At 36.1% G+C, this 576716-nt stretch overlaps 2 protein-coding genes and 2 pseudogenes across 2 annotated transcripts; all 4 read right to left on the bottom strand.

The window, feature by feature from the left end:
- Positions 1 to 12080: 12080 nt before the first annotated feature.
- CAVIN2 (caveolae associated protein 2) lies at positions 12081 to 27062 on the bottom strand. Its single transcript, XM_090268265.1, has 2 exons — positions 26259 to 27062; positions 12081 to 14462 (listed from the first exon to the last, which is right to left on the bottom strand). The coding sequence occupies exons 1-2, from the start codon at positions 26739 to 26741 to the stop codon at positions 13692 to 13694; spliced, it is 1254 nt and encodes a 417-aa protein (XP_090124391.1). The 5' UTR covers positions 26742 to 27062; the 3' UTR covers positions 12081 to 13691.
- Positions 27063 to 29937: 2875 nt separating this feature from the next.
- LOC150022413 (glyceraldehyde-3-phosphate dehydrogenase pseudogene) lies at positions 29938 to 30911 on the bottom strand (annotated as a pseudogene).
- Positions 30912 to 134322: 103411 nt separating this feature from the next.
- Positions 134323 to 383607, bottom strand: TMEFF2 (transmembrane protein with EGF like and two follistatin like domains 2). Its single transcript, XM_090282009.1, has 10 exons — positions 383012 to 383607; positions 380476 to 380585; positions 372520 to 372649; positions 367687 to 367713; positions 251134 to 251230; positions 182850 to 182998; positions 181673 to 181732; positions 140145 to 140268; positions 138243 to 138401; positions 134323 to 134662 (listed from the first exon to the last, which is right to left on the bottom strand). Exons 1-10 carry the CDS (start codon positions 383181 to 383183, stop codon positions 134566 to 134568), a joined length of 1125 nt encoding a protein of 374 aa, XP_090138135.1. The 5' UTR covers positions 383184 to 383607; the 3' UTR covers positions 134323 to 134565.
- A 123482-nt stretch (positions 383608 to 507089) lies between these two features.
- Positions 507090 to 557750, bottom strand: LOC150022415 (glyceraldehyde-3-phosphate dehydrogenase pseudogene; annotated as a pseudogene).
- Positions 557751 to 576716: the final 18966 nt, after the last annotated feature.

Genomic DNA, 576716 nt, shown 5'->3' on the forward strand with positions numbered 1-576716 from the left:
CTCCAGGAAATGTCAGGTTGACCCTGCTGCTTAGTAAAAAAGAGCATAAATAGAGGTGATGAGAAAGGACATAGGGAACAAATATTTTAAAGGCATTATTTCTAGTGGGTGATTCCACAGACATTAAACCTGTGCTTTGAACCAAACATATTGTCCAAATATGCTGACTAATGCACCAATTGGATATTACTGATTCTCAATATAATATTTTGGTCTAAAAAATTAGTTCTTTGTTTCTACCATGCTATTGCTTATTTATAATCAATATCTTTTAATTAAATCTAAAACATTCATTTTTTAAAGCAAGGAGGTGCTGCTATTTTCTATTTAGCCATGTGATGTTTATTTTGTTTGAATTTCTTAATGTTGACAAGTGATATTTGCTGTATTTGGAGGACCTAAAGTTGTTAGCATTTAATATTTGAATGAGATGCATCCATTTGAAGAGCAGTACTAAAAAGTCAGGTAATAGTTTTTAATATATAATTTATAGTGTAAAAAAAATCACAGAATTTTATGTTCTAAGACTTTTTCTAGGGATTCTGTTTCAAAAGGGCCACTGCTTTTAAAAGGAATAAACAATTTTCTTGTTGAATTTCCAAATAAAATAGCTTGGAACTTGTCATTCATTACTAAGAAAGTAGAGATGGTTATTCAAAATCTTTTCCCATTTGCCATATGATTATCATGACATTTGAAAGGGTTAGATAACATAAGAAGCATCTCTGAAAGTTAGGTATTTTATATTCTGTTTGCTAAAAGGGAAGAAAATCTTGGTGAGTCAAAAGAAAACAAATTACTTCAGAAAATCTGAATTATTCCCTACTATTTTCCCTATGGCCTTCATGCACTTTATAGCCATCTTTATCTAAATGAAAAATCTGTTAAATTTTTGAAACCAAGAATGGTGTACTGACAAAATGTTTGTCTAAAATTTTATTTTTAGAATAATTGGAAATATAAAAATGAACTTCAGATTCTACATTGTAATGTACTGTGTTATTAGAATGTTTTATTTTCTAACTTTTACATCTGTAATATTTATTTAAAGGAAAATTAATGGAGTTAGAAATTTAAGAATCTCATCAGAATAAAATATTGACTATCTCACACATCTCTAGAACCATTTTTCTAGGTCAGGAGTTGGTTAAGTGATGGGTTCCTTGACCAGCAGGAGCCACAGTGCAGATGAAAAGGACCCAGAAACTATTGGCCTTTTCTGGGGAGCGAAGGGTGAGCAGTCTCATAGAGGAGAATGCTCCAATGCTCTTTCCAGATTTCAGATTTATTTAGTAGCAAGCACGCAAGGAATCCTGCCAAACAGGATGCAGCCATTCTGCCAAATGGGATGTGGATAACTTATCTACAAAGCTTTGAACCTACTGTGTGAAAGTCAGCCTGGAGACACATGGTTGTTATCTTTTTATTACTTTCCTGTTATCAGAAATGTGTGACTTACCTGAGACTGTTTTGAGCCTGTTCTCATTGCCTCTATTTTTAGGGCATTGTGTGTGTGGGGTCACAATTTTCTGAGCCAATGCCATACCTCCACCACAGTAAGGTAAGAAATTAGTGGTAAGAGTACTTATAGAGTAACTTTATAATTTGTGAGTTGGTTTAATATATTGATTTAAAATTTAATGATTTTCTTTTTCTAATTCTTTCTTACCCATTTCTAGAAATAAACTATAATTTTTTGAACTGAATCTAGAAGTTTGCTATCAATCTCTTATAGGAGTTTAATCAAGTAATTGTCTGATAGACAAATAATTTTTAAGTCATTAAGCAGATTGATGACCTGTGAATAAGTAATTATTTTTCTAGGTACACATATGGGTGATGTATGGAAAAACAGACATAGATACAATGGAAGCCTTAAAATAGTTAAACCTCAATTATATATATCCATAAGAAAGGCAAAGATAATCCAAGTTATAGATACTTCATAAATAACCTGATATAGTAACATGCATTTATATAATTATTAAAGCATATTTTCCCATAATTAAAATGTTTAAGGCTAACGTCTAAGTTAATTTGCATTCTCTGAGATTCCACCAACTAATGATATAGTAAGGTCTTATAAAAGCACCCAGTGTTGGAGGTCAGACAATCTAGAAATAAAACTTCTATTTTATGCAATTAATTTGCTAAATGAATAAGCCACATCTTGGTAACTGAGAATTATTTTCAAGCAGGAAAAAAAAAATACATAAATAGGATAGCTACAAAAAAATAGTATAAAAGTCCTTAATTCTTTGTAACATATAATGGTAATTGTTTCATTGTGTACATAAAGTATTTGCAAAAGTAAGTCATGTATATTCCCAAATCATGTAAGATGAAATCTACTGTGGCTGTACTGAGAGGGGATGAAATTATGTGTTAGCAAGTTACCTACCTGCTACCCTTCCTCAGTTTTCCTCAGGACCATCCCTAGGATGTACTTGGTCCCATGCAAATCTTTTTTGTAAGATCTAAATTTAATTTTAAAAAGTGTTATAAAATTCATGGGCCTATGTAAGATATGGTAATTTTCAACAAAACTTTTGAATAATGGATAAAGTAGAACTATTTACACATTTGTTATTGTCCAGGCTTTGCCCATAAAGATTCTTCTTAGTAGCTAGTAGCTAGTAGCTAGTAGCTAGGTACTGCATCTTCTTATTCTTTATTGTCAAATGCATGGTTCCTGGCTAATTTCATATCTCTCACCACATGAGAAAAGGTAGAAATGCTGTTATTATTCACAATGCCATGGCTCTTCAGATTCTGTTTGAATTGAAACAATTGATGATGACCACAAATGTAACTTTTATCTAGTACATGAAGGAAAATGTAAATAATAAATTCCTTTCTGGTCATGTTAGATTTAGTGTTCAGAATTTTATAGTATCAACAGAGAATGATACATCTTCCAATTATGTCTTTTCTGGACTCTTTAGGCAGTGATGATGGTGTCCTTAAAATACGGCCTATTTGAATGTTGATTTTACCCCTGCCTTCTACCACTTCCACCAGGAAGATAGGTGAGAACCATAGGAGATAAAAAGAGTGGCTCCATTTGTACAAGAAATGTCCATCCCTTGTCCAGCATGGCTTAAGTTCAGCCTGGCTGAGAACAACATCAACACATGATGTAAGTAAGACAAGAGAGGACATGGATTGGAAGAATCAGTGGACATAGAACAAAGGCTTCAAAAGCTCTTGGAGAAGGGTGAGGTAACCATGGGAAAATAACCTAACATGTGATGTAGAACCTGAGGGGGAGGTTGTGGGGTGAAAGCCCTGGGTAAACCTTCATTTACCTTGCTCCTTTGGTGCTACAGAATGGAGGTGACACCTCTGTCCTAAGAACTCTTACACCAGTCCACATCTGTGGCTGAAGCCTAGGGCTTGGCAGCATACCATTGATATCCCAGAGACCTAAACTTGGCCCGTGTCCCTCAGAAATGTGAATTTCCACAATCAGCATTTCAGCACCATTCCAGAGGCTCAATTTCACCCAGACTCTTGTGGCTTTATGAAAAAAACACTTTGCTAGCTAGCAGAGTTTTCCTCCTGAAGGCTCTTCGAGACATCTGGTTTACCCATTGTACGGGGTAAAGGCTTAGACAGTGCTCTGAAAGGGAAAAATCTTAGACTTCCCAATCTTCACTGCAGGGCGATGTCTTTAAAACTCATCTCTAGAAGTTGCCTGCTGGGACATGGAGAAGGGCATTTTAGTAGTAAACTCAGCAGCAATTTAAGGGCACATGCCAAACTTGGAAACTGAGGCCCATAGGGTCTTGAGTTAATTTGAGTCTTCTTGTCCAATGACACCGCCAGCTCTGGCTGGTCTCAGGCACCAGAAGGAAACTTTGAAACATTTTTTGGGAGGTGCCTTAAAGCATGGGACTCCTTAGTGAGCAGGCAAAGTACAAGGTCCCTGCTTGCCTGGGTCTTAGGGCAGTATGGGATTTCCTCATAGTTTTGCTGCAATCTGTCTCAGTAGCAATTGCTTCATACAAGTTTGGTGGGTGTTTTTAAATTGCTGCTAAGTTACTACTAAAGTGCCCTTCTCCATGTCCCAGTAAGCAACCTTTAGAGATTTTTTTTTTTTAAGACATAGCTCTGCAGTGAAGATGAGTACTTCTAAGATTTTAAGAGAGAATCATACAGGATTCAAATATAAATTTATAACTTCATAAGCATTTATGTTATGTTTAATAGTTCATCTTCATTTCAGAATAGTAAACCAAGCTCTGAAGAGAAGCTTTCAGCTCATGGACTCCTCACACAGAGAAAACTTTACTCATGGAAATCAGGACCATTATCATTGTTTCTGTGTTTTCATTTAAACTGATGAAAGTAGAGCAACTTGTCACTTCAGTAGAAAAAACATTGAATATATGAGTTTTGTGGGAGCTTTAGAAGTTGCAAGTTATGACTAGTAATGCAAATCTATTTTTTAATGTCTAGTCCTATTCAAAGAACAATGAAAGGCGCTGAAAGTCTCTTTGTCTTTTTGTACTTAGAAGAAACAGATATGAAAAACTGGTATTCTAAATCCATAGATCAAACAGTACTGTTTAAAAACTTTAGAATGACAACAATTAGAAAGAAATGCATCTTTTAAAAAAATGCATCTTTTGTGGAAAAGTATTTTATTTCTTTGATGTTACTATGGAGAAAAGATGTGGTGATGGTCAGAAGGTAAAACTTTATTCCTGTTCTGAAGTATAAATAAATTCTTGACTTCATTTTAACTTTAATTGATTTATTTGGCTTTTCTGTTTTCTTCCTCTTCATCCTCTCCTCTCCCCACTTTTTTTTTTCCATCTTATCTTCTTTTTTGGTACTCTTCTTTCACACAAAAGGAATTTATATTAAAATCCTTTTGTGTCTAAATAGATCACTTTCTCCAGATGTTATTTAAATTTACTTTGGAGAAAAAATTAGTTGACCCTCTTCCAAAATAGGGAGTCCTGGAGAACCCATTTGCTCTTAGAAAAGGGAATGTTTCACGTAGAACAATGGGTCTGGTGCAAACTCTTTCCACTATCAAAAGTCCTTGGGATAATAAATAATCTGTCTTGGTCTTAGGGGTAATTTTGCTGATCTCTTTGCTTATTCTTATGTAAATATTAAAGAAATAGAAAGCTACCCCTATGTAGCTATAATAAAGAATAATGCAGACTCACATTTGGCACTAAGGAAGGAGCACCAAGAAAGAATAAATAAGAAAAGCTAGGCAACAATAAGATCTTGGTTGTTTAAATATAAAGAGGAAATATAGAGATGTGTATGTACTGTTTAATATATATTTTTTTCCTGGAAGGATATGTAAGAAAACTCTTGACAATGGCTACTACTAGGGTATGGTGATAGAGGAGGTGAGAAAGAGCTAGCTTCAATTTTTATTTAATATCATTTTGCATCATTTGAATTTCCTTACCATATTCCACTATGTGGTAGGCAAAATTCTAAGATGGACCCAAGGTTTCCCATATCCCTGGACTACATGCTCTGATTAATCCTCAGGTGTGTGAATATGATTTTATTATGTTATATAATAACATAATCTTTCTTAACATTAAGAAAGATTATCCAGGTGTTCCTGACCTAATCATAGAAGACTTTTAAAGCAGAATTTTCTTTGGTGGCTTGAAGAAGGAGGAGGGAGAAGGGAAAGAGGAGGAGGAGAAGTCATTGTCATTGTGTTGTCAGAGGTTCAAAGCACAAGGACTGGATATGCCATTGCTGGCTGGAAGATGGAGGGAGACTACATGGTAAGAAATGGGAGCGGCATCTAGGATCTTAGAGAAGTCCCTGATTGACGACCAGCAAGAAAATGGGGACTTCTGTCCTACAATAGGGAGCTGAATTTTGCTAAGGAGACAAAAGCTCAGCCCAGCCAATACCTTGATTTTGGCTTTGTTATAGATACACTGAGCAGAGAACTCAGCCACACCATGCTGGATTTCTGACCTCCAGAAACGTGAGCTAATAAGTGGGTGCTGTTTAAGGCTGCTAAGTTTGTGATGATTTGTTACATAGTTACAGAAAATTATTATTAGTTTTCTGTATTATATTTTAGAAAATAAATGAGTATAGTAAAGAGTATCTAAGCACTAGGATTATAGGTCATTTTTTCCTTACTTAAATATTTTTTCCTTAAATTAAGAACCTTAATAAATGTTATTAAAAAAATATCCCAACTCCTACTGTAAGGATAACATATGCTCTTTTGATGTTGCAATATAAAGTTACTATACCTAAAGAAAGTCAAATTTTCTCATTGATTTTCATTGTATATTTTTATTTTTTCATCCTTGTCCCATTCTAGAAAAGGTATTATGTAACATTATAAATTAGAAGTTTGTTTTCAGCCCTGGCTGTTGTGGCTTAGTGGATTGAGTGCTGGCCTGCAAACCAAAGGATTGCCAGTTCGATTCCCAGTCAGGGCACATGCCTGGGTTGTGGGCCAGGTCCCCAGTTGGGGGTGCATGAGAGGCAACCACACATTGATGTTTCTCTTCATCTCTTTCGCCTTCCCTTTCTCTCTCTCTAAAAATAAGTAAATAATTTTAAAAAAAGTAATATATTTTCATGAGAGGAAAAATTCCTTAAAATTAAACAAACAAAACAAAAACCTGAAACAAAATCAACTGGGAAATTTTTGTTAAAAAAGAGATGAAACAAGCAGTTTATTCTTGGGTGTGCTTGGATGGCATGGGGGAAAAGCATGTCTGTTTGCTTTGTTTCTATCTACCCAGTGAACCCAAGACCTCTCACAGGTCTTGACATACAGTACGTGCTCCATATGCGCTCGCTAATTACAACAAGTGTATGCACTTGCTGTCAATGTTGCATTTTAAAAACGATAGGTTTTCTTCCACTCAGATTCTCCCTTCCACCATTTTGTTTTGTACTTTACAGCAAATTTCTAGTCCTGTGTATTCTTTAGGTCCACACACATACAGTTTCCACAGTTTAGCTGATATTGTTACACAGCCCAGCTATAGTACAGTATCTCCATTAACTATCTTAAGTAATTATTTCTCAAACAACAATTTTCATAAGGCTGAAGGTTTATTTTCCTGTCAGATTACTTGTTCCCTTTTGCTTTGCCACTGTAATTTTAAAATCTTTATGTAGGGGATTCTTAGCATTTTCTCCTTCCTCAATAGATAGTTTCTAGATGGCAAGCACTCTTCTCCTATTCTTGTCGTATCCACAGAAACAGCCCAGGGTTTGGCACATACAAATGTCCAATAAATATAATAGATGTTGATAAAACAAAAGGAATACCTTTGTTGGGGAAACATTTCTTACAGACAAAAACTACCTGTGGTTATTGGGTAATCATCTCTACCTACTTTTATTTAATCTCAAAGTCTAGTTACAAGACAAATGGGAAAGATATTTTTGGTCTCTGACAATAAAAAGATTGATGGTAAAAAGGAAAAAAGAGACAACTAAAGATTATTATGAAATTATACCCAATGTGCATCAGTCTCCCTTTCTCTGGTTACTTTCAAGGGCAATCCCCAAAATTAGGATACTGCTTTTCTCCGTCCATCCTTGGAGAGCTTCCTTTCATATGTAGGGATTTTAAATTATTGACTTAAAGTCCCTAGTAAATTTGATTTTTCAAATAAAGGCACACTCACAATGTCTTTTCCTGCATGTCCCTGAGATTCTGGAGACTATTAACAGTGGACTTGGGAGAACACAGCTAATCTCTGTGCTTCTTTAGAGCTTTAAGTGGTTGCAAACATGGTTCTCTTTAACAAAGGACATTCTGCCTCTTGTGCTAACTCTGTAACAGTTCCCACCCCCTTGACTCTGAGCTGTGAAGGCTCAATTTAGCATCCCCCAAAACTGAACTGTGTTTTTTCCTTTTAGTATCTCATTACAAACAATAAAGAGTTGAAGAATGGAGTGCTGGCTGGTGATTTTGCTATGATATATGGCAAAGCAGAATCCAGACTTGTTTTTCTCTCATCTGTAGGACCTCTAGGTAGATATTATTCTGCTGGAACAAAGAAAAAGTCACATTCTATGTTCAGTTTACCAAAAATACCAATCCCTTTGACATCCAAGGGTTCTGCAGGTAACCCATAGGTAGTTAGCAATGTTAGGAACAACAAGTGGTGCTTTTCCACTAGAGCAGCAGTTCTCAACCTGTGGGTCATGACCCCTTTGGTGGTCGAACAACCCTTTCACAGGGGTAGCCTAAGACCATCGGAAAACACATATATAATTACATATTGTTTTTGTGATTAATCACTATGCTTTAATTATGTTCAATTTGTAACAATGAAAATACATCCTGCATATCAGATATATACATTATGATTCATAACAGTAGCAAAATTACAGTTATGAAGTAGCAACAAAAATAATTTTATGGTTGGGGTCACCACAACATGAGGAACTGGCATTAGGAAGGTTGAGAACCACTGCACTAGAGAACCTTAAGCACCTGTCAATGCGATCAGTGACTGTCTGCTTAGTGCATTAACTATGCAGCATTAATAGCAATCTCTCCGTGAATTCAGTAAGCAGCAAGAGAAAATTTCTTATCAATTCTGGCAAGAGTCCTTTTGCATTTTATATTCCCATAAGAAGGTTTTTGTGCTTTTTCTCAAGGCAAATTCAATCCTTTACTAGCTTCTAGTCTCACATCTGTGCCTCAGGGTAGGGAAGGAGAAGAAGAGCCTTCACATCTAAAGACCAGAAGTCAGAAACCGTGGTCTGTGTCAGGGCTACATCCAGAGAGCAGACAGTTACAATAGGTTTGCATGATATTTAAAATGATTTTTGTGCTAGTTGCCAAAAATTAAAAGCGAGGAGGATTTCATGTAAAACAAATCTCAGTTTTGGCTTTTCTTCAAAGAAGATGAAGTTTTGGCAACACTGGGCGACTTCTGACATGGCAACGGGAGTTGGGTAGTGGCTGGCAGGTTATCCCAATCCAGGGTGGCTCCTAGAATGCGCCACCCCTTTCTGGGAATTAAAAAAGGTACCACCTCTGGGTGAATGAATTAGAAGATTGCACCATCAGAGAGGACACAGTCCACATGCAACAGCTTTGGCACATTGCTGCCACCCCCTCCAACCATTTTCCTCATTGTAAGCCCTTTTAGGCATTTGAGTTGTGACCACTACCAAAGTGTTTGGGAAAAGTCTAACTACAGCTTACGTTTTGATGACAGAGGCTGGCCTAGAGGTTTTCTTCGGTTGGTTGACCATAGAAATTGAGACACCACCATATGGTTGACTTAGCTCTTGTTTTCCTGGAGAAGATAGTTGGACAACTTTGTAGGAATTATAATCAGAGGCTAGGTCTCCCTACTCTCAAGGTTTACCCTACTCTCCTTGCCCACCCACATGAGGATTTTCCATTTGTTCATTTTTTTCAGCCTATAAGAGGATGTGTCCAGGAAAGATACAGTGATTTCTCTAGCATGACACAGGTATTTGACTCCTTTAACATAAAGAGTTTGAGGCAGACTTCTTGTGCCACCTTTGAATTAGCTGGTCTCCACTATGCATCTCTGTTGACAACTTGCTCGTAATAAACCGTGCCTCAAAGTGAAACCTGCAATTGCTGACAGTGGATGATGCCAGGGAGCTGAGGAGCACCTCCATGGCCTCAGCAAACCTGAATAACACTCTTATTGTGGCTCGCCAAGGACCACGAGCTGCTTTTTCTTATCATTGTTATGACAATCGTCAAAATCATTTGCATAGTGTATCTGTATGTGACGCTTGCTATATGAGGGGCAATAAAATGAAATTAATACTATACTATCTAGAAGCTTATAAAGTGGTTCATCATTAAGCACAGTTGGGTGATATAATTAGGAGTTTGTTTTCGCAAGACCATGGATTTCAGACAGGGGTTGAGCACTGACTCTGACACGCAATAGTTGGGCAAGTCTTTTAACTCTGTGACCTTCAATGGAAACATAGTTAAATTATAACATGATGAGTGAGAACTTAGACTCATTAAGAACTTCGGAGTTTCCGCCCTCCTCCATCTTACTAGTTGGAGTAAATTAACTTCAAAAGTCTCAGGTGTGAAAATAGCACTTTCTTAATAGGATTTGTTTGATTCAGTAAGAGAGTGCTTGTGTCTAGCATGTGGTAGGCACATAGGACCTGACCACTGGAGATCCCAGCCTGGTATAACATACACTATCCAAAATGTTGGTTCCCTTTCTCCCAGGCTTGTGTCTCACTGCTTTGGGCACTAAGAATTTTCACAAATGGAAGGGATAAATTGTTGCATTGCTCGATAAATATTTATTGAATTGATTTTTGGTGGAAAGTCTAAATGTATGAATATCAAGCTGTTTTGCTAAAGGTGTGGCTTCATCATTGGGAAGTTTGAGCGGCAATTTAAAAACAGTTTCAGACACTTCAGGACAATGCACTGATTAAACAAAAATAAGAATGTGTCTTCTTAAGGGAGTTCCTGCTTGTTTGTTGCCTTTAGGAATGAGTTCCTGGTTCCCGAAGCCTTTATCTCAACACCCAGATCAAGCAGAATACAAAGGTCATAGTGCCAATTTCATCCGAAACTTGCTTTGCGGTGTCAGAGCCTTGGTTTTTAGGAAAAGGCTGCTGGTTGCTATGGAACCGTTCATAATGATTGCTGCCTACACCTCAATTCTTCATACTCTCACTCTCCAATAGAAAATCACTTAGACTTGGGCTGTAGGGCAGTAAACAAACTTTCGAGCAAGAATTAACTGAGCACAGGCATTAGTGTCTTAATGTAGGAAATGACTTTCAATATAACCTTTACTCACACCAGCAGCTTGGCTGTGTCAAAGGAGCTTCTAGTTTCCTGAGAGTGGATGGAAATGCCTGAGATTCAAACCTTGATCTTTTGGTTGAGCAGTGCCAAAAGCAGAAACATTTTGGGCTTCCATCACACAATAAATGTGAAAAATGTTTACTTTGTGCAGAACTGGCCTTAGTGTGGGTGTTTTATTTTCATGTATATAAAGAAATTCAGCCATATACTAGATTCCTAAGTGGAAAGAGAAAAATATTCCTGTTGAAATATTTATGTCTATATATTTAAAAAATAAAATCTTGTAGAAAAGTGACATCTTTACTATGTTTCTGTGAGATTTGTGACCCATGGAATAGAAGCTTCTTGCTCTTGAATTATATTTCTAAGATATGGATCTCAGTGCTTATTAATGTATAACCAATCTTTGGGGAAAAACTAATCCAGTCCTCGAGCTCCAGGCACATAAAATTAGAAATGGGTTATTGGATGGGTGGGGGAAGACATATCTAATTTGGGGACTTTGCAGCCTCACCAGAATGCAAATAATTTAACAATAACATAGAATAAATGGCTTCCATTTTCACAACTGCTCCTCTCTGTAATCCCGACAGTATACATTTGCCAACAATTACCTGGCCTAATTCTGTTTATTGCTTAGGGTTTTAATGCTTTGAATGTGGAACACAGAATAAATACTTGCCAGTAAAATCTAAAGAGATGCTTGAGTGTAGTTTTTCACTATACAACATAAGCATTTTTGAAAAGGAAATGTAAACATCACATTAGTTTTGGATCCTCTAACCTCTTGGCAGCAAGAAGTGATAATAACTTTGTAAAGGTTAAACAGGCATGCTTAGGGCCATGAGTGAAATTAAGTCTCTACCAAATGTATGCCAATGCAGAAGACAAAGGTTTATCTGTGTGAATCAACTGAATGTACACTTCAATACATTCACATTTGCAGGGCTACCTAAGGTATTATGAGGTCTGGTAACAAACAACGAAAATGCAGATGGAAACATCAAACTCAACAAGCAGCTGCAATAAATTCAGATGTCCTCCAGAACTGGCAACGTGATGTCAAGAAAGTTAAACTTGAAGAATGAGACTTAGATTTCTAAAAGAGATCAGGGAACAGAGAAAACAGAGTTAATAGGGGAAATCAAGACTGAAGGAATCAACCTAACAGCCACATTTGGAGGACAGTTTACAAACCAATTCTTTCTGCTTGTCCTAAAATTGTTCTGCCAAAAAACTGACACTGTTATATACTTTTTATTTCTGGTTTATTTAGACTTTTTCAACAGAGTCATTGTTAGTTCAACAGTCTAATATTTGGAATACATTATTGCAAAATAAGGACATAGCTATAGGTGCCATCAATACATTTGTTAAACTTACCTCTTCTATAAGACAAAGCAGTTTGCTAATACTGTCTTGTATTAGCTATATTTGTAAGGTTATTTATAGTGAATGGTAAATGTAGGAATTTGCCCCCTGCTACTTATCTTTAAACTATAGTTTCATAATTTTCTCAAAATATATGCATTCTGGAATTAAAAATAGATAAAGCAATATTTTAGTATAATGTTATGCAGTAGTAAAAATTACACTCTCTAAATATATGTGTACATATACATAAATACTAGCATGTTTTAAGAAGTTAAGAAACATATTAAAATTATGTGAAGTTAACATATAAATAAAATATGACCTAAAGTGAAATTACCATTAGGTATTAAAAAAAGAAGAAAGAAAAAACAAAAGGCTTCCCTTCCCAAACCTGTTGATTTTAATATCTTTTAGACCAACATTACATTTGGAGTGTAAAAGTTATTTCAAATTTGAAAAATATTAAAGAATAGTATGATCCAACTTCCTAGAAAGGGAAATATGAATTGATTAATTTTAAAGATTTATGTTTATTCCAATGTTAAAGATACAACATCCTTTTGAACTTCCTTAGATAAATATTTGTAATATCTTTTATTTATTAAGAAAAAAACGTGTCTTTCACACAGTAAAATGTTTTTTGAATTATTTGAAAATGTTAGAAAGTAAAAATATTGTGAAAATATAACATTATTCCAGGATATATGAACTTCTTTAGTATTTTTATATACAATGAAATACTTGAACTAATATTGTAAATATTCTACTTTTAAGCATATACTTTTTTCTCTTTTTGTCTTTTCTTTGGCATTTTTTGCTTCCTACTTCTCTTATTTTTCCACATCTCTTTCTTAGTTTTCTATTTCTAATAGTCCTTACTTTCAACATATCTTACTTCCTTAGCTAAAAATAATAATCTTTCAATTTTTACTTCATTTTCAATAAAACAATTGTTTCTATTAAGTGGATGGTCAACTGAACCTTCTCTTCTACCTTTTAAAAAATGTGTTTTCTTTTTAAAATAGAAAGTAGTTACACTTTTAGCTTAAATACACATGTGCATTGTATATCACACATATGGAAAATAACAATTAGACTCACAGCGCTATGTGGAAATTTAATATATTACTGGTGCACTATTCAGCAAGCTTATGAAATGACAAAAAAATAAATCCTATTTCATGACTAGTATCTTAAGTAACCTCTGGTTTTTCTGACTAAGCCAAACTGATCAGTAGTTTTCAGCTGCTCCATTTCATCTTTTGGGCAGTCTTGGAAAAATTCTACAGAAATAGAATCTAAGAGACAATTAGAAATGGAGCCCCTGACAGGTTGCCTTCCTAGTAAACCTTGGTCACGTGTGTGCTGCTGCTTTGTCCTAAATGATGACTGCTTGGACAATAACACGGTGGTGATGGGTAGTGCTGGAGATGTGCAGGAGTTTGCTCTAGGCCCTGGTACGCCACCTAACAGAAGGCACACGCTGGGCGCAGCAGGCTGCCTTTTAGGCTGTCTGGTCCACCTGTAGCACAGGCGGCTGCACTGGCTCCTCCTCTGACCGTTCTGCCTCGTTGGTGGTCAGCGCGTAGCCTGCCTCAAAGCGCACCTGCCGTGCCTGTTCCAGGGCCACTGACTCCTCTTCTTCGTCTTCCACAATAGTCAAGTCCACATTGCTGTCCATGCCAGAGTTACTCCCTCTCGAGGCTGCCCTCCCAGCATCCCCCTCGGCCCCCTTCCCTTCCACCAGGACATTGGTGAGGGATGCTTGGGAAAGACCTTCTGTGAATGAGCTATCCTCGTGGTCGTTGGGCATGTCTTCTGACTTGGTCTCATTTTCTGCAGCGCTGTCCCCCTCTCGGACTTTCTTTCGACCAAAAGTGAGGGGAGAGACCTTGAAGGGGGACCCTGAGGATATTTTCTGTTGATTGGAAATGAGAGATTTCTTAATCTTCTCTCTCCTCTCCACAGATACAATCTTTGTCCCAAGTTTGTTCATCTTTTTCTCGATGTTCTGGCGAGAGAATGCTTTCTTGAGGCTATCCACTTTCCGGAGGCTAGATCTTTTTATTTTCTCTGCTCTACTTTCTTCCATATTTTCCTCTGCACTGTCTTCCAGGGCCTCCCCATCGTGGGGCAATTCATCGTCTGACGAGAGGTCCACTGTGTGCAAGGTTTCCTCCAGGGACTTGTTTTCATCAGCGAGTTCCTCCTTCCCTTCCAATGGACTGGAAACAGGCTCTTTCACGAACACACTGGCAGGGATCTCATTTTCTTCCTGAAGAGATGGATAAGGTAGATTTCATGTAAACATGTTTCACAAACTCCTGAACTGCTATAATTATTGCATGTGTTTTGGGCTTGATAGAAAGCAAATGCTTGTGGTTTTAGTTTTCAAGAACAAGAAGAGTTAAATCTAAATTGGTCATGGCTTTTCCCCTAGGCTAGATAAGGCCAAGGGCTCCTTATTGAGAAGATTATGAGGGTTTCTGGCAAGGGCTCTATCAGTGACAGGCAGAGGGGGAAGTGGGCTGTGACTCAGATGGACCAGGAAGCTGCCTAGATAAAGCAGCTAAAGTAAGTTACTGTGAAACCATCTCTCCTCTGTTCCAGCCAATATCCAGCTGAAAAAGAGCCTGGAGGTTGAGTTGGAAGATAAAAGATGGGAGAAGGGGAGAAAACCAGGAAGTCCTCAAGTGTCAGATACCAAGTACAGCCTTGATCAGGTTTCCTCTCCAACCAGAAGTCAGAAGTAAAGTTATGGTCAACCGTGGTATCTGTTCAAAAGTGCACACTAATTTTCTGAAGACATCATTTTAGAGTAAGAGAAGCAAGGGCCAGCCTTACTGGGGGCCCACTCACAAAGTCTGTGGTTTAGTATATCCTTTGTGGGCATTAATAAGAGGCGGTGGCATACTATTGCCATTTTTAGAGTAGTAAAGGAGAATTATGATGCCAAGTGTAGCTTATTATCAAGCTTCTCATGTTAAACAGGGCTTCCTGAGGCAAGATTAATTCAGCCCCTGCCTAGAGCTGAGAGTGAGGAGAGAAACTCAGGAATCACCCCTCACGCACTATTCCCAGCACACCTCTTTCTCTAGCTTCTAGGCATATAGGCAAAGATCTCCAGTGTTGCCTAGCAGGGAGATACCAATGTCATAAGACTTGGATCATGTTGCACAGAAATCCCTTTGATTTTTCCATTTTTCTTTGAATATGGGACAATGAGAGCCAGCCAGCAAGGTGCTTTCACTGTATCACTGAAAGAAATGGCACAGGAGAAAGAACATGTGACAGGAAGCCTGAGTCCCAGTCCTTGCTATACTGCTCAATGGCTGTGTGACTTTCAGTAAATAACTTAATCTCCCTGGGTCTCAGTTTCCTCCAGATATGAATAAGAGGATATGACCTAGCAGCTTTCAAACTGCTCTCCAGGGACACTAGAGGTTCTGCAAGAAGGCCAAGGTGGGCCAGGCTCCAGAGCCCCCACTCTCCTGGCTTCAACCAAAGCTGTGAGGTTACCTGATTATATTGTGGACCGCCCAGTAAACTTTCAGTTTGAAAAATAACTAGATTTAATGAACTTAAAAGTCTATCTGGGATCTAAACTTCATGCAAAGTTCCTGTTAATAGTAAGAACTTCCCTTCTCATTTTGCAATTTTGATTGATGGATAAATTGGGGTTATAATGGAAAACATGGTCTGAGAGTGAGCCTGCATATATTTTTTTAACTTTTTGCTACAAAGACTAAATGAACAGAGTTTTGATATAGAGAAACTTAAAAACCCCTCTCCTTATTACCACTGAGTGATGTAATTATGATACTTTCTGAAAAGATACAGCCCTGTATCTCCCCCTTACACACACACACACACACACCTACTCATACCAGAGACCTTCCATGAACTGGTGAGAAACAAAGGATAAAGTCTTGGGTAGAGGTAAAGAGCAGAACACCTGGTTAAATAGGATCTTTGGTAGACCAAAGAAATCACAGATTCCACTTTACAAAGTTGTCTCCACACGCTCCCATTTTGAATACCAAAAATGATCAGGAACACCGTACAAAAGACAGTTAAAAATTAAAGGGGCAACAGGATTCCCACAAGTCACTGATTGACATGAACTTTTACAGAGAGCAACTTTCCCATGTTTCAAGCCTCAGCTCGCCTTTGTTTCATGGGCATGTACTCCTCATGACGGTGGAATTTTTGTCTCTTGTTCACTGTTATGCCCCAGTGACTAGATTAGTTCCTGGTAGTTCAACAGCTGTTTGTGGAAAGAATATGTTGGGTAAGGTTGCTTTCTAAGACAGTCCTGAGGGTAGCTAGAGTGGAAACTGATCCCCACTGGCTAGGCTTGAAGACCGCAAAAGAGAGGAACTCACTAGATCTGTGTCTAGAAAGAAGTTTGCTGACTGTTGCTGTCATCTGGGAAATGAGGAGAACCTAAGGTGTAAGAAGTGCAATGGTTTTCATTTTTAAGAAAGGATTTTATTCTCAGAAGATGAGTGTGACTATAAGAAGGGCAGACTGCAGAAATAGCTAGGGCTTTGATGCTTAATCCAGAAACAAAATTACTTCTTGGGTTTGACAAGAGGTTTGGGATGGTTTGACAGAAGTTGCTTACATGAAAGGAGGAAACCAAGAGCTCAGTGAAATGTTATGAAAAATCCTCAATGAAGAAGGAAGAAATTCAGGTGGAAAACTGTAGAAATTAGTCTTGGTTACAAGAGAAGATGTACATTTGCATAGTATAATCTCTCTGGGATCAAGGATTCCCCTCATAACTTTCTTTTCTTCAAGCTCAACAAAATGTAGACATAGTCACTCTACTTGTAAAATAATTAAACAAATAATTTTACATATTTTCTTAAATGTAAATTTTGTTATTAAAAAAACACTGTCACTGTTGAGTCTTAGATTCTTATCTCTCTGATTATGTGTCCTTTGAGGAGGTTTGAGGGAAGTGCATGACCGTGTGATTCAGAAGTGATCTGTGGTAGATACACATTGCATATATGAGGGCAGGTAAGGGATAGTGGGAAACCCAACTGAACTCTTTTGTACAATGCCAGGGAAATTTATGCAAGTGCTCTTGATGCCAACTGTGAAAATAAACCCAGCAGGAACAGACATAACCCAGAATGATTTGGAGGTATCTTTATGCAACTGGAAACAAGTGAGATATGTCTTCTTGGCTAACTGCTATGCATTTTCTGTCATTTTAATTACTCAAGCAGTATTTTGTGTTCTGTGTCCTGGATAGTGTTTATTTTGTGACTTCTATGGCATCCACTCTGAAGGTGAGCCCTTTCCTTTTAGCACAGGAATTCGTGAATGTCCAAGCATGTGGAGGCCTTATCTTTCCATAATGTTTGTTTAGAAGACGAAAAATACTGACACTCTTCAAAATCTCTTTTGGAAAATGTATGCAGGTATTCAACTATGAAGTGACTGTTATGATGTTGGAAATTAAACTTGAACTTCAACTTGGTCCTCTGTAATTACACAATCCTGCAGGTGCCTAGTCTCACCTGAATACACATTTTGCCCAGGGCACACACATCTCAAGGACACACTTGATATTTCACCTACCTACAGGTGAGATTACACTCCTGTCATGATGGTTTTGATCTTTCTCTCAAGACTCCAAGATTTTTGGCTTTTTCAAGGGGGAAGATAAAATATACATCTTCAATTCCATCACTGTTTATTTATGCTAGGGGTTGTGACTCCTTAACATGGCTTTAAGAATCCCTTGTGGGTTGCATTGCTTTCTTGGGTAGTTTTACCCAGCAGAAGCCCCCAGCAGTAGCTGATTATTTTCCCTACAGATTTATTTTCAAAAAGATACCCAGGCACCACCGATGCAGCTGCTCTTGGCTCTGACCTTTCGCAAGGACCCCTAGGAATTTTTCAAAGGAAGGGAGAATTAAACAGAACACTTCAAACATATATGAATGACATGCTTGCTAGAGAAAAGGAATAGAAAGAACTCTTGAGAAGTGGCATTTTCCCTGCACTGTAGTTTGTTTGCTGTTTATATTAATGCTACTGAACTAATAATTCCAGTTGTATACATGGATATACACACAGAGAAACTTGCCAACATGCTGGGTATTTTTTGGGTTGGAGCTCCTAGAAATCAGTGTTTACACATATATACAGATACGTGCTCTTCAAAAGAAAAGGAGACTATGACTAGCATTCAGAAAGGGAGCTTATGATAATTCATTTGAGGCTTGAATAAAGACAGACAAGCCGGCAGTTTGCTCTCCTGCCACCAACTTATCATCCCTGTTGTTAGAAGAAAATAACAAAGGCTGTCATATTCCCACAGGGATGTGGTGGCCTCTTGGAGGGGTATGAGGACCATAAATTTGTGTTCATGAAATGTTTTATCCAATAATCTCTAAATAGTAGTTATTAAAATGGAACTATGCCCACCTGACATTCTGATTTATGGGTCTCTTTTACACATTGATGGCTTTCCCCAATTTGTGTTTCTGAGGTATAGATTGCCGAGTGGATAAAGCCATTGATTGGAACTGCACCCTTAAGGCAGCTGTCGGTGGAATCAGCAAGTCATAAGAATAAAATGCATTAGTTATAATCCCTGAGCAGTCTTTCACATTCTTGAGGATTTAAAAGTTTCATTGTTTTTCAGTGTTATCAAGGGTTCAACTCTTCTTTAAGATCACGCTGGTTAGGTGTTCTTTGTTACACACCAAACAAACAAACAAACAAACAAAACAAAGCAAAACAAAATCACACTGAATTATTTAAAAGCTGATGTAGAAAAGCCAGTAACATAAACTTTGCCCTAGTGGGATTATAGTGTTTGTTTTTACTCAGTTCACAACTCAACTCTATAATTTCTCTTGTTAATAAAATGAAACCTCGCTAGTCACTTTGCTTCTCAGGGCCTCCTCTACTTTGATATAAAATGAGGTTAAACTAAATGATTATTAACGTGCTTTCCAGCTCTAACATATTTGATTCTGTGGCATTAACCTAAATACCATGAAAAAATAGTTAACAAATTACAGAAGTGATCCCATAATATACTAATGCCAAACATGTTTTGTTTCATACAAGAGTCAAAACTGTAAGTCCTGAGTTGCATTTCTGAACATTTTTCATTCAAGTCAAACAAATATAGGTTACAAAACAAGAGAAGGGGTAACATTTACTTAGAAAGGCTGCATCTGAGAGTTTAGTTTTTAATATATGGGAGAAAGTAATGATTCTTTTGAAGAAACATGAACAATAATCAGTTATTCACTTAAAGTGCCCGAGGGAATGCTGACATTCAATAAGTGTAAATAAAAACAATAAGAACTAGTATTTTGTTTATCTCATAAACTAAAGGGCACTGAATAAACAGCATGTTGAAACCAATATCTCATTATGGGAACATTAATCAATATGATACAAATATCATGAATTGTCATATAAAGGTGTTTTTTTATAATCTATGTCTTCATTTCTTCTAAGTCTGAGTTAATTTAGCAGTTTTCAGAGCAGTGGTTTTGGATAAAGTACAGTTTTAAAAAATCAATTTAAAAAAATAGGCTGAAGATGTTACCCTTTTAGCACCTTTCTAAAATTCTGATCTAATAGAAGGAACCCAAAAGATGAATATTTGAACACATTTAAAGGCTTGATTTTCCACCAATGTATCCACAGCCAATATCCAACCTCTACTCTTTTCACCCGATTTCACAATTTTATGTGGATGAAAGTGTAAGCTGTCCACAAGTACTCTCATTTTCTTTTCTGGATTTGAAATCATCCTCAAACTGCTTTTTCAAATAATCATCACTAGAACCTTAAGAGGATATAAGTGGGCATCGCACCCTCAGGCAGAGTCAGTTACCTGTGAAATTCTAGTTTCTTCAATCAGCAGAGAAAATTTCCTCTTAACTACAAATTCACTGACTTCCCATACAAATTCTATTTTTAGTAAAAAGACAGTCACACTTACAGGCAAAGAATTAGCCTTATTACTCTTTAGCATTTGCTCTTTGATCAGCAACCCCTCTGAATCTTATTTCACTTAACTGCGTTCCTGTCACAGTATTTTGAATTTGAACACTGATCTTAAGCTATTATAAAAAATGTAGAAAGAAAAGCTGCTAAGTTTAACAAGGATTTGACAATTAAGTTTCTTGCTTAAAGGGAAATAAATTTTCTCTAGTTTTAGATACTATTGGTTATAATTTGAAGTAATTGCTAAGGCATGAGAGGCTTAACAGCTACAACAATGTAAATTCAGCAGATTTAAATAAATAAATGACATGATTTGGACAGGATATTAAGAACAAAGTTTGGAACTTTAGAAAATGCAAATGGGTAAGTATCTATATTTAACCAACCAACTGACTAATCATTTAGCACCTGTAGATTCTGGGGGACATAACAGGACCTAACAAACTAGAAACATAATCTTCTAAACACTACAATACTAAATACACTCAAGTCAGGTTACATATTTTCTTTCCTCACTTTCAGCTTTCATTTGCACATTAATTTTTTTTTTTTTTTTTTTTTTTGTCTTAGACTAGAAAACCAACAGATTTAGTATGGGAAAGAGTAGAATAATGTTAAAGTGTACTGAAAGTGACAAAAATAACTTAAAGAGGTACAGTGGTACCTGGTACATTATCTACCCTCCTCATTCTCTGAAGGTGTAGGAAACAACAACCCTCTGTTACACTGTAAATACTGTGTGCTACTGAGGGCTCTTTGGGTAGTTTCCTTTGCTTTCATGGAGCGGTGGTGACATAATACTGATTTCAACATGGTAGTTGTCATACAATGTATGGTAGGGAGTGTGTGTGTGTGTGTGTGTAAATTTTAATAAGACTCAAATGAAAAGTCATAAGCATAGCTGTTTTAAGATCCTGGGTAGGGTGGGGTCAGTTTTTACTCAAGAGGCATATATCTAACCAAGCAAAAGTGTAGCCTCTTCTTCACGCAAATGCATTTCAAATCCAATCAAGAAGAGCTTCTTTCTATTTCTTGAGTTCTTACACCATGCCAATCACTAAATATGCTATTTCATTTATTCCTCATCCTAGGAGAGAGGTATGAGAGAGGAAGCATTAATGTTTAAAAACACACACTTTGGAATCAATTAAATGTGAGTTGAAACCACAGCTTCATCACTTGCTTACTAAATAATGTTAGACAAGATGTAAACACCTAGACATCCTTTACATCTCATCTGTAAATTGGGGGAAAATGAGATAATGCACAGAAAAATGCTTAGTAGAGTCGTCGGCAGCCGTCCGTCTCGAGAGACGATGGTGTAGCTTCTTAAGAGTCTATCTGCACCGCCGAGAATGGCTGTGCAGTCCAACTTGGGAGTGACACGGTATCTGTCTCCTCCCGTGTTGAATCGACATCTTGTGATGACGCTGGAGTGTCCTCTCCAGTGAAGCTGAAGCTACAGAGCCTGGGCAGAGTGATATGGAGGGTCTGCTGTTGCCCATGCAGCAGACCCCCCCTCTCTTCGCAGCTGAAGGGTCCAAGGGAAAGACGGAGTCAATACAGCTTGGCTTCAGGTGCGCCGCAGGAGTTGCTGGTGTTGACTACAACGTCAAACCGCCTTAGGGACTCCGGCTCCGGATTTTCTGTCGGGGTTTACTCCCTTAGCCTTTCCCCTGAAGAGGTATGCCGCAAGGCAGCGGAGGTTTTTTGGAGTCAGAGTTTTCCTTCTCTGATGTACCCTGACTGGAAGATCGAACCAGCGACACTTAGCTCGCAAGCCGACGCTCAATCCACTGAGCCAAACCAGCCAGGGCTGCTTAGTAGAGTATGCAGGGCTTATTAAGAGCTTAAAGATTTTTGCTCTTTTTTAATATTCTCAGTGTACAGACAAGGAACCAGAAGTTTGGAGAAGCTATAAAATGTGCACACAGTTGGCAAGTGGTGAAACTAAGATTTGAACCAGTGTCAGATAACAAAATGTATCTTCTCAACCCCTATATTGAACAGCTCTCTAACACAAGTTATTATTTTATTCACTGGCATAATTACTACCCTAGAAACCCTTGCTTTAAGAAGGCTCAAGAGAAAGAGCAACCTTCCCATTGAGAAACTGCCCTTGCATTTGTTTCTTCAAAATAATCATCATGTAATGCCACGAGAGTTGAGATTTCTAATATCCTTTAGGCCAATGGTTCTCAACCTGTGGGTCCTGACCCCTTTGGGGGTCAAACAACCCTTTTACAGGGGTCGCCTAAGACCATCGGAAAACACATATATAATTACATATTGTCTTTGTGATTAATCACTATGCTTTAATTATGTTCAATTTGTAATAATGAAAATACATCCTGCATATCAGATATTTACATTATGATTCATAACAGTAGCAAAATTACAGTTATGAAGTAGCAATGAAAATAATTTTATGGTTGGGGGGTCACCACAACATGAGGAACTGTATTAAAGGGTTGTGGCATGAGGAAGGTTGAGAACCACTGCTTTAGGCTAATAATGGATCTTACAGAGCTTAAGATAGGTCCAGTTCTGACTTTTAGTCAAGATGGAGGCATAGGAAGACACTCTTCACTTCCTCACGCAAACACAAAAAGGAATTACAATTAAATGGCAAAACAGATAACACCCAGAAATGTCAGAAAATTGAACTGTATGGAAGTCCAACAACCAAGGATTAAAGAAGCCATATTCATCCAGATGGGTGCCTTTTACAGAGAGTCAAGACAGCTCTACCTAATACACAGAAAGAGATACAGGGAGCTGTCTAATTGAGGAGACAAAGAAGTATGGCCCAAATGGAAGAACAGATCAAAACTACAGAAAAAAAAAAAAGAACTAAACAAAATGGAGATAGCTAACCCATCAGATGTAGAGTTCAAAACACTGGTGGTCAGGATGCTCAAAGAACTCATTGAGTATGGCAACAATAAAAAGGAAGAAATGAAGGTTACACCTAGTGATATAAAGAAAAATCTATAGAGAGCAAACAGTGAAGGGAAGGAAGTCAGGATTCAAACCAATGATTTGAAACATAAGGATATAAAATTTAGCCAGAACATAAAGAAGAAACAAGAATTCAAAGAAATGAGGGTAGCATAAGAAGACTCTGGTACATCTCCAAATGTGCCAATATCCAAATCATAGTGGTGCCAGAAGGAGAAGAGGAGGAGCAAGAAATTGAAAACTTATTTGAAAAAATAATGAAAGAAAATTTCCCTAATTTGGCAAACTAAATAAACATGCAAGTCCAGGAAGCATAGAGAGTCCCAAACAAGTTGGACCCAAAGAGGGCCACACCTAAACACATCATAATTAAAATGTCAAAGGTAAAGAGAGAATCTTAAAATCAGCAAGAGAAAAGCAGAGAGTTACCTACAAAGGAGTTCCCATAAGATTTTAAGCTGATTTCTCAAAAGAAACTTTGCAGGCAAGAATGGAATGGCAAGAAGTATTCAAAGTGATGAAAAGGAAGGACCTACAATGTAGATTACTCTATCCAGCAAAGCTATCATTTAGAATTGAAGGGCAGATAAAGTGCTTCCCAGACAAGGTAAAGTTAAAGGAGTTCATCATCACCAAGCCATTATTACAGGAAATGTTAAAGAGACTTATTTAAGAAAAAGATGAAGATCAAAATTATGAATATTAAAAAGGCAACAAATTCACAGTTAGCAACAACTAAATTTAAAAACAAAAACAAACTAAGGAAATAAGTAGAACAGGAACAGAATAATAGGTATGGAGATCATTTGGAGTGTTATCAGCTGTGGGGGAGGGATAATGGGGGAAAAGGTGCAGGGATTAAGAATCATAATTGGTTGGTACAAAATAGACAGGAGGATGTTAAGAATAGTATAGGAAATGGAGAAGCCAAAGAACTTATATGCACACCCCATAGACATGAACTGAGGGGGGATTGCTGGAGGGAAGGGGGGTACTGGGTAGAGAGGGGCAAAGGGGGAAAAAGTGGGACAGCTGTAATAACGTAATCAATAAAATATACTAAAAGAAGGGATAAAGGTCCAGTTCTTTGCCTCCTAAACTGCTCTTTTTAAAAGTAAGTGTTCTTGGGGGCTGCCTGCTATGAGACCCAGAATGTACTCTAAACATATTGCCTTGGATTCTCTTAGCTTCCTTTCTACCTTGGTCTTGGGCACCCTTGTTTCACCTTTAACTCACTATAAGGAGGATTTCTTCCATTTCTGGCTGCAATTTCATGCCTGTCAACCCAATGTGAAAGTACAGGACTTCAGCAGCAGTGTGTGTCTTTAAGTGCTCCAACAATTCTTTTTTCAAATGCCAGATTTATAATTCTCTTGAATTTTTAGTCACATATCTTCTCCATCCATCCCCCAAACTTCTACAGAACATCTCTGGCAAATCAAAAGAAAAACTGATCCAGACAAATTGTTATTTTCCTCTACTAGATAAATTCTTGTTTTTTTCCTCCTTAGAGGACTAGGACTAGGACGAGAGATGATCTCTTTGATTCATACCGGAAGAAGGGAAATTTCCTTTGATGACAGATTTAAACATGTTTGTACATGTTTAGTTTTGTTTGGAGATCAGTATTTAATTTAGAAATGCCTTGAGAGCTAAGATTTCTATCTTTTAGGCTAATAAAGTAAGGATCTTACATGGCTTAAGAAAAGCACAGTTACCATATCTCTTCAGTTTATCTGATGCATGAAAAGCTATTCCATTTGCATTAAAAGCTAAAGAACTTCCTGGCTGCAAAAAGCCTGCAAGGTATAGGAGGACCTCAGCTGCCTGAAGCTTTACAACAGTCAAGTGCAATTTGGGGAGGATAAAAAAGCAGCCAGATGAGTCTTTCCTTTTATGGGGGGAAGGAGGCTTAGGTTCTAACTTGGCACAGCAGCCTCATTTAGAGAAATAAGGCTCCCTTGGTTTAAATTCCAATTTCCAAATCTCTCTTGGGAGATGAAGGCTCTTCTTGTGTGCCTTTCACAATCAAACAGTTGGTTATAGCCTCTCCCCTCCATGGCTCTGAAATCCTCTCCTATTCACATGGTCACAACAAGACAGCCCTGGGGCAGGGACGGATGGCAATTGCTTCCTGGGCTCTGTGCTGGCGGGGTTCCACTGGGCGGAAGGGCTCCCAGCATTAGGCAGGGTTGCCCTTGGATTCACAAATGCTCACCGCTTGGCGGAACGACAGCCCCATGCAATCTCCCTGTCCCCAGATACCCTCTTGGTACATTAATTGCATCATTGATGCATTAAAAAATTAAGTGGCCTTTTTATTCCAAGGCAACCATTTGAAGCAGAAACTATTCAAGACCAGCCTTTGTAACTATAACTGATAACACTGCTTTTACTTTACTTTGCAGTTGTGGTCTCTCTGAGCAATGAGAAGTGCTATCTAGTGTGTTTGTAAAGAGTTATGTTCTGTATTTTTAATGCATCATTTGCTAGAAAAGACCTCAGCAAGATTTCTTTGGCTGAAAGAGTCTTAAAAGGAGGAGGCTAGTTCAACTCTAATGGAATCAGTCTTCAATACTCGGTTCGTCCCCAAAACATTGCTGATCTTTGGACAAAGGGATACTTTAAATGGCTATGAGTTTAACTTCTTGATTTCAAGACAAGAAAACAAACCAACAAAAACCTCACATGATTCCCTCATTTATACAAAGAGTTAATAAACAGCCACTGAATTAATTTGCCCTGTCCAGCTAACAGCTGCAATCAGAGCCCCAAGTTCGTAGTCCACAGAGACAAATGAATCTGACTAGGGTGTCATGCACCTGCTCACCTTCCAACCTGGATGGAGTACATCCAGGTGCTCCCTGACAAATGACCCCAGCCTACTAATCTCTAGGGCATGGGCCTTGAGTTTAGGCTACAGTGACCTAGGAAATTCCCACGCATATGTGCAGATTTCACATTCGCCTGCTGAAAGCAGACAGGGACAATGTCTGTGTGTCTGATCCCTGACAGGCAGGACAGATAGATGTACATATGGTTGTGATTGCCGGGCCAGCTGAGACCATGAATATTGAGGAGTTCCGGTTGGGTGGGAGGAGGAGTGAGGGGCACTGACCTGGAAGATGAGTACTTTGAAATGGTTGCGTCTGAGGAGTAGGGCGTGGTTGTTCTCCAGCCGCTTCACCTGTGCGCACTGCCTCTCCAAGCGCTCTTTGACGGCCCGTGTGTGAGCGCTGACCTTGCGGGACTTGTCCAGCAACTTGCTCACCGTGTTACTGGTGGAGGCCTGGTACTTGGATAGCTTGGTGAGATCGTTCTGGATGCCCTTCACAGATCCCTCCAGGCTGATCTGTCGCTGCTCCATTTTGTGCTGGTTCTCCTGCACGGCATCCATCATCTTCACCAGCTTGTCCAGGAGCGTGAGCACCGTGACCGCATTCACCTGCGAGTTGTCGCGGATGGCCTCCTCCGCGCTCCCCAGGTTCACGCTGGGGCTGGGCGTGGAGGAGGGCACCGGGCTGGGGCTAGGCGGCTTCGCCTGCCGCAGGTCAGAATCCGGGTGCTGGAACTTTTCAGCTTGGGCAGCGTCCTCCTCCATGGCTGGACAGGTGGGACCGGGTGCTCTCCTTGCTCCGGTGAGAAGGACAATGTTGAGGGGTGCAGAGCCAGACAGGCTAGTTTGAGCTCAGAGCACCGCTCTCCAGGGCTGGCAGGGGTTCAGACAGGCAACAACTGGCTTACACACTGATCTGGGGAACTGCATTCCAGCTGCTTTTAAAAGCCCTACTCCACCCAGTGGGAGGCGAAGGTTACGGAACTGAGAACCACTCAGGGTTCAGGAGTATGCACACACTTCCTAACCGCGTTCTTCTCGGCACAGGGCACAGGGCACTTTCCTGCAGGTTTAGCTTTTCTTTCCTACTCCTCTTCCCTTTTTAAAATAAGTTCAATGCCATATTTCAATCATGACTTCATCTAGGGGCGGAGAAAAACAGGCTGACTTGGACCAGTTCCACAGCCTCCAATTGGCTAAAGCTTGTAAACTTTTCTGGCTGCTATGCTACAGATGCGACAGAACATCTCCCGCCCCCCGCCTACCCCCTTCCTGAATACAAGTTATTCTAGTGGAAAGTATTGTTTGTATTTGTCCTAGCACTGACTGATGGGCAGCAGAACCTGGTGTCCTACTGCGAGGGGCCAAGTTTAAAGGGTACTCGAAGCCAAGCTTGTACTATTAGTTTTTAATTTCTGAAGGAATGGAAGTAAGCCTGATAAGGACAAAGAAAACAGCCCAGTTCTTCTTGGGGATGCAAGATAAGCCAAAAGAAACTAAACTTCAGGGATGTTAGAACATGTAATATTGTTATGGAGTGTTACCATGTAATAGATGAAAACATTTTAAATGACCACTTAAAAAAAAGTATAGAACTTCTTTTGAGAAGCAAAATTGAAAGAGGAACTCCTACCCCCCCCCCCCCCGCCAGTAAAGTCTGGTCATTTAAAAAACGTATCATGTTCATTTGTTTTAACTAATTTTTAATCCCTGCTGAGAGATTTTCTCAAATGCCCATCTCTGCAAGGCATTTATTGACACGTGCCCAGAAGTGTGACTGTCAGGCAGGTTGAGTTGGAGTTTCTGAAGTGCTTCTAATGTTTGACATTTCCAAATTCCTGTTCAGTGAAGTGGCACACCTGTTCTCAAACGTGGCCCTCCTAAGCTGAGCCCTTGGGATGTGGGGCTTATTTCCTAAAATGACTTTACATGCTTGAATTGGTTTTAAATGTATTCAGCCTTTGAAAGTGCTTTCAGCAGGAAGTTTGTAATAGGCCTTCTATGAACAATTTGGAGAAGCACAAATGCCAGCTCATATTGGATCAGGGGTTGATAATGGAAAAATGCCATTCTTCAATGGCAAAATTTACACATAGGCCAATCAATCTGTGGGTCATTTGTTATCACATTTATCAAATTTGTGGGTTTCCACTATCCATTCAGTTCTATGGTGAACTATTCAGAAGATACTAACACAGCACGATCTAAGACTCTGCTCTCAGGGAGTGTATCTGCTAGTTACGGAGATGAATTAAAGATATTTACGGAGGCCCCCAATGATTTTCTCAGATATTTGGTACCCCCAAAACCCACTTAAAGAGAATCTTAAATTTTAAAAGTAGGAACAAAAAAAAAGTGGAAAGATTTGGTTGAAAATTTATAATTAAAAATGCAAAAAAATTGTTAAAATTAATTTACCTTCCATTTAACAAATTTTAGTTGGTCAATGATGTGTTAAATATTAGAACAAAAGATGAATCAAATGCTGGCCGAGAAGCATTATTTTCTAACAAAATTATATGGTATAATGATGCAGTATCCTTTTACATTTGACTTCTGTGGGAAAAATCATAAAAAGGGTCATTATTGAAAAAATATTTGAAGGCTTCATCAGTTTCCTAAGAGCCTCTCTTGAATTTTGACATTCAAATCATTCCCTTTTGACGCAGCTATTGCATCGTCTATGCGGATTTTTTCTTCTTTAAATGTTAACTATTCCAGCTGCAGATTCTCATTTGTCAGAGGAGTTGCCCATGATTCAAGGGCTTCTCTCACATTAACTTCATCAACTTGATGAAGGTAATATGATTTCTTACACATTTTGAAAGATTTGCAATTTTACATTATAATCACCGTGCTCCAATTTTGCATTGATTTGCACTGATTTTGCATTGCATTATTGGGTATTGTATAATCCTTTAGATGACTAGAGGCCTTAAAGACAGGGTCGAAGTAGGAAAAAGGCAGGCTAATTGTTAAACAGGAAGAAAGATTTGCAAGTGGGCTTGTTTATTTTTAAAAATTAATTTTGAGTAACATAAGTAGCATCTCCTAAACAGTTATCTATTGCTGTGTAACAAACCAGCCTGATATTCTGAGGCTGAAAACAACAACAATCATGAGTTTTATTTACACATGTGTGATTGGCTGGGCAGGGCTCAACTGGAATGAGTTATTTCTGCCAGGCATGTTCACTCAGCTGTCGTGGAATCCAAGACAGTCTTAAGCATGTGACTGGCTCTTTAGCTGGTACCACTGGAATGTGGGATTTCTCTCCTCTTGGTCTGTCAGCCTCCAGGGACTCTCCTTCCAATCTCTCTAGTAGGGTAGACAAACCTCTTTACATTGTGCCTCAGGGAGACCAGGGAATGAAAGCAAAAGCTGCAGGATTTAGTAAGGTTGGAACTCTCTTCTTGTCATTTCCACCACATTCATTTGTTCCAAGCAGGTCACAGGAAAAGCTCAGATTCAAGGAGATAGGAAACAGACCCCATTTTTTTTATGGAAGGCTCAGTCAAGTCCCATGATAAAGGGTAAGCAGCATGGGGAAGATTATTGTAGCCATCTTTGAAAATAATCTACCTCAACATGAATACATTTTTTCTTTTAAAACGCTATTACAGATAAAGCTGAAGACCCTTCAATCTCCATTTTCTTTCTTTTCTTTTCTTTCCTTTTCTTCCTTCCTTCCTTCCTTCCTTCCTTCCTTCCTTCCTTCCTTTCTTCCTTCCTTCCTTCTTTCCTTCCTTCCATTCTTTCTTTTTTTCAGCTGGGTACTGTGAATTTTATCGATGGTACATGACAAGGTGGGGTTCCCTAAGCCCTTCCCCTCTTCAGAAAGTCTGGGGTGGAAACTGAAGGTCAGGAGATTCTCAGTGTGTTGGGGGATTGATTTGGGGCAAGAACTCCCCAGCAGCTGAGGACTGTCTTCCTGTCACTGGCGCTGGTGGTCCAGGGGCTCTTACTCCTTGGTCGCCATTTGGACCATAAGGTCCACCATCTTGTTGCTATTCATTGTCATACCAGGAAATGAGCTTGACAAAGTGGTCATTGAGGGCAGTGCCAGCCCTGGCATTGAAGGTAGAAGAGTGGTTGTCACTGTTAAATTCTCAGGAGCCAACCTGTTCCTCAGTATAGCCTAGGATGCCCTTGAGGGGGCCTTCTGATTCCTGCTCTACTACCTTCTTGATGTCATTGTATTTGTTGACTTTTTCCAGGCAGCATGTCAGATCCACAACCGACGCATGGGGGTGGGGACAAGGAAGGCCATGCCAGTGAGCTTCCCATTCAGTTCAGAGATGACCTTGCCCACAGCCTTGGCAGTGCCAGTAGAAGCAGGGATGATGTCTGGGCAACCCCTCGGCCATCATGCCACAACTTTCCAGAGGGTCATCCATGGTCTTTAGGGAGGCAGTGATGGCAAGGATTGAGGCCATGAGTCTCTCCGCAATGCCAAAGTTGTCATGGATGACCTTGGTCAGACAGACCAAGCAGTTGGTGGTGCAGGAGGCATTGCTGACAAGCTTCAGGGAGTTGTCATACTTGTCATGGTTCACACATAGGCACATCCACAGAAGGGGCAGAGATGATGACCCTCTTAGCCGCACTCTTCGCATGAGTCCCAGACTTCTTCAAGGTAGTGATGACACCAGTGGACTCCACAACACATTCAGCCCTAGTATCACCCCATTTCATATTGGTGGGATCTTGCTCCTGCAAGATGGTGGTGTTTCCATTGATGAAAAGTTTCTCATTCTGAGCCTTGACTGTGCCTTTGAACTTGCCACGAGTAGAGTCATACTGGAACATGTAGACCATGCAGTTGATGGCAGTGAAGGGATCGTTGATGGTGACAGTATTCTCTTTGCCAGAGTTCGAAGCCCTGGTGACCAAGCGCCCAATACAGACAAATCCCTTCACTCCAATCTTCACCATCTTGTCTTGGGTTGAGGCTGGCACTGTGCAGAAAGATGTGGCTGTCTGTCAAAAGAGAGGATCAGAGAGCCTCACCATTTTCTTTCCCTTGCTTTTCACCTCTTGTCAGAAGTAATCATTTTTATGGATTTGAAGTCTATTCTTCAGAAATTATATTTGCTACCCACATTTATTATGCTTCTAAAAATGCATTCATTTTTATATTTATTGAATATTTATTGATCACCAATCATTTAAAAGGAATGTGCCCAGTTCATGAATGTATTGAGTAAAATACATATGTTCTTGTCCTTATAGAACTTAATTAGGAAATAAAGATATAAAGTCTGTGTTTTACATGGAGATTATGTTCCAGAAATATGAAAAACATGGCTGTAAATTATTTGTTACTCTTCCCACTGAGAGGTAGAATCTAATTCCTGTTTTTTTATACCTCAAATAGCTTTAGTGAATTGCTTGGCCAAATAGAATGTGCCAGAAGTAACATGCTGGGACTTCTGAAGCTAGGGCATGGGAAGGTTTACAATTTGCTCCTGGGTTTCTTAAGACATTAACTCTGGAGAAGGCCAGGTCCATGTTAAAAAAAACTGACTTTGTTAATACTGTCATGCTATGAGGAAGACCAAGATAGCCACACGGAGAGGCTACGAAGAGAGAAAAATACATGGCTAGCCCCAGTTGTGTCAGCTACCTTTAATGAGTTGAGCACTCCTTTCTCATTCTCTGCCCATATGATGCCCCAGTCATTATGAAGCAGAGAAGGGTCATCCTTGCATCCTCTGCCCAAGTTTCTAATTCCCCAAACTGAATGTATAATAAAATGATCTTTGTTTTATGTCCCTAAGTTTTGGGGTGGTTTATTATGCAGTAATAGATAGCTGTGAATATGTAGTTTGCAATGAAAATGCAGTTAAAAATTGTTATGAAAAATCTAGGTTTGTTCCTAGAAGTCTTGTACTCAATAGTTTTTATATGTCTACTGTCCCAACATGTAACTCCTAAAATAATATTTCAGAAGAAAATAAAGGATTTTGTATAATCATTTTTACCCTAAGAAAACCTTCTGAAATTGATACCAAAAGTGGTGGGATAAGCATAAACTAAGATGAAAGGAATTAGGCAGGAAGGAAGGTGGAGCTGAAGGATCATCTAACCACATCTGGCTTCACTCTACACCATCCTGCAATGGGTGCAGACGAAAGTGCGGGTGCAGTTTGTAGAAGGTCAGAAGGTCTTGCCTTTTCCTTATCCTTTTCTGAAGTAATAGAGACAAATTAAGTGTTCACTTTCACTAGAACTATTATTGATAAAAAGCGTGTGGTTATATGTATGACCCTAATCCCTTCCAACCAAAGTCTCCATATAACCCATAAAGAAATTGTATGTAAATAAGTTATAAAACATAAATAATGTACAATTTTGACATAAAAGGTGGATTCTGCTGTACTAGCCATGTACTGTTATTTAGTAAATGCCATGACTTTTTTTTTTTTTTTTTTAAATTCTAGAGGGGCCTGTATTTTCAAGGACTCCTCTGCCTTTGGACTCTAATTACCCCATGTGTCATATTCATCTTGCTCCATGTCTTCTTATTTGTGAACCCCAAACTTTGTTTTAAGCATCACAGGATCCACTCAAAGAGCATTAACTTAGCGTAGTGAATGTCAGTGGAACTTGCTGACATTTTTCTGGTTACTCTCCTCTAAGTTTCATGTCTTCTGTTTTCTCTTAACCTCCACTTCCTACTTAATGAAGGAAATTTTACTCTAATACAGGCTCTTGGGTTTTATACTTTACATCAAAGAGATAGGCTATTATTATCATAAAAGTTTCATACCTCCCTAAAAAAGAAACAAAACTCTGGTGCCAGTAAGATAACTAAACTCTTTAACTTCTTGTTTTATTGTGAAGATCAGAGGCAGATAGACAAACTAGAATATTGTTCATTCATCATTTATTCATTCACTCATTCAACAAATGTTACTGAGCAACAAGTAGGTGTTGGCAATATAGCAGAGAACAAGACATAAAGTCCCTGCTTGTGTGGGGCTTCTACTTTGAGGGGTAGGGGTGTAGTCTGATGAAAATAGAAATACAATGTAATTTTAGGCAGTGATAAGTTACTATGAAGAAAAATAAGGCCAAATAATGGGTCAGAGAGGGACAAGGGTGTGATCTTAGATAGGGTGGATATAGAAGTCCTCTTTGAAATAGGGCTAGTTAAGCAGAGGTATGTTGCAGGAATCCAGGTGAGAGGAGAGGACCTTCTTCTGCAGTACTACAGTGTGTTTAACACAGTGGTAGAGTTTTAGGCAGGCACATATATAGCCAGCTAAAGACTGCACTTCCCGTCTCTCTTTGAGTTAGATGTGGATGTATGCGTATTACCAAGTTCTATTCAATGGATATAAGCAGAAGTGATATGGGCCACTTTTGAAGGCTGCCCTTCAAAGATATGTGCTCATAGTGATCACTAGCCTTCTTTCCCCCATATTTTTTTCCTAGGAGGTGGCAAATCTGACTTGGATGCCGAAATGAAAACTACTGAATTGAAGATCGAAGATGGCAGCCCTTCCTCCTCTTTCTCTCTTACTCCCTCAAATTTCTTCCTCTCCTGTCCTCTTTTTCTCACTCTTTCTCATTACCCCTGCCCCAGGTGACTTAGCTTACACAGAGAATAATAGTTAAGAACATGGACTCTCAAGACAAATTTCCCAGGTTCAAATTCCAGCAAGGTTGTATGAATGGACAGATTGCTTTTCCTTTCTAGGTCCCAGGTTCTTATTACAAAACAATAATAATAATTATTATTATCTTATTATTATTATAGGTTGTTATGAGGTTCGAATGAGTAAATGTGAAATATTTGGGCCAGGACCTGTAACATGGTAAACAGCATATGTGTTAAATAGAAAAATTAAAGAAAAAAAATTCTTAATATAACTGTCTTAGTTTAGCATCTATACTTTGAAGATGTAATTTAATTTAAAAAAAAAGTTCAGGTCTTGTGTTACATATGCCACATTCAAAATTAATACTTCTTCTGCTATCCCTTGCTGACACTTTGTGGGACACCCAGAGGAAATGTGAGGAGGTGACTCAGTCTTTCCTACCAATAAATTAATCATTAAGTGAATTGCTACATGCTCAGCATAGACTTAGACAACACAAAAAATATAAACAAGGTGTTCATCCTGGAGAAGTTCAGCATCTTTTGGGAAAGGCGCGATTTACGCACAAGAAGCAATTAGAAGACAATACAAGGCAATAGCTAACGAGGCGCTGAAGTTGTCCCTTTTCAGTCTCAGGAAACCCCTTAACCTCACAGTATCCTTAGCTTTTGGTTTTCTCATTACAGAACCCCAAAGCCAACAGGAATTGAGGCAAAGAGATTTAAATTGGCAGAGTAATTTAGCAATAATTCTGTTCTTATAATACAGTGCTTTTCATGTATGTTGTTTCAAGATACTGTTAGACCTTGAAAAACAATGCTTTAAGGAAATGGGCGGGAATTTGCCCCCCCCCAACCCCCCATAACTACACTGCGGCTTGGAGAGGCCCTGGGCTCCGGACAGAGCTGTGAGATGAGCACATTTGTTTGGCACTTCCTTCCTCAAAAGGTAGCCTTTCTCCCGCCTTCCTCTGTACTCTCCGGCTATTTATTGAATCTTAAATCTCCCCGAGGATGAAAATTCTAGAGAATCCTTTAGTCACCTGTTTCAGAGTTTAATAAGCCTTTGTAGGTAGTTCATTTTGAGGTCATTTTGTGAATTTATTCCTTGAGGCATCCTGGTGAATGAACATAAAGAATTTTATTCACTGTTTAAAAAAAAAAAATCAAGAACAACAAACACTTCTCACCCTGTCTTAAAAGAAAGTTATATTAATTTGAAAACTTTAAAAAAGTACATTCCAATACCATTTTGGTAACCAAGTCTGGTATTTGTCAGGAAGTTCTTCATAGATAATTTAAATCCTTACTGTAGTAACATCAAACCATTTCCTCTCATTCTGGTCTGTTTTTGGAGTTAATGAACATCTTCATAATGGATTTTTATAAATTACTTATTAATCATTTTTCTGTAATTTCTACATATTCATGTTAAAATTTAGGATTCCTATTGAGGCTGTATCTATGTAGAACTCACTGATATAAAGATTTTTATCAAAAATAGTTTGGCAATGCCACACATACTAGCAATAAAAATTTTTGTAGGTGAAAAATGGTGATAGCAAAAAACACTTGCTGGGTGGTTTACACTTAGAAAGCACTTGAAGTATCTTGAATTATCTCTGAATGTTAAAAATGTGTGATTCCAAATTCCTCTCCCTCTGGGCTCACATTTGTTGGCCTCAAATAACTGTTGTCTTAGTTGAAGTTATGGCTCTGTTCCAGTTGAAAAAATAAATAACTACTGAGTGAGCCAGAAATCCAGGTAACAAGCATAGGTGACAAGTGCTGAGGGAGTAAGGGCTTGGCTGGTTGTCCTCACGTGCGTGACTGCTTTATTAAAACATACTTAGAGTATCTCCTTCTGAAACAATTTTAGGCTATTGCATAGACACCGTCACAGTGCCAGGCCTGGATAATGGCAAACATGATGGAACGTATTATAATGCAAGAGGAACTTTGTGTCTTCAGGCCTTACTTCCCTCATTTGTAAAACTTGTCCACTTGATTTATAAAGCCTGTTCTAGTGATAACATTTTATATTTTAACAAATACTTAAACTCACTTTATAGAGTAATTTTGCTAGTATTGCTTCAGATGTTAAATTAATAAAAATATTGACAAACTTGTGAATCTGGGGTGTCTATGAGTCAGGGGCAGACACATCACATCACAGCTCTGCTTGCTGCAGTGAATGAAGGCTGTCACCCCTTCATCCTGCTGGGGTAGGGAAGGGCCTGGGCTGGGCCTTAGGTCCCAGCTGCCCCAACCCTCAGGATGAGCTGTAGTTGGGATTCAGGAGTCACCCTCCTTGCCCATGAGCCTTCCTGGGTGGGGTGGATGGGTCACCGGTCCTGACCTCTGACCTCTACCCAGAACTCTCAGCTGCCTTCCCTGTCCAATGCACCTTGAAGGGGGGTGGGGTGGTCTGAGGCTCTTTCTCATAGCCCAAGAGACCGTAGATCGCCCCTCTCCCTCTGTTCCTTTTATTTAGTGAAAACCGAACCAAAACAAACACACAAACAGAAAACTAGGAAGAAAATATACGAATAGAAACTTGAAACAAACAACACAGCACTCTTTGGGCACTGTATCTCACCTCTGCTCAGAGTCAAGGTAGTTCGACAAAGTGTGACATTTCAGTGGACTGGGAACGTAAAAGACTTGAACTTGAGTTTCAGCTCTGACAGTGACTGGACAACATCCCTTAACCCTGAGGAAATGGGTTTTGCGTGCAACATGAAGGGTTTGACTGATCAGCAAATGTTTATTAATGGTTCTCTATTTTCAGGACCCTTTACTAGGTCATGAGGTTGGAGTTAGGAAAAATACAAAAATAAAGATGTGGAGAAGCTCTCAACAAAGTACATACCCAAGGGGAAAAAAAGACAGGATTAAGCATTGTAACAGGGAAAAAAAAAAAAAAAGCACAAAGTTTTAGGAGCACGGGAGAGGCATGAGTTGCTTTTGAGTTTTCAAATATTATGAAAGCTGATGTTCACCTATAGCTGAGGAGTCTTTTAAGGAAAGGTGTATTTGGTCTGCACCTCAGACACTGTAACTCATGTATACAGTTCACTGCAGCGACTGCTTAGAACCACAATCTACTATGGTGATTAGGCATGTCTACTCTCACTGCTAATTGCGCTCTACAGGGTGTAAGAGCAATGAAAATGTGGGAAGATGGACTTTTTACCATTCAGGGATTGACCTTTAAAAGAATCAGGGCAGGGAGAGGGTAATGAAGTCAATAGAGGAAACTGGTGTAAATATCCCTGACATAAAACTGAACTAATTTAGTTCAATTGGGAGGAAGTCTGATTAAATTAGAGAAAAATATTACCTGAATTATACAATCTTCTTTTTAAATGCAATTATATTATTTTCAAGTATGTGTGGCAAGTTGACCTGATTGCTACAAAAGCATTTCTAAGTTTAAGTGCTATTAGAATCTTCTTTTAATGAATAAGTAAGTTCTTAATTATTAGGACTATCTTTTAAATGCATATTATTTATGTGTTAATGTGTTTAAAATAGAATGACAATCAAGCTCTCTAACTTTTGCTCATGCTGCTCATTTGTTTAGTGACCTTTCTTTTTACATAAACAGTTCAGAAGTAAACTATACTTGCAGTTTTCAAAACTTTACAAATTAGTAGAGTCTGGGAGAATGGTGTCTCACTTTGGTTCTTGTCTACTAGGAACGGTGCACTTTTATTACAATCAGATCTGAAACGATTATTTCTAAAAGGCTGTCATCGAAAGACTTATCAAGGAGGAAAGCCAGCTGGCTACTTCAGGCTGTCATATGCCATGCAAAGTGTGTAATGGATGAACTTCTGGAAGCTCTTCTTGGGCACAAAAACATTGACAGCCATTGCGGAGATGGAAATAAAACAAAGTGGAAAGGAGAGTTCCTCACAGAGTCTGTTCAAGCTTGGCTACTGGTCAGGAGAAAAGGAAGTTACATCCAGGGAAGAGGTAAGGAGAAGCTGAGATGACAAAGTTTAAAAAGCATTCCAGGCTCAGCTGGGTTGCTCAGTTGGTTAGAGCATTGTTCCTCTACACCAAAGTTGTGGGGTATGATCACTGGTCAGGGCGCGTACAGAAGAAGCAACCAATGAACGAATGCCTCTCTCTCTCTCTCTCTTTCCCAACTATCAACAAATGAATCTAAAAAACAAAAACAAACTAAGCAAACAACTACAACAGGAACAGAACCATAGATATGGAGATCATATGGAGGGTTATTAGCTGGGAGGGGAAAGGGGGAAAAGAGCGGGGAAAAAGGTGCAGGAATCAAGAAGCATAACTGGTAGGTACAAAATAGACTGAGGGATGTTAAGAATAGTAAAGTAAATGGAAAAGTCAAAGAACTTATATGCATGACCCATGAACATGAACTAAGGGAGTGGGAGATAGCTGAAGGAAAAGGAGGTACTGGCTAAAGGGGGTAAAAGAGACACAAATTGGGACAACTGTAATAGCATAATCAATAAAATATACTTTGAAAAATAAAAAATATGCACATATAAATATTTAGCAATAGAATTAAATGCTTCACAAAAAAACACATTTTTTAAAGGTGGAATTTGCCAGTCTGATCTATCTTGCTTGTTAAAAATGTCAGTTGCAGCCCTGGCTTCTGTGGCTCAGCGGATTGAGTGTCGGCCTGTGAGCCAAGTGTCACTGGTTCAATTCCCAGTCAGGGCACATTACTAGGTTGCACGTCAGGTCCCCAAATGGGGATGCAAGTGAGAGGCAACCACACAGTGATGTTTAAAAAAAAAGAAAAAAGAAAAAAAAAATGTCAGTTGCTATTCAACAATTTAATTTCATGACCCACTAATGAGTCACAACCCACAATTTGAAAAACACCGCTCTAGACTCAGAGCTCTCTCATTCCAGGACATAGCTGAATAAACACTGACAGGTGTTTCCTTTTTGAGTCTCCTTTTCTAGGCTCTACTCAGATTATATCCCTCTTATTGTACATTTGTTGTCCTGGAAAGATTACAATACAATTGATTAAATAAGAACTTTCTTATGATAGTCATATCTTTGTCCTTAGGATATTCTCTTGACACCTTGCTTAGTTTGAGAAATATTCTTTAGTTTTTTTGGATTTTGAAGTCATGTGGTTGTTTTTTTTTTTTTTTTCTTTTTTTTTTTTTTAATAATGCAAGGAAGTCCCCTAGTTTCATTAGCCCCACATTTACAAAATGTGCCTTACAGTAGGTTATTCTGCAGGCTAGAAACTCCCATCTGCTTTGATTAATTCTATTTGCCTCAACTGCCGAGCATGCCATTTTAATTAGTACTCAATTTTAAAATTTGGGGAGGGATGGGACAGAGGGCCACCTTACTCCAGCCCTTGAATATTTATCAAGCAGTATAAAATAGAGAATCCAGAGGAAAAGAGAAATGAAAGAAACGAGTATGTTAAAATGTCCAGCTATAAGTATTTTGGCTAGGCAAACCTGCCACGACAATAATGAAGAACAGAAAATATGCCAGGTAGGTTTTGTGGTGATTATCTTTTATTTTTGATCACAGGGTTGGTGCCAGGGCAGTGGTGTTATATGATGGTTCAGAGTGTGGCTGTGATGCCAGACTGTCTGGGGTCCAACCCATCTGCTGCCCTTTACATCATAAGTAGATACTAATGATGATCCTTCTTAGAATGAGGGGACTGAGCCCCAGAGATGTTAAATGCCTTTGGAAAAGTTTCTTAACCTCTCTGAGATTCATCTATAAAATAAGAAACAGTAAGAGTACCTATTTTGTAGAATTGCTATGAGGATTAAGTGAATTTACATATGTTTACTTAAGCTGCCACATGGCACACACATGAATTTTAGTCATTATTGCAATGACCATATAGCTGGTGGTTTACATGCTGAGGTCTGAGTCAATCATCTGGATTCAAGACCTAGCTTCTCACTTACTAGCTGTAAAATATTGAGAAAACTATTTAATCTTTCTAAGCCTCAGTTTCTTCATTAAAAAATTATAGCACTACTGCTAACAGTAATACTGTAGTGTTGTTTAATGTTTCACAGATTTAATGACAACAAACAGGGTCTATTATATGCAACATACAAAAATGCTAGCCAGCGAGCTAAAATTACCAATGTGTCTGCATTTTGTATTTATTCAATTAATACAGTCTTCTGAATACATACATTGAGATCTTGACTTATACTATCAGCAGTCTTGGATAAAGCACAGTTTAATAGCTCTTTCTCTTTATGTTTTCCTAAAAAGGAACAACATTCTCCCCTTGCCCCCCACCACTAAAAAGCCAAACATAAAACTTCAAATAAAGTTGAAGAACATACTCCAATTCAAATTTGCCTATTAGACAAATTTCTCCTGGCAAAAGTTGAAGAAAAGTCAAATTTAAAAGGCTACTATAATTAGAACTTTTGATAATGGCACTTAAACTGATTAATATCCAATAGTGCCCACTCTACTGAAGCATATTTTTAGGCAGTTATACTTTTATATTAAATTAAACATTTGTTGAATAAATTAGTTTATGTAGTAATGTCTCTATTTGGCTTTCCGAGTAATTCTGTAATGACATGGCCAGTGTAGCTGAGGGCTTCTCCCTGCTGTTTTCTTTGCCTGGAATGTTCTTCTCATTTATTCTCACATGGCTAGCTTTTTCTTAATCATTCAGAAGTAATCTTTCCTGCTTATCCCCTTATCCATCTTATCCCCCCTCACTTACCACCTTATTACATTTTTTGATAGTATGTATCAATAGTTGAAATACTATTATTTATTTGTGAGCTGCTTATTATCTATCTTCCCCACTAGACCTAAAGTTCCATGAGAGAAGGAAACTTGTCTATAATATTCAGCCCTGGCTGGTTTAGCTCAGTGGATTGAGCGTCGGCCTGCGAGCTAAGTGTCGCTGGTTCGATCTTCCAGTCAGGGTACATCAGAGAAGGAAAACTCTGACTCCAAAAAACCTCCGCTGCCTTGCGGCATACCTCTTCAGGGGAAAGGCTAAGGGAGTAAACCCCGACAGAAAATCCGGAGCCGGAGTCCCTAAGGCGGTTTGACGTTGTAGTCAACACCGGCAACTCCTGCGGCGCACCTGAACCCAAGCTGTATCGACTCCGTCTTTCCCTTGGACCCTTCAGCTGCGAAGAGAGGGGGGGTCTGCTGCATGGGCAACAGCAGACCCTCCATATTACCCTGCCCAGGCTCTGTAGCTTCAGCGTCATCACAAGATGTCGATTCAACACGGGAGGAGACAGATACCATGTCACTCCCGAGTCGGACTGCACAGCCATTCTCGGCGGTGCAGATAGACTCTCAAGAAGCTACACCATCGTCTCTCGAGACGGACGGCTGCCGACGACGACGAGTATTTTTCTAAGTAATTTAGCAGCTTTAAACAATGCACATTTATTACCTCAGTTTCTGTGGGTCCAGAGTCTATGCATGGGTTAACTGGGTCCTCTGCTTAGGGCTGCACCAGGCAGAAATAAAGGTGTTGGCCAGGCTGCAATCTCACCTGAGACTCAGAGTTCTCTACTGAGCTCATTCAGATTGTGGCAGAATTTATTTCTGTGGTTGTGGATGTAGGTCTTCTTTTTCTTGCTGGCTGTCAACTGGTGGGACAGTCTCAAGACTTCTAGAAGCCGCCCAAGATTCTAGCTGTGAGGCTTTTTTCCCAACATACAGTTTATTTCTTCAAGGTCAGCAAGAGAGTCTCTGGTCTTTAGGGCTGTTTTAAGAGCTCACCTGATTAAGTCAGGCCCACCCAAGATAATCTCCTTTTGATTAACTCAGAGTCAACTGATCTAGGGACCTTAATTACATCTACACAATCTCATCACCTTTATCATATAATGTAACTTAATCAGAGGAGTTATAACTAACTCATCAGATTCACAGGTACTGCTCATGTTCAAGGGGAGGGGGGTATATAGGGCAGGTATGCCAGGGGTGGGAATCTTGGAGACCAGTTTATACTTCTGTTGAGGCTCCAAGGCCTAGAAGGGCACCTCATACTTAGTAGGTATTTAATACATGTGAATGAATGAAAGAATGCCAATGAAGCAAGTAAGGATCAAGGAGACAGTGAGAAATATAAATTTTGCCTATGTATTACTATGTATGTTTAGTATCCTATATTGAATTAAAAATTATCATGTGATTTGATTGTCCATTTAATTCATTTTTCTCAATGAGAGACCTGTGACTATTATACATGTACAGTTTCTATAGTATAATCTTGATGAACTATTCTGCCCAGCAATTCCATGCAGATGAAATCATTAAACCTAAGGATGCAAGGACGGCTTACACATGGAATTCCAGCATATCATTAGCAAACCAAGAGTAATTGAGATTAGAACTTAAACTTCTGCTGTCTATTATTTAAGATTTAATAATGCACTATTTCCCCAAAATCAGAGAGAAAGAAGGCATTTTTATTTCTATGAGAAATGAGTTAAGATCACTTCAGAAAGATGTTGTCCTGGCTATATTTAAGATACTACATTGTGGAATGACTCTCTTAAGAAATGTCATCAGTCCTATTATATGAGACAAAAACTCCAGGGATGAGGCAGGCATAAGACAGTGTGTTAGTTTGCTCTGGCTGCCGTGACAAAATACCACAGACTGGGTGCCTTAGAGAATAGACATTCATTTTATCACAGTTTTGGAGGGTAGAAGCCCATGATCAAGGAGCTAGCAAATTTTGTTTCTGGTGAGAACTTTCTTCCTGACTTGTAGACTGCCATAGTCACCTTCTTGCCATGTCTTCACATGGGCTTTCCCAGTCTGTGCACTTGGGGAGAGATGGCAAGCTCTGCTCCCACCTCCTCTTCCTATAAGGACACCAAGCTTACCTTTTAATCTAATTACCTCCTCAAAGGCCCTATTTCCAAATGCAGTCACACTGGGACTTAGGACTTCAACATATGAATTGGGTGGGGCACAGCTCAGTGAATAACAGGCAGCGTAGGAAATTCTGGGGAACAGAGTGAGCCAGTTAAACAGTAAGAGCTCAGGTTTGGGATCTGGGCTACCTGCATTTGATTTCGACTCTACCTCTTGTGTGCATCATGAGAAAAGTCCATTTTGTGGGGCCTGGAAATTTTATACAATTTGGAAGACTTTTTTAACATAGAAAATGCAAAATTAGGTACAGAGTCTTGGACAGAGCTTATGCAAATAAGGGGATCTGAAGCTTAAACTTCATTAATTTTGCAGCAAGTTCACTGCTATTTCCTGCACATTCAAGCAAATCACTAAACTTCTCTGAGCCTCGCTGTCTTCAAATGTAAAATGGAGATAATTATTATATTTAAATCATAGGGGTGTTGAGAGGATTAAATTAAATTGCAACTAATTAGCTCTCCTTGTTAGCTATTATTATCGTTGTCTTTGTTATTATTGTCACTGTCATCATCATTATTCAGTGCCTTCATTTTACAGATGAGGAAACAGACAAAAAGCTCTTACATGACTTTCCCTACATTATACAATCAGTTAGCTGGGAGACTGGGCCAAAGTAATCTTCCTGACTTCTGGTCTCTGCATTTTCCATGGCTCTTTAGAGATGTCCTTTTGTACTTACCCTTACCCAGGGTTCATATCCTTAAAGAGTATATTGGCATAATCATAGTTTTCACCACCCAATATCTACTCTGTGGCTATTATAGAAAAACAGCACATAATAAATCGGTAGAATCTAAGATTTATTTTAATTTTTGTACATATCTAATAGGGTTAAGGTCTACAAAATAAAAATCTATATTCGTTAAATTCAAAATTTTATTTGGAAGGCCAAGTTTCTATCTCTATTTGGGATGAAATAATAACTTGGAAACAAAGACATTTCTATGCAATCTCTTTTGGGAGTGATTCCCAAGTTCCCACATGTGCAGATTTTGTCAGGGATATTAGAAGATTTCCCTGGGAAATGTCTGAGTCCCAAGGGCTCCAATCTGCCCCTTGGAAATTCATGCTAGATGACAGAACTTGACTCTTCTTGGTTTCTCTCACGGCCCCACATATGTGAGAATCTTTCAATGTTTTCTTGACTCTAGCAGAAATCTGTGCTTCAGAACTGGTTTTAATACTTTAAGAATACAGATAATGTGGATTCCAGAGTACCTGGACTTTTTTTTTCAGTGACCCACCACATATATTCTGGCTAGCTCATCAGGGCTGAGTAGTCTAAACATGATTGGTGTTAGACTCAAAGATACTAGTTCTTAAAATTGTTATGGTGTGAAGGATAAACAATATTTGACTCAAGGCTCTCAATTTTTGGTCTCTGTGTTTGAATGAAAAACAATACAGCCTTGTGTAAATATTTTTCTCATTTTCCTCATTTTCAAATATGGCACAATTATGGAATTTTTGTGAGACCATCAAGATGAACTATGTATCAACTTAATAGAATCTACAAATGTGTAGGACATGGATCAGCATGGATTTTCCTGCCTCTGCTATTGACTAAGTAAGCATAGGTAAGTTATTTAACCTATAGTTCTTATTTATGTACAAAGAATAAAATGAGATTTGGGAAGTTCCTAGAGGAAAAATGTCAAATATATTAGGAGCTTATGAATATCTCATGGTTTTTAATTAGGGTGAGTAATAGGTCCATCAGAAGTAATATTGCTAATGTTGTATGCCAAAAAAAAAAAAAGCTAAATTTTGCTTGTAGAATCTTCATGAGGACATTCCTGGTCCATCTTCCATATATGCTATTTGTTAAACAGCCGTGAGCAAATAGTAACACAGAATAATTAAGATAACTGTAGTGACAGCCACACACATCTGCCAAGGGGTCACTCTCCTTCTCTTCTGCACCCTCAGGGTGGGTGGTGGAGAGGCTGGGGATTCCTCCTCTGGGCTCTGTGCCTTGACTGCAGGCTCTCTGCTTTGCTGGTTTCTGGCATCCACACCTTCATCCTGCAGCTTGAGTCTCACATCCCTGTTTACACTTGCTCCTCAGCATCCCAGTTCCTTCTTTTCAATCTCCCTTTTTTGGCCCTACCCTGCTTAGTAGAGATTCTTATTAGCATCAGGGTTCAATGTATCTGCCCTATTCTTTGTTTTAACACCTTGTATTGAGTTAAAAGTGATTAAGGTGGAAATTTCCTATAGATATAAAAGAAGAAAACACCTAATTATGATGACTACTGGTCTTTTATTTGTAAACTCTTTTTGTATAACATAGAAAAGCATGAAGAATAATTTTATTGGTCAGTGAGACATCAAAACAATTTTTAAGAACATCTGCATGGATCCAGATATCTTCTACCAAGGCTCTTGATTTGATACCGTCACCACATTAGCCTGTATGCTGATATTTGTCAGCATGGGACTGTTTACTTCTTCAAATTTATGAGCAGACTACTGGGTCCAGGAACAATATCTTTTTAGACTTGAATTTGGAAAATCATTTTCAGTCACATCATTTATTCAACAAGTATGTGCTAGGCATTGTTCTAGGTGTTTGGGATAAATCATTCAATATAATAGACAAAAAAGAAAAACATCCCTACCCTCATGGGGCTTATTTACATATAACATGTTTATATATAAAAATATACAGGTGGATTCCTGTACCTGCTTGCATCCTACACCTGTCCTTGCATTTTGCCTTTGGGATGCAGCTGTTTGTGTTCTATAGGAAACAGTCGGACTCCCTACAAAGTGAAAGTTATGCCACAGGATGACTTTTCAGACATGATGGGCTTTGGTAGGCTTCTGTTAAAATATGAGTGTGAGATACTTTTCTATGCTTGTAGGTGTGACATGCCTCTCATCTCAAGCAGGGTTATGCCACTGGTCATGAAATGCTATTGCAGTCCCAACTGAGGTTTGCATAAGCAACGTGTAGTCAGAGTCAGCCAGGGTCACCATGCAGAGTTTTCATTTTATTTTTCTTTTGACAAGACAGAGTTCAAAAACAGCTAAACAAAACAAAGATCATTGTTACATTTCCAAAAGTAGTAACTACTATTTTCAGTGGTAAGAATAAGAAGTTTAGAAATAAACTTTAGAGAAAGCATGGAAAACTGACTGTCATTGCTTAGCAGATTTGGAAATTAAATAATTATGCTTAGATTAAAAAAAAAAAAAAAGAAGAGAGACTATTACCACACACGGGACATAGTGTGTTTGTGCGTGTGTGTGAATGTGTTGTGAGCTGGGGAACTAAATGCAAGGTATCCCCTGGCTTCTGAGCCAGCAGTCTCTCAGATGTGTCATTAATGCACAAGAGGGTCCCTGGGGTGGAATTTTAAATCTCTGAATTAGCAGAAACTGTTGTAAAATCACATGGAGACAGAGAGTTTACAACTGACTACAAATCAAAGCAGACTCTCCTATATGTTGCGCGTTCTAGCAGGCACGGAGAAAGCATTAAAGTTGTGAAATGTGCTTTTGCTAACAAAATCTGCCCATGATTACAACCTCCTGCCTTCCAAATCCTCATTCTCCCTCTCGCCCCATACTCGAGATAGCTGAAATCCTCAGGGCCAGGAGCAGCAAGGATGTGGTTTTCAGTACAGGCTGTGATGGCTCATTGAGCGCACCTGGGCTGTGTTTCTGGTTAGATCCTTCACATTCCCAGTCCTGACATCAGAACTGATTTCTGTCAGCTATAATGTGCCTGAAAAATTTCTTTCAAGGCAGTTTCCTCTTCTAACACATCCCAGGGGAATTTCCCCTACGGGGTGTGAGGCAACATAGATTGTGATTCTGATAAGATATTCCCCGGGTGGAAGAGTTTTGTATGACAAGCAGCACATTACATCTGTTGTTTTCCTTATATCCAGTATTTTTTACACTGAATGATACTGGAACTGCAACCCAGGACTCTGTCTTAACTCCCCTGCAGTCTTGTACTTCCTCCTCCTCAATGACGGCAGATCCCCAAACACTTAGTGACATATGGTAGCCTATCTGTGAAGTGTGCTGAACACAGTTCATTTACTTTCTGACTCTGGAGTATTGTGTTTCATTTTGAGCATCATATTTTTTAAAGGGGTATTGACAAACTGAAAGTCAGCCACCAGAAATCTTTTGGGAAAAAGACAAGAAAAACAATAATTGCATTCATGTATGCATAACTAGTATCCGCACAAAAGAGTTCTCTAAGAATGGTGAAGAGTCAGCAAAATGCTGTGAGGAACTGTTTTAAAAAACTGGAGGTGTTCAACCTAGAGGGATCGTTTATTTATTTATTTTTTGGTGAGGGGGTGGAGGGGCGGGGTGGGTAGTGGCCATGATCCAAATGTTGGAAAGGCTGTCATATAAAAATGCAAATACTTTTTTTCTTTTGCCATGGAGTTCCAGTCAGCAGAACTAGAATCACTATGTGGGATTCATGGATAAACAGATTTAAAAAAAAATAATTTATTTATTTGTTTGTTTATTTTATTTTATTTTTAGAGAGAGGGGAAAGGAGAAAGAGAGGGAGAGAAACATCACTGTGTGGTTGCCTCTCACTCATGCCCCCAACTGGGGACCTGACATGCAACCTACTCATGTGACCTGACTGGGAATCGAACCAGCGACACTTGGCTCGCAGGCCGAAGCTCAATACACTGAGCCACAGCAGCCAGCGGTGGTAAACAGATTTTTATTGTACGTATATAAAAAATATCATTCTGCTTGTTAGAGCTGTGCAATGATAGGATATGTATATGCAAGCAAAAGCTATGAGATAATGTAAAGAGAATTCTGCTCTGAATAAATAGTTAGGTCTGACCTGTGAAGATACTTCCCATTCAAATATTTTATAATTTTCTCAATTAGGCATTACTTGTTCAATTTTATTTTTGACAGAGGCTTAAAAGACCTCTTTTCTCTTTCAATATTCCTTAATAGGGGAAGATAATTGAGCTAAGCTATTCCATGGCTTTAATGAAGTTGGCCTTACATCCATTTTTTATTTCTGAGTTATTTTCTCTTTTGGAGTACATAATCATGTATTAAGAAAAACTTACAACATCAGCTAAGTACTCATGGATCCTCATTATAGCCTGAACAACCTCCTAAGATTTTTAACTGAGTTTTGATATCTTATTACTTCCCTGCTTTTAAAGCTTACCTGTGGATTTTGCCCACTCGGTATCTATTCTCCTTTCCTTTAATGTTTTGCCTTCCCCGCTGCATGCAGTCTTGGTAGTTCCCTCCATCAAAGATCTTTGGTTTTTCTAGGCTAAGGGGTGGGGACTGATCCACACTCGGCCAATCAGACTCTATCTTGGGAACTGGAATGTTGAATACTGTTGCACAGGACCGAGAAAGGTTGGAGCTGATTATTCCCCTACAGGGTCTTGGGAAGGGAAAGTCTTTCAGCTCTTTGTTACCTAGATCCACATGCAGATAGATGGTAAGTTGATTTCACAAGTTGTGTATTTGTGATGTAGCCATATTGCTTGATTGTTAAATGAGAAGTTTATATCAACATTTGGAGTGTGACCTTGTTGGTTTTCAGTAAAAGTGAAAAACGATATATAAACAGGGTCTTCAATTAAGCATCTTTTGGGAGAGATTTCCACAGGCTCATTTAACTAGAGGCCTTAGGGTGTGAGAATTCCTGTTTCCTGAAGTGCTGGAAAGTTAAGGTCAAATGCTGGATATGTTTCAAGTTCTGAGACAATACCAGCCGATTTCAAAGCTGGTGTTTGTGTGTGCGTGCATATGTGTGTGTACAGAACTAGGGAGGAAAGGCAGCCTCTAAGACTTTGCTTTGAAAGATGCCAAAACACTGAGGCACATATTTATATGGGAAAGATCTGTGTGTTTGGATGAAACCTTTCTCTTTTATAAACACAAGGCACAGAGAAGCCTGACTCCTCTTACCCTGCTTTTGAACTTTTGTTCATGTTAAGTGATTTTCCTCACCTTGGTTGTTGAACTTCCCTTTGTAGTGAAATTCACAAATACAGCAACCTGGCAAGAAAATGATGGAAAGAAAGGGTGTGTTGGACTAGACTTAATTTTTCCTGAACACTCTGAAATATCAGGATGTATGGAACATGAGTCATCACTTTCTGTTGGAAACTTTTGTGACCTTTACAGAGTAGGTCAAATTCTTCCCAAGCTGTGCTTTTTCACACCCCAGTGCATGATAGCAAAAGGGCAAATCCGAGGGAAGCAGAAGCATATTCATATTTTTTCTTACAATCTCTTACACATTATTGTTTTTTGACACAATTTGCTTCACATGACAGTAATAATTGTGGAAACTAAGGTCAACTGTGATGAAAGACTTGCCTGGTCTGCCTTGCATGACTGTAAACTTCAGGTGGTGTAAACCCTGATTCCTGCTAGAATTAAGATGCTAGAGAAGAGGAGGAAGGTGTCACTGAGGGCTTGGGAAAATAATTTAGTTATGGGGGAAGACCTTAATGGAGGAAGACCACATTATAAGGTGTGAATCCTAGCCATTTGGCACACTTGAACTTGATTTGGTAAACCAAAACAAAACAGGCAAGTATTGCAACAATGTCCTGGCCAAGAAAACTTTTGTAGAGGGCCACACAATTCTAGAGTTCTGTCAGCCCTAAGGTTATCTGGTTTGACCTGTGATATAAATAGAGAAGAATCTGGACTATCAGGGAAAGTTTCATTGCACATGTTATATTCTTAAGAATCTGGTGAAAGAGAGCAGGCTAGGAAAATTTCCTAAAAAATTAAGTATGAACAGAAGAACTTGGCATGGAAGAACCCAATTGTGTCAACCCCCCCTTTTTTTTTATTCTACAGAAATTCTTCACCTTTTAAAAATCATCTAGAAATGAAATACAGAAATTTACACAGTGAATTTTTCTTATCTAAATCTTATACCTTTAAGGCTTCTGACGACTTTTAAAATAATTTAAAAAATATTTCACTTAACAGTTGACATTCTATATTTTATTAGTTTTAGGTGTACAGCATAGTGGTTAGACATTTATATAACTTATGAAGTGATCACCCTGATAAGTCTAGTACTCACCTGGCACCATACATAGTTATTACAGTATTTATTGACTGTATTCTATATCCTGTATTTAAAAAAAAATTTAACAGTAATATTTCTAAAATAAGTTATACATTTCTTTGCTTTCTTAAAAGATTTAGTTAAGATAATATAACATTTTCACATTTCTGTTTACTGTCAGATGCTCAGCTGTCACTTCTCAAGTCTTCCATTCCTGCCTCCAGTAGACATTCACCCCATGTCCAATTTGCTGCTTTTAAATGGCAATGGCTAAAAATTCAACATGGATAAGCTAGAAATTTTGATGATACATGTCTCTGAATGGGACAGAAGAAACTCTTATGCCAAGAGCATGAACTTTAGTGAAATGAGTTTTGGTGACATGCATTTCAAGTTCTTGGAGACATTTAAAGATGTTTCTCAGAGGACCTTTTCTTGGTCCATCTGTGGTTCTCCGTGGTGTCTTAGACATTTGAAGATAAGTGACCCTCAGATAAAAAGGAGTCATTGGACTGACTATTCCTCAAAGGCTAAAAAAAAAAAATTCAAATATACCTATTGTCCAATAGGGAGTTGGAGTCAGTCGCAATAGTAGGTGGAAACATTTAAATTTAACAACTTAATTGCTATTCCCATGCTGACTTTCCCTGAGTGAAGATGCAGAGAAGTCTTCCACAGTGAAGATGCTGTGTTAACACGAAGAGGAGCATCAGATAGCTCCTAAAGGTGCTACATGTTGGCCAGGATGGAAGGGCAGTGTTCAGACGTAACAGACAAAATGGGGAAAGGCCTCTGCAAAGGGTGGCTGAGGGACTCTGGGACCATGACCTACAGATGAAACAGTATTTTTGTTTGTTTGTTTTGTTTTGTTTTATTTTTTAATTGAGTAATCTATAAAACTGTAAGTGACTTGCTCTTAGGAGCGGTGTTTATCAAGAATGCAGATAAATGTCCTGTAAGTCTTTGAGCATCTTGAACTTGGGAAGAAGTGCCCCCACCCCAGCACTTTTAGAATAGGGAACCTAAGCTGTGGATAGCAAGGCCTGTGCCCTAGAGTGGGGGCTGGGCATCCCAGGAACCAGAGTCTGTGTCTTCAAAGCCAGTGAATTTTTTTTTCTTATACAAAGATGCTTTTAAATGTAAAATATTGTAAATGCAGTCAAAGGTTTTCCACTGGAAACACGTGTGTTGCTAGTTTCTGGATATGAAAACACTTATATTAAAATTAGGTGATTTTTCACATTTGAGTAAAAGATGGGAATTGATTATTTATAGTTTAATGTCAAAATAATTCAGAAAAGTTGATTTTATCTTTTTTATCTATCAGTAGATGGCAGGAGATACCATCAAATCAAGATCGAAAAGGGAAACAAATGACAAAATTCAGTCATTGTTCCTTGTATTACCTGGAAAAATTGGTATCCAGGGTAGCCAGTGTGCTGTTATGATGGTACCAGAGGAGAGGAGTTTTGAATATGGAGTTGAGTTCAATTATTAGTTTCCAACTGTAAATCTAGCAAGATTACAGTTGGTTTAAAACAATAGTCAAATGTTGGAAATAAATTTACTCTCTTTTGAAGAGACACCTGGAGAAATGATTCATCACTCATGTTGCTAAGATTAATTGGGCATTATAATTGTGTTAAGTGGATTCACACACCATGTAAAAATCCAGAAGCTTTTCTTCTTTTTATTTATTTTTTTCTTCTTTAAGCAGAGAAGAGACAAAATAGAGCTAGCTAGCTTCAAAGTGAATTAGAGAAATCTGGCTTTAGTCAAGATTATGCAGATAGAGCACTGCAGTTAAACAATACTAACTAAACACAAGGCTGCTTTCCATATGATTTAATTGATTCTGGCCCCAAGAACTGATGTTCTTCCATTCAAATAGGCAGGATTTTCATCAAGATTAAATTTTATTTTACTCATTAGTTATTCTGAAGTGTAGAATTCTCTTAGAAGCCCCATGTTTTTCTTATTTGGAGATTACAGAAAGGTGAAGTACCTGTGGAATGTTCAAGAATTGAAATTTTCAGTCTTCAAGCATGTTATTCCCTCTTTATATGCTTGTTACCACTTAACAATGATATGATTCTTCTCTATGATATAAACATTTGAATTAGCTACTTTATTTGTTCTTAACTCTTTCATCATTTGAATCTTATTTCTTGGAGGAGTTTTTAAGAAAAATTTTACCCATTTATGGATTTTTTTCTCACTCAGACAACCAACTTAACTGAAAACAATTTGTAGGTTAGGAAGGCAAAATACAAGGGCATTTACAGGGTATCAAGTCTAACATCAATTTTTGTTAACACGAAGCCAGAAATCGTCATGGGCATGGTGCACATGGCTGCCTAGGTGGGAGCTTGTGTGTGGGGGAGAACATTCAGTCGTGGAAAACAGAAAAGGAACTGGATTTGCTACTATTTCCCTGTAATTTTCTCCACTGGGAAAAATGTTTTACTCAAAAACACATTATGTCCTCTTTTTAAAAAAATCCAAACTCTGATCAGTACCAAAATATCCTGTCAAGAACTATAAAAAAAAATCTTCCCAGCCTCTGCGGTATGTCACCTGAAGTTCCCACATCTGTCAATCAATCAGTGTTACTGAGCTTAGCTTCATGCTGTTGCCCTGTTGGAAATGCTCTTTTGGGTCAGAGTACAGTACCCTCAAGGTGTGCGAAACTAGGTGTGGAGCATAAAGTAGCCTGAACACCATTTCTACAGTGATTTTGTAATTTATAATATGCTATAAATCTAATACTCTATTCTATTGTTTAGTAACACCCCCTTTCACATTCTAAAGTGATAATAAATTACATGGTCATCATATTCACTGGTTGTCTGCTTTTCCTTACTTCCCTTTCAAAGACTCTACTATCTTATTTTGTGTGAGCCATTATGTACTGAACTCTACTGCTAAAGATCAACATTATATTCTCATCATATTGTCCCCTGTAGAAATACTGTTTACAACAAAGAACCTTAATTTTTTTCATATAATAAGTTATAAATAATAAAGTTTGAGTACTATTTCTCTTAAATATATGCTAATTTTAATAAAAAATAAACTTAAAGCCAAAACTCTGTGAAGAGTCTGAGACTTTACCCTATTTGCAGAATAAAAAGTCAGCCGGTCACAATTTCATAGATGCTGGCAGATGATATGAGATGCCATGGACAGATATAAAGGACAATTTATATCTCACAATAATATTAGGAACCAGATTTTGGCCCTATTCTCAGAGTGCTGCAAAAGGGCCAGATAACACCTGTGTGTGTAGTGGGTTGTGTTACAAGGGAGGAATCCAGAACTTAGTGAAACTGAATATTTTATAATAGGCAGTAAACATGTCTGCCCTTTGCTCTGGAACATACTATATATTCCAAGGCTGTTCACTAAACAAACACATTAGACAAGGTAGTCAACAATAGAGACATGCTGAAATATGTCTCCTGGAGGACTGGGAGAGATTATTTTGGTATTTGTTTTCAGTAAATTTTTAGTTTTAGTAAAGGCAGTCATGTACTTGGCTTATACATAGGTATGACTTCAGTTTTCCAAATGATCCCAGAAAGCTAGTCTTCCTGCTTTAAGTATATTTCTATTAATAAATACATAAGATCTTATTTTTCTTCATATAAGAGTAATACAGTGTCATTATAGAAAGTGCAGAAAAGTGTAAAGAAAAATATAAAACTTATTTGCAATTGCATTACTCAGAGGTAATCTATTAAAATACTTGCCTTTTAATGCATTAACATATTTATTTTTATATAAATTGACACATTTTAAGAGGCACAATGTATTTTTTTGTAATAGTGGTGTAGGTAGGACAGATTTCCTTGGAAAACGTTTTACACTCTTTGACAGTGGTGTAGGTGAAGAGGAATAGAGAAATAGGGAAGGATTAAAGTTGTTTTTTTTTTTTAAATTCAGAGCCAGATAATAACAGGCAAAACCTGGTTTCATGCAAAATCAATGGAAGTGAGTTATTTTGACAGAAATTTGCCATCCTACACTGATCATGTGGTGCTTCAGATAATAAATATTTTAAGCCAGTGCATTGCTGGTAATTTATTAGGCAGTATAAAATAATAAAAACAATGCAAAAGTCTAGAGATAAAATACTTAGACTGGGGAAACAGAAAGTCTGTCTCTATAAGTGTTAGAAATTTTCTAGAGTTTTATATTATAGGTTAGTGGAAGAGAATGACATAGTTACTAAGTGGATCTAGACATTTTTATTTCTTTTAAAATTGTCTCCCTGTGCATTTTCCTATATGGGTTATGCTTTTTTTCCCAAAAGAAAAACTCAGAAAAGTATTTTATTTTGTTACAAGTCTGAGATGTCTTTTTTTTTTTTTTCTAGTTCATCTCTGTTTCTTTCCAGATCTAGACAATGCATTCATATCTCTAAATTCAGATGTTGTTCATGAGGATCAATGCAAAAATTACATTCTTCACAGAAAACAGAATTAGGGTCCATTAAACTAATTTTCAATAAATTCAAGGTTTTATTTTCCATACGAGTGGGTCAGCAGCTACTGAAGTCAATGTTGGAGGAGCACAACTGCTTCTGAAATGCTTGGGACATCAGAGAAGCATGTGCTCTGACCTTGTAGGAGCTTAACGGGGCTTCAGGCAGATCAATATCCATCTTAACAGGGCTTCAGGCAGATCAATATATATCACAGAGAGAATGGAGTGAAGGCCGAGTTGAGCCCAGCACAGACTCTAGGACCAGTTGCCAGAGTCCCACCCTGGCTTTGCCACTCAGCTGGAAACTTTGTATAAGCCACTTCACTTCTCTCTCTTTCAGTTTCCTCATTTCTAAGATGGATAATAATTCAACCCAGGAGTGTTGTTATGAGGATTAAATGAGCTAACCTGCATAATGCTCTTCAAATAGAGACTGGCATAGAATAAGAACTTGATATAAATGTTTGTTAAGTCAATAAAAGAAACTTCTTGGGACAGATTTGAAGGCAGGAGAGGCAGAACCAGGTACATGGAATCTCCAGAGGCCTGTTTGTCTAAAACAGAGGATTCTGGGATGGAGAACATAGAGACAATGGGTCTTGAGAAGATCCTGCAGTCCACCAAGTTGACATTCATTTCATAGAGTGCATGTAAGACTAAAATTACCCAAATGAAGTGACTGGTTTTGTGTGCAGGTTGTGGGTGAGAAGGAAGATGGTAAAGCTGTGGGACAATGGGAGAAGGGTCTCAAGAAGTCACCTCTTCTGTACTTCCTACTTAACCCTGTTGTGCATGCGTTTTTAAGTCACCTCAAATGCCTTTTGAAAGTAGGGGGACTATGTATTTATGCACTTAATAAAGTAAATAAAGGGGGATACAAGATGGTGGAGGAGTAAGTGGAAGCTACACTAACCTCCTCCCAGGAGCAGTCTGGATTTACAACTTAATTTTAGAGAAATCATCTGGAATAACCAACCGAACACTAGCTGGAAAGAAGTCTTATAACCAGGGAGAGAGACAGAAAAGGCCGCTACATCACAGCTTGATTGGTAGGGAGTGCGGAGATGTGGAAGGGATGTCTGGACTCCCACGAGTGGCAGCTGAAGGGACTGAGAAACAGCTCAGCAGCTTGAGGTTCCCCTTGAGAAGGGCAGGGTCTAAACCCTCCAGCTGGGCTTCCCAGCCTACAGCAACAGAGTGTAAAGTAAAATAGTATCAGCTGTGAAAAGTGAAAAGCCATAGGGTCTCTTGCTAGCTGGAGAGAAACAACAGGAGAAAAAGAGCTCTTAAGTGGATCACATACGAAAATATTTTTGCCCCTACTTACCCTGGGCTCAAGCAGAGGGAAGGCAGAGAGGACTGGAGACACTTGGGGAAAGTTTGGTGCAGTGGCTTTGGGGGGAGAACTGGGGGAGCAGCCGACCGGGTCCCAGTGCTGACTCATCCCCAGTACTGCAGGCAGACCATTCCCCTCCAAGTGACATCAGCCTGAGCGGAAGCAAAAGCCCAACCTACAGGAATTAAGCTGCCACACCCACAGTGCTTAAGCCTGACGGCTAATCACACATTGAATAGATTAACAACTAAAGAAGACAGACAAAGGCAGTAGATCCCTGGAAGTCTCCAACAGGCGGTCTAGGGCCAGATTGGTACATGATCTGACACCACCAGAGGCAGATCCAGGAAGTGCAGATCATTCTAAGAAGCACCAACAAACAATAGGAGTCACAAAAATGGGGAAACAGAGAAACAACCCCCCATTGAAAGGAAAGGTAGAATCCCCAGAAAGAATGCTAAATGAAATAGAGGGGAGCAAACTATCAGATATGGAATTCAAAACATGGATTATGGAGAAGCTGAATGAGCTCAGTGGAAACTACAAAGAACTCCAGGGAAACTACAGGGAACTCCAGAAAAACTATAAGGAACTTACTGAGAATTACACCAGAATGTAAAAGGACATAGAAGCTATCAATAAGAGCCAGGAGGAAATGAAGAATATGATCTCTGAATTGAAGAACACAGTAGAAGGAATTAAAAGAAGGCTAGAGGAAGCAGAAGATCAGATCAGTGAGCTGGAGGACAATGTAGACCAAAACTCCCAGACAGTGCAACAAAATGAAAAAAGACTGAACAAGACTGAAGAGGCTCTAAGACAGCTGCAGGACAACATGAAATGTAATAATATCTGTATCATAGAAATTCCAGAAGGAGAAGAAGAAGAGCAAGGGATAGAAAACCTCTTTGAAAAACTAATGACAGAAAACTTTCCTAACATGAGGAGAGAAAGAGTCACACAAGTCCAGGAAGCACAAAGGGTCCCAACGAAGATGGATCCCAACAAGTCCACTTCAAGACACATCATAATTAAAATGGCAACATTCAAAGACAAAGAGAGAATCCTAAAAGCAGCAAGAAAGAAACAACTGATAACATACAAGGGAGCTCCAATAAGGCTGTCATCAGATTTCTCAGCAGAAACACTACAAGCCAGAAGGGAATGGCAAAAAATATTTCAAGCAATGAAAAACAAAGGCCTACAACCAGGAATACTCTACCTAGCAAGGTTCTCATTCAAAATGGAAGGTGAAATGAGGAGTTTCCAAGACAAAAGAAGGCTAAAAGAATACATCTCCACCGAACCAGCATTGCAAGAGATGCTAAAGGGTCTGCTTTAAGAAGATGAAGAAACAGAGAGAGACAGAGAGGAACACGAGTACAAAGGGGGAAAATGACAATGAATAAGTACTTATCGGTAATAACCTTAAATGTAATGGATTAAATGCTCCAATCAAAAGACATAGGGTAGCTGAATGGATTAGAAAAAATGACCCACATATATGCTGTCTACAAGAGACTCACCTTAGAACAAAAGATCTACACAGACTGAAAGTGAAGGTAAGGAAAAAAGTATTTCAAGCAAATGGACATGAAAAAAGAAAAGCTGGGGTAGCAATACTTATATCAGACAAAACAGATTTCACAACAAAGGCCATAAAAAGAGACAAAGAAGGACATTTCATAATACTTAAGGGAAAAATCCATCAAGAAGATATAACCCTTATAAATATATATGCACCCAACTTAGGAGCACCCAAATATGTAAGGAAAATTTTGAAAGACTTCAAGAAAGATATAGACAGCAACACACTAATAGTAGGGGACTTTAACACTCCATTGTCAACAATGGACAGATCTTCGGAGCAAAGAAACACCAAAGATATTGAGGCACTGAACAACACTCTAGATCAAGTGGACTTAGTCAATATATATAGAACTTTTCACCCCAAAGAAGCAAAATATACATTCTCCTCAAATGCACATGGAACATTTTCAAAGATAGACCACATGGTAGGACACAAAACAAGCCTCAACAAATTCAAGAAAATTGAAATTATATCAAGCATCTTCTCAGATCACAGTGGCTTAAAATTGGAAATCAACCTCAAGGAAAAAACTCAAAAACATTCAAACTCATGGAGAATGAATAACATGCTATTAAATAATGAATGGGTTAACAATGACATCAAGGAAGAAATCAAAAAGTTTCTGGAAACTAATGATAATGGACACACAACAACCCAAAACCTATAGGATACAGTGAAAGCAGTTCTGAGAGGAAAGTTCATAGCAATACAGGCCTACCTAAAAAAGCTAGAAGAATCTCTAATAAAAAATTTAACCCCATAGCTACAAGAACTAGAGGAAGAACAACAAGCAAAGCCCAGATCAAGTAGAAGGAAGGACATCATCAAGATCAGAGCACAATTAAATGACATAGAGACTAAACTAACAATTCAAAAGATCAACAACAGTAGGAACTGGTTCTTTGAAAAGATAAACAAAATTGGCAAGCCTTTAACCAGAAAAAAAGAGAGAGGACCCAAATAAATAAAATCAGAAATGAAAGAGGAGAAATCACAACCAATACCACAGAAATACAAAGAATTGTAAGAAATTATTACGAACCACTGTATGGCAAGAAATTTGACAACCTAGAGGAAATGGACAAACTCCTGGAAATATATAGTCTTCCAAAACTGAATCAAGAAGAAGCAGAAAGCCTGAATAGACCAATAACAGCCAGTGAAATTGAAGCAGTAATCAAAAAACTCCCGGCACATGAAAGCCCTGGACCAGATGGCTTCACAGGTGAATTCTACCAAACATTTAGGAAAGAACTAACTCCTATCCTCCTCAGACTATTCCAAAAGATCCAAGAAGAGGGAAGACTCCTAAACTCATCCTATGAAGCCAGTATTACCCCAATTCCAAAACCAGGTCAAGACACAACAAAGAAAGAAACTACAGACCAATATCGCTGATGAACATAGATGCTAAAATCCTCAACAAAATAATGGCAAACCAGATCCGGCAATACATTAGAAAGATCATACACCACGATCAAGTGGGATTCATCCCAGGGATGCAAGGATGGTTTAATATTTGCAAATCAATAAACATAATACACCACATACACAAAATGAAAGAAAAAGACCACATGAGTATATCAATAGATGCAGAAAAAGCATTTGATAAAGTACAACACCCATTTATGATAAAAACTCTCAGCAAAATGGGAATAGAGGGAGCATACCTCAACATAATAAAGGCCATATATGAGAAACCCGAAGCCAACATCATATTCAATGGGCAAAAACTGAGAGCATTCCCCCTGAGGTCAGGAACAAGACAAGGATGTCCACTCTCTCCACTCCTATTCAACATAGTCTTGGAAGTTCTAGCCACAGCAATCAGACAAGAAAGAGAAATAAAAGGCATTCAAATTGGAAAAGAGGAAGTAAAACTGTTATTATTTGCAGATGACATGATAGTATATATAGAAAACCCTATAGACTCCATGAAAAAACTACTCGAACTAATAAGTAAATTCAGCAAAATAGCAGGGTACAAAGTCAATATTCAGAAATTGAAGGCATTTCTGTACACCAACAATAAAATCTCAGAGATAGAAACTGAAAGAAAGATCCCATTTACCATAGCAACAAGAAAAATAAAGTACCTAGGAATAAACTTAACCAAGGAGTTAAAAGACGTATACTCAGAAAACTACATAACACTGAAGAAAGAAATTAAAGAAGATACAAATAAATGGAAGCATATACCATGCTCATGGATGGGAAGAATCAGCATCATTAAAATGTCCATACTACCCAAAGCAATTTATAGATTCAATGCAATCCATATTAAAATACCAATGACATTTTTCACAGACCTAGAACAAATACTTCAAAAATTTATATGGAACCAAAAAAGAGCCCGAATAGCCACAGCAATTTTGAGGAAGAAGAACCCAGTAGGAGGAATCGCAAAACCTGATATCAAACTATACTACAGGGCCACGGTAATCAAAACAGTCTGGTACTGGCATAAGAACAGACATATAAATCAATGAAACAGAATAGAGAGCTCAGAAATAAATCCAGGTCCATACAGTCAACTAATATTTAACAAAGGGGGAAGGAACATCAAATGGAGTGAAAAGAGCCTCTTCAACAAATGGTGTTGGGAGAACTGGACAGAGACATGTAAAAAAATGAAACTAGACCACCAACTTACACCATACACCAGAATAAACTCAAAATGAATCAAAGACTTAAATGTAAACCGTGACACCATAAATGTCCCAGAGGAAAAAATAGGCAGGAAAATTTCAGATATCCCACATAGTAACATTTTCACTGATATATCTCCTAAGGAAAGGGAAATAAAGGAAAGAATAAACAAATGGGATTACATCAAACTAAAAAGTTTCTGCTCAGTTAAAGAAAACATCAGCAAGATGACAAGGAAACCAACCATATGGGAAAATATATTCGCCAATGACATCTCAGACAAGGGATTGATCTCCAAAATATATAAAGAACTAATACAACTCAATACCAAGAAGACAGACAACCCAATTAAAAAATGGGCAAAGGACCTGAACAAACACTTCTCCAAAGAGGACATAGAGAGGGTCCATAGACATATGAAAGAATGCTCAACATCACTAGCCATCAGGGAGATGCAAATAAAAACCACAATGAGATACCACCTCACACCAGTCAGAATGGCCATCATCAACAAACAACTTGTGCTGGAGAGGATGCGGAGAAATGGGAACCCTGGTGCACTGCTGGTGGGAATGCAGACTGGTGCAGCCACTATGGAAAACAGTTTGGAATTTCCTCAAAAAACTAAAAATGGAACTACCTTTTGAACCAGCAATTCCATTGCTCGGAGTATATCCAAAAAATCCTGAAACACCAATTCATAAGAACCTATGCACCCCTATGTTCATAGCAGCACTATTTACAATAGCCAAGTGCTGGAAACAACCTAAGTGCCCATCTGTAGATGAGTGGATCAAAAAACTGTGGTACATTTACACAATGGAGTACTATGTAGCAGAAAGAAAGAAGGAACTTCTACCATTTGCAACAACATGGATGGAACTAGAGAGAATTATGCTTAGTGAAATAAGCCAGACAACAAAAGAAAAATGCCTTATGCTGTCACCTATTACAGGAAACTAATGAACAATGCAAACAAATGAGCAAAATTGAACCAGAGGTATGTAAACAAGAAGTAGACTAACAGTAACAGGGGGGGAGGTGGGAGGGAGAGAAGGGGGTAAGAAGGGGAAGGATCTAGTCAAAGAACATGTATAAATGATTCATGAACATGGACAATTGAGTGGGGACTAAATGTTGGAGAAGGAGGGGACAGGGTGCAAGGAAGCAAGAGGGGGAAAAAAGTGGGACGACTGTAATGGAAAAACAAATAAAAAAGTTTTAGTGGGGGAAAAATGAAAATATGAAGAATGGAAATGCCAGTTCAATAAATATTAGAAGGACAAGGATTTTCCTTCACACTGTATATGTTTCTCCCTATCTGATTCCTCCAGAGTTTGGCATTCTAAAGAAGTAAGTAATGACATAAGTTTCTTTGCATAAAACTAATAAGACCAGTTGTTAATAGAGGGTTTTCTTTTGACCAAGACTTTGACTGGAATGTCAAGCCTAAAGAAGACATGCTTGGGCTCTGGTTGTTACTAAAAAGCCCTGAGGAACTGGGAATGACTTTCAAAGGTAATAAAAGCCCATAAGATAAAAGGCCTGGTACCGTGGTTGGATGCGCGGTCCACAGCAATCTTTCCAGGGAAAGAATGAAGGTTGTTTTCCTGAAAGATGGCTAGAAGGGACCTTAAGGCACAACGAAAAACCAGAAGGATTTAGAAAAGACAGGTGCGTACAGGCAAGGCTGAATGTCAGGTACATGGCTCAGCTTCTGTGCCCTGAAGAGCAGATTGAAGGTCACCCTAAATGTTCCTTGTATAAGTTCCAGCAAAGCAGAACTAATGATCATAAGTGATCATTTGCAGCTCTTGTGTTTATGCAAATGAACAGGATAAATTGAAAATGGACTTAATGCAGTCCCTTTAATGACAAGGAGGGTAATCTTAGGGAGAAAAATTATTATTCAAGGAAAATCACAATGATCAGTGGTAAACTATAAAGTAGTGCAGCTAACCATCTTTAAAGTTTCTTTTCATTTAAAATACGTTTTCACTTGAAAGTTAAACTATGTCTGTGGTATCATCAAAGATATTTAATTTACAGGCAAGAAGAATGTCAAATGCTTTGCAACTGGATGTCTTTCCAATAAGACAGTCTTACAGATTTAGAGACTTGTTTGTGGGTTATGTTACATAAATTAACATGTGTTTTCTGTTTTCAAAGGGCATAAGCCTATGATCTCATTACCTGAGTGATTATCTGTATGTATAGGCCTCACTTAATCCTGTCTGCATTGCTGCCTCCTGAGACTCAATGGTTCGGCTGAAATAAGTGGCTGGGTTGGTGAAGCATGGGGTGGTCTGTGGGCTTCACTTTAAAACTGGTTTCTCTTTTCTATCCTAATGGCTTGGACCGAAAGGGCTCAGAGGTCTGAGAGGGGAAAAACGTAAAATATTTCCCTCAGCCCAAACTAAGTATAGTGGGCAAAAGGGTTTTGGACAGGTGAGATGTGCCTGGCACACCTTCCTTCAAAGAAGCCCCTTTTTTTCCCCTAATGTGGGACATTGAAAAATTAATCCCTGCCTTTTGTCATCTAGTAGTTATGGATTGAATGATGTCTTTTAACCCTTTTTGCCAAATCTGTTGCCCCCAGAACACAACAAGGATGCCAGCCTGTTAAACCAAGCACGCCATTGTCCGGGGACAGCCAACTGACCTGGAGTCTGCACGATCCTTCCCTATGTGGGAAGGCCACCCTCCCCTCCACACCCCCACTCTTATTAGGGATTTCGGGACCCAAGGGTAGGTAGGACGACGACCATGTCCAGCTTGAAGCAGTTAGAGGAGTTTGAGACCTTCGCCCATTGTCCTTTATAAGATTATAAAGGATCTTAATATCTGAGAGGGAGGGATTGTTATTTTTTATTGTTAAAATAATTAATGAATCATTTACTTATTAAAAAAAAAGGAATAATATATGAAAGGGTGAACAGGAGAGCTTGTATGTACGAACCGTGGGCATGGATTTGGTGGGGGATTGCTGGGGGAGAGGGGTTGCTGGGTGGAGGGGAGCAAAGGGGAAAAATTGGAATTATTGTAACAATATAACCAATAAAATATAATTAAAAAAATAAAGTAAAAAAAGTCTAGGAAATAAATACTTAAGCAAGGTTCAGGCCAGGAGATTCTAGTCAGGCTGAAGAGGAAGTAGATTTAGGGACATTGGGGTAACACTAATGTTTGCACAAGAACTAGTTGTGTAGGAGGCGACAGACAAATCTGGAGTTATTTGGCTCAAGAAGGGGTAGTTACAGACTTATCGATAGTAATGGGAAATGTATGGAGATGCCGAATAAGTAAAAACAAAGAATTTAATTTTAATTGAAGTAGAGGTATTTCAAAATAACAGGAAATATATTATTATTGAATCAAAGAAGAGAGAAGAAGAGAGGGCAGCACAAAGAGCTATTTGAATGTCGGAGGAGCTTTGTCCTGTGCAGCAAGCATCCAGAGATACAGTCACTACAACCTGTCCCCTAACAGGAACCACTGGTGGAAATAAGTGTTTCCAGTGGTAACTCCTGGAGCAATGAAAGTGTGGTTTTAAATCAAATTTTGATATTTCCTCAAAACTGCTTCCTCAAAGACAAATGACCCTTTCAAAATGTGTCCAGTTAAATAAAATAATGGGTGTGAATGGCTTTGCAAAACATTAACATGCTATATAAATGTAAGGTGTTATCATCGTTGTGTACTTTTAGGAAACACACCATAAAAAGAGATTGTTTTTGTGAACTAAACAGTCAAATATGGGCTGCAGGACAGCACAAGTCATAACTGATGAATGACCATGCCCAGAGAGGGCTGATTAATGTGTGGATAGTAACCTGGAAGAGTACCGCTGGTGTAACTATGGTTTCTTTTGTTTTATTTTATTTCTTTGCCCCTTTCTTACTTAAACTATTTTTCAGTGAGTTAAAAGCATACTTAACACATTTGATGATAAGACTAGTAAGGGGGAGTTAGCTAACATACAACCACCTTAGAAAATATATCGCTATATGAATAAACCAAGCTTCAGACAGGCTAGTAACTTGCCCAAGACTAGACAATGGCTGATAGTATTAAATGAATAAACTACTCTTCAGCTAGAATAATAACTTTCTTAGCAGGCTGGGAGAGCTGAGGTTTGAAATGAGGCAATGGGCATCTAGAAAATGTATGCCTAAACTGCTTTGTTTTATTATTCATTCATTTTATAGTAAGCCATCACTTGATGCCATTGATAGGTTCTGTGACTTTAAGTGAAATGACATATAATAAACCAATTTTACCATAGGCTAATTGACATGAACAAGAGTTAAATTCCTACAGCATCTTATCAACATTATAACAAAAAGATATTGAATAGAACACCATTATTCGAGGACCTGATGTGTTTAACATAATGTGTGCATACCCTTACACCAGGGATTGATCTGAGCATTATAACATGTTACTTAATCCTCATAGCAAACTTATGAGGTAGATACTGTTATTATTTTCTGTAGCTTAGAAACTGAGGCACAAAAAATTAAGTAACTTTCCAAGGTCACACAACTAGTAAGTGGATTCAAACACAGGTAGTCTTATGTGGGACGCCATACCTCTGACCACCATGTGATGCTACCTGTGCTCCAGGCTCTACTCTGTTCAATACTGTGCCCAGGTTCACACAGACAGATCTGAAGAGATCTTGCACTCTCCTTTCACCTGGGAACCACACAGTCTTTGAGGTTACAAAGGAAGCAGTGAGCATTTATGATTTAGTGGATGCTCTTTTGACCTACCTTGGAGCATCCATGCCTAAAGGCATCTTTTCTGATGCCACCAATTTCATCCTAGACTCTTAAATCCTTGTCTGTGGTTCTCAGTGCCAGAAAGCATTTCCTTCCGCATAAAATACATCCTCATTCTCATTACATCTCCCCATAAAACCTTCATCAATTTAAAAATTGTAAAATGCATTCCTTTTTATGCAGACATTTAATCTATGGTTAAATGACAATTGAGCAATATATCCTCCTGCATACTCAAATACCATCCCAACTCTGCAATTTGAAAATAAATTGACAATCTTAAAATTGGCATGGGTTTTAAGGAAAGGAAATATTCTGAACCACAGACTTCAGAGGATGTTTATCTACACAGTGAACTGTAGGACACACTTTGGCTTGATCAACAGATTCCACTTAAGAGAGGTTTCATATGGAGCTACCACTTAGCCAATCTAATTTGAACTGATCTGTGGGCCAAACTTTGTGTTCCCTTCTTAAGTGCATGGGTGAGGCAGAACTTTCAACCTCTCAGCCTCTCAACCTCTCACTTTCAGAAACAGTGAAGTTTAAAATATAAAGGTGTTGTTTTTGCTTCACACCGAAATGTCAGAGCAAGATATTTTGATTTCTCTTGATTGGCTCCAGGTGATGTTAAGTGGAATGCAGGAAATTATCAAAATCTATCTATCTTTCAAAGGCTTCCCTTGAAATTACAGGATCTGAATCAAAACTAAGATAAAATTATTTTTATTCTAAGTTTTCTTCCAAGATTTTTCATAGCTTTCACTCTACAAAGCAGCAAGTGAAGTATCATTTTTATTTTTTTGCCCTCTAGAAAGGTGATTGTTATAGATTTAATGTTTTCCAAAGAAATATTCGATTTCTGAAACAATCTGACTCTTGCTTACTGGATTTCTAAAGGATTTAATTACTAACTTTCTCAAGGGTTTAGAAAATTCCCCCACTTCAACTTATCAGCATAGCGACTTACATATTAACAATAAAATGCGAGGCATGAATCATAAAGAATCCAGCCGACACTGAGAACAGTAATCCATGGCCAACCGTAATTGTTAAGCTGAGACACTCAAATACTGTCACGAGAGAACTTCCAAGCACTGAGAGAACAAAAGTCCTGATCAAAATCCAAATCTAGTGGAAACTGGACTATACTAGAAAGCAAAACAAAATACAGAGTAATAAAAACATAATTCTGAAGATACTCTTTAATGTCTTGCTAACTGATACGTGACTGGCAGACTGACAACCGTGACTTTCACCCAGGAGTTTGTTAGAAAGGCAGAATCATAGGCTAAACCCAGGCTCTCTAAACCACAATCTAATGTTCAGCAAGATCTTCAGGTGATTTGTATGTACATTAAAGCTTAAGAATCATTTAAAGTGTTTTTCGAGAGTGGAATTATGTGAATAATTGCTGTTTTTAAAAAAAACAATGTCACATACTAAGAGAGAATGCTCATCCTTATCTTATAACGGGACCATCATTTCATAATGGGAAAAACCCTCTCATTCTGTTGCCCTGGGAGGATAATGACTAAGACAGAATTATTTTTCCTGGAGGAGCAAAAGCACTTATAGGGGAGGAATATCACTCATCACTTTCAGTAACAACAAATGCCAGCTTGACCTGCATTGTTATTTCTGACACATCACCTTGCATTTCTTGTCACTTTATGCTGGTGCATTCTTTCCCTTTCTTTTTTTATTTTTGGGTCGGAGAAGGAAACTGACCTAGAGGTTGCCTCAGGCATTCGGAAATATGGTCTTCCTTGTCTGTTCCATTCAATCTGAGGTGGCTGCTGCAGCCGTTTTCACCTGGGTGATTTTAAGAGCTTATCAATCATGAGACTCTTGAGATCCCCAAGCCATCGAGCAAGCACCTCTCCCATGACATGATGACTTGTGTTAATAATAATATGAGGCTGTGATAGGAGATGCAGGAAAAATAGAAATCAGAGTGGTGCCCTGAAGGGGGGGAGGGTGAGGGTGAGAGCTCCAGGGTCATTGCAGAGGTCTGTATCCCTAAGTTACGTGGAAGGATGTGGAGCAAACAGACCTTACAGCAGCACTGGTTATGGAGAGGAAATGACCACTGGTCACTGCTTTCTCCTCCTCAGCTGCCTGACAACCTGGACAGCACCTGCTACCTTGCATTTTACGATCTATCATCTTGGGGAAGGTTTATTCTGAATTTACTAGCAAAGAAGAGATGTGGCTGTTAGACACAAAGACCACATTATTACCCTTAATAGTTCACACCAGCCAGAGGAGTAAAGAGTGAAGCTGGCTTTCTAACCTAGGAACCATGTTGCTGTGAATAGGAAGAACTGGAGGCCCAAAGCCCTGCGTGAGAAAGCCCATTGCGACAGTGGCATTAATACTATCAGTCAAATTAGCTACAATTCATTCCTCATCCTCTTGGAGAGGTTGACACTATAGCTGGGACCTCTGAGTAATCCCAGCTGATGTTACTGTTTGTACATTTTGAATGATATGATTGACAAGGTCCAAATGAAATTGAAACTGTATGGCTAAACTTTTTTTGATTGAGGAGGGAAAAATTTGGTCCATTTAGACTCAATTCAGGCTAGGAAAATGCTCCCTATAAATGCTGTTTTCAACCTTTTCTTGACCTGACTGTATTCATGTTCGCAAGGTACCCCTCATCCATGCCACCATCCCCGTCCAATGTGCTGTTGCTATAGCCTTCCCATCAGTCTCTTGAGTTCCATCCTTATAAGCGCCATCTATCTACACAGCAAGCAGCCATAGCTCTCATACCAAAATGTAAGGTAGGTCATGCCACTCCTTAGCTCTAAACCCTCCAACGTCATCTCATCCCACCCAAAGGAAAATCTGATGTCCTAACTCTTGCCAACAAGCCCCAAGGTCATGGCCAGCCTCCACCCACACCCCATGCCATCTCTCTGACATCACCTCCTGCCTCCTTCCCCATTGCCCACCATTCTGGCCTTCTCCTTCCTCGACTACATACTGCACTAGACACATCTCCCCTCAAGGTCTCTGCCTGGATTATAATTCCCAAAATAGACACTTACCCTTCACTTTAGGTTTCTGCTCAAGACTTATCTTATCAGAGAAATTTCCCTGAACAACTTCTATAACCCCTGCTCTACAATCTGATACACTGTATAGATTTTCAATATATGTCTCCCCCAACTAGAAATAACTCAGTGCGAGTGGAGATTTTTCTGTTCACTACTGTCAGGCAGTGACCTGACAGGTGCCAAAAATATACTTAGACAAATGCTCAGTTAATGTTTGTGAACAGATGATTTTCAATGTGTGTTTGCACACCTGCTATTTTGCTCATCTTCTCACTGTACTTGGCTCAGAAGCAGTTTTCTACCTTCCTGCTTTTGTAATTTCATGTTTCTTCCTCTTTCTGGGGGTGCTTTTCTACTTTCCCAAGACAGCAAGTTCAAGTCTTACCTTGCTTCAAGTCCTTTCTCCCCAAGGAACCCTCTCCTGGTTCTGTTCTCAGAACCGACACATGTCCTCCCAGCACCGACCATGACCCTCATGCACAACTTTGTCCTCTCTGTTTTGTATGAGAATGATTTGTCTTTATGACAGGAAGTTTTAAAGTATCGCCCATGTCTGGTTTATCTCTATACCACTAACGCCTGCCAACTCTACTTGCTGTTTTGTACATGGAGGGTGTTCAATGCACATTTGGTGAATATATATTGCTGAATAGATAGACATTACTGTCCCAATGTTGATTTCATGATGTGGGACCTGGATGAGAAATGATAGCAGAGTGCTCTCATAATCTTACAGTGTCTGTTCTTCCAAAATCTGCCCCTGACGACTATTTGGTTTGGTGTTTTGTATGTGAGGGAGGTAGAAGAAGTTTGCTCTTGGGTATGATCATTTTGCTTTATTTTAATAAGCACTGAAAGAAATATTAATACAAAAGACAAAATACCTGACAATCAGAAAATTAGTTGTGCTGTTCAGCTGTCTCAATCCCAGGCTAAATTTGTAACTGAGGAAAAAGTTTCTATTACAACGAACTCTGTTAGCATCTTTCACCACCTGAAAAAGTCCTTTCTTCACCTTTCTGATGAAACCCTTTCATATAGCCTGGGCTCAAAAGGAGAATCAAGAGCAAGAAGTAGCTATGCTTAGAAAGACATCTTTTGTAAAGATTTGATTTTTTTTAAGCATGAAAATTTCAACTCCCAACTGTCAAGATTCTGGATTAGAAGTTCACAGTGTACTTTTTCTGTGAAACAGCTGGTCTAATTGGGCAAGTTTTTCTGTGGCGACAATAGCGCTCATTAGGCTTTCTCTTATCAATTGTGTAAGCTGTGAGATTTCAACCAAGCGGAGGATTTAGATTCTAAATGAGAAATATAGATCGGCATTTCACATAATGAAATAATGGACTTCAGTGTTACCTTTCTTGTGACAAAAGCAGAAACTTAAATCCATTGTAGGCTTCCCTGTTTAATCAATAAATAAATGAGAGACACAGAAGATTTATTTCTTCTGTGGCAACAAACACCATCATTTTTCTTAATTATCCTTAGGTTTGCCTCTCCTGCTTTCAGATTCTTTGCAAGTATAAAGTTTCCTTAAACTAAGAAATGGACATGAGATCTCTTGTTATATTTTCTCTCTCATACACACAGAGAGTTTTGCCTGCTCTGTGACAACACCTGCGTTTCTTAATTAAAATCTATTAAAGTCAAAGGTTTTACAAGGCTGTCCAGACTACCTTAAAGACCAGAGGTTCCAGCTGAGGTAGACAAAGATCAAGGCAGCTGTAGGAGAAGAAACAAATAGTTCGAACTTTGGATCCACAGATGGTTATGCCTGCCAACTGTTATGAGCCAATGAATATCTGGCCTATCATTTGTCATATTTATTGCAGTACATAATGCTGTAATTTCTCATGGCATAGTTATTTATCTTGCTGTGTTCTCTGAACAGCTAAAACTGTAGCCATGTTGGAACATTCCTCTACCTTCCGGGTGGTTTCATCTTTAAAAAGCAGCAATGCAAATTGGCACAGTCCCCCTCCCCCCATCCAAGGACTGGAATTATGAATGTTGTAAAAACAATGAGTTGGAATTTTATGGAAAATTCTGACAATTGAAGCTAAGCTCCAAGTCTTGCTCCTATGTATTTGTCACAGAGCCTGGAGGGAGCAGAAGCTCTCCATTGTAGCTCATGCCTTCTCAGAGGTGATGGCTGGTCTCCTGAAGTGGCAGCTACTGGCGTAGGGAGGACCATATCTGGAAGCCTTTCTGAGGTGTGCAGAGAGCCCTGTGATTTTGCAGTAAGGCAATGGGCTCTGGCACTAGTGAGTGAGGGTGTGAGGAAGAAGATACTAGGTCATTGATTTCTGACAGCCATCTGGGGCACTGTGACGTCAGAAGGAGCAGCAGGAACACCTGTCTCTACTGGCACCTCCGTTACTGGCAGTGGTGAGTCAGTGAATAGAGGCCACATGATGCCTAGCGACAGAAGGTGTGACTCACAGGTGGGCAGAAAGCATCTTTAGGGTACCGTTGCTCCTCTCCACATGGAAGTGTCCATAATGAATCATTGTGTCCAAGTGGGGTTTGGAGTGGGGCCAATTTTAGTGCACATTGGAGCTTCCATGAATGGCAGATGTGAAAATGTAGGTGCTTCTCATCCATACAGGATTAGTTACATTAGTTCCTGAGGTGTGAAAACTCACACTTTGTGATAAGCTACTCTGCTGTTTTTGATAATGGGGCTATTGGTCACTCAGACCTCTGCAGAGCCTATCAAATGTAACCTCTGCCATTGGTTTTCCTCACAATGGCTTTAATCAGAAATGTTAACAATGATTATTCCTAAGAGTCCTGAGACCTCTTGCCTTTTCCCTTCAAGGTTGTGGTGCAGCTCCAAGGCATTCAGCAGAAGAGAAGAGACACAATGATGTCATTGTCATTAGTAGGGCTAATGTTAAGATGTGAGGTCTAAGATGCCACAAACCTTAACCCATGCCTTATAAACATTTTAGTCTCATCTCTTACCACCTACAATTCCTGAATATTCCCTCCTGCCTCAGGACTCTGCACAGCCAAGACTCACATAGGCAAGGAAACTCTAAAAATGTAGTTCTGAAAGTATGCTTTTTAAATACACTTTTCTTCATGGAGAATTAAAAAGGGTGGTGTCTGTGGAGGCTCTAAAGCTGGTTGAGGATCAACCACTTGGGTTTAAAAGGCGGTGCTCAAGGATAGAAAGAATGGGTACATGGCTTAGTACAAACACAATACATACAAGAACCTTCAAGAAGAGGGGAAGGTTAAAGCTCAGAAAGAATAGACATTTTCAAAAAATGTCAAAGAGGACAAGAGGCTTTTAAAGTTATCAACAGTGCTTAGTGCTTGCAGTGGTAGTGCAAGGTCAATGAACAGCAGCAAAAAAGCCACTCTTTCCAGTCCTTTTGCATCTACCTCCTAGGTTAGGCAGAATGTCGGACCAGGAAGGGTGGAAGAGCAACTGATAAGAGAGCTAGGAGGCCAAGATATAGAAGAAAAGCATCAGAGAGCACTGTCCAGATTTTCAGGTCTCGTCACCTATATCTAGTTCCTATGGAGACATGAATCACTGTGACAGCCCTAGAGGGAGCAGAGACAACAGGGAAAATACTAGAAGACCTAAATGGGGTAACTGTGTCCATTTTTAAGAAGGGAGGGTACATTATTAAAGACATGATTTATGTAGATTTGAAAAGGGAAACAAAGTTGGGAATGAGGGCCACAGTTACAGAGCTAAGGGAGGCCAGTGACGAAGACTAAACTGAATTTGGTTAAATGTGTTAACGAGAGCAACATAGCAGGTGACAGGCAAGAGTTCAGTATGGGCAATCTGCACAAAGAACAAAGGTCTTTAGCACAAAGCAGCGATTCTTTTTTTTAGGTATTAGTGATAGATGGGAGGACAGACTGTGGTTCTCCTGAAATCCTTCCATGCAGATCTCTCCCACCCTCTAAAATACAGCCAGCTTTTAGAAGTGCCCTTCTAGAATATCACTTCACTCTTTGTCCTTTCTCCCTTTTTGTGTCTCTGACAACCTAACTTGAACTGAGAAATTGGGTGTAACAGTTATTTATACTGGGAAGACCATTGAGAAGAAGCTATGGAAGCTCTGGTTACCACCTGCTTGTTGGAAAGGTAGCTGAGAGAGGATCTGATAAATGTTTGCTTCCTGGTCACCTTGGGCAAGCTAACGGCTCTGCCTCTTGGTTTTCTCATCTTGGGAATGGGAACAATAACAAGTTGGCAATCAGTTCTCTCTCCTCTCCACCTTCTCTGCTCTCTCCCTGTTTTCTTGGGTCTCTTCTTGGGTTTTCCATTTATTCTGTTTTTGACTTATTACACAGCATATTTTATCAGGTTCACAGGATTTGTTTCTTGACCACTGTATATAAATAGCAGACTCTTAGACCACTGAAATGTGATAAGTAATGAGAAGAAAGCAGAAATTCAATCAGAGCGTGTTAGGTCTAATTGTCTGCTGTTTATAGTGTTGTAGTAATCTCAAGGTGCCCTCCTACTTGCTGCATTTCCTCTCAGCAGCTTGCATCCCACATGGTGTAACTGAAAGATACTGACTGAAAGGAAATGCAGGTTCTAGCAGGAGATTTGCCACTAATTAACAATGGGATTTTGGACAAACCATTTTACATCTGGCTCTGTTTCCTCATCAGCACAGTAAATGGGTTGACCTACATTATCTCCCAGGTCTTTTCAAACTCCAGAATTTTAAAAGATCTAAGATTTCAAGCCAAAGACTATATTATGGAATGAAGTGACAGTGTGCATAACTGCAAGTTGATTAGGGAAATGGCATAGAATTTATCTCTTAAATTGGCTTTCATCATAATAAATTACAGAGTAAAGATATGGAGAAGAGAGATACATTTTCTAAGTGTTCAAGGAAGCATAGCTTATTTCAAACAATGGTTTCTGAAAATAACCTTCCATCTTTGCCCTTATATTTTGCCTAATGGATGGCATAAAATGTGTACTCAGCCTGAATAGTGGCTTTCATTCAATTTTAAGTCATCCTATCATGTGTACTGCTGCTTCCCATGTTAGCTGACATTGCAGGATGTAGTGCAATGCAGAGTGAAAAGTTAGAAATGTGACATGGTGTGTCAGAAACAGTGCTTGCTTTTTGCAGATTAGTTATCATTTAAAGGCTGGTATTTAGAACCATCTTTAGATAATTCAATAGCTTTACATCTCTGGTAGGAGGGATGTCAACCTGAGTTAAATATTTATGCTTATCAGACATGATGGGACAAGATGACATTAAACAGTTGAAAGAAAGTATCCGTAATGCGTTTTTTTTTTTTTTTTTTTTTTTTAACATCAAGCATATCTTTAAGGAGCTTAGGAATTGCTTGGATTGATATACTGCAACCATGAATTCAAGGAGGAAAAAAACATAATTGTCACAGACTGCCATCCAGGAACAACCCAGATATTTCCCATTGCTGTCCTTTGTCTTGATACATCACAGTCTCTTGTGACAGCAAAATTTCTAATTTTGACTGAAGTCAATCTTGTGAAGAAAAAAGTGTCTTAAAGCAACTAGTACTTATTCATTCATTTGTCCTCTGAGTTGACTTAGGCTCACTTATCTGTAGGTACAATGGAGTCACATTATCAGTAACATCCCAAACTTTATAGGCTCTCACTGTCACCTGCTTAAGCCAGAGGCCGCACCCCCCTGAAATGGCAATTGCGAGGATTCCCACCTGTGCCTGCAAGATGCCCAGCCATCATATAGCTGGTCTGCTCTCCGGTCAGGTACTGCAGCCAGCCCTCACGAGGGATGATATAGAGCCCTCTCAGTGACCAGACTCAAGGTGGTCTGTGACAAAGTGGCAGATGAGACCTCTCTCCCACTCGGTGTTGGAATGGTTTAGGATGTACAACCATGGCACTGCTGGGCCTCTGTCATTGTGGAGTTTTATAAAACATGACAATGGGGTTTTAGCTAGAATACTCTTTCCTCCTGGATACCACATGGGCATCCAGAGGGAGGGAACAGACAGAGGGGAGTGCCTGGGCATGGTCCTGTCCTTGGCAACCAACTTATTGCTTTGGGATCATTTTTATTTTCTCAGGATGACTTTATTTGGGAAGTTCTTCATCCCCTGAAACAAATAAACTTCTGTCCCCTGAAACAAATAAACTTCTGTCAGGTCCTCCTTACCTGTTTGCTTGAGAAGTTCAGACAGAATTTTCTGAAATACGGTAGCAGCATGGGCTCACATTGGGGTCCCTGACACTGCTCATTCAGTAAGCACTTGCCAAGCATATTCTAGGTGTAAAGGGCTTTCTTTCTCTTCTATTTCTCTCTTCTCTAAAGAGATTTTTTTATTTGGAAAATTGGTTTGAATTGAAGAATTGACATTTAGGACTCCTCATGACTTAGACTATGAAGCCATTTTTTAAAGAAAACACAATTAGAAAAGAGATATACTTTTGGAACATGGGTTTCTCCAGCCAGTGCCTTTATATGTACAGAAGGCTATTGTTAAGCAACTTTGATTTAACTGGCTGATCAGATATCTTTGCAGAGAAGCAGAAATAATTAGAAAAGTGCAGATGTATTTAAACTCCAGAATAAGCCAAAAATGGATAATCTAACTTTTCCCCGAGTATTTGAGTGGGTCTATGTCTGTACAGGGAAAGCATGTTTGGGCTGTTTCAGAATTGTCTGCATTCTTATCGATATTTATCTTAGAATCTGAACATTATTCAGTGGCTTATTTTTCATATATATTCTGGTGCAAAATTATTTCAGTGCATTGCATAATATCACATTTTGCATGAATAAAGTGTGAGACAATAGTTATTCCTGCATGTATATTGCTATTGAAGTTACTTGAATTAAAAAAGAAAAAAAGATCTTTGTATACATAGGCTTTCATAAATTGCATGTAACCAGTAATGGATTACAATGTTGATTTAGACATGACTAGGCACTAACATGTTTTTTATAATTACTCATATGATATTCTCAGTTTTAATAAAGAATGACTCTTGACATACAGATGGCCAATAGACATATGAAAAGATGCTCAATGTCACTAATCATCAGAGAAATGCAACTTAAAACCACAATGAGATATCACCTCACACCCGTCAGAATGGTTATCATCAATAAACCCACAAATGACAAGTGTTGGTGAGGATGTGGAGAAACGGAACCCTCGTGGACTGTTGGTGGGAGTCCAGCTGGGTACAGTTACTGTTTAAAACTGTATGGATGATCCTCAAAAAATTAAAAATAGAACTGCCTATGACCCAGCAAGTCCTCTTCTGGGCATATCTTAGAAGAAACCTAAAACAATAATTCAAAATAAATATGCATCCCTGGACTTCTGGCCAAAATGGAGGCTTCGACAGACACGCTGCATCTCCCTCCACAACTAAGAAGGAATACAACTACCTCACAACTAGAGACAACCAGAAGTTCCAGAAAATCAAGCTGCATAGAAGTCCAACAAGCAAAGATATAAAGAAGAAATACTCATCCAGACAGGTAGGAGGGGTGGAGCCAGGTGGAGTGAATGCAGTGTGGCGGCGGCAGCAGTGGTGGCTGCAGCAGCAATGGCAGCAGCAGGCCTGAGGAAAGCGCAGTCGCACATTTTAAAAAGTCGGGAGGAACACCTGGGGAGCACTCCCAGCACCAGACCAGACTATGCAGCTATGCATCTCATGGTTCCAGTGCTGGGGAAAATAAAGTCTCATTGCTTCTGACTGTGAAAACCGGGGCGGGGGGGGGTTGGGGCAGAGAAAGAAACAGCTGGTCTCTCAGCAGAGTCCACTTGTTTAAAGGGCCCCCACGGTCCTTGAACGTCTAAAGACTCACTCACTCTGGAAATGACAGCCAGGGCAACAACTAGAGAGGTGCCAGTCCCATACAGAAGTGGGATAAGTGTCTGGAAAAGGGGCAAGTGCTGAGGAAGTGGCATTGTTCCCTCTCAGACCCCTCCCCACCATAGAGCACCACAATGTGGTGAAATGGGTCACCCATACTGATGAATACCTAAGGTTCTGCCCCTTACAACATAACAGGTGTGACAGTTCTGCCTAAGACAGAGGCAAACAAACACGGGAGCCTGTCAAGATGAGAAGGCAGAGAGGTACGGCCCAAAAGGAGAAACAGATCAAGATTCCAGTGGAAGAACTAAGAGTCGAGGAGACAGCCAACCTAACAGATGTAGAGTTCAAAACACTGGTGATAAAGATGCTCACAGGCTTTAAAGATATGCTTAAGTACGGCAAACACATAAGGGGAGAAGTGAAGGCTATGCTAAGTGAAACGAAGAAAAATGCACACAAAACCAATAGTGAAGGGAAGGAAACCAGGGTTCAAATCAATGAGTTGGGAGATAAGGAAGAAAAAAAGAGTCAACCAGTACAGAATGAGGAACCAAGAATTGAAAAAAATGAGGAGAGGCTTAGGAACCTCTGGGACAACTTTAAATATACCGACATCTAAATCATAGGGATGCGAGAAGGAGAAGAGGAAAAGCAAGTCATTGAAAGCTTAAATAAAACAATAATGAAGGAAAATTTGCAGAATTTGGTAAAGGAAATAGACATACAAGTCCAGGAAGCACAGACAGTCCCAAACAAACTAGACCGAAGGAGGACCACAGCAAAACACATCATAATTAAAATGACAAAGTTTCAAGATAAAGAAAGAATCTTAAAAGCAGCAAGAGAAAAGAAGAGAGTTACCTACAAAGGAGTTCCTATAAGACTGTCAGCTGATTTCTCAAAAGAAACTTTGCAGGCAAGAAGGGACTGGCAAGAAGTATTCAATGTGATGAAAAGCAAGGACCTACAACCAAGATTACTCTATCCAATGAAGCTATCATTTAGAATGGAAGGGCAGATCAAGTGTTCCCAGACAAGATAAAGCTAAAGAAATTCATCATTACCAAGCCATTGTTATATGAAATGTCAAAGGTACTTACTTAAGAAAAAGAAGGTCAAAATTATGAACATTAAAATGACAACAAACTCACAACTATCAACAACTGAATCTAAAAAATAAAAACAAAACCCAACTAAGCAAACCAGAATAGAAACAGAAGCATAGGTATGGGGATCATTTGGAGGGTTATCAGCTGGGAGTGGAGAGGAGGAGAAATGGGGATATGGTCAGCGACTAAGAAGCATAATTGGTTGATACAAAATAGACAGGGGGAAGTTAAGAATAATATAGGAAAGGAAAGGGTGAAGCCAAAGAACTTACATGCACAACCCATGGACATGAACTAAGGGAGGTGGGATTGCTGAAGGGAAGTGGGGTACTGGGCAGAGGGGAGCAAAGGGAAAATAAATGGAGCTACTGTAACAAGATAATTAATAAATTATACTAAAAAAAAAAAGAAATATGCATCTCTATGTTCCTTGCAGTGTTATTCACAACAGTCTAGCTATGGAAGCAACTCAAGTGCCCATCAAAAGATGAGTAGGTAAAAAAGTGTGTTACATTTACATGATGGAGTATTACTTGTCTATAAAAAATGAAAGCTTACCATTTGCAACAGTATGGATGGATCTAGAAGGTATTGTGCTGATTGAAATAAATCAGTCAGACAGACAAATACCACATGATTTTACTTATATGTGGAATCTAAAAACAGTATTAAAGAACAATCAAAACAGAAACAGACTCATAGATACAAAGAACAGGCTTATGGTTGCCAGAGGGGAAGGATTTTGGGGGACTGGTGAAGAAGGTAAAGGGATTGAGAAGTACAGATTGGTGTTATGAAGTAGTACATTATAGTAAAAATAGTAAATAATATTGTAGTAACTATATATAGTGCCAGTTGGGTATTAGAAATATCAGGGGGAACACTTAGTAAAATATATGATTGTCTAACCACTATGCTCTATACCTGAAACTAATACACAATAATATTGAATGTAACTGTAAGTGAAAAAAATTAAAAGAAAAATTTTCAAGAATGCGTCTTGTCAAAGTGTGTCCTGCAATACATGGCAGTTCTTTATGCTAATGGAAAAATATTACTACCCTTCATATTTGGAAATGATAATATTGACAAAGGTATGTAAGAATGTATCTATAAGATCAATATATGATCAATAGTCCACTTCACACAGAGTGAAAAATACTGTAGTCACTATTGACAGTCTCATATTTTTTGTAGTTTTGTCTTAAAGTTGGGGGGGTTCTATATAAAAATCAGTGTATAGACTCAGGTAATCAGTCAAGAAATAGTCTAGTGAATATACATGTACATGTAGCACATTGATCTTTCCTCTTATCAAACCTTTCTTCCAAAAAAAAAAAAAAAAAAAAAAAAAGGATGTGCTGCCCCTGATTGCTGTGAAGTGTGTGGTTGACTTAAAATGTGCTTCTCTCTTGTTTCTTCCTCCCATTGTATTTCTCCTTGGCTTTTTAAGCTGCTTGGGTTTATCTGTTATCTCCCAAAACATTAAACTTAGTCAAGTTTTGTTGGATGGCATTGCCATTCTATATTAGGTCCATGCCTTGGCAATGTCTACTGTGGTCCAGTATTAACATTCACTATGCACATTCCACAGCCCAGCACTGAGCTGTGTTCTGGGGAGACAGAGATAAAGAGTCTCTTACAGTTCAGTGAGGGTGTCAGGAAAACTTCTCTGTTGAGTTTACCTGCCCAGTCTGCATTCTCTCCAGTCATTTTTGGGGGCCTTATTTTTGCTTTGGGGAAACATTCCTCATAGACACAGTTATGCTGGGTTGCCAATCAAGACCAAGGGATGTGCCTCAGACCAATCTATGCCATTGAGACTTCCAAGGGGAAAGAACCCTGAGCAGAGGAACTGAAAGCCTATAAATCCGGCTAGGTCATTCACCCTGATGGTGGCGCCCTGAGATATCACCCATTTGTTCCTGCTACCACAATATCTGATGTTGCTCAAGCCTGTGCCCTTTGTCAAACTTGGTTCTTCATCATTTCCTTCCACTCTATAAACTATCTCATATCCTTCCCATATTTTTTTCTCCAGATTACATAAGTTTGTTCTTGCTGCTTTGTTACCAGTGAACTACAACCCATGTAGAAACAGGTGAAATGCCATAATTCAAAACAGCAATTTTTTTCAGAAAACGTAATTCAAAGTATTGATTTGACTTTTAAGACATGTTTGTAAGTTTGCTGAGGCAACAGCAACATGCGATGATTATAGTAGTTTCAGGTTTTCCATCTGACAACCCTTAGGTTTTGAAGTAGTGGCTTCAGTACAACAAAGGCTTCCCTGCCGGCTTCCTTATTTTAGTGTTCATTATGTCACTTTCTAGTGAATGATACGGTTTTGTAAAAGTCTAGTTGAAGTATTTTGTGGTAGCAGGAAACAAGTAGAAACGTTTAGGTAGTAAGTAACCACACTTCGTGAGCAATTAACATTTATTTTAAAGTCCCTCTAGTTATGATTTGAACTGTAAACACATTCGAACTTTGTAAATGGAAATCACCTTTTTCAGAACATCTAAACAACTCTGGCACAATTTGAAAATGAAAACTATTGTCATGATTAACAAACAAAAACAGGTCACACAGAAAAATGCACGTTTTGACCTCAGTGAGGTTAGATGGTTGTCTTTGTAAGAGCTGTCAAACAATTATGTTTTAAAAAATGTTTTACTATAGACAATTTTAAATGCACAAATAATGGAAAAATATTATAATGAATCTCCATGTAGTTAGTTATTACTTTGCTTCAGCAAGTATTAACTCATGGCTAATTTTATTTCTATATTCCCCACTGAAGTAAGGAAGTACCCCTTTCTGATTAGTTTGGAGCAAATCCCAGACTTCCTACCACTTCATCTGTAAATATTCTAGAATGTAGCTATAAAACTAGATTTCTCTCTCTTTCTCTCAAACATGCTACAGTGTAATGATCACATCCAAGAAGAAGTTAATGATCATTCCTCTTCAGGATCAATTCTTAACCAATATTCTCATTTCCTGTGTGTTCTTTTGAGGGAGAGGCCTTAGGGTCCCAAAGTCACATCTTTTCAGCTTGTCTGATTTCACCCTCAGTTTTATGTGAGCTTAGGCAGTGTCTTTCTCTAAGCGCAAGTCCCATGTCTTTCTGCACCGAAAGAAACAGCACATTATTGGCTGCATAATGCATCCACAAAGAGGGGGTCATAAAAGCCAGGGGAAACATTGAAGTAATAGGGAGCGGGAGCCTGTGGAGTGGGCTTTGACCTCCTCTTCCCAAAGGAGACAATTATTGTCAGTCTCTGCGCTTCTCAGCCGCCCAGGCAGAATCAGCCCCCACACATAGGCAACATCTCTAATGCACCTTAATATCAGCTTTTCTCCTTCCTAGTAACTCTTTCCCTGGTCCCACAGTTCTATTTCCTGGAGTTACGACTCAAGCTCTTGGGAAATGCAAACTATGATACCCTAAAATATTACAGATTGGGGCAAAAGGAGGTTTTCAGTTATTTGTATGGGAAGTAATATAATAATTAATAAATAATAATATAAGAATAAACTATTTTGCTTACTCACAACTATAAACCTACATTTGCCCCACCCTGTATATTGATTGATATGTCTCTTAATTTTATTTTTAAAAATTGTGGTGAAATACACATGGCAAAGTTTTTCACCTTAGTCCTTTTTAAGGATACAGTTCAGTGGCATTAAGTGCATTCACATGTGCAACTATCTCCACCATCTGCCTCCCAAACTCTTCATCTGCATAACTGAACCTCAGTATCCATTAAACAATAATTCCCCATCCTTCCCTCCCTCTTCTCAGGCCCTGGTGACCACCATTCTACTTGTTGTCTCTAAATTCCACTGCTCTAGGCACCTTATATAAGCAGATCCTACAATATTTGTCTTCTTGTGACTGGCTTATTACACTTAGCACAATGTCCTCAAGTTTCATCCATGTTAGATAGTCTGAAGCAGAACTTCTTCCTTCTTAAGACTGAACACTATTCCATCTTTTGCAGATCGCACATTTTGTTTATTCATTCATCCTTTAATGGACACTTGAATTGCCTTCACCTTTTGGCTATTGTGAATAATGCTGCTATGACTATAGGTGTCCAAATCATCTCTTTGAGATCTTGTCTTCAATTCTTTTAGGTAGGTGCTCCAAAGTGGAATTGCTGGATCAGGTAGTAACTCCATTTTACATTCTCATCACAAGGCTCCAGTTCCAATTTTTCCACATCCTTACCAATACTTGTTATTTTCTGTTTATTTTTTAATATAGCCATTCTAACAGGTATGTTTTAATTCTCTTCTTATAAAAATATCCTCATCTATTTTTCTGTCTTTATCTCTGTCTCTTTCTCTTTTTAAAAGAAAGAAGGTGTCCAGTTTTCCCATAATCAGGGTTCTGATTACATGCCTATACTGCCACTTTACAATGCAAGGCTTATGAAAACACATTAGTCCTGAATTTGAATTGGAGTGATCAGAGCATATTTTAACCTATTCTCAGATCACATATTTCCTACCTTTGTTCCCTGTAAAGGCCTAGAACAAAGACCAATGCAAACAGTGAATGAGCACCACCAGCTCATAGTTCTCACTATGTTTAAACCATAGCTTCTTGAAGAAGAGGCTAACTTCAGGTCTGGAACAGGAAATACACAAGATAAGCATGGAGATCTTGTCATACTTGAAAATAAAGTCACTATCAAAAACTACTGAGATCATTTGAAAAGGACTCAGGAGTCAACATGAGCAAGTTAACCCTAGTTAAGATGAACTAATTTGTACATAATTAACCATTCCTATGGATTAAAACATATAAATATATTTAAAGACACTAAACTAAATAAGAAAGAAAAATCTGTTAGATACCTTTGGACAATTCTATGGATCTAATTCATTATTTTGAGAGCTGTTGAGTAAATTAATAGAATCAAGCTTTGCTTCTGCTTTTTCCTATACTAACTGTACCAGAGGTAATCAAATTATTGATGATGATATGGTTTCTATTTATAAGTATTCTGGTAAACACATTAAATACTATTGTGATAGCATTTGCAATTCCTAATTACCTGATGGAGCTGGGCACTGAGCATCAATGCCTGCCACCACCAGGAAATGATGATGACCAGACATGATGTGCTTCCCAATGGGAGTTTGCAAAAGCACTTCTGAAGACTTCTTGCCAAAAAAATAAAACCTGAATCTCATCAATCCTGTAGATTTACCTTCCAATTTATAAGCAATATGGCTCAAAGGGAACAATTGTGTTTTTTGTATAATTAATTTCAGAAGAAAACTCTGACTCCAAAAAACCTCTGCTGCCTTGCGGCATACCTCTTCAGGGGAAAGTCTAAGGGAGTAAACCCCCACAGAAAATCCGGAGCCAGAGTCCCTAAGGCGGTTCGACGTTGTAGTCAACACCGGCAACTCCTGCGGCGCACCTGAAGCCAAGCTGTATTGACTCCGTCTTTCCCTTGGACCCTTCAGCTGCGAAGAGAGGGGGGGTCTGCTGCATGGGGAACAGCAGACCCTCCATATCACCCTGCCCAGGCTCTGTAGCTTCAGCTTCACTGGAGAGGACACTCCAGCGTCATCACAAGATGTCGATTCAACACGGGAGGAGACAGATACCGTGTCACTCCCGAGTCGGACTGCACAACCATTCTCGGCGGTGCAGATAGACTCTTAAGAAGCTACACCATCGTCTCTCGAGATGGACGGCTGCCGAACGAACGAATTTCAGAAAAAGTAATAGACATTGAAAGTATGAATAAATTATTGTTTAAAGTAAGCCTAAACTTTTCCAGAATTTCACACAAAAGCACATAAGTGTTTACCTAGCTCAGATTTTTGTCTTAGGAAGGGGTTAATCTTAGTGGCAAAGGAAACTTTTAAAAAGAGAGTGGCACTTAACATGATGCCTATTATCTCTCCTGACATCTTATCTTCTTATCTGGCTTTTGGTTTCCTGGAATGAGATGAAAGAAAATTGTGAGCACTGTGTGCTTGGTTTTAGTAAGCTCAATTTGATGCAGATATTTTAAATGTTTTTCTCTCTGAAAAAAGGGAATAGAAAGAGTGTGACTCAAATAAGGGACCAACAAGGAGAGGGTTAGTTAAGCTGGATTCTGTAATGTTCAGTTTCCTGGATACAAAAATAACCCAGTTAATAATCTTGTCTTCTGACCTTGTGTAGCCTGAATTCTTTGTTCCCTGTCTGTTGAATGTACACATCCCTCAGTGAACAGTGAAAATCTAAAACTTTTGAAATGCCAATTTAAAAGTTATTTGCTTTGCTTGAAAACCAAGGAAGAATTCTAAGAGTTCCCCCAAATGTCAAGTCCAAGAATGTTTGGATATTATTCACTTTAATGATTAATACAGAATTCTTTTTGTATGAGACTAAGCTGCAAACTGCAAGATGCCTCATAATGAATCCTCATTTGAACGGAAGTTATTTATTGCTTGTTCAAATCTATTCACGACTAATACTTATGGCTACAGATTTATTATGTGGTGCCAGTTCATCCCTTCAAACATTTAACAATTATTCATGAAATATCTATTGAGCACCACTATGTACCAGGTATTATATTGGGCCATGGACTATAGCAATGAACCAGATTTACACATTCTCTCCTCTCCGGGAGGTTATAATCTGGTGCATATTCCAGGTTATAGTTTGGTAGATATTCCAGGAAAGCACATGCCAAGATGGAATTAAAAGTACAGAGATTTATTGGAGAAAATACCCATAAAGGATCATGCAGAAGGGAGTGAGAGCAGGTCATGATATAAGTCTAACAGTGTTGCAAGAAGAGAGGAAGGGAGGGGGGTTGGGTAGAAGAATTTAAGTATATAGTGTAGCTCTGAGAAACTCTTAGCTAGACTGATGAGAGCCCTAAGCAAAAATTGATTAGAGGAGTCCCATATTGGCTGCAAATGGCCCAGCTCTAATACCTCTGCTGTACTTAGTCATTGACTCAGGCAAAATATGACCTTGGTGTGAATGGCATGATGAATCCAATAGGTGTGGGAGCTGGAGGCTGTCAGCTAATTACACTGAAAGCTGATCTAATAGGTGCATTGTCATTGGAGGAGCCATGTAGGGAAGGGCAAACACTGAACAAATGGATACAAGGGTAGGTAAAGCATGTCACACTAGGTATATTGTGGGGCTATTTGATGGTATATCTGGGGGAGTTTATCTGCATTCAGTTCTTCTCTCCCTGTTCTGCTCTGTGTCATAGGAAACAACATTTCCCAGTTTCCCTTTTCCTATGCCTTTCAGATAAGTCAGCCAATGGGAGGCACTGGTAGAAGATTGGAAGGTGGAGACCAGGAGAATTCAGTGTATTTTCCCCATTTTCTATTTGCCTCCTCTAGTCTCTCCAGCAATAGCTGCCTCTCTTCTGGGTTTCCTGCTCCTATTAGAAAGTTCCTCACTTTGTGGTCCTAGCTTCCTCTGAGTAGCCATGGTCTCTGGGACACTACTTGTTGCTGTTGTCCTTTTACACTATAGAGATAATAGTAACTTCCTACTGTTATTAGTCTCTGACCTCCTTGTACCCTATTTACTTTCAGAAAATTTTCATCACCTTTGTAACCAGTTCTTGTGTTAAACCCCCTCTGTTTGAAATACCTAGAGAGCTCTCATTTCCTAGTTATACCCTGACTGGTAGACCTAGTTTGGAAGATGTCACAGAGAAGATTTTTCTACTGGAGTGACATGCAAGCTAACACCTAAGAGACAGTAGGAGCTATCCAAAATGGGCTGATTGCAGGGCTATCATTGGTACAGTCTTTTATTTTAGGTGATTTGTTAGTTTTCAAAGAGCATAATGGCTAAAGGTACAGAGCTGAAATGCTGTGGGTGCAAATCACAGCATCTGCTACTTTCTAGAGATGTGGGCTCAGGCAGTTTCCTAAGTTCCTCGTGCTTCAGTGTCCTCTTTCGTGAGATAATAATAATATGACCTTCTATGGAAGCTAGGCGAAGTAAATAAGTTAATATATGTAGACAACTTAGTGTCTGATGTTATTCTTTTTCATATGCATGACAAGTCTTTGCAGAAGCTTTCCTATGCTAATGGCACTCTCTGAGCCTTCAGGAGAAGAATATTGTATATAGGGTAGGTGACCTTTATTTTCATCTGGAATCTAATGCTTAAGGGAAAAAGTTTGAGGTAGCTTAAATTTTTTTGTTACTCATTCTAGGTCACTTTTTTTTTTCCTTTTTCCCCCCTGCCTGGTCACTTGTGGGTTTCTTTCTTCTCCTAGAAATTCAATAATTTAATTAGGATGTGTCAGGGTGTTGGGCACTTTTAATAAGTTTTGATTGACATAGAGGTATGTCCTCTCATTTTGCAGGTTTATTCATGTCTTCCTCTGAGAAGAGGGTTTTTCTTCAATATTATATAATTAATGCCTTTTCTGTTGTTTTATATAGTCTGGGGGAAGCCAGTGTTTTCTTTCAATTTACAAATTGACTTAATGGGTTCGCTTGACATTTTACCATACAGAGCATCAGGCCGTTATGACCAAGGTAATTGTTTATGGTGGATACCATCAAAAGTAAGACCAAGATCATTCTACCTTTTTTTTTGTGGGGCAGGGGGCAATTTAATGACCTCTCTAATGTACACAGGTCTGTCCAGCTGCTGGCAAGTGTATGATCACAGAGAATCTGCTTGCTCAGGAAGGAAGCTGCATTTCCTCTCATAGTCTGTTGTCTATCCTCCGCCTCTTCCCACCCATCTCTCTTTTATTAGCTCTTCTTCATTTGGCACAGTCCAGGGTTTCACTTACATCCAATACTAGGTTTTATTCACTGATTGATGTAGTTCTGGGCTGTGGCCAACGATGAGCTACACATATCTATACGTCATGCCAGGCAAAAACCTTTGGGGACTGATTTGCTCACACTAGAGATTCCATCTCTTGTTTTTGGCTGCATCTGGATGTAAAAGCCCTGGAGTGGCCACAAAGGAACGTCTTGGAAATGAGTTTCACAATCCAGGATCCCTAGACTTTCTGGCAATGGCATCGTGGTTAAGAGCATGGACTCTGGAGAAAGATAAACTAGGCTGAAGTCTCTTCTTTCTTCTAACTATGTGCTCCTTGTCTAATAATCTAACCATGCTAAACTTTAGATTACTAATCAGTAAAATGAGTTTAATAATAATAGTTTCTTCGTAGGGTTGCTGGTGAGTATTAAATTAGATAATGCTTTGCATGTTCCCTGACACATAAAAAATATTAAATATACTTAAGTTGTTATTTTTGTCATCATTATTATTATTGGCCAATATCTAAACCAGTACCATATATTTTAATGTTATAACTTTCTTATTTTTATTTAATAAATACAGTTATTTCCTTTTAAGATGAGGAATTTGAGTTGCTACTCTTATATTTGGCTCTTGAGAGAAACAAACCACAATCTGGGCAGAAAGATCAATGAACTGGACATTTGAGCTAGCACTCTGTTTTTAGCAAGAATAAACTGGAAGGGAATGCTGGAAGCTTAAAGCTCTATTTCTTAAATGGCTTTAGATTGGAGTATTCTATTTTCTCCTCAAGGAAGATTAATTATCCAGATGTCAGATTTCTGCTGCTTGCTCTTCTATTCTATCCTTTATCTCTGACTTTTTCATTTCTTTTTTATTTACCTTTTATTTCTGAAAGCATGCCAAAGCTCTTTTCACATACCAGATTTAATATTCTGCAAGGTCATTTTAGTTCTTTATGGCTTAGAGTGATATTGTAAATGCCACTCATGGCATTATTAGTTACCTTACAGGCTTTATTTTTTTCCCCTAATGCAGTCACTCGCCTTCAAAACTATCATCCTGTATCTTATCTGTTATTTTAAATATAATAAAAACAATGTTCTACAATGTTTGAATGTTTGTCTCATGGAACAAATCTTTGTAAAAATATACTCTTCCAGCTTTATCATGTTATCTTTATTTTCTTGCCAAAACTTAATTTTCTTGCCAAAGCTTAACACTGTTTGTGTATACTTGTCTTTGATAGAAGGCATGTCTATTTTGATCTATTTGAACAAAATTAAGACTGTCCATTCTCCTTGGGTCTGCTTACTGCTTAGTTTGACATTTTTCATTCCTCCTTTTATGTCTTATGATAAAAAGGGAGATAATATAAGTTCATATTAATAGTTTGGTTGTTAGTCAGAGAGGGATGGACAGAAAAATTGGGGCATGGATAGTTCCAGAAGGAGACAGAACTTTAGATCCCTGTTTTCTATAACTGATTTTCCCTGTGACCTACTGTTGCTTTTAGGTACAGGATATCATTTGCCTGTTGTCTGTCTGCCAATCTGGGCAAATGGCCTTTCATTTTATGAAAATGTCTCTGAGTCAGAGTGAACTTGTCAGTAGGTGAGAAGCTGCCTGACCGGACTCTCTTTCGTGCGGCCTCATATTTCCTCCACTTGCTGTTGGTGCTTTTGCATTGCAGTGTTTTTTATGAAGCACCAAAACTGACTCTTAAACAAGGAGTTCCTATTTTTCTTGCAATTCTTTTCTTCTATTCTTCCTTCCCTTCTTCCATCCTTCCTCCTTCCTCATCTCCTTCTCTCTCTCTTTCTCTTTTTAGGAAAAATTCCGATTCAATTCAGGAAAGTATTCCATCACATCTGGGCGGGGGGATCCATGAACAGGAGATTGGATCAGCTAAAATCTCTGCCTCTCTCTGCCTGCCATAGTTTGCTCCCATGACACTGAGGCAGTGGTACACAGGGTCCCAGTAGAGTTGTCCCTTTCTGTCTCCTGTCTCACTTTCTTATAACTCTTCATGGTTGAGCTAGGGCACTTGGCTGAGCGGGGGCCAAAAGTCGTATTCTTGTTGACTGAGCTGTGTGAGCTGGAGCAAGACTGCTTCCACCCACAGGAAGAGGTGTTATTTAAAAATTATTACAAATACATTGTTCACTTGACCAGGCTGGGGACCTGCATCCCGACCGACCGGAGAGGCAGGAAGGTACTTATTTCTAATTTGCAAGAAAGTAGCACAGGCTATTTTATTAGTGGCCTTTGTGAGCTGGTTCCTTGGCAAGGAAGTCAGTTAGTGCCTGATCACTTGCTTCACTCTTGTTCTGTATTGACTGTCTCTGGGAGAAATTTCCTGACACACTTTGCTTATTTTTCAGCTGGGATGAAAAAAGGAGTTTTGACCCACTTTTCTGTTCTCATCTTTATGAGAAGTCCCTATTTTATTTTTTAAAAAATGTATTAATAGTTGAAAAACTTAAGTAAATAAGTGAATAAATGTATAAATTAATAAATAGTTAAAATATTAGTGAACTATCTTTCTCCCATCCCTACCCCCAGTTTGCTGAGTTCTTACTCCACAGCCCTAGGTAACCACTACTAGCAGTTATGTTCTTTCCATAATTTGTTTATTCATATACAAGCAAACACAAATATAAACTCTTTCTTATTTCCCTATTTTTTAAAAATAAAAAGGGTATATCCTGTGGCCTACATTTGAATTTTTGCTTTCATCTAACAATATCTCCAAGGATTTTTTCAAATTTGGACACAATGGTTCCTCATTCTTTTACCCAGTTCCATAATATTTTATTGTATGATAATTTATTTAACCAGTCTCCTGTAGTTAAACATTAAGAATATTTCCAATCGTTTGTTCTTATAAACAATACCACAACAAATAACCATGTACGTTATTTATTTTGCACATGAGAAAATACATCTATAAGTAAATACCCCAAGTAGGAAAACAGTGTCAAATGGTTTTTGAATTTGTAATGTTGACAGATATCGCCAAATTAGCATCCATCTGATTTCAGCAGTTGACATTCCTACCAATAAAGTTAAAAAACATTTTCTCCCTACAGTCTTTCTAGAACAGAGTATTATCAAGCTCTGAGATTTTATCCATGCTGAAAGGTAAGAAAGGGCATTACAGTGTCATTTTAATTTGCATTTCTCTTACTGTGAGGGAGATTGAATATCTTTTCATAGGACTATGAGCCATTTTTATTTCACTCTCTATGAGGTATGTTTATATTCTTTTTCTCTTGGGTTATTATTTTTAATTAGTTAAATACATTTTTAGGAGCATTTTATATACTAATGTAGTTCTTTCTCCATTATATGAGTTGTAAATACTAATTTTTTTTGTCGTTGTTACCAGTTTTTTATTTTTGTTCTTTGTCTTTGGCCTTGTTTTTATTTTGCCAGGTAGAAATCTTTTTGATTTAATAGAAATTATCAATCTTTTTTTATTTATGGCGTCTGGATTTGAATAATATTTTGAAAGAAATCTTTTAAACTAAATTTGTAAAGAAATTATCTCATAATTTTCTCTTATGATTTAATTATTTGTACATAAATATTTGATTAATTGGAATTTTTCCTTTTATAATGTATAAGTATAAGTTATCAATATAATTTTTTTCTATATAGTTACCCACTCTAAATAGGAATGAGATAACTATTCCCACTGTTACCACTTCTATTTGCCCTTATTCTGGAAGTAATAATTCATGCATTTTAGACTAAGAAAAGACAAGAGAGGTATAAAAAATTTAAAGACAACTTTTTTAAAAATCACTATTTACAGGTGATATGATTGTATATGAGAAGAACCCAAGAGAATAAACTAAAAAAGGAATTCTAAAAAAATAAGGTATTATATAAAGTAATGGAGTAAAAATGTAACACACATGTATTAATAGCATTCATATACAAATAACAACCAGTTTTAAGGCTTAATATAATTTTTTAAATCTCACATATAATAGCAGCATAAAAAATAAAATACCTAAGAACACACTTAATAAGTTCATGATCTATATTTAAAACATTTAGAACATGATTATTAAAGGCAGCAAAAAACCCACTGAACAAATTGAAAGATATATCTTGTTTTGGATATAATAGTCAATAAGGATAGTATGCTAATAAAAAATTGGCATGCCAATAAAAAGATCAATAATATATATTTTAAAAAATGCATATTCATGCAAAAGGCTACTTGGAAAAACAAATATGAATAGATAGTAAAATTCTGAAAAAGAAGATGTTAAAGCTATTATAGAGCCTTAAATATTTTTAACTTTATTTTTGTTGTTCACATTATTAGAAATGTCCCATTTCTCCCTCACCCCTCTTTACCCACCTTCACCCAGCTCTCACTGGCCATCACCACACTGCTGTCTGTTTCTATGGAACCTCAAAATTTAATGCAGTGTGCTACTAGTGTATAAAGAGACCAGAGTAATAAATAGGAAGTTCAGAAATAGACTCTAAAATAATGAAAATTTTGTACATGATAAGGATACAGTCTCAACCTAGTGGGGAAAAAGATAATATTGGAACAACTCATTTATTTCAAATGGCAAGATGTGAATCATCTGATAAATATAATAAAAATTCTAAAATAATTCATTAGAGCCCCATGTCCTGGAAAAGCTAATGAGATTGAAGGTGCACTTTGGGTTCTAACTTAACCCACAGCATCAGCAAAGAAATAACATTTCTACTCCAAAATAAAGCAAGTTGCCAAATTCTACCTAGAGAGATCAGGACAGAATTTTTATGTACCATTTTTCCATTCCCCAGTGTATAGATAGATATATGGAAGGGGAGAGGAATTAGACTTTTACAAAGGCATAGCAGAATCCTTCTAACTTCTAGACATCATTTGCAAAAACTGCTTTTAAAAATCTGCTGTGCTCATTGGGGAAATAAGGTGGTCTTCTTGAACAATTTTTAAAATACCTGTTTCACTCAGTGTAAAGGAAACTTTATAGGATGATAGGATAACTGCCTGTTACCGTCTTACAAATAATTTTGCTTTATTCTAAAACTATCACAGAAAAGACATGTAGGCCATTGAGAGTCCACCCGCCGGTAGGATATGAGGGGAGGCAAGCTGTGTGCAGTGTTAATTGCTTTCATTAGCGCTCAGGAATTCTTAGGGAAACAGTTTGGCTTAGAGAAGCTGCTCCAGGTTTTTCCTCTCCAGGTGTTCTTATTCTAGGCTTGTTGCTTTATTGCCTTGCTTCACTTTCACCTGTTTTCTAGGTTAAATTTGAATAAAATTTCTTCAGATCTTTCTGAGATATTGGGCAAGATAGCAGTGTTGTAGAGATTAACTAATTCAGGGTCTCAAAGTCATTTGATTCAGGGTGCAGTATAAATGCAAAACAGGATGCACCGTAAAGCAAAATGCTAATTATTGTAGGCAATGCAGATGCTACTTTTAAAGGTACCAGATGTGTATCGCTTCTCAGTATCATGGGCTGGCTCCTAGAACAGAACATGAGGCATGTGAATGGTATAAACTGAGTAAAACAAATCACTCGGAAGAATAAAAACCACCAAGGAAGCAGAGCTACAATTATCCCCAGAAAAATGACAATGCCACTTCCTGGAAGACAGCCAGGTGGGATGAGCAACAAAATATCTGGTAAAATACTGGGTCCAAGAAAAAAATTTTAACACTGATGAATTAAGTTTTTGCTTGTTTTCTTTGTACATTGTTGTGTGGTTTAGTTAGGGGTTGGAATACCACTTAGACGATTTGGACACAATTCAATCAAGTTATGAGAATTTTTCAAGATAATTTTTTTTTTCTAGCGTAGGCTCAGGATTTCATAGCAAAACTGGATATTTAGTTTATAATGGATTTATTACGTGCTGTGAAGATGAGGTAAACACATAAGTGTTCATGGAGAAATTGAATTGCTTACAACTATACACAGGATTAAGTTGGTCTTTTAACTTATTTGTATCACATATCCCAAAATGTTTATGTCCAGTAAGAACACATCATTTCAGGCCAACATATTAGAGGAACTAGAAAAGTAGGCACATGCTAATTACATGGCTAAATATAGTCATTCAATTACATATAAGCATATCCCTGCAGCTACATCACAGGAGACCTCGTAGGCTGTGCCATTTTTGTTTATTAGGAAGGAGAAAGCATATCACGTCTTTGAAAGAAGTAGTTTTAACATTTGATCCTGAATGAAATTTAATGTATGGGATCTAAACAATATAATGTACTATTTTTGACGACAGTTTTATAAAAACAAAGAAGAAATTTGAAATATAAATTTGACTCAATTCTGAAAAATCATAAAATTCTATTACAGAATATGGGAGATAAAAAAATCTATAACTTCACAAATATTTGGTGCTGGGCCCTCTTATCTTGTGGAAAAATTATCTATATACCTATTAAGGAGTTCCCAAAGTCCAATATAAATACAGACATAGACAAAAACAAAGGTTCTGCAATGTGTAAAAATCCATCCTACATAGAAATATTTATCATTTCAGGTAAAAAGGAGCTTTGTAGTAGGATAATTTTTAAAATATTACTTCTATAACTTCATTCTACCTAGCATCATTCCATCCATGATATTTAATACTTGAACTATCCCCACAAAAATAAAATAACCCAGGATGTACATAAAGTCCTGTGAGTGAATTGGCAATTTCAGGGCCTGAATTGAGCTGCCCACACAAACGGTCAGTGAAGGTGGCAAAGAAGAAGAATAATCTCTTCAAATCGCTCCTATGTCATCCCTCTGGCTCTCAGGAGATAACCTTGCCCCCTGTTTCAGAGGAAATAGAATCTCTTACTCAGAAATAGCCTTCATTCCTTGCTCTGCCCCTACCATGTGTCTGCCTTTCATACTGGTTCCTTCCTGATGTTAAAAGGTAAGCTGAGGCATAGTAAACACTTAAGAGTTTATCTGAATGGAAATCAATTTGAATTGGGCCATACCAAACCGGAAGTGGTTAGGAGCGTTTCACAAACCGGAGCTGGGGAGCGACATTTACAGAGAAAAAACGGAAGCAAAGCCAGGCAAGTATTGATTAGCTATAGTTTAAAGCCTAGTTGGCTGTTTGTAACTGGTTGTCCTTTGGTTTTGATTTTCTAACCCTGAGACACTTACAACCTTTGGTTTTGGTTTGCTTGCATTGACCACCTCAGTCTAATGGCCTCCTTGTTTAGTTAATTTAATACCTTCTGTCACCTCGGCCAAAGGATCCCTCTCTACCTGGAATCTCAATCCTCCTTCTTTCTCCAGGATCTCTCGTTGGTCCTCTCTATGCGTCTCTGCCCTCACATCTTTGAGAAAAGCAACAGTTACAAAAGTGATGATGAAGATAATGACAACTGTAATTTTCTGCCCAATTTCCTTTTCCCCTTCGCCATCAAACCTCCTAATGTTCACATCCTGTTTCCACTTTTTCACATCCCATACTTCCTTTCATTTGCTGCTGCCTGGCTTTTCCCTCTGCTCTTCATGAAAACAGGTCTTGCCAAAGCCACTATATCCTGCAGAGCCTCCAGGAGCTTCTGGTCTCACAGCAGCAAAAGACCTATCCTCCCTTCTTGACAATTTCCTCTGCTTTGAGACACGTTGCTCTTTGGAGGTGCCACTACTCTGATAGCTTGTTCCTGGTGTCCTTTGGGCTTCTATTCTGCCAATTTCTTAAATGTTGATTCCTTTCCTGCCTTTTAATTTCACATAGCACACTTGCTGTGGGGGATCTTATCTTCTCCTATGGTTTTGGTTACTAGTTCTGTCTTGAACTTCAGATTTTCAAATCCAGCTGCCTACTGGACACCACCTGCTGAATTAACATCAGAGCCCCTAACTACAACATGCCCAGGCCAGAATTCCTACCTTGTCTTCTAACTTGCCCTTTCTGTGTGACCTACATTACCATTCACTCAGAAATGTGGGCATCATCCTCATCCTCTCCTCTCCACCAACCCTAACTCCAGTCAGTCACTAAATTCTGTTGCTTCTCCCTCCTAACTACCCTCAAACATGTGCCATTGTCTCTGGATTCCTTGCTACTATCTTGGAACCAAGCAATTACTACTTCTTACCTACATCCTTGCTTTCACCTCCTTGTCTCCCTGCCCCAGGCTTGGTTCCTTCCTCACTTGATCTCCCCACAGCCAGAGAGCTCTTGGTACAAAGGAAAAAAAAAAAAAAAAATCTATCATTGCCTTGCTTAAAAACCTTCAGAGACTCTATTCTTCTCAAGAAGTTACAACTCTTTGATATGGCTCATAAAACTCTTCATGATCTCATTTTCATTTTCCTCTTTGGCCTCATTTGTTTTAAAGTATAAAAGTTTTAAGCCACAGGGAACTTACTTTACTTCCCCAACATATGGGCACAAAACCCTTAGATAGGAGTGCAGATTTTAGCACCAGACTATTTGGGTTCAAATCCCTACATCACTATAATGTTAGGATCTCAAGTTATTTAACTTCTCTGTCTCAGTTTCTCCATCTATAAAATGGGATAATGTTGATGATAATATGGTTATTGTGTAGCTTAAAAGAGTCAATGAAGGTAAAACACTCAGAATCATGCAGGGGTATAATTAGCATTCAATAAACACCTCTTACCTATTATTACTACTGGCCCTAAACACTGAATAAATTGTACTTACCCTACATTTGAGATAAAAAAAAAAAAGAATTCTAAATTGTAAGTACATTTAGATAACAAGTAAACTTAACAAAGGTGTGGGTTTTTTTCAATGATTGATGCTTTAATCTTTTTTGGAAATACTATATTGAAAAAAAAAAGTGATATCTTGTTGCTCTTGCTTTGTTGGAGATTGGCCCTGTGCTTAATCTGGGTTTATGACCTAATGCATGCTTTTCCATCTCCCCCACATTTTTAGCCAAATTTTATTCCTTATTTAAGTCTCCAGTTACATGTTAGTCTGCCCCCCCCCCCACCACCACCACACACTTTTTTCAGAGACAGATAGAGGGAGGGAGAAAGAAAGAAAGAGACTTTGACTTGTTGTTCCACTTATTTATACATTTGTTGGTTGATTCTTGTTGTACCCCTTGTAACACTGGCATATCAGGATGCTACTCTAACTAATTTAACTACACAACAAGAGCCCATGTTAGCTCTTCTGTCTCTGGCCTGGGATCTGAGCTGGCCCTCTTCTTAGGCATTCTCATTATATGCAGTAGTCCCCTAACTTGGCAGCTGCCATTCTGTGTTATAACTTGCCCTTTGTTTGCCCTGTCTCTCATGATAATGCTGTAACTATGAAGGCAGTTACAGCATTGTTATCCTCTGTGCCTGGCAGGCTATGTGCTCAGTAAATCAATGCCCCAAACCTCATTTTTCTTTAGACATCATCTCACTAGAACAGAGATAACACTGTGTAAGGGTAAATTCTTTCATTTAAAAAATATCGTTTGTTTATTTTCTTTTGATTTTAAGGTGGTTCTGCCTTAAATACCACTCATACCCAAAGAATTACTAACTCAATCTTTGCTGTTTTTAAATTCAAATAGCAAAAATGAGGTAACATTTTCTAGGAGTGAGTATTAGAAAACCTTTTCAAAATATGGTGGGGTTTTCTCTGTGCTGGGTAGGAGAACCAGGTATGAGCCATTGCTCTTGAATGTGTTGTATTAAATCTATTCCAAGATCCTTAATGAGTTTCCCAATCCTATGCTGACTAGCAGAGAAAAATTTTCTGGCTAGAGCCTCTGAAATCAGGGTCTAGGGGCAATTATCTGTTTACCTGCATACAGAGTAGCTCCTGTGCTTCAGACTTGAAGGTCCCTAGGCGGTCCCCGATTCCCTGTTTGGCAGTTAGGTGCTGAGATTTCACCACTCTATTATAAATTATTCCACAAACATTCATAAATTCTTCCTAGTAGGTCTGTACTAGCACCTGTAGAGGCATAATGTGATACACAAAGACAAAGACAAGGCTCTGCCCTGCAGAAATACAATCCAGATGTCACCTGCTGTTCTTAAGAATATCTACTTGACACCTTAAAGGAAACACTGGTATCTGCCCCTGGGAGGGACTTTGGCTTTGTCTCATCATCTTCAGCTCTGATTTCTTATGATAGATTTTTGTTGTGTATTTTCTGTGTTGTGGCTGTTTCTTTATCTCTGTCCTGGTGTAGGGGCAGAAAAAGAATTTTCCTTCAACCTTATTAAGCCCTGGTTGGGCTAATAACATGAAACAGATTAATAAGAGAAAATATACAGATATATTACATATGTACATATGGGGTTCCCTAAGAATATGAGGCCCAAGGACACATTGAGCATTTGAGGCTTATATGCCATCATAAGCTAAGGAGAAGTAAGGTAGGCGTGTGTAGTTTGGGAGTTCAAAGGCCAGAAAGCAATTCACAGGGAGATGAAAAGACAAATGTTTGGTAAAAAGTGTTTGCTGGGCCATATTTAACAATGTGACACACAGAGAGAACTTTGATCAAATGGGCCTTGCAAGGTACTTTGTCTATCACACAGTAGTTTATATTAAATTATAGTTATCTCTGATGGTAACTCCCTTCCTGGGTAGGTACTCTATCTATGTTCCTCTTTAGGCTATTAGAGGGAAGGTTCAAGGTTTTTTCTGTGTCTTTTGTTTCTTGTAAATAATAAGCTTAAAATAATCAATAACCCAAAAGGCATATATCTGTGGTAGGCAGTCAGACAGGCATGAGCAGAGTAGGAACAATAGGCCAGGTATAGAATGTCAACAGAGCAGAAAGTTCGGGTATTTAGCAATGGGAAAAACTGGGGAAACAAGGACCTCATCCCCAAGGTGACCTTTTCTCCCCTGGCATCTCACTGGATATATGGTAGACCCTTAGAGGAGGAGCAATGGAGAAGAATAACTTCATAGACTTCCATACAAGTCCTTGCACAATCACTCTTAAGCATTAAGCCCTCAGGACAATGAGGTTCTGATCAACATCAAATTACCTTAGGAACAAAGACTGGGGTCTGTTGACCACAGAGACAAAATTTTGGTCAAACTGAAGATGACATTTAAGCCTCAGTTATCTTTTAGCTCCCGACCCAGAAAAGCAGCAAAACTAAGTGGATTAGATGGAGGAACTCAAGAGTTGGAAACTTTTAGTTTTAGGTAGCAGTTAATGAGCTTAGTAATGAATGCATGCAAAAAGTTATTGTTTTAGAAACTGAATATATGTCCCATTCTGACTCCAGGGGACCACAAGCAATTCTTGGCCTTAGTGCCCCAGAGGGACTGCAAGCAATGAAGATGGTGTCTGAGTCATTGTGTTCCAGGGAGAGACATCCCACTGCCCCCAGGACACAGATAAAGAACCATTGGTCAACAGATGAAAGAATGCTAGAGAAATTGCCAGACTGCAGCTTTTATCTGATTAACCAAATTCCCTTACCTAAACTTTTCTTCTAAATTCCAAACTCCTTACTTATACCTTTTTCTTTCTTATAAAAAAGGCTGGCTTGAATGAAATGTAAGATGATCTTTTAGGATCTTTTAGGATACATACACACCATCTTCTCAGGTCACCAGCCATCTGAATGAAGTCCCCATAAATATTCAATCCCTGTCTCTACTTATGGGTTCTGGTGGTCACAGGCTGCATGAATGCCAAGTTTTCTGGTTTCATACTGATACCATGGCTGACATCAGGACCAGATGCTATAACTAATGACTCCCTCCCCTAGCACTGACCAATCAGGGGAGACCACAAAAAAGACACGCCTGGAAAGCTGATGAATATTCTATTGAGATCCTCTCCTGAGACACCCATGAATTCCTCATCTTCAAAAACCCTCAAGATGAAGGGTCCAGTTCTCTCTCTCTCTCTCCCTCTTTTCCTCTGCCCCTCTCCCTCTCTCTCTCCCTCTCTCTGTCTCTCTGTCTCTCTGTCTTTCTCTGCCTTTTGATCCTGCTTCCTCTTTGCCTTTCTTTCTCCTAAGTTCCAAGGGCCCACTTTACCTCTGGAACTTTTTTCCTGAGCCCACACAACCCAGCTGGCTCACTTCCTCCATGGTTCACTTCTTCCACCTCTGTGACTTTCTAAATAAACTTTTGCTTGCATTTGAGTCTTGACTCTAAATGCTTTCTTAGCCAAACTCAAGTACCGAGGTTGCTGAGCCAACATCCAATCTGGTAACCTTCTGGGGCCATTGTACCACTAACATATTGAGGTGGCAAACTCTGCTCCCCCTCATTGGCATCAACCCAGACATAGGACACCATTCCCCACGAATCTCTCCCTCACATTCCTAAAATATAATTCTGGGAAGCAGCTGTGTGTGGCAGCATTTTACTGAGAAAATAAGTAGGAGGAAGAGAAGCTACATGGCATTCCATAGTCAGATGGGCCAAAATGGAATATTGGGCTCTTTGAAAAGTCCCTTAGCCATTTATTCCAACCTAAGTCCTAGATGTCCGCTATTTTTGTTAGCTCCTTCTCTCTTTTCTCTCTGTGCTGCCTTTCAGCCACTCCAAAAAGAAAAATAACATTTTCTCATACTTGTTTATGCCGAACAATCCAGCTTTCCATTTCCTACCCAGACCTGCTTGGGTTTCCTCTGCTTGGCTGTCATTCATCATCAATGCACTTCCTACTCCATATCCCACCCATTCTCCTTTCTCCCTGATTATGTGATTTATGTCACTGTCACCAGTGACATAAGTGGATATACCCACTTTTGGTTAAAATGATACTTTCTCCCATTTTCCTTGCAGAAGTCTGAGAGGGAGAAAAAACTTGGAAGCAGAAGAGCTTATTTACTGAATGGTTTACTTCAACACTTAAAGAACGAGGGCCAAGTCTATTCCTCATTGTATTCCTATCCCCTCTACACAGAGGAGGCATCCAATACATATTTATTGCACAAATGTGTTTACAGAATCCGGGAGAGCTACACTGGAGTTAAATGTGTTCATCTTTTCTTTAAATAGCTCAGCACCACCTAATGTTCTTATTGTCTAATATATATACTGTATTTGAGTATATTGAGGGCACTATTAATTTGAAAACAGCTATAGTCCTCTGGCTTGCATTCTTTTCACAGCATTCTCATGGATGTCTAAGGCAAAACAGTGAGGATCTGGCAAAAGTTTTTGATTTTGCAGACTGTGCTGTTATTCTCTTCAGGGGCCCTGGCTGCCAATATCCCCTAGATAGAATGAACTTTTGACTCTGGGCACAGCACAAAGCTTCAAGCTGCTCCCTGCAGGAGTGAGAGCTTGGATGGGGTTAAGGACGGTGGTGGCTTTGCTAATGCTTTAATGCTTTAAGGCAGTTTCACCTATATCTGCATCAGTGAGCATGCCTGCACCTGAGAAGCATCACAGACCAGCCAAAGATCAGGCTTGTTTTGAATGTGCCATCCAGGATCCCTGGGCATCCAGCTATTGGAATCAATGTGTGTCAATTGTGTTTTTCTTTGCATAAACCCCAACAGCTCTGCCACCAGCAGTTGCCTCCTGTGTGTTTTTTAAGCATTGTGTCCTTGAAAGGAGTTTCATCTCTTACATATCCTGTTTCTTTTTAAAAATATTTTCCTCTCAGGAGAAATGATCTCATGAAACCATTTTAACTGAACAAAATTATTAACCTGTGCTGAAAAGCTTTATGTTCGAATAGGGCATTTCTTTACCTCCAAAGTAGATTTTCAATGAGAAAACTGACGGTGATATAGCTGTTGACCTTAAAGATGAAATATTTGTGTGCCATGTGCTTTCTCAGGGGAGAGTTGTGTTGATTTCCTGGTCCTTTGGGGAAATACTGTAGTCCCTCATATAGGTAGCACACTGGATCTTCGATCAACAGCATCACAGGTTTTCTTTCATTCATCACCCACTGTCTGCATTTTGTTTGGAAGCCAGGCCAACAGAGCTGCTGGTGCTATTTGAGCAGATTTCTTTGTTCTCTTCTCATTTTGAAAACCATAAAAACTCCTACCCAATAAAAAAAATCACAGTTGAGCTTCAGTTGAGTATTGGTATCGTGGCTCTGGCAGTGAGCACTGCAGCATGTTCTGGAGGAAGCTTTTAGGAGATTCCATCATTTCTTTCTGGCCTCAGCTGGTGATCAGTTCATGTGCTGAAGCTTGCCGATGAATGGCCAGGATAATTCCCATCCTAGTGTGGGTGCATTCTGGCTTGCCTTTGTCTAAAAGGAAAATCTTACAGTGTTTTGAAATGTAATTCTTTTGTAAGCAGGTAGAGAAACGCCTTAGATTAATAGACTCTTATTTGCTAAAAAGAGAGAGCATTTTGTATGTCACAATTTAATGCTCTTCAATGACTCTAACCCATGAGGGTGTTTATGATCCATTTATGATTTTGTTCTCTTGCCTTTCCTTTAATATATTATTTTATTTATTCAATAACTTAATCATTCTGTGATTTTTAAAATTCATTGTTCATGTGTTCTTTTGTTCAGCACACATATATTAAGCATCTTTTATGTAAAAAACACAATGTAATATTGATCTTGTCCTCCTCCAAAAAGAAAAACAAAAAAACACACACAAGAATAAGTTGCTGACATCACTGGATTTACAAGCTGGTAGAGAAAATAATGAAATGTGTACAATACAGAGTAGTTAAAAATACCTTTATGTTGAATGTTTTTAATTTTTTTTTTTTTTTACAATTTCCAAATTACTTCCACTTAGATTATCTGATGTACACACCACTGTGTGTTCATGTAGAGTTGGGATTAGAATCTAGAACTTCTGCTCCCCTTTCCTCTTGGTAATTTTGACTTTGCCATTCTCATGCCAACTGTTTTGTACTTAGCACTAAAATTACACTTAAAAGGTATATTTGCTTTTCTGAAAAATTTGTCAAAAAGTGCATAAAACAGATTTCCTTTCACCATAATCATTCCCCCATGTCATCAAAATTGTTCATTAAAGTGTTTCTTTTCATGCCTGTTAATTTCACTCATCCCAAGACCATTTGGAAAAGAGGACATATTGTAATTAGAACTTTCATCAAGAAATGCAGATGCCAGACTGTGCTTCTGGCAGGGATGGCAGCAAGAGACAAACAAAACATTCTAAAAGGTACCAGTAACTACCACTTAAAATATGTGCAAGGAGAACAGAATTCCCTTCATAGGAAGCTATAGTTAATGTACTTTTTTAAGAAGAGACACAATAGTCTGGAGCAGATTGTACTGATCGTTTAACCCACAAAGGGAAAAAAATAAAATTATATCTCTCAAATAAACTTTACTCTCAATTATGATCTCTACAGTCTCTTCCAGCTCTAAAATTCTATGATTCTAATTATGTTCTTTGTGAATGTGTGTCATGACTTCTCTAAAGAAAAGGTATCATATGGCTCTAGGTAAAGTGAAGATATGAAAACAGCCAGTTAACATGAGAGAGAAAGTGGAGCCACATAATTCTTTACGTTTTCTTTTTTTTCCTGGGTTATGTGACTCAGTTCACTTTGTGTTGTCTAAGTACAATCTGAAAGAATACCCACATTGATGAGTCTATGCCGGCAGAGACAACATGACAGATTATCAACAACAAATTATCCCACACTTGGAGGATAGACATATTTAGGTTACCTAAATTAACTGTCACATTTAGAGTATTTTTTTGTTTTTTAAATTTTTTGTAAATCATTTTCATATTGTTATCATCTTTGTATCATAACAACCCTGCGATATGGACAATGTGATAACATGACCTACACAAGAGGTTCTAAGTTTTGTTTTTTTTTTTGTTCTCAAAATACCTCAGTGACACAATATACACAAATCAGTAATATTGTTCAGGATGGTGGTGGTTCTCAACAGGACAGCTTTTTCATTCTCTCTGGGATGCATGTTGGACATATGAAGGTGGGGGTTCACCACAGTGAGTTTTATTTTTATCTCACTATCAACCAAAAACACAAAACACAAACAAACAAACAAAAAACAAACAAAAAACCGAACTCCTTTCAGTCTCTTCAGCTGTAAGCTATTATTTCTAACTGAATGACCACCTTTGTTTACCTAGAAGTCCTATAGATGTGAGTTGATAAAAATTAAGGAAGTCACCAGGACTTCTTCACAACAGAGTGAAAGGGTCAGGAGAGAGGAACACTGGGGAAGCATCACTTTCCCACTAATTTCTACTTCAATAGCTCAGGAGGACAGACCACGTTATGGTACCAGGCAGAGAACCCCTTTAAAGAACACTGAGGTCAATCAGCTGTATAAGTCATGTCTCCCAGTTATTTGAATTTGTTTACTAAACCATTAGGATATTTATTTTTCATTTATATTATAGGAAAGAATCATAACTACATGCCTTCCTGCATGTGGTATGTTTCAGAAAATGATCTCACACATGAACCTGGCTATCTTACTTTCAAAGAAAGAGAATACTGGCAAACCTTATGAATGTTAACTAACATTTATTTACTGATTAAGGTGTTTGAGTTAGTAGTTTGTTTACACGGGGAGAAGAGATGAATGGTAACTCCTGAAGGACACAGGATTTGAACAAATGGAAGGAGGGGTAGAATGTGACAAGAAGAAATTTACAGTTGGGATATTAGTGGATTCTAAACAAAAGTGGTTGTTTTAAAAAGTATGTAATTTGTTCAGCATTAGGAAGTGATATTGAGTGGCTGGAATATCAGAATAAGTATAGAAGGAGGGAAAATGACAGTAATAGACCCAGCCACACAACAAAGAGCTGTTAGTGGCATATTAATCATTTTTGAGATAGAAGCATGATAGTTTTTGGGAAGAGATATATCACAAAGCTAACCTTGTACCAACATATGTAACAAAGATAATTAGGAGACTGTTACAATGCTTCAGGCAAAAGTTTTGAGGGCAGAAATTGGAATAACAGCAAGATCCTAGTCTGAGGTAGGAAATATAAGAGAAATGGAGGTAGAGTCACAAGATTTGGAATGACTGGATTTAAACTGGGAGTATAGTAAATGCTCAGGAATGAGCTGAAGTTTGTTTATTGGTAGGTATATAGACTATGTTTTCACACTGAAATAATGTTACAGTGGTTATGTTCCCAGTTTTATTTTTAAAACACCATTCAACTCATAGCATGGCTCCTAATTTAGAAAAGCATGGTGGGATGGCATTCAGGGATCAATGCAAGAGACCTGAGAGAGTTAACCAACAAAGTTTGTATTGATTGGGTATGGGAGACAAGATGAAGTGAAGATGATTCCAATGTTTTGAACTGGGTGGATAAACAGATAATGATGCTGTTCATAGAAATAGGAACATAGGGGAAGAGTTTTGGATGAGTGGAATTTGAGTTGGTGCCTGTGTGTGAAAGTATATTGCTTGCCAACTCTGTATTATCACCAGTGTGCTCTAAAAGGCCAAAGAGAGTTTGGGCCTGGAGTTTATATAGATAACTGGGCTTTTGAGAGAGGGTGATAATCATTTCCATATAGAGGTGGTGGTTGAAAATGCAGAAATAAATGGGGCGCCATTAATGAAGAATAAATATGAAAAGAAGAGAGAAGGGGTTGAGATCTTTGGGGAAAATATGCGTGAGGCATGGCTGATAAACCTCCTGGGTAGGTTTTATTATATGAAGGAATCAAAAATCAAAAGTGAACCACTGAAATATACAGCTTCTTGGGAATCACATTGTGTGTGTTTGTGTGTGTGTGTGTGTGTGTGTGTGTATGTGTGTGTTCAAATATATCCTGGTTCTCACTTTTTAAAACAAGTGGAGCAAAGATGTCTTGATTTGTACATGTTCTCAGTTGTCAATCCTGGTGTAGTGTTTATTTTCAGCTGTGTAATGTTTTCTCTTCTGAAGATCAAAGAAAATTGAAGCTTCTAGGTTTCTGTATACAGAGTAACTTCTGATTTGTAACATGCAAGCTTCCCAGTTTGTTTAGCCAGTGACCTCCAATTTGATTCAGAAGTAGTGTTTGCTACAGAATGAGAAATGATTCATTTCTGGTTCAACTTTAGGTGTGGGCCAATTCCTACATAAAGAATTGCCTGGTAAGCCTGGTTATACGCAGAGGCTTAGAGGCTTGAACTTCCAGAAAGTGTTCTCTTCATCAGTCATTTCACTCAGGTTCCATCCTGACAGAGCCAAGAGCCCTGAAGGTGAAAGGCTAAATATCTGTTGGCAACCGACCTTAAGGGACTTGACCGCTCTTTGGGCTTCTGAGGCCTGGCGAGTTCTTTGCCTTGGACCCTTTTCCTTTCTCCCCCCAGTGTGTTGAATGTAAAGACTAATTAATGAAAGCAACAGAAGTTATCGCGATTTCTGACAGAGATTGTGAAACACCTCACTTAATTCTTGCTCCCTTACAAGGCCCTGACAATCTCTCTATCTGCTTCCTATCTTTTTTTCAGCTTTATTTCTTTTCCCAGACCCCTTCCCAAGCCCCCTGCCAACCCCACCTTTTGACAGCCTATTTAGTACTCTGCTTCCCTGAGTGGAGAGAGTTGCTCAGCGGAGTATCGTGCTGTAATGGAAACCGGGTCCCCCGGGGGCCCACAGCCTGTCCCTGAAAGCTTTTTCATCTTGTCCCTTGTTACCCCAGAGAATAATTACTTCAAAGACCAGTCCCAGTGCCTGGCATTTCAGTTTATCTCATTACCTCGCTTTTTGCCAAGCCCGCTAGTGGTGCCAGAAATCAAATCAGGGTTGCTGGCAGTGTTGCCTGCCTAGCATGTTCAGCCTCTTCACTGCCCGACACTCTAATGTTCCCTGATCGCAAACCCTGTCATCATCTTCTTTGAATTAGCTGTGCCTCCTGAAATGGCATAATGGCCGTGCGGTGCTGGAGTGCTGATGTGAAGGCCTGTTTTAACTGTCTGTCAAAGCCCAGGCTAATGAATTCTATTATCATGTTAGCTTGCCAGCCTTGGGAGCCCAGGAGGAGCCGGGCAGCCAAACGCAGTTGGCAGAGGACAGCCTCAGTGCTTCTGAGAGCTCCTTGGCAGTGGTGGCACCAGAGACTCCAGTAATGTAAATGTACAGACATGGGAATGTAGGCACAATTAGAAAGATTATTTGTTAAAATATACTCGAGCAGGAGGGAATGGGGTGAGAGGTGATATTTTTTGACTGTGGGGCCTACCTTGGGCATTTTAAAGAATAAGAGAGCCTTGAGAGTGCCCCCGGGCTCTCCTAATATAACCTTATATTCTTTTAGGAAATTAGAATGTATGACAACAAGGTTTATTTTCCACATGGCTTTCTAAAAAAAGATGGCTTGAGATACCCTCTGCTATTAATTTTATTTTAACCATAATGACCAGTGATTGACATCATTGCTTTAATGATTGGGCACCGTTTTGCAGTTCATAGCTTAATGACCAAGACACCCCCTTCTCAACTCTTCATTAAAATTCAGCTCCCCGTGATAGCAAAATATGGGATCATTAATGATAAGAAAAGTGCATTTTTCCAGCAAACAAAGACTTGAAGTTGATATATATTCATTGCTGATTTTATGTTAGTGTTTAGGAAAAACACTGTAAGTGCTGGTACAGGGTTGCTAAGCAACCAGTGGTGATTGTTATGCCCAATATTCAACTCTTAAAGGTATGCTTAATGGGTGTAATCTTCAATATTGTTTGAGATTAATTTTAAAATGTAAAACTTGAAGTACTTTATGTTAATAAATTTTTAAATATTGCAACATGGTATTAACACTGAAAGTGTGACAAACACTGACTTCCAGAAAGGTTTCTTAAAACTGTATTAACTTGTGGTTGGAACTAAATTATTCTGCCCACCAAAATAACTTTCGAATAAATCAACAGATTAATTCGGATTAACCTCAAATACTTTGTGAAAACCTGCATTTTTCTGGGTAAAGAATTGCAGACATAGCAAATGTAATTAATTTTAAGGGCCGTAGATGCAACTTCAGTCATTGACTGTTTTGCCAATTGTCCCTTGCTTTAAATATGATCATGTTTCAGTCTTTACTGTCAATAGAAGAAATACATGGAGGAATTTTGTCTTGCTGCATTGAATGTAGCAATGAAACTCTAATATTTGTTTTGGAAAGACAACCCACGATAGTGAAATATAAGATTTGTTTTATTTTATTTTTTACTCCAAGATCATGGTGTTTAAAATTCTTTATGATCTTATTTTAGTTTTCTTTCATTTGCTTACTTTTTTGTTGAAGTATTATTTATCTGTTTCTTCTTTCTTAAATGTAAATACAGTTTGCCGCTTTTTATGGCAAATACAGTTGTTTATTTGACCCTTTGGAAATTGAATGAGTGCAATGGGATGAAGTCAAATAGGTCATTAGCTATTGTAGACACTATTAGTTGTTTATTTAACAGCAAATTCCATTTGTGTTTCTTCATTCCCTAATTTCTTGCTTCAGAACCCTGAGTTTATTCAGGTTCTTGGAGGAAGCTGAGACCCTTCCCAGCCCCTCAGCAAGGTGGGTTTTGATTAGTTCAAGGTTGAGTCAATCACAATGAATTCAGTCCCTCTGATTGCCATTGACTTAGGACCTGGCATGCAATGCAATTCTGGCCAAATAAATATGAAGAAAATAAGAGAAAGAGATGTGCCTTGATTTCCCAAACTGGCATTTGGATATTATGTAATCATGTGATATTTGAAAAGACTGCACCAAATTATAACCACAAAGGAGACAGACAGGAATGAAAACCTGAAGATGAAAGATAAAAAAAGGTGTAATTGTTGAGCCACTGAATTACTCAAACCTGGAACTTAGGGCTTCTTCTTATGTGAGAGAATACATTTTCATTATTGTTCAGGAAGTATGCTTTTCATTTCTTGTAGCTAAGTCATTGTAACTAATATTACCTGGCATTACTTTATTTTTAGGTAGGATTTATATGAAGATAAATGTTTATGACTTCTTAGATGTCTTATTCTCTCAGTTCATCAAAACTGCAGCCAATGCACAATATTTTTCTTTGCTTCGACTGGTTGTCTCTCTATGGCATATGCTTCCACATTTGCCTTCAATGCAGCAATCAGATAAACTGATTGATTGTTCTGTTCATCAGTTGTTTGTAGGCAAACCTCTCTGCCAGGAACAGTTATAAATACGACACAGTTCCTATAATCAAAGGATATTCAAAAAGACAAAATTGTATTTTTGGTGCTCACTAAGAATGCATCTTTGACTGGAGAGCAGGAGGATGATAGATAGGAATAAGGGAGGGAAGAAAGAATTAAATTGTATTTTCAGCAGTAAAACCCTGTTAATAATTACATTTCCATAAAAATACATCGGCTTTCTCAGTGTCAGTTTTTCTTTTAAGTGTTTGCAAAGAAGGCAAGCGCAGGTCACAATGGAGCACAACAAGAGTTCGGTCATGCAACATGCTACTTATGACCAGGAATGACAGCACTAGGTGATATGGAGTGATAAACAGAGCTTCAGTTTAGATGAAAACTGCACAACTCAGGACACCCAGGTAGATCCATCTTGGTAAATGGCCCCCAGTCAGAGGAAGGATGAATGATATATACACTTAGAGGACAGGGGCTCTTATTATTGTTCACTTTTCATTCCACCCACACCAAATTATTCACAAATATTGTACTAAGCTATTCCACAAATACTAAGCTGTTCCCAAGTACTGTTATTCTATGCTCTACAACTTTGCACATGCCAAGACCTTTATATGAACTGCCCTCTGTTCCTTGTTTGTTGGCTACAGTTTATTGATTCTCCAAAGGCATCTCATCCACTAATACTTAGATCATCACCTCCTATGAGACTTTAAAGATTTAATAAGCCTATTCTGCTGCTTGCATCTTATACAGTATTATGCTATTTCACAGCAATGACCGGTTTTCATGTTCTTCCTCCTCATCAGCTTAGAGCTTCTTTGAGGAAAGACCCATGGTTTGTTCCTCTTAAAATTTTTTTTCTCTTTGTAGCTTCAATACCTAAAACAGAGCCAGGCATATAGTAGTAGGCAGCCTTTATAGGCTGCTATCGTGGTCTTAAGTGAAAGAGATGCTGCAAATGCATTGTCAAGAGTGAAAGAAATTAAGCTTTATGGTTAATTTCCCCCTCCTTTAAGCCAGCATCAGGCTATGTGCACCAACCTAGACTTCATATCAACAAATATGTTGAACCAACTTACTTCAGTGCATATTATTGAATTTATAATTATCTGTACCATCCATTTCTGTCTTTTGCTAAGTATTATTTGGGAATTTTAGGCATTGAAAATGCTTTGTAATGAAACAAAGAGGAAAGATGAGACTCAAAAAAATCATTGTTGTTCTTAGTAATATGAGAGGACAAGTGAAGGTAAACTTTACAGGTTATGTGGGATTGCCTGTGGGGTTTCATTTTTTATTTCCTTTGTCCCTACTAATTGAGATAATTGCTAAGTGAGATCTGGGTTTATTGGTAGATATAATTGGATGAGCCCCAAGGAATTTCACTTTATTTTGTAATTAGGAGCTCATGGAATAGGTAACTGAACTTGACCACTGTCTTCATTCCTGGGATGACCCCAGTGGAATCGTCTTTTGCAGTCTCTTTGGCTCTTTGCTAAACAGTGCAGTTAGGCCTGAAAGAGCTGTGAAATGAATAAGAGAATATTGATGTCCCACTGTTTAATTGCCTTCTAAATCCATGGTAAATTTTTTAGTGATTTTAAACTCTGAAAGAATAGCAGACTCATTGATTTCTATAATTCATTTATTTAGGGATTTCTATTATCAACTGAATTTGATTGATGGCTTCATGACAAATAGCTGTGTGCTCAGCATCTATCAGCACTCTGTAAGCTCATTCAGCCATAAACAATGTGTGATATAATTCGTAGGCCCTTGTGCTGAGTCCGTATTTTGCTATTTAGGGAAGAACTGATTGAGATTCCTTAAGTGAAGGAAGTGAAGTGAAATTCCACTTAGTTCCCTTGGCGAAGAAAAAAAACCACCACGATATTTGTATGTGAACCCTGAGAATTCTCAAAGTCCTATTTTGAGATTCTGCGGCATTTACTCCAAAATGTCAAGCCCTCTCTCATGATCCAGAACACAGCAGATTCACTTGACAAAGATAGTGGCATGCTGTGCATGTGCTGGGAGAGCCGGGGCCATCCCTAAGTTAGCTTCACTCAGACAGAAGCGGTGATAGGCAATGATGTCTTCCTCAAAAATAAAGCAGAGCCCCATACATCTTTTTAGTTTCTTTCTTACAAAAGACTTTGATTCACATTACATAAGATTCCAGACCTGAAAACTTAATTGCCAGTGAGATATTATTGACTATATGTATTTCTTCCAGATCATAAAAATGGAAATTTGTGACACCTATTTTAAAATACTCTAATGCTTTTCCTGATTATAAATCAATTAATTTATATTAAAAAAGTAGAAAATAAAAAGTATAAAAAGGAAATTAAAATGACCAGTTAAAGCCCTAACCAGAGATCACCATTATTAATTTTTAGCTAATTAGCTATTGGAAGTGAATAATTTTCTTAGAGCACTAAACAGGCATAGCTTATTATTAGGCAAGAGTTAGTGTTGGTCGTAATGATGAAGTTTTTCTGTTTTTTCTATTTACCTAACATCTACCAGCTAGTGTAGAGCTGGAGTTCGGAAGCTGAGTCAGGGACACTGTGGCAGTTGGACAAGTATGTGACTACAACTGATACCAGACATCCTCACCTTTTGTGAGGTGAGACAAAGCCGTTACCACCATCTGCTGCTGGAGAATAGAAAGTTTCATTTAAACCTCATTTTTAGCTTTATAACTTAAAAATTCACAAATACAATTTTCACTATCTAAAATAAGGTGATGCTATGAATAGCAATTAATAAATTATACTATCTTTTTAGATATGTAGCATGAAAATATCTACTCTTACAATGTGATGATTGGTTGATTTTTAAGTACAAATATGATAGGATAAGAAACCATTGCAATGATTTTAGAGCAAGATAAAAAATGTAAATATCTTGATGGGCAACATTCCTATTGTCATCTAATATCTATTTTACATTAGCTTCCTTGAGTGACAGATAACCATTCTTGGTTATTTGATGAAATGAGTTAACCATTTCACACTCAGCTTCTTGGGATTTAAAAGACATACAATGAGTAACACATTGAAATAATACTCCCTTATAAAAATATTGTCTGCCTTTTCATATGAGTAAAGAACTTAGTCAACTACTGTTTATGAAATTACTACAGCTTTTAAGAAAAACACTAAAGAAAATAATTTATAATACTAATTTTCTAATTATTGGTGAATAAACTCTGTATGAAAATAATATAACAACTCATAAATATTTGGGACTTTTAATGGGCACTTTTTTTGTTACACAAGTTGTACTATATTATAGCTTTATAATTAGTAAATTTATGGTTTATGATATTGAATACTAAAATGTTTGTATCATTATAGTTAATTTTTAATTATAATACAAGAAAAAAGTGGCACCAAATAAATCAAAGATGAAGTTAATTCAACAAAACTTGTATAATTTTCCATGTCGCCCACAACTCTTCCTGTTCTAAGAGAAGCACCAAAAGATATTGCAGTGAATTTTTTTTGCCCTTTGTTGTTTCATGTCCTCCTTCTTCTCCTTTTTAAATGTAGATTTGCTTTCAAAATATCCATCAGTGATTCTCAGTAAGTTGGACATAATTTTTTCTAAAGTTTCCTTGAATCCCTTTGTATTTCTAGTTTTAACCCTTTCTTGGGGGGGTACCATCTTTTTTAAGTTTGCTTTCAGTGCATAGTATCTTACTCATTGTGTTTGTTTAGGAACTAAAGCTTTAACATTTCAAGGAGTAGCCCTTAATTCTACAAATTGGTGAATGAAGCCATAATCAATCTTTTTATACACTCTTTTCCCCAATAAATGTTGATCATACAATATTACTCAAACTTTGTAATTCTAAGTGAAAAAGTTTTAAGTGTTTGAGTCGATTTTGACAGTCTACTTAACTCCTTTACTGATTCCAGATATTGTTTGCTAGGCTTCATTCAGACTAGTTTTACTGTCACTGAGATGTGGTGACCGGAAAAAGGAGACACCTTGCTGCCTTATATATACCTAGACTTAAACGTGTTTTGTATCTGAAAGACTTTTCCAGGCGTCTTCAGCACTATGTTTCTCTTTAGCCATAAAGGCAAAATAAACTGATTTTAAGAGGAATTGTTCATAGTTCTTTCTAAACATTTTAAGAGAATTTTAGTAATTGATAAGATCTCATATCTTATACATAAATTTCTATACTACTGTTTTCTAAAGTTAATCTTTTAATACACATTAAAGAATACATACCACTTTTTCTTTCTACTTAGGGAGACTTGGAAGGATATTGGGGCATTATTTTCCCCCTCCTAAGCTTGGACTGTTCACTACTGACATGAGTTTCATATAATCTACAAACTTGACTTCTCCCTTTAGTCCTTTTTTAAAGGTTCTATATATAAAACTGGCTCATCAAGGATAGCACTATTAGTACTTTATCATTCAGAGAAATTCAATTTTTCTCTCCCTTTTGCCTTTGTCTCTAGGATGATCCTATCTGTGAGAAACACTTTCATTTTAGCTGAAAAACCCACTGTGTGTGTATGTGTGTGTATAAATTGTTAGTGTTGAACTTTGTCAAAGTGTTTTCAAAAAATTTAAATATATAGTACCCATTGATTTCCCTTTGTAAAGGTGCTTATATATTTCTATGTTTTCTTATTGACTAATTTTTACCTTTATTATGGAGATTTTTAAAACACACAAAAGTATAAAGAAAATAATAATTCACTGTGTACCCATCTTATCGGTGGTCTCCTTTTTCTCTTGTTATATCTATCCTTTTTCCTAACATTTTTCATTTTTCTTTTTGCTATTTTCATGAAATAATCAAATATTATATCATTTAATTCATAAATACTTAGTCATATTTATAAAAATAAGCACTTAAAAAAAACAACAAAATTTTGAAAAATTTTTAGTATCTGCTTAAATTTCCCAAAACATTGAAAAAAATGTCCCTTCATAGATTATTAGCCAGGACTGTCCCTGGCATAAACCATACTCTCTTAGGTATTGCATTTTTAATGTTATGTAGATGCCATTACCTTATCAAGTTTAGAAATAAGACTGAGAGTCTTTTGTTTTCAGAATCTCCTCTGGAGTTTTTCTTATGAGTGTGAGTCATGCTGGCAAGCTGCCATTCTTCTCTAACAGCTGCAGCTAATAACAACAGGTTGTACATTTTATCCAGCAGTTCCATATTTCACCCCTGAGTTCTTCTGGAAGTCTTGGGTGTGTACTGTCTGGTCCTGGTGATTTACTTACATTAGGTGATCGTGTCGGTCTAGGAAAATTTTGTGTGGAAACTGTTCTAATACCTCTAACTTGTCTGCTTCAAAGCAAGATGGTGAGACTCCTTCTAAAGTCTTCTCTAGTAAAGACTAAAGCAAATAATTAATTGATTCTCTCTCCTATTACTTAGCCATCCCTGAGTGACCTTTGAATTTCCTGGCTGGCTTCCTGATCTTATTGTACTTACAGTGTTTTGCATTTTTGGTTTGGAACCCCTTGTGCAGTGCTCTACTGATTTTCTTCATGGACCATTTGTTATTAGGACTTACTCTAGATTCTTTTCCTTTGAGAGTAGCAAGTTTTACATGTAAAACATTTGTATGGCCCTTTCATGTTATCAGCTTGGCATGAGTGGCTTTTGATTAAACACTGTCTATTCTGATTGGTGCTCACATTTTTCCTGACTTCCAACAAAGTGCTTGAACACGTCTCTCGGGGTATTTGTTTATTTTGAAAACTTTTCCTATCCAAATATGTACCTTTCTGTCCTCTTCCCTTGAAAGAACTGCAAAACCACAAGATGCAACTTGAGGCCTTTCCCATCCTGCTTGAATGTCTGAGCCGTAAATGTGGTTGCTGTTGAAGAGTGGTTCTTCCACAAGATGCTTGGGCTTCACTTCACAACCCACTCCTGAGAATCATGTGCTGCCATGTCTGACTCTGGAAAGTGCTGCCCAACTTTGTTCTGCAGCCACAGACATGCCTGGTAGCATGTCCCTTAGGCTGCTACTAAGACTAGATTTTCCATTCTTTCATTTCAATGACTGGCAGTGGAGAAAGGTATTTAGGACTTTGTTTAGAATATAAGTGGAGCCAATTTGACATTTATCATTTATGTTTGCTATTTAACAACATGAATGATATACTATAGATAATTAAGATTTGACCTTACACATTGTTTGGATGATGCAGAGCAATAGTGTCCAGTAGAAATGTAATGTGAGTTACACATGGAACTTAAAGTATTTTGGAAACCATATTTTGAAAATAAAAAGCAATAGGTGAAGTTAATTTGAATAATATATTTTATTTAGCCCAAGTAACCAAATATAATTATTTCAACATATAATCAGTGTACATATTATTGAGATATTTAATATATTTCATACTAAAATTTTGAAGTCCTCTAGGTGTACTTTATTCTTAACAGCACATTTCAATTTGAGCTACCCATATTTCAAGCACTCAGTAACCACATGTGACAGTGGCTACCATCTTGGATAGTACAGACTTATATAGGGCCCTCCTTAATAAACAGTAATTTAATGCTCTATAAGTCATTAAGAATTTATATACATATATTTAGTTTAGTTTTGTTTTTTACTGACATCTGTGGCAGCACATCAGTATAGCAAACTCTGAAGGAGCCATTTTACCTGACAATAAGAAAGCTGATGAATATATCTAACTGTATTAATCTAATATACTTGGTATCTCTCCTCTAATTAAAGTAAGATTATCTTTCAACTTATGAAATGAAGATCTGGCATAATAGACTCAGAATGTGATGAAAATGTTTTCATTAAGTGCTAAGATACCCTGCAAGGCATGGTATTTTAACTCAAGTTTCTAATAACATTAATATACCCTTTTAATCTCTGAAGCATTTTAGACTTAATGGGAACTCCTTAAAGAACGACAGAATGGTAAGACTTGCAAGGTTACCTTAATGTGAAAGTACTCACAGTCCCCCATGAATTTGTGTAAGTGTAAAATTCTTCATGGGCTGAATATCCAAATACAGTTTTGTTTATTCTGGGGCAAGACTCAAAAGTCACATGTAGAGGTGAGTATAAAAAGGAGAAAGGTAGGGGTTAATGGTGGCTTCACTTATACAAGGGGGGACCCCTCAAAAAATCTGAAGTTATTTTCTGGAGTGTGGGCCCCTTGTACTGCAAGCTTCTTCCACTATGTGAGTGTTCTAGGAACCCACCTACATCAGTGTACCAGCTGGCGTTGTTGTGAGAGGCAGTGTTCAACTTCAGTGAATTTCTTTTGAAGACTCTTTCAATGCATTTGGCTATTTCACGACAGGTGATTTATGAGCACACCTGACCACACTGTGCTGAGTGTTCAGCAGTTTTTGACCAAAAATGGCATGACTCACGTGCCCCACCCTCCCTATTCACCCACTCTCACCAGGAGTGACTGTTTTTGTTTCCCTGGATGAAAAAAGTCCTCAAAGGGAAATGTTTTGCTCATGTGGAAGAAGTGAAACAGGAAATGGAAGAAACACTGAAAGGCATCAAAATCTGTGAGTTCAAAAACTTTTTGGAGCAGTGGAAAAACATTTTGATAGGTGTGTGACATCAAGGAGAGAGTACTTTGAAGGTGACTGAAGTTTAAACATGTAAGAATAAATATGCGTTATTTAATAAGTAAATTCCATCTTGAGGGGGGTCCCCCTCATAGCACTGTGACTTGGCTGCCATTCCTACTTGGGGATGGTGGCTGTGTGTGCATAGTTGGGAACTCAGAACAAGTGATTTGGGAATTTTATTATCACCTTCCAAACAATTTGTGGAACATTGCAGTTAACGAATTCTTTCCCTTCTTTCTTGTTGTTTATTGTACATGTATGGTTATTTCTTGTTTTCCCCTAGTAGATGAGTTCTGTATAGACAGTAAACGTTAGTTTGGTATTTGTGTGGCTGCAGGTATCATTCTTCATTCAAATTACAGAAAGCAATATGGGGGGATGGGGTTTTCACTGAGTGCTTTGTGTAATTTCTCACACTTGACGTTGAATAGATATAGCAATAACCCACTGAGGGTAAGGAGAACTGAACTCTAATTCCCTCTTTACTTTACTTCAGGTGACTCTGTGTTTACTCTCTCAAATCTTAGTTTTACAACTATTCTAATGGAATAGTTTAGAGCTCATTAAAGGAAAGTAGGCAAATGATATTATCAGAAAATGTATCTTTCTAGACATTATGACACCACTGGACTGTAATGTTTTGACCTGTAACTTTAGGTCTATAAGAAACATTTTGTGGACAGCCTGTATTCCCTTGAGAACTTTTACTTTACTAGATTCAATTTTTAAAGAAATTAGGTGAGAGTTCTGTGACAATGATGCTGACATCTAATTGTATTACATGAGACAGGAGGGTTGGGGGAGAGTAGAAGGAAGCCACTTGCACTGTTGGTCTTCAGCATCAGTGAATGAACACAGAGCCAGCTGTGGGCGGTTACCCATACCAGCAGAGAGTCTCCTTCAGTACACCTTGGTAGAAGCCAGTGACTGCATTTGTCACCAGTGCTCTGGGTGACGTCAGTACCACAGAGACTTCACTCTGGGAAATATTGCCGTGTTCAGCAGAAAGACTAAAGGCTCTCTTGTCTTGACTTCTTGCTCTTTGGTTCTGGCAGCGGACCAGTGTGAAGAGTTTCAGTTTTTGTCTTTCAACTCTTCTGGTTTTAGTTTTTGTCTTTCAACTCCTCTGGTTATTGACATTGACTGTCTGGCTATATGACTTCTTGTTTATGTATAGTCATTCTTTTTTCGATGGCTTTTTTACTCACTGTGAAGTTCTTGGCCTCTGGCTCTGCTCCTGACCACATCTCTGCCTTGTTTTTCACCCCCAACCTGAATCCCTGAGTTTCACTTTACTCTTGGTCAGACACCCTGGTAAGTTCAATAGCCATCTCTCATTCAATTTAACCAGCTCCATTTTAGCGTCCTTTGCTTGCTCCATCATCCTTGAAACCTACACAGCCATGGAAAGCCCATCACCTTCAGGGTGAGCTTGGGTAAAACAGATAGGTCAGCTGTGCTAACCACAGGGTTTTTAAAGAAGCCTAGTATCTGAGACTGTGGAAGAACAAAAAGAGGAAGCAGTGCATGGAGATCACAGTGTCTCATATAAACACCTCTGCTGAGAACATAATGAAGGTTAAATTGTGCCTGACACACAGCAAAGGCAACAGGGCTGCAGGTCTTAAGGGAAGTTGTTTGATAACATCTTTCTAAAAGCAACCAAATCCATAGAGTTGGAACCAGTAGAAGGATGCTATTAAGGGCTCATTTTCCAACCATTTTAAATAGAAGCTGTTTCTTAAAACAAAAAGGTCTTTTCTTCTCCCTCATTGGACCAGCATTTAGAACATTTTTCCTCAGCTACCACTGAGCTTCACAGAACTTTTTCTCAAAATGCTCCGAAATTCAGGCCAAGGATTGCTTATGCACATGCTGACCTTTTCTCCTTCCTTGAGTTTTCTTTGCTTGTTTGACCTTGTGGCTGACTCACCTTTTCACTCATTGCAAGCCTCCAGGTCAAAAATAATTCCTTCTGGGCTATGGGATGGCTTGGTGATATGATCGGGCTCACAAGAATTAGGAGGTATTTTTGTGTTTATTTACCCAGGAACAGACTGGTTTAAATTCTGGGTTTTCTTCAATTTATACAAAATTTTCGAGTTGTGGACATGCCAATACCCTTCATCAGATACACCTGTGGGTGATTATTAAATATTAAAATTCTCAGGCCCATTGTTGATTAACTGGATCTGAATTTTGGGGTTTGGAGCTCTGGACTTTTTTTTTTTAAATTAAAACAACTACTTCAGATGATGCTCATGCACAAAACACATTGAGATCCACTGTGCTAGCTGCTGAATTTCTTTGTTTTTATAATTTAAAATACTTATGAGATATTAGACAATCTGAAGCAAAGGACAGTACCATTTAGTACATATTCTTTTAGCACAACTTCATGAGCCTATTCTACACTTCTAAGCAAATGTACAATGTTCCCATTTGTGTACCTAATTATTTATGTTAAGTAAAAGCCATTCAGTGCTTGCAGAGATCTGTTTAAGGCTTCCCCACCACTACAACTGCACTGCCCTTATTTGTCAAGAACATGATTATGGTGTTATCGCTTCTTTCTTATCAGGCAGTCAGTCATTCACTGGGTAAACACACATTACTAAAAGTTAAAGGATTGACGAGTAGTTATAAAGGAAAATCATATCTTCTTTTCAAAGTAATATTAGAAAGCTTTTCCAGGTAGTCTTTCTGCTTATTGGTGCCCTGACCAAAGTGTGATGACACTGAGCACCGCTGAATCAAAGTGAGACAGCTGCACAATCCTGTTAAAGCCTAACGCAAGCTGAGATCCATGAGTAATCATAATAAAAGGCCAAATTTAAACTTTTATAATTATGTACAAATATAGCCTTATGGGGTTTCAAAGTGGCCTGTGCACATTAGATGTGAATTATAGACCATATTGACAAGTTGTCTGAACTTTAAATGGTAGTTTTAGACCATGTTGAGATGAGCCCTGCATACTTGGTAGGGAGTTATATCCCCAGTGGGTTGGATAAGTCAGAGGAGGAGAGCTGGAGGCAGGGAGACCTTTTAGGAAGGTGTATTAGGAAGATGTAGTGGTCTGTGGGGCTGTTGGCCTTGTTCTCTTCTGAATTCTGTATCTCTCTCTTTTTTACCTTATGATATTACCAATCCCCAGCTTGGTCAAGGTCTAGGGGCAGATGGCTGACCCAAGCTGGGTAAGTTATATTATCTCTCAAGAACATGGAATTTGGGGTTGGGAGACCTGAGAAGGGAAGCTGGTGAACAAGAGTTAGGTTTGGTTTGAACTGGAGAAAGAGGTTTGACAGACTTCTGCCGCTGACTACATAGGCTTCTGACTTTCCCAGCTTTAATGTTAAGCCTTTTATTGAATTTATGACATTCAAGGTATTCGACCTCTTGCAATTTCAGGATCTGGTTAAGAAGTCTATAAGGCTGTGAGCTAAGCCCAAATACTTGGCCCAGTATCCAGAGAAGCTGAAGGGGAAGATCCAGGAGAAGGGGGATCAGATGCAGACTTGGCCACTGCCTCATGCAGGGGGATGAACTAGCAAATCAGTAATGATATATGTGTGCTACAAAAATGATGCTCTTTCCTCTTCATATCCAACTTTCCTATGAGATTCATAGAATGCAGAGCCTATTCAGACAACTTATCCTTAAGATTATCTTTCATTGGGACCACTCTCAAAATCAAAGTCTAAGTTATCTACTATTGCATAATACATTACCCTAAAACTTGGTCAACGCATAGTTTCTGTGAGTCAAAAATCTGGGAGCTGCTTAGCTGGGAGGTTCTGGCTCAGGGTCTCTCACAAGGCTTCAATCAAGTACTGGCTGGGACTGCAGTCATTTGAAGCATCAAATGGGGAAGCACTCACATCCAAGCTCACTCTTGTGGCAACTGGAAGGCCTCAGTTCATGGGCCTTTCCACAGGGTGGTTGTTTTTTTCCAGAGACAGTGATGCAAGAATGAATGAAGGAGACCAAGTATTCAAATAGAAGACTTTTTTTTTTTTTTAATAACCTAACCTTGGAGGTGACATCTTATTACTTTTTTGCCATAGTCTCTTCATTAGAAATCAATACAGTTAGTGAACATTCAAGGGGAGGGGATTATACAAAGACATAAATACCAGGAGGTGAGATCATGAAAGGTATTTGAGGCTTCCTGTTACAAAACCCCAGCCTATGCTGTTGGGAGACAGCTGTGGGGTCCAATTGCCTGCCACCAAGAAGTGTGACTCACAATATAAAAGTCTGGTGGAAAAGGAAAGGGGTTTATTTAGAAGTTTTACAGATTCAGAATAATGGTGGGTTTCTGTTGTTACGTCGCTCTCCCTTTGAACACCCCCCCCCCCACCAAAACACATAGTCCTGCCTCCACCTACTATACTAGGCCAGTTTTAGAACACTCCAGTCAGAGGTACTGTCTTTCAGAAAAGCAGAAGTCCACAGCTCTGTATTCCTAGTCACAGTTCAGTATGGTCAGGCATCCCCCACTAATCCATGCTTGGTTAGGCAGGTCCCCGGAATTCCAGCCTCATCAGCCATGCTGAGGTGTTCTCCAGGCAAGTTTCCCAGTGGGTCTTCTCTATCTTACTCCAACTTTTAATTTAAAACTGCATAATACCTTCTTTCACACAAGACCTCATGGCCGACCAGGGAAGGCCCTTCTACCTCCTTTCAAAAAGCATGGCCCTTCTTTCACCTCAGACTTCATGGTAGATGGCAGAGCCCTTCTTCATTCTTTCAAACAGCATGGCCCCCTTCCTTATGGCTCTCCCCTTCAGGAAAGGCTCTGCTATCTCCTTGTCATTGATATGCAAAGTATCTTAAACAGTATCACCCACCCACCCCTTTATGGGCCCTAGCTGCCAGCCTGCCATAGACATGCAAAGTATCTGTAAAAGCTGTATTGTTTCCTTCCCCCATCCCCAAAACCATGGGCTGTGGGGACTTTGGGGAAGACTGCTCTGTTATATTTCCACCACAACTTGAGATTAATTATTCTCTTTTGTTATGCTAACTTGAACTGTTTTATTATGGAAAACCAAGTAATTTACCCTTAATATAACGGGATTGCAATAGTCTAAGCAAGAGTTTGGGGTTTTGTGGTGATGAAGGCAAGAGACAGACTAATACAAATAAATAATATTTTATGCAATAATAAAATATTAGAAGTTACTATTGATCATCTTGGCAATATTGAGCACTGGTTCGGAGCTGGAAAAATGAGTTTGCATTTAGGTCACTGTGTTTACTAGATACATGAACTAGAGCAAGATCTAAACCAATTTAAGTCATAGTTTCCTCATCTATCAAAGGGTACCTACCTCATGATGTTGTTGGGAGAATGCTATGCATGCGTATCAGTCAGGGCCCCAGTAGGAAATAGATTACCCACTTAAGTCAGGTGATTGAGAAGAGTTTAATAAAGGGAATGTTCACAGAGGTGGTGGCAGGGTTAAGGCAAAGAACAAGAATGGTGAAACAGAATAGTTACCACCCCTCAGCCTGAAGGGATAGGGAGAGGAACTTGTAGCTACAGGAGACAACTGCTGGTTAGGTTTTTTTATACAGGGACACAGCCAACCTTCTGTGACAGGTCACAGAGAGAATTAATACCTTGGCCTCATTTTTCTACCTCCCACCCATTTGTTTGTATCTGTAAGTTGAACCCATCCAGAAGTCAAAGAACAAGGGAGCCTAAAGATATAGTCCAGAGTGGTCAGCCTCCAGTGGCCCAGGGAAAGGCACAGAACAGAGTGAAGACACATACAGAGTAGCTCTGAGTGACAACTAAAAATTATCCAGTATAGCACGTAAGGCGCTTAACACCAATTATGCCAAAGAGTAAGTACCCAGTTAATAATGAAGATTACCCCCAGTGAGAGTGTGTATGTGAAGAGAATAGAAATACTTCAAAAAACTTCATTTTTCTACCTATGAAGATGAGATCTGGCTGTCCCACCATCAGAAAATTTAGTGGAGTTTATTGAATTGCTTAGCATCATTTACGTAGGTCAAGTAGGAGAAAAATTTCATTTACTATAATACTCCATCCACAGGCCCATTAAGAGTTCTCCTCTTAATTTTCTAATCATTTTTGAATGACAGAAAGCTTCCCATATGACATCTGCTAACAACTCCCCAGATATGCCTTCAACTCTACCTTTGAGAGTCAGTCTTGCTAAACACAGCATGTTGCTCCAGCAAAGTTCTTCTCTTTAACTTTCCTCCCACCCAGCTGCCTGCTTCTCTCAGTTCAAATAGCTGTGAAAGGTGCCACTCCCACGTAATTCAGCGAAGAGTATTCTGGGGTTTCCTAAGCAGCAGGTTAGCAACCAGCAACAGATGGAGAAGCTGTGTAATACTGAGTAGAGGCTGCAAGGAGAGGTAGGCAATAAGGCAAATAGCCAAGTGGGCAGTTTGGGAGATGGAGGGCCAAAAAGCAGAGAGAGCTCTTGTTGCCAAGATAAAAAGATTCCCACAAAGTTGCAGATTTCAGTCACATGCTCCCCTCCTCTCCACTTGCCCCACAGCCCTCTCCAAATTCAGCAGACCTCATTTACACATTTTTTCTTGAGTAGTAATGTGCCATCTTTGCCCCCAAGTCTGATATTTCCTCTAAGACTGAACTTCAACAACTCTGTTGTGACTTTAAGGAAGAAATCAACATGATGCAGATGGTATTTCAAACATATTTGTTTCTGTGTCATCTGCTCTGAATATAAATACCAGTTCAGTAACTTCACTGTTGTAAGTGATAAGTTGAAACATCATCAGTTGTTTTTTTAGTTGAATGACAGTAACAAAATGAAAATCACCATTAAAAAGGCTATATTTGCATATTTTTATGTTGTCAAAGAACATGGCACTAATGTAGCATAAGGAAAATTCTTAAACAGAAACATTACAGTTTTCAAAATCTAAGGAAGTTCAAAAAATAAATGCTGAAATTTCATTTATAAAAAGAAATAAGGGACCATTATTCCACTGGCAGAATAATAATAGCACTTTCCAGTGACATTTTTAATAGCACATTAATTCAAAATTGTAATCCTGAGAAGTGATTCCATCTACATAAACACTAAATGCATCCTAAATACTTAGTATTATCATAATGACTAGAAGTTAAATTAATAATGCTAGAATAGTTATAATCTGATGTAACTCTCTTAAATCTTTTGTATTTACATAAATTATTTCTCTTTCCTATTGTTCTTTCATCCTGAACTTCATTTGCTTTTTTAATTTTTCAAAGATATGAACAATTTTTTAAATTTTGAGAGTGTTTCACTTTTGAAAGTTACCTTCAAAAACCATCTCCAGTAATTTTGGACCAACCAAGCACTTGAACAGCCGTAGAACCTGACTGGTCAAACACACACACAGACATGCATGCAGTCATGATGTTGCCAGTAATTGTCTTGCTACACTGCATTATTTTACTATAGCAATTCTGAATGAATAGAGAGGAAAAGACAGCTTTTCAATCTAAGTTATAACATCTGAGAAACATTTCATAAAACTGAAACCTCTGTAACTCAGGGGAAAAGGTTTCTAATCTGATGAAGACTTTAAAAGCACTACAAAAGGTTCTGGTGAAAGAGATTTTTTATAGAGAGTTCTCCTTTTCTTTTCTTCTTTTTCAAGTATTTATTGGTCAGCAAATCTAATCCTGCTGATTGTAGCACATTTAATGACACCTAGGGTAATAGGCAGTCTTGATTTCAATGAGCACGTACTATTGAGGGCTTCCTAGACTCAAAGTCAAACTTAGAAGAACTTGATTGTCTGATGTATGTATATCTAGGGTAACTCACAGGGAGTGGGCATTTCCCCCAGGAAATGTAAACATGATCCAGAAACTTAAGCAATATGCCTTGCTCCACCACCTTGTCACTTGGTAAGCTTATATCATCATAGCAGTCTTCAGATTTCTTTGTTACTTAGACTATATCACACCTTAAAAAGTGAGCAGGACATGCAACTGATGCTGAAATACAGCATAAAAAATAAGGCAGATTGTGCTTCACCCAGGATTCGCCCTCACTGCCAAAACACCCTGCTGCCAAAATGCCAGTGTGGTGCAGTCCTTGGCCACATTAGCTGTAGCCATCACAGTGTCCAGATGAGGCTTTTCAAAATCTGTGCCACCCAGCCACCTTCCCAAAGCTCTCAGTCTTGGGTCCTCATTGCCTCTTCCCCGAGGTTGCCCCAAACCCAAATCTCAAGAATGGTACCAAGATGGAAACAACAAGGAAATGCTAAACCATATATTTTCACAGCCCATTAGATATTTATTATGAGTTTTATTGTTATTCAACTGAAAAACTATAGTGATACTTGTTTTGTTTTGTTTTGTTTTGTTTTTGAAGAATTGGTGTGCATTATTCACAGATAACTTGGCTTCACAGATTTCCTTGCACTTTGTTTTTACAGCAAGTCTCCACTCAGAGATTAAAAGTGTATTGCTAACATTTTGCTTCAGTTCCCATGTACTCAATGTGAAGGTCCTTGCAATAGGTAAATCCCTTTATAGTTATCTAAGGCTGTCCTTGCACAGAATTTGTAGCTCCTAATATAGTTCTGTCCCCGTAGCCTCTTCTTGGAATGGTTAACGGGGCTCAGGGCAGATTTGAATGGACCCAATTCAGATAACAAATACAACACAATTAAAATCTCACTGGACCTCCAGTTTACTTTTCTTACACCAAAGAAGGGAAAAGTAATCAAATTTAAGTAATAAATGTACAAACACATAATAGTGATGTATGCAGTTAAGAACAGTTTAATCTCCTGTGCCATCTTACAGATTTTTCTTTCTAACGCATTTTGGATCTGACAGACTCAGTGCTGTGCTGTGCCTCTGCCTACTAATCATTTTTATTAACCATTAGCTACACAGGTCCTTTTTATTTGAAAATTTAAAAGAGGCAGGGGTTGTAGTATCATAGATCCTTAGAATTAGGTCATTTAAAATGTTTTTTCCTCAACTCTTCCATATGACAAAGCTTGGCAGGTGAAATCCAAACTCTCCTTCCCAGAGAGGGCTCTCTGTTTGCCTTTGTCGGTGGCAATTTATTCTGAATACATCTCCCTCATTTATGGCTGACCTCATGGAAAGCGAGGTTCATTTTACAGTTTCTACCTCAGTAGCTTTGGAAGTACTGTTCTTCAGTAGCTAACATTTTTCGTTTTTACTTGCATCCTACCCAGCACATGAATGGCTAATGATAGGATCAGATGCCATGTCTTGAACATGTGAAATCAGGCTCGGTGTCCCTTGGTCCTTTATTCTTGCCTAGATTAGTGTTTGAGTTTTATCTTACACATTGGCTCACCTTTTGGCCGTTCTGATCTCTGCCATGCAGTCACTTAAAAAGTGTCCCATTTTTTGAGAAAAGGTTAGAAATCAGCAATATTAATAAGGAATAAAAGGTAGGATTCCACCCTAACTATTCAAAGGGTGTATGTATGCCATCTGAAGATTTCAAATAATAACTTAGCCTTCACTCGTTTTCCTATTTGGCAGTTAAGGTAGCATTGTCCCCCTTATGCTGCTTTGTACTAGGTATTAAAAGGACAAAATGAGAGACAAGGGAAAGAGAACAGCCTTTACAAATGAATCTTAGAGTTCCGGTGCTTTTCAGAAGCAACAAATCATTTTTAATCCAACGACTCCTAATTAAAATGATTGAGAGATAAAATGCACCCAATAAGTGTCCAATGCAGATGAGCTAAAAAGCCTGGTGGGTTGCAAAAGGCATTTAATGCTCTTAGACCTTTCCGAAAGTGGATGCCCTTGAAAGCTCTCATAGCAATGAGTTAAAGATCTCAGCTGGGGGGTGGCTGACATGTTGTAATGACTATAATTTATAGCACACCAGCTCCATAATACCCTTTGGCCCACCAGGGTGCTACCTGGAAGCTAGTATGGCTTATAGAGGGTTGGAAGAAAGGAAGGGGAAAGGAAAAAAGACTCCATGGCCCTTTTAGCAGCCTCTGCACTGTCAGCTTAGATTTCTGGGGCCTCTTTCAGAGACTAGTAACTTTCAAACCATGTCTTATTCAACTTCTGCTGATTTATGTTATAATGGCACAATTATGCTTCTGACTTACATAGCCAGTTATTCCAGGAAGGTTGGCAGAAGCTCAGAAATGACTTTTAATTAATTAATTAATTAGTTCATTAATTAATTTAGTATTAATGAAGCACCTACAATGGTCTAAGAACTGTTCTAAGTATTGTTCTAAGCATGGGGTCACATAAACAAGACAGGTTCCCAAATCTCACAAAATTTAACATTTTTTAGGATAGAAGGGCCAGAGGCAAAAAGAGACAGGAAAACAAGTAAACATAAACCAGATCAAGATAAAATCTGATACAATATCTCTTATATTGAATAACAATCTAAAATTATCTTTTTCAACCCTTTCTCCCTACACTTGTATTTGCTGAGTTCATTAACATTGGAGAATGAGGAGGAGGGGAGAAAGGAGAAAAAGGTAAGAACTCAAAGACAGCATTTATATAATATGTTGAAACAGGTGTTCTGATGTGGTTCAAAAGTTATCTCTGAGGATAAGTTCCACAGCAAGATTTCAAAATAATTGGAGCAATGGCAGCATTATTGAAACAAGCATTTGGCTGGCCAACAGGTAAGCTTGCAAGATGTGTGATTTCTGACATACTAGTATAAAAAAACAAAAAGTAACGGAAACAGCATGATACAGTGGAGCAGAATGGATTTTGGTTTGACCTGGGTTCAAACTTTGATTGCGGCTCATCGTAGCTCTGTGACCTTGACCAAGTTATTTAGAGCTTTATAAGTTACTTTACAGTTAGTTCATAAACAACAACAACAACAACAAAAACCCCAACAAGTTATAATAATGTGTCTAAGAAGTGCATTGTAAGAAATAAGTAATAGTATTCATAAAGTGCCCCAAACATTACCTCTCTTATAAAAGATATATGTTGATTGTGTTTTTATCTTTAGTCATAAACTGCAATTTGTGTACGCCATACAGTATCTCAATAAACCAACAAACCATAGTATTCAATTTTTAAAGTCCTCAGACATAGCTAGAAAGAAAAGGTTGGTCCTTTAAGGACAGTTTTATTTTATTACCCTCAGGTCAAAAAGAAAGCTTTTGTCTTAAATATAAAAAGTTTTGATTTTGTGCATTCAGGATCAAACCCAGTCGAGTGTTCCCTTGAGTATGGTCACTGTACCAGTTACAGCTTTTGAGGCTTTTGATACCGTGAAACTACTGAGTGAAGTTTGATCAAAGGAGGCAAGATTCAAGGTTGATTCTTAGCATCCGGCACAATGTGAAGCAGCTGGTGCCAGGCAGACAGTAACTCCTGAGCAGAGATACCTTGATTTCAGAGAAGGAAAAAAAAATCAACAACTTAATCTCTCTAATGCCTCAGATCAGGACAGAAAATTTTTCAGTGATGAGAAGAAAGAAGCAAAATGCAGGTGGCTGGACCAATCTTCTTCCAAACTGTCAGGTGACTGCATGTTATCTCCAGCCTCTCCAAAGATGTCTCAGAAAATCTCCCTCACAGAGGACCTCAGGGACTTAAAGATAGTCTTTTCACTATACGTTTTGCTGATGAATAAACAGGCAGGAATTATGAAGTAAAATCATTTCGTATCCTATACCATGTGCTTCCAAATAGTAAATGCAATTTTGGGGTAATGGCTTTTCATAGAAGTTTGTGGTGTAATATAGGTATCTAGTATATTAGGCATCGTGTTTAAAGGTGTTGCTAAAGAAATTAACTCAGGCCCTGGGTTAGAAATGTATTTCCCTATTTTATATTTTCTGAAAATACGATCCCATTTGCCTAATTTCCTTTCCTTGCAAATTAAATCTGCTCTGCGTATAAGATCTTGCTCTTCCATGAATTTTCCTAGGCACTCACAGGTTATTTTCTTTCTCTCTCCTCCTTCCAAAGCCTTTTCTTATGGCCTCTGGCTCTTCCACGTACAAGGTGAAAAGGGGGGTTCACAATATGGCAAAAGGACACTTCCATCTTTTGTGGTTAGCCAGTGAGGTGAGCATTCAGATCCCTTGAGGTAATTTTGTGCAGCTTTTCAGAGAAACATTTTCATGTCCCCACTGAACTGATAATGATGAAAGTTCAATCCCTGTTGCCTTCAATCATTTCACTCATTGTGCCAGTTCAATGACTTTTCTTAAACTCCAGTTTTCTGGCACCAGGTCTGGCAGAAGCTGGGAAGGAAAAAAAAAAAAAAGGCTTTTGGTGTGGGTTGCAGTGAACTTCACTTTTAATTCCCCATTAATGTGCAATCTGAAGTCTTATTCAGAGAAAAATTGTGTTCGTGTTTGTGACAAGAAAGGAATGCAGAAAAGTGACAGATGTAAGATGAGAGAAGAGGCAGCCTTTAATCATTCTGTTGTCAAAGCGGCTTTGGCTTGCCCTTTGGAGAACACGTTTTTCTTGCTGCTTCTGGGAAACGGGAGACTCAGTCTCTTCCCTTTGCAGATTCCTTACCCAGATGGTTCAGCTCTGTACGGTATGCAATACTCCTGAACCCAACGTCCTTGCGACAGAGCACTCCACTTTATACATTCATGTTTCAGAAAAGCTGCCTGGATCCCTGTGCTCTAACTAGAGAAAGACTCTGATGACTCAGTTCATAGGTAATCCCGATAGAAGGGAGGAAAAACGTGTGATTGGGCAGGTTGCATTTCATAGAGAGACTTCGTGTTAAAGCATTTACTGTTGACAAAATCAAAGCCCTTTCTTCTTAATTCCTGCGTGACTGAAATTAAGCAGGAGAGTTAATTTGATGTAAATCATGCGTTAACTCTAATTGGGAGCAAGCAAACATTCTTGTATATCTTATTTAAAAGAGAAATATAATGTTATTATGCGGATGCTGGTGCAGTGAAGTCTCAACCCTCCGGGACTGGAGAGGGGGAGGGGGGGCGTCCCCATCAACAACATTACTGGCTGTTTACAGGACTTGGGTTTGTGAGCTTGATTACAAGTCCCACTCGGTTTCTGCTGTCTGTGAGGAACTGAGCCACAGGCCTTTGGAAAGGCTGAGAGGTGAAACGCTGGGACTTCCATTCCCATTTCTTTCTTAACCTCCACTTACAGAGCAGTCATTTCTCTCTCTCTACGCCTCTCGCCAAACCTAAACACTACTTTCCAGTGGTCGGCTCCGCGTGGCAGTGCTGACCTGAGTTTCCCCAGGCAGACCAAAGATGGATTTGTCTTCTGTAAGCAGGGGTTGTGTGCTTCCTTTTTTGGTGTGTCTTTTGTGATGCTGCTCGGGGCTGCCTTAAGACCTCAGGGTTTCGTTTTCCAAGGGTGGCTGGATCAGATGCCAGCCAGCAGCCTGTGCTGATGATTGCCACCACGTGGCCCCAGAGGGAGGGCTAGCCTCTGGGTGGAGAGGATGAGCTGTTCCTTTATTGTCTATCTAGAGAGCAGATCTAGTGCTTTGTGACAAAGCTGTCCTGTAGAATATAAAGAGTCTAATCTGCATATCTTGAGGTCAAGAATTAGGAGGAAGAAAATATGCACAGGACAAAACTTTTATTTTAAACACATTCTCCTGCTCACCCGGAGGCCTGAAAAATTTCTGGATTGTGCCTTGGCCTCATTCTGCCCAGCTTGCCAAGCCAGCTCCTTGCCTATCAACCCCATGCACCCAGCAGGCTGGCCTTCTGAGGCTTCAGGCCAAGGGCCTTCTCAGGGCGCCACCTTTCTGCTGTTTTCTCACTGCCATTCCCTATTCCTACAATCCTGCTTATGTGTTTCTTCTTAAAGGGCTCTTTGAATGAACCATCTTGTAAATTCCTCTTCCCGTAATCACTCCCCTCATCCCAGTCCAAGTGTTTGCTGGTTCCTTCGGTCCTACCTTCCCAGCACCGTTGATCGCTCTCTTTCTTGCTCCCTTTCTTCTCTCCCCATCCCCCATATTGTCATTTCTCCCTTGGAGGGTCTTGCTTGAAATGCCATTGTCCAGAGATTATGAATGTGACAAATATAGTAACTTCTAGCTAAGAATTTTCTTTTTCCAGTAAGTAGCAAGGAGATAAGTCTGTTTCCCTAGTGGCCATAATGTTTTCTTTTTTCTTCATCCCTGTTCTTTAAGAAACTCCTGGAAGTACCATATATGAAAGCCTGTTAGAAGAATGGATGGTTCTTACTGGACTGCTTCATCCAGTGAAATTCAGTGCCGTGTTAGAGTAGCTAATGTTAAAAACAAAACCACAGTCCCACAAACGATGTCATTTTGCTAAAGCCCATGACACCAAACGTAGATTTCATACCTAACCTAATTGTTGCTTCAACTTCTCCCAGAAACATAATTTTAATTAACCAACTGGAATTTTCTGGTCAGGCACCAGTAAAGTAATCTGTCACATGGGTCCTTTCCATCCCCCATAAAAAGAGGAGGTGATCTGCATGATACAAACCCTTGTAGCTCCCCATCCCAGGTGATGGGTAATAGCTAGTTGTGCATTCTTCTATTATTAAGTAATACAATATCAAATCATTTTAAATTATACAATTGTATATTGTGTTCAAGTTTGAAAGTTGGTTCAAATATTAAATGTATCAAGTAATACATTTTTGATAAAAGTAAAAATAAGTACATTTCTTAACATTGTTGTTATTGTTATTTCATGTGACACTAGTTTATACTAACTCCTGGTTCTGAGCCAAATTGAATGTCTCCATTAATGTCAATGAATGGCTTTTATTTACACTATACAAAGCAGGGAAGGAGCATGCTTTACAACCTCTGAGACCAGAAGTGCCCCTTGCAAGAAGTATGGGAAATGAGAGAAAATTAGTGATATGGGAGAATGAAAGATAAAGATGCAAACATAATTTACAGAGCTTCAGATCAACTCTTAGAAGGGTTCACTGATTCCTAAGAGGGACTGAAACACGTTTGTATGTGTAGTTGGTTAAATTATGCTTAAATGACTGTGAAACTTTGTAGCTCATTCAATTCATTAACAATCATTTTATTGTCTTATAAAAACCTCAATATATATTCATAAACTTATTTCAAAGGCTATATACAAACACCATGGTATTTATCTCTTGGTGGTGAGATTATTTTTATATGTCCAGCATGTTTATATTTTCTAATTTTACTAGTTTAACAAGTGTTGTTTATGTAAAAATTCATTAATAATTTGCTCTGCGATGGTGACAATTTGGGACATCACTCTGCTTTGCTTTTATAGCCGGATTCATAAAAAGGCCTTTATTTCCAAGGCCTACCTACTTACGTCCATGGAGCAGAATAAAGCTGTGCTGTGGCAGAGAAGGACTGTAACAGAGGATGGAGGCTTCATGCAGTGAAGGAAAAAAGTGGTTGCGACCTTGAGAAACAGGGGAAGTCCAAAGAGGGGAGACATCCCCAAAGAGGAAAGGCATAGCGTTCCCTCCAAATACATCCTGCAGAATGGATTGACCTTGTGAGTTCTATGAACTGTTGACTTAGGAGATCACTGTGGCTAAGCCTCATGCAAAGGGAGTGTCTCTGATGGATCAGGCAGACTGGCTGGTTTAGCAATGACAATGAAATCAGTAGAGGTAGAAAACCAGGACTTGCGCCTGTCCCCTCTCCCCCATGACAGCTGATTTTGGACCTCTCACTCACTTTGAGTTAGGTTCATATGCTGAACTAAATTTGGTTTAGACAAATAAAGGAAAGTATTATCACTTTTTCACTTCTTACCTGATGCAAGAGAAATAATGCAAATTAATTAAAAAATTAAAAGTAAACAAAAAAAAATCTAAGCTAAAACAACTTAGTATTACTGGAGAAAGATATCAATCAAGGTCGCACTCCCCGAGTAGGTGTACCAGTAAAGTACATTTTGTCCAGAGGCTAGACAGAGACCTAAACATGACTGAGAAGGCTGCACCTTCCTGGTGTTGAATTCAAAGGGCCATACTTATTTGTATATTTATGTGTTGGTTATAAAAACCGATAGCATTCTTTTTAATGATTCTTCATTTTTTTATATAATATGGATACTCATACAAAGATATTAATTAGTTCAATGAAATGGTTTCTGTTATTGATTTCCAGATGATGCATTATACAAGTGAAATGTCTACTGCCATGGAGGAACAGTAGTCATTGGCGCAGGCGCCGAAAGACTTTGGAAGTGAGAAGTACCATCTGAAGATAAACATTAGTAGAGGATCTGATATGACTTTGAGATAATCTTTGTCATATTCCAAGAGTCTGCACTGACTTCTCCTCAAGGATTCATGAAAGTAAAGAATTTGGCCTTGCAAAGCTGCTGCAATATTGACTCACTCACTCATTCCTGTGCTTAGAAACATACGAGAGGTTCAGGGAATGTGCTTTATCACAGCACAACTTTAAAATGAAAGAATAGTCCTTTCTCTTTTTCAAATATGATACCAGTGGACCTATTTGAAAAAAAAAATTAGAGAAGCTGTATTGTTTTTTAACTCTATATTGCCTTCTTTTTCCAGAACCAGTTCTCATGTCTCTGAAGGTATGAGACATCCTTTTGAGTAAGTGTGATTAATGGTTCCTTCTAACTCTGACCATATGATTCCATTATGCTTTATTTAACTAATGAAATATAGCTTATTCTTCTTATTTACTTTTACAAAAATATATTATCTCCATAAAAATAATTTTCATACATTAAAAGTTTATTATGTGCATGCTATTGTTCTAAGGCCAAAATGGATTGTCTTGTTTATTTCTCATAATAGCCATTGTATGTAGGAATGACATTTCTCTCTCCACTTTAAATACAAGGCATAAAGAAATTGGGCAATCTGCTCAAAGTTGAATAGTTAGTAAAGTGAAGCCTAGACTAGGGCCCATTTCTCTTTTGTTTCAGAGGTCAAGTTTTAAAAACTACACTCTCCTTGGAGGGACCCAACCCCAGTAACCCCCCACCCTTGCCCCCAGTCACCCTGAATCACCTCATTGCATTTTTAATTATTTGAAGAGAATGTAACAATTTCCTAGTTTTGTTGTTATTGTTAATTGTTTAATTAATCCTCACTTCCACCTCCCCTGCCAGAATCTAAACCTAAGAGCAGAGACCTGTTATTCACTTCATTTCTATGTAACAGCACCCAGAACAGTGTCTGCGTGGTGTAGGCACCCAGTAAATGTTTGTTGAATACATGGAAACAACTGGCAAGTCCTGAATGTTCTGCCTTCTTGTTGGTGCCCGGCCAAGGGAAAGGTAGACTTGTATGGGAAATAAAGAAATAACACAGAAAGTGCCATAACAGAATTTGAAAGACTGGCAAGGGAGTCAGGGAGCTTCACTGATAGGCTGTATTTGCTCTAGGCATTGTGGGGAGAAGAAGGGCATGAAGAGAGCATGGGGAGTGGGTAAAATATCAGAAGCACATAGTCAGTTTGTGTGGAGAATGAAATCAACCTGTATACCTCACTGTGAAGAAGCACATCTACCCATCCTGGAGATTTCGGCAGGGAGTCCTCCTTCTCGTAGTCTTTGTTAAATTCTTTCTAATTTTTTATTTACCTCTCAGTGTTCCCCATGGGCTTTGAGATCTTTGATATAAGAGACCAAGATGATCTGATGATGAGTTCATTTCAGGCAGGGACTCTGGCTTATTTTTCTTTGTCGTCTCATAGATTAGCACGGTGCTAGTAATTAGTGGCCCTCAGTACATGTACAATGTACAATGAGTCAACGGATGAATAATTGAATGAATGAGTGAATGGCATCACTTAATGGCAGTTTATTTAGAAAGAGTTTTGAAATTCAGTTGTGGACAGCAAATATAGTGAATGTGGTCTTAGTTAACAATAATAAAAGATAGTGCATGGGTTTGAATATATTGAATCTTGGAATTAAAGAGATAGAAGTGATGAGAAAATTGAGACCGAGATGTGAAATGACTTGCTCATGGTTCCATGGCAAATTTGTGGCTCTTAGTTAAATATGCTTTCTATAAATTTGATTATATGCTGTGCTGGTCAGATCACAGCTGTGGTAAACTGTGCTAAACTCTACACTTAAAGAAATATATTGACAAAGTAGAGTTTTCCCAAGGAAGGATGATGCAGATGTTAAGGGTATGTGGTAACCATATCACATGAAGATCAAATGAGGACATTAAGGATGTTTCATCTGAAGAAGGAAATATACTTGCAAAGGGACTGTGGAATGAATGGAAAAGCATGGCATCTGCCCTAATATTTTAAAATACATAACTCATTATTTCTTTGCCACAGAAATAAAATAGAAGATATGGGTAGAAACTATAATGAAATAAAATTTAACTCAATATGAGAAAAATTGGTCTCAAAATTAGAATGGAATTCCAAACTCAGATGTGAGGGCGATCTGGCTGTGACATCTGTCACCTCATTGATCGGCAGGGTTGATTCGGCTGGTTAGGAGGGTGTCCCCTTCCTCTCTCACAGATCCTCTCAAGGCTGAGGGCTTGGTATAAGAGGACGACCTTCCCAACTAGAGGAGAGGACTGCGCTTCAGTCAGGGGTAAATTAGTAGCTGTGCTCCCCTTCTAGAACCTCCAAACAACCTCTCAAGGTCCAAATTATAAGAAATATGCAAATAGAGGCTAGATGATTGTCTGTCTGGACTAGATTGTGAGTTCCTTTATAACAGAGATCATGTTTCATTTGTATTTTCTTAGGACCTTGAATAGTGCCTGGTATATAGCATATCCTCCCTTAAGATGTGTTATTGCATCTTTTAAAAGGAATTCTTTCATGAAGTGAGTAAGCATGAAGGTAAACAGGTATGTATTATATTATTAACTCCAAGGACTTTTTCAACACTCAGGTTTATAATGCTTTGATAAAAATTCACACAAAGTTATGTATCAGTACTTAACAAAGCACTTCAATTCTGTACATACAAGTAAAAGTCAGTGAAATTGTTTCTTTTAAGCTTTATAAGCCCTGTGATGTTGCATTTTTTGCTTTTCTTTTAGGATGATTTGTTTGCCACAACTCCTGTCTTACAAAGGAGATAGGGCTTGTTACATTTCTGCACCTGTTACCCAAACCAAAATTCCATGCAGAAGTTTAAATGGAGTTTGTTTTGTACAAGAAGCATAGAACCAATTTATGGAAACACCTGATTGATGGTTATGCCAATAGATTCACAGTTTTCAAATTGATGACTAACCTAGGAAAACAGGTTTTTCACAGCATCCTGAATCCTATTTAGTTTGTCACCTTTCAATATTATGGCAAATATCTTAAATAACACTTAAGGGATCTTATTTTTCACTGAATATTTTATGTTCAGGATGTAATTTGATACTTGTTTTTTTGACATGAGTGTCATTCCTTTTAGTTCATACAAAGGTAATTTGAAGAAGACAAAGAAAACTTTATTTAGATTTACTATATTAGCCACAGAAAGCTATGAAGAACTAAATAATACAAAGGCAATTATTTGATTTGTTATTTTTATCTTTTTCCTTGAGAATTGTTAGTTAATTTTTTCCCGAAGCGGTCCTACCTATTTGTATGCTCAAAAATTCACCAACTTCCACTAAGCTCTTTCAGATGCTACAGAATTCATTTTTCCTTATCTCATCATATAAATATGCTTAAAACATATTTATTGTTTTATAAAATATTATTATCATAGTTCCATTTCAAATAATAGTGCTGCATTTATCATAAAGCTATTCATGAGATATTTGGTTGTGATTCAAACTTCATTTTAAAGAACTGTATGCTATAAATGTAGTACAGTGCTTCAAAGAATTCATGATTTTGGTGTTTCACATTTAATGATGTTGTTAAAATTTTCCCATAGTTGTTAATTCCACTCACCTAAATGGAACAGATTTTGTGCTCTGTGTATTTCTAATAGTTAACTTGTTCAGGACCCTTTGGATATATGCATTTAACTGGGAGATTCTAAGATGCTTTGTAAATAAAAAAACCAATATCTTTTTTCCCCTCTCTGTTACGAGTTATAAAACACGTTTCCTTCCCTTCTTCTTTGATTTAATTTATATGCCAGAGATTTTTCTGCTCTGGGGATGGGAATAGAGGACCAGGGAGAAAAGTTGATGAAATTGAAATGATTCAAAGATCTGAAATATTTTATCCTCACTTGATATAAAGTACATTATTTTTTCTCTTTTCCAATAACCATAATTTTCCTTGATCTTGGAATCACTCAAAACCTAGCCACTGAGTCCTGTATAAACTAATGCTCTGTCTCAATATGTGGAGAAAGATGAAATACTGGTACCTGTACAAATTGTATTAGCTTGATTATATGTATAGTTATGAGATACTGCAAATTTAAGAATGCCATTTTTTCTCATCACTGAGTATTTATTATATATAACAAATACATGGGAAAGAAAAAACTATATTGTGTGATATAAATAGTTTATTTACATTACAGAAAAACATCAAGACAATGTATACTATTTCAAATATATCCATACATAATCAAATATAGCTGTAGTACATGTTTTCATTGGTGTAGATTACCACAAATGCAAGGCAACATGTGTAGATCTCTTGTCTTATTCTTTTGTCTATAATACTGTATTGTGTAGTCCAAGCTTTCGGTAGTCCGGCCACTGTGAACATGCTCCCTTCAGATTAACCTCGTGGACGCTCTTGTTGTGTTGTCTGAACTGTAGTGCCCTGTATTTTGCTTCTGCCTGTGAATTCTGTTGCTCCTGGGGCATTTCCTAGAAGGTCGAAAAATTTAAAAATCTTAGTCCAATGCTATCACCTGAAGTTTGGTCCTACAGTCAGAGAAAAGTTATGGTTAAGCAAGTTATTAAAATAGTTCAGATAAAAGAATTTATCAGTAGTATAGCCAAGTCTCAGTTGTCTTCAAGTGTCTGTTGAGGAGAATTAAGAACAGAGGGGAAAGTTGAAGAGGAATACATTTACCTTGTTCGCAGCTGCTTACTCATTGCAGCACAAAGAATGAGCACAATGCAATCAAGCACATCGTGAGCCCATCTAATCTCACTTAAAGGTCTTCAACAATTTTATATTTTAAATTTCCCAAGGATGAATGTTACATTGACATTTCAATGCTACAACTTTAAAACCCATCAAACCAGAGAATTCGTTAACTGTTAATATTTGATATATAATGGAAAGACGTATTTTGTTTCAGCCTAATATTATTTTTTGCATTAATATTATAAGCTAAAGACATAAATTGGTACCAGTTATTTAGCTTCTATAAAAAACAAATATTCAGTCATATTATCTGAAAAGCTCTGATCTAGTATCTCTTGTAATAAAAGAATGCTTTGATGATGCAAGTAAGAACAACATGAAGTTCATAAAAATCCTATTAAAATAAGCTGTGGGGTATCAGAGAATATATAAATAAAATATATAGTATATATATATATATATGGGGTTTTTTGGTGAGGAGAGGGTAGTCTATCAAAATGAACATAAAGCTGGAAGTCACATTTTAGCAAGTGAAAGCTAGAGATAAAATGATTGAAAATACAGGAGACTAAGGAACAACACAGAACAAGGAACAGAGTAATAGTTATCAGGGGGGAGCGGGGAGGGAGAGAAGGGAGATAAGAAAAGGATTTAGTCAAAGAACGTGTATAAATGACTCATGGACGTGGACAATGGGGGGCGGATATGACTGTAGGAGAAGGGGTGGGCTGGGTGGGGGGGAGCAATGGGGGAAAATGGGACAACTGTAACTGAAAAATCAAAAAAATTTAAAAATTAAAAAGAAAAGATTGAAAATCCATCTTCTGAAGAGGACAACTCTTTATGTCTTTATGTTTTTGTTTTTGTTTTTTATAATACATGTTGTACTTAGGAAGAGGGCCTGTGCTTGACTAAAATAGTAAAAACAAAAGGAAGAAATTAGAAAAAAAAGTGGGACAAAGAGAAAAGGAAGAAAAAAGAAGTAGAAAAGAGGAGTGTCCAGGTGATGAAGAGATTAAAAAATTAAAAAGAATGAGAGGATCTCTGCTTGGTGCAATTTATAAAATATTTAGCAACTGGGTATTTTGGAATAGATCTTGATAGACATGTATATCTAGGTCACCAAGAAGGGAGGGTTTTGGTGGCAGGGAACGGCCAAGTTGGAAAGTCTGGTTTTTGAGTCTGGGAATCATGTAGTTTATTGATTAGTTTGACTCCTGGAAAGACTTTGGAAGACTTGGATGTCCTATGACAGATTTATACAATGCATCACAGTAATGCTAATTTAGTTCATGTGCTTTTTCTGTTTCTTAAAATTAAATAGAAGGTAGGTTTTGTTTGTTTTAACACGGATAATGATAATGACCATATGCCTTGAAAAAATGGCTTGCGCTAATCTGGAGCTCGGTTGAGGCTGCCTACACCATTGCAATATTCAACATTATGACCAGCCAAGGGTCAGTGTGGGCAGTGGTTGAGTGCGCAGCCTCTGACAGTGGGCAGTGCTCTATCCCTTACTGTTCAGCTGTATACAGTCAGCCATTTGTTACCTTCTCATACCTCAGAGTCCCTACCTTGAAAATGGGGATAATTGTACCTTCTTCATAATGGTATTAAACATATATGACTCTCTCTGTGTGGGTATACACATATGATATATACACACATGATATATAGACATATAATATATGTACACACAATTCCTGGTGAGGTTAGGACCCTACATATTCCATTTGTTTTTATTGTGTATGGGTATGGCACTGTGATTAGTCACAGACTTAAAACATCTGCTATTTAAAGTTTTGTATTTTTTGTCAGTACACTAAGTAGAAAATTCAAATGCTATAAGATTATATATGCTAAATATAAATTTTGTTTTTCACATCCTGATATTACTTAGATATTAGAAGACCCAAGACTCTCAGAGTAATATGGCACAGTTTCCTGTGTTTTAGATTCTTTTTTATCTTTTCTTTTATACTCAGTGTTTTTGGTTTCTTGAGTCATCTTTATGTTTCCCGGAATCTATTTTAATATAATCCACTGACTCACTTGGCATCTAAATGTGTGAGTCGAGTTGATGAACTCAACTTGGCTTAGAGCACTACAAAGCTGCAGTCAATGATCTTCCGTTCTTCCCTTAAGCCTTTAGGCTGGGTAAGAATTTCTGAACCATATTTTGTCTTTTTCAAGATCAAATGTCACACTTGTCCTCAAAGAAGATACTGTAATACAGAGACTGAGATGTATTGTTGCCTTTATTTTCTAAAGATGTGATACTTTTTAAATTTTATTTTCTTTTGAAAATAAGTTTTTGGGACCCATTCTGATTTACTGTAGAGCTGTGCAAATGAATTAAAGTCTAAATGCCTTGTGAATTTGGCAAAAACCTCAAAAACTCCCTTAGAACTTTTTTCTCAAGGGGAGTAAAAACAGATCAGAAAGAACTATTTTCAATGATATTTCTGCTTAGACAGGATATAAACAATATACATTTGGTTTAGAATCTAATTCTCGGTTACTATGAATTTACACGCTAACCAAGTGCTTGGCCTCCCTTCGTTACTCCAAGCCCAATGTCAGACATCACTAATTAATCATGGTTTTCTTCCCTGTTGAAATTGGATGAAATCTCTTTTTTATTCTCAACTGAGCTCTCTGGGAAACAACGGCCATTTAATTGTTCTGGAGATTTGAGATAAAACTTTGTTTTGATATTTGCTGCATGTTTCCATATATCAAAAGTTTACATGTAGTATGATGTAATTTTTCTCATAACTATTTTCTTTGAATTTTATGATTAAAAGTTCTTTTGTTAACTTAAGATAAAAATGTACTTTTGGTTTATATCAAATATGTTAAAAATGATTATATCTAAGTTACACTAGAAAATATAAGTGCCATAAATGAGAGATATAATTGAATACTTTTCTAGGCCTTGTTTAAAATCTATTTTAACCTCATTCAGCATACTGATCTGGATAAGTAAGGAAACACAAGTCGTTTAAATAAGTCTGTTAAAAGTTTAAATCAAGACTGACTTTTTATAGTTGAAAGAAAAGAGTATATTTAAACAAAGATTGGCATTACACATTTTTAGAGGGGAAAATACCTTTGCTTAGAAAGTAAATAATCTCATCATAATACAAAAATAAATATGTAGTACTGAAGCATGAAAATTAATGTCTTTCTATTTGGCTATTCAAATGCTGTTATGATGAAGAAATAGGACTCCAGAGAATGGATGGTTGCAGAGTCCATGAAGGGACTAGTAATGAGAGTGATCTGATTAAGACAAGGAGAAATAACACACCCCTTTATCTAGTTGGCCATTGCATGCAGTTAGTTACTGACCTTGTGATGCAGAGGACCACCACACAGATGACAGCGATCTGAATCGTTCCAATCACAGCTGCAATTAAGACGTACTGAAATCGTACAGGGCCGGGCACAACATACAGTACACTGTAGTCCTTTTTTTCACAGTGTTGTCCAGTATAACCAGCATCACACCTGGAGGAAATGATAATGTCTAGTTACCTGAAGCCTCTGGACTCATTTTCATTATTGGCCTATAAGCATTTATTTTTATTATGAAAGTAGGGCTTTTGCTTCCTTGCCTAAAAAAAAAATGCTACTTTGTAGGTATTAGTTCTCTGCTACTTATTTTCAAAAAGATCTCTTTGTGTTTTGGGTTTCAAAGATATGCAGTTTCTTTTTATACTTACAGTAAGAGAATTTGATAATTGTTCTTTCTATATTTATTTTTCAGGTGAGTTTTATGTTGTATTTGACTTGTTCTTCCATCAACCTAAGTCAATATGATTACCTGGAAAAAGGGTTCTTTCTGGTAACGGGTATAAAAAAATAAGGCTATTATTTATTTATTTATTTGTGCACACAGCACTCTCTTTGCTATTGTTAGCGTACATGCTGAAAAATGTCAGGGCCACAGGCACAATAAGAGTAATTTCTTTAATTTGCTGGTCATAAAGTTGTCTGCTTATGTTAGAGAGTTAAATTTCAGTAGAAAAACAAGTAATTATGATGTAGGCGATATAGTTTTGCAAACAAGCCCATGTGCTATTCATCTGAGAATGATGCTGCTTCTCACTCAGGTAGACAATCTACATATTAAAATTAGCATTTCACAATGAAACAAGAAAACAGCTCACATAAAAACAATACTGATGGGAATCACTCTGTCATTGACTTTGTATAACTATTCTAGTATATCTCTTTGAATTTCTCCTAACTGCATCCTGGGATCTTCCCTGTCTGCCTCAGAAGGGCTTAATAATGGCAACTCTGCTGAGGATGACAGGTCAGCAGAAGCAACCTCCCAGTTATGTTCATTCTGCCTGGCTTCACTGGAAGGCAGGTGCTAATGTATTCAGTGAAGGAAAACATGAAAGGAAGACAGTTCTTGAGAAGAGAGGGGTAGGGGAGGAGGGGAGGGGAAGAGAGAGAGGAGAAGAAGGACAGGGGAAGAGAAACTCCTTTCACTGTATAGCAATACACAACCTAGTTCATCATATGTCACTTGTATATTCCTTTAATAAAAATACATTTGTTTTTCCACTTTGACTTTAACATATTTGAAATAATTATGTTCTTTTCATAAATATTTAGCATATATTCACATACTAAATCCAGACAAGCAACTTCTTTGTTTCAACTGAGTTTGAATCTGTGGAGGTATAGGTTATTATCTCATTATACGGACAAAGTCTGTGGATAGCAGATCCACAGAAAAAGAATGTGTACTTAGCAAAATCAAGATTAGTGATATTTACTTTAAGGTCCAAAAGATTATGGAAAAGTTGACCTCCTAAAAGTAACCATGTCATCTTGTGTACAGCAAGGCTTCACCCATTCACTTGTTTGCGAAATATTTACAATGAAGCACCTGATATGTGCCAAGTGCTGTTCTATGTCCATGGGAAAGAGGGTGTAAAACAGAGGAGCTTGAGTCTTTATGGAGATTGTAATGGATAAAGCAGAATTTAAAATTCTACTAAAAGGATGTATATGATGATGTGTTACACAGTACGTGGGTGTGCCAGGCACATACATTTCATGGTTTTTTAGTGGGTTCTTGTATGTGTGAGTGCATGTGTGTAGAAAAGGCAGCTAAAAGTTCACTGCTGATCACCCATTTAGGCAGAATGGCATCCAATTCTCTGTAAACATTCAGCATCTAGTTGCTACATATCTACTTTATACATTTCAAAAGTTAAAGAGTGAAAACATTACCTGCAAGATGGCTCCTGCATATTGATAGAATGTTCACACTTGCCGTGCATGCAGAAGCCATTGTAATGTTCTGGGCAAGGTATGTGGTGTTCTCTGGCACTTTCTTCTAGTTTGTTAGCATTCTCTGTGAATACAGATAAAAGCAAGCACCCGTGTAAATATTTCCTTAGCCCTCCAAGATCAACCAGTACCTTAAAAAGAAAAGTTACAGTAAGTAAAAATATTGAAAAGGGCAGGAACTAAAAGGCCATGCTTCAAAAGAAAGAGGGAGAATTGAAGGACAGACGCCTTTACAATTGTGTTTAGAGATGGGACTGCAAAATTACCCAGTGCTTTTCATGCTAATATGCGATTTCCTACATCTTTAATAGCCAGTAATGTGTCTATGTGTTGTCAGATTGCCTTAATTTTTCTTGTGTAGAGATTGTACATTGATCATAAAATAATTCAAGAAGAAATATCCTATTTTTTGAATATCAAAGCCTAGCATAAGGTCCCTAAAGAAAATTGCTGCAATACCTTGATACTTTCTCAATGTGGGAGCTTAAAAGTTAAGATATGGCTTTGTTCCATTGTTAAATGTTTTCCAAAACCAAATGCAAATTTCAAGAAATGTATTCTTTTAGGCTTTTTTCATCTACTGTGAATGTGAATTTTATTAGCACCCTTGCATTTTTTTTTGCCAAAATAAAGCTATTGAAAGAGCAAATTTATTTCAGAATTATGTACATATGAACACAGTACATAATGAATGCTATAAGTTATTGTAATGTTTAATATTTGGCCCATGTTAACAAAGTTATGTGAAATTAAACTTAACGATAAAGAAAAAACTTGTTTTTTAAATGAACTCTTTCTTCTGTCATTAACAAGTTTTGTTTTCTCTCATTTCTATAGATACATTAAAATATTTTCTTTATTTAGTCCCAATACTTTTGCTTCATATTTGTAATGCCAGCTCTAAGTAGTCTTTTGATTCTTTATATGTTCATTTTATAATATAAAGTTTTGCTTATTTGAGTCTTTTCTATAATCTGGGACCTGATATACTTTAAAATTCTTGCCCAAACACATAAGCAATATAACATTCTTGACATCAGTCTAAAGATATTCTTTAACACCACAGTAATTGGTCAGCAGTAATGAAAGATTAAGAATGAATTATTATTCTCATGAAACAGATTATTTCTTACTATCTTCACATAGGGGTATAATTTTTTATTATAGTGTTTCCCTTATTGTTTTTACTGACAGTCATGGATGATGAGAGTAATCATCAGGAGAAAAAAAGCATACCTTTAGTATTAGTGAATCAGGCAAATGTATTATTTATATTTAAGCACAGCTGTAAAATATCTATGTATTTTGAGATCTAGGTGTCATCTGCAAAGCATTAAAGTTTGGAATAAACTGTTAAACATATTAAGTGCCTTCTTGTGTTGGAATTTTTACATACATTGATATGATGGGTAGTATTTCAAATTATATAGATTAATAAAGGATATTCAATAAGCACGCTGGAAAGACTGGAGATGGCATTTAAATTACTCATTTGTTCTATATCTGTGACTCCACCTATATAGGTGATCTTTTGTTTGCATTATAATGATAGTTGCCATCAAACTGAATAAAACACTTCCATGAAAAGACTTAATATATACAGAATTTTCTTTTTTGGTTTCTTCATTTCTTCCAAACTATTTGGAAATTTTGTGTCATGGCGTTTTAGGTAACAAATTGCACCTACAGTAAGCAAACACCAAAACTGAAATGGATTAGTGTTGAGTGAAATATCCAATGTGGGGATATGTGACCAAACTAGAGACAGAGCAACCATGGCATTTAGATGCACTGTGGGCATGCTTGTGGTCATTCCCGAACTCATGGAGGAGACTGGGCTCACTCCGTGCCACTGTCAGGGCGCTACAAGCTAAGTGGTCAAACCACGCACCTGATGTTTAAAGGTGACCTTTGCAGTGGGGGTTGCTGGCCCTACTGCTGATGTAATGAACCAGCACTGATTTTCACTCTTAGTTCTGGATCGTTTCCCCATAAAAAACTATTACACACTTCTATTTAGTGCTTGTTAGTAACCCCTCAGTGTTTCTGCACACCTGTACGCAGAAGAACTTTCTGTGACTTCCCTATGTTTTAGTTATATACTGTAATTTCAGTCACAGTACTTTTTATTAGGGCCATTTTTCTTTTTGTCAGTTGCAAAAGAAGATCAAGACTTTTCTTTACTCAGAATCCTTTTTTAGATTACTTTATTTTTAACTTTCTCCCTCATCCAATACTGTTTGTTTTATATTTGTACCATATTCATGATTATAAACTGAAGACCAAGGGCAAAATAAGAGCTTGTTTGAGTGAACCTGTTGCCTTAATGTGGTAAATGCTGGATATTTTTTTATAAAGTTCATTACTCAGGGTGATCACCTGGGAAAGGGAAGAATTTCCATCATAAAATATGATAATTAGTTTATACCATTCCTTATGAGCTTGGAGTGCTCTATGTGTGGGTTACTGTCAAATAAGGAAGTAGAGAGATTGAAAATAAATGAGTAGAAGAAATGATCCCTGGGCAAGAAAATGAGGAATCATCAATATATGTCAACAAATTTATAGTCAATCCAACCAAATATACAGTTGATTGAAAACCTGAATATATAACACTTCTAGTAATGCATTAGACATATTTTAGAAATAAAATTTAAGTATATTAAGAAAAGTAGAGACACAGAAATCCAATATTCCAACCAAATATGTTCATGGACCCTAGTATTTGTAATCTTGATGTTTATGCTTAGGTATTCAAGCAATAATAATAGCATTTAAAGATTAAAAATTACATAAATGATATCTTGGAAAACCTGTATGATATCTGTCCTCCATTGAAAAAGAGTTCATGTAAGGGTCATGCTCTTCTAAGAGAGATAGAGATAATGGTAGAAACTCTTCCTGTTTTTCTTTAAAATCATTGACTAGCTTTCTATTTAAATGTTCACAAATGGTTTGTTCTAAAAGATATCCAGACTGTTTTAAGAAACAACTTCTGGTATAATCTGGGTTCCTCAGCAGAGCTGATAGGGTTGTGTGCCTATTGCTAGTCAATACTCCAGTCAATAATGAAAGAAGCTGGGTGCTCTAAAACAGCTATACATATTGTTTTTATCCTGGTGCTTATAGAGAAAGAGGCAGGGGAGCCAGAGACAGAGGGAATGGCAAATGTCATTACCATGGCCTTATCTTACCACAAGTCAAGTAATGTAAGTGTGTAGAAAGGGGCAGAGCCAGGCACAGAATTTTAGAGACTACATCAATACAGCCAAGGGCAGGCTGTGTGTGTAGGTGTGTATGGTTACTGTTATCCTCCACCCAAAAGCTGGAGATAAGGTATTCAGAGAACCTATTAAAGCAACCCATTATAGATCAAAGTACAACTATGACAGTGTGAAATTGGATGAAACCTATCCATAGATATGAAGAAAGAACAATTCCCTTCAGACAAGGGTTACAGCCACGCAAAAGAAGCTTCTGAAAGTCCAGTCAACTTATATATTCAAGCATTCTCAGGGTGCACTGAGAAGCCAACTTGAACTAGTAATCTGAATCTCAATTGCAGAGATGGATGCACTAGACTATCAGTGTCTGATGCTATTAAACCACTTATTTTGTTCTCATCCTCTGCTCTCTAAACTGTCTTTAAATAAGTTGATTTCTATGTAGCCTACAAATTAGGAATGGCTTTTATAGTACCATCTGAATATCTTGTCAGTTTGACAGTTATATATTTTGCTTGAATGAATTTAGTCCTGAATTTTTGTGCATTTTTTGGATACGAGTCAGCTTCTTCAGCCTACTCAGTTCTGAGCTTTTGTAAAATCAAATTTCTACACCTATAGCCTAGAGGACTGGGCAGTTTGGAAGGCCTTTTGAGGATTGTTTAGATGATGTTTCTCTGGATATATCTCCACTTTGCTTTTTTCCAGCCTCTCTTTGAATATATACAAATGTTGTAGACCACTGATTCTGCAGTAGGTGTCTGATCCTGTGTAAGAATTAGAGTAAGTTGGAAAGATCCTGAGATAGAGGTAACATTAAGGGTTTAGTGATGTTTTAGGGAAGTAGAATTCTACTGCACATTTTTAAGCAACTAGAGTTATTCAATAGGAGAATGAGTTGATAGTGAAGTAGTGGGTTTCTGGTGGAGTTGAAAAGGAACTCTGTTGCTATTTCTCAGGGATGTTATATAGTGTTAGTGTGTGATGGATTATATTATTTCAGAACTCTAAGTTTTTTGAACTCTAAAAGTAATCTTTATTTCTACTATTAATACTTATAATAAGTTACTAATAAATATTTACTAATGTTTATAATAAAATATTATTTTTTATATTCTTGGAAAAAAGTGGGGAAATGAGTATGTTATTTAGACAGAGTAAACAAAAGAAATCACTTTGCCTTAATTCTGAAAACATTTTATTTTTTCAAAGGGTGTAAATATCTTAAATACTGATTATAATTCAGACATTCTTGCATAAAGTGATTTTTATTATGTATTCTCTTCCTTGTGAGGAACAACATGGTATGGATCTAAATTCAATTTTTAACATCATGCTTTAACATCGTATATTATCTTAACAAGCCTATGCACATGAGTAGTACAGTTTGGTTTATTATCTTTCCAACTATCTTTTCCTGTGGGCACACAAAATGTGCCACAATTTTCCAGAAAACCAAAAATTTAAATTTGAATATTTGTATATATACCAAAAATTTAAATTTGAATATTTGTATATAATACCATTATTTTCATGTTTAATAACACTGCAAGAAAACTAAAATATTTGTATAAGTGGGGATCCTCCCAAACCTGGAATTTATTTATAAAAATTTGTGTATTTATTCTTGCATGTTTAAGCTTCAGCCACTTTCAAAATACTCTCCATTTGATGCAATACGCCTATTGAGACTTTTTTTTTTCACTGCTCAAAATAGTTTTTGAACGTGTCAGTTTTGATGTTTTTTAGTGCTTCTGTTTTTTTTTTTGTTTCACCTCTTCCACATTGGCAAAATATTTCCCTTTGAGGACATTTTTCATCCAGGGAAACATAAGAGGTCACTCAGGGTAAGATCAGGTGAATAGGGAGGGTGGAGCATGAGAGTCATGTGCTTTTTGACAAAAACTGCTGAACACTCAGCCTGGTGTGGGCAGGTGCACTAGTAAATCACTCATCATGAAATGGGCAAACGCATTGAAAGAGTCTTCAAAAAAAGTCACTGAAGCCAAAAGCAGCCTCTCACAACAACACCAGCTAGTACACTGATGGATATGGGTTCCTAGAACACTCACCTAGTGGGGGAAGCCTGTACTACAAGGGGCCCGCCCTCCAGAAGATGATTCCAGGTTTTTTGGGTCCCTCATCATATACCTGCACTCCTATTGTGATTACTTGATTTTACCCTTCCACTACTTACTGTCATGTCCCCAAAGCAATTTGAAAATTATTCTATTTAACCAACTAGAAAAAGAAAAACAATCTTTTCTTCTATTGTATTTATATTGTGCCTGGGACAGAAACAAATTTTGAATTTAGAAGTAAAGCCGTGATTGTCCATGTTTTTGATTAGAACTGATTTTAAAGAAGATATATAGTTCTTATTATTTCCTTTCCTTATCAGGTATAAACATATGAGGTGGTGGTAAAACCTCAGATTTAGTTTGAATTTCAATCAAAGTTTTTTAAAGATCTGAAAAGAGTTCTTATTGAACAGGTTCTGAATGTAATGCTGTATGAGTTCTTACAAGTTAACAAAGTCCATAATAGCTTCACTTGCAGTCATAGTTTCTTCAAGGCACAGATGAGTAAATGAGAAGAGTCTCTCCTTTGTTAAGCCTCTAGGACAGAGACTCAAAGGGCAGTGCTAGCTGAAAGTGACAGCCTCGAATAAGGGACATGGAGGTATTTAAGGACACAATCGATTCTTAAGTTTTGTAAAGAACAGAGACCCAGTCACATCATTCTTAGTTACTTAATCTCTGTTAAAGATTTAGAAAAATAACTTCAAACAGAGACCAAGTCCTTCAATTTCAACATTTCCTCTGCTAATTGAACATTATCTTTTCTTTTAAGAACAGACATTTAATTAAAACAATTTGACTCAAAACTTTGCTAATTGGGCATTGGTATGGTTTGGGAGCAGGATGGAAGGAGATAGAGAAGTTTTTTCTTGTTCCATGATCGATCAGGCAATAATATAAAATGTGATATGTGATTATCCATATCACAACTTGCACATATAAATATTATTATTGAAAACAAAATTAAAATAAAGTGGAAGGAAACTAATTTTCATGTAACTACATTCTCAAGCAAGGACTTAATGACATTATTCAAGAACTTCTGGAATTTAAATTTTAAAAAGTGACAGTATCTGAAATAGACATAGTAATTTGGGGATTGGAGTGATTGAAATGTAACAATACTGGATAATTATTTGCTTGGGCTTTTATTATCTCAGTTTCTACTGGTAATATATTTACATAGATAAAAGCTGAGAAATCTGAAAAATCTTGGGAGAGAAACATATATAACATTTTAACTTATGACATCCAAATAAAATTATTGTAACTCACGAATTTTGCATAACAAGCCTCATACAAATTTGGTTAGAATTCTAGATCCCCAAGGAAACAAATATTCTTTTTTTGTTTGTTATTAAGAGCAAAATAAGCAGATCTTTAGTTGTTTGTTCCATCCTCTGACTTAGAAATGCCCTGCCTGGCTGCAGATGGCAGAGCCCTCAAAAGAGTGATGAGAGCAGGCTGCTGGGAGAAACTATACTCTGCCTCTAATGGTCCTTTTCAAACTTCACCATTCAGTCAAGAGCCTATTAACTCTCAGCAAGTGGGTAACTCCTATAGGTTTAGAGGATTGAGCTTGAAGACCTTTTTAAAACTATAGTATTTTATGGAACTTTAGATGTCTTTGACAACACTTTGTAAATATCAGGCCTTGGGAAGAGGAAGGGATCTATGGTTCATTAGCCTCTCGGGAGTCTAGAGCTGGAGTTGCCTCAAGCTTATCTGGGGCAATTTGCTTCAGCTCTTCCCACTGAGCTTTTGTTGCCACAAACCTTCTCATTGCAAGCTGCTCTTACAAGACAAAGTTTACTGTAAACCTTATAGAAAGAAAAACATTATGGGAAGGCATTTCACACCAAGAATATTCCCCCCTCCTTTCTTTTGTTTTGAACCAAATTTATCCATTTCTGACCAAATGTATTTGATTAGTGGCTAATCTGGGCATTCTTTTTTAGTGAGCTTTTTTCGTGACAATGCTGAAATGATAACCCAAGTGACAGAGGGTTCAGATCCTGTCCGGACTTGCCTCCCAGGCTACATGAGTCAAGCTATTGTTCTCTTCATAGGCTGCATATGCAGAAATGCAGAAATGAAGAAATAGTTAGGATATACCTTCTCAAGGGCATATTTGTTTTTCTTTGTAACCTTGAAGTTACTAGCCAATAGAGAGTGAGGGGGATTTAGGCTGGAGCATTCACTGAAACATAGCAGAAATAAAGGTTTTAATAATGTAGATTAGACAAAATAACTGGCTTTCAGTAATTTGTTATATGCATATTTCCTGGGTACCTGCTACGTGTCTGGCACTGTGCTATGTACTATATGTAATATGCTGTATCTATTGGTTGTCTTCCCATGATTTTGCTTGTTGTCTTCCAAACACAGTCAAGAAAAGAGATTCTCAAGACAAGATGATAAACATGTCTACAATTACTTGAGAATCTACATCATGAACTATGTTGTTATAATACTTAACACAATAAATATGTATTCCTTATTACAGACCTTCCAGGTAGATTTATAAAAATCCCACTGTGTGTAAGTGAGGAAATTGAAGCTCAGATAGGTTTCAGTACTTGTCTTAGACATTTACACAATTGATAAGCAGAACTGGGGTCAACACCAGAGTTTCTAGTGTAACATGCAGACCATGCAGTTAAGAAGTTATTAAAACCCATGATCACATCTGGCCTCTACAGTTTATTTATTGTTTGCCCTTTATGACTGCTGACTCTTTATTCCATCAGGATCCTTTTACTGCTCTGAAAACCAATTCTTTTCTTTTTTCTTCCTTCTACCCCTGGAGAGATAATTTGTCTAAGGCCAAGCCATCAGGAATCCCAACTCCTCTCTGCTACTCAAGGGCTCTTCCACCAGTTATGTCCTTTCTCTCCTATATCTTCAACTCTTCTCACTCTTTGCACCTTGCCTTCAGCTTTTAAAAAATTTGAGTGTGTTCCTTCCAGTCACTCTTTAACACACCACCTTCTGGTCAACCCTCCAGAGACACTGAAAAAACTAAGGTCAACCAACAACATCTTTGTTGCTAAAAGAAGTAGTTTTTTTTTTTTTCCTTACACCTCAACTTTCCCAGTCTCTGCAATTTGAATCAGCTAACAATTTCCTCCTTTTGAAGCCTTCTCTTCCTGGGCTCTCATATCTCCTGCCTCTTGTTTTTCCAGTTGTTCCTTCATAGCCTACTTTATAGGCTCCTCTTTTACAACTGATTCTCTAAATGTTGGTGCTTTCCTAAAGTTCTTCTTTTTACACTTTAAACATTCTCCTTGAGGGAGGTCATATTCACTCAAGGCTTCTGTTGTCACCTAAATGCCTCTAATTATAAATTCTGATTAGCCAACCTTGATAACCTTTTTATAGGTGACACACTTTCATAGACTTTCATATCTATCAAAGTGCCGAGTGTCTCTAAGGCACCTCAAACTCATCAGCCTCTTCTCTAACATCCTTCCCCTTCTAATCCCAGGCATACTCCTGCACTCATTGACCCAACCAGACATCTTGGTTTCACCTTCAAATTCTAATTAGGTCAAGTCCTATGATTTCTATTTCTTAAATATCGACCAACTTTTTTCATTTCTACTGCAACTCACTTAGATCGGATCATAACAATCTCTTAGCAAGTCTCCAATCTTTCCCCCTCCAAATCAATTTTCCACACTAAAGCCACTGAGACCTTTCTAGAAGAAAAATACAAGTGCATCATGACCTTCTTAAAAAAGACCAAAGGAACAATTTTTGCTATTCCTATTACTCCTCCAACGAATTAAATTTTAACATTACTTAGAAGGCCATTCAGAATCTGGTTCCAGCTTCTTTGTTCTCACCCCTTGTAATTCTTGGATCCTTCTACACTCATGTGAAATTTCTCTCTGTTCTCTGAGGATTGCTATATATGACTCCCTTCATCTGGAACGCTCATTTCCCCCATTTAGTCATCTCCCCAACTCTTAGTCATCATCAGGTCTCATCATTGACATTACTTTCTCTAAGAAGTAACTTGTAATGTTCTTCTCTGTCCACTCAGTTTAGGCTCACTGAACCTCTTACCTTAAACCACTTCTACCTACTAGCACTTTTTAGCACCAAATTTTTATTCTTTATTTGTCTGTCTGATATATTAGTTCAGAAACTCTTTTTCAAAGGCAAGTGTTATAGCTGAATTATGTATTTTTCACTGCTGCAGTCTCTGTACCTAACACAGACCATAGCACAGAAAAGGTGATGAACACACAGTGTTTTAAGTAAAAGAATGTTTCCTGAAGTTTCCCTACTGACACAGTTGCCCAGCATGGAGAAGCTGCCAAAACAACATCCAGAAGTTACAACATTAGAAGAAAGATCTTAACACTGTGTCGTGGGAACGTCTTGTAGAGTGAGGCTGGCATCAGAAAATAACTGAGGGGAGAGTGAGAAGTGCCTTATGAGAGAAAGTGTGCATCACAAGGCTGAGACTTGTACCTACAGACCTGGTAAGAATGGCCCCAGAGAGAGGGATGTGGTTCCTTCTACCTACAGCTTCTCATGGGACAAATAGAAAAATGAGTAGATCATTGAGTTTTTAAAATAATATTTCCTCTATTAACCAAGGAGGTATGTTTATAAAAGAAATAATTTAAAGCCACTCTCATACTAACTAAGATTGAAGAACATGGGAATGTAGTTCATCTAGGTGGGAAAACTGATATCTGCATGAATGGCATGCCTAAAACATTACACTGAAGCCACTTCTGAATTCATGGATACTAACTCTACCATCCATACTGTGTCTACAGTATTGTCCAGAAGCGAGAAATGCTGGTTAAACTTCTAGTTGTTAGGACAAAAAGGAAAGTAGTTTTTATTAAAAACAAAAACAACAAGTAAAACACAATACCTGCAAGTGAATTTCAACGTAGAAACTAGAATTATGAATGAATGAAACATTTTCCTTGTTGTCTGTTTCTGAATACAACCTTGCATTTATTCTCATACTTAAAAATAATAGATGATAAACATCAAAACCATAAATACAGATCGTCGTCGTCGTCGTCATCGTCGGCAGCCGTCCGTCTCGAGAGACGATGGTGTAGCTTCTTAAGAGTCTATCTGCACCGCCGAGAATGGCTGTGCAGTCCGACTCGGGAGTGACATGGTATCTGTCTCCTCCCGTGTTGAATCGACATCTTGTGATGACGCTGAAGCTACAGAGCCTGGGCAGGGTAATATGGATAAATACAGATACACTTGATAATATTGCAATGACTAAAGCTAGCGATTGCCTTAGTTTTTTTATAAGAGCACTCTAAAGAGAATTGGAGAGCTTTTATGTTTTTTTATTTTTATTTTATTTTTTAAGAAAGGAACAGAGAGATAGCTTTTACTTTTCAACAGACTTTCCAGAGCAGAGTCTCAAAAGTACTTGAGAAAAGACACTAGGAATAATGTAAAATTCTCTATGGAAACGGCTTTAAAACTAGACTTCTCTTCTGGAGAAAAAAAAGAGAAGTACATAAGCTCCATAAAATTTGTGGTAAAAGCACTTCCAATAGTTAGAATTTTTATATAATATTTAAGTGGAATATTTAAGTTTAATGTTTAATCCTAAACATTAATAACCTGCCTAGCCTTGAAATTGTTGACAGCCACAATGGAGGATATTATGCAATGCTAGATGCCTGAACAAATTTACAGGTACAGAAATTTAAGATTTGCATGTTACAGAATATTAGAAGACACGCTTAATGCTCTGATATATTCACAGAAGTGTGCATGTATACACCTGTGTGAGTTTTATATAAACATCATTCTGTAATGATCTCTTAAAAATGGTAAAATTTAATGAGATACAGAAGTGGGTTAGCATCCTAAATTTCTTCTTTTAAAGGCAATGCTTCTTGTTCTGGTGCAGACTCACCTTAGATACTTGTCAAAAATAGATTTCCAGAGTTTGGTCCTGATCAATTAAATCAGAATCACCCGCTGAGGAGGGGCCTGAAGTCTGTCTTTATAAAAAGTGCCCCAGGTGATTCTGACTGCAGGTAATTTAGATCACACTACTCTTGACCCAACCTGGTCCTGTCTCCTCATCTCTGGGTCTGGCTGTCTATTGCTGGGTTTTCCTGCTCCCTGGATCCTGCTTCCTTCCCCTGGTAACTACCCTAGCGCTGCTCCCAGTTCTATGTCAGCTCCCTCCCTGTGAATACTGATGTCAGGCAGCTGTCTCCTGCCCAGAATTAGGTGAACAATGCTTGCCCAGTGCTGCCCTTTCCAGGCCCACCTTGGATATGAGGAGAAGTCATTAGGGGTCTTTAGCTCTTTAGCCATCAGGCCCTCCTCAATCTTGGTTGTCAGCTCGAACAATTCACTTCAGTTTAGAATGTCTTTGCCTCTTTTGTGAACAACACTTAAAGAATAGGCTGTGTGTCTGTAACAAACTCTAACATCTGTGAAAGGCTTCTAAATGTTGTCAAATCTCAGGTATCTCGAGATTAACTTTTGCAAATCTCCAGACTTCACTAATGGCTTTGTTAGATAACTAGCAGAATAACAACAAAAGCTTGCTGTGTGAAAGCAAATGAAGCATTCTCTTGGATACAGCAACAAATAACACAGCTGAGAAAAGATGTAGATTATGCCAATGATTATTCCTGGTTCAATTTCCACGTGAGAGTAAAAGAGCATTGATCCATTGGTGATATCCTTACAAGCTCAATTTGTCTGCAGAAAGGATAAAGCCATGAGAGAAGCAATGGGGGCAGGAAACAGAGAAAAACAAATGGAAGCAGAATCACCATTTGTGGTGGCGTGACAACTGGGAGAGATGCCGCTGCAACCAAGAGCTGGTGTTGACAGCACAAGAGAAGGGACAGCAGAGGAGGGACCTATCTTCAGTGTCATGGGGCAGGACAAACAGCCACCTGTGCTTCTTTATTGCAGGCTTTAAGAACAATGACCATTCTTTCTAGAACAGTGTTCCCCAAGGGCACTCTGAAGCAAGCTGCATGGACAAAGGGTTTCTAGAGTCAAGTAAGTGTGGCAAAGACTAGATTAAACTGAGTTATATGGGTTTCTTTACTGCTGGTTTTCTGAGTCCTTAAAAGGCTAACCTGCATTGTATGATGCCAAGAAAGAGCACACACTATGGACTGTTCCTAAACTCACTTGTCTAGGGAAACTTTCTGTTCTTTTTAGGAACATTTTATGAAGCTATTCCACCAGACTTCCTTCTGGGAAACAGCACATTAGACCATGACATCTCCAAATTTTTCACACCACTACACACAGAGAAAATGATCATATTCTGTTTCAGATAAAAGGAAGGGACAACCAGCCTAGGGGCTCTAGCTAACCAAGCCATCTCTGAAGGCTAAGGTGGATAAATGAGCTAATACACTTGCTACTTACTAGAGCATACGAGAAAGCTTTGCACTAGACTCTACTTTCTCTTAGAGCAGAGACTGTATATTTTTTACTATAATATTCACAGGGTATAGAACAGGAACTAACACAAGCGGGTGTTAATAAGTAGCATGAATGCATATTATAGGCATAGACAATATATTTGGCAGTCACCCATACCTTGGTATCGTGACTTTCAAAAACTTAATGCCTGTCAATTGTTTGCATCAAAGAGCTAGCTGCACTTCAGTGATGTGTCCTTAAAGCACAGACAATCCCTACCTTAAGTGGTGAGGTAAGGTACAACATGGCAGAGAACTCCAATCTACTCAATGGAAAGTGTGTATTCAGTGTGACAGAACACCATGTGCAAGTATATGCCATATTTGCTATGCACTTCAGTCTTCTTCAGTGACAGGGAAAGGGTGGAGGGCAAAAATGTGTGGCTAACAGTAAAAGACAAGAAAGATATCTATAAATGACATGAAAGTGCAAGTATGGGCAACTGATGGGTTGATGGGAGTGCACATTTCTCCTGCGTGATGTCATGGCCTACAAAGGCAGTTTGAGGATTTATAGTGTAATGTGGATTCATTTACAGATTGGGAGTACTGCCATAGGTTGGTATGTGACCAAGCTAATATGTGACTCTTCTCAAAAGGGTGAGGAGTATACCATCCCTTCTAATATTCAAAAATAAGCCAAAAAAATTTTAAGAAACAAATGTAGTTAATTGTGCTATGAGTATTTCAGAAGGTTGGATTGACATTTCAAGTTAGCATTCTAGATAAAATTAATTAAAAAAAAGTCATGGAGCAAACCTTAAGATAGAACTTTGTAGTTTTTACTAGAAAGTAATTTCTAAATGCAACATAGCCTCTGAACAGTTTAATGATGTGAAAAATTATTCTCCTTTGATACTTTTTCTCAAATATTTCTTGGTACATGTCTGTGAATCAAGTATCTTTGTGTTTAAGCAGAATAAGACTCTTATTGATGGTGGGATTAATTCTTAAAATAAAATAAAACTTTTAATAATGTGATTATCATAGAATCCATGTGGTTTCTTCATTTAACATGTTATTACAGAGACATGATAATAACAACAAACAAATCTTTTGCATGCCTAGTTATATATATATATATATATATATATATATATATATATATATTTACTGTCTATAAACCTTATGTTTAAGTGATTATTTGGTAAAATAATAATCAAATATTTTATTGGTTATGATACTGGGTATGAATAGTGTTCCTCCAAAACTCATGCTTACCTGAAACCTCAGAATGTAGCTTTATTTTAAACTAAGTAATTAGCCCTGGCTGGTGTGGCTCAGTGGATTGACTGTTGGCCTGCGAACCAAAGGGTTGCTGGTTTGATTCCCAGTCACAGCACATGCCTGGGTTGTGCACGAAGTTCCCAGCTGGGGGAGTGCACGAGACAACCTGATGTTTCTCTCCCTCTCTTTCTCCGTCCCTTCCTCTCTCTCTAAAAATAAGTAAATTAAAAAAAAAATTAAGTAATTAGTTCAGATGATGTCCTATTAGATTAAAGTGGGCTCTAAATCCAATGACTAGTGTTCTTATAAGAAGGCCACGTGAAGGCACACAAGGAGGTGACGGGAAGATGGAAAGAGAGAGTACAGGAATATAGGAGCTACCAGGAGCTGGAAGAGGCAAGGTAGGGTTTTCTCTTTAAGCTTTTGGAGGGAATGTGGTCCTGTCAACAGTTCAATTTCAAAATATTTTAGCCTCCAGAACTATAAAATAATAAATTTTTGTTGTTATAAGTCATCCAATTTGTGGTTATTTGTTATGGCAACCCTAGCAAAGTAATACAGTTGCCAGTTAGCAACCAAACTCTTACTTCAATGACGTATACTTTTTAGCAGTCCAATGAAATCAATGAAAATGAGCTGATATATTGATTTAGCTAGTATGTGACCTGGATGGTCTTGGCTTATGTTCATTTTCCCAGCATAATTATGAATAGTGTTTCCTTTCACTTTCAAAAGTTACCTTATTTGGGTGAAAAATTTTCTGATCATCTTAGTTTAAGCTTATGTTGAAATATCTGAGGTTCACTGCATTTGCAAAACAAAATTATGTTTTGCAGGTGCTGATGTGTCAGTGAATGCTAATAACCACAGTAAAGGAGAATTTTTGAGAAGAGAAAAATTATATAAAAGGTTCTGCATTTGTTTCTCATACATTAATCCACCTTATAAAAATGGCAATTATATTATGTTGCTCATTTTGTCATATGACAAATAATGCTGCATTTTACCTTTATTAGAAAGAAGCAGATGACCAAGAAGCAAAATGACGTCAATGCCCTTTTCAACAAGAAATTTCCAGGTGGTATCTGGGGATGACCTCCCACATTATCTGCCTTTTCAGAATGCCTAAAACTGATGTTTTTATGGAATCCTGACTCATTCAGAAAATGCTAGAGTATATTTAGCATCTGTAGTTTAAGAAGGATGGAAGTTGAGAGTACTCCATCAAGAAAATTTGAACATTAAATGTGGTATTTGAAGTACTACCCTTCAGTTAAGAGCAAAGCTTTTTAATTTAGGACAACTCATTCCCTCCAGGTATTCTAAATAGCTCTGGAGTAATTCTTTCTCCTCCCCACCACCAAGTTTTGAACAATTGATTTGCTTCTGGCACTTCCTTAATTTTTAGTCAGTGATAACTCTGAGTGTAAGAAACTGCTCCAGAAAGAGGTACGGATGAGGTGTGGGTCTTAACACTTTCCACTTCCACAGCACTAAAGGCTTGAAATTGGTTATTAACTAAATGGTACTTCGTGGTGTCATAGTGTCAGTTTACCTTTTTACAGATCAAACATTTTCCCAGTATATAATTTACACCTTTCAAGGACATGGTTAACCACTCAAGAAATCAATAAGTGTTATAAAACACGTACAAATGTGAATTTGGAGAGTCAAGCACCCATTTTATCCATTAGAAAAAACAGCTGACATTTAGAATTGGGACTTATAGGAGACCATTTATTTTGAATATAAAAAAAACACAAAAGGGCTAAGTCCGGAGATGGGAGTGTAGTACGATATAGAAAATTCAAATGAAGACCCTCACTTTTGTTGTAATGAGTGCTGTCATTAGCCACCAAAAAATTTTAACTTTTGGTGTGTAATTATGTAGACCTTTGGATCTAGAGAAGATAAGAGACATATTTTCCCTTATGAGGTTTTAAAATTTACTAGACCTAATTAATTTAGTCTATTAGGTATAGTCTATTTACTATATCTAATTAATTTATCAACTTATTCATACACTTACAAAAACTAATGACTAAACTGACTAATCTCTCCTTTCATATGGCAAATATTATAGATAAGGGTATACAGTGGTGAATCAAACAAAGTTTCTCTCCTGAGGTCATACATATTGGAGAGTGAAGTAGGCAATATATAAAACCAAGAATCAACAAAAAAAACCTAACCTCTACATTAAAGCAAAGCATTTTTCTCTCCTTTTGAAAAAAATTATCGCAAGAAAATAAAATTTATTTAAAGACAAGAAGTTTGTATATTTATTCTTTCCAATTTGCATTATATGACATAGGCTCTATTTGGGCCAAAAGATTATTAAATTGTATTGTTATTTTACTTTTTAAAATGTTTTGCATTTTCAAAGTTTTTTTATAGATATTATTTTATTTGAGACTGAAAACTTCTAAACATTAGGTAATTTAAGTATATGACTGTGTGTGTGTGTGTGTGTGTGTGTGTGGTTTTCCTTGGTATATTAGGAGGTAAAGACCAGAAATACCCAATTATTACTTATTGTCACACAGTGGCTTAAAGGCAGAAAGTTAGTTCCAGATGCCATATTTCCTCATTAAAAAAAAACAACATTTTTATTTTTAAAAGTTGGGATTTCTACAAAAGTTACAAAGATAGTACAGAATATTCTCATAAACCCATACCTACTTTTTCTGTGTGCTCTTTTTAATCTGGTGCTTTTTCACTATTTTTCAGTGATAAAGAATTGTCTTAGAGAGTTGTACATTCAGAGATAAGGGAAAAATGAAAGAGGCAGTCATCTGGATAATTCCAGACCAGAAAACAATTTTGTCTGAAAGATATAGATAATTGAGACAGAAATGCTTTTTTTTTTTTTTTTTTTTGCCTGGAGAGATCCTTATGATTGCCTTCTTCCTCTTCTTGTGTTTGTAGGTACAGTTATAACCATAGGTGTTTCACTTTGGAATAGGAAACGATGTATCATTCAATGTGAAGAATGTGAGTTTTTTGAGATGGCTAAATTGCTTAGTTTTCTTTATTTTCTTTCTTAAAACATATTGGATATTTTTCATTATAAAAGCAATTCACATTGATTTAAGAATTGTAGACAATAAAGAGAGTAAGGGAAGGATAAAAGTCTTCATTGCTTACAACCTAAAGGAAACCACTGTCAACATTTAATTTATTGACTTCCAGTATTTTTACTATGTGTATTGTTTTGGCTTGTTTACTTATATCGGACCATGCACAGGGCATTTCTTTTTAAGCTTCATATCAGCATGTCTAAGAGATGATCTCAAATAGCAGGAGAGGTAAATTGTTTAGCAACGTACAACACAAGTAAACCACTTAGTCCTTCTGGAGAGAAAGTATAGTCATTGGAAGTTCACATCTTATTTCAGCTGGGCCGGTGGTTGATGGTGCAGGGACAATAATTTAAGATGTAGTTCATAAGAGAGAAAATGATGCAAACTTTCAAAAACTAATATGGTATTATATATGAAGAACCTCAAAAGCAGATAAAGACTCATAAATAAGTCCATTTTACTTTATAAAAATGAGAAATGGAAAATTATGCAAATTTTTAGCAATAGTATAATACAGTTAAGTGAATTATAGTGTATCTAAATAATAAAATATTATTTAACTAAAAATTATGAAAAATTTTGATGACATAGTAAAATGAGTAGGCAACTAAAATGTATAATGTGTGCAAAATAGAAAAACTGGGAAGGAAATTCACCAAAATTCTGACAGTGATAATGATAATGATTACTTCTAGGTAGGAGAAATAATTTTCTATAATAAGTATGTTTTATTTTTACCAGAAAGACATTACACTAATTGAAAGGTAAAAGCCAGCACGTGAATCTTCCCTTTTTGGGGTGTTGTGGGAGATCTTAAAAAAGAATGGCCAGGTCTTTTGAATTTAAGATTTTACTCTTATTTGATCAGTTTACATTGGGTACATTCAAAACTTTTTATCACTTATCAACACTCTCTTCTAGTAAAAATGTAAAATTTCAAAATTTCACTTTCCTCAGCTTATTAAAACTCTAATCCTCATTATAATCTTCATGTCCTCATACTGTTTTTAGGAAAGAGATTCTCCAGTTCCCAGACTGGACTCAGCGTATCTCCATGCCCCAAGAGCTCCACAATCTTTTCTGTCATAGCTGGCAGTACCAGGGATGGGCTAATTGCTTTTGAGAGTCAAATGTTCTTTCATATGTCTATTTCTTCATGGTCTTGGATCACTGGAAGCAACTAGCATGTCCTGACTATGGCTATAAGTGACAAAACTATCTTTTCAGAGCTCTGCAGGCTTATTATACTCATATAATGTAGGGATCTTAGTCTAAGACTTAGGACAATGAATCTTCCACATGAATTAAAAAAGTTCACTTTACACAGAGAAGATGAAGTATGCCTAGCAGAGGAACAGCTTTGCTGAGTCCCTAGATCCCATCTGTCTTTCTCCTAAACAAAGTCGGACTCATAGGCCTTAATCATCTTTCCAAGCTAGATCGTTCCAAAGAAATTAAGAGCAAAATGTGAGCATGAAGTGCTTTAGGCACAATCATTTCTCTCTTATTCTCTTAGTATCTTTCTCTGTGTTCTCTGAAGGGCATTGAACATAAGGCATATTATTCTCATAATTAATGTTATATGAGTCAAATCATTTTCATAATCAACACCGAATGTTTGCTAACATTGAAAATAATTTCATTTCTCCTACCAGTGAAGAACTGTGTTAAACCAAGTTCAAAATTCTCCATCTACCAGATGTGGGACTTAAAACAAGTCATATAACCCTCTGTGGATCAGTTTCCTCATCTGTAAAATGGGGGTAATAACAGAATTGGCATCACAGGGATAGAGTGAGAAACAAGTGAGAATATCTATATAAAACCTTTTGAAAAATAGCTAGCAAATAATTAGCACTTAATAAATATTTTAGTTATTGTCATCAGATGCCTTTATAGTCATGTTTTAAAATAAATCTAGAGGAACCAAAGAAGAATGAAGCAATAAACCAAGAAATAAATGTCCTCTGTGTCCTTTCAGGTATCTTTGCTTTTGTTTTCATGGGAATGCATGTCTGTGGACAAATGCCCTGGCTCACATCTACAAGTCATTGTTCCACAGAGGGAAAAATGCAGACTTTGGAAAAGAGAGAGCCAAGTGCAAATCTTAGTGAGGCGATTTAATATTGTTACTGGTCTTCTGGCAAGTTACTTCACCCCTCAAGACTTCTGCTTCCTCATTGAAAGAGACGGAACTAGAAAAGCAAACAAATAAATACAATGCTGCATGATGGCTGGGTAAAGATAGGGGCAAAGAACACACAGAATTTATGCTGAACTCCAGGGTGAGGGTGGGGAGCAAATGGCTTCCGTTTCCTCATCTTTAAATGATTGAAATAATGGATCTACCTGTTATCACTTATGAGGCAACAAGATCACAGGTTTGGGAGCTTGACTGTCTGGGTTCAATTCTGTTTCTCCCCAACTCTGTAGCCACAGTCAAGTTATTTAACCTTTACTTACACATGTCTATGAAACATTGATAACAATGTCCGGCACACAGTAAATTAAGCCTACAGTATTTTAAACTAATATTTCTATTGAGTAGATTTGATTTTAAATGCAAAGAAGCATCTATTTAACACAGTGGCACATAGTAAATGTTCAAATAGTAAAGAAAATTATAAATTTCATCACTCCCAGAGGAAGGATATCTAAGCTGCAACATGAAGAAAGAACCAGAATTAGACAAGTGTGAGATGAGTAAGAGTATTAAGCAACAATGTATACAAACACTGAGATGGGCGATAGAGCATGGCCTGTAGGGGAACTGTTCATTTCTGGAACAGAGCGAGTAAAGGAAATGAAGGTAGAGGGCATGGATTAATGGTACATGCCAAGACAGTTACTGTGCTATCCTGCAATAAAGAAGGCTGTAACTGATGGGCACAGGCACACATGGGCAGTGCTTGCAGTCAGGGGCAGGCTGCCTCTCCTGCAGGACCACTACCATGCTTGTCTCGTCCAGCCTCTGAGCATGTGTCATTGCTGGCACTTTATGGAAGTGACTTGGGTATATTCAATAGTAGATTCTTGTAGGCACCCTGGGTAACTGAAGGAGCCCTGGATTGAACCTTAGGAGAATTATTCTAGGGTCAGCAATGGTATATTTTCTGTTGAAAACTTACAAAGGTGACAAAAGCCATGGAGTCTCTATCTCTGTCTTCTATGAAGTCTTATTTAAAAGAAATGGAATTCTCTCTTCACACAACAAATATATACCAGATTTAGTGCATTTCTCAAGCTCAAGGCAATACTGGCAATACTGAACGTATAATTTGAATCACTTATTAGTAATAACAAGTCTCATAACTTGAAATGTATTCTTATCTTATATACAAGAGTCGCTGACCCAGTAGGGCCTCTTCTGATGGAAACAATTGGTTACACTAAAATAACACCCATGTTTCTTTTTAAAAATTAACTTTATGTTTGATGGAATGATGAGATTCTGTAATACACTGGGAAAAAAAAAACATGCATGATATGTATTCGTTGTGGCAGTATTTCATAATTGCTCTGCTTCCCTTTGTCATTAATAATAGCAGATTGTTAATAAAAACATTCTAATATCCACCAGATGTTCAGAAAAATATAAATATCTCCATATGTCAGCACATTTTAGCAAGAAGTCAACAAATTTTTCTCTACTTCTATTTCTTTTTTTAGTTTTTTGAACGTTTTTTCTTGATATGATATTTTTAATCCTCATTGGGGATTTGCTTTGGTTCTTTCAACATCTAACACAAGAGACTCACTGTATCATTTCGAATGTAGCCAACATGAATCTTGGTACCTTTTCCCATATTACTCTATATCAGGAGGCAGGTTGGTGTAATAGAAAGAGATCAGTCAGTTATGTGGTCAAAAAAAATATCAGTTTACAAATATTCTTAGCTTCTTAATAGCTAAGTAACCTTGGGGAAATTGCTTCAACTTTCTGAGCCTAATTTTTTTTTATCTTTACAATGGTAATAACAATTCTTCCATTGAAGGATCTTTTAGAACAGAAGCACTAATAAACTGCTAAGCACGCAGGCATATTCAATGAAAGGTAGCAATTACATTGCCTGTCTAAAGACCATTCTGATTTCTTGGTTTCTTTTTACTTTTGGATTTTTCATTTTGTTCTCCCATTGATACCTTAAGCTTATTAAAATTTCTTCTATTCTAAAATTCTAGTGTTTCTTTTCAGTTATCATTCTAAAAGCTTATTCTTTAGCCCCAGCTCCCTTATAAATATTCTGTGCAAGGATGAGGACAAGCTTTGTTACGCATCTTAATACCCAAGACAAAATTGTGGTATAGGCACTACCTGACAGATTGCAGATAGCTCCTCCTGTTACAGAAGCACAACTTCCACAGGGACTCCATGAAATGACCAGTAAAAATTGCATAAAATAGTTTATCTAATTTTTTTTCTCTCTGTGGTGAATTCCAAAGTCTCAACTGGAAAAGAGCAAATGGTCTATTGTAAAAATAATACCTGGGTATCTAGTCCCCAGGTATAAGCTGCCTACTCAGGTAAGGCTAATTAACTATTACAGAAATGAAGAATACCATTCAATGCAGAAAAACAAAAAACAAACAAACAAACAAAAAAAACTAGTTTATATAATGGTACCTTGGTATTCAGAAAGGATAATACATTTAATAGAGATGCATTATTTATCTCCATGTGGTAGTTTACATACTATGCTTTACCAGAAGAATTCTCCCTAAGTGACCATTTGTATCAAGATATCAAGACAATGGAACAAATATGAATAAAAGGTAAAAATAAAAACTCTTTGCTCTTATTATAATTACCTTGAAGTATAGTTTGATATCTAGTATTATGATCCTTCCAACTTTGTTCTTTCTCAAGATTGCTGAGGCTATTTGGGGCCTTTACTATAATTATTCACAGATGATATGATATTGTACAGAGAAAATCCCAAGGACTCCACAAAAAAGCTAAAAGAGCTAATAAATCTGGCAAAGTAATAGGATACATAATTAATATTCAGAAATAGCAGTATGTCTATACACCAATAATGAAATATCAGAAAGAGAAACTAAGAAAGCAATTCCATTTACTTGAGCAATAACAAAAAGATACTTAAGAACAAACTTAACCAAGGAGGTAAAAGACTCATACTTGGAAAATTATAGGACATTGAAGAAATAAACTGAGTAAGTACAAATAAGTGGAAGCATATATTGTGTTCATGGGTTGGAAGAATTAACATCATTAAAATGTCTAGTCTATACTATTAGAAGTAATATATAGATTCAACCTAATTCCTATTAGAATACTAATGGCACATTTTACCGATCTTGAACAATTTTTAGTCCAGTCCTTAAAACTTCATCTAAAAAACAATCCTGACATAGAGGTTAAGTATAGAAAACATCATGATGACCTTGGTTTTCATGTCAATATTTAGAGGGACACAAATACTTGATAGAAATTTTATTTTTACCTTTTTCTCGATCTGCGAATCCCTTTTCTTTTAGATGGTGCATTTCTATTACCACTAACTTATTGTACGATTTGACTTGATTTTGGTTTGCATTTCAGCCAGGTGGTGTTTGACCTGGAGTGACACACCTGTATTAGGAGGCAGGGAAAATGTGTTCTTCCATGTCTTGACTCACTGCTACCTTATCAGTTTACTTTATTTTGATACAGAAATTAGCTAATGCTATACAAAACCTCCCTTTACTGGAATTCAGAAAGCAGCTTATTTATATATAGATGTAGCTATATGACATTTCCAAATGCCATACATTTGCATATGAAGGTCTCTTTCTCCCCCTTTTCAGTAAACAGTCTCTGCTATTACTTCCAAAGCAATGTTTAGAATTATATTTTCTGTACAGATCTATCCTTAAAATGTTTTTTAAATGCCCAGTAGAGATAAAATATTAAACCCTCAAACTGAAATCTATTTTTTAGGGGCAAATATATATATATATGTGTGTGTGTGTATATATATATATATATACAGGGTGAGGCAAAAGTAGGTTCACAGTTGTTCATATGGAAAATAATACAATACTTAATATATAATAAAGCAAGAATAAACTCTTTTGCTTACTCACAAGTGTAACCCTACTTTTGTCCCACTCTGTACGTATGCATGTATATGTATGTGTGTGTATAACCTTAGCACCTTCTGTTTCTGTGGCTTTGCACTAAAACTTCTGTAAAATAATGGAACTATTATTATTGCCAAATTTTCAAGAGAAGAAAACAAAAGTGACATTAATCTGTTATGGAGTTCCCTTTAGAAAATTCATATAGTTTGGTTTCTGTGGAGATACCAGAGTTATTTATTTAACAAATAATTATTGAGGGTGTACTATATGCCAAGACATTTTCCAAGGCACTGTATTTATAGTGGGGAAGAAGACAAATTCCCTGTCCTCATGAAGGTTATATTCTAACAAAAGAACATACAATAAAAGGTAAAACCACAAATACATAAATAGAATCCTGCTCTCATTCATACTGAAGAAAAGCAACATAGTATTGGCAGAGAGAGCAGGTAGGGTGCAGGTGGGAATTAAGTAGAATAATCAAGTAGGCTTTCTCTGGAGTGGTGTGAAGGGTCCTACCAGGGAAAGGGAGAGGGGTGTGCACCTTTAAGAGCACAGAAAAGCCTCGGACAAATAGTGAGCTCTAGACATACTTGTATACAAATAAGTTTTGTATACAAAAATGAATTTTGCAACAGGAAGGACATTTTAAAATATAGCTCTGAAAGTGAACTGACTGTTTATTTGACATTAGAGTTTTAAGAAACATGAAGTGAGAAGGAAAGAAACAAAGGAGAGAAGCTACTGAGTGTTTCCACAATTTCCATTTGCTCTCAGGGCTCCTTGTAACATGTTCACCAGGGATTTATTCTTGGTGGACTTTGCCTTTCCTTCTATCTGTGTTCCCTGGCTTCTAACTCAGTCACTGTTTGAGGGTTACATCAAGATGTCCATGTCCACTTCTTTCTAGAACTCTAGCTACTACATGTTCATTTCTATGTTGGTGTTCTCAAAGAAAACTGGTTAAAAAACCAAGTCTTTTGTTCCCAAAACCTGTTCTTCCTCCTACTGCTTTCTTTATTTTAGAGAATGGAGCTGTCATTTATCCAGGCAGCCAAGCGAGGTACCTGCACATTTTCCTTGACTCTCTCCTTCTCTTGGCATTTATATCTGGTCAGTTAGCAAATACAGTAAACTTTAGCTCCTAAATCCACCCCAAATCTCTTTCTTCCTCTCTGCTGCCACCGCCATCAACAATGTTCAGGATTCATTGTTTCCTGTTTGGTTAACAGTATGTTCTCTTAACTCACTCCTTTCCTCTCTAGCCTATTCTTCATGTTGATGCCAGGGTTCATTTTTTTTTAAGAAAAAATAACCACACTTATGATACCTCCATGAACCCCTATTGAGCAGAGGGCAGATTTCAACTTCCCTTGCAAATGATGGAAGAAGCGAATTGAGGCTCCACACCATTCTTCCTGTTTTGGCTCCTTTTCCCATCCCATCCCGTGCTTCAGCCATCCCGAACTATTTGCCATTCCCTAAAAATGTCTGCATATCAAAGCCTCTTTGCTTTTTCAAACTCTGCCCCCCCCCCCCCCCCCCCCCCGTGTATGATGCTCTTTTCTCTTCTCTAGCAGGCACACTCAATGCAAGCACAACTTCTCTGTAACCCCTGACTTCCTTTATTGTCAGGCATGGTTATTCCATGAGCTTGAATCTCTGCTCTATTACATAACCATCCCTTGAGGCAGGATAGAAAGAAGTTAGGGAAAACTCCCAAGTGCCAGAAGTTGAAGTGGGCACCACAGGTGGATAAGCCACTGGGTCCTCTCACCAGAGCTCCCACCTCCACTCATGATCAAAAGCAAACAGTTTACGGCAGGAAACCCCTGTGGTGGTCACAGAAGTCCACAGCAACAAGCACTGGCTAAAACCAGATCAATCTAAGATGGAGAAAAATTGACCACAGACCCCAAAGCTCATTATACCATCATTATAATGAAACTAAGACCGCAGGTAGTAGGGGGCTAAAGGGGAGCAAATGACATGAGACTTCTGGAACGGACCCTGTTGGAAACAGGATATCCTTCACACCAGAAGGTGGAAACAGGCTTTGTCACCACAAAGTTGAAAAACTGAAAACACACAAAAGCGCAGGAACAGACTGCAGCACACAACTCGCTTCGCTCGCATCCACTGGGAGGCGCACTTCTGCTTCTTCCACAGCCGCCCTCTGGGAACTTGCAATCAGCGGGGCGGGAGGCCCGCAGCCCAGCCCGGGCTAAACCACTGTTCCCGTCCACGGGAGGCTGTGTCCTGGCCTCTTGCTCTCCACCTAAATAAAACTTGCTTTCGCTCTTACTTGAACCTGCATGAGTCAAGGGCCCGGAGGACCTGGACCATGCAGGGGCAGGGCCAGCCGCCGGCACTGAATCAGTCCGGTGACACTCTTGAGTTACACTTTTTTAATTTTCAGAAAGGCCTATTATGCCTCCTAACCAGGTAGATTATCAGATAAGACAGCATGTTTTGTATTTAATGCATGACACAAAGTGAATGAAAAATACATGTTTTTTCTACTATTTTCTATTATTTTATTTCTACTTCTGCACTCTTACTGCTTTATTTTCTATTTGCTATAAAAAGTTATTTGAATAAGTATCATTTAGGATAAGAGTTCTTGTTTGAGTAATACAATTTTCGGAATTTAATGTTTGAGAGTCTTGGGTGTAGTTTGCCTCTGAATTTGCCTATTTCCAAAAACCCAAAACAAATATTACTTACCAGTATTGGTGAACAATTTATCAACCCTCATAAGTTCATTCATTAAAATTCTGAACCCCAATAACTAAGTAATCGCAATCTCCCAGAGGCACTGCATTTTCCACATGAGTAGGTTTTGGGGGTCTCAGGTTGTTTTGCTACTCTGAAGTCCTGGATATGACCAGCCTAAGAACCAGGACCCTTTACTTCAAGGGTGTCACAGTTAAACTCATATCACTCGATAGTGTCTGAAAATGACTAGCACTTTTCTAGGCTTAGAATTTATCATTTAGATGAGTTTAGGCAACAGGGTTTACTATAGCAACAAGGATTTTGAAGAGATGTTCTTTTAATTTTCTCATCATTTTCAGGATGTTAACGTACTTATACAAATTCTGGGGAAAGTCACTGAACTCAGACTGAGCACTTCAGCCTGTGGCTTTCTAGTCCAACACTGTGTAGAGTCATGGATGAGCCTGTTATCTGGAACAGACATTGAGACCCTCCATCCAAGGCCAATGATTTATAAGCAAGGAAATTAAGGCTCATGGAGGTTATGCTCAGATGTAGGGCCTAACACACGTCTCCCTGGGGATTAGTGCACAACAGTGACTAGATTCAAGGGTGCATTAAATCCCAATTCTGAGATTTTCCTACCTGTGTGGAAATGCCTATTATGCAAAGATATTGTAACCCATTTCGCAGGTATTAGAAGATGATAATGAAAACAGGTAAAAAGGGGAGAAAAGAAAAGGAGGCAGAGACTTATACTAGTTTTAAAATTACATTAGATATAAAATAAGAATGTTAAAATGATTTGAGATGAGTGAAAAATTTGAATGGCTGCCAGCTAGTTTTAGAAATTATGACTTTTATACTAAGAATAATAGATGAGATGAACCATCATATTATTTAAGTTTCTGATGTTAAATCATATTTCCCACCCAAATTTCTATTTAATTTTTAATTTTCATAGAACACTATATTCCTAGGCATTTGTGTGTTATAAGTTTTATGGGAACAGCTTTTCTTTAACCTCTTAATTTTAAAAGGTTTGTTTTATGTGTAAGATGTGTTTTTAACCTCTTATAACCATTTCCCAAGAGAGAAATATTGTTGATTTGGTAACGAAAGTTGCCAAGAACCAGAATTCATTTACCAGAAATTAGACTGAATTAGACCTTGCAGTAGACACAGGAAGCCCAAACATCTGCATTTTCCATTAAACATGAGGGTACAATGAGCATAGTAATTTCTTGGTGAGAGCTCTGGCTTTTAGTCAGATTCCACTGCCTCTTACATATTTGATTGTTTCAAAAGCATCCTACACCTTAATTCTCTGAAAAGAAAATGCAAAAGCGGAATGACCAATAATAGACATTGGTAGATCAGGATACTATATGAGAAGTTGGGTGAAGTGACAAGCAGGTGATGAATAATTTCAACATGACCCTAAAAATAGTGAAAGGATGTTTGCACAGTGCCACTTCTCTAAAGGCAGATGGATATGCATGACCTGAGTTTTTAGACAGGTGTCAGGAATATTGATAGTTGGTGTGGGAATGATCATTTTCTTGGCACTGTTGCAGTAGACAGTTTGCATGATTAATGATGCCTTTTAGTCTTTTTTTTTCTCCTAGGGGCAGAAAGGGATATGAACCTTTGTCACCCCCCAAAATGTAAGAATTCTGCTTGAAGGGTAAGACAGAGCTTTATTCACCTGAAAGCACTATTTTCTCTTGGTGGGGGAAATGAAGAAACGATGGTAAAATATACAAGTGATCTTGACATATGAGATGATAGTGCTTGGTAGGATGATAATAATATGATTCTTATTAACAGGGTTCTACTCCAGGGCATAGGAGCCTTGCACAGGTCTGAATTGTGGAGTGCAGTAAGCCTGGGCTGTGACAAAGGTGAAAACGAACTGTGGCTTTGGGATGGACCATACAGTGTTTGAGTGAATATTAAGAACCACTCATAAGAAATAGAATGAGACAAAGGCAGGAAGTAAGTGGTGAGATCATTTTCCTAATGTTTATATCCATTTCAGGTTTTCAGAGACACTTTTCTGATCCAAATCAATTCAATATTGTTTCTAAATGCTGAATCCAGTGATAAAGGGCTTTTCTTTTCCAAGAATAATACTGTTTGCTCAGGTTTTTAAAATGTCACAGAACAGTGAATGAATATGCTATTTCAAGATTCAAAATTAAATACAAAATCTAATAATAGTTTGTAGATGTATTCTACCAAACTCTGAGTAGCCCAACTACTAAAATTATTAGGGTAAATAAAGGGAAATATAAGCTATGAAGGTAAACCACAGAAGTTTCTTTTCCTTTTTTTTAAAGAAATAAAGGACAACCATGAAAATCAAGTCACATTTCACAAAGGGCTTTCATTTCCAAAACATGTAAAAAAGACAGAAAAAATAAAATATTAATTTTAAATATTTTCAGAGGCTTTTCAAGATTATATCACGTTTATAAGTTGAGCAGCTAGGCTTAGAATTTAGGTATTTTGATAAACTACCTAGTGTGTTTTCCACAAAAATAAAAAATATTTCAGTAGGGGATTAACAAATCACACACAGAATACCATTCAATAAATTGATTATAGATACTTGTATGTTATTTCATTTGTCTGTACCAGAAAGATTTACTTCATTTTTTCTTTCAATGACTAACTTTTGGCATAAAACTAATATAAATAAAAAAAAATTGTGTCACTTTTCATAGATAGTCTATTTCCCAAAAGATCATAAGTCTTTCAAAAATTAACCTCAGTCTCTCAATTTATTTACCAACTCCTTCTTCTTTGATATTTCTTTCATTCCAGTAAAAAGGCAAGTGGTACACACACTGTATGAATAGATAGTATAATCCACGACAAAAAATAGTGTTGCTGTGAAAGTTATTTGTTTCAATACTAAAGTGATTACTGTAGCAAAGACTTGCTCATTTATCATTTCCTGTAGTTTTTGCTATTTTTTCAGGTTGTCTTTTTAAACAAATATCCCTATTGTCTTTGTTACAAAACCAATAACTTTATTTCACAAGGTATGACAGCAAACTGCTGCAGCGAAGTTTATTCTGTTTCAAAGAGGATCTGTGCCTTGGATGCCACTAAACAGTGTCGCACGTTGGTGTCCTTCCCTAAGGAACACGGCACAGTTTAGTTGAGCACTAAATTGCCATTTAAGAGATATCTTTAGTCTCCTTTTCTGTTTGAGCTGAGAAAGTTTTCTTAACTACTAGAGTTCTAATGTCATATCAAGCTTTTTTTTTTCTTTTTGAGAACAACAGGATTTCAGTCTTAAGAATTGCTGTTGAATACTTGAACAGGATTTAGCCAGTTGGTTTTAAACCTATTCCTATGAACCAAGGTTTACAAAGATTTGTACTATAGAAGTGCTGGATAATAAAAAGAACCTTTGAAATGGTTGCTGTTGCCTCCTCAAAGAACATGATTAAAGATCTTTCAAACAGGCAGTGTTTGGTTCAGTAATTTAGTCAAAATGTGTAAGGAGTAGCTAATATGAACAAAAAGATGACACAGCTTTACACAGAAGCAAAGCAGGGTCTCGCATTATTAGAACACTAGTTAGGAATGCTGAAGAAGGGATTATGCCTATGAGACTCCTCAATAACTTATGCTAACTAAGTATAATAACTTCCTTTTTAGCTAGATGCATTTTTAGCACTCTGAGATGCTTCTTCAGAAGCAGATATTCTTTCTTATTCATGCAACCTTAAAGAACATTTCTACTTGTGGAATGACCATCATTTCTTCAAAAGTGTGTGTTTGAAGCAGTAAGATGGAAAAAAAGAAAAAAGAAAAACTTGGCCTAAGATAGTGATCCTTCATCTGGGACTATATATATCTCCTTTGAAGGCACAGGACAATTGAGAAATGATGAGGGAGCCTTGCTGTGAACTTCATAGTCCCTCCTAATTTCTAGATCCTATGTGATATGTACTTTCCCATAATTTCTAACACCATAAAGCAGGATTTCCAAACCTTGAAATTACTGGCATTTTGACTGGATAATTCTTTGTTGTGGAGACCTGTCCTGTGCATTGTAGGATGTTTAGCAGAATCCCTGACCTTCACCCACAAGTAGCACCCCTCACCCCCGGACAATCAAAAATGTCTCCAGGATGCTAAATGTTGCCCCAGTTGAGAATATCTGTCATAGAGGATGGTCAACCATTTTCTCTCAAGTTCATGATTTCTGAACTAAAGCTATATTCTTGGTTGTAGAATCCCAAATCCAGAAAAGCATCATTATGATGTAATTTTCAAATTTTGCTGATTAGAAAACTTACATTCTGAGAGACTACATATCTATCTATCTAAATTTTGATGAATTAGCTTAGAATAAAGATGGGACTAAATCAAACGTTTCTATATTCTTATTCCAAGCCCTTTCTCCTACAAAATGCTATTTATAAGTCATTTGCACTGAAATTCAAATAAAGTTAAGAAATAAATATGACTAGTCATATCATTGGAAAAAAGCCTTGTAAAGAATTTAAAACAATAGATAACACATATAAATGTTTAGTTGATTTTGGAATGAAGTGATCCTGTTCCAGTAGTATTATTTTTCCAATATTATGATGATGTTGATAATCATAATTATAATAAATATAACAATGGTTTTTTTTAGGATACAAATATGATTAGCTGTGTTTCTAAGCACATACTAATTCATGGCTAAAGTGAATAGCTAAGAAGCATGCTAAATTGCAGAAAGAAGCTAGCCTGAATGTTAGAATACTACAGTCCTGATAATCTGCCTAGACAAGTGAACGTCAGTGGTTGTCTGTTGTTGATGTGGGATTATGCTTATGATTAACTGTTCCACGTAGAGAAGACAATGTGGAAATTTTATTGAAACTCTCTTACAGCTAAGTTTCTCTGGTCTGCCTGTTGGTTCTTCCTCATGCTTCCATAGCTATATTTCATTTAAAATCAGAAATAGGCCTGGCCAGTGTGGCTCAGTTGGTTGGAGTGTCATCCTGTTCACCAAAAAGGCTGGGGGTTCGATTTCCGGTCAGGGCACATACCTAGGTTGTGGGATCAATCCCCGATCAGGGTGCATATGGGAGGCAACCAATTGATGTTTCTCTCTCACATAACTGTTTCTGTCTCTCACCCTCTCTCTCTCTCTCTCTCTACCTCCTTCTCTCTTTAAAATCAATAAACATATTAAAAAAAAATCAGAAACACAGTCGTGTGTGCCAACTTTGCGAAGGGCGAATGGCTAGGGGTATAGGGACAAGAGTGGGATTTGCTCAGAGATTATTTCAAGCAATTGGAAATCTTCAACTTCCTTGAGGTTCTTTAAATAACAGAAAAATAAAAGAGGAAAAAACCCAGTGGTGCAAGATTTGTAGAATAATTGCGACAGTACATGAGCAGTCCATCTGCAGAGGGGAATTTGGATGTGTACTGCCTGACAAAACACTAATTGCTTGTTGGTTTAAACTCTCTAGACTAATAGCATGATCTTTCTGGAATACTTAATTTCTGGAGGACAAATGGAGCTTGTTTTGGGATTCAATTTCTAAATGATTTTTAAAATTTTCTTTAATCTTTTTTTTTAGTTAAAAAGACATTCATTTCCATTACTTCATTTGCATTTTTTAACTGAAATACTCTTGGAAGGGAGTTTTCTCATATATGACATACACAGCTTTGGATCTTAAAAAATGTGAAAGGAGATCAAAAGCAGTGGATTATTTTTATTGGCCTGGACTATATTTTACAGAAATACTATGTAACCCTATCAAACATTGTTAATGCATTCACAACTCTCTGCAGAACTCTCCATCTCATACTGTGTGAGATAATTAATAAACTCATTCTTTTTATGTTTTATGAAATGAAACATTAACAATATCACTGAAAGGATATTTATCAGCATAAATGTTAAGAATTAACTTAGAACATCCCAAATATTAAACTTGCTTTCTAAGGTTTATTCATTTTTCTTTGTTATTGCTCAAACCCTTTTTGGATTTTATATTAAAGAACAGCTTTCAAAGTTAACTTTGTGTAAAAGCTTCTATAGGTTCCACATGTTAGAAAGACCCACCTAATCCAATATCAGTAATATGGGTATTCTATACTTACACTCTCATTTCTTGGGGGCTCTTTAATGAGATCCCAGAGGAACTCGGAAGTAAGGAGAATAGAAATGCCTTGTGCTTTTCCAGAGTACTAGAATGCCTTAACGTCATAAAATGGCTCTGGGAGAGCAGGCCTCAACTTCACCCTAACTAAATGTAATACTTTATCAAGGAAAAGGGGTAAATTGGACAATAAATACCCCCAAATGGAATCTCAACAAAGGAGAGTTGGTCATATAGGCCAACAGTGTTGGTGCAAGCTCTGACCACAGAGGAGGTCCTAGCCAAAGGCACTTAGTTATCTATACTAGTTGGGGGGCAAGAGTATCCCTTTTGTGTGGACATTGGCATCAGGCTGTCTTAGCTTGATGCTTTAAGTATATAAAGCATCACTATGTGAAGTGACCTCACTATAACTGGGCTTCTCAGAGAATTCAACTGTAAGAAGAGAAAGCACTGGTCAAAGGACCCAAGTCACCTAGGTAACTCTTTTCATTGCAAATCAATACACAGACATTAAATCTGGATAATTTGAATTCACCACAGAGTGACAGTTTATTCTTGATGTGCTGAAAATTTAGACTTAGTCTATAAGTCCAAGAACTTATATCATAAATTTAGTCAATATCTACTTTTTGCCCTGTCATGTCCCAGTTGCCCATCACCACTGAATCATCATATTCATGATGTGCTGCCTTTGTTGGTTCTCCGTCCTTGATTATGTCTCTGCTCCCAAATTTCAACCACCTAGAACTATGCTCTATTATTGGCAAATTCCCCTGTATTGTTAGATGCTTCACTGAAATTCTCATTTCTCTTCTTGCATATGAAAGCACTAGCTTTCCCTGGGAATACCAAATCCCTTCAGCCTTCTGTTAAGGTGGCCATGTTCTCTACCCTTCTCCCCCATATCTCAGGGTTCAGATATAGGGTTGGGTGCTGTCCTCCCTGGTCCCCACTGCAATTTTCATGTTACTGGATCACCATGTCCCTTAAGCCTTACCACTGGTTTCTCTACATTGTTATACCTGGAATTTGGTTCATAAATTAGGTTTCTGCTGATTACACTGGAGTTCACACTACAAGTCTGAGCATTTTCCTTGTGTTCATGAGCAAATGGAAACTAGAGGAAATAAGCTATGACCCATGAAACAAGTAACAGCGCTTAGAAATGTAATTTCTCTGAGATATTTTAGTTTCGCAGATATTTAAAAATATTTTTAGTTGATTATGTTTGTACATAGTCTCAAAAATCAAGATGTGAGAATTGAATCTTTAATGTGCTCGATAATGTGGGTTCATATGTTTGGGGCATGTCAGATTCATGATCAAAAGCAGCAAATCAAAGTGCTCTGGCTATTTTGGTTTTCTGAAACTGCTTGAATTTTATTTATTGATTTTATGGAAAACAATGTGCTCAAAAATAATACAGAGCATATATACATATACCTATTCTTCTTTCAGTTTCACACATTCTACCTACACTCATAGGAATAGAAATGACATACTTAAGGTAAAAAAGTAAATTAAGGTGAAGAGTTTTGTCACTTTCACAAATGATATCTAGATGTCTGAGCACAATTTTTCCTCTTTGCCTCCTATACTTAGTAGACTTGTTTTCTTGATAATTAGTTTTTATTGAAAACATTTGCTCTAGCCTTGATGTTTTGCCTCTTTAAGGTGTGTGTGTGTGTGTGTTGATTGATGATGTGTATACATTAACTTTTCTGAGTGAAGATAATGTTTTACATAAACAGAAATAAATTTCTCTATACCACATTCCTGTTACATTTGTTTGATACCTCCCTAGGGGCATGTGGTCACCCATTATATAGGTTTGTTTTAAGTGATGAATATGTAGTTCCTTCAAACATGTACACTAGGGTATAAATGACTAATCTTAAAGGTTATAAATATAACTAATATCATGATCTTGCAGTTCTTTCAAATGTTATATCTTCTCATCAAATTTCTATTTGATTCTTATGTTGTAATATGGTGATCATGTAAATTTAAAGTGATCAAAATATACCATACATAAAATTATGCTGATTGGAGGAAAACTAAAAATTAGCCATGTGAACATTTAGATATATCAGTGGGCTGAAGATTTATAAATGGTAGATGCTGAATAAATATTTCTTTATAATGAATTAAAAAGTCAAAGTCTCTTGCAACAGACTGTTATATGACCCGTATAGAAAAAAGTAAATGTTTGTAATTGAAAAAGTTTATATATATTATATGTGTATAATATATATACTCTGAACACATATAAGAACAGATCGTATGCCATATAATGTTATATATCTCATAAAAATAAAATTTCAATTGTCAAACCAAAAGGAAAATAATATCTAGCTTACTAGTTGCTTGCTAATGCTTTGTATGATGTCCTTTAATTCAGACTTCAAATTTATGGAAGTAGGCTTAACTCCATTGAGCAGATGAAGAAACTGAGGCTCAAAAAGGTCACTAAATTGTCTCAAGGTTAAATAATCAATAAAAGCATGCATGGCCAGTGTCTAAACTCAATCCTGTATGATTTCTAGTGGGTTTAACAACTGACTGCCATACCTTTATGGAAGAAGGAAGATAAGTAACACCTCAAGGTGAACAATTATTTTTCAGAAAGCAGTTCAAATAGGAAAAAGTGCACATAAACGAAGCAGGATGCTTTTATGGACGAGAGCATATAACACAAAGTTTTCCAGAGTGTCTACCAGGGCCCAAGGCAACTTTTCAGTAGAAAACCTTCATCTGTATTGCAAATACTATTTTTGTGTTTATCTATAACCATGAACATAACGTAATATTACAGATGAGTGGCTAGATGATTTTATAGGGAAAACAATGAAAGCACAGAAGTTCAAGAGACCAGGAAAAATTGTGAGTTAGAGCTCATAGAAAGCTTTATGAATTTTGCAGCACTCTAATGTAATCCCAGAGGGGAAAATACTTGAATTGAGACACTTTCCCTCAGAAATCTTGACATCTTAATTCATTTCCTGAACTTAAATATTCTAGGCTAGTCTGGTGGCACTGCAATAGCCTGGGCAAACATTTTTATTTATTTCACTGTTGATACCAATAGTTGTGCTACAAGCTGCTGCCTGCATTTGCTGCTATTTATTTATTTCCTACAGATCAAATTATTGGCCTCGATATAACATGTTTTCCAGTGAAGTGTGCCTTGTGCTCATGAGCAAATGGAAAAGCCTCCATTTAAAATGCATATTTTTGCCACATGACTGAATAAATTCATGTTATAAATATGATATGTAACCACTTGATATTCATGTCCGTGTATGTATAGTGAAGGAGCAATAGAGGCATACAGTACATAAATCAAGCAAGTGCCTGATTTGCATGGTTGGGTGGTCAGTGTATCAAAATACTGCATCCAGTTTCAGGTCCACCACTCAGCTTCTTTTGGCCTCACATTTATTTCCCGTAGTATTTGCGATCTTGTTTTATTGGGTTAATATTAGAACAAATAAAGCAATGTGAATGGATTTTTATAAAGCTACAAAGTATCACACACACATTTTCTATTAATGTAGGATTTACTCAGTAGCACACACTGTTCTCTTTGACTTCTCTTGTCCATGTGGGGAAATAGAAACCAATAATTTTAAACCAAACAATAGAGCACTTTTAGGATGCTTATAAGATACAGAAATAAGTTCAAAGAGAAGAGTAACTCTTTGGAGCATCTCACAGCAATGTAGACATCATGGAGAAATTTTTGAGTCTGAACTCCCAAGGTGCAGAGTGAGTCCCAAAGCCCCTACAAATGTTAGGTGGTGACACTTCTTCCCTGACCTCTCACTGTTCACACTTTGCTGGAATATGAAATTAGCAATGATGGTTTGAAACTTAGCTCTATCACATAGTCTTTTTATTTAATCTTCTTGAACCTCAATTTCTTGCCTGTCAAATGCATATAACATCTCCTTCACATTTCTGTTGTCAAGACAGGAAACAATATGTGTAAAAAACCTTTGTGAATTACAGTGGCTTCTATAGTGAACAAATTATTATGACAATTACATCGACTATCTAGATACCCTTTCAAGATGTGAGTTTCCTCTTAGTGTGAAAAAATTGGTTGATGGAATAATAATAAGATCATAGAATTTGGTTTAAATGTGTATTTTTGATTGCTTTCTTCCATATTTCAGACCTTAACTTAATATTTAAATTATTGCTTAAAGATAAGGAGGAGATTTATAAAGAGAACATTTCCTAACAATTAATCCCCCTAAATGTTACAAGAAATGATGAATAGCCACAGTGTAATGTGCAATGAGCAGACATATGGACTCTCTGCATGCCTGTACCTAGACTCAGAGCTAGGAAGACCCTGGTTCCCTCCCAAACCTGGAGATGACTCCAGGCTTACTTTTCCCATTAACAGCTAGTAAAAACAGGGAAAATTCTTTTTCCCCAGAATCCATACTATAATCTAAAATAATTTTTTATCTTTCCTTAGGTTTTCTGATTGTTCTGTCATCCAGTTCCTGTTGAACCTATAGATATATGAGGAATATAATTCTCCTCACAGCCATTTCCCTCAGTATTCTGTCTTATTTACTTATTTTTTCCAAGTTGGAAATATACATAAATGTAGCTCATTACTTTAGTCTGCCATAGAAATACTACCATTGAATTATAGGCATTTTAAAGCTATGTTCTAAACTATTATCAAAAATTGACTTGAAAATCTCCAGCCATATGAAAAGCTTCTTGACATATTTTATAAAAATCACTGTTAGCGATATTATCCATCTATGTTTTCTAGAGATGCCTTATAAAAAGATCTATGTTAAATATTTACTTTAGAATTTAGCACTAGAGAAACTTTGTTTTTGGTTTCTGAGCTGATCATTTATTTTTTATCAGACAATTAAAGCCTAAGTTTCATCTTAGTAGAAACCTAGGTTAATGCGTTCACCTTAGTGAAGCCCAGGACAGCGAAGTGCATATAACAGGAACTCCGTAAGTATTTTCTGAATAAATTGATTCAATCACAATTTCTCTTTTTACATTGGTTGCAAAAAAGCCTAGGGATAAATACAGTAACTATAATAACCTATGTTGTGATATATTTATTATATTTATTTCCCTCAACAGTTTTGTTTTTATGTTTTTAACATCTTTAAACAATCTTAATGTATATGTTTTAATTATAAGCTACTGAAAATCCTTTTGAAAACTGGTATAGAATGTTATAAAAGAAAATACATGTGATTTTCTAGATGACAAAAGATAAAATAATTTATCTTCTTTTTTTATCTAACAATTTATGAATTAAGTACATTTGCACTGTAAAAATATGTAGCCATTATTTTCTAAGGCATGACCAGACCTTTAGACAGAAAAACGACACAATCAGAAAATATATATACCAGATGATGAAAAACAAAATAGCTGAATCTCACTTTTTAAAATTACAAGACATGAGGAAGTAATATATATATATAATTATTTGTGTATACATAATTTCAAGATATAGAAAACATTTGCTACTTTAAAACTCCAAGAAAGAAAATTTGATATTAAAAATAAAAATCCCTGAAAGCCCTAGCTTTATGGTTTTATAAAATTGTGTCCTCTATAAACCTTTCTGTAAGTGAAGAGAAAGACTTGACTCTAAGCCCAAATTTTGGACTAGTGAGGAGAAAATAACATTCGGTGGCCTGTTTAGCTTATCAGACAGGAATTCTGTCCCTGTGCCCTGAAACAACGAGATCCAAAGCCTTTGATTCAGGACTCACTCATGCCTTGGATCTCAGTAAAGGAGAGAGGGCAGAATAGAAACATAAGTCAGACTCAACCAGAAAGTAATGTTGCTGAGGATATCTGGCAAATTCTTTGTTTTCCTCATGTCAACTGCAGTGATGTACCTGTGAGGATCATGGAACCTCAGCTCTAATCCACCTTGGTATTCTTGTTGGTGGCATGGCTCCCTTAGTTTGCTTCTTCTTTTTTGTTTTTGTAAATCAGTCCCTGTTGGTCCCTACTGCAGTCGCTTTAAAAAAAAATGATATTAAAAATAAGAGCTTATTTAAGATTTAGGCTTTCTTTAAAGTATATTCCCATTTTTATAAACAGAAACGTGTGTTCTTATATTCATAGCTATAAGGTAGGCTCAAAAGAAAAGAATTGTGTGTGGGGTGTTGCTAAAAGTTTTAAACCTCTAGTGTTAATGACATAAAGGAAAAAAATGAGAGTGTGTTAGGACCAGTACTTCCCTCTGGTGGGAGAGTTCATGAATGTTTTGTCTAACAAGGGAAGATACTGACACTAAATTAGCTGTGAGCACACACAGAGCACACAGCAAACTTCTAGGAATGTGAGTCATAGAGTTCCTGTTTTCTCTCCTTGGGGAGTTCTGAGCATGTGAAACAGAAATTAAGAGGACGTGTTGTTCTTTTGTCAGTGCTTTCTCAATTAGTTAGTCTCCAGTGTTTTTGTTTTTTTTACCGATGGGTCGTAAAATCATGGTCACTTATTCAGTGCTTATTAACTTATTCTTGTTCTGGGTTTTAGTAAAAAATATTTAGAAAAAGTGAGCATATGTATTTTAAGTAGAAGCATAAGAAAAAAAAAAAAAGAGATCGAGAGCGTGTGACATACTGAGTCTCTAGTTGGTTCCCTTTATTTTTCCAAAGTTTGTGTTATAAAAGTCAGGAAAATGCAAATACTGTTGTAAGCTCAGAAATGTTGAGGAGCATGACTGTTATTTTAATCATGTTTAAAAAGAGGTATACATTGTATTTTAATGAGATCATCAAGAAAGACAAAGGCATCTAAATTAAAATCAAGGAAAATTTTAAATTATGCAATCAATGTTTAATTAGGGATGGCAAGCTTCAATTGACATTACTTCACTTCTGTCTTAAGTTTGGATTTCAACTAATATTTGTTTTTAAACCTTACTTTTATCTTAAAAGGTTTTCTTTAGGATTTACTACATAAATCTGATGTCAAAGTAGAAGATGAATAGTTTTCATTGACATATATTTAAAAATAAATTCTCTTTCATTTTCATGTTTAATAAAGTGATAAGATAGAAAATAATTGACACTGACGATCTGAGAGTGTTTGAAACCAAACTCAGATATGAATTGTTTTGGAACAAAAATTTAGCCCAGCAAAACACACATATTTGTGGAGTGATTGTCATCAACATGAAGAGTTCTTTGTTACAGGGACAATATTCTCAGGAAGAAGTTTGATTTTCCTGTGAGTTCAGTGGTAGTTCAATGGTGAAATGTGCATAGAATGTTAAGTTTTTGAAGTTTTTTTTCAAATGAATTATTTTGCAAAACAGGTATAAAAGTACTTTAAGCACAGTTAGTAAGTAAGCTATGCATTGAATGGAAATAAGAGCTTTATGAAATCTAGAAATATTTTAGGCACCAGTAAAGTTAAGTGCACCAGGTACTGTCTTATAACACTGTCAAGACACAGTTATTGACCCTGACTGGTGTAGCTCAGTGTGCTGGGCATTGTTCTGCTGACCAAAAGGTTGTTGGTTTGATTCCCAGCCAGGACACGAGCCTGCAGGCTGCTGTTTGTCTCATACATCCATGTTACTCTCTCTCTCTCTCTCTCTCCTTTTCCCTCTCTCTAAAAATAAATAAATAAGATGTTTACAAAAGATACAGTTGTTGTATATAATGAAGCCATAGAATTTAATTTTTATTTCATTTAAAATACAAATATGTATTATTAGCTTCAGAACTTAATACTCTATTATTATCTTTTATTACTTTTAATAGTTTCTTGAAGATCAACATATTCTAAAGTGCATTCTTGGGAATACTAGTACTGTAAAACTTGCACATACAAAAATGTGTTATTCATCAAATAATGTTGATAAAACTATGTATTATAAAGATGTATTCATAATTATTTTAGGTTTGATAATGACATTGTAAAATAGTTTAAAAAAGAATTGATCTTTTAAAGATGAAGGTCAAAGTATTGTGAATGAAACAATGCAGTCTACGGCTATACCACCCTGAAGACACCCGATCTCATCTGAAATGATGTAATTTCTGGCATTCATTTTTACATATTTTGAAAGTGGGAAAGATAGGATAAGAGTGCAAAAAGGATAGGTTAATCATGGGTTGATGTTATTTACTTTGAGTGATCAGTACATGTAGGTTCATTATACTATCCAGCTTACATGTGTGTGTGTGTTTTGTGATGGTCAGATATTCTCTATAATAAAAATTTTATTTTTTTATCTGTGTTCTTCCCAAAAGTATTGAAAATGAACTATTGTTTTCAAGGAACATCTATTAATATTTCACCTAGACACTTTGGGAACAGCTGTGTAATAATAGATCTAATGGTTTTCCAGGTATTATTGCCTATCATATTCTAGGCTTCTATCATTTGAAAAGTTTTACTTACACATTGAAAAACATTAAGATAACAATAAAAAAATTTAAAAAAGAAATCCTTTATTACTTCCAGATTTGAAGAGGTCTGCAGTATCTTCAAGTAAAACATTTGATTGACTGATTTTTTTCAATTTCATCAAGATTTAATTTGTATATAATGATAACATCAAAAATATTGTTAAAGGAAATGCAATTTCAAAAAGAAGTGGTAGTACATATTTTGAAAAATAAGAAGCAATTGTTTTCAACTGTTAGTCATAAATATAGTTACAAATGCTTAATAGATAAATGGTAAACTATATTAAAAAAAACCTACATATTGTAATCAACTTCAATGATTGCATTTTTATATTTTTATTCTAAATTTTGCATAAAATTCAAGCCTCTGTTGAAATCCCATTTGCATATCTATAAATTATTTCACATTCTAGGAAAATTATATTAGGTAAATATGTTCCTCAAAATAATATCTTATAATTGCTAAATAAAATTTACATTTTTATATAAAATTCTTTGTAATTTTGCACATGTCAGAAAATACATTTTACTTTTTGGGTAAGTTAAAGAAATTAGTTTAAAAAATAAATTATACATACCTTTGAAACTTTCCATCTAAATAGAGACAGCTTGTATTACTATTTATAGCTGTCTTTTCTTTCCAGCTTTTTAGAGACTAGAAAACATTTTTATTGTTGACTGTTATGAAAATTCAAGCAATAAGATTTGCATTTATTATAGTATACTGACAAAAATTGCATTAATTTCCACTGATGCCCATTAATTTGATAAATGTTTTGTCATTTGTACCACTGCACTGTCAAAACAAGTTAATTATATCTTACTGACATTTTTGACAATTGTTTTAAATCTGGCAAAAAAATGTCTTATTTGCTTCAAAAAATTTACTTTTGCTTATAGAAAGACTGAACAAAGCAAGAGAAGACAACGCAGTTCAACTCAGGATCATTGGTAAACAATGAATCCTCAGAACTATTTTTTAGAAGTGCTCATATTTTGCAGTGGAAAATACTATGTACCTGCATAATCTGTTCTGGCATAATGTCCATCTTCAGATTTAGTAGTTGTAGTTGTGTTATCTGTGTTAAAAAATTAACAATAAAGATAGATTATTTCTTAATATCTATTAGCAAATATATATACTATCCCCCAACATTATTTTCATTGCAAGTAAGGAATTTTTATAACTGTACTCCTAAGCAATCTTTATACAAAGACAGATTTACAATGTCAGTTTCAGTTTGAGAGTAAATAATAGGACAGTAGTTTTCTAAAGTTTTGAACAAGGAGAAGGTTAGAATTATAACTAAGATAAGTTGGGTAAAAATGAACAAGTCAAAAGTCAATGAAATGTTCCTGAACAAGAAACAAAGTAGACTATTTTGCTGCATCCTGCTTTTAAAAATGTACTTGAAATATTTCTAGTGAATCCCTACATAAAAATAGTGTGATTTATACATGTTCTTTGACTAGACCCTTCCCCTTCTTACCCCCTTCTCTCCCATGGCCAGCTTGAAGCAGTTAGAGGAGCTTGAGACCTTCGCCCATTGTCCTTTATACAATTATAAAGGGTCTTAATATCTGAGAAGGAGGGATTGTTATTTTGTATTGTTAAAATAATTAATCATTTATTTATTTTTTTAAAAAAGAAGAATATATGAAAGGGTGAAGCGGGAGAGCTTGTATGTACGAACCATGGGCATGGATTTGGTGGGGGATTGTGGGGGGAGGTGGGGTGCTGGGTGGAGGGGAGCAAAGGGGAAAAGATTGAAATTATTGTAACAATATAACCAATAAAATATAATTTAAAAAAAAGGAATCAGAAAAAAAAATAGTGTGACTTACTTTTAATCTCAAGGTTGTCTAAGAAATCCTTAGATTCTTTGCTAAAATAAATTTGATTTTCCTTTTTTCCCCTCAGCAACAAGAATGTCTGTTATCTTCTGAATATTAACTGCTATCTTTATGGCATTCTGAAGATATAGTCCCATTGTATAGAAAAAGATACGGACCATTGCTGATAGGTCTCAAGCTCCTATAATCAACACAAATGCTACAGTAGACTCTACTATCCATTATAAATCCGAACTGCCTTTTGGAAATGAAAAAGTTACCTATTAAGAAGTTATCTTCACTTTTCATTTCTACACAAAGACTAAAACCATTCTTTGAAATGAATTTTTGTATGAACATTACCTTGACATCGACCCAACGACATGACTTCAATTTTCTCCTGTTTCTGACATGATGCTTCTTTGATTTGACATGCATTATCATAAGATTTCCCATCAGAAGCACAGAGGGGATTGAAGTTGGTTTGAGAACAATCAATGTTGCACACACACCTAAAGGAAGAGGGAAATAAAAATGTGACATCAATAGTGTTTTTCCCACATTATAAATAAAACACAAAGTAGAAGAATTGCTAGGTTGGCAAAATACAAGCTGGCAAAACTGAATTGTTTCCTTCACTTTTCTATCTGATATAAAAAGATACACAGAACTAGTGAAAGAAAAATCATTCAAACAACTGAGCAATGGATAAAAAATAAAAAGGGAAAACTCAGAAAATAATCATCAGCTAGTCTCTGCCATTGGAACTTTTCAAGCCCATACATGAACTCTCATTCTGATGCCTACAGAATCAGAATAGGCTGAAGTAGCCATGAAACTCTGCTTCACAGTCTCCTAAAATAAAATCTTCCCTTCTTAGTTTTTTCTCAGGATGTTTGGATGGAGAAAGCCTGAGGAAAATGATGCAGCTGACTTTAACAGAAAGCAAACAAGGAGACTATTTGGAATGCAATCAGAAATTAAATTTCCTCAGCAGACACAAGGATGTACATAAAATGTGCTGAACTAGAATCTTCAGTGATCCTTAACATCTTGGGGAAACCACCAAACCCTTTGAGAATCGAATGAAAGCTATGAGTGTCCCCTCATAAATACCCATACTCATATAAACAACTCTGCATAATACTTAGGGGTTTCAGGAGTCCCTCGAAGCCTACCCCATGGCTTCTTTCCCAGGTATCCTAGTCTTTTTCTACTTCAGTTTTAAATAATAACTTGACTATCACTCATGATGTTAGTGTGTTTTTTAGTATAAATTAAACTTTGGTGAATTGATGAAAATTAGATCACCTGAATTAGAAATATTAGATATATTAAGCAAACTTTTAATAATTTTTTCTGTTTTCTTATAATTCTGTGTTTTAAGATTTTTTTTTGATAATTGATTTATTTATTTTTTATTTTTATTTTTTACGTATATTTTATTTTATTTTTTTTTAATGTTTTATTGATTATAATATTACATTTGTGCCAATTTCCCTTCCCTCTGCTCCCCTCCACCCGGTGGCCCCACTCCCTCCAGTTGTCCCTCTCTTTTAGATCATGTCCATTAGTTGTGCATACAGTTCTTCTCAACCTCTCTCTGTCTATTCCATTCCCTCCTACATGATCCTTAATTCCTATATCATCTCCTTCCCTCTCCCCATTCCCCCTCCCTGTTGACCTCCCCCCAATATGTTCCCCGTACCTATAGTTCTTTTTCCACTCTCGTTGCCTGTCTAGTTTGCCTTTGTTTCAATTCCCTAGCTTCTGTTGTTTCTTGTGATGCAGTTTTCATTTTAGATTTCATTGTCTTGATCCTCCTTTTTCTAAACCAGTCCCTTTAACATTTCATATAACAGTGGTTTGGATCTAATGAACTCTTTCAGTTTTATTTTGTCCTGGAAACACTTTCTCTGTCCTTCTATTCTGAATGACAATTTCGCTGGATAGAGTATTCGTGGTTGTAGGTTTTGGATTTTCATTACTTTGAATATTTCTTGCCAGTCCCTTCTTGCCTGCAGGGTCTCCCTTGAGAACTCAGCTGATAGTCTAATTGGGACCCCTTTGTACATAATTCTTTTCTTCTCTCTTGCTGCTTTTAAGATTCTCTCTTTATCTTTAATTTTTGACATTTTGATTCTAATGTGTCTTGGAGTGGTTCTCCCTGGGTCCAGTTTTTTTGGAACTCTCTGTGCTTCCTGGACCTGTAAATCTATTTCCTTCCCCAAGTCTGGGAAGTTCTCCTTTATTATATTTTCACTCAATTTTTCAAGTTCTAGTTCATCTTCCTCGCTCTCTGGCAAACCAATGATTCTTATGTTGGGCCTTTTATAGCTGTCCCAGAGGTTTCTGATCCTCTCATCGTTGCTTCCCATTTCCTCTCGCTGCATTGGTTGACTGCTTGTTCCTTCTCCATATTCCAGTTTGTTGAAATGAACTCTGGATTTTTTTTTCTCACCATCTGTCTCGTATGTGGTTTTGTTCCTTTCGTTATGTTTTTCGCTTCTTTCTCATCTTTTTCCAGATCTTTTGTGAATTCTGTAAGCCACCTGATAACAATGGCCCAGAACTGAGCATCTGACAGGGTTCTTATCTGTTCATCTGTCAGGTTCTCTATCTGTTGCCTGGTGAGCTGTGCCACCGGGATTGCTATAGTTGTCTGCCTCATTTTAACAGATGCGTTTTGTTTTCTTGGGCCGGCTGTAGGGGGCAGTGCCTGTGTACTCGTAATGACCCAGCAACCGGCGCCGTTCGGCAACCTTTCTTGCTGTGCCGTGGTGCTTTGTCGTCACAATCCAGCGACCGGTGCCTGTCCGCGACCTATTTCGCAGCCCTGTGGCACTTTCTTTGGGGGCGGGGGTCCAAGATGGATTCACACAGTTATTCCGCTAGGAGACCGGGATCCATCCTCCCGCCCCCCTGGGCCTCACTGTTCAAGGCGATGTGGTGGCTGCTTTCCCCAGCGTTGGGGTCGCGAGCTTCCGGGGGTTCGACTGCAGCTGGGGTTGTTCTCCCCACCGCTGTCCCTGGTGCCACCGCAAACAGCGCCGCCCTCTTTTGCTCTTACCTGCCCAAAAGGCGCCGCTGGTTTATAACTTCATATGTTGGGCTTCCGTGTAGTTTTATTTTCTGGAATTTCTAGTTATCCTTTGTTTTGAAGTAGTTGTATTCCTCTCTAGTTGTAGAGGGAGACCTAGCGTGTCCGTCTAAGCCTCCATCTTGGCCGGAAGTTCTGTTTTATGATATATTTTGTTACTCAGAATATTGCGTTGTCTGCAAATATTTACTGCCATAGAATATAAACTCATATTTTACATTTTTATTAATAGTTACATTATATTTCTAAATAGATTATATGCTTCTCAAAGTGGCAAACCACACATTCTACTTCTGTATATCTTCCTTAGAGCTGGGTATGTACTATAATGATAACAATAACCAGCAGCATACTACTTGTTGGTTGCCCTGGCTGGTTTAGCTCAGTGGATTGAGCATCGGCCTGCGAGCTAAGTGTCGCTGGTTCGATCTTCCAGTCAGGGTACATCAGAGAAGGAAAACTCTGACTCCAAAAAACCTCCGCTGCCTTGCGGCATACCTCTTCAGGGGAAAGGCTAAGGGAGTAAACCCCGACAGAAAATCCGGAGCCGGAGTCCCTAAGGCGGTTTGACGTTGTAGTCAACACCGGCAACTCCTGCGGCGCACCTGAACCCAAGCTGTATCGACTCCGTCTTTCCCTTGGACCCTTCAGCTGCGAAGAGAGGGGGGGTCTGCTGCATGGGCAACAGCAGACCCTCCATATTACCCTGCCCAGGCTCTGTAGCTTCAGCGTCATCGCAAGATGTCGATTCAACACGGGAGGAGACAGATACCATGTCACTCCCGAGTCGGACTGCACAGCCATTCTCGGCGATGCAGATAGACTCTTAAGAAGCTACACCATCGTCTCTCGAGACGGACGGCTGCCGACGACGACGACTACTTGTTGGGTTCTTGACATGCATGGCTTTATTAAAGCATCACGACAGCCAGTTTATAGGCCAGTGATATTATATAAGGTCAGAGAGCTAGTAAATTGTGAATAAGGACCCCTCCCCCCATGGATGTGTTAATGTAAAGTACAATCCCTTTCCTCTTGTAATGGAATGAGTATTAGAACTTTTTGGAAAACTTTAAAATATACTGATTCATAGGCAGGTTTAAGGGCTCCACTAAATCTGGAGGTAAGCCTAGAACTCTGTATTCTCAAGCAGTCAGCTGGCATCAGTCGCACTTCCTGGGAATCACAGCTTTATCTGTTTGTTGACTGAGTTACAGAGGGTTTATCTACACACCAGTGTTTCTCAGAGTTTAGTCCTTTTGACCACCTGTATCACAATTATCTAAATCTCTGTTTGAAACCCTGGTAGAAAAATGTGCTAATGCACTTTTTTTTTTTGGTAAGAGAATTGCTTTAGAAGCACTTGATTATTGTTACTTTCACCTATTTAGGAACAGATAGGTAGGACAGATTGTTACCTAGAAGATCTAAATGCTCAAATCATTGAGGAGTGGTGTTCCCACTTTGGCCATGATGTTGCCATGTGATGACAGCTATTGGGATCATGACATTGCCACCTAGGCTGACTCTTGGCATTGGAAAAATCTGAGATCAGGATCTGCCTACACATTCAAAGAGCTTTTGGTCTTTTTCACAGTGGATCTGGAGAAGTGACTTTGTAGATAAGGCTTGTTTTCCTTAACCATTTGTGGTAAATAAAGAGGGGAGGATGCTGACATTTGTATTTTCTGAAAAAGTGTTTCCATTTATCTTCAAGCCAGTTTAGGTTTTGACTGTTGTATTGGTCTCTAGGGCCATCTCCATGAAAGACACTGAAATAATGATCAATGAGCAGCAGAAGAACAGAGAGAAAAGTGTGTTCTCTTTTTTATCCATCATTAGATTATGTAAGATATCAAGGGCTTTGCAGGTACCTGAACATTAAGACCAAAGAAATTCAGAGATGTACACCATACATATTCTCGACAAAAAGTGACTGGCACTTAGAAATCCATTTGATATAACAAAATGGTAAAATAAGAATAGAGATGGAAAATTTGTTCAGATATATTAGCTAGATTCAATGTTTCAGAGAAAAATTCACTTAATTAAGCCATAGCACCAAATTAACACAACTGTTCAGGATATCTTACTCCTGATGGAATACTCCTTTTCCAATTGACTTCTTTTTTAAGTTTGATCTGATTTTAGTTTCACATACTTTCTGCTCCTGGCGTTTTCTTCCTTTTCATTTCCTGCACTGCTCGCTCAGGGCCTCCTTACATTTTTTTTTTTTTTTGCTTTTGGAAATCCCTGACTCTTGCTGCCTCAAATAAATTCTTTATGGAATGGCCAAGAAAAAAGTATAGACACATTTGGCAATTTTCTTCTCATTTCAAAAGGAGAACCTTGATTCCTTGAGATGAAAGTAAGGTACATTTATGCTTCATGAGAGTATGGATATTTATCTTTTTCTCTTCTGTATACTATCATTATATCTCCCTCATCCCTCCCTTCTGTATGGCCCTGCATATATTAAATAAGTGCAAGAGTATAATAAGAATTTTTTTGCTTATGAATTTTGTCAATGATGGGAAACTGGAAGCCTGTTGAGAATAATTTTCTTTCTTTGAATAAATAGGAGGAGTTTCAACAATTTGGCAAAAATGGCTTGAAAACTCTGTAGCATGGGAAAAGGTATATACTGTGACTAGCTTATTAAGGACCTACCATTTCCATGTTTATGTTAGACCAATGAACTCAGATTATATATATGAGAATTATTTACTGTAATTTTTGTATTTAAGTTTGTTAAACTTAATTAGTTATAAGACCATGTAGAATTCCAGCAACATTTTCTGAAACTCTTAGCTCATCTTTATCTCTACTGGTAGTGGCTAAATTGTTTTTTGTGTTGCCTGACCTACTTAATACCTTGCATATACTAAACTTCCAATAACTACATGGTCAATAGAAGAACAGAAGAAAGAAATGATAAAATTAATATAAATTGTCATTACTATATTGTCATAAAAACAGACATAGGGTAGTTATATAATTTTCTTGACAAATGTTAAGTATCCTCATTGAGATCAGATAGTCAATTGAATTTGGAGATAATGGTTATATTAGCTTACTTAATGATAGTGCCTGTCCCACTGCTATATGCTTTGTATGTTATTATTCCTTTCACCCTTCTGCCTCAATGAGGTAGCTGCAATTACTACCTCCATCTAACAGATAAGAAAATTGGTCTTAGAGAAGTCACACAAATTGTACAGGAAGAACCCAATTTCAAATACAGGTAGTTTGATGCCAGAGCATCCACTGTACTACATATTGTACAGTACAACAGAAAACAAGACAGACTTAAATTAACTAATTAGAGGAATATTTGGATGAATAAGACTTGAAAAAAAAGACTATGTCTACTCTTGGAATATTTATCATGATTTTATAAATTTAAGTCACATTGACTTTTATTCTCTGTCTTCCCAAATGATTTAGGCTTTTTTGTATCACAGTAATATATCAGTGAATATTCATTTAAAGATATGCTAAGCTAATACTTGGTGTTAGAATGAATAAGTAATCTAGCAATTTAAGGTATCCATTGTTCAGAATATTTTTTCCTTCACAAAAATTTTTATAATGTTGGCTTCACATAAAAACACACATTTAGACAGATCACACATGTACAAAAACACACACCCAAACTGACTCTACTGAAATTACAAAACTGTAAAGTCTTTGCATTAAATCTTTCTAAGTCTCTGCTTCAGAACTTTCAAAGAGTCTGGAATTTTTAGAAATTCATATTCATGGGGCAGAGGGGTTTGTGTTTCTACGGGTGAATGAATTTGTGTAAATGTGTGGAAAGTGGGCTATGTGGTGGCATTTACTGCCTTGTTAAATGTTTCTTTACTCGTTTATATCTTTACTTTTTTGCATCCTTCTAAAGGGCATTTATTTCCTGGTATCTAGTACAGTGTGTCAGAGCAAGTTTTCAATAAATGCTTGTTGAATTAATCACCGAGAGAACGATAGGAAGGGTTGGTGGGAGTCAATAAGAATGGTCATTGTTCTGGCTAGATCCAAGATGGCGGAGGAGTAAATGGAAGCTACACTAACCTCCTCCCAGGACCAGTCTGGATTTACAACTTAATTTTGGAGAAATCATCTGGAATAACCAACGGAACACTAGCTGGAAAGAAGTCTTATAACCACGGAGAGACAGAAAAGGCCGCTACACCACAACTTGACCGGTAGGGAGTGCGGAGACGCGGAAGGGCTGGCTGGGCTCACATGGGTGGCAGCTGAAGGGACTGAGAAACAGCTCAGCAGCCGGGGATTCCCCCTGAGAAGGGCAGGGTCTAAACCTCCAGCTGGGCTTCCCAGCCTACAGCAACAGAGTGGAAAGTAAAACAGTATCAGCTTTGAAAAGCGAAAAGCCACAGGGTTTCTTGCTAGCCGGAGAGAAACAGCAGGAGAAAAAGAGCTCTTAAGTGGATCACATACGAAAATATTTTGGCCACCACTTACCCTGGGCTCAAGCAAAGGGAAGGCAGAGAGGACTGGAGACACTTGGGGAGAGTTTGGCACAGTGGGTTTGAGGGGAGAACTGGAGGAGCAGCTGACTGGGTCCCAGTGCTGACTCATCCCCGGTACTGCGGGTAGACCATTCCCCTCCAAGTGGCGTCAGCCTGAGGGGAAGCAAAAGCCCTGCCTACAGGAATTAAGCTGCCACACCCACAGTCCTTAAGACTGATGGCTAATCACAGATTGAGTAGATTAACAATCAAAGAAGACAGACAACAGCAGTAGATCCCTGGAAGTCTCCAACAGGCTGCCTAGGGCCAGACTGGTACATGATCAGACACCACCAGAGGCAGATCCAGGAAGTGCAGATCATTCTAAGAAGCACCAAGAAACAATAGGAGTCAAAAAAATGGGGAGACAGAGAAACAACCTCCCATCAAAAGGAAAGGTAGAATCCCCAGAAAGAGTGCTAAATGAAATAGAGGGGAGCGAACTATCATATATGGAATTCAAAACATGGATTATGGAGAAGCTGAATGAGCTCAGCGGAAACTACAAAGAACTCCAGAAAAACTACAAGGAACTCACAGAAAATTACGTGAGCATGAAAAAGGACATAGAAGCTATCAATAAGAGCCAGGAGGAAATGAAGAATACGATCTCTGAATTGAAGAACACAGTAGAAGGAATTAAAAGCAGGCTAGAGGAAGCAGAAGATCGGATCAGCGAGCTGGAGGACAACCTACACAAAAACTCCCAGACAATGCAACAAAATGAAAAAAGACTGAACAAGACTGAAGAGGTTCTAAGACAGCTGCAGGACAACATGAAACGTAATAATATCCGTATCATAGGAATTCCAGAAGGAGAAGAAGAAGAGCAAGGGATAGAAAACCTCTTTGAAAAACTAATGACAGAAAACTTCCCTAACATGATGAGAGAAAGAGTCACGCAAGTCCAGGAAGCACAGAGGGTCCCAATGAAGATGAACCCCAACAAGCCCACCTTAAGACACATCATAATTAAAATGGCAACATTCAAAGACAAAGAGAGGATCCTAAAAGCAGCAAGAGAAAAACAACTAATAACATACAAGGGTACTCCAATAAGGGTATCATCAGATTTCTCAGCAGAAACACTACAAGCCAGAAAGGAATGGCAAAAAATATTCCAAGCAATGAAAAACAAAGGCCTACAACCTAGAATACTATACCCAGCAAAGCTCTCATTCAAAATGGAGGGTGAAATAAGGAGCTCCCAAGACAAAAGAAGGCTAAAAGAATACATCTCCACCAAACCAGAAATGCAAGAGATACTAAAGGGTCTGCTCTAAGAAGATAAAGAAACAGAGAGAGACAGAGGAGAACACGAGTACAAAGGGGAAAAATGACAATGAATAAGTACTTATCGGTAATAACCTTAAATGTAAATGGATTAAACGCTCCAATTAAAAGACATAGGGTAGCTGAATGGATTAGAAAGAATGACCCACATATATGCTGTCTACAAGAGACCCACCTTAGAACAAAAGATCTACACAGACTGAAAGTAAAGGGATGGAAAAAAGTATTTCAAGCAAATGGGCATGAAAAAAAAGCTGGGGTAGCAATACTTATATCAGACAAAACAGATTTCACAGCAAAGTCCATAAAAAGAGACAAAGAAGGGCATTTCATAATACTTAAGGGAAAAATCCATCAAGAAGATATAGGCAGCCGTCCGTCTCGAGAGACGATGGTGTAGCTTCTTAAGAGTCTATCTGCACCGCCAAGAATGACTGTGCAGTCCAACTCAGGAGTGACACGGTATCTGTCTCCTCCCGTGTTGAATCGACATCTTGTGATGACGCTGGAGTGTCCTCTCCAGTGAAGCTGAAGCTACAGAGCCTGGGCAGGGTGATAAGGAGGGTCTGCTGTTGCCCATGCAGCAGACTCCCCCTCTCTTTGCAGCTGAAGGGTCCAAGGGAAAGACGGAGTCAATACAGCTTGGTTTCAGGTGCGCCGCAGGAGTTGCCGGTGTTGACTACAACGTCAAACCGCCTTAGGGACTCCGGCTCCGGATTTTCTGTCGGGGTTTACTCCCTTAGCCTTTCCCCTGAAGAGGTATGCCGCAAGGCAGCGGAGGTTTTTTGGAGTCAGAGTTTTCCTTCTCTGATGTGCCCTGACTGGAAGATCGAACCAGCGACACTTAGCTCGCAGGCCGACGCTCAATCCACTGAGCCAAACCAGCCAGGGATATAACCCTTATAAATATATATGCACCCAACTTAGGAGCACCCAAATATATAAGGAAACTTTTGAAAGACTCCAACAAAGATATAGACAACAGCACACTCATAGTAGGGGACTTTAACACCCCATTGTCAACAATGGACAGATCTTCGAAGCAAAGAAACACTAAAGATATTGAGGCACTGAACAACACTCTAGATCAAATGGACTTAGTCGATATATATAGAAGTTTTCACCCCAAAGAAGCAAAATATACATACTTCTCAAGTGCACATGGAACATTCTCAAAGATAGACCACATGGTAGGACACAAAACAAGCCTTAACAAATTCAAGAAAATTGAAATTATATCAAGCATCTTCTCAGATCACAATGGCTTAAAATTGGAAATCAACCTCAAGGAAAAAACTCAAAAACATTCAAACTCATGGAGAATGAATAACATGCTATTAAATAATGAATGGGTTAACAATGACATCAAGGAAGAAATCAAAAAGTTTCTGGAAACTAATGATAATGAACATACAACAACCCCAAACCTATGGGATACAGCGAAAGCAGTCCTAAGAGGAAAGTTCATAGCAATACAGGCCTACCTAAAAAAGCTAGAGGAATCTCTAATAAAAAATTTAACCCTACAGCTACAAGATCTAGAGGAAGAACAACAAGCAAAGCCCAGATCAAGTAGAAGGAAGGAAATCATCAAGATCAGAGCACAATTAAATGACATAGAGTCTAAACTAACAATTCAAAAGATCAACAAAAGTAGGAGCTGGTTCTTTGAAAAAATAAACAAAATTGACAAGCCTTTAACCAGGCTCATCAAGAAAAAAAGAGAGAGGACCCAAATAAATAAAATCAGAAATGAAAGAGGAGAAATCACAACTGATACCACAGAAATACAAAGGATTATAAGAAATTATTATGAACAACTGTATGGCAAGAAATTTGACAACCTAGAGGAAATGGACAAATTCCTGGAAACCTATAGTCTTCCCAAATTGAATCAAGAAGAAGCAGAAAGTCTGAATAGACCAATAACAGCTAGTGAAATTGAAGCAGTAATCAAAAAACTCCCAGCACACAAAAGCCCAGGACCGGATGGCTTCAAAAGTGAATTCTACAAAACATTTAGGAAAGAACTAACTCCTATCCTTCTCAGACTATTCCAAAAGATACAAGAAGAGGGAAGACTGCCAAACTCATTCTATGAAGCCAGTATAACCCTAATTCCAAAACCAGGTCAAGAAACAACAAAGAAAGAAAACTACAGGCCAATATCGCTGATGAACATAGATGCTAAAATCCTCAACAAAATATTGGCAAACCGGATCCAGCAACACATTAGAAAGATCATACACCACGATCAAGTAGGATTCATCCCAGGGATGCAAGGATGGTTTAACATTTGCAAATCAATAAACGTAATACACCACATAAACAAAATGAAAGACAAAAACCACATGATAATATCAATAGATGCAGAAAAAGCATTTGATAAAGTACAACACCCATTTATGATAAAAACTCTCAGCAAAATGGGAATAGAGGGAGCATACCTCAACATAATAAAGGCCATATATGAGAAACCTGAAGCCAACATCATACTCAATGGGCAAAAACTGAGAGCATTCCCCCTGAGATCAGGAACAAGACAAGGATGTCCGCTCTCCCCACTCCTATTCAACATAGTCTTGAAAGTTCTGGCCACCGCAATCAGACAAGAAAGAGAAATAAAAGGCATCCAAATTGGAAAAGAGGAAGTAAAACTGTCATTATTTGCAGATGACATGATAGTGTACATAGAAAACCCTATAGACTCCACAAAAAAACTACTCGACCTAATAAGTGAATTCGGCAAAATAGCAGGATACAAAGTCAATATTAAGAAATCAAAGGCATTTTTATACACCAACAATAAAAACTCAGAGATAGAAACTGAAAGAAAAATTCAATTTACCATAGCAACAAGAAAAATAAAATACCTAGGAATAAACTTAACCAAGGAGGTAAAAGACCTGTACTCAGAAAACTACATAACATTGAAGAAAGAAATTAAAGAAGATACAAATAAATGGAAGCATATATCATGCTCATGGATTGGAAGAATCAACATCATTAAAATGTCCATACTACCTAAAGCAATTTATAGATTCAATGCAATCCCTATTAAAATACCAGCAACATATTTCACAGACCTAGAACAAATACTTCAAAAATTTATATGGAACCAAAAAAGAGCCCGAATAGCCACAGCAATTTTGAGGAAGAACACAGTAGGAGGAATCACAATACCTGATATCAAACTATACTACAAGGCCACGGTAATCAAAACAGTCTGGTACTGGCATAAAAACAGACATATAGATCAATGGAACAGAATAGAGAGCCCAGAAATAAACCCAGGTTCATATGGTCAACTAATATTTGACAAAGGGGGAAAGAACATCAAATGGAGTGAAAAGAGCCTCTTCAACAAATGGTGTTGGGAGAACTGGACAGGGACATGCAAAAAAATGAAACTAGACCACCAACTTACACCATACACCAGAATAAACTCAAAATGGATCAAAGACTTAAATGTAAGCCGTGATACCATAAAAGTCCTAGAAGAAAAAATAGGCAGGAAAATTTCAGATATCCCACATAGCAACATTTTCACTGCTATATCTCCTAAGGCAAGGGAAATAAAGGAAAGAATAAACAAATGGGACTACATCAAACTAAAAAGTTTCTGCTCAGCTAAAGAAAACATCAGCAAGATGAAAAGGAAACCAACCATATGGGAAAATATATTCGCCAATGACATCTCAGACAAGGGATTGATCTCCAAAATATATAAAGAACTCATTCGACTCAACACCAAGAAGACAGACAACCCAATTAAAAAATGGGCAAAGGACCTGAACAAACACTTCTCCAAAGAAGACATACAGAGGGCCCATAGACATATGAAAATATGCTCAACATCACTAGCCATCAGAGAGATGCAAATAAAAACCACAATGAGATACCACCTCACACCAGTCAGAATGGCCATAATCAACAAATCAACAAACAACTTGTGCTGGAGAGGATGCGGAGAAACGGGAACCCTGGTGCATTGCTGGTGGGAATGCAGACTGGTGCAGCCACTATGGAAAACAGTTTGGAATTTCCTCAAAAAACTAAAAATGGAACTGCCTTTTGAACCAGCAATTCCATTACTGGGATTATATCCGAAAAATCCTGAAACACCAATTCAAAAGAACCTATGCACCCCTATGTTCATAGCAGCACTATTTACAATAGCCAAGTGCTGGAAACAACCTAAGTGCCCATCTGTAGATGAGTGGATCAAAAAACTGTGGTACATTTACACAATGGAGTTCTATGTAGCAGAAAGAAAGAAGGAACTTCTACCATTTGCAACAACATGGATGGAACTAGAGAGAATTATGCTTAGCGAAATAAGCCAGGCAACGAAAGAAAAATACGTTATGCTGTCACCTATTATAGAAACTAATGAACAACACAAACAAATGAGCAAAATTGAACCAGAGGTATGTAAACAAGGAGTAGACTAACAGTAACAAGGGGGGAGGTGGGAGGGAGAAAAGGGGGTAAGAAGGGGAAGTGTCAAATCAAAGAACATGTATAAATGACCCACAGACATGGGCAACTGAGTGGGGACTGAATGTTGGGGAAGGGAGGGGCAGGATACAGGGAAGCAAAAGGGGAAAAAAAGTGAGACAACTGTAATGGAAAAACAAACAAAAAAATTTTTTTAGTGGGGGAAAATGAAAATATGAAGAATGGAAATGCCAGTTCAGTGAATATTAGGACAAAGATTTTCCTTCACGTTGTATATTTTTCTCCCTATTTGATCTCTCCAGAGTTTGGCATTCTAAACAAATAAGTAATGACTTAAGTTTCTTTGCATAGAACTAATAAGACCAGTTGTTAATAGAGGTTCCTTTTTCTGACCAAGCCTTTTGACTGGAATGTCAAGCCTAAAGGAGACATGCTTGGGCTCAGGTTGTTACCAAAAAGCCCTAAGGAACTGGGAATGACTTTCAAAGGTAATAAAAGCCCGCGAAATAAAAGGCCTGCTGCCATGGTTGGTTGTGCGGTCCACAGCAATCTCTCCAGGGAAGGAACGAAGGTTGTTTTCCTGAAAGATGGCTAGAAGGGACCTTAAGGCACAATGGAAAACCAGAAAGACTTGGAAAGGACAGGTGTGTACAGGCAAGGATGAATGCCAGGTATGTGGCCCAGCTTCTGTGCCCTGAAGAGCAGACTGAGGGCCACCCTAAATGTTCCTTGGGTAAGTTCCAGCAAAACAGAACTAAAGATCATAAGTGATCATTTGCTGCTCTTGTTGTGTTTATGCAAACGAACAGGATAAATTAAAAATGGACTTAATGTAGTCCCTTTAAAGACAAGGAGAGTAATCTTAGGGAGAAAAATCATTATTCAAGGAAAATCACAATGATCAGTGGCAGACTGTAAAGTAGGGCAGCTAACCGTCTTAAAAGTTTCTTCTCACTTAAAAAATGGTTTCACTTGAAAATTAAACCATATCTGTGATATCACCAAAGAGATTCAAGTTGCAGGCAAGTAGAATGTCAAGTGCCTTGCAACTGGATGTCTTCCCAATAAGACAGTCTTACAGATTTAGAGACTTGTTTGTTGGTTATGTTACATAAATTAACATGTGTTTTCTGTTTTCAAAGGGCATAAGCCTATGACCGCATTACCTGAGTGATTGTCTGTACACATAAGCCTCACTTAATCCTCTCTGCAGCGCTGCCTCCTGAGACTCAACAGTTTGGCTGAACTAAATGGCTGGGTTGGTGAAGAATGGGGTGGTCTGTGGGCTTCACTTTAAAACTGAATTCTCTTTTCTATCCTAATGGCTTGGACAGAAAGGGCCCAGAGGTCTGAGAGGGGGGAAACATAAACTATTTCCCTCAGCCCAAACTAAGTATAATGGGCAAAAGGGTTTTGGACAGGCAAGATGTGCCTAGCACACCTTCCTCCAAAGAAGCCCTTTTTTTTTTTTTTTTTCTCCTAATGTGGAACATTGAAAAATTAATCCCTGCCTTTTGTCACCTAGTAGTTATGGATTGAATGATGCTTTTTAATCCTTTTTGCCAAATCTGTTGCCCCCAGAACACAACAAGGATGCCAGCCTGCTAAACCAAGCACGCTGTTGTCCGGAGACAGCCAACTGACCTGGAGTCTGCACAATCCTTCCCCATGTGGGACGGCCACTCTCCCCTCCACACCCCCACTATTATTAGGGATTTCTGGACCCAAGGGTAGGTAGGACGACGACCATGTCCAGCTTGAAGCAGCTAGAGGAGCTTGAGACCTTCGCCCATTGTCCTTTACAAGATTACAAAGGGTCTTAATATCTGAGAGGGAGGGATAGTTATTTTTTACGAACCATGGGTATGGACTTGGAGGGGGATGCTGGGGGAGGGAGATACTGGGTGGAGGGGAGTAAAGGGGAAAAAATTGGAACTACTGTAACAACATAATCAATAAAATATACTTAAAAAAAAAAAAAGAATGGTCATTGTTCTAGACATTAACACACAAGAGAGAGAACCAGTCGTATGTCCATATAAACTCTCACCTAACTTTGTGCTACTTGGTACATGGGCTCTCTAAGGAAGAAGAAGGCCCTTGAAGAGCTAAGATTCACTTTCCTTTATTTATTTGTGTCTACACAAAGGAAACAGCACTAGCCCTTAGTGGCTTCAATGGCATTGAAATGAATTGTGAAAAAAATGGTCTGTTACTGGTATAAGAACAGACATATAGATCAATGGAACAGAATAGAGAGAACAGAAATAAACTCAGGTCTCTATGGTAAATTAATATTTGACAAAGGGGGAAGGAGCATAATATGGAGTGAAAATAGCCTCTTCAACAAATGGTGCTGTGAGAACTGGACAGGGAAATGCAAAAAAATGAAACTAGATCATCAACTTACAGCACACACCAGAATAAACTCAAGATGGATAAAAGACTTAAATGTAAGCCATGACACCATAAAAGTCCTAGAGGAAAACAGTAAAATTTCAGATATCCCACGTAGCAGTATTTTAGCTGATATATCTCCTAGGGCAGGAGAAATAAAGGAAAGGATAAACAAATGGGACTACATCAAACTAAAGAGTTTCTGCTCAGCAAAAGAAAACATCAGCAAGATGAAAAGGGAACCAACCACATAGGAAAACATATTTGCCAATGATACCTCAGACAAGGGATTGATCTCCAAAATATATAAAGAACTTATATGACTCAACACCAAGACAGATGATCCAATTAAAAAATGGGCAAAGGATCTGAACAAACACTTTTCCTCGGAGGACATACAGAGGGCCCATAGGAACATGAAAGAATGCTCAACATCACTAGCCATCAAGAGAGATGAAAATAAAAACCACAATGAGATACCACCTCACACCGGTCAGAATGGCCATCATCAACAAATCAACAAACGACAAGTGCTGGCGAGGATGTGGAGAAAAGGGAACCCTACTGCACTGTTGGTGGGAATGCAGACTGGTGCAGCCACTATGGAAAACGGTATGGAATTTCCTCAAAAAACTAAAAATGAAGTTGCCTTTTGATCCAGTGATTCCATTGCTAAGATTATATCCAAAGAACCCTGAAACATCAATTCAAAGAACTTATGCACCCATATGCTCATAGCAGCAATATATACAACAACTAAGTGCTGGAAACAGCCTAAGTGCCCATCAGTGAATGAGCGGATCAAAGCTGTGGTACATTTACACAATGGTAGATGTACACAGCACATTTACTATGCAGCAGAAAGAAAGAAGGAACTCCTATCTTTTGCGACAACATGGATGGAACTGGAGAGTATTATGCTTACTGAAATAAGCCAGGTGGTGAAAGACAACTACCATATAATATCACCTAATACAGGAAACTAATGAACAAAACCAACAAATGAGCAAAATGGAATCAGAGGCATGGAAACAGGGAACAGACTGACAGTAACTGGGGGGAAAGGGGGAGAGGGAAAGGGGAGAAAGAAGGGGAAGGGTCTAGTCAAGAAACTAGTATAAAAGATCCATGGACATGGACAACAAAGTAGGGACTGACTGTGGGGAGAATGGGAGGGGTAGGGGAGAGCAACGGGGAAAAAGAATGGGATAACTGTAATAGAAAAACAACAACAAAAAAGATGTTTGCCAGGTTATTATTTAAACTTTATGGTAGTTGGGTGCAGTGTTGGGGAACTAATATAATTTAAACATGGCAATGACTTAGTTTGTTGCTACTTGAAACCACTAAAAAATATAAGGCTCTGATATATGACAGAATTATCATATAGTGTGATGGTAAGATTGCAGGTCACCCTGGATTAATTATTCATCCCGTTTTTTTGTTTCTTTTTTTCTTTATGGAAATGAAAGGCAGACAGTTTTTAAAACAGAAACTATGCCTTCTTCACTGCCTTTGGCAAATAATTGCATTATTATTCATTCTGAGAGGAGTAGCTAGTTAATTACAGCATGTCACAGGACTTTATATGAGCCAAGGATTTGCCAGGCTGAGGACTTGAGGACTGCGTGGGTGCCTTTAGGGTTGTTGTTCTTTTTTTTTATTTTCTTTTTTTTTTCAACCTATCTCAGTCTTTTGACATTTTGGCACTGCAATTACATAGATTTCCTTTCTTCTAGTTATGAAAAAAAATCTTACTTGAAAATAATAATTTTAAGGGTCTCTATGTGGAAATACAACTGTCTAAAATCCTTCAAAAATTAACATTGACTGAAAACCTTAGATTTCTAAAATTTAAGAAAGAAAAGACACAGTAATTTTAAGAGACCACTTGATGGACTGAAAAACCTAAATTATGGGAAGTAAAAGGTGGTGTCTAAGACAGCTCACATACATATATAATTATTTCATGAATTTTTTTGGGGGGGGGCATGTTGAATTAACTTAGTTCCCTGTCTCCTTTAAAATGGCTCTTTCAAGGATGTTCTGCAGTGAGATAAGTAAGCCTTTCCTGTGTATTGAGGAATGCCTCATCTTCCACGGAAGTGTGAGGACACTAACACTGCCAGGTAGCAAATTACTTACTCGTGTGTCTGGTCTGGGGCTGCCCTCTAATGTCAGTAGATTTGGTTCTATCCATGAAACATGCCTTTCACTTATTCTGCTCCCATGGTCCTTGACTGGGTGTCCATTCTGAATTTTGACCACACGACATTTCTAATCAGTTTTAAAGTATCCCGTTGCACTGCAGGGAGGCTGGCTTTCTGGCTTGTTTTGGATCTTTACTGGTCTGTTTCCCTTCAGCCTGTCTCTGCGGTATTAGGAAGACCCTTAGCCTGGCCAGTAAGTGAGAGCAGAGCTGCAGTCTGTCTCTCCATCAGCAAGCACTGTAATGGGTGAACTGCATTATATTAGTAACAGTGAAAATAGTGTGTACCTTTTATTCAAGACTGGTGGTAATTTAAGCTCATTTACTCATTAAGTCTCATATCTCTCCTTGTGATGGAACGTGGAACTTGATTATAAGTATTTGAACTGTAAAGTAACTACAATTCAGGAATAACTGTGAGTTGTGAGGAAAAAAAATTAGATGTGAAAATACATCAAAATCCTAAAATCTCTTTACAAAGTGTGTAAGAGCATGACTGAGAAGTAAGACTAGTAAGTTTACCATGTCATTACTCAGGTGACATGTGAATTTGGAGAATATATATATATTCACACACACACACACACACACACACACACACACACACACACACACAACAATATCCTTCTCCAGACACATTACCCAGGATTGTGGTGAGGTTTTCCAAGGGGGATCAGACTTATCTTGTACATGGAAAAAACTTAGTTGTCATTAATATAAATTTCTTTATAAGCAGGTAAAACATAAAAGTTGGCCTATGAAATAGAAAGTTCTCGGGAATACTGGGAAAAGACTAAGACATCAGATAGCTACTTAATGATGTCTACAAGAAGGGAAACCAAGTTGAGAAACCCTTCCTCTGGGTGGTGCCAGAACTTTCAAAAACAGAATCCCGTATGAACAAACAGAACAAGTTCTGGGCAAGATACTGATGGTTATATGGTAAAATAATGTATAATATAATAATAAAGGTAGATGAGAAATGTGATTAGAGCTTGGAATTTGGTAACAGACCTCTATTTAGTTGAGGCTTGATTATATTCTCACTGGATGGCCTTGGACTAGTAATTTAACTTCCCCAAGCCTATGAAAAAGGAAATACTAGCTCAGGATTATAGGGATTAGATGAAATAATGCACACAAATTGCTTGGAAATTTTCTGAGAAGTTGTAATTACCCAATAAACATTGATCAGTGTGTTAATCACCTTTCCCTCTCTCCTTCATTCCATTTTAAGAAGTTTAATATTCTTATTTAATGTACATGCTTCAGTGACATGCATTAAAGTGCTTTCCTCCCCAGGCTACAGGTGATATCTATGTGGTGACAGGGACAGGTGATTAAATGCACTGACTTGAAAATATCAGTGGTAGAGCAGCCGGCCAAACTGATTCACCAAAAAAAACTAAGATAGAGTGGTGAGGAAGGAGGTGAAACTGTGGAGGTGCTCCCCTGTGGCAGGCACTTAGCTCCTCTGCAAGACTCTCAGGTTTATGCTCACAAGCTAGGGAGGGAGAGGTGCGAAGATCCTGTTAAATCCTGGTGAAGTGAATGACATGGGGAAGTGTGTAGAGGCAGACAGTGCACCGGGTGCTGGCGGACCACGAATAGACCAGTCTGATTGGAATCAGCTCTCCCCATCAGAAGTTGTGGAATACAACATTCTAGACAAATGATAAAGGGCCTAAACGCCAGTCCAAGGAGCAGCCTTTATCTTTGAGGCAATGGGGAGTCCTGAAAGCTTTGTGAGCGCTGGGTGATGAGGTCAACGTGATGAAAGGGGTGCTTTAGGAAGATTAAGCTTGCAGTAGAATGCGGGTCAAGGGACTAGTCACCAGGCTATTGCCATCAGCTGGAGGGACTAGCAAGTGAAGCCCAGGAGTGAAGCATTCATGCTAAGAAAGAAAAGGAAGAATCAATAGGGCTTAGTGACTTGATACTTAAGGCCTATTATAGCCAACTACCAAGGCAAAAATGTCGCCATCATGCGCTTCTTGCACCACCCTTTCCTGCTTTTTCCTGTTATGCCTTGTGTTCTAAGTCTGAAAATGATTAGAAGAGCGGACAGGCTCAGAGAGGCACTTATGCAGGACTCAGGAAGGCATGCTTTCCTCTCCTGCCTGAAATAATTTTCTTTCTCTGCTACTGACACAAGGGGAAACAGGGTCAATCCTGGCATCATGCAAGCACCCTTAAATGCAGCTTAAAGAGAACTATTGCTTGTATTGATGCATACCCTGCCTGCTTCCAGGATTGATTTAAGATGGCTATGGCAGCAGGTACTTTTAATGTACACTCCCTTAGACAGCCAACAAGGTTCCTTCCAAGGCAGCTCCTCCTCGGTATACGTGATACAGTTGAAGCAGGATTTTTGACTGTGATCCATTTTCATGTATCGTGGTTGCATTTTTTTTTTTTCAGGACTTTTTTCCTTTTTGAAGCAGCTGCGTTTACATCTTAAAATAATCAAAGTAAACAATTCTTCATCCACATACACATTTTTAAAAGTATCTTGAAGCAAAAATCCCTCATTAGCATCATGTGTATGCTCTTGCTCATTAAGTTGAAAAACATTTTCAGTGACCAAGGGGTGACTATGTGATTACTAAGGAGTGTGGTCGCTCTGACTAGATGGGTCTTAATACACAACAAAGCATGACAAACAGTACAATGAAATTTTAGGAGGAATCACATTTGAATAATGTGATCCACCAAGTTCTCACTCCTTTTTTCTGTCACAGTCACGTACAGTGTTTTGGTACTTTCCTTTGGGCCCAGCTGCGGCCAGCCAGGCGCCTTCATGTTCATATTTTATAAACTGGCACTCTGGTGTGCTTTTGCTTGACAAAGGACTTTTAGGAGTAAATATGTATAACCATCATTGCAGTCTAGATTTTCTACAAAGCTGCAATTTAACATCACACCCTTGGATTTTATCCATGAGATGTAAGAAACAGTAGATGAAAAATAGCTCCACATTGTGGAAAACTGCTAGGTTGTAAACCATGTCCATTACATTGTTCAGGTGGTTTTGATTTGCTTGTTTAATTTTATTTATTTTTCTATGAAGACATTCATGATAATTTTTTTTTCAGAGAAAAAAGGTAGTCTCACTTGATGATCTGGAATATCTCCTTTTTTAAGAAATTGTCAGCTTAAGACCTAATATGTTTTCCTTTATTCCTTGGCTCCCACAGAGCTTGGAGATAAGCAGTAAGTGAACAAGTGTGTATGTGTGTGTGTGTGTGTGTGTGTGTGTGTGTGGTGAGTGAATGATGGGTGGTACATGGGAACAACAAAATATATCTGCCAATAAGTTTTAATCAGTTTTATTGCTCTTATAATATAAAGGTAGGAAAGTAAGATAACATTTGTATACTTGTAACATTTCCTTATGAAATTAATTCTCAGTAGTTTTGTGACACATTTTTTCCAGACTGATGTCAACAAAAGCTTATGCTGTTGTAACTGGGCACAAAAATAAAGCACTGAAGTTGTACCAAATAGTCTCCCTTTATGATTACATAATCCTTTATTTTTTACTTACTAATTTTAGGGTCAGTTTATTTTTATTTAATTTTAAAAGATTTTATTTATTTATTTTTAGAGAGAAGGGAAAAGAGGGAGAAGGAGAGTGAGAGAAATAGAGAGGTGTAACTTCTCACGTGCCCCCAACTGGGGACCTGGCCCATAACCCAGGCATGTGCCCTGACTGGGAATTAAAATGGCAACCCTTTGGTTTGTAGGTCAGTGCTCAATCCACTGAGCCACACCAGCCACGAAAGGGTCAATTTAATTTAAATATGTATTAAAAATAATATTTAATATATTATAACATGCTATTATAAATATATTGGAATAATGTTTCTTAAGAAACATAACAAAAGCAAATATGGTAAAATGTTTGTATTTGTTAAAACTAGGTGGCAGATGCACAAGTGTTATATTATCTTTGACAGTTTCAAAATATAAATAAAAATAAAAAATATTAGATTTGACCATTTGCTTTAAATGATTACATTACCAATCTTGGTAAATATATTTTGCATTGACATAGATCTGGATAATTCATTTCTAAATTAATTAAACCAAATTTGAAAAAGATAATATATACACAGATAAATTCCAGTGGAATAAAATGTTTTTTTCATAAATAACTGTTTAAGATTGAGCTTATGTCTGTATAAAAATGACTTTCAAGCAGAGTTTATTATATGAAGGGAATCTTCTCTGTCTTTCTCTCTCCTCCTCTTACTTGTTCACCCACTGAAATGTTCAACTTGCAAACACATGGTGGCATTTTCGTTTACTGACCCCAAGCATCGCTGACTTCCTGCAGTATTGCTGGCATGTCTGCTTGCTCTGAACCATGGCTATACGGCAGTGTTGTTGGCCAGAAATAGTCGTGAGCTGTTCCAAAACCTTTGGGACAAAGGCCTTTACATAGAAATGTTTGAACATTTTGCCTTGAAATAAGAATGCTTCAGAGCATTCTCAAAAATATTGAGCTTTAAAAAGTAAGAAGAGAACAGATGTGTGACTGCCTCCCTGCTGTGAGCTACCGGGAGGTCCTCTGGGAGGGTGGCAGCTATTACCAGCCATGGCACCCCACCCTTTTTCTCCATCCCGAAGCACATGCATTTTCATTTATCACAAATGTTATTTAACTTAGTTTAATCCCATAGCACCAAATACCTACTTGGTGCCAGGTATCTGGGCTAAACATCAGAGACACCAAGAGGGCCCATGTGATCCCTTCTGGCAACAGAGACCACAATGAAGTGAGAAAAACAAGTCTCCATAAAACGGCACCATCAGAGGTGGGCTCTGTTGGTGCGGACGGTGTGTTTTGAGAGCAGCAAGGAAGAATAATGGCGTCTACCTGCAAAGTTTAGAAAGGATTCACAGAGGATGTGATGCATGAACTAGCACTTAAAGGAGCAGAATTCTAACAGGTGGTTTCCGTGGTGACTTATACCAAGAGATTTTTGAGTCCTTTCCTCCAGTGAAGAGGCCTCCCTAAACGATATTATTTCTCATTCTCTTTCCCCTGTTGACTTCTCTCCTGTGTGTTCATTTAAAAAATACATTATAACTCAAAACTCTTGTCTCATGTTTCATGTTAGAAATGACATCATATGTATTGTTTGGGATGGAGAGCCACAGAAGCTTCTGGAAGTCAGGCAGGCCATTGAAAGCATCCTGTACCAGGGGTCAGGACATGGGCTGGTATAGGAACTCTCCCTCTCTAGCTGCCCTAATAAGATGTCTAGGGTAGTCGGCTGTAAATTTCTGACATTTTGTTTTCTTAAACTCATATTACTAATTATTTTGATTTATCCAGTGCATCCTTGCCTTCCTACAATCCTTACAGCCTTCGTTGCATCTTCTCTGCTAAAGCGCCTGCACTAAGTGAGTTTGGCAAGCTCCCCTGCCCTCTGTGAGCCCCAGGCACAGTGCTTTGCACACAGCAGGCATTTTACATATAGTAGTCAAATGAATGAATGGATGGATGAATGAGAATTGTGTTTGATTTTTCAACATTCCTTTAATGCACTTCAATAACTGAATTACTCATTGATTCCAAAATATCCAGGGCTCCAATCACGCTCTTTGTCATCAGAGAATGCTACCTTCCTGTGGCTGATGCTCCCTCTATTCTACTGGGTTGCTTGCTGTTTCACCATCTGTAGCCCTACTCACTTGCTTTCATTCTCTCCTGTGTCACCTGCCTCCAGAGTTTAGTGGGAAGAACATGCACCTGTAGATCTTGTAACTAGGGCCTTCGCCCATTATCTGTATCTAATAAATGCATATCGAATGAATAATAGACCCGAGTTACAACTCTAATTTTGCAAGTTACTTGATACACCTATAAAATGTAGAAAATAAGTCCTACCTCAAAAAGTTATCTGAGGGTGTACGCAAAGAACAAATGGAAACAACTTCAGGTAATATTCGATGGGCAGGTTCTCTTGTTTTCTTTGCTCATGGAGTTTATTCTTCATCTTGTACTAAAATGGTCTTGTCCATTCCAGGTTGGACGTAGCAATTTTACCTTTCCATCTTTACTTAATTGATCAGTTGTAAATAAGCTCTGACTCCATGTGGATAAAAGAACTATTTGTCATGTATATTTATCTAAAATGTATACATTGAGTTTTTTTCTTCCATGTTTGAAATTGGAAGAGACTAATTTTTTGCATAAGAAAGAAAAAAACTGTTTAACAGATAACATCTTTGGTGTATTCTATTTTAAAGATGAGATATTTGGGATTGTCATATACATTTTACTGTATTTTATTCTGCATAACTTTCAAAATATAAAAACCATTTTTGTGTGTCTGATTTTCCAGAAATATTACAAATTCTTAAAAGGTCTGAGAATATCATTGTACTGAAAATCTTAAAAATAAGTTTGTTTCACTCCTACATTTTTCCTAGCCTTTGTTATCTTTGTCCTTCCCTTCTTCTTTATGTTTCTTTCTTTCTTTACTGCCTTCTATCTGTCCAAATATTTAAGTCAATATACAGCCTAAGTACATAGAAAAAAATTTCCCTGCTGTTCCTGGAGCTTACCACCTAGCATAGAAGCTTACCATTTAGAAAATGGAAAGGATCAGAATTCTTGATAATAATGTAGAAAAAATTAAATATATTGTTTATAAAAATAATATAAATGTATTTATATGCATAGACAATATAAATGAAATGAGATATAAATCTACTTGCACTTTTGAACACAGTAGAAACAAACTGAATTTATAGATTTTAGATAAAAGTCCATAGCAACATGCATAAAGTCACTTTGGATCCTTTTTGTTCTCATTTAATTTTTCATGCTAGAGTTATTTGTTAATGGTGCTATTCTTTTTATTTTAATTAAAATGTCTGCATTTCTATTCTTAAGCATGGCTGTGCAAAATAGTCTTGCTCTTGGCCTCTTCTCAGAAGACTTTTTTAGCTGCATAATTAAATGTGGATTTTTCTTTTACTCATAGTAAGTGACCATTACAAGAACACAATATGTATTTTAAAAGTGTTCTGATTACTTGTAAAAGAAAGAAAAATTATTTTAATGAAACCAATAAGCTATTGGCTATAACAAACAGTAGAGTTATCAATTATTACCTGAAACTTGGTAATACGCTTATTACTTTAACTTTGTTATGACTATATATTGCAGACAGTGCATATTAGGAATTTGATTTATCCTTACCAATACTAATCATCTATTTCACAAATTGTCAGTCTTCTATCTTAAGAAAAATAAATTATAATTTCTTTGAATTCAAAACAACGTTTCTTATCATATATTATCTTTTTAAATCAAAATAAGTACCTTTAAGTGCCAAACTATAAATAGGCATATAAAAAATAAATTCTGTTTAAATAAATCAGCCTATAGGTGATTATAATTTAAAAATCATTGGGTAAAAACTTCTGTTTGTGCCTCTGAATAGCATGTATTCCATACCTTCCTTATTCATAAATGCTCTACCACGATTTGACAGTTGTCAGGCAGGCAGGCTTGGGCTTGCTGAGATCAGCCATAACACATACCAAGGCACCAATGGTACCAATGCCAAAAACCCATACAGGAGGCTTTCATTACTCATCTAGATGTTGTATCAATCAGGGCCCTTTCTTCATGAGCTGGAATTTAAGCTCATATTTTTCCTGAGAAAATGTTAGTCCTAAATACATGGCTGGTCTGTTCTAAAATTTGGGATTTTTCTAGAATGAAAAATTATTTTTAAATGTCAAGTTGTAATCAAAAGTCACATAATATAATTACAAATACAGGGTGGGCAAAAGGAGGTTTATGTTTGTTCATCTGGAAAATAATACAACAATTAATAAATAATAATAATACAAGAATAAATGCTGTGTTTTGCATACTCACACTTATAAACCCACTTTTGCCACACCCATTGGGATGACTGTAGCTTTCTGTTCATACTCACAAATCAGAGCACATTCTGGGTCATAAGAGAATGAATATATTGCACTGAGGAAAATATTGAAATGACAAGGTATAGAAAAATCAGTGTAAGTGTTTACAATTTAAAAATTCTCTACATAGGTGAAAGAAAATTGAGAGGCTAATTCAGAATTGGGACACTAAGATGCTATGAATCAAAAATCACCTAAGGGTAAATATATATATATTCTCTTCTTTCTATAAATTACCAAGAAAATGAAAGAGCCTCTGAGTTGTTTTCCCTGCCTCTATTCTTCCTCCCTATGGTCAGATCATAGCACAGCCAGGGTGATGCTTTTAAAATGCAAACAAGACCAAATCATTCCTTTGCTCAAAACCCAGCAAAGGCTTCCCATGGGCCTTAGAATAAAATCTATGGTTCTTACAAGGGTTTGTGAGGCCCTACATGATCTGGCCTATGGTGACCTCTCCAATTTCATTTTTTGTATCAATCTTCTCCACCCTTTCCATGCTCCAAAATTACTGAGCTTTTTGAAGTGCTCTCTGGACACACCATAAATGCCTCTGCCACCAGGATTTTTCACTAGCTATTTCCTCTACCTGGAATGTTCTTACACCAGATATTTGCATGGCTGAAAGATGACCTTTTCAGAGAAGCCTCCCTGACTACCCTATCAAAATCAACACATTTCTATCTCTGAATCCTGACATTCTATTACATACTTGATTTTTAACTTTAAAAAATTATTTACTTGAGATTGATTCATTGTTCTACTTATTTATGCATTTACTGGTTTATTATTGTATGTTCCCTGGCTGAGGATCAAATTTGCAACATTGGTGTATGGGGATGACACTCTAATCAACTGAGCTACCCAGCCAGGCACACACTTGATTTTTAAATTGTCTGTATTCTCCACTTCAGTATATGCTAAATGTAGAAAGTGACCTTATCTGTGTTGTTCGATGCAGTGTTCTTCATGTCTAGAACAGTATCTGGCACATAACAGGCACTCAATAAATATTTGCTGAATAAATGAGTAAATAAATGAATGGATTCCTGACCTAAAATATACTTACGTTATAGTGATCTAGATGAGACAAAGTTTTGTTTTGAACTACATTTCTAATTAGATAAATTCATATTATTTTGATTCAATTATCAAGGAAAGTTTTCATTCTTACACTAAATATTCATTTTCTGTTAAATGCTTAGTTATTAGTAGATGTGAACCAAATATTGACTGACTAAATGGAGGGTTGACCACATGTAAGTTATTAGACACTTTGGTATTTAATTACAAAACAATGGGCAAAATTACTTATTAGATGGACTAGATTATTTTATTATTTAGTTATTTATTTAATTATTAAAAAAATATTTTGTTTATTTTTTTAGAAAGAAGTGAAGGAAGGGCAAAGAAAGGGAGTGAAACATCAATGTGAGAGAGAAACATCTCTTGCATGTGCCCCTACCAGGGACTGAACCCACAACCTAGGCATGTGACCTAACTAGGAATCCAACAGGCGACTAATCGTTTTGTGGGATGATGCCCAATCAACTGAGCCACACAAGTCAGGGCTGGACTAAGTTATTTTAAAACATGATGATGAATTTCATGTTTCACCTATCAGTCTTCAGTAACCAGTATGAATCATAAAGGTCCCCAGAGTTAGCCTTTTCATTAACAATGTACATTTTTTGCATTAAACCATATTGTATTATTCTCAAGATCCAATATTCTGTTAAGCAAAATAAGTCAGACAGAAAACAGAAAACATTAAGAACCATATGATTTGACTCATATGTTAGATATAAAACTAAAAGCAACAAATGAACAAACAAGGATAACGAACAAAAAATCTCATAGACACAGGTTACAGGATGGTGATTACAGAGGGAAGGGGGTGGTAAGGTAGCAAAGGGTAAAGGGGACCAAATATATGGTGACAGAAGATTTGACTTTGGGTGTGGGCACACAATGCAATATATGGATGATGCATGAGGCGGGGAGCAAAAAAACTGGGATTATCTTCTGGAGGGCAGGTCCTTTGTAGTACAGGCTTGCCCTGATAGATGCGTGTTTAGGAACCCATCTGTGTCAGTGTGCCAGCTGGCGTTGTTGTGAGAGAGGCTGTGTTCAGCTTCAGTGAATTTTTTTTTTTTTGAAAACATTTTCTACTTATTTGTCCATTTCATGATGGGTGATTTACGAACGCACATGCCCAAACCATGCTGAGTGTTCAGCAGTTTTTAACTCAAAATGGCATGATCCCTGTGCCCCATCCTCCCCAGTCACCTGATTTCACCCCAAGTGACCTTGTTTGTTTGTTTGTTTATCTGGATGAGAAATGTCCTCAAGGGAAATATTTTGCTGATGTGGAAGAGGTGAAACAAAAAATGGCAGAAGCACTAAAAGGCATGAAAATTGATCAGTTCAAAAAACTGTTTTGAGAGTGAAAAAAAAGTCCCAATAGTCGTATTGCCTCAAATGAAGAGTATTTTGAAGGTGACTGAAGTTTAAACATGTAAGAATCAATATACATTTTTTAATAAATAAATTCTTGGGTCCCCAAGAATTTTGGGGTCCCCACTTGTATCATAGAATTGAGCACTTGATATCTATATAATTTTATTAACCAATGTTATCCCAATAAATTTAACTTAAAAACAAATACAAAATAAACATATTAAAGAGTTTCACTTTTTTTTCATTGTGATGTTCAAAATGGTTTAGACTCCCCATCCGTCAGAATTTTCTTATTCAGAGCTAAAACTCAATCAGCCTTGTTTCTTTTAATGATTATTAAATTTGTGCCAACCTTTGTTATTGCTATCCTTAAGATCACTTATCCTTCAAAGTATGAGTCAGTGTGTACTGCAGAGATAGAAAATGACTGAAGGCTACTGTCTGCTGTAAGCCTTTGCCAATCAAGCAGTTTCTTCATCCTTAGGCAATTTAGTATGTGTCTAATTTAAGTAATTTGATCATTTAATCATTCTGATCTGACTTCCAATTATACTTGTATCAACAGATCTATTTCATTTTAAAGATGGAGCAGTAGCTACTGAAAACTAAATAAACTTGGGCCTGTACTGGCTGAAAGTGCTTACTGTATGTTCAAAAATTTAAAAACAGAGGAAAAATGTACATTAATTCATTGCTTATATTATAGGAAATTTTTACTACATCATGAATTGAAATCAGAAGGCATGTTAACTATTACATAAGTATTTTGGAGAGAAAGATTTTGCATTTTTTGGGTTGGAGACTACTAAGCAGAGGATATGTTGTGCAGTAAGCATGGCTCATAAGGTGAGCAAATTCAGAGAAGATAATACCTCCTTTTGCTTAACAAGATTTCTCAGGCAGAAATGCTCTCTTTTCTTTCTAATGAATATGCTGTGCTTAGACAGATAGCATGCAAGTAAGGTGGTGGTTAGTTAATATTAGGGCTTGGACTATATGTTGCTATGTAAAGTTTTGTCTACAAAAATGAGTTGTAGAAATAAAGTGTAAATATTTTTGTTAACAGAGAGAACATTAAAATGGTTGCATGGCATTCTGGAGGCTGTCACAGAGCCTCTTTTGCAGGTTGGTCAGGCATAAAATGGTTACAGGGTTTTAGATCCCAATTCTGGACTTGTTCTGTTTGGCTAAATATTTTGCATTATGTGTGCCCCTTTGAAAGAATTTATAATTAAAAACTGAAGTTGTTGCTAACTTGCACAATTTAGTCTATTATCTTTAAAGGTTAAAGGATAATTATCTTTCTGATAATGTTTTTAAATAGCAAAAACCACATGCCTATTTAATACACTTAGAAGGCATGTTATTTAAACAATCTACACTAAATAAAAGGGGTACTATATTTTTAAAAGAACAATGTATGTGCAGGAGATAATGGTGATGATGTAAATAGTTTAAAACATTTGAAAAAATAAGTGTGACATAGAAGACAGCTACTTTCTATGAGAAGGTGCACACCATTTCACATGATATTGCATTCATGAAAGTGGGATCAGAGCTGTCAGTTTGTTTGACAGACTAGAGTCCATCCTTTTTTCCTTGAAGCATAATGACAATGTCACAAAATGTTGATGCTGTTTCATATCATATCATAGCACAGTATCATAGTTCACTATGTCGGCCTAACCTAACCATAATATATGCTTGCAGCCACAGATAATGAAAAGTTTCACTGACGAAGACACTTAAAATGAACGTTGGCTAAATATAAGGTCTGTACAGAAGTGAACCAATATAGGTATACCATGCCTTGAGCCACACAGGAGAATCCTTGCTTTTTAACCTTCAAATTCTAAAGACTCCTGTATTTTATTTTATTGAGTTTAAACAATCTTTTATTTTTCAGTTATAGTTGACATACAATATTATTTTAGTTTCAGGTATACAACCCAATGATTTGACATTATATAACATACTAAGTGATCACTCCTATAAGTCTAGTACCCATCTGACATGCCAAGTTATTACAATATTACTGACTACATTCCCTGTGCTCTACTTTACATCCTCGTGACTACCAATTTGTACCTCTTAATCCCTTCACCTTTTTCACCCATCCCGCATCCCCCTCTCATCTAACAACTGTTAAAACGCTCTCTGTATCTATGAGTCAGTTTTTGTTCTGCTTGTTTGCTTATTTTGCTTTTTAGATTTGTTTTATCTGGTGCTTTTGTTTGTTTCCATTTTTAAGAAATAGCTTTACTTTCAGTCTGTGTATATATTTGATCTGAAGTGAGTCTCTTGTAGATAGCCTATGTAAGGGTCTTGTTTTTCTCTCCATTCAGCATCTATATGTCTTTTGATGGGAACATTTAACCATTTCCATTTTAAGTAATTGTTGATAGATATGTATTGATTTTCATTTTATTATTCATATTTTTGATCTTTTTGTTTTTTTCTTCTTCTTAAAGAAGACACTTTAATATTTCTTGTAGTACTGATTTGGAGGTGTTGAACTCCTTTAGCTTTTTCTTGTCTGGAAAACTATCTATCCTTCAACTCTAAATGATAGCTTTGTTTGCAGAGTAATCTTTGTTGTAGGCCCTTGACTATCCCTTCTGGCCTGCAAAATTTCTGTTGAGAAATAAGCTGACAGTTTTGTGAAAGCTCCTTTGTAGATAACTAAATGCTTTTCTATGCTGCTTTTAATAGTCTTTCTTTGAATTTTTAATTATAATGTGTCTTGGTGTGGACCTCTTTGAGTTCGTGTTGTTTGGGACTCTCTGTGCTTCCTGGACTTGTATGTCTATTTCCCTCATCAGGTTAAAAAAGTTTTCCATCATTACTTTTCACATAGGTTTTCAATTCCTTGCTATCTCTCTCTTTTTTTTCCTGAAAACCCCATAGTGCAAATGTTGGTACACTTAAAATTGTCCCAGAGGTTCCTTCTCTCTTTTTGGATTCAGCTTCTTCTTCTTTTTTTCTTTTCTTTCTGTCTGATTAGTTGTTTTCTGCTTCATTATCTTCAAAATTTCAATTTGATCATCTGCTTCATCTACTCCATTGTTAATTCCCTGTAAGGCATTCTTCATCTTAGCCAGCACATTCTTCATTTCTGTTTTTAAAATTTTTTTCTAACTTTATTTTTATTTTTATTATTTCTTTGTTGAAGTTCTCACTAAGTTCATTTACTCTTCCCTTAAGTTCAGTAAGCACTGTTATAACCAGTGTTTTGGACTTTGCATCTAATAAGCTGCTTGTCTCTATTTTGTTTAGTTCTTTTCTAGGGTTTTGTTTTGTTCTTTCATTTGGGACATATTTTGTTGTCTCCTCATTTTAGATGTTTCCTTGTGTTTGTATCTATGTATTAGGTAGAGTTGCTAAGTCTCCCAGGCTTGGTTGAGTGGCATTTAAATAAAATATGTTTAAAGTTATTTATTTTTAGAGACAGGGAGAGAGAGGGAGAAGAAGACAAAGAGAAATATTGATGTGAGAGAGAAACATTGATCAGTTGCCTCCCACACACACTCCAACCAGGACTGAACCTGCAACCCAGAAATATGTCCTGACCTTTCACCCTGTGAGATGATGCCCAACCAACTGAGCCACACTGGTCAGTGTGATAATGTGGCTTCATGTAGCAAGTGGTTTTTAGGGTTCAGTGGCACAGACTTCCTGATCATTCTAGTTGGGCACTCCAGGTTTGCCCCCTTTATGGGCTGTGTACAACTTCCTGTTATAGTTAAGCCTTGATTATTGGCCTGTCACTGGAAGATATTGACCTTTTAGGCCAATTGGTTGTGAGGACCAGCTGTGTCTATGATGGAGGATCAGTCATGCAGGGGCTGACCCCCTGGAGAGGAATCACTCAGTGGGGCTCTGGTGTCTGTGAGCCTATCCCTTGAGTATGTCCCTGTGGAAGAAGTTGGGTACTGCTTCAATGTGGTCTGAGGCTGCTGATAAGTGTGATGGTCCTGGGGCTTCTTGGGAGGTGCAGACCAAGGTCAGCTGTCACCTGTACTCTGCTCAGGGCCACCTGGAATGAGCTACAAAGCAATATGCAGGTGACTGGCACTGTGCTGGGCTTGAAGGTCCCAGGAGAGGCCAAGCTGGGAACCAAGATTGGCAACTGCTTAGTGCTGGACCTGGGGCTACTTAGTGAGCAATACATGACACACCAAGGCCAGATGTTGCTTGTTTGTGAGATTTTAAGAAAGTCCAAAGCATGAACCAAGACAAGCTATGTGCATGGAAAAGCCACTGGAACTGGTTTGGGTTGGGCCTACAAGCTTGGTGGGGCAGGGTCTTAAGAAATCACCAGAGTGGGCTGAACAGTGTGAGCCAGGTTGATGAAATCTCATGTATGGTGCCTGCCTGCCAGCTCTGTAGGAATAAGGCTGAGAAAAGGAAAAATGGCATCTTCCAGTACTTCTATCTGGGAGAAAGTTGCCTGTCCAGCTCTTGCCCCAATACCAAATAACTCAGTTCCTCCCCATATGTTCCCGATGCCCCAGTGCTGGCGCTCAGAGGGAGTAAGTTTGAGTAAGTCCGTGCTCAGGCCCTTTAAGAGCAATACCCGAGATTCCAGCAGCTGTCCATTTCACTCAGTCACAAACCTCACTGCTTTTCACAGCCAGAAGTTACGCAAACTTCTTTTCTAGGCACTGGAACCCTGGGTTAGGGGCCCTGGTGTGAGGCCAGGACTGCTGACTCCTCAGTGAGGACCTCTGCATTTGAGATATCCTTTTGGATTTTTATCTGCCACATGTGATGTGGGAGCAGCTCAATTTGCATCTCCACCCCTTCTACCAGTCTCAATGTGGCTTCTTTTTTTATATCCTTAGTTGCAGGAGTAGGACTTCTGTTCAGTTATATTTCATGTGGTTGTGAATGATGGTTGTTCTGTAGTTTAGTTGAAATTTTGATGTGGTTGTGGGAGGATTTGTGTATTGTGTTTACCTATGCTGCCATCTTGACCAGAACCATAAAGAATGTTTCAAATGAAGAATAATGGTATTGAATTTTGGAGTGATGGCCATTTCACAAGGAAGAACTTGTGCATGGACCAAAGGTGATAGAAGCCCGTGAACTGAGAAATATGATTAACTTAACTCTGTTAAAAATTACTAGAAATATACAAAGAGATATCAGGCTACAGGGAGCTGAATGGGATGCTTCTCATTTTCATTTAACAGAATCTAATTGACTAGTGAATACATATCTACCTTTGCTTGTTAACAGTTCATAATTAGGTTAGATTAGTCAAGGATCATTTGCTCTTAGAATCTTTTTGAACACTGCAGTTTAATAATGGTGAACCCAAACTCTTTGGCAACTGTTTGAATAAGGCACTCAATTAAATAACTAATATTATATTAATCCCATGCCTCATCAACTGAAACATGAACTGTGAAACACTGATACTCCCACCTGGCTTCAGACCCTGCTGTCAATGGGTGAACTATAGCTAGGACCCTGTGAGTCCATCCCACAGTCCTTCACATTTTCATACATGTTTTTTTACTAGCTAGTTTTAAAAGTTCAGTGAAATTGGACATTGCTCTATTTCAGCCAGTGAATAAGATTCAGAGTCTAGAAGTGCTCTCCTCAACTGGAAGGAGGAAAAAGAAACTAAGCTATATTTCCTTTGACATTACATCTTCTGACTGAAGCATGGAGAAAATTATGCTAAGTGAAATATGCCAGTCAGAGAAAGACAGTTACCATATGATTTCACTCATATGTGGAATATAATGAACAAACTGAACTACCAAACAAAATGAAGACAGATTCATAGATAGAGACCAGGCTGATAGCTCTGGCAGGGAAGTGGATCAAGGGGTGGAGGGATTGAGCAAAATAAAAAGAGAAAACTCATGGCACAGACAACAGTGTGGTGATTGTGGGGGAAGAGGGTGGGTGTAGGTGGAAGAGAGTATAGGGGGATAAATGGTAATGGAAAAATACAATAAAAAATGCAAAAAACCCAGCATGGCAGAAAGCTGTAAATGAAAAATTACCAGTGGCAGAATTTTGGTGTACTCATTTACTTAGTAATTTACTCACTGGATCTGTGCTGAGCATTTAACATGGGCAGCACTGTTTTTTGGATACAGAGGTGAATATGACACTGCCTAAAGAAGGGATGCAAAATCAGTTATACACTACTGTTTTGGAGGCTTATAGGCAAGGCTGAGACAGTAACTGAGGTTGGCTGTGGTAGAGTGTCAAGGCTCCTTACAGGAGTAATGCAAGTTGAAAAGGACTTGGTTGGGCGCAGGAGTGGGAGACAAATCTTCAAACTATAGGGAAGAGCTTGTGCCCAAGCACAGAAGCATGATGCCTTTTTCCAAAGAGTTACAGATGAGTTGGTGGATAGAGAAGTCCCTATGTAGCAGGAAAGAAGTAGAGTAAGGCTGAAGAGGTAAGTAAGGCCAGATCACAAGGTAGATCTGTCACTTGTTAAGGACTTTGAAATTTCCTGTGAAGGCTCGGGAAGCTTTGAGGAATAGAAGCAAAGGATAATGGGAATGGACTGGAAGCAGAGAGACCAGTTCAAAGGCCATGTTTCAATATAGAAGAGAAATGATGAGGCTCAAATGATCTAATTATACCAGTGAGCAACATTCACTTTAGATGACCACTCCTTTCTTATTTTTTACTTTTTGTGTTAGAAATCTTTCCTATTTTTATCGTGCACTTCTCTGGCAACCCCTTCCCATCCTGTTTAATATCTCTTTTTTTCTCTCACACTCTATAGTTAGTGTTCTTCAAGCTCAATCCTAATTTCTCCTTTCTTTTCTCTTTATAGTCTTTGTCTAGGCAATCTCTTCTATTCACAGTCTTATGGGTTAAAGTTTATTTTTTTCAGCACAGAATCCACTATAATCAAACCACTGGAATCCAACTTCCTACTTGACATACCCACTTGGGTGTCTCATATGCACTATAACATTAAAAGCTAAACTCTTGTTTTTTCCCCAGAAATTTACTTCTACTTCATTTTTCCTATCTCAGTAACTGGCACTTACATCAACCAAGTGGGCAAGCCAGGAACCTTAGGAGTGAGGGCTGATACTTCCTCTGTGTTACCTCTAATTTTTCATCAAATCTGCTCCTCATTTTTCTCACTGATACCTAAGATGACAAGTTTATTTGAGATAAAAAGCTGGCTTGTTGACAGAGTGAGAGCAAGGAACTAAGGGGAACTTGGGGGATTTCTACCATTTGATTCTATGAGGACAATAAGCTTTATCAAGGTCTGTAAAAATGCAAGACCTGTTAGAAGCAGTTTTAATTTCTCTGAGCCTCAGATTTCTGTTCTCTGTCAATAAAAAAAATACTCTTTCTAATCAGTAAACTCATTTGATAGCCAGAAAAAAAATCTATATACAGTAACTGTATTAGACTTTTTATTCAGCAAAAAGTTAGAAGTGGTTATTCTTATGATACTTAGTTTCTTTTTACCCTTACACATTAAGGTAGAATAAATATCCACTTCTTGATTCTCCTTCCTTCTTAGCTTGGTAAACATTTTTCTCTTATTCACACTGATTTTTGAGTACTTAATCTAGTGTACTTGTCTTTCTTCCTCTCATTTTATTTTATCCAATCATTATTTTAAAGAGGATTTGATTCATTTCATCCCAATGACTTAGCATCTTGCAGCTTGGTGATGCCAGATGGGGTAGGCTAGGAGTGGTAGATTTTTCGGCTCTTTTTCTCTCCCTTGTCCTTCCCCAGGCAAGTCCCCTGATGATTTCTCTGTGAAACTTTGATTTAATATACTTTCCTATAGTAAAAATAGAATTATTTAAACACTTCAAAGTCATAAATTTGAAAAAAATCATAACTGGTAAAATTATAGTTTTTCCCTAAACTTAGACAAATTATTATTTTGTGGTATTTTTCAGGGTTGTAAAATAAACTTTGCTACATATATGAAGTAGCCAGAATATGCTAAGATCTTATTCTTAATTCACTGTACAGATGTGATCAAACCAATTTATTCTAACCACAATAAAGCAATATTTTGTTAGTCTCTATTACACACATTCACACAATATCTACTGTAATGCCTGTTGTTCATTTAAAAGCAAAAAATTCTTGGAAATAATTCTTCTGGAGGAAAAAACTGGTGAAATTTTAATGCTAACATTCTTTTGTTATTAGAAGCCTTAAAGCATAAAAGGCATTAATAAATTACTGAGCACATCTTCATAAGAATCATTCTTCATAAGCATTAGGAGTATTTTTACCTAGATACTTTACACAGAATTTGTCTTGTCAGCTCACAGTGCCCTCAAATGTATAAATAAATTGGCACTCTGATCTTACTTTGGCTAAAAATTTAAATAACAAATAAAAGCCCATTGCACGCCAGGAAATTAACTTTGACTATTCTGAGCTCAAGGAAGGAAAAGAGAACTCTACTATAATGGGTGCACATTAAAAAAATAATGTTAGTTTAAAAATAGCTTTGAAAGTTTGTTTTCAGAATTGCTTCCTTCCTCTGAAATGATGATTATAACATGCACAAGATACCACATTTATAAATATTGTCTTTTTTCTCTAAGGGTTCTTGTATTTTGCATATATAAATATAAAGTTTGCACAATTTTTAAACTAAGAATGAAAGGCATTGAGAGACATTGCTAGATGGTGATTCAATAAGACAAAGTTAGTCAAGTAATTAAAATAATATATAAACTATGCTTAAAAATGATTAGAACATTACATGTAGAACTGGTTTTGCACAATAAGAATGATTTTAAGGTCTTTAGGTTTCATAATATGAAGAAACTTAGTGTAATTATACTATTTTTGTTTGCTCATATGGAGAGTGTTCTCTTTTGCAAATATGTCTGAGCACTACACACTAAAATAGTAGGTTTCATACTATGCTTCTAGGAAACAATTCTGTTGAGAGCTCAACCAAGATGTTCTGCTACAAAAGTAAAATAATAACAGCTTTTTTTTTGTTCCAATTCCCGAGAAAAATTAATTTTCCTGGTGTGCAAGTTTTTCTCCTTCACCCCCCTTTTTTAGTTTCATTGGTTTTTCAATTTGCCTCCTGGCATGTGCTGCCGTAGGATGACAAAATGAATGAATTAAGAACACACAAGAAAAGAGACAACCATTATATATGTTAATTCTCAAATATATGTTGTGAATAATTACTTTTTATTTGTAGAGACTTGCATACATATAAAACTAGTCATATTTCAGCAGGTGAATGTCTTCCTAGTTCTTTAATTCAATTAAAATATAGTTATTTCAGGGGAATCTGCAAGAACTGTTATAATTTTCAGGTGCTTGTGCACTTAAGCATGACTGAAAACCAATGCATTAAAATGCTAAATTTATTTACTAGTTCTTATTTTTAAGTAGAAACTGTAATCCAGAGATTTTCAGCTATATTTCAGAATCAGGAATAAGTATGATGATTATACTTTATATTGTTTGAGTTCAAGACTTTTTCTGAAATAACAAAGAAAATACAAAGAAGTTAGAAAACACATTAGCCCTTGTCCATGCTGGGAAAATTATTTTCAAAAAGCTTTATGTTAAGTGATACATACTATTAATGGCAGCACATCTAATCTAACTTGAGACCTTGGATGATCTCTAGTTTGTATTCCATTAAAAGTTTTTTAATAAGATTTCAACAAAAAAAATAATAAAAGCATCCCATTTCACCTTTGCTTCTTAACAATTCAGAGTATCAATTATAACATAACCTTCATTTGACTTGCCTGTGCTTTCAACAGAATATTAAATTATATGCTAACACTTTCAGGGCAAAGTAAATGTTTTGTTTTACTTTTTAACTTTTGTCTCATTTAACAGTGACCTCTTAAATGTGTGATACACAATGATACTTTATTAAAAATATTTTAAGCATTTGTTTTTATTATTTTCTAATTATTTTGAATAATGGAAAAAGTTACTTAAAAAGCTTAAAAATACACATTCCTCATTCCCATCTTAAAGAAAGGCTATATGTTTCCGAATACAAGTGCTGTACTTCTTTTTAAGTTATCACACTAATGTTACTCTGGGATTGGAAGAGTTGCTTACTCAACTCCCTTTTCTTTTACCAGTTACTTTCCTTGGACTGATCACAGGGAAAAAATAGGTTGAAGCAGGATGTCAATGGAAGAAAAAGGAATTTTGATTATTGAAGGTTCCAGGGTTCTTCACTCCTTTAAAGAAGTGTAGGAATGAAGAAGGGAAACAGAATTTTATTTTAAGAGGAAGAGAAATGAGAGTATATAAGAGAAGTTGAAGGATAAAAGAGATTGAACATTTCTGAGGTCCAGAGAAGTATCATTTTCAAAGCAGACTCAGCAGTTCTTATTCTCTATTGATCAGTCAGCAAATACCGTATTTTTCACACTATAAGATGCACCTGACCATAAGACACACTTAGGTTTAACGGAAGAAAACAAGAAAAAAAAATTCTAACCACACGGAGTACTAAAATAGTTAATAAGATAAAACAGAATAATATTTCAACCATATAAAATGAACAGCAGTCAACAGCGGTATAAAAAACCATTATCACTGTCATTAACAAATGAGGAGAGACTTTAAGGTTCAAGTACTCTTCTAGTTTTCTGGGAACCCCGAGAACTCATCATCTCTAGTGTCAGAATTTATGAAGCTCAGTTGCTCACAATCACTGATATCACTTTATTCGCTATCTTCATACTGACCAGATGCCCTGAGATTCGGCAGTAAAGTGGGACATTTAAGCATCCCCAGGGGTTTCCCGTGGGCCCACCACTTCCTCTTTTTATAACTGTCACCATTGCTGACAGGTCAGGTAATACACATCATGGTGTTGATGCAGTATTCGCTCCATAAGATGCACATATATTATCCCCCTACTTTTGGGGAAAAAAGTGCATCTTATGGAGTGAAAAATATAGTATATCATAAATCATTTTTCACAACAGTGTTTCTCAAAGTCTGATTTACAGAGGATTAAATGAGGACCTCCTGAAAGTCTTCCCCAAATAAGCAGAGTTATGGAGAGTGAGTTCCTTTCCTGGTGACTTTCTAGACCCAGTGGGAGTGACAGTATAAGGCATGGGAATTGCAAAGAGCTCAGATAGTTTGTCTGGAGTATATAAATATTTTAGAGAACTAAAAAAAAAAAAAAATTAACTTATCATGTAGAAAATGAAACTGAATTTGTTGTTTATTACCAGCAGACACTTTGAATTGTTTGAATCTTGGTGTTAAGAGCTTCTAAACAGCTCTCAGATGACATCCAAAGAGGGAGCTAAGCACTAGTATTATACAAATTAACGTTTATATTACAAACAAAGATCATGCAACTTGATTTATAATGTAAATTCCTTTTATGTTGTTTTTTTAGAAAGAAAAGATTTAATTAGTGGTGTCTTTATCTTGCCTATGTATGCCATTGATTTTAATTAACAGAGAATGAAATTGCTTGCTTTCCCCCCCTACAATTCAATATTTAATTTATACATTAAGTTCATTGATTTAGGGAGGACAAAAACAAAGGCAAAACAAACATATATTTGAGAACATTTATAATGCGTGTGGTAAATTTCCTGATTGAAACTGGAAACAAATCACAGGAAGAAGAGCATGGCAGGAGTTGGGATCAAGGAGGTGGTTACCCTAGAAGGGCTGGGTTTCTGTTAGGAAATGAAGTTCAGATAACCTAAAGATGGTCATTTGGGTATCAATTTTGTTATGAACCTGAGCCCCTGACTGAAAGAATTATAGTATACCAGAGGCCAGTTTAAAGGATGACTATGACTGGACCTGAAATAAAGAGAAGAGATAGAAAGATAAAGTTTAATAGGCTAAGATTTAGTACCATAACTAAGAGTGACAAAATACAAGCAGAAGCATGGAATATGAAAAATTTCCCTGGGAACATCTTAATGTATGATAACATTAAGTTATGAAGAAGGATTTCAACAGAGAAAGGCAGTGGCAGATGGGGGTTTGGAAGCCTAAAAATATTTTTAAAATATGAAGTGAACTGAAGAGGAAAGATGTCTTCAAACATAAAAATAGTAATTAATAAAGGTACTAAATCCTTAGCTCACACCTTAGTTTTTCCATAATTCAGTTGCTATAATTCCACTGTCTTCTGGAATTAAGACTTGAAGAGGAGAAGTCTGAGGCCATTGTTATTTTAGTTCTGTGTTGGTATATAAACTGGAACTACATTTCCCACCAACTCCTTTCCTGCATGGTTGTGGGCCACAGGAGAATTAACTGGAGGTAAAGCAGCAGTCAGTCTACTCTGAAAGTCCACCCAAGGCCACAGACACAGCTGCAGGCCACACTGATTGTTGCTGATGGGTTGTTATCTCCTTTAATTGTCATGAGGCAGGAGGTTGGCCTGCAGCATCTCAAGCTTGCCCTAGATTTCCTCTATCAGCATCTCTGAGTCCTGAGCCAGGGGGTGTGCAGCTCAACATTAAAGGGGTCAACTTAGGCAGGTCACCGCATCATTAAGGTTGGAGTCTGTGCGAATCAGATGTATGTTCCCTGAAAATTCCAGTTTGTCCTGTCTTTGAGTCCAGCTTTCCTTCCTGACTGCTGGTCCTGCTGACTGTTAGCAATGTCAGATGCAGAGGCAGCAATCTTTCAAATACTTCTTCAGCATCTCCCACAAGTGTGGGATGGTCCTATCCCCATAGAAAATCCCTCATTCTGTCACATTCACAGTGGTGCTCATTCCTTGATTGAACTGTTTTTGAGAGAATAGGTAACTTGTTTTTTTCTTGCCTGAATGTTTGCCAGCTTTTTCCCCTCTATCTTTATGAATAAAAAGATTTTCTAGGATGTCTTAGAGTGGGCATCTATTTACTGATTCATTGATTCTACTTAGGATTTTTTTCTCCTAATCTACACTTAGGGCTTTTTTGGGGGGGGGGGGATTGTTTATTTATACTCAAGAAAGTAGTTTTGATGATCTCTTTAGTATCAGTTGCTTATCAATAGTAATGATCTTTATTGGATGTATACTACTTTCTAGGAGCTAAATGTTTTAGATACATTATATTTCTTATCTCATTATGATAACCCTATGAGGTAGGTATCTCCCAATGAGCGTATTAAGTATTATGTTGGATTTCCCTATATTACAAAGTAAGAGAGAATGTTGGGGAGTTTTTTTGGTTGGTTTGTTGCCTTACTTATTCATCTTTGAATAAGTCCTGATTTACCTAAATCTAGTCTGCCAATATGCCAATATGATTTATTTATTTCCCTTTTTTTGGTCTTCATATTCTTTTTTTTTACATCTATATCTGTGTGCTGGGTTGACAGCCACATTTTCCAGTTCAGTGTCCAGTGTTACACTTTCATTTAAAATAGCCAGTCCTCTCATCTTTCTTCTATAAGACTCGGAAAAGATTGAGTACATAAGAACTGACAATCATAGATATGCTCAGCATCCACAACTCTCTTCTGCCTGTAGCAGTTTTTTCTTACCTAACTATAGTAACACCAGGTACTTCCCACTTCTTTCCTAATTCTATTCTAGTTACTGTAGTTTCTACCTGTGCTTTGAGGAAGAGAGGTAGTAATGGGAAAAGGGAGGGAGGGACGCAATAGGATTCTGGCTTTCTCCAGAAGCAGCTTTGATTTATGTAGGAAAGACTGCCCGGTTTTCTGATTGGTTGGTCTTTCTGTTTTTCAAAACAGGCTGAAGGTAGGGCGAGCAGCTTCAGTCTTTGTTACTACAAGCAAAAAATTGGTGGGTGTTGATTACATTTTTAAATAGTTTTATTGGCCTCACAGTAAAATATCTGCAGGTTTGGGTAACTTTTTAATATATCTATTATCTATCTATCATTGTCTGTCTATATTTCCAGTTTTATTAGTAGGGAAAACTTTCATTAGGTTTGCTAGCCAGACAGAATATTAAACTGGGAGATCTTTCTCCCCACCACATCTATAATAATATTTTTAGTGATGTTTCTATTATCACTAGATTACCTGAATTTGGGACAGACTATACTTACTGGAGGGAGGTTTAGCCTCATTGATTCAAAGTGATTAAAAAGCATGTTAAAGAAAGATTAACAGTAAGTAGAGTCATTCTGGTGAAATTCTGTGCAAGAACACTGCAGAGGGAAAGCTCTGGGACCAAAGCATGGCCTACTTTGTGACAAACAGCTCATTTGCATATGTTTATTATTGCTGCAGCACACTATTCCCATATTTTTTATTCATGGGATAATTTTGAATGCACTTCCCATACATGGGGCATTTTCTATAGTTCATTTATCATAAATACTAAATATTAGCATTTATCATAAATACTAAAATGAAATTATATTTTATGTATACCTCCTGCTCTTTAATTTGCTACAAGTTGAATTAAGGCAATACAAACTGTATTAAGCCAACATTTCAGTTTAAATATAGCATAAAATTATAGTTTGTAAAAAATTCATGAGTGCCCTTGAATATTTTTAAAAATTAAAAAAATAGAATGGGTTCTTGTCTTTTCATGAATGAATCAAAGGAAAACAAGACATTTATCAAATTAAATGGAATGTTTCTTTATGTTAGTGTTGTAGACCACAGAACTGTGGTAGGCATGCAGAGAAAACTGGTAATTCTTAAATAAAATTTAAAAGTTATTCTTACGATATAACTTCAAAAGTTGAGTCAGAATTTACCCATTGTAAATTGTGCAGGACAGACTTATTTTCTACTGTTGAAGATGTGAGTTTTGAAGTATACCCTCTCAGAGTTTAGGCCGGTGTGCCATATGAGATTTTCCATGTTAAGGATAAGGAAGATGGATGCCAGAGTTTTACTTTGTATAAACACTTAATTTGGAGTCTATCCTCAGCTTTATTTACCAGTTGTCCAATGGCTCCTGCAAAAACATTTTCAATTTGCTGTCTACTTCTCTGTTGGTGACCGCTCAGAGGCGGTAGTATAAAAGTAAGAATAGATGGAACTCTGAGAAGAATAATGTTGCCATCTCTTTATGCAGCAGAGTTTTCTAAATTAAGTTCATTGCATGGATAATTTCCTATAACCACAGGTGGCCAGAGCTGGCTGGTTGACCGGAAGAAAATTAATGAGAAGCAGAGAGGCCTGAACAAAGAGGGAATGAATGAGTATATTGCTGCCTAATGTAAAGGAAATAGACTAATGTTCAGATGAAGGAGGTGATCAGAAGTTTACTCAGGACTAAATAACTGATCTGGAGAAAATGAATTGGCAGTCAATGAGAAACACAGATGTCAAGCTCTCTCGAGTGCCACATTGGTGACCGGAAGGCTGCCTATGATTGTTTTGCCTGAATGAAGCCCACTTTTCTAGGATTGTTAATGGCGGTTCTATTTCAATTTAAAACATTCTGTTGAATTTTTGAATTACTGAGCAGGGGATGATGAGGAATAGGGTTGCAATCAAGTGTGAAGTTACTGGTTTAGCTGGTGGTAGGTAAAGTCTTCACTGAGGAAGAAATTCAACATACAGGAATGCCTTTCATTGTAATATAAACTTTTTGTTGTTGTTGGAAAAAACAAAACAAAACAGGCTGGATGGGGAAGACATGGTAAACAGCACAGTTCAAACCCAAGAAGTTGGTGAAATTCACTTAGGCATAGTTATAAGGGTAGAAATGTTTTTCTGTGTAATGAAAAGCAAAATTTCTGCTTCAACATATTATCATGGGGTGCAAGATTCAGTTCTTGAGTTTGCAACGGGAAGATCTGAATATGTGCCACAGCAATAGAAAACTCTGCCTGGAAGTAATACACTGATTTTTGGCATCTGTGTTTTTAAAATGGGAGATTCAGAAACGCGCAAATGAATTCCTAGTGCCTCCTTCCTCTCTGGGTGTGGTGCTAGTCTCCAAGGAAGCAGGGTGAGCGCCGGCTCTGGGGGCGCCAGCCACTGTCGGGAGGTGGCACGTCTGAGTGGAGTGCACCGATGCAGGACAACCCCTTTTGTAGCTTTGCACAAAGGGAAAAAAGACGTACTCAACTGAACTATTTAACCAATGCATTTATTTCTAAACTGCAGGGTTGAATTGTTGCTGGGTTATTCAGACATTCTTACATGAAACACGATAGAGCCACAGTGCATTTATCGCTAAAATGCTGGTTAGAAATTGGTAAAGAAATAAATATACATTGCTTGTGAATTTCTGCTCCTCCCTCACTCCTGAGCCTCTGTGTGGTTCTGGCTTTTGCTCAGTACAAAGTATCATTAATCTGAAACAATCAATTCCATCTTTCTCTTGGTCTCATATTAGCCAATAGGGACTCTCTTGTAAACAAGAGAGGACATCAGTCACTTTACTGCCAGAACTTCCCTGGAGTTGTAGGTTAGGATAGAGTGCTTTGTGGCATGATGGGAGGACGGAAAGCTGAAGTGTGAAGATGAAGGTAAAGGAAGGCATTACCCTACTGCAGCAGAGTGTGGGCACTTTGCTGCTGTAATAGATGACTATGTGTCAATGCACATTAATATTTGATGTGCATCATCATATTATCCTTTATGTGCACTTTCTCAATATTCTGAAGCAGCCACGCTGCTCTAGACAAGTATTTATATGGCTAAGTACAGTAGCTTTTAGTTGGTGAAATTAGCACACATCCTGTCCTTACAACGTCAAAAGGGATGCTTCTGTTTATATTGAATAAACAGGCAGAGACTGGGTTCAGTCTTATTTTTAAAACACTGTATTATCTTGAATGCATAAACAAGATGGACAAAATCGTTTTTCTTAAATGGCGCACAGGTGCATTTTGTATTCTGCTCCTTGGAAACAAAGACAGCTTCTGTCATTATTAAAAAAAAAAAAAAAACCATTGAAACAGATCTGGAAGTGAAAGCTTATGCATTGTGGGATAGACTGGTGAAGAAAGCTGAAGAAAATGCTTAGATCTACAAAGGCTTCTGATCATTTTTATTTTCTTTTTTTTCTGAAAATTCAATACAAGCTCTGAGAAGCATTATTTGCTCACACAATGCTTGACCACATGTGCAAACCATTATAAGGGCGTAGCTCCCCTGCCATTTTGATTTGGTCCAAATAAAAATGTAAATATCAATAGAAGGGTTGCTCCAGATAGGCTCCAGCTGTCTGCTGTATCATTAATTCTCTTCTCAAGTAAGGAGTTACTTCTACAATTGAGTAAATGGGGCACTGACAACCTGAGAATATATTCTTTCCATTTAAACTAATGCTTGTTTACAGCACAGGAGGAAGGCAATGGCATCCTAAGAAGCCCAAATGACCAAGACACTCTATCACATTAATTTTTTCCCATGTTACTTCCCTGGATTAGCCAACCATTTGTGCTAAAATTTATGACTCTGTAGGAAAGAGAAAGAACAACCCATAGTTCTTTGTCCTCTCAGCTGTTCCTTACCAGTAAACTGAAGGTAGAGAGTGTTGGTAGAATGTATGAGCATCAAGAAATGAAACAAAAATAGTTGAATTAGTTTTATAGAGCAGTTTCCACTGTTCTGATAAGAATGAAATGTGTATGAGCTATAAAATATAATTGTGTAATTTTAGCATTTCTATAGATAAATTAATGTTCTTTTAATTGCATTTAAACCTAGCTTTATATAATATAAAAATTAGCAGTAAAATTCCTATTAATAATTAAAAATGTTCATCTTTTTCTATTCAGAATGACATAGCAAATAAAAATCACCATGACAACTCAAGAAAGAGAAAATAACAGAAGAAAGGAAAAAAGGCTTTAGTAGAACTTTTCCCATGTTTTTTAAACTAGAGACTTCACATTTTTCTTTTGCATTGGGTCCCACAAACAGCAGACCATGATGATGATGATGTCACTTTTAGATTAGGTTAAAAATATTATAATCTGGCTTGTCAGGGAACTAGTATAAAGGACCCATGGACATGCACAACAGGATAGGGATTGACAGTGGGAGATGTGGGAAGTCGGCAGGACAGAGGAGAGCAATGGGGGAAAATGGGACAACTGTAATAGAACCAAAAAAAAAAAAGAAAAAGAAAAAGAAAAAACCTCTCACTTCAATACATCTCTTTCCCTGCCCCCCTCACTCCCTCAATCTGAAATCTTTCTCTGAGAGTAGAGGTAGTGAGCAAGCCACTGTTTTGTGAGGAAACTTTGGTCAAGAGCCAAGAAGGACCTGTGTCTTATCAACAGCCACCTCAAGAAGCCTGGAGGTGATCTTCCCCAGCTGAGCTTGAGATGACTGCAGCCTTGGATGACAGGCAGATTGCTGGCTGGGGAGGGACCCTGAGTCAGAAGCACATGGTTTATCCACATCCAGATTCCTGACCCACACAGGCTATGAGGTGATAGCATTTGCTTTGCAGCAATAGACAACAAGTGCTTTGGGATTCAGTAGAATGAGATATTACTTCAAAGGACTGCGGGAGATCCTTTGACATTGTTTCATGATGGCACTTAGTGATGAAGAATATGGCATTGCAGGTAGAGGAAGCTGTAATTTAACTAAAGCAACCCTCCTCAAACCTTTGATCTCATGGCTCCATTAATAATCTTAAAAAAATACTGAGGACCTCAAAGAGCTTTCATTTATGTGCATTATATCTATTGATATTTACCATAGAGAACATTAAACTGAGGCATTTAAAATTTTTAACTTATTAATTGATTTAAAACTAATAGTATGTATTATGTATTGACATTGACATGTTTTTATAAAAATGAATATATTTTCTAAAAATAAATTTAGTGAGAAGAAAGGCAATGTGTACATTTTTGAAAATTCCTTTAATGTTTGCCTTAATAGAAGAAAGCTAGATTCTAAAACCTGCTTCTGAATTGAAGTTGTTGAATAACACATATCAAGTAGCTGCTGGACATTTCTACTGTGCATTTGTGTATGAATGAGAATGAAAAAGGCAAATAATATCTTAGTCCTTGGACCACACATTGAGAACAGCTCATCCAAGGCATGGGGTTGAGGGAGTTCAGAGCACATTGGTTAAAGCACGCTGCACAAGAAAAAAATCTCGGGAAGGTGGACCTCCAGAGTCTTAAATATCATACTCTGTAGCTCTAGTAGAGGGTTTGGCAGAAATTATTTGTTGTCAACCCAAAAGCCATTTCTTTTGTCCTCCCTTGCTAAAGAATTCATGATTCTTTTCAGATATTAAAAGCTTCTGTATTGAAGGGGTGCATGTTGGTCTTCCTGTTTCCCATGATTTTTATAAGCACAAATATGTGTCATAACCATGGTCATAAAAAGAAGTCTGCTGTCACAGGTGGTGTTGGCAATGTCTAAGTTTTCACTGAGATGGAGGCTCGCTCCTTTCTGTCCTTGGAGGCTGTGCTGTGAGAATGTAATGTATTGCTGTAGACCCTACACATGCTTGCTGTAACCGTTCTGACTCAATGATGAGAAGGCCAAAGGGATCTGTGTAAGCTGAGCCAGAGCCTGGACACTGTTGAGCCACTGAATTGTTGAAGATTTTTAAAATGTGAATCGACAGACCAATTAACGTCTACGAAGATTGAACTGACTGTCGTGGATTGGACTTTGTGGCACCAGCTGGGTGGTTATGAAAGTAGTCCAAGTAAAGGTAATCTGGCTCTGAAACATACTGGTATCAACAAACACACAAAATAGAATAGAATAGACATAAAAGAATTGTAGAAGTAAGATTGGTAGGACTTAGCAGCTGGGTAGATTAGCATTAGTGTTCATAGACAGGGGGATGGACGGGAAGCATCAGCAATGACATAGTAAATTTCCTGCTTGGGTGAGTTGAAGAACAGTTATGCCTCAGACACCGAAGATGTAATAGGTTTGAGAGGGAAGATGAGGGATTAAATCTGGACATATGGGGTGAAAAAATACCCAAAATACATGGTGCATGGTTAGTGCTCCAAAATGTCCATATGTGGTCCTATATCTGTTACCCATAGGCTTTGCTTCTTTATAGCCTTCACACTTTTACTAAAACATTGCTTTCTCAGGAAAGCCTTTCTTTATGACCCTGGCTCAATATGTCTTAATAAGTCCTATGCTATTTTTATGTTATTTTAAAACCTAAGTACTTATCTATTATATGCTACATATTTACTTATTTATCATGTTTTCTTAATAAAAAGTAAGATCAAAAATAAAACTTTTTATCTGTTGTGTTCACTTCTGCAACTATAGCACCTGGACCGATGCCTGACACTTAATAGATATCCAATAAATATGTGTAAATAAATATTTGTCAATCACATGTCTAAAGTTAGCAATTAAAGCTTCGGGACTAGTTGACTGTATTTTACTCAGATACTAACTCAAGGAGATAACATCAGGTATTTTTTGACAAGGATTTTCCTAAGCATGCTATATATGTCTTAGCAATTAACTCTTATAAAAATGTTGTGGGTAGGTAGTTATCTCTTCCACTTTACAGGTAGAGAAGCTGAGGTTCAGAAAGAATTAGGTAACTCAACTAAAGTAGTAAAGTTAGTGAGGGAGCTGGGCTTTTAAATAAAAGACCAAAATAAGCTCCTGTGTAGACCTTTAACAGACATTTTATCTAACAGATAATATTTTAAATTGTGTTCTGCAATGGTACATAGTTTTCCAGGAAAATGATCCATAGTTTTTATTGCTTTTGGAACTTGTAAAAAAGTAGAGGTGATCCTTTCTTAAAATTTTTAGAAAAATAATTCCTGACTTTGAAATCAAAAGAACATTCAGATAACGGTGCATACGTATAAACATCTCTTCTGATGTCTTAATAAAGTCATAGTAAAGACTGATCAAATAAATAAAATTAACAGTTAACAATAAAATCAGTAAGTCTGTTGAAAAGACAAAGCACTCTAGCCATGCTGGTTTTCTCCCTGGAATGTAGTGAAGAGAACTGGAGCAGCTTATAAACTATAACACTAGAAGTGTAGGAAAGAGTGTACTTTCTTAAAGTCATGTGCTGCTCATAAGTTAAAATTACATGACTTAGAAGGTCATTCGTGACATCTTTTCCCTTTAATGCTCAGAGATGCTCTCTACAAAGAAAATGACCACACACTTATTCCATTTAAAAGAGACTTAGCCTAAGGATGGTTTTCGTCCTTCTATGAAAAGCAAGTTATTAGTGAAGATAAGGGCTCCTTTGGTTTTACAATGCATTTTTACATTTCATTCATGGATGTGAGATAGAAAAACAAGATGAAAATGATTTTTTTATTGGGCATTCAAATTAACAAGTGTCATGACTTCCCCCATTAGTTTGTATAAACCCTAGAAATGATTTTCAAATGAGAATGTTATTATGTTGAGGAAAAGATGGAAGTGTATAACCTTGTGCAGACCATTTAACTTCTCTCTGCTTTACATTTACAAGCAGTAATACAAAGAGACAGGATTATATGATCTCCAAGGTCCCATCCAGATGGATTTAACACACTATGATTATTTGAGAGGCAATTTAGTGCAGCAGTAAGGAGCCTGGGCTTTGGAACCAGACTGCCTCCAGTTAGATCCTGCTTCACTTCACTTATTATTAGCCATATGATATGACATACGGTACCTTGTAACCCTTTAAACCTCAGTTTACTGTTTGGCAAAATGAGGATTGTAAGACTCTTAGAGATCTTTTGAGTACTAAAAATAACCATTGCTGCCCTGGCTAGTGTGGCTCAGTGGATTGAGCACCGGCCTGTGAACTAAAGGGTTGCCAGCTTGATTCCCAGTCAGGGCACAGGCCTGGGTTGCGGGTCAGGTCTCCAGTTGGGGGCATGCAAGAGGCAATCACACACTGATGTTTCTCTCCCTCTTTTACCCTCCCTTCTCCTCTCTCTAAAAAAAGAAAAAAAAATGCCATCAACTAACTGGCATTGGATTTAGCAAAAATGAATAAACAGTATTGTGAACAATTGTTATTTACCCTTTTTCCCCCTTTAACAACAAGAAATTTCCTAAGAATTCAGGATGGCATGGCTTCTTTTTCCTCTTTAAACTCTTTATTCTATTTACTACTTATACTATTATTCAAGGTATAAAAAATAAGTCAAAGCATTAATTTCCAAACAATTGAATTGATTGTCTTCACCCCCTTTCCTACCCCCACCTCAGCAGTATAAGTGTTAAGATTCAAGGCCTATTCAGATGGATGCTTTGGAGACTGAAGAAGAATTTCTGAGATAAGCTAAGACACCATTCTATAGGTCACTGATAGTGAGAGAATGAGTGACATTCTTCCAAATCATAATCTGAACAATAAATTATCATGATATATACAAAGGGAAACAGCTTTTAGATGGTTTTAAATAAGAGACTCAGAGAAAACTGAGGTTAATGATAATAGTTACTACGTATCTTCCTAGCACCCTCTCATAATAGATGTTCAAATTATCTTTATATGGATGAGAATATAGAGACTCAGGAAGACTCAGGAACTTGCCCAAGGTTACACAGAAGTGGCAGTACCAAAATTTAAGCTCAGGGAGTCTGACTTCATTACTTGAACTCTTAAATAGACTGCTTTTTAGCACAGGAGCCCTTTGTTCAGCTCTATGTTCTCTGAAGACACCAAACTGTCTCATTACATAAATCATATCCATACTCTCATCTGTCCTTCCATCCATCCACCCATCCATCCATCCATCCAGTCATCAAAGCATGTCTTTGTCTATTAACATATAATAATCAGGATTTGAGCTCTTGGTCTGTGGCCAATGAGTAAGTGAGAAAGAATGGTTAGACTTAACTTTGATATAATGTGATCATCACACACCTGTGACAACTTGAGTATTTCCCTTGGTGGTGCTTTTGCATTAGGCAGTGAGAATTCTCTTCTCGTGAAAGAAATTTCCTAATAGCATGAGTTTTACTAGTTTGTTACTCTTTCCTTTTTTAGAAAGAAAAACGTTCTCCCTTTTAAAAGCATGATTTTGAGTTTCAAAAATAATAAAAATAGATTGTTTCCCATTTAAAGTTGACCACGATTCTTAGAATTCTATTTAAAACATTAAAAGTACTACCTCAAATATAGTTTTAAGTATAATTCCTTAAATTTGAAATTAGGTCACTACAAGTTGTGAAATATTGAACTAAAAAAGATATGCATTTCCTTTCCCTTCCACCCTCCTCATCACTTCTCTATGGGAAAACAATTCCCTGATACCTTGCATATTCTTTTTACTAGTCTCTATATTGGTAGGCCTTACATGAAAAATCAGCTTCTGCTTTTTTCTTGTAAGCTTGAATTTTTCTTCCTAAATATATCCTTCTTGTCAGAAGACAATCCTGCACTTTGCTCACTCTGTTTGTAAGTTGTTATCCTACTTTATGCTTCTGTTTCCATTAACTGGTGCTTTTCTTTCTTTTGTCATAAGCAGTGCAGTGCTGGACACTTGGAAGCACCACTAAGCTGTCTTCTCAAGTTCCTTATCCTCAGGCAAGTCGGCCTAATTCATGTTAGCTGGGGGAGGAAACAGGGGGAGGGACTGCCAGCCGTCCAGAGGAGGAGTTCACTGGTCTCCCCGAAGGAGGTGGCTTATCCTACTTTTCACTGGGTGGCTTTGGTGGAGAATCTTAGTCCATTTAAGCTTCTATAACAAAATTTCCATAGTTGGGTGGCCTATAATCAAAAACTTGTGTCTTGTTATTCTGGAGGCTGGGCAGTACAAGATCATGGTGGCAGCAGATTACATATCTGGCCAGTGCCTGCTTCCTCTTAGATGTCTGTCTTGCTATAATGTCATTTGGTGGAAGGGCATGCTAATTCTCTGGAGTCTCTCTCTAAGGACACTAATCACATTCATGAGGACTCCACCCTTATGATCTATTCAAGGGCCACTTCCTAATACCATTTTCTTATGGGTTATGTTTCAACATATGAATTTGGGGGGATACACAAACATTCAGACCATAGCAGTCACTATCACTTGCCAAATTTGCATCTCTGTTTTCTTTAATGACCCTCAATTTCCTCACTGTCTCCTGTCCTACCTCAGGAGTCAACCTCACTCCACATTCACCTTTTCTGAGTGATAATGAGTTCATCAGTCAGGATAAGATGTTACGCTGCAGTAATAAACAACTTCAACGTCTCTGTGTCTTAAAACAACAAAGATCTATTTTTTGTTCATATCATCTGTCACCCAAGAACCCAGGATGATAAAGCAGTTGCCTCACTTGAGCGCTGCTGGTTACTACCCCAGAGAGAGGAAAGAACTCTGCAGAGACTTGAATTAGCAATCAAAAACTCCTCAAAGTCTTGAGCCAGACACATGAGGTTCCCCGACCTCAAGGGAACCAGGAAGCACAGTCCTGTAACACAGTCCTATTCCCCCTACTCTGGAGGTGGGAAATCAGAAATATTCAGTGAGCAGCAGGACAGTAATTTTATCTTTTAATTAAACAAGTGGAGGATAGCAACTCCTTATGTTTATTTCTTCCTTGGTCTAATTCTCATTTCTTGCCTCTTAATTAATATATCCTGATATCTTTCTATTTCCCATGACTTAGTTTGTCCTTTATTTGCAATATCACATTATTTTCAGTAAATATTTTGTGTCCTTCTCCCCAGCAGTCTAACTTCTGGCTAGCCTAGTGTCTATTCTTATTTCTCAGCCCTAAATCCATTTTCTTTATTAGATGATTCTGAACTCCTGCAGCTCTTTCTGTCTGTACCACACAACCTAACCTTTAATTACTTGCCTACTGGGCATTCCACTTGGTTCTGCCTTTTATCAGCTGAATCAGAATATAACTTCCTCTCACCACCTCCCTCCCCTACTCCAAATTAACTCTACCTCCTGATCCCCATTTCCAAAGTCGCTCCCATTATTCCTCCCAGCACTCGGCATCAAATTCTTCATTTCTCTTTGCCTCTTTTTCTAATCTCTTGCTTCTCATATTTGAGCAGTCACCAAACTCTTCCCCATGCAGCCATGGTGCTCATGGGGATCAAAAGGGATAGCACAAGTCAAAGACATGTTACAGACTCCAAATACAAAGAGATACTGTTCTCAATTTTTTTAACTTTTTTAAATTTCTTCCTTCATTTATTTGTTCATCATTCATTTATTCATGCACTTAATCAGGACCTAAGGGCTTTCTTGGAACTGTGCTTGTTATCGAGGGAGCCACAAATTAAATGTAAGGTTCTGCTCTCCAGGAGGTTACATTCCAGTTGAGAAAAGTCACACATGTCTAATTCTGGGACACTACGTACAAAGATGATTGAAACAAGGAGAAATGCTGCGGGATATGGGAGAAAGACAATGATGATGTTCTGGCGTGGTCTGGTAAGGCTTTTGGAGGAAGTGAGGGTGGGCATGGCTAAATCACATTACTTCCAGATTAAAACATAGGGGGGTATCTCAGCATACTTGGAATAAAATGAACACACTTCATGAAGGCCTACTAGAACCTTCATGATCAGCCCACTTTGCAATTTCAGGTAAGGCTTCCTTCTTATTTTCTGGGCTCCAGCTACACTAATGTTCTCTCAGTTCCTCAACACACCAGGCTTGTCTGCATTCTGGACCAAAGGTTATCTTTGCTCAGAATTCTGATTCTATAGATCTTTGTGAGGCTGACTCTTTCTTGCTATTTGACTCAAATGACAATTCATGGACAGACATTCCCTAGATACCCAATCTTAAATAGCACCCCCCTCTCCCAGGACTCTGCATTTCAGAACTCTTATTTTCTTCCTTAAAAATTTTACTGCACCCTGGCTGGTGTGGCTCAGTGGATTGAGCATCGACCTGTGAACCAAGTGTTGCTGGTTCGATTCCCAGTCAGGGCACATAACTAGGTTGCACGTCAGGTCCCCAGTTGGGGGCGCGAGTGAGAGGCAACCACACAGTGATGTTTCTCTCCCTCTCTTTCTCCTTTCCCCTATCTCTAAAAATAACTAAATAAATAGACAAACAAATAAATAAATTATTTAAAAAAATTTCCTGCAAGCATCTTGCCTACTTCCTTGTTTGTTTATTCCTTTATCCCCCTGTCTTTCCTCTTTTCAGGACGTCTATGTCACCATCTTGGACCAAAACTTCCCCAGGATGTAAGGTCTTCACAGCTGTGAACTTGTCTGCGTTATACACTGTGTTGCCACAGTTCAGACAGAGCATGATCCACCATATGCACCAAGTAAATATCTACTGCTACTATACAGCTCCCCTAACTCCAGCATTTCTGGGTTCTTTCTCCTTCATGCAGCTTGTACTGTGTAACAGATGTTCAGGCCAGAGGGATGTATGCGGAAGTGAGGAATGCCACGTCTAAGACTGGCCAATAAAATCTCCCATGTAGGATCCTTTCTTCTCTTTTACTTTCTATTAAATGAATGAATGGGACCTCAATGATTTAGAGAAGGGCAGCTTCCTGAAAGAGAAATGGACATGGTTTCTAAAAGACCATGTGTAAGATAGCATGATGGGAACATTTGCCTTGAACTGTGATGAGAGCAAGAAATAAATGTGTGTGTGTGTGTGTGTGTGTGTGTGTGTGTGTGTGTGTGTGAAATAACTGTGAATTTGGCACTTCTCTGCTATAACATTTAACATTACTTACCACAACTAATATACTTGACAACTAAGTCTTCCATCATTTTGCTACAGGTACTGTTTCAGTTCTCCAGGTACTATACACATTCTTGGTCATCAGCTATTCTTTTATCTGAAATGAGAGTCTCTTTAACTACCTTAATTCTACTTGAACATCTATCCTGTTGCCTTATGCAATGAAAAGCGCAAGGACTTTAGAATTATCTTAGAAAAATTTGAGGTTGAATTCAAGAACTACCCCTACCTATCAATATACATTTTGTATGTTATTTATCTCCCTGAAACTTAGCTTCATCCTTTGTATAAATGGAGGAAAATAATACCTTACTCACTACACTGTTACATAGAATTAAATGAGATGGTGCATTGGACTTCCATATATGACACACTTGACTTACATGCTAATTAAGCATTTATTTCTTTGCTTCCCCAAGGAAACTTCTCTACACCTGCAACTCTTCTGAGTCTTGCAAGTTCTCCACTATGCCCCAAATTTCCTGGAACACAATGTGTACAAAATCAAAAGGAGTGTGACCTCTGAGTTCAAATCTTGATTTTGACCCTTAATAGCTAAGTAAACTTAGAGAAGTTACTTAATACCTTTGTGCCTCAATTTCATCCTACTTACAACTAAAATAGTAATAGTACCTAACTTGTGTGTTTTTGTGAGGATTAAATTAATTAGTAAATGCAAAGCCCTTGGAAGAGTGCAGGACACAAAGTTAGTGCTTACTATTGCTTAGTTGTTATTTTTAAATTATTCTCTCCAACCTAACTTAATTATCCAGTTCATGCCAACACTGCCCTTCTCTATACCTAAGATAATGGTTGTGTCTATTGTATTGTTTTATTTTCTGTTAAAAAGAAAGACTTTCTTACTAGTAACTTTGCAGGCTACGGTTTTAATATCCACAGTGCTCTACATCAACCCTTCTAGCCATTGTTATAAGCAGGAACATTGGAATTAAACTAAATTACATTAAAAAAATGCAGGGCTACTGCCCTCATGCACACTACTTTATTACCATGTGTTGCTCAGTCTCTAATGCTAAAATTTCTTCCCACTGTAATTCAAACAAAACAAAAACAAACTCATAGATACAGAGAACAAATTGGTGGTCACCAGAGGGGAGGAAGGCTGGGGGGATGGGTGAAAAGATGAAAAGGATTAAGAAGTATAAATTGCCAGTTATTAAAATAGCCATAAGGATGTAAAATATAGCATAGGAAATATAGTCAATAATATCTTAATATCTACGTATGGTGTCAGTGGAGACTAAGGTAACCGTGGAATCACTTTGTAAGTTATATAACTGAATAACCACGATGTTGAAATTAATATAATAGTTTATGTCAACTGTAACTAAAAAATAAAAATATACTTAAATAAGTTTGAACCTGTACTTTAAGTTGGGACAAATAAAACTTGGGGCAGTGGGGAGATACAAAAGATGAATAAGTGGGTTAAAGTTTCTAGCAGCTACAAATCTCTTTGTGAGGATTTGAAGAAAACATATAGTCAAATATACCTATCAAATTATTGGTTATTTATTGATTGATGATCTGAACCAAAATAGAAAGAGCAGAATTGATAGGAGAGAGTTATAAGTAAATGTATCTCACAGTTACATTTGGCATTCTAAACACACAAACATAATCGTTAGGCCCTGTGTTATGACCAATTGGTTTGCATATTTTTATCTTTGCTTTTCATTTGTACTTTTTAATCACTTAATTAATTGTAATCAAATCAAGGATATCTGTCTTAACAATCTGATCAATGTTTTCCCATTTGGCACAACCACATTTTTTTGTGCCTCAAGACCATCTCAACCCCTGGCACTTTTCCTTACTCTGCTGCATGAGCAAATTTTTATGTCTCAACAATTGCTTAGTTTTAATGTCTGTTGAAAAGAATTATAATCCTAAAGACATATAAAATATTTTAGGGGTTCTGCCTATTTTATAGTTGAGATAACTGTAATTAAGAAAAAAAAGACTATTCCCTGTTCTGATATAAGAATGACATATCTGGATATCATTATTCAGGTCTTAGAGCAAATCACCACTGCAGAGTTATAATTTTACAACTTTAGAATTTTATCATTAATACATTACATTAAGATCCAATATAAATAACTTTATATAACTTATAAACTAGTTACAAAGGAAGTTATCTTTTATTTTATTCAAAATATTAAATGCATACAGTATTCATTCTTGTAGAGTTCAGAATTTGTTAAAGTATCTCTTGCTAAACTACTTGTATTTTCTAATTCCACCATAAGAATTATTTCTTTTTTTTCCCTTGAATTCTAGGTTACTCAAAGATAAAGTTTTTGATTAATTGTAGCAGCTTCTCTTAGTTTGATTTTTCTTTACAATTATTTTTTCTATCTTACTTTTTTCCTTCTTTCTCTTCAACACAGTTTCATTGTTTAACTCTTGAATTTTTTTTCTTGCTTAAATAGCTTCATTGTATTTTTATCTTCTGCCACTGCTGCTTCAAGTACTTTAAAGAGACTCTTATTTTTCTGTGCTTTCTAAAGAGATGACTAACCAATGTAAAAACATTTTTTGGTAATCTCAGTATGATGGTTAAAGTACAGAGTAATAAATGCTACCATCTGTACACGCAGACCATCTCTTCTAATTTAAAAATGCCTCATTGGTGCCCTAGCCAGGTGCCTCAGCAGGTTAGAGCATCATCCTGTGCACCGAAAAGGTTGTGGGTTTGATCCCTGGTCAGAGTACATATGAGAGGCAACTGATTGATGTTTCTTTATCACATTGAAGTCTCTCTCTCTCTCTTTCTCTCTCTTCCTCTCATTCTAAAATCAATAAACATATCTTCAAGTGAGGATTTTAAAAAAGCCTCAGTAGAAATTTTAGTCCAAAGGAAAAAAACAAAAACAAAAACATGGGACCACTGTGGATGCTTGTGAAGTAGGTCCTTATAGTTACAGTAATAACCATGCATGATGTCAGGTGGGTACTAGACTTACATGAGGGATCACTTCATGAGTTATATTAATGTCTAACCACTATGATGCACATCTGAAAGAAACTAATATAATGTTGTATGTGAATATTAGCTGATGTCTTAATTCAAAAGAATCATGGAAATCATCTAAACCAAAACACTTACCATGTTTTACTTATGAAAAATGAAGTTATATAGTTCTGGCTTAAGGATAAACATTTACATCAATGGAATAAAATGAGAATTCAAAAATAAAACATCACACATAGGGTCAATTGTTTTCTACAAAGGTGCTAAAAAAGTTCAATGGAGAAAGAATAGTCTTTTCAACAAGCGATATTGAAACAATTGGATGTCTATATTTTAAAATGGTTTTGGAGTCCTTGCCTTCCTCCATAAGAAAAAATCAACTGTACATTAAACAGAGACTTAAACATAAGAGCTAAAACTGTAAGTCCTTTAGGAGAAAATATAGGAGTAAATCTTTGTGACCTTGGGTTAAGCAAAGCCTTCCTAGATATGACAACAAAAACACAAATGAAATAACAGGCAAATTGGAATTCATCAAAATTAAAAACTTCTGTGTCTTAAAAGGTGCCATCATACAAATGAAAAGACAACTCTACAGAATGGAGAAACTATTTGCATATCATTTATATTTGGTAAGAAGCTTATACTTATAATATATTATTAAGGAGCTCATACAACTCAAAAACAAATAGGTAAATAACTCAACTAAAAATGGGCAACAGATCTAAATTGATATTTCTCCCAATAGGATATATGAATGATCAACAGGCATATGAAAAGAGACTCAACATCACCAGCCGTCTGGAAAATGCAAATCAAAACCACAATTAGATGCCATTAGACACCTACTTGGAGTATAATACTCAAAAAGGGTAATAATAACAAGTATGGGCAAGGATGTGGAGAAATTTGGATCCTAAACACTGCAGGCAGTAATATAAAATGAGGCAGCCACTTTGGAAAACAGTCTGCAGATCCTTGAAGTTAATCATAAAGTTACAATTTGACCCAGCAATTCAACATTTAGGAATATACCCAAGTTAAATGAAAACATGTGCTCAGATAAAAACCTGTACACACATATACAAATTTGTACACAGATGTTCATAACAACATTATTCATCATAGCCAAAATTGAAAACAACCCAAATGTTCATCAACTGATAAATGAATAAACAAAATATAGTGTATTTATACAATGGTATATTTTCCATCAATCAAAAGAACAAAATACCCAATAAATGCTACAATATAGATAAGTCTTGATAACACCATGCTAAGTGAAAGAAGCCAGTCACAAAGGACCACATACTGAGTGATTCCATGTATATGAAATGTGAGAATAGAAAAAAATCTATGGAGATATAAAGCAGACTACTTGTTACTCAGGGATAGGGCAGAGAAACTTGGCTGTAAATGGGGAGGGGCTGCTAATACTACAAGTTTCTTTCTGGAGTGATAAAAAGATAAAAATGTGTTGATGTTTGCAAAACTTGGTGAATATATTAAAAACATTGAATACTTTAATTCAGTGAGTTTTACAAGAGTTATGACTGTAGATCTATCTATCTATCTATCTATCTATCTATCTATCTATCTATCTATCTATTTATCTATCTAATCTATCTATTAAAAAAACAGGGGCCAAGGGAAATGATGTTATTTTATCTGAGAAAAGAGCCAGCTTCTCTCTCTCTCTCTCTCTCTCTCTCTCTCTCTCTCTCTCTCTCTCTTTGGTAGCTTTGATGAGAGAGTGGCATCTGTTACTTGACCTTTCTTTGCTACAGGAAGATCATACTTTAGCTTTCAGGGCCTTCCTGTATTTAGCTGTAAAATGAGGAAAACATTATCTGTCTTTACCTACATTATAGAGAGATCAGAGAACCACAGAGAGGAGGGGCTGAGAAGTGTAAGGTTTTTAATATATTAGAAGTTTTTCCTCTTTCCCTGGCTGTCCCATCATGCCATGCACAGCTCAAACATAATTGCAAAAAGACAGCTATTAAGTGACTTACAAATTCAGGCATAAAACATTTCATAACATATCCCTTAAAATGAATAAAATATTTTAAAAATCCCTTAAGCATCTAATAAGTTTACCACAAAATGTCAGACACAGATGCAGGGTTTTTTTTTCTTTCTTTGAATACAAGTCTCCTTTTCCCCCCCTAAGTCTGACTGTCCAATGTTGCTGTAATGCAAACAGCTTAGTCACATTTTTTTCTTAAATCAACAAATTTGCTAGAGAAGAAAAAGGATATTAAATCAAATTAAATTATATACATCCATTAAATATATTAATTTTATTTCATTGTCATAATTGATAATTTGATGTTTTATTTGAATGTCTTAAAGTACCACATTCATGAAGATATCTATGTATATTATAGAAATAGCACAATGCTATTTTTGCTAATGTGAAGTTAAAATTTTATTTCATTTCTTACTTTTGCTTTTTTTCTCAATTGTTATGCACTTTTTCCCTGATATACCTCTCTTAATATCTGCTGATTCTAGGCACTTATGGCAAGTTGGGATCTAGCATTACTTTTATTACCCTGGATAATGTTATTTTGATTGTAGAAAGCTCATTTTAGGATGAGCTCAGAGAACGGGTAAACTGCTATGTCAAATACACAGAAAAGACTGCAATGAATAAAAAGGAGTTCTTGTAAACAACCTTTAGAAGTTCATCATCCCCAAGGCATCATACTGATTTCTTAGGTTTCATTCATAGGTTAGTGATAAAAGAATGAATGGACCCAATTTAACTGCTGTGAGGGGACTAGAAAAATCAGGTGTTTGTTTTATTTGATTTTTTTCTTTTTACTAAAAAAGCATTTAGATTTTCAGCAGTACTAAGTTTTTGAGTGGGTCTTGCATATAATCTCACAATATGTTTAATCACTTATTTGATATTACACATCCTGTTTGTTAGGGAAATGTGTCTGGAATAGACTTATGTGGGCTGCCGAGAAGGCTAACTGATTTGTTGTTTACATGAACCAACACATACAATATATTACTATTTGGAAGTAAACCACTGACCAGAAACAGTTTCTACCCAATTTAAAACACCTTTGGGAGGACAGTTGCTTAGTCAATAATGCTTACACTTCAGAAAGCTATTTATTATGAGCGCTCTGGATACAGACAATGGAAATGTTTTCCATATACATACTGTCTAGTCTCTCGGAGTTAACCAAGAAAAATGTCTAATGTAGAGTTAGAGGGGATTTAGGTTTTGGTAAATTTTTTAGATCACAAATGTGAGGACAGTGCTCTCAAATTCATTTGTCTTGAGAAACAAAAATTTGGGAAGAATAAGTAGAATTTGGGCCACAGAAGCTATGTTCAAATATAACTATGTTATTCATAAATTTGTTTAGCATTTATAACAATATCCAAACTCAGCCTCAAGATTAAGTAAATTAAGAAAAAACTTTGTTGATGTGTAAAATATTAGACTCTTTTAAAATACATATATACACACATTTTTCTCTTGAAATTATGGAAATGGAAAGACGTGTTTTCCAAAATCAGGAGCTGTATATTTCCCTCTGTCTGTGCAAAAATTTTCTGGGCAAATAGAAACATTGAAGGAAAGAGAGGTGTCTTCTCTCTTCAGAGTCCACTCACCAATACAAACAGAAATTAATATATGTAGCAATTTTCACAGCTGAGAGGATTGTCTTTATGGTGGGGGAGAAGAGACGATTCCTGGGAGGCAGTACCTCAACTACAGGGATCTCAGCATCAAAAAGGTGTTCTCCGAAAGCCTTACCTCCAACAAAAACCTTGGATTTTTGAGATGAGACTTCTTTTCTGTTTTGTTTTTTTTTGGTTTTGTTTCATTCTGTTTTTCATTTTGTCCATGAGTAAACTCATGGTAGAACCTAGTCTCAATTATGGTGACCACATTTACAGTCCTAAGGCAAGAGAGCAAAGGAAATCAATAAGAGGGAACCACCCTGAGGGAAGACTGACTAAACTCCTAGTTCACAGAAGTCTGTGACTCATCAGCATCCTCTTCTTTAGATAGCACATACAACTCTGAGCAATCTTCTTTACTTAATAGAAAACAACTGGAAACTTTCCAACTGCAACACAATCTTTTTGTTCAACCGTTGGCCAGTAGTAGTTTTAAAAGAAATAATTTTCTATATTTTCCTCAGAGGTGTCTTCATTTTCTCTATCGAACTCATAATCCAAATGTACTCAAGTCAGCAGGACCTAATGCCTAATTAGCTTATATGTATGGTGAAATCTAGTGCGAGGATCATCCACGGCCATTGCCTAGCTTCAAATATTCATGATTCTCCACAGTCTGCAACGCATTAAAGGTGGGAAGGATGCCAGCAACACAGTCTTTCTAGTGACCAGGAGCCTTCTCAGTTCATAGGAGCAGGATGTTCAAGACTTCAGACTAAACTGTCTTTGTAAGAAATACACGCAAAAGGAATGCCAAACCCCATACCCTGTTTCAGTTATGGAACATCAAGAAATAAAGAAAAAACTAGATTCTCATTTATTTACTCTTCTGAGCTCATTTTACTGCAACTACGTTGTTTTTTTCCTTTTTCACCATTGCAGTCTGAAAAGGATGTTATGCACTAAAACTGGAAAACATTATTAATTTTTCAAAAATAAAATGACTACTGAGGAATTAATAGCATTTAAGCCAATATGATTTTGCTAATGGAGCCTGAGAGGCATGAGGAGAACACAAGAGCAAAATAAAAGTGGGAGTAAGGACTATAAAGCATACGTAAAAAGCAAATACACATAATAATTTAAGTTGTCCCTTTATGTCATTTGTCACCCAGCCACATCTGCTCTTACACCTGTGCTCCTTTTCTTGATCTAGCCTGACACCCTGGAAATCTTAGGCACGCAGCCAATTTCATACCCAGCCATTCCTATGATCACACCCAGTTACTGACTTGCTATATTATTACATTAAATCAAGTATCAACCCCAGGGCTCTGAACTACTGATTGACAAGACCAACAGAAAGTTCTAGGATAATTACCTCTTAGGATTAGTTCCCAGCACAAAACATTATTACTGACCTATTTTGGACTTATTGAAATGATTTATCTAGTAACATAATTAAGAGAATATAAAGCTGTTTCTAAAACCAACCAAGTGTCAGAAATATTTATTGAAATCCTAAGTTGGTATTCCCAGTGCCATCAGATGGGGCTTTATTACTTTGCAATGAGTCAATTTTATTATGTTTGACTGATCAGCCATTCTTTTTCTTTATATTTGACAGGATGTATTTGAGAGTCTCTTTGATGTATAAATGTATTCGTTTTGACTTTTTCTCAGTCTAGATATAAAGAGAAACAATCTTTTAAGCCCTTCTTTTCATTTCTTCTTAACCCTAGTCCCACAAACAGGCCACACATCCCTTTGACAGGTATTCCAATTATTTTTGAAGTCCATCTTAAATAAAGGGATGCCTAGATATGAGGGTGGCTATATATATGTGCTGTGGACTACTTATCATGTGCGCTTTTAATTCTCTCTTTTGAAAGCTTAATTATCTCCTCCACTTAGGTAAATATCCACAACTGACAATTTTTTGTAGCAATGGTCTTTGTTTACTACTAAGAAAACCCAACCATTTTCTGATTTCTACTGCCTTAATGTTCCCCATAAGAAGAAACAGACAAGAAAAAAACAAAAAACAAAAAACAAAAACCCTTGAAATAAAATCACGGAACATAAGAGAGACTTATATGAGTTTATAAATCACATGTTTTCTCAAAATAAAGGCATTAAAATGTTAGTAAAACAGTAGAACATGGTTCATCAATGTTATCCTGTAATTAGTATTCTTTTCTCCTTTTCCTCTACTCTCCTACTCCCCTCCCTTTTATTTATTTTTTCTTTCCCATGTCCAGTGTGACTTGCTTCTTAACTCAAAACTCATCTAGGTAACTATGAAGACAAGGTCAGTTTATTGCATACTGGTTTCTTGATTCTAATAAAGATTTATCATCATCTAGAAAGTACCTGAGTACCTTTGAATAACTAGACTAAGTCCTTGTGGTGTAATGTAAGATATTAATTTCTTAGGCCAGATTTAAAGAAAGATCAGGAGTTGATTTTTCACCTTTGCATTAAAATTGCAGATACAATAACAACATTATTTCTCATTAGGATTCTTTCACACTTGTTACTTCACATTGCAAGGTTGAAGAAGTGTTATGCACAAAACTATAATTTAGTGTCAAAGGAGAAAAATAATACAAAACACTGAGTTGTATTCTTTGTTGCCACACAACATAGTCAGTGTTTTATATTTGCAAGAGGACCTGGTCATGGTTTCATCCAAAATCAATGGCACATCAAAGCTCCCCTAAATCAGCTGATATCATGGCAGTCAGATCACTGCCCTATTGCTTTCTATCTTACTTTATAGTCTCTTTCATTCCATGCCTATTTAATTTCATTTATTACTTTATTTCTGTGTCCTTCAGCTCTTTCTAATTTGCCCTTCATGGCTCTAACTAAATACAATATATTAACATACAAAGGTATTTATGTAAATGAAAATCAATACGCTTATCATTTCAGCACCAATCCTATTGCTTACATTAGACATTTTAAGTGTAGGTTATTCAAATGCTAAAAACTTCATTCTTGCCTGGAAAGTGTAATGATCTTGGCTCCCTGCCCCTGCAGCCCTCTAATCTTCACAGCTACGGCCACTTAGCCCCATCTGGAGGTTAAGCCTTATTCTGCATTTTGGAGCTAATCTTGTCTCTAGGCTGGGGGTGTACAAGACGTCCTTAGCCAGAAGCTAACTGATTCAGCAACCAGTGAGCCTTGCTGCATTCTGACCTTGTAATTTATATCTGAGATTCAGGTGCTTGTCCCAGCCCATTGTAACCAAGGCTTGGCTTTCTATACTGGTCCTGGCAAGTGGGTATCTCTCCCATTTCTCTCTGTATCTGTCCCTGACTATGTTTCCTGATTGATACCGCATTCCTCACTGACTGAGGTTCTGCCTTGGTCTTCTCTGTGTTTCCTCTGTAACTCAGTTTCCTTTTCTAACTCCAGTTGCTATAGCTGTTGAATCTCTCTGATGCCACTGGCCTTGCCTGTATCTCCTTGTGCTTCCTGCCTTCATACCACAGATCTAACCTTTTGCTAGGATACAAGGAGTGACACTGACTGTCTGGACATTTTCCTACTGCCTGCTGCAGGCTTCTCCCTTGTCACCAGCTCTAACCCTGTAGGTCTGGAGTCACTTAATCTAAGTTACCTGCAATCTGGCTACCTCATTATTCCAGACATGACAGGAAAAAAATATTATTTAAATTGCATCTTTGGTTGAACTGTTATACTAACACCCTCTAGATACTTACACCTCATTACTTCATTGTTGGCCCTGCCACTTAAAGACTTTAAAACTCAGAGCCCTCTTTGTAAAGTGAGATCATAATAATGAACTATACTCCTAGGCTTATTTTGAAGATAAGTGAGAAAAATGCATACAAATGGACCAAGCCTTAAGGAAACAATTAGTAATCTCTACCTGATATTATAATCTCACTTCTTAAATCTTTGCATTTGTAAAGTGAAACTATGTCACTTAAAGATGATCATTAACGAGTTGAGAAACTAAGGGAATGTGAATTTTTGAAAGTAAAATAACTGACAGCAAGATATTTAACAACTTTAGACTTCCGGCCAAGATGGAGGCTTAGACGGACACGCTAGGTCTCCCTCTACAACTAGAGAGGAATACAACTACTTCAAAACAAAGGATAACTAGAAATTCCAGAAAATAAAACTACACGGAAGCCCAACATATGAAGTTATAAACCAGCGGTGCCATTTGGGCAGGTAAGAGTTAAAGAGGGCAGCGCTGTTTGCGGTCGCACCTGGAGCGGCGGGGCGGCGAGGAATCCCGGCTGCGGTCAAGCCCCTGGCGGTGCGCGACTCCGGCGCTGGGGAGAGCGGCCGCCGCATCGCCTTGAACAGTGAGGCCCAGGGGGGCGGGAGGACGGATCCCGGTCTCCTAGCGGAATAACTGTGTGAATCCATCTTGGACCCCCGCCCCCAAAGAAAGCACCACAGGGCTGCGAAATAGGTCGCGGACAGGCGCCGGTCGCTGGCTTGTGACGAGTACACAGGCACTGCCCCCTACAGCCGGCCCAAGAAAACAAAACGCATCTGTCAAAATGAGGCAGACAACTATAGAAATCCCGGTGGCACAGCTCACCAGGCAGCAGATAGAGAACCTGACAGATGAACAGATAAGAAACCTGTCAGAGGCTCAGTTCTGGGCCATTGTTATCAGGTGGCTTACAGAATTCACAAAAGAGCAGGAAAAAGATAAGAAACTTGAAAAATTGAGTGAAAATATAATAAAGGAGAACTTCCCAGACTTGGGGAAGGGAATAGACTTGCAGGTCCAGGAAGCAAGGAGAGTTCCCAAGAGACTGGACCCAGGGAGAACCACTCCAAGACACATTATAATCAAAATGTCAAAAATTAAAGATAAAGAGAGAATCTTAAAAGCAGCAAGAGAGAAGAAAAGAATTATGTACAAAGGGGTCCCAATTAGACTATCAGCTGACTTCTCAAGGGAAACCCTACAGGCAAGAAGAGACTGGCAAGAAATATTCAAAGTAATGAAAATCCAAAACCTACAACCACGAATACTCTATCCAGCGAAATTGTCATTCAGAATAGAAGGACAGAGAAAGTGTTTCCAGGACAAAATAAAACTGAAAGAGTTCATTAGATCCAAACCACTGTTATATGAGAAGTTAAAGGGACTGGTTTAAAAAAACAGAAGCTAGGGAGATGAAACAAAGGCAAACTAAATAGGCAACGAGAGTGGAAAAGGAACTGTGGGTATGGGAAGCATATTGGGGGGAGGTCAACAGGGAGGGGGAATGGGGAAAGGGAGGGAGATGATATAGGAATTGGGGATCAAGGTAGGAGGGAATGGAATAGACGGAGAGAGGTTGGGAGGAACTGTATGCACAACTAATGGACATAATCTAAAAGGGGGGGACAACTGGAGGGAGGGGGGCCACCGGGTGGAGGGGAGCAGAGGGAAGGGAAATTGGCACAAATGTAATATTTTAATCAATAAAACACATTAAATCTGAAAAAAAAAGATATTTAACAACTTTAAAGATAATGTTGAACTATAAATGAGATATTTTAAAGGTACATTTTCTGTAAATGTGTCTTAATACACTGAGCCCTAAAGCATGTTGGGAGGAGAAAGATTCTTTGAGTCAGTCATTTATTTTAGAGCAGTATTTTGTGATTGTTTGGGGAGTTTTATATAAGTAAAATTCTGAGTTCCACTTTTCTGAAATGATTCATTAACTTACCCACCCAGTTTGCTAAGTTGGAATCCTCAACTTAATCTGGACTTGAAAATATTTTAAAATATTTTCAAGTGCAGACTGCTTCACGCTTGCCAAAATTATGTTGCCTTAATTTTTCTCTTCTTGTCCCTTAGATGAAGTATCCTCTTCATCCACAAAAGTTTGATCGAAATGATTGCTTTATTTAAATTTATTTAAAAATACAAATATAAGGCTGTATAACTTTAAGATGTACATGTTTATTTGATACGCTTATATATTGCAATATGATTACCATTATCATATTAGCTGATACCTCCGTAAGGCCATATACAGCTCCTTTCGGTGGTGAGAACATTTAAGATATACTCAGCCACTTTGATCAAAATGAGTGTTAAGAGCCTAGGCAAGCACAGTTCGCATTTTGAAGAAAACAAAGGACACAACACCTGAAAGGTATGGGGAAAAGCCAGTGAGTGAGAAAGGAAGAAGGAAGAGGGTAAAGGGGAGAGAGAAGGAGTGGGAGGGAGTTGAAGAAAGGAAGAGAGAAGAGAGAAAAGAGAGAGAGAAAGAAGAGAAGAAGGAGGAGGACGAGAAGGAGGAAAAGGAGAAGAAAAAGAAGGGGGAGGGGAGGAAAAAGAGAGGGGAGAAAAAAGGGAAGGAGGAAAAAGGAAGGTGGAGGGAGGGAGAGAAAGATAGAGAGCTTCATTCCACCATCATGCCACAAATACCCCTAAATTCTGGGTCATTCACCTTGGGCATGATAAGGGCTAGACCAGACACATGCCCATGCCCTAGAAGCCTAACATTTTGAGACTCATTCAAAATAATAATTATTCATTATTTGTCCTGCATATCCTTACAGGAGAAGTTGAGTATTGCTTGGGTGAAAGGAAAAGCTGAGCCTAGAGGGTGGCTCATAGATCATTCTTTGCTTTCCCATATTCCCAGTTCAGCTACAGGCATGCATACATACCCTTAAATAAAATCTCTGTGATTACTCAGATCTACCACCTTAGAAAGCTGATTAGCCAGTGTTTCTTGAGAGGTGTTCTGTAAATGTGATTGTTCTCTCCATTGCTTAACAACAACAGTATTTGGGAGTCTCAGTGATATCTTGTTATATCTCACCAAGCAAAGCAGGGCAGCTGGGCAGCTACTTTGCTAGCCCAACTCTTAATTCATTTCAGAAATTCCTTGCTGTTAATATAGCTCTCGTATTTTCCATCATTAGGAACGAGATTAGAAAAATAAATGCTAAAAATGTCTTCTTTAGGAAATGCTTAAAGAAATAAAAATAAATTAATTATCATTATTTCATTTAAAAGAGTAAATAAAAGCACCTTACCAGACATCTTCGGCATCTTCGTCACATTCTGCACCAAACTGGCAAATGTCACAGGTGGATGTCTCCTTTTGACTGGTTTCTCCTGAGCCTTCATGGACTATAGGACAGAAGAGGAAACAAAAATAATTCAGATAAGTGTGTGTGATAACAACTCTAAGACTATATTAAAGCTGCTACTTTTCCAATGAACTTATTTGCTAATAGGGCTTCGTAAGAATGTCATCCTCACTCCTTTCTCCCCTAAGTTTAAGGACAACTCTGATGATAATATGCCACCCACTCGTATGTAGTAAACATATTAGCTTTTACAAGCAAAATAAAACAAATGACGATTTACTAGACGTATCAAAATTGCTTGGCTAATAAATAAACCAAATGAAAGTTATTTAATGAAAAGGGATTTAAATTTTTTTTTGCCTAAAGGAAAAACAATCTATTATCTATTAAAAAAAAAAGCAACTAGTATTTTCTCATTTCTAAATTATAGTTTGTTTTTTTATTCAGAGGCTTTTAAACATAATTTAAAAAACTTACATGGTCAGCCTTATTAGATATATCTTCCTTTTTTTCCTTAAGATGTTAAATACTTATAAGAAAAACATGTTAATTATAAATTTTTAGAAAATAGCTTTTAATTGGTTTGTACAGTAATTTTTGAATCTTACATGAATATTTCACAGAGCCCATTATAGTGATTTGTTTTCTAAGAATTATGAACATATATTTAATTTTAGAAATATATATTGTCATTGATGATTATTGGTATTGACTTCCTTTCCTTCTCAAAAATTACAAGTATAAAAAAACACAATGTGTAACCTAATTATAAAATTAACCACTCAAAATCAGGGCACAATAGTGTAAATCAAGTAGAACTTTCTAGCATTTTGAGTCCAAATAATAAAAATCTTAGCAACATTTTTTTGAGATGAATTATTGTTTATCCAATTAAACTATTGAAAGCAAAAGTAGTTTTCCTTGTAGATGAAAAATTGCAATACCCTAACTACTGCATAGATAATTTTATTCCATGAACAGATCATACATTTAGAAAAAAATGTTTAAATCAAGATCTTTAAAAAGTGCATTTCTGCTAAAGGTCATGCATTTTCAATAGAAGAAGAGTATAAGCAATTAAGTATGGCATTGGCTCTTATTTTTATGAACCTCAATACAATAAAAATTTACCAGAGACATAATTTATCAACATGCACCCTGAACCTAGCAAATCCAACCTTACTTCTTTTCTTTTAATAAAATATTTTCTGCTTGTTTCTTCTTTGTTTACAAACAAGAATTTTTAACATTTATAAAAGCAAAGGTCTTTGTTCCATGATTTTCTTTGATTTATTGCTGTGCAGATAAGTGATTTAATTTTTTAAAAACAAGGACAAGAAGACATCTCTGAGAGTATTCTGTTTTATAGTTTTTCCAGGAAAGGTAGATATATTATTATTTTTTCTAAAGCAATTTTTTTTCCTGTACTTGATTATTTGCACTTACATTAAAAAAGTTATGAATTAAACTAACTTCAATTGCAAAAGTAGTCATGATACGGTTTTAAATTTGGAGGTCTTAAAAAAAAAAAAAAAAGAGTTCTCCCCAGAAAGAATTTGAACTCTGATAAAATTGACAGCACTTATTATCTTCCCCATTACTTTAAGACAGGCAAGACCATTACAGCGGACCATGGAGATAAGAAGGAAGCTGGGGCCTCACCTCAGGGGAGACTGAACTGCTAAGGTTCATCTCTTTATTACTTTCTTATTATTAATGCAACACAGAAGCTGCTAATGGGAGAGAGCCTTTTAGTGTTAGCAGCTTCCAGACTAAAACTTCCCATCACTCAGGAAACACACTAACGCGCAACAGGAAGGCCTTAATGAACAGTTACAGTCACTTAGGGGCAGTCCCATTTTCTTCTGCAGTTGAGATCTTGGTTGGGGATTTACTGCAAGTAACCTAGGGGATAAATTGTGCTAATTCACAATTATACACATTAGTATATACACAATATAAACTATATTATATATGATAATATATTATTTTAAATAATATGTGATAGTATATTTATTATAGTTAATTATATATATAGCATATATAATAGTTATATATAGTACATATCATATATACATTCTATAATATATTACCTAAATGCTATCATAGTGAGTTAGGAAGTATTCCCACTTCCTCTATTTTAGGAATTTGGGTATGTATTATTATTTGATTTCTTTATAAAAGTAATTAAAATTTTCTATTTTATTGATTTCTGCTATTATTTATTATTTCCTTTGTGTTATATACCCAGGGTTTAATTTATTATTTTTATAGTTTCTTAAAATAGAAAAAGTACTTGATTTTAACACTTTCCTTATTTTCTAATATATATACTTAAGACCATAAATTTCCTTATAAATATTGCTTTAGCTGCATCCCACAGATATGGCTATTATGCTTTTATGTATTTTTGTTAAAAAAAATAGTATTATTCTTTGATATTTTTTCTTTAGCCCATGAATTATTTAGTGTGTTTTTTAAGTTCCAAATATTTGATGGTCTTTAAAAATATATTATTTTACTCAACTTTAATTTAACTCAATCATGGTTAGAGAATATATTCTGTTTAATATAAATATTTTAAAATTGATTGAAACTTTTTTTATGACTGAGAATATTGTTTACTTCCTTGAATAATTTGTGTGCATGAAGTTGTAACCTCATGTAGGGAGTAATTCCCTATAGATGTTAATTAGTTTAAGTAGAATGTTAGTATTGTTCACGTCATCCATAACTACTGATTTTTAAATTGTTCTATTTCTGAGAAAAGAGTGTTAAAATCTTTATTAGTTACAGTAAAATTGTTTTCAGTTCCCTTTTGTTTTGTCTTGTATTTGGGAGCTTCAATATTGGCTGTAGAAACATTTAGTTGTCTTATGTCTTCTAAAATAAGTGACCCTTTTCTCATTCTAAAATGAAACTTTTAATCTCTAGTAACACTAATCACGTAGAAGTCTACTTTGTTCTGATATTCATAGAGCCACACCAGCTTTCTTTTGCTTATTGTTTCTATTCTTTCGCACCCAACCTGTTTGTTAACATGTTTAAAGTGTGTTTCTTGACAGACTCAAAGATACAGAGAACAGACTGTGAGTTGCCAGAGGGAGGGGCTGAAGGGGCTAGGTGAAAAAGGTGAAGGGATTAAGAAATAAAGATTAGTCCTACAACCAAACAAGATAACTGTCCACCAGAGCTATCATTTAGAATGGAAGGGCAGATAAAGTACTTTCCAGACAAGGTGAAGTTAAAGGAGTTCATCATCACCAAGCCCTTATTATATGAAAAGTTAAAGGGACTTATTTAAGAAAAAGAACATCAAAACTACGAATAGTAAAATTACAACAAACTCACAACTATCAACAACTGGATCTAAAAAACAAAACTAAAACAAACTAAGCAAACTACTAGAATAGAAACAAAACAATAGATATGGAGATCATATGGAGTGTTATCAATGGGGAGTGGGAAGGGGGAAAATGGGGAAAAGGTACAGGGATTAAGAAGCATAATTGGTAGGTACAAAATAGACAGGGGGGGTGTTAAGAATAGTAAAGTAAATGGAGAAGCCAAAGAACTTATACATATGACCCATGGACATGAACAAAAGGGGGGATTAGTGGAGGGAAAAGGGGTACCGAGTGGAGGGGGGCAAAGGGAAAAATTGGGACAATTGTAATAGCATAATCAATAAAATATACATAAAAAAGAAATACAAATTAGTAGTTACAAAATAGTCATGGGGAGATATATATATATATATATTTCATTGTCGGCAGCCGTCCGCCTCGAGAGACGATGATGTAGCTTCTTAAGAGTCTATCTGCACCGCCGAGAATGGCTGTGCAGTCCGACTCGGGAGTGACACAGTATCCGTCTCCTCCCGTGTTGAATCGACATCTTGCGATGACACTGGAGTGTCCTCTCCAGTGAAGCTGAAGCTGCAGAGCCTGGGCAGGGTGATATGGAGGGTCTGCTGTTGCCCATGCAGCAGACCCCCCCTCTCTTCGCAGCTGAAGGGTCCAAGGGAAAGACGGAGTCAATACAGCTTGGCTTCAGGTGCGCCGCAGGAGTTGCCGGTGTTGACTACAACGTCAAACCGCCTTAGGGACTCCGGCTCCGGATTTTCTGTCGGGGTTTACTCCCTTAGCCTTTCCCCTGAAGAGGTATGCCGCAAGGCAGCGGAGGTTTTTTGGAGTCAGAGTTTCCCTTCTCTGATAATGCAGAATAATCTCCTTATTTTAAGGTCAGCTGATTAGCACCCTGAATTCCAGTGGCTCCCATAAGCCCCCCTTTGCTATCTAATGTATTTGCAGGTTCTGGGGGTTAGGACGTGGACCTCTCGAGGACAGGGAGAGAACCTTTTCCCAGGGGCCAGGAGTGCTCACGACGCACAGCCGCGCGCGGGGTGGGCCGTGTGGCCCCAGAGTCTCAGCCCTTACCGCGTCACAGCAGGGCCGTGTAAGCCCAGTTTGTAGCGTCAGCCCTACACGTGGGGGACTTTCAGCGAAAACACCGCGCTGTCGGTCGAAAGTGCCGTCCCAAGCACCACCACACGTCACCGGCGTGTTTTCTGGAGCCAGAACACAAAGGGCGCAATAACCCCACAGTCGGCCCGAGCCACGGCTGCTCCCCGACAGTGGGTGTGCCTGCCCCGCGCCGCTTCTCTCCTGCTGCCCTCCGTGCGGGGCCCCCGGGACACGGTGACCTCGCAGGGCCCTTCCTCGTGAGCTCCAACCTCACACTCACGCCCACGCTGTCACTCTGTGCCCCGTCCACCCTACGTGTGCACGCGGCCCCGTCTTGAGCCCTGCTCCTGCCTCCTTTCCCTCGGCCCATTTCTCTGCCTGGAAACATGTAGCTAGATGTTGCTTTTTAGATTCAGTCTGAATATGTCAACATTGGTCAGGGCATTTAGTCCATTTACTTTAGTGTAATTTTTGGGTTTTTCTTGTGTTCTTATTTTGGTAGTTGTTTTAAGAGTTACAACATGCATCTTTAAATTCTTCTAATCTATTACTTAATGAACAATTGAAGAACTTTATGACAATATATTTTTAATTACTACAGCCCACTCTGCATTCTTATTGTTATATGTCATACTTCTACTTATGCTGCAGAATTCATGTTCCTTTTTAAAATTAGTTTAACTTAAACAGCCATCCTATTCTGTGCTAATTTCAATGGCAAAAGCCAGAGATTTCAGTACTAATGAAGACTCCAGCCTATTACTGTTAAGTGAGTATTTGACTTCATGCATTTGTTTTTACTTTTCAAGACTTACTTATAGTCTCACATTCTCCATGGAAGACACTATTGATATATGACATTTATAGTAGGTTGCATTAGTTTTTTTCCAATTATTTTTCCACCCTCTCCAATAAAAGATTTATATGTTCCTCTCTGTAGCCATATGACTTGAGTTTCATGATATCACTGTTGGTTATGACTTGCTTTTGCCATTGAAATGTGAGTGGAAGTAAGAAGCTACATAAAAACCATCATGTAGATTTCTCGCTCTTCCCTTCTGCATCAAAAACAAACAAACAAACAGACAGACAGACAAACACAGATGCTAGAATAGGAGTTGTTCCTTCAACCAGTCCCAGAATGAGAAAATATATAGAACAGAGCCACAGTTGACCCTAGCCATAGGAGCAAGGATTTTTGCCACTGATACTATAAGCCTCTGAGGTTTTGAGGTAATTTAAAATTATGGCTTTACCTAGTGAAAGATGACTAATAAGGACAAATTAATTTAATAATACATTCTAAGAAAGCATTCTTTCATATCATTTTTACATTTCAGATTTTGGTCTCATTACTTTTCCACACAACCCTTGATCTGCTTTAAATTTTCTCCACAACTTTCTTTAAAATTTTACTATTTCTTTTCTATACCAGCATATATTTTGCAATATTTAAGGCATGTTTCTTCTATTACATTTTTATTTTTTCCCAACAGAACACTACTTTTCCTAGTCTGTGCATGATTCCCATTTTTTTCCTCCATGTGGCTCTAGTACATCTCTTTGACAGATACATAAGGTGTGCCATTCAAATTAAGGAGAGCATAAATAAACATCAAACATAGTATAAACTTGAATGAATAGAAACCTCCACACGCATCAAACCTGAAATAAAGTAGGTGGTCCTTGAAACTATTAGATTTTATCATCAAAGACAATGAGATTTCTAAGCTTAAATATGACCCATAGATAATGGTTCTATACTCATTTTAATTATTACAAAGTTGAGAAAAAAACATTTATACAAATTTTATGTAGACAAACTGAATTTTTTCAAACTTTAGAAGACATTTTTCTCTCTCTGTTTTAGAGTCAATACCAGTCTTTTTTTCTTAAGGCAGTAGAATGACAAATTCTTAGTAGACTTCTAATTTTTCCATTTTACTTATATAGATAAAGGTCTCATCAGTGACAATGTTCAGTGATCTATTGTCATTAAAATTACTTTGATAACAAAATTATAATAAACCATAATTTTTCCTTTTAAATAACTTAATAAGTTACTATTTCATTATCACCAAAAGCTGAACTTTGAGTTCATCTTTCAATACAGAAAAAAATTCCCCTTAAAGAACAGAAAGGAAATTTTACATCAAAATCCTTCATTCCACTCTTTAATTTAGACAACTTGTGGATTTTGCCTTTTGTATGCTGGTTTTACTTTTCATGTGCTTCTCCTGCATGTAAGCTGAACCTAAGTGGTGGGAGCTGCTGACAGCTCCTGGAGGCTTACACTATTCTAAGCTGTAGTTTTTGAGCTGTAGTCATATTTTCTTTTTTCCAAATTTTCCCTAGAAATACTAATATAACTTTAAAGAAAAAATAAGAATAAGAAATACTTTCTTTTTATTCATATTATAATATGATATTTGAATAATATTATAGTTATGTCATATTATTGAAATATTAAGACAAGAGACTTAGCATTTTAGTCTGCTATTTACAAAACAGATTTATTCTGTATATGTCTCAGTGCCACAATGCAGTAAAGTGTTCATATTTTAGGGAGAAAATCCATTATATTTGTTTTTTTTTTAATTAAAAGAACTACAAATCCACTGTTAATTTTTAATTTTTAAGTTATTTAAATGCTAAAACCTAAAGAAAGGCTAGAGTTACATGTATATATAATGATTTAAAATTCTAAAAACCATTTGAAAAGTCTAAGAACCAAGTTTCAAGACTGAGCAAATGTAATTTTAAAATACTCAAAAAAAAAGATCATTACAAAAAATTTAATTTTTTTTTATAGTCAAGCTAGTTTTCTAAAACTTGACAAAGGTTCTTTATAAATCACATATAATTTATCTTTTACGCAACTAAAATAATTTAAGAGATTAATACAATGCTACAATTTTGAGGCACTATTCTATTGTCATTTAAGTCGGACTGACTTCAACCCATTCTATCTAAGTTAGAACTGAAGATATTCAGTTGACAAGAAAGAGAAAGAAGGAAGGAAGGATGTAGGGAAAGAAAGAAGGAAGAAAAAAGACTTATTTAGCTTGATATCATGCATGGCAGAATTGCTCAGAGCAAGTTACTATGTCAGATTCATGAAACTGTGTCATATCAATCATGTGGTCATTATAAGCAAAAATATTCTTATTATTCTCAGTATAATTAATTTGAATTATTTTATGTATATTTACAGAAATAATTTATTTTTCCTTATTAAATGCCTAAGAGATAAAAGATGTAGTTTTTATTGGTAAGTTATAAACACTGGCTTGGCTTACACAGGATACTATAAAGCATGGTGAAGACCAGATCCCAGCGAGAGGAGACAGAAAAGACTACGAGTTAGTAAGTGGAAAGAAGGACACTTTTGCACAAATGTCCTGATGAGAACAGAGAATGAGGCACTAAGTGGATAGAGATGTAGATATTTTTATGAAAGGATGGAGTTGAGGCATCATTTTCTGCTGAGAGAAATGGGAGCAGGGAGGAACAAATTCATGCAGGAGAGAAAGGGGACACTAATGGAAGCAACGCCCTTGAGAAGCGATGGGTGTACATATAGGTGTAGTAGCTGTCCTTAGAGGCAGAACACATCTTCTACTCTAGGTGAGATGGTGACATCGGAAAGAGAGGATGAAATGGATTCTGGTTATATTTTTCCTCTATTGTATTTGTCCTTGGCATCATCAGTTGAGAGAAATGTGATAAAAAGAGATATGTAATGCTGTAGGAGAGTGAATGTGAATGAAGAAAGACGAAAGCTTGCCCAGCCTTGTTAGACTAATGTATTGCTTTCCAATTTTGTGCTTAATTCTTCTAATTAGCACATCTCTGATACATAAAGATATATCTTTATTAACTTGCACTTTTGTATGTCTTTAATATATGACTTCTGGTGTTGAAAACATAAAGGCATTTTGTAATGTAGAGGGTTTTGTTTGAATCATCAAATAAAGACTGAATTACCAGTAGAGTTCATTCTAATGTACTGAATGTCGGTTAAAGTAGAATTGCTTCGCAATCTGGTAACATCTTATATGTCACATTTATTTCCTGAATATTTTCCCATCCCATCACCACTGTATTCATTTAGCCTAAACTTCTACTACCTGATCTGTGCACTTGCAAACTTGCCTACTTTAAATATATCTCTCATGTGTTTTATTGAAATGCAAATCTGATTGGCATTTAAAATGGAAAATGACATAAAGTAATCTAAAGGCAGTTACATGGTAGACTCAGTTCAGACCTAGTGCTAGGAGAGCTGAATTTGGGTTGCCCAGATTTTCCTGATCTGCAGATTTCTTACTTGTAAAATGAGATGCCTGTCCTGCTTGGCTCACAGGTTGTGGTGAAGATTAAACAGGAGAGTGTGTGAAAGTGCTTTACACCTTCTAAATTGCTCTGCCACCCTAAGTAAGGTGTTGACATGAAGAAGTGTTGAAGTTGAAATAAAGTCATTGTCTTATTTCAAGTAAGACGGCTTTTTGAAAGAAGTCCAAGGCTCAGCCTCACACATGTGAATTGTGAGTAGTTTATACATAATGATACTGAAGCCTTGGTGGGAGCAGGGAAATAGGAATCACAAAACAGCATAACGAAACAGAGACATAAAAATTTTGAGGAACTTATAGATGAAATCACACACACACACACACACACACACACACAAAACCTCATTCGTTTTTTTTATATTAAGGCGTAAAGGACTGAGGAAAGAGCAAGTAAGATGTGGACAAGAAGCCTCTGATGGTAAGGTCAGAAACTTTTCAGAGCTCCTTAGTTAGTATACTGGATCTTGGAATGAAAACACTAAAGTAGTACTTTCTTTTCTTATTAATGAAGATGAACATGAAATAAGGACTTTATCTTTTTTTTTCTACTTGCCTGCTATGAACTTTGGTTTTCACTGTAAGCCTTAAAAAGATATTCCATCTAACTTCCAAGTCCAATAGAGACTTAAATGTAAAATTTATAAATGTCAAGGCTTGCGTAGATATACAACTTATTGACATAAATAGGTTATTGAAATGAAAGAACAGCAGTAATAATGAAGTCAATTTCAAGAGGTCACAACATTTTGTAAAACTGGTAGTCATAACAATAATTTTTTTCTGAATTACCTGTAATATTTTCCCAGTCTAGTTTTGCTGTTGAAGTCCCAGTCTCTAAATTCTGGAATCACAATAACCAAAATAACAGGAGAAATGCCAGGGCTGGAATTTAGTGTTTGTGGTAAGTTTCAGTGTTGTGCTAGATCTATCCATATTCTTTCCTCGCAGACAGCTTGTGTTAGATTCAAAGACCCTATTTATGTCTACAGTTTCCCTTCTGCTTATTGGCTCTATTTGATTTGGTTGTTCTTGTGATTCCTTTTTCCAGTTTACAGCTGTCTTTCACATTCGGATGTCAAATCTGTAACCTATTGCTTATAGCCTAGCATTCCTGAAGACATCTCTTGTGATGCTGCATCTCGGAATCTGCCCCCACCAGCAGCCAAGTAAGGCAGCCCCAGTATCCTTAGCTTCACTCCCTCCCAGAAAAAAGTGCTTTCACATGCATTATTTCAAACCAAAATAAATGAAGGAAAACAAGACAAGAAAATATGTCCTCAAAAGTGTACATACAGAAAGATCAGAATCATCCAATTTGAAGTGTGAAAGACTTGAACATCTTCCTCAAAATGAGATAAAACCACACAAAACAAAACAAACCAAAACCCACAAAATGACCCAAGAAAGCTGAAGTGCTGGAATAGATTAGAAATCGACTTCAAGCTAATCAATATGTCTACTTACAGAAGCATTAGCTCAGCCTAAAACTATAAAGTGGAAAGAATGAATAATTATAGAAAAGATACCTAGATAATTAAAAACTACATGGATTTTAGAGAAAATTTTATTACCATTAGATTTCCAGGCTATTCAGAGATAAATAGAAAATAGACCATTTAAAAAAATTAATAATGCTCTATTTGGAATTTTGTAATAAGACCAATTTTCTAAACTTCAGGTTTTTAAACTCAAAGCGCTTTTATTTATAGTTTCATCAAGATTCATGGATCTTTTATTTTTAAACACCTTACACCTGAGTTGTAAAAGTACTGAAACTGAATTAATTCCCTTGTTTTTGCAGATTTGGGGAAAAAAATCTTCAAGTTTTAGGGAAAGTTGCTGTTAGCCTAAATAATGAAGATTTAGGTTTAACATGAACTATAGCTTATTACTCTGCTTAATGTTTGTTTTAAAAATAATATTGAAGGATATATATGCTAAAGTTATCAGGCATAAAATGTGATTTAACTTTGTGAATGAACAAAAGCATATTGGCAAATATAATAAACCCAAGAAAGAAATATTTTAAAAGATCAAAATATATGTATAATTCTAACATTGTGGGTTACATTGATAGACTTAACAACAAAGTTAAAAAAAAAACCTTATATTTTTGTAGAGTTTTGTTATTCATTTCATTTAGTCAGTGTAGTGTTTCTAATGACTATAAAATATTGGTCAATAACCAAATTTGAATACTTTAAAAATACAAATATTGATTATGGTACAACCCTGTTTAGTTCAAAGGTTCCCTATTACCTTCAAGATAAAAATCCACAGTCCCTTATCATTGTGCTCAGATTTTCATGATTTGCTCCCAACCTATCATTCCACCTTCATCTCACACCCCTGGCATGCTCCCTGTATTCATGCTGTACTTGTGAATTGGCTGGGTATTTGCACCTGCTGTTTCCCTATCTGTAGGGGAATGTCCTCCCCACCTCCATGGATGATTCTGACTTTAACTTGAAGACTCAGCTGAAGCATCACACTAATTCAAGGAAGATGTTTTCATCTTCCTCCTTTTTTATTAATCTGAGGACTGTTTTGGCCTCTTGGTTTGTTTCCCCACTTCCCCGCGCCCCCCATTTTTAGAATTTATCTCATTGTAGAGGCTGGATTACTTTTCTGATTCTCCCATTATTCTGAGAAATCTTCAAGGTCAACTTATATGTTTCATTTGCTTTTATAACCATTTTTAGCTTGGGGGATGATAGAAAGTAGTGGCCAGAGAGGGGGATTTCGTATTGTAGCAGTTCCATGTAATAATAGGATTACTGGATAGCTAAACTGAAGTTGAAAAGACTGAGAAACTATGGGCCAAGTGTTGAGAAGAAATACCAGATATACCCTGTGGTAGTCAGTAACGTTGTACATTAAAATGTCCAGGCACAGGGCAAGATTGCACTTGCTGGACACCCTGTGATTGAACAGGTTATATAACTAGTTCTGGCTAATGAGTTGTTGAGTGGCAGCGACATGGATCATTTCAGGCTAGGGGATTTAATTGCTGGTTGGAGACCTCCCCTACTGTTGCAGGGTGACTTAGAGGGAGGGAGGGTACTCTTAGGATGCTATGCCAGAGAGATAGAAAACCATTGCTCAGATGTGGCATGTAATTTGGAGAGAGAACTGATGAGTTTTACTGATGGATTGGGTTAAGGTATAAAGTCAATGTTCAAGATAGCTGCTTCATCTGTCTGGGTCACAGAGTGACTGCCCCCACCTACCAGCCTGCCCAGCCAACGTGCAGTGAATATGCAGTGAGAATGAACCTGGGTTATTTTAAGTCACTAGGTTAGGGGACATGCTGGTTACTATTGCATTACCTTTCATAGCCTAACACAACCTGAATATGTCAGGGATGAACTTAAGAGGCATAGATGCAATTGGTTCCCCTGTGTTGATTTCACCAGCAATTTCCAAGTATCCAACTATTGGTGGTTACTCTGGACTAGGATATATGAAAGTAAGCCAAATACTGATTTATTGAGAAAAATGGCAGTTGGCAGTTGTGGAGGTTCGGCAGCTTATACTGAAATTATGAGGAAAGAATGGTATAAGCAAATAGCATGGATTTTGAAAAGAAGCAGTTAGTGGGTGATAATGATGACTGAATTGATAGGAGTTTAAGAATGACAGCGGGAAGAAAGAAGTGAATGACCTTATATGGGAAAGTGAAGTAGAAGTAGATTAGGTTTGAAGAGGTATTGTTGTAACTGGGGAGAAGACAGAAGGAAATTGAGAAACATTTAAGACAATTTTATTTTACCTACTCTTTCAGTAGAGTGAATATTGAGAGTAACTATCACAAAAGTGCAAGAATATACAAGTTCTTCTATTCTTAAATAGGCATAATTTTATTTTCTTAGCGCATACAAGAAATATTTCCTGATTGAGAAAAAAAAAAGAAAAATTTCCTAATTGTTATTGGTATTTAAAAAACTGTGTTCACATGCATGCTTTTAATGCCTGAAAGCCCTTTGACACAAAGGTCAGATTGTGGCTCATTTGGGCTATTCCAAATGGAAAAAGCATTCTTTTCCCTGTGTCAAAACAAATTATGCTTCCTGCCCCAATTCATACCCACGCAACCTTCTGTACCATTGCCTTCATTTTTTCCCCAATGCTGCTCAGGTTTCTTCATGCATATTTGTATTTTTAGATCAGATAAAATGAATTTATGTTCTTTCTCTAAAAAATGTGTAGTGTGATTCAAAGGAAATGTTCATGCAATATTGAACACCTTGTGAAATATTGATATGTAGCAACTAATTTTGTCTCTATATGCAATCGCCTTTTCTTTCTGTTTTGGAAGCACTGTTCTTATGGAATTATGTAGCTGAACAAGCACTGGTACTGGCAGAATTTTTAAATGGAAGAGAATGAGGGTGAGGAAAGGGATTTAGTTGTACTAAACACAATCTCTTTCAAAATATGTCTAAATATGAGGTAGTACATAGGGTCCAATAATAACTTTACTGAATTTTAAAGAAAAAAAAAAAAACACCTCTGTATAGAAATACTTTCTGCCAACATCAATAGAAGTATCAAAATGAAGAGGCCTCTTCCTGGGGTGCTAAATTCCATGTTAAATCTCCCAAACATGGGTTATCTTTCCTGACAGTTTCCTTCCTCCTCTGCGCCCACACTACTTCACAGCAGGTCACAGAGAAAGGTTGCTATTCCCATTCCTTTGTTTAAAAAGGGGATTTAAAAACAACAAGAAAACTTAACTGTAGTCTTAAGAGGGTCAGATAGCTGAGGCAGTGATTTGTTTCTGTCCTGAGGGGCTAGTACACAGACATGGAAAAATATTCAGGTGAAGAACTTCAAAATGGGAAAGATGTGTTTTAGAGACAGCTTCTATCATGTATGAGCCACACCTGGCAGAATGGCAGGGCAAGGTGAGAACACATATAAACAAAATAAAATCTCTGTAGTGATGGCTGTTGTGTATTATGGAACGAGGTCTGTGGGTGAGATATAACAGCTTAGAGTGTCACTTTCATGGTGTATGTTATTAAAAGCAGGTATTACATCAACTTTAGTGCAACTAGGAGGATTTCAACTTTTTTAAAGACAAATTACTTGGATTTAACTCCTATTAAAAAGCCTAAGAACTTCACTAAAATTAAGAAGCCAGCTGCAATTCTGGTGCATAACAATTACGTAAAAAAACTGCAAGATTGTTTATTGCATCTGTTAAACAATACAATATCCAAATCTATGATTACTCTTGAGATCAAATTAAGAACATTCCTCATTTGTTGGTTTGCCTCCAAGGAAAACACAAGAAAACAAATGCCAATGAAAAGATTAATGGACTTCTCAATATATAATACATTAACCACCCCTTCAACCTTTGAGAAACAAAATAAAAATAAGGGGTTGTCTAACGTAGTCTTGGTAAATGTTGTGTGGTTTTAAGGTCCTTGCCAGTATGAATCTGATTTAATTCTATGAATCTTTTCTGAATATTCCTATAGTTATCTAGATAGAAATAAGCATATGTAAAAATGTTCTTTATTCCAGAACAGATAAAACTCCCAGTGGTAAAAGGAAGTTTAGGTATCTCTGAAAGTTTCTTACCATTGGACAATATAACTCTCTGGTGGCTCCAGTGCCTGAAAGGGTCTTCTGAGGTCACTCATCAGATAAATCAAATAGTGGGCTGGTGAAAAGAGTGGAAGCCTATAGTATTCTCATGTCTTTGCTTTCAAACATCAAAACTTTCTTCTAATAATCCAAGAGAGAAGTTGTTAATATGTCACTTGGTGTGGTGTATCCAAACCTGACTATCAACCTGCCTTAAATTTCTGCTACTAGTTCTGAGAAGGTTTGAACTCACCTAAGCAAAGAATATATGTATTTAGCTTTAACATCCAAAATCACAAATTATAAAACCCTGATATGTTGAGGAAAAGGTGGTGGTGAGAAGGCTGAAAGTGTCCTGAGTTTTGTCTCAGAATTTTTTTGAGGAATTTTATTGCAACATAAAACATCCACTTTAGTGGGATAATCTTTATTCTATAACTCTTTATTGAATGATAATGAAACTAAAGTTATTTTATGTATCTTTCTGCATAATATCTGACCAAAAGCAGTATTTTTATTTCCACTATAATAAAACAAGTCTTTCAAAGACTACAAATCAAATGTTCTAAGAACTGTGTTGTCTAATAGGGTAGCCAGTAGCCACTTGTAGCTGTTTAAAATTACATTCATTAAAACTAAATAGAATTAAAAATCCAGTTTCTCAGTTGCATTAGCTACCTTTCAAGAAATTAATACCAACATGTGGCTAGTGATTACTGTATTAAACAGAGCAAATATAGAACATTTTCATCAACACAGAAATTTCTCTTGGATAGCACTGCCCTAGAAAGTTTTAGTTCAAATACAGTATATAACAGCATTTATAAATCGATCTTCCCAATTCTGTACTTTTGTTTTAGAGTCTTTAAACCTATAGAAAATAAGAGATGGCATGACTGCCATTTTTATCTTTCTATGAGGTGAAGGAAATATCATGATATATGCATGTATGCTGTGATCATGTGTGTCATTTGGTATACTCTGTACCTCGATTAATAATTAAACACAACAGAAATTCTTAATTAATAAACCTTGTATTCATACTCAAACTCAAGTGCTAAAAATATAGCTATCTTCTAATTTAGTTTCTAAACATACTGATAAGAAGTATCACATTAGTATTACATGCACAGAACTAGGCACAGTAGCATGAATGTGTTTTTAGTAAATATATTCTGTTCTCTCTCCAAGGATTTGGCTTCCACCTTGTAATCATATTTATAGTTTGGGTTAGCATGCCTGCTTCATACATTGAGATAATCATTGTGCTTAGAGTACAGCACAAATACATACATACTGTTTAGTGCATATCCTTGTAAAACTTTTCTTTTCATGGCAGCCTATTTCTTCCATGTATACACCTAACCATGTGAATGTAAACCAAGTCAAAATAGGAGGCTTGACTAGTAACAGGACAGATCTGATTTTGGGGTGGCTAAAAATTTCCTCCAAAAACATTACCCTCCTAACTGATATCAACAGGCTTCTCACTACGGAGAGTTTAAGGAGGGAGACAGATGCCAAACGAAGGCATATAGAGACTTCACTCTGTGTTCACATCTAGAAGCAGTGATAAGCTGGGGGTCTGCCACTACCTTGATATTCTGGAGGTAAATGGATATCTGAATAAACAGAAGCCTTCAGTTTCTGCAGTTGTCACTAAGATATTTCACCCTAATTGCAAAATTTTTATTTTAAACACTAAAATACACACTGAAAAAGCTATCCTCAGCTGGTGGAAGAGATTTTCCAGATTAATTCAAATACTGTGGGAAATTCTGAGGATGTCATTTTATTCTTTATACATGTGACTTTGTATTTTGTACATGAGTTAAGGAAGAAAAGAAGGAAGAAAAGATGAAAGGGATGACTCTGTGGCTTCTCTGTGGGTAAGGACTGCTTTATTTTGCTTTGTGCCCTAGTATCCACATATTAATTGGCCCACAATGAGGCACTTAGGAGATATTTATTGAACATGTGAAGGAAGAGATTTTGGCTGAGACAAGATAAAGGGTTATTTTTAAACTTAATATTTATAGTTATAATGTTTTTTTACTCAAATATATATATATATATATTGCTTTGTTATACTTGAGAAACTAGTAGGTATCATTGTCCCTCCTACCCACCCTTCCTTCTTTATCTACAATTCTTTTTCATCCTCTCATATTATCAACAGAGGTTTTAGATTAATCAATCATATTCTTGATATTTGGAAGTTTGCATTATACAAACATTTTATTTAAATTTTTATTTATCTAAAAGCACTAATGACATTAAGTAATAGAGATGAAACTAGATATTAATTTTTTATTTAATGATAGAGACAAATTTCTCTAGCATATTAATTCATTTTACTGAGATTTATTGAACACCGACTCTCTGGTAGTAATTGAGGTAAAGTTGTGAGCTAAATAAAGTCCCTGTCATCATAAAGATCAGACTATTATGAGGAAATACTGTTAAACATTTCTTAATAACTTCAGACTGCATGCTCTCTCTTTTAAAAATTAGCAAGTTCATTTACTCATTAATCTAATTCATTCCCCCTACCACACTACCACCACATTAGGAATTATTAAGGGGCATGAAATTGAAGGAACCAATTTTGCATAAATGGATGTTGATATTGTGCAACCTGGGCTCTGGGTTCCCACCACAGAAGGTGGAGTGGCATGTGGGGAAGCATGGGGCAGCCAGTGAGCCAAAAAGTCTGCACAGCAAGTATCTAGGTGTGTAATTAGGATGAGAGTGAGGAGCAAACTCAAAGCTTAGTCTTCTGACCACACACTACCTCTCACAATTCCCCAAATAGGGCAAGCTGAGCTTCAGGTTGACCCTTTTCCTACTCTTTTCATTTCATTTTCTTTCTCAGAGAAATCTGGCTTCAGAAAATGATATCTAAATGATAATGTGTCATTGTGCTGATGAGTAGGGTGACGGTGCTTGAGACAGATAGATATAAGCAAGAAAGGCAGCTAGATGGCAGATCAAAGGCATTTGCTGACCAAAAGATGGAAAATAGCAGTTGGGAGTTTTAGCAAATGCACTTAAGACTCTAGAGGAGCTTCTCAGGCATTTATTAGAAGCTATTTCAAACCCTTAGGGTTATGGAAGATTTTGTGAAAAGCACCTCTTAACTGACCAACTGTCAATTAGCAAAGGAGAAAATGCCTCAAGTACTCCATTATAATGATGATCAAATAAACGGGCTTTGATTACTATAATAATGGTAGTATAATTTATAAAAAACCTCGGGTTTTAGATATGAAAAGAATTTATAACTGGTGATCATCTGTAAAATCTACTGTGTGAAAAACTACAAGTATAATTGCCCAGAGATGCCAATTATTTTTCTTCCTCCAACTTTTCAGGTGATCTAATATGAGAAATAATAATCATTAAGGTTTGATCATGCTAATCTAATTTTCTGGATGGCTTATTAACTTTCCAAGGATGTCCTGCTTCTACTTCTTGATCATGAGATCAGGCAATAATTAGGGCAAGAATGAGGAATGTCAATTATATAATGATGTGTGAGTATACAAAAAGGTATGAATATTTAGGCTTATGTTTTCAAGTTTGACTACATTCATGTACACACACATATAAGCACAATCTTCTGATTTCTTATAAAAAAGAGGTTTAGTAAAACATGTATTTCAAATTACGATTTAAATATTTTTCCTAAACTGAATCTGATCCCAAGTGCATGAACTCTGGAAATAACACAGCAGCAAAAAGTAGAGAGTCTGCATTAAACAGTTCCACACAAACTTCATTCACCTTAACTTGTACTGAACTAAAGTCCATTAAGAAAAGCAATAATTTCCAAATATGACTAAATGTCAGCACTCTTAAGAAGAGAAAAGAATAATTATTCCAAAGAATTGTTTATTTTAGAAGGACAGCGGCATTATTGGAAATCTTACCCTTTGTTATGACATGGATGGACCTGGAGAACATTATGCTAAATGAAATAAGCCAGTCAGATAGGCAAATGCCGTATAATTTCACTCATATGTGGGATCTAATGAGCAAATTAACAATCAAACAAAATAGAAACAGACTCCCAGATAGGGAACAGACTGACAGCTGTCAGAGGAGAGAGAGACTGTGGGGCTGGGTGAAAAAGGTGATGGGATTAAGCAAAACAACAACAACAAAGCACTTCATAGACACAGACAATAGCATGGTGATTACCGAAGGGGCATAAATGGATATGGAAGGAAACTTGACTTGGGGCGGTGAACACAATAAAATACACAGGTGATTTATTATAGAATTATACACCTGAAACCTAAATTATTTCATTAACCAATGTCACCTTACTAAATTCAATAAAAAAATAAAACAGAAACATGATGGGTCCTGGGATCATGGAGATGTGCTTAACACCAGGTGAAGTCTACACAAGTCATATGCCTCTTTGTGCAATCTCTCTGAGACTTTGTTCCATCATCTACAAAATGGGGATAACAATACTCATTGCAGGGATGGTCCAAGCTTGGATGCAACATATGGGGAAATACTGACATTTACCAGGACCTTCAATAAATGGCAGAAATTAATATTTTTTACCTTTCTGGATTGTGAGCTATTTCTTCACTGAATGCATTTATTGAATCTAGACAAAAATATTTATATTTGAACCTAGTCTTTTGTGTTCCCTTTCATCTGAATTAGTTTCAGTTGTTGGATTTGTACAGTAATGGAGAGAAAGAATTTTTACCTTGGGTCTTAGAAACACACTGCAGAGGTGCTTTTGGTGTGAAATGGGGAAATGCCCAAGTTAACCCTGCTGCCTCACTATATCTATAGTACAGAACACTTGTGGTGACTTCTATAAGGCCCTCATTAGATATTTCTAAATTTTTCAGTTGACTCTCACTTCATATTCTATGTATTGTCAGCTTACAAATATAAAAAATAAATCACAAATTTCACCCTATAAACAACTATATTTATTCTGGTCTGAAAAAAGGAAAAATATAAATATTGTTCAAACTCAGGGTAGGTATGACACTACCTGCTGTGACATTGTCTTCTTGACAGGATTAGCAAGATTCATCCAGTGGTTGATTCAATACTTCTTGTATTCTGTTTCCACTAATGGGAAATATATTAGTGTTCCCTAAATCCATTACATAATATGGTAGCTATAGAGGTACACAAGTCAGACCTCAATTTAAGAATGAACTTGCCCTTTAACTTCAAGGAGCTGGAGTCTCCAGCGATTAGTGACTTCAAGATTGACGTCAGTTTTCAAGCCCAGGCTACTTTCTCTTCGTGCAACCATGACCAAAGAGTGAACACAGTGGGACATTAGTGCCTGGCAATTCTGGCCTTATATGTAAAACTCCCCTAATGGGCAATAAATGTTCTGGAGATGCATGTAGGTTTGCTCTAATTTTTGTCAGATTTGTATCTTGGTTTGAGGTTTGCTCTGCTCAATTTTGATTCTCATCCTCTTTCTTTTCACAGGCATCAGATCTGCATCAGTTTGAGGACTTTCCCAGCTCAATTTGGCTCCCTCTACATTTTCTCTTTCACTCTCCCAATAAGCAAACTATGTGCACTCTAAATTCATCTCAGTATCTTCTTCCCAGAGGACCAAAGTGACACATACAATGACAGAGTTTTAGAAGGCAATTCCCCCACTTGAGCAAAAAGGAAAAAGGACCCATGGAGATGGACAACAGTGTGGTGATTATGAGGGTGAGGAGGGTATAAGGGGGCTAAATGGTAATGGGAAAAAATAACTTTCTAAAACAAAACAAAAACAGAAGAAGAAGAAGAAGAAGAAGAAGAAGAAGAAGAAGAAGAAGAAGAAGAAGAAGAAGAAGAAGGAGAAGGAGAAGGAGAAGGAGAAGGAGAAGGAGAAGGAGAAGGAGAAGAAGAAGAAGAAGAAGAAGAAGAAGAAGAAGAAGAAGAAGAAGAAGAAGAAGAAGAAGGAGAAGAAGAAGAAGAGAAGGAGAAGGAGAAGAAGGCTATGTAGAATTTTACTTAGAGACTTAATTTTTCAGCTCATCTTGTACCTATACATGGCCATATGGCTGCTTGGCAATGGAATATGACTGAAAGTGATGTGTATAACTACTGTTTTGCTCCCTTAAGAGGAAATTTCTCACCTTCTACTCCCATTGTTTTCTTGTTCCTGAAAGTTGGAACTTGATGTGGCCTTGACTAAGCTTCTAACATGCAGAAAATTCTCTTAAAGAAGGGGTTAGGAAACTACAGCCCACAGGCAAAAGCTGGCCTACGGCCTATGTTGTATGATTTGTAAGCTGAGAATAAATTTTATATTTGTAAAGCACTGCTAAAAGAATAAAAAGGCACAGAATATGTGACAGAAACCATATATGGTCCACCTATATGATATATCCAAAAGCTAACTTGCTTGCCAAATTCTCTTCTGTTTCTCATTAAACATAATGCTTTGCAAAATATTTAATCAAATAGATGTGATATTTATAAGCAAATTTTTTATTTGAAACTTTTTTTGGTATGTTGTTGATTATGCTGTTACAGTTGTCCCAATTTCTTTTCCCTTTGCTCCCCTCCACCCAGCAATGCCCCCCAACAGTAACCCCCAGTCCATGTCCATGGGCCATGCATATAAGCTCTTCTCAACATCTTCTTATCCATTCTGCACCCTCCTACTATGCTTAATTCCTGCACCATTCCCCCTCCCAGCTGACCTCCTCCCACATGCTCCCCATACCTATGATTCTGTTCCCACTCTGGTTGTCTGCTTAGTTTGCCTTTGTTTCCATTCCCTAGCTTCTGTTGTTGGTAGTTGTGATGTTTTTTTTTTTACTGAAATGTCTTTATTTTTTATTTATTTTTTTAATTTTGGTTTTTCAATTACAGTTGTCCCATTTTTCCCCATTTCTCTCCCCAACCCAGCCCACCCCTTCTCCCATAATCATATCCCTCCCCGTTGTCCATGTCCATGAGTCATTTATACACATTCTTTGACTAAACCCTTCCCTTACTTATCCCTCTTCTCTCCCTCTCCCCGCATTGACTGCTAATGTTTTCATTTTAATGTTCATAGTTTTGATCTTTTTCTTCAATAAGTCCCTTTAACATTTTCTATAATAATGCCTTGGTGACGGTGAACTCCTTCAGCTTTACCTTGTCTAGGAAGCACTTTCTCTTCCCTTCCATTTTGAATGATAGCTTTGCTGGATAGAGTAATTTTGGTTGTAGGTCGTTGTTTTTCATCACTTTAAATATTTCCTGCCATTGCTTTTCATCACTTTGAATATTTTCTGCCAGTCCCTTCTTGCCTATAAGGTTTCTTTTGATAAATCAGCTGACAGTCTTATAGGTACCCCTTAGTATGTAATTCTTCTCTTTTCTCTTGTTGCTTTTAAGATTCTCTCTTTATCCTGAACCTTTGGCATTTTGATTACATGTGTCTTGTTGTGGTTCTCCCTGGGTCTAGTTTGTTTGAAACCCTCTGTGCTTCCTGGATCCATATGTCCATTTCTTTCGCCAAATTAGGGAACTTTTCCTTCATTATTTTTTCACATAATTTTTCCATTTCTTGCTCTCCCTCTTCACCTTCTGGAAACCCTATTATTTTGATGTTGGCACGTTTAAAGCTATCCCAGAAGTTTCTAAGCCTTTTCTCATTTTTTTCAGTTCTCATTTCCTCCTTCTGTACTGGTTGACTGTTTATTTCTTCCTTATGTCCCAATTTGTTGGTTTGATCCCTGGTTACCTTTTCTTCACCATTTTCTTCATCTGTATTTTCCTTCATTTCACCCAGGATAGCCTTCATTCTTTCCCAGTCCTCTTTAACCTTTTCTATAAAATCTGTGAGCATCTTCTCACCAGTGCCTTAAACTGTGCATCTGTTAAGCTTGCTATCTGCTCATTGCTTAGTTGTGTCACTGGGACCTTGATATGCCCTCGCCCCCCTCTGGGCCATACTTCTCTGTCTCCTCATCTTGACAGCTTTCTGTGTCTGCCTCTGTGATTTGGGTAGAGCTGTCACACCTGTTACATTATAGGGGTCGGAGTCTTAGGTTTTTGTCAGTGCTAGTGACCTGTTTCACCATGTTTTAGCGCTGTATGTGGGGGAAGGGTCTGAGAGGGAACAGTGCTGGTTGCCGCTGCTTTTCCAGGCACTTTTCCCCCTTCCCATACTAAGCGATCTTCCTCCTTTTTGAGACTAGTAGCTTCTTCCTCCGCCCCAGCCCCCACTGGCTCTCACAGTCAGAAGCAATGCGGCTCTACTTTCCCAGGCAATGGAACCGCAAGCTACATGGTCTGGTCTGGGTCTGTGATCTGTCTGGTTTGGAGCTGGGATCGTTTCTCGGGTTTAAACTGCATGACTGTGTTTTTCACCACAGCCACAGTCACTATACTGCTAGCCATGCCCACCCACCGCTCCCACCAGTGGCTGCTCTGCTCTTCTTTCTCTCCGTCCTGGCTCCATCCCTCCTATCTTTCTGACTGATTATTTCTTCTTTATTTCTTTGCCGAACGCCCCTGTAGTTTCAATTTTCTGAGCTTTTTTTTTTTTTTTTAAGTATGAAAGTGGTTGTAAATTCCTTCTTAGTTGTGAGGAGACACAACATGTGTATTTATACCTCCATTTTGGCCAGAAGTCATAAGCAAATCTTAATAAATGACTATCTTTTGAAATTGTACTGTTCTACCTGAATAAAGTATTTAAAAAAATTAACATTCATTCATCGAGATGATATTTATAAAGAGGGTATTGCAATGCTGTAACAACAGAAATTTTTTGTTATGACAGTGAAAAATGAAAAAAAAATTTCTTGTGAAGGGTATTTTCAGGTGAAATACTGTGGCCTATCCAAAACATATTTAAATAACTGAAATGTAAAGTCATACTTTCTGTTTTTCTAGCAGCATATTGGTGCATAGCTTATTAATTTACCACAAAACTTAACATACAGTATGCTTCATAATTTAGTCTTGAAGCTTTTTCTCTAAAAAAGTTTATTTGCAAATAACCTTGTCTACTTTAATACTAAGGCTAGAAATGCAAGGCATGAAAATATGTTTCACTCTTAAGTAGTCTGAGGTTTTGTTTAATTAGTAAATTTCAAGGTACAAGATGGAAGTAATTTCTTTTTGGCATATTAATTCTAATTTAAGAAAGATAAAGCGATCAGCCTGATGATGGCCAATTTATTAAATTTATATACCTGAAATTTAATTTCTACCAAATTAACTGTGATAAATACTGGGTTTTTCTTTCTAAAGAATCAGAGAATCACAGCTATTACAAAAAAAGGCCATGGGGGAGGAGAAGACACAAAATTTATGTCAGTGACAGAAAAGTTCCAGTGCTTTTAAATTAATTCAGTTGCTTTGTTTGCCTACTATGGACATGTTATAGGACAAAATATAATGGAAGAATTAAAGTATTAAAACTATACTTTTTAGTAGGTAAAAACCATGATGAGGTATCATAAGTTATTAACATATTTTATTTGTTCTGAAGTTTCCTTTGTGGGGGCATTATATAGTTACTGTAATTTCATGATGAACATATTAATAAATACATCTTTTTCTCTTCTTGCCTTAAAAGTACTTAGGAGTGAATCAAAGAATTTGAAAATCTTTATCTTTACTTCCTACTGCTGTGCCCTTACCCATAGTAGACACTTCTATTCAGGTTGAGTGCCCTTTCCTGCTAAAACTCCATGTGGTTTAGGATTCTCATAGCATAGTGCTCCAAACAGCACTATAGTTAAACAGACAGAGTTAGCATGCTATGACCTATTTGTTACCTTCCTCCCATAATTTTGTGAAACTATCACCTAAATTTCAATGTCACGAAAACAAAGGAACTTAATAATATCACTGAAACTCTGGTAATATTTTAATACTTTTTATTATGTTTTAAAACTTTATATAAGTTTTCTCATAAAGTTATTGCAAAGGACCTTCCTTGATGGATTTAGATCATTTTTACTCCATCTGGTCTCCATTTTGGTGCATTTGCCAAACTGTTTTTCCCTAGAAACTATTTTTTATTACTTTGAGTAACATGGCTTATTCTTATCCATAAAATGATTTCAAGTAAATAAAATAGAAGACAATAAAAGATGTCAAAGTGCTAAATAGAACACTGTTATTTTACCAGTTATGTTTCCTGCATTTTGGAACATGCCTATCCTAGCAAAATGTTTAGACAATTTTAGGGAAAAAGGTTGTTTTAAATGCAAAAGTAGTAGGAAAAATCCCTGTACACATTGGTTGCCACATGTATTTAGACAGATCATCAGCTTTTAAAATGCACACCACAGTACTCCTCTACATAGTCAACACCACCATGACCCACTGCAAAAACAAACAAACAAACAAACAAACAAAAACAAGTCCAGTGTATTTACTGTTTTTTGGATGCTCTAATTATATTTTCACCTTCAAGAGTTTGTTCACTTTTTATTCACTTCTCTGAAACGTCCATTTCCATGTCTAAACTTCTAAGATCTATTTTGCCTTAGAGTTCAACTCAAACAATTAGATAACTAGATGGTGTTGCAGGCAAAGGGAGGGCTTAGGAAATGGAACTAAATTTCATTCAGGGACTTTCCTATGTCAGGGCCTAGTCCCAGGAGTTTCAAAGATGCTTTTAATGCTACCTCCACTAGGACCATTGCACCACTGGATTGTGCCTACCTAGAGATAAACCCTGGAGTCAGAAGTTTACATGAACTGCCTAATTTAGTACTCAGAATAACTCCATGTAGAAGGTATTATAATGTCTGCTTATATATGTGGAGTCAGACAAATCTGCTTAAAGGCACACAACCAGCAGTGGTAAAAATGGGATTTGTGAACAGGTCCATCTGGATCCTAGTTAGCCTCCTCTTGCACCTCTGCTCTGATTTGGAAGGTTCACTTTTTGCTCTCCCATTATTTATTTCTCATCTAAACACCTACATCACTTACTGTGTGATGTTACTTTCCCTTCCTTACATTGCGAATGGATGCTTATATCATTAAATGTATGCTTTGTTTCACAACCAGATTACAACTTCCTTGACAGAGGAGATGATACTCAAATAAAGGCAATTCTAATCCTTTGCACATAGTGGGTGCTTAATAAATATTTTTTCTGAGAATAATTGTTAACCTTGGCATATATATGAAAGAGAAGTGAATGTTCTTTATATGAAGAAGAAGAAGAAGAAGGATGAGAAGAAGAAGTAGGATGAGGAGGAGGAAGAGGAAAAATCCAAAAGGATCCTTTTATTGAAAGAGAAGAAAAAAAAGTCACATTTTATAAGTTCTTTCCTTTTCATTTTCACCTTTCTACCTCTTGACTGGAATCCAAAACATACTTAGGTGTTGAGTTTTTATTTCTTGTGATGTTATTTTTATACTGGGATCTCTAGATAGGGTTATTCTATATTTTCATTTTTCATCAAAACAGAAAATAAGATGCTACCATAAAAGAAAATTGATGTCATGTATATATGATGATGGAAAGAAATGTATGAGTGGGTGTTTGGCATAGGTTGATCTAAAAAAATATATTTTTGCTTTAACTTTTAATCTGAGGGGATTTATTAGGTTGTTGCCACTGAATTACAGGCACTTTTTAGTTTCCTTGCTTTACCTACTGCTAAAAAATGCAATGTAGCTCTTCTTAACCTAAATGCTGCTTGGTTTCTTTTAAATATTTTAAACCAAAAACTGGAATAAAAGCCCTTTAAAGATGAACCAGCCTCCAATACAAGTAAAGGTTTAAGTTCCTTTCTTGTCTCCTTCTCAGAAATGAAATCTGTATTCAGGATGTAATGCTTCTTCTGAAGTGCTTGGAGAATCAGAGAAAATGGCCCATTTTCATTTTAATGAATCATGCTGGAGAATAAATTTACATGATGTTAATACTGAGACCTGGAAGATGGTACGGTATAATGCTCATAATAAAGGATTTAGGAACCATGACAGTTCTGGGGAATGAATTCTGGTAAGCCACTCATGTGTGACTTTGGATAGTTACTTGAGCTCACAGTTCCTCAGCAAATTGAGATGGAGTGCTGAGGGAAAGCAGTGCATTGCTGCAAACCAGCTCTGTGAGGTTGAAGTGAGATAAACAAGGCATTGGAGCTATACTTTCCTTACGCACCCCAGAATTTTCTGCACATAAAAGGGCACCAGTAGTCAGGCACCACTCATTGTGGGTCCGTTAAATGAAACTGACTGCAGCTGAAAGGCTTTGCTCAGAGAAGTGGAGGGACGTAATCCTATCTCAGACAGCCATATGAGGAGGTAAACTGGGAGGATGCAGACCTAAAAACGGTATGTTTGGCTCCATCCCTCTCTCGGCTGTGCCATCTTCAGCAGTTTATATCGAATAACCATATTAAAGAGGAATACGAAGGAGAAATCCATATCTCTGCATGTAGAGAGAAGGTGAACACAGAGAAGGAGAAGGAAAAAAACACCAAAGAGGTAATTTCAAAATTCAATAAACAAAGCTGGACCAAAAAAGTCCAGCGTGCAAGGTGCAAATATGATCACAAAACTCTTGGGAAACGACGTTTACCGCTACCTCACAGCATTCGCTCATCTTGCAATGAGCGCTCCGGAGAGCTCTGCATTTCCCAGGATTGATTCACATGGGCAGGATCCACTTCCCAAATGTGATGCAGGGATACTTAAAATGGTTATTATGATCTTTAGTAGACTGTTTGATCTTTTTGTGTGTCAGCTGCCTTACTGGGAAATGGAGCCTATCGAATTCCACACGCTATTGTAAAGATCAAAGGCGTTAATGTATGGCAAATGAAATTTGTTCTTTTGGTCAAACCTGAATCTTTGGCCAATTAAAATCATCAGTGTTATCAGAAAATAAAAGGAATTATTTAACAAGGAACTGGATTTAGAATTCATTGACAGCTCTCTACAACTAAGATCATATAAGCTTTTGGTACATTCAATTATTATTATTATTATTGTTATTTGCCTTCACTATTTTTGTGCAATGTCAGTGAGCCACATGAAAGCTATTTGAAAGCTTTTTAAGAAAAATATATTTAAAAAGTATATTTAAACTTTTTTTTTTCATTTCAAAATCATACATGAATGAAGGTCAGTGCAATTATCCTGTAATTTATCCTGGTTTCTTTCAGAGGAAAATAGCCTTCTAGGTTTAATCTCAAGTCAAAGTTTATATAAACTTATTTCAAATCACTGATTATGAAAATTTCTTATAGTTTGGTTGCCCATGAAATATCCTTACTACAATTCTTATCCTTTTAGCAGTACATTGCTCTGTAGTATGTTTCACCTTGGTAACAGCTTGAAAAACAAAAAGTGTTGTTACCTGAGAGGTGAAGTGGTATTTATGTGTTATAAGTTTGGGTTATAAAAAATGTTCATAGCAATGATCAAACTTTTTAATCTGTCCATGTTATGGTAGGTGCCAAGCTAATAGAGTATTAGACAAATCTTCTACTAAAGGACAAGCAACCTTAAGTTACTACAAGCTATACTCCTTGTAGAATATAGCTCCCATTGTGTTTGGTCTACATGCAACCTCTAAAGACACTTGCCTTGAAATATTTTTATTTTGTTAGCATATAGTGCATTAATTCATTACCTAGCTGTATACATGGCAGAAAAATATATTAGAAGTCAATTTTCTCTTTTAACATGACATGTGTATAATAAAAAATAGGGATCATTTGCTAGATTGGATTTGGGAAGAAAAGAATCGATATATACATCTTCTTGACATTAAACAAAATTTCACACTCTATATAAAGCTAAACTCTCAACGTGGAAGCTCATAGATAAATATTCATATCCACTCTGAGCAAGAACTGTAGGAAAAACAAAATACAACCAATTAATCAGTGAGGAGGACTTTGCCAGTTTGTTCATTTGGAGAAACTACACTGTAATTCATTTATTTATTTTCTAACTTTGCAAATATTTAATCCTGCTATTGTGGCTCTAAGGAAGTATATACAATATCTTGAGAAGAAAGAGACCATAATTCCATGCAACGTGTGGTTGTGGAACTTGTTAGGGAGACAGAAGACAATACCCAGGTTGAAAACAGCAGAGAAACCTAAGGAATAAACATTGGTCCCAAAGTGTGTAGCTTCTACTTCCACAGTGTCCTGAGTCCCAGTGCCAACAGAGCGAAAAGTCACCTTAGGGGCAATATTGTAGCTGCAGGATGTACCTCAGGGGCTACAGTTTAGAGACAGCTCATCAAATCTTTGCTTGTTTAATAAACCTAAGGCACAGTGCCAAATTGGTTAAATGTACCATGTCTGTGCTCACTCAAGCATGATGCCACAGCGAAATTAAAGAGAAATGGAAAGGGAGCTGATCTGTTATAACTAGATGCAATGCAGAGACTAAAGCTTCTATCAGAAACTTTTCTATGCTTAACATAGAGTATGTGGGATACCAAAAAATGATATTACTGAGTCCTGATAGACTCTGATCCCTGTATTAAGTCTGTTGGTGTTCTCTGTTAGCATCTTTATTAAAAAAACTATATTTTAATCCTTCATTTTCTTTCTATATTATATATTTCAGTTGTATATTTGATTGCAAAAGAAAAAATAACTTGCTTACTAAACTCAAAATAAATTTATTATAAAGAAGTAAATGCTGGGAGGGAATATTTAGTATAATCAGTTCCTGTTTCCTACCTGGAGCCAAGCGATATTTTGAAAAGACAAACTTTTTTCTGTGTGGTTCATATCCCTGTAGCTTCCTGATTCACTAAGGAATTACAGTGTCTCAGTGTTGGATTTTCCTGTCTGCATCTCAAGAACGAGAAAACGGTTTCTTTGTAGAGGCTCTGGGATGCAATATAGGTGTTGGACTTCAGTATTTCCATCACTTCCAGAAATTATCAGCTCAAAGCACATAAGTAAGACTTGTTTTCCCAAACACATCTGCAGAGGCTACATAGTACTAGTCAAGAAGGGACTGAATCTGTGAAGGAAGATTGAAGGGGTAGTGGGGAAAGGGAGGCTCACACCACAGCAATATGTGGTTAATAAATGTTTTAAATTAAATTTATTGGGGTGACATTGGTTAATAGGATCGCACAGGTTTCAAGTGTACATTTCTATAATACATGATCCGTATGTTGCATTATGTGCCAACCACTCAAAGTCAAATCCTTTTCCATTATCATAGATTTGGACCACCCTTACCCCGCACCCCCTTCCCTCTGGTAATCACCATATTGTTGTCTGTGTCTACAAATTTCAGGTTTGTATCCTACATATAGGTGAAATCATATGGTTCTTAGCTTTTTCTGACGTATTTTGCTTAGCATATTATCAAAGTCCATCCATGTTTTTGCAAATGGCAGTATTCCATCTTTTCTTATGGTTGAGTAGTATTTCACAGATATATGCACCACATCTTTTTTATCCAACCTTCTATGAAAGGGCACTTTTACTGGTGGAGGTCCTGCATTTTTCCAGACCGCTACTGGCTGCAGAATTTACACAGAGAGTGGTCTCATCCTAGAAGCAGTGAGTGACAATTGGATCAGAGCGAGTTTACTCTGATGATATTCCTGGTGGTGTCAGCATGAGCTTCTTTGAATAAAACAACAAATATGCAGAATATAGCACAGAATTGAATTAATTATCCTGATATTTTCTGAAATGTTCACATACCCTTCACTTCTTAGTAAACCCAAGGACTCAACTTATTTCTTACTCATACTTCACGCTTTCCCACCTTTCAGTATTTTAACCCAAGTGATTCCTTTTGTTTAAAATTAGTTTGCTTTCTTCTGCCATCTCTGAATGCCCCAAATGCATCACACACATTTCAAATAGCACCTCCAAAATAGCTTTTGTGCTTAGCCAGGTCCCCTTTTCTTGAAGTAAGTCTTTCTCTTCTGACTCTGGGGCACTTTGCCCTGACTTTGGGTTATCAATTATGTTCACTGTGTCTGTACAGTTAATTGTCGCTACATCATCTCATAATTCTCAGTGAACACTTTAGGGTAGGATCTGTGTCTAATTTATATTTCTATCCCTTGAGGCTTATCACTTATCATAGTAGGTACTCAGTAGATATTTGTTTAACACACACACATTGAAATAGAGACAAAAGCGACACTTGGGAATTGACTTAGCTAATTGCTCCAATTTTTCACTGAATTTAGGGTATCGAGACAAAACTCTTGTTCCCTGGACTCTAACACAGTCTTTCTTAACCTCCTTTCCTTTTTATCTCTTCTAACCTTCTAGACTCAGGTAAGGCCTTCCTGCAACCCCCATTCATCCGTTCTTCCTCCTGCTTGACCTAATTACTTTTATAGACAAACTAGGTCAACAGTCTAGGGGCCAACAACCCCAGACTTTTCTCTCCCAAAGGTAAGGATGACTTAATATTGGTCCATAAGTGGCAAAGAATCCTGCTCTGAACGTTCTTTTATAACTTTGAAGAGTGTAGGACCTTAGAGAAGAAATGACCCTCTCTTTCCTAGTGAGTCTTAAGGACAGAACTTCCAGCTTAAAATCCTTAGATAATCCCCTTGCCTTTCTCCATATCCAGTTAACCATGAATATTTTTCCCAAGAACAGCATCTGTCATCTGTGTCCACTTCTGTGTTCCCACAGCTACCACCCTAGACTGAGCCTGTATGCACCCACTGTGTGTCTGTATTTCTCTCAGGTCACATGCTCTATGACACAGCATAGGCTAGGTTTAAGTCCGACTAATTCTGCTTCCAAGCCCTGTGAGTTTATAAAACCTACATTAAATTTTTATTTCCTTATTTGAAAAATACAGATGATAATGTCTATTTCACTGCAAGGATTAAACAAGAAAAGGCATGTGAATCATGTGGGACAATGCTTAGAACCTAGTACCCTTTACGCTTAAGAAATGGTCTCACCCATTCCCTGCATAACCACATTCTTTTCTTCTTCTATGCACTGTTCTCCCTATATAAGTTGCTTTTCTTTCTCTTTTTTCTTAATGAAATTCTAATTATCCACCAGTTGACTATCAAGTTGTCTTATATAATTTTTATCTCTAATCTGCTTCTCTTTTCTATAAATATTACTTATTTTCTGTAGCATGCAAATTATAAATCATATGTATTATCTCGTATTCTTTCATAGTTTCTTCTATAAACTTGACTATCAGATATTTAAGGACAAGGTCATATTGATGGTCAAGTGTTTGACATGGGCTTAGCCTAGGCTAGCACAGAGAAAGTAAATGGTAAACATCTATTGGCTCAACAAGTAAAAGAAATGCCAAAACAACAACAAAATAATTGTGTATTCTTTAGTGGAGTGACTCTGAGGTTTCCCAGAATTGTTTATTACTCTTCTGGCTTGCTAATTTTAAGTGTGACAAAAATGTACTAGCCCATTCATAAACTTCTCTGGAATCATGACATGTCTTTAATCTTCTGTAGTTAAATATCATCACAGCCAAATGCAGTGATATAATAAAAAACAATCTATTATCATAATAAGTTGCCAGGAGTACAATCAGTCAATATGTCAGTTCTTTGACACCTCGCCATCCCCAGGCTCTCTCTCCACAATGTGTGGCATGAGCTAATTTACATGTTTTCTATATAAAGAAGAATCAAAGAAATCGGAGAGCTGATGTAGAAACACCAGAAATAGCTTTAAAAATGATAGCATCAAATTTGCACATTACCCTCAGGATGGAACTCAGATATGGGCATTTGTTTATTAATTTATGATAGCGTTAATCAATTCTGAAAATAACCTATCTGCATAGTCCAAGGACCACAGGTAGTTGAATATTCAAACTGGTGTATGAAATTGAATAGAGAAGTATGATAGTCCAGGAGTCTCATTAGCTATACACGAATTTTTTATAATTTCATTGCTCTGACAAGAAGTTATTCATCTACATTTTAAAACTGGCAAGACATTACCAATTTCATGGTTCTATTCCTGTCACTAAGCTTGCCACAAACTCTAATGCTCCATGACTGTGTTGTAAGTATTACATGTGGGAAACGGTGAGCACAGCATCTGTCTCGCACTCGAGTTGCACGCTCTTTTGCCTCCAGTCCTTTGGACGTTGTTGTCAACTCCCAGCTCCCAAGGCTCCTACTTTAAGTGATATCACACCTGCTGCAAGGCTGAGGGATTCTCTGCAGCCAGCTCCTGGTGGCACTTGTGGTAGGTTCCTGCATATGTAGCTGTTTAATGCTTTGACGGTTATTTAATGGTTCCTCTCAAATACCTATTCCTGAATGACAGTTATAAATCCCAGCCTAAAGAGAAGTCACACAGTAGCAAAGCGTCGGGGAAACCGTGGAGATTGTTAGGACAGTGAAGTAATTACTCAACAGCTATGCTCAACGCCCTCTTCCCTATCCCTGTGCCTCCACATCCCCAGGTCGCCTGCTAAATTAGTAGTTGCATGAAAAAAAGGATATAGTATTAGCTTTCTCAAAGAGAAAAAAAATTTACTTCTTTGATTGTCTGCAGTTGAGTAAGAAGTTTATTCATGCTTTTAAAATTAAACCCTTATTTTAATAGCTAAACACAAAGAGCAAACACTGGGAAAGTGGACTATCTCTGTAACATTTGCTGGGAGAGTTTTTCATGCTGCAGTTGGCATTCTGGTTTTATTATGTCACTTTATGGGCAATGATATTAGATTTTTTTTTCTAATGGAAGTTATTGGAAGGAAAATATTAATTTGAAGGTTATTATCACAGTACTGAATTTCAATGAATTCTCCAATTCATTAAATCCTTAAACTGCCATGCACACTTCATGCCAAAGTGTCCAAAAAACTAAGGAAATAGAAAATGAGGATAAAATTTGTAAAATCCAGTGACAACTATGTCCTGAAAATGCGCTATATATTACTACTTCTTCAGAATAATTAATTTTTTTTATGATAGTGTGACTACTTCCTTTTAAAAGTTAGTTTTAAAAACATGGCTTTCTTTCTTTGTCAGAAACTTAAACATCTGAGGTCCAGGTACCTTCCCAGGACTTGAATCTTCAATTTTCAGCTTTTCCTCTCTTGTGAAAGCTCAGTTACAGGAAATGCTATTCCTGGATGCTTGGTTAGATATTTATTGGTAATGACAACTCCTGTTGTATTCTGTGATGCTTTTTCCTGTTTCTGATTGAATCAGTGTAAACAGAGTAGAATCATGATGAATTTGACTTTGTTACCCAGAAATTCCCTTCAAAATTCTTCTTCATTTATTTTCAAATATGTAGGATTCTGAATATTTATTTTCAAATGTGATTATTTTATATTACCATGCAGCAATTTACTAAATGTGTAGTATTTAAATATAATTGATAGATTATATGGATATTGTGTGTGTGTGTGTGTGTATTTGTGGTGTTGCTATGCCCATCTCAGTTTTTACCTTGTCTTTAATCTATTTGTTGGTGAAGAGAATGCCACTCTGATAGAAAGAACAATGTTTATACTTGAAAAGAGAAGTCTCTTCTTAAATCAGTGTATATTTGATTAGAGATCATATCTTAAAATTTTCTGATTTTATATATACCTAGTTGAAGCCCTTTAAATGTATCTTATGATTTTAATGCATGATTAAAAAAGTATTTGGAAACATCATTCTTCCCTTCTTTTAACTGTTAGATTCATCCTTGAGAATTATTACACTTTCTATTTCTGTCTTAATTTGCAAAGGGCATGGTAATCCGTCGTCGTCGTCGTCGGCAGCCGTCCGTCTCGAGAGACGATGGCGTAGCTTCTTGAGAGTCTATCTGCACCGCCGAGAATGGCTGTGCAGTCCGATTCGGGAGTGACAATCCCTGCCGCACTTGGTACAGGTGAAGGCAGATGGCTGTTGTTGCTGCTGTTGACGCTGCTTCCGCCTCGATCTTTTCTGGACCGCCTCCTCGTTGCGCGCAGCCTCCGCGCGTGACGTACCTTGCCTGACCGCGAGCCTCCAGGCTAGGCGGTCGTCTGCTTGAACTTCCCATGTGTTGAGATTGATGGAGCATTGTGTCATGTCCTTTTTGCAGATGTCTTTGAACCGCAGTTTTGGGCGCCCTGTCATCCTCTTGCCTTCTGCTAGCTCGCCGTAGAGGAGGTCTTTGGGGATACGGCCTGCATCCATTCTTTTGACATGGCCGAGCCACCTGAGGCGTCTCTCGCTAAGAACTGCATGCAAACTGCTCATATTGGTTCGCTTCAGCACCTCGGTGTTGGGGACCTTATCCTGCCAGGCGACATGCAGGACGCGTCGCAGGCACCTCATGTGGAAGCTGTTGAGTTTCCTTTCGTGCCTTGCGTAGGTGGTCCACGTCTCGCTGCCATAGAGGAGAGTGCTGAGTACACAGGCTTGGTAGATGCGCAGTCTGGTTTTCTCAGTGAGGCTGGAATTATTCCACGCTCGCCGATTCAGTCTGGCCATAACTGTGGCTGCCCTGGCGATTCTCCGGTTGACCTCCAAGTCGACTGACAGAGAGCTTGAGATGGTGGACCCGAGGTAAGTGAAGTCGTTGACAACCTCCAGGGTGTATCCGTCGATGGTGATGCATGGGGGAGTTCCCGTGCCTTGAGCCATAACATTCGTCTTCGTCAGGCTGATGGCTAGTCCGAACTCCTTGCATGCGTGGGAAAGGCAAGTGACTAGCTGCTGGAGTCCCTCTTCGGAGTGTGATGTCAAAGCTGCGTCGTCGGCGAAGAGCATCTCACGGATGAGCACCTCTTTGACTTTGGTCTTGGCTCGTAGACGGGCCAGGTTGTAGAGCTTGCCATCGGATCTGGTGTGAATGAAGACACCCTCGCTGCAGTCCTTAAAGGCGTATTGGAGGAGCATGGAGAAGAAGATTCCGAACAGCGTAGGCGCGAGGACGCAGCCCTGCTTTACTCCGCTGCTGACTGGGAAGGCCTCAGAGGTTGCGCCGTTGTAGGACACCGTGCTGTGCATGTTGTCGTGAAAGGACATGACCACAGCAAGCAGATGTGGTGGACAGCCAATCTTCCGTAGCAAGCTGAAGAGTCCGCTTCGACTGACCAGATCAAACGCCTTCGTGAGGTCAATAAAGGCGAGGTAGAGTGGTTTATGCTGCTCGTGACACTTCTCCTGCAGCTGGCGTAGGGAGAAGATCATGTCCACTGTTGATCGGCCAGCTCTGAAGCCACACTGGGACTCTGGGTAGACGCGGGAAGCAAGGGTCTGCAGGCGGGCAAGAGCGACCCGGGCGAATACTTTGCCGACGACGCTGAGGAGAGAGATGCCCCGGTAGTTGTTGCAGTCGCTGCGGTCTCCTTTGTTCTTGTACATGGTGATAATGTTGGCGTCTCTCATATCCTGGGGGATGTAACCCTCCTTCCAGCAGAGACAGAGTAGATGGTGGAGCGGCTGTAGCAGGACTGGTTTCCCGCTCTTTAGGATTTCTGGAGGGATTCCGTCGCTTCCTGGTGCTTTCCCGCAAGCGAGGCGGTCGATGGCTTTGCCGAGCTCTGCCGCAGTAGGTGGGGTATCTAGCTCCTCCATGACTGGTAGGTCTGGGATGGCGTTAAGAGCAGTGTCTGTTACGGTGTTCTTCATTGCGTACAGCTCGAGGTAGTGCTCGGTCCACCGCCGCATTTGCTGTTCCTGGTCAGTGATGACCTCACCTGTCTTGGACTTAAGGGGGGCGATCTTGGAGGGGATTGGGCCTGTTGCCTTCTTGATACCCTCATACATTCCTCGTGCGTTGCCTATATCGGCGGCTTCCTGAATGCTTCTGCACAGGTTTAGCCAATAGGTGTTGGCACAGTGGCGGGCGGTCTTCTGGACTTTGTTCCTGGCAGCCCGTAGAGCTTGAAGTGTACTGGGAGTGGGCGTGACCTTGTAAGCCAGTAGGGCCTTCCTCTTAGCCTCGATCACGGGTTCCATTTCTTCCCAATGAGCCTCGTACCAGTCAGCGTTCTTCCGCTCTTTCTTACCGTAAGCAATAATGGCGGAGTTGTATATGGCGTCGCGGAGACGTGGCCAATTGGATTCGATAATGTCATCTGCCGCCACTCCCTCGCCGAGTGCATCTTCCATCTTGTTGATGAATTGCTGGGTCTTAACTGGGTTGCTGGCACAACTGGTGTTGATGCGTGGGCGACCCTTCATCTTGGAGTGGTGCAACCTCTTCGGTATTATGCGCACCTTGCTTACCACGAGGGCATGGTCCGTGTCGCAGTCTGCACTGTGGTAGCTGCGGGTGAGGAGGGTGCTGCCAATATCCGTTCTTCTGGTGATGACGAGGTCAAGCTGGTGCCAATGGCGGGAGCGGGGGTGCCTCCATGACACCTGGTGGATCTCTTTGCACTTGAAGAATGTGTTTGTCACGCACAGGCCGTGGTGACACAAAAGCTCAAGCAGTCGCTGACCATTCTCATTGATCTTTCCTCTCCCAAAGTTTCCAAGGCAGGTGGGCCAGGCCATGTGGTCGGCTCCTACTCTTGCGTTGAAGTCTCCAAGGAGATAGAGAGCGTTACTTCTGGGAATCTTGGATAACGCTTCGTCCAGTGCATGGTAGAACTGTTCTTTCTCTTCAGTGGTGGCGCAGAGGGTTGGGGCATACGCGCTAAGAATGCTGACTGGGCCGAAAGTTGTTGACAATCGGAGGGTAAGTAATCTCTCTGTGCCTCCTGTGGGTGGCTCTATGGAGTTAACAAGCGTGTTCTTCACAGCGAACCCAACACCGTGCTGTCTTGGTTGGTCCGGAGACTTCCCTTGCCAGTAGAAGGTGTAGTTGGTTTCTCTGATAGTTCCGTTGTCGGCCAACCGGGTCTCCTGTAGAGCCGCAATGTCGATGTTTAGTCGTGCCAGTTCCCTATCGATGACAGCGGTTTTCCTGGCACCCTTGATCCATGGAAGGTCTGCAGTAAGTCCGGGGCACATGGTCCTGATGTTCCAGCTAGCGAGGCGAAGAGCCGGAGGCTTCTTTCTTGTTGTTTGCTTGGAATTAACTGGTGCGGGTGTTTTGTGGCCCACTTTTCGAGAGGCGCCTCTCTGATCCCCACGCACCCAGTGGGGCAGGCGAGCCATGGCGAGACGGTAGCTGTCCAGTGAGGTGCGATGACCTCTCCCACCGTCAGAGGAGACCCCTGGCGCTCGTTTCCTTCGCCAATCGGATGAGCTTATAACCGGTATCTGTCTCCTCCCGTGTTGAGTCGACATCTTGCGATGACGCTGGAGTGTCCTCTCAAGTGAAACTGAAGCTACAGAGCCTGGGCAGGGTGATATGGAGGGTCTGCTGTTGCCCATGCAGCAGACCCCCCCTCTCTTCGCAGCTGAAGGGTCCAAGGGAAAGACAAAGTCAATACAGCTTGGCTTCAGGTGCGCCGCAGGAGTTGCCGGTGTTGACTACAATGTCAAACCGCCTTAGGGACTCCGGCTCCGGATTTTCTGTCGGGGTTTACTCCCTTAGCCTTTCCCCTGAAGAGGTATGCCGCAAGGCAGCGGAGGTTTTTTGGAGTCAGAGTTTTCCTTCTCTGATTTTAGAGATGTCCTTCCTCTTTCCTCCTTTACAGTCTTGAGGGCATGGTAATCAATAACTATAAAATAATGTGGAACAATTAGTTTTTCTTGCATGCTCATAATTTGTGTTGACATCATTTGGTATTAGTTCATGTGTATACTGGAAAGGGAAAGTGAAGCTGCCAGTAATCAAATTTCATATTTACTCTTATCAATGGCATTTTTAGTTTTGCTTTAAATAAAGACTTTTTGAACATTTGTGTTTGAGTATCTCACTAGCAATAGAAATGGAAGTATTTTCTCCAGGAACCAAATGACTTTCCAAACATAATGACTCTCTTAAAAAATAGAATGAGCCCACATATTACTTTGAGTTCTACTAGATTAACTAGTAGTTATGACTCTTTCTAAAGTGAGTCTGTGCTGCTCTTTATATTGTAGAAGCTCATGGTAAGTTTACTTGAGTAAGGCAGAGTTTTCAGATTTATGCCTGGACAATATTTAATCACAAAAGCTGAATTTAAACATCAGGTTGAATTTTCCTCAAATGCACATTGTTCCCTGCAACCACTGATAGTCTGCCATGATAATTACCTTCCTCATCACCCCTTTCTTGTCTTTATTATGTCCTGAGTAGATCTGCTGCTGTCTTCTTACTCTCCCTTCATCTAATTTTTTTCCTATGTGGTTCTGAATTATCTCTTCTTTCCTTACATACAGGAAAGTCCTCTTAAACTTATCCCTTCAGATTCTACAAAGATGGGAGATTGGAAGGGAACTTGTGTGGAGGACAGAGATGAAGCCATAAAAGGTCCATACTTTGAGGCTGTCTAGCCTAACAATATTTTACAACAAAAACCCCTGAGAACAGTTGAATTGATTATCTACAGTTTATTGTTTAGGCTTTGAACTCACTGCTTATTTTGCCACTGAGCCAAAATCCTCAATGATCAACTATAACTTTTAATTAACAGCTTAAAGAGGAATATAATTCAATTTCTTTCAGCACTGTATTTATTGGAGACTGTAAAAATGTGTAAATATACATGAAGTGAAAATTGGTCCCAATGAAGGACAGAAATGGGTGGAAATATACCTTTCCAGGTAGATAGATGATTTCCCTCTATGCTCCTGGGTATCATCTTAGGTATATGTCATGGTAGTGAGTCCTAAAGGAAGTTTGGAAATAGCAACATCATAAAATTCAGTGAGGGAAAAATACAGTTATCTTCCTTACCTTGAAAAGAAACTATACTTTTATGTAATGCCAAATGAAGTCACATCTGTTCGAATTTAATTTTCAAGGCAATATTAAAATTATAAAGTTATGGGGAAACTCAATGAATTAGGCACTTTTCCTGTAGCAAAGGAAATAATACAGAAAACAATTATTTAAAACAAAAAATCAAATCAAAGACAAAGAACAACAATAACAACACAAAAGAGATATAGAGAATCTTGTCTCTGATTCACTTTAAAGGCAAAGACCAAAAGAGTTCTCATGATACTGAAAATAAGCTAATGGCAAAGATATATATTATCACAGCATTCAATTTAGGACTTCTAATTCAAGCCTAGTGCTTCCTGCACTCTGGGAATAAAAGCCTTCTGTGAATGATTTAAATATAAAATAAATGAATAACCAACTGTCAAAATATTCAGAAACCACAACAAGCAAATGAAATGTATTGAAGATAAATATGCTTCATAGTTTTTGACATAATCCATAATTTGAGGTTAAGTCATAGTCATAGGTCATAGGACTAACTTAAAAGCTGCTTTGACATTCCCCATGGTTTAGTCTTTTGTTCTCACCCTGTAAACTGTGAAGGGGTTTCCATAAGGAAAAGCGATATTATGGGGTTTGGAGACACTGCTCCACAGAACACAGAAAATGGAATTTGTGTGGGTGTTCTGCTCTGAGGAAGGAAGCAGCACTCAACTTTCCTTTCTACTCAAGCTGTGAGTTGGTCATCCATTAACAATGAAATCAATGGAATATTAATGGGACCTTAGTCATTCCAAAGTATAGCTGAAACTTTTTACACAAAGCGATGTTCAACTACAACCACTTACTGAAGTGAAAAATTTTACATACATAAATGTAGATAAGGCATTAATACAAAAGTACAGAAATGTGACTGTATTTATTAAGCAAGTTAATTTTTAATGGTTTAAGGAATACTAGTCTAATAGCTTATTTTTTATGCCATTTAGAAATTAGATACTTTTTGTGCATATAAGAATGTTTTCCTTGCATGACTGGCTTCTTTCAAATTAATCCTCTATGTAAACTTAATTCAATTTGCAAATATACTCATTATTTTGAAAATTTAAAAAAGAAATATTTTAACATTTAATGTATCTTTTAAAGTGTTCTAAAAGACAAATATATTATTATTGTATCCATTTCTAGTATAATTTCTTATTTGCATAAATATTGTATTTAATAAGGAATTCTTGAATTTGTATGTACTCTAAATTTTGCAGACATAATAGTTGTGGGTACACCCAGTTTTAAACAATTTAAGAAAATTATGTCAACTTTACCTTAGGGGTTTATTTTAAAAATATTGCCTGTGCATTTCTCCATGTAAGAAGCTCCCTTAACTATTAATTTCAACCACACTTGTTATACTGTGCACAGCATACTTTGCAAAGGATTGCAAGTAAAGGCACCTCACAATAGAATTATGTGGATTTAGTTGTAATTCTACTTTGTTTCTTAATTCATGTATCATATCATTTTATCTACTCAGCCAAAGCTTGTAAACAGCATATACTCTTTAAAATTGGCCCTTTTGAGCTATCCTAACAGAATATATTTTTAGTTTGGATAGCAATCGTCAATTTAGACAATAATTCACTCAAACATTTTGAATAGATTTTAAGATGCAACAGTTACCTTCAATTGACCAACCATACACTGTTCTCTCTGAGAAATAAGCATTGACTGCTCATTTTTAATTTAAGCAAAAATAAAATAAATCTTCATTGCAATACTAAGTACTGTCTTTGGCTCTGTGGTAGAGCAGAAGGAGTAACACAAGCACAGGTCATCATATCTCAATTGTATTCATTGGGTGCTTTTTGCCTTCCATTATTAGTATCTCTGAAGGTTCTCACATTTTTAATGAATTATGCAACTCTCTCATTGAAAAAACATGTTCATATTTAGAGCTTATGTTAGTCTTAAAAACTTATGAAAGAAGTGAAAAGATGTAAGTCTGGATTTCTAGATACATTACATATATTATCATATTTAGATTTTACCAAAGTGGTAATAATAATTTCTATTTAAACAGAAGCTTAGAGAAAAGTGAAGATGAAGAAAAGAAAGGTCATGAGCATTTGGCCAATGACAATTACATGTGCCTCAGTTAACCACAGATAGGGTGAAATGTGTATAATTCTATGTTAGCTATTTAATAGCAAATATCTTTTGGTAGTGTTTTAGGGTAGAAAGTGATCCCTAAAATAATAACCTCCAACTTGAATTTAACCACAACATTACAATAAAATAAAATAATGATGTACATTCTTTAAAAAACAAAGTGAATTTTTTATCCAATGAGAAGCATCAAAGGACATATTCTACTGAGCAAACTCTCAATTCAAATCTTATTTGAATGGAACCTTGAACTCCCTTTGTGAAATAACTTTTTTTCTATTTTATTTATGTGTAACTTTTAAACGTTTTGGTCAATATAACCTCAATGTTTTCAAATGTAATCATTTGCTTGCCATTCAGAATTAAAGTCATTTGGTCCAAAAAATTTTCTCACCTAGCCAAGCAAGTGCCACAGTGAGACTAGGCAAAGTGCTGAAACAGTCAAGTTTCTAAGGAAATACTTTGAGTTTCTTTGCAGATGACCCCTGATTAGACAGGACAGTGTTAGGAGCAAGGGACAAGTTCTACCATGTTTTCCAATTTTGTGTAGAGCAGGGCAACTGAACCAGAAGTAGGAGCAGTATGCTGCACTTCTCTCAATTGCATGATAAAAGTAAAATTTGAAAAATAAAGACAAATTTGCTAAATTGCCAGTTCAATAAAACTGCAATTCCTGAATATGTTTTCTTCTGGGCAAATGGCAATCCTAAAAAGGGCAGCAGAACAGAATCTCTAAAAACATGTCTCTGACAACCGGACATCATAATTCATTACATGTATCTGAGTCAATATTGCAAACAAAAATGTAGAGTAAGTATTGAGGAAGACTTGGTAAAATGTTATTCACTTTACTTATTCAAAATGAACTGATTTAAATTGTATGGAGTATTTCCATTATAGAAACCAGGCATAAAATTGTATTTAATAAAGAGTTGATGTTTTAAAAAACAGATGTTTTATATTTTTGAGATTCCCAACTAGTCAACTTTTCAAAACAGCATTAGCACTTGGTTAATAGTCTCAAATATTAACAGGTAGCATCCACAGGGCATATATACTGAGAACTGAGGGAAAATCAACATAGAGTTTTCTTATTTTTCCTTCCCTTCTTCCATATTTTAAAATTATTTGTTATTCAATCTTTATAGCAAATAAGTGTTATTTTTTTCTTCTCTTATAAATAAGACCTGAAGTCCTTGAGTAATGTTCATAGGTAAATTGCATTATTTAGTAGTCACAAGCCTGCTTTATGTGTTTATTTGTGTGTGTGTGTGTGTATGTTTGTTTGTTTTTGTTTTTTAATCTGAGTAATATATAGTTAGGTTTCATCCCTTGAAAATAAAGTCCATGAACTAATTCTTTGGAAAGCTTGGGACATTGGGGACTCTGACAGCTTTCATATCCATGTTTTTATTCAAACCAGATACTTCTGCATGTATATTTTCTGTTACTATTGTATTTCAAGTGTTCTTGAGTTGGTAATGCTTTGTTTTCCTAAAGCCTTGAATTCACACCAAAATGAGTTTCCTTACTCACATTATGTAAGCATGATTTAAATTGTCCCAATTATCTGATAGTTCCAGATGGATCATGTACAGGACCCCACAACTAGGAGAGATTGGCTTCATTTTTTAACAACTATATCAAATTAATTACTGGCAGTTTCAAAGGCTGTTTAAGGGAAAGGGGGTTTTCTATTCAATTTGGCAGGTAGAATCGCATCATATGCCTCAGACTGCTGTTGTGGAACAGACTTGGGCACTAAAAGCACATAGACATTCATGTTCATTTTGAAATTCATTTTTTCCAACGTATTTAGATCTAATCCCATTGGTTCCTTCTACATCTAAGAAATATGTGTCACAAAAATATTTAATGAGTTGTTCAACATCACCTTGGCAAGTACAAATCAAGCCTGGATAAAATCTATCACCTTGCCTATTCATTCCCACACCACATGACAATAACTGAATCACCTGTATTTTACCTTAAGACTACCAGTATATTTTGGCTCAATAGTGCTTCTGCATAAACATGACTTAATAAATGCAAGAAAATGTAGACCACTTTTAGTTTTTCAACCTACTTTTATAATCATTACTTAAGTGTATTACAAATATATACACAAGTCTATATCATAGTCAGAAGTCATTGATAAATGCTCACAGAAAGAGGAAATGTTAGCCTAATAATGGAATATGCTCCTGTTTACATTTTTATTGTGAGTTAGTAACTGTCTTAAAGTGGCCAAAAAGAAAAGTTTTAAATTCAACCAGCTTCTTTATATTTTATGTCAAGGAACCAGCCTTAACCGATTTAATTCAATTAAACAAATATATAGAGAGAATGCCTAAAGAAGACTGTTTCCATTTAAAATGTGTGTCATGCACATTTCAAGCTAATTGCTTGGTTGGCCTGGAGGCTGAAAACCCTGATTTTGTGCATGATGTTGTGCTGGAATAGTGGCCTACTGCAAGCCTTTGTCTAGAAACTCCTGCCTCATCCCTACACTTACAGGAGAGCCTAGCTCCAGCTATCTTCCAACAATTGTTAGTTATGGCACTCTGACTGTTAAGCATTAAACAGGAACACTGCTAATTTTTTCTTGAGTTATGATGCTTATGGCATTTGTCAGCTATTTTAAATGTGCATTTTGCTATGTCCTCTTTTTTCCATTTAAATAAATATTCACTTTTGTATATGTTACCTTTTCAAATGAAACCTTAAAATCATCTAGGCTTGGATCCTACTTTAGATGTTATTATTTTGCAGAGAAACCAAAACAAAACACCAGGAAGTCTTACAGAGCTGGGAAGTAGAAGAGCCAGGTGAGAAACTCCTGTGTTACTGCAAATGCACGTGCTGAACCACTCCGGGATAGTGCTTCCCGGAAGTACTCAGGCTATAACAAACGTTTGAGGACGCACGCTGTCTTCTCACTTAGAACTCTGTTCCAACATGAAAAATGCATCTTCTCCTAACTAAATATTAGTAACCTAAAGGAATATGAAGAAGATTAAATGGTAATAAAATACAATAAAAATTAAAAGAAAAAGAAATCTGAAGACAGAACTCAGGTTTATGAAAACTAGTATTATGTCAATCCCAGGAAAGGCACATGCTCTGGAATTCCAAAGCTCTCTGCATGAGTTTCCCTAATAGTAAAATGCAATGATGATGATTCTAAGTTGTTGGAGAAAAAAATGAGATTCTGTATATAAAGCATATAGTATTGTACCTACCACATATAAAGGCTCAATAAAGGCAATTTACTTCAACTTTAGGGCAACTGATCTAAGAAAATTATTAGAAGGAATTGGAGTATTTTATATACATGTCAGGGAGATGTATATAAAATACAGAACACACAAATTGTTGAAGCTCATGTAGTAAGAAACTATTATCCCATAAAAACTAAAAGCTAAAATAAAGCCTCCATTTTCTTGTCTTCTGGCTTTTAGTTAAGCCATTTTGCAATAGTTGGTTCAGGAATTAAGGTCATGCTTATGAGCTTATCACCAGTATACAGATCATGTACTCTTCTGTTAAAACCAGTCAGTGGCATTCTATCTTTCTATGAATGGCAAAGTCCCCACCATAGTGTTACAGAATCCAGACTGTGACCTGACACCAACCACATTTTTCATATTTCTCTTGCTCTTCATTGCACGGTAGCTACACCAGCCATCTTGTAATCCTTCTGATAAGGCCTAGAATGCTTTGTTCCCAGATATCTTCATGACTCTCTCTCCCTCAGCTTTTAAAAGTTTTTATTTTAATGCTACCTTTCCATAATGCTTTTCTCAACTATGCTATTGGGAACTGCCACCTCTAGCTTAGTCTTAAAATGAAGCTCATTTTTCTCTATGAGCATTTGACAGTGAGAGAGAGAGAGAGAGAGAGAGAGAGAGAGAGAGAGAGAGAGAGAGAGAGAGAGAATGATGGTGATCTGGGTAAGGGTGGTATCAATAAGTAAGTGTTTATGAGTATACTGGGTATATTTCATAGGTATCTCTTCACAACATTTACTTTTGAATAAAATGTGAAGTTTGAGAGGAAAGAAGACGTTCAGGGTTTTTGGCAAGACTTCAAAGATCTTGGCATGAACATTTGAAGAATGCTGTAGATACAGAAATGGGGAGAATAATGTAGGTCAAATTTTCAGGAGATTATCAGAATAATTTCCAGTTAGGTTAGTTTTCTTTGAGTGAACACATAATCTATCTATATAAGAGATCTTATCTTACAGTCTTGCAGGTCAAATACTTAGAACCCTCCAAACTTTAGCTAAGTCTTCTAACTCATACTGCAATATAAAACCATTAAATTGTTAATAAAAAACAGAAAGTTGCTATTGATAAACATTTTAATGCAAAAACCTAACAATTTTAAATCCCTTCTATTCATATTGTATTCATTGTGGATAATTTAACTGGATAAATTAAGGTAATATAAATTATTCAACTGTAAATGATTTAAAGGTAAGCATCACATCCATTGCATCATTTTTTTTCTTAGGGCCTTTCATTAAAATTCATCCATTCTGCAATTAATTGTCACAATTTTCTGGCCAATACACTTATTTCCTATCATATTCAAAGAAAATTATTTGCATTTAAAAAATCTTATCTTATACGGAGTTTATTGAACATTTCGTCTTGACAATTTAATTCTATATTTGTGTTTTGAAAGGCAGTTCCTTTCATTTTACTTGTCTTGTTTCTTTAAGTTAGTTATAGGAAAAATTATAACCTTGACTGTTATCTCATGTTAACTCAAGACAAGAAAAATATATGAATATTGTGAAGAGATTTGACCTGGAAACTTTCATTTATTGAAAAGGCTGCTTTTAGATTTTAGCGCATGAATTGTTACCAGAATCCTTTAAATATTCATATGAAATCTAATTAATGTTTTAAATTCGAGTAACACACTCTTTCCATTTGACCTATTCCAAAATGACACCATTTTTTTTATTTTTACCAAATTGTTTCAATATTAATGAGATAGAGAGATTGATTATATATGTATTTCATGAAATATTCCTCAGGTGAACATAAAGTTTAATGTGTCTCTATTTCCTCCCCTTAAGTAGTATAACTCTACAATAAATAAAACAATTTACTGAACATATCTTTCAAATAATAAATCTGTCTTTCATGCAGCTATTTTCCAAACATTTTAGGTAAAAATAATTACAGCTACTGTTTTGTGGTGATCCTCTAGTTGGCAGGCATGGGCAATACACTTCACATGCACTATCTCATCTGGCCCTCAAAACCACCTTTCGAAGAAGGAACCCTCTTTGTGTGTCCTGACACCACACAATGGTAAGTGGCAGGTAACAGTTTAACCAGGCATTATAACTCCAAATCTGAAATACTAAAAGACAATGGCATGCTTCTTTAAGTCAGCTGGCATTTCTGAACTAGCAATAATGAGTCAACATATACTACATGCCCTTAGTGTGTCATGATACAGTGAACTCCAAAACATGTATTTTCAGATATGTAGAAAATATAAGATAGAAAAGAATCTAAGTTATTCATCTTTAATTGAACTGTTTTTTCCTTTAGTGAGGACCTTATCTAATATCTTTTTTTTCTTTTTAAATCCTCACCTGAGGATATGTTTATTGATATTTCTTTTTTAGAGGAGAGTGGAGAAAGACAGAGAGAGGGAGAGAAACATTGATGTGAGAGAGAAACATGTATATACCCCAATCAGGAATCAAACCCTCAATCTAGGTATGTGCCCTGACCGGGGATCAAACCCACAACCATTTCTGGTGTACAAGACAATGCTCTAACCAACTGAGCCACTGGCCAGGGCTCATCTACTATCTTTCAAGCAGAAAAGAATTGTGGCATATGCCAATTTTGAGGAATACTTAAGAAAATGCATTTTGAGTCAGACACAGTATGGTTAAGAAAGTCACTATTAGGCACTCTAAAACACTACTGTTGTCAATAGAGATTGGCAAAAGTAAAGAAAATGTCTGAAGGAATAGCTTTGACACTATATATGTCCTGAAGAGGACAATCCCATTTTTAGGAATTTATCCCAAGAAACAAAGATGAGCATAAAGATTAAATCACAAGGATGAAAGTTAAAGTGGTTTAGATATACTGAAAAAGTAGTATTTAAAATGTCCAAAATTGGTGTTGTATAGACAAGAAAATAATGCTAGGTATTTAAAAAATAATGTTTGTGAACTGTACATTGACATAGAAACAGTCATGACAAGCTTTTTAGGAAAACATAAACTACAGAAAAATATATGAACTATACTCCATTTGAGAGGTTAAAAATGTATCTTGGTATATCTAGGGTTTATCTTTGGTAATGCAGGTAAAATTAGTTTTATTGTTAAAGATTTGTTTCTCATTATTTCATACATTAAACATATGGCTTGACAATAAAACCAAAAGGTTGTCTTAAGAAAATCACCATTTCATGTTTCTTTGTGTCCTGAAATGCTCACTCTACTTAGCTTATATAATTTTCAAGAGTTCCATGCTTTACTAATTTTTTTGTTAATTTATTTACTTAACAAAGAATAAATTATACTTTAAAAAAATAATCTCTTATACACTTGAGAATGTTCATTCTATTTAATTCAAAACAATATTTTAAGTACTCCTCATCTGGATGACACTTTTTTGAGCAGGGGGTGCTTTGGGAAACTTCAAGATAAAGGATATATAGCTCCAGCCCATACGGAGCTCAAAAATATAAGGAGAAATAAGACACATAATACTCGACTATAGTTCCAGACAAAATGTAAGATGTATGTCAATAATTGTAAAAAGTCTAATAGTAACAGAGAGGTGAAAAGTATTTCCCATTCAGTGTCCAACAGATGTTTAATGGAGATGATGGCATTTGGCCTTGAAATTGGATTTGAAGAATGGGTTGGGCTTTTACAGATGAAATCAAGAGGTTAAGCATTTCCAATGGGTGGGAATTATACAAAATCCACTTTGGAAAAAATATAGCAAAGTAAATAGCATGGCTTGTTTCGCACATTGAGTATTTGATAAGCAATAATAAATATAAGGCTGGAAAGGGAGTTGTAACAAGATCCATACTTTCTAAAAAAAACAAAACAAAAAATACCTAAGGTGTTTGAACTTTATTATTTATTTACTGGGAAGCTATCAAAAGCTTTTGAGTAGAGAAATGACATTGTCTATGTTAAAGTATAAATTATATTAATATTAAACACTTAAGATTGATAATAAATACATTTAGGGTCAAGGGACTATTGATTCATATATAAGTTCATATACAGGTCAACTGGAGGATATGTTTATTGATTTGAAAGAGAGACAGAGATGTGAGAGAGACATCAATCAGTTGCCTCCCATATGTGACTTAACCCAGGATTGAACCCTCACCCTAGGTATGTGCCCTGACTGGGGATGAAACCCTCAACCTTTTGGTGTACGGGATGATGCTCCAACCAACTGAACCACCTGACCAGGGCCTGAATATATTTCTTTGTTTCAACTAGTACACATAGGAAATTCTCTTTTCTCTTTTATTAGCAACTTTTTAAAAAAGATTCTTAAATTTATTTCAATCAATGTTTTATATCTTAACATAAATATTAGTGTAAATACTTATGATAGATACAACCAATTGTGGGAAATTATAATCATAATTAAGAAAAGGCAGCTTTTCTAAAGTAAAAATACCATATATATCAGTTTATTAAAACAAGGACCAAAATTTTTTTGTGGGCTTAGAAAATGATATTGGTTCTGTTAATAAAACACTGAAGTCTGTTAACTTCTCAAATACAATAATTCAAGTGACTTCTTATGTCAATAGAAATGTGTATGCTGCAGTAAGACTGTTAAGACTTAACATTCCTCTAACCCAATAAAATTGCATCAATGTTTCAGTAGTTTGTATAGTCAAGGACTCACAAGACAACAAAGGAAATTAAGAGATCATTTTGTTCATCTTCTATTTCACTTATATCTCCTTCTCTAATTCTCCACAAAACATAGAAACCTGGTGAGTTCTTAAATAAAAACAAAACATAATTTCTGTTAAATAATGTTATTATGAGTAACTGTTATAAACTAAGTTAATTATTTTTGTTTTTATGAAATTGAGAAAGAAAAGCAAATAGCCAGTCATCCAATATATGTGATAAATTATCTTAGATAGTTCAAAGAGTTCAACCTTTTAAATTGACTTCCTAGCAGGTGATTAACTGCTCATTTCTACCAGTAGGTTACTACTAATCTAGACAGCAAGCTCAAAAAGAGCACTTTTGGTCATATGAAGCTTAGATACAACAACAAAAAATGTGGCTAAATCAGAGCAATTTTTTTTTATTACAAGGACAATTTGAATTATATGTCATACTCATATGGGTTGTTAGTATAATCCATCTCTATGAAGAACAGGACCTCACTTAAACATAAAAGTAAAATTTGTTGTAATAAAAATGAATGCTAGCATTCTCTAGGCTAAAATATTTTTTTCAGAACGTTGTGTTTTAGCTTATAACTTTTATTTTTAAATTATTTAGTAATTTTTGTTAATCCACTGCAACAAATTCTCTATGTTAATATTGAATTATTGAGCATTAAACTAATATCATCCTTGAAAAGATATCAATGAAAGGAATTCTTGGACATTTGTAGGTGGGAATGTAAAATGGTGTAGCTGCTGTGAACGATAGTTTGGCAATTCCTCAAAAAATTAATCAGAAGTATTATATGACGCAATGATTGCACTCTTCAGTACAGACTGGAAAGAACTGAGAGCAGGGACTCCAACAGACACTTGTATGCCAATGTTCATTGCAGCATTATTCTCAAAAGTCAAAAGATAGGAACAATCCAAGTGTTCATCAACTGATGAATAAATAAATGTAATGTGATATATATACATAGATGGAATATTATTCAGCTATACAAAATCAACGAAGTTCTGATCATGCTACAACATGATGAACCTTGGAAAACATTATGCCACGTGATATAAACCAGCCATAAAAACTTAGATACTATGTGATATTAGTTGTATGAAATATCTAGATTAGGCAAGTTCACAGAGGCAGAAAGAGGATTAGAATTTACCAATGGGAAGTTATTATTAAAGAACAGAGTTTCTGTTTAGTGTGATGGAAAAGTTTGGGAAATAGGAAGTGGTGATGGTTGTACAATATTGTGAATGTAATGAATGAATGCCACTGAACAGTACACTTAATATGAGAGTCCATGTACTATATTCTTATTTATGGATCCTAGATTGTGCTTTTAAAAAATCAATAGAGCCATATTAGTTGATATACATACAATCTACTATACCAGGCAAAATTCTTAAAATCCTTTTCTATGATATTGACACATTGCTGGTTGCCGCTTGTTATCAATTTCCCATCCCTTCAAGGTATTTTTTTTTTCTCTTTAGTACATTGATCCTCATGGCATTTATTTCTAACAACTTCCAGGGCATGTTAAATTGGTAAACAATAATAAATGGTTGATTTTTGAGGATGACTCTTAACTTAATGGACCCTTTCATAATAATATCCCTACTACAGATGATGAAGGGAAGAGGTGGCTGGCTTCAAGACAGACTTTGAGTGCCAGTGACAGAGCTAGGCTGCATACGGTGGGAGGTCTGAGGGAGGGGCAAAGGCCATCATGTCTTCTAGGTTTCTGGCTTGCAAAATAGAACAGAAATAAAAAACTTGGAAAACCAAATTGTGACATGTGCGATATGTCTATGATGCTATATGGGACAATAATTAATTTGGTTTTGGATAAATTAAGTTGTGGGTGCTTTTAAAGCATTTTGGTGTTTTACCCAATGGCCATGTTGTGCAAGCAGTTGCCTTTCTAAGTCCAAACCTTAGAGAATTCTGTGCTAGAGACATAAATTAAAAAGCCATTAGCATATATGTCATGTTGAACTTAAAGTTATGGATGATGACTTAAGGGGAAATTTTAGAATAAGAAACAGAGATGAAAAGAAAAAAAGAGAGAAGAGAGAGAAGAGAATCTGTGACTGCCCATTGAGAAATGTTAATACTTACTGCTTAAATGGGGCAGATGAGCCAGAGAGCAAGAGAGAGAGCAGTTGCCATCAGAGCCATAAGGTATTAGCCCAGGCAAGTTATGGATACTGAAGAAAGAGAGAGTTTTCAAAGACTAAGAGATCAATGAACTCACCTTTTAAGCAGTCAGATTGAGGATTAAAAACATGTCCATTGGATTTCATGACTCAGAAATCATTGGTAACTCTATAGAGAGCTGTTTATGTGGCAAGATGCCATAAGAAACCAAACGGAAGTGGATCGAGTATTGACTAAGAAGTCAAGTAGTCAAGTTAGAGAGTATAGACTATTTTAAACAAGAAAAAAATGAGTTGGTATCTAAATGTGAAGGGAGATTTTTGTTGTTGTTTTGAGCTGGTATTCTTCACCTTTAGAATGAAAAATCTAACTGTACTTTTACTTTTTTTTCTGTCTAAACATCCCTTGCTAACCTCTTCCTACCTCCTCCAGGATATATAGCATTTATTAAGTTTTTACTATATGCTAAGTTGTAAACATAGAATTTTAATATCTGTTGGAATTCGTGGATATCCTTTTGTATTAATTTCTCATTCAGTTCCTTCATTTCTTTCTAACATAGCTAAATCAGTTATTTTTAAGATGCTTTAGCTGTTACTCTCCACATAGATAGCTTTTTGGGATAATAATTGAAAATATATGTTCCACGTATTTCTTGTGTTTTAACTTGCTTTCATTAATGCTGACGGTTGTATAAAAGTACTTAAAATTAACATTATCATTTATTAAAGCTATTTGTTCATTTCAAAATGTTTAGGTTTATGCACTATTGAGAAAATATTGATACTGTAGCAAATGTTAGAGAGATTATTTCAGTTTTGTTATTCTTATTTCTACCAATGATTGCTATTAATAAAAAGATTAATAATTGAGCTGTTTGAATAGACAAAGAATTCCTCACCATGATATTGTTCACGTAAATTATAATGTTCTATAGATGAGATAAATTTCTTAAATATATTTTTGAATGTCTTCATTATTATATATGTTAACATGAAGCCCAATAACTAATTTACATGAATTAATACTAATCTTATAATTGTAAAAAATAAATGAATGTATGGATTATTGAACATATTTTTGTTGTAAATATTTCTTCATTAAGAAATAGCTTTTCTCATAATAAAACTTATACAAAATAAATATGGCATTTAATTATATTAAATCAAATCTAATAAACTTCTTAGGTTATTTTGAATACATATTATGGTAAATAGAATTTACTTAGCATCCCTAAAGATAGAAAAAATATATTTTTTCAATAAATAATAAACTTAGGCTTCCAGACAAGATGTCAGTGTAGGTAAACACAGTATTTGCCTCTCACAATCACAACAAAATTACAACTACATTATAGAACAACATCATTCAGAACCACCTGAAATCTGACTTAAAGTAAGTCCTACAACTAAGTAATTAAAGAAGCTACACTGAGACTGGTAGGAGGGGCAGAGACACAGAACAGGCTGGTCCCATGCCTACATATGGTGGATAATATTTGGGAGGGATATCTTGGCTGCAGATATCTTAGGAGTGAGGGGCTCCACCCCACACCAGAGTCCCCAACCCAGGGCCTCAGTGCCAGGAAGAGAAGTCACTTTGATTTCTGGCTGTAAAAACTAGTGAGGATTGAAGCTGTGGGATATAGAGAACCTCTGGGATCCCAGGCAGTTCCTCTTAAAGGGCCCACACATGGACTTACTCAGACTTACTCCCTCTGGCTTCCAGAGCGGAGGCAGCAGCTTAAAAGGCAACAGAGGCATATGGGGAGAAACTGAATTATCTGGCGTCAGGGCAAGAGCTGGGAGGCAGCTTTCTTCCAGACAGAAGTGCTGGCAGAAGCCATTGCTCCTTTGATGAGCCCTCACCCCCAGGGTTGGCCAGCAAAAGCCACATCTAAGACTCCATCAACATGTCTCATACTGTTTTTCCCACCCTGATGATTCCTTGAGGCCCTGCCCCACCCAAAATTCAGGCCCACCAAAGCTGTTTCCAGTGGATGTTCCATATGAAAGACCTGTTTTGGCTCATGCTTCAGATTTTCCTACAATTTCACGAACAAGCAGCATTTGGCCTTAGTGTGCCCTGTACCCCAGCCTTGGCACTAGCAACAGTGAACAATGGCTCACAGCTTAGTACCTCCTGGGCAGCTTCAAGCCCAGAACAAATAGCAGCCATCTACAAATCACTCTGTAGCTCATGCTGGTGGCCCTGGGCAAAACAGGGGTAGCAGCTGACCTTGGCCTGTACCTCCAAGGAGGTTTCAGAGCCAGTGTACGCAGTGGAAAACAACAAATAATATCAAAGCATTACCACCTAACCACCACCACAAGTCACACTCAAGGGGTAGACTCATTGAGCACCAGAGCCCTGCTGAAGTAAGTCCTGTTCTTTGGTGTGAGCCCATGCACAGATGATCATCCATGATGGTTTGAGGTTGGTGGTCAGTGGCTATAGCCATTCCTTGCAGCTGATTGGCCTGAGGGCCAGTCCCTACCATTGACATCCAAAAGCAATCAAGGCTCAAATGCAAGAGGAGGGAGTACACAGTCCACACTGAGTTGTACCTCAAGTGTCTAGCTAATATGATTGTGGAGGCTGTGCAACTGGACCTTACAAAACACCTACTACATTAGGTCATTCTAATAAGCCTGGGAGATATAGTGGCTCTACCTAATACATAGAAACAAATATAAGGAAACTGCCAAAATGAAGAGACAGGAAAAACATGTTCAAAATTGAAGAACAGAACAAAATTCCAGAAAAAACACTCAACAAAATGGAGGCAAGCAATCTGTTAGATACAGAGTTCAAAATGCTGGTTATAAGAATACTCAATGAACTTAGTGAGAACCTCAACAGCATAAAAAAGGACCAGTTAGAAATAAAGTACGGGCTGTGATGAAGAATACAATAGAGGAAATCAGCAGTGGAGTAGATGAAGCAGGTGATGAAATTAAAGATTTGCAAGTTAAGGAAGCAGAAAACATCCAATCAGAACAGCAAAAAGGAAAAAGAATCCAAAAAATGAGGATAGTATAAAGAGCCTTTGAAATGATTTCAAGAATATTAACATTTGCATTATGGGGAAGAAGAGAAGGAGAAAAGAAAGAGCAAGGAATTGAAAATCTTTTTGAAAAAAAAAAAAGATTAGGGAAGGAAAACTTCCCTAATTTGGTTAAGGAAACAGACATACAAGTCTAGGAAGCACAGAGAGTCTCAAACAAGATGATCTCGATAGAAACGTAGCAGGACAGAAGGTATTAGCAAGAAATATTCAAAGTAATAAAAAACACAGACCTACAACAAAACCTGTCATTTGGACTTGAAGGACAGAAAAAGAGTTGCTCAGAAAAGGCTACAAAAGTTCATCACCACCAAACCAGTACTGTATGAAATGTTCAAGAGTCTTCTTTAAGAAGAAGAGGAAAAAGGAGAGCAAAAATATAAATAATAAAATGACAGTAAATAGATATCTATCAACAACTAAATCTAAAAAACAAAATAAATGAACAAGGAGAACAGAAACGGACTCATACATAAAGAGCACATGTTGACAGCTGCCAGTTGGGAGAGGGGTCAGTGTGAAAAAAGTGAAGGAATTAATACAAATTGGTTGTTACAAAATAGTCACAGAGATGTAAAATGCAGCATAGGGAATATAGTCAATAGTTTAATAGTGTCAGATGGGTACAAGATTTATCTGGATAATCACTTAGTAAGTTACATAATATCTAATCACTGGGGTGTACACGTGAAATTACTATAATAATGTATGTTAACTGTAATTAAAAAAATAAACAAATAAATTAAAACTAAATATTTAATCTCTGAAAAAATAAACTTATAAACATAATACCAGCTCTTAAATAATGATTTAAATATAAGCATTTGCTCAAATGTTAGGTGACAACAGTAGCTAAGAGTTGCTGAGTACTTAGTATACCCCAGGCACTTTATTTTATTATTCTACACCCACCTAATGAGGTACTTATGATTATTTTCTCCATTTTATCTCCTTTACACTACAACAATTGAAGTTTGGAGAAGGGCACAACACTGAGAAGCAGTAGAGCAGGAATTTGAACTTCAATCTGTGCAAGCAACGTCAAAACTTGGCTCTTTCTCTACAACCAAAAGTGATGTAAGACTTCTTTTTTTTAAAGTATATTTTATTGATTATATTGTTACAATAGTTCCAATTTTTTCCTCTTTTCTCCCCTCCGCCCAACACCTCCTCTCCCCCAGCAATCCCCCCCCCAAGTCCATGCCCATGGGTCATACATACAAGCTCTTCTGCTTCACCCTTTCATATATTCTTCTTCTTCTTCTTCTTCTTTTAAATAAATAAATAATTAATTATTTTAACAATAAAAAATAACAATCCCTCCCTCTCAGACTTAAGACTCTTTATAATCTTATAAAGGACAATGGGCGAAGGTCTCGAGCTCCTCTAGCTGCTTCAAGCTGGACATGGTCGTCGTCCTACCTACACTTGGTTCCATAGTGATGTAAGGCTTCACTAAGAATTACTCTTTTCCCTGAAAACAATATTGAATCAAGCCTGAAAATTGTGTGTGTGTGTGTGTGTGTGTGTGTGTGTGTGTGTGTGTCTACGTGTGATAGCCCTTAACCAATACTGAGTTTGGTATTCTTCATTACAAAACAAAAACTCCAAAACAAATATCAAACAATTCAGAATGTGGAGAATATGAATAGAGTCTTAATTCAAAAAAGTTTTATTGCTATGTGAAAATAAAATTTATGTCATACTACCTACTTTTTTAGAAGATAATCTTCCTTTATTTATCAGTATCATATTTATCCTTGAGTCATAAAAATATATTTGGAGTGAATAAAATGTAAATTAAAGGTATAAAGGTTACATAATTGAATTTAATAAACATTTAATATAGTAAATCTCAAAACCTTCCTGATGGAATTCTGAATGCTATTCAGTAAGCAAAATGGAGATGAATGAATCAATCAAGTCAATGAATTTACAGGGTATGACAAAAGGAAGTTTACAGTACTGAGTATGCAAAACACAGGCTTATTATTGTATTGTTATTTATTAATTATTGTATTATATTCCATATAAACAACTATAAATTTATTTTGTTGAACTCTGTACAGCTCAGTTACTAGATTTTACTAACAGAATATTATATGTTGATTTTAGTCATTAGGTATAACCATAAAGAAAATAATTTTGTACTTTTGGTTGTTGATATTAATAATCTACACAGATTGACAAAACTGCTACATGATTTTATTGAGTATGTGATTAATTATACCCAAAAATGCATTCTTTAGAAGGTGGCCTGAATCTTGAGACTTATCTTTAGAAATCTTTTAATATAAATTAAGGTTATTGCCAGTACCATGATGTAATAAATGAAGGAATTAATTCTCAGTTGATCATGTTTCATGAAGATGCTAAATCTCAGTGTAGTATGTTACTTGTGATTGCTGATAAAATCTGTAAACCTTTTAAGCAAGATATCAAATGTCATGCCTTAATAGTCATTCAGACCAATGATATTTTATTTCTATAGTTATTGTTTAGAATTTATTTCTGAGACCTATAATCAGCTCAATGACAAGTAAACTTAAATTTACTTAATATTGAATTGATATATATTTACATAAACTTGTCAAAATAAATTTTAAAATCTTGGTAATAGGTTAGCTACTCAGCAGAAGTGAAAACTCTTGAAATTGAGGGATTTGCCAATTTATTTAAAGAAAGCCAGAGATACAAACCGAATATTAAAAACGGCAAAATAATAAGTTAAAAGCATTCAAGTAAATGGAAGTTTCTTGGTTTCAATTGACAAAATATAGAATTGGAATAAAAATAACCTACTTGGGAATAGTTTGTTTTTATTATTTTGTAACTGACACTTAAAAATTATGAACATTTTCAGTCTCAACTTTGTGAACTCAAGGATGTTCTCATCAAAATGGAAGGTTTTGTACCAAGAGTCTTAAGAGTAGGGATCATGTCATAACGGATGTATGTGCCAACAGATACCTTCTATTATCTTCAAATGCCTACCTAGAGTGACTGCCAGTTTTTGAACAAGTTCTTTGATGACTGTGTTTCTAACAGGCAACCACTTTCTAGCAACAACTTCAGGAAAGACATAACTAGTCCACTATAATAGCTTTAAGAGAATTGAAGTTTCAACACAGAAAATTGCCTTGTCTTTAAGGGATATAAGCAAGTCAAAATGAAACAAAACACCGTTCCTCTTCCTCCGATTCTGAAGAGCCCTCAATATGTGTTCAGGAATGCCTCTATACGAGAGAGGCTCATGGTGAACAGTGAAGAGACACTTGCTGAGTTTAATTATACAACTTGTTTCAGAAACCGAGCACTTATATAGAGCTTATTTAGCACACCTAAATGTGAAGGCTGTTTTCAGCTTTTAAGAACTTATAACAATTTACTGCTTAAAAGTGATAAGTTCTCTGAAGAGTAGGTTTCTTTGTACAGTAGATTTAAAGTGTTTATAAAGTAAATCTGATCTAGATCTGACTGTTCAGATATGATAACTCTTTATGTTTCTATTTTTGCTTCACACAGTTTTCATAACCCTTTATCTTTTTAATCAAATTTTCAAAATTTTATTGTTGTTCAATTACAGGTGTCCCAATTTCTATCCCCTTGCTCTCTCCTGTCCCCGTTACCCTTGCACCTCTAGTCAATCCCCACCTTGTTATCCGTGTCCATGGGTCCTTTATACTTGTTCCTTGACTAGACCCTTCCTCTTCTTTCCCCTGTTATCCCCCTCCCCCATCCCCTCTGGTCACTGTCAGTTTGTTTCTTATTTCCATGGGTCTGGTTCTGTTTTGCTCATTTGTTTATTTTGATCATTAGGTTCCACTTATAGGTGAGATAATATGTTATTTGTCTTCTGTGGCCTGGCTTATTTCACTTAGCATAATACTCTCTAGTTCCATCCATGCTGTTGCGAAAGATAGGAGTTCTTTCTTTCTGCTACATAGTACTTCATTGTGTAAATGTACCACAGTTTTTTGTCCACTCATTTACTGATGGGCACTTAGGCTGTTTCCAGCACTTGGCTATTGTAAATAGCACTGCTATCAGCACGGGGGTGCATAGGTTTTTTAAATTCGGTGTTTCAGGATTCTTAGGGTATAATCCCAGCAGTAGGATCACTGGATCGATAACCCTTAACCTTGATGATAATTCTCAGAAAATAATTCAAATACATCTTTAAAAATATACAACTTTTTATTTTATATATCTTGCCAAGATTATTTAGGAAATATGTAACATATTGTGACAATATAGCTTCTAAATTGTTGAAAATGTTTACATTTTATGCCCAGATTTATAAAATATACTACCCGTTTTCCAAATGTTTAATCTCTGTCTGGTTCTAGAGCAAAGTTCAGCAAACTTTTTCTGTATGGCACCAGACTAAATATCTTAGGATTTTGGGCCAAGAGTCAAAATTAAAAACCATGTATAGGTACTTATATGACAAGAGAGAATCTAAATTTCTACAATTATTTTATTGATGAAGTTGAAAACATAATAAAAATTGAATACAGTTTTGTGTAATACAGACCTACAAGTGAACGAAATGTAATTCTTTTTTGGGAAGGGGTAATATTTGTTTAACTGAGGCCCAAAGTTAATGTTTTCTGTCATCAAAATTAATTGTAAATATTCTGATGCAATATGATTTTATATATTACTTCTTTGAATATGTCTTTTCACGAAGGTAGGTAGTTCCAAATACTGATGTAAATACATGAGCACATGGTTTTAATTGAGCATATTTATTGTTTAAAAGGAATTTGTAATTCTACTTTATCATGTTGATATTTGCATTTAGCTTGTCTTTAAATTTTAGATTAATGTCTTCCAATTGAAGGTTAGGTAGAAGCTCCTCAATTGCATGTTAAATAAATTTTGAAATTTGCAAGTTTCATTTGCACTTGTATCAAGGCCTGAAAACGGCTGTGGGACTTAAGTTTGAGCTCAGAAAATATATCTTTTGCTGATTTGTGTGAGAATGCACATCTTATTTCTTGCTTTAACTTTGACTTGACCTGGAGTGTCTAAGCAGCTTGACATTATGTGTGATTCAAACATCAGTTGTTCTCAAAACTACAGTAATGTGAGTTTCACATATGGGAACCGTTTGCCTTATTTTTTCAGTTCAATTTATTAAGAAATATTATTAACTTTGTAGTAAAAGCTAATTTCTAAATCCAACTTGGCTCAAATCACAGTGCTGAGGGATCTAGTAGGCCCTGATGTTGTAGGTTTTGGATCCTGTTCTAAGGGATACCAAAGACAATTGTTTACTGTTTACATTGTCTCACAGTAATATGTATTGTTATTTATTTGCCTTGAGCAAGATGTAGAGTCCTGATAGCGTCCATTCATTCTCTCATGGGTTTCCTCAGGAATAATTTCTCAAGATCCTACATGTTATTTAAATTCTGCTAGGTATCAGGGAACTAAAACCAAAGTCTAGTGAAGAAAAAAACATATCAGCACATACTTCCAACATAATACAGTAAGTCCTAAAAATAAATACATAAATATGTGGTAGGAACAAAGAGGATAAATACAACTATTGGTGATTAATCAAATGCCATAATTTGAAAAGAATCACCAGATGAGAAGATACTTGCTCTTGATCATAAAGCACCTGTAGAAGTTTCTCTAGTCGAGAACTCAGGAAAGAAAATTGCAGACAAAGAAACCACTTTGTATGTAGAGGCCTGGGGGCATGAAAAAGTCATTTTGTGTCCAGAGAATGAAAGTCAGTGAAAGTAAAGTTGGAAATAGGAGGGGAAGGAAGTAAGGAAAGGAGAGGGCTGGAGATAAAGGACAGGGTTAGAATGAGATGGCCTTTGGACCAGGGCTTCATAAGCTTTAATGTGCAAATAAATCACTTGGACAATCTGTTGGACAAAATGAAACTTCATTTTGATTGAGTTGGTGGGGCCTCGATCCTACATCTCTAGCAAGATCCAAGGTCGTGGTAGTGCTGCTGGGTGGAAGACCACACATGAATAGCAAGATTCTACCTGCCTCTAAGGCTCTTAGCCCTTTTCCCTCTTCTGGCAGTCAAAGCAATGTTATTCACCTTTTTATTTTTTTAATCATATTTAATTAATTTATTTTTTTCTTTCTTTTATTTTTTGGTTTTTCAATTACAGTTGTCCCATTTTCCCCCCATTGCTCCCCCCACCCAGCCCATCCCTTCTCCCACAATTATATCCCTCCCCGTTGTCCATGTCCATGAGTCATTTATACACGTTCCTTGATTAGACCCTTCCCTTTTAAACAGAGAAGTAACACAATCCAATTTTGGAATTTCAAAGACAAAGCTGTAGCTATAAGGAGTGTGACCTCCATATAAGGAAGAATGAGGATAAGGGAAAGCTGCTGAGAGGAACTTGTTCAGGAGGGAAATGTTGGGAGCCTACAATAAACAGTGATAATAATAAAATAAAATGAACATTCAACAGGTAAATATGCAAATTATGTGGAAATACCGGATAAGGAGAGTGAAGTAGCAGTAACTGTTCCCTAAAAAATACATGCCAGGCAGCCATAATAAAATCTGGCCCCACTCCATGCACACCCCTGTACTCTCCAGTGAAGAAGCAAAAACAGAATTTGATTCCTTCGTGCTAAAAAAAGCATTTAGTAACAGGACTCATTCCAACAGGAAATATACAAGAGAAATATTTTGGCGTATAATAGCTAACCTCCACTCTGCAAAAACTGATGTCAGAGGAATTTAGACTCTGCCAATGTAGGAGCTTTATTTTAAGGTTCCCGGAAAAAACTCAGATGGTAAGTTCTGTGGATTTTCTTGAGGAGGGGGTAGGCGTTTCTCTTTTGGGAGCGACTGAGGCCTGCTGAAGACTGTGATTTTTATGGTCTTTTCAAATCCGGTTGCTGGTATTGCAATGTATAGCTTCAGTAGTGCTCAACAGGCAATGCAATCAACCGTACTTATGAAATTAACTGTATGCATCTGCTTGGTTCAAAGACTAATTTAGATTACCCTTACAGAATGAATATGCATATAAACACTACACAGAAATAAAACTATACTTTAATTTATATGCCTTTTAAAAAGTACTGTCAGGTAGCAATTGATTGGTAGAACTTTATACTTGCTTTATCCAATGTGATTTAATCATTTATAAACACACACACAAAAAAACAGAGCAGAATGGCAAAAATGTAAAATGATGCTATAAGAATCACACTGGAATCCAGAAATGAAATTAAGCAATGTATATTATTTTAAATGTATATGCAATACCAAGGCACACAAAATGGACTCTGAGCTCTATAGCAGCCATGTATCAGATAAAGCTATTTATCTATTATTCCATGTGAATGTTGAAACAACTTCTCCTTTATATCAAATGGGAGAAAATTGAGTAAGACACCACATAGCTGCACTGTAAAATTATATTATGTTTCAACCTTTGGCAAGTTACTTGTAGCTCATTCTTGATATGCTATGGCTGGTGTCTTATAGTTCCTCTGAAGATTTGTTCTTTAGTGTATTTACTGAGGCAATATTTATGACATCTGGCAGCATCTGTATTTCACATTTATTTATCTTCTTCTGAACTTCTGATGTGGTATGCTAATTTGATTTTTTCTTATTTGTTTTTGACAAACTTACAGTTTTTTCTAGAGTCAAAAATTGAGGTAATTTCTCAGAGTTAAAAAAACTAAGATTGAGTGAATCATGGGATGTCAACAACACTTATTAAATATCTTAAGTTAAACACATGACTTATAATGTGTGCACACAATTGGTTTTCCTAGTGTAGTCTGTAATGACAGGCAAAGATTATATAGTGAATCCACATGATCACTATATGGAGAACAACCAGGAGATATATAATACCTGCTATTAGAAAATGATAGTTTAAAATTGACCTTGCTACCTTGGTACTAATTTTCTAGTACACCACTACAAGGAAATCCTTAATGTAAGGTTTTGACATCTATATCAATTACAGTCCTCCACTAAAACCTATTCTCTTAAAATCAATATTCCTGTTTACAAACTAGTTCTCTGAGTTATTACAAAACATGATGATGTTTAGAACAAGCTAATGGTCAAAAGAATGTTAATCGATTTTCCTACTTGGAAAAAAATTGTGCAGATAAGCTGCCTTTTATTCAATATCGAGTTGGTTCATTTGTAGACTGATTTAATTTTGATTCAAGAGGATTACGAGAAATAAGAAAATGTTTGAATTTTCAAGTCATTCTTTTTTGTTGTGACATTTTGTTCTTTTATTCCATCATCTCCATTAGTTTGCCAACTGGCACTGACAGGAGTGTAAAACTACTGCAAATTGTTACTTCAGCGGTACTCTGCCTGCCAAAAACAGATCAGTTGCTCCTCCAAATATACCTTCCCCTCTTTCCTAGCTGAAGCACTCTGAGCCCCCATTGCTGCTGGGTTATAAATCTCACCCAGCAGCATTTGAATTTAATCACCTGACTTCCAGCACTTAAAGATAAACATGCATGAATGCAATCATTATGAAAATGAATGTCTCGTCTGCAAGTAGGAGAGGCATGGGTACAGGACCACAGTGGCGAGCACTCACACTCTTCTTTTTATGGCTTCATTGGAACTGATTTATCCATCCCTTTCTCATCTCCTCTCTCTCAGCAGTTATAAATCACCTCACCTTTCCTTAACCCAAGAACACAGTCAAGCTTTTCCCTATCGAAGACCTTCTGATGGGGTTCTGTGGTTCACCTGACAAAGGGCTGACTGAACTGATGAATGACCCACTTCTGTGGATCTAGATGCTTTCCACCTTCTCTGGGTCAAATTAAGACTCTTGAGAATAGTATCTGGATCCCCTACACAGTTGTGAAACTGTCAGGATCTTTTGGAAGGATAAGACCAGCAAGTATTTCAGATTTATTCAGCCAACCACAGAGAAACAGACTGAACCCATAAAAATTTTCAGATTACAGAAAATAGAAATAATCAGTTAGAAAATGGGTCTCTTGGCTGACACCTGGCAAATGGAATTTAAACATGTAAGGACAGAAGAGTCATTTATATTGATCATACAACTAAGGAGAAACACAGATATATTTTTCCAGTATTTCAAACTTTGTTACAAGTCATGGATGCCTCCTTATTTCTCATTATCAGTCTTCATTGTCCAACAAGTATATCCCTTTTGAAGACTAGATATTAATCACTTTAGAACTGTTTTGCTTCTTGCAAATAGTGCTATTTTTATTTCTATTGTTATTTCATTAATATTTTCTACTTATATGTCAAGAATTAACTCTTCCTCATTGGCCAGGATATTGGCCTTATAGCCTCTGAAAAGCTGTTAGGACCAAAGTTCTCATAAAAGAGACATTAATTAACTAGGAATGCATACCATGAAAGAGACATTACTTGAAAGAATTGTATACCACAGAACTATTTTTCTTAAGTTTTCTCATTTGGAAGGCTAAACATTTGTAAATCAGTATGTCTCAAAGGTTTGAAAAGTTTCCCTCCTGGTTTACATTTAACTTGATATTATTTTAAACAAGAAGTCAGATCTTAACATATATGTAGTAGAGAGGAGAGAGGCAAATAAGTAAAATAGATAAATATATCCTCAAGCTAATATATAACAAGGAAAATCTACTTGTGAATTAAAAAAAAAACATATACTCCAAAGCTCTAATAGAAAAACATACTTCATAATTTTTAAAACAATTGCTATAGAAACATAAATGTTCTCATACTGTAATCTATTTTATATTGCATCAAGTTTCTACTAAACAGCTTTTTAAAGAATTAATTATTTGAATCATCGAGAATACCCTTAAATTTAAAGTATGCTAACAATTTCATTTAAGTTCAGAGAAAAAGTAAAATATTTTAGAGAAAGTAAGTTTAACACATTTAAAAAAATTAATAAACATGAACATATCTACCAAAATCCAGATAGAAGTAGAAAGATTCAGTCAAATATCATATTTGGATATTTGAAAAAGAAGCAATGCTATCCCTCCAAATAAACAAAAGAAAGGTGAAGTTATTTGTAAACATTTCCTAAAACATTTTTTAAATCTTCATTCATTACATCTAGTTGAATATTACTTTATACATAAAATGAATCTGTAATGTGTTGTGCTAATTAATTAGGTGATGGGAAAAAAGTAGAATCTGAATAACTTATCATTCATTTTCTATGGAAATGTTCCCAATTGTGAATACATTTGCCAAGTCTATATGACATGTTGGGTAACGAAATCCTATAAATTATTCAGGCAATATCAAACACATTCAATTATTGGTGTGAAAATACTGTCTGATGTATTTAAGAAAAAAAAAAAGGATCAGGATTTGTATAAGAACAATAAAAGTGACGACTAGAACAGTTAGGGCCAAGTTGAAGACATGGCTGCATTTTTCAGGTTTCATGGCACGGCTCAGTGTACTCTAGGTAATGCCGTGCTAATTACATTTGAGGTAAAGGAAAAGACACAGTTGCAATTGGTATGGAGAGAAAATAACTAATACTCACTAAATGACTTGGTATTTCATACTCAGAACCGTGGTGCCTTCTCCTCACCGTCATGTTAGGGAAACTGAGGCTCAACAAGGCTAGATAACTCCTCCAGAGCAGTGAAACTCGGCTTGGTTAGATTCCAAACCCTGCCCTCTTTCACTATGTGGAACTACCTCCTGACTGCAAAGAAACACTTGCTTTGGCTGCTTTAAAAGAACGCCCCCTCTTCCCACGTTAGGCAATTCATTCACTCATTTTCCTATTGTCCTTATTTATTTATTTATATACATTTAGGGATAATTCTTGTTTTGGGGTTTTGAATTTTGTTGTTTTACTAAATGGTTTAGCACCACTGTATTTAGTTCTGTGTTGTGTCAGCAAAGCATTTTTACTCTGACAGCTAGAATACTAAATCCATGAATGAGATGATTAGCGCCAAGTGATTTCCCTCCACCAGGCTTTCTGACAATTTCTCCTTCAGCTTTGGGAGAATCGGGAGCACTGATGGCACCTGGACTGCATATGCTTCTCTGTCAGCGATGAGAGAGCAAAATTTACCAGACTATGGTATTCATCAGGGCATAATTTTGTAAATGCTTCCAGAAAGCCACATATTGACCAACAATACAGCAGCACGTTATAGAGGGTTCATCACAAGCCACCTAATTCACAGCAATTATCTGTGTGAATTCTCAGTACTGTTAGAATATTTGCCCTTCTGTCTATAAGGGCTGCCCCTCTGCCTTCCCTCCTACCTTTTTCTTTCCAAAGTCCAAAATGTAAAATTATTCATGTGCGGAACATTTGAGAAATCAACAATGCAGTTTTTTTGTTTGTTTAAACTAGATTAGAAGTCCCTCTCTTTATTTTGGAGAAGTTAACAACTTGCGGCATGGAACTATGTCTGGGGCAAATGGTGAAACATTGTGCTAAGGCAAGACAAGAACAGAGTTGACCGTGTCAAAAGTCAGAAATGGAGCAACACTAAAATTTTGTAATTTTAATTAGCTTTACATTAATTGAAAAGCAAAATCTTTTAAATTTAAGACCTAAATGTGCCAATTCAAAAAATTGGGGGCATTTTAAATAACAATCTCTTTATATTTGTATATTATTCTTCTTCCTATTAGTGAGTCTGAGCTTAGCAAAAATTCTTAAAACTACAAAAAAAGTCCCAATAGAACTAGCAATTTTACAACTTTCTGATCTTAATTTTAATGATGATATCATATGTACATAAGCTTTGGCAATCCACTAATTTAAAGTTCTGAGATATGTAGGTCTGGGCTGTTTTGTAGTATTTCTTAACACAAAGTTACACAATTTGGTGGTGCAGAATAGTGATATGATTTGTACTTCCAACCTTGATTTGGCACTGTAACTTTAAATTTCAGATCATTGTAATTTTCAGTTTTTATATAAGCTTAGCCTTTCACACTAATTAAGCTGAAATTCAAATAAATTGCATCTGCCACAAGCGACTTTTTTTAATCTGCCATTTTATATAAGCCTATTTTCAAAAAGTTAAAATACTGTTTTTATTCAGTGTCTATATGTATGTTTTTCATTTTTCTAAGACACTCAATTTAAAAGTATTTAAGAACTGACATATGAAGTAGCAAGTCAGCATCAGCATAATATAATATTCTTTTTTTTAACTTAAGATTACTAACAAATATTCTAATAGATCACTTTGACTTTCACATTTGCTTTTAATATTATCTACTGTAAATATGTCCAAATTGGTTTTTCTTTATAAATTCTGGTAAAATCAGATAATATTCTGACAAGAGAAAGGATATGCTAAAAATGAATACTTGAATTTGCAGGTAGAAAATTAATTTCCAAACAAGTTAACTGTTGCTGCCTTATCTCAGGAAAAAAGTAGACAAACAGCATATAATTTAATTCTTGTGCAACTCACTTTTAATAAGAAAGAAAGTGCTGGGATAGTCAGCATTTGTAAGGCTGCAAGATTTTGAATATGCCAGAAGCTTATCAGGTACAATACGCTAATTTTTTTCTAATACTGTAATGAAGTCTGAAGCGTTCAGAGAGATGTGACTGTGATAATAGGCCTGTTTAAAACATTAAGAAAACCTTGATTACGGGTTGCTCAGCAGCTTCCAAATGCTGAAGGAGAAAGCAACTTTGTCATAGGAGGTTATTGCTCACAGAAAATGCATTTCCATTCCAAGGCCACAGCAGCACAGTTCAGCATCTCCCAGGAGGTAGTGCAGCTCTCCAGTGTGTGGATCAGCCAATGCATCCTGGGTGATTTGTGGATCTGATATGTATTGCCATAATATATGTTTCAATAGCCACAGATTTCCTCTGGGATATTCCTGGATGCCCCATATGTGTGTATTGAGCACACAGTAATCTTAACCTGTTCTGGCCTGGGGCTCCTAAATTAGGTATTTCAGTTCTGGTGCCAGTTTATAGGTACCTAGGTGGGCCAAGGCTGAAATAACCCCGAGGAATCCCGGGATCCTCATGCAGGCCTTAAAATTGGCACCTTGAGATCTCCCTAACCGTATATTCTGGATAGATCATTATTATTATTATTATTATTATTATTATTATTATTATTATTATTATTTAATATCTACCAATTCTCTCATTGGGTACCTCTAGTGATCTTGAAAACATAACCCAGTGGAGAATTTGTAAGAGAAGAAGAAGAAACATCCTGACACTTTTTATCAGCCTACTAAAAAAAAAAAAAAGAAAGAAATAGTATTGTCCTCATATAATAGTAGTATCTTTCTGGTCATGGAGTAGGTGGTTCTTGGATTACCAAGGAAAAAGGACACTTTTAGAAGAAAATATTTTAATACTTTCGCTCTTTTCACTTTGAAAAATCCCCCATGCAAGAATTTGAAGACCTCATGTTTGTTCTTACATTTCAGCTTTAAGATGCATCCTATTTTCAGAAATGTTAAAATGTAAAAATGTTGTAACACAGAATTAAGGAAATATGATACTTATAATAAGAATTTGCCTATAGCTCTGACTGGTGTGGTTCAGTGTGTTGGGCATCGTCATGCAGATGCAAAGGTTGCAGGTTCAATTCCCGATCAAGGCACGTCTGGGTTGCGGGCCATGTGCCTGGCTGGGGGCATGGGATAAGTAACTGATTGATGTTTCTTTTGCACATCGGTGTTTCTTTCCCTCTCTTTCTTCCTCCCTTGCCCTCTCTCTAAAAATAAATAATAATTTTTTTTTAAAAGAATTTGCCTATATTGCTCCAGAACTGCTCTGAGGATTTGACCTTAATGTGCTCATTTGTGGGAATGTAGATCTTTTTAATATGCTTGTAGGAATAGCTGGAAAGACTGAAGCACAACACACTGAATAATCAATAATATGCACAAAATAAAGCAGTCTTTTAATTTTAGTCCTGTAACTACTTACCATACCCATAGTCATTCATTTTTTAAGAAAAAGATCTCTTTTACTTTATTTGCCTTCAAAGCTCTTAAAAAAAACAAACTACATTTACATTAAAATATTGCATCTGATGTTAACATAGGTCACTTGGCAACTGCCTGGCTTTCTGAAAATATGCAACAAACAGATGCAAAATATTTATAGGTGACTTAGATTGTGTTGCATTGTGATCTGTGACCTTAAAAAGTAAAATCATCCATTAATACTATTATTATTAACACTTTTTATCATTATCTCATTGTATATATTAATAATTTTAATTTGTCCAGGGAAAGAGAAAATTTATATATATAAGATTGAGGGTACAAAATAATAATTTAAATTCATTAAGTATAAAACTTGGAACTCAAATATTTCCCCAAATTTCATGCTATGTCACTCTTCCTTGGGTTTCTTCTTCTTTTTGTTTTTTTTAAATAAAGCAATCTCCACAATTTTAAGTTTATACTAAACTTCTAAAAAGTTTTCACATAATATTTTAAGAAGAGCATTTTTTCATTTTCTCAAAATAAATAGGAAATTATTAATTAAACTCAGTATTTCATGACTTATTAAGTCAGTAGTTATTATAATCCATCTTTAATTGGATTAGCTATAATTCCAATTAAATGGCTCTCTGAATCATAAAAGGTTAAATTCAAGTAATTTTTCATTTAAAGACTTAAATATGAGTTGATCATGGTAAAAAAGGAAAAACACTTCATTCTAAGGTTAATTACTATTTTCATGAAATTGGTATCCTTATCTCTTGATTTTTGATTCATAAAAACCTCTCAACTCTACAATATACTCTCCAAATACATGCTTTTTTTAAAATATTTTTTTTAATAATTTATGATTTCTATAATGTGACTACCACCTCTATGCAAGTGTGGAATGAAATAATTTTCTTATATCCAACAGGTTACAGTTCCACTTAAATTGAGTGTGTCATAGTGGTATTACTTACAGGAGGAAAAAGAAAGATTGAAGGCCTTTCTGGCCAACTCATTCTTCACAAATTCTTCCTTTTTATTCTCTCTCTCCCTCACTTTCTCCACTCTCCACCTTCTCTCCCTGCCACACCATTTCTCTCTCACACACATGCACACACACATTTCTGTCACTTTTGAACACTCACATTTTTAAAATTAATATTTTCCACCTATTTCCATTTGGAGACAAGTCATTCAAAGGTAATAAATTAACTTCAAATTTATAAAAAAAATTATATTCAAGGGTCTTTTCATCAGAAAGATAATACTGGGTTCAAATACTTTGAAAGCAAAAGTCTTCATTTCCTATTCCAACACTTTGTAATGAACTAATTTGAGAAATATTTAAAAGGGGAATAAAGGAAAGAAAAAAATGCATAAGTGCAATCACAAATTGGTATAGTATGATATTTACTTTGCTGCCACAAATATTGTTAAGGATAAAGCATACATCAGAAGTCCCTTCCTAATAGAGGTGTATAATAAGTCTCCAATCACATATTTACAAAGTAGTATGTAATTAGGAACATAAAGTACAACATTCTATGTTCCATTCATGTTCACCAGAGAGAGAAGAAGATAGGACACCTACACCTGTTACATATAAAGTAATTCATAAGGATGGGGCAGCCCAGAGATGTGAAGATTATAATAAGAAATGAAGGTGAATGGCATGCCAAGAAGAAGGTAGAGCATGAACATAAGTGTGGGGCCAAGACTGCCTCAGGAACAATGCTTAGCCCCATTGAAATAAAGGGTAGGCCATAGAGAAGGGGGGTCATAAAATGAAATTCTGAAGAGGGTGGCTTAAGTGATATTATTGAGTATCTTTAATGCCAGTTTAGGGTGTTCAGAATCGACAAAGAATATCCAACAAGGAAATGACATAATTAGAGCTGGGTTTTAAGTTGATTCATAGATGAAGAGATCAGAGTGAAGGGACTCTGGGAGTAGAGAGAGCAGGTATAAAAGGTAGTTGTTATGGTCCAAGCAACAGCAAAAGTTTTCAGGAGGAAACAATCCTGAATGAGTCAGACTACATTGACCATGATGGGTAACATATTTTTGAAAATATTGTCAATTTGGCATTAAAAATTTAATTATCTTACAAGTATCAGAATATTTATTGGGATACAATTATCTATCTATGGTAAAGAAGACTCCTTGTTCAAAAGAAACAAATCAATTTTCTCTGGTGTGATTCCCTCCTGCTGGTCTGATCTGCAGAAAAGTAGTTGTATATTTCTGTCTGCCTTCTCTCCCATGTAAGTGCATGCCACCACCCTGTGGGATATTCAGTGGACATGGACATAAGCCCCCTGGGGCCCCAGAATGATTGTTTCGGTCATGAACTAAGGGTCAACACAGATTCTTAGTTTGAGGGGGATAATGATGAAAATAAGCGGCAAGTATCTTTAAGAACAGTCAGTTTAAGGGTGGTGCAAAGGATGAATCGTACATTGGCAATGAAGTAGTCCAATTAAAGTAATACTGGCAACTTTGAAAATGCCTTTACAGTCAACGGTTTCACTTGGGGGCTTTGAAATAACAACACCTCTGGTCCTAAAGTTAAATGTGGCTCAGGGCCCAGGCATATTAGTGGACAGCACTTAGTAGCTGTGGAGAAAGATGCAAAGTCAGAAAATGAGGAGGGAGAGGATGTGAAACTCTTAAGTATCTGGAAAGCATTCTGCCCCTGGTAGCAAGGTTCCACAGAAAAAAGTAAAACTTGTTGTTGCTGAATACAATGATGATGATTGTGATAATGATGATGATTTTGATGATGATGAAGCTGAAGAAAAAGCTCCAGTAAAGAAATCTGTAGGAGATATTCCAGCCAAAAAATTCACAAAAATCAAACCCAGATGGAAAAGACTTAAAACCATCAACACCAAGATCAAAAGGTTAAGAATTTAAATTTAAAAAAAAGGAACATTAAAATATAGAAAAAGCACATTGGCACACTGCAAATCCTGGAAGCTACTGGTACATTAAGCCCAAAGATAGGAGAAGAGGAGGAGACATAGTTCATACTGAGTGCTATCAACAATGCAGACTGAAGTCTTCTTTTTTAATCTCTATCCCCTTTCCTGATTTGCTACCCACCCCTGCCTCCTTCCAGGCAGAAGAAATCTCACTCTTGATCTCTTAAAGCACTTTTATTTTGACTTCTGTGATTCAGTGAACCTTAGACTTTGCTTTCTAGTTGTGCATTTTCCTCACCTCTCTGACCATATTTTAAACACCTTTGTATCTCCCTAGCTGCTTAATAAATATTTGAATGAATCAAAAAAATAAAATAAAAATAAAAATAGAATAGAAGGAAGGGAGGAAGGAAGGGAGGAAGGAAGAGTAAAGGCAGGAACATTTTACTACATGGTGAGAAGATGTACATTTGCCTACAAACCTGTGATGTTAATAGGCAATATATGAGCCAACATTAGTGGCTAGGGGGTAATATCCTGGGTTGCTTTCCAGCCAGAAGATAGGGGAGATGTTTTACAATAGTGTCAGGACAACTACCCCAAGGGCTTACTGAAACAGATTGCTGAGACCCCACTCCAGAGTTTCTGATACTGTAGGTCTGGCTGAGGTTCAGAATTCACATTTCTAATAAGTAATTATGAAATGGATGTTGTGTTACACAAATAATACTAGTGTTAAAAGAGGCAACTTTTAGGAAATTCAACTACCTGGACATTTACTAGAAATCCCTTTCTTCTAATAAAAAGCATTTGAAAATTGTGCTGTCTTGTTGAAACAGCATTCTTCAGGGCAAAAAAGAAACAATGAAGGGGGTTTCTATTCCTGATTTTATTTATATTATCAAAGAGAACTTATTCCTGAATCAGAAATAATAGAAACTTCTAGAGAAAGCATTCATTTTAGCAGTTGAGAAAAGGCTACTAAAGCAAACCTAAGTTTTTAAGAAATTATATCAAAAAACAATTTGAGAAGCAATAGCTGTCATATTGCCCCTGGGGTTCCATGGCCAGAGAAAATTTAAAGAAGGTGGAGGGTAAAAATTGAAAATCTGATAATACAATCACAAATGATACTGATGAAAAAAAATAAAGAATTGGTATCCAAGGAAACCAGTGTGGTTGCTTAGGGCTTTCTTCTGGTGAGTTCCTATTTAAATGAAATGTGCAAAATATAGAGTAAATAACATATAGTAAAAAATAAATATGAAAGGGAATCAACAGTCTTTAAGAATAGGACCAAGAGGTGAAATATCTGATATTTCCTATCTACTCATATATATGGTCACCACAAAGTTTTCTTCTAAATGTGCAAGTGTGTAATATAATATAAATACTGCATAAGAGTAAAAATAATTTTTTAAGTGTGGATACAATCACTGCTTGGGGAAAATGATATACTGTTAAGTGTGATAAAATGGTGGTTTGCTTCCATCTTCCTACACTGGGAGAATTATCTTCACATTAGGAAAGACAGCATCATAAAGAGGTAATTGACACACAAAATAAAAGCAAAGATTATGAAAGCATTTAGCCTCTTTGAATGAATGTTTAAGTGCAGACACAGATAAATTACATTTAAAAGGTTGTGAAACAAATCATTCTGAGTAATCACTAGGAAATGATGGTGAATAGAGGAAATCTTATAAGATTAGGCATGAGCAAATGACCCAATTTTCAAAAATGGATAAATGTCAAAGTACAGAATCCATAGAGTTGTCAGACAATTATTAACTTCCCAAGATTTCATAAAGCATTGTCAAAGTATTAGTTTGGAACCAATAGTAAGTGGTAAACAAATGAACACAATAAACAAATAAACAAATCATACCAAGAGTGTACTCAGACTAAAACATACCAAGCCAGTCTCAAATTTTGTGGGATTTCTATCATAATCTAAGACACTGATAGAAATTTCATGATGCTCTTATAGCTATGACAGAATGTCCAACACAAGATAGAACATTTAGGTGAATTTGAAGCTATAGAAGAGCCTGCCTTAGGGATTTTTAATTATGAGTCAGTAGAATGAACACTAGATAGGTACCTTCTCACCTTGGCTCTGTTCCATTTAGTTCAACAGTTACTTTATCAGTGTCTTAGCTGAAAATTAAATATTGTCCTTATCAAATATGTGGTTGAATCAAAGCTGGGAAAACTACTATCTTTGACATCAGACACAAGATATAAATTGATCTCAACAGGCTGAATGGATGAGGCAAACCCAACATAGTGAAATTTAACTGAGATAATGGATGAGACAATACCAACATAATGAAATTTAACTGGCATAAGTGAAAAAATCTTAGATTTTTGTTGGAATAGTAATTATACATGTTGAAGATAAATCTTTTCTTGACAGCAATTCATGTGACAATGATTTGGGATCTTGAATCAATTACAAATTTACTGAGATATCATATGTGAAAGGGCTTGTGAAGCCTGGCAGATAGCAGTCACTCACTAAATAGTTGTATTTTGCCAAAGGTATAAGCCAAACACAGGATCTGGCTGCTAAAGCTGTAGACTGGATTGCAAGAGTAGGGCGCTCACACTGAAGGGCATGTTTACATTGCACCTGGACTGGTCAGATCAGCTCATTCACAGAGTATTTTGCCCAGTCAGTTCTGGATTCTTCATTAAAAGAAGCAAACTGATAAAATGAGCAACATTTAAAAAGAGGCTAACCAGAATGGTGTCATTTTAGGAAAATAGAATGCATGCAGGGGTGAGGGATGGGTGAGATTTAAGAGAAGAGAAAGACTAGGATAAGCACTAGATTGATATTTAAAACATTGTTATGTAGAAGAGGGAAATTTTAATATTTAAATTTAAAAGGAAAGGCTGAGAGCAAGATGGAATATATTCCAGCTCAAAATCAGAAAGGACTTTAAAATAATTTCAATTTTCCAACAACAAAAAAGTACTGTCACTAAGTAATGAGATTTCACATGTAGAGGATAGGCAGTGGGGAAGTACAGAGAGGATTTTTGAATCAGATAAGAAGCTGGTCTTAATAATTCTTGTGGTTTCTACCAAGCCAATTTAATTAATATTTGTTGAATATTTATTATGTGGAAGGCAACATTGGGGGGGGGTGGGCGCATATACAAAAATAAATGGGATAAAGACTTTATCCTAAACACACCTGTGATCCTGTAATAGAGCTGACATGTGGACTTCACTGATTTTAATACTATAATACTTACAGATGTGATTTAAGAACACACAGTGATCTGGAAGAGAAAAAGGGAAGTGTAGAAATCCTTCAGTGAACTGGGCCCTAAGGATGTGTAAAATTTTTATAAGATATAATTGGTGAAGGAGAGAGAAAGTAAAATGATTCCAAGATGATGGGAAATTGTAGAAAAGATACCAGCCTGAGAAAGGAGCTTAACAGAAAGTTGTTTGTTTGGATAAAGCTTAATGAGAAAGAGGAAATAATGAAAAATAGACTAAGCGAGGGCCTTGAAAGCTGCACCCTGTCTTCCAGAGGCGGGGTGAACCTATAGCACATGTTGAAGTATAGAATTACCATGATTGTAATTTTGTTTTAGTAACTGTCATGAGCAGATAAGTTGGATAATATTGGTTCATTTGGGGAAAAAGTGGCAAGATAGAAGCAACTTAGGATAGCTGTATTTACTGATTATGATCTAATTTCCAGAACACTAATGAGGTCTTTTACAAAGAACATTTCTCTTAGTTGTCATAAATTTATATGAGCAAATGTAAATGAAATAAATGCTATAAAATCAAGTATGTGTTATTACACTGTGATAAACATAAACCAGAAAAAGCTGTAACTTTCAGGCAATAGAGTTATTCCAGAAAATATAAGGAAGGAATCCATTAAGATACTTTTGAAAGGCCCTCTTTGGTGGGTCAAAGGGGAAAGAGTTTCGTGTGTATTTGTATTATATCTAGGTATATCTAGGATCTTATATGAGAAGGTATCGTAGTTTGTAAATTTTAACCATTACATAAATGTTAGAGATCACATGTTCGTTACAGGCAGATTGAAAACATGAACTCTCCTAGACACGGTGAATTTAATCTGGCAAACAGAGGTAACTGGTGAATGTATTACTTCTCAGCGACTAAATGTGGTGCCTTTTGGTTTGAAGACCATATATATTTTACAATATACCATCCTTATTTTTCTTACTCTAAAGCCATGAAGGAAAAAGTGGGTGTACTTTAATTTGTATCACAAAGATAGGGGTTCTTTGCTGTTATTCAGGCAAAACCTCTGTCTGAAGATTGACAAGTGCTGAGAGAGCAATTAGTGAATTCTCTGATTGGAGCCTATTTAAACTTCTGTTGTGAACCATAACAATCGTTAACTCTAAAAATAATCCATGGACTGGATACGAGAACTGATAGAATTTATTAGCTATGCACCTGGGATCTAGTGGACTTCTGAAGGCCAGACTTATATCTATAGACTGAAGGAGTTGTTATTTATTAGAAGCCAACACTGATAAAACCCAAAGGACTAATTCACATTCATAAACCTGTGCCTAAGAAAATGCAACAAGATTCCAACTAACAAATTCCCTAATTGATCAGATTTTAGCTTACTTATTAAGGACAACTCTACATGAAAACCCCTAAGAAAGTAAAAAACTAGTTACCGACAATAGTTCTTTTGTGACCAACTAGATGGTTTCAATGTTTAAATTACTTGCCTACATTTAAAAATTATAGTTTTGTATAAAAACTTAGATGTTCACCTTCCTGTGAAAAATTAGCTCTAGCATGTGTGGATACAAATCCACACAGGACTACTATTACAGGACTTAACTTGTCCATTTTGACAAAGCATGAACTCTTTCTTTTACCATCGACCTTAACAACCTCTGTTACTCCTTTACTTTTACAAAATAATATTTTATTGATTATGCTATTACAATTGTACCAATTTTTCCCCCTTTGCCTTCCTGCACCCAGCACCCCCACTCTCTCGGGCAATCCCCATATCATTTTTCAAGTCCATGGGTCATGAGTATAAGTTCTTTGGCTACTCTATTTCCTGTACTGTGCTTTACATCCCCATGGCTATTCTGTAACTAACTATTTATATTTCTTAATTTCCCCTCACCTCTTCACCTATTCCCCCACACACCCCTCCCATCTGGCAGCCATCAAAACACTCTCCATATTCATGATTCTGTCTCTATTCTACTTGTTTGCTTAGCTTGTATTTTAGATTCAATTGTTGCCATTTTATTATTCAGAGTTTTGATCTTCTTTTTCTTAAGTCCTTTTAACATTTCATATAATAATGGTTTGGTGGTGATGAACATTTTTGTTTTTTCTTGTATTGGAAGCTCTTTATCTTTGATTCTAAATGACAGCTTTGCTGGGTTGAGCAATCTTGGCTGTAGGTCCCTGCCTTCATGACTTTGAATATTTCTTGCCAATCCCTTCTTGCCTGCAAAGTTTCTTTTGAGAAATCAGCTCACAGCCTTATGGGAAGTCCCATGTAGATAACTAACTGCTTTTCTCTTGCTGTTTTTAAAATCCTCTTTTTATCTTTAACCTTTGGCATTTTAATTATGATATATCTTGGAGTGGGCCTCTTTGAATCCACCTTGTCTGGGACTCTCTGTGCTTCCTGGACTTGGATGTCTATTTCCTTCACCAAATTAGGGACGTTTTTTCATTATTTTTAAAAATAGATTTCCAATGTTTTGCTCTTTCTCTTCTCCTTCTGGCACCCCTATGATGCAAATGTTGGAATGCTTGAAATTGTCGCAGAGGCTGCTTACACTATCTTCATTTTTTTGGATTCTTTTTTCTTCTTGTTCTGATTGGTTGTTTTTGCTTCCAAATCATTGATTTGGTTTTCAGCTTTATTCCCTCTACTGCTATTTCCCTGTAAATTGTTCTTTACTTTAATCAGTGTATCCTTCGTTTCTGACTGAATCTTTTTTTATGCTGTTCAGGGATTAACTAAGTTCATTGAGCATCCTTATAACCAGTGTTTTGAATTCTATATCTGATGGACTATTTATTTCCATTTTGTTTAGTTCTTTTCCTTGAGTTTTGATCTGTTCTTTCATTTAGGACACATTTCTTTTTCTCTTCATATTGTCAGCATTCCCATATTTGTTTCCATGTATTAGGTAGAGTTTCTTTGACTCACTGTCTCGGCAGCGTGGCCTAATGTAGTAGGTGTCCTGTAGGGTCTAATGGCATAGCCTGTCTTATCACCTAAGCTGGGTACTCAGGGTGTGCCCTTCATGTGGGCTTAGTATACCCTCCTCTTGTAGTTGAGACTTGATTGCTGTTGGCAAGTCAATGGGAGGGATTTACCCAGGCCAGTCAGTTGCAAGGATTAGCTGTGTCCACTGACCACCAACCTCTGCCCTCTGTGGAGTATTAGATGTGCAGAGGCAAGGCAGTGGTGCTGTTACATGGTCTGTAGCTGTCCACTGGGTGCACAGGCTCTGGGGTTTCTTACATGGTACAGGCCAAGGTCAGCCCCCACCTGTGTTTTGCTTGGGGCCATCTACTTGAAATGTAGAGCAATCTGAGATGGCTATAGAGCAGTCTGAGATGGCTTCTACTTGTGCTGGGCATAGATTCCCAGGTAAAGCTAAGCGTGTATCTAGGATGGCTGCTGCTAGTGCCATGCCTGGGGTCACTTAGCAAGAGGTATGGGGGCTGAGGGCTCCCTGAGGCCAGCTGTTGCTTATTTGAGAGGATTTAGGACGTTGTAAAGCATGAGTCAGGACCAGCCATTCATATGGAAAAGCATTCATATGGCATCTGCCAACTGGCTCTGTAACTCTGCCCGCTTTTCTGTCTTGGAGAAGGCTGTTACCCAGCTCTTGCTTTGATGCCAGCCACTTCAGTTCCTGCCTGCATGCCACTTGTACCTTTCAAGATGCTACCCCAGTGCTGGAACTCAGAGGGAGTGAGTTGGAGTAAGTTTGTGTGTGGGTCCTTTGAGACTCCATCCAGAAATTTCTTCCACCAACTCAATCCCTGCTTGTTTTTGCAGCCACAAGTTATGGTGACTTATCTTCCTAGTACTACAGTCCTGGGCTGGGAGCCCTGGTGTGGGGCTGGAATTCCTTGCTCCTGAGCTATCTCTCCCAATTTTTATCCACCACTTTGTGGATGTGGTACCAGTTTGGATGGATGTGCTTTCTTTTAACTACGTAGTTGTCAGACTTCAACTCAACTCTATTTCTGCTGGCTCTTAGTGAAGGTTGTTCTATTATTAGTTGTGATTTTGATGTGGTTGTGTGAGGAGGCCAGTCGTGTTTACCTATGCCATCATCTTGACCGGAAGTCTGTATTTACAATCCCGACTTTTTAAAAACACTTATACTGTTCACTTATTTGCCCCATTTGTTTCTCTAATCTAATCCAGATCTGTTGTTTCTCTAACTTAAAGTTAGCAGCAAAACTGGGCATTTGAAAGTTGCTCAAATATCACCCTGAAGTTGTGGTCTACTGGCCAGCATTATAGCAGTTTTTTACACATCAGATAATGCCTCATGTACATGGGCTATTACATTCTCTTTGATATTTTTCATTCTTATTAAAAAGTGCAAAAAGTAACAAAAATCAGCCTTCTGTTTTTATAAACATACTTATTTATATATTTATGCAAAATCATATGAGGAAATTAAAGTTATCAGTGAGTAACTAAACTCTATTGCATTTACTGAGGACTTCAATTGATGAGACTTGCTTAATTTACATATATTGCAAATTTGGTATTCATTTTAAAATATATCACAGTGGCTAGACATTCATATAATAAATAGGCTTTAACCTTGCATCAATTAAACTTTAAAAAAATTAATTTTATTCATCATATCCTGATTTATTTCTTTCTGTAACTTAAGTATCCCCACGACAACCATAAATTTTTGTTAATTTCTGAGTAGTAGAAGAACCTTCTTGTACTATTCTCTGAATGTATCAAGTGGTTTTATCGAAGAATATAAGACCTATAGTCTCTTTGTGATATTATTTAATAGTCACCTTTAATTTAGAAAGAAAGATCATATGAACATTACAGATGTTCATTTCACTTGACCTTTTAATTCATAGTGTGCTGTTCTTAGGTTAGTCTGTATTCCATTAAAATACTCATTAGCTATGTGCTTACACAAGAACTTATGTTTTAAAAAAAACTACATGTATTATTGGATTATTTTGAAAATTCAGTTGATAGCAAAACACATATAAAATTATAAATCTTGAGGGGGATTTATTTTTAAGTACTCAAGGAGAACAAGTAAAACTCTCATCATTCATAAGGGCTCATAGTCCTTCCCAAATTGTCACCATCACCATCACCTCATTTTCTGACTTCATTTTTAAATATAACTCGGGAAAAATTTCCCTCTGTTTGCTGTATTTTAAGAAAGATTAGTATAAAAATTAATTTTCCTAATTATCAAGGGCATGATACTGAAAAATTGGTAAGTGGATATATCAGATATTTAAAAATTTTCGAGACTACACTTTTCCTTCCTTTTACTCTCATTCCATCTTCTATTTTCTCTGAGCACCCCATTCTCCTTCTCCAGTAATGGTGAAATAGAGATAGAAGCCACTTTTAACTCCTTTAGCTCTTTTAGCTTACCTCTCTTTCAACAGTATTTTTACTGAATTGTTTTCCATACTTTTTTAAACTTTATTCAATCCTCTGTTTTGTAAGCAATCATCAAACTGGTTAAATTAAAATATTTGTGTTTTTTTGGTGTGTATTTCAAGGTTGAACTTATAATAAATATGTTGTTTGCATCTTGTTCCAGAGTGAGAGAAAGTAAATGAAAAAAGGTTAAATAACATTTAAACATCATAGTAAGGACAAATGAAGAATTGTTTTGCTTTCATTTAGTTTTTTTCAGTTACTTTATTGAGAGAGAAAATAATGCTACCAAATGCCAATAAATGGGTGGTTTAAAATATATAATTTCACTATTAAGTATCATATTAACTTGTGGGATTATTTCTAATTTGACTTCATAGATGTCAGCTCTTCTGATGTAATGATTATCACAATTAAAGGCCAAATGATGACTAATTTAAAATTTGGGAGTTTTCTGGGATTTTCAAATAAATACAAATCTGAGAGATTTTTAATGAATATTATTATGAGCTAACATGCTTGAAAGAAATGGATATAATTTTCTGAAGTGTTTTCTCTTTTTGAAGGGAAAATCATGTAAGCATTTTTAATAGAATAAAACTCAGTTTATTAGGATATAAAGTATAAGTTATATAGTGCTAGTCATAGTACATAGAACATTAAATTATTTAACAATGTTTAATTATTTCGCATTAACATTATTTAATTTGAGAAATTTGATTGTCTTTTTTTGAAAGTTGACTACATAAGTGAATTCTAAATGAACATTTTTCATTCTAAAATACATATTTGTGTATCTATGCTTCTGATTATGTATCCTATAGAATAGTTATTTGATGACATCTATTAACATTATATATATGAACCTTTAAATATATATGGATTTCATTTTACTGTAAAATGCTAAGCTGAAAAGAGAAAACAAAGAGAATACAGGAACACATAATGCCAATATTAAGATACCTTAAAAAATAAGATACTTGCTTTTATGTGATTTTGATTATAGCATTTAAAAAAATCTGTATTATGCTCAGATTCAGAGTGATACAATTAATAAAATCTCAGCATTTTAAAAGTAACATGTCCATCATTTGATAAAAAGGACAAAACACTCATCTTAAGCTTTTGGGAATGTCTTCTGTATAATTGAAAAACATAAATTTCTGTATAAGGGAGAATAGAGTAGTGGCTAAGGTCATCAATTCTAGACACAATTTGCTCAAGTTCAAATCTTGACTGGGCCACTTACTAGCTGTGCTATTTTGGAAAAGTTACTTCACTTCTCTGTGCCTCAGTTCTCATCTATACACTTTAGGATTGTCACGATGATTAAATGCTTTATTTTACCTCTAGAACTTAGAATAAAGAGGAGGATATAGCAGGTATCATATAACTTGTTCTTATTATGTTAATGTGACACTTCTAGAAGCTGGAATCCTTTTTAGGAGAGAAGAAGAAATTGAAAAGCAGTTTCTCAGTTGCCTGAGCCCATCAGTCAACTAAAAAGCCCCCACATCCAAATGATAGCAGGTGAATGAGGCAAAGCATGTTTACTTCTGCAATTAGTATCATGAGACATATGAAAAAATGAGTTCGTGAAGGCAAAAATATAAAAATATACCATGAAGAATTTTAACAAAAGCTTCAACATCATGTAAGACAAAATAACCGAAATTCTGCTATCATGCAAGGTGCCGTCCCTATATAGCAACTGCAAGAAATTTAAAAATCTTTATAGGTAGAAAAAATAGATTATTCTCAGAAGAAGACAGGCTACTGGCAAGTAAAAATATTGTGGAAAAATAACAGAAACTCCAGGTTTGGTATTTAAAGAGTTCCTCTAACATATTTTTATATTGGGCTAGATTCCAAGACAACAAGGGATGGGTGTGGAAGGAGAAAGGGACCTGAGAACTAGAAAAATTAATGGCCTAAGAAGTATTTTAATTAATTTCCCACACTGATTGTCTTCAAGTGATAATTATGTTAGATTTGTAGAGCCTGATGACAGCATTTTCCCTACAGCCTGATTTGCAAGCTTTTCTCCTGAGTGTCTGCTTAGTCATCTGCTTAGTCATGAGGACTGCTACATTCTTGATTCATTGAGAGAATATGAATATCCTATTTTCTGAATTTGTAAGCTTTATAAAGCTCCATAGCAACAGCCTGTAATTTGTGTGTGACTGTATGTGTAAATTATTTTCCAATTGCACATTTTCTAGCAACTCCTTCAAATCTAAAAAAGAAATTTTCCTTATACTGTGTTGAGTTTACTGGTAAGAATATTATTATCTTGATCCTACCTCTCAAGAGGATTGTTAGAAAATGCCACTTATGGTTAATAAGATAGATATGAAGGGTTATATTTGACAGAAGCATGAAATTCTGGTATCTATCTGACCAACAGTAGGGGCTTCCACTCTGTGTTAATACTCTGTTGATACATTATTTGTGTGTAATTTCATGTGTTCAAACTTTTCTCATTTGGCATTATGTAAAATGTACAAAATCTCAAAAGTGTAAGACACTGATTATACTGCTTGTAATTATAGCGTGTAAATATTTTCTAATCAGGTACATTGATTGGGGGTGGGACAAGAGGGCTACTTAGTTTTTTTTAAGTGATCCTTTGATATTGCAGTTTCAACAGGTAACTAACTGCTCATCAACTTTAAAACCACTTTGAAACATTTTTATTTAGCAGTTCCAATAGGAAAAGTCTCTTTTTCAAAATTATTTTTCTCCATTAGAGAAAAATACTCATATCCCCTTAAAAGTTTGGGCCCTTGTATTTATGAATGGTAGATGTTTTCAGTCCAGGTCATATTCCAGTCACTATTTGCATTTAGGTTCTCATAACAATTTTGTGATTCTCTTTTAGCATAAGTAGCCTACGGTTTTTCTCCCAAATGAAGAATGACCCTCCTCTTGCCTGAGTTCCCTCATTTTGTCTCCCTGCTACTGTTGCTGCCCACCCAGTGAATGGGATGGGAGTTGGGGAGAAAATGTTCATTGCACAGAGAATGTCAGGCCACTTTTGAGACTTGGCAAACAAAGCTTGCACTGAGTGGTGGTGTGTTTGGCAATAGTACTATACCAAAAATCACCCTAATTTTCTGGATATGCATTACCCTTATCACAAGCTGAAATTTGAGGTACTTGTGTTTGTGCTTTTGTATGTAACTGCCTTCTCTAAACTGCTTTTCTTGTTATTTGAAAATACAACTCTATTAGTTAAGTGAAGAGGCTCTCCAAGCACAAAATGAATCTAAGTAGCAGTAAAGTAACAGCATTTATACATTTTCTGTCTATCTCCTGGTGGCAGTGGTGCTTTTGTTACCTTTTGGAAAGTTGGCTTTTTGTTTTTGTTTTGAAGTACAAGTAATAGCTGTCTTTTGACTTCACAAAGGCCTCCCCAGCTACACAAGAAAATGGTGCGTTGTCTTCCAGACTTAGCTGGAACACTTGCATTCTTATTTCTGCCAACATGCATAGGGTTGGTGGGGACTGGCCAGTAATAACATGTGAGGTCCTTAAATCAGGAATCCTTTTTAAATTTTAAAAAGTAAAAATTTAAGCGGCGACCCACTTAACAAGTGGCTGAGTTGGAAAATTAGGGAAGGGCTGTCCTGATTTGCTTCCAAGGAGGCACGATTAGGGTAGAGGTGGCTGGACGTGCAAAGCACCATCTGTGGTTATTTCTTGCTCATTAGCAGTTGTTGCATCTCATTATCTATGCATTTGTTTTCCTGTCAGCTGGTTACTCCATCAGCTCTCAGGCAGTTTACAAGAGCACACAGGTTTTTATTTTCTTCCTTTTTTTTTTTTTAAAGATTTTATACTACATTAAAAAAAAATCCAATGAATGTATCTCTGTGTTATTAAAATGGCTTCTTCTTAGTTAAATTAGTCTTCCAAGAAACTGTTAGAAAATACCAACTAGAGAAACTTGCATAAAAATTCCCAATGGCAAATTAAGGATTTGGATATTATCCTTGAACTATTTCCTTATTTACAGGCTACTGAAAGCTAACCAATGTTGGTGTAAGTACAATAAGCAAAACATAAGCATTTATGTTTTAATTTTCAAGACCTCATCAGCAGTTTTTATCTTTAACCAGAGTAACATATTAGGCGTCATCATTAAGATCTTATGGAAGATTCAGGAAGTGCAGATCAAACTAAGAAGCACCAACAAACAATAGGAGTCACAAAAATGGGGAGACAGAGAAACAACCCCCCATCGAAAGGAAAGGTAGAATCCCCAGAAAAAGTGTTAAATGAAATAGAGGGGAGAAAACTATCAGATATGGAATTCAAAGCATGGATTATAGAGAAGTTCAATGAGCTCAGTGGAAACTACAAGGAACTCCAGGGAAACTACAAGGAACTTACTGAGAATTACACCAGCATGAAAAAGGACATAGAAGCTATCAATAAGAGCCAGGAGGAAATGAAGAATACAATCTCTGAATTGAAGAACACAGTAGAAGGAATTAAAAGCAGGCTAGAGGAAGCAGAAGATTGGATCAGGGAGCTGGAAAACAATGTAGACAAAAACTCCCAGACAGTGCAACAAAATGAAAAAAGACTGAACAAGACTGAAGAGCCTCTAAGACAGCTGCAGGACAACATGAAACATAATAATATCCGTATCATAGGAATTCCAGAAGGAGAAGAAGAAGAGCAAGGGACAGAAAACCTCTTTGAAAAACTAATGACAGAAAACTTCCCTAACATGAGGAGAGAAAGAAACATGTAAGTCCAGGAAGCACAGAGGGTCCCAAAGAAGATGAGCCCCAACAGGCCCACTTCAAGACACATAATAATTAAAAAGGCAGCATTCAAAGACAAGGAGAGAATTCTAAAACAGCAAGAGAGAAACAACTAATAACATACAAGGGTGCTCCAATAAGGCTATCATCAGATTTCTAAGCAGAAACACTACAAGCCAGAAGGAAATGGCAAAAAAATATTCCAAGCAATGAAAAACAAAGGCCTACAACCAAGAATACTCTATACAGCAAGACTCTCATTCAAAATGGAAGGTGAAATAAGGAGTTTCCAAGACAAAAGGAGGCTAAAAGAATACATCTCCACCAAACCAGCATTGCAAGAGATGCTAAAGGGTCTGCTTTAAGAAGATGAAGACACAGAGAGAGAGAGAGACAGAGAGGAACACAAGTACAAAGGGGGAAAATGACAATGAATAAGTACTGAAAGAAAGAAGGAACTTCTACCATTTGCAACAACATGGATGGAACCAGAGAGAATTATGCTTAGCAAAATAAACCAGGCAATGAAAGAAAAATATCTTATGCTATCACCTATTATGGGAAACTAATGAACAACATAAACAAATGAGCAAAATTGAACCAGAGGTATGTAAACAAGGAATAAACTAACAGTAACAAAGGGGTAGATGGGAGGGAGAGAAGGGGGTAAGAAGGGGAAGGGTCTAGTCAAAGAACATGTATAAATGACCCATGGACATGGACAACTGGGTGGGGACTGAATGTGGGAGAAGGGAGGGACAGGATGTAGAGAAGCAAGAGGGGGAAAAAAGTGGGACAATTATAATGGAAAAACAAACAAACAAAAATTTTAGTGGGGGTAAAATGATACTATAAAGAATGAAGATGCAAGTTCAGTGAATATTAAAAGGACAAGAATTTTCCTTCACCCTGTATATTTTTCTCCCTATCTGATCCCTCCAGAGTTTGGCATCCTAAACAAGTAAGTAATGACATAAGTTTCTTTGCATAAAACTAATAAGACAGGTTGTTAATAGAGATTTTTTTGACTAAGACTTTGACTGGAATGTCATGCCTAAAGGAGACATGCTTGGACTCTGGTTGTTACCAAAAAGCACTGAGGAACTGGGATTGACTTTCAAAAGTAATAAAAGCCCACGAGATAAAAGGCCTGGTACCTTGGTTGGATATGCGGTCCATGGCAATCTTTCCAGGGAAGGAATGAAGGTTGTTTTCCTGAAAGATGGCTAGCAGGGACCTTAAGGCACAATGGAAAACCAGAAGGACTTGGAAAAGACAGGTGTTTACAGGCAAGGCTGAATGCCAGGTATGTGGTTCTGCTTCTGTGACCTGAAGGGCAGACTGAAGGTCACCCTAAATGTTCCTTGCATAAGTTCCAGCAAAGCAGAACTAAAGATCATAAGTGATCATTTGCTGCTCTTGTTGTGTTTATGCAAATGAACAGGATAAATTAAAAATGGACTTAATGCAGTCCCTTTAATGACAAGGAGGGTAATCTTAGGGAGAAAAATCGTGATTCAAGGAAAATCACAATGCTCGGTGGTAGACTATGAAGTAGTGCAGCTATTGTCTTTAAAGTTTCTATTCATTTAAAATTTGTTTTCATTTGAAAGTTAAACTATGTCTGTGGTATTATCAAAGATGTTTAATTTGCAGGCAAGAAGAATGTCAAATGCCTTGCAACTGGATGTCTTTCTGATAAGACAGTCCTACAGATTTAGAGACTTGTATGTGGGTTATGTTACATAAATTAACATGTGTTTTCTGTTTTCAAAGGTCATAAGCCTATGATCGCATTACCTGAGTTTGTCTGTACATATAGGCCTCACTTAATCCTGTCTGCAGCGCTGCCTCCTGAGACTCAATGGTTTGACTGATCTAAGTGGCTGGGTTGGTGAAGAATAGGGTGGTCTGTGGGCTTCACTTTAAAACTGGTTTCTCTTTTCTATCCTAATGGCTTGGACAGAAAGAGCCCAGAGGTCTGAGAGAGGGGAAATGTAAAATATTTCTCTCAGCCCAAACTGAATATAATGGGCAAAAGGGTTTTGGACAGGTGAGATGTACCTGGCACATCTTCCTCCAAAGAAGCCCTTCTTTTCCCTAACGTGGGACATTGAAAAATTAATACCTGTCTTTTGTCATCTAGTGGTTATGGATTGAATGATGTCCTTTAACCCTGTTGCCAAATCCATTGCCTCCAGAATACAACAAGGATGCCAGCCTGTTAAATCAAACATGCTGTTATCCGGGGACAGCCAACTGACTTGGAGTCTTCACGATCCTTCCCCTTGTGGGAAGGCCACCCTCCCCTCCGCACCCCCACTCTTATTAGGGATTTCTGGACCCAAGGGTAGGTAGGATGACGACCATGTCCAGCTTGAAGCAGCTAGAAGAGCTCGAGACCTTCGCCCATTGTGCTTTATAAGATTATAAAGGGTCTTATGTCTGAAAGGGAGGGATTGTTATTTCTTATTGTTAAAATAATTATTTATTTATTTATTTATTTTAAAAAAAGAAGAATAATATATGAAAAGGTGAGGCAGGAGAGCTTGTATTTATGACCCATGGGCATGGACTTGGGGAGGTGATTGTTGGGGGAGGGGGGTGCTGGGTGGAGGGGAGCAAAGGAAAAAAATTGGAACTATTGTAACAATATAATCAATAAAATATACTTAAAAAAAGATCCTCTGGATATATAAAAAGACCACAGTTGGACTCCACTTTAGGTTGTTGCTTTTTGGCAGACACCCTTCATCTTTAACACAGCTTCAAGACTTCCCATTCCCATATTATTGGTATCAGTAGCCACAGAAATAAGCTGGAACTCTTGTAGATATATTAGAAATATAAACAGGTATCTAATAGTTACCGCAAAGTCTAAATTGTAGTGGGTATACATATATTAAGATATACACTGTGGGCTAGAAGGAGTATACAGTAGTTAAAAAAAATTATAATGAAAAATATTGCACTTCAATGATCTTCCCTCATGTTTTATTTTCAATGCACAATGAGAGAATTAATATCCAATTGTGCTACATCTTGATTCAATTTCAACTACCTTTTCCAATCTCATTATAACCAACCCCAACCACTTGACTGTGGTACAACAGAAGCATATTCCTTACTTCCTACACCACAGCCATTAGTTATTGGACGGCTATGATTTTTCAAGCAGTAAGCGGTTTGCTTTTTTTGACTTACATCCCCAAGGTACAAATAAATAGATACAACACTGCATTAATGCCTGTTTTACAAAACTGCTTCGGTTGTGATATACATTTTTAATATTATAAAGTGGCTGTATTATGAAAAAATTCCAGAACAAATATACTCATAAAAATTCACTGGTAATGCCTGTTCCTTAATTAAGAAAAGTCTGCCTATCGAGCTTTGGAGAATTACCTGTCATGAGTAGAAATTTCCATCATGTTTCTCATGATCACTGCAACTAATGCTTACGTTTGGGTTACATAGAGTTAGCTACTTGAGCTATACTTCAACAGCAAGTTCCACTGACCTTTTTGCTCTTTTCATCAGCAACACAAAGAAAATCGGCTGGTTTTTAAGATTCTGTTACTATTTCATTTGGGAAAGCAGCAATGTCATTTGCCCAAATATAACACACATTCTGAAGACGAGGTGCTAGATCTGAAAGGTTTCATAGTTTCCTCTATAAAATAGGTGTCACAGAAGGGGAAGGCAAGGTTATCAGAAATTATAATCATATACTTGATTGACAGTCCATGAATAAACTTGAGATTTCCATTCCTCTGGGTTTCTGTTTCCTTGCCTTGTCCTTCTTCCCACACTTGACATGTTAACAGAATTCCGACAACTGAAGAACAATCAGGAGGACCGATTTCCCTGCCTGTGATCGCCTTGCCCATGTAGCTGTGTGGTTAGTCAATGACTATCAGAAGAGCCTTTAAAACAATAGTTTACTCTTCATGATTATTGTAGAGGACTACTGTGAGTGATCTGAGTAAGTCCACGTGGCGAAAGGTCACATTATAGATTGGTTTTGTTCCAAGGTATTACAGAATGAAAATATGGTACACAATTAATCTGGTCGGCAAGAGAGTGTGGCTACAAAAGCATCTGCTGGCTGCTCTGGAATAAAAGCACTGCATTTGTCTAGACTTTATTTATGATCCGTTTTTGGCATAACTAGTCATTATTGATGAAAGCCAAAATACAGCAGCCTTCTGTAACAGATTACTTCAAAAGAAGACAAATTCTAGAGTGGGTGCTCTTTGAAAATTTTAAGCAAATATATTTTTAGACTATCTTCTGTGTCCAGGAGGTCCCTGAGTCCCACAGCCTTTTCAGCTTTTTAGAATGACAAGAAAACCACAAAGTGAAGAGAGAAGGAGCAGAAGAATGTATTTTTTTTTTTCTCTTGTGTCTCGCGATCCCAACCCACCAATCACTCTGTGACTACAATGTTCAGGCACTGAATTCTTCCTTCAAATCCTGTTCATTGCCTAACAGGTTTTAGGAGATTGGGAGGTCCCATGGTTCATGTGCAGGACCCGGGGAAGGAGAGAGCTGTGTCCCTCAGGATGACATTCAGCAAAAGCTTTTCCAAAAGCACTTGTTAGTCAGATGAGTGTATTTGGGCTTCACATCAAGTTTTTTTTTTTCTTTTTTGCAATTTAATTTGCACAAAAAGCAAGCAGTGCTCTTCTGCTTCCAAAAATATGTATGAGTGGGTGTCTGTATACAAGGGCGAGAGAGACAAGCGTAGTGAGGGGAGAGAAAAAGAGAATTGAAGAAAAAGCTCAAATTACGCTTGTCCTATCTTTCAAGCTTCGTTTGGGCTTTTTCTTTATTAGAGAGCTGTGCTTATTTAAGACTATTCTGGGAGATTTTTAATATTTGAAGAAATGGAGCTTTGAACTAAGAAGATGGGAAGGAAATATTAGAGGCATATTGAATCTAAAAACTGCCTTAGATATGAAGTTCAGAGTTAGAGCATAGCTGATGAAGTTTTCTACACTTGCATCATGAAATGGACTCAAAATTAGTGCTTATGATGGTGATGGCAATGGTTACACAACTATTCCCTTAAGTACAGGTGATTACTTTGGTGAAATGTGTTATAGTCATATATTTCAGTGAAGGATGCTATAATAAGTATATCTTAGGCTTAGCATTATATACTTGTATATAATTTTTTGGTGAAGGAAGTGACTAAACACTGAATCCCATAAGAAAAATATCATATAACTTCATGCTAATTTTCAACTAGAATAAATTAATATTTTGGTGCCTTCATTAAGAACAACCTCTGCCCTGTGATGACTGGTCCAGAAGGTCTATAATAGAACAATCCCACTGAAATCTCTGGAGACCAATTTGTTTTTATCATACACTATTTATAGCTGGTATCTGTAAGGTCCATTTGTGATTTTTAAAGACATACCTTGTTCATCTATATATGGTTGAAAGGCTAATTAAAAGTTAATTAGTGAGCAAAAGAACAACAACACTATTATTTTCTTTTTAAAAAATCTGTGTTTTTTTCCAATGGGAACTTACTCAACAAACTGTGTCTTTAAAATACATACAAACAAGAGCAGTAACGTGTAGGAGTAGTTATTATTGACAATACGATGCAGGCATACACTGACCAGGGAATAAGTGGGCTAACCTGGTGTCATCCGTGCTCCTGAAAATAAAGACTAGTATGAGTAAGCTCGTTTGTCTTAATTAAGCTTTGATTCAGCACTTAGAAAAAACCCTCATGTGCTCAGTACAACACTGTCCAGTTGAAGGCTTTTTATAGTGTTTAACAAACTAACCTAAGTAACAGAAACTAAAATAATCACTTGCAGGGTGACAATGTACCCCATAGTGCATAATGATCCCACAGCGATGCACGGAGTAGGTATTCTCACCCTTACCCTACGTCCTGAGTTCATTACTCCACTATCAGTTCTCTTCTCATCAGGGTCATTTGTCTCACACTCAGGCCACCGAAAGTGCTCCCTAGTAACACACTCCGTGATGCAAGCAGTGGGTACCTTGCAATTGCCTTTTGCATTAGGTCCTATTATAATTTCCTAGTGAACAAGGGAAGATGAGGGGATGAATCTCCCTCAGCCTCTCTTTTGTCTTCAGGTACAAGTCCTAGCACTGCTCCATAGCCCTGGGGAAAAGGCTTGCTTTAGTACAAGTTTACATTTTCATTCTCTTTAGAAAGTTCAGGATGAAGTGGGTCATACCGCATTATTTTCTCCAAGTTTTTCTGCTATAGAGATGACTTATTATCTAGGTTAAGAGCACAGGCATCAGACATTTTTTTAAAATTCTCCAGGTGATTCCAATGTCCAGCAACATTTGAAAACCACTGACCCAAGTAACATTTTAAGATGTTCACCATGACTGCTGTATGGAGAATTGTTTAGAGAAACCAAGCATTCTGTTTTCACTTGTTAATTGTGAGACAGCTGAAACCTAACTCTAGGAGCAAGTATGCTGATTAAGAAACTGTAGCAGAAAATAGAGAAAGGGTAAGGCCTTTTTTTTTGAAAATGAAGAAAGAGATGATTGGAGTTTATGGTTTAAGTTCACAAATTAGTCCTCCAGGCTAGAGGTGTAAGCAGGAACTAAAGACTCAACTGTTCTCACATAAACCTTTCTCTGATGTTTGGAAATGCCACCCCTTAGTAATGATCATGACATGGCCTCCTTATTCTCCCCACACCTGCTAAGAGGCTGTAGTGATGAGAGTTTGCAAAGCCCGACCTTAGGGTAGCATGGATAGGTAGCAGCACCAGTGGGTTGAAACTGTAGCCCTAGTAGGCCTGCATCTGGCTACTGGAGTTCTATGACCAAAGAGAGTTTGGCCCAAGAGGGGAAAAAACAGTTAATGTTCCTTGTTGCCTAGAGGTAATTGTTCAGGAATCTTGTGAGTCATGTCCTTAGGGACTTCTAGAGTGGTTGGGAAAGATTTGTTCAGGGAGGAAGAAGGCTGGAGGTCCCATAATAGCAATTAGGGGGTGGTAATCCAAAGAAACATGTGTTAGCCACAAAAGAATAATGCGGTTATGCATAATCAAGAACTGAGTGCACTAGGACTGCTGCCAATTTTTATCTCATGCATAACTCAGTAATCCATATTGTCCAGCCAGGACAACAGTGGGGAGACTGTGAGTGACTGTGAAGAGCTGTCTTTTGTACTGTTAAGTACTAAATGCAAGGCTTGCATTAAGATGGGATATTTGGGCATTGGGTATCTTCATCTCCATATCTATACCATTTTTTAAAGGACTAAATAAAGCACTAGAATAAGGAATTTCCCTCCCCCTCGTTTTAGAGGCACTAAATTTTTTGGTACCATTGCTGTTGTAATTATTGCTAACCTCAAGGAAGGTAGTTAAGCAAGAAAGAGACCAAGACATCATATAATACAATAACACCATGCAAAAGAGATTTGCTGCTGCTGTAGAAGTAATGAGTGGCCTCAGGGAGTAGAATCACTCTTCTCAACAGACAAATGTCTTATTCGGGGTTGTTATAGAAATTGCCAATGATAACATATATGAAAGCAGCTAGTATGGCACCTGCACGTAGTAGATGGTCACTAGATATTTATTTTAATAGAAGTCAGAATAGGTTATAAATTAGTAAAAAATGAAGCTATTTAATAAACTCAGAATCATCTGACCCATTAATGATATCTGGTTTATTTAACTAATAATTGTATTTGTTTGATATGTAAAGAACTATGTTGAAATAATCTGCAGACCACTAATATTAAATCATTGACAAATGTTGAAAATTATATTTGAAGCATTATATAAGCAGAGACAACTATACTTAGAATACAGTTAATCAAAACCTATTTCAGTAAATTATTGGTATGTACAGTAAGAATGAACACATCATCTGTAAGTTTCCAATAGAACTCTAAAATTTAGAATTTTATACATACAAATATTAATTTGACATCTCATTTAAACTGCATGATAATGTTAACTTTAAGAAATTAATTCAACAGTCACTAGAGATCCTACTTTTAAATACTTGAATTATTACTCTTGACAATATTATAAGTCTAAGGATTAGTTTATTTCCTTAATAGGCATATTAGACTATTATAAAGCAAATACATTTTACATATGAGAAAAAGGTAATGACTAAACCAAATTATATTGTCATTTAATTCTTAATGCTAGTACATAAACAATTTGAATGCATTTTATACAGCATAATATACCAGAATAATGGGATTATTTTTTTTTTTAAGTTACGGATTTTCAAAGATTATTTTGCATCCAACTCCCCACAACATTTTTCCTTGTATACATTCATTTCATATCTGCCAATGTATTGATGTATAGCCAGTTCTCCAATGCCTAGTTGCTGGTGCATCATCACTTCTGTGCAGGCTCCCTGATGCAAGCTAATGGTAGGTGTCAGGGTGAACTTTACCCAGTCCATGGCAGACCAACAAGTACTGAGCAGGCTGACCATCATGTGTTTTGCCAACCATGTGACGTTCTATTAGACCATTTAAAATTCACATTCTGAAGACAGATCATAACTCATGATGGCTAATATCTGTTGATTTATCATTTCATATTTCCTAGGGGAGAAATCAACACCTGTGCTATGAAAAACGCGTATCATAGAGAGTGCACAGTTTATTTTCTGTTTTGAAAGATGCTGATCTGCCACAGATGCCAACGTACATTGTAATGCTTGACATGCTGTATGCTCGAGTGGGGTGAAAGTGCTGATGCTACTCAAAAATGCACGAGATGGTTGATGCCTGCTCGGGAGCACACCAGAACTGCTGGCACAGGTTCAATAAGGAAATAAACATGAAATAATTTTTTCCATATTTAGATATAATTTTATCAAAATTAGCTTATGTTCTTTCATGAGGTAGGGAGGGCGAATGTTTGTATTTTAAATTTGAAGGCAGAAGAAATTAAATGCAATATTAATTCCATTAACTAGTTTTTTCAATCCTCACCCAAGGACATGATTAGTGATTTTAGAGAGAAGGGAAGGGAAGGAGAAAGAGAGGAAGATAAATAACACCATTTGGTTGCTTTCTGCTCGTGCCCCAACCAGGGACTGAACGTGCAAACCATGCATTTGTCCTGACAGGGAATTGAAATCACTGACCCTTTGGTCTGCAGGACGATGCCCAACCAACTGAGCCACACCCACTGGGAAACATTAACTAATTCTTGATTAAAGATATGGTTACCTTTGAAAATGAAGAAGATTTTCTGTGTGTGCCCTAGTGACTCTCTTGGGTTCCTTTATTAGAGGCGTCAAAATATCTGACTTGGCAGTGTCAGTACAGTGGAACCTCAGTTCTCGAACTTAACTGGTTCTCGAAAACTGTTCCAGGAGCAATTTAATCAAAAAACAAATCTTATTTGTCGCCTGAGAAATGCATGGCTGATCACACAGATACCAGTATAAAAGGTTTGTCGGGTAGAGAATTGAGACCCGAAGTTCTGTTAGACAACCGAGACTTTTCTTTTCCATGAACAACTTGGTCAAGAATCAAACTGTTTGAGAACCAAGATGGTTGAGAACCAGGGTTTGACTATATTTAGAATCCAGGTTTATTACTTGTGTTAACCAGAAATGCAAGGTATATGTGGGGGCTAACGGTGTTACCAAGTAATATATAACACTTTGTCACCTATCTTTGATGGATAGGGCATGGTTGATTGGAGCTCTGTGTGAGGGAGAGATAGCTTGAGTACACAAAAACATACTGATAACATGAACACACTACTTTCCACATTAGCACAATAAGCATGCTAGTTTAAATCTCTTAATTAGATGTGACTGATAGTTACTCCTCAAAATTCCATAATTCAGAATAGTAGAGAGTTTCTATTTAGAAATTACTTCAGTGCCTATGTCTCTTATGAGGTCCCTTGAACTTCAAATCAACTTTAATAAACTTTATGATGTTATCTATTTTATTTGTTTGGGAGCAATGAGTAAAGTAGCGACTCCTTCTATAATCTATGTATATTATATGTGCCTCCATATTGCTGATAGCAGTTATGTTCTTTGCTCTTTTATCTGGACATTGTTTAGGAGTCTCCAGAGGACGGCTTGCTCATACTCCACATTTGCTGTCTAGCAAAATACAGGTGTACCCTCATGACTCTGGGGACAGTGAAGCCACCACCTGCATGCAGCTCTTCCCTGCTCTTCCCACCTGTCTTTGGAAAGTATCTTCCTCCAGTCTGACAGGTTTCTGTAACATTGCATCTTGGGAAGAAAGGCTTTAGAAGTCTTTTTAAAAAACATCGTTCCCTCCCAGAAAGACCATGAGATCTTTATGCAAAAAATTTCATACTCTTTCCAGAAACTTCAAGTTGGATATTAATAATGCTTCCTGAAACAAAAGTGAAGTGTCCTTCATTGGCAATGCACCCTACTGGATGACAACCATCAGATTACACATAGCTCTTTGTTCTCAAACTTCTGCTTCTGATGAAATCATTTACACACTAAGAAAATATTTAAAATAATATAAAGCTGGAAGGCACCTTAAATATCAGCAAATTTTTGACTTGGAGCCTATTGGGAGGAGTAATTTGGTTTCATTAACTGAAGGGACTCTTCTTATCACTCTGGCAAATCAACAGTGACTTGGGGGCAGTGTCTGTGTAGGAAAGAATAAAGAAGAGAAAGCATGGATTTTTAATAAGCTAAAGATTGGGAAAGTCTTATAATTATTTGGTTTACATAACTAATTCTGAAGCATTATTGTTAAAACTAAGGCTACACATAAGATTTTTATCAAACTTAGATTATTCAAGATAGGCATCAATTTGGGTCCAACAAAGCAGAATTTGGAATCTATGGTTCTAGGTCACAGCTTCTAATGGAAGAAGGCACAGGAGTGGCTTGTCAGTATTTCTGGAATTCCCAGATTGTTTTTCCTCTCAGAAATCAGTTTAAAACCTCTCAAGGTACTTGCCAGTGTGGCCCAGCAGCTGTCCAAGCAGCACTACAACAGCTGGATCAGTACGGCCACTGCTGTAACACCGAGGACTGCCAAGGACCATGAAATATCTAAGTAAGTAGAGGTCTGGTTGTTTTTTTTTACTTGTCAAAATAAAAAAAAGATGAAGTGTAACAGTTGCTTCTATTATATCTAAAATTTTCAGATACTTCTGTTTGCAATATAAAAAAAAAATTGGAACAGGAGTCTGTCAGAGACCAAAGCTGTTAGTTATAACTCATTATGTTATATGATTTATAGCATATGGTGCATTGCTTTTGAACATAAAAAAAAACACTACAATACAGCAGAAAGTTTGGAGTAAAGAGGATAGTAGAAGCTTCTACATCATTTACTCTTGACCTTTTCTTTCATTCAACAAATATTTGCGGAACCTGAGCCTTAGGCTGGCGCTGAGATTACAGCTTCGAAAGAAACAGACAGAAACCATTGCCATCTTGGAGCTTATCTCCCATGTTTTGATTTAATCCATTAATTCTACAGTTTCTTCATGTCTAATAAAAGATCCTATCCAAAGTACTGATAAAGAGAAACACTTCATGATTATTCCTATGGGCTGGGCATGTTCTAAGCACTATAAACGTATCATACATGGGCCCATTGATCCTCCCAGCAACCCTGTGAGCAGCAATTACTTTACACATTAAAAAATGAAGGTGCGCAGCATGGAATTCATTAAAGTTCCACGGTTAAGAAGTGGAAGCACCAGAATTTAAATCCACAGATTCTGGCCATAGAGCATTTCCTTAACTTCTCCACCCCACTGCCTCCCCTTGGTAACAAAGATTCTACAATGCTATTAATAGGTATTCCTGGTTATTCTGTTTCTTTTTATATAAAAGTTAAATGTTGGTACTTTGTTTTTAAAGAACAATTTTCTGTTTATAAACTGGGTGTACAACCAGTAACAAATCTTACATATGCCAGAAATATGCAGACCATGAGAGTACTTAAAAATAAATACAGAAATCACAGTTCTCAAATCTGAATCTGAATCTGGCAGTTATAAATAATCACACTTAAAATGTTCCCTCACCTCTAAACCAGCATATACTGTACATACAGAATGAAATACCATTTATTTTGAAGTGTTCACAGAATCTTGAGGCCCTACAAAAGGACGGCTGTGATTATTAGTCCAAAACCTACATTTTAGAGATGAAGAAATTAGATTGAGAAAGGTTTCCTAAGATCACACTTGAAAGCCTCATCCTACTTAGAGATTTTGCAAAATTCCCATTTGTTCTTTAACCCAATTTGAGGATTAATGGACCAAAATGTAGTTTGTACAGAAAGCTAAAGATAAGATAGCTATGAAATTCTATTCCTAGTAACCTCCAGAATGTTTTAACATGAATACTTTGATATAGGGAAATCAATGTCAACATTTCCTATCTGATATTTTGGGATAGTTTAGTGAAGGATTTAAATAATCTTCAGAACAGAGGGTTTTTCGCATCTAAATATGATACAGATAGAATCTGACTAAGGGAAAGTGGCAGCACAGTATAAACATTTACCTTGGAATCCTGTTTGAATCTTGGTTTTGTCTCTTAGTAACCTGGAGATCTTGGGCATATGTTTTTCTCTGAGATTTAGTTTTCCCACCTATAAAATGGGAGGATGAATGTCTACTTCTTAGGCTGTCCTATAAATTAACTAAAACAATGCATTTTTAAGTATTCAAACACTAAAAACAGCAAAAAAGTGAGTCTCAGTGACCTCTGTGGTTTTCTTAATTGTTTTGACTGAAAAGAGAAATAATTAGCTTATAAGAAGAAATCACTTTGACAACTCATGTTGCATTTCTAGGCTTATTTATAACATTTGTTCCCATACTAAATCTCTCAAATTTTAGTAAAAGTGCCCCTGAGCAGCTTTCTAGAACTTTCTTTTAGACTATAGCAAAAAGGACAGATTAAATATTTGATAATATGAAGTCTTTTTAAGCTTAAGAAAATCCCTTACTGTCTCGCTTAAAATAACATTTTTAGCATCCTGTGCACCCTTCCTCTCCTTGCATTTTATATTCTAGTCATACCAAACCATCTGCTGTTCCCTACAAATGCCATGCTGTTCCACACTTCCGTGTATTTACGGTGCCGTTTCCTCTGTCTCAGACAGCTCTTTCTTTCTTGTTCATTTGCCAGACTCTTACCTGTCCTCTTGCACTAGTGAGGAGCTTGTTGGAGGCGGGACCCACACTTCCCTGGCACAGTGCCCGGAACCTTGAGTGTCTGAGTGCCATGCAAGTATTTGTTACATGAATGAATGAGGCAGGCGATCAAGCAGGGCAATGCCATTTTTCTTTAAATTAGATTTCACAGCAGTGTGAGGAAATGTATTCGTGAGGTTGTACATGGGCTCTCTAAGAAAGACTGAAACCAGAGTTGGAAAACCTTTGGCTGATGGATTTTTGTTTAACTATGATAACAGTTTCATGAAGGTTCAAATTTGAAGGGCAAACCTTATTTTGACATATGTTTTAAAGATTGCACCTTTAATATATTATGTGTCGGGGAGTTTATAAATCTAGATTGATTATTTTCAATGTGAAAACAAGACAGTGATGTTACTAGCCAAGCATCTTAGCCGTCATTAAAGTTTATTACAAGGAACATAGCTGGAGTTAACTAACATTTTTAAAATAATACCACATAATACTCAATGGAAGACAATATATTTGAAATTAACCTTAAAATACTTTTCAGACTATCACAAGTCATAAAAGTTACCTAAGGTTACATTGATGAGACAACAAATTGTTAATTTCCCTATCTTTTTGCTTCCACTATAGTTCTGTGACTTTAGAATTCATTACTCCATGCTTCAATACCTCTAGAACCAGTGAGATTCAAATCTCAGCCTTTAAAGTATGAATCTTCTCCAAGGGCTAGAAGACTAACTATAACTACTCATAAAGTGATCAGTTGAAACCAGGAATAAAAGTAACTGTGCACAACCCATTTGTCAATAGAAAATGTTTAGTTTGTGAAATTAAAAGGAAAGTAAATTGGAAAATGATAACAATGGCATTTTAGTAAAAATCTAAACTATTCTTTAAAGTTTAACTCATGTTGTATCTTCTTTATGAGGTTCTCCCTACCTATCATTTGATCAATCTTCCTTTCTGAGTAACTATACATCAAACCTTTGGTTTGATTATCTCATATACCCATGTTTTCATTCCCCTAAAGGACTATGAGTTGCTTATCAAAAGAGTTTTATAAAGATCCTTTCCTAGCCCTACTGTGTCTGGGGAGGGGGAACCTTGTTGGAACAGCCTTCTAAAATTTTGAAAGCCTTAGACCTCTGAGGTGGAGCAACTGTATGTGTGTGTGGGGGTGGGGGTGGGGGGGTAATGGGGTGGGGCAGAAGCTCAACAAGAGTGGTTTTGAGAGAATACTCAATAGACTTCACAAGGAACCCCATTTCAAATGTACTGTCAAACCCAAAACGAGTTTCTGGTGAATCATATTAATGGTGTATATTGCCATTTGGCTTGGCTCAAATGCTTTGGACTCTGTTGAATACATTCACGTAATACCTATATTAGAATACCTAGTGATAGAGATTTAATATGCCATACTTTATAAAAGATGTTGAAAACTCCATTAACTCTTTTAGAAGACCTGGCTTCTGACACAACTCTGGACCACAAAGCTGCTTGGGAGAAAATAGTAAATTTAAGAATATTCATTAAGAAAGCAACCAGTACTACAAACAATCTCCCTACAGCACCACAAAACAACAATAACCATAGGAAACAACAAAGCAACTAAAAAGTGGGTCAAAGATCTGAATGCTAAAACCCATGGCCAGAGACACTGATCCTGGTTTTTATAGAGCCCGAGCGTTCACAGTTTAGGGGACCTTCTTTACAGGGGGGAAAACACTTCAAATACACAATTATGTACAGAGGCTGGAAGGGCCTGTGTGAAGCTGAAGCTAATGTGTTTCATAACATAACGGCCTCTGCATATTGCCCTGCTCCACTCTGCTCATGCAGGACTGACAATGTTTATAGGACTGCTTTTTCAGGTAAATTCACGTCAGGAAAAGTAAGACACATGAAAAGAGATATGTGGAAAGAACAAGAAAAGAGGCCACCGTCGTAGCAATGATACCATAGTAATGAGGCACTGAAGTGGGAACAATAAGCAGGAGTAATGCTGACAGTAGAAAAAAAGTCTATTTCGAAGAGAAAGAGGAGAAAAAGCTTCATCTTGTGGGAATTAAAGAGCTATTTAAATCTGAGAATTTAGTCTGGGGTCATCACTCTGTCATGCTAAAGGCTTATCAACCATAGGACAGCTAATTTGTTGTTAGAAAATTGCTAGACAATTGTGGCACTCACCCTGCAGAAACCGAGTAAATGCCCGGGAACATTTTACCGGGCTCCTTCTTTTTCCCATTTCCCCTAACATTTCTCTCTGTTCCTCCCTCCCACCCTGCCACATCCATACCAGTCTCCACACGGATACAACCCATCAAATAGCACATTTAGTCAGATGAGAATTGTATGACAGAATTGATTTCATAAGTTAAGTCCCTCCAAATTGCAGGCACTGGGCACTTTCAAATTTGTTATATATATTGGTCAACTGGCTTCACTCAGGAATGATTTTGAAACATTCCAGTCAGATCAGTTTTGAGACAACTGTGTCCTTTTCTTCTATGAAGAGAACATAGGTTATAGAACCATCCTTTTCCCAATATAATAAGAGTTGAGTTGTGTGGGTCATGAGGATGTTGTGCATGGAGACCAGTCTTGTTCATCTTTTATTTGTTATCTCTGACCTCTCTCTCAGTGCCTGCTGTTAAATGGGTATTCATTAATGTGTTAGAGAAACGAGTATTTCTTGTGAACAAATACTGGGGGAATATAAAAATACATCCAGCATGATGAGGTGCTTAATGGCCACCATATTCAAGATTCAGAAATTACAGAGTGTTTGGGGGTGCTGACAACTCAAAGGACAGCCATAACAACCTTGAAGAAGAAAATGGAGTGGCAGGAGAAGAAGCCCAGAGTCCTTATTGATTTTGGTCAAAATTAGTCAATCATGATCCTGATGCCTGCCAGATGACACTCGAAACCAATTTATTGAGAAAGGTAAAAGGCCCCAAAGCAAACTTCAGAGATATTTATGAGGAAAAAAAAAAAACCCATCAGGAGTACAAGGAGTATTCATTCAATCCAAGGTCCACTGCCTCTCACATCTGCACCTGCCATGTTTATAGTAACCTATAGTCATAAAAAAGAAAAATAAAACCTTTTAAAGTTAAATAATGTGTCTTTTATTTATAGAGGAAAATAAGTTGATAATACATATCAGGAAAGAAATCTTTTAACATTTCTTAAAGCTTCCCCATTTCAGCTATCTGAAACATTCAACCACAGCATGCAGACTCGTGAACCAAAGCCACCAAAAACACTTACTGTTGTTGAGATTTACAACTTTAGGAAATTTTTACTTTCCTACTGGAGGAAATAACTTTTATTCCAAACCATAATCTTGGCTTTCCAGTTGAAATAGTTCCACTCTAACTACACAAGCCTAGTTACTGTTCTACAACCCACGAAATAGGCATGATATGAGCTCCCCCTACTGGTACAACACTGTTCCCACTTCATGAATCCAGTAAGGGCTTCTGTTTGTGAGTTGTAGGATAGAATAGAATTTTGATATAGGGTTCAAAAGAAGGAAAAGCTACACAAGCTTTTAAAAACAAAATAACTCAAAAAAAAAAAGAGAAAAAACAGAAAAACAACTCTGCTTACTCTAAAATAACCTCTGAAGTGTCAGTGAAAGGAATGGGCAAAGGTCATATTTCCAAATATTTAAGAGCACCATTTAAGATCCCACCCAACTTTGGACAGGCAGAGGAACTAAATGGCTGTCAGTCTTAGGATGCTCTGGTGTCCTCCTCTGCATTTAGACATATCAACAAGCAGATTTTAATTGTACTGCTACAAATGTTGCTTTCTAACAGCATGTGTGGAGTTTTTTTCTCTAATGGCACATGTGAAAGGCTACAGGCTTTAAAGAAATAAAATAGAGTAGCATCATGGAGGTTGAACAAAATCTATTGAGAGCCACGGGGTTTTTGCACTTGGAAGTGACTTCTCCTACATTGGTATATGAAGTGGGAAGTCAAAGATGGGAGCCATAAGTTTTATATTTCAATCCTTTCAAATTAATCATCTCCAAGAAAAAAATTTAATGTGAGACTCAATGGCACATACAGGTAAAGAGCAACTGTGGGGATGTTCACACTGACAAAGTAGAACTGTTATAAAGGTGTTGCTGGCGATAAGCTGTTACAGAAAGAAATGGAACTCCCACTCTTTGAGTCAGCAGAAGGGAGCCATTTCATGATATTTGCTGTATTAGCAATGCTGCAATTTGATTATATGGGATTCTGTTATCACAATCTGCTACATATCTTACACAGCATATAAATACATAAAGCCATTTAAAGGCCAAATCACAGAGCTGTCTATTTTTGTGTTTTACCTTTCACGACCATACCAGTGGTGATGCTTAAGTGGTATAAATTTAAAATGGTAAATGACAAACAAAAACATCAATATATGCAGGCTTTATTGAAGAGTCACTGGTTGAAAATCCCAAAAATACAACAATCTGCTTTTCTCTTGAAGTCTGAGAAAATTGCCTTAGATGAATACAAAAGGCTGAATGCATGGGCTTTGGTTTTTTAAAATGGTGCTTTTTATACAACATTTTCATATAAACCTATACATAAACATTCATGTTGAATGTGTATGGAGAATTCAGGCAATGCAAAGTGAGGTGACAAGGTTGTCATCATTTTCTTTCCCCTTTCCAGATCCTTATTTATATTGGCATGCAACACTTTGTTCACACCAATGTCAATATGAAATGAATGGAAAGTAATGTGAGGAGACATGGCACACCAGTACATCTGCCTCTTCCTCGCTGTCTCTGTTGCCACCACCCTGGCCAGGTCGGGGTCATCTTTACTCGCTCTACTATAATAATTATTTTTTACCAGTTTCTTTGCTTCCTCTTTTGCTACATCTATAATTCATTCTCCACAAATCAGCTACAGCACTTTTATCAAAATATAAACCAGATTATATTACTCCCCATCTAAGACTTCCCGTGACATGATGAAAGAATCGAAATCCCATACCCCTTGTCCACTCTCCTTTTCTACCCTTTTCCTGTTCAATCACTGTACTCAGCTACACTTACCATCTTGCTGTTTCTGGACCTCACTAAGGTCTCCCTCAGGCCATTGGCACGTGCTTTTCTCTTTGCTCTGAATGCCCTGTCTCTGGATCTTGGTGCACCTTTCTTTCTCATAACTCAGGCATCCCATGCAAACTTTCCCCTCCCCACAAAACCCAGTCACTTTGTATTATGTCACCCTGTTATACTTTAATAAAAGAAATTATACGCCCCCTGAAATGTTCTGGTTTATTTATTTTCTTGGTATGTCTTTTTCTTTCCCTTAGAATTAATTTTCATGTGAAAAGATCTTTTTTCTATATCTCAAGCATCTAAAACATGGCTGGGGCAGAGGAGAATAATATTATGCCATGTTATCAATATCAAGAGAGCTAGTATAGAATGAGAATAAGTACTATAATATTTATAAATACTAGATGAATAAATATTCTGAATTTAACAAAAAAGTGTACGTGTGTGAGTGAGTGTGCACACACAGGGGACTGATAAGCCAGTCCCATCACACAAAACAAACAGCATCAATGTTTCTCTGATTAGTGCAAAATTCCTACTTAAGAGCAACAATTGTCTTTTAATCCAATTAGTAAATAGTTAATGTATTTTAATATGAAAGATTATAGTTTTTAGTTTAAGTCCCTGTCTTTGAAATATATGGCAGACTACACATGAAACATGGAAGAAAAGGGAACTTTGGAGCTCTAGGGACCTGGGTTTAAATCTTGACTATGCCACTAAACTATATGGTCATGGGCAAATAACTTAGCCTTTGTGTCTTATTTTCTTCATTGGAAAATGGAGATGATGCATCTTTCTTGAAGAATTATAGCAAGTTTTTACTATACAGCTATCAAATACCTGACATACAGTAGGTACTCATTATAAATGTCTTAATTAGAGACAGTAAAATTAGTCTTTAGAGTGTTACACTGGGCTTATCAATTATTGGGGAAGATAAACTGTATGAACATCAAGTGATTCATGTACATATATATATATGTAAATGAGTGGTGCTGGGTCTTTATCAGTGTTTCTATAATTTCTCAATTTAAAAGAAGCATACCTAAAAGTAATACACTATGTGAAACACTTTCCCATCTATTCCTTTTCATTCCCAGTAACCTCAGGGAGTATTATGCAGCTACTGCATTTTTCTTTTGCTTGGCCTTGTCCTAGAGGTACAAAAATTAGAAACTTTGTCAAAAGGAATGCTCCCTCAGCATTATCAGTAAATACTGTGTGCTAGAAATGTCAGAAATAGTACTTTTTAATTCTCAGATATGTAGAGCTAAAATTCACTTAAGAAAAGTTAGAAAAATATCTCTGAATTTAGAAAAATTTAAGTCTTTGTTGAAGCAAATGCATTATTCAGTGTAATAGTATATTTTTCATAAATTCATTCAGCCAATTCTATGGCATCCATACAAATGAGCTTTGCTTTCCATGATCATTTGCAGGTGTATGGAGAAGCACCTGTCCTAATTTGTGATACAGTGGTTGGTACCGGATCTGCTCAACCAGATCAAGTCTTCAACTGTTGGTTGAAAGGACAGTTGAGTCAAACTAAGAGGCTCTGGGTCTCAATCTTTTTTGTTTGCAGACATTGAAAATGTTTGTATTTCATTCTATCCACCTTTATTCCCTTAATCTTTCTCCCTTCTCCCCTCAGATATTGTTGCTGCTACAGAGAGAGGGATCAGAGGAGAGCTCCATGAATACCTATGTTATATAATGGCAGCCTCATCAAAACTCTTTACTAATATTTTTAAGTTTACATATGCTACTCAATGCATATCCAGCACTTATCCAGAATTATACACTAGCAAATGCCAAAAGAACTTGTAATATCAATCTTTTAAAGACTTCCTTTATAATATATTGCCTTCCTGTAGAAACTCCCAAAAGATCTTCATTAAGACAGGTACATATTTGTGAAGAGACTGAGAAAGAAGGATGATTTCAAAGTAACGAAATATACTTCTATATGGAAATTATTACATTTCCAGCTTGAGGCTTAGGCACCCTTGGTCTAAGGTTCAGGAGGAGACTCAGGCAGTCACAGTTGGCGCCCATTCCTCAGGTCTCCGCACACCCTGCAGCACAGGGCGATAGAAAGAGGACAACTAAAAGAATTGCAGGGGCCAGGAGATAAATGGATAGGGTTGGAGCAGTGTCCCAAGGTGTGTACCATATATTATTAATTTTTTAATGTTTCATAAGTTTGTTTTAAAAATGTCTCATGGCCAAGTGTTCTTTGAAAACATGTAACATGGTTCTTTACTGCATGACTTCTCACTTTTTCGTACATGACTCAGGTGACCCATTATTCCAGGTTGAGGAATTCCCTGGGATACAAGATTTTCAGTGCTGACCACTGGAAAAGGAATTTAAGCAGATTAGAGCAAGTTGCCATCCTATCTGTGACTCTTCAAAAGGCATTTCTCACTCGCACTGAACTGGATATCCTTTGTTTCAATACAATAGCATTCTGAGGCATTTGAGTCCCACAGGACACATTTTCAACGGTGCTGGGGCAGAGGAAAGCTGTCAGGGCTCCTGCTCAGCACCTTGAAACATTAATTTAAAGAATGAAATTAATTTTTCCTAATGAAATATCCTCTGGCCACATTAAATGCTATTTTAGATGGGTGAGAAAAATGTGGGGTAGTTAGAAAGAAAATCTATAGCTGGAATACTTTTTTCTTGGATTTTCTTCTCAAAATATGTATGTGCTTGGGGAATAGAAACAATTTAGGAAAGAAATGCATTAACTGAGTAAATATATGTGTCAATATGGAAACAGGACCATAATTAAAAAACAATACAGCATTCCCTCACTCATTGCGGATATTACGTTCTAGATCTCCCCACGATAGGTGAAAATCCGCGAAGTAGGAACCTTACATTTATTTTAGTATTTCTATATATTTTAAGGCTTTATAAACCTTTCCCACACACTTACAAACCATTCCCAGTCCCTTATTAACCTTTCCAAGTCCCTTACTAACCTTTTCCACACTTTTATAAACACTACTTAATGTTCTTAAACATATTCTATGCTCTTAAACCTACGTAACTTTAACAACATATGTATACAGTACTGCAAAATCCCACGATATAGCAAAAAATCCACAATAAATGATTAAATATAATATTTTTAAAAATCCTGCGATACAGTGAGGCCACGTTAAGTGAACCATGATATAGAGAGGGACTACTGTACAGCTGACCCAAGTTTGAAGCTATTTTAAATTCCACTGTCTTTGTTACTTGATTGGACACTAAATCTCCTTTTCTTCAAACTGTTGAAGCCTACTGCTTTCTTTTTTCTTCAAACTGTTGAAGCCTACTGCTTTCTTTTCTTCTTATGACATGTTGCATCAAGAGGTCCTGTTCTCTCTCACAGGACTGCTTGCCTATATTGTTTCCTCAAACTCAAGTTTTTGTCCCTCATAAATATCATTTTATATCTGAGCCCTGCATTCCCACATCACTCTAGTTTCATTTATGGATGAGGAAAAGTAGATGTGACAGAGGTACATGGGGAGGCTGGGGATATGGGTAAGAGCTGTGACCTGAGCCTGTGAAAGAAATAGAATCACTCTAGATTTCTTGAGGAATGACATCTCTTATGGAATTTCTGATGAGTAGTCTCAATAAATCAAGGACCACAGTTAGAGGTCACTAGGAAGTAGGTGAGTGGCCTGTGTTCACATATTCATCATTAATTGCCATGCTAGGAACTGACATCACCACCCTGCAAATTCATCCATCCACCCATTAATTTCACAAACACTATCCAACAGCTACTACAGGCCAGGCAGAGTTCTATGCGGTTCTGCTGGTTGCTTCTTCACTTTTGGTCTGATGACAGTGAGATGACTTACTCTAAAATCATTTCTTCTAGAATCTCCATGGAGTCACATGGAGGCTCCATTTCCCCCCCTTCATATATCATTGCATATTTCATAATGTAAAGACTGTAGTTCACAGAGTTTTACTCTCTTATCCCATTAAATTATGAAACTTCCTATATGTAAGGAACAGATATCCAGTGTTTAATTTTCCAAGTAATATTCTTTGATGACTAAAGTACATTTTATGTGGGGTAATCATTGCAATTCCTTGAAAACTCAAAAAAGACAGGCTATTTTCACTAGTTCAGTGTCAAATTAAATAAAGGCAACAAATGGATTTCCAAATGATTCTGTTCTCTGGCCAAAGTAATTTGGTATTTTAATAAGTAATTTGGATGTGGAATAAAGTAGTCACATAGGGTAAAATTACCTCAATTATCTACAAACTAACTAACTAGAATCCTAAAATAACTTCATTTTTTCCTTTGTACACCAGTCTTAGGATAATGAGGTAAATCACAAGTGAACATGTTGATTTACTACTATCAGATGCCATGTACTTCAAAAATAAAGACTCTCTTCTGTTCTAAAAATGATGGGCAGCCATTGTTGGGTTGTAAGCAGGGAAATAATATGCTTAGATAAGTATTTTATACAAATCATTCTGACTGTGCAAGTAAGAAAAAAGATTAGGGCAAGGCTCGAAGTACAGAGACCAGTTAGGAAGTTTTTTTTTTTCAATGTTAGACAGGAGATGACTAAGGGATATAGAGAATTGGTGGAGGGTCTGGAGATAGAGATCTGAGAACTATTCACAATAGAAAACCTTTAGAGTGTGCTGATTTATGTGATTGGACTGGCTTTATAACACACTCTATTTCAAAGCAGAGATTGGCATAAGGGAGCTCTGTCTTCATGAGAGACCAAGGGAGATTCCTGAATCAAGGCCTGAACATGACTGGATAGCGTGGACTGCAAAGCAGTGGGAACATGAGTGCTGGGATATAACCATTTAATATTATCTCACTATTTAAAATGCAGTGCAACTCGCCTATGAATTCCCCTTTTGCTCTGTCAGCTGTGTTTCTTTTTCATTATATTTAAAAATAACATCTACTTTCAAAGATAACCACATTTAAGCTGCTATCATGGTCGTCTTTTGAGTAACTGAATAAAATCCTCAACATTGTAACCTCTCCAAACTTCAAGGATTAGATCTCAAACTGCATCTTATAGCTCAGAGGGTTCAGGGAAGATGACACTATATAGCTCAGCATATCTTTTCACCAAGTTCTCACCACTATCACTTAAATCAATGTGTCAGAAATTGTACTTGCCAAAGGTCATGTTTTTCTATTAGTGCTACAATCTCTGGAGAGGGCAGTCAGCGTATCAGAAATGACTCTCACTCTAATTCAGTGCTTACAAGATCATGCAAGATTTCTTAATTTAGCTAGGACCATGTAGGTGTAGAGTACATCAGTTTTGTGTAGATGCCATCAGAGAAATGGGCCTCCCCTTTAACTGACTCCACTAATAATGACCATTCTGTTTGTGGCCTTCATCAAAAGAAGCTAATGTCAGAAAAGACACCCAGTTAGCCAAAAGTGGGACGGAGGAGTGAGAAAAGAAGATGGGAAATGAGAGAAAATGGGGGAAAGATTAAGCTTATAAGAAATATTATTTAATTAGGAATGGATCCAGTTTAAATGATCCATCTGCAGAACAGGTTCTTGGAAGCATCAGTCCAACCTTATTTAAAATCGAGCTCATTCCCTTTTTATTCTTCTCAGAGAAAGATCAGTATGGAATACAAAGCTTAAAGATTTTTTCAGAACAAGTTTATTAACTGATGATAACTGGAATAATTCTTTCGGTTTGACTCATTGAGCCAGGATGCTAACGTTATTTAAACATATTGTTTTCTATTTATTCCTGGATTTTTTAAAATCCCAAAGCTATAACAAGTGTGTAATTTACCAGAGAAAATGAAATTGCTCTTTGTTAAGTGCACATTGAAAATCATATGCTACAATATGGATTGTATATTTAGTACAGTAAAAAAACTATATTTTCAAATCCAAATTTGAAACACATTAAATACAATTTGGCATGCATTGCAGCATACAGAGAGATTCCTATGTATTAAATACTGCCTTAAAACAGGTGAAATAATTTTCTGCTTACTTAAAAATATCAAAACAAGAGGACATCTTAGATAAAACTCCATATACAAAAAACCTTAAGAGAAAAAAATGGACGTGGCTACAGTGAAATCTAGGATATCTGTTCAGTAAAGAACCGCAAACAATGCCCCTCAGATGGTTGCAGACTGATATATGTAAGATGCCAAGGAGTACTGTAGAGAATATACCGTAAGCTCCTGAACACCAACGACAACCCAACAAAGGAGACTTTGTCTTTTAATTGCAGAAGTTTCCCCCACTTTCTTTATTACTCTAAACAGTGCGTTCTCAACATGGATGTCAGAGTGATCTTGTAATGTCATCTGTCAGATGACGACATGCTCCTCTGTTCTAGACCCTGGCTGGCTCTCAGCTCACTCACAGAAGGAGTCCAACCAGTGTTGGAGGGTCTGAAAGGTCATTCCCACATCCTTGCCCCAATCTCTGAGATCCTTCTTACTCACATTAGCCTAATTAATATCCCTAATCTTCTTGAAACACCCCCATTACACACCTGCTTCAGAGGTTTTGTAGTCCTGGAATGTCCCTCCTCAGCTTATCTGAAAGGCTTGCTCCTTCATTTCTTCCTGAGCACCCCGGACAAACAAGGAACTTCACCCTCTCCTTCCCTGTCCCGCTTTCCCCTCCTACATAGCATTCATTACTATCCAATAGTCGATTTTTTTCCTTGTTTACTTTTTTACTTTTTGGGTCACTTCACAAGAAATAAGCTCTGCCAAGGCAGGTATTTTGCTTATTTTGTTCCTTTTTTAAAATTTTATGGAATGTAGAGGATGCCATGACGCAATGGCCATATTTTCCTTTGTCAGCTTCTGAGAGTGGTGTACACAGACACCCCACAGCTGAGTCCCGCTCCAGGTCCAGTTTGCAGCTACAGAGAGTCACCTGGCCGAAGGTAACACTCCCTTTTTGCAGTTGCCACAATCAGTGGTGGGGTGTAAAGGCCCAGCTCATATCATCCCAATTCAGCATAACTCACAGGGAGCACCCCTTCTTGAGAGCTCCAGGTGGGCCAGCTGTGACTCCTTTCAATGACACCAGTTCAACTGTCCCTTTGCCCAATCCCACTGTCTTCCCTTCCACAGGTGCTGATTCTGGGAGTGCTATGCAATAAATGTCAGACGCACAAATCTCAACCTCAGAGTCTGCACCCTGGGAAACCCTGCTGGGATTGTAGATGAAGAAACTAAACACCAAGACTTAATAACCGGTCCATGGTCACTCTGCTAGTAAGTCGGGGAGCCAGGATCAAACCCAAAAAGTTTAGCTCTAGAGCCTGCTTTTAACCATGACTTTTTGCTGCTAGACACATAACCGTACTTTTTTTCCCCCTCAAGAATTTAAAGTGTATTAAATACCCCAGAGAAAATACTTAGAGAAGGAATGAGATTATACATGGGGGATCAAGGGGGGAATGAACATAGGAGAATAGATAGCAATCATTATGGGCTGTGGACTGAGGAGTATGTTAACTTAGATAACAGACAACAACAAAAACTCTTCGGGGATTTGAACAGAACAGATGATTTCAGAAACAAAATGAGAGTGGGAAGGGAGTAAGGAGATGGGATAATGAAAACTCATACGACTGTTGATAGGGTTTATCATTTATATAAATCACAGAATATAGGGTCTAGCGTAGTTATTGCAAGAAAGTTACTGCAAGAGGTAGGGTAATCTTATAGACTATACTTTCTTTCCTTCCTGAAGTTCAAGGACTGGCTTAGTTACCATATATATTGTTGTTGGGACTGTGGGTAAGATGTCCATCTTTTCTCATCATCACCCACATATCCAGAGGCTATTATTGTGACTAAATAAGTGAATGTTATAATAGTGCTTTTAATAAACAATAGAATGTTTTTAAAATAATTATATATGAGTGTAAGCATCCTTTCAGACTTATCTAATTCATACTCTCCTATTAAGCAGAACTGCAATAAAATCTTCCCCTCTATTTTAAAAGAATCTCTCTATGAAAATCTAAAATGCCCTTAGAAAAACTTTGCAATGATCATGGCCCTAATGGAAATTCTTCCTTGTAAGTATACCGAATCCCTCATATTGTGAATCCTTCCCATATCTTCTGTTTTTGTTTTCTATGGAAGCAGTATGCCTACCATTGCACTTTTAAGAAGAATTATTTGCTGTTTTGAAATTTTTAACATCACTTCTTATTTCTCATCTACTTATATAAGTATGGTTCCTCTGATATTAGCACTGTGATTTCACTTCTTTACAAGGTGTGGAGTTAGCTGTCTCCATTAAATACTGAGAAGTGTAATCAGATTCATAGATTTCTTATTAGTATCTCAGCATCAATACTTTAAATCATGAATGGTAAAAGTCACTAATTAAAAGATTCAAACTTTTAATTAAGCTCTTCAGAGAAATTATACTCTCAGAGCAAGTGGACTAAAGAGCAAAGGTTATATAAATTATTTTAATTTCATTTTTAATTTTTTGGAGTTCAAAGTTCTTTATATTAGTTTATTAAAACCATCTTTCCTATAAGTAGATATTATTCTCTTTTACTGATAAAATCAATGAATCTCCAACTGAGATTGAGAGTAAAATTCAAATAGGCATCCTTCAAGCTAATTAAAAATCTTGAATACAAATTTCCTGATTGGAAGTCCAAAGCCATGTCTGTCAGGCAGTACATGATCACATTTCTGTTCCTAGACATGGTTTTAAAACCCACATGGATAATTCAGACGAAAATCTGTAGCATCAATTTCATATTCCCAAGCAATCTTCACTGGAAGTTCAGACAACTATCACTGTTCTACTGGAAGAAAAGTGACTTTTATTTTTAAGATGGTAGTAATATGGGAAAACAAAGTATAGCCATGTTGATAACAAAGGTTCCTTTCTCCTCCTTTATTTTCCATTATTCTCACTTTGTGCCCTGCCTTCTGTTTTGTTTTTGTAGTTTTCCTATTTCATTATCCACTACGTGTTCCCCATTTATTTTATGTCTATTTCATGACTGTTGCATTATTGTTTTACTTTGAGGTAAAGAGAAAGCGAAATGAATTCCAACCCATGGAAAGCTGAGATAAGATTTCAGTTGAGGCGCAGATGCTTATAAACCCATCCTCAGGCAGAACAGCAGTCCTTAGGTGTGGAACAGAAAAGCAAAGATAGTTTCTGCTTATCTCCCCATAGACTACCCTGAAAGAATCTCAGACCTTGCATACATGGTAGAGTGTCTTTACTGAATCATTGTTTTGGCTGAAGATGCTCAAAATTGACGTCTGTCAGACTTTGACTGTAATGTGAATCCAGGGAAGAAAACACATGGTGAGGATACTGTGTTTGCCAGAACTTGACCATGACAATAAGTTGACGAAGGTGCAAAGTGAGGTCAGCAAAGAAAATAAATATGGCAACATGGAACACAAAATTACTTAGCCTTATGTAAGTATATTTTAGGAAATGAATATTCAGTACTTTGTTATTTATAACATAGTTAACATTTTACTTCCGCAGAGAATTGCTTTTCTTTTGATAATTAGAATAAGAATCATATTTTGCATTGTGTGCTAAAAGGCTAATTTACATGTAATCTCTATGAATGGAAAGGACTGTGTCATATTCATCTTTTACAGCACCTTAAATCTTGTCACAGTATCCAGGTTATATTAGGTATGTTCAATTCAACTGAATTCCTGAATATCTTCAAATCCACATTAGAAACATAATATTAAAAAAAATGAATTTTAAGTTCTCAAGCTTTGTAAAATACTGTTTTTAGCAGCCCACATAAACAATAATGGCAGCCCAATGTCTATAATCTGTTGAAATATAAACATTTCTTGCTGTACCCAAGATATATGTGAAGTAAATATCTTAATTATAAACATGTGAGTAATACTATATAAATCTATATAAATAAAAATCACACAGGACACTTTTGTGTTAAATAAAAGTGTACCATAACTGGTTTTCTACACCAAAGTTATTATAACAACAATTATCTGGATGATTAAAATAAAAACCAGGCCTTCATTTTACAAATAATGGACATAAATTTAATTTAATGTCAGATATGTCCATTAATGTAATGCACATATCTGATATTAATCTATTAAGGAATTATCTTAAAATTACATAATTATGCAAGTTGTATAAATAAGCCTAGTGCTTCATTTTACCTAACAAAATAAAAAATATACCCATGCATCTATACCATTATCTTGGACATATTTTATGTTAGAAATTATAACAAAGCTTCCCACAGGATGTTAGTAAATTTCAATTGTGGATTCCTCCAAACTTATAGCAGGATAATACATGTATCATTATTTTAATAATAAAAACATCATTTTCATTTTACTGGACGTATTTTTGTTTTTAGAATTCTAATCTCTCAAAAGTCTAATCAATCCAGAAATAGTTATAAAATGGAATAATAAAAAATATTCATAGACTTGTCTTAATGACTGAAAACTGCGAGAGAAAAGCAGGGGTTAAAAATTGTCCTTTACCACCCACACACCCATAGATTTTGAGAGGAGGCTTCTTTCATACTTTTTTCTTACTGCAGTATTTGTTACTTAAGGAAGTCTGTAGGTGGATAAGATGTTATTATCCCTCCTACACACACTTTTTTTTTGCACTTACAATGTTAAATCTCCATATATATAAGTACTTGAAACACCAACCCCCTTCTTTCAACTACTTTCTGAAATTTTTGAAATTTGGGCCACCCATTATCACACATTACCTTTCTGTAGAACACATGTATAGTTAATCATAGTTTATTCTGATTTTTTCAACTTTCAGTCTACTCAAAAAGGTTATTCATTGTGGTTGCCTTTCCAACTAAACATTTTTGTTTGAAAACAGAATTCCTTAAACAGCATGTCTTAGGTTCAAAACTAATAATATAAAATTATTCTCTGTATTGATGAGTTTTCTTAGGTACATAAAGAGGATACAATCACTGAAATGGAAAAAGCTAAGATTTTTATGCAAATTTTTTTCTTATCACTCTACAAATTACTTATATGAATGAATACACATTTGTATGTAGATCATGTTGGAGGCACAGTAAACATGTTTCACCTAAATAAAGTTAGCCTTTCACATTGTTTCATTTGAATAAACAGATCAACAGTTAAAGATTTTAAAACCTTTTATAAAATATATACTAACTAGTTAATATAAATTTTAGTAAACCTTTATATCCCTTTTATATTGTAGTAAAAGTGTTCGCTCAAATGCAGTAAATGACAGTTACACTCTTGAGCAAATACATTATATTTAAACTATTTTAAAATAATCAGCTCTAATCTTCTTTGCTAGTATAATGCTCATTTATTTAAAAAGTAAAGAAAAAATCTAAAAAACGTGAAAATTGATGTATTTTAAAGTGACTCTGGATTTGGAAGTTTAATGACATCATCTATGATAGTCACACATGGAAGTGCTTTTGCAAATAAATTTATTCCCTTCATTTTTCAGACCAGTGCACTCCAGTTGGGAATATATTAACTTTTGTTAAAATAAATGAAAAATATAATCATTCACCACCAAAAGGGCTTGCAAAGATGCCCCGATTATTAATTAAGTGCACATTATTGAGAATACAGCCTGTAGAGATCATTTGGAAAAATCACTAGCAAGGATTGTTGGATTAACCAATCACAGGTAATTCAATCACTTCTAGGTAATTCAAAGGAAACTGATTCTAACTTCTTTGATACCTTGGAAACAGGAACTCCATCAGAATACAAAGGCAAGTCCATCCTCTGTATAGCAGAGGTAGTGAGTTAAATATATTTTATATACTATCCAATGGATATGTGAAGTGGAATTTGTTCAGGTCATTCTAACCTAGGTTTTTAGGTTCAAGTTCTCAAGCTTTTTTGGCAATAAAAAATAAAGAAAGAAATTAAATCCATTAGTATTTCAGAGCCAGGTTACAAAAAGACTTTTAAAAAAGTAATTCATTTAAAATAAAACTATTCATCTCTTATTTAAAAAATAGTCCCACTGACCTGGAGTCTGCACGATCCTTCCCCATGTGGGAAGACCACCCTCCTCTGCATACCCCCACTATTATTAGGGATTTCTGGACCCAAGGGTAGGTAGGACGATGACCATGTCCAGCTTGAAGCAGCTAGAGGAGCCAGAGACCTTCGCCCATTGTCCTTTACAAGATTACAAAGGGTCTTAATATCTGAGAGGGAGGGATAGTTATTTTTTATGAACCATGGGTATGGACTTGGGGGGGGAGGATTGCTGGGGGAGGGAGATGCTGGGTGGAGGGGAGTAAAGGGGAGAAAATTGGAACTATTGTAACAATATAATCAATAAAATACATTTAAAAATAAATAAATAAATAAATAAATAAATAATAGTCCCTACCACTAGAAGTAAAGATTCATAACCATAGCTTCCAGAACAACTATTTTAAAAAACATATGCATGAAGGTGAAATTTTATTTGACTTCACTTAGGAAAGCATTTTGGGAAATTTACAGTGAAGATTCAATCAGTAAATAAAATAGTGCCAGTAAATATATCAGATCAAATTTTAAAAGTTTCTGACTCTCTTATCTTATACATTTATTAAACACACAATGAAATAATGAAAACATACATATCTTATTTTAGTGAAAAAAGACACAGATTAATTTAATCAAAGAAGTAAAGATACTATCTTATTTTCATTGGTCTAAATTTTATTCTTAATTAAAAAAAATAATTTTAAAAAAATTTTAGTGAGTGGGGAAGGGAGGGAGAAAGAGAGAGAGAGAAATATCCATGTGAGAGAGAAACATCAATGGGCTGCTTTCATATGCATCCTGACTGGGGACTGAACCTGCAACCCAGGCATGTGCCCTTACTGGGAATCCAACCAGCAACTTTCGTTTGCTGAATGATGCCCAACCGAGTTAGACTGGCCAGGCCATTGATCTAAATTTTGTTTAGCTTTATTTACTTTCCTTTTATGAACTCAATCTCCTTCAATTTCAAATTATTTATTTAATAGTTAAGACCCTATTTACAAGATGGTATGCATGTGTTAATATTAATACCTGGTAATTGGCAGCAATATTATAAATAAACAATATTTAAATGATTTCCTTGTGAGTTCTATATGCCCTGTCAAATATGCTTGAAATCTTCTGTTAGAAAATTTTGACATGCATATCTACCTGAAAGATAATTCAGACACAAACAAATAAACAATGAAGATTAGATGGAGACAAATATAATTCACTAATATATCAAATAATTTGCATGGCATATACATTTACTTCACCAGGCGAATAATATTTTTGTTTTCTCCTTTCCTAAAATGCAACTTGTGAATTCCTCTCAGATATCTATAATAACAAATATATAAGTAAATATCTACAAACTATATCCACATGTACACCCTTAAACATATAAAAAAGCATCTCCTACCTCCATCTCCAGATCCGGATCCTGCATCTGGGAGAGAAAAAAACAAACGTTGTTTTTGCTTGAAAAACATCTTCAAAAATGTGTATGACTCTTTTTAGTTCATGTTTATTTTCTTCAATAAGATAGTAATATAACTGAGAAAATTATTAATATTTAATCTGAAAATGTGTATTCACATCAATTTAAGTTAATTTCTATAGAATAATTTATGAAATGCATTTTCTGTTACTTTCATACTTAAACTTTATGAAAAAGGATTATCTAGCTTTAAAATAATTCCCAAACTTCACTATGTAAAATCTCTCATATGTTTATTTTAATCAGGACAAATTTGGTGGCATTAACAAAAAAAATTGAAAATGAGATGTTTATAACCATTAGTGAGGTTTAGACAATAAACAGTCTAAGACATGTAGCAAGTAAAGTCATAATTAAATTTATATTCTGGTAAATCACACATGTACAAAAATCAGTTTAAAAGTAAATATCTTTCTCTATAATTAATGTTTCCAGATACCACAGTTGTGGATTAGTTTATCCAACCCCAAGAGTATCCTTTGTTTTTGAAATCAGTAGAAGAGTGAGATTAACTCTGCCTTTTGCTTAAAATTGAATATAACATAGGTAATGCTCACAATAAAAAAATCCCTTCCGCATTTTTCCTTCTGCATTTCTTCTCATCTCTCTCTCCTACATAATTGCAACTGGTCAGAGTCATCTTTTTCTGAGAACACAGTTTCCAGAAACACCCAGTTTTCTAATTAGAATCAACACCATTGAGTTTCCATCTGCTTCCACCTGTTATGTGTACACATAATCTTCTTTCTACCTCCTTACTTCTTTCCATTCAAAGTGCACTTGGTTATATATTTTTTATGTTAATACTCGGAAATAAGACTAACACTAGTATTCTCTGTCTGATATGACCTCATTTAACATTGAAATCTCAACCAGAGTTTAAGAACTATCTCAAATGTTACTTCTAAAATTTGTGTTTGATGTTTCAGTCCAGTTAAAATAAAACATTACTTATTTGCCAGCATAACACTGTATTAAGAGTCATTGCCTAGAAAGAGGCATAGTATAGAAAATCCACAGAAGGCTGGAACATATGGAAGAATAGTTGCCTCCCCAATGACCCCCTTATTATGTTAGGCATTAGCACTGCCATGGAAAAGCAGTAGTTTGAATTGTCAACTTTGGTGGGAATTCGTATTAACTAAATTCATGGGGTCTAATGCTGTATAAAATCAGAACGTCACATCTTTAATTAACTACTAACGTGACTAAGACTTATGTCTCTGGGCCACAGTACTGTTCCTTAAAGACAAGCTAATTGGTAAAACAATTTATAATAAAAAACCCTTCCTAATATGTATATAACAAGATATTTTAATCATATGATCTGACAACTTAATGATAATAGATCAAAAAGGATGATGTGTTAATTTTCATAGTAGAATGGTCTTGTCAACTGAACTGATAATCATAAGTTATGGCCCTACACTTTTGGATAGGACAATGCTTGAATGGTCAATGTTTATCAAGTCTCCTTTCAATATAACTTCACGACTAACATTTTAACTAATTTTATTTAAACTAATTTGGAAGTTAATTCAGTATCGCTTCCCATAATCAAGGACAAATAACAGGTTACACTATTATAGAACTAATACATTTTGCCTGTGCTTTAGTCAAACATGCATAGTTTTTATTCTTTTGTCACTAAGACAGTAGACTTCTTTACATCAAAGTCCATGCTTGTTCAGCTTCCTATACTGACATACATATAAGAGGAAATGCATAAAGCCTGAGGATTCCAAGCTGTAATTATTAGGATATTACTCACTGAATGATATAAGAAATCTCATTAAACCTTCCTACTAAGCTTAGTCAGTCTTTCGAGTGGCTATAGTAATGTGTATTTCATTTGGGTTATTTTGAAGATTACTACACAATTACATTTTAAAAATCCTTATCACCACATCTGGAACATAATTAAAAAATGTGAGTGAACATCTTGCTTGTTCATCTATAGGTTTTCTAATAAATACACACGGCTGGGGAAAAATCAAGAGAATGGTAATGGAATTTTGGCTTCTATTTCCCGTGTATGTTTCCACAAATTCATGCAGTACGGTTCTTAGACAATTTGCATTTGATTTGACACATATCAAGTATTTAGAAAAGAAAGGAGGAATAGATTTTTTAAATGGTCACAAGTTTATGGTATCATTATGGAAGAGTGATGGAAAGCTTTAATGATTTGTCTACTATGAGATGAATCATCTTGACAAATTAGAGATAAGTAACTTACTAAGACCTTATTAGAGAGAAAGAAACACCTAACAAAAGAAGTTCTGTGGTTGAGCTTGAATCTGGTGTCCTTAGTCAATGCACTTCTTATAAGGCAAAAAAGTAAAATTGACATTGAGGCTATTGACCAGAATTCCCAATAGAAACCACTCTCTGGACAGAAAAAAAAAAGTTTATATTCAATGGAATGTAGTGTGGGCAAAAGTAGGTTTACAGTTTTTCATATGATTAATACAATAGCTTTATTGATTCGACCTTTTGCATACTCACAACTGTAAATCTACCTTTGCCCAACCTGTATAATAAATATTAAGTTATATATTTTGCTGCCTTTTATTCCTAGAGATCACAACTTGCCACCTCCTCTTAGTGTCAAACAGTATTTAAAAATAAATGGCAAATGTACAAAAAAAAAAAAAAAAGAATAAGAATCTCTTTTAGATCAAAAGTCAGAGCACCAAGTTAATCAAAGTTACTTAGGTCCCTCTGTCATTACTCAGATCAAAAAATTTTCCAATTTACAAGTCAATGGAAGATGCATACAGCAAAACTGGCTTACTAATTAAATCCTGAAGAAATCTAAGTCTGTGAATGAGCTAGGGATGGATTACTCATTTGTGATTGAATTTTATAGTTGGTTAAGTATTTATTTTTATAGTATAACCAAACATTAGGAAATAGAATGAAAAAATCTGAATGAATCGGAAGAATGCAATTGCATATGCTGACAAGAACTTTGAGGTTGGCAAGTTCGAGAGATTTTGCTACCAAACAGTTAGACAACATCATAACTTCATGACTGCTTATTATGAGGACTGTCCACTGATTTTCATTTGGTTATTGTCAGAGACAGATACTCTAGATGATCTTGAATAAGCAAATCCTTTCCTTAGTACTCTCTTGTATTTGCCTACATCGTCCCTGATTTCTGGGAGTCGGTGGTTTCCTTTTTTTCTTTTTACTTTTTCTATTCAATTTGTCCTAAAGTCTCATTTTTCACTTTGTGTTCAGTAGCTATTATTATCAATTTTTCATTATTTTTTTGCACTTTGCCTTTTTTTCTAGTTCCTCCATTCTCACTCTGAGTGTAGCATGCTGGTCCTCCTTTCATACTGAGGAAGATGGTCCAGAACTCTTGTTTGCTGCTGTGACTTTCACTCAACACTTCTCACTCACAAATCAACAGCAACAATTTGATTTATTTGCACTGGCAAATAAGAAGTAAGTGGAGCACCAGTCCAGCTTGCCTCCCAATCACCCTTCCAGAAGGACATTTGCATCGTGAGGCAAAGAATCACATAGGAGAAAAAACTACTTAGAAACTAAAACCAAAACCAGAAAGCCTGCATAACTGTCCATGAGGAATGATGCTTTTCTCTTCCCCTAATCTCAGAAACTTGGGTAGTTACCAATACAACTTAGAACATTATCAGTCACTAACACTCAATAGGCTTACAATGATCTTTTAGAGAATGAGACTTTCTCTTTGCTCATTTACCACCTTGCCCCTATCAGAACACACATAACTTTTAACATAATTTATTAGAATAGAAATACCTATTATCTAAGAGGTAACTTTCATTAAAATAGACTTTACCTGGCACTATTCTATATTTCTATTTTTGATATATTTCATACCATTATTGTTTTTTTCCTAAACATGCTTCTATCATCCAACTCTTCAGAAACTGACTTTCCAGAAAGATGCATATTTGCCATTAAAGATAACTATCATGGGACACTCAAGTTTCTTTAATATACGTGATTTCAGTGTCTCAAGGCTAACTTGAAAACTCAGCTTCATTTTAAAGCACTGCTTCATCAGGTTAGGCTCCGTGCCTCTTTTTTTTTTTTTTTTTCTTTCTTGCCTGTAATGCTGTTCAGCTCTGACAACCACTGTACACAAAGGGAAAACCTGAAAAGCTACAGAGCATACAGTCACTCTTCCTCCTCACTTTTTGAGCAGCATTTTTTGCACACTGTACCTAAAAAGCTTTGTGGAATCCCAGGCTTTCTCAGAAAAGACAGGTGTCATTAGAAGTAATGTCCACCATCAATACAGTCTTCAAAATAATCTACTAGTTGGTTAGAAAAGCAGTTTATAGAGCTGCTAACCACATCTTGACTTCCAAACCCAAATCTGCAAATTTATTCTCCAGCAGAGAATGCTATTATTCAAAACAAGCAAACAAACAAGCAACAGTATTTGTGAATAGATAGGTTTCTATACACGGAACACTTGTGTGTTCAATTTATATTTCTAATTATATTATTCAACTGCCTTCACTTCATTAAATAACATACATACTAAAATCTACCAATATCCTTATGGTAGATGTTCTTTCTTGCAGAAGTGATTTGAAATGCAAAAAGACACAGAATAAGAATAATGCATACTTTGCACAAAGGAATAAAAGGCTTGTGTAGCCAATATCTAGTCTGAATAATGGAAAAAGCAAGAGACAGACTTTTTGGAATTAGAATTCATTCAGGTCTTGGGGAGGATCAGACACATACCTGTGGCACACGATCCTTCAGACACCACAAGTATCTCACTCTGCTGCTTGCAGGCAGCCTGCCGCAGGTAACACTCATTCTGGTAGCTCTCCCCATTGGAGCCACACACAGGCACATAGTCGTTGTTGCACTGAGAAACACACAGATGTAAGCCTTTGGTTAGTACTGGAGCCTGCAGGCCTCTGACTTCTTGAATAAAAATAATCATTTACAATAGAAAGCACTTGTCTTCCTTTACAGCGATCTTCATTGTATCCAATAAGTCTTTGACCTTGCAAGGAAATCATTCAAAGAAGCACAAAAGCAATGTCAAGTCAGCCAACCAGTCATTTGATTCAGAGTTCTAAATTGATCAGCCAATTTCAACAAAGTGATCAGAGAAGCAATACTAAAAAGAGATAGCAACAAATATATCAATGTTATTTAATACTGTTTTTGGGAAAAATAAAACATGCTACGATATTAAAGCTATTCAAAAACAGGCAATGCCTATCTATGTTTGGAGAACAAAAGTATATAACTGATATGCCAGAGAATTCAGTTACTCTTTAGCATGTTTTTTCTCTGTTGGATTTTAATCTTTATATATTTCTAAATATTTGGATAAGACATTTGGATTTGTTCTTAATTTTTTTTATATCACTGGGTCATGTGATAATGATGTTGATACAGCGTAGAGAGAAACAGACTATGGAATACAGGGGAAAAAATTCAGCAACTATTGGACTACATGTAAACTTCTCTGACTATTCAAGAGTATGATTATCGATATATTTCATAAAGAAAAAGGTTAATTTTAAAAACACTCATTGCAAAAAAAGTACATATTTTACAATGCTAAATAGGCAACCTACAGGGTATACTCATCATAATAGTCACAGTCCAAGGCATTAGAGATACTTGGCTGTGTCCTATACCTGCTAATTATGCCAGAGATGTGATTATCTCATGGTTACTACTTACTACACATGTGCTTCATTGTTTAATTTTGGTTAATTATAACAAAAATAATGACAAAGACGATTATTATAAATACCTATGTCAGAAACTGAGTAAAGCAGATCATATACATGCATATGTGAAAATACTCTGCTGTCTTCTACTTATTAAAATATTTGGATATTCAATGTATCATAAATGCATAACATTGGCATTAAACCAATGATATAATGAGATGCCTAGGAAAGTTTTAATATATATAATAATAAACCTAAAATTCTATCATAAATGCAATTCAAGGATTTATGTAACAAAAGAAAAAATTCTCAATAAGATTACAAACTGATAGTTAAAACCTGAGATTTATATTTTACTATTTCCTTACAATATCTGTACTTTCTCTTTCCCAATCAACCATTTCACTCTTGTTCTTTGCCTTTATGTAATATAGGCTTAATCATCCTAACAATTTAAAATAGTATAAGCCAATGTTCTCTGAAGTGGAAGTTATTTTATGAGCCTTACATTGTATCAATTCATGAAAAACTTAAATATAATTTTTTATGAACAGTGATATAGTTTTCTCCCAATAGCAAATACAAATTCATGACACTAATACTATGATCACCATAATTGCTAGCATGGTGATTTAGATATTATATCATATTCATTTAGAAATTAAATATTAAATGATTTAAATATTTAAAATATGGCATATTTTAGAAATTTTCTTTATTTTAACTATTTCTAATCTAGACATTTGGAAGCCCTCTATACAACAAATACTGCTGGCTACCAGACTCAGTCTGTTTACATGATTATATTTTAAACACTGTTTTAATTGAAACTTTTTGCTAATGAGGATCTTTAACTCAATAGCCAATTCACTTCTGATCAGGTGATACATATGTAAGGGCAGCTTGCCATATGTTTTCCAAAGATATAGATATATAGATATATATTTCATCTGAAAACTGACCAACCATAGGATTGAATATCTTCATCATTACTGAAGAAAAAAAGGCAACAGTAAAATATCAGTGAAGAGCTGATTTTTCCAATGAGCAGTGCTCAAGAGACACCACATAAATGGAGCTGGTGTTCATGTCAGAACCATGGCCAGGTGGATGGATAGGGTGCTTGACAAATGTGGTGTGTTCAGGACCAGGGACAGGAGAATATAAGGAAGATTTATGAGAACTCACTAATGCTACAATGGTATCTGAGCACAAGCACCATAAAGAAGTAAACAGCTGGTAACACATTATATTCAAAAGACTTGTTAACCCTTTCAGTAGACAGAAGAGAGCCATAATCAGTGCAGATGACTGGACTAATTAGCTTTTTATGCTGGGTTCCTAGCATTCTTGTTACTGGTTACCTTTTAATCTCTATCTCCAGCTATGGTTACAGTACTTTTTGTGTTGATTATTTTGGTCCAAATTTTCTTCTCTCTGATTCTTAGAATTTCCCTTTCTATTATTCTCATCTACTTCTGCAGATTACTCAGATGTGGTTAGTGGACCAGGAGTGAGGTGTGGGAAGTATTTATTATCTCTGTCAAGTGCTAGTACACAATGCTGATATGCATCTTAAAATATGAAATAAACTGATAAAGTGCTCATATGCCACTTCTGAGGGATGCAGCAAGCCAAATGTGAGCAATACTAAAAACAGAGCTACAAAGTTCCATGCACAAACTGAAAGGGAGATTTGTATGGAGCTGAAAAGAGCTCAGCTGTTGATTATCAGCAAGACAGTTTTTGCCCTTTAGTACCATGACTTGCACTCATTAATATGAATAACACAGGGGAAGCATGCTCTAAACCATTAAGGCTCAGGAGTGGAAGTCTAGTTCTAGGTTCTCCCATCTTTCCCACTGCTTTGTGTAAGACTTCGTGTGTATTACTCAACAGTTAATATGTAACAAGGTTATAGCTCAGTTTCCCCATTTGAAATGGTTAACTGGAGCATTGAGAAAGATTAACAGAGTCATGTTTTTTAAAACACTTTGCAATATTCATTTATAAAAAGAAATAAAAGTGATTTGCCTTTTGTGATATGTATTTTAACTAGCAGAGTCACCACCATCTAAAATCAACACTAAAACATGCATGCTTAAAATTAGAAAAATAAGGGAAAACAGGATAACCCTACCATAAAAACAGGCTAACTACTACATTAAAATATGCCCATTTGTTTCAAATAGTTTTTAGAGGTAATCATGATCCTGCTCAGTTTCAGATGAAGGGACATACTCAGATGTTAAATGACTTGCTAAAGGCTACATAGTTGGCTGGTAAGAGAAAAAACAGGACTCAGGCCCAGATGGTTAGGCCCATAAATGTATGTGTTGTACAAACTTCCTCCCAGGGAAAAAGTGATTCTATTTTTTGTAAGATGTTTTAAAATCTTAAATTTATTTTACAAATATGTGTTTTTCAGAATGATTTTGTTCCAAAATGTCCACATTGCTTAAGAAAGCAGCTATATGTCACACTGGTAGATGTAATGACTTGACACTCTAGAATATGTGGAATTCATTTTGCTACAAATTAACAAAAAAATTATATGAGAAGTTTTTCATATGATTTATACTTGTTTGGTTAATAAGAATTTTATTTAGCTGAGATTTCAGCATCTAGGAACTATGCACAACTTATATTTTATATATTGTCCACACCTTCTACAGAGTTTGGCATGAAGAAGGTTCTCCACAGATGTTACGTGGATTCTGCTATATTCCTAGTTGTCAAAGGTTTAGAAATAATGCCTTAGAATATGGTATGTTTCTCGTTCAAAAGAGAACAAGATTAAAAACCTGCATATGTCCCAATCCTTTGATCATTCCACAGGTATCTTTTACTTCTCTGTGACTACATTGTCTTATATGGAAACATTTTTATGGTTTTAAAAAAGTGGGCAGGTCTGTGACTAGGGTGAAAGCGACTTTTTGACTTCTGAGACTAAGTCATTAAAGGATACAGCTTCTACCTGGCTCTTTCTTTTCGAATGCTTGTCTGAAACCCAGCCACTGTGCTGTGAGGAAGCCCAAACTAGCCCACATAGTCAGCTCCACATGGAAAGGGACCAAGGTTCCCAGTCACCAGTCAGACAGAAGAGTGAGCTGTGAAACAAATACAGAACCAAACCTTTGAGTTCCCTGGCTCACCTTGGCTAATGTTAAAGGGAGGAGAGATGAGCTGATTCCATTAAGCCATGTCCAATTACAGATTCATGAGCAAACTAATGTTCATTGTTTTGTGCCATTAATGCTGCAAAATTTGTTAGGCAGTCCTAGTAAGTAGCAAACTTACAGGTCTAAAACATGGCTTATTAAATAAAAATATTTAATATTTGAGTTAAGTAATACTCAAAACACATAAGGCTTCATCACATTTTTAATTATAAAGTGATAATTAACCATTATTTGACCAGTGCAATATATAAATAACTGCATGTCTTCCTTCCTTCTTTCCTTTTCTCCTTTCATCCATCTGCCCATTCACCCATCTTTACATCCATCCATCTGTTCATCTATCCATCCATCCACTGTCTCTAAATATTCATATCCACAAATGATTTACCATATTGACCAGCAGCACACTGTTTTGTACACAGATAGAAATGTAGGGTACATGAAGTTGAAGCCCATTTCTGAAACTCATATTGTCACCTAAGAATAAGTTGTACTACTTTTGATATTGAGTTCTCCACAATAAATTTGTACTTTTGTAGTTGCTACTGATGTTTTTATTTACATATATAATATTCTGGAAAAAATATAGACTTGATGTCAGAAGACCTCAGTTCTTGCTTTAGGATCACCCCTCAGTGGTAAGTTATTTGTATTCATGGACCTTAACTTCCTCATCTTTAAAAAGAGAAAATAATTATTTCACTCAGTTGTGAGAACTAAATGAGATCCAGTGGTTCCTCCTTATCCATGGTTACAGTTACCTGCAGTCAACACCAGTTCAAAAATATTAAATTGAAAATTCTCCAAATAAACAATTCATTACTTTTAGATTGTGCCTTTCTGAATAGCATGATAAAAATCTCATGCCAACTGGTTCCATACCAGTGGGATGTGAACCATCCCTTTGTCCAGCATCTCCATGTTGTATATGCTTCCTGCCCATTAGTCACTTAGTAGCTGTGTAGGTTATTAGATCAACTGTCAAAGTATCACAATGCTTGTGTTCAAGTCACTTATTTTACTTAATAATGACCCCAAAGTACAAGAGTGGTGATGATGGCAATTCAGAGATGACAAAGAAAGCCATAAAGTGCTTCCTTTAAGGGAAAAGGGGTATGCAGTACAGTAAGATAGTTTGTGTGTGAAAGAGAACACATTAACACAACTTGTATTATGGTATACTTTTTAATTTTTCTATTTTATTAGTTATTTTTGTTCATCTCTTACCAGGCCTAATTTATACATTGAACTGTCATAGGTATGTCATAGGAAAAGGTGAAGTAATATATAAGGTTCAATACTATCACTAGTGTCAGTCCCATGAGGACATGAGGGGCTGCTGTAATATGCTTGAAGGGTAGAATACATTTATTTTAAGTCATCTAACAGAAGCGAAGGCAACTATTTGTTCACTTTAGTGCTCCAATAATAACCAAAATTGGAAAACATTATAGATTATAAACACATATACCCATTTCTCTTTGAAATTGATCTCTCAGCCAAAAATATCATAGTGTATGTCTTATTTGAATGGAAAAATTATGACTTCATGTTGTTCAAAATAGCACACAGGAAAATAGGTTTTCAGGACATCTCCTTTTCATCAGATACCAGGAAGTAAAAACAAACAAACAAATTCACTGAAAAGTATTAGAAAAGACTGACTCAAGCTACTCAACAAAAAATAGCTTATGTATTAGTCTTAATACAACCTGTACATTTTCTTTGATCTTCAACTTAATTCAGCCACTCTAGATTCTTGGTATATGCAGTCTAAATTTTCCACTAGGGAAATGTTTAGTTTTCTCCTGACACATTGACAATTGTAAAGCACAAACTAAAAACAGTAGTAATCTAGTAATAAACTTAAAATATCCCAAGCATTAAGAGAATTAAATTTACATTTCAGTTTCTGATTCAAACTTGGCAGTCATTGCCCCTCCCCCACCCCCATAAACTATTCCACTCAACAATTATTTAACTTAATGACAGATTTAACTGGTTGACCAATGCATAAAAAACACAAATGTCTTTGTTGATTAAAGTTTTACCAAAACCCTTTGTGGAACCTGAAAACTGAACACCATTCCTTTAACAAGAAAACTATATATTTCCTTTTATCAGCATGAGTCCACTTACAAATTTGTGAACTCCTTTTTCTTTGCAAAATCTTGTTAGAATTATGGCTCTCCGTTTGAGAAACATTCTTCTTGATCTGTTTTACACTGTTTATGAGCTGACTTTTTATGTCTACCCTTGCTTGTGAAAATAAGACAAATTTATAGGAATCACACACTGAGAGCAGAAGAAATCCACAAAATCCTATAGGTCATTAATTAATGATTCACCTAATGAATTTCCCTTTTAGTTAACATTTGGGGAAAGTATGAATTGGAGAGTTCTCACACTCTATCTGTCTCATGCATTTCATTGAAAGACCATAATTACATTGTTTAATGTAGCTGGAGAGCTTACAGGTTGCTGTCACATTATATTAAACATGCAAGTATATGTTTGTAACACTATAAAATGGTCTAAAATATTACAGTATGGTCATAGCATTGCTTACCCACCAGGAGGTAGTGTGCTTTATAAGTATCAGTTTTACTGCTTTTTTTTTGTGAAAGAACAAAATACTGTTCAAGAAGCTTTTGCTTATCTATAAACCAAAGTATATTTAATTGTAAATTTCCTTATCTTTCTCAGAGAAAACTATATCTGATCTAAAAAAAATTAAATTTCATCAATATTCTAAATATTACACATATAACACATATTTAAACTTGTGTTTGATTTTCATGTTTTTATTTGTTCTATATCCTTTTCAATTTTTTTTTTTTTTGCTTACAATCTTGGAAAAGTTTTCCCTGATCCCAATACACAGTTTGTTTAGGTACAGTACTTGATGTTAGAATTCATGTGTATTTAAAGTAATTCGGTAACACTCAAAGGTGAATACTATGACATCTATGATATTTGATGTTATGTATATTATATGAACATTTTGAGAGAAATTAAGGGTTATAATTTACATGTTCAAAAGCAATTGTTAGGTGATAAGTATAATAATGACATTAATGATTCTATTTTTAATAGTTACTAAAAATCTAATTTTGATAACATTACTATAATCTCTCTCTTTTATTTTTATTTAGTTTTTAACATGAGCCAAAGTACATTTTTTTCATGTTTATAAAATCACTTGTAGCTATTGGGCCCTTTTGGATTTCTGAGAAATTCAAATATAATTGTATATGGCACCGGTGAAGCATTGACACATATGAACAAATTCCATGATTTGGAAAACTAGCACAGTCATTTTGAAGTCACATTAAGAAGCAGTTCATTTAAAAACTTAAGCAGATTGTCAGGATGGTAAAACCCAAGACCATCAGAAGAGAGCAATATGATCGAAAGATGATAGCTCCAATCAAAAAGAACAAAAGTTCAAATCCACACTTCTTATCCACTGGCTATTGACTATTATCTTCAGTAGTTGGCTTGTAAAATGCATGCTAAAAAAGACACAGAAACATAATTTTCCTTTGACATACCAAAGGAGCAACCTGAACCTTTATACTTCTATTGCATTTATGACTATGGCATATGTACTTCTCCAAAAAAAAAAAAAAAAAAAAAAAAGTCCAAAAAATGGTGCCTTCTTGACATCAGTTGGCTCTTTCACCAAGACTTTGCTTGGTGCCAGCTCTCCTTTTAGCTTACATAGCTATAAATTTCCAAGTGATGGGTTGTAAAGGGAGATCCTTGCTTTGTAGTCTCATTAATGAATTAGAAGAGGCAAATATCAGACTTCTTACCTTGAACTGACAGACGCAAGTCACAGTGTCTCCAATTCTTAAACATTCCCCATCAAATTTACAGGTGTTGGTGTCACAGAGGAAGAGATCATTTTCTCTGTCATCATAACCTCAAATTTAAAAAGAACATTCCAGTCATTAAAAAATGTTAAGACTTTAAGAAAAAATAGTGATATCTTGAAACTTTAAAATAATTATCCAAAATTTTAATTTTGACCACCAGAGCTGTATTGCAAGGTCATTCTACCGATAATTCCCTCCCAAAAAATCTAGTTAAGTAATCAATATTTGTTTCTTTTTTTCACAGTTCCTTTCTAGTCAATTCTCTTTTAATATCCTTTTTTTTTTTATAGTGCTATTTTACTTTAGCTTGAGTTAATACTGGCAGTGATGAATGAACATTTAACACTTGCTTCCTAGCTTCCTTATTTTTTCTCATTAAGTGGACTACAGTTTATGACCCCCCACACTCCACATTTTATTAAAAACTAGTGGTGGTCCCTGAATGCCATTTTACCATTTCTCTATCTTTAATCATTCTTTTGCTTTATGGTCTGAAACAACCCCTTATTTGGAATTTCTTCAGACAAAGAGGAAACAAAGCCCCAATAATAAAGATAAACAGGCACAGTGTTTTCTGTGATGGTCTGTCTGGCTCAAATGAAGATTGATCACCTCTAAGTTAACAGGGGTGGGTGTGTGAGGGTGCCAGGTTCTTGACAATCAGGCTGGGAAACCAGTTCATTCTCTTTAGTTTCTGCTGATTCCTTTAAGATATCTGGCTAATAATGAATTTCTTCACTGCCAACCTCAATTTCACAGTTATTTCCTAAAACAATACTATAGTTTGGAATGAAGCAAACCAGTAATGTTGGACTACAAAGCTATCAACATTTCAAATAATTGATTTTTCAGGTTGTTTAATATCCCTATGATAAAGTACTTAACAAGTGATTAGGCACCTGCTAAGTGGAAATTTGTCTTTCTGAAATAACATAATGCACATGTAAACCACGAGTAAGTTAAGAAAATATGTTGAGCTTTGTAAAGATGCCAAATTTAGAAATTGTTAAAAACAGAACAAAAGCATTCTATTGACCCCAAATTTAATAAGGCTGCAAAACTTAACTTGTATTTAAAAAGCACAAACTATAATTATGCATAATTGTCCTGTGGAACTTATATCACTAACAACCCAGGACTACATTATTCTTTCATCCTATAAGTTACAGTTGGTCATTACATTTTCTCCAAAGTTACATACACTTCAGCTTACATACATCTTTTGAAAGCTCCTTTACTTACAGCCAGATTTAACTACAGAAGGATCATATTTACAGAATATGAAAAATCACATACACACTTGCTAAAACTAGAACAGATAATACCTAAGGGGTAATACCAAGGCGCGTTAATGGAGTTTAAAATGCCTGTGAAATCGCACCACAATTCCTCCTGGTATAGTAAGGGCTGTCATACTGAAATGCGAAGCCAGCTCAGAGCAACTTCCATCCGTGGGCCCTATTTCATTAAGAGGCTTCAGCAAAGGAACGCCTGCCAAGCTCTGGCGTTCCGACTCTGAAGGGATCCAAAGGAGAAGGAAAAGCGCCTAATCCACTCCAAGGAAGTCTGCTCAGAAATGGAGGAGTCAGCGCTCAACGGGGTCGGTTCCGTTCTCCGCATGGTTGCCCGTGAGCTTGGCTGGCCTTGGTCATGCCCACCTCGGCCTGGGAGACCTAGGAATGATTCTTTTCCCAACTTCCCTCCACCGCCTAGGAGCTTGCGGAGGAAAGAGAGCGATCTGTGAGCTGCCAAAACAATGTCTTTTGCAGCCAAGGAGATAGAGCAGGGAAGGGAGAGAAGGGGAGAGGCAGAGGAGGAGAGGAGGAACGAGAGAGAGAGAGAGAGAGAGAGAGAGAGAGAGAGAGAGAGAGAGAGAGAGAGAGAGAGAGAGAGAGAGAGAGAGAGAGAGAGAGAGAGAGAGAGAGAGAAAGAAAGAGAGACCCAAGATCCTATAGGATGTGGTGACCTGGTCTTGAATGCAGGACCAGTGCACCCTCATTGCACTTCTGCCAGGAACCAGGTTTCCCCTGCAGTCACCATTTGGTTTATTGCTTTCTCGGTCGTTCTTTCTCATAAAGTTATCTCTAGCTCATTCTAGCTAGACTTTTTTTCTTCATTGTTGTTAAAGATTCTGTTTTAGTGTTTCTCCAAGGACTGATGCTCTTTTCAGTGAGCTCACAAAACCATCCCGTCTAGTATTTCTCAAAATTTTCACCGTTCTGATTTAAGTGCAAGGACGCAAAGATTCCTACCCCTGCACTTTCTGCCCATCCCAGACCCCTCCCGCGCCCCCGCCTTCCCTAGCGGCCTGGAACAGTTCTGCGAGCTCCTCTGGGTGGAAGTCGCTGGTCTCCGGGGCTTGGGGCAGTCGGAGTTGAGAGGCTGGGGAGACGCGCTAAGATGGGCTGGTTTGTGCTGGAAACGCCTTTTCTCTGCGAGGTTAAGGGGTCGGAGGCTGGGATTCTGGACTTACCAGAGCAGTTCCAGCCGGTAGGTGTTTGACAGTCACTTAAGGAGGTAGGGAAAGCCGCGAGCTTCACCGGGCGGGCGACGATGAGTAGCATGACGGGCAGCAGCAGCAGCCAGCAAAAGCCCTCGCAAAGTGTCCAGCTGCTGCACTGCCGCGGGGACTCCCACAGCACCATGACTAGTTCGCGCAACTCTGCAGCAGCAAACGGCTTCCGAAGAACACACTATCACGGGGGCCCGGCAGCGGGCTACTGAGCATCCCGCGGACGGCGGCAGCAGAAGCAGCGGCGGTGGCAGTGGCACCTGACGGAGGAGCAGCAGCCAAACCCGCGCATGATCTCGAGAGTTTCAGCAACATCCAGTGACCCGGCTCAGCTACGGCCGCGAGAGGGTCGTCCGCTGAGAAGCTACGCCGGAGACGCGGGACGCTCCTGCCATAAGGAAGGGGCTCTGGGAGGCGGGGAGGGGGGGGGACAGGAGACCAGAGTCCAGGGACAGAGGAGAGAAGCCCAAGGAGGCAGGGTGGAGGAAAAGTCAAAACGCCCCGCAGCTAAGCAGCCGCCTCTCGCATTCTGCTGCCCGCATCCCTCTGGCGTTTGGGAAGCAGCAGGTCCTTAGCCCGCCCGGGATCACGTGGGAAGAGGCAGGCGGGCGCTGATTGGCGGAGCGGGATGCAGGTCCCGGGAGGGAGGGGTCGGCGAGGAGGTGCAAGGAGGAGGCGACAGCGGATGCCACAGATGGGCTAGCTCTCCGGGTGCTGGCCCGAGTGGGGCTAGGAGGGGAGGGCTCAAGTACAAAACGCAAGTTTCGGGGTGGGCGAATCCCACACCTGCACAGTATACCCCCTGCCCTTTCACTCGGCCCCCTACCGAGAGCTGGGTCCCGCTGTAGCACCCCACTTCCGTGCATGCCCCGGGCTGCGGCCGGGTGGCATCTCAGTGCTGGAGCTGGTGAGGGCGGCGGTGGCGGAGGAGCGGGAGCAGCACGCAGGGCAGAGAGGGGAAAGCGGGCGCAGAGGAGAGGGCGTCCTGCTGGCGCCCGGCGCTCCAGAGTGCGGGAGCGCGCCGCCTGGCTGTAACCCGAGCCAGGCTGGGAATACGCCGCGGAGAGCCGGGGGACATTTATCTAGGGAGCAGCGGCGAGCCCGGGAAGGTGAAAGGCGGCCGTGCGAGACCAGCTTCGGCCGGCCTGGAAGCTGCAGCAGTTCCCACAGGAGCCTGCGACCCTGAGGTTGCTGCTGGTTCAACCAGCCTTCCAGGCTCCTCTTCCTTTCCACCCCCCCTCTCTCTCCTGCCCTCCCTGCCCCTCTGCAGCCTCGACCCAGCTCCAGGAGCCGAAGGTTTTGAAGACCTCTCCCCATCCTACTCTCATCACTGGCCGGGAGTCTATTTGTGTGGCTCCCTGGGAGGTGCGGGCACCTGTGTTTAGGTCAGATTTGGTCGGGACAAGTGGTCAGAGAGAGGAAGGGAAGGATCCTCTGCATCAGAAAGGGTGGGTTGCCAGGCGCATTCTCGGGGAAGCGGCGTCTGGAAGAGCGGCTCAGTGGGACCGGCGGCGCGGGTAGTGGCCCTGGGCGCTTTACGCTTGTCTCTGTGGGGTCTCCAGGGACCCGGGCGAAGAGAGACAGTCTAACTTGGCAGGAGTGTCTCGCTCTGCGGTTTTCTTTCTCTCGCTGCTTGGGGCGCCGGACAAACGCCGTAGCGGGACCCGCCTTCCGCCTGCTGCATTCTTCACGCAGTTAGACACACTCTTTAGACTAATGGCATTTTAGTCCTTGTTAACGGGACCCGCAGCTTCCTGAGACACGGATGGAAAGGAGCTTCCTTCTCTCTTGACCCTGGTGGTGGTTGCAGTGACAGTGTTTTGGATGAGTTTTCTTTTCCGAGTGATTGTTCAGTGTGTAATGTGTAATCCTTCAATGATTCAGGATTTTTTTTTTCCTTCTGTCCTCGCAGCCTCCCTCTCTATTCCTCTCTCCCTCCTTCCCTTCCTCATTCCTTTTCCTCCCTCCCTCCCTTCCTCCTCCCTTCCTTCCTGAGCTCCCATCTCTTCTTTTTTTCTCTTTTTAAATCTCACCTTTCTCCCTATCCTTAGTGTCACCTGAATTTAAAAGAGCATTGTTTGATAACATTTCCGGGGCAATTTGACTCCATCACCAATCACTTAAAAGAGGCACCAATACACTTTGAAAACAGGGACTATCCTTTGCCGGCTCAGCCAGGAAAACAAACAAACAAACTGACTGTACCCGAGCTATCCTTTTAAGTACTTTAACCTCCAACCTCCTCCGACTTCGGTGCATTTTAACTTCTCCTTTGAGAGATGTGATCGTGCAGCACCCCAGTGTCAAAGAAATCTCATTATTTCCTGTGTGAAACCCATTCCTTTATCTTCCATCTCCGCCTCCGCACGGGAGATTGCCCCCACTCCCTCCAAAGATTTCTGAATCTCAGTGTCTTTCACTCCTGACAATTAGCAGCAGATCCCAGCATTCTAGTCGGTGGCATCTCGTTCCTCACCGAGGACGACTCCATTAAAACAGATCAATTTGACCAGACATTGGAGGCATCAGAAAATTGGCTTCTAGACAGCGTAGCTAAATTCTTTAAGGAAACGAAATGCCCATTAGATAGAGCTGCCAGCCGACCTTGGGGAAAATAAAGAAAAAGAAAAAAGAAAAGAAAAGGAATCAGAGATGTCTTTTGCTGCTGCCCCCTTTCAGCAGAGACAGCAACATAAATATAAGCTTAATGTACATCAAGGTTTAACAACTCCCCAGTCAGAGTGAAAACATGTCATTTTCCATAGCAAGGCGGGTGTGGTAACCAATCAGGCTTATGAAAATAAGACAAGCTTAAAACTAAAGACAAAGTCCTTAAAAGTGTTTACGCAGTAATTATGATAATGAAACAGGACCTGCTAGAATATCAGTGCTTGGCTATATAAGTAGAATTTTACAGAACCTCTTAGCAGGGTAAAACTTATTGAATTCTTTCCTAAGTAAAATTTTGGCATGCTTTCTAGTAATATGTACTCTTCCTAAGACATTTTGCCCAAAGTAACTTAAAGCTCCAAAGGAGTTAATTACCAGTTGTGAGTGGTTAACAAATGCAGTTGCTTCCACAGAGGTTCTTTAAATTATTAAACAGTTGGAAGCAAAGCATTTCCAATAGGAATGCTGTGATTTTGTTCAGCTTACTTTGTACTTAGTGTTACAGTGCCACCAAGAAACAAATTTTGAAACTGGCAAGCACCACCAAGTGGCAGAAGAATATCATTCACCAAACAGACTATAGTATTATTGAACATGTAAATAAAATATATATACATTATTTAGCGTCATTATTAGTACAAAGGAAGTAGACAGGCATTAAATTTTATAGCAATGAAGATTAGATTAGTGATTGGATTAGTGCTTCAACTTTTCCCCTAACAGAATCCAATCATATTACTTATTAGAATTAAATTTAAAACTAGGTTTATTAATTGTACTTTGCATTGAGTGTTCATGTGATTACTAGTAATACAACATCATATCATGAATTTGCAAAAGTACTTTTTAAAAATTATTTGCAATATTTGTTCTCACTATTCCTGATTTAAAACAGACTATTTATGGTATACACACTCTAGAATTGACTCAGAGGAAGTTAAATAAAGTTGTAATATTATTAGGTAGAAGTAGCACAGAATTTTTTTCCAGAAAAGTTAAAAAAATTTTGCACATGGAAAGGGATTCATTAGGGAGAGGAGCATAAAATGATGATTCAGGTCTTGAGCTTCTTATCCTCTGAAAAAAGAAACTGACTGAGAACATATCTGCTCTGTCCATGCAGCCTCTTTGTCTGTCCTTATTCTGGAGCCCCAGTGAGACCCAAAGTGCCAAACACTCTAAGTCTCAACAATGAGCAATGAAATTTAATGTTTCATACTTGGAATTAATATAACTTACTTGAGAGTCATTTAAAAAAATAGACAAATTCTATATCTCACTAACAGGTATTCCAATTCAGAAGTCTGGAGTTGGACCACAGAATCTATATTTTAAAATCATCTTTGAGAACTAAGATACACCTATATGACAAGTTAAAGGATATCTGGATTTTTGCTCAGTTTTCACAGGACTTTTGACAGAGATTTCTAAAGCATGATAAAGGTTTATGCTCAGTGTGTAGATGAATTGTTGAACATATTTGTCTACCTACCATTGAGAATTGAATTTTTGTATACATACACTCACCAATACAAATTAAGCTTCTAATTTGTCTGACTTACTAATTTTACGACTGTAAAAAAGTTCTTCATTTGGAAAATGTGGATAATGGTGACACCTACCTCCTACGGTTTCTCTGAAGATTAAGAGAAATATAGTATATGATTTAATTTTGGTGGCCTTGAGAATAATGCCTTTATAAATGAATGAATGAATATACAAATGTGTGTAGTTATACTGAAACATAATAAAAATTAATTGAAGGTGCCAAGTTATTTGTCCGTAATATTAAATATGTACATTATATGTTGATTACTGATAATAAAGTATAATATAATTTTCATATCTAACCTAATATCATAACATTTTGTCCCTTAATTTTTAACCTATCTCAGATAAATAGACAGATAATAATGTTCTAATTTTTATTCCCTTAGTTTTTATTTATAATTTCTTAGTATTAAATGCCTATTATATTATTGGTAGTTAATAAATATATTAGAACATTAAGTGTTTAATTTGTAGGTCAAATGCCATAGACAATGTTTCAGAGAAGTCCTCTTCATTTCTGGCGACTTTTAAAAACTGAATAATTAAATTGACTGTTTTTCCAACTTTGATACACAATAATAAACAGTGACTTAGATAAAAAATTTTATAACATAAAGGGTTTTTTATGACTTATATATTCTTGTACCCTTAATTATTTTTGGTAGTTTATGTTTAGATTTATAATTTCAGTTCCGGAGAAATAGTTTATTTCCTCTTAAGGCAGTGGTCCCCAGTCATGATTATATATTATAATCACCTGTGAAAATAAAAAATATTGATTCAGGGTCCCCATTACAAATTTGGAATCTCTGGAGGAGAGGCAGAGGCATTGGTGTATTTCTTAAAGTTTCCCTGGCGATTGTGAGGCATGCTATTGTTGTTGATAGCCACTTCCAAAGGGAAGGTGAAGGAGTGCGTGTTTCTTCATTATTCAATTATCCAAGTTTCAGCAGGTAAAAAGAGTAATATTTTTTCACTTAAAAGTTTTAAAATAAAAATCTCACAAAAGGTGCTCTTTAAGATATTTACCAGAAACAATATGCAGCAGTTAATGTTTGCCAATAGTTTGATATTTAATATTTAATTTAATTACAGCATTATCTTAGGGCTAAGTTTAAAACTTTTTTCTTTTATTGTTTTGAATTTATTTATTTCTAATGTTTTATTGTTTATTCAATTACAGGTGACCCACCCCGTCTCCCCCCACCCCACCCACCCAGCCTGCCCTCTACTTCCATAGTCAATCCCTACACCATTGTCTATGTCCATGAGTCCTTTATATATATTCTTTGACTAATCCTTTCATCTACTTTTAAAAAGCTCCCAGCTCCCTCCTCCCGTCTTACAGCTGTCATTCTATTCCACGATTCTATACTTCTGGTTCTATTTTGTTCATTAGTTTATTTTGTTCATTAGATTTCTCTTGTAAGTGAGATCATATGGTATTTGTCTTTCGCCAACTCAGTTATTTCACTTAGCATAACAGTATCCAGTTCCATCCACACTGTAGCAAAAGGTAGGAATTTCTTCTTTTTTTCTACTGCAAAGCATTCCATTGTGTAAGTATACCACAGTTTTTAAATCCACTCATCTACTGATGGACACTTGGGCTGCTTCCAAATCTTAGCTATTGTAAATAGTGCTGCTATGAACATAGGGCTGCATAAATTCCTTTGAATTGGTATTTTGGAATTCTTAAAATATATTGTCAGCAGTGGACTCTCTGGGTCCAAAAGCTGTTTGTTTTTGATTTTTTGAGGAAATTCCATAACTTTTCCACAGTAGCTGTACCGTCTGCATTCTCACCAACAGTGCACTAGGGTTCCCTTTTCTCCACATCATCACCAGCACTTGTTGTTAATTGATGGCCATTCTGGCAGGTGTGAGGTGGTAGCTAATTGTTTTAATTTGCATCTCTCTGATGGCTAGTAATGTTGAGAATTTTTTCATATGGAACTTTTTTTCCCATCAGACCCAGAAGCTTGTATCAGTTTGATAAGAAACTGCTTTTCATGTTTGTCTTTGGCTGTTCAGGGCTTCATTTAAACTGAATTAGAATTGGACTGCTCTCTGACTTTTTGAAAAGTATTAGTAACAGTAGTTCTTACAATTTCTGTTATTAGCATTTTATGTATATCTTACACTAAGCTTCAATCATTTCTTCTTCTATCACCCGTGACATTGAATTTTGTTTGTTTTTTTCTCATGTTCTTTGCCAGTGGCATAGCGAGTCCCCAGAGAACTACTGTTCTCTGCCATTTTGCTGTTCCTACTACCCAAGTGTTTCTCTCTTCTCTCTCCCTCCACTGACCACAAACAAACAAACAAATAAAACTAAACAAGACAAAGCAAAGCAAAAACAGAGGGGAAAGGCTTCTGTTAGAAGATACATTTAGGAAATGCTTCATATAAACGCCTCTCAGTTCCCATGTAGCTTCACAATGCACATTTGCATTGTAAAGTCTCTGAGGAACTCTGCAGTAAAATCAAACCAAAACACATCCAACAAAACTGAACTCCTGTTTAACTTTATTGAACTCAGAGTTTCCAATATTATTGGATCAAGAAATCTCTTAGCAAGAAATTACTACAAGAAACTATGGCAATGGGTTTCTACATCACGCACTATTAGTAACAATAGTTTAAAGGAATGAGGCTTTTTCAAAAGTTGTGTCAGCATGTTAGATGAAAAAGCTGATCATTTTCTCTGACTTTCCTTTTCGCAGAAACAGCTATATAACAAGCTCACAGTAAATACTCCACAACTTTATTTTCCTATGTGACTTTACGTGTCATCATAAACATTTTGGAAAGATGATTAAAATGTCAGCTCCATCACCTTCAGTCTTTAAAAATTGTCCTCAATACTATTTTATGTAAACTCTAAATTAAATACTTCAATTTCTTTAACAGCAATGATAACATAGGATCATGTATAGATTGTGCCTTGATGACACTACTTTCTGAAAAGTGGTATCTAACATTGTTGAACATGCTAAAAATGTTTAAATAGAATAATTCACAAGAGAACTTATTTAACTTACGTATACCACTATACTCATCTCTTTGCTTTGCAACATATCCACACACCAAGCCACACACTGGTTGTTATTAGAGCTTCCAATATAATGACAAAGTGAGGCCATTGAACAGGCCAGATATCTATTAGTACATGAGCTGGAATTTTTGACCTGACACAAGTGGGGCATCCATGGACCAGTTACTTCATTTCTCTGAGTCCCAGTTTTGTCTTGGCCAGACTTCTTTTTGTTACTTGAGTAATAAAGAAACTAGCTTGATGTAAGGAGAATATGTTTTGTATTTGTGAGATAGGAAGAAGGAAGGTTTCAGGAGGGACTGAAATCTACAAATAGAAAGTCATCTGGAGAGCTAAGACAGACATTAATTTCATCTTTCTGTGGTATTGTTATATTTTTTCTTTATTTTAATTATTTCCCCTTGTCTTCCTCCATTCACCAATTATCTCTGCAATCCTAACATCCCCATCTCAGATGTGTTTATAAATTGCATTTAGCTACATTAGATGTCTATTGTACATTATATAGGAACTATTCTGGAATGGTATATATTTTATTTAATTTTTATTTTACTATTCTTTTAATCCTCACTCAAGAACATTTTTTCATTGCTTTTGGGGAGAGAGGAAAAGAGAGAGGGAGAGAGAGAAACATTGATGCTAGAGAGAATCACCAATTGATTGCTTCCTGTGTGCATCTGGACTGAGGATTGGGGTGGACTGGGGTTCCTATGCACTTGGACCAGGGATAACACCTGCCTGCACCCAGTCTGGGGATTGAACCTGCAACCCAGGTATGTACATTGACTGGAAATCAAACCCAGAAGCTTTTGGTTACAGGACAACACTCCAAACAACTGCACCACAGTGGCCAGGGCAATTGTATATCTTTCAAATTTTAGTGCATCTAATAGCAGACAAGAGATGTCTCTATAGCAAATTATTTAATAAGAGTAAACTAGCTTCCTTTTTTTAGTTTATGTAAATTCTTTAATTTACTTTTTATCAAGTGTGACTTTCATGCATAAAGATTTTCTTTTCATATATAATAATTAGTCAAATAATATTAAATTGCAAAGATCTTTAATTTCAGCTCAGGGAGTTTGTTCTTTGTCTGTATATATCTCAAGGATATATCAAAATGCTTTATATAGTTCATGGGTAAGAAGAATTAACATCATTAAAATGTCCATACTATCCAAAGCAATTTATAGATTCAACACAATCCCTATTGAAATACCAATGGCATATATCACAGACCTAGAAAAAAATATTTAAAAAATTTATGTGGAACCACAAAAGACCTTGAATAGTCTCAGCAATCTTGAGAAAGAAGAACAAGTATGAGGAACCACAGTACCTGATATCAAACTATATTATAAGGCCAGGGTAATCAAAACAATCTGGTATTGGCATAAAAGCAAACATATAGATCAATGAACAGAACAGAGACAGAAATAAACCCAGGTCTCTATGGTCAATTAATATTTGACAAAGGGGGGAAAACATAAAATGGAGTGAAAATAGCCTCTTCAACAAATGGCGTTGGGAGAACTGGACAGGGACATGCAAAAAAATGAAACTAGACCACCAACTTACACCACAAACCAAAACAAACTCAAGATGGACAAAAAACTTAAATGTAAGCCATGACACCATAACAGTCCTAGAGGAAAACATAGGTAGGAAAATTTCAGACTGCACGTAGGAATATTTTCACTGATACATCTCCTAAGGCAAGGGAGATAAAGGAAAGAATAAACAAATGGGACTACAACAAACTAAAGAGTTTCTGTTCAGTGAAAGAAAACATCAGCAAAATGAAAAGGGAACCAACCATATGGAAAAACATATTAACCAACAATACCTCAGACAAGGGTTTGCTCTCCAAAATATACAAAGAACTTACATGACTCATCACCAAGAAGACAATCTAATTTTAAAATGGGCAAAGGACGTGAACAGATACTTCTCCAAGGAGGACATACAGAGGGCCCATAGGCATATGAAAAGATGCTCAACTTCACTAGCCAAAAGAGAGATGCAAATTAAAGCTACAGTGAGATACCACCTCACACCAGTCAGAATTGTCATCATTAACGAATCAACAAACAAGTGCTGGCAAAGATGCAGAGAAAGGGGAACCCTAGTGCGCTGCTGGTGGGAATGCAGACTGGTGCAGCCACTATGGAAAACACTATGGAATTTCTTCAAAAAACTAAAAATGGAAATGCCTTTTGATCCAGCAATTCCATTGGTAGGCTTATATCCAAAGAATCCTGAAACAGCAATTCAAAAGAACCTATGCACCCCTATGTTCATAGCAGTGCTGTTTACAATAGCCAAGTGCTGGAAACAACCTAAGTGCCCATCAGTGGATGAGTGAATCAAAAAGCTATGGTACATTTACACAATGTTAGATGTACATAGTACATTTACTATGCAGCAGAAAGAAAGAAGGGACTCCTGCTTTTTGCGACAACATGGATGGAACTGGAGAGTATTATGGTAAGTGAAATAAGCCAGGCCAGGAAAGGCAAATACCGTATGATATCACCTAATACAGGAAACTAATGAACAACACAAACAAAAGAGCAAAATAGCACCAGAGGCATGGAAACAAGGAACATAATGAGAGCGACCAGAGGGGAGGGGGCGGAAAGAAGGGAAAGAGGGGGGAAGGTCTAGTCAAGGAACAAGTATAAAGGACCCATGGACATGGACAACAGGGTGCGGTTTGACTGTGGAGAGGGGGGGCGTGGGCAGGGCAGGGGAGAGCAATGGGGGAAAAATGGAGCAATTGTAATAAAAAAAACAATAAATAAATAAATTAGTTAAATAAAAACACTAACAAGGCCAAAAATATTTTATACATAGTTGGCATTCAACAGATTATGCTAAATTAAATTAAAATACTAAAACTACAGAGAAATGCAAATTAAAACTACAATGAGATATAACTTCACACTTGTTAGAATGGCTAGCATCAATAAATCAGCAAACAACCAATGTTGGCAAGGACATAGAGAAAAGAGAACCTTACTGCACTGTTGGTGGGAATGCATATTGGTTCAGCCATTGTGGAAAACAGTATGGAGTATCCTCAAAAATTTAAAAATAGATCTGCTTTATGACCCAGGGATTCCACTCCTAGGAATTTATCCAGAGAAACTGGAAACACTAATTCAAAAGAATATATGCATAATATGTTCATTGCAGCATTATTTACAATAGCCAGGACTTGGAAACAGCCCAAGCATTCATCAGTAGATGAGTGGGTAAGAAAGCTGTGGTACATTTACACAATAGAATACTACTTGGCTGTGAAAAAGAAGAAAAATTTACACTTTGTGACAGCATGGATAGACCTGAATAGAATTATGCTACATGAAATAAACAGTCAGAGAAAGACAAATACCACATGATTTCACCCATAGGTTGAATCTAATGAACAACATGAGCTAACAAGCAAAATAGTGACACTCATACATAGAGAGCAGAAGAGCAGGTTGACAGCTGGTGGCGGTGGGAGGGTTGGAAGGCATGGAAGGATTGAGCAAAAAAAAAAGAAAAAAAAAGAAATTAAAAAAAAAAAAATAAAACACTTGAGAAAGAGTGCTCCAGGAAAGGTAGTAAATCACTTTGGAATACCATGAAAGTTCTGTGTAGACCTATTTTATTAGGCAAGACTTCTTTTGGAATAAAAAGCTGGTACTGAGAAGGTGGTGCTTGGAGCATATCAGGGAGTACCTCAACAGAGGACCCTGGTGTGAGACTCCTGCTTCTTCTGCTTAGGTGTTCCCTAAGGAGTGGTCTTTAGTCTCAGAGCCTCCTGTGGGCAGCAGTTTTTATTCATGGTCTCAGCCTGTAATTGCATCTTTACTTTTTGGTATATTTGCATTTCGTATTGCTTCTAGTTATCAGATCAACCAACCAAGTCATTAGACCATAAAACAAATAAAAATTGTCTTTATGTGAAATGTGAGATGTTTAAGTCATGTGAACAAAGAGAGTGAAGGTAGGCAGCAGATAATATTTTGGGGTCTCTCCCTCTCTCTCTCTCTCTCTACACACACACACACACACGTGTATAACATATACATATATGTGTAAGTAACTTTGGGGGCATGTATATATTATATATGATAAACAATTCACACCATAAAGATATCAACCTTCCTTTTTTATATACATATGTGATAAATCAAAATAATATATTCACATAAATACAAATAAATTTTGTATACTTACATATTTGTGTGTGTGTGCATGCATATATTTTTTTGATTTAAAAAGTCTTATAATTTGTTCAGTGCCTTATTTATAAACATTTATTTTAGTTATATGATAATTAAAATTAATGCAACAGCGATATATGATATATTGTCTTTTCAGCAGATTACTACCCCACTCTCCCAATAAAGAGATTAAAGTTCACAATGACAGCATAAATATGCTTTGGGCAGAAAAACTGAGGTAGTTAGCAAACAAAGCTTTACTTTTTGGTTCTTAACTACTACTCAGTGAGAAATGTTATTTAACCTGAGTATAATATGGGAAATATTAGAATTACCTTTACAATTTAATTTAGATATTCTTGCGCACAAGTGCTGCAGTTAGAACATAATTTCTTACCAGCTAAATGTAATCTATTTGCTGCCATAGTATATAATGGTGCCACTGAAATCTAATGTAATATTAGTTGCTGTACCACAAAATTCAATGGAATGTGGGTTTGTCTTGAGCTTTTTCCAAGGGAGTTTAATTATATCAAACAAAGATAGTCCCATTTGTTAGACATACAAAGAATAGTGTTTAACATGACGTGCCAGTGTACACAGAATAAATTAGCTTTTTCTTCTCATAAAGCTAAATCTTTCTTTTGGGGGTTATACATACTTTAAAAATGGAAATTTTTCTCCTACACAGACAATTGGCTATGGGTTAGCAATCACACAAACAGTTCTAGGGGAAGGGCCAGGACTCTGAACTTGTGTTAGGAATCTAATTTGAAGTTCTGGCTCTGGCCCTTGAAGCCAGGTGAGCCTCATCTCTCAGATCCTCTTTTGATATGTAACTTGGCAGTTACAATATGAGGATTAAATGAGACCTGTAAGCTGCAAGACTTTTTGTAATAGGAAAGGCATTATTTGTTACCTGCTCAAGTGTGTACATATCATAGAAGTTTATGTGATTTGTTCTTATCTGCTGAAGTCTGAGTCAGAAACCATCACTGGTGATGTCTCAGCCCCCTAACACTTCAGATTGTGAAATTACTCCTAATTTTTGGCCATACTAGATACAGGCAAATGTAAACAGGTGGATTTATGCTAGTTTTAAGGATATTGCAAATCACTTTAAGTATGAGGCTTCTGATTTTATAAATATGGGCTAATAAATTCTAGAAAAGTAGGAAACTTTAGAAGATAGGATTTGTAAACTTTGAATACAACTAAGTCACTTTGTCTAAAGCAGGAAATAATGGATTTTCTTCATAATTCATCATTCTTTGAAATTTTTATCTGTGATTTTCACTTAAGTAAATAAAACAATAATTTAGAAGTTTTTTAAAAACATTTTTAAGTGGAAGTTTGTAACTGACTTATATATCTTTAAGATAGTTGTACTATATGATACCTTGAAGAGGCAAGGAAGCAAAATGTCATTAGTGAATATGGAAAAAGCCAATGTTAATGTTATGGCCAAATATACTTCTAGTAGGTAAACTGTTTCATTATGTATTAGCACAAATATTAATTATATGTGCACAGCTCTTGCCTCTTACAAAATTGTTTAAATAATTCTCATCATTCTTACAACATAAATATTTTTATTTCCATTTTAGGGTTCCAGTTATTAATATTAAAACATTTATCCAATGTTCTAATATTTTTTAACCTAAGATCTAATGTTCTTGAAGAACACATTTTTTTGTGTGTTGTCAAGATAACTACAAAAAGCTGAAAGAAAGCTCTTTAAATAGATTATATGGATTGTAAATACCAGTTTTTTTAAACTGTTATTATCAGGTAAGTGATTGCTTCCTTGTTGCACACATTGTCTCACTTACAAAGCTGTACTGGAAATGGATGCTAATAACGTGCATTTGGCCTGCACTTTAATGCAATAGAATAGCATGTTTCTTAATTGCATATTATTTAGGATGGTCTACCATTTAGAAGAAAGCTCTATTCAGATGCATTGCACACACCACTAGGAGGATATTGTGGTGAAAAGATATCAACAGTAACTCCATTAATGTTTAGCTTATACCTGCATCTAATGGGCACTAATGCATCTTACATGACATATGTGAAGATAAATTTATAGCATTAATAGACTTACTTTCCATAACAATAACCTATTTCTCTAACAAGTTCTTCTCTAATAAGATATTGCCTTGCCAGTGTCATCTGATTGAAAGATAGAGAGTTAGCTATGTTGTTTTTATTGACATAGCAACAAAATGCCCTCATCTTGGTGTACAATGTATACTTATATTATATATAAACATATTAGAGATTTTCGTTTCATGAAAATGTACACTTAAGAAACATTAAGTTATCTGTCTGGAGACATAGGTCATCTTCATATAGCTTAGGATTTCAGTTCAATTTTTAAATGTTACTTATTTTTACTCCATTTCATTTCAGAGAAGATTTTTAAAAAATTTAAGGCACTTGGTTTCTCATTTTTATACCTCTGAAATAGTACATATGAAGAGGCACTCAATCAGCTCAATCATCTTAAAACCTGACTTCTATAGACATGCCTGAAGTTATTTCAGTTACAGATTCCTGATATTAAAATAACTTACCATAAGTTTTAAACATATGGGTCTAAATAATGTTAATTTAAATATAAATCTTAAATTTGTTTTCTCCATTTCAACATTATAATGACAGCCTGTATTAAAAGTCTTCTGAAATCTCATTAATTTCATTACCTATTTCACATGGATTTGTGGTCCTTTTTCTATATATTAGTGATACATATATCTATATTAGATAATTACATAATTGAGAAATGTTTAATAGATAAAGTTCTTTTTCCAGAAAAATACTCATGAAATTACTTCACAATATTTTTTGCACATAGTTTCAGGAGATTCAAAGATCTCTCCAAAACCCATTCAAGACCCTTAGGATAAACACTATTTTATCTGAGTCAGCTTTTATTATTTGTAGGGAAAATAACATCACCAAATTACATAAACCATTTTTTTTAAAAAGCAATTTTGTATAAAAAGATGATAGTTTATTGCCAAATGACATGATTCACTTTCTATTTCTATTATATGAATCTACTGTTTTGTTTTTAAAAATATGAGCCATTTCATGTACTTAAACTGAGGGAGTTGGTTGCATATCAATGAACTAGTTAGCATTGTATACAGTTATATTATCAAGTTGCATAAGATTTCAAATTGGGAAATATTGGTAGTAAAATAAAATATGAAAATTTATAAACTGTGTTGAATGCACATCTTATTACAAAAGAACATATTTGTATATTATATCTGTGATTATTTCAATGTTTGTGTATATGTCAATCTAACTTAACTAAGAGAAAAATTTATATTTCAAATATACCTACATTGGTGTAACTTACAAAACATATATATCAACATTGGTGACCCACTTCTTTCATTATTCAATACTCTTTAGAAATAAATTTTCCAACAAAAATCAATGTTATTAAAATAATTTTGTAGAGCATTTAAAAAATTATGGTGACTGAAAATATTTCCATGAGACTCTTTGAATAAATTATATCTCACAATCTAGAATTAGATGATTATTACTAACACATATGCAGGCAGTGCAGAAGTCCACTCCAGCTGTCACTTAGTAAATTACTTTGTACATTTTTTCTTGACTCACATTACTGGTTTCAAGAACATCCAGTGAATTTATGATAAAGTAAATAAAGCAAAAGCACACCTCCTATAACAAGAGGCAGATGAGAATACTATTTTTATCTTGCATTTAATTTTCAGGAGTCAGAGTCTTGTATTTCGTTCTCTCAACTTTCAGCCTCATTTCTCTTCTACATACCCTGATGCTACAATTTTATACAGGATTCCCTAACTTATCATGGGTATTACGTTCTAGACGCCCCCCACCCCCGCGAAGTAGAAACCTTACATTTATTCTAACTCTTAAACCTATGTAACTTTAACAACATACGTATACAGTACTACAAAATCCCGTGATATAGTGAAAAATCCGCGATAAATAATTAAATATAATATTTAAAAAAATCCCGCGATACAGTGAGGCCGCGATAAGTGAACCGCGATATAGAGAGGGACTACTGTAATCACTGTCTGAGTGTTTTTATTTTCTAGGCTAAGTTATGGTTTAATTAGGAAGACTTATTACAAAATAAAATAACAGAAATTATGAAATTCTTTATCAATGATCTTTGGTAAAAATAAGAAAGACTATGTTTCTGTGGAAACAACTATAATTTATGGATTGTTTTTATTTTCAGTTGTTGGGTTGCAACCTCAAGAGTTCCTTGAATGAAATTGAAAAATGGCCCTCATACTAGAAGGGCAAAAAATGACTGAAGAGACAGACCGACCACTCCAGATTGGTAGGTGGCAGGTTTCATTAAGTAAGGGAACTCACATATAAGGCTTTGCCTGGGCACTCAAGATGAGTAGATCCCAACACCAGCCCACCAGAATCTTAAAAGCTTATATAGAGTTCTTAATAGGGTTCAGACAGAGATCTCATCTACATAGAAATGTGGGAAGAATGTACATTCCAAGGGCAGAGAAGGTGGTGATGAGCATTCAGGTGCTGGCGTCCAGCTCTCTGGTCAATTGGTGGTCAGTTACTCTTGATGACCTCCTCCAAAATCAGCATGTTGATTTATTCTTAGTAATTTATGGATTAATCCATTTTTCTCACCACCTAGGTGCCATACACAGAGTCACACGGCTACACACTGAAAATTAGGTAGATTAGTGTCCAAACATGGTAGGATGGTACATTCATTCATTCCACAATGTGACTGCCAAATATGAGTCAGACCCTAAGTTCCCTCTGAGGATGCAGTCAAGAACAGGATTGATCATCTTAGGTGATTTAATAGAGAAATGGGTTTAGTGGAAAGGTAAGCATTAAATAAGTAATTACACAAATAAGTAACTGAAATGTTTATGGTGGAGTAGTGAGGGGACCTACTGCCCTATAGTGTATATAATAACAGATCTCATCTAGGGGCTTACGCTGTTAGTCATACATTTATTTAAATATTGGAGTTTATTGGGGCTGCCTGTTTCCCCCCTGTCCTTTTTTTAACTTCTGCTTAGGTAAACTTGAGGGTGAATTGTTATAAAATATTGAGGAGATATCACTATTCTGGTAGGGGAAAATAATGACTCATGGGTGTTCATGGTGTGGGGGGGGAGTGAGTGAGTGGAAAATTTATCATTGGCTTTGGAGATGCTAAATAAGATGCCACTTAAGCCATGACCATTGTGGTTCAGTTTGTTGGGGTTCATCCCATAGGAAAAATGCCGCCAGCTTGATTCTGATCAGGACATGTGCCTGGGTTATGGGTCAGTCTCTGGTTGGGGCAGGAGTGAGAGGCAGCCAATCAATGTTTGTCTCCCACATGGATATTCCCCTCTCTCTAAAAATAAATAAAATCTTTAACAAATGTGCCACTTGAGTTTTCAACATGATGTTCACTGGTGACTTATCAAGAATAGTATTAATGGGATGGAATCCAGAGAGGAGAGGGTGTGTTAGAAGGTGGTAAGAGATTGACTTAGCTTCATATGATCAGAAAGAGAACTTTATGAGAACAGGAATTCTACACCCCCAGCAACTAGAACAATGTCTAGCACATATTGTACTCATAAATGTTTTTTTTTTCAAATAAATGAATAAGAGTTCTGGAGGGTAAGTGGAATTTAAGTCTTATAGATTGTGCAGGGCCTTGTACATCATGTTAAGGTTTGCTTATTTCTAAGTATAATGCTTTCAAGGGTTTAATTCAGAGTCTAACAGATTAGATTTCTGTTTTAAAATGATTGCTATGGCCCCGGAGTATAAAATGGATTTTAAGGGAGCAGGTAGGCCATTAATAATGCTTTTCTAGTCTTTCTAACTGAAAGAAAAATGGGGAAAAAAAAAGAGTAATTGAACAGTAGTATATCTATACAAAATGGCCAGAGAATGAGTGGTCAGAAAGTAGAATGTTTTAATCTTTTTTTAAGTAATGGCCAGAACAGTGACATTATCATGCATATAATAAATTAGGTTGCTGATATTTATAGGTGGCATAATTCTTTCTCTTTTATTGTTTAACAAATATAACCCCTCTGTGATTGAACAAAGGGCCTGTCACAACATAACCAAACTTGCAGAGACTAACTATTTCAAGCCTGTCCTGAAACCTCAGTGGGGGTGGTAGATGCCAGTTGAGTGAGCATGTGTACTGTGTATCTGTTGTGTTGAAAATGACTGAGTAAGTAGAGCAACAAATCTGCATAAAATTTTGAATTAGGTTTGAACATTCCTTCATGGAAACTATTTGGATTATCCAGAAGACTACAGCTATGGGCAACTGTTGATTGGTAGCCTCATCATGACAATGTGCCAACTCATGCATCATGTCTCATGCAGACATTTTTTGGTTTAAATGTCAAATCACCTAGGTGACTCACCCTCCTTACAGACAAGATTTGCTGTCCTGTGACTTATGGCTTTTCCCAAAGCTAAAATTGCTTTTAAAAGGGAAGATATTTTAGACTGTTGATGAAATTCAGGAAAATATGACAGGAAAGCTGACGGTAATTAGGAGGACTGTGCTTGGTCCCAAGGTGCCTACTTTGAAGGGGACTGAGATGTCATTGTCCTATGTACAATGTTTCTTGTATATTCTTCAATGAATGTCTTTATTTTTCATATTACATGGCTGTATACCTTCTGGACAGACCTCAAGAAAAATGTAAGAACCAAAAAACACTTGGGGACAACAAAAATTATATATATTAAACCATTTTTAGGTAGTCAGGGAAGTTTAACAGGAGGGGAAAAAATAGCTGAGACCTTGTTAGCCAGGGTCAAATAGAAATGAGTAGGGATAATGTTTTTGGTACAGAAAAGATGAACTATTAGATCCTGAATTTATACATACTCTTGCTCATTAAAAAGAATTCAAAAGCTAGAAAAATATGAACACTGATGTTGTCTGGGAGACAGAGCTAAATGGAGTAGAGTCTTGTAATTCATGTCAACCATCTTGGATGTTATTCCCAGGACAACAGAAAAATGTAGAGGCATCAAGCAGAGCAGTGGTGCTACTTATAATTTAGAATGGTAAGTCAGATGTTATATCGGGATTTCTTGTTTTTGAAGATTTTGTTTCGCTTGGCCTGAATTCCAATTCTTCCGTCTGTTATGATTTCAAAACCTTCTTCACAGTTTCTGCAGATTTCAAAGCTTACTATCTTTATACTTGTCTCCGATTCCATGTTCCAGGCTGCTTGAGAGTTGTATCTGCACTTCCACCAATGGCACAAGAATTTACAACTCAACTTCTTCATCTATTCTGTAATCAATCCATCCATTGACTATTTTGTGATTCTAGTGGGCTTTACCATGTCTTAACTAGGAAGTGACTCATTAAAATAAGTGCTTTTTTGCCAACTCCCTTGTTCTGTCTATTTATAAAATCTTCTCTCTTTGCAGATGCCAGAAGCAATGTTTTCCCATATCTTATTAAGAACTATTTCACTAATATTTAGAACTCTTAGTGTCTTATCTTCTATAACCAAACATTTAGCAATATATTTTTTCCAAAAAGTAAGGTTTCCTATCTAAGATGAATTTTGGTGACAGCTGGTTACATAGACTACATTTTATTCTTTTATCTTGTAGTAGAATAAATATCCTAGCTGTCATGTAGAAAAATTAGAGTCCATTAGAAAAGATGATAAATGGAAAGATTCACAAAGATAACCTAATCCTTTTATATAAAAAAATTAAGACATTTAAGCTCAAAGAGGTCAAGTTACTTGCTATATTGTTTAACAGCAGAATCCAGACAAAAATTTAGGCTGTTTTCCTAATTCAGTATTCTTTCTGTTGGTTTGGTGGTTATAAACCCTCTCTGTAGATACATCCTTGCTCCTAATTCCAAATTTCCTATGTGTCTCAGCAAAAAAATTTTCATCCATCCAAGGAAAGGTAAAGGTAGTAGTTTTGTTGCACTAACTTTATTGCAGAACTATTCATGCTCCTTCAAACACTAGTTTTCCAACATCATATATTTATTTCCTTTAATGCTATCTGTTTCAATGGAACATTGTGAAGTTTTGAGGTCACAACCCAGTAAAGAAATAACTGGGTTGTTTCCAGCACTTGGCTATTGTAAATAGTGCTGCTATGAACCTAGGGGTGCATAGGTTCTTTTGAATTTGTGTTTCAGGATTTTTCAGATGGGCTTCACTTTAAAACTAGTTTCTCTTTTTTATCCTAATGGCTTGTACAGAAAGGGCCCAGAGAAGGGGGAAACCTAAAATATTCCCCTCATCCCAAACTAAGTATAATGGGCAAAAGGGTTTTGGACAAGTGTGACTTGCCTTGCACACCTTTCTCCAAAGAAGCTCTTTTTTTTCGCTAATGTGGGACATTGAAAAATTAATACCTGCCTTTTCTCATCTAGTGGTTATGGATTTAATGATGCCTTTTACCTCTGTTGCCAAATCTGTTGCCCCCAGAATACAACAAGGATGCCAGCCTGTTAAACTAAGCATGCCATTGTCTGACAGCCAACTGACCTGGGGTCTGTGGGATCCTTCCCCATGTGGGAAGGCCACCGTCCCCTCCACACCCCCATTCTTATTAGATATTTCTGGATCCAAAGGTAGGTAGGATGGCGACCATGTCCAGCTTGAAGCAGCTAGAGGAACACAAGATCTTCGCCCATTGTCCTTTATAAGATAATAAAGGGTCTTAAGTCTGAGAGGGGGGAATTGTTATTTTTTAAAGAATAAGATAGGAAAGGGTGAAGCCAGAGAACTTGTATGCACAACCCATGGGCATGGACTGGGGGCTGGTGGGATTGCTGGGGGAGAGGGGCTGCTGGGTGGAGGGGAGCAAAGGGGAAAAATTGGAACTATTTTAACTATAATCAATAAAATATACTTAAAAGTAAAATACATAAAAAAATAAAATAAATGGGTTTAGATTCAACACTTAGACCTCAGTATAAGAACCTCTGAGATAGCAATACAAAGAAAGTAAAATTATTTATGAGGAAATGTTACGAGAAAACATGCATAAGGAAGACTTTTTGTATTTTATTTAACCTTACTTGTATATATATTTTACATTACTTTTTAGTTCCCTTACACCCCCTCCCCCCTCCAGCAATCATCACACTGTTGTCCATGTGGGTGAAGATGAATGTAGAGAGGACAGCTATAAAGCAAAGACATCATCTTCTGGTATGACTTGTCAAGATTTTAATTCCTGGCATAGATTTCTATAGAGCAGGTAAATATCACAAATACGGAAGTAAAATACGTTGTTTTTTTTTGGAAAATATGACAATTATAAGGTAAGTAGTTAGTTATACACGGGCCATAGAAGCAGAGTGATAAGAGCAATATTTCCTTCTTTCTTAAACAAAGAGAATAATAAAGAGGTTGCTTATTCACTGAAGTGTAGGTCAGCATATGCATAAAACAATAACATCAGGCTGTGCCTAACTCTTAAGTGGAGTCCTTGACTTTCCTTTTCTGCTCTCCTGTCTCCTTCTGATTCTGTGCTCCAAGTTATTGTTTTCCTCCATGTTCAATTTAAATTATTCCATTATTCCAATTATCTTCTAAATGGTTATCTAACTCCACTATCACCACTCAGTCTTGTGGGCTATCATCCTATTAGCTTTTCACATAAACAACTTCTATGATGACTCGTCTACCAGCAGGAAGGGACTTCCTCATCTGATCTCAGCTGCTGAAAAAGACCTTGCAATAAAGAATTTCTTCAGGGTCTTTTGTGAAAATCTCCATCTGATACCCATTTGTCTGATAATAAGAAAGCATAGCCATTATTTTATATTACCAAGTGAGATAATATTTGCAAAGCTGTCTCTAAATTCTAAAAGAAAGCTGAATTATGATTTATTTTATTTTTATTGTTGTTTATTGAACCCACCAAGGTGAAGGAGCAAAGTTGTAAATATTCTAAGTTAAACCATTGCTATATGTAATGTCTATGGCAATAAGTAAATTTACTTTCTTCTATTTGTTTTGTTTCCTGAATTATTTATTTTTGCTCTTTACAAACAATCTTTTGTTCTGTTTTAAGGATGATGATGTGTCACATAAAGTACATAACTTTTTCCACATTTACATTTATTATATATTTAAATTTCTTGGGAACAAAAAGTAAAAGTAAATATTTACTGACTGACCAATTTGTTGAGTTTCTCTCCAAACAGAAGATTTCTATAGTAGCTATCTTTAAATGCGAGTTTTAATTTCTCATTGGTCCTTTATGGTTGAGGAAATATACCTAAACCAAACTACAGAACACAGTGTTTTTTTTTTTTTTTTTAATTGGAGAATTTGAAGACCATTTATCTCTATATGATCTGAATACCAGTTAAAAAAAGTGAATTGAGGGATAAATAAGAGTTTCTGTTTATTTTTTTGTTTAATAAAAAACTTTTGATAAGAATGTTTAGCTACTTTATTATCCGTCGATAGCCATCAAATTTTATAAAGCTTGGTGTGAATCCCAGTTCTATCACTTAGTAGCTATAAGACTTTGAGCAAGTTCTTTAACTTTTCTTTTTTAAATTTATTTCTCATATGTAAAAATGGAGTAATAAAAGGGCTGTAAATAAAATGACACTAGATAACATATACTGTAATAAACAATACTAAAAATAAACTTTGGTGTCTGGCACATAGTAAGTGCTCACCAAATGTTAGCTGCTGTTATTAATATAAGGAAAACATGACTGGATAAAGACTTAGTAATGTCTTAAAAGATAAATTCTCTTATTTCATTTACATCACAGAATGTCATAATTGTTATATTTATTAGCATAAAGAGTAGAAAATCAGTTTACTCAGCACATTTTTTAAATGAGTTGGAATAAATTGACTTAACCCAATGTAGGTTTTTAAAAATTTTTTCTTTACCAAGTTCTTGCTATATGACTATGTAACATTTAGGCCTTCTGTCTTCTTTCTAGATATTCATTTATGAAGAAAAATATATCTAAGTCATGATAATAGGAACATTAGGATAATAAGTTCTTATATCCAAATTAATAACAAAAGTGTTAAAAATTAATTGTATTTAATAAAATGCAAAGTCATCAATATATCATCTAGTTTGAAGCCTTACTGGAACATGTTAGATTATCATAATCAATAATGATAAAATAAATCTTAATTCTGAGAAATTATAGAATCCAAAGTTTTTTCTTAAAATTAAACAATATTCCATTTACTGCGTTTTAAATTATGGAGCACATTATTCACAAACATCATAAATTCTAAAGAAATGCAATACTTACTACACCCAGGAAGCCAATACAAACAGGCACTGAAAAAATTTTCCAAGTCTATAATTAAACTACTTTAAGCCTATCAGTTATTTTCTAGTAAGAATTTCATTAGGCAATATCATTTTGTGTTTATATAAAATTTCTTTCCTGCTCAGAAACAAAGGAGGAGCAGTAAAATGGTTTGATGGATATTTATTTACCCCTTTAAATGTCACTTAAAAATTAAAAGAAAAAAATTAATAGGATGTTTCTACCTAATAGCCTTTAGTAAAACGAAAGAACTTAGCAGGATTCTGAGCTATAACCCTTAATGTGTAATTCACCACTCAGCTGGTGCCAGGGAAGAGAGGTGACATCACATTCTATAGGTCTACCTCACGGCTTCATTCACATGCTTCCTTAGGAGAGCAGGTGCCCTAGATATTGTAAAACACTGGTGGCTTCACCATTTAAAATTATTCAAGCTGAATAAAATTCCAAAGATTTTATCTAGTTTTCTTGCCAAATATCTTAATAGTATTAAAATGAAGGGGGTTGGTTTATCAGGTTGATTTCTTTTTTCCTCTTAAGGCATGAAATCCAAACAGATGGGTTTGCAGATTTGACTTAGTGTGAACTGAAGTTGTCTCGTACACTTTTTTTTTTTTTGTCTTTAGAAACAAAAACTAGCAGCATTAATTTAGCCTGAGTCTGTACAGTAGCAGTATTGTCCATCATAGCTCAATGATGGAGTGTTAACTGCAGCTGCAGATTCAGTATCTAGGCTTTTGTTGTATCTCTTTTTTTTTAGGAAGTCATTAATAGGGATTCTCTTTTAGTTTAGGCTTTTCCTTCTTTTTATTTGCATTTCTTCTTTCAACAAAATTTTAATTTGCTAAAAACTAGCATCAGTAATAAAAAGATACTTTAATAAACTATTTTTGAATTAAGCTTAAATTAATTCTCATTTATATCCTATTTCCTTAAGAAGAAGGGAAGGAAAGATTACATGTTGTTAAATTTATGATTGTATTTATTGGCAGCTATTTTAAACTTCTGTCTTTCTTTTGACTAGTGAGTTGTAAAATATTTCTCTTATTTCCCTCCTTGCTGAGTAAATCATTATAATTAAGTCTCAGAATGTCTTCTGTATTCGGTATGATATAATCTAAAATCTCCTGAGGTCTCATTTGTCCAAAATGTATTTTATGATCTTATTTTTTGAGAGTCTTTCTCAGTTTATCTCAAGATATTTAAAGCATTAATGAGAAATTTTTTTACAGTGCATTGTTATCTCACACAATACTTTTATGAGCAATGATCATATATTCTCTCATCAGACAATAAAAATTGTGGCATCAGAATTTTAGAGCCCAAAGGAAACATAGAGCTTATGTATCCCTACCTTCTTGTTTTTTAGATGAGGCAGTAGGCTCAGTAACAGGCTGCAGGTCACATACCTCTCCTGTGACAAAGCCAAGATGAGATCCCTGAATGCCAATACAATCTGTTTCTTTGATATCTCATAAAACTTCCCAGTGGACTTGATCCCTTGTTGTTTTTCCCTTTAATACACAACTCCAATTATTCATTGAGTGACACTCCAGTTATGTTAATTATATAAACCACAATATATCCATTGCGTGAAAGCAGAATAAAGCCATTCATACATGCCAAGGTTTAAGCACACTTTGAACAATGAATTTTATTGTGTTTTGTGAATAAAAACATTAAAACTTTTATATCCTGTAAGCTAAGAGTGCTTGTACCTCTCAAACCCATTTAAAGAAAGTATGAAATACTTAAAATGATTATATCAATTGGTTTTGTTATTCTTTATACTCAGTACCTTGATGTCTTTAGTTCTTTACAGTTTTAAGTCTTTTATCCATTTTTTTATACAATTCTACATTTCCTTTCAAGAAAAACAAATTAAGTTAACCTTAATTAAATTAATTAATTCAGGAGTCTGCTTCTAAAGTTCTCACTTTCTTAAATATTTTGGTAAAATGATTTTAATTTTAATTCTCACCTCTATGAAAACAATGCATTCTTTTTTGACTATAAAAATGTTGCAATGGGAAGAACCACAATACTATGTAATGAATGGATTTCTTCATGTTATCTCAAATAGATTTATAATTATTAAAAGTTACATGGTATTTACATGGTATCAATAAATACTTCTTTTAATGTTTGTAGCTTGTTTCCTAAATATATATCCCATATATAATTGGGATGCTACCATGAAGTGTAAAATAATGGATATATATCTAATACAGTATATATAATTTTTCTTTATATATTAGCATAGTATTCCCTGCAATATAAAAATAGTAATATATCTAATGAAATTTTGTACATACTTTCAAAAGGCACTAGTAATTATAATGAAAGAGACTAAGTCCAAATCAACAGATAAGTAAACATGGATCTTCAATTTCAATGAGAAAGAGATAATTAAGTAGTCATAAATCTTAAGTATCAATAGATCAGAATGGGATATTAAGAAGAAAAAGTGAACTTCAGATAAGGAGATATTTTCTGAAGAAATTTAAAAATCACCTGTGCAGAGACACAGCCAAGGGTAATTGACCTCCTGATGGTGAAATACACAATAGAATAGACACTTTGACACTTTGAGTATTTTGTTGACTTTCCTGCTTTTAGCCTGAAAACAAAAATTTTGAATTTCTAGTTCTTTCCAACTTCTTCACTACTTTTGAAGAAAAAAGAATTTATATTATCAAGATCACTTTCAAACACTAAAATTTTATTTCTGATCTCAGTCGACCTAATTGCCATCAATGAAGCAAATTGAAAGCATTCTTTTTGATATGTAAATTAGATTATCAACCAACCAATTTTGTGTAATCTTCATATATTTTGAAATGTTATAACAAGAAACATTTAAACTATTGAAGGCCAGGTGTGCAATCAGAGATAGACATTTTATCCTAGTATGAGTAATCAATTTGATTTAGTACTTTAACTTGATTGCAGTCTAAAGAAATCACAATTAAAAAAAGCTAAGACAATGGATTTGCATTGTCTCTATATTTTTCTAGGTCTGTTACTATCATTGATGTTCCCTTGTTCTCATTTGATACTCTATTTTTTATCTGATTTCATAGGTCTGAAGATAAATCTTTCTATAAGAATGATTAAGAAATAGAATAAAAGGTAGTGTAGATGCACAGACACATAAGATAATATTTTTTATAAGAAATTTAAAAATATACAGACATTCATTAGCTTATATTATCTGATTTATGTCACTCAATTATATGTCAACCATGAAGATATTTACCTGAACAATCCATTTGATGGAACTTTCAAATAGTTCATCTATAGTTCATTTTAACTATTAAGAGAGGGATACATATGTGATTCAGAGAAATCCTAATTTGGGTGAACTGGATTTTTAATCCTTATGATGATTATGTCTGCATGCATCTGAGTGAGTTACTTAGTCTTATTGGATCTCAGTTTCTTACCTGGAAGATAGAAGAAGTGGCTTTTATAACCTCTCTATATAAAAGACTATACTTCATCCAAATATCAAATACATTGTTTTTAAATAAAGACAACATAAACGATTATGTTTTTCACCTTAGCTTGTTAATACTAGTGCCAAAATTTCATTAGCGTGGCGAGACCCAAATTCAAAAGACTAAAAGCAACTTTACTATTGTGTCTTCTCAGGTCAACCAACAAGTGTTCATTAAGTTTCTTTAGCTGTAGTGGTACCACAAAATATGCAAAGAAATGTAAAATATACTGCTCCTAAGGAATTTAAAAGGTTCCTATATATATATATAAGATGAAGAAATGCATGGTATCTTGCCTTTAAAGAGTGATATTGGCATATTCATTTGCTATCTTTTAATTTCCAGTTCAGAAATCTAAATATTTTGAACAGATTTATACCACAAAATGGTTATTATCTAACACAGAAAAACCCTCACAAGCATTCAAGGGTATAGTTAGACCTCATATGTGATTAAAACTGAGATTTCAAATGTTATATTCCAACTCTCAGTCACTTTCTCTATCTCTGTCTTCTCTCTGCATGTCAATGGTATTCTCTTATATTAGCCACTTCAACATGGCTACTGGGAGATGGGTCCTAAGTCCACCTTCCTTAAAGTTGCTGTTAAGACTATGCAAGATCATCTTTCTTGTAACAAGTTAAAAATGAAACAAAATAATAAAAGAAACTAATCAATAACAAAACACCAAGGAGGGAACAAATTTGCTAGGCAAGAGAGTATGATGATATGATTGACCTGGTGTTGGTCAGGTGCTGAACACCCGGTTACTTCATGTTGGCCAAATGCCAATGGAATTTCTAAAAAGAGGCTGACTCATCTTGAACCACAAGGTTGAGCAGGAGGCAAGGAAGGAGCCTGTACTAGAAAAGAAGGAGTACTGTCCCGAACAACAGGAAAATAGCTACAAATGAAAATAGATAATGAGCTTATTCAGAGAACCAAACAACCAGCCCCAGCTCCAGAACAAGTAAGGCATTATCAAATAGCTGCAGACTGGATGTAATCCAGCTGGGTAACAACACGAAGTTGGGAAATGACAAGAACATCAGCTTGGGGGAGTACAGGTGCAAAATGTGCTTTGGAACAGTGAGAGGGTCAGTTTGGTGGGGACACTATACAAATCCAATCAAACAAGTTCACTTCCTCTGAAAATGTTTTTATTATTTTTTCATTTTTCCACTTCAGAACACATTTCCAATCTCTCTGTCTTTAGAGGTTTCTATGTGGTTGCTCTTTTCCTTTGTCATAAATGATATGACACCCACCAAAAAACATGTACACTTGTTTTCTGAAGATACTTGGATTAACGTAACCTGGGAACACAACTTGAGATCATATAAAAGATTTTTGGCCATTATGATAAAAAAAAAAAAGAGTACTCAACTTTGGTTTCCTGAGTACTTTTACCAAAAGGACAGAGCCGGGAGTCAAAAATTAACCTCATTCATAAATGGGCCTAAAATTATTGCAGGCGTCAGGCAGGCATTAGGCAGCAGTCGTCGTCGTCGTCAGCAGCCGTCCGTCTCGAGAGACGATGGTGTAGCTTCTTAAGAGTCTATCTGCACCGCCGAGAATGGCTGTGCAGTCCAACTCGGGAGTGACACGGTATCTGTCTCCTCCCGTGTTGAATCGACATCTTGCGATGATGCCGGGGTGTCCTCTCCAGTGAAGCTGAAGCTACAGAGCCTGGGCAGGGTGATATGGAGGGTCTGCTGTTGCCCATGCAGCAGACCCCCCCTCTCTTCGCAGCTGAAGGGTCCAAGGGAAAGACGGAGTCAATACAGCTTGGCTTCAGGTGCGCCGCAGGAGTTGCCGGTGTTGACTACAACGTCAAACCGCCTTAGGGACTCCGGCTCCGGATTTTCTGTCGGGGTTTACTCCCCTAGCCTTTCCCCTAAAGAGGTATGCCGCAAGGCAGCGGAGGTTTTTTGGAGTCAGAGTTTTCCTTCTCTGATGTACCCTGACTGGAAGATCGAACCAGCGACACTTAGCTCGCAGGCCGACGCTCAATCCACTGAGCCAAACCAGCCAGGGACTAGGTGCTGGTAATTCTAATGAAACACAAAGAACTTAGACTTGATAAAACAAATAGAACATTTAACTCTCTGTTGGGAAAAGTTATTTCCATAGAAATAATAATTTTTTTATTTCCTAGATACCAAGGAAGCTTAAATGTCAGGTGAAAATGTGCATGCTTGGTCTAGTTAAAACTATACATTTTAAACCAAGTCATTATTATGGCTATTTTATTTTTGATCCCATTGAATATTTTCTAAGAACTTTGACTTGTGTTTTATATAACATAAAAACATATGACACTGAGAGAGGAATAGTATAGCAATGGAAACAAAGCCCCACATTGATGATCTTTAATACGAAATGTTTCTTGAGATAAAAATTATTTTCTCAACCCAAAATAAATATATTTTCAGTGTTAACCTAAAAATAAAAGACCAAAGTGATCGGCAACTAGCATTTACTTGAGATCCAAAATATAGCTATTTTGGAAACACTGATTCAGGAAGAGACTCAAATAGTGTTCCAAAGAAGAAAGTAAAGAGTTCTTATAGTATAAAGTGCATTCTTGAGAATAGCCCGTTCTTCATTCTTAGCTGTTTAATTGATCCAGGACAGTTGTCAGTCAGATGTCAGGGCATCTGGATGATAGGCACCAGTAGGTCTGGACATATCCGAAGTCCTCAGGGGTAGTCAGAGTGTTAGCCCTAGATAAATAACTGTTCAGGCATTCACATAGGATTGGAAAGTTCAAATTATGTAAGGATGAAGACTGAGCAGCATCTTGCACTCCCAACAGTTTTCAATCCATATGTGGAATTATCAAATTTCCTATTGTTCAATAATATTGAAACAAGTGAGAGATATGAAAGTGGCACCAAATATATTTTGGAGTATTACTGAAATTACACCTTATTAATAAAAAAGTGTTTTTAAATAAAATTTGAAATAAACTACATTTAAATAAAATAATATCTAAAATATATTCACTTACCAATAAACAGTATATACATACATAGTCATACATGACTTAACTAAGGGATACATTCAGAAAAATGCATGGATTGGCAATTTCATCACTGTGCAGGCATCATAGAGTACACATGGAAATCTAGGATGGTATAGTCTGCTGCACACCTAGGGTATATGGAATAGCCTAGCGCTCTTTAGGTGAGGAAAAATAATTTTATCTCTGTCCTCTGGGTTTTTGGCTGAGACATTCTGTAAAAATAGATTAACAGGAGAAAAACAAACAAAAGGTTAATACTATGCATGCCTCCTGTATCCATGGGAGACCCAGGAGAACTGAATAACTCACCAAAATAGTTAAAGCCACCACCTTAAATACCACCTCCAGCTAAGACCAAAGATGTTAAGGGTGGGGGAAGTCAGTTAGGGAAGCACAATAAACAATGGTAAGGTTTTATGAAGATATAAATCTGCTTTCCACGTTCTTAAGTGTCCAGGGATGAGGTCATTTTCCTCTTTCAGGTGCAAGGAGGAAGATAAACAGAGACCTTTCTTACAAATGTAAATATTTTTTACAAAGGGTAACTTCCTGGTTTTCAGAGCTTCTCCCATGTCTGTTCTTTTTTACCAGCTTAAAATAATTCCTATGTCAAATAAACATATTTTGAGGTGACAAATTCTATTCCCATAAAGCTGCTAGGCTACCAACCTGTACAGTATGTACAGGATTGTGTACTGTAGGCAATTGTAACACAAAGGTAACTATTTGTGTGATGTCTTGCACTGCGAGTTCACTCCAGAAAGCTGCAAAGGTGAGGCTGGAAAGTTAAAATAGGGAACAAAGGCCTCAAGCTCTACCCCTCACCTTCTCCATCTTGACTGGAACATCACAGACGTGACCTTCACTGGCCACCTGTTTCTCTGCTTCCACCTTCTCAATTTCCTGTAATTCAGAGGACCAGAAAGAAATCACTATCTGGAGAGGAGAGACAAGGACTAGTATCAAGGTCTGCTGTCACCCCACCAGCGTCAGAAACTGAAAACACACTATCGCACCTTGCCCACGTTTAATAAAATCCTTCCACCCAGACCCCATCAAGACCTCTCAGTCTCTGAGCTCACCCATTCTCACTTCTTGAGTGCGTACTACCACTTTAGCAAGTTTACTGTATTTTGCCAAATCCTGCTGTCATGCTCTTGAATCCTTTCTTGTTCCATCACAAGAACTTGGATCAGGTTGAGACCTCTCTTGGCCTCCCGGGCGCCACCCGGCATCAAAGTCACTAAAGCCACACCAATTTTTGAGCTCCATTACAATGATATGGACCATCCACTTATATAAGGGCCATCTTTGAATAAAACATTATTATGTGACTTATTACCATACAGGTATCTCCTGCTTTTCGAAAGTTTATGTTATACCACCTCACTTTTATATAAGACCTATATTAGTACATTTTTGGTAATTTAGATGAACCTGAAGATTTTTATTATCAAAAAAGGCAGAATGGAAAACAGCCTTCAGTGGGTTTGTTTTGCGTTGAATTCTTATAGAGGCAATATGCACCCTGAATAGCTAGAGTGTCACTGCTTTTACTACATGTTAGTGTTCTTTTAGGTTTTATGCATTATTCGATAAAATTTGGTAGGTTAGTTTTGGGGTCTGGAAATACAATTTTTCTATATAAATTAATACTAGTTGCTTCTTTGCGTTATGCCATTGCTACTTTCAGGTAGTGTGAAAACTTGCATATTATTTCACTAACTCTTCACAATAACCTTATTAAGTAATATTATCCCCTCCTAGAGATAACAAGACAGGGAATACACTTAAATTCTTGAACTTTCAAATTCATATGTGTAAAAAAGTAGTGAGGCCTAGATTTTAAGCCAAAATGTTTGACTACAAAATCCAAATTTTTATCCAATGAATCATGTAGCTTCTTAACATTGAGATTTAAGTACCAAACCAGAAAAAATAATTTGATTTTATGAACTAATTTACAGACTTGGAATGCAGTCAAATACATTTGACTGCAGAGAACTTAAAGTTATTTCTTGAGAACCCCAAATAAAAAATTACCAAAATTTTGGAGACTGGTGGGCCCACAGTGATGAAAAGATTACAGAAGAGGCAAAAATAAACAAAGTTTTTTCATCATTCAAAGCACACCAAAAGCAATAAAAAATTTTTAAAAATCACTTAAAAATGTAGATGAGGGATCAGTAGACAGCTTGTTTATGTCAACAATCCCTCTTTCAAAACTTCATTGCTGTATCATTAAGAAGAGTCTTGCTGCTCACGGTTTTCTTTGAAATAAAACATTTTTCTGTCACTTATACATGTATCTCAATTAAAATATTTCTGTGCTAGTCAAACAATAATTGATATCTGAACGTTTACTACAATCTACTAGCTTGTGAAGAATACAGACATATGGAATAGTGGTAGTGCAAGAAAAAATTTCATAGGATTACAAACTGGGGGGACAGTAGTTTTAATGTGAAGATTAAAGACAAGGTTTTGTACAGAATGTGAAATTGAAGGATGGGAGAATTAAAGTCAGAAAAAGAGGCCAAAAATCACATGAAGAAACATGCATATGTATTAATTCATTTAAAAAAGGAGAATGGAGCCCATAGAAATAACAGATTCTCAAAGAGTTCTGTCACTACCAAAAAACAAAGAGTTACATATCTTCAAGGAAATCCTGGGGAGTTTAATTTGTCAGGAACTTGAGGAAAAGCAACAAAACTAACATTTATTGACCATATAACATACAGGAAAGATCAATATTAGATGTTTAATATGTTTCCTTTTAAAATTATTACAATAACTTTTTAATTTAATCATAACTTCTCTCTTTTTTTCTCACAAAATACACAAGTCTAAAGATTTATCTGTTCAGGGTCCAATCATTGGTTAATATTGAGGTAGGGATCTGACTCCGAGGCCATTGGATTCTAAATGCTGCCCTTTTCTTTCCATCTCATTTTTTCCTAATCTATGTCCTTCAACACCATTGTCAATAGGTACTTCATTAAAAAAAGAAAAGATATTTTCTGAAAAAATGCACCTGGGAAATATTTCACTCTATAGTCACTCTCTTACTATTCTCATTCACACTAACATCCTCAAATGTCTGAGAATTATAGAAAAGAAACATGATTAACATTGTTTATCATATTTCCCAAATGCATTTGACCTTGGAGACTTTTTTTTAAATTAAAATATAACACCCATTAGTCTCCCAAAATTAGTGTTTTCATGGGCATCTATGGAAACACTACTTTATTGGGAACAAGCATAAAGTGCATGAGTAGCATTATTAAGAATTCAGGAGATAAAATCAACAAACTAAATTAGCACCAGATCATTGAATGCTCACAATGAAAGCCGGAGAGAATGGAAAAAAATTCTTGAAGGATTTTGGAAAAAAAAGTGATATGGTAATATAATACCCAAAATATCTTATCTACCTTGAAGATTTAATAATAATTACAAATATTGCAATGATAGTTTTTTCAGAAGTCACAACCTCTGCTAGCATTCAGTGCCTCCATCTTTTTAAAGAAAATTTGAATATAATGAATGCCAAAGTTTACTAGAATAATGGTTCAACTCTTTTTGGTCTCCCATCATCCATCGTTTTAAAATTATTATTTTAATGGATTTATGATTTACCATGATGAATAATTATGAATACTAATACTCAGGATAACTTTAGTAGAGGCAGCTCTATGCAACTAATAGCTAAAATGTTTTCAACCTGGACACATCAATTGAAATTTGTTTTTCTATATACTCTGTGAATTACTTTTAGTGACAAATAATGTTTTAAATGTAAAGTTTTTAACTATTTATGTTATACCTGCCTCTACCACAGAAGTGTAAACCTATTTATGGAAAAAGATTGTTTATAACCAAATTTTATAAACCAATAGAGTGCCAAAATTCTATGTGGTTCACTATTTGTTGTTGATATAAGTTTCCTCAAAAGTGTGATCATTGGAGGACTTTCTCATAACTGCCTGGAGTACTGGTTAAAAATTCAGATTGTGGGACTTCCTCCCAGGCCAACTGAAACAGTATCATAGAGGAGTGGCAGGGGGTGGATATGGGCATTTAGGAAAGTTTCCAGGGGATGTAGGTGCCCAAAAAGATTTGGAAAACCCTGGCCTATGAAGTCAGAGAGGGGAGGGAAAAGTTTCAAAATTCAGAAGTAGTTGCACAAGAGCATTAAGCCAGTTAGTCAAGACTTAGTAAGCAATAAAAACTCCTTTGAGACTCCAGAAGATGCCCCCATATATGCTTACAAAATTGTAAAAGCTGAAGTAAGTTAGCATAAATGGAAAAGACAGTAAACATTGGATGTAATCTTATAAGTACACAGGATACATGTGTGCAAATATTATATATAAGAGCCTCAGAGTTTCATAGCGATGAATTGCTCAACAATCACACTTTACAGACCTGAAAGCCGAGACTCAGGAATCTACGTGTACTAACAATCCAAGCAAGCCCCTTGCTCAAGGACTGGAAAGTGCCCTCTGTCTATCCAGTAGCTTCTCCTGGGTTTCTCACAAAGCAAAGCCTAAGGCAATGCCTACATTTTATGATATTATTGGGGAGTGCAATCCTAGGGGTTCAGGAGAGAGAAAAAGAGAGACTAAGAAGATGGTAGACTGAGGCAGGGAGGAGTGAGAGAGAGAAAAAAAGAAAAACAAGGTGTGCTAAGGAGTTGACTTTGCTTGGTATCGTGTGCAGCTAATGTCTTCACTTCATGGGACCATCTTTGGAGGTCATAAAAGACTGTGTCTCCAGATTTGCTTCTGAGACAATAAAGTGGGAATTTATCCTTCAGACACCACCTCCCATTGGTCAAAGTATGTGCCGTAAGGCACCCACTGCTCTGCATTTCCAGGTTGCACATGAATATCCAAGCAACGTAGGCAGTGTCTCATATCTCAGCACCAACAAGAAACTACAGTGTAGAGGGGGAGGCAAGAGATCTGTGAGTGGTTCTAAGGCAGTGCTGTGTCTTTATGAAGTGGGTCAGATCCCACGTGAAGTTAGTTTGCACAGCAATAGCTGAGGATAGACAAGGGTCTAAGAGACCCTGACAGGTGAGGCTGAGAGGTTCTATGAGACATTCCAAATGTCATTTCTTTAGAGGACTGATTTTCCTACCCACTTACTCCTTTCCCTGTATAATACTTGTAGCAGTCAATACTTTGTGATATTATGTTACATATTGCTTTTGTATACTATTTTATTTTCTTACTGGGATGAAATTTCCATGAGTTCAGAAACTTTCTTAAGTTTACTGATGTCTCTCCAGTGCTCAGCACAGTATCTTGAACACAGAGGATGCTCAGGAAATACTTGTTGAAAGAAATGAATTGAGCAAGTGACTTGCCCAAGGTTGCTCAGCCAATGACAGACCAGACTTATGTTAACATGGTTTCAAATCATTTAACAGTATCTGTGCTGAGAACAATATTTTGTTACCAAACTCCTATAGGAAAAGGAACCACAACATAATCAATAAAATAAAGCTAATGAGTAATGTTTTATATACCATATATAGTCACTTAACATTCATTTATGTCTTCACTTATCTAGGTCAGCACTGTACAGTAGAAATTTATGTGATAATGACAATGTTCTATCTATGTACTTCCAATATAGTAGCCACTATGTGGCTATGGATCACTTGAAATGTGGCTAGTGTGACTAAGTAAACAAATTTTAAATTTTTATTTACCTTTAGTTAATTTAAATTTAAAGTCACACGTGACTAGTAACTATTATACTAGAAAATGCATAGAGACTTCCGGCCAAGATGGAGGCTTAGACGGACACGCTAGGTCTCCCTCTACAACTAGAGAGGAATACAACTACTTCAAAACAAAGGATAACTAGAAATTCCAGAAAATAAAACTACACGGAAGTCCAACATATGAAGTTATAAACCAGCGGTGCCATTTGGGCAGGTAAGAGTTAAAGTGGGCAGTGCTGTTTGCAGTGGCACCCGGAGCAGCGGGCGGCGAGGAGTCCCTGTGGCCAAGCCCCTGGCGGTGCGCGACTCCGGAGCTGGGGAGAGCGGCCGCCGCATCGCCTTGAACAGTGAGGCCCAGGGGGGCGGGAGGACAGATCCCGGTCTCCTAGCTGAATAACTGTGTGAATCCATCTTGGACCCCCGCCCCCAAAGAAAGCACCACAGGGCTGCGAAATAGGTCGCGGACAAGCAGGCGCCGGTCGCTAATTTGTGACGCGTACACAGGCACTGCCCCCGACAGCCAGCCCAAGAAAACAAAAAGCATCTGTCAAAATGAGGCAGGCAACTTTAGAAATACCGGTAACACAACTCACCAGGCAGCAGAGAGAGAACATGACAGATGAACAGATAAGAAACCTGTCAGAGGCTCAGTTCTGGGCCATTGTTATCAGGTGGCTTACAGAATTCACAAAAGAGCAGGAAAAAGATATGAAAGAAGCGAAAAACTTTCATAACGAAAGGAACAAAACAGTATACGAGACAGAAGGAAAGGAAATAAAATCCAGAGTTCATTTCAACAAACTGGAATATGGAGAAGGAACAAGCAGTCAACCAATGCAGCGAGAGGTAATGGGAAGCAACAATGAAAGGATCAGAAACCTCTGGGACAGTTATAAAAGGCCCAACATAAGAATCATTGGTTTGCCAGAGAATGAGGAAGATGAACTAGAACTTGAAAAATTGAGTGAAAATATAATAAAGGAGAACTTCCCAGACTTGGGAAAGGGAATAGACCTGCAGGTCCAGGAAGCAAGGAGAGTTCCCAAGAAACTGGACCCAGGGAGAACCACTCCAAGACACATTATAATCAAAATGTCAAAAATTAAAGATAAAGAGAGAATCTTAAAAGCAGCAAGAGAGAAGAAAATAATTATGTACAAAGGGGTCCCAATTAGACTATCAGCTGACTTCTCAAGGGAAACCCTACAGGCAAGAAGAGACTGGCAAGAAATATTCAAAGTAATGAAAATCCAAAACCTACAACCACGAATACTCTATCCAGCGAAACTGTCATTCAGAATAGAAGGACAGAGAAAGTGTTTCCAGGACAAAATAAAACTGAAAGAGTTCATTAGATCCAAACCACTGTTATATGAGATGTTAAAGGGACTGGTTTAAAAAAAAAACAGAAGCTAGGGAGATGAAACAAAGGCAAACTAAATAGGCAACGAGAGGGGAAGAGGAACTGTGGGTACGGGAAGCATATTGGCGGGAGGTCAACAGGGAGGGGGAATGGGGAAAGGGAGGGAGATGATATAGGAATTGGGGATCAAGGTAGGAGGGAATGGAATAGACGGAGAGAGGTTGGGAGGAACTGTATGCACAACTAATGGACATAATCTAAAAGGGGGGGACAACTGGAGGGAGGGGGGCCACCGGGTGGAGGGGAGCAGAGGGAAGGGAAATTGGCACAAATGTAATAATTTAATCAATAAAACACATTAAATCTGAAAAAAAAAAAATCAACCCTCAGATGTGGGAGGGCCCACCTTTCTTCTTAGAAGCCACTGAGGCCACAGAACCCTGGGGAATCAAAAAGACCTTAGATAATAATGTCTAAAGTTGCATTTTTCAACATGGTAGTCACTAGCCACATGGGACTACTGAACATCTGAAGTGTAGTACATACTGAGGTGTGCTGTAAGTGTAAAGTACATGTGAGTATCTGTATTTAGTATAGAAAAAGTGAAATATTTTTATACTGACAATATTTTGGGTCCACTGGGTTAATTAAAATGTTATTAAAATTAGCGGGAGAGGGGGTGGGTTGGGTGGGGGAGAGAAATTAGGGGAAAAGGGGACAACTGTAATTGAAAAACCAAAATAAAAAGTTATTAAAATTAAAAAAAAAAAAAAAGAAAATGCATATATAGATATTTATTTATAATTTGACAAATTAGTATTTTTAAATTCTGCCAAATTGACAAATGAGTCAGTTTTAAAGAAAGGCAACACTTTTAACCACATTTTTCATTCTAAATTTCCCTTCTAGAATTTTGTATGAGAACTAAATAAAAGAAGAGAGTATGATTTAGCACTAAGAGTGTTTGACTAGGTGGGGGCAGGGTTCATTGGATTGTTTGAATAGTCTACGGTTTTCTATATTATCCCTGAATTATCTCATTAGATTCAGTGCTAACACACTAGAACAAAGGTTCCTGCATGGAGTTTAAAAGTCTTAAAAATTAGTTTCTGAACTCCCTAAATAAGGACTCTTTAAGTCTGAAGATCCCTGCTTCAACTCTGCACAGACAGCTTGGTGACTGGGCTGTCTGGGAACCACAGGTGTGCTGGTCTTGGGAAGGGCACCCTGCAGTCAGCTTTCCCCCAACCTGTTCCTAATACCACCCATCCGGGTCTAGTGGAATGGTCTTGAACTGTACATAAAACTAGCTTAATGAATACTTGGAATATTACAGGGTGTGGCAAGAGTAGGTTTACAGTTGTTCCTATGGAAAATCGTCGTCGTCGTCGTCGGCAGCCGTCCGTCTCGAGAGACGATGGCGTAGCTTCTTGAGAGTCTATCTGCACGGCCGAGAATGGCTGTGCAGTCCGATTCGGGAGTGACAATCCCTGCCGCACTTGGTACAGGTGAAGGCAGATGGCCGTTGTTGCTGCTGTTGACGCTGCTTCCGCCTCGATCTTTTCTGGACCGCCTCCTCGTTGCGCGCAGCCTCTGCACTTGACGTACCTTGCCTGACCGCGAGCCTCCAGGCTAGGCGGTCGTCTGCTTGAACTTCCCATGTGTTGAGATTGATGGAGCATTGTGTCATGTCCTTTTTGCAGATGTCTTTGAACCGCAGTTTTGGGCGCCCTGTCATCCTCTTGCCTTCTGCTAGCTCGCCGTAGAGGAGGTCTTTGGGGATATGGCCTGCATCCATTCTTTTGACATGGCCGAGCCACCTGAGGCGTCTCTCGCTAAGAACTGCATGCAAACTGCTCATATTGGCTCGCTTCAGCACCTCGGTGTTGGGGACCTTATCCTGCCAGGCGACATGCAGGATATTTTCCTATGGAAAATAATACAATAATTAATAATAATGCAAGAATAAATTGTTTCATGTACTCCCAACTGTAAATCTACTTTTGCCTCACCCCGTATTTCATTATCTTCCAGATTTCAGTCTTCCTGAAAGCAGTCAAGCTGTCCTAACTGTTCCTAAAAGTGAAGTCAATGTGGAGGTAAGAAAATTCCCTAAAATATCTCTACAGAAAAGAACAAAGAAAAAGGCACTGGGTTGGCACAGGTCATTTTGATTTTATTCCTTGTATGTTTTGCACATATTAAAGGTGACAGTGAAAGGCATTCAGTCAAAAAAGAGATGCCATCATAAGAAAACTATCATTTGTTATAAGCCCGAGTACCAGAGACAGTAATATAACAGCACCGAAGGAAACATGTGATGGAAAATTGCAGACAGCATTAGGCTTAACCCAGTTAAGATGGCATACATTTAATGACCTCCGGAGAAAGTTAATTTTTAAACCACTCTCTTTCTCTCTACCTGGAAATATTGCTTTATGTCTAACTTAAATATCTCATGGTACAATTTAAATTCATTTCCTTTTTGTGATGCCCAAAGGAGTAAAAAGTATGGACTTCTTTCCTTTGAGGGGTAAGCCATAATTTGTTTAAAGATCGATAAATATGCAGCTTCTCAGATTTCTCCAGGCTAATGACTCTATTTAATGTTTCCTTAGAGGTCTCCATTATTATCATTCTGCCCTGAACTCTGTCTAAATTCTCTGCATTCCTTTTAAGTTGATGAGCCTCACAGTCATTTTCACAGACTGCGACCCTGTCTGCCAAGTGAATGGTGCACGGCACTCAACAGCTAGGCTTGGCTGCCACGCGTGCCCTGTCATTATACTTAATCTGCACTGTGCCCTGTTCTTCATTCTCTTAATGTACTACACTGGAGTGGAGTCAAGTATGATCAGGAATGCCAAGCATCTGACTCCACTTCAGCGATACTTGTACATCTGTAGGTAAAAGCAGCCTTTCGCCTATTTACCTTTCCCACCTGATTTTTTTTTCTCCCTCTTTATTTCTTATGCTCTTCCATGGAACATTATCAAGACCTGGCTTTTGTTCATGGCTTGGTTGCTGTGTTTTAAAATTGCTCCCGTGTTGTTCTTTGAAAACCCTGGCAAATAGATTAGATTGCCCAGTTTGCTGCACTTTCCTTGCTATTGCTGTTTTCTTTATTAAGCCTTGAGAAAATGACTTGACATGGTGTACGAATGTATGCTTTTCATTCCTATATGCTATCTCTGACTTCTATGGTTCTATTTATTTTTCTTCAAATTATTATTTTATCAGTTATCCAACTATTTCTCTACCATTTCATAGGGAAATCTCTTTTTTCTCTTATAGTTGTACTGAGATGTAGTAAACTCACGAATAACTTGGAGCTTTTAAATATAGAATGGGTATTAACTGGACTCAAGTAATTATTTTGCATAGGCTGGGAAAGATGATTGAATTGAGAAAACTGAGCACAAGCACAGTAGGGAAGCTTTGTGAGTGAGCACGAGTTATGTCACTCTAAATGCTACTCTGTATTTTTGCTTCAATCTTCCCTCTTATTAATATGGTATAATGAATTACAAATTCTCACTTATTTTGTAAGTTTGTATGAACAACTAAAGTTAGTACTGGGAAGTTTTCTGTAAATTTGCAAATTAAGCACTTAATTGTGATGAGTCCAATAACTTACACTTGATGACCATGAAATCACACTAAAGAATATTGTTCTAAAAAATTAGTTGATGCCCTGGTTTGTGTGACTCAGTGGATTGAGCACTGGCCTGCAAACCAAAGGGTTGCTGGATTGATTCCCAGTCAGGGTTCATGCATGGGTTGTGGGTCAGGTCCCCAGTTGGGGGCTTGTGAGAGGCAACCATGCATTGATGTTTCTCTCCCTCTCTTTCTCCCTCCCTTCTTCGCTCTCTAAAACTAAATAAATAAAATATTTAAAATAAAAAATTAGTTGATCTATGCAATATGTTATGTGTTGTCAAGGTATATTTTCAAAAATAACAGTTTGATGTCTTTTAATTTCACAATTCATTGAGTAATTTTTACTCTAAGCTCTATAATGCTAACAATTTTCACCTTTTTAAGTAAAATTGTTATAATTCATTATTCTTGTTAGGAGATCCATTACATTCATAGTTAAAATTTAAGTTTACTGGTTTTCTTTGTATCAACACAGCATCTTCTAATGAAACAGATTTTTTACATATTTACAAATGTCATCATTCCTCCCCAAAAGAACATTGTATTGCAATAGAAAATATGAAATACTTAACTTACTTCAGAAACAAATAAAAATACTTTACCATAAAACACGGAGATAGGTAATTCCTCTCATTTTGTTTACTACCCTTATTAACAACTATTCCCTTTTGTACTGGCAGTTATTAATAACTAATATTAGATTACTGTGGACAACATGTGCTATTGGGAAAAAATTTAACCTAATAAAAATAAATAATACTTTACATGGAGTTCAGACAGATAAAACCTCCACTGCTAGGTTTTCCTACTGGAATAAATGAGTTATTCAACCAGAGATTAAAATTTACTCTTAAAAAAAGAGGCATTATTACAGTTATAAGAGTAAAAGTGGCTAGGTTCTGTGTTTAACACAATTGACATTACCCATGATGAAAATATGAGGTGTTCTATAAAAAATGCTGGACCAAAAATTAAGAAAGGTTTAACTTTATGAATATATTTATTCCATACATATCAAGCCAATAGTACCATAGTCAACATGTGTGGTGAAATTACTCTGTAGAGTTTCCTTTTTCTAATAGAAATGGTAACAATATGGCTTCATATAATTAAATAAAATAAACATAAAAATCCTGATGGATATGCTATTCACCCAACATTGATTAAAACATTTTTTTTCTTTAGAATCTACCATATAATATGTATGAAACAACAATGGTTTTCATCCTTTGCTTTTTGTTTAGTTGGCAAAATACATTAATCAGATAATTATACTTTAATTCACTTGTGATGGGTGGTATTAAGGAAAGGAAAATAGGGTCAGGATGGTACCTATTTCTGGAACCTAGTCTGATTTCAGGGATAACTGAAGCCACACCTAATGAAGTAGCTTTTAAAATGGGATCCAAAGCAGTTTGAGGAAGTGTTAGCCCGATAAAGAGTCAGAGATGAGTCCTTCTATCAGAAAAAAACAAATTAGGTTCTGAGATCTGAAGCTGCTTTTCATGATCCAGGAATGATATGAAGGTCAGTGAAATTATGAAAGGCTCTTACATTTCTCTTTTCCATAGCTTACCTCTTTCAAAACTTCCTAATACTGTGTAGAATCTTCTCTCCGTGACTTCTTATTGCTTAATAGGTTGTTTTGTGTATGATAAAGAAAGAATAATTGCTGTATTGAAGTCTGGCTATTTTAGGTGGGCATGCCCAACCTATGTATACCTTCCTGAGCATCATACTTATACATTGCCATATTTTCTTGTGATAAGAAAATAATAGCATACATTTATATTAATAAGAATTCACTGACTTCCAGACTGGAGCCATCAGGAATTACAGGAATCTCATGGGCTTATTCCGACATTTTAAAATTTATTATTGTTAGTTGTTAATAACAATAAAAATGTGCATTTATACTTAGTGCTGCATTCTTCACCAAATCAGCTGGGATCTCTCTGGTCAAAAGTATTTTTTAATATATATAACTTCCTTCTTTTCAATCTTCTAAAGAATTTCTAACTCAAATTTTTCCAATTCTTTATATAAGAAACTAACCTTTTGTTTCAGAAAAATAAAGATTGCTGAGCTATCTTCCAGAGGACCTATCAGTAAACAATGTACTCATTATTTTTAGTTTAAGCTTGAACAGATGTGGATTTTTCCTTATTTATTGCATTTCAAATAAGAACTACTACTCTCATAAGGAATTTAACCACCATCCTGCTGCAGGCCAAAGGACTCAGTGAATGTTTATTGCAATTACCCTAAGTGGTCACTTAGAAATTAACCTTTTTCTACTACTACTACTGCCCTTTAACGTCGTGCCTTTAATATGGAATTTAGAAAGGAATTAGCAAATGTAGCAAAGCTATCAAAACCCAAGTTGCTTTCATTTTTATACTTTTTTGGTACTTTATAAATCCTAATTGCATATTCCATATGTTTTGTGAGGGCACAAAACATTAAAAGAACTTTCTTGATTGTATAGTTTAAAAGCTTTATTGCAAAACAGCAAGTATATTCAGGCTAAAATCTATCAAGTCAACCATCATTTAAATGAACAGAGAAAAATGTGACATATAGATGTACTGAAATTGCATCTTTTAATCAGTAACATCAGTACCAGTTGAAGTAGGCTTTATCTGAAATGCATGTTCATTACCAATTCATTCCAAACACAAGTTTTATGCAATTACGTCGTCAGCTAAGCATGGACAAGCATGAAAACACATTATTTCCATTGACATTTAAAAGTTTGGATATTATTGACATATACTGATCTATTGATTTCGTGGCCATTCAGATATATCCAACTTTTTAGGAGTGGAACTGAAAATCTGCTTGTGAATTTTTGTTATATTATAAATTTTTTTGGTAGAATGTCATGCTTTCTCTTCATAATAACACTTTCTTATCTCATTACATCCTGTGATTTCATTTTCCTTGGCTCTCTCTTTTTACCAATCTCGCTTCCAGTTTTTTTTTTTTTTGTGCTTTTTTTAAAAAAATAATTTAAGATCTTTCCAACCTAACAAAGAACTTTCTTCTTATTTTACCCTTCGTCATTTCATTGTTCACTTTTGTTTTTGGTGTTACTTGACAGTTCTGTAAAACAGTGTATTTCAATTTTCTGGAATGCTTATTTTAACACATTGAACAAATAAGATAATGCTGAATGGAATATAATATGATTTTCCCTCAGTTGTAACCACTGGCATAATCTTTTTTGCTTTTATTGATATTCTAATCTTATACTTATTACCTAGTATTTTAATTGTGTACCAGTTTCCTAAATATTTAAATATTTTATACTTATGTTCACATTATTAACTTCTTAATAAATCAATTTTTTTCTTATACTTATCTCTTTTCCAAATATGAATGAATGCTGCTTGACATTGTCAAAATTCCTACTTCTTGACATGTTTAATAAATTAAAATTTAATAGGGACTTGCTTCACAGGTATTATGTGAAAAACATTATAAGGCTGCTTTCCCTTTTACTTACTGATTTAGTGGTTGTAATTTTGACTGTAAAGGAATTATCCATATTAACATAAAATGGTTATCAAATTCTTAGTCTTTTCAAGAATATTTTCAGCCGAAATTAGGGTCCTAAGGGACTAAAATACGAATCATTTATATTTCATTGGTATAGCTTATTGCTATTATTTGGATAAGGGTGGATAGGATGTTGTAACACAACAATTGTTTGCTCTCCACGGTAGTGGATGGTTCAGAGTACCTGGTAGAGAACATCAAGGGATAAAGATGTCCTCCTTTGGGTCTTAGATGAACACTAAAGAGATAATTCTTTTACTAATTTTGCTTGATCATGACAATGGGAGAAAGGCACTTTATCTTTTGACCTTTCCTCTGAAGCTCCCACTATTCCACTTTGAGTATTTCATGTTTTCAACACAAGACATCCCTCTGTCTCCTGCATTTCTTTATTTTTCTTCTTTTCCTATGATCCTGATTTTTATTTTTTCTCTGGAAATAATATAAATGTTTGAAAAGATTTCTTGGTACAAATAATTAAAAATTTACCCCATGTTCAACAAAGAGGACTGTTTCTACATGTGACCATATATATACGAATAATTCAGTTCTTTGAAATAACTACCAAATTCCCAATATATTCTTAGTAATATTCATTTTTCCCCTACATAATAATAAATTATATAGAGATTGGTTTTTCTCAAGATCTTTGTTAATATTTATTTTTACTTGTAGAAAAATGTATTCTTAAGATGGGGTGTCTTCCTTGATTTTGAATTTCCTAATATGAAATTTTCTAAAATAAGACTTTCATTCTTCATATTATTGCATGAAATACATGTCTATCAAAATTAAGTTAATATAATTTTGTTCTCCCTTTTTTCAGTACTTGAAATCCTAATGCTCAGCTTGTATCTAAAACTTGTATCTTAAAACTGTACTTTATGGAAACAAATCTTGACTAAGTTAATTATAATTGTTTTTTTTTAATAATTTATTTTCCTTAATATTAACAATTAAAATAAAATATCCTAAAAATATTAAATACACTATTAATAACTAAACATAGGAAACAAATATATTGTATCAGGTTCAATTATAATTGCAAAGAAAATTTCTGAAAAATTAAAAAATAAACTTAGTTTTTCTTCTGAACAGGGAACTTGATGTCTAGACTGGAAGAGATTTATTATTGTACTCTTCATGGTTTCATTTAAATGGTTTGGTTATTATAATAAAGCAATTGGTTTTTATTTTTGAATAATGAATGATAAATTTCACTGAACAGTACTTGACAGGAAAATTTAAATGTGTTCCTGAACAATAACAAAGGTACCAAGATCACCATACAACATTTTTTCTTTGCAATTAAACCACATTTTCCAGAGTGTATTTACATTGTACATGCACACACACACAGTTGCATTGTAGTTCAAATTTTGCTAACAAATTGATCGCCATTTATAAAATAATATGATTTCATATATACCATATTTGTTCAAAAGTCTAAATTATGGACATCAGTTATAATTATATAGAAAAATATACTAATATTTTTAAGCATGATTACACAGATTTGTTTCTAGTATTGATTATATTCTTGACTAGCCATTATTTTTGTTCATTAGAGGCCAGCTTCAAATCCAGTTGTCTGGTCCCATACAGAGATAGCACATGCCAGGAATATTATAGGACATCACAAAGACTCATGGAGGCTGAAAGTCTCACTCCTTCTGAAAGAATGATCTTGTCTCTTACCTCTTTAAAGATGGGCAGGCTGTGATTTCTCTGGACAAAACAGTGCCAGAGAGAAGGCTATATAAAACTCATCATGACAACTTCTCTTTGCTAGGTCAAACTTACTCAGGTCTGTTGAGAGAAATACGATGGTCACTTTTAAAAATTCTTGTGACTTTAATGCTCTTTGGAGATGAAATTATTGGCTGCATATTTAAAGAAAATGATAATATTTTAAAGTACTAAGAGTTCCAAAACAGTTTATGTTGGGAAGAAAATAAGAATTGCCAATGGTATTCTCATAATGTTAATTTGATTGCACGTTGGTCTGCTGACAGCCAGATGTCCTCCTTTGTTATGGAGTGCATTGAGGAATTAAGATTCCCTGCACTTCTCTAATTGCTCCCTTGCAATGAAAACTTCTGTGCCTTTCTTATAGCCAGAATAAAAGACTAAAACTGCACATCTGTATTATTGCAATTATCTTTATCAACAAAGATTGAGAGATAATAGCATTATTAGTTTGATGATGAGTGTGTGAGGATAGTAATTTTATTTTCTACTGGAAAATGTCAGCTGCCCATATTAAGTGAACCTCTGAAGTGACATTCTCTCACTTGCCTAAGAAATGTAGATACATATAGAAGTTAAAGTGTTCTTGGCTTATTATCTAGTCAGTAGTCACTTTAATATTTCCTACTAAGAAGTAAATTTTTAGAAGTCAGAAGGAGTTATAATAAATAAAGCTTCAGTCACTTAGCAGCAAAAAGACATTTCGATTTGAGTAGTCTTGGTCCTAGGAAGGAGGGTGCTAAAATATAGAAATTTTGAGAATATCTGAAAGAAAATTAAGTTAAAATTAATGAAAAAAGAAAAAACTTCAGCCAATGGCCTATGCAGTCAATTTCTTACTGAAAAATAATGCTACTTTGTGATAGTTTAGCTTGGTCACTTTAAAATAAAATGTTTAATATATGAACTTCATTTAAAAGTTGTAACTGGAAGCATTACACACTTAAGTTCCAAAGTATTTTCCGCATCTGTATAACTGAAAATTGAGAAACTTAATTATCAAATTTCAATAATTTATTTAGAAATTAGGGAAATATATGCTATCTTCATTTTCTGTAAAAAGAATACATATAATTAATTATAGCTCTTTAGTTGTATTTGATCAATATGAGGGTGTATGTTAACTTTCATTTAGATGAACTATCTCATTTGCTACCACTAACCCCTTGCATAATTGCTTTTGTGGTACTACTTCTCTGATTTATGCTAAACTATCTGAGGAAGATGAGAAAAAATAGGCTGTACGGTGTGTATTTTTGAAACAGGCAAAGGAGGCATTATTTTCTTACAATAGAAAATCGAAATATACAATGTAAAACTATAACTATAAATAGGAAATATGAATCAATAAAACCATAAAAATTCGAATCTAAGGTTTTAAGAAGAACCTTGAAAACATGCAGCATATTTGGAGTAGAGTCATCAAGATGATAAGGTGAAAAACATGTCGTATGATAACTAATTAAAGGGAGTGAATATATCCAGTTTGAAAATGTAGAGGTTTAAGATAAACATAATATACACACACAGGGATGGGCAAAAATAGGTTTACAGTTGTGAGTACACAAAATGGAGTTTATTCTTGTACTGTTATTTATTAATTATTGTATTATTTTCCACATGAACAACTGTAAACCTACTTTTACCCACCTCTGTATATATTTAACTGAACTAAGTACATGTAGAAATCCCAGAGGAGTGCTCACAACTAGCAAAGAATAACAATTTATAGGGCAGCAACTTTTGGCTCTTCATAGAGTATAGTGTTGCAATAATTGCTTGTACTTTTTTGATTTGTTCATGTTTCTTTCCATTGCCCCTTTCCCCCTCCCCAGTTTAAGACAGTCCCTATTTACCTCTCACTTGGATTACTATCAGGAGCCTGTTTACTGACACTTATGCCTGAAGTTTCCAAACCCTAATGTTTTTTCTTTTTCTTTTTTTGTTGTCAAAAAAACATTTTGCAATCTAAATAAGAGCCTGCCTTTCTCTTTAGAAATCTTCCATGGTTTCCTTTTACTTGGAGAATAACATCCAAAACCTGAAATACACTCAAACCCTTCACTTTCTAGCAAGAAATACATTACAGGTGTCTTTTTTTTTTTCCTTCTCATTACTTCATGCATCTTCTATGTAACTTCTGGAAAATTGACTTGGATTATCATGCACACTGACACTTTTAAAGATTTACTATTTCAATGCTTACTTGGATCACACTTTCTTTTTTATTTTGCAATTACTTGGCAAAATTCTTTTGGAACTAACCACAAATATTTTTTTTTATGAGGTCTTTTCTGACTTTCGAAGGAAGAGATCGTTTCTCTTTACGTTATATTGATTCGATTTCATTTTGACACTTATTTTACCATTATGTAGTTATTTTTGTATTGGTTCTTTTCTCCTAGGAGAAAGGGAGCTCTCTGGGAGCCAAGAGACACAATATTCACATTGATTACTGAACCACCAAGACAGCATCTGAAACATAGTTGATGTTAAATCTATCTTTGTTTGTTTCTAAGTGTACAGAATGAAAGTGCTCATGCAGGAAGTAGATGCATTTTGAGAGATGTTGGAGGAATTGGCTTATTAGCATGAAGCTGGATGTGGAACATTTCAAGAACAAACAGCAAAATATTGAAGGTTTATGTTTGCAGAGTAATTTCAAAAAAATTAGGTTATACAAGCATACATGTAAACATACACACGCAACTGCAACAACAGCAAAGGGGTCTCTTCATAGAAAGTCATTAGAATCGATAAATTTCATGAGATAATCAGAGACATAGCATGCTGGATTTTTTTTTTTTTTTTTTTTGTATTATTACTTGTTGCTTGGTCTATGGTAAAAAAAAATCATTAAAAGAGCAGATCAGTATAATGTGATATGAAATGCAAACATTCATTAGATACTCTTGACTAATGGTATGGTAAAAGAGAAAATTTTAAAGACTGAAATAACTTCTTTACTAAAAAATGACACTAAAATTTTGGCTCTATTAACATTCATTATTAAATAAAAAACCCTCTTGTTTACTGCTTATGGAAAAAAGCATGGAAATTTTGTAAAAGTTCTATGAAGTGCAAAATACATGTCATCCTGCCTGAATGGTAACTAGATGGGAAAAAATAATTCTCAGAAATGTATAAAACAAGTTTGAAACATAAAAGAAAAACAGTTTATATTAATTTTTGGATTCATTTGAGATCAAGTGAAAGCAACATATATTAAGCAATATATAGGCATAAAAGGAACTGCATAAAAATAGATAAAACTCAAAATTTAATTTCATTATAAAGCAGTATATTAATATGGCTCAATGTCTACTATATTATAGTTCTTTCTGCCCATTCTCTATTTTATCTTTATATTTGGGAAGATAGATAACATAACTTATATGCATTAAAAACAACAATAACAAATTTATGTATTTCAACTTTGTTTATGATAAGGAAATACATGAACCTGATGATACTTGGTTAAGAAATCTGTACTAAGCATACTAAATGCTATTATTTACATTGCAACACAATCTATTTTTCTCTCCTTAAAGAAGAACAAACAAACATTTTTCAGGAGAGCAGATGTACAGAGAGATGTGGACAGTGGCATCTTAACTTTTTTCTGAATTACTCCTTTGTAACTTAGTTCCCAGATGTTTGCTTCTCATGTGCCTTCTCTCTTGAGGAGAATTTGCTATTGTCTGTCAGTGAGTCAGACACTGTCTTCTACAATTTGGAGAAAGGCAAAGTTACAGTTGGATATGGTATGAGTCACTGACAGACAATGGAAATCTTCAAGATAATGCACTCAGAGCTACTTCGCATTTTGAAGAAAATTGATCACTCTCTTTTCCCTGACAATGGTTTCCAAGTACTCAAGGTTTTACATCCTTATCAAAGAATGCAGCCATCAAGAACAGGTATCCCATTCAAAATGATAAATATGTTTTAAATACAAGCCATCTTTTTTCTTTATGGCATCCTGTTCACCTCTCACTGCAAACCTTTTTTTTTTTTACTTTGTATACGAGTATCTTTTTATATCCTCAAGGTACAATACATTACACTTGACAAGGCTTGCAGATTGGCTGCTTTTCACTGATTTTCTGTAGTCATGGCAAAGGGAATGTGTCCCTCCAACTGCATTGGGTCATCCGTACCTGATTTCCAACCTCATCACAAAGCAGCCTTGTGAGAACGGCACTTTAACCTTGTGCCCTAGAACATCTATTTGCATCTATCAAATACAAAAAAAAAAAAAAATTGGGAATTCTACTTCCCAACAATGAAACATTTAAAAGTATATATGCATGTACAGTGCATGCCATACTACAATGCATGAGGAAACAATAATATGCTATATTAGAGCTTATCACTGAGCAAAAATGTGCAAACAGAAAAAGCCATTTAGCTTAAAGCAATTGCTGTTCTTTAAACTTTAGATATTTGGACTTTCAAAAATATATGTAAACTTACCTAAGTTTTTGCCTGGTTAAAAAAAATGGGGATTGGGTGGGATACTACAAGAAAATGTAAGAACATCCCTTCAGGTGGGTTTGAAAGGCAGCCACATAATATAGGGTGCAGATACACAATGTGTCAATTAGAGGAAAAAGCTAAAAGAAATGAATGTCATTCAAAGGAAGACAGATTTCCACCCGATATAAATATTTTTTCCTATGAATAAAGATGACATTATATAGGGTAATAATCTTCCTGATATCGGCTAAAGAATTTGTTGCCCATTCGTCCTGAATGCTTTGAAGAATTACTGGAATGTGCACTTCTTAAAGGGCACAGACTTTTTGTTTTCTTTATTGCTGGCTTATTCCCTTTGCTCCATTGTAAACACTTAATCTGCTGTATACGAAATCAAAATAATTAAGGTTTTAATAGAAGATAGTTTAGATTTCCCTGAGAACTTCCCTCTATATTCCATCTTTGCTTACAAGCATAGACTTTAATAGATTTTGAAGGCACTTTACAAACAAAATATTTTTTAAGGCAGTCAATATAAACCCATGAGAACCTTTGTTTAAATAATGTTCAAATTTGCTTTTATTCTTTTCTCATTTACTTTTTGTTAATATTACCAATGGCTAAACATGATTTGTAAACAAAATTCAGAATGGACGCACTGGTTTTTGTGGTTGATGACTATATTAAGTATATCCTTTTTGATGTACCATGTGCAAACCACTATACTAGATTATCTTTATGTTCACAACAAACATTTTTCTACCAGATTAATACCATGGAAATGGTATTAGGTCTGTATTGTTGTATAACAAACTACTGCAATATTTTGCAACTTAAAACAACAAATATGTATTACCTCATACAGTTACTGAAGACCAGGAATTCAGGAGCGGATTAGCTGGGTGGTTCTGGCTCACAGGGTGGCCATCAAGCTGTCGACTGGAACTGCAGTCAGCTCACAGCTCAACAAACCCATACGGTTGTTGACAGGCCTCAGTTTTTCAGTCCTGTGCTCCCTGGTCACGCAAGCCATCCCTAATACAGTATAGAAGTGGACCTACACAGGAGTGTAAATACCAGGAGAAAGGAGTCATTAGGGACCTTCTTGGAATGTTATAGAAATTATTTGATCAATAATTTGTTAGTTACTTAGAGACACTATGATTGATCACACAATTAAATGTGGGAATTTGGAAACCATCATGGTGAGAAGGGCAGGCCAAAATTAATTTTCTAGTTTTGTTGTGTAAATAGATCAAATCCTGTGCTCACATTTATCTTATTATTTTCCTATTTTGTTTCAGTTAAAAATTGTATATATTTCTAAAAGTTATAAAGAGGCATAGAAGTGATGGCCATTTTCATTGTGTATTGTGATATTGCATTCTTTGAAAGAAATCAAAACTGAAGTTATGACTGTTAACCATCCAGAATGTCAAAACAGCTCCTTTCAAAACAATAGAGTACATAGCAAATAATAGGCCATGCTGGTTCTTCACCTAAGTGTCCAAGCAGTTGAAGCCACAAAAGCACTGATTCCAGTGCTTTTTCTTCTGTAATGCATACATGTAGTGTTAAAATAGCACCCTCATGATTATTAATGTCATCAAGTGAGCAAAAGAATATTCTTTAAGCTGTGGGTCAGAAACAAGTTTTTTTTTTTAGTTTCCATTCACATGTAACAATTCATTGGCATTTTTTTCTAGACTACATATTTTTCTCAAGTGTAATATTCTTGGGAATAATAGCCACAGAACAAAATGCTGGGTCTGTAAAACATTTCGAGCTCTGTGGGGATCAAAAGCTACAAGAAAAGTACAAAGTTTTATTAGCATCAGATTCACAATTTATTCCAGTCTTCTCCCAGAATTCTCTCTGCCCTAGGGGAAGAAAATTCCAATAAAGAGGCAGGGTTCCTTCTGTTAAGTCAAGCTATGTCCCTGGGATGAAACCTCCTCTGGGCTCTAAAAAGCATGAGGATCCTCTCTCTGTCAGATTCCTAGTGTTAAAAAACAAAAATGGTCTTTGACAAATTTAAGAAGAAAAAGGCATTTGCTGAAAGAATGTTGGGGAGCTTGGATAATTCCTAGGAGGTCTAGACTGCTGGGTTAGCAGCCAATGATAATTCCAAACTAAATGAAGAGGAGATGGACAAGAAAATGTGATTTTCCCTATTAACATTTTTATTCAGCCTTTGGCATATATGTAAAAACTAAAGACCATAGACTAATGAGTGTAAGCAGGAAACATATCTTACACATTCATTATCCAACATGCATTTAATGCTTATTTAACCATGGACCAGGCATTGATTTAAGTATCGGGACTAAAGTTTTTAAAAATCACATCAAAGCTCTTGCCCATATAAAGTTCATATTCTAATGAATTTCATCAGTTAAAATCTTATTTTTATATAGCTTTTATCAATTATATTAAGTTTAATCAATTATATATTTGTTATTGATTGAATTTTATCAATTAAAATTTCAGCTACATTCTTCTCATTAGATTTACTGTGCTCTTCTTATCTTCTCACTCCTGTGGGGTTCCTGGAAATTGTGGAAGCTAGATCTGTGTCTGGGTTTCTTCAATATGATCCCATAAAACCCAGACATAGTAAAAGAATAACAAGATCTGATGTTAGCATTCAAACACTTTCCTTCATAATAAAATGATAAGCAAACCCTTAATTGTAGAATTTCCTAAATGTTTTTTTATGGTGTAAAGAAATAACTAATATAAATATTATTTTTAGTCATATAGAAGTTTCTGTAATTGTAAATATTGGTATTCCATGAACTGATACATACATATAATCAGTGGTTTAATACATTTCACTCTTTTATGAACTAATGAACTGTCCTCCTACATGAGAGACAGTTTCATCTGGATATTATTAGTAGATCCTTTGAAAATTATATGGTTAGTCTAACATGTGTTAAAGTGGGGGGCATGATTCTTTTATCCTTTATTTGCATTAATTTGAATTGAAATCCATTGATGTCAGATGATTAAAAGCTCATATAGAAAGCTGGGAGCTTGGGGACAGGATGTTCGTGAAGGTTCTTAGATGAAAAGAAAATAACTCATATTCAACTCATGCTTTTCTTGTAGTAAACTCACATAGGATGTTATTTCTCACAATGTATCATCTGTTTTTGAAGAACAGCTTTTAATCAAATTACTAAATTATGAGATATATGAATGGCTTAGGAAGTGGAAGGAGAGATAAGTTACTCTGGTATTACAAACACAAGATGTATTAATTTTTAAAACTATATTCATTTAATCTAGAAGAATTTGAAAGTCATGTTGTAAAGCAAGGCTTTTCTTGACCTAAGAGCTACATCACAGGAGAAGGAAATTTTGAAACACTCTAAAATTCAGTGGTACACACTTGGAAAAATCTTTCATGTAATCTCACCATCCTGCCTTATCCTTGTCTTTTAACTTTTTTAAAAAACAAGTTGGCTGTCTGAGCAAAGTTTAGACCCTTTTCTTATGCATCAGCTCTCATCCCCTTGCTTCTACTCAAGAACAAACCTCCAACAATTGTTTTAGCTGACTCTTGTATTATAACAAAACATGTTATAATATCTCTAATTATTCTACCAATACCATATAAGTTTTAAGTTCTATTTCTTCTTCTAAGAACATTTTTCTGTTCCCTTTTATTACACACTTATCAAAACAGTTGTTTGCAGTTTATCTCTTTGTGTTCTCCCTTTAGCTCACCCTAACATTTCTTTTTGACCACGTAATTCCATTAAAACTACTCCTACTGAGTCTACAAATAATATACATTTAAGAGCCGATATGACATTGTTATCTTCCTTGACTTAGCAATAGTACGGGAAGGAGAATTTTTTGAAATAACTTTTTTCACTTTTTTTCTTACTAATTTACTGGTTCCTTTCTTTTCTCATTGGCCACTTATCTCCCTTAAGTTTGAATGGTAATCATATCTTGTATGTCTTATTATTTCACTTACTCCTTAGGTATTCTCATATAGTCTATTGGCTTCAAAGCCATCTATTTGCTGATGATTTCCAAATTATTTTCTATTACAATCCAGAGAATATAAGCTCCAGAAGGGATGGGATTGTTCTTCTGTTTTGGTCACTGCTATTTTCCCAGCCCTTGGGACAGTTCTCCATAATTGGTTTTCAATAAATATATATATATATATATATATATATATATATATATATATATATATATATATATATATATATATATAATGATATATTCTATAATCTTTGCTCAATGCAAATAATGTGAAATATATAAAAACTGTTTCTGAAGAAAGATGGATTTAAGGGAGCAGGGGTAGAAACATCCTCATTTAGATGTCTTGATTTGAGTCACTAGTTGAATACTCATGTGAAGATGCTCACCAGGAAAAGGAAAATATGACTTTGTAGTAGTCTAATTAGAGTTGATGGCTAAAGTCAGGTGAATGGATTAGTCTCATTGGACAATGTTTGGAGGGAAAAGAGTGATTAATTTAGGAAAACACACCAGCATTTATAAGAGCCTAGAGAGAAAACAAATCAGTAAAAGAGACTGAAGAACCATACATAAAGAGGTACAGTGGATCCCACTGAAAAGAGAGCTTTCTGCATGAAATGCCGTGACTTACTCGCCCTCCCCTACCATAGCTCTTTAGTCCCTTTCACTCATCCCTTGACTTTCTCATGATCACTGAGGGCAGATGCCAAGAATGATCTCACAAATGCTGCTTCTCCCTCTATTCATGATGCAGTATAAGATAAATGAAGCTCCCAGAGACTCACAGAAGCCTCAACTCCTCTATGTCAATAAGGGACTAATAAATATTTTTCTTTGTATTACTCAGGTGAAGTCTAGGGGTGCACCATGTGAATTTAGCCTATAGGTTGAGTTCTTGTGAGGTAATTACTATTTTGTTTTCAAAATGGAGTTTAACTGATACTGATAAACATCTGCCGAGACTTCACAGCACCTTTAGCAGCAGGAAAATGTGGAGTGGAAGGTGCTGAAACCATAATTAAAAAAAGGCATCTGTGTCCCAGCTCTTACAGAGAAGTTACTAATCAAAGTGATCACTTGCTTTGAATTGGGATATGCTCACCCAGAGTTCTGCTGCACTTTTTCCCAGCTCTTAGCAGAGACTGGATGCGGGGCTGAGATGGGGGACACCCTTGGCTTTAGTGAGAGAAGAGGGTATTACCACTTAAGAAATGTAGCTGTTTACTTTTTCAAAGGTGTTTGGCAGGGGACATGTGTTAATTTACATTTTCCATAAATAGCACATTTGCTGAACATTCTGGAGGCCAATTATTGCTAAAAGTATAGTTCACTTTGAAGCATTTATAGGCTGATAATCCACGACTTTTGATTTCTTCTCCCATATGTTTACTTGCCCTTAGGTATTGTGCTTTTTTTTTTTTTTTTGGCAGATTTTCAAAGAAAATAAAAAAGATTTATTGCAATCATATAAATTTTCTATCTATTACCAATTCTGATTTGAGCAGCATTTTCCAATGTATGGTCTATAAAATACTTCTCTAAGAATCTTCTTTAGTCCAATACATTGGAGGAATGCTGCATGTTGTATCCCCCCTTTCAGGAATTCACAGTGCACACTGGAGTATTAAAAGCTTCAAATTGTCCTGCAATAAAGAAACTGGCTTAAATTTTGTTGAACCCAGCATTTCCCAAACTTATTTCTCTAGAGAGTTTTCCTTTTCCTTTTTTTTTTTTCCCAGAACATAAAACAGAATTAATGTTCTGGAGGGGAAAAAAAAACTTCAATAAAAGCTAGATTAAATATTTCTCATCTTTGACATTTAAATTATGCCTAACATAAGGCAAAAAGACTGTCTGAGTATTTCTTCATCTCCATTCTCTATTTCCACTGACAACTGCATGCTTTGCAATCATTGAGGATAGGAGGACCAGGATTCCAACTCATTCTTCTTCTCAAAAGAATAAAAATATAAGCCAATTCTTTTATCATAATGATCAGCCACCTTAAAAGTTAAACTCCTGTTCTCATCTAATGTAACACCAGGAGACACTGTCCTGGTGCTGTCTGCGTCCTCCTCAGATGCCCACGAGTGTCTGAGAGCTCTCCATGCCGTCTCAGGCAGCCTCCGCCTCCTGTAAGTCTTCACAGTGATGGACGCTCAGCACCTGATGGCATTTAGGATACATTTTTAAGAAGCAGGAATGGAAGATTCACTAACCAGTGCTTTAGGTTATATGTTTATGCAGAGATTTAAGAGACAGAAGTGAATAGGATATCATATTATTCATTTCTATAAAGAATAATAGTGTGAATAAACACAATGTAAAGGATAAAACACTAAGCATGCCAGCAAAATAGAGAGTAGGAAAAAATATGATCAGTGATTACTATAATATTAGTTAATGTCTAACTGCACATGGTAGAATACTCAGCAAGTGAATTAGTAGACATTTCTGAAGTATAAAACCACATGGCTCAAGTAAGAGTAAGTCAATATGAAAGGTGAGAAAACTTGGGTAAGCAAGCAGAAATATATAGGCATGCTACTGAAAGGGCCAGAGAAAGAGTAAGAAAAAGTCATTAAATGATTGAAAAGCTTTTATTTTTATTTTATGCCTGAAAATTCAGTTATAAAGATATATAATGCCTACGCTTTTGCTGTGGAAATATTACAGTTAACAGAAGCATTTATTTGCTTTGCCAAGTGAGAACATACATCAGTTGCAGAAAGAAAGCTCACCCTTGTTGCCCATTCTTTAGATGACCTGGAGAAATAAAATGTTCTAGAGGTGGCTTGGAGTGCATTTTTGTTTGCATGTGAGGGTGCAGGAGTAAGAAGGGTAGCAATGAGGATGAGAGAGAGAAATTCAGAAAGTGAGCAGTAACTAAAATAGCTAAATAAATTTTTGCAAGTATGGTTTGCTTTGTAATATATTGTGTAACTCTTCCTTCTCAATATCTTCAGGAGCTTTTACAGTGGGGTATCAATATTTAAATATTTGACAGACTCAAGGACAGGAGAAGAGAAGGATTAATGTTTTGTCACAACAGAAACCTTTATAAAGAAAAGTTATCTAAGTTCAACTTTCAAAGGTAAAGATTAAACCAGTTGAGTGAGCATGTGTACTGTGTGGCCATCACATTCAAAATGACTGAGCATAGAGCAACAAATCTGCATTAAATTTTTCATTAAGCTTGAACATTCCTCTGTGGAAACTATTTAGATGATTCAGAAGGCCACAGCCATGGGCAACTGGTGATTGGCAGCTTCATCACAAGAATATGCCTACTCATGCATCACATCTCGTGCAGAGTTTTCTTGGAGAAAAATAGTCACCCAGGTGACTCAGCCCTGCTACAGTCCAGATTTGGCTCCCTGCAACTTCTGCCTCTTCCCAAAACTAAAATCACCTTTGAAAGAGAAGAGATTTCAGACCATTGATAAGACTCAGGCATATACAATGGGGCAGTTGATGGCAACTGGGAGAACTGTGTGAAGTCCCAAGGTGCCTACTTAAAAGGGGGTGGAGGCATCATTATCTTAGGTACAATGTTTCTTGTATCTTCTTCAATAAGTGTCTCTATTTTTCTTTTTCTTTTTTTAAATTTACTTTTTTATTGTTTTTCTATTACAGTTGTCCCACTTTTTCCCCCATTGCTCCCCACCACCCAGCCCATCCCTTCTCCCACAGTCATTCCCTACCTCCTTGTATATGTCCATGGGCTATTTATACTAGTTCCTTTATCTATTTTTCATATTACGTGGCTGGACACCTTCTGGACAGACCTCATATATTTTAATGAATCTTAATTCATATTTATTGAAGACAATTTTCACAAATACTATTTTATCTAAGGTTCTCTCACTACTGGCAGGTGCTTAGGAATGAAGACTCGAGGTGTTAGACTATCATTCACACCATCCATGGAATCCAACAACTTTAAAAACAAATGGAGTTCTACATGGCTGATCAACTTTGTTAATCTTTTTTCCACACATGTAATTGATCTCCTCCGCACAGACTGCTAGCCATTTTAGTCAATGATATCCAGAAATGGAACCAATAGTGTGTGTGTGTGTGTGTAAAGGTTGGCACATCCAAAATCTGTAGGGTGGCCTGGCAGGCTGCAGTCTAGAGAAGGACTAATGCTGCAGTTCAAGTCCAAATGCTTTGGATAAAGAGAAAGGCAAAGGATAAAGGGGGCAAGAGATTGGTGGTATGTAGCTCAGAAGAACAATTATAACAAGTGAAAACTGTCTGTAATTAGGGCAAAATAGAAATGCCAACAATAAGCCCTGATGGACATTACAAATTGTAGAACATGCCGCTGAGAATTTTTTCCCATATTTGGTATTATGTATTTGAAGAACAATGCTAAACTTATTTTAGATATAGACAGTGGTCTCATAAATAATCACAATGAAATGAAAAACAACTATTTACAATGAAAAGTGCACACACACACACACCTGCAGGCTGCTGGCCGCTTGTTTACTTGAGCCACACATCATACATTCCCTTATTTCCCAGTCACACTCCTGGAAGGAGGAATTTTACCATGTTAACCCAAGTTCATAAAAATCAAGATATATTCTAGATCTAAGTAAATAGTATTTAAGTGTCACTTTTCCAGTGGAATGTGGGGTTGTGTGAATTTTTCCACCACTTCATAAATGCTGTCAAAAGCTTTCTACTTTGGTATTCTTAAACCCTAAAGATTTAAATCTATTTAATGTTTTTGAAGAGACCATATCTCTTACTTCCAAGGAACATTCTCTGTTCTTCTTTTCTCACTCCAACCCTAGTCTCTGTAGGATGTCTATACTATTCTCAAATTGCATATCTTTATTCTACTTACTTTAAACTCTTTAATAGTTAGTGTGTCCACAGCAGGGCCCAATAGCTACTTGTTCTAAATTTGTTCATAATCCTCCCACCATAACTGCTGGCACGGCTGGGTCCAGTGCCAGTCAGATAGTTCATTGTTCTCAGTAGCTCACACAGCTGCTCATCAAATGCGCAGCTGTGGCACTGACCTTTAATAATATTATTCAGAAAATCAGCCTTGTTTTATGAAATAGGCATATCCTCATTTAAAATTCCCAAGGATTTTTTATTGGCTTTGTAATAGAATCTATGCTTTGTAAGACTGTCAAGAATTTTTTTATCAACAACCAAATATTATATTAGTAAAACTTGCTTTGGACCTTGCACAATGCCAACTAATATAACCAGGATCAAAACGGTGTTCCTATATTATGAAATTCAGGGATAGCAAAACAGAGGGGTTTAAAGGACTTAAGAAAATGTTCCTATGTTGCTGTCTCAGCATTCCTGAGGAAACAGACTATTATTATTAAGAGGCTTGCTTAAGAGATGGTTTGAAGCAAAATATAATGTGTATTATTTATTGAAACTAGGTTATTTTAGGTAAATGAACATGTATCATTGTTTAGGTCATATTTTTAGATATTATGAGGCCTATTTTATAACTTGATAAGAATTCTGTGAGGTGATATTTTACTAGTCAACAAATATATATTCCCACGGAGCTGAGGCCTACTACTTTCCTTAACTTTTATTTTTAAATGATCACAAATTAAAATTTGCTGTTTTGCTATAGAGTTGTATGAATTTTAACATATTCATAGATTGTGTAACTACCACAGTCAGGAGACAGAATGTTAATATCACCCCCCCAAACTCACTCCTGCTGTCTGTTGATAGCTACATTTCCCCACCTTTCTACGCCTATGCCCATTATTATAGTTCTATTCTTTTTTGACAATGTAATCTTTGAAGACTGGCTTTTTTCACTTAGCGTCATGTCTTTAAGATTTATCACTAGCTTGTTCCTTGTTGTTGCTGAATGGTATTCCATGTATGACTTTGCCACATTTTTTATATTTGCCCATGATAGGACATTAGGCTTGCTTCAAAATATGGGTAATTATAAATACAGTTGCTATTAAAAATTTGTGTACAGGTTTTCTGTGAATATATGGCTATCATATTTCTAGTTTACACAAGAATAGAGATCTAGTAAGAATGTCTTAAATTCACTAAGCTCTGTGGGATTATTTTGTAGATGGGTTCTATCATTCCTTGTATATATCAGCATTGTATGAGAGTTCCAGTTGTGTGTCCTCATAATTACTTGTTATTATCAAACAGTACTTTGGTATTTTTAGCTAAGTCATTCTAATATCTATGTAATTACATCATAGAGTGGTTTTTATTAGCTTATTATTAAGAGTTAATGATTTGAACAACTTTTTATGTGCTTACTAGCCATCCACATACTCTTTTAAATGAAGTATTTGTTCAAGTCCTGTGTTCATTTTTTTAATTATGTTGCATGCTTTCTTATTCTTAGAGTACTTGATATCGTTTTAACATGAGTACTTTTTAACTTGTAGCTTGCAAATACTTTCTCTTAGTCTTTAGTTTGTATTTTAATCTCATGTATTTTTAAAGAGTAAAAGTTTTTGATTTTAATGAATCATTATATCAATTTTTTTCTTCTAGGATTTGAGATTTTGGTGTTATACTTAATATGTATTTGCCAGGTCTCAGGACATGAAGATATTTTGATTTTTTTTCAAAAGTTTTATAGTTTTATCATTTCTATTTATATATCTGATCTACTTTGAGTCCATTTTTTGTATAAGGTGTAAGATTTAGGTTGAGATTTATTTGTTACTTTTTTTCGAGATACAATTATTTGAAAAGGGCCTCCTTTCTCCATTAAATTGTTTTTTTGAGCTCTTCGCAAAAATCAAATGGCTGCATTTGTGTGGTTCTATTATTGGACTATTCTGCTCCATTAATGTATGGGCTTATAGCTCTACCAATACTGCAGTCTTGGTTAGTGAAGTCTAAAATCAGGTAGTGTAATTTCTCTAACTTTACCTGCTTATTGAAAATTATTTTAGTTTTTCTTCATATAAATTTTAGAATCAGCTGTCTATATCTACAAAGAAACTTCCTAGGATTTTTTACAAGAATTGCATTAAATCTTTTGATAATTTGGGGTAGATTCTGTCTTTTATTCCATAAACATGGTATATCTCTCCACTTATTTCTGTTATTTGATTCCTTTTGCAAGTGTTTTACAATTTCCAGCAAATAAATTATGCACATTGTTTGTTAGATTTATATATTTTTGGAGGAGGTCATTGAGAGGATATGACTACAGGTTGACCTGTCATCTAGACATGGGCAACTAAATACTCCTCCCCCATTATCCTATCTTTAGAATGTGCCCTCTGCTTTCCTTCCCCTACTAGAAGCTGCCCAAAGACACAGCCTTAAAATAATGATATTGTGTTGAGACCATTTTGACTGACTAAACCCAGTTAATATTTCCATTATAAACTATGATTTCAGAGGGCTGATGTGGAGATCTACACTTATGAAAGTAAATCTCCTATGTAGTTAAGTCCATTGCTTATTAAACATGTTTACCTACCAATCTGGAGTGATCTACCTCTTTCTGGGATCTTTCCTTGCCCTCCATGTATGAGCAGGTTTCAGATGTTACCCAGAAGTTCTTCAGGTTGGGAAACTACATAAGCATATAAGTATTCCATTTTTTGGAGTGACTGCAAATGGTAACCTTCATTTTCTTCTCGTTTCCAAACATTACATTGCTCATATAGTGAAATGCACATTTAGTGTCTTTGATTTTGCTAAAATCATTCATTTTCTAATACGAAACTCAAGACAGAAAACATAATGATAATTTAGTATAATGGTTTAGGTTTACTGTCCTAGTTGGGTGCACTAGAAAAACCTAAATGAGCTACTCTAAAAATCTTTAGTATTGTCTTGTATAAAATGGAAATAATAGAAGTATCATCACCTTGTATGCCTTAAACATATGCACTTTTATTTGTCAGTTATATCTCAATAAACCTGGAAAAAAACAAAAACAAAACAAAAAATAGTGGTCATATTTTAAAAAGCATTAATAAATGGCATGGTAACATCATATGCAAATAAACAATTAGAAATCCACAACAAATAAGATCACTTAGATCCCTTACTAATAGTAAATTCAGGAGATGCATATTATTGTAATGGATACTATGGATATTACCTTATAGCTTACATTGTCATGCCATGACAGTAATGATTGGGTCACTCTTATCAATGGCAAGGGCAGCACTATTTACACAGGAGGCATTAAGGAAACCCAGCTTTTGACCCTAGTATGTTAATATACAGAAAAAAAAATTATTCAATAAAGGTAAAATTATTGAACCCTATAAAACTTTTATAAAATAATGAAATGAACTAAGGATACACTGCCACACCCTTGTACAATGACTGAGAACTTGCCTGCTTTCTTGGTGCAAGTATAGTCAGTATACTAAGTGCCAAAGAAGATGATAATCAGAGAAATAGAAAAAATGATACACGACAGTTACGGAGCATTAACAAATGTTTTCAAAATATAAGTGAGGTTTTCTCCTAGCACATTATATGTAAGGAATTATAACCACTCCAACTTTGTAACTAGATAATCTATTTTGTATGTATAACATGATTGCAAACTATTTCCTGTAAAGGAAGAAAAACATATTTGCTTTTCCATGTCCAGTATATCAATATACATCTATCTTGCATTTTTCTAAAAGATTTACATCTGCACTTTTATAGACAGTAGAGGCTATATGGAGGCATAAAAAGCATTCAATTAAAATTGTTGCAAACAAATTTACTGGCAACATAAAATCTATTGATTAGGTCTTCTGAATTCATAAATCAGATTTCCCCTATATATTCATTCAAATTACAAAGCCAAAAACACATGTGAATTCCCACCATATAATTTGTTTTACACTTTTCCCCTACATTTTCTTAAATGATTTTTGAAACGTGAGTTTTTTTGGGGGGTGGTTAGAACACGAAAACTCAATTCCTATAAAACTTATCTTCTCAAACACAATTTATATAAATTTTAGTTACATTAGGGTCATGGTTTTATATTAAATAAGTTCAACAAATATGTTTGCTTTATTTCAGGTTTTTTTTAAAAGAAAAATAAGTAACATCATCACTTATTTTGTTTGTTCTGAGTAGCATATTTTTTGTTCTTGGATAAAGTTTAATGGCCATATGGTGACTCATTTGAATAATGCCTAGCAATTGAAGTGACAATAGCTATTTCCTCATAATTTCTGACAGAGATTAAAAAGTGAAAAATTCAATCTTGTGAATCTTTTTAATAAATCTAAGCATCTAACATAAAATAAATATAAAACAAAGTATGGAGGTGATATTCCTTTTTTTAAAATATGCTTTATTGATTATGCTGTTATGATTGTCCCAATTTCTTTTCCCTTTGTTCCCTTCCACCTAGTGACACCCCTCCCTCCAGTTGTCCCCCCCACCTTAGTCCATGGCCATTGATTGTACATATAGTTCTTCTCAACCTCTTCCTGTCTACTCCACTCCCTCCTACTATGCTTCTTAATTCCTGTACTATCTCCCTCCCTTTCCCCCTTTTCCCATCCCTGCTGACCTCCCCCCAAAATGTTCCCCATACTTGTAATTATTTTCCCACTCTCATTACCTACTTAGTTTGCCTTTGTTTGGTTCCCTAGCTTCTGTTGTTGGTTGTTGTGATACAGTTTTCATTTTAATGTGCATAGTTTTGATCCTCTTTCTCCTAAATAAGTCCATTTAACATTTCATATAACAATGATTTGGATCTAATGAACTCCTTCAGTTTTACTTTGTCTTGGAAGCAATTTCTCTGCCCTTCTATTCTGAATGACAGCTTTGCTAGATAGAGTAATTGTGGCTGTAAGTTTCTGCTTTTCATTCCTTTGAATATTTCTTGCCAATTCATTCTTGCTTGCAGAATTTCTTTTGAGAAATCATCTGATAGTCTTATTGGGATCCTTTGTATGTAATTCTCTTTTTATCCTTAATTTTTGACATTTTGATTATAATGTGTCTTGGTGGTTCTCCCTGGGTCCAGTTGTTTGGGAACTCTCTATGCTTCCTGGACCTGGAAGTCTCTTTCATTTCCCATGCTAGGGAAGTTCTGCTTCATTATTTTTTCACATAATTTTTCAATTTCTAGATCTTCTTCTTCACTTTCTGGCAACCATATGATTCGGATGTTGACTTGCTTATACCTGTCCTATAAGTTTCTGAGCCTCTCTTCATTTTCCTCACTTTTGATTTCCTCTTTCTGCACTGGTTGACTGTTTGTTCCTTTCCTATGTTCTGATTTGTTGATTTATTCCCTTTCCCTCACCACTAGTTTCATGTATGTTTTTGTTCATTTCAGCAGGACTAGCCTTCATTCCTTCCCCATCTTGTTTAAGATCTGCTGTTAGTTCTGTAATCATTTTTATAACCAAAGCTCTGAATTTTGCCTCAGAAAGATTATCTATCTGCTGGTCCATTTGATTAGATATTTGCTGTCTAATCTGCATCACTGGGATCTCTATTATGATCTGTGCCATCCTGACAATTTTGTGTTTACCTTTGCTTCCTGGGCAGGGCTGTCACACCTCCTATGCTGTAGGGGACAGAGTCCCGTGCACTTGTCACAACCGGGCAACTCTTCTCATCATGCTGTGGCATTTTCTGTAGGGTGGGGGTCCAAGATGGATTCCTGCCATTCACTCTCTGCTGAGAGACTGGGAGCCTCTTCCTCTGTCCCCACCCCCTCTGGGCCTCACAGTCCAAGGCAATGGATGTCTGCCTTCCCTGGTTTGGAATTGCAAGCTGACAGGTCTGGTCTGCAGCCGAGGGTGCTCCCCAGGCACTTCTCCCCTCCTGTTAAATACAGGCGCCTGTGCTTACCACTGTCCCACCGCCATCACTGCTGCCACTGCTGCCAGCACAGCTTGACTTCTCTGCCCCAGCTTCGCCCCTCCTACACATCTAGACAAGCACCTCTTCTTTATAACTTCATACATTAGACTTCTATTTATTTTCTGGACTTCTGGTTATTTCTGGTTTTGTGGTAGTTGTATTCCTTCTTAGTTGTGGAGGGAGACGGAGCATGTCAATCTAGGCCTCCATCTTGGCTGGAAGTGTCCTGTGTGTTGTTTGCCTCTGTGTTTTAGATAGAGCTGTCACTCCTGTTACATTGTCAATATTCCATTTTATGTTTTGTTTTATTACTTTGGCATTATTTAGACAGGACAATTATTTATTAAATTCATATTTTCCTCAAAAATACAAACCAACATAAAACATGACTTCTTTACTTTTACACTAAACGGAATTTAGTGTAGAGGAACAAATTTTGGACCTGATGTCAAAAGAACCAAACAAAGTTCAGTTAAGCACAGGCTCTGTTAATTCCTAAGTGGGATGACTCAATCCACTTCATCTCTCTATATCTCAGTTTTTTCAACTGCAAAATATGATTTTAGCACCAAGCTTTTCCTGTGCCATAGCTTGATGGTAATGATCAGATCAAATTAAATAATACATAATAATAGTTAACATTAACTGGGTGTCTAACAGGTACTATGCTAAGTATTTTTAAAAAATATGCAACCACTTTATATTTTTTCAACAATGCTATGAGGTGCGTATTATGCTTATTTTATTTTACTAGTGAAGAGGGTGAGCCTAAGAGAGTTTAAGCAACTTTTCCCAGGTCACATGATTATAGTAGAGACAAGACTAGGTCTCAGGATTTGTGAGATAGCCCATTCTCTTGACACTTGTACTGGTTGAGAGGATTTATATACTACAGCTCCTACTTTTACAGATTTAAAATTTTCTGAATAATAATATTCAAGATCTATCATAAACATTTAAATTAAATAACATGTGGTAACAGAATTTAATAAAAAACATGAGAAGTCAAATAAATTTGGTTCTTTTCTCATCTTGTACAGGGGATTCTCTTAGTCTTGGTTTCTGACAGTGAAAAATAGGGAAACTATTAATAGGTAACTTCTTAAAATTCAATTAATGCACTAGATTGAAGAGAAGAAATAAAAATTATTAATTTTTCAAGTATAATATTTTAAGGAAATAACTTGGCTTTAGTCATATCTTAGAGTAGGTAGGGTGACCAAGTATCTCAATTTGCTCAGGATCTAAGGAGTTCCTGCACATGGGAATTTGAATGCTGAAATGTCCCAGGCAAATGAGAATGAGTTGATCACTGTTAGAATCAATTTTATTTCAACAACTATGTCTAGACTTACTTTCCATCACACAATGTATCCTTTAATTCCCTTTCAGTTGATCTGAGATCTTCTGCTTCATGTTTATTTCACTGTGCCAAAAGAGGATCCTTCTTGGATTTCTGACCTTCACACATTGCTCAATCCAGAACTAAAATGGAACAAACAAGCAAAAAATCTCAAATCCTGTTGAATTTTATACCATCTACAATAGTTTTTGACTGCAAGCAAGAAATACTAATTCAAGACAGCACAAATAAGAAAAACAATTCCTTTATCATCATGGCATGGGACATCTAATGCAACGGGAATGCAGTTGAGTCTCAGAATGAATTGGAACCAAGGACAAGAGGACTTTCCTTTAGTTTTTCATTTGCTTAAAAAATTTCCTCCTTCCCTCTCTTCACAGCCTTATGATTCTCAATTTAACATGATAAACAATATACAAGTACAGCTGAGATATTAACATATTACAGATTAGGTGACAGACCTAAAGGAGAAATTATCTTTGATCCCCAATTTCAAATTTCTAGGAGAGAGATTTAGATCATTGGCTCAATCATTGCACTGAAACTAGTGTGCAAGGTCCTGCTGTTAGAACAAGGCTGACGACAGTCAGTCCCGTAACCGAGTGGATATGCGCTGGCAGGGACAGTTTCCAGAAAAAGAAAAGGCTGGGTTGACGATATATATGGTATCTAGCATGCTGTCCTGCTTCACCTACAGTGGCAGAAAATAACTCACACACATTTGTTGAAAAATAAAATGTTACAACAAAACTGCATGTTCATATCTGATGATAACCAAGAACTTGTCTGAGTTTTTCTTGGCTTCATTATTTTTTTTAATAGAAAATATTAGTACAGAGTTATCTCATATAGACCCACAAAAAAGCCAACACTATCATTTTTAGTAATTTTGGAAAACCAAAAAAGAACTTACCTTCTTCTCCAGGAAGTTACTTCACAAATAGGATAATTCAACCTACAAACAAGAAAAAGAATGTTAAGATACCCTAAGTTAAAGTTTAACTGAAGTATTTTAATTTATTTTTATTCTTTAAGAAGAAATGGAAGATGGAGAAAGCAAATACTATTATGTCACTAGTAACTTGAAATCATATTAGTAGGGCCAGCTTCTTTAAGAAGTCTTTTCTGACTATTCTAGCTCTTATTCTTTCTTTTCTTTGAATTTGTATATATTTAGAGTTAGTGCCATCATATATTACTTCAGTATATTTTAATTGATTCTAGTAAGGGGTTGATATGACCTTAGTGAGACTAAGTTACTTGAGAGCAGGCCCGATGTCTTTATACTTTGAAATATCTCTTCTTTTTCTTTTGATCCTTATTTCCTTCTAGTTTCCTTTCTTGAAATCTCTCCTTCACCACTGATAAAAGAGTAAATAGATTTATGGGACCATAGCCTGAATGCGCAACAGACACAAAAATTAAGTAAGACAAATATTTGCTGAGTAGTAACTACATATCTGTCAACTTTCTAAGTGCCTTCCATTGATTGTCTCAATTAATGCTTATTGGAAACCTAAGGTAAAGGTGTTATTATTCTCTTTATCTTATACATAAAAAAAACTAAGAAAGAAAGTTATAGTAAACTGCCTAAAACACCAAGTAATAAGGAGCTTTCAGAACTTGGGATTGATCCTAGAAGTCTGTTTTATGTACCTAGAAATCTTATGCAGTTTGAGTCCTGATGACATACCGTGTTTCATTGCCAATATCTGACTAACCCTCTATACAGAGATGAAATAAAATTACTAATTTCTTGAACAAAAATGTATATACACGAATTTGTTTTAACCTAGATGGTACATTCCCCTGTGAGGTCAGAAAGCAGACATTCCCCAGAAAGAGGAATCAATAATTAATTGAGTGATCAAATTCATACAAAAGTATTTACATTATACACAACTTAACTTCAGAACATATTTTCTAGCATATATATAAATACATAAGTCATATTAAGCTTGGAATATCAAGATATAAAATTACTAGAGGAAGAGGAATAACATTTAGAGATTTTTTATTTTACTAAGATTTTATTTCTTTGCATAAAGTATCTTATGTGCTTCCTTCAGCTCACTTTCAGTTATACACATATCTTCTGTGAAATCCCAACATCAGTTACTTAAGGTAGTGGCATTTCAAACAGAGCCAAGAAGGGCTGTGGTAAACTCTACTGCACGCATGTTAAGTCCTTGCTAAATTTCTTCAATAAAAACAAACCAACATAAACATAAAATAACATAAAACCAATTATCTCAGTAAAAATATGTCTTCTACTTAAAATGAGATAAATTCTTCAAGGGGTTTTGCTCAAATAAATATATTCATCACTATAAAATGTTTTTTTTAATAATCGAGACTAGTTTTTTTTTAATGCCCTATTTTAACAATCAACTATTTGATGTGGAACCACACACATTCCCACCTTATGCTTCAGAAGAAAACCAGAATCATCCTCTCAGGAGGCAGGAAAACAAGGCGAAAAATATGCAGTTCTTATGACAAAGACAGCCAGCTGTGCTTACTTAAAATAAAGGTGCGCTCATTCAAGAGGGTGGAGAAGGGTAAAATATTCAAATGGTTCCAATTAGTATTTCTTTTGGTAGCTGGGCAAACATTGACAACAAGGTTATATAGAGAATGAATGGCATTATGGAGGTCCAGAATTCTCTAACATCTTGTTGGCAGAAGAAAATCTATGAAAGGAAAGGAACAGAGAATCATCAAAGTCAGCTCTTGGAGTCAACTAGGAGATTATTATTTTCAAGGGGAAGCTGAAGCCCAGGGAGATCAAGTTATGTGCTCAAATTCACATAACTCAAAACTTCAAAAGAGTCCTTTCCATTACATTGTGTGGTTTGCATATCTCATGTGATCCTGTTAGCAAGTGAGAAAACTCCTCCTCCATCCCTGACCACTTAAGTTGCTTAAAGTGCAAGCCACTGATTTTGTGATTCCAGGAAAAGGGGCTATAAATATTATTTGAACTTCTAAAGATTTGCAAGCTAATTAGTTGAACCATTACTGTTTTTAAGCAAAAGAGAATGTTTGTTATTCTAGTTATTCTACATTTCTTTGCAATTTATTGATTTATTCTAGAATTGTCATAGCCAGTTATGAACTAGCAGAGATTTTTTTTTTTTCTTTGAAGCTTAATGTCTGTAGGGAAGATAATTAAGATATTGAATTCTTCAGACATAAAATCCTTGACAATTTATGGGATTATATTCAATATAATTTTCCAGTACTGAATTAAGCCAGGTGCAAACAGTGTGCAGATGAGCATTCTGAGATCTTTATGATTTCCCAGTCTGACTTCACTCTAACTTTACAACTTGTTATCCAACTTTATGACTCAAAATCCACTGAAGCATTCTAAATGCTGGAAACATTTTACATTATTAAATGTGTTATTTTACGTACTAGGTCTTGTGCTAACCACATTATATGCATTATCCTTTTGCATATTCAATGTAGCCCTATAAATTAGATAATATTCTAGCCGTCCTTTTCAGATATATTGATCAGGATGAAGGATTTATACTACATTTATAGTGTACGGTAAGAAAAATAATTCCCCTTCTAATCTTCTACATTCTTCTGGATGTTCTAATAATCAAATTAACAGGGACAGATTAAGAGAAGAAAGTGACCAAATGGATTACATATGGACATATGAGGGGTCCATAAGAATAAAGGACCTATGGCCCAATCAGGCAGTTGAGACTCATTTGCGATGGTGAGTTAAGGAGAAAGGGGAGTAGTAGTTTAGGCTTAAAGGAAGGCAGGCAATTCATAGGTAGATGAAAAGGAGTAAGCATTTACTAAACAAATTCTTGCTGGGCCACCGAGAAAAAAAGAGAGACAGAGAAGTTTAAGGAATAGACTTCTCTTCTTTCTCACTGTCTGACACACTTAGTTCATATTAAAATATTGTTATCTATGATAATAGCTCTTTTTCTGGAACAGGTTTCCTTATCTGAATTCCTTCAGGCAGGTAAGGAGAAGGTAAAGCCTCTTGAGGTTTTGTTCCTTAAAAATAGCGAGCTTTAAGAAATTAATATCTCTAAAAATGTATATTGGGATGGCATATTCTGCTTCCTCTTAGTAATAAGTGGAAGAACCAACATTAACATCTATGTATGTCTGAATACAATGTGCTGCACTTAATCACTAAGATACACTGAAGTATAAAGTACTTCGTATATCCCATTCTCAGAACATGTGATGCATTATGATGCCCCCATGTCTTTATTTATACTAATTTTTAGATTTCAATTGACCAATATTCAGTCTGACATTTTCTACTACTCAAATAATTTCACACTTTAGGACCTTCACCGCTATCAATTTTTATGTTAAATATACTTGGATGTTTCTAATTAGAATTAATTTTGCCCACTTCTGAGATTCTCAAGTAGTATTATGCAATTTATGAGAATTTGAATGGCTATAAGTCAATTTATAAACTCCTTAATGCTAGAACTGGAATTTGCTGGTCCTTGAATCTATATGACTTAAATAAGCATGTAAAAATAAATAGGGACTTACTATAGGTTGCTTGAATTAATTGAACAAAGCCTATACTAGAATATATTTTATAGCCCCTTCGTTATTTGTTTTCCTTCTGGTGCTGTGTCTAAAAGAAAGAAAAAAAGAAGTTTTGTGCCCAAGTAGGCTATTCATTTTGCTTTGATAACAAAATATTTTGTCACTTGTTTTCTTTATACTTTTTATTTTCCATACTATGTTAAATCCTAAGTAGACTCATTTATATACATAAAATTTCCAGAATAATGAACCAAAGATAAACAATTAATTATTCAAAACAATATGAAAACATGTGTATGTATCATGTGAGTGTGAGTGTGTATGACCAAAGAGTCACCGCTCAGGAACCAAGGATGTCTTCAGATGTGTGATAATCATCTACACACCCAAGGAAAGATCTTTTCATCCTACTGCCAGTTTCTAATTTTATGATAGATGTGAAATGACAAGATGCCATTATAACTTTTTGTGCTCTTGTTATACTTGGGTTTGATGTAATTGTCCTCATAGCATGCTTTAAGAAATATAACATTTGTTTCATGAGGTAAATGTTGACATTCTTTTTTATTTTGTTAAGAGAATTTCTGGAATACTTCAGAATATAAAATTTTTGTATGGAGTCTATTGAGTATTTAATTTTATAATCCTTTACTTCTTATAAAGCTTTTAGAGTATGCCCAAATTGTTAAATATCTTACCTAAAGAGCAGAATCACAGCAATTCAAATGAACCAACTTTGGGGTTGTATTTAAAATTTAATATGGAACATATATTTGAAAGAACCAAATCTAGTCAAGACGTCCAAATCTAACCAAACTTATTCTTGGTTCTCAGCACTATTGACCCTGTTCTAACAGAGAGCAGTATGGATCTATGTTGATGCTCTCAAACATTGAAATGTCTGTAGAGTACTGCACAAGCTAATTTAACAAGTGTGTCTCTGTGAGCTAGTGAAATCACTAACGTGTGAAAGCACTTTCGAAGTGGTAAAGGGCAACAACATGATGCTTCCTGTCAAGATGGAATATTATATGAAAACATGATCACACCTTCATATATCAATCCTGTCAAGAAGCAGAATCCAGTTCATATAGACTCTACACAGAAATTTAAATAAAGGAATTACTTATGGAAACGAAGTGAGGGAATTATTATCACTCAAAATCTAAAAGGAAAAGAAGAAATTGTGAAATAGCAAAAACTGAAGCCTTTGAGGAGGGGCCTTCGGGCAGGAGTAGACAGAGGCTGAGTCATGGAAGAAGACAGCCTGTGACTAAAATGAAGGTCGGAGCAGGTGGGAGCAGGGAAGGTATGCCCCAAACCCTTTTATGTTTGCTCTCTGATCTCCTCCTGTGTCTGCCTTGGAAAAGAATCTAAGAAGCTTGAGTAACAGATTGTGTCAGAGTCAGTTTCTTGACGTATAGAAACAAAGGAGCACAAATAATCTGAGAAGAGACCATGCTAACCATGAGAAAAAAAGTAAGAGAACATCAAAAATTTATACCTGCAAAACTCAGAATGAACTTCTTTATGGGGCAGAAACTGAACAGCAATACAAAGAACTGAACACGAATGGAGCTGTGGACCACTCACTATATAAGTAGTTTAATTCCTGCGATGAGAGCATGGTCAAAAAATATTTAGTGCCATCAAAAGAGAGGGAGTTAGAACTAATACTCTGCTTGAATTAGTGTTGTAGGTGCTATCATTTCTCAATGGGACGGTGGAAAGAACTTGCTGTCTGCTGAGATGTAGCCTTAGGAATCAGCAAATGACCTAAGATCAAAATAAGCAAATCTTATAAATCTTATGGAAAAACACTGTTAAGAAAGATAGTGAACAACAATAATAATAAAAATGATTCATTCCAGGCCCCTGGTTGCTGTGGCTCAGTGGATTGACCGTCGACCTGCGAGCAAAGTGTCGCTGGTTCGATTCCCAGTCAGGGCACATGAATAGGTTGCATGTCAGATTCCCAGTTGGGGGCGCGAGTGAGAGGCAACCACACAGCGATGTTTCTCTCCTTCTCTTTCTCCTTTCCCCTCTCTCTACAAATAAATAAATAAATAATTTAAAAAATGATTCACTCCATATTCAAATTGATTTATAATTTTCAAAATAATTGCATGCAAGTATAGTAAGGATTTAAAATATAAATTGTAAAAAACATGAATTTATGAACCAACAATTGAGAAATAAAACAAAAACAAGTCAATAAAATATTGACTATAAATATGTATTTGGATTATTAAACCTCCATAGACTTATGAACTCTACAAATTGATACAACAAAGTTAGTAATTTTCAAGGTAACACTTTGGCATTCTCTCTAAGGCGTAAAGGGATATGTGTGTGTTTATGTAGGCACTCAGAAATTAAGAGGCATTCAGGCTATAATCAGAGCCCCAATATACAATGAATGAGAGTTGCAAAGAAAGAAAATAGAAAATATAACAGAGATGTTGTAGTTAAAGAGATAATAGTTGAACAAATTTCAGAATTAAAGAAAGACCTGAGTCTTAAGATGAAAGTGCATGCCAGTAATTTAGCAATTTAAATTAATTAATTAATCCATTTATTTTCACTATGTTGGAGCAAAACTACAAACCTCAAGGATTCTCATCAGCAAGAACTTATGTTGGAAAATAGTAGATTTATCTACAAAGTACTGTTGAAAAACAAATATTGTACTCATTAAAGTTAGCATTCAATGGAGTGAAATAATTTTAAAAATGTTAGATGTTTCAAAAATTAAAAGAACTTACAATGCACAGACCATCACTGAAAGAGATATTTAAGTGCTTTTTTTTCTACTTGATAACATTAGCAAGTAAAATAGGCAGTGTGGGGCTCTGGGACTTTTCTTGGGTAGACATATTTCATTTGATATATTTTACCTTTTTTTTGCATCTCACTATTCATAGTACTTGTTAAACAGCACTGCAAAAGACCCAGATGGATCTGAGTGCTTGTGATGTCTAAAAATCAAGACCTCTACTTATACACAGGCATGTAAAATATACACATTAGGTAAGACAAGTGTCACTGTTAGATAAATCCAGTATGTGATGGGCACGATGGAAAGTGGATTTTTAAAATTTTATTTGTTTACAAGTTTCATTGGGGGCAGGGATGTTGCCAGCTTATTGTTTTTTAAAAAATTGAGATATGATTGACATATAAATGGATATGATTTTAAGGAGAAAAAAGCAAACTCAGAAGGAAAACATGAGATCTAAGGAACAGGGAGCAAAGAACCAGTTCATGGGTTTAATAAGACTGTAAATTTACCTGATTATTTATTATAAAAGTAAACAACATAATATGTTTATAAAAATAAGTAACACTAAAACTTTAAGCAATAATAAACAGATTGGAAAAGTGGGGAGTTATGTGATAGTTTAAACTAGTTAAGGTTCATGTTGTCTTTGAAAGGAGATTAGGAAAAATAAATAATTTTAAGAATTTAAAAAATAAGTAATTATAACTATGGGTACATTTATAAACTTTGTGTTTTCTAATTCTTAAAAATTAGAGACAAATCAAAGAGAAATACAGGGAGAAAAGAAGGAGCAATGAAAACATATAAACAGAAAATATAAAATAGATACAATTACATCAATAGTTTCAATAAACAAAATATGTAACATTATTAACTGTATAAAATTAAAATCAGTTATAATCTTCAAAAGAGTATTTTAAGACAAAAGCATACAGAATAACTAAATAAATGGAAGAAAATTATATATTATTCCAATCTTTGAATAAGGTATATGGGTTTTGCAATAACATGATGCTAATTTTATATTTTGCATAATTGCTCATAAAAAATCACAGGGCATGGATAACATGCTAAATTTTTTGTTACGTGTTCTTTACCACAATAATGAAAGGTACATCTCTATGATTCTAGCAAAAAAAAAAAAAAAAATCCAACACAGGCTCACATAGACATGTAAAAATGACACAGCTTATTGGAAAAATAGTGTTGGACAGACTACTCAAAGTCTGTTTAATTTCTAATCAATTAAGAGGATTAAAGAAGTCCAAATATGTCAGAAATCACAAATAATATAAAGGGACTAAATCATCAAATTAAGAATAGAGACTATCAGAGTACACTTAATTTTTTAAAATATAATTTATAAAATGTAAATGTTATTTTATGTTAAATCAATAGTTACATCTGAGGTTTAAGGACATGGAAATTGAAAAATATGTAATATTGATAGCATATTCAATGGGTCAAAAGAAAATGATAATCAGGGAAATGCTATGATAGTACACATCTACCAGAATGGCTAAAAATTAAAAGACTAACAATACTAAAGAGTGCTGAGGATGTGGAAATGGCACAACTCAAAAGGATGCTAATGGCTTCTAGTGGGTAGAGGCTAGGCTTGCTTCTAAACATTTTAGAATGTATGGGACACACTATCACAGCAAAGAATTATCTTGTCTAAAATGTTTAAAGTGCTGAGCGTAAGAAATCTTAGTATAGATATTATAGAAATGTGTACAAATGTGCATCAGAAATGGTTGTACCAGTAAGAGCTGTTGAATAAATATTGCTTTGGGATTGAATGTTGAGAGTTGACTTACAATGCATGTTGGCAGTTTAGTCAAAACACTCACTACAGATCCATGTCATATTTTATTGATAAAAGTAAAGGTAGCAGTATCTGTTTTCTTGCCAAGAAAGTAAAACTGGGATTTCCTGTCTCTCACAGGAGCAAAGTGAGACAAGCACTTTTTCTTCTTGACTGTTTATTGGTAAAATGGATGCTAACAACAGAGGACTGTCTAACATGGAAGGTTAAGGTAGGTAGTGTTTTCATTTTCATGATCAGGGAGTGACAGTTGTAGCAAGCAATGACCCCATCGTATTTGGTGAGGCAGGTAAACACAAGATGTTGTCCCTGAAAGCAATAATGTTTTATTTTTAGAGAAAGTACAAACATTGGTTAACCATAGAAATTTTTGCAATGTTTTATATTCTTGGTGAAAATGGAAGGGCATGTTTAAAATTTTAGAAAAAATTAGTGATTAGAGGTAAATATATTGTTTTTAATCATAATAGTTTCATATTTCAGGGTGATTTTATGATCAATGAATAAGTGGCAAAAAGTCAATCTAATCACATTGTCTATTTAAATGCTCAGTGGCCAATAAGTCACACAAACAATGGCCGTGGGTATTTGGTATTTGACATAAACAGAATGACTGAATTATTCACAACACAATTAGTTTTACCTGATATCTATATCTACATTTATTTTTCTATATATTAAGATAAATTTTAAAAAACGTGTTATGGCTTTCTGTACTGGCAAAGTTAAACATAGTAATTGTCTTATGGTGAGGAATGAAGTTTAAAATTTTCTCTCTATATTTTGATGTAACATAATATCAAGAGCAAATGTAAGTAATTGGTAAACAAAATAAATACAGTTTATTGCAGTAGTTGAACAAATTCTATGTAATACTTCTTTTTGACAGTTTTATAGATAAGGCACCATATAATAAAGAACAATTTGTAAAACAAAACAGAACAAACCTGTCTATCTCTTCTGTCAAAACATGATTCACACTTTTAATTAATATACAAATTGTACATTAATTAAAAGTGTTAAATTCTCTGTTCTACCTTATTATAGAAGTTGTCATTGCAGCTAGAATACAAGCAAAAACATCACACGTAGGGGTAGAATGTGTTGGAATTTGGTGATTGGGAAAAAAACTTTTTGAATAAAATAGCAGGCCATTGGTTACAAAATTACTATATCAATTAATTAAAGAGATATGTAAAATAGGAGACATAACAATGTTACATAGACATTTAGAATCTGTTGTTTAGCAAATGACACATTACACAATACCCTGATTTCCATAGCCTAAACTGTTCTTTTTGTGAATGCTTAAAATATTTTACTTGCAACTTGGCTTTCCATGCAACATTTAGTTCTTCATTACCAAATTAGAAAAAACTTAAAGAAATAAATAGTTACAGACAATCTTGCTGTCTATATATCATTCATATAAGGAAATTACCTAAATACAGTTTTGTAATCATAGGAGTGAGTGGATGTCATAAGCCCACCTGTAAATTTAAGGGGTGCAAGACACCAAGAAGCCATCTTAAGAAGAATCTGAACATTGTTCCCAGATTTTCGATTCTTTGCTCGGTACGTAATACTGCTGAACGTGGACCTTTGTTGAAACCTAACTGATCAAGAGTGTTATTGCATGAGGTATTTTGTTCAAGGAAAACGTGGTGGTTTTGTTAACCAAGCTATGAAAATTACTTACATAGTGAATTGCCTGTCTATACAAACATGGAAAGGGAACAATACAAATGTCACATCTGAAGTGATTTTACCATTTCATGAGTTTTCAGTAAGCTATTTATAATATTCATTTTTACAGTTGATCTCAGTCCCTGGGTTTCCTGAACATTTTTCTTAGAAAAGAAGTTTTCTACTTTCTTCTTTGTTTCACTGTTCATAGAGGAGTAAGCTTCACCTTAAACAAACTAAGGGCCTAATCGTCACGTTATCAGCTGTATGTGGGACATGGGTCAAAAGATCATAGCTTCTCATGCTATGCACAGCACACTGGACAACGGCCCTAATCCCTGGTGCTTGCTGTTTCCTTTATTTTGAAAGGAAGGATTCTACAGAGGGGAAAAAAACTACTATATGCTCTAATTCACAAATTCTAAGAAATTCATTAAGTTTTTTTATTTCTCAAATCATTGAAGTACACATCATATTGAACTGAAACTTAATTTTCAATTTTCTTTACATATTTCTTGCCTATTCACCATGGCTTGTGTTCAGAACAGGCAAGTACAGAGAGGCAGATTTTTTCTATGCTTGCTTAGGGTCAAGGGTGATGGAGCATTGAGCAATAATGACTAAAGTGTACAGTATTTCTTGAGATGATAAAAATGTCTTAAAATTGATTGATTGTGGTGAGGATTGAATAATTTTATGACGATGTGAATACAACATTAAATTGTGCACATTAAATGAGTGAATTGTATGATATACAAATTATATCTCAAAAATGTTAAATAATCTTTCTCTAGGCACATTGCATAACATATTATTTCATCTAGTAAGAAGTATGATTGATTATGTTGAAGGCTTAATATATCTCAGCCACTGTCTTAAGTGCAATATGTATATTTAATGTTTTTCATGTATTATCTCACTTAACCTTCACAACCCTATGATGTTGGTATTTTTGTATTGTTACAGTTAATAATCTCATTTTATTCATGAGAAAACTTGAACAAGATTACACAATTCGATTGGATGTTTTCTCTACACTTGAAACCCGTATCACCCTATTAACCAATATCAACTCAATAAATTTAATTTTAAAAAACTAGATGTTTTTTTTCTGTGTGGAAAGCAACAATTTCAATAAAGTGGGACATATTATAGTGATAGTGTAGTGATAGGAGCACGATTCAATGTTTTGAAATCTCCTGAAGCACTGAGCAAGCTTTTGTGTGCTCCATCTTCTCCCTGGTTAAAAGGTTTTCCTCAGACCTTTCACAGGAAAATGGATCCGAATGATGAAAGTGACACATAAAAAAGAACAACTATAATGCAATTCTAAAATAGCTCCTACATTTATTTCTATAAATCAAAAAATGTGTATTTGTTTGTAAATGCACTTTAAAACTCAGTTTGGTTCATCAAAGAAAGAATTGTTTGAGTGAGGCTTTCAAGTGACTTAAATATTCCAGCAAGGTTTTGTATGTGGTTTGTGGTTAGGTATATAAAAATGAAAACAATATATGATGCATAATTTCCAGAGTAAAAAGTAAAAATAAAAGGTGATAAAACTAGGTACTGACAAATGACTTTATTAATTCGTGAAATAAGTCATTTATCCTGTACTAATCTAGATCTTATTCTGCAATTCAAACTTTCAAGTGAGCCTTAAGAAAAGACCTATTAAAAAATACAGAGGTAAACACAAAGGTATGTGGGGATGAAATAAAGGCTAACTGAACTCTGAACTAAAGTCATGAATCAAAGCTTTTTCCTCAATCATTCAGGGTTGCGTAGTCTTTACACATCGGGGTCTCCTCTTATGTTGTCTCCATCTTTTGCCTTCCGTGTATCTACTTTTTGGAGTAATTTGTATTCCATGCATCCAAATATGGCAGCTTCAGTCTCAGTTTATTTTATATTATAAGGTCTAAAGTGCCTAACTACAGACTGTGTTTTTTCATTTTAAATATTGAAAGAATGTATCTGACAAGTCACTACTAAACTGATGAACTGTCAAACTTTGGGTCAAATGTATATTCCAGGCACGGCCAATGGTGCAGAATCCTGCAGTACATAAATGTGTCTCTGCAGAGGAGGTTTCTAGAATGAGCCCTGAGGTGGGCGTTCATAATACAACATTTAAGAAAGTGCACTTTAATTTTTTTATCTAAAGTCACAGCCTAGAAGAGTCAGAAGGCCATATTTCCAGCAGTGCCTTAGCTTTTTGTTCTTTATTACAGGTTATGCTGAACTATTGCCAAATATAAACTCTAATAGAAAATGTAATCTCAAACTTACTGTTTTTGTATGGTAAAATAGAATTATCCTAAACAAAAATTAAAATAAAAGGTCAAAAAGAGGCAAAATTACTAGTACCAGTGTTAGCCAGCTTTTTGCATATTAGAGCAACTTGTCACAATGGGTCTACTATTAGAGAGAAATTACAGTGAAAAGAATAAAAGCAAAAACCTGATTTGTTAATAAAGACTGGGAGACTGGGAGCCAGCCATGATTTCCTTGATGTACACCTGTTTTTCTCCAATGTTGGGTTAGTGATGGTGCAAGTTTTCAAAATCTTAAAAAACTTACTTAAACCACGGTTCACAAGAATTATCTTATAATAGGACTCTTAAGGCATTAAGAAAAATATTATGTTTTGTTGATTTATCAAATAAAGAGTTATCACACTCATCCTCCGGGCCCATAGCTGATGTATTCAAAGTAATTTAATTTGCTTTTATTTTTTATGAGGATTATTACAATGGTGAGAAGTCAAATGCCAGAGAAATTTCTTTATTATATTTGGAAATGTGACACTAATTATAGCTAATTTATATTCTGTAAGGGAAAAATTAAACCTTTGTCATAGTTCCTCAATCAAGTCTTGGATACTGACAAGATTGGAAGATATGTATTTTCTTGCAGAGAGTGGCTAAGATAAAGTGATCAGTTCTCTTAAACTTGGATTCTAGAATGAGAAATTATGTCAGGGGAGTGGGGGTGGAGGGATTGGATGAAAGAAGGTGAAGGGATTAACCAAGAACATATATGCATAACCAATGGACACAGACACAGTGTGATAATGTCCAGATGGAAAGGGGGTGGGGTGGGGAACAAGTGGAGGCAGGCAAAGGTAGGGGATTGGGGACATCTGTATTAGTGTCAACGATAAAAATAAAGAAAAATAAAAATAAAGAAAAATATGTTGTAATTTGAAAAGAAGCAATATCTGGTGATAAAACTTGCAAAGAGAAATAAGAATCTTCTAACTTTGAATTAAGGCCCTCGGAAACTACAAGAAGAAAAGAAAGTATGAAGACAAAGAGTAAGGGCTCCTACAAAAATATTTTTAAAATGGAAATTGTCTTTCCAAATGTGTGTGCTATCTGGATCACTAGAAATACAAACCCTAACACCTGTTTTCCAGACATGCACAGCTGGCAGGGATGTGTGGGACTATCAATATTTGGTTTCTGTATTGAAATCCAGAAGCATCTTTACCTGCTAATCTAATCCTTAAAAAGTTTTTATGTTTGGGGGGACTGTTTATTCTTATATAGTTGTAGGCAAGTTTTACAATTTTTCAGTAATTGCTATTTACAAAATGAATACAATACAAGTAAGTTCTTGCCTATAACCCAAGATGATTCAGTTAATGTATTTTATTTTATTTTATTTTATTTTTAAAGTATATTTTATTGATTATGTTGTTACAGTAGTTCCAATTTTTTCCCCTTTACTCCCCTCCACCCAGTATCTCCCTCCCCCGGCATCCCCCCCCAAGTCTATACCCATGGTTCGTAAAAAATAACTATCCCTCCCTCTCAGATACTAAGACCCTTTGTAATCTTGTAAAGGACAATGGGCGAAGGTCTCAAGCTCCTCTAGCTGCTTCAAGCTGGACATGGTCGTCGTCCTACCTACCCTTGGGTCCAGAAATCCCTAATAAGAGTGGGGGTGTGGAGGGGATGGTGGCCTTCCCACATGGGGAAGGATTGTGCAGACTCCAGGTCAGCTGGCTGTCTCCGGACAACGGCGTGCTTGGTTTAGCAGGCCGGCATCCTTGTTGTGTTCTGGGGGCAACAGATTTGGCAAAAAGGGTTAAAAAGCATCATTCAATCCATAACTACTAGGTGACAAAAGGCAGGGATTAATTTTTCAATGTTCCACATTAGGAGAAAAAAAAAAAAAAAGGGCTTCTTTGGAGGAAGGTGTGCTAGGCACATCTCGCCTGTCCAAAACCCTTAAGCCCATTATATTTAGTTTGGGCTGAGGGAGATAGTTTATGTTTCCCCCCTCTCAGACCTCTGGGCCCTTTCTGTCCAAGCCAAAAATTAACTCTTTTTATTTTTCATTATTGTGTGGTTGCCTCTCACTCGCGCCCCCAACCTAGTAATGTGCCCTGACTAGGAATTGAACCAGAGACACTTGGCTCACAGGCCGACGCTCAATCCACTGAGCCACAGCAGCCAGGGCTCAGTTAATGTATTTTAAAATATTTAAATTTAATAAGAACCTTTACTTGTAGACTGGATGGTTTTACATGACACTACATAATTTGTTTAAACTTATTCATTTTTAAATTGGTAACTTTGGCATCTAATAGACCAACAAAAGAGCTGAGTTGCCTATAGATACCACTGACGAGTTTATAGTCATTAAATGGGGAGAAGGATTGTAAACTAAAATGTTTGAAGTATTACATTTTTAATTTTTAAAGAATTATTTAGCAATGAGAAAATTCTTTTAAAAATGAGTTAGGGTTCTAAAAGGAATCTATTCATGTCTAAAAGTATCTTGTTCATTTTTTTTCTAGGAAACAAAAAAATAGTGGTTATTAACTGAAGAATACAGGGCAAGAACTGGAATCAAGGTCATTTTCTTTTCATTTTTACCTGTCTATGTCAGACACTCATGTACGTTAGAAACATTGCAGAAGAAATGCTTTATACAATTTTCCTTATAAAGGACTAGACTTGAATTGTTTGCATATAGTTAGTAAGAGAATATATTTTATTGTTGGGCCTCTCAAGATTCTTCTCTGGGCACTAGACTGAGGTAGGAATTCACAGAGGAGTTAGCAGAGGAAATCAGGTTTCAACAACCAATAGATCTTTGTTCAAATCACATTTTTGCTACATGTTAACTGTGTGTTGCTTGGAAAGTTACTTGCCTGCTTCCATGAGTTTCCATACCTTATAAAAAGATGAGGCTCCAGATCAACTGGCAGGAATATTTAGATGATTACATGACAGCATGAAAACAGACTCAACATGTGTTTGATGTTGAATATATATTATTTCCATATCTTTTTTATTATCTCTACAAAGAAATGAGACAGAGACCACTTCACATTGTAATCTTCTTGGGGCAAGAAATCAAATATGCTTTCTTTTCTATGTTTCAGATTTTAACATGGTGCCTTGTTTACAGTTGGCAATATATAACTGTGGATTAAATCAAATTAAATCAAATCCTCTTCTTATATGAAGCACATAATTGCTAATTGGAAAATGCATAACTGATTAATATTTTCTTGTGATATAAGACTCAAATGAATGCAAAAAGAGGGACAAGAAACATTTTTACAGGGTCAAATTAACATTATAATTTGGATTGATAATATATAATATTAAATTAAAATATCAAATTCTGTGTCATTCTGGCTGTCTTCTCTTTTCATAATAAGTTAAAGACATTTGATTCTATAACTCTTTGTGACCTTGATAAATTATTACTTGTACTCTAACTTTCAATTTCTGCATTTAAAAAGAAATAAAATAATTGAACTAATAGTCAATTAGATAATGTCCAGATTACTTTTGATTTAAAATATTGTAATTGTGTATAAATGAACATTAAGATTGTTCCTGTAATAGTTGGCTCTCTCGTGCAATCTTGCTTTATGTATATTCTGTATTATATATAATTGTCAGGTGTGAAATGAATATATGAGAATTTAGGCCATTCTCTAAGGGAAGAGAGTACAGAGAGACTATAGTATCTATTATTACACGCTACATTGTCTCTCAATACTTAGTGAAAATTTCTTAATCTTCTCCATACAACTTAAAGTTTAGTTTTCTGAATTTCTTCCTCAGTAAAAAAAAAGCTACCAGAAATAATTAATATTTACTTAGCACTCTGTGTCCTAAAAAATGTGCTTACTTGTTATATATTATTTTATCTTTTCAGTTATATTTTATGATAAATACTATCACACTTTATAAAAACTAAACTAATTAAAAACAACCTTACTATGTATCTTATTTTATTTATATACTTGAAGACTACTAAGAATGCTTACACTAAATTTTCTTCTTGGTAGAACATTCCTGTAACAGGACATTTCTGATGGTTAAAATTTTTAGTAGTTGCTTTTGGACTTAATTAGATATTTTCCTGACCATAAATATAATGATGAAGTTGAATCATAGCCAATTCCCACACCATTTTCCATTTCTATGGGTCCTTCATGTATGTTTTTTAGCTAATCCTTTCACCTTCTTTCAATCAGTGCCCCTTTCAATATTTCTTAGAAAACTTTTGTATTGAATTTTAAGGATACTTTGTGTGCATGAGAAATGTACATATGTAAAAAATCCTACCATGTGGGTATTCACCTCTCATCTTAAGAAAGAGAAAATTACCATAACTTTGAAATTTCCTGGGCCCTCCCAGAGCTAATCTCCCTCTGTTCCTAAGTAAATAATACTATTCCAAATACATATATCTCATTGCATTGTGTGTTTACAGTCTTCCTCCTTTCTAATTCACACATGTGAACATATATCTTAGACAAAAATTATTTGGTTTTGGATGATTTTCAACTTACTATAAGTAAAATCATATTAAAATTTTCTAAACTTGCTTTTTTTCTCTCAAGTTTATGTTCAGAAGGTTGATCAACGTGATGTTTATGGCTATATTTCACTCATTTTCACTACTGTATGATATTTTATTCATAAATATAATGAAATTTATATATGTATTCTTTTGTAGATTAATTATACATTTGGATCTACACATATTTTCATTTATAATTGATATTAAATATATCTATAACTGACATGATGTTTTTACAACATATCTTAAGATTATTCTGCATGTTAATTAAAAATTCCTTGTGAAACTAATTTTAATGACTTTTATATATGTATCGTAATTTTCTTAAGCCATTCTCTAATGGTGGAAATGGATTTTCCTCCAGTGTTTCTCTAATAAGGGTAGCATCATACATATCTTCACATTAATTTTTTTCTTTAATGTATAATTTCTTATTATTTATTAAGGATAGATGCTCAGAAATAGAAATATTGATTCAAAAGAAACTAGTATTTTTATAATATTTTAATACCCAATATAAATTGTTTTTACGAGAGACAAAACTAAATTTTACTTCTATAAATTCTACATGATAATAGGCATTTGACTGCCTTTTCTCATTCTTGGGTACTTTCAAAATTAAACAAAAGCCAAAAAAAAAACTTTGTCAAGTTGTTAGGCAAAAATTGGTATTATATTGTTATTTTCCCTTGCATTAGTAAAATGAATGGCACTTCATTATTTGTTTTCTCTATATAAAATGTCTGTCTATATAATTTGCCAATTTAATCTATCACATACTTTTTTTTGCATATATATATATTTTTTTCAAATGAGGCAGGACTACTATTCTTCAATGACTCGTTTGATCGTGCAGATGGTGCCAAGCATGGAACACTTTGCTTTCTTGAGCTGAATTGATTACTTTCTTGTGAAAGAACCCAAGGAAATGAATTATAAGTGATGCGACTTGTCCAATTCCCAGAAGCATAATGATTTCAGTAGGAAGAGTTATTTTTGTTGATGGAGTTTTCAGAAGAAAATATTTATATATCTGAAAAGTCAGTTTTCACATGCAAATTTACTCTTTGACATTATGTAAAGAGTCCAGTTGTGGAATTGCCTCATATTTTTTCATCACTGACATTTCAATATCCTTTTATTTCTTTTTAATCTCTTTTTCTCTTCTACTCAGCTCATGGAAATCAACAAACATTGGACCCAGACCAAATTTTAAAATATTTACTTAGCATTTTTTCTCCTTTTACAAATGAATAAGAATTGCTATCAAGAGCCCAAGCATATGAATTAGATTGTAGCACTACATCGGTAGCACTAACTTTTCTTTTCTATCTGCTCTTATATTTCTACACATTTTAAACGACTCCCATTTCTATTCAGTGCCATGATGTCTTTCTAATTATAATTGGTTTTACTACAGATGCTAACAAATAGAGATTTTAAGTGTACTCAAACAGATGATTAATTTCAGTTTTTTATTGATCTTTAGTTCAAGGACGTTGGAGTCAGACCATACTGGATTAAAATTCCATCTTTATCACTACTTTAGCTGTATCATCTATCAGTTGTGTAACATGGGACTCTTCTGGGCTTCAGCATTGTGATAATTCAATGATATAATTATAAAAAGAATTTAGTACATTGGATGGCAAAGAAGAAGCATCCATTAACTGGTTACTATCATCAGTCATCCAAACACTTTTAATATCTTTTATGTGCAATCTATCTTTGGGGGAAGGAGGCCAAAAAACACATTTAAAAACAAAAAATAAACAAACAAACAAAAAAAAACCCCAACAACTTCCGAACCACAAATGGCTTGTTAAAAGAAATGTGTGCAAATATTAGTTGCTAGATTAGTGGGATTACTATTTTTTGGATATTTATTTTCCTGTTGTCATTAGAATAAACCCTAAGGTAATGGTTTCCAATTTGTGTTTCGCTGATCCTGAAGATTTTGCAGACTTAACCTAGAGGGTTATAGCAGCAAAGACCAAATGGGTTGGATTCCGTCCCTTCTCTGCCAGAGCAGCTTCACTTTCATCTGCTTTATGTAGAGAGAGTATTTTGTCTTTTGTAGAAGGCTGCTATTTTGCTTTTAGATGTCAAAATTTCTCTGAGATTTTATCTCAACTCTCTGATCCTATTAGGAATTGTGAAGGATGGCAGGGGAAACCATACAATATGTGGATTTCAAGCAAAATGAAAGTACAGGGTCCTTTATTGAAAAATTATTAAGATTTCAAGACATGACAGCAATATATCAAAGCAAGTCTAGGGCTCTTCAAGTTTATGGATGTTCTAAGTAGAGGGCCCTGTGGGACAGCTCAGGTCACACACCCATGAGGCAGTCCTGGGGAGGGGACAGGCATGGGCCTAGACAGAAAAATACATAAAAGATTCTGTTGTGGGGGCCTGAACAAAGGTCACAGGAATGCAGGCAGCCAAGTGCTCCTTGGAACCTGTGGGTCCCTCTCCCCACTGCTGCACCAGCACTGCTGAGCTTCTCAGCTACCAACAAACGCTGACACTATTTGCAGGAATCATACCACCATAACCCTGTTCTGATGGAAATGATGAAAACTGAACCAGCTTTAACAGGTCAAACTAGAAGAAATGGAAAGTATTTGAATATCTGTTTATGGGTTATGTATATTCTTAAACTACTTTCTGCTTCATTAAAAAAATAATGAAATATTTTAAAAGCACTCATTTAAATCTGGGGAAATTGACTGTGGGAGGCATCCATTGCTTAGTAGAATCGCTTGAGCATGAGTGTCTAGCAGACTGTTGCTTCATGATTAGTCTCTTTTTAATGCAAGCATAGGTATGTCTCATGTATTATATTGGCTGGAAGGCCCAGCAATGTCAAGATTATAGCCCTAATGAAGCACAGCACACGTGAGGATGTATGTATGAAACTTTCATTATGTGTCTCCACTTAACCTCGAGAAAAAAGCTCTTGTCGTAAAACAAAACAGACAAGTAACAATTTCTTTCCTAGTCAAAAGTTCATTTGTCAGCCTCTTTCTCCTGGGTCTGCTTTCAGGATGCTCTATCTGAGAGATTTCCAGATCTGACTATCTATTAACTTTGCCTTAGGAGATTGACTCGCTAAGATACTAGACTGTCCGATGTCAGATGCCTCCCGGTTTCCCTTTGATGGTCTATTCCCTGGCAACGTGGACGCTCTGTTGCAGGGAATCCTCTTTGTCAGGGGCCTCTCACACAATTAGAACATAGCCACGTGAAACTAATCAGAGAGTTACAGCCTTACAACATCTGACATAAGGTCCAACTGCCTTACTTATTGGTCTGGAGGCTGCGCTGCTCTGCCCAGATCTCCCCTCAGGATTCTTTCCCCAGCTGCAGGAAGGATGCCAGCTCATGGCTTGCGTCTGCCTTTCTCCCTGGGTATCGCCCTGGCCGGAGAGTTGTCCTACCTTTGTTGACTGTCAGACACAAGGTATAAAGGCTGCGCCTCTCACCACAACTGGGGACACCTCTGAAGGTGATGCCTGCTTGAAGGCTTCCTGTGCAGTTGGCAGAAGAGGCTTTCCTGTAGTTGTGTCACAGACCGCTCCCTTGACCCAACCGTTTGTTCCCCTTTCTCCCTCGTGTTAATTCCAACAGCAAGACCAGATACATTATTGGTGGCATCCACTGCAAAATGAAAATGCAGGCCCTTTGTTCAAAAACAAGGATAAAAATTCCATTAAAGGTACTGAAATATAAAGCTTTTACATTTTTGTCCATGATCTTTTTCTATTTCCTTTTTTAAAATGGCTGTGGTATGTTTACACAATGAAACGCTACTCAGCAATCAAAAGAAATAGATCTTGCCTTTTGCGACAACATGGGTGGAACTGCAGAGTATTATGCTAAGTGAAACAAGCCAGGCAGATGAAGACAAATACTATGCGAATTCACTTATATGTGGACTCTACTGCACAAAATAAACTAACAAACAAAATAGAAACAGGCTCACAGATACAGAAAACACTGACAGTTGTCAGTGGGGAAATTTAGGGGACTGGGTGAAAAAGGTGAAGGGATTGAGCAAAGAAATAAAAAGAAAACAACTCATAGACACAGAAAAAAGGAGTCGGGGGAGGTAGAAGAATATATAGGGGAGGGGTATTCCGTGACGGAGGGGGATTTGACTTTGGATGATGAAAATACAATATACAGATGATGTATTACAGAATTTTACACCTGAAATAATTTTATTAACAAATGTTACTTCAATAAATTCAATGCAAAATTTAAAAAAAGTCAATGCAATAAAACATGTGAAGTACTTAGCAAAAATTGCTACTTGATGTCATTCTAAGTAAAGACAAATTAAACATTTAAAATATCTGCATGAAATTCACTGTTCATGTTTATACTGTGCAATGCCTGTTTTAAATGCAAACATAGAAGCATTTAATATTCATGCAGAATCACTGAAATTACACAATTCATTTTTTCATACCTCATACATGAATGAATATCTAGTCATTTTCCTTTGTTCTTCCTTTATATCTTTATAACTATCTGCAAGGAATTTTGCCCAGAATTACACTGGAGAAGGTGAAGGGATAAGTTAAACATGAGGTGGGGGGCACAGACTGCTCATTAATGTTCTAAAAAATCATTGTTCAATTTTTAAAAAGTCTTAATTATCTGTGATTGCATAGTAAAAGATGCTTCCACAGACAACAGAAATATTGGTTAGCTTTCAAAAATTCCATGCCAGCACATAGTATTGCTTATGAAAACCATTTAAGACATGTAACACGTTTTGATTGAGCATACTCATAAAATTCAAATAATGTGAGCAATGGTGGAAACAGCAAGCATTTGTATCAAAGTAATCCAATTTGGATAATAGGGATTTTAATTATTTATGGGTTAGATAAATATTGCTGAAACTTATTTTTTATGAGGTAAATGCACCTTTGTGAAATTCTTTCATAAGTCTCAAAAATAATGAGCTACATACAGTATCATTTGTCACCAATTCTATGATTTTGAAAGTTATGAGGGTTTTCACAATTTCAGTGCTCCACATTTTAGACTTAGTGTATAGATCACTTCTATTATTCTTCATTAACAGAAAATATAATATATTTATTAAAAGCATTACTATAATAACTGTAGTAGGAATAGAAGAGATTTTTCAAAAAAATTTAAGTTATATTACTAGGGAGGAAGTATTGAGAGCCCACTGTTTAATTATCTTAAGAAAGGCAATACAATAATTCTCAGTTTATGGTTCTGTACTATTCATTACTGAATTAATTAAGGTTACATTTTTATGCTTTTTAAAAATTAAATTCAGCAGAGATATTATATTTGAACTCCTTTCTAAAGTAAAAAATATTCTCTATTTTACTTTCAGAAAACGGTATCTTTTAAACACATGTTTCATAACCAATGCACAGTTTGCACATCCATGTACTTCTCTTGGAAGAAGGCAAGTCTGAACATACTAACTAACCCTTTAGTGTTTTTGATCTTCCTGGTGTGCTTAAATATTAATGTTAGTTTTCACCGCCCAAATAGAGTCTTACTTTACCTCGTCTTTAGACAATTATCTTTCATACTGTAATCACAATTGGGATCCTAATTAACTTATAAATAGATGTTTGTTTTCTATTTAGATAAACCAACTTAGTTTCTTTAGTTTTAACATAATATAAATGGGAAAATTTTTCAGAAATATTTATTCAGTTTTAACCTAATCTCTTTAGCAGGAAGCCTTATTTAGAAATTCTTAGTATAGCATCACTCCTTTTTCCAGAGCATTAATTTTGTTGATTTTCACTTTTTGATTTCTAAGTTTGCCTATTGTTTTAAATCATACCACTTTAAAGTAGTAGGAGATTCTGTAGACATGGGTTCAAGGAGGATAATAAGAATATGAAATAAGCCAGAATCTACCCACTTTCTGTCTTTGACAAATCTTAGGTCTTAGGCTACCAGTGATTATGAAACTAAAATTATTTATTCATGGGGAAATTTGACCAAATTCAAACCTTTAAAAACTGACAAATAGGAAAGTACATTTTAAAGGTCTTGTTTGGGGTAGGCCAATTTTCAATTTAATGATTTATTTCAAGATCCACTGAAGCCATCAGGTCATAAAAATTTTGATTCAGTGTCATGTAGAGGGTCACACAGAAGCAACAAGTTAAGGAAGAGCAACATGGACTAAAACCCAAAGCTGGGCCAAAGCTGATTAAGCAGAGCTATCAACTACATATATCTGTACCTATAACTATACATTGATGTCTGTGTCTATACCTAAGGTCATTACCATGGAGAACAGTAAGTAGAGGATGAGAGGCTGGTAAATATTATGCATGTATAGAGCCAATCCAATTAAGAGATATCTAATGAGAGAGGAGGGTAGAGAACAGGTTGTGAAATCAGCCAGCTTTATTCCCCTCGAGGACAGAAGCAGAGTCTAGGCATTAACGAAACATTCATACTGGGCATGAAGGAACTGAGAGTGGCAAAGCCAAGATTAAGAACAAAATCTTATATTCAATATAGGTAGAACATTTTTTAAAAAGTATAATCAGTGTTGGCTTATTTCTCTTATTTTAAGAGTGACCTACTTTGGTTTATTAGTAACTCACTTGCAGGTGAGACAGTCCTATGTCAGATACACTCAAAGACTTAGCAAGTACAAAAATGAAATGACCACATGGTTCCAACACACAGAAATACAGCAAATTTTGTTTGGCTCAAGAAGAGTTAATAAGCCTAATGGTCCTGAATGGCCTTACATTATAGTTTGAATTTGGAATAGGCCACTTAAATAGATTTCTTCTATCTTATAATGAAAAAATCCTTGAACACAATGTAAAATGCTTATCCTACATTCACTTATAATTAAAATTGACAGCAGTTGCTACATATTTGTATGGAGTTGTAGACATTAAAATTTATTTCATTTAATTCTTACAATACCTGTTTATAAAAAGGAGCAGTAGTATTGTCATTTCTATTTTGTAGATAAATAAATGTTTCAGAGATAATGTGCTCAACAAATGTCATATGCCTATTTAAAAGGAAGCCAGGAATAAACACACGAAATACATCTTTTGATAACTTGTTAAATACTATTTGTATAAAGCAAACTTACAGTCACTAAAGCTACTAGATTTTAATCTTTTCTTACTATTGACTTGATTTTGACTTTGTTTAATTAAAGCTATTTTAAATAAATATAACTTTATATTTAATTGCCTTAAAATAGAATATTAATATTATCCATTCCTTTGATAGTATAGAAATAACAGAACACTTTTAATAAGGCATTGGCAAATTTTTTATTATGTAAAGGAACAGAGTCAAAATAGTATGCGTTTTGTGAACCACATGGTCTCTCTCACAACTATTCAACACTGTATCAACAATGCATAAACAAAAAGGCATGGCTGTGTTGCAATAACATTTATTTACCAAAACAAATCTTTGTTCTAGATAGTGAAGTGAGCAATTTTTCTTATGTACAGTCAAAATTCCTAAATGATCCCCCTAACAAGGAAAAGTCTGGTCTACTACTTACATCTCTTAGGAATGATTTTAATGTCATGCCCCTATATCCAATAGCTTCTACCCAGAAACCAAGGACTTTGCATTGAAAAATAATGATAAACTCAGATTGTATAGCAAGACATGAAAAATATTTCTGAGATGGAATATACACTTTTATATATACACTTACAGTATATCTTTTATTAATGATCATAGTATTGTCTGAATTTAAAGTCATTCATTATAATAAAAGCATTGGAAATTTTAGCTAAAGTTTTCAAAACAATATGCATGAGTAGTTAAAAATGTTTCTGAAGTAACATCAATAATTGGACTATTAAAACTATAAATGGAAAGAATAAACTTGAAATGTCCAGATGTAGACAAATTCTAATGGTTAATTTTTAAAAATTTTTTAAAAATAGATGCTACACTTACAGTGGAGATTAATTTAATTGAATTCTTTATCATTCTATTTTTCATATTCCTCCAAGGTTTTTAGCAGAATAAAAAGTACAGAATAGTCAAATAATTACTGCATTGAATCTTTTGAACTTATGTAACATTCTTTAAAATTATTATTAAGGGTATTTACTTTAGGTGTAGCCTGACAAAAAGCTGGAAAAAGAAGGTGTAATTTAGAAATTAATCACCTTCACTTATGACACTGGATATATCATGACAGAAAGGCTTTAGGCCAATCCAAATGAACTGGGAGTGTATACATATCCCATGAGGATTTTCTATATTCATAAAAAAGCTAAAATACTTTGATGACCAGTTTTCTACTCAGTATAATTTATAACATTGCCTCTAACAATATATTCACAATTGTATACCTTATTAAATAATTTATATTGAATCTAGTAAAACAGATTTTTATCATGAAGTAAGAGAACCTAGGAAATAGTGATTTTTACCAGTGCGCACACATATATCTAATTTTTTCATAGGGCCTTTTCTTTCTGTCAACATAGGTAAAAAATATGAAATATATTTCTTATTATAGTTTTATTTGTAAATTTTTAAAATTTAAGTTAATTTTGCACATTTTAAATATTTCAAGTAATACATAAGGAAACTAATTATTTAAAATCTATTCATAATTTTGTTGTAAGACACACATTATTTTTGTTTGATTGGTTTTCTACATAGCAGTGATTCCACCTATTTTTTTTGGTTGACAGATCAACAATTTTTCTATTGAAAATTACATATCTCCACATTTTATTTCATATGCTAACAGAGCAAGCATTCAACATAACCTAAGCTGTCAAGTTTCTTCCTTTCCGACAGCCACACTGACTGGTTCAGTAAACAAGTGACTTCACTGAAATAAAGCGGAGTCGTGCTCTGGACTTCTGCTGAAAATATGGGAAACAGGTGTTTTCTTTTTGTTGGTGTCTGTTACCATGATCTTACTGTGTGGGGCTGACACATAGAGTTTGGTAATGAAGTCAAGAGAAGAAGAAAGGTGATGTGCAGTGATGACATAACTGAAATTTTCCGTTACATCAGCTAACGAAGCTCACTCTCCCACAGCACTTAACTGTTTGTTTGTATTTGCTTCAGCAAGTTTGAGATTGTTTTTCCCACTTGAAGTTGAAAGGGTCCTAATGAGGACAGTCAGAATCTACTGATGATTACTATAAATACATTGACCATTATGTTTTTGAAAAATAAAGTAATTTAAGATAATAAAATAGTAAATTATATGGGTTAAAATTATACCCTATATAGCTTTAATTAAACAATATGGCATGTTGATGGAAAAACATAAGTGAATTTTCAAAGACCTTTCATTATCAGAAGAATGAAAATATCAATCTATACTTCAATTTAATACAAGAAAGGCAAAAAAAAAAATAGAACATAGAACAATATACATAAGACACAGTAAAGAATCAATCAAGAAGATAGAAAAATACCAGACATATCAATGGTAAAATAATATAAATGGTTTAACATTTCTCATAGAAAAGAAATAGTCCATAATAGAAAGATTTCATTTTATTAGTTTGAAAAGATTAAAAAATATCAGTGTTGTTAGGGGTTCAAAGAATTTATTATTTCTGTGCTACTAGAGGGAAATTAAATTGTTTTAACCTTTCCAGGGGACATTTGGTAAAAGATATTGTGATCTAGAGGTTCAATATTGTTTTATTTTAGATCTAATCTTGTTTTCTCCTTGAATTTAGGGACAATTTCTTAAGGTTATACTCTATACTATGGATTTAACTTTGATCAGTATCATTTCTAACATTTATGAACATGTGCTCAGTGCACCAAAGTGCAGAACTCTGAAGAGCACCGAGTATTTAATACTTAATTTTATATTCACATATGATATATAAGAATTAAATATTTTAATCTATTACCTTAAATAACTCATTCATAAAATGCTTTTTTACTAAAAGCAAAAATCACTTGTACTGGTTGTTCTGAGATATATGCTATTCACAAAATTAAATTTAAAAAATTGTTATTTTAATTTGTGTGATATATCTTTGACATTTCCAGAATGTTTTAACATTGAATATTTTTAAAAACACAGTAGTTACTTTATTATGTGTATGTGTAAAACATTTTACTAAAAGACTTTTACATATTTTCTCTTATTTTTCTAATAGGCAGATATAATTATTATGTTGATTCTACAACTTGAGAGATTCCTGGGTGAAATCTAAAAATGGCCCCATACTCAGAGTGTAGGGAGTGACTCCAGAAAGAAGCAGACCACTCGCATTGGTAGATAGTAGGTTTAATAAGCAAGATAATTTACAGAAGCTTGGCTTGGGCTACCATACTACAAGTAGATCTACACTCCTACCTACCGAATCTTAAAAGTTACATAGAGGGTTTAACTATGTTCAATCACACAGACTGTCCAGGTAATCTCAACAACACCCTACTCTCTCAAAGCTATATCATTGTGGGAATGATAAGCAGAACACACATTCCAAGGACAGAGGCTGGGGTGAGGAGCCTTTGATTGTCTGAATCCTGATCACCGCATAATAGGCCGGAAGTCACATCCTCTTGAGTACTTTCTTCAACACATTATGCTTTGGATAGGAGAGCTGAAGTTTAGAAAATTGTGTAACTTGTCCTTATCATGTGACTGGTGGAGGTGGAAATGGATATGAACCCAATCATCTTATTCTCAATTGTGTATTATGATCTTAACCAATTTTTAATACTGTTACTTTGGCTCTGGAGAATTGAATGGGTGATTTCAACATAGTAAGGAAAGAAATAAGTGCTGGGAATAGGGTAAGATAATAAAAATACAAGCATTTTTGAGCATGTACATTCAGAGTACCAGGTTATATGCTTTATGCATATTAGCCTATTTAATCATCACAATCATGCTAAGAAGCTGTGTTCTTATATTATCCCCATTTGAGAGATGAGAAAGAACAATTTAAGGAAATTGTGCAATTTCCTAAAGCCACACAGGTATATTTGAAGCCAGATTTTGTACTGGGATTGCCTGACATTGGAGCCTGTGTGCATTTTAATAAGATCGGGTCACCTTTGGTCAGCTGTAAATTGCTTACATTCTTGCCTGTGTACAGACATATGTACACATATACACACAGACAACACACACATTTTTAGATTAAAAAAATGACAAATTATTACTTCAATTATAGAAATGTTATTATAAAATTATAAGGAAAAGATAAAAATTAAGGTTTATTAAATAGGGAAAGACCTTCAGTTAAGTCACCAGACTTTTGTTTGTGATATAAATTCTTTATAATGACATGAAATATCAATTGATGAAAACATTTAGAAATTAGAAATACCCAATGAGTCATAAAGTATGAAGTACCATGCAGTTAAAATTTTGGTTGGTTTTGTTGAAGTGTTACAAATGCATGATGACGTATAAATTTGCACCCTAAAAAATCAAAGTTGTGGAGTCAATATTTTGAATCTTCAACATAACAATGAAGAGTTTTATCTAGATAAAAAATTAGTCCTATGTTGATGGACAGTGTCCTAGTTATATTAAATAAAATAATCTTATTTGACTGAAAGCTTAAAACAAGAAGCTGATGTTTCTTTTACTGCTTCATTCCATTATGAGTCATTCATTAAAAATATTAGAGCTCAGTTTTCTGAGGCAAATCTTAAGAAAAGTTATAATGATAAAGTTATCAGAAATTGTCCAGCATATGTGAAGGCTGTGAATCTTCACTAGTTTATGAAAATTCTAAAAAAGTTAGAAGACAAGGACTATAATAATCATGTACTCTGCCAATGCTTATTGATTGAACTATGAAAAGTTTTATAATGAACCACGGTGGTGTTTTTATTTTTATATAAATTTATAACAAGATTATTGTCAAATATTCAATAATTATAGACACAGAGGAAATGGCAGCATGATTTATAGTCTCTCACTGGTAGGTTTACAGTTTTGAATATGTAAAACAGTTTATTCCTGTATTATTATTATTAATGATTGTATTATTTGCATATGAACAACTGCAAACATACTTTTGCCAATCCTTGTCTATAAATAAGATACTTCCAAAACTACAAGGGAAGTAAAAGCTAATTTGTCACCTATCTTGATAGGTATAAGGATTTATTTGAAATTAAATTTCACAATATAATTCAATATAAAGATCTTACATTTTGTACCATGAAACGCTGTGCAGAAGATTTAAGTTATAACACAGTGTCATGTAAATTGACCACAAAAACTATAAAAAATTTGAAGAACAGTTTTTGATATGCTTTATAATTTACTCAATACTCTGAATTCAATGAGAATAACACTGAGTTGACAAGAGTTAGAGAGATAACTTGGACAGATATAGGTTTGAAAATGATATGCTCATGTTTCACAGTGAAATAAATTATTCTAAAAAATAAAATATTTTGAATATCTTTGGTTTAACAAAATTATCACTTAACTCAATTTAATATACCTCTATTTTTCACTATGGTTATTAAAAATATTTAAATAATGCTTGCTGTATTGAACAGCACTAGTCTACATAGGCTAAAGGAATCGATGTTTTAGCACTGCCAAGGAATGGATTTTTCCAAGTATTTTAATATTTGACTGGAAAATGAGACATGATTATAAAGATTCCTTTCATATCTTACTACTTTTAAGTATTCACTTAGCAGAAGGACTCAATACATAACTCTGTCCAAAAGTACCTTACAAACTGGACAATATGATTGATACATTACAGGGTTGAAAGAAGCCTTTATGTTTATTTATATGTGGAATTGCCATAATTGTGTAAGATCATTTTCATTAAGTTGCTTGAATCTTTTGTGGATCAGTTTTTACATTTTAAATCTTTGTACATCAATTCTTGCCCTTTTGGCTAAGATCCAGTGTAAATCCTTGTGTATCTTATTGTTTAATTCCTTTATATCTATTTTGTAAATTGTGGCATTTCCTTTCCCAGTTTACCTGCTCTTTACATCATTAAAATTCCTTTATGTATTTTGTCTATAGGACTCAGGTATATTGAGTCAATGTGAAGATTATGAAATGTAACAAGGGAGCATTTTGTTAATGTAATGATAGCTACATGTTTGCCTACATTGCCAAGTGAGCTAAGTGTATGCACCTGCTTTCTTGTGAAACTAATAAGAACTCTCAGGGGGTGCTATACAGAATCCAATTTCTCTGTACATCTTTCCTTCCTTTTCACTTTTGCTGAAGAGTTTTGAAGCAGGAACAAAGTTTTCTCTCTTTGTATGTGTAGTGTTACTTTTCCACTTTGCAGTAAGTAGATACATTGAGGAAAACCGCTTTACTAAGCTATATTTTTCTTAGCTAAAGTAAAATAGTTCCTTTTCATTCTACTTAAATCTAAAAGAACACCATATTTTATACTCCTATTATATCAATGTACCTCTTCTGCTGGCCAGGTTACCCACAATGACCCTCCAGTTTACTATACTAAGCAGTTTTTCCCAGATGAAGATTCACAATTGGAAATCATCTTGAAAGTATGTTCACCTACCATTGTGTTCACTTGCCCCTTTGTGTTCTTTGAGTCGTAAGTCGAGTCCATTTTTAAGAGGCATCATAGTGCACAGTATTGCAATGTGGCCCCATGTGAGGGGAAGCGACTATTAGGGTCACTGATCTTTTAGTGATCTTCAGTTCAGAAGTAGCTGGCTTGGACAATAGATATTTTCCACACACACACAGTTTATACAATGCAAATCCTCTTGGGTCTTCTTATATTGGACTAAGACTGTTGATTTCCAATTTTAAAGCATTCTTCCATCTTAAACATGCTTTGCTGAACCAAGCTGACACATGGGGATTTTAGGTAGAGTTCCTGCAGGAGGACCCTCCACTTTTTCCATCTGAAACTTTGGAATGTATTAAATAACATTCACAAACCATTTCTTAAAACAGTTCTATTTTGAAAGCAACCCTCAAATAGTTTCACTTAATAAGAGTACACAAATTTTATTTATGTTTCTAAGAAGATTATGCCTAGAGTTCTGAGAAAAATAACAACTATAGATAGCAATATTTATATTTATACAATATCTCCTTATCAGGAGATTGAAGTGTTTGAATAAATTCCTGAAAAGAGACAACTGAGTATCCTTACTGAAGAGGCTGGTTTTATCTGTTTATCCTCTGTATTTGTAAAGGAGAGATTTTCTTTTTTTGGTCTCAGAAACTGAGCAGTTTGCCTATCAAGAAAGAAGGAAACTAAATTTTTTTTTGTTAAATGTCATAAAGTAATAGAAGATATTTACTGTCAATATCTTGCAATTTATAGTCATAATCAAAATTATTAGATAATAATATACTCATAACATTTTTACAGAATGTATTTATTTGCTTTCAATCATTGAGCTTCTAAACCATTGTTTATGCTACTTTTAAATTCTAGTAGAGATAACATTATTTTGGAATCTGTATTGATTGGTATTTTTTTGTAGTTTTATGGCCTTCTCAGCAGGTCATCACATTATCTAATCTTATATATTTTACTATAAATGATAATTTTTAAACTTTATTTTCTAACTTCTCATTCCTAGTACATAGAAATCGAATTAATTTTGCATATTGATAATGATTCTTATAAGCAAATGTACCCAAGCAATATTTCTTCAAGAGGAATGTGAACTTTTGTTTATACAAAGACTTATAAGTGAATGTTTACAAGTTTTTATTTGCAATGCCCCCAAATGGGATGCAACCTAAATGTCTACCAGCCAGTAAGTAGATAACTAATTTGTGATATATTTAAACATCAAAATATTAATCAGTAATACAATTTTGTGAAGTATTGTTATAATAAAAATATATGGACAAATATAAAAATATTTATGTTACATGAGAGAAGGCAGACAAAAATATATTGCATGACCTTATTTTCATAAAATATTAAAAAATGCAAACTAATTTATACCAACAAAAACAATTCAGTGGTGGCCTAGGGATTGGGGTGGGAAGATAAGTGCATAGGGGAGATTACAAAAGAGCCTGAGAGAACTTTTATGGTAATCAATATGTTTGATATTTTGATTGTGATGATGACACATAAATGTAATATTTTACAAATTGTACGTGTTAAATATGTGAGGTCTATTGCATGGCAATTACACAGCCAAAAAACTGCTAAATGCCTCAAGATGTCTCAAAATATCAAGGCTATGATATAAAGATTTTAATAGATGTCATAAGTAGAAAATGAAAGCACCATTAGGTTCCTGGCTATTTCTTTACTTGATCATGAGTTTCTCAAGCAAATGAAAATAAATATAATTATTGTAAAATTTAGGATATCAGTATAATTATATTTTAAAGAGACAAACATGATGATTACCTCTTCTTCAGCTCTGTCTTATGCTAGGGAAATGTTAAAATAAAATAACAAGTTAAAATAATTAGGATAGCTCAGGGAAAGCAGAGCCTCAATTCATTTTTTCATTGTTTTGGACAAAGGTATAAGATGGTCATACTTATTGCATTATTCAAGGTAAGTGTTGTTGGAGCCAAGATTTCAAACACTATATGATATGTGAGTGCCTGCCTCATGCTAAATTTAGATATAAACACCCTGAAGTTATCTATAATAAACTGTATTAGCCATTTTCATTTTAAACTTAAAAATTAAACCAAAACATAATTGTATAATAAGCCTAGTTATTTCAATTCCCTAATTACTCAGTGCCATTTTAAAAAGATTTTATTTGTTTATTTATGTATTTATTTATTTTAGAGAGAGGGGGAGGAAAAGAGAAACAAATATCCATGTGCAAGAGAAACATCAATTGGTTGTCAGCTGGGGACCTGGCCATACCCAGGCATGTGCCCTGATGGGGACTCCGAAAGGAGAACATTCTGTTTATGGGATGACACCCAACCCACTGAGCCACACTGCTCAGGTTTCTGTTAGCGCTATTGATAGTGTCAAATTTTCTAAGAGTCTATTTGCAAAAATACAGATTTTAAAAGAGTTTCAGGAGCATTTATAATGTGGTTAACTAAAATATACAAATGTATATTGGTGAATAATTATGAAGTAGTCAAGGAAGGGCATTCAGAAATATTATATATGGTATCTTCCAATATGTTTCTTGGATTTATTTTACAATCAGTAACTCAAGTTATTTTACTTTTCTATTGCTGATGATAATTAGTATCATTGATACAAATTTTATTCCAAAAATGTGTTTTGATGATTGTGTTGCAGAAAATCTTTCTTTTATAAATATAAGGGATTTACTGTACTCAGTATAACTTATTAAAAATAAAATAAATTTATGCTTCAGGCTTTTCAGTTCTAGTTAAAATGCGTTCTTTCATGGGTAGATATATATTTTTCCTAGAATAATGAGAATCATGGAGTATTTTTCATAGAGGTATGTAAAGTGTACACTGAAGGAACATGAACATGGGAACAGTGTCATAACAGTAATCATTGAATATACTTAAGTAATTAAGAAACTAATGAAATTCTGCTTAATTCTTGTAATTATAAAAAGATAAAAATTCATTCACTAAGCATGCATAAGGGACATTTCAACTTATATTATTGGTTTAACTCCAATTCGACTTAATGATTAAGAGTTTTAATATTCATGAGAGATAGATTTTTTTAACATAGTAACCCTTTTGAATACTTTTCATCATCAGATCTCAATCTAAAAGAGCTTCAAATCATTTGCACATTCAGATTTTTCACCCTTTTTTCCCCACAGTCTAAGCCTTAAACTAAATTATCAAGGAATGACTTAATAAATGCCCTATGGAGAAATGTCTTTTAGTTAATTTTCATGTAAAAACAGATTTTATAAGCATTTATTATTCTGGCAGTACACATTTAAAAAATATCTGAGAAACCCAGAATAATATTTTGAAAAGAAATGACATCGAACAATGAATGTTAAATTGATTTTTGAGATCATTTACTTTTACTTTCCACTGAATAAAAAAAGAGAAGTCAATGTTTGCTCATAGGACATTGCAATTTTTAAGTTTAGAAGATTAAACATAATTAGACATTTTTAACAGATATGAAAATACTCAAAAATATTTTGTTATATTTTCAAATATTAATAATATTTTTTGCCAACCTGAAATAAAGCTAATAGGTGTAGTTTAGATTCACTCACATTGGACTGTTGTCACTTTTTATCTGACAGGCCAAAGGAAAAGAGGGCAGCCCCTCTGACTAAAAAGTCAGGTATCGCATGTTTTAAAGATTCTTGCAACACACCAGAGTGCATCTTGCAGCACACTGGTTGAAAATCACTGACATAGAGTACCTTCTAAACTGAATGAATAAGCATACTATGTAAATATTAACTGATAATATAACATTGATAAGTGATTACACATATGTATTTTCTTAGGTGACTCTGGCTTAAATGGGGAGGAGTCAAAAAATTTGTTTTCTATCATATTCATTAGAAGAGCGCAGCGGTGAGCAAAAGTTGGTTTACGGAAGAAGACAAACAATACTTTAATTAATAAATAATTTAGAATTCAAGAATAAATTCTGTGTTGCAAGTACTCACAACTGTCAACATACTTTCAGCCACCCTGGTATACTGCAGTCCCAATGTAGGGGCACTGAGTAATTTGCCCTAATGTGTTGTGCTGCTTCTCTTTATTATTAGTGACATCAGACGAGTTCTTTGCTGTGGCTGGCCCTGTTCCCATGCCATCCTGGACCTTCAGGTTCTTGCCTCCAGCAGGAAAGAGTTCAAGAACAGTCTAAGCGAGAGTCTGGGTCAGAGCGAAAGCACATTTTATGGAGGTGGAGAAAAAGAAAGGCCAAGAAACTGGGGCTGCTGTGAAGGAAATGAAAGTATGTGTTCCGGTGGAACCCAGGCCGACTCGTGAATGAGTTGTGTGCATGGTGGTCAGTAGTTCTTGGTATTTTACATGTTTCCAAGAGTGGGTTGTTTCTAGGCTCTGTGGAGCCAAATTCTGACCCCACCTTTCGTTTGGGAGGGGTCTTGTTCTTAGCTTGATCCATTTGGAAGTGTATGGTGTTTGCTACCCTGGGGCCCCCTTCTACTTGTGGTGCTAGTTTTCATTATAATGGTCGTATAATGAGCTTTGGGGTCAGTCTCTGGTCAATTTTTCCTCCCTCTTGGACTGATCTTGTTTTACCATGTCCTTGTTGTTATTGACTTCTGTGACCATTGAAGGAGTTTCCTGCCATAAACTGTTTCCTTTTGATCATGTGTGGAGGTGTGGGCTTTGGTGGAGAGCTCATGGCTTATTGGTCTGTGATGTCTATTCTTATTTCTTCACTCCGCTTCTGGTGAAAGAAGTAGTCTAACTCCTTTCTATCCTGCCTCAATGACAACTCCATTGGATGGATTTTATAATATCACATTTATGAGTATGAACACTGAGGAATAAATAGTCAATTCATTTTGCTAATATTTCTATGTTTATGATTAAAGCCAGTACTGCTTTGTCTCCCAAACCCATACACTTCCATTTTATTCTTCTCTGAGACTCTGAGATAAAGACATTAAAAAAAAAGAATATATTCCTTGTCCCCTGGAAGCTTATAAAAAATGAGCTGATCTAGATAACTCATACAAAAAAGAGTTTAATATATTATAACCTAGTGTTTAAGGGAAATGTTTGGTGGGATAGCATAGAAGCAGGGTGGTTAACTCAGATACTATTGGAGGAATGCAAACATAGAAAGTTCCCTGGTGACTTCCTGAAGGATAAGGGAGCATTAGTCACTGAAAATAGAAGGATGAAAACTATCAGGAAAACAATGGATGTGATGGCTCATAAAAAGGATAAAACAATTCTGGCTAATAGGTCAAAAAACTAGAACACTGTACAGTGTCAGGAGTGTAGTCTAGAGAGATATGCAGAAGGGTTTAATGGGTCATGTTAAAGAGGTTTGACTTTATCTTTTAAGCCCTGGCAGAAAAAAAAAAAAAAAAGAAAAATTTAAACCAGATGCACATGGTAATTGTGATATTGGGGAAGGACATAGAAAGTTATTTAATTATATTTGTAAAATAATTACTCTGGAGGCTATACAGTAGATGTGTTAGCATAGGTAGTTAACCAATTACAAATAAAAAAGGAGGCAAAGGAAATTAGACACTGAGTTTAATAAACTCATAAGCCTGTTTACTTCAGCAGGAAGCTATAGCTTCACACGCTAGGGGATCACAGCATTGCTCAGCCAAGGGATTAATGCTTCTACCTCCCCACCTCAGGTACCAGATTGTTAGGGGGTAAAGGGATAAAGCTTGACCATATAAGACTGAGTGTCAGTCTAACTAGGGGGTGGGCCCATCAAAAAACCTGCGAAAGCTTGGGAAGTTTATTGGCTCTTTTGAAAAAGCACCTGGCCCAACCCAAATCCAAACTAATATAATTGAAGGGGAATGAAGAAGCTCTCTCTCCCTCTGTCTGTCTGTCTGTCTCTCTCTCTTTCACCCTGTAATGCACTTGTCACATTCATTTGTGGCTTTAGGGGCTACCATGTCTGAGGCAGACTTCATGGACTCCAGAAGAACTAAGCTTTAATGTGAAGCAGAAACATGGATGCTGACTTTTGCTTTGGCCTTGCTGAAGACAAGGTTGGACTTTTTACATGGCAGGACAAAAAAAAAGGGAACGCAACGTCAGCCTTCCACGTGAATAAATCATTTCACACCACCATCTCCCATGTGTGGATCCTTGGAATGCTTTTCTCATGATCCTGTGGAAGATCCTAATTTCCCCTGACAACAGATGGATGGAGATGACAAGACTACAGATGGGGAGGTCAGCTGGGTCACCCCAATGTGCATACCCACAATAGCAATGTTTACTGTATTTAATGTGAACTTTCTGAATATTTGGTAGAATTAAACTATTATTAGTTGTCAAAATACTGGAGTTAATATTTCCTTTTTCTTCAAGTACCATAGGTTAAATCACTTTTTTCAACAATTATTCAATTTCTATAAGCAATTTTATAAGGTCTTTCTCAAAGACCTGAACCATCCTTTGAAATGTAATCATTGAGAATGATGGATCTCTATTGTTACCAACAGGGGCCTGGCCCTGAGCTCAACGGGTCTGCCTAGAGCCAGTTGTAGTGTGTGGGTTCTTGACTTCGGGTAGGAAAGATTTCACAACATGAGTCCAGGTGACTATGACGCTACATTTATTAAAGCTGGGGACGGTAAAACAAAGGAGGGCTAAGCACAGAAGAAGCAACATGAGAGTATAGGCTGGATTGCCTGAGCTCACTGGGAAGTCAGAGAAGAGGGGTTTTATGGAAAGGTTCAGGGGATTAGTCTGGGACAAGCTGCCCGCTACCTATTGCCTTAGAGTTAGGAAACAAGGCTGTGAGGAACGAAGTGGGGGAAGAAGAAGGAAAAGGAATGGCACAAGCTGCTCCCCAGAAGTAGAGTGCACATCATGTGCTCTTTTTTTGCCTTGAGGCTTTTGTCTCTTTCTTGCAGAAAGAAGCTTTAGGGGAAGTCTCAAGGGAGGGTTTCAGTAGAATATTCATCAGTTCTCCAGGTGTGCCTTTTCAGGGTCTTGATCTCTACTGATTTCTCAGTGAGGGTGCAGGAGGTCAAGGACAAATTAGGGAAGTTTTCTTTCACTATTTTTTCTCAAATAGATTTCCAATTTCTTGCTCTTTCTCTTCTCCTTCTGGCATCCCCTGAATGGGAATGTTGGGCTTTATGAAGTTGTCCTAAAGGCTGTTTACACTATCACTGTTTTGGGGGATTCTTTTTTTCTTTTTGTTCTGATTGGTTGTTTTTTGCTTCCTTATGTTCCAAATCATTGATTTGATTCTTGGCTTCACTCACTCTACTACTGATGTTTCTCTGTTAATTGTACTTTATTTCACTCAGTGTATCCTTCCTTTCTGACTGGATCTTTTTTTAAGTTGTTGAGGTCCTCATTAAGTTCCTTGAGCATCCTTATAACCAGTATTTTGAACATCTGATAGATGTTTATCTCCATTTTGTTTACCTCTTTTTCTAGAGTTTTGATCTGTTCTTTTATTTGGGCCATGTTTCTTTGTCTTCTCATTTTTGCAGCTTCCCTGTGTTTGCTTCTATGTATTAGGTAGAGCTGCTTTGAGTTTGTTCTTGGTAGTGTGGCCTAATGTAGTAGGTGTCCGATAGGGTCTCGTGGCACAGCAACCCTTATCACCCAAGCTGGGTATTCTAAGTGTGTCCTTCATAGGAGCTCTTATAGTTGAGCCTTGGTTGCTGTTGGAAGATCAATGGGAGAGATTTTCCAGGCTAGTCATCTGCAAAGACTGGCTGTGACCACTTACCACCAACCTCCACCTTTCATGGAGAATCATCTGTGTAGGGGAGGCAGGGGGTTGATGCTCCAACGTGGTCTGTAGCTGTCTACTCAGTGCACTGGTTCCGGGGTTTCCTGGATGGTGCAAGCCAAGATCAGACTCCATCTATAAGCACCCTGGGGCACCCTGCTGGAGCTATAAAGCAATCTGAGATGCTGCTACTTGTGCTGGGCTTGGGGGTTCCTAGATTAAGCCAAGCTGTGAATTGAGGCTGGCTGCTGCTAGTGCCAGGCCTGGGGCTCACTGAGGCTTGCTGTTCCTTGTTTGATTAGATTTAGGAAGTTGTGAAGCATGACCAAAACCAGCTGTTCATATGGAAAAGCAGCTTGGATGGGCCTGTTAATTGGTTGGAGAAGTTTCTGGGGATCTCCAAGGTGAGTCAAATAGTGTTAGCCAGATTGATGGAGTCTCAGATATGGCACCTGCTTGCTGGATCTGTGGGAGAAGGTTTTAGAAAAGGGACAATGGCTTCTGTTCTCTTTGATCCCTGACACTTCAATTTCTCTCTGTATGCCACTGGTGCCTCTCAAGCTGCTATCCCAGTGCTGAAGTTCAGAGGGAATGAGTCGGAGCAGGGGAGTCCATGTGTAGGTTCTTTAAGAGGAGCTGCTTGGGGCTCCAGCAGTTTCTTTCACTGACTCAATTCATGATGGTTTCTGCAGCCTGAAGTTGTGGGTAGTTATCTTCCTGGCACTGGATCTCTGGGCTGGAAGCCCTGAGACTCCTCACTCCTGAGATATCCCTTACAAATTTTTATCACAATATGTGGGTGTGGAACCAGCCCATTCTGCATCTACTCCCCTCTTACCAGTCTGGATGGATGTGTTTTAAAAAAAATTCTTTAGTTGTCAGATTTTCATCCAGCTCGATTTTGTAGTTGACAGACTTCCATCCAACTTGATATCTGATGGTTCTGAGTGATGGTTGTTCTATATTTCAGTTGTAATTTTGATGTGGGTCTGCAAAGAAGTGAGCCATGTCTGCCTACACTGCCATCTTGACCAGAAGTTCCCAACCATACCACTTATTTTTAATGGTATGATGTAGGTTATCACCCTACAGGCAAATAAGGGAGGTAAAAGAAGACATGATCAGTTGTGGGAAATAATTCAAAGAAATGAAAGGCTGCTGCTCCCTGGTGGTCTAATGGTTAGGATTCGGCGCTCTCAAAGAAATAAAAAGCCAATGTGTTGAATAAACTCTACATGTGTTTGAAATTTAAAAAGCACAACCTAAAGGATGGTTGTATTGGAAAAGCATTTTAGACAGTGCCCTAGGCCTTAATTCAGGGCTCTGAAGAGCAAAAGGAATGCATGGACCTGAGGGTGAGGGTAAGTAGAAAGATGACTATGGAGAACAATGCCAAAGACACAATGGTATCTACAACCATTTTTACCACTGCTTAGAGCCTGAAAAATTTTATGGGTCTGAGATTTTGTCCTATTTGCAAGATAATATGATAGCTTGTCACCATTACATGAATGCTGAGAGAACAAAAGATTCCCTCAGCAGAGGCTACAATGTATTACCCACAACAATAGCAGTAGACAGCATATTAGCACTTGGGGGTCCTGTCCTCTGAGCCATGGTTCCCCCAAGGTAAGGCTAAGAGAGTGAAGTGGCAGATCCATACGCAGTGGTTTGCACTACAGGAGAGGATTGGGAGCTTAGCAAACGTGATCTTTTCTTCTGTGCAGTAACGATGACTGCCCTTTCCTTCTGAGGAAAGCCTGTCTCTATCTTCCAAGGTACTTTGCTATAAAAACATCTTTAAAAAGATGGTATATAACAAATCTAGTCAGAGCCTCACTCACAAGGTTTGGAGAAATGTGAGAGACTCACAAAAAATTGTCTTGCATCACCAGCAACGAGGCCAAATGATAAATAAAGCTGTTTTTAATGGCCAGAGCTTATTGATATTTTTGTGGGCAAATAGATGCATTGACTTTAAATAGAAGATATTTGTTAATATATTTATTAATATAAAAAGAACTATATAATCATTTACAAGAACAAACTACAAACTGAAGATAGTTTCTACAATTGTTAAAATAATTTTCTTAGTCCAGGAATATCGTAAAACTGAACCTAAAACATTGCCTGTAGTTAATATTTTTCATGGTCTGACTGCTCCTCACTTTCACCCATTAAACTTTTACTGTGTTTAACAACACAAACAACGCATTGTGCACAGGCTTTTCCCCCTTTCCTCAGTCTTTTAAAAAGCATTTGACTCCATTCTTTTTTCTTAACTTGCTCATCAGATTTGACACCTCATTGTTAAGTGTCTTAACACTCAAGATTTGTATTATGGATTAGAGATTTTAATAGCAGTTACTATTGTGCTTATATAACAAGAACTAAACAATTAGGAACATCACACATGACATGCAACAAAAAGCAAGTAAGAAGTATAGACATAAGCCCTTTCAAGGGTGAGCTCTAATTTTTTAAATAGTTGAGAAAGTGACACAGTTTTAATTAAGGTCAAACATATTGTAGTTCAGGGAACACTGGCACTTCATCTAACATTTCTGAAAGACAAAGCACCTCCTTATACGACCTGATGTCTTCATAGCTGGGAAGCCTCAGTAGAAAGAATCTTACATTTTCTACTGAATGGAACTGGTGTTCTTTACTTAGCATCTGATTTCTTTCATTGAGCAGTGGGCCAATCATTCCAATAAAGTACAACATATTTTGCCACTGGTAGAAACTTCTGAAATATTTTATTATAATAATGCTATATTTAGAAATCACCTGGCAAACAGAAGAGATCTCAAGGCATTTTGAAAAACATTGACAAACAATTTAGAATAGATGTGTTATAGGACTTACATTGCTTGCTTCTGGAATGCAGACCTCTTTTGGGTAAAACATGTCAAGTGATTAACAGTACAGCAACATTGTACAGCAGTAAAGAATTATTGACTAGGTAGGAGCTGGGAAGGAGAGCTTTTAAGATACAATACAGTCCTGGCTAGTGTGGTTCAGTTGGTTGGAACATCAACCTGTATACTGAAAGGTTGCAGGTTTGGTTCTTGATCAGGGCACATACCTAGGTTGTGGGTTCCATCACTTGTCGGGGTCCATGTGGAAGGCAGCCACATTATTATTTCTCTCTTCCTCTCTTTCTCTCTTTCTCTTTCTCTATCTCCCCTTCTCTCCCTCTCTTACTGTGTCTCCAAAAGCAACGAAAAATGTCCTCAAGTGAGGATTAAAAAAAAAATGCTAGAATACATATAAATCATTAGTGGTTAGCCAAGGCACCCGTGTTAACATTCTTATTTTTGAAACGTTCCATGATTTTAATAGGCATAAAAAGCTTTGAACTCTTAAAAAGAGATAATCTGTAATAGAACATTGTACTAAATAAATAATAGAAATACCACTTCATCAAGCCAGTAAAATATGGAGGCACAACCTTAAAATGTAAAGATCTCTTTCTCTAGTTTTCAACCACTTCAAAAACTTTTTTTGTTGATGGGTATATGTGAGTGTTTTTTATTATAAACAATAAAGTTGAGGTCAATGACTATTTTAGGGGGCTTTTACAAAGTGACAGGCACTACAGAAGTTACTAGGAATATAACATGAATAAGGCATGAACTCTGAGCTTAAGAAATTCACCTCACCTTTACATTTGATAAGAGATTTATAGTGTCAGGATTTTCCAGATGAGATATTAGAAAATTTGAAGGAAAATAATCATTTAATTATAAAATGTTAACATGCATGTTTTTAGAATGAAGGTTAATTAGCATCACTTTTCAATCTTAGGGTTTTTATATGAATTGTAAAGATTTCTTTAGAATTTACCAGAAGTCACTCATTAGTCAATGAAATGGAGAAAAAAATGATATTTTGGAGTTCATTTTTATGCTACTTTCTACTTCTCTAAAGCCAAAATGTACTGTGTGAATGGGTGCTTTTCCATCTTTAAGTTGCTGCTTTTGTTTGAGCTGTTTGAGATGAAATACCAAAGGTAAACAGAAGGTTGATTTTTGTGTGATTGCAAATGTGCAAACAGAATGAACCCTTAGCTCCTAGAACCTATTAATATGTTGCCTTACATGGCAAAAGGACTTTGTAAATTTGATTACATCAAGGATCTTGAAATGGTGAGGTGATCCTGTAGTAGCTGGGCAGGCCTAATGTAATCACAATAATCTTCATGAGAGCGAGGAAGGAGAGGCAGAGTCAGAGAAGGTGATGTGACAGGTTACAGAAGATGCAGAGACTGGAGTAATACAGCCACAGGGCAAAGCTGGTGCCTCGAAGAAGCTAAAAAAGGCAAAAAAAAAAAAAAAAATCCAAAAAGAACTTAGCCCAATAAACACCATGACTCTAGGACTTCTGGGCTTCAGAAACACAAGATCATTGTTTTAATCCACTACATTTTGAGCAATTTGTAGCAACAGTGGTAGGAAACTAATACAGCAAACAAACAAAAAAATTAAAGGAAACTCTAGTAAAGTCTTCTTTATTTTGTACCCTGGAAATTAGTTTACTATGAGAGTCAATCATCTTCACGTTTTTAAAAACTGGGGTATAGCTGTTGCCTGAAACAATATTTATTACACAAGGTTAGTCACTAAAAAATTATTTGGTTTCAATGAACAGAGAGCTAGCCTATGTTGCATGTGGGCATGTGATTGATATTTTACACACATAACCTCCCATGAATGGTGTTTGGTCTCATAAAAAGGAATTCGCTATCCAAATCCACTGTGAAATTTATTCTGTTTAGGACTTAAACTATTTCTTAAGATTATACCTTTCTCCCATCTTTTACTTAAAAAATTCAGGTAGTATAATATAAAGTAGCTGCCAGCCTGCTGGAATAGTCAAGCTCAAAGTCATAGTCAATTAAAATATGACTCAAATTTAAAAAAATCACAGAGCTGGGTTATAAAAGAAAACCTTAAAGAAGGTAACTTCACTTTTCTTTGCTTAGCAATATTAATATTCTACAATTGGGCATTAACATTCCAAAATGAGCTAAAAGATTAATGAGCAACTTCAAAGAACTTTTACTGATAAAAAGAAATTTCTGATGTTTTCTTTATTTCCTTCTTCTGTGTCTTTCCACATCACACCTGTGAGATGCTCAGATGAGAATGATTATACTCTTGGCCAGATGTTTTAAGTTATGGATCCCTTGTTTTTGTGAACACCAGATAAAAGTGAGATAAAGGAGTAGTAAATTTTACAGCCTACAACAGGTACTCCATTTGTTTTTCACTTTCCCCTTGAATAATGAAATAATTAAAGAAAATAAACCATTTCTGTTCTCTAGGTAATTCAGTGAATAACTTTCTGTATTACTGAGTATTTATTTAATATCTAGAATTAAAGTTCACTAAAACTTTTAAAGTCTATTACAAAAGCTGGTAGTCATTCTTAAACCTGGAAATTTGAAAGGTCAAATATAGAGATTAGATTAGTATCAATGTATTGTCAGTTATATATTTAATACCACTCTATGTGTAAGAGATGACAAGGGGAGGTGATGCAGTAATGCAAGCCTGCTGAAGAGAACAGTGGTGAAATGAAGAGGGGATGAGTGACAGAAGATAAATAATATCATTGTGATGTGCCCTGGATAAACCAGTGACCATATTGGAAGGGACAGAGAGGCCAATATAACTCCTTTTGTTTTTGTTGTTCACAAATCCTATTTATTTCTCTAATTAATAAAAAGACCAGTTTTATTATTTTCAATCATTTTTCTCTTCAAAAATTTCATAAATGGATAGATTTTTTAAAGGCCAGTATCTCCCGTTCTGTAATTCTCTTTTCCCAATGTCTTAAATTTTTCAGGTTTGAAACCACCATAGGTTGCTTAAAGGAGATATTCTATTTTGAGTAAAGGAAAAAAGATTAAATTTTATAAAGGAGCTGCTCAATTTTCCTCACTAGCTGGAGTGGGAAGAGGGTACTATAACTACACTCATTTGTCTCTCTTTACCCAGATCCATTCTTATTTTATTCCTCTTTTGTCTCTGTCTTTTCCTTCTTCTCTTAGAGCTAGGAGTGAACGGTGTTGAAAGATTTAACACCCTTCCAGATCTGACTGAAGACATGAGCAATGAGCTGGGATGATAATAGATTCTTAATCTTTCATCACATGGGACAGAGGTGCCAAGTAAACTAGAATTGTAAAGAAAAGAAAATGCTAGATGAACTGGTGTTTTAGGATTCTTGTATAAAGGACCCGGACATGGACAACAGGGTGGGGATTGACTTTGGGAGAGGGGGGAGGTGGGCAGGGCAGGGGAGAGCAATGAAGGAAAAATGGGACAACTAAAATAGAACAATAATAAAAAAATTAAAAATAAATAAATAAAAGCATTAAACCAGGAAAAAAAGAAACATAAAAATAAAGAAAAAAGAAAATGCTAGGTGAAAATACAATTTTATAATTATTTTATGAATCATGTTAATTATCTTTCAGTTCTACATTTATTATAAACCTATATCACACATAAAACTACATTTTGTCCTAAGACATTCTTCAAGAACCAAAGAGTTACTCAGGTGAAGAAGAACTAGTAGGGGATTTGAATTCTACATAGATTTGCTACTAACTGTTGTGTAATCATGAGAAAATAACTGTTTCTATTAAATAGGAGTGGAAAACTCTAAGATTAATGGTAATAAACAAGTGTTCACCAGGATCCAGTTGTTTTAATAATATCAGGTTGGCCAAAATTTTTATTTATTTATTTATTTTCCATAAGATGACTCTAATAGTGCTTAATTTTCCTTAACTTAATTTGAAACAATTTTATTAGATTGTATTGTGACAGCCATCATATCAGCACCATACATTTTTTAAAAACTTATAAAACTGGAGAATTTTTGTGTAGCCATTTTAATATCAAAAATGGAAGAAATAAGTTACATTTTGGCATATTATGCTTTATTATTTCAAAAAAGTTAAAAATGCAACTGAAATGCAAAAAAAAAAAAAAGATTTGTGCAATGTGTGGAGAAGGTGCTGTCACTGATGGAATGTCTCAAAAGTGGAGAGTTCTCACTGGACAATGCCCCATGGTTGGGTAGACCAGGTGACATTGATAGCAATCAAAGCAAGACATTAACTGAGAAAAATCAATGTTCTACCACGTGGGAGATAGCTAACATACTCAAAATATCCAAATCAATAAAGTTACTGGTGAAAATTTTATGTCAAAATTCCTAAATGAACCTTTTGGCCAACCCAATACCAAAATCTAGGATACAGTTTGAATTCAAACATCCTTTTTTTCTGAAGTCATTCTATTATGACTTGAAAGTAATTCAAGGGACATAGAGATGGAGGATGAGATTATATGCAGAAATGTATAATATGTATGATATACAACTTCTGATAAAAAAAACTCAGAAGATAGCTCATGGAGATAGTCTTAATACACCAAAATATATCCTAAAACACTAATAAAGAGCATTTACTTGATAATTATATCAAAGGACTTTAAATTATTTTTCCATTTCTCTGTCTCTTAATAGTGTATTAGAGATCCAACTGTATTGAAGATCCTTTTCTCCCACTCCAAAGTCCTCCACAATATCTCTCCACAGATCTCACTCTAAGCTTCCTGCCCCCTTTTTCTTCTTATTTGTTCTTCTCTCCAGTAAGTAATCTGTTTTCAAATATAAATCTCTCTAGCTTTTCCACCAACATTATGCTGCCTTCTGTTACGTAATAAAATCTACCTAGTAGGATAACACTGTATCTTAGAAAGTAATAGGATTAAAGAGAAAGTTCTGGAAGATATCAATAATGTCCTTAGTGGGCAGGGAAGGATATATCATAATTATTTATGCTCTGATTTTTTTAATTTTTACTTTTAAAATAATTTTATCTTAAAATTACAGTTGACATGAAATATATTAGTTTCAGATGTACAACCCAGTGATTAGATATTTATATAACTTACAAGGTGATTACCTCAATAAATCTAGTACCCACCTTGCAACATACACAGTTATTACAATATAATTGACTATATTATATCTGCTATACTTTATATTCTTATGACTAATTTGTAACCACTAATTTGTGCTTCTTAATCTCTTCACCTTTCTTACCCAGCCCCTCAAAACCCACCCAACAATCATGAAAGTGTTATCTTCATTTATGAACCTGTTTTTGTTCTGTTTGTCTTTTATTTTGTTCTTTAGATTCCACATATACGTGAAATCATATGGTATTTGTCTTCCTTTGTCTGGATTATTTTAGTTAACATAATATATTTGGGGTCTTTGCATGTTTTTGCAAATGGCAAGATTGCTTTCTTTTTTATGGCTGAGTAATATTCCATTGTGTATATATGTAACAACTTTTCCTTGTTTATTCATCTACTGATGGACACTAGGTCACCTCCATATCTTGGCTATAACAATGCTTCAATTAACATATGGATGCAATTTTTTTAAATTAGTGTTTTAGGTTTTTTCAGATAAATACTCAACAGTGGAATTGCTGTGTCCTTCTTTGTCTCCTATTATAGACTTTGTTTTAAAGTCTGTTCTCTCTGGTATAGTATTGCTATCCCAGATTTTTGTTTGTTTGTTTGTTTCAATTTTCATAAAATATTGTTTTCCATCCCTTTAATTTTAATACTTTGGTGTCTTGAAATCTGAAGTTAGTCTCTTGTAGACAGCATGTGTATGGGTCTTCTTTCTTTCTTTATCCATTTAGTCACCTTTTGTGTTTTCATTAGAGCATTTAATCCATATGCATTTAAAATAATTGTTGATATATATGTACTTATTGCCATTTATTATTCATATTTTTGATATTTCTTCCTCTTCCTCCTCCTCCTTCTTCTTGTTCTTCTTTTTCTTCCTAAATAATATTCTTTAACATTTCTTATAATACTGGTTTGGTGGTGATGACCTCCTTTTGCTTTTTCTTCTCTAGGAAGCTCTTTATCTGTCATTTGATTCTAAATAATGACTTTCCTGGATAGATTAATCTTGGTTGTAAGTCCTTGCTTTTCATCACTTTGAATATTTCATGCCAGTTTCTTCTGGCCTGAAAAGTCTCTGTTGAGAAATAATCTGACAGTCTTATTGGAACTCCCTTGTAGATAACTAATTTCTTTTCTCTTGCTGCTTTCAAGATTCTCTTTTTGTCTTTAACCTCTGGGATTTTAATTAGTGTGTGTCTTGGTGTGATCCTCTTTGGGTTTATGTTGTTTGGGACTCTCTGTACTTCTTGGACTTGTATGTCTATTTCCTTCATCAAATTAGGAAAGCTCTTGCCACTATTTTTTCAAATAAGCTTTCATTTGTTGCTCTCTTTCTGCTCTTTTCAGCTCCACCATGATGTGAATGTTAATATGCTTATAGTTGCCCTAGAGGCCCCTTAAACTTTCTTCATTTTTTCTGAATTATTTTTTTTCTACTACCTTATATTACAAATTGCTGATTCAATACTTTATTTTATCTATTTTATTATTGATTCCTTCTAGTATATTTTTTATTTCAGGTATTGTAGTCTTCATTTCTGAATGGTTCTTTTTTTGTTTTCTATCTCCATTTTTATGTTTCTGATTTCATTGTTGAAGTTCTCACTGAGTATATTCTTCCCCTAAGTTCATTGAGCACCACTGTAACAAGTGTTTTAAGTTCTGCATCTAGTCAATTGTTGTCACTATTGTGATGATCTTTGTTATTTTATTTTATTTTTTTTTAGTTTATTCCTTGTTTAAATACCTCTGGTTCAATTTTGCTCATTTGTTTGTGTTGTTCATTAGTTTCCCATAATAGATGATAGCATAAGGTATTTTTCTTTCACTGCCTGGCTTATTTCGCTAAACATAATTCTCTCTAGTTCCATCCATTTTGTTGCAAATGGTAGAAGTTTCTTCTTTCTTTAAGTACTTATTCATTGTCATTTTCCCCCTTTGTACTTGTGTTCCTCTCTGTCTCTCTCTGTGTCTTCATCTTCTTAAAGCAGACCCTCTAACATCTCTTGCAATGCTGGTTTGGTGGAGATGTATTCTTTTAGCTTCCTTTTGTCTTGGAAACTCCTTATTTCACCTCCCATTTTGAATGAGAGTCTTGCTGGGTAGAATATTCTTGGTTGTAGGCCTTTGTTTTTCATTGCTTGGAATATTTTTTGCCATTCCCTTCTGGCTTGTCATGTTTCTGCTGAGAAAGCTGATGATAGCCTTATTGGACTTCCCTTGTATGTTATTAGTTATTTCTCTCTTGCTGCTTTTAGGATTCTCTCTTTGTCTTTGAATGTTGGCATTTTAATTATGATGTGTCTTGAAGTGGGCCTGTTGGGGTTCATCTTCATTGGGACTCTCTGTGTTTCCTGGACTTGCATGATTCTTTCTCTCTTCATGTTAGGGAAGTTTTCTGTCATTAGTTTTTCAAAGAGGTTTTCTATCCCTTGCTCTTCTTCTTCTCCTTCTGGAATTCCTATGTTACAGATATTATTACGTTTCATGTTGTCCTGCAGCTGTTTTAGAGCCTCTTCAGTCATGTTCGGTCTTTTTTCATTTTGTTGCACTGTCTGGGAGTTTTGGTCTACATTGCCTTCCAGCTCGCTGATCCAATCTCCTGCTTCCTCTAGCCTGATTTTAATTCCTTCTATTGTGTTCTTCAATTCAGAGATCGTATTCTTCATTTCCTCCTGGCTCTTATTGATAGCTTCTATGTCCTTTTTCATGCTGGTGTAATTCTCAGTAAGTTTCTTGTAGTTTTTATGGAGTTCCCTGTAGTTTCCCTGGAGTTCTTTGTAGTTTCTTCTGAGCTCATTGAGCTTCTCCATAATCCATGCTTTCAATTCCATATCTGATATTTGGCTCCCCTCTATTTCATTTAACACTCTTTCTGGGGATTCTACCTTTCCTTTCAATGGGGGGCTGTTTCTCTGTCTCCCCATTTTTGTGACTTCTATTGTTTGTTGTTGCTTCTTAGAATGATCTACACTTCCTGGATCTGCCCCTGGTGGCATCAGATCCTGTACCAGTCTGGGCCTAGGCAGCCTGTTGAAGACTTCCAGGGACCTACTGCCTTTTTCTGTCTTCTTTAGTTGTTAATCTATTCAATCTGTGATTAGCTGTCAGGCTTAAGGACCGTGGGTGTAGCAGCTTAATTGCTGTAGACCAGGCTTTTGCTTCCCCTCTGGCTGATGCCACTTGGATGGGGGGGAATGGTCTTCCAGTACTGGGAATGAGTCAGCACTGGGACCCAGTCGGCTGCTCCCCCACTTCTCCCCTCAAAGCCACCACACCAAACTCTCCCCAAGCATCTCCAGTCCTCTCTGCCTTCCCTCCGCTCGAACCCAGGGTAAGTGGGGGCCAAAATATTTTCATATGTGATCCGCTTTAAAGCTCTTTTTCTCCAGCTGTTTCTCTCTGGCTAGCAAGGAACGCTGTGGCTTTTCGCTTTTCATGGCTGGATATTATTTTACTTTCCACTCTTTGCTGTAGGCTGGGAAGCTCAGCTGAAGGTTTAGACCCTGCCCTTTTCAGGGGGAACCCCTGGCTGCTGAACTGTTTCTCAGTCCCTTCAGCTGTCACCCATGTGAACCCAGACAGCCCTTCCGTGTCTCCGCACTCCCTACCGGTCACGTTGTGATGTAGCGGCCTTTTCTGTCTCTCCGTGGTTATAAGACTTCTCTCCAGCTAGTGTTCGGTTGGTTATTCCAGATGATTTCTCCAAAATTAAGTTGTAAATCCAGCCTAGTTCTGGGAGGAGGTTAGTGTAGCTTCCACTTACTCTTCCACCATCTTGTTTCTCTCTATTTTTAAGTTTAAGGCTAATTATATCTCCTTTCATAAATTGTCCTTGATTAAATACATCATAATTCTTAGTGCATATCTATCTAGTTCTCTTATTTATCATCTACCTGCTTACTTTGTACAAGTCTTCTTAATTTTTGATTATGTAAAGTATTTTCCTCTCCTCCCCCTGTTGCTCATTATTTATGCTCTTTGTGTCCTCCCTCCTTACTTGGAGTATAAATTATTTGAGAATAAGACCATTCCTTTTATTTTTCATGCCCTATAGTATATAATGCAGTGTAAGGCATGAAATGGTGGTTAATGCAGTTTTACTTAGTTTGTGAAAATCTGTGTAAGGTGTCTGCCAAGGGACTGGAGATTTGGAATCTTTGCCTAGTCCTAGAAAATTATACTTTCATAAATATCAGCCTTAAACTACAGCTCTCTGTTGACTAATTTAAATAAAACTGATTTTTTTCTGTTCTCTAATGAGTTTAATTTACAGTTACAGTCTTAAACTAGTAAACTGGTGAGCTTACAATTAGGACTGAAAGGAGTGAGACATTGATGATGCCAAAACTGTGGAAAATATTGCTGTTGACAAAGATGATAAAAGGAGAGAGGATGTAGGAGAGGCATGCAGAGAGGAAGTGATTTTGTGATATGCTATCGCTCTGTTTATAAGCAGCCTTGAATGGTCTCCTTTCCTCTGTCTTTCTATATTTTCAAAGACAACTGATCCAAAATCAGAAAGTTGCTGGGATAAATCTCTTCTGAGAAAGTTTAAGTTGATTCGACTTGCAAACTGACAGGATGATCTGATTGCCCCTTCCTCATACTCTAAACTTTAAGGACAGGATACATTTTTCAGTGTTTCTTAGGTAACAAATACAGATTCCTGTGTTTTAAAAGATTTGTAGAAATAAAACAGTTGAATAATGAAAAGAAAATATCAATATTTGTGAATTCAAATTCAGGGTTCATTAAATAGTTGCTTTGTGCCTCTGGACACCAATGAAGCACTAATTTTCTTCCTTATGTGTTAGGTATAACATATCACATCTTTACACCTTGTATTTGGTAAAATTGCTATATTTCCATGTGTCATTTATTGAACCATAGTACAAGTAAAGTTTATACCCAGTTAGTTTATAATAGTTGAATAAAATGAATATATCAGTGTTTTCACATAAAAGTTACAATTAATAACGACTTTAGGTTTATACACAGTTATGTACTTGGCTCAAAAACAATGGAATGATATGGCTAGAGAGGGTGTCTTTAATTTTAGTTTATTGATGATGAATATGAAAGTTTTGAGGAAGATGGTTATGAAGTATAGCATGAACTTCACAGTGATAAAGTATCTTTGAAAAGAAATTGCTATATTGTATTCTTAATTTTATTCTTTACAGCTGTTTTTATTCAAATAATTTCTGAATATAACTCACCTGTACAGCATAAATACATCAATCATAAACATGATATATATATATATATATATATAAGATTTTTCTTTTATCTAATTCTGGATTAAAGTTTGGAAAATCCTTTTATCAGTCTAGTTTGGTAGATAAAAATAAGATATCAATAGATGAAAAAGCAAATAAGCATATATAAAAATTAGCTAAAACTATACTTTGAAAGCCAAGGAGACTTCAATATCAGTTACCTAATAAGGGTATATGATATTGGAAGGAGAAAAATCACCTATATACAATCAAGCCCTCACACTGCAGTGGAGCCTGTTCTGAATCTGAGTAGTAACTGTGGCCATGTCCTATTTCTTTTTTTTTAAATGCCTTCTCTCACCCTTTATTTTCTCAAAGTACATATCTCCTATCAGTCTTCTGCAGAGCCACCATACTCTCTGCTTTGTTTTGAATTTACATTTTTTGGAGCTACCACTGTCACCTAGAACTTATCATAATCTGTTCTTTTCATCTTGTAGCCTTCTAAATTATTGTTATGTTGCCATGATTTGATAACTGTGTGCATCACATCTCTAGGAGAATAGGAAGGAAATTTCAGGGTGAAATGGCTAGAATCAAGGATTATAAGATTATCGATATATGTTGTAAAATAACTTCAATATAATAAAACATCCAATTTGAAGCATTAATAAGAAAATAATTTTATAGTTTATATGTATAGTATAGTAAGACAAATTATAGAGATGTTATAAAGAAGTAATTGGTACCAATTTTTGCCTATTTACCTTCTTTTGAGCATCATGCTACTTAATCAGTTGATAAAAAGTAAGATGATCAGAATAAAAAATAAAAGTTACTGCTAATTATCTTAGTGAACATATGTTAGATGCTATTTTAAAATGCAGCGACTCCTAAGGTTTGTTACTTTCATTATTCCCTCAACATAAGAAATAACTGGCCATATCATATTTTCCAAAGCTATGCTTAAAACAAATTGTGACACAAAAGCTAAAGAAATTTTAAAAATGAAAAAAAGTGTTGCAAAATGCATGAAAAACAACTCTAATATAAAATTAAAGACACTTCACAGTAATAAGGGTCATTTGTTTTAAGAACAAAAAGGTAAACTTACTTTAACAAGAAAGGTAAAGACTTTTATACAATGACAGGTTGGCAAAATATGCAAAGCGACTCTGTCCCTATGTCACTGATCGAGTGCTCTTCAACATAAGTTTTGCTTTTAACTGTTTCCAATGTGAATTTAATTACCACTATTGTATTCTTAATTTAATCTGCAGCACTCTCAACCTTATTCATCTGCTTTACTGGGCTGATACCCAGTGTACTCTCAACCCTACCTGAGAAAGCAACCCCCTCCACCCCATCTGTTCCTGCACTGATATAAAATTCTTGTTAAACAATGATTTCATAGATGCTCAGCTATGTAATTACTGTTTCCTCTGTCTCTTGTCTATATACAGTTAAGTGCACATGGGGACTACCACATCCAGAATACACATATTTGTTTTCTTTTGGTAATTTCTACTCAGATCTTTTCTGCCTAAAATGATGTGGAGACAAGATAGAGCAGGACCTTAGGAACTCCCTGTCTCACAGAAGACTGAGATAAGAGTGCTGGTCTCTGTCCCATCTTTCCCAATTTCTGAATCTTGAGAAGATTTTGGAAATGGTCTGAAGCTGATGATTCTCATTAAGAATTCTAGTTATTTTTTTTTTTCTTACCTGTCTGTTCAAAATTCTTTATTTTCATGGTCAGTTGCCTCCAGAATTCACTTCTTACTTAACAAGTCTCATTACACACATATAATATGTCCTGAAGGCTCTGAGGATTTCTAACATAAAACAAATAAACAAAATTAAAACTTCTTTAACTTTGTTTAACCAATAATTTCTCAGTTGTATTTTCCAAAGTTCCCTTTTAATTAACAATATGTATCAGAATCCTAATTTTAAAATTCATGGAGCTCACATTGGACTTTTTTGATTTAGAACAATTTTTGTTGTTGTTAAAAACTGGCATGGGCTACTTAACACTTCTCTATTTGTACCTGACCCATGGTTTTATTATTGAAAATGTCAATATGTGGGTCATTAAGATCTCATTTCAATTTTTTTTCCTACACATAAGAATTTTTAAACAATTTATCTGACAGATGGTTGTGTATCTAGTTAGGAATGTTTTCCTGAGAAGCTATTCCATAATCTTCTGCAACCACCTGTTCAAATATCCAGCTGTCCCTTCTAATCAAGAAGTATTTATTTGGATTTAACCAAAGAAGAAAATTAAATGTTTAAAAGTAAGAAAAAAATCACAGTGATTCCTTGACATGTTAGTCTTAGCAACAGATTTTTAAAAAATGAGGGAGGATAGTTATTTTGTAGGAGATTTAGAATCTAGTTCTATTTTGAAAGTTCTTTTTGTGATTTTGGCAGTATTACTACTGGGACTTAAAAAAATAATGGTTATCCATATCTACATTAAACCTGTTCAAACCATCTATAACCCTCAATGTATAGAGAACAGATCTGACATAATTCACAGAATGGTGCTAGAATTAAAAGTCCCTTGAGAATTGTTTAATACATTTTTTAAAAATTCTAAGGTATTACTAGTTTTTTCAAAAACAGTAAAAGCAATGTAATCATAGCAAAGTCACTTGAACTCCTTTTTTTGGCAATTACAGAAGCTATGACTAAGGACCCAGGAATCTCAGTGGTGGGAACCAAAGCTGAAGTCGTTAGATAGAAGGGAAGATGTACCAAGATGCTCAGTGGATTTCTTAGAACTGGCTCTATTTTTGTTGATGACATAAATGCTTCATGGCTCCTTGAGAAATTTTATTTATCAACACTTAGTGTAGAGAAGACTCTGGATACCTGCTTTTGATATGTTTGCCTAGATATTAATGCATTTTCATTTGAAAATACAGTTCTTAGAAGGCAAGCATCTTCTTTTGAATGCTGGATTTTAGATTTCTATTTAGCACCTTACAAAGAATAATGTATGTTCAAGTATATAACATACACCATTTTAATATTTTGATTATAAATTTACCTTAGTCATTGAAAATTTTACTTTTCTTCAGTCTAGGGAGATACAGGAGGTTAAGACTGCTCTTTAATTCAAGGAACATTTGTATAAGCTTAATATAAGCTCCCTGTATTTTAACATCTATTATTTTCCTGACAGGAATTGAATGTTATTCTTTTCTCAGACCTTTTCTTTTAATCATAATTTCCAGCCCATCATCCCAGCATTTATATTTGCTCTCCTAATATTCTTATGCCAATATTGTCTCCTTCAAAATTATTTTCCTGATTAATTTTACTAGCTCCAATCATCTTATGCTATTTCCTTTGATCATCTGTACAATTTATTAGTTCATATTTATTACCCTTCTTAACATATGTAGTTTATATAATTATAACTTATGATTTTATCTCAAGAGGAATCACAATATTATCAATGTCTCAGCACTTTGTATCCAGTGTTTTGAGACTAAGAAATATTCTTAAAACTCCCTGAGGCTACCTTAACATTTCTTCAATAGCTATACAGTCTGTAAGTTTAATTATTAGAGTATGGCTGACCCAAAAGTGGGAGAACAAATAAATTCTGAGAGACACCTCACACCCATTCATCATTATTCATGGAAGATTATATATTCTCAACTAAAATTAAATGTTCTAAAACTCAGGAGTTTTCAAAATTAATTGAGAATATCTATTTACTTCTATAATTTAGTTTCCTGTGTCCCTAGCTCCAATTTTCATCACTTGTAGTCAAATAAGGAGAAGAGACGATCTATATTATCAAGAATTTCAAGGTTGCAAGGAAACCTGATTAATAACTTCCTAGATTCTGAATCAATTGATGGATCAGTAATTTAGGATGGAACTTAGTGTTATGTTTCCCCCTTAAGTTGGAGGCTAAGCTCAGGCCCTAGAAATAAGTGGCCCTCTTGTTACTTCCTCAGATGAATGTATTCACCTCATAGCATGACATGTATCTGGAGAGCTGCAGAGGCAGAGCAGCCCTGGTGAGTGTACATTACAGAAGAGATTTGGAGTTAACAGTGATGTCGGACTTAGAGATGGAGCCATACAAACAGTAACTTCTGACATATGAATCGTATCTAATTGAGTGACCAAAAGTGTCAGTCTGTAGTGTTAATTAAAGTTGGCTTGACTGAAACAAGTGGAGGTAGGGCTCAGGAATTTACCTTATGTGTAGCCTGTGTTGAAAGTCTGCCCATTAAAAAGTGAGAGAACAAAAATAGTGTTTTCTCTAACAAAGTACCAAGGAAAGATTCAAAGATATTCTATTCATAATTTTTGGAGGCATAACCAGCTGGGAATAGAATTTTTCATATTTAAATATAAAGAATAGGAAAAAAATATGTGCTACCAATGCAAAATTTAGAGCAAAGTATAAGAAATTGAACATATTCCACAAAAGAGCATCTCAGAAGATTGCTTCTAGAAAGCAGTTGAAGGCTTTATTCTAAAATAACTTGCACTTGCAAGGAAATTAAGGAAAACAGAGACTAAATGAAACAGGAATTTAGACAGAAACAGAAATAAAAAGAGCTCAGGATATCCAAAAACAGTTCACATTGTTGTCTGTATGAATGATATTGCACTTGTGAAGCTGCATTATCAATCTGTGAGCCTGCCTAACTGTGCTTTAGAACAAAACCAAACCAAAACAGTAAGTTATAATCCAGTTAACCAAAGACAAATCAAATAATATTAATCACAAATGAGAAAGTCTAAGAGTTAATACTTAATCTAGAAAATAATTTCAATAAAGATATTAAATATTATTATGTGGAAAAATCACAGCCTTAGTGCTTTTATTAAAAAATAAAACAATTAAAAAAACTTACAAATTTGGAAAAATTAAATGTTATTTTGGACAGAGAAGAAGACATTAATATAATATTGGAAATTTTTTTTAAATGAGAAGAAACATGACTGTAAGAACTAATTCTTTAAAAACAATGAAAGAGTTACACTGCTTCTTGGATTTATCAAAGAAAGAAAAGAAGAGAAAATACATATATTTGTAATTAAGGATAAAAAAGTACACAATAATTAAGAGAAATAAGAAAAATAATTAAAGTGATTTTTATAACAACATGCTACCAGAAATTAAAGTATGTATAAATTGGATTATTTTCTAGAACAATTGATTAAAAAGCCCCATTAAATTGAACTGTATCTATTTTAATACTCTTTGTTAATAAGCTAAGCCATAAAAGTGAAACAAATTAAAATCTAGGTTTAGTTACTTTTTAAATACTTAACAAATAATTTGCTGTTGTTTAAACAATTTTAAAACATAGAAGTTGAAAGAAAACATTTTGCTTATTTTATTTTTATTCTTTTGGCTGGGTAGAGTGAACTTTATTGATGGTGCAAGACAAGGTAGGGATCCCTAAGCCCCTCCCCTCTTCAGGAGGTCTGGGATAGAAACTGGAGGTCAGGAGATTTTAAGTTTGTTGGTTATCATTTTCGAACAAGGACTCCCCAGCAGAAGAGAAGGCATCTCTTCTTTTTCCTGGGGCTGGTGGTCCAAGGGCTCTTAGACCATGTGGATCATAAGGTACACCACCCTGTTGTTGTAGCCAAATTCATTGCAACACTAGGAAATAAGCTTGACAAAGTGGTCATTGAAGGAAATGCCAGCACCAGCATTGGAGGTGGAAGAGTGATTGTCACTGTTAAGTCTTCAGTATAGCCCAGGATGCTCTTGAGGGGGTCCTCTGATTCCCACCCAACTACATTCTTGATGTCATTGTTTTTGGCTGCTTTGTCCAAGGGGCAAACTAGATCTACAATGGACGCATTGGGGGTAGGGACATGGAATGCCATACCAGTGAGCTTCCCATTCAGCTCAGAGATGACCTTGCTCACAGCCTTGGCAGCACCAGTAGAAGCAGGGATAATGTTCTGGGCAACCCCCCAGCCATCATGCTACAGCTTCCCAGTGGAGCCATTCATGGTCTTTTGGGAGGCAGTGATGGCACAGACTGTGGTTAGGAGTCCCTACACAAAGCCAGAATCATCATGGATGATGTTGGTTAAGTGGGCCAAGCAATCAGTAGTACAGGAGGCATTTCTGACAATCTTCAGGGAGTTGTCATACTTGTCATGGTTTACACCCATCACAGACATGGGGTCATCCACAGAAGGGGCAGAGATGGTGACCCTCTGGGCTCCACCCTTCACATGAGTCCTGATGTTCTCCATGGTAGTGAAGACACCAGTAAGCTCCACAACATATTCAGCACCAGCACCACCCCATTTCATGTTGGCAGGATCTAGTTCCTCCAAGATGGTGGTAGACTTTTCATTGATGAAAAGTTTTTTCATTCTGAGCCTTGACTGTGCCTTTGAAATTGCCATGAGTAGAATCATACTGAAACATGTATGACCATGTAGTTGAGGACAATGAAGGTGTCATCGATAGTGTCAATATTCACTTTTCAGAGTTAAAAGCAGCGCTGATGACCAGGTGCCCAATATGGCCAAATATGTTCATTCTGACCTTCATTATCATGTCTCAGGGTTGTGGCTGGCAAGTGCAGGGAGACACAGTTGTCTGTCAAACAGGAGAAGAGAGCCCATTCTATTTATTTAGAAGGACCATATAAATTTGATATCTCAATACTATAAGAATAGCATAAAATATTTAACAGTAAACAAAATATGAAATTCCAGCAGGGTATCCAAATAAGCCTCATCTAACCCCACCCCATCCTGATATTCTTTAGAGCTATATGGTGCCTTAATATTAGTATATAAATTATTGTAATTTACTATATTATTAGGTTAAATGAGATAGACCGCATGATCAAAATTTTGCCAGCAAGGCATATTACAATATTCAAACCTGTACTGACAAAACTCATTAGTAACATAAGGCAAAAATATTTTTTTCCTAAAGGGAAGTACTATGTTTAATAGGGAAATAACCAAAACATTTTCTTTAAAAGCAGAAAAATCTAAGGTTGTCAGTTTTTATCATTTCTGGACATAAGTAACTGGGCAAAATGAATTAAAATATAACTAGCCAAAGTAAGGAGATACAATTTTTAAATATTTTCAAAGAAAATCAAGTAAAATATACACAAAGTATCAAAGGGATACAGTAAAATAACCATTTGTGAATTAAATACATATAATCCAAATTCTCTTTTTTTGTCTTTGTAACTTATTTTAATCATGATTAGCTTTATACACAGTTTACAAAGCTCAGTAAGTCTGCCAACATTGTAAAACAAAATAGCAAAAAGCAACCAATTGACTTACATTATCTGATTATTTAATATTTATCTCAACATCTCTATGGAACATCTGTTTTAAGAGTACTTTTTGAATTCTTAGTAGGGAGAAAAGATATCTCTTTTCCCTACTTCCTTCTCATATATTTGCACTCTTTCCATCGCACCATCATCTTAACGAAGTTTTATGATAATTTTGGTTAGATAGAAACCTATTATTTTGATTAATTTTGTTATGAGTATGTAAGTGCCTTTTACAGTTCAGTATCATACTAAACCATTATTAGTTTCCCTCGATCCCCCAAGGAAATCGTGAATCACCAAAGTCTTTCTTGGTAAGTGACAAACAGATATTATAAATTAAACATTTGATTGGTTTGACTACATAATCTGGAATGACAAATGCATGATACATAAATGTATCTCAAGCACATACTGGAAAACACTTTGAAATATATATTATAATCAAATGATTTATTTTCTTAATATACTGTGATCATTCAAGCCAATGTGAATAAATAATTTTCACTGAAAAAAAATTAGAATGAACTAATGTCAATTTAAAAAGACATTTGAAATGAACAATGTGCAAGAAAACATAAAATTTACTAGCTGTTTTTAAAATGCCAATTATATACCCAAGATATGTCATATTTTCCTCATCTAATTGCCTACAATTAAAAAGAAAAGAGGTAACATCCTTGTTGGGAAAAGTCTGGATATGGGCTGCCACTGTCATAGGTTGTGTTCCTCTGTAAGACACCAAGACAAAAACGTAAGTGCAAATGAATCACTGGTAAGAGGTGGTCCCAGGATTCACTGGTTTTAAAACCCGTTGTATGAAAGAGGGAAGACAGTCTGGTTGTCATTGTGTGAAACTTAAGTCAGTTTTGCTGGGGAACTCTGAAGAACTATGTACAATTGATCTAAATTTCCCCATCTGAGGGACCAGGAAGCTGGGAAATCTATCCTCCCAGTATCTATCTGTTATTGGCAGATGACTACCCTCAAGAGGATTATCTGTCTGATACTATCATCCTGCCTCACATATCTGGACCTAGAGAAAGTCTTTTCCTGGATGGTCACAGATATTGGCAGTTGAACATCACTGAGAAGAGCTAAATTAGTGAGTGTCAAAGAGGTACAAATGGGGCTCCAACAGACTCTCCCCCACACACAGTTATACAATACAAATGGGCTCATGAATTGGTATGGTATAGTTTTCTCAGAAGGCATCCATCCCTCTATCATCTATCATCTTGCTACCCAACTATCTATCTACTATTTATCTATCTCTATCTCTACGTTTGCACCTATTGGGAATTAAGCAAATTTGTCAAATACATGTCCATTTATGGTTGTATTGTTGGATTCATTATACACAATTTTTTTCTGAAATCACCCTCTCTAGAGTTGTTATCTTATGACCTAAACAAATAAGTCAGATTTGTTGTGTCTTCATAATTATGGTTGTTAGGGAAACCATTTCTTGAGTTTCTATATCAATTTTCTGTTTTTTTTTTGTCTTTGTGTAAATATGTACCTGTTAATCTATTATTTAGTCATATTACCTGCTTGCCAAGGTGAGGATAATGTTATTATAATTATGTGGGTCTAGTTTATTTAATGTATGTGTTCTAATCACATAAATATTTCATACAAACATTTCTTGCAAGTACATATATTTCTATTTTTCTACATTCTAGATTTGAGGATCTTTTCTCAGTTTTAACTTTTGATGGAAGTTTCAAACTATTACTTTCCTCATTTAATTAAATCCGAAATTATTCTTCAAGTGTAAACATTTTATTTTTTAAAATTTTGATCTTGAATCATTTTTACCTACATCTTATCTTGTATGATTTTAAAATAATTTGATATTTTAAAAATTACTTACTAGAAAATCAATACACTCACAATGTATTCAACAAAAGATCTTACTGTTCAAAAAGTATGCTGACAAAATCTAAGACCTGTATCTTCTAAATTGTTTGACTTCAGATTTTGCTGATAAAAAGACAGCTGCTTAATTTTTTTTGTAGATGGCATTTTCCATCTCCTACCTTCCTTTAGTTCTGTTATTAGTTTTCTTTCCACTGAGATTCTTTTCTTGTTTTTTAGTTTTGTAAGTTGCACTTAAATTTACTTTTGTCCTTGCTTGTCCTTTTTTAAAAAATCAAAGTAATTGTCTTTTGTTGAATTTATTCCTAGTAACCTGACCTAGTTACCTATTTAAGTTTCAGGCTTTCATAGCATAAACTTTCAATTTAGCCAAGTAGATTTCTTCTTATATTTATTGTCTCTCTTATTTATTAGTGTAGCTTTTTCTTATACCTATATCTTAAAGGATATCTTTCTTCCCTGAATTAGTTTGTCTCTCAGATACTCTTTCTTGAGAACTGTCCCTATATTTTCCTAAGCTTCTCAATGATTGGCATAATTAAGATTCACTTATTGGTGTTTCTGGTTCTTTGTCCTTTTCTTAAAATCACAACATTCATTAATCTGTAATCATGTTAAGTTTATTTCCTTTGGCTTTAATTGGCATAAATGCTAGAAGAAAAACACAAAAGAAAAGTACCCATAAAGGAAATCTGGGGCAATAGCACCCAGAAACTTAATTCACTTTATCTTCCCCTGCCCAAATTTATCTATATAGATTAAATTACTGAGACATTCAGCTCTAAAAAAAAGACTTTTTGTGTGTGTTTTAATGTCTTGTCTCCCCAGTATGCCCTACAAGATTCTAATGGAAAAATATCCACTTAAAACTTGCATGTCCTACAATATAGCTTCTGAAAAATGTGTGCCTAGACATGCGCATCTGGTATTTCCAGAAAGCTTATTGGAAGTAAAGAATCCCTTGAGCACTTCAGAGATAATAAATCAAAACTTGTATATAAATAAAATTTCCCTGTGATTTCCATGCACATTATAGGTAGAAACATCGCTATCCAACATGGCTTGCATGTGATAGGTACTGGTAAAATCACTGCTGTGGTTTTTTAGTCATCTCTGAACCAGTCAAGATTAGTAATCAAAATCTAGTGGTCTTGCGAATTCCCAAATACCTGCATTAAAAAAAGAAACTTTGGGTTGAAAAGAGAAATTAATAATTTTAATTAAAAACATTAAATTTTCTTACAAGTGTATTTTAAACTTTTAGTAGTCAAATTTTAAGTATGATGTTGCAGAGAGGGAACATGAATTTCTCAACACTTTCAACTGATACATTTATTTTGGATCACTTTAATAAATATTTTTGATTAAATACCAGTTTACCTTCAAGTGATGCCAGTTGCAAAACATGCTATTTTGAGGATAACCTATTTTTCTCAAACATTTTCTTCTTCTTTTCTTTATGATTTATATTCTTTATTATGTCTAGATTGAAAAAGGTTGCTTATGAATGTTGTCATACACAATTGTGGAATGATTTTTTCTCCTTACCTCACTTAACACATGGCCTAAACTTAATTAAATAGCTAAATCTAATCAGTTCTTATAGATTGTTTTACTTATTATTATGGTATAGTAATAGAACAAACAATTCTGCAGATTTGCATATCTGATCTCTTGTTTTCTCTTTTATTATTTTCAACAAATAATTTTTGAATCACTAAGGCATTATGCTTATATTATTTTGCATGCAAAGTCTTAATAGTTATATTAATTGTCAATCTATTTCTCTATTAACTATTTTAAAGTAATTACTAATAGATTTTTTATATAAAATAGCTGTTACAATAATAATTTCTCATTGTATTTTACTCTTGCAATAGCACTAATTTCTAAGTTATATTTTTATTGAACTTTCATTGAAATAATTATATATTTTATGCAGTTGTAGAAAACAGTGCAGAGATCTCACGTACCCTTTAACCCATGTCTCCCTATGGTACATTTTGTAAAATTATCTTACAATATCATAATCAGTATATTGTCATTAATACAATTCATCAATTTATTCAGAGTTCCTCAGTTTTAGTTACACACATTTGTGTGTGTGTGTGTGTGTCTCTGTGTGTGTATATTTAGCTCTATACAATTTTAACATGTATGGGTTCATGTATCTACCACTGCAGTCAAGATACTGAAGAGTTCCATTCTTATAAAGATCCAAGTGTTACAATTTTATAACCTCTATGTTGTCTTCAACCCTTACTGTTCTTAACACCTGTCAATCACCATTCTGTTTTCCATTTCTGAAATTTTGAAAAAATATTGTAGTCAAATGTCAATGCATTCCTAACAATGACTTAAACAGTACCTTAAACTACTGGACCTATTAAACTTTGAACTTTCACCACCATTTACCTCGTGATAGTTATGCACATTTCATGTTTAGTTAAATGTAGTGGAAAGAGAGGAAAAATTAATCTACTCTATGTTAAGCACTTTATAGACTTCCAATAATTGTGTGTAGGTGTATATGTATACTCACTCATCCACCAGATTATTATTAAATGTTTGTATATGACAGACCCAAAGCTAATGCTTATATTTTAAATTTGAAATAATATAATTTTTACTCTTAATGAACTGATTGATTAGAGGCTGTAACTATATGCCTGAAATTTAAAATACCATGTTGCCATTACGATTCATTATTATTGTTGGAAGATGATGACAGATAATTTTAATGAACTTATGGTGATATAGAATAGATAGTGTTCAGAGTAACAGAATATATTTGTGTTGAGAGAGACAGACAGAGACAGAGAGATAGAGAAAGAAATTTTATTAAAAATATTGTTTTCTGGATAGATATCACTTTGAAATATTAACTTATGTTTTAATTTATTTTTCCTTTTGTTTTCCCACAGAAGTAGGTGACATTTTTCACTTAACTCACTCAGTTATGTGTTGGGGCAAAAAACCAAAATAATCTGCAACTTTTACTGGCTTGGATTTTCCAAAAAATTTAAATTCTAAGGGGACTTACTTTTGTCCAAATGGTAGTAGATGATACCTGGGTAGAGATCTAGTCAATGGAAGAACAAAAGGGTTGATGATTGAGTTAAATTTCTTCCCAAACTGAAATAGAATATCCTGCACCAGAGGAGAAGTATAGAGAGATATGCATTTCCTGAAGTAACACGACTTGAGTTAAACCTTCATGTGGGAGCACCAAGGATGTGGAAAATTGTGAGACAGGAATGGACACCTGGTTCATATAAGCAGACAGAGCCATAGTGCCCTTCACAAGATTTGTTTTACTCACAAACCAGGGCATCCTCAGACATGAATAATCATTGGGACAAGGCTGAAGGTCATCTCAGTGATATGTAGAAATGCCTCACGTATGTGTTGTAAAAACTTTATGAGTAGTATAATGCAGACAGAAGGAAAACTGCAATGATGCAGTCATATATTTTCTCCAGCCTGGGAGAATAGCAAACACATGTAAAATCACAGTGGTTTATAAGGCACGAAGAGAAGCAATGATTGTTTGTACAACTGAGTTTGTGGCCTGAGAGTACTATCTGCTTAGAGAGCCACTCTGGGACAGAAGTGAGTTTACCTGTTTTGCGTATTGGTCTGATGCTCTGGGTTTTTAAGGAAAGCTCTTCTCAATGGAGAAAAATGGGGAGCTGGTGGAGACTACTGCAGCTCAGAGAAAAGGTCAGAAGAGAGGAGCTAAGCTTGACTACACAGAAGAAGCAGAGCAAGGAGAATAGAGAGCCTAAAGAGGAAGCAGTCATTAATAAAATTAAAACTAAAACTTCTAAAAAAGTGGTTATGAGAGAATTGAAAAATGAAACAGCGAAAGGATTGATGTTTGCACCATAATTTAGATGAGCTAGATAGAGACATAGGGGAGCACCTGACATTTGTCATTTGTATACAAACTTATTATTAAGGTAGCTAAAATTTTAGTTTACCATAATCTCAGTTTTATATATATATATGTATATATATATATACATATATATATATAAAACTAACAATGATATAGAGTAGATAGTATTCAGAGTACCAGAATATTTGTATAAATACATAAATAAATTTGTATAATTTAAATTATATATAAAATGTTATATATAAATTATATATAAAATGTTATATATAAATTATATATAATATATAAAATTATATATATTAATGTGGTCTGTTTGTATATTATAGCCCAAAATAATAGACAAACAGATCACACTAATCTTCCTCTCTTTTAAGGCAAAAATAAGAATATACATTTGATGTGTGTATGTGTGTTCTTTTTGAAAGTAAATTCCTGTCTGGTAGTTGCTTATTTTTCTACTGCATTGACTTTACGTGAAAGACTATATGCTATATAAAGTTTTTAGGAAGGAACTAAGGTTAATAAAAGTAACTATATACTTTGGCAGTCACTGCTAGAATGATCTATGGTGTCTTGTGTCACTGCACCGCTATTGGGTTCTTTGTGTACATTGATGTAAAAAACTACATTTTTTTTTTCATTTCAGTGTAGTAAGTTCATTGGAGACCAAGTCTTGCTATAGCTTTAATAGTATTATCATTTGTGTTATAAATAAGGTTTAAAAAAAACAACATGTGTTACTGAGATTTCTTTCTGGGCATCGAAGTAGAAAAAACAAACAAAACAAAACCATGCATGTATTCTATGCTGCAGCATCTAGTTACTATTGGTCTTGTATTTTTCTTTCTTATTCATCACCTGGAGAATTTGACATTTACACTTTGCCAGTATATGAGCCTTAAAGAAGAGAGATGTGTCAGTTTGAGGTTAAAATCAGCAGAAGCTGAAATACTAATACCAACAGAGCTGTGAAATGATATTGACATAGTCCTCATTAGTCCCTTGGCTTTACCTGGGAACACCTGGATGCTTATAGATTTGTGTAATACAAACCTGGGAATCAATTAATGCAGCCATCTTTTACTTGACAGCCACAAGTTTCACATTAAGCCATGTGATGGAAGAACAAAGTGAGAATCTTCTGAGTATGTCCCAGGACTTAAGTTTACTCATTGTTACCCCATAAGAAAGACACTCCCATGGTATAACCATCACTCTTGTTATTTTGAAATGTTCAGAACTGACTTCTAATTCAAATATTGTCTTATCCCTAATTTTATAAATAAGCATAAAAATTTTGCCCAAATAGAAGTTGAAGAGGTTGACAAGAGACTATATTGAGAGAGAAAACAACAGCAAAAAAAGTTTTAGAATTTTACAAAAATTGGTAGAAACAAAAGTCACTAGTCGTATATTTTATTGAGAGGAAAGTTGTATAAAATGCAGAGTAAAAAACGAAGCATGCTAATTAATCAAGTCCTTCTGGCTAACTGAAAATATCCAATTCACTAAGTATTGACTGAACTTCTACTGAGGGTTCATTGAACTGAGAACTTTTCCTTAAATGGTTAAAATCATGTCATATAAATAAAATATACACAGGTTAAAAAGTTAAATAATGATTAAATTTATATAATTACAAACTAAAAGTAGTGACAATAATAATGAATTTATAGGTATTTAAAGGGGGAAAATAGCATTTGGAATGGTGAACATCAGCACCATTTCCCTCCTTGGGAGCAAAGTACAGAAGAAGCTTTGATAGCCAGTGCATAGCCCTTGAATGAAACAAAAACATTCAGGACTTTTTCTTCCCAAAAGAAATAGAGAATACTAAGTTTATTCTTGAAAATGGGAAAAATAATGGTGTAAATGTCACTTTGGAAAGATTAATCTGACAAATATTTAGAGGTGGAAAGGGAAGAGACTCATGCCTTATACAGAAGAATATAGTCAAAAGATAAGATTGCAAATGATGGTATTGAAGAAAAATACCTTGATTATCTTTGCTTGGTAATAAAAAGAAAAGCCAATTCTATCTTGTGGCCACATTGTTAAATTTTATTCTTGATTCAGTCCTTATCTAAAACCATCTTTGAATCTGCATAGTCTCTGCTTACTAGAGCTTCCAGAGAACATAGGTTTCCCTCTATAATAAAGCCTATGCCACCTGCCCAGAAGCATACTACAGAGCATACAAGTTAAGCCTTTAAGTTAGAACACCATTTCATTTAACTGTAATGAGTTCATACACATCTCTATCAGGTGTTGAGTTTTGCTCATTTTTGCTGTTGTGTTGTCCTAAACTCCATTTATCACTAGAATTTTAATGCTAAGTTGTAGTCATTAGATGTTCACGCTGACATAACACTGCCTTTGTATTCATGTCCTGTCTCTACTCTGGACACCAATTTAAAACCCTGGATTTGAAACATTCTTTCTGAGCTGACTCCTTAAGGATTTACACTGGCCCAAATGAATTCAGAACCTTACTTTCTCAGTAATATTTAACCTGAGCTCATTAGCTTTGAACTTGCCCTTGCCCTTGGGAGATATGCTATTTTCATATTCGTTCTTTCTGCCCTTAACTAATTCCCAGTTGTCCTTCTTGGCTTGTTTGCCAAATATTCACTATGCTTTGAATGTTCTCTGCTTATTCTGAACCCTATCTTTGAACCCTGTCAAATTGCTTGCTGTATTCTGAACAAATTTTGTTCATGTCTATTTTTAGTCCTGTTATTGCCTTGTTGCTGTTGTTTTAAAGGGTCTTTCCTCATTCTTTTTTCTTTTAAATATGTATTTATTTGTATTTTATTGATTCCAGAGAGAGGAGACGGGAGGTAGAAAAAGAGGAAGAGAAACATCAATCTGAGAGGGAAGCAGCAAACAGTTGCCTCCAGCAAGCATTCGCAACCAGGGACTGAACCCGCAACTCAGTTATGTGCCCAGGCCAGGAATTGAACCCATGATATTTTGGTTTGCAAGACAATGCACAACAAAATGAGCAACACTGGCCAGGGCAGGTCTTCCCATACTTTTACCATTGTGAGTTCCTCAAGCATATCAAAATCTACTGATTATAGAAAGCATTTTTGTCTGTTTACTTCTCATTATTAATTATTTTATTTAATTTTATTACTTTGTTAACACATCCTAAATAGATTTAAAGTACACATTTACATTCATTTCTAACAGCATTTATTCCAAAACTGGCTTAATAATTAGAAAGCATTTTTGTCTGTTTACTTCTCATTATTAATTATTTTATTTAATTTTATTACTTTGTTAACACATCCTAAATAGATTTAAAGTACACATTTACATTCATTTCTAACAGAATTTATTCCAAAACTGGCTTAATAATTATTATGTCGGCAGCCGTCCGTCTCGAGAGACGATGGTGTAGCTTCTTAAGAGTCTATCTGCACCGCCGAGAATGGCTGTGCAGTCCGACTCGGGAGTGACACGGTATCTGTCTCCTCCCGTGTTGAATCGACATCTTGCGATGACGCTGGAGTGTCCTCTCCAGTGAAGCTGAAGCTACAGAGCCTGGGCAGGGTGATATGGAGGGTCTGCTGTTGCCCATGCAGCAGACCCCCCCTCTCTTCGCAGCTGAAGGGTCCAAGGGAAAGACGGAGTCAATACAGCTTGGCTTCAGGTGCGCCGCAGGAGTTGCCGGTGTTGACTACAACGTCAAACCGCCTTAGGGACTCCGGCTCCGGATTTTCTGTCGGGGTTTACTCCCTTAGCATTTCCCCTGAAGAGGTATGCCGCAAGGCAGCGGAGGTTTTTTGGAGTCAGAGTTTTCCTTCTCTGAATAATTATTATATATATATATGTATATATATATATATATATACATATATATACCCTGGCTGGTTTGGCTCAGTGGATTGAGCGTCGGCCTGCGAGCTAAGTGTCGCTGGTTCGATCTTCCAGTCAGGGCACATCAGAGAAGGAAAACTCTGACTCCAAAAAACCTCCGCTGCCTTGCGGCATACCTCTTCAGGGGAAAGGCTAAGGGAGTAAACCCCGACAGAAAATCCGGAGCCGGAGTCCCTAAGGCGGTTTGACGTTGTAGTCAACACCGGCAACTCCTGCGGCGCACCTGAAGCCAAGCTGTATTGACTCCGTCTTTCCCTTGGACCCTTCAGCTGCGAAGAGAGGGGGGGTCTGCTGCATGGGCAACAGCAGACCCTCCATATCACCCTGCCCAGGCTCTGTAGCTTCAGCTTCACTGGAGAGGACACTCCAGCGTCATCGCAAGTTGTCGATTCAACACGGGAGGAGACAGATACCGTGTCACTCCCGAGTCGGACTGCACAGCCATTCTCGGCGGTGCAGATAGACTCTTAAGAAGCTACACCATCGTCTCTCGAGACGGACGGCTGCCGATGATATAAATATATAGCAATGTAAAATGAATTTATTTTCAATTAAGTAAATAAAAAAGAGGCGAACTAAATAAAATGAGCATTATTATGTCCTAAGCTTTTGGCTAGAGATTGAAGACATAAACAATAAGTGAGAGAAAAATATGTCAGTTATGAGAATTTCTAAAAGTAAATTCTTTAGAAAAAGTACCACTGACACAAGATACTTACATATGAAACTCCTCACAGGGAGAACACTATGCAATATAAGGGTAAATATCTGTAAGAATCACTTACAATAATCATCTAAAATTCTTAATAAATAACATAATTAAAACTTATGATCTGCCCTGCATCTCTTTAATTCTGTAAAGATATGAAATGGATGCCTTTATTTTGAAAAAAATGAATAACACACTAAATTATAAAATACTATTTTTATTCAAAGAATTGAGTAATAAAATTTTAAAAAAGACTTCAACAGTAGGCTGCTGAATTCTGAATCCAGAACAACTCCAGGTCACCAAAAAAAATATGTACACATATGTATATGTATATACATATGTATATATATGTACAGGAAAGGCCAACTATTAAAAATGTTTTGCAAGAGCAGTCCTAATGGTTTCCCCCTTTTGTACATTTTTTCTTTTTCTCTGGATCATTTACCAAGTCTAAGAAGAATTAATGACTTGACATATCAGCCCAATGAAAAAATCCACTCTGAAAAGAAGAGTGCTAACAGTTCAGGGAAACGCAGTGAATTCATCGGTCAAATTCTCTGGCAGCAGTCTCATTTCCTGTAAGTTTTGAGGCTTCCGACTGGTTATGAAGTTGCAAGTCAACTACTACTTGTTTATTAGACTCCAAAGCTCTAAAAGGATTCTGGTTTATTTATATATACTTCCTGCAAATACACACATATAAACATGCTCGTGCATATCTTTTTTTCTTATATATCAGGATGAAAACTCTCTACTCCCAAACCCACAAGAGTTGTGCAATAACCAGTGTACTTAAATCTAGAAACAACTGAGTATCTTTCTAAAAGCTTTCCCATGTACCCTTAAAAATCTCTGGATTTATTTTATTATTTATTTATTTTAGTCAAACCAAGGATTCAAATCTCAAACTCTACAGGTTTTTTTCCATACTGTAGTTCTAAGCTATCACATTGTCTTCTCTTACCAGAAATATAAAATTCTTAAGTCCTGGAAGGATCCAAATTGACCATAAAGTTATATATATATTTTAAAAAATACCAAAAGTTAGACGGTGTGACTTGTCCAGATTTATATTATTGGTTAATAGAAGAATCACAGAAATGAAGCTGTTTTCTTTCTTTCTCCCTTGGGAAACAATATCCAAAATATGTTTATTCATCCATATAATTAATCCATACTGAATACTTACTCTGTGCTAGGTCCTGTGTTATGTAAGAACAATAAATAAAGCAGATATGATCCTGACCATTAATTAGGTAAGGTTGGTGGGTAGGAAGACGTATATGAAGATCAAGAAAAATAAAAGAAAAGACCATGTTGTTATGGGAAAAATAATAGGGTACAATCTAATTTAGATTGCAGTCAAAGAAAAAAAAATCTCTGAGAATATAATATTTAAGTTTATATCTGGATAATGAAGAAAAGGAAACCATGCAAAGCATAAGGGTAAAATGTTCTCTGCATGGGAAAGAATCACAGAATATTAGAGGGACAGAGAAAGCTGGTTTCACTGTTCTATCTGCCAAGAGGACCAACAGTATACTGTTGGGTATGCAAGTCTGGAAATAAGAAGACATGTCTGAGTTTCATGTTGATTTTGGAATTGTTATCATAAAGCTGGTTTGTAAAAGCCTAACAATGAATAAGATTCTCTATGAAGAGATATACAGAAAGAAAGGGTCATGACCAGGAGTGAGGAGCACCTACATTTGGTAGTTAGAAAGTAAAATGTAAAACTAGGGAGAATGCAAAGAAACAGGGAGAAAGCTGAAAGATACTCTTGCTTTCTAACATCATGGAACACAAGAAGAGAAGGGATCTCAGAAGATGCTGACTGTTTTGTATGACTGAAAATTCCCAGGAAGACTCAGAATTTACAATGGATATGACAGAACTAAGACTACTGTTGCCTTTCTCCAGGGCACATTTTTGCAGTGTCATTGACAAGAAAGACAAATGTGTGTGAGAGACTGAGAAAATAGAAGTGGAAGAAGAGGAAGGAGACTCTGTGTACACAAAATGTGTTCCAGAAGCTTGATTATGAAGAAAAGCTAAAATATTGGGGGTAGGGCAGGGATGGGGAGGGAGATTTGTGGTTAAGAGGACTTCTGTGTTAAGAGGCAGTTATTAGACTATGTTTATATTTAGTCTTAGTTCTATTTCTGGAACTCTTAAGCCTTTTGGAATTTTCTAAATTATGGGAGTGGCAAAACTGATTTTGGTTAGTTTAATGAGGTGATTTTTGGACTCCATCAAAAGATGAAGGCTAGCTTCTAGGGGAGCCAACCCTGTGATTAGAGGGTTAAAACTTTCAGTCTCATCCCTGTCCCCAATCTCCAGTGAGGAAAAGGGGCTGGAGATTGAATTCAATCATTAATGGTCAGTGATTTAACCAATCATGCCTATGTAATGAAGCCTCCATGAAAACCTAGAAGTATAAGAGTATGAGAGTTTCAGGTTGTTGAACACATGGTGATTTGGGGACACTGATTCAGGAAGAAGGCAGGGAAACTCCAAGCCCTTCTTCATGTCGTGTCTGATGCATTTCTTCCTTCTATCTGTTACTGAATTATATATTTTTATAACAAACCGGTGATTTAGTGATAATATGTTTCTCTGAGTTCTGTGAACCATTCTAGAAAAGTATTGGACCCAGGGAGGGGGTTAATGGAGCTCCTGATCTATAGCTGTTTGGTCAGAAGCATAGGTGATAAAACTTAGACTGGTGACTGGAATCTTATGTATGTGTGTCTTTTGGGGTAAGAAGTCTTGTAGCACTGAGTCCTTACTTAATCTGTGGATCTGACACAATATCTGGGTATATGTCGTAATGGAGTGAAATTGTAGGACACCCAACTGGTGTTGCACCATTGCTTGGTGGTGGTGGTGAGAACCCCACACATTGAAATTGGAGTCAAACACTTTCACCTTAAGATATATTTAGTCAATTTTTGAAAATGATGAGCTTTTATATGCAATTTTAAAATATGAGATTAGTGCATTCATTGTTACCTGTAGTAGATATTTATTTACCAAGAAATCTACCTTCTCTCCTTTTTTACATTTCCTTTCTCACTGTTATTTGGTGATTCAGTTGGGAATCAGAATGGTACAGTAGAAAGCTCATTTTTTTCAAATAAGAATGAAATATCTATCATATAGGTCTATGTAAAATAATAATCCTTTCAACAACTTTAGACTCTTAAGAAAAAATGCTTACCTAAGATAGGTGATCAAGTGGTTGCTAGTATTTCTGTTTCTGTAGTTCTGGGAAATCTACAGAGAAAGGTTACAAAGTTTAAAGATATACTCTCTATTGTGAGGAGAATGACTTAGGGTATACAGTTCAGTACCATGTTCATTTAAAAATGACTTCTACTGGTAATAATGGCTAAACTGATTACAAATGGAGAGTACACTTTCTCTACTGGTCACCTCTGTGATGAAAAGGTCATCTTTTAAGCTATGGAAATATAATAAGGAAATTTGAGTCTCCCTGTATTTTGTTGTAATTCAGATTCAGGATTTGTTTCACCCCACAATCTAAAAATGATATAAGTACAAATAAGAGGAAATATGCTCTATTTCTTATAATAAATAAATAAATATTTTCCAAATGAAGACAGAAGAGACTTTCGTGTCAGCATCTACAATGGCAGAATCCTTTATTTTAAAAGCAGAAATTCCTATGTGTGATTTACCCAAGTAATTGAGGAGATATTCAGAATTAAGGTTTTATTTTGCTCTTTCAACTCAAGTGTTTTCTGGTATCACTCTGCTAAAACCATCATGCATATTTGAATTTTTCCATGAATACATTTTGGGGAAAATAGGACAAAAAACTATTTTAATGGAACTAGAAACTAAAGTAATGCACATTTGTGCCAGTGTTCTGAAGGTGATGACCATGGAAAACGCAAGGTGGCAGGCGGCAAGATTGGAGACATTCCAGTGAAGTGCTTGGGCTCTGTTTTTAATCCCCTATCATTCTCACAGGAGGTGAGATGTTAGCAGGAATTAAGTCTTGGGCAGGTTGTATCAAGTCTTTCATCCATCACACATGTTATTCTGCTTCTGTTAGTGACCAGTTTCTGATAAAAAATATTATTATTCACTCAGCACTTTGTATTTTCAATTACTTAACAGTTATCAATGCAACATGAATAACTTCTTGTGAGCCTCCATTTAAAAAATGCAGTATACTCTCTACTCCAAACTTCTGCCATTTTACTGATAAGCCTGTATCATGAAGGTTGACTAATAAAGTATGTTAATCTCACAAGCCCATTGCAGTCTTTGCCTGTACCAATTTCAAGAGATCTCTTCTGAGGTAAATATTTCAATGTTGACAAAAATGGGGTCATACAGTACAAACATATTTCAAGTCTATTTTTTCAGTTGATTAATTATGGATTCTTTTTAAAGATCCATTTGTAGATTGTATATTACCAAAATGATTTGATTGAAGGACAGTAATTTTTTAGCTCTTGGGGTTATCAGCAATACCATTACTGCTTAAAGGTGTCTTTATCAGCACTCAGTCACAGAAATAAAATCAGGGCCCTAAACAACAGCTTGAGAGGGTTTTTTGATAGACATATGAGTATGAACTTGACCTGATATGGTAAGTTACATTAATGAGGCATTATGGAATTACATGAGGGCACATGAATTGGTAAAAAAAAAAAGTTTGCATCAAGAAGTTTGCTGACAAAAATATTACTCGAATTTTCACAATTTTACCAAAGACTGGCTTATTCTGTAAATTACATAATCCTGGAATGGAGATGTTATAGTTATTAAAAAATAAATCAACAGAAATTGTTGATTTATAATAGAAATCTTCAGAATAAAATTAAACACTGTTGGTAATTAGAAATTTAAATATTTTATAAGTTTAGCCTAAAGTTTTATGATGTTTATGATTTTCAGTGTGCTTCAATAGTTAGGAAATGTTATTATGAGAGAATTAAGAATTAATTAGAAAAGGTCAGGCAGGCAAAGAGCTCATATGAATATATGATGTAAGATGTTGAAAATTTTATTATTTACCTTTAACATGTCAACAAGTTAATTAGTTTCTTTACTCTGTGATTTTATTTTAATTTAAAAATTATCCCATGTTTAGGTATTTTATTCCCCTTTGAAGAAATTAGGACTTTCTCACAGGGCTTTCTACTGTATAATGCTCATCCACAACTGAGTAGAAAAAGAATTAAAAAGCAAGAAATGAAATGTAAATAAAAAGAAACAAGATACGTAAACTCCTTGAGATTAAAGAAAATATGAAAAAAACAAACAACTTACAAAGAACACTCATTTAAAGGCACATTTCTTGTCATAAAGTTAACTACTTATGGAAGATTTAATCTATGAAACAGAAATTATATTCTCTTATGTCAGAAAATCTAGGATAGTGTAGGGGGCTTTGGGGACATCTTCAAACATTCCAACATTCACATCATAAGGGTCACTGAAGGAGAAGAGAAAGAGCAAGAAATTTGAAATCTATTTGAAAAAGTAATGAAAAAACAATTCCCTAATTTGGTGAAGGAAATAGGCATGCAAGTCTGGGAAGCATAGAGAGTCCCAGACAAGATGGATGCAAAGAAGCCCACTCCAAGACACATCATAATTAAAATGTCAAAGGTTATAGATAAAGACAGAATCTTAAAAGCAGCAAGAGAAAAGCAGTTAGTTACCTCCAGGGGAGTTCCCATAAGACTGTCAGGTGATTTCTTAAAAGAAACTGCATACTGGATTAGATTGGCAAGAAATATTAAGTCATGAAAAGCAGGGACCTACAGCCAAGATTGCTCTACCTAGCAAAGCTATTATTTATAATTAAAGCTTTCCAGACAAGAAAAAATTAAAGGAGTTCATCATCACCAAACCTTTATTATATGAAATGTTGAAAGAAAGAACTCCTACCATATGCAACAACATGGTTGGAACTGGAGAGTATTACACTTAGTGAAATAAACTAAGCAACAAAAAACAAATACGATATGATATCACCTAATACAGGAAACTAATGAACAACACAAACAAAGGAGCAAAATAGAACCAGAGGAATGTAAACAAGGAACATACTAACAGTTACCAGGGTGGAAAAGGGTGGAGGAGAAGGGGGGGGAGAAAGAAAAGGTCTAGTTAAGGAACTAATGTAAATGACTCATGGACATGGAAAATAGGGTGGGGATTGACTGTGGGAAAAAGGGTATGTGGGGTTGGGGGAGCAAGGGGGGAAAATGAGACAACTGTAATAGAAAAGCAATAAGTAAAAGAAAAAGAAGGTCAAAACTATGAATAATGAAAGACAATAATTAGATACATATCAACAACTGAATCTAGAAAACAAACTAAGCAAAGAAGAAGAACAGAAACAGAACCAAGGATACGGAGAGTGTTTTGATGGTTGCCAGATGGGAGGAGATGTAGGGGAATGGGTGAAGTACGAATTCACAATCACAGAATAGCCATGGGGATGTAAAGTACAGTATAGCAAATAACAATGGTGGGGGGATTGCCTGAAGAAGTGAGGGGGTGCTACTGGGTGGAGGGGGACAAAAGAGAAAAAATTGTCACAACTGTAGTGACATAATCAATAAAATATAATTTAAAAAATCTCATCTAGGTGACTGTTGAAACATTTAAAGGTATAATAATATAAATTTTATCTAAAAGGTAAATGTTAAATTTGGAGTATAAAGCAAGAGAAAGGGGGCTACTTAGTAATATTGGGAAGCTGATGAAACAGAACTTTGAACAATAGACAGGGGGTTTGAATAAGGAAAAAACAAGGTATTTGTTTCTAGAAGGAGAAGTTGGTGATGCAAGTCAATGGGCTTCCTTAAGGTGCCCAAAATGGAACTTAAAAAACTGTTTATTATCAAAATGAAACAAACACTTCTTGGTTGGAAAGAGGCCATGAACCAGCAGCCATTCTCTAATTTAATACCTATTGATATAATTCCAAAGGTATCTGAGCCTTATATCACATACATATAGCCTATACCTAACTCTCTGATATGTGTTATTTTCCTCTTTTTATAGAGGAAACCAATACTCCATGATGTTGGGTAGCTTTCTCCGATTCAAACAGTTAATAAATACTGGAAACTTAGATGCAGGGCCAGCCTATGGTGGCAGAACCCTTGCTTTATAATTGCTCTCAGGGACCTACTTTTATGTACATAGAGATTGTTTTAATTGTTATGCTTGTATATGCAATATATAATGAAATGTAAGATTACTAAAAATACACATAGGTTTATTTTTCATCAATAAAATTTCAGTCTCTAAAGAATACAGAATTCACTTCATAGTCAATACTTTATAAGAAATATTTAATATTTTACATTCTGATGGGGAATATAATTCTAGTTATCTAGCTGCTGTGAATGTGGCTTATATATCAATGAAAGTTAATTATAACTTTTCTCTGACACAGAAAGGTGAAGTGACTTTCTAATGTCATAAAACTAGAGAATAGCAGAAGTGGGAATATAATTCAGATCTTCTGAATCCCAGTGCAATACTTTAGTGAGAAGACAACTATGATTTGTTGTGGAATAATAATTGCTAATTACTTTGGGTATTTCTTTCATCTTTAAAAGATCTAATAATGCTCACAACTTCATAAAAGTGTTTTATCCAAATGACAACAATGCCATATAAGAAGATTTCTTTTAAAGTTATGTCAAGTGAAATTTTACAATTTGATATTTCAGTAATAGTTCTGATTGAGTTCTCTAATGGCAAGTGCTGACTTTGTCTAAAGCAGGTGATGGGTGCATACAGGGTCTCTTCACCAAAGATGCAGAATGATAACATTAATTATATTTTTATGTTGCAGGAATTCACCATGGTATCTAATTCATTCCCTATAAAATTCCAAGAGGTAAGAATTTTACACATTAGACACTAAGGCTGAAATTGGCCCCAAGTCTAGCAGATAAAGTAGGGAGCCAAACTTTGAATTCATGTAACTCCAAAGATCTCATTCTTCCCATGACACCACAGTCTTTCTGCATTCTATGAGAGAGCACATAGCAGCATCATCTATCCTGAATAGCCACCGAAGAATGCAGAGACAGAAACTCAGATGGTATAATGGATTATGTGAAATACACTTTTTAAAATAGCATCATTAGACTAGAAGCAGAGATAAAAGAAAGTAAAATTTATTGACGGTATACAATGTATCATTTAATGCTCACACAACTTTATTACAGCTGTTTCATTGGAGGGGGCATAGAATTTCAGAGAAATTAAATACATTGTCCAAGATCATAAAGCTAGCTAGTGGTAGAATCAGGACTGAGAGAACATATGTCTGGCCCCATAATTTGAGAACTTCCCTTAATTCTTTGATATTTTTTTCATTATTACTATATTTATATTTTTAAATTGAAGAGGATTTATGGAAGGTTGATAAGAGCTATTTATGATTATTACCTACATGATTTTACCATGAAATTTGGGAAGAGTTTTAGGATTTTAATTTTTTAACCATGTATTGATTAGCAGATCAGAGTTAAGAGTGTATTAGTCTAATATAAATCTGAGAGACAGATATAATTTTGACTTTATCACATAATACTTGATTTTTGTTTTTCATTTTTAAAATTCTCTGTGAGTGCTGGTATGGTAATGATGCTTTAATATCCATATGCATAAGATTTACCTGAAAATATGCAGATACCATGTCTCCACATCATGTATTTGCCTTAAGTATCTGGGGAAAAACTTCATAATTTTTAACAATTATTCCCAAATCACAAGCATTGCAGTATACTGACAAAAGAAAAGAAAAGAAAGAAAGAAACCTAAAAGTTTACATAGGTTAGACCATGGACATGCAAATTCAGAAGGTCTTGGGAATGGACATGAGTGGGTTAGGCATTTTTATTGATAAGAAGTAACAAGCTCACCAGGCTAGTCTATATTATATGAAAAACTGGGAAAATGGTGTTATAGTGTTATAAGGATTAAAATTTTACTGATGAGTTTACTGATGATATTATTTAGGAGTTCTAATATATTTTTGCTGGGTGGTTTTGATAAAAAAAATTGTATATTATATTCTGACTAGTCAGAGCTGATTGATAATACCTATAATATGAAAGAGTGAAAACTCTAATAGTGACAGAATGAGAGCTTTTACATACAATGTACTCTTGAAGACTGGACTACCATATGTTAGCGGATCTTGCAATATGCATTTTCTAAAGTAGACCCCCACTTTTTATCTGCAGTTTCAACATCCCATCTCCCTTGAATTACAGAGTAGTTAACACAGGTAATCTTCTTTGTCTGATGTTCATTTTCAGATATCAACCATAGATATTAACACCAGGTAAGTTTTTAAAAATAATTGTAAATTTAATATAAACACCTAAGGAATCTAAAATACATTTTCTCCATTGACTCAGAACATCAGGACTCAGAGTATAAGGACTGTACAATTTTAGAGCATCATAAAAAACATTTACTCAACTTCATTTAGAGGTTAGGTAATAAGGCCGCACTGAGAGACATTATGAGAAACATCACTAAGCAACATAGTCTTGATTTTTGTTTGCTTTAAGTATGGCAATGAAGGTGTTCACTAAACAGAGTGATCTTATAAAGAAACATTGGGACATTTTCATCTCAAGTATTAGAATTAAGGATAGTTATTTCTGACCAAATATTTTTTGTTTTTATTTTATAGATACCGAAGATTATATTAATGATTGGGTTTCCCACTTTGAATTAGCTTCCAGAAAACTCGGAGTGAAGTTATGACCCACTTTCTACTAGAAAATGATATGCCCTAATTACTCCCCTAGCTTTATCATGCTCCCAGTCTTATTTTACTCATTTTACTCATTTTAAGTGCACGTTCAAACTTCTCATAATGTTCATAAGACACTATAAATCATAAATCGTGACATGGTCAAGTAAAAGTAACTTAAATAAGCTAGTGCATATTAGAAACATTCTAATTAAACTAATACAATATTTTAAATTTTTTCGATGTATTACTGCTTCACATTAGAGTTTATTTTAAAAGAACATATGAATAAGTGTATTTAAAACATGTCTTCACTTTTCTCATTACTCACAATTTCACAATATTAAAATATATTTGTCATCAATTATTTATCTTGCAAAGAATAACAAAATATCGCTCTTGAAAATTGTGATTAGATTTTTAATCACATGATTAACAATAGTTTTATTGTATGGACTCTGAAAAACATATTCAATAAATAATTTACAGCAACTCTTTTCATTGCTTACTCCAAAAAACACATGGCCAGTCCATTAGTTGAGCAGGATGGCTCCTGTATTTTTACAAGCATAGGCTGTATCTCCTGGAGAGCACCGAACCAGGATTCTTCATAGTGGTGTGGAGGAGGGTTAAGTTTAAATAATTTTAATATGGGATAAAATCCATAAAAGAAGCTAATGTGTAGGTGTGTGCCATAATAATTGAGTATTTGCATAGCTGACTGCAACCCTTATTAAGCAATGTGCCAAATGCCAGGCTGATTTACATAATGGATGTTGGGGAAGAAGTCACACACACCAAGGTAATGGAACACATTAATAAAAGTTTGCACAGTATGTGTCCTTCATGCGGACTGTGGTGATAAATATCCATGCCTTTACAAACTACATGGCATTATGTTGTTTAGTCCTCAGGGACTCGCCTGCCAATGCGCTGTCTATCATTTGTTTTCTGCTGTGGTGCGTGTGCTCTGAGTGATCTCAGCAGAAGGTCACAGCTAGTGAAGTTTCCTTACCAAACATTTCTCTTTTTCCTGTCTGGGGATTTAAGTGGTTTGCTTTTAAAGTTTATTGTACTTATTTTAGTAAATGTCCCGAGGAGATTCGGGGTGGGTTCCAGGACCCAGGTCTTCCATCAGTGTGCTTGCGCTGCGCGCTCCCGTGGTGCTTCCATTTCCCTCTTCTATAAATAACTGCCAAAACATTTGCAGGAACACTTTGAGTGTCTTTAACCTTACCTTTTGTTACTTTTAAGGTTCTTATAAAAGGAAAAGAAAAGGAAAAAAGCAGCTCTTCTCACCCTCTCTATTTTGATGCTTATTCGTTCCCAGCAGATGGGCAGCAGCACTATAATACTACTCATAAAGCTGCACCCGGTCTCCATCAAAGCTCTCCTCACTCAGGCTGAGCCATCAAAGTGCAGGTGGGGTGACTGATAGTTAAATAGCTTATCACCAGAGATCAGGATACGGTATTCTCACTACATAAAATAACTTTCGCTGTTTAAGCTGAACAAGCACAGTGAATTACCTTTATATCCCCAATTTTTATTTCCAGGCCAGTGTTCAACAATGGACCCTTACAAAAGAGCGCATGAAAGCATCACCCCATCATAGCAGGTCTTAGTTGCTCAGTGGTGAAATTGAGAGTGCACACCTGGGGGGAGGGCACCATGCCTTTAAGGCACTCAATTACAGCTCTGTGATGGGGGTAGTGGACATTAGCACCAGGGCTGCTCTGAGCACCCCCAAGGCGCCAGCACCTGGGTAATCTTTTGTACTATGCCTCATCATTTCCAGTGTGATATTTTTAGCACCTCACAAAGCTGGCATGCTGGGTATCTGTCCCTCCTACTTCACTATCTCTCTTAGTCTCTGTTTCTGGCATGCAGGCAGGTGTCGGTGTTAACAGGTAAGCTAGCTCTAGAGAGATGTCTGCAGTGCTTCTCTGCCTCCTATGCAGATATTCTGAGCTTGGCCAGATGACTAATCCAAGCAGAGAAGGAAAAATTTGCTCATACTGAGACCAGATTTCAAATCTTTGGGGTCGAATAGTCATTTAACGTATTTTTCGCACTGAAAGACGCACCTGACCATAGTTGCACCTAGGTTTAGAGGAAGAAAACAAGAAAAAAATTCTGAACCAAATGTTGTACTAAAATAGTTAATAAAATATAACAGAATACTATTTCAACTATGTTAAGTGAACAGCTGTCAACAGCAGTACTAAGAACCATCATCACTGTCATTAACAAACGAGAGAGACTTTAAGATTCAAGTACACTTCTAGTTTTCTGAGAACACCAGGTCAGGTAATACACATCATGATCTGTGACACAATATTTGCTCCATAAGATGCACAGACATTTACCCTCCACTTTTGGGGGGGAAAAGTGCATCTTATAGTGTGAAAAATATGGTAACTTGGGAGGGGTAACAATGAGATAAGCAAGTCCTTGATAAAACCCTCTTACTTGCAGTCTTTCAGGCTTTTCTTCATTGAAACCCAGGGCACAAGTACTACCTCTGGCAAAAAATCATTTTTAAATATACCAAATATACAATGATGAGCCATGATTTCTGAATGAGAGGGCTTTAGGTTTTTGAATTTTAAATATGTCCCCTACCTTTTGACAAATATTTTATTCAATCCATTAAAAAATTACAACTCTCAGTCATGATCTTTTTTCAAAAATTTGATTAATATACATGCTAGGTACATGTTTAAATCCATCAATTGTGCAACCACATTCTCTAAACTGTCAAACTACTCTCAACATACTTTTGTGAATAAAATTTTTATTAATCGGCATAATTTTTTAAATTTTAACTTTTTATTGCATTTATTGGGATGACACTGGTTAACAAAATTATACAAGTTTCAGGTGTACAACCTTCAGCACATCACCTGTACACTGTATTTGTGTTCACACCCCAAGTCAAGTCTCCACCCATCACCACTAATCTCCCTTTTACCCTCCTCCGCCTCCCCCATCCCCACTCACTCTCCCAGCGATCAGCAGACGGGACTGTTGTCCATGTCCATGAGTTCTTTCTCTTCTTTTCTTTTCTGCTTAATCCCTCCCCTACCCCTGGCAAGTAGTCTTCCTGCCCCCAACATCTGTCAGCCTGTCTCCATCTATGAGTCTGTCACTATTTTGCTTGTTAGTTCACTTTGTTCATTAGATCTCACATATGGGTTAAATCATATGGTATTTGTCTTTCTCTGACTGGCTTATTTCACTTCGTGTAATGTTCTCCAGGCCCATCCGTAGTGACACAAAGGGTAAGATCTCATTATTTACAATGGAGTAGTATTCTATTGTACAAATGTATCATAGCTTTTTTATCCACTCATTTACTAATGTAGACTTGGGCTGCTTCCAAATCTTGGCTATTGTAAATAACACCATAATGAACATTTAAAAATGTCTAATATTCAAAAAATTATGTCCATTACTTCTTCTCATTACCAGTTAAAAATAAGATTTTATGATGGGTGTATTTTTCATGAAGACACATTATATCTTTTCCAACATGCTAGGGGCACTTGATTACTTAAATTATCGTCGTCGTCGTCGGCAGCCGTCTGTCTCGAGAGACGATGGTGTAGCTTCTTAAGAGTCTATCTGCACCACCGAGAATGGCTGTGCAGTCCGACTCGGGAGTGACACGGTATCTGTCTCCTCCCGTGTTGAATCGGCATCTTGCGATGACGCTGGAGTGTCCTCTCCAGTGGAGCTGAAGCTACAGAGCCTGGGCAGGGTGATATGGAGGGTCTGCTGTTGCCCATGCAGCAGACCCCCCCTCTCTTCTCAGCTGAAGGGTCCAAGGGAAAGACGGAGTCAATACAGCTTGGCTTCAGGTGCGCCGCAGGAGTTGCCGGTGTTGACTACAACGTCAAACCGCCTTAGGGACTCCGGCTCCGGATTTTCTGTCGGGGTTTACTCCCTTAGCCTTTCCCCTGAAGAGGTATGCCGCAAGGCAGCGGAGGTTTTTTGGAGTCAGAGTTTTCCTTCTCTGATGTGCCCTGACTGGAAGGTCGAACCAGCGACACTTAGCTCGCAGGCCGACGCTCAATCCACTGAGCCAAACCAGTCAGGGCAACTTAAATTATGATTACTTGATTATTTTGATGATCAGTGTACTAAATTGTTTGTTCAGAATAAATCCAAGATTTTTTATTCACCTGATTTACTGTGCCCGCCCTGGGCTGATTTCCTTGCAGATCCCTTGCTGACACATCTGACTGGCTCTGCAATACACTCAGGGTCTCTTGCCAATATTTCCATTTACATTTATGCCACAAGAGGCACTGGAAGGACATAGGAAAGAGGAAGGATGTCTCTGAGAGTGACTGAGTCTCTGCTGTGAACCCAGTTTTCATCAGGTAGTCCCTCTGGCTGCCATACTAGCTATCACCACACAGAGCCTGTTATGGATCCAGATTTTGCTTGGTGGCCCCAACACTTTACTGAAACCACTGTTCTCTTGGCTACTTGCGGCAGTAGGAGCTTCCTGCTGCTCCTTATCTCTGCTTTGCCTAGTTAACTACAGTTTGCCTCATTATTCTGGGTTTGCTGTTCAGCTCAACCAATATTCTTTTTTTTTTTTTTTTTTTTTTAACAAATTTGGTTGCATGGCAATGAAAATGTTCAAGGAACCTGCTGTGGGGGCATAATTGACTGGCAGTTTCCAGCTGCTGCACCATTGGATACACTATGGTTTTCATGCCAAAGCCACACATATCAAGCTGCTCTCAGTCAGTGATTATGAATGATGAGGTTGTTAGAATCAGGCCATTGCTGCACAGGACAGGATTCCTTTAATGGGCAAACTTTGCTTTGGGGTCTCCACAGCAGCCTATCCCAGGCCATCTCAAACTGTTGTGGTTTGGGACATTTCTCATGCAATTCTTCTTCTGTCCTTTTCCCAGTTGTAGGCCATCATGATTTGATGGCTCTCTCCACCTATTCCAGCCCTCCCTCATTTCCCTTAATGTCACAATTGTATTGTGAATTAAAAAAAGAAAAGCATATAGAAATTTTCAAATGTACTTGTTCGTAGAACCCTATTTTTAGAAAACATTTTAGGGGATTTTATCCTATTCAATATTCTTTGGGGAACAGTCTTATAATTTTTGAACAGTAATTCATCACCTTCAAAATTTGCTACTTCTTTTCTAATTAATCAGGATATAGAAAGTTAAATGACAGAGTTTACTGCAATTAAGGCAGGAAATGTTTCTTGTTGAATTGATGTTAGATGGTGAAGCGAGGAAATGACTACATCTTTAAAAGGATGGAATGTGGTCAATTCAAAGAAGAGAAAGGAAATGATTATATTGTTGATGCCTTCAATGTGCCAGGTTATATGATAGGCTTCCCCATAATGGTAAGCTTTGTCTGACTTTAAAATCTGTCCATGAAAGCTCTAAATCTGATTATTAAGACAAATTATTTGATATTTTTCAGCCTTGTGTACTTTGATGTACTTATTTTATATCTTCCATAAAATTTTTGTTTTTACCATCACTGGATCTTGATAGATTAATTTCTGTATTACTATGATATGGAAGTGGATTTAAATATTTATTTTAACTGATTTCAAATAAATCGATTTTATCCTGTATGTATTTTAGGTAATGTGCTTTTTTGTACTCTTTTTGCTTTTTCTTTTAAAAGCTGATTGTGAATTAAGTGCATTTGAGCTTTAGTTTCCTGAAGTATATCTAGTTAATAATCTCTCTTTTTCTTTCATAGTCTTCTTTTCAATTTCTTGTGATTTTCTTATCTTAATATATCTAGGTTGAATTTTTTCTATAGATCTTTTAGAAGCTGGCAATCTGTTATTTATTTGTCTTTATGTAATGGGTTACCCAGCACATCACTAAGGTTCTGTTAGTTAAAGAGCAGTGTGCACTGAGCACACTGGTAAATAGCTGCTTGATTATGAAGAGTCAACACTCAAAGTTAATGTTAAGTGAAAGTTCATGGTCTTTAAAATAGGTATGCAAATAAACTATTAGCAAATAATGTGTTGTTTCATAAAGTTTTCTGAATTTACTTATTTAGAAGTCACATAGAGATCCAAAAATGCCATTCATTTATTTGTTCATTCACTTATAGGCAACAATAGATGAATGACTCTTGATTGTGTCTTAAACAAGTCATTGTGTATAGAATAGTCATTCATTCATTTATTCACTTTGTGCAAGAAACCATGTCAAGTGATGGTGGATATTCATGTGATAAATAAAATAAGAATTAGTCTTGATGACCTTGCCATTTTTCCAATAGACTTTCCTGAAACAGACCACTTACTTGGGTTTCTTGATACTGTTTTAATTCATGTGACCATGTTCTTTGTAACTCTCCTGGTTTGACTACTTTGTTACCCTATACCTTTTGCCCAAACAGCTGTGTTTTCTTCCATTATCTACTATAGCCTATTGAAAAAATTTCAAAACAAATGATGCAATTATATTTCTAAAAAATTATAACATTTTAAATCAATGGAATATAGTCACCCGTTTTTATTATTTGGATTTCCATAATGTTTAGGTTGCCCTTTGTGCCTAACCTCAGGAAGTTTGCTAGAAAGTCCTCTAGGAGACTCACTAAGTAGATGAATGAATCTAATGAGGGGTCATGTAGTGGAACAAACTACACCAGGAATCAGCAGAGTAAGAGACCTCATTTCATTTGATTTCATTTCCTCTACAGAGTGAAGATAATATCTGACCACACTACTTCACAGGGTGGTTGCAAGTATCAAAGAAAATAATGTATGTGAAAGTTATTTGAAAAAAAAAGTAGGATGAAACTAATGTTTAATGGGGGTCTATAATGCATTGAGCGCCTTCTCAAGTTGGGATTTCAATTAGTTTTTTCAACAAACCCATGATGTGGGTGGCAGAGGAATAGACTCTCACACACCTCCCATCTGGCATTAGCAGAGGTTCCAACATCAGTCTTTCGGTGTCACTGGAGCACAATTCTCTGTACCCTACTGGGACTTTAGTACCAGGGAATTCAAATAGTATCTGATAACTGTCCTAAGCATTTCTTTTATTCCTGTGTTTCCCATTGACTTCCATTTTGGACAACAGAATACTTTGTTACCAGTCCAGTTTAGTAGTTGAACAAAGGACTATTAGTAAAGAAGAAGTGATTGAAAATAAAGCTACAAAATAGCAATTGTATGAATTCATCAATTACATTAATACATTAATTGATTATCTTTCAATAAGATGCCATTAAAAACAAATGCAAAGTATAAGATGGCATGACATATTTGAGGTACTTTTCCCTTGTGTAAAAATAGAATTATTGTTATAATTAAAAGTAATCCTCCAAAAGGAGACTTATTTCCTGTCTACCAAGATGGAAGTAGGGGTTTTGCTGTACTTTTTCCTTCTTTCTTTTGAATAGAGTTGGAATGATTTCTTCTGTTATTGAAGAAGGATATCATGGATACCTTAGGTTATACACAACACAGTCTTGCATAACACTTAAACAATTAGTGACTTGTGTCTTTGTGAGCTTTTATGGTTAAATTATTTCTAGTTACAGCACCTTGCTTGCCCTTGATGACCAGCTGATTATTTTGCCCAGTCTTTCTTTTCCCAATTTGGTTCATAATGGCCAAGAAAGGCATTGGCACAATGCTTTGCTTAAAGCATGAAAGAGCATAGGAAAAATAGGAAGCTTCATTGGGAAGCATATGATGTTTCTTCATATACTATATAAAAATAATGGAGAATTGGAAAAACTATTCAGAAATAGACACATAGCTAATAAAATTAAATAACTATATGAATGAATAAACACTTTAATAGAAAGTCTACAGTAACCTAGGATATTAAAGGGATCAAATCTGTTCCTATCTCAATTAAAACTAATCTCCTAAGTGGGTTTGTAGTTTTCTTCTGCACTTGTGGGAGACAATAATTAAAATATTTGCATTTTGTCAAGTTAAAGAAAAAAGAGTCATGAATAGATGGGTGGATCCATCTTTATAACAGGGATGTTAAGGTGCAACATAAGGATATAAAGTACAAAAGAATGTGGACATGTGATTAGGGGTTAAGAAATAAGAACCTAGAGAGAATTATAAATAAATAACATGGTAACAATACTTTTATTTGATCAGTGCCACCATAAATAATAACAATATTTTCTATATATTATGTTGGTATCTTAAGTTTCCCCTCCTTAGTGGTCAAAACCCATGTAAAATATTTTGTCAGTATGAATTACTGCTATAACAGGACTAAAGTAAGTTACAAATTCTTTTTGTAAGTTTTATTTATTTATTTTCTTCTACTACACAATGATTTAAAAGACAAATTTCAAGCATAAACTTATTTAAGTTTCTGCTGGCTCTATTTGGTTATGATATTATTAATCTCTGATAGTATATAAATAGCATGTAGCCACTGAACAACATTAAGAGGCAAATAGTTCTGAGTCATAATGAGAACAAGGAAAGAAAGCTTCTAATAACTTGATAACTTTGCAAGTTAAAATAACCAAATATAATAATAAAAATATGAGCACTTTAAAAAAATCAAGTTTAAATCTTATTCTCAGTCTAGACAAAAGATGTAATTATCAATATTACAGGATCTGGTCAAGATGCAGAGTGATGATACAGTGCAAATAATTTGTAAGCTGAACTGCCAAATCAGTGGAAAATAATTCTATTGTATGCAAAAACATTGACTCAAGTTGTGAAATGAGACTGGTCTCTTCCTTCGTAAATAAAGTCATGGAACATGAGGATGACCAGATTGAGTTTACAGAGGCATGGAGTGTGAAATCGTCTGAAAGCGTTCCTCCATGCAGATAGCCCATGGGGGGTTAGATTTGGCAGGAGACTCAGAGGTAGGGAGCGTGTTAAATTTGTACCAAGTAACTTAAACATCTTTCTTTTACTTGCTTATAATTCTATCTTTACAGAAACAGATGCCTGGGTAACTGGGAATCCTTCAGCTAACTGAAACAAAAATTCTGGAGATGAAAGAATGGTGGTGGTATTGATAAGATCATTCAACCCCTCTGAAAAATATAAACTAGTCAGAAATAAAAATGTTTATGTTTGAACAATTTGCAGGTTATTTGTTTTGGCTATTATTAATTCAAAATAAGAAATATTTTATGAATAGTATTCAGTAAAGAGACCGTTAAATATTAAATACTAGTACTGTTCAAGTCTCAAAAATATATTTATGACATATCTGAGAACATTGTGTAATTCTAAACACCAATGCAAACATAAGGAATAAGTCTTACTTTATGGTTTGTGAAAGTATACCAAATATTTATGTTTCTTGGAAAAGTGTCTCAAGATCTACTAGGTAGGTATAACTGTATTTATTTTATTTTCATGGGTGTCATCACACTTTGAGCAGCTGTGACAATATATGGCTAGAATAACTTCATCCAAAAATTATTACTGTAAATTGAAGTCCTATTTTTTCTGCCCCAAGTGTATTTTTAATATTAACAGTTGGTAATTATCTTGTCCTTTGGAGGGACTTTGAACAGTTTTGAAGAGCATACTGTACATTTAATTAGGAGAAAGCTTTTCTTACAATCATGGACAATAAAATATAACATTAATTGAATTGTGTTAGTTTACACTAAAGGCTGATGCTATCTCCATTTTGTTACTTTTAAAGTACATTTTAAAATATGATAATGAAGTAAATAATATGGAATATGCATTGTCAAGAGAGTCATTTAAGTGGAGTTTAGAGACCATTGGAGAAATGGAGCCTATGCAAGTCTCATGTCCTAGTTCTTCGAACCATTAAGTTGCTGACCTGTTGCTAAACTCAGCCCAAGGCCAAACAATGAACATCATGGATCAAGAAATGCTTTACGAACATATGTGAGCTGTACTTCCTCCTCATCATAGTAACATGATCATCAGTATTCTTCACTTCACCTGGAAAGGAATCAATCCATTCTGATAACCAGCTTCCTCCATGGAGGATGGGCATAACAGATCTCAAAGGACCTAGCCGATGTCCTTCATTTACATGGAAAATCTAGTGAGAACAGATCTTAGGGTTTTGTCTTCTATAAACATTGCCGTTTTTTGTTCCCTTCAAAACACAATTCTAGTTGTCTGAATCTGTACCATCTGGATTACAGTCACTCCTCTGCTCCAATAAATGCTTTTGATTTTGTATTGTAGCCTGAATATTTGGGTAACAAAACTAATAAGGATAATTTATTTTTTAAAAGTTTTGCTGTAATTCCTTCTTAAAAACCTAATTTGGGAGAAAATATAAAATACAGATATAAAAGCAAACAGTAAGTAATTAGAAACTGTTCTTTTAAAGAGACAAATGTATATGAAATATTTCTTTCTTAAACCATTAAACCAACTGGTCATGTATTATTATGCTAGTTATCTACCTAGGAGCACACACAGGTGAGCACATTCTACCTCTTCATACGAATCTAGGTACTTGTGGTCCATATTTATATAGCATTCTTTAGATTTAGACAGCACATAACACTGGAATTGTGATTTCAGAAAAATACTACACTTTTAAACATCTTCGTTTCATTTTGTTTAAATTACTAAGATTTTCAAATCATTTTCCTTGATGTCCCTTGCAGTTCCCAATACATTCTGTTATAAAACTTAGCAAGTAGATGCAAATTTGCAAAATTTTATGAAATTATTGTATGTTATTGAACAGAGTGTCTTTATAATTCATTACATTTTTAATTACGGATGTCCTTTCTAAACCTATGTTACTTATACCAAACAAACAGCAAACTAAAGCACTATAGATTTTTTTGTTAAATTCTAAATTAAATGTTTGTTCTGTAGAACAATACATGGTTATGCAAGTTAATGGTTTGAACAAAATAAGATCGTGGACAAGATATAATGTAATACTTATCAGCATGTTAAACTAAAGAAAGAAATTTTATGCTCAACTAAAAATTGAAATAAATTTTTTTAAAAGTAAAATAAAATAATTTTCCTCTATTTTTATGTAGGTAAAATATCATATATTGAATTTTGGTATGGTTTTACATTTTCTAATAGGAAGCGTTATTTACCTGCAGGTGCTGTATTTATGTTTGACAATTTTTTATAACTATTTAAATGGTTGTCAGTTATGAAATTGATGATTTTTTAAAATATTGGACTTTTTGGATTATTTGTTTTGATAATTTATAATTATGGTTTATAACTATGTGAAAGACTTGGAAAATTGTCTCATTAAAAGTTACAAATAATTAAAATGCACACCCTGTTAGAATCTTAATACGACAGTCAAATGCATGTGTCTGTGCTTACAAGGTGGAGAATATACTTAATTTGGAATAATAGAACTAATAATACACCCATCTGCAATGCCTTATTACAGAAATTTAAGAGATTTTTGTTAAACTAACCCACCAAACTTATAGATGAGGAAATTCTCAAAGCTTGTTTTAAAGTTACTACCATGTGCCTATTACTGAAATAGGTTTTACTGAAGGCAAATAGAACATATGACTTATACAGCTCAATGTAAATTATACATATACTGTTTCATTTATGCCAAACCATTTTACTAGTAATTTATTTGGGTAGTAGCTAATATCTCCTGGATAGAAGCCAGCAAGAGAGAGTGATTATGATAATACATTCAGTTACTAAATAGGCTAAGTACTTCCAAGCTTCCAATGATACAGCTGTTAACGACAGTGGCTTTGCTAGTTAATCAGATGTTTTGCCACTGGGGATTGCCCATGTGAATCGAATCTGACAGAGGCTTCTGCTTCACCTCAAATGTAATGACACAAGTGTGTCACTTATTAAGAACTCCAGGAAAAATGCATATAGCATTCACCCTCAAGCAACTAGAACTACTATGCACATATCATCCCCATTTATGGTATGATAATAAGTCATTCATTCATTAAATAATGGTTCAAGAATGAATGCGAGTGCTTTGCATATTTAATAGCATGTATTTTTCTTTTGAATATGCTTCAGTTTGAGCTACATTAGAATTTTAATGTCTGGGAGCACAGACATCATTTCAGAAAGTGAGTTTGACTTGTTAGTATTTCCCAGCAGTGGAGATGAAAAACTCATTTGTAAGTAAAATGTGAACTATATTATCCATGTCTTCCCAGCCATAGTGCCCTGAGTTGTAAAAAAAGATTCTGGGCTTAAATCTACTTCAGATTATTTGAACTATTTTATATTACAATTGACTTTTGATTTATTTTTTCTGAAAAATTATTTGTTAATTAACCTGAGGCAGGCTTTAAATAAACATGCTGTGACCTTTGAACAAGAATGTGGTCTTGGTGTAGTGTTTCTGATGCATTGATTTTTTGCAGCAAATTTCAAGGTTGTGGAAAAGCGACAGAAGCTGCGCACTGTGGGTTGATACAAGAAACTAGATTCTCTACTTCTTTTAGTGAGATCAGATAGCTGCCAGAATATGGACTTTCTGTAAATATGGGAGGTGGGTCTTTGGGTTCAGAACTGTCCTTAAGAAGGCAACCATTTGGGCACAAGTAACATCTCTCCGTGGTGCAGCATTTGTAAGCCTTAGTAATAAACAGGAATCCACATCCTGAGAGCTCCAGCTAAGGATCTGTTAATTACATGCAAATAGAAACAATTCTTTAAACATGTTTTTGAAAATGAACAAGACTGAAGTTCATTTTGAAAGTTAAATCTCAGTTCTCTTTATGACTAGTGATAAGAAGTTACTAAGCTCAATACCTCAAATTTTAAAGGAAGCCTCAGTTGAGGCCAAGAATAGTTCAAAGGAAATGATTTCTATGTTCTTAGAGTAGTGGTAAAAAAAATAATGCATCTTAAAAATAGCCTTACAGTAGTATAGGGCAAATATGATCTACAGGATCCTTCCTCCTTTCCATCAGTTAGATTGATTGCTGGTAGTGACCTGTTAGCCTCCCCTGGGTCTGCATTATTCACAAACTAAGCCTTCTGCAGACAAAACTAGGTCACCTTAATTACCTGTTAAAATGAGGTATACTTGTGAAAGTTTCACAGTGATAATTACTCCAAAATGTCAAAATAGTGTATGCAAACTTTGGAGGTATGTGAGGTAAATTATTGCACAACCAAGATCAATCAAACCAAATGGTTCATTTTTTCCCCAATTCTCCAACATTCCTCCATAATAACAATGCAATGTTGGCCAGGAAATACATTGACTTATACCTACAGAATATTTTTATGGTTCCTTTTGTTTTCTTTTCTCTAAATTCCTTTGCTGTATTCAAGAAAATCAACATACTATTTCAAAGGAACAAAAGATAGCTAATCATTTTTTAAAAAAATCTAAAGTGATAGCATGAAACTCTTCTTAATCAGCATGTTTTTTCCCTGAAGATATTTCTGTACCTGTCATTTTTTTGTTATGGAAATTAAGTGAGGAAGATTAGAAAATGTATGCTCTATTTAAACAGTGAGGGGATAAAAAGTAGAAATCATTTGCATTTTTATATGAGTAGTTATAAAATATTTTAACTATCTGTTCACCAATGCATTTAAAATAATATTTTCACTGAAGATTCAAAACACTGGTAGATGCCAAATGAGTGATGCCATGTGATAAAGAACAAAGTAATGTCACAATCTGAGTAACATTAGCAATTTTGAATTCTGGAAATGCCTTGAAAGTTTTAATGGATTAACCTGTAAACTGGTTACTAATATTAGAGATTATTATTTTCAATAGGAGTAAGGAAATAAGAAGTTTTAGTTATTCCACAAAAAGTAACTATTTTAAAACCAGTTGACTTTATATTGTACAATAGGAGGGGTGATTTTTATATTTAAATTATAACATACATCCTAAGTTTTCTGGAAGTAAAATAGCATAATTTTTTACAAATAATTATGAAAACATAAGTTTCTGAAAGTATTTCATTTTTTTATTTTGAAAGTGAATGAATTTATAAAAATGCTAACTAGTGTGTATTTAAAGACCAGTCAGCAGCGACAGAATGTATGTTGTATGAATTGACCCATAACATTAGCAATAGGAATTTTAGTTTTCTGGTATAAGACAGAAGACTACAGAATATTTCAACTTATTTTCCTCCTGTACTTAAGCATTCTTATGCTGACTACTGTCCCCAAAACAAAGTTTTGTCATTGTTATTTTTTTCTTTCTCTGAGTCTAAATTGGAAGTGATATAATACAATTCTTTGAAATATATATATATATATATATATATATATATATATATATATATATATATTAATTAAGAATTAATGCTTTGTTGGCTGAATCTTTGGAAAAGAACAAAATTTGTTTTTTGGGTATGGGGTTTTTATCTTTTAAATACCTCCTTACACTGTTCCTTGATTTAATACTTCTTAAAACTGTTCCGGTATTATCTGCAAATCTAATATGTACTTGTAGCTCTACAGGCCCCATTTATGTTATCCAATTTACTTTTGCTGTATTCATCCACCTAGTAACTTTATGAGCCAAAACTAGTAGATTCTCAAGACTAATCTCAGCTGCAGTCTTAAGCATTAACACTTTTACCGAAAAGATAGAAGGGGAATTGTGCTGGATATCATCATTTATAGAAAGTCATGAGTACTAACATTTATCAAGTACTTATTAATTTAACCTTATGAAATTCATACTATCATCTTTTCCCTGATTATGAACTTGAGAATCATAGAATAAGAAACATGTCCAAGATTGCCCAGTATGGTTGGAATTTGATCTCAATTCTCCCTAATTTAAAACTTCCAAAGGCACTGTGCTAACAGCGATGGTGTGTGGGGAACAACCTTCAGACTGCTCATCAGCAATTTTTAAACATTTGATTGCTTAGTAAGCCAGGTGGACGCCACATGGACTAAGCTCACAAGCCTGACCTTTTGTATCATTCAGTATACTACCTTATTTTTTCTTCACTTTTCTTGTGAGGTCCCACCAAACTTCTAATAGACGGCCCACTGAGATGAAAAAGCCATTAGCTTTAAGCTTGCTAATGGGATTTCATTTAGATCTCATGCTTACAGAAACTGAGAGATTCCCTCAGTAATTTGCTTACGAGCCTCAAAATCTATGTGCTCTAAAGCCAAGAATCACTCACATGTATCATCTGAGATTGTGGAATGGCTCACTGGAGTGTGTTGCTGCACATTAGCGACATGATATAGTTATCATATTTTGTTTGACTCCTTTTATAGGAGAGAAATTTACTCATTAATTTCTTGCATTACAATATTGCCTTCTATTTCTGCAGTGCTTTTATCTACATTATCTCCTGTGAGCAGCTCAGCAATATTATGAGGCAGGAAATATTATCCCCATTTTAAAGAAGAGGGCTTTAAAGCCGAGAGTGTTGATGTAATTTTTCCAAGGTCATAAAACTAGTAGACAAAAAGCTCTGAACTCGGTCAAGTGATTTTCTATTCCAGTTTAGCTCTTGTTACCCACTTGCAAATGTTGGAGTGTAATCAGTGTTTTTGCATCCCTGGCCATGTGTGAAAAATTTCAAACCATAATCCAAACCCCAAACCCCAGGCCGTAATCTATGGTATTGTGACATTTGGAGTTGTGCGTCTGTATTTTCTAAAAACTGCACTGTTCAGGATTGAGAACTTTCCTAAACAATACTACTTTTTTTGTTTGTTGATACACTTGTTTTTATAGTTTTAAAATTGTGGTAAAAAATACAGAACATTAAATTTACCATCTTAACCATTTTTAAGTGTTTAGTCCAGAGGTGTTAAGTGTATTCACATTGCTGTAAAACAGAACTTTTCATGTTGCAAACGTGAAGTTCTAAACCCATTACTTCTCCCTCCTTGTTTCCATTATTTTATTTTGAATTAATTCCAGACTCATAAGAAAGTTACAAATACAGTACTAAAAAGCTTTTTCCCCCAAAGTGCATATTTGAAGTAAAGTTGCAGTATATTTCCTACAAACAAGGGCATTTTTCTGCATAACCACAACACAATCATCCAAGCCAAGGGGTTAGCATGAAAACATTACTACTGTCAAATAACAGTCCCTGTTCAAATTTCACCAATTATCCTAATGTAGGATTTTTTTTTTTTTGCAGTAATAAGAACTAGTTGAGGATCACATGTTGCATTTGAGTTGTGTTTTGTTGCCTTCAGTTTGAAACAGTTCTTCATTATTGATTTCATGACCTTTCCTCTTACAAAGGCTGTAAGCCAGTTATTTTCCTCAAATTTTGATTTATCTATTTTTCCTCAATTCCTCTCAATGAATCCTGTTACATGATACATAATTTTGATTTGTCCCATTACAGGTGAAATTAACTTCAACCACAAGATTAAATGGTGTTTGCTAAGGTTTTCCACTATAAAGGCACATTTTTAAAATTTGCAATTAATAATTGTTTTCTGGGAAGGTACTCTGAGACAATGTATGTTTCTCATCAATCTTTTAAATGCTAGTTTTAGTGTTTGTTGATACTTATTGGCTAAAATAATTATGCTTGTGGGAGTAGCTAAATGTGATTTTGTAGCTTTAAATTTTGTTCTACTTTTATTAGTTGGCGTTCTCCTGTAAGGAAAAGATTTCTCTTCTTCCCATTTACTTAATTGTTTATTTATAGCTCTATGTTCTCATAGATTCCTGTTTCATTCAATGGGTTACAATCTGTTAGTATCATTATTTTTGGATACTGAAATTACCCTGGATTTGTCTGGAAGAAACTCCTTCCAAACTGGCTTCTGAGTACTTTTGACATATTACATTAGTTTTTGCATTCTTCATTACCTTTTACACAAGAATATGTTTAGTCTATCATTCCTTGAGTCATGCCCTGCCTCAGCCTTGCAGTCAGCAATTTTTCTGTGAATCCCTAGTTTCTTTTCATGAAGAACATATTTGGAAACCAAGATCTGGGCTCCAGGTCTATTCATTGCTTTGGGGAGGAGGTGGGTTACTGTTTCAGGCCTTTTCAGCAGACATTTATTTATATAATATTTTATTTTTATCTTTTCATGTGCATAGTGAAAATCATGTGCTTATACCAACATTTCCAATTGCAATCTAGCACCATGGTATTTATTCTAGTTTTCTTCTTTCCTATGCTTGTAACCTCCTTCATGTACAGTGATAACAATTTTTAATATATTTTTATGATAAAATATATAATATACTAATACTTTACATAGAATATATTTGAAATGTAAAAATCGTCTCTGCATGAACCCATCTCTCGTGATCAGTGTGGCCTCACCTCTCCTTGTGCAGGTGCCATTGTCAGCTCTGCTCAGGCTCTGACACTCTCAGTCAGGACCATCTCTCTTCCTTCACCACATTAATGTCCATCTGTTCCATTCCACATGATGGCTGTAGGAGTAAACTTTTCTGGAAAGAAGGAAAGAAAGAAACAAAGATGGACAGAAAGAAAAAGAAAGTAGAAACAAAGGGAGAAGGAAGGAAAGAAACTAATCAGTAAACAACATCTTAAGAGCAGGATGTGTTTTTTATTATAGACCATAATGAACACAGTGGCTTTTTATGATTAGTTGATCAATGCAAATTCTGTGAATGTTGAAAGAATAAAAACATGAATAAAGAACTTCATTGCTTGCAATAAAGTCTGAGAAATAATTCATAAATATTAATATTGTCCAAAATATGGTGACGGCTTGCCATTTAAGATAACTTATTTATTGCTAGTACTAAACCAATGTATTGCCAGTAACTGTAAGGATTTAGAATTCCAAAAATGAGGTCAAGGTTTATGTAAGAAAAAACACAACACTATCTAATGGTTAAGTGTGAAGCTGCATGAAAGTGTCTTTAATGCGTATTTGGAGGTGAACTTACTGTGTCTGTATTTTCTCCCTCCTCTCTCTTTCTTCACCACTGCTCAACTGAGTAATACTACCTTTTATTCTCACAATATATTTTTTGGAGATAGATCAAAGGTTTGAGCTTTATTCTTCATTTAGTGACTATATGAGGTAGCAAATGCAAAATGTTTCACTTCAGTGTTCAGTGATCTCTATAAAACCTTTAAAATGGTCAATTATTATTAGTTAGACTGTTTAGTTACTTTTTAAGTGTACATAGTGGATTTAATTGTCAATAGTCAGCACTTTTACCAATAGCATTGCTACTCAGTTGAATCGTTACTCTAGTGACTTCTTATTTGACCTAAGAAACTGGGTGGTTCCCATGAGTTTGCAAACAGAGTCTCTTCAAAATTTCTATTTTGAGGCTTGTATTCTCTGATTATACTTTACTTTGGAAGTTGCACATTAGCATTCCTATACTTGGGAAATATCTGATGAAATTCAGAATAAAAAATCTATTAAAATGTACATAATAAAGAGGTATAGAAAGCACAGATGTAATAATGGTGAGGGAATACAGTCGCACAAAAGAACCCACTCCATATGATTTCACTTATGTAATATACATGTATAGGTAAAGCCATTTTCTATTGTTGGACCCAGCATTATATAGGCAGAGACTGGAAGGGAACAAGAAGAGGCTTTTTGAAGTGTTTGTGTTTTTCTCATTCTTAATCTGACAGCATATTGCAAGGGAGTGTTCAGTTTGTGAAAATTCAACATGCTGCATTTATAATGCCCATATTATGTTTGGCATGTTATCTTCCAATAACAAGTTTTAGAAAACAAATTATGTCCATCTTCAATAACACAGGAACAATTCTTCTCTTGGCAAAGTACAGCTAGCTGCCACATCACTAAAATAAAAAAGAATTTTGATAATAATATCATTGAACTTGTGAATCATCCATTAGGAGATGCTTTTTGGGGCCAACAACTCAGTCAAGTCTGAGGTGAATTTGGCAAGGTCATTTGTTATTTGCAAGTCAGCATGGCTTTGGCACCTGCACATCGGCAAAGACTGCCACTGTTGGAAACTCACTTTTAACAGAGATTGTCAGCTTCTGACCAAATGGATTATGATACAGCAGAAAAGTTCAGCAAAGTTGTTCTGCTCATGTTAGTAGTCAATACAGGTGGCTGATTCAAGAGTTCATGATTGATATAACTTGTTGATTTTACTCTTTGAAGATGACTAGGGTAAGCAATATTGTCTGGTCACATTAATCTACAGGAGTGCATCTTGTATAAATGTGTTCAAATTCAGCTTGGACTAAAATGCTAGATATTCTGAGTGTTTATTTTTAGTGAGGAATATTTCTCTCTTTGATGTATTTCGTATTTTTGTGTTGTTGATGGTGGTGACTTTCAGTTTAGTTTCTCTCTTTTTATAAACAGGATTTCTTTTCAGGAATCAGGGATAATATCCTTATGGACTTTATCATCTTTTATATTAGCTCTCAATATTAAATGACATGCTTAACAGCTACAATAATTTCATGCAATTTTCTAGGGAACAATTTGTGACTGAACTGGTGACTATGTTATGCCTTAAGGGAATGCAAAATATGGTTAATGTTGAACTTCTTTTTCTCTCTGGTGCACATATGTATAAATAAAACTGCACATAAAAACTGGGCAGCAGAAGAGCTCTTCATAAAAATGATCAAGAAGACACAGAGGCAAACACACACAGGAGACTTCTGGCCAAGATGGAGGCCTAGACTGACACACTCTGTCTCCCTCTACACTAAGAAGGAATACAACTACCGCAAAACCAGAAATAACCAGAAGTTCCAGAAAATAAATGGAAGTCCAACGTATGAAGTTATAAAGAAATGGTGCTCATCCAGACAGGTAGGAGGGGCAAAGCTGGGGCAGAGAGGTCAAGCTGTGTTGGCAGCGATGGTGGCAGCAGTGGCGATGGTGGCAGGACAGCAGTAAACACAGACACTCATACTTAAGGGAAAGTGAGAGGCACCTGGGGAGCACCCCTGGCTGCAGACCAGACCTGTCAGCTTGCGATGACAATGCCAAGGAAGGTAGACCCCCATTGCCTTGGACTGTGAGGCCTGGAGGGCATGGGGACTGAGGAGGAGGCTCCTGGTCTCTCAGTGGAGAGTGAATGGCAGGAATTCATCTTGGACCCCCACCCCCACAGAAAATGCCACAGCATGGTGAGAAGGGTCGCCCGGTTGTGACGAGTGCACAGGGCTCCACCCCCTGTAGCGTAGGAGGTATGACAGCCCCCCACCCAGGAAGCAAAGGTAAACACAAAACTGTCAGGATGGCACAGATCATGATAGAGATCCCAATCATGCAGCTGACCAGAGAGCAAATATCTAATCTGATGAAGCAGCAGATAGGAAAACTTTCTGAGGCACAGTTCAGAGCTTTGGTTATAAAAATGCTTACAGACCTAACAGCAGATCTTAAACAAAATGGGGAAGAAATGAAGGCTAGTCCTGCTGAAATGAACAAAAACACATACGAAACTAGTGGTGAGGAAAGGAAAACCAGGGGTCAAATCAACAAATCAGAACATAGGAAAGGAACAAACAGTCAACCAGTGCAGAAAGAGGAAATGAAAAGTGAGGAAAATGAGGAGAGGCTCAGAAACCTATGGGACAGCTATAAGTGGGCCAATATCTGAATCATAGGGGTGCCAGAAGGTGAAGAAGAAGATCTAGAAATTGAAAAATTATGTGAGAAAATAATGAAGCAGAACTACCCTAACTTGGGGAAGGAAATAGACTTATAGGTCCATAAAGCACAGAGTGTTCCAAAAAACTGGACTCAGGGAGAACCACACCAAGACACATTATAATGAAACTGTCAAAACTTAAGGATAAAAACACAATCTTAAAAGCAGCAAAGGAGAAGAAGAGAATTACACACAAAGGGGTCCCAATAAGACTAACAGCTGATTTCTCCAAAGAAACTTTGCAGGCAAGAAGGGACTGGCAAGAAATACTCAAAGTAATGAAAAACAAAAACCTACCACCATGATTACTCTATCCAGTGAAGCTGTCATTCAGAATAAAAGGGCAGAGAAAGTGCTTCCAGGACCAAGTAAAACTGAAGGAGTTCATCAGATCCAAACCACTGTTATATGAAATGTTAAAGGGACTTGTTTAGGAGAAAGAGGATCAAAACTATGAACATTAAAATGAAAACTGTATCACAAGAACCAACAATGAAAGCTAGGGAACTGAAACAAAGGCAAACTAAGTAGGCAATGAGAATAGGAAAAGAATTATAGGTATGGGGAACAGTATGGGAGGAGGTCAGTGGGGAGGGGGCAGTGGAGAAAGGGAGGGAGATGATGCAGGAATTAAGAAGCATAGTAGGAGGGAGTGGTAAGATGGTAAGATGGTAAGATGTTGAGAAGAACCAATGGGCATGGACTAAGGAGGGGGGCAACTGAAGGGAGGGGTGTCACTGTGTGAAGGGGGACAAAGGGAAAAGAAATTGGGACAACTGTAACAGCATAATCAATAAAGCATATTAAACAAATAAAAAATAATAATAAAAATTGATCAAGGTAGGCATCTGGTTAAGATGTGTGCTCATTTGCTTTGTTCAGCTTATTTAGAGTTCAATATTTTCAATGTTTCTGTAATTCTCTAGTTTTTATAAAGCTAATCCCAGTCTGGATTATAAATCCCTTTGAACATAATTTACTAGAATTACTTTCAATGGTGAATGTCCTAATTCTTAACATCTTTAGTGAGTTATTCTCAAGTTCATTCCCATTTAGAAGTTTAAAAGATTATTACTGTATTTATCCCATTTTTCTTAAGTCTGAATAGATCGTATGCAATTGAATTCATTTTTATTTTTTCATAAATGATTTAAATTTGACTGTTGAATTAATAGGCATACCTGTACTATTGAAACTGTGTATCGGTTATTATTATTTTGTTAGTTCATGCCTTTTCCACCATCTACCATGGCCTGCTTCCAAAACAGTAACTGGTGGGCAGAAAATTGATTAAAATTTAATGGCTTAAATGCTTGGAAATTATATTTTACATACTCAAGTCCAATTTCAGAAATGTCTAGTAATATTTAATGTTACTTGTGAACTGAAATAAGAACTTAACTGTTGAAATTATCATCTTTTTTCTTTATTGAAAACATCTTTCTACCTGAAATGGCTGTGAAATGACACTGGGCACTAATTCGGCCAGTGCCACCTCTCCATGGGCAGATCTAAAGGTGGGACTTGTTCAGGTAGGATTGTGGCCTTATGAACAGTGGGGCAAGTAGGGGCATGCTGGGTTAGGGACATCAGAACTGCAATAATGGAAGACAGAATAAGTGAGGCAGAGCAGCCTTAGAATTATTGTTTTTTAAAGGTGATCTGTACCAAAGTTCTACATTTTTCTATTTTTGTTTTATTTTGTTTTTTTTTTTCATTTCTAAACAATGAGAAAGTTTTCCTATAAATATATACTTTCTTTACTCATTTCTTTTACACTGCAGCCCCTACCTCTGATAAATATTAATCTGTTCTCAGTATACAAATATATGACTTTGGCCTACCCTTTTTTTTTTTTTTTTTTTTTTTTTAGATTTTACATACTTAAATCATCTAGAAAAGTATAAGAATAATTTAGCAAACACCTATGGACCGATAAGTAACTTTAGAAAAATAATGCATATTTTCTTTAGATTTCTTTTTTTAAGTAAAGACATAAAACCATTACTGGTAGAGTTGACATTGTAAGCAAAGGAGCATCTCCAAAAAGAGTCACACATGTTTGTGTCTTTCCACAAGGCTGGGTTTATCTGGGGAGACCTCCTCAATAAGCCAATAGAGTCACATGCAGGTTATACACAGAAAAGGGGGGCTTATGCAATAGAAGTGACACAGTGAATGCCCTGTGTGAAGTACCATTCACTGGCAGCGTCTGCAGATAGAGAGGCAGGTTTTGGTATCAAGCCAGGCAGCAGTAGTGGCAGCAGGCAGCCAGTGGCATGGAAGTCTGGCAGGGCTAGGAAAATGACCTATGGTACAGCCAAGTTCCAGTGCTTGGTAGTTGGAGGTCTGAGTTCTTATAGCTCACCAGGGGTAGATGTCCTACTCACATTGGTGTCCTGATGGAGTCCTTATCCAGATGTCCAGACCTATGATTTTGGGCTTGGGCCTTCACTAAGTGCATTCCTCTTATACCTTCTTATCTCAGTCTTAACATAGCACTTGACATAACTGTCATGGCTCACAGTGACTCCATATCTGAATGTAAAAGGTGGCTCACAGTGACTCCATATCTGAATGTAAAATGTGTCCTAAAAGTTTGCTCTGCTCTTTCTCTATATAGTTGAAAACTTTTTGCATGTCTCAGCTACTTGCTTTACCTTCTCTCCCTTCCAGAGTTTACCACAACCCTTAGAATCATGTGTACCAATCCTTTGCTTTTTTCTGTTATTGTATGTTTTCGTGTGCTTTTAACCTTTAAATAATCAGCAGTAATCCTATCATTCTGAAATTTGCTATTTCATTCATTACTCTTAGCTGATATATGTATCTTTTATTCAGGTAATTTAACTGCTGCCTACAAATCTACTGTATGAATATATCAAGCTCACTCTTCCTATTGATGAACTTATATCCAGAGGGCATATATATTTGATTATGTCTAAAACATATCAGTAAGTGCAGGAATTTTGTTTTGTTCATTATTATATTGACAGTGCTTAGAATAGAACCTGGCATTCAATAATCATTCAATGAGTGAACATATACATGAATAAACATTCACATTTTATCCAAGATTTTGCCTTTGAGAAATACATCAGTCTAAATTCTGGCAGGAAATAAGTCCTATGCTCAAGCTAAATAATTTGTGAAAGAACTTTATGAAGGGACTATTTGCAAAGAACTGGTCAAGGTGTGGAAAAATCTTAAGAGTTACTTCACAATTTCAGGACTAATTACCAAACTTAGTCCTAAAGAAAAAAGAGAAGGGACTTGTGACTGGAAACTAGGAAGAGCTTGTGGTTAGTTTAAGATCATTGTCTCAGTTGTTTCCTTAAATAGAGGCAGCTTAATAAGAAGGAGGCAAGTGTGAGGGACAACCAATCACCCTGATCTTTCTCACTTGTGTTTTTCAGATTTCATGCTTTTGCTCTTCCCCAGATAAACACATCTGGAGGCCAGGGCCACAGAGCTCACTGATCACATTCATCCAGTTCTGCCTCCCAGGAACATGGTTGGGGCAAACAGAAGCTTTCCTGTTCCAGCACAGTGCTTCAGCGAACTTTCTTACACATGTTTGCATATATATTTTATTTAGAATTTCTTTAGGGTAAACATTAATAAATAAACTTGTTGAATAAGAGAATTTTCTTCAGCTATACTAAATAATACAGAATGACTCTCTACTGAAACCTGTGATACAGTCTTACTAAAAGTGAAATAAGCAGGCATGATGTTTCTCAATATGTTTGAGGAAATGGGAAGCACACAATACTACCTATGAAATATTTAAGCTTAAAATGTCAAATCCCCACCTGAAAAAGCTGAAAGATCTAATTATCAGTTAACAAGAATGAATGGGATATGGGAACTAGTTAAGGCACCATAAGAAAGAGTTCAGCCAAATCCAGGATGTGGGAGAGTCTGTAGGACAAATGACCCAACTTTTCTAACAAACCAAGTACCTGAGGATAAAAAAAAAGGAACGGAGGTCTTAGCAATTTTATTTTACTTTCTTTTTTCTTTTAACTGTTTTTCTATTACAGTTTTTCCAATTTTTTCCCCATTTCTCTCCAATGGAGATATAGCCACTGAATGCAATATGCAGACATCGTTTTGGCTTAATTCAGACCTACAACAACAATAATAATAAAATTATTAAAACAATATTAATATGGCCTGTGATTAAATTTATTTTTTAAGTTGATGATAATGTCAAGGATATATGTAAAAATGACCATCTTAGTAAGAGACACATAGAAAAATATTTAACAGGTAAAGTAACAAAATTTGTGAGATTAGATTATTTTAATAATCCAGCAAACAAGAAAAACTGGGGAACTTAAAGTGGCAGAAGGTAGGTGACATAATTTGGCAAAATGATGATAATCATAGGAGTTGAGTAATATTTGTGTAGATATTAATCATATTATTCTCTCTACTTTTGTGTATTTGATAATTTCCATACATTTTTAAAGGAAAATGCAATATTAATGGTTTTAAAAATAATTAAACTGACTTATGCTCACATTAGTACAATATGAGGATTCTTGTTATCCTACATCCTCTCCTTACTTATTACCTCAAGATATATATTTTAGTGAATTTGGTATATGTTTAATAATATTTCATCTTTCCTTTAACGTTTACTTCACTGGCTAAACATGTATTCTTATGTTTATTGATCATTTGAGTTTTCTCTATGTGAAATATTTATATGTTATACTTTCTATTTGATTGAATTTTTCTTAATGCTATTGAATTGTTTTTGGTATATTTTGTGTATTGCTCGGCAATTATATTGAGTCCACATATCTTCTTTCATTTGGTACTTACTTTTTTACATCATTTAGGTTATCTTTTATGTATAATTAAAAAATTAATATTTCTTATATTTTCCAAGAAAAACATCCCCCAAATTATTTTCTTCAAATAATGTACCATTTTGTTTATCTGGATTTTATTTTGTATAAAATTTGAGATGGAAATCTAAATTGTTTCCCCAAATTGATAATTCAGAATCTGATGGACAGAATTATCCTTTAGTTCCTTACTGATATGCAGTATGACTTCTTCCACGTACGGATTTCCAAATCATGTACAGATTGGGTTCTATTGGCATAGTTGCTCCACGGGGATGTTTGGACATCTCTCTGCAGCTACTATACACTGAATCACTGGGGCTTTACCACAAGCCGTAATATATGCTTGTGTACATTCCCTGGGCAATTTTTTAAAATTGTCTTGTGTATTCTTGGCTCTTATCTTTCCTGTGAACTTTAGGATCAAATTGCCAAGTTCCATAAAACAACTGCTGGTTTTCTGATTGCACTTGTATAGAATTTATAAATTAATTTGGAAAACTTTGCCATCTGCATAACATTAAGCCTTCCAATTCACATGCAGACATGTATATCTCTTTATATATTCAAGCTTACTTTATGACTTCAATAAATATTTACAATTTTCTCCATAAAAACTTTTGTGTTATTCCAGATTTGTTAAAGCATTACTTACATTTCTATTGCTAGGGTGAATGATGCATGTGTAAGAACATTATTAATTTTTCATTCTCATCATATTGTCATCAATTTCATTAAACTATCTTAACTCTAGTTTTTTTTTAATTAATTATATTTTATTTTCAAGGTAATTTGGGTCACACTTTCTTGTTTAATTGCATATCTCCTGACTTTGTTGAATACTAGATATTTTTTGATAATATATTAACAACTCTGGATTTGGTTTTTGGCTTTTCACAGCCTGGATAGTTGTTGTTTGTGTGTTTGTAATATTGCCTAAACTAACTCTGTAAATTCTGTCTCCCAGTAATGTAGGGGTATTGATCTGTGCTCAAATTTTTTGTTTGGTTTTATGAGTGAGCCATTGTTCCTGCATCAGCATATCTTAGATATCATCTAAAGATTGTCCAGAGTTTATACTAAAAAACTTTATGCTTCAAGCCTTGGTTAATGGATTTTTGGTTTTAAAGGTGCATTCAATCTGCCTCACTTTTTAAGTTCTGTCAGGCTCTCTCTTGACCCTTTGGGGTGTCTCTTGGCCCTGCTGCTCTTGTGGACCATATGTGGGGATAGTGTGTGTTCACTGGTCACTTGTGTATTTCATTTTTACAGTTTCTGGTGGATACTGAATATGTGGTGAATTTATTTTGCTCTCTATGGTTGTCTCACCTCCCAAAATTCTCTGTAAAGCCACAGTTAGTCTGCTGACTGTCCCTGTTTCCTTGCTATTGAATTGACTCTTTGACAACAGTTAAATCAAATGGGGCTCTTGCAGCAGTGGCAGTGAATCTGCTAGTATTCACGGCTTGCGTGGGTTGGTCGAAGTACCGTGATGACAGAACTCAGGCTGTGGGTAGGGAGAAAGGGAAGCAGCCGTGGGCAAGAATGTCACACATACTCTTCCACTCAAAGCTCATTAACAAATCTGCTTTTCATGAACAAACACTTTTAGGTTTGTTGAAACCCCTGAGTAAATTTGAATGGTAATAAAATTGTTAGTTTTGAATATTTTGCCCCACATTATAGTATGGATTTGTCAACCTTCCTTTTTAAACAAATGGATTTGTCAACCTTCCTACTCCATCATGCAGGAAGTCAGAGCTCTATTATAACTTTTCTATGCTCTATGATTTATAGCACAATCGAATTTGCCAAGTGATTATGTCCTTTTTTGTTCATTCATAAGTGTTTCTAACGTCTCTGAGTCTGTTGTAAGCCCCTGAAACAGCAGGATGTTTTATTTTTCCCTCAATTGTTTATCTTTTCAATGTGGTTTTGACCTAGATTAGCTCTTTTCTGGTCAAGCCAGAGAATCCTTTTAGATAAATAAAATTTGATTTATCTATTTATCAGCTTAAAATGGATTTGAGATATTGCTCAAAAGATTATTTTGTCTTAAGTTTCTTTTACCATGCTAACAAATTCATAATTCTCAGCTCACAGCTCTACCTCTGTCTGCCACAGCTGTCTCACATATTTATATGGCCTTGCTTTTTAATGTACAAATTTATAGTGAACAAACATGGACTTAGTTGTTGGTGACATATTTATTGAGCTACCTGTGATACGTTCCCTGTTCCCGCATTGTTGGACTCCTGTCTTGATACTAGCACATAATTTACTATTTAGTCTCTAGTTCTACATTACAATATTTTTTCTTTTCATGAACAAATGATTCCTATGTAAAATTTGGCTTGTAATAGCTTCACAAGAGAGTGCCTCAGATGATTATTAAGTAATAAGTGACAGAGAAAATGATCTTGAGGTTCTTGTGTGATAATAAATATCTGTCACCCTGATGCTAGTTTCAATGATCTGGAGGGATAATAAGAAAAGAGCTATAGCTATTACTTTTTGACTACTTACTATATTCCAGATGTTATGGTTTAGCTGCATTGTTTTAATTGAATTGTGTAATGTAGTTCTCACAATAAAAGTGTGAAGTAGGTTCTGTTAATATTCACATTTTCAAAGTTAAGTAATTAAGGCATGGAAATTGGGTTTGAAATCTTACTGAGGAGACCAGTATGGCATAGCGCTCATTAATCAAAACAGATGTTCGCTCTATCCAGGCAGGTTGACTTTCCCAGTACTTACAGAACTGATGTTGCTGAAGGGGAATGTCAGGAAAGGGTGAATCAGTATATCATTTAGCAGTGAATGGCAGGTATTTCAAATAATAACAATTAAATAAGGGATTCTTTATTTCACACAACAATAAATCAAGGATCATACCAGCCATAGACTGCATATGTCTTCACGATAATGTGCCCATGCCCTTTTTATCTTCTTGCTTTGCTTGTGGATTTTGGATTCATAATCACAAGATGGATGTTAAATCCTCAGATATCATGCCAGCATTCCCAAGAAGCAGGAGGGAAAACAGTGAAAGGCAAGGGGTCAAAGAGATAGGCTTATACCTTTTATGAAATTAAAAAAAATTTTTTTTCCTGTACATGCTGATTAGTAATACCACTGGCATTAGATTTTTTCCTGATGTGATACAATAGAAAGTGTTCACACACAATTAGATGTTATTTTTTATAATGTAGAGAAAAGATATAACAGTGGGGTTGCCCCAGTGCCATGCAATGTATACACTTTAAGCAGAGACAGAAAGAGCACTCACTGCACCTGTAACAAAGGAAGAAACACCCATACAGGTCATAAACTGGACACGAGCTGCGTGGGCTCTTCTCTCTCGGTAAGGAGGTGTGCCAGGCCCTCGGCCCATTCTTACGTGGCTGAGGGGGTATAGAAATATTGTGCACATGAAACTGCCTTTTCCAATACTTTAGATACTTCTTTAATTTTTATTTAATATTTTATATATTCTAAAGTGTCATTTGGCTGCTTTCTCATTCTTGTCTTTTGTCAATCTCCCCAAAATATTCTTACACATTTTTTTGTTATCGTCACCCACTGCAGAAGATAGATTAGCTATATTCTTCTCTGTCTTCATTTTGATTGCTGAGACAATGTATACTCAGTAATAGTCATCTCTGTGATAATAATATTAAATTGTAATGTTCAGCAAGCAATCCTGCGCTTCAGTTGTTCCATCTGTAAAAGGAAGACTTTGGGATGGACAATCACTAATGATCCTTTCAAATTTAAGTTTTATTAGAACTTATCTTTTCTCTCATTTTCCAAGTGAGGGAACTCAATAGCATAAAAAGATTAATATCTCAAAGACAGTATTAAAGAAAGACAAATACCGTATGATTTCACTCATATGTGGAATCTAATGAACAAACTGGACTAACAAGCAAAATGGACACAGACTCAGAGGTTCAGAGCAGAATGACAGCTCTGAGCAGGGGGTGGAGGTAGAGGGATCAAGCAAAAAGGAGAAAGGATTCATTGACACGGACAACAATGTGGTGATTGTGTGGTGGAGGGAGGTATAAGGGGATAAATGGTAATGGAAAGATACAATGAAAATGAAAGGTAAATACTGATATCTGCTCTCTTAATATCTTTGCCTGAGAACATAAAAGTTTTAAGATTTACTTCTCCAAGTTCCTACAAAATTCTGTTTGGACAAAAAACCCAGATGTTGACAGTTTGGACTAGCTTGTTTCACAGAAGTCACACACATTAGCAAAACTTCTGTATTCATGCACAGAGTTGGAAATGAAGAGCTCCTTTTCCTATTGGGAGGAGTGACATTAGAGACAACAAGCTGGAGACAAAAGGAAAGGCATATTAAGTGGTGGTAATGTCAGACTTCTTTAATGCCTTTAAAAGTAAAATACCACAGACTGAGTAAATCTGAGCAGCATCACCTATGAGCTTTATCTAACAAATACATGTAGAGGACAAGATTCCCACTCACAATGTCTTTGTCTGCACTGAGATGATGATTAACAAAACACTGCTGGGCTGGAGATGTGTAAAGAGCGGATTGCAGCAGGATTCCCAAGGAGTGTTTGAATTGGAATTGAAGATAAGTTCAAGCAGGGAGAGCAGAACAAATGCTTTAAGGATAAACAGAATTGCAGTTTCAAGCAGTGCTCCCTAGATGTGGATTGCTGGGAAACCATGAATAATAGGGTCATTCTTTTTTTATCAATGTTTCAGGTTGGCTAAGACTTATATTGCAGACCCATTACTAACAGTAGGCTAAGTAGATACACTAGAATCACATGGATTTAAACACATAACATAGAATATAAGAATAATTTAAGCAGTGCTAACCTGATGTCTTCTTCTGAACTACTTGTTGAAAAAATCTTTGCTTAATCAGTTGTAAGATAAACACAAAGTCCTGAGACTACTCAGATTCATTATTAGAATGAACAATTTTAAACAAATAGTTGCAAAGTTAGCCATTACAAATCATTCTTTTACACATAGTGTAGTAAGATTTTAATATTTGTAAACTGGGAAACCCCCTGCTAACTAGTATGTTTTATAACCTTAAATCAATTAAATAATATTTTTATGATTTAGATTCCCATTTGATTGAGAATGTTTCTACAACACTTGCCTTAATTGGCTATAATTTTTCATTTTGAAAATATAAAATAAGGTTTACTGTGATTTTAGTATGTACCACACACTAGACCAAATATTGATACTTCATTCATATTTAATCTAAAAACCATTTGATTAAATATGTTCTGTATTTGTTCTCACTTATATGTTTGAAGAAAGTGAGGGTAAGAGAGAATAACTGGTAGTGAATGGTAAAACTGGGTCTAACCTACATCTCTATCTCCAAGATTAATCATCTAGTATTTCATGCAATGTATGAAAGCACCCAAACTATATGCTTTACCAAGCCCAAGAACTCCATGAGTCATTGATTTTTGTCCACTTTATAAATTTGTAATGCAGAAGATTTTAATTATTGACCGATCAACATGAATTTGGAGAGTTTCAACTAATTTTAGCATCTCTAATATATTTCAGAGTTTAGTCCACAATTTTTATTTCATCCCAGCTGAGGATAAGAACAAATCACATTAATTTTAGTCCCCTTGCTTGGACAGTGAAAAGCAGATGGGCTAGCCACTTTGGAGAAAGACATGAACACTGATAATAAGAGGCCATTCTATTTTGAGAGCACAAATTAGTCTTAGAGTGAGACCAGTAGTGTAACTGAAAGTACTTGAGTCATTTATCACATTTTAGGCCTTTGACCTATTGACTTTTTTTTTTATTATTATTATTTTTATTTTATTTTTTTTATGGATCTATTGACTCTTAATTCCAGTCTTACTTATAGGCCTTTTGAATTTATACTTTTAATATTTTAAAATCAGCTTGAGTAAGCTTTCCTATTATTTGCATACAAAATATACTAGTAAGAACTCAGGTTTGATAAGTATCATAGGATAAAATTAGACTGAATTTGAAAGCCAGGCAAAAGTTTATAACTGGTTCTTTAAGAAAATAAAGAACCATATGAAGCTTTAAAAGTGATGATGGCATGATGCAAGATGTTGGTAATACTACTGACATGACGGAATTATACAGGTGAGTATGGTGAGACTTTGGCCTAATGTTAAAGGTAGAAAGTGAATAGAGCTTGTTTTTTTGAGAGAGGAAAGAGGATGAACCCAAGGTGTGATTTTAAAAGAAGATTTTTTATTCATAATAAATGAATATTACTAGCTAAATTCTTGAGATAAAGAAGTAAATGACAAAGATGGACATGTGTTTTTTAGTTTAAATAATTATTAATGTTTATGTAGAGTCTTTCCATGTGTCTATTCTAAGCTCTTACATATCATCATTTCATTTTTAGATGAAAAAACAGAGTATCTTGCCCAAGGCCATGAAGCTAGTGAATGGCAGAGATAGATTTAAAATCCATGTAGATAAATTTCAAGTATAGAGCTTTGGGGGAAAGACTGTGTTACCACAAAATTAAAATGTCTGGAATATATTGGATTTGAGATGATGATGAGGGTCCTAGATATCCAGGACTAGAGTTTAGGTGAATGAATGGTCAAGGTCATAAATAGTCTTAGAACTTCAGATTTCACATCAGTTTAATTATAAAAGCAGTAACCTATAAGTATCACATAAATTTGAAGAGCACTTTTTCAAAACTATTCTTAGCAATACTTCAAGTGACTTATTGAATTAATATTTCTTTTATTTAACTATCAAAATAAACAATACAAATAAAAATATCAAGAAGAAAAAAATGTCAGTGGTGTAGCTCTTATTTGGGTGGTAATAACAAAGAGTATTTCAAACAAGAATAGGGTGGTTGTATGATTAACTTTTGCCAGTTTATCTCACTATTATCTTATTTTTCTGCACCGCTTGGTAAAACTACTAAACATCAAGATATTATCATGTTTTACATATACTCACACAGCTCTCGTTTTTCTGCTCACAATTTAGAGGTTGATCTGTCACACCAAGTTGATTCTTCAAAGATGACTGTACTTTTACTAACTATTTTTTTAGATAAATAATCTCTTGAAAAAGTTGGGAAGTTTAGGTGTGTGATATATTATGTTTCCTCTGTGTATTTTATTCTCAAGTTTACTTTGTAAATCTGGTAGAAAAGAGAAGGAAGTATGTACAACCTTATTGGTTAAGAAAAATGCCTAGAGTTAAGGCAGGGAAAAGCATAATTTCTTACTCTATCAGTTGGAGACATTTTATAGTCTTCTTTTAGGATAATTAGTAAGATTATCAATCTATTATTAATTCAAATTTGAGTTTCATCTGATTTAATCAGATCATCAGATGGAAATCTGAGTAACCTGAGATTTGATTTGGTGGAAAAATAAAAGAAAGAAGGAAAAACAAAGAATAAGAGGCCAAACTTTATCTGTTGTAGACCCACATTCTATGCTGGCTATATCACACTGTCACAATGATTTCAGGACCTATTTTTAGATATGTATATGCACAAATAATATAAATATAAAGTAATAAACTTTATAAAATTAAATGTATACAGTGCACATTATAAAGTATACTTGATTCATGAGAAATATATGACCTTAAGACTGATGTCCTGTCCAAAGTACAATAGTTTCAAGATGCACTCTTCAGACTGTTTCCTTTTCAATGTGTCATTTCAGAAAAATGCAGAGCTATTGCGCTTACATGTAAGCAGCTAAAATATTTAAGCCATTACAAGATGATTATACAAATCTGATAAGTTAACATAATGTCACCAAACAATATTTAATTATTCTATTTCCTACTTTAGATTTATTTAAAATAAATAAATGAAAAAAGGGAATATATTAAACAAAGTATTATCCTTTTTTACATCTCCATTTTTCCCCAGAATAAAGTGGGGGTATTCCATTTTACCCAGAACTAAGTTGAAAAGAACTCCAATCATTCATTTGAAGCAGGCATCATTTGCAATTTAATATTTATGTGCTTTAGGAGAGGATGAATAATAAGCCTTACACTCTCTATAGAAAAACTAATGCAAAAGCTTACTTTTATCTGAGCATAAAAAGAAATATGCAAGAGATCAGTTTAAATGACATAGCAGCTGCCCAGTTAAGTTAAAATAAGTTGAAACATCTAATTTTTATTTAAAATCTCTAAGGGTATGTTTGGATGCAAAAAATTATGTCCCTTTCCTTGTTTTCCGAATACGGATACTCCTTATTCTGCATCATCCAACAGAGTGTTTTACGTAAAAAGGGTACTAATGAGTATGTGCAAGAGAATGAATTAAAATACTTTTGGTGGAGAGAAGATTACTTAGGTCATGTTTCTTCCCTCCAATCCCCACTATCTGCAGATGTTGCCAAAAGCAATTCAATTTGTATTTTATCTGGGGTTACGCACTGCTATACATCCACTCTGGATGGGAGGATGCAGCAAAGGGCTCACTGAGGCACAATTAGACTAATCAAGTTTCCGTTTTTGTTCTTCTATTCCACCTAAAGGGAAAGATGACACCTGCTTTTGCAGCTTCCAAGTGTTGAAATCCTTTCTGCTTTCCTGTGGTTACTATGCATGTTCTCTGGTGGATTAAATGAGGGGAATACATTATAGTTTTAAACTTTGATGCCCCATTAAGATGAATATGCACCTAATGAGCTGAAAAATTGCCAATGCTGCCTCCTCCCACCCCTTCCCCTACTGTCATGAAGAACTGGCTAATCAGGCTGGGAGTGTGTCTTCTGTGTTCTTAAACCACTGACTATGAAATTTGGCTTAAGGATCATTTTCAAGCACGTGTTCTGTTTATTAACAATATAAGCAACAAGTAATGCTTCGATTAATAGAGAAGAAAGAACAGTTTGTCTTTTGATACTGGATGCTGTAGCTTTATGCAATTTGTATGTAAACACAATAGTTAAAAACAATGAATATTATTTGTAAGCTGTATGTATCCCCTCACAGCATTGTCAACCTAGTAAACATCCTTCACACATCTACCTCACCAAAACATATAGAGCATTTTGAAAACAAGCAACTTTTGTCACCTCAGTAACCCTTGTTTATTTAAAAAGCTGTAATATAGCAATTTAAGGCAGTCTGAATTTTAAATATGACCTTGCTGTTTAGGTCAGGAGATATAAGAATGGAGCAATTTCAGGGGACCACACCAGGAGCTGCAGCCAATTATATGTCAGTGTTACTCACTGACATTCCTACCTGCCAAGTGGAGTGCAGCTAGTCATATTCACACTGTGATCTATGACCATGGACACAAAGCTCAGTTTTTTCTGAGAGAAATCTTCTACCAAACAATTGACAGAGCAAAAGCACAGGAAGGAACAGCTGAAAAACATAATAAATAGAATTAAAAATATGTTTTTTAAATAAGAATTTTATAATGTGTAATTCAAAGCAAAATTTCAACTTCTATGTAAGGACATCATTGCAAGAAACATGATATTAATATTAATTCTGAGAAAAGTTTGCTCATAGATCTCTTGCTCTGAGTCCAAGTTGTGTTTTTCTTATTTACTGGCTTTTTACATAGTTAAAAACTAAATGCAAGTACATTAGGTTAGCTACATTATTAATTAAAATAATGCATGTGTTTAAAATGCATGATAAGTACTGAAATAACTTTGTGTCCTTACCACGTGTATAATTTTATTCTTGTTCAAGATTATTAATTTATTTATCTCAAAGAGATAAATTAAAAGAGATAATAGTTTTTTCCCCCACTGGGTCCTGAAATCCCTAATAAGAGTGGGGCTGTGGACAACAAGAAAAATAAAATACCTAGGAATAAACTTAACCAAGGAGGTAAAAGACCTGTACTCAGAAAACTACATAACATTGAAGAAAGAAATTAAAGAAGATACAAATAAATGGAAGCATATACCATGCTCATGGATGGGAAGAATCAACACCATTAAAATGTCCATACTACCCAAAGCAATTTATAGATTCAATGCAATCCCTATTAAAATACCAGCAACATATTTCACAGACCTAGAACAAATACTTCAAAAATTTATATGGAACCAAAAAAGAGCCCGAATAGCCACAGCAATTTTGAGGAAGAAGAACACAGTAGGAGGAATCACAATACCTGATATCAAACTATACTACAAGGCCACGGTAATCAAAACAGTCTGGTACTGGCATAAAAACAGACATATAGATCAATGGAACAGAATAGAGAGCCCAGAAATAAACCCAGGTTCATATGGTCAACTAATATTTGACAAAGGGGGAAAGAACATCAAATGGAGTGAAAAGAGTCTCTTCAACAAATGGTGTTGGGAGAACTGGACAGGGACATGCAAAAAAATGAAACTAGACCACCAACTTACACCATACACCAGAATAAACTCAAAATGGATCAAAGACTTAAATGTAAGCCGTGATACCATAAAAGTCCTAGAGGAAAAAATAGGCAGGAAAATTTCAGATATCCCACGTAGCAACATTTTCACTGATATATCTCCTAAGGCAAGGGAAATAAAGGAAAGAATAAACAAATGGGACTACATCAAACTAAAAAGTTTCTGCTCAGCTAAAGAAAACATCAGCAAGATGCAAAGGAAACCAACCATATGGGAAAATATATTCGCCAATGACATCTCAGACAAGGGATTGATCTCCAAAATATATAAAGAACTCATACGACTCAACACCAAGAAGACAGACAACCCAATTAAAAAATGGGCAAAAACACTTCTCCAAAGAAGACATACAGAGGGCCCATAGACATATGAAAATATGCTCAACATCACTAGCCATCAGAGAGATGCAAATAAAAACCACAATGAGATACCACCTCACACCAGTCAGAATGGCCATAATCAACAAATCAACAAACAACTTGTGCTGGAGAGGATGCGGAGAAACGGGAACCCTGGTGCATTGCTGGTGGGAATGCAGACTGGTGCAGCCACTATGGAAAACAGTTTGGAATTTCCTTAAAAAACTAAAAATGGAACTGCCTTTTGAACCAGCAATTCCATTACTGGGATTATATCCGAAAAATCCTGAAACACCAATTCAAAAGAACCTATGCACTCCAATGTTCATAGCAGCACTATTTACAATAGCCAAGTGCTGGAAACAACCTAAATGCCCATCTGTAGATGAGTGGATCAAAAAACTGTGGTACATTTACACAATGGAGTTCTATGTAGCAGAAAGAAAGAAGGAACTTCTACCATTTGCAACAACATGGATGGAACTAGAGAGAATTATGCTTAGCGAAATAAGCCAGGCAACGAAAGAAAAATACGTTATGCTGTCACCTATTACAGGAAACTAATGAACAACACAAACAAATGAGCAAAATTGAACCAGAGGTATGTAAACAAGGAGTAGACTAACAGTAACAAGGGGGGAGGGGGGAGGGAGAAAAGGGGGTAAGAAGGGGAAGTGTCAAATCAAAGAACATGTATAAATGACCCACAGACATGGGCAACTGAGTGGGGACTGAATGTGGGGGAAGGGAGGGGCAGGATACAGGGAAGCAAGAGGGGAAAAAAAAAAAAAAAAGAGAGACAACTGTAATGGAAAAACAAACAAAAAAATTTTTTTTAGTGGGGGAAAATGAAAATATGAAGAATGGAAATGCCAGTTCAGTGAATATTAGGACAAAGATTTTCCTTCACGTTGTATATTTTTCTCCCTATTTGATCTCTCCAGAGTTTGGCATTCTAAACAAGTAAGTAATGACTTAAGTTTCTTTGCATAGACCTAATAAGACCAGTTGTTAATAGAGGTTCCTTTTTCTGAACAAGCCTTTGACTGGAATGTCAAGCCTAAAGGAGACATGCTTGGGCTCATGTTGTTACCAAAAAGCCCTAAGGAACTGGGAATGACTTTCAAAGGTAATAAAAGCCCGCGAAATAAAAGGCCTGCTGCCATGGTTGGTTGTGCGGTCCACAGCAATCTCTCCAGGGAAGGAACGAAGGTTGTTTTACTGAAAGATGGCTAGAAGGGACCTTAAGGCACAATGGAAAACCAGAAAGACTTGGAAAGGACAGGTGTGTACAGGCAAGGATGAATGCCAGGTATGTGGCCCAGCTTCTGTGCACTGAAGAGCAGACTGAGGGCCACCCTAAATGTTCCTTGGGTAAGTTCCAGCAAAACAGAACTAAAGATCATAAGTGATCATTTGCTGCTCTTGTTATGCTTATGCAAATGAACAGGATAAATTAAAAATGGACTTAATGTAGTCCCTTTAAAGACAAGGAGAGTAATCTTAGGGAGAAAAATCATTATTCAAGGAAAATCACAATGATCAGTGGCAGACTGTAAAGTAGGGCAGCTAACCGTCTTAAAAGTTTCTTCTCATTTAAAAAATGGTTTCACTTGAAAATTAAACCATATCTGTGATATCACCAAAGAGATTCAAGTTGCAGGCAAGTAGAATGTCAAGTGCCTTGCAACTGTATGTCTTCCCAATAAGACAGTCTTACAGATTTAGAGACTTTTTTGTTGGTTATGTTACATAAATTAACATGTGTTTTCTGTTTTCAAAGGGCATAAGCCTATGACCGCATTACCTGAGTGATTGTCTGTATGCATAAGCCTCACTTAATCCTCTCTGCAGCGCTGCCTCCGGAGACTCAACAGTTTGGCTGAACTAAATGGCTGAGTTGGTGAAGAATGGGGTGGTCTGTGGGCTTCACTTTAAAACTGAATTCTCTTTTCTATCCTAATGGCTTGGACAGAAAGGGCCCAGAGGTCTGAGAGGGGGGAAACATAAACTATTTCCCTCAGCCCAAACTAAATAAAATGGGCAAAAGGGTTTTGGACAGGAGAGATGTGCCTAGCACACCTTCCTCCAAAGAAGCCCTTTTTTTTTCTTTTTTTTTCTCCTAATGTGGAACATTGAAAAATTAATCCCTGCCTTTTGCCACCTAGTAGTTATGGATTGAATGATGCTTTTTAACCCTTTTTGCCAAATCTGTTGCCCCCAGAACACAACAAGGATGCCAGCCTGCTAAACCAAGCACGCCGTTGTCCGGAGACAGCCAACTGACCTGGAGTCTGCATGATCCTTCCCCATGTGGGAAGGCCACCCTCCCCTCCACACCCCCACTCTTATTAGGGATTTCTGGACCCAAGGGTAGGTAGGACGACGACCATGTCCAGCTTGAAGCAGCTAGAGGAGCTTGAGACCTTCGCCCATTGTCCTTTACAAGATTACAAAGGGTCTTAATATCTGAGAGGGAGGGATAGTTATTTTTTACGAACCATGGGTATGGACTTGGGGGGGGATGCTGGGGGAGGGAGATACTGGGTGGAGGGGAGTAAAGGGGAAAAAATTGGAACTACTGTAACAGCATAATCAATAAAATATATTTATAAAAAAATAAAATTAAAAAAAAAAAAAAAAGAGTGGGGCTGTGGAGGGGAGGGTGGCCTTCCCACATAGGGAAGGATCGTGCAGACTCCAGGTCAGTTGGCTGTCCCCGGACAATGGCATGCTTGGTTTAACAGGCTGGCATCCTTGTTGTGTTCTGGGGGCAACAGGTTTGGCAACAGGGTTAAAATACATCATTCAATCCATAACCACTAGATGACAAAAGGCAGGTATTAATTTTTCAATGTCCCACATTAGGGAAAAAAGGGGCTTCTTTGAAGGAAGGTGTGCAAGGCACATCACACCTGTCCAAAACCCTTTTGCCCACTATACTTAGTTTGGGCTGAGGGAAATATTTTAGGTTTCCCCCCTCTCAGACCTCTGGGCCCTTTCTGTCTAAGCCATTAGGATAGAAAAGAGAAACCAGTTTTAAAGTGAAGCCCACAGAGACCACCCCATTCTTCACCAACCCAGCCACTTAGTTCAGCCAAACCATTGAGTCTCAGGAGGCAGCAATGCAGACAGAATTAAGTGAAGCCTATATGTACAGACAATCACTCAGGTAATGAGATCTCAGGCTTATGCTCTATGAAAACAGAAAACACATATTAATTTATGTAACATAACCCACAAACAAGTCTTTAAATCTGTAGGACTGTCTAATTGGAAAGACATCCTGTTGTAAGGCATTTGACATTCTTCTTGCCTATAAATTAAGCAACTTTGATGATACCACAGACATAGTTTAACTTTCAAATGAAAACAAATTTTAAATGAAAAGAAACTTTAAAGACGGTTAGCTGCACTACTTTACAGTCTACCACTGAGCATTGTGTTGTCCTTGAATCACGATTTTTCTCCCTAAGATTACCCTCCTTGTCATTAAAGGGACTGCATTATGTCCATTTTTAATTTGTTCTGTTCATTTGCATAAACACAACAAGAGCAGCAAATGATCACTTATGATCTTTAGTTCTGCTTTGCTGGAACTTGCGCAAGGAACATTTAGGGTGACCTTCAGTCTGCCCTTCAGGGCACAGAAGCAGAGCCACATACCTGGCATTCAGCCTTGTCTGTACACACCTGTCTTTTCCAAATCCTTCTGGTTTTCCATTGTGCCTCAAGGTTCCGTCTAATCATCTTTCAGGAAAACAACCTTCATTCCTTCCCTGAAAAGATTGCTGTGGACTTCACAACCAACCAAGGTATCAGGCCTTTTATCTTGTGGTCTTTTATTACATTTGAAAGTCAATCCCAGTTCCTCAGGGCTTTTTGGTAACAACCAGAGCCCAAGCATGTCTCCTTTAGGCATGACATTCCAGTCAAAGTCTCTGTCCAAAAAACCTCTATTAATGACTGGTCTTATTAGTTTTATACAAAGAAACTTATGTCATTTCTTACTTCTTTAGAATGCCAAACACTGGAGGGATCAGATAGGGAGAAAAATATCCAGTGTGAAGGAAAATTCTTGTCCTTCTAATATTCACTGAACTTGCATTTCCATTCTTTATATTTTCATGTTTTCCCCGACAATAGTATTTTTTTAATAGTATTTAACTACTAGTAATTTGCAGAGCAGAAAATAAATTCTTAATCTAATGGTAAGAATACATATGCTTTTTAGAAAAAACACAAAAATGTAATTGGTTTTAGATATAAAAATCTGCATGTTTTTAGGGTTATAAAAGCACAAAATATAATGTGCTAAATTGATATAATTTTCAAGTCAATTTTTCAAAGACTTTGAGTAATAATAACAAAATGAAAATGAGACCCAAACAATTCACTTTTAGTTAGAATTAATAAATGAGTTGAAATATATAACTTTCCCAAACCCAAATTTTCATAATCATGTTTGGTGAATATAAGTACTTCAAATAAACAAACATTAATGTAGATACTCATTTAGTCAAAATTCAATATTTCTTGGATTTATGAAAAGAAAACTAAATGAATATAGCTTCAATTAAAATATGCTTCTTATTTTTATAAACCTGGAACATCATTCCTTATAAACTATTTAGAATCCATTGGAAATTATTCACACTTTCTACTTTTAAGCTTAATATAATGGTCCAGCAATACAATAGCCTGATGCTCTGGCACTTAATAGAGGTTTTCATCATTGTACTGTTTCCTGGACAAATTTTTCATTTCTTACCCACTGAGTTCTGGAATTACCATGATTAAAATGCAGTGAAAACTTTTCTTCTTGCCAGTAATTCTATCTATTAGCAATTTAGACACTATTTTAATTGTCAGTAATTTCAAAATACATAGAAGGGCAATTAAGAGTACATTTTGGTTACTTAAAACATTTTTGAAAAGGTATTTTCTTGAGTTCTGGCTGGGTTGCTCAGTTGGTTGGAGCATCACCCTGTACACCAAAAGGTTGCAGGTTTGATTCTCAGTAGGGGCACGTATGAAGGTAACTCATGAATGTTTCTCCCTCACATCAGTGTTTCTCTCTCTCTTTCTTCTCTCCCTTCCATTCTCTCTAAAATCAATAAGCATATCCTTGGGTGAGGATTTAAAAAAAGGCATTTTCTTGATAATTTTTTTCCACTTATTCTTGGTCGTAAGTTTTAATAATGACAAGCTGGTATCATTAAATCAATAACCATTTTTATCACATAGGAATATTATATTTGAAACTTAAAGAACATAATCTACTTTTAAAAAGTCTGGGCATATTTAATTTTACTTTTATGTTCAATACACAGATTTTCCATATTTATCTACATGCAATATTTGTTTTCAAATTCTTTCTTATTACAACACATTTTATGTTTGCCAGAAAACAGATATTAGTAGACATGAAAGACATACTCACAGATACATGAGTATGTTCAAAAGACTTTTGACAAATTTATGAATGATAGATCCACATAAGTCATAAAAAAATAGTTATCTATGTTGTACAAACTAATGTCCCTCTTTTAGAAAATATTTTAATATGTATGAACGTAGTTGTTTATATTTATTTCTGAATTTTAAAGAAATTGCCTCAATTATAGATAGTATTACCTATGATCCATAACTACAACAAATTATCTGTACACTCATATATTCCTTTTTGTTAGCTCTTTGATTATTTTTATTTTATATCTTAACCTTTATAAGGAAAATGTTAGCCTATATGTCAATTTTGGAAGAGTTCAACATCGCTATTGATTCAGAAAGACCACTTGAAAGAAGGAAGCTCCAGCTTGGCACAGCCACTTTATGATAAACTTGTTCAAGTTATTAAGATATGTGTGAAAAAGTTTAGAAAATGTAACTGTACACCAGTATGCCTGTGCTCGTCAGAGCAGTACTTTAGTTTTCCAAGTACAATTGATTTAGGGTGTACATAAAATCCTCTTATATGCCATTATCATCTGTCATGTTTCAGTAATTGTTTCCGTTTACTTAAATACCTACCGGCGGAGGCAAGATAGACAGTGTCTCTTTTATTCTCTCACTGAAAAAAAATATTATTAGGAGAACACCAACTATGCTCTACAGGAAATTTTCACAAAATCTAAAAATGGGAACCTATTGTATTTTTATAGAAGTATATAGAAAAAAATCACTGCATTCTGCAGTGTTTCATTGGGAAAGCAGGCATAAACACAGATATTAGAGATTAAATATCTGCTTGCTCTCTATCAGAGGGAAAAAGCAGAATAGAAACAATAGAGTTCATACAATTATTTTTCTCTTTTGAATTTTATTCATGTGTCGTCTGTGTAATTACATTTTTGATATCTAAAATGTATGTATGAAAACCAATATATTATGTGCAGAGTGATATGAAAACACGGAACATCAGCCATAAATACCACAAGCTTTGTTTAGTATTGTTTATATAACAATGCATTTGTATGTTTTTAATGTAATAGGAGAACCCTCTACTGATTCTTAACAGTCATGTATAATATAACAAGTGGCAATAATTTCCTCTGTGGTGTCATTCAGTTAAGAAAAAGTGATGTCCAACAGGATTTAGAATCCAGGATTTTCTAAGTCTGTCTGAAAACCGAGTTCAATTGTAGTCAGTGTCTCCCACATCCCAGTTAATTTGTAATGATTTGACTAAGTGCTGATGTGAAAAAAGCCTTCAATGACCACCAGCACTCTTTTTCCCCAATGACTCTCTACAAATCATCTCATCCACCACAGCACAAGCTAGAAGCAAAAAAAAAAAAAAAAATGAATACGCCAGTAATTTCTTTTTGACAATGATTTGACACCTGGCTGATGGGAGTAGCTAACAGTATGACCTCCGGACTGTTAGCTCCTCTAAAAGAGATTCACTTGAAACACCCATGGGGTTATGGATTCCTGCTAATAGCAGCAAATAGAATGGATGATAAAATTATGGCAGGGTAAAAATGCTTTCTCAATTAATTTCCCATCAGCTTAAGGCCATTATCATTGGATGTCATCTAGCAAAATGAGAGGAAACTCTCTAGAACCTCTGGACATTCCTTTTAGTTAGAATAATGTACAAAAGCAGGTAATACCATCCAGGCTCTTGTAACTGTTTACCTTCAAATAAAACTTTTATAATATTGATCGACAAGCAATGTCAACTGAGTTTGGGTTCAAAGTTATGCATGTGGAAGAAAGAGAAATACGCACTTGTGAATGGGGTAGACTAATAAAAAAGTTAAAAAAAAACCCCTCGAATGATAAATAAAGTCACTGGCCAAAGCAACAAAAAAGGAGACATACAAATATAGTGCAACAGTGTATTCTGTTATGGATATTCTATGGCTTTAGGTGGTGTCCAGATGAACAAATATAAACAGAGAAGAATATTTTTTATATTAAGTCATCTTCATTTCTACAGAGTGCTTATGCAAGCAGTATTATTCATCATAATACTTTAATTCTATGACTATTCATTAAATCATGCTAAAAATAATGTAAAAATGGATTTTTCTCAATAATATGTGGGCAAATGAGAGCTATAATGAACAAGTGAAGTATTGTTTTATAATTATAAAATGTAAAGGGGAACTGATTAAGAAATTAACTCAAAAATTAAGGCATGAAAAAGGTGTACATTGAGAACTCTACTGGCAATTTCAGGCTAACAATATGTAGGGCAATATTTTCTTATAAGAAATTTAAAGAGTGTAAAAACACAATGGTAAGTTTCATTTGATTATAGCTTAAATGTCTTACAGGACAACCAGTAGTACAGAGATTACACAAGAAAGAGAAAATATAACTGACTGGAACAATGAAGAAATACCATTTAATAAACATCTAGAGACTGTGGGTTTATATGTGTTGAGGTGTGAGTGTGTGTGTGCGCTTCTTGTGGCGTTGTGCCAGTATACTCAAAAGAGGATCAGAGTAGCAAAAGGAAATGACAATAAGTAAGATGGTAAGCCCTGGAAACAGATAGCAACATGTTTGAATCCTACCTTTGTTTTTTGCTCATTACAAGATGAACAAAATTGCTGAAATTCTCCAAATATTGGTTAACTTATCTGTAAAACTGAATAATAGATTTTTAATATCATAATTTCTATTATCCAACAAATCATCATTCCCTCCCTCTCCACCTTGGAGTAAAATACACTTCCTTGATCCCTGACCTTGGGTCTGGTTATGTAAATTGTTGAAGCTATGAAATCTGACAAGACATAATGCAGGGAGGCTTTCCACATGTCCTTTGTGGATATGACTACCCTCACTTATTTTGAAGATTCACTATAAGAGGAACATACCTACCATATCATTGCACCAAAGAGGATGGAAAAGCACTTATTGAATACCTGAGCAAAGTTGGTGAGGAAGTTAAAAGGGTAAACACAAAAAGCATCAAGATAAGGAAACAGAGTCTATAGCCCAGTGAGATATAACTATTTTTAATGACTTTGATTTCGGGCATACATTTGGACTATTATTAATTTTCTGTCTCCATGCTACATTGTACTTGATATTTACTATTGTAGTCCTTTGTTATTTCCTTCTTGACTTACTTGAGCTCTTGCACGATTTAAAAAATCTCTTGTAAATATGTTTTCTCTGAGGGATTCACTTGTTTTTCTTCAAAAAGAATCAGATTCTTTTGACCATTCTCCCAATGATCTTATACTAATTTCCTTCCCAATATTTTTTCTGACCCCTTTATTAATTTTATTTAATTTTCCTCTTATCCTACTAATTTGTGGCTGAGAATGTTCAGTGAAGCACAAATATTAAATGCAGTAAACACTTGTCATTTTCTTCCTGCTGCTTTTTTTTCAAGGAGCAATTAATTTACTGCAGCTCTGACACAGACTATTTTGGTTTTAAAAATCAATTAAAATCCTTTCATGTGAAAAGTAACCTTTATCTATTATTATGCAGCCATTGTGGTCAACTATTAACAGGAAGATGGTAACAAATTTGGGTATGCATAATTGAACAAAGGCTGAAATAAAACTTTGCTTTCTAAATACTTACAGATAACTGTTTATTTTACTTCATTTTAAGTAAGATTTTAGTGTTATACAGATGAATGTTCTTCTTTCTGTCAGATTTATAGATTAATGTATGTTTATCATAAAGTTGGAAACACCAGAAAAGAAAAAGAAATATTTAGAAAGTTGTTTGGCATCATGTAAATTATACTGTCAAAACTTGACTTGAGGAGTATTTTAAAATTGTAAAATAACGATGACAGATATTGAAAATTTTACAGTAAAATATATAACATTTATTTTACACATGTTTTCTGCTTGGATTTCTTTATCTTACCTACTGGAAAAGAAAAGCTAAAGAGATATTTTAGGTGCCCTAAAACATCATGATACCCTGCATGAACCACCCATGTCAATTGGGCGTAATTGATAGCCAAGGTTTAAGGAAATAGTCCATGGCAATGTTAATTCTCAAATATGTTAAATGGCCCACAAAACAGTAATATGATTGGAGTTGATTACATTGGAGAAGAGTCTAGAATATAAAAACAAACAAAAATTCACAGTTATTTATGAAACCACTCTGTTTTCATGATTAACAACTAGATATTAAAGGATCTTCATGAAAGATAGTTGATTAATAACTCATTTTTATGGCACAAAATATGAACCAACTTTATCCATTACAACTGATTTCAGTCTTAAACCAGTTTCATTAGATCAGTCATAATTATAGCAAATAACACTTTCAAAAACTTAAGAATGACAGTGTGTATGAACCTGTACAATGCCTTTGACTTCTGTAACCTACTGTTCTAAAGGAAGAAACCACGATGAGTGACACTTCTTACTATGAAATGCCACTGAGACTTTATGCATTCTTAAAATAAAGTAGGTGACATTTTGTTTTGAGATTTGTTTTTATATATGTCACTCTCTCACATTAGTCCCTGAAATCCCAAAGAGCAAACATTATGCCTGGTATTTGGCACCTTTCTTGCACAGAGTAGATATTCAAGGAAGGTTTACTGAATAGAAACAAAAGAGAATTAATGCTTGGGTTCAATCCATGCTGGTTCTCCCACAGATACTCAAAAACTTTACTAGCTCCATGATGAAGAGTAAAAGTAAGTTGGAAAATATATAGGGCTAAATATTTTAGGTAGTTTTATTTTGTCCTCTTTTCCAGACAATTTATAATGGGGAGATTTTGAGATTAGACAATCTTTTTTTTTTTTTTAGAAAAATATGTTTAAACAAGATGATCTGAAAGGAATAAAAAGCAAAAGAAAAATGGGAGGAGAAAGTAGCTGAAAATAACATGAAATGAGTTATTTGAGTTTTCTACTACTTGAATGAATAATTAAGTTAAAAAATTTCATGAGTGGCATAAGAAGAATTTAAGTTTCTGCACAGCATCTTAGACTTGTGCATATAGAGATGTGTGGGTAAATATAAGGTTCATCTAGAGCGAAAAAGGTGAGGATCTAGAAGAAAATGCCATCCAATTTCACAGCTAAAGCAAGTTTTTGCTTAATGGATAATCAGGTTGGAGAGCTGAACACAGGGTTATTGATTCATTGTGGACAGTAGTTTTGATTTCTCTGACATATTTCTTCATACATTATTGAAAAAGGTCAAAGCTATCGCGTCAGTTTTCCAATTCTCAGAGGACAAGTGTGAAGTTTGCTATCTAGATACTACCATTCTCTACTTAGGCATTTGTTGGAAGAGAATGTAGTCATGTATAATGAACAGATGTGACTGCCATTTTCCTGTACAAGGTCATCTGGCTACAGTAAGACATTGGAACCACTGAAACTGACATATTTGCAGTGAGATTTGAAAAGAACAAAAATGTTTGCAGAAGCCATAATTCTACCACAACAAACTACTGTGTACTCTTATTTTGAATCAGGAGATTGTTCAGTAATGATAAAGGGTCAACAATATGTTTGAACTTTTTACCATCTTTGTAATTCATATTAGTCAACTTGTGCATTGCCAACATCTTTTAAACACATATCCTTTTTTATTTTTCCCTTTTGGTCCCTAACTTTATTTCATTTGGCTAAGTATTTTACATGGTTTGCTTAATATTTGCAAATGATTGTGTATGCGTTTATATGTGTGTTTTAGATACCCCCTGGCTGGTTTGGCTCAGTGGATTGAGCGTCGGCCTGCGAGCTAAGTGTCGCTGGTTCGATCTTCCAGTCAGGGCACATCAGAGAAGGAAAACTCTGACTCCAAAAAACCTCCGCTGCCTTGCGGCATACCTCTTCAGGGGAAAGGCTAAGGGAGTAAACCCCGACAGAAAATCCGGAGCCGGAGTCCCTAAGGCGGTTTGACGTTGTAGTCAACACCGGCAACTCCTGCGGCGCACCTGAAGCCAAGCTGTATTGACTCCGTCTTTCCCTTGGACCCTTCAGCTGCGAAGAGAGGGGGGGTCTGCTGCATGGGCAACAGCAGACCCTCCATATCACCCTGCCCAGGCTCTGTAGCTTCAGCTTCACTGGAGAGGACACTCCAGCGTCATCGCAAGATGTCGATTCAACAC

Source organism: Furipterus horrens, unplaced genomic scaffold, assembly GCF_987537825.1.
Source record: "Furipterus horrens unplaced genomic scaffold, mFurHor1.1.pri manual_scaffold_1, whole genome shotgun sequence".
NCBI lineage: Eukaryota > Metazoa > Chordata > Mammalia > Chiroptera > Furipteridae > Furipterus > Furipterus horrens.

What these genes read in the sequence shown, in the direction of transcription:
- CAVIN2 (XM_090268265.1), bottom strand. Translation starts at nt 26,741, where the DNA reads ATGGAGGAGGACGCTGCCCAAGCTGAAAAGTTCCAGCACCCGGATTCT. An exon ending in TCAAAGTACTCATCTTCCAG is followed by an intron (nt 14,463 to 26,258) that starts GTCAGTGCCCCT and finishes CCATCTCTTCAG; the next exon opens with GAAGAAAATGAGATCCCTGC.
- TMEFF2 (XM_090282009.1), bottom strand. Translation starts at nt 383,183, where the DNA reads ATGGTGCTGTGGGAGTCCCCGCGGCAGTGCAGCAGCTGGACACTTTGC. An exon ending in GAAGATGCCGAAGATGTCTG is followed by an intron (nt 182,999 to 251,133) that starts GTAAGGTGCTTT and finishes CTCTTCCTTTAG; the next exon opens with GTGTGTGTGCAACATTGATT. An exon ending in GTGGTCCTCTGCATCACAAG is followed by an intron (nt 134,663 to 138,242) that starts GTCAGTAACTAA and finishes TCGACCTTCTAG; the next exon opens with GAAATGCCCCAGGAGCAACA.